General features: G+C 43.7%; 1 pseudogene; it reads left to right on the forward strand.

Moving 5' to 3' along the window:
* Positions 1-221542: 221542 nt before the first annotated feature.
* LOC147718757 (growth hormone secretagogue receptor type 1 pseudogene) lies at positions 221543-470150 on the forward strand (annotated as a pseudogene).
* The last annotated feature ends 106566 nt before the right edge of the window (positions 470151-576716 follow it).

Here is a 576716-nt window from a genome sequence, read left to right on the forward strand (position 1 = left end):
GATTCATTCTTTGGATCTGAAACGTGCCTTGTCTGTTTACGTTGCTAGGTCTGCGGAGTTTCGCTCCTCTGACTCCCTCTTTGTGACCTTTGGTTTGGCTGGTCAAAGAAAAGCTGCCTCCCGTCTTACTTTGGGTCGCTGGATTAAGGCCGTCATCTCTCTGGCTTATCTCGGTGCTGGTTTGCCTTGTCCTGCTGGGGTTCAGGCACGTTCCACTCGGGCGTGTCTGCCTCTTGGGCTGCTTTTCATGGTGTTTCTCTTGAGGAAATCTGTCGGGCTGGGACTTGGGCCTCCGAATCCACTTTTGTGAGTCACTACCGGTTGAATTGTGCCCTTCCTGACCGGACAAATTTTGGTCGTGGGGTGTTGCAAGCTGTGGGGGTTGCTCCCTCGCTCTGAGTCTGTGTGTTTATTAAACTTTCACTTGCTGCACTCCTTTGTGTCTGGTCTGTGTTTGCTGTTTTGGGTGTGCCAAAGGCCTTCTGGGGCGTTGCTTTGGTATGCCTCATGAGTGATGACTGGGTCGAGGACGAGGGACGTAGAGGTAATGCTATGATTACTTTCGTTAATCCCCATTACTCTTAGTCCTACTCGTCCTCGACCCAGTCATACTTCCCACCCTCCCTCCCTTTCCAGGCCTTTGTTGCTTGGTGTGTCAGGATGTGCTTCTAGGGGTTGGGAGTAATATAGCACTTGACAGGAAGGGGGGTGGAGCCTATAAGCGGTTCCTGTTTTGTTTCCTGTCTTGTGAGATACCTCATGAGTGATGACTTGGTCGTGGACGAGTAGGACTCAGAGTAATGGGGATTACGGAAAGTAATCATAGCAATCTTTGGCACACCGAGCCACCACTGAATTCCACTAGGAAAGGAATATATTTACAGGAACACAGAAAAGGCAGCTGTAATCAGAGTGGAAAATGTACATGCGCACTCACATCGACAGCTAACTAACATGCTCGTGTATAATCACGTCATGCACTCACAGAAAGATACACACATTCTTTTACAGCCACCTCCACCCTCCAAGATTGAGGGGTACATTTATCAAAGAGTTACGTCACCTGTGCACCAAGAAAGGGGGTGAAAGACGACACAACTCAAGTTCGATTAATCAAGCCAAGCAAGGCATAGCCAATAGGTCTCGCGTTTGGGACCTTATAAGTATTTATGAGCCTCTGTTGCGACTAGTAGGCTCTGCATAATCTTCTGAAGCAGGACTCTTCCATGTCAACTTTAGAAATACTATGATGTAATATGGAACTTTTTGCAGTGCATTCATGAAGGCAGTAAGAGTAGTGCAGTTGTTTTATGGTGGTGCCTCGAAGAAAGGAATACTTTAATTCATAAAAATCCTCTTCTTGAAGATCATTTCGTCAGATATCCCCACTGCAGATGGTGACAAGCTCTGGCTGACACATATGCATCATATAAACCTCAGAGTATCTTGTGAGTGCAGTGCTGCCGTTGCTGTTTATCTTTGTTTTGGAAGAGGATTTTAGAATATTTACTTAAGATTTTCTAAGACTTTCCTTTTATGTAATGCAGCACATCATAAAAAAAAAGAGTAATCAATACAGTCAGTTATGGCCTACAGGCACTGCACTCTCTTCTCAACGTCCTGGACTGTGAGCACCTCCAGAGTGGCTTGCGCCTTAGGCAGTGACATTCAAAGTGCTTGAGCGCTTTGCTGCCTTGTTCTCACTGTCACTCTAGAAGCCAATATCTGCCTCGCACCAAGCAAGTTTTCCCCTTGGTTCCCACTGCATGATGAAGCAGTTTTTTCTCTCAAAGTAGTAGCAAGCGGCCGAGGGAACATTCATAGGATCGTGTCCCCTTGTGTCAGGGACATTTTAAGGATTTGGGGGCCCTGGGCCAAACATATTTTGGGGTCCCCTTTTAGGAACAGCTTTGAATTTATGTTACAAATTCAGCTCTTTCATGCCCTCTTTGGTCAGGTCACTGACACTGCACAGAAACACTTGTCCAGATTCCAAATGTGTTTACATCTAATATTCAGGGATAGTGTTGTGTGTTTTCATTATTGTAACACAGCAGCAGCTCACTAATATTACTGCAAATAATCTCTGTCACCCCACTGTCATTTCTCATATGTGAGGTCATGTATTGATCTAAAAGAAACTTTTTTATTGATGTTGAATGCAACATACAGGGAACATTTCTCTGAAAAATGTCTGTATAGATAGACTCTTCCATACCACTCACATTAAAAATAAATTAACAGACAACGGTATTTAAAACAATCTGTTTAACAATTATTAAAGGGAATAAGGGCAAGACTCCCTGCATAACCGAGCTGGCTCTATCAGGGGGCCGGCCCCCTAAAAGGCTGCGGCCCTGGGCCATAGCCCACTTTGCCCTTGCCTTAAAACGTCTCTCTTCTTGTCATTCCCATCTCCTCCTTGTTCAGTACTAAAGGCAGCGCCATCTTCTGGACACGTTCAGCAGCCATTGCGATCACATTCTGCAGTCATTCTTCTGATTTTATTACGATAGTGCCACATGGTGGCTCACAATCAATTTGTGTCACGCTTTATGACTTACCATAAGTAACTTAGACACCATTCTTTATGGGCTTACGAGTTTCCCTACTCATTTGGGACCTAAGAAAAGTGTGTTTTATAACTTTTCTGGATTTTATCTTCTATTTTCTAATACTTCTACAAATGTCCAATTCTGTTGGTGTCACACCTCCTCCTTTATTTTGTCAGGAATATGGACATCCATTAATCAAATTAGGTACATTGCAAAGAACCTTCAAGGCGTACCAGAGAACTATTATTGGTTCAGATATAGACCAGATAGAAAAACAAGCATTTACAATGCAACGGTCTTGCCTTTGCAAAAGTTAGAGCTATTGGCATTGTAAATGACAACATTTTTATGTATGTGTTGGTTTTGAAAACAGATAAATAAATGGCATTGTCATTTACAATGCCAATAGCTTAATCTCTCGCAAATGCGAGACCTATTGCATTTGCACACACACGCACACACACACACACACACACACGCAAACACACACACAGAGCCACACACACAGAGCCACACACACACACACAGAGCCACACACACACATACACACACACAGAACCACACACACACAGAGCCACACACACACAGAGGCACACACACAGCCACACACACACACACAGAGTCACACACACAGAGCCACACACACAGAGCCACACACACAAACTGAGCCACACACACACACAGTGCCCCCCCACACACACACTGAGCCACACACACACAGAGCCACACACACACACAGAGACACACACACACACAGAGAGCCAGACACACACACACAACCACACACACACACACACACGCACAGAGCCACACACACACACACAGAACCAGACACACACACAGAGCTAGACACATGCACAGAGCCAGACAAACACAGCCACACACACAGAGCCAGACACACACACAGAGCCACACACACACAGGGCCACACACACACACACACAGAGCCACACACACAGAGCCACACACACAGAGGCACACACACTCACAGAGCCACACACATACACACACACACACAAAGCCAGACACACACACACAGCCAGACACACACAGACACACACACAGAGCCAAACACACAACCACACACACACACAGCCACACACAGAGAGCCACACACAGAGCCAGACACACAGCCACACACACACAGAACCACACACATACATACACACACACAGACACACGCACACACACAGAGCCACACACACAGAGCCACACACACACAGAGCCACAAACACACACACACAGAGCCACACACACACACACACACACACACACACAGAGCCACACACACACACAGAGCCCCTCACACACACACACACACACACACACAGAGCCACACACACACACACAGAGCCACACAAAGCCATACATACACACACAGAGCCAGATACACACACACAGAGCCAGACACACACACAGAGCTAGACACACGCACATACCCAGACACACACAGCCACACACACATACACACACACACAGAGCCAGACACACACACAGAGCCACACACACAGAGCCACGCACACACAGAGCGACACACACACACACAAAGCCACACACACACACACATACAGCCAGACACATACACACATCCACACACACACACAGCCAGACACACTCACACATCCACACACACACAGAGCCACACACACACACACAGAGCCACACACACTCACAGATCCACACATACACACACAGAGCCGGACACACACACAGACACACACACACACACACACACACACACACAGAGCCAGACACCTACAGCCACACACACACACAGAGCCAGGCACACACAGCCACACACACACACAGCCACATACACAGAGACACACACAGAGCCAGACACACAGCCACACACACACACACAGAGCCACACACACACACACACAGAGCCACACACACACACACAGAGCCACACACACACAGAGCCACACACACACACAGAGACACACACAGAGACGCACACACACACACACACACACACACACAGAGACACACACAGAGACACACACACACACAGACACAGACACACACACACGGAGCCAGACACACACACACCCTCAAACGCAGTAGCTAATGTAGTGTAGTTTGTCAAATGTTTGGTACCGTCCTGTGAATTTGGGCACAATCGGCTCTTAAAGTTCCCTGATACTGCGTCCACTGTATTGTATCACTATACAAAAACAGCCACGGTGCACAGACACACGTTCTCACTTAAATGACATAACTTGCTATTATTCACATTCAACTGATTGTGTGGAACTGGGCAGATGGGGATTACTTGTACGTCAATAGGTTTACATAGAACTGTATAAAAGCGATTTGAAAATTAAAATTGCTGCAATCGTACATGAACCTTTAAAACCCACAGACAGTTAACAGCGCACAAAGTAGGCAGCGCTTTGTTAAGAGACATTTGTCGAACTGCGGCCTGCTTCTGTGCGACTGGACAGCTGACTTTGCGCACAATCAGAATAGTTCCTTTTTTGGGGTTTCCATGCACAGGGATGCTCTCTAGTGTGCAGACCACGTGCCAGGAGCTCACCTGAGCGAGAAGATGTCTCAGTGCCCCTTGGATTTCTCGTCACTGCCCTCCTGGGGCCAAGGAGGCTCCCCAGCTGTCGCATGTCCCATTGTGCAGACCCCAAAACGAGCATGCCTACTTGCGTAGGCGAAGAACAAAGGCCACAACTCATTGTAGGCCACTGTGGCTGCTGGACACACTACACGCTTGTTTTGTTTAGACGCTAGGTGGCCATTCAATTTACAGAGAGCTATATGACTGACCAAAATCATAAGAATACCAGTTTCAGAAAGGGGTGGGGCGGCATAAGAACAGTAAGCGGACCGACTCCTTAAATTGAAGCCATCTACTCAAGCAGGCCCACTCAGACAGGAATGTTCACATTAGCAGGCTCCACATGAGCTGATATTTTTCTAATAATAACTGGACGGTAAAGCGCCGATATGGTGCAAATGGTGACAGAAAGCACAAAGCGGCTGAAGCAGGGGTCTTCGTCCGTTTTTTATCCAACCCGCTATGCACACCGGGGCCCCTTTTAGAAAGGTAATTCCAGGAATATTTGTATCACACAACAAAGTGCCTTTTGTGCTAGCGCTTGGAACTGAAAGAGCACAGCAGGCACCTGCGTTAAAGCTGCAGCTTACACCCGATAAATGTCTGCATTGTGCTAGCCTATCAAAGCAGCTCTGCTCCCGAGTAGAGCGGTGCCGCACAATTGTGACCGGTGCAGCACAATAAAAACCCAAGTCTAGGATCTAAAACTAAGACGATTCTCACAAGTGTCAAAACATGCCCAGCCCTGGAGCAGTTTGCTGTTGTGCCTGGGATTAAATCTGGGTAAAGTTGGGGGTCGCAGTCCCACTCATCGCCTCACAGCACAAATGTGCACATTTGTAATCAAATAAAGGCTTCTAATCTTGTGAAATAAACTCCTTAAAAATCAGAGCACCTCTGTTTCACTAAATTGTGTGATCCTCGGCGAACATCTTTGTCCTCGTTCCCCAGTATACTCCGCAGACCAACAGTAAAGGATCTGACAGCGCAAGTACACCCAGTGTAACAAGACCTCTACTTAAATAGACTTCCCCTGCGCATCCTGTAAGTGTTTCCAACACCACAATCTTTAAAGCTCACGGGACAGCAACTACCAACTCCTCTGTTTGCTTTCTCCCAAGCCAAGAGATATATCATGTGGAAAGCCTTAGCACCGCCCACGCAAGAGCGGCTCTCACTGTAGCTGTCCAGAGAAACCATTTGGGTATAATGGTGGCACCCGGGCTTTACTAGTAAAATGTTACAAGTAAATCGCGGATGCCGCGATTATACTAAAATGAAAGAAATGGATTTTTTTTCTGTTTCTTTCATTTTGGTATAATCGTGGCACCTGCGCTTTACTTGTTACATTTTAAAAGTAATGCGCTGGCCAGGGGCGTAACAAACGCCCCCGCAGGCCCCGCAGTGCGGTGGGGCCCCACTGTCTTCAGTAAATGAAGAGGGCCCCCTGGCCTCAGCTCTTCAGTAAGAGCTGTGAGAGAGGCTTGCGCTGAAGCCTCTCTCCCTCTGAAGCAGGTGCAGGCTGTCTGCAGTCTGCTCCAGCCCCTCGCCCCCTCCCTCTGACTGAAGAGAAACAATGTTTCAACTGACATTGTTTCTCTTCAGTCAGAGCCAGAGCCAGGCCGGAAAAGGGAGGGGGTGGGGGCCCTGGTGCCAATGTGCAGCCCAAGTTTTGTCTGTTGATTTCAGAGAAAATAAGCGCAAGACGGAAATGGGTCTTTCTATGTAGAGAAGTAACACCTGTGACACGCTGAATCTACACATCTCTGATCTCTGTGTCTGCTCCACCCCCCTCTGTATGCCATGGATCGAAGGGGGGCCCGTGCTGGCGAGGAACGTCCCCGGAAATGCTGCAGCCCTCGAGGACACAGGGCTGCTGTCCTCAGACCCCCAGGTAAGCGAAAAGCCACCTTGATCTTCTGACATGATACCGAAGCGGTATTGTAGTAATGCAATAGATAATATAATTTTAGCGCTTTCAAGATCACGTGGTAGACTCTCGTCCAGATTGCTGTTGTATGTGATATTCCTTTAAATACTGCCAAGCCCTCAGCCACATGCGGATTATTGCAGCTTCACCGACACGTCTTGGAGATAAGGTTTGGGGTTCTGCAGTCCTGAGAACGAAAGACAGAGAAAGAATGCGGTAGGTCTTTCTGCTCTGCTACTTCACCAGGGAGTTCCTGTGTGCTTCTCCTGAGTTCCCCTGGTATGAAGTGTTGACTTTGTGTTTTCTGCCAGGAGACACGCTAATGCTCACTTGGAAGTTTTGCAAGACTTGGTTTCCCTTGGTCATTGTGTGTATAGCTGTGCACTCAAGTAAAGAAGATGCAACCTTATGTCTAGAGCAGTCGACCTCAAAGCTCGGCAACAACGCTCAAAATCCTGTGATTCTGGGCAAATCACCTAATCTCCCTGTGATTAACAAAAATAAATATGTTAATCTGTACCGAAACTGGTGCTCATGTAAAGCGCTCTGAGACCTGATATCTTCGGGTCTAGTTCGCGCTATATAAAACTCTAAACAAATACCATCTGCTAGACAGCAAGCTGCCAAGAAACCTGCGAGTTCGAAGTCCGATTCTTCAACAAGATATGACAACTATTGCAGTTATCCAGGAGTAGATCAGGTCTGCAGAAAGTGTTAGAAAACCGGAAACGTTAGCAAGGTTTAGAGGTTTAGACCAGCAGGTGCCTGAACCCAGCGAGGTATCTGCAAAGTTCGGCTGCGGAGTGTTCTGAGTGTCTGTCCCTGAGGGGTGCTGCTTTAGAGGGTGGTGCGGGCAGGATGACGAATACGAGGTCTGGGGGCGCACAGAAATGCAGACTCTCTCAATAGGGCTGTAATTTTGTTCTTCACGAAGAAGGTGTTTGGCGAGAAGCAGATACGAGAACCCGGCCCTACTAACTTACTATCATGAGTCCTATCCGCCGTTGTTCGGATGCTCCCGGGGTGTGATGAAGATGGGCTAACAAGAGGGTGGGTCGTTACATGGGGTTTAATGTCAAGCACAGTACACGGGCATCATGGGTGCGAGGCGGGGGCAGGCTGAGCCCGAAGGCCTAGGGATGTTTAAACCAGCAGGACGTCACTCAGTGGTAACGCTCAAATCCAGCGCTGCCCGGGTGAGCCTCATCCTTGACGAATAGTCCCAGCCCTACAACACAGCCCACATAAGGACCCACACTTGCTGCTCTCATTATTGGTTATGTATTTCACATAGAAAAAGGAATATTCAAGATTTACAAGTATAAAAATAATTAAAAAGTATCTATTTTTATAGCAAAGTTTTATTATATCTACTTTTAAAAGAACTTTCTCAATGGTACTTCAGTGACCTGCAGTTCATGTCCTGAATCCTTGCGAGACCCACTTGTCTCTACATCCTTCCGAGGCTGGCAAATTGAGAATTATGACATTGGATAATGCCATCACTCATTATTTACAGCATTTAGAAACACCCGAAGTGAGGCAGCAAGAGCTGTATTGTCATGCTGCCTGATAAGGCAATTCTGGTCACATTGGAACTTTTCATTAAATGGCTTTTGTCGGATTAGATGTAAACACAGGAATAAGCAGTTGATCCTGAAGCGAGGGTCACTAGACAGGGGTGAGCGAGGGGTGTCTCAGTAAGTCCTCTCCTGCAGGGCTCATGGACCAAAGGGCACATCTCTGTGCCAGGGCCAGTGACCCCATCTCACTAGTGGACCAAGAGGCTAGGAGGGCGAGGAACAGAAGATGAAAGAGACCTGGTGGAAGGGAAGGGGTCAGGCAGAGGGGGGAAACTGAAGAGTGGGGACGGAAGGACTGTGTAGAGAAATAGAGGAAGGACAAGAAGGGGACATACCATCGAGCAGGCAGGGTTCTGGCTCCTACCAGTCAAATTAGATGTTCGACCAGTTAGCTTTCTTTTAATTCAGTTTTCAATATTTGATTGTTAATAGAATTAAAAGCTTATTTCACACCACGTTAAAAACCCACACCTATAAACGATTTACAAAACAAATAGTAAAAACAGGAACTCTTTTAGAAGTCATTGCCCTGTGGTTAGCAATGAAAGCATGTAAGCAAGTGTTGAAGAGCAGTTTCACTAACAAGACCTCGTGCCACTTGTGAGTCAATCCCCTGTGACGTCTATCTCAGCACGCACCCGAGGGACTCGTCCAACATGATTGGATGTGCTCACTGTCACCAGATGATCCTAAGATCCTTGCGCACTTCCGCTTTGGCTAACCACCTGCTGGTGACGTCATGGATGCGTGAGGCTTTTTCAGACTTGAGGAGTCCACGGGGTCCAAGTTTGAACAATATTATCAATAAGGTTTTAATGACCGCTTCTGCAGATACTTGGCAGCTTTCAGCAACAGCATAGCTCCCACATACAATGTGCTCTATTGCCTTTTCCTTTACTAATGTCTTGGTGCTGAAAGCTCTGATTCAGACTTGTTAGAGGGTCCAGTTATTTTGATTCAAATTGTTCTGCTTGAAAGGTGCACGTGGGCGCTTAATTTAAGTGTTATCAGGTGCATAGCAGGAGACAGCTGAGGGTCTCAGTGACCATCAAACAAGGAAGGGATTGCCGTCATCTACAAAACACGTAGGTCGTCATTGCCCAGCATGAAAACACACCCAATTATGTGTATCAGTGTGCTTGTTCTTGTTGCTCATCTTAAGGTTATGCACTTATTTCACCTAGAAATGCCAGCGCTGTAACAAAAGAGTAAAAAAAACGGAATAAATAATACTGGCATTGAGTTGGAACCTTAATAACAGCGCTTAGAAACTGTATGCGTGTATCCCTCTCTCATGCTTGTGTTCTTTTTCTATCTTTTCCACTTTCTTGTTCTTTAACCCAGGCTCACTTTCGTGCTCTGCTTTGCCCGCTCTGTCTTTCCATATATATTGCTCTATCTCTCTCATACTCTCTCTTGCTCTGTTTAGTCATCTGACTCTCTTTCTCCTCAATATCCCTCTATAAGTCTATTTTTTTCTCTTTGCCTGTCTATTCCATTCTTTGTTCTTCTGTCTCTGTCTCACTCAACTTCTCCATAATGCTCTTCATTTGCTGCATGTGTTTGCCCTCTTCCTTGACTCACTGTCTCCTCATTGTCCTTTCCTACCTGTGAAGCATAGTAGCCTAGTCTCAAGCCCGGGTAGGCATCCTTTGACTCCGCACAATCAGAATCATGAAGTTCCAAATAGCCAGGCTGTGCTTGTGAGTACTCTAGAGAGAGGCAGGGAGTGAATATCTGCATCTATGTGAGATTGATGTGTAGCAAGTGTGATACCCTCGGCCATTTCCAGCTCTTCAGCTAAGCACATTGAATGGTGGGATTTCCAACCTCATACATGAGGGAAATGAATAACATCTCCAAAAACGCAACCTGCTATTGGCTCGTAGGTCAGGACTGTCTGGAGTTTGTCAAACCTGCCATAGCTGACTTGGCGGCTGACACAAGAAGTTTCTGAAAGTAAACAGTTCTTATTGGCATCCTGTTTCCCTTCTTTTCTTCATTTTCATCTACCTGCCATGGGTCGCTAGGGGAGTGCCATGGGTCGCAAGGGGAGTGCCATGGGTCGCAAGGGAATTGCCATGGGTCGCAAGGGAATTGCCATGGGTTGCAAGGGGAGTGCCATGGGTTGAAATGGGAGTGCCATGGGTCACAAGGGGAGTGCCATTGGTAGCAAGGTGTCGCAGGTGCGATCCCTGGCGACTTCTAAATGATAGTCCATGGCTGCATCCTTCCTCTTGGTACTTTTCATTGGCTCCTGCCTCTGCTGCAGGGCCTCACTAGGAGCCCCTGCCTCGCAGCTAGTTCTGACTTACTACAGAAGAGCACAAGCCTCGAACGTCTGGAGGGCCTAGGATGACTAGGTGTCCTGGATTCGCCAGAAAAGTCCAGGCTTTTCACCAGCTGTCCCATTAGATTTCAACAATTTAAAACACATGTCCTGGTTTTCAAAGAGGGTCGACTAAAGACATAGGGAGGCACGTTTTTATGTGTTTCATGGGCAGTATGGCGGGTAGCTCGCCTGAGAGCTCTTGACTGGCACAGAGAATGGGGGGCCCCCTCCATGTACTTCGCAGGGGGGCCCCCTCAAGTTTTGTTACGCCACTGGCACTGGCGCTGCGATTATACCAAAATGAAAAAAAAAGAAAAAAACATCGATTTCTTTCATTTTGGTATAATCACGGCACACGCGCATTACTTTTAAAATGTTACAAGTAAAGCGCGGGTGCTACAATTATACTAAAATGAAAGAAATAGATGTTTTCTCTATTTCTTTCATGTTGATATAATCGCAGCACCCCCGCTTTACTTGTAACATTTTAAAAGTAAAGCGCAGGTGCCACGATGATACTAACATGAAAGAAATTTCTCTTTTAGCCCCGTTCTTTTCAGACGGGCTCGGCATGACTTACTGCTGCAGTAAAAGGTTAATTATCTTCTTTATGGGGCGAGACAGATGGCCCCATAAAGAAGATAAGAAACCTTTTATCACAGCAGTAAGTCATGCCGAGCCCTGACAACCCAGCCTTGGCGCACCTAGGTACCCCTGTGACATTACGCCCTTCCACTCCTGACGGTGTGACCACAGACCACTGCGATAAAATCCTATTTAACCTGGTCCTGATGATGGGCTAACATCCCTACAAGCCGAAACGCTGTTGACTTCAAAGCGAAATTCCAGGCGCTCCACTCAAGGATACCTACTTAAAATTACTTAGATATATACCTTCATTTACTGTTTGGTTATCATAACTTTGTACAATTTTAAAGTTCACTTTTTCGCCGTTGGGCCCCTCACCATCGCTGTGCATACTACCTCACGTTTTCACTTGCGCCGTCACTATCCTTCACGAGCACTTGTGCACAGGGGAGGGTTTATGTTGCAAAGAAAGATTTGAACATCCCTGGGAGGTGGCATCAGGCTGCCTGTAAGATGGAATTGAGCCCAGGAAATTCCAGTCCAGTGTCTGTAGTTGATCTTGAAATATCAATGTTATGGCATAGTAGATTTAAGGATGGTTTGAGTGACCAGTTGGATATCATAAAAAATTATAAACATTATTAAATTAAAGTAAGATTGCATTTCGCCTTTCATAAACTGAGCAATATTCCACAGAACATTTGTTAAGGCATTCCGAATCATATGCAGAGCATGATAGATGATAGTATGATTGACCTGTGGATGCTACAGGTTATTTCCTTTAGTCTTGGAACACAAGAGGAGTGGAGAGCTACATGTCTGTGTCAACCTTAGGAATCCAAATGTGGGAATAGTTTACACTGTCCAGGAAAGAAGACCTTCTTTCATGTGCGGGACTATAACTCATGCCCCCGGCATGCACAGTTTTCTCATCAACCATTGCATTGCAAACGTTGCATTGATATTATCAATGATGTCATAGAACATATCATGAGTGATGTAACATGTGAGGTAATTAGCAGTGCATGTCAAGGGTGCAAGTTTTAGTTAATTGAAATAACTATAACTGGTGAATTTTTGTGGTTTTCTTTGGTTACTGACATTTTTACCAAATTATAATGTCTCTTTACCTTTGTTTTTTCACTGAATTTCTGGGGTTTTACTTTGTGTAAAATGCCCACGCTGAACACACACTTCGTTCATGCACAGCATGGGGTTGGATGGAGGGCCTTGCAACAACCAACCACAAGGGGCCACAAGGGGAGAATGAGGGCCCTCCTGGCCCTACCAACTCCCTGCCAGCACCTATCCTGGCTACCAGTGGGAGTGGGCAATTCTTTTTAAAAAAAAAATTGGAGAGGGGATTGTAGCCCCTCCTTCCCAAGCCTTTACAGGACCCCATTCTCTGTGACTATATTATTTTTTATTGGGAGGGGAGCGCACGTTCCACCCCTCTCCCTGAGCCTTTTAGGGCCCGGGGACCCTTTCTCCCAGGACATTTTTGGGTTTAAGTAGAGGGTGGCACATGGTCACCCTCCCTGAGCCAGCAGTGGCCCCAGGGACCCCATCTCTCTGGCCCATAAAGTGAGTGCCCCGGAAGTCACCCGGGGAAACTACAAAACATTGTGGTAGGGACTAGGGGAGCCGCAGCGGCTCTGCCATCTCCCCACATGCACCTTCCTGGATGCTCCGGGAGCCGTCATTGCTCCCGCACAGCAGGAGCAGCAGTTTGCTCATGCTCTGTCTGGGTGGAATCAATCTAAGTTGAAATATATGTCTGCTCCCACCCAGCAGAACCATGTGTAAAGCTTCTGCTAGGAGGAAGCAGACATGTTCTTCCCTGCCTGTGCTCTCACAGGCAGGGAAACATATGCCTGCTCTCACCCAATGGAGCATTATTAAAGCTCCCACCAGATGGGAGGAGACATGTGATACCCTGCCTGCACTCTCACAGGCAGGGAATCTCTTGTGCCCCAGGGGTTGGCACCCAGACACACAGTGAAGGAGCCTGCCCCAGGGATGGGATCCCCGGGCGTTCCAAGTCTCAGGAAGGGGGGCATTCTCCCCCTTCCTCTTTAATGTAAATTCAGTTCCAGGGGATGGAGTCCCCAGGGCCTTCTGAGGTACAGGGAAGGTGTTGCAATCCTCCTCCCCTTTATTTTAAATCTTTCCCGGGGGATAGGTTCCCAAGGGCCTTTTCACGCTCAGAGAGGGACGCTGCTTCCCCCTTCCTCTTTAATTAAAGTTTGGCTATGGGGGAGTAGGATCCCAATGGTCTATGGAGACTTGGTGAGGAGGGCTGCATGCCCCCTCCCCTTTATCTTAAATTGGCTCCAGTTGATTGCATCCCCAGAGCATTTTTGGGCTCAAGGAGAATGGCCGCACCCACTTCCTTAAATTGAGGAGGTGGGCTACACAACCCTTTCCCTACATGTGTGTGTGTCTGCATCACTCCAGGACCCTGGCCCACTCAAGGTTTTCTTTTTTAGTATAGCAAATGCATGGCTTTTTTAAACTTTGCAGCGGATTAACATTTAAAAAAACATTTTTGCCCATGGGGAAGTCTCTCTGGTATCTCCCAGCAGGACTAGTAAGTCAGGGTATCATATACATTTTTTACCTTTTTTCTAGTAACTGCATTGAGTCCTATGGTAGTTGCCACCATATAGTTGTTGAGGTCGTGGCATCCACTCTGATCTCAGCTTGAGATGTTTCGACCATTAATTGCTTAAAAACTACTGAACGGAATGAACTGGGACAGAATGATACTTTTTTGTGGAAAGTTTCATAAAAATTCTCAATTTTAATTAGCCAGAGTATACAAATGCCCCAAATCATCTGCAAGCTCCGCCCGTTTGGCCACGCCCCATTTTCTTTAGTTGTATGCCTTTTTTTGCACATTGATTGACAGCTTATCAAAATGGGAATTTCCAGCCATTTTGTATTGACGCTTTAGTGATGCAGAGGAATACAAGGACATCTCCAACAAGCAAACTTAGCTCCTGAGCTGAAGCGCCACAGCAAGAACCCTGATCTCCTCTGGTCTGTAATTTGTCATTGTTGGGGTATTCTAGACCCCCCCCATCCCTCCATTCACCAGTTTCCCTTCTCAGCTTCTGTGCACACTTAAATCACCATCGTCTAGGACCTCTGTTGTCCCCAGATCTCCAGCCATCTTTGATTTCCAACTTCCAAAATAGCCACGGTGGTCTACAGATTCTAATTCCTATGGGATTCTGTGGCATTTCCAGGGGGTGACATCCACCAGAATCACACCATTCTGGTGGTAGCAAAAGAAGATCTGTTAACTATTATCAGTTATTTTTAATTTAACTTGGTTGTGATTGTTATATATTCACTGCATTGTTTTTATTGTAATGCACACATACCTTCTCAATGCTGGACTTTTGGTAATCTACAGATAAATGCTATCATTTGTATGCCAGACTCTAATATTGCATACATTCTGTACTATTAACTGCATTTGTATGTGCTTTTAGTAAACCGCTTATGGGTGCAATACTAATGGATTTATGCAGCACAAATAAATCTGAATCAATGCACTATACATAAATATCAACATTTAGTGGTTGCAGTTTCATGTAAAGATTTTCATAAGTAGTCCGTCAAATCTTTAAAAGTTTATATGTCGTATTGCATCCGGGCGGTTGTATGTTAATACATTTACAGTGCTGGTACCTACAAGCACCACTTGCATATCTGAAATGTGTGTGTGTTTGCAATGCCATTGTTATAAAGTTTAGCTGTGGACATACTAGTTTGATCAAGGAGAGGTAGTCAGACCGAGCTTTGTACTTTGCTGGTTCAGTCTAGGATAGGATTTTGTGGCCCGGGATTGAGAGCATTTGGCAAAACATGAAGTGGGCTGAGATTATACGTTGCAGGGCGAAGGTTGGTGGTGAGAGGGGGAGGGTGTTCATTCAGTGAAGCAGAACTGTTTTACCTACTATTCCCCTTCTGGTTTATTGACCATTTTTGTAAAACTATAGTTTTACATAAAATAGTAATGAGCAGAAGCAATTTATCGGAAATATTATTTGGTGCTTAAGAACCCCATATTTGTTCTGTTAATTTCTATTGTGTTCTTTCAGTCAGTTTCCCCCTTTGATCAGAAATCTGTCTTTAACTCATAGATTCCCTTTTATTAATACATCAGACAATACAGGTACTTTACTATTAGAACAGTTTAGTCCTTTTGTTTTGCCAGGGTTTGTTTGTGTTTGACGAGCAAGAGAAAAAGGTAGAATATTGTGGGAGCTATAGCTGGTTGGAACTGGTTTGAGATGTGGAGGTTCTTGGTGTGATCGTCAGGGCTGCTTTGGTTCTAATAGCATATCACATCACTACCATGAACAACTACTGTAGTATTATTTGGAACAGTCTAGACTGCACTGCCTATTGTCTTTGACTGGGCATCCACCTCCAAGCTTGATGTGTGAAACTTGATCGCCTGCAAAGTGTGGCCCCTTACAGACTTCCGCCCCTACTTATATCCCAGGAGTGGGCACCTGGAGTCTGTCTGCATAGCTTTTGTGATAGGGAGCAGACCCCAATCTTACTGTGGAGACTGGTTTTCTGGGTGGGAGGTGGGCTCAGTCTAAGACCCTAGCTCCTTCTAGTCTTCTCCACCTTTGTGATGCAGGGAAATCCCCTGCTCACTGGAGACACATTGTCCGGAGAGAGGGACATTCTTTCCAGCACCCCTCTCTCTCCCCCATCTGAGGCTGCACCACCTTACTGATGGGGAGCAGTCCCACCTTGCTGGAGGCACTCTGACCGGGAGGGCTTCGGGAGCTCCTAATCCATCTGCAACCCTTTCTGTAATGAGCACCAGGCCATGGCCCTGTGATCTCTGCTCTAATTGAGGGCCTAGGCAGAGAGAGCCAGCACTAAAGGCCTCATTAGATAAGGAGGGCACACCCTGCGCTCTCTTTATGAGAGCCACTCCACAGAGGCAGAGGTTTCTGCTGTTTCTACCCCTCCGTCCACAGACCAGAATAGCTCAGACCCAGCTCACACACCACCTGAGCTTTGTATTCTGTTCTCAGCAAGTATTTATAACACACGCCCAACTTGTTTTAGGTAATTCTAGGTTTCTAGACCCCTGTTTCCGTGACATTAAAAACTGAAGGTTAGACGGACATTTTAGTTAGGAAACAGAGTTAACAAAACCTTATAAATGCACTGAAAAAAATAAAGGTTGCAGGGATGTTATAGTTAGGTTCAGATTTAAAAATCACGAACCCACAGACATCTAGCAGTTATTGTACCCTGAGCGAACTATAACTTACGCCCCACAATGCACTGCTTATGACCTCACATTTGACATCATTCATGGCGGGAAACAACCTTAACAACGCGGTCAAAACACAGCAATACATTTACATCGCTACTTTTACATCGCAAGTCGTTACCACGACTTGCCCTGGAGGGCGCTCTAGACTAAGGAATAGTGTGATTTATTATTCCAACACCTTTCCTACTGTACGTAGGCTGGAGTTGGAATAGTAAATCATACTATTCCTAAGTCCAGCGCCATACAGCGCAAGTCGATTTAACGCCTTGCATTGTAAAAACAGCGATGTGCTGTACCGCAATAAAAATGATTGCGTTGTAACATCATACATCCTTCATGACACACGTTCTGGTTTGAAATGATTATAGAGCGAAAGAGGGTTCATGTGTTCTGCTACATGGCGCCCATACGTTGTTGGCCTTATATCATGACACTCGAGTAGTATATCGTTCAAACCTTAACCCCTTCATTCCCGTTTCCGGAAAACGGTGGTGTCGGACAAACCTACCTATTTTTGAAATAGGTCTTTTCAAGCTTGAATCTTACTAAAACGGTTTCCTTGAATTACTACCCAGTTGTGCTACAAAGTACTCTTTGTTTTTTCACTTTCCTGTGCAGTCATGGCACAAGCCGTGGACATCCCGCTGCATAGTCGCATTGCGGTGCGTGATCATTTGCGGGCTTATGATGTTCCTGTGGAAGGCTTGGCTGTGGTTCTGGTGGTGAGTGCGGAACATGCTTACCCATACGAACTGTTTTATTCGTGGGTGACATTTCCGGCGGTGGACGCAAATTCTGGTGTGTTCCACTCGTACACTGCGTCACCTGCACCTGCTGAATATGCTCCGTACAGAGCACAGGAAGTACCTATTGATGTTTGGCAGCATGGAGTTTGGTTTGGTGGCACCCTACCCCACTCTTTAACTGCTCCGAGATTAGGTCCTTTGTCCATTCCGGGCGCAAATTGGCCCACTTTGGCTGGATTTACTCCTCACCCTAATCACGGCAATTGTAACTTAGGTGAGCTTAGGCGACTTCATGTAGTCGCTATTGCCGTGATTAGAGCCCTTGTGCATTACACAAGTCGTAATGTTCATGGGGCAGCCCCTAGGGGTGCAGCCCTTCCGGCAGGGCAGGCTGGTTTGAAAATTAGTCCTGTCATGGTGAATTCCGTAATGGGCAAGAAGCCCCAGGATAAGGATGATTTTCCTTTCTGGCTTGCCGAGAAATTTGACCAGCTGGAAGCGGTATTTCCAAATACGACTCCTGGTGAAAAACACCAGATTCTAACGCTTAGCTTGCCAAAGGATTTAGCCCCTGAGCTTGGTGACTGTGAGTCCTGGGGTAAGACTTTTGCAGCGGTCTATTCGAGGTGCTATGGCACCCCGTCTATGTCCAATCTGTCTACGGTCCTTAAACGTGTTCAAGATGATCACGGACCGGAGTCTGCGGTTGAATTGGGTATGCGGCTGTGTGGCACCTTTGATGTGGTTTCCGATCTGATCCTTGCAAATGTCAAGGGAGATGCGGTGAACTTTCAGGTAGCTAACGCGTTAAAGGCGATTCCCGATCCCGAGAAACCCAGACAGTTAGCAAAGATAATTGTGGCAGCTTATAAAACGGTTGGCCGCAATGCCAAGGGTCTTAAGCCTTTTTCTGATAAGAAGAAAAAGCAGCCCCAGTGTCAAACTTCGGCAGCTGCGGTTCAACCCAATTCCAATAAAAAACAAAATTGGCCTAAAAAACAGAAACAGGGTAAGCAACAGCAACAACAGGCTCAGACATCTCACCCTGCGTCTCCCTTGCCTGCGCAGTCGGAACGTGTTTATGATTTGCGCGACCGCGCGATGATTAAATCTCCTGATCGGTTTCAGGCTTCTGACCAACGCTCTCCTCGTTCCTTTCAGGACTCATCGGCTCCGTCAACCGGTGGTGGAGGGGGCGGCAGGGGCCGGGGTGGCCAGCAAGGACGTGACCAGCCCCGCCCACGCAACGGTGCAGACAAGCAGGAGGGCTCTACGCCCAAGAGACCGCAGTTTGCCAAGAAGAAAGTCGCTGCCTTAACGGCGCATCGATATGCCTCAGATTGTGAGAACGCGGCTTCGGAATCTGACGTGGGCTCCGACCTTGCTGGACAGCGCAGCGGAGATTACCATAGTGAGAGAGGCCCTCCGTCCACTACTGAAGGTGACAGCGACTGACACTTATGTTGTGATTGAAACAGCTGATACAAGAGTTGCTCCCCCTGATAGACTTTTTGAAATTGTCCTGTTGATAGAAGGTGACATACAGCGTACCATAAAAGGGGTATTTTGGGAAAATATTTCGTCTACGTATGACATTTTGCTTTCGGAGGCTGACTGGCCCCCACCTTTTGTTCTCGCAGCTCCGAGAGGGGAGGAGGTAATCCTCCCCAGTTTCGTGAACACTGTTTCGAGAGTGGAAGCGCTGCACTTTGCAGAAGAGTGGGCTCTGGCGCTTGCACCGGCTGTGTACCGCAATCAATGTGGCTGGGAGATTCCTTTACGGTCTCAGCCTCAGCCTCAACCTCAGTATCCCATACGACGTGAAGCCAAAGCTTCGGTCGCAGCGATCCTTGAACAATTGGAATATCAAGGTGTAATTGAAACATGTGTGTCACCGATGAATAACCCCCTCTTTACTGTGAACAAGCCGGACGGCTCATATCGTTTGGTTTTAGATTACCGGCATTTGAACTCGCATTGACGTAACTGTGCAGTACAGAACACCCACGGCTCTGCCCTTGTGAATAGTCTTGTGCGTAAGCGGTTCAAAACCACGCTTGACATTTCCAATGGCTTTTATGCCCATAGATTGGAATGTCTAAGTTCCCAATGGACCTCCTTCACATGCGGCGGTGTGCAAAAAATGTTTAGGCGTCTCCCTATGGGCTATAAGAATAGTCCTGGATTATTTTCCGCCCGCATTGTCTCTCTGTTGGAGAGGTTCGACCCAGATGCTTGTTCTTATGTGGATGACATTTATCTCACAGACGACGAACTATGGGAGCATCTGTGTCGAGTGAACAGTATTATTTGTAACTTTGCAGACATGGGTTACAAGTTTAACTTTGCAAAATCGCACATTGCAGAGTACACAGTGTTGTTTCTAGGCTATGAACTCAACAATGAAGGAAAAGGTTTGGCTCCTCACTTCCTGGAGAAATGCGCGCAGTTGCGCTCTCCGACAACACTGAAAAAATTACAATCTCTACTGGGTTCTTGAATTTCGGAAGAACATACATTCCGGAATATGCCCAGCGTATCAAGCATTTGTATGCCTTGATACAACCATCTTTTTCCAAATTATGCTGGCTGCCTGAGCATTCAGCTATTCTGCAGTCTCTGCAAGCTGATTTGCTCGCTTCTGAATATTTACAGACTCGTGATAACCAGACCAACTTGGTGATAAGAATTGTCCCTCGGGCGGTAGGTTTCACGTACCTAACTTTTAATGAAGGAGATACAGTACCTATAGCTTACAAGTCACACTTGTACACTTCGGCTGAAATGCGATTTTCCACAGTGGAAAAAGTTTTGACGGCTGTGCAGATGGCAATTCTCAAGGAACGTGCCCTGTCACAGGGAAAACGCATGTTGGTTGTTACCCCGTGTCCTGCCTTGGAGGCAGTTACGAAAGCCAGTGTACCAAATTCCAAAGCTTTGCACCCTCGGTGGATTCAATGGGCTGCATCCTTGACGTCCCAGGATGTCACGTTTATTTTTGACGCCACTTTACGGTCGGAGGAGTACTTACAGTATGAATCCGTTCATCCTGCTCCTTTAGCAATGAGACCGTTGGAGGATTTCCATTGCATCATTTACACTGATGGTTCGGCGCAGGTTGCGCATGGCTCTAAACATGCCTACATTTCCGCATGCGCCATTGTGGTCGGTGCCATGGTGAACGATGAGTTCAAGTCCAGTGTCGTACATACGCAGACACTTGGAGACTGCACCGCACAATTAGCGGAGCTTCGTGCTCTGATGCTTGAATTGGAGAACGCAGATCCGAGTGTGACGACATTAATCGTAAGTGACTCTTACTACTGTGTCCAGTCTTACAATGAAAACTTGTTCTTTTGGATTCAGAATGAATTCCGTGATTCCAAAGGTAGCACAATAAAACATAAAATGATCTGGGTCCGAGTGGCGGAACTTAAAGAAAAGTTGCCACTCGTGTTTGTGATTCATACTCTTGGCCACCAGCGTGTGGGAGTCCACGCTGTCGGTAATTCGCTTGCTGATGAAGCAGCGAAGTCAGCAGTATCAAAATACTTAGTTGCAGCAGTTACACGGTCCAAAAGTAAGATAGATGATGACATCTTGGCAGCTGTTGCTGCCACTGAGAAGGGAGGTAAATATCCTGCAGGGTTCCCTTCGAAGTACACATACCACTTAAGTCCCGATAAGGTTCCTTATGTGAAAATTCCTGATGTTGGCGAACGGTTAATTCCCAACTCGGATCGCAGGGCTACTTTGATTACAGCGGCTCATGAAGGTGTGGCGTCTGCGCATGCGGGCGTCTCAGCCACTGTAACTCAGCTACAACAGAGGTTCTGGTGGCGGGGACTGTACAAACAGACGTGCGATTATGTCCTTCAATGTGACATTTGCCAACATATTAAGCCTTCAACTGCTGCGCGTCTGCCTCAGACACTGTTGTACATTTCTAATAAACCACTGGGATGCGTTTATTTAGATCACTGCGGTCCTTTTTCTTCTGATACTGCGTATAAGTACATCTTAGTAGCAGTTGATTCATGCACACGCTTTGTGTGGGTATGGCCCCATCGCAGCGCTGATTCACGGACTGTCATCAAGGATTTGCGTGTCTTTGTAGGGATTTTTGCCTGTGGTACTTTCCATTCGGATCAGGGTCCGGCTTTCGCCTCTAAGGCGTATAAGGATGCTATGGTTTTGTTGGGGGTCCAAGTCAAGTTTTCGTCTCCGTACAGACCTGAGGGTAACAGTGTAGTGGAACGAATGAACCGTGACTTAAAGCAATCTTTGACAGCTCGAGTTATAGGCACTGGCAGAAACTGGTTGGCCCATCTCAATGGCGTGCAGCGTGCGCTTAATAATCTCCCTAGAAGGTCTCTGGGTGGGCGGACCCCATACGAAATGCTCTTTGGTATCAAGATGTATGTACCTGACCTCGACGGTCTAGACTGCAAGGCCCAGGCCGCGGCCTTTGACGTAGATGAACATTGCAATGTTTTACAGGATCTACAAAAGACCAGAGACAGTCTAGCTAAGGAACATTTGCCCTCCATATCGGATGATGTGTTGCAGATCCCGGTAGTTGGCTGGCTACCCCAAGTTGGAGAACTGGTTCGAGAGAAGATCGATAACAAGAAAGAGTTTGGTCCCTCATATCGTGCACCGGTTCGAGTTCTTGGAGTGAAGGGCACAAGAACAGTCATATTACCTCCACTTCCAGGTCGTAAGGAAAACAGATTTATCTCAATTGACAATGTCAAGACACACAGGGTGGCCGATTCTTCATAGCATGACACCGGCTGTATCCTGTCCTTCCATGGTGAGACATTCTGTGTTGGTCATTACTTCTGGTGCTGAGCTGGAGGTGTCCCTCGAGATGCCTGCTATTTCCAGTCCTTTCTTAAATACTATTCCTGTTACTAACACTGATGAGCTGAACTACACCTATCCAACTGATTTATCAATGCCGGATTTGCAGACTCGTTTGGCCGGCCAGTCCAGATTTTCTTTTGACTCTGTTTCAGAACATTCAAAGAAACCTTCAACTATTGCAAAATATGCCACTTTATTTAAAAAACATTTTTTAATTCCCCCTTGGACATACATTTGGATGATTCTATTTTCATTTTATCTTTTTATGTCCATTGGTTTTGTGTTTTATTTTTTCCGTCTGATCGATGGCCACTATGTCAAAGAAAGAACAGGAATTTGGTACCTTAATGGAACATTGCCCCCTCTTTCCTCTTCACATTCAGCACACAGACTGAAAAGAGATTTGAATACAGTTAACATTACTGCTTGGCCTGTTCTTGATGGGATTGTGTGGGATGCGGTTAGGTTTCAAATACATGGCCCTACTGAAGTGATTAATGTTCCGAATGTGCTTAGAGTAAACATGGGGGATGTGGTAAAACAAAATATACGTTCTGATGATTGGGACATTCAGGCCGTGGAAGCATTATTCTCTGATTTGAAATACTATGCTGCATTTGATGCTGAGGATTTATACTTAGACTCCGTTAATTATGGTGATTTGTTTTGCTTTCAACATTATGGTAATCATTTTCTACATAAAACAAATTCCAGGAGGGTTGCTGTAAATTAAACACAGTGGGAAAATTTCCCAGCTCCATTGGGAGGCAGCTCCAGTACGTTTCTGAAAAAATACACTTATTTTACAGATTTTAATCAATCAAATCCTGAGTCATTTTATTTCAAAATGACACAAAAGTCCATGTCCAAATTTAGACTTACCGATACAAAATTGCTGTATTCGAAGTCCTTTCTAGACAAGTTGGCTGTAGATGGCTACGAGCTGTGGAAAGGAACAATTGACCGTAAATCGGTTTGGGGTACCAAAGATTGGCAGGTACAAGGCACTGAGGCTTTGCACCGTGCAAATCTCATCCCGAATCACATGTTGTTTCTAAATTCTACTATTTCCCAAACAACATGCTTTGGATTGGCTACTTCTAAAAAATTAAATACACCAATTATTCCCGAATTGGAAGAATATTCAGGTTGGTGTAATTATACTGAATTGTCCATTCGTGAGTTACAAACTCTATTGCATAATTCATCCTTTAATGTATCCAGTTTGGATCCGAAGGGTTGGCTGATGTGGCATAGAAGTGCTGATTCTTGCCAACGTCGTTTTCTGGGTTTGGCTGAAGGGTTTACACAAATCAGATCTGATCCCCGTTTTGAAACTGATTATACTGTCACGACTTACTCTGTGGGGAAACTGTGTCAGAATTGGTTACAACATTCCACGTTAGCTGCATTTAAACTACATCTATCTCAGTTAAATGATAATGTGGATTTAAATGATTTTATAAAAGGCCCGGCTAATGGTAGGTCTAAACGGTGGATTTATGCGGTTTACAATGAAATTTGGAAATTTTCACAAATTGAGGCTGCTAAGCGCCTGAGGGCGATTGACCAAGCAAATTTGGAAAAAGTGCTTGCAGCTGTCGATAACAGTATTAACATGCTTTCTTCCCGAATTTACACGTTGAATAATATTGTTTGTTCTGTAGTTGACATTGTGAATGATGAGGTGTCTGTATTATACCATGGTCAAAATCAATTGCGTTCTGTAATGCAGTTTGCATGGACACTACAGACCCTTAAGGTGGGCCGCGTGCCCTGGAGTTACATGAACGTGTCCTCCCTATTTTCCCCGTTTAATTTGACTGACAAGCAGCGCATGCTTTCAATGCGAGATGCATCATTTTCTATGTTACACATTGAAAAGTTAGAATCTTTACCCTTTTCTGTAGCTGAAGCCGCTGCTGCAACATGGCTTATCCATGGAGTTATTACGTTACCATTTGCTTTGTACAAATTTACTAATTGTATGCGGTATATAGCAATTGGGCGATATGAACCACTAGGCAGTGCATTCCTCCATGAGGCATGGTCTTTACCATACACGTACAGATGTCTGAAAGATGGAAAGGAAGTGAATCTAAATGGTGAAGAATGCACACAGTCGCCTGACCGTTCACTAATATGCAGACACATCCAGTTGCATGGTTCTTGTAATCAGGACCGGCCTAATTTAGCCTGTGTTTTGAAAGGCACGCCAGTTCCAGCAATAGTTCCCACATTTACAATATTGACAAATGGTAGTTATTTGCTTTTGAATAACGAAGAGTGTTGTGGGTTAATGGTCGGTATCGCTTATGTGGTTACTGTATCAGAACGTGTGGTGTGTTGCAAAAATGTGCTATATCCTCCCACACATGGGAATTCAGATGTTTCCATCTGGCCGCGCATCCCCACCTTGAAAGCGGAGTTCAATGGTATGAGTAGAATAAGAGCTCTTTTGTCTCAAAAGGAAGTGGCCCTGAGCTCGGCCCGTGAAACTTATGTCCTTCACATAGCTAACACACGCACAGAGGTGCAGGCACTTTTAAATACTGACTTGCCGTTTCATTTCTGCGAATTAGTTCATCAAATCTTTAATGCCTCCTCCACGTCTGGCTTAGCTCATTTTTTTAAATTGGTTAGCAGTGGTCTCGTGACTACATTCGAAAAGATTTTTGGTGTCATCCCCGCTTTCTTCCATTCTATATTTTCGAGTTTGTTTGGCGGATTCCCTGTTTTGCTGGCTTTGGCCGCAGGCATTTTGATAATATTCTGCTTCCTAAAACATGGATGCCCATCCTGCGCAAGAAGCCGCTCAGCCCCTTCTGACACTGTTTCGCAACCGGATGCTTGATTACTATGGCACCCTGCCGCTTGCGACTTTAAGCACGGCATTTGGATTATCGTTATGATTTTCCTTCTTCACATGTGTCCAGCCTATGTTTCATTGCCTGAGCTGCGATTTCGACTGGGCCATTGATTTGTGTCTCTGCTTGCCGATATCTCCTGACGTCGATTTTAGTCACCTGATGGGCCCCGTAGTTGCTCACGAGTTGGTTTGTTCTGGCGAAAGGATTATGGCCTTGGCAGCGATGCATAGACTAATGGGTCAGTGGGACATACCCGCAGCGGCGCATGAGTTTCTGGCACATAGCGTTCTTGAGAACCCACCGAGTTGTCCTCTGATGTTGCTAGAGGGTCCGGTGCTGGAGGAGCACGTATGTTCTTTCCCATTGCTTAATTGGATGGCTGAACTGTTTTCGGATGATGACAGTAATTTCATGTTGGAAGCTGTTGCTGCCTATTTTGCATATTCTGTCCAATCATGAGAGGCCTTGGAGACTTTCATTATTATGGCACGTGACTTTTTAGTATTTTTTTTGAAAGGTGCCTTTTTCTTACGAACATTCAACTTTATATGATCTAGGCCTATGATTTTATCTTTGGCCTCGAGTTCAAGACTTGCTATTTCATTTTGTTTGGCCACTATAGGCATTCGTACATATTTTTATATACATTTTATATACACTTTTAGCTTGGCTCAATATTGTTGAACTCTGCTTTCATGTTATGCCTCTATTCTAGTATTGGCTTGTGTTTTTTTCTGACCGTCCTCGGATCATTAGGGGGGGGGGTGTCATATAGATGCTGCTTTTCTATATACTGTGTTAAGTTAGCATGAGTTTATTTAGTGTTTAAACGACATATTTTACTTTGGCTTCAGTTTGCACACGACACATAATTGTGATTGTAGCTTTCAACCTAGACGAAAGATGTGATTTATTTGAGAATAATATGTTATTGCTCTGATATCAGTCGTGCTTGGTACACTGTCTGAACAGTGAGTGCTGAACCCTCTAAGAATAACCTAACACAAGGTTGCTGGGAACTCTGATCCTCGCACCACTAGACATAACACAAATACAGTTGCTGCCAACATTGGACTCTAAGCGGGTTTAAGATAGAGTTACCGAGAATGCAAAAACACACTTGATGGTGCTTCGCATGCAGAGAGCTGGTAGCTGATGATGTGATCCTCTCCTCCTGACATTTAGAGGTATGGGCCCGCCCGGCTAAAACCCAAATGAGACCTTCTTAGATATAATATAGTATGCTAAATAGGGAGCGCGAAAGATAGGTGATACAAATTTCTATTGATTTTTGCATTATAATATGCTATCACCGTTTGCTTATTATGGATTAGTGACTATGCTGATAACTCTGATTTTTATAATATGTCTTCTTGTATTATATAAGATACTGCATTTGAGAACCTTGCATTGAATAATAAATATTTCAAAATTGCACGTGTCCTCTTTTACTCCACGTTCTGGTTTGAAATGATTATAGAGCGAAAGAGTGTTCATGTGTTACACGATACCTGAGGTAACCTAAGTTCATGTTCTGGTTTGTCTAAGTCATTGGGAGTTTGTTATGACCAATGAGACACTGTAGCTAGCTAGGTAAGGGGATTTTGGATACTGAGGTGAGTTTTGGGTCACCCTAATTCACTGAGGTTCCTGATCTCTATGCGCAGTTCTGTAAGAGAACGGAATCCCTGCTACAAAACAAAGGCTAAAGTAACACAGAAATTCACCAGTTATAGTTAGCTGAGCCAACTATAACTTGTGCCCCACCATGCACTGCTTAAGACCTCACATATTATATCACACATGATAAGTTCTATGATACCATTTATGACATCACTGGTGCCATCTCAAATGATATCATTGATGACATCTAGGTTGACAACACTGATGACATCCTCCACGCTTCTTTTGTTCACATTACTCTATGAACTAGTATGACATTAGATGCCTGAAAGTAAATACAAAATACCTCAGAATAATATGAAGCATCATTAATGCGATCACAGATACAACTCCCTTAGGTGTGGCAAATTTGTGTTATGTGCAACATTCACAATATACCATGTACTTCACGGGTAGCTAGTTCACATTAACAATCAACCACTCATATATGGGATAGTCTTCATTGCACCAGCTGTTTAATATGTATACAACTATTCAGAGAAAGCCAAGTTCTTAAAAATACTCAACATCTATTCCAAAATGAATATCCTACTTCGGACAGCTTTTATCTATAACAAACTCCTCACAGTCACTGAACCTACATTGAGAAATGAAGTTGATATAAGTAGAAAACTGGGTACTGTAACAGTCTTTAATCTTTGGAAATAATTTACATTCTCCCACACTGTTTGCAGACAGTGAAACTCTCAGGAGAAATACAACACAGGGTATTAAAAAAAAGTAGCTACTAAGAACAGTGTACACTCTATGCAGCGCTTAAAATAACAAATGTCTGAAGGTGCCAAAGATCATATTACCTGCAGCCTTCATATTGTGTGGAAATCTTTACAAATAGCCCCTCTTCTGTGTTCAAAGTCTTGTATGTTATGTAGGCATTGTCACACTTCAACTATTCTGTCTAATAATTTTAGGCTGCTTCCAATACTTAGTTTCTACTATGTAGATTCTTAGCACTGTTAGGACTTTTTCTGCAGAACCCAAAAACTTGTGCGGAACATACAGGACACAAGTTGTCAACTATCATCTGTTCACAGATTTGCTCTACAATACAAAGATTTATAACATGTTCAATACCTCTACACACCTGTGATGAATTAGAAGCACATACGTTTTGTAAACACTTACACCAATTAGCTGGACACAGGCTGTACAAACCTAGGTAGAAAAATAATATTGTAGCTACCCTTAATAGGCTATGATGCATTAGAAGCACATGTAGTTTGTAAACACCTGGTGAATTTCTGTGTATTTTTAGTGCAAAACATTAATGCTGTCACTGACATATTCATCTAACTACTGTGTTACTTTAACCTTTGTTTTTTCAGTTAATATATATATATATATATAAGTGTATATATATATATATAAATATTTATATTTATATATATATTCACTGAAAAAAACCATAGGTTTCACACCAGTTATAGTTAGGAATTAGCATTTAAAAAACCTATTAAATTCACTGAAAAAACCATAGGTTTCACACCAGTTATAGTTAGCTGGAAATTTTACTGACATAAAACCATTGAAACTCCCACAGTATAGTTAGTTAGACTCACTATAACTTGCGTGCCTGCAATGCACTGCTGATGACTTCACATATTACATCACTCATGACATGGTCAGTGACATCACTCATGACATCACTGATGACACCATCCTTGTGAATGTGCGTCTTTCTGAAAAATAGATATGTTTTATTTATGTATATGTAAAGGTCGATGGAAGAATAAATGTTTAAATAAGTGTCTTAATGGATGTTTTAAAAAAAAATGATTGGTTAACTGGCTTAGTGTGAATATGTGTGTGTTAGTGAGTGAATGACTGTCTCACTAGTGTCTTTATCAGTAACTACATATGTTTTATTCTAGTATATGTGAGTATTGATGTATATAAGTGAGTATTTGTGAGAGTGAGAGATTGAAAGAGTTCTTGTTTAAATAAGTATGTGTTTCTATAAGTGATTGTTTAAGAGAGTAAGTATGTGTAAGTTTCCTTAGAAGTAAGGTGGTAGTGTGTGTATAGCTGTATATGCAAATAAATGGATGATCAATAGTTTATTTGCATGTGTGATTATGTGTGTGAGTAACTTTTGGATGACTGTCGGTGTGTAACAGGATGTATAGGTGTTTCACTACATATGATGAGTGAATATATGTATGAGTGACTATATAGAACTGTTGGTGAATGAGTGGGTGTGTATATAGATGGTGGTATTACTGAATTGGTTGTTGAAACTGGTATGGGTATCCCTATTTTTTTGAAAATTTTAGTTTCTATTTTTGAATATGTGTTTCAAGGGTTACATTACACTGAAAGGAAGTCTGTCACTCTGTCACAAGGATGGTGTCATCAGTGATGTCATGAGTGATGTCACTGACCATGTCATGAGTGATGTAGTATGTGACGTCATCAGCAGTGCATTGCAGGCGCGCAAGTTATAGTGAGTCCAACTAACTATAACGTGGGAATTTCAATGGTTTTATGTCAGTAAAATTTCCAGCTAACTATAACTGGTGTGAAACCTATGTTTTTTTCAGTGAATTTAATAGGTTTTTTAAATGCTAATTCCTAACTATAACTGGTGTGAAACCTATGGTTTTTTCAGTGAATTTCATAGGTTTTTTAAATGCTAATTCCTAACTATAACTGGTGTGCAACGTATGTTTTTTTCAGTGAATTTCAAAGGTTTTTTAATAGCAAATTTCTATAGGTATGAAATGTAATATTTTTTATAATGAATCCTATATTGTATATTTATGTAATACTATTTTTTTTATGTATATTGTTCATGGTTTTTTAATTTTTTTTATTGTTTTGCCCTGGAGCGCTCCAGGTGCGCGTCCCGGTGAGCGCAGAGGTAAGCGCAGTCTTGTGGCGCACCCCAGGGTGCGTACCGGTGAGCGTCCCGTTAGCGCTATTGGCGCGAACGAAAACATCATCGTGACGTATTGCGTAGCCGCGTCCACGTGATATGCACGGCGTAAGCGCACCTGATAGCACTAGAGCGAATACGATCGCGCAACGTAAGCATCCGGCGCGCTTACGCGCCGCGCCCCGGGGCTCGCCCGGGGGCGTGTAGCGTAAGCGCGTCAGGTCATGTGACCTGAAAATAACACTTTTTATTGGTGCATAACAGTTTTGGTTTCCAAATGATGAAAGCCCTGGTCATGTGACCTGAAAATAACACTTTTCATTGGTTCAGGACAGTTTTTTTTTCCTAATGATGAAAGCCCCCACCTTTTTTCCTCATTCTAACTTTATACTTTGAGTGAGGAAGACCTGTTTGGAGATCTGTGACTAATATTTTGTACTTTAAAATGGCTACAGTACCAGCAGCAGCTGCAGCATCTGTACCACCACCCCACCACCACCGCCACCAAGAGGACCACCACAACACCACAGTGGTGGAGATGAAGAAGAGGAGGAGGAGGAGGAGGAGGAGGAGGAGAGTAGGACATTCCTACCAGAAGACAATACCCCATATAGGCCAAAGCAGCACATTGTATGGGAGTTTTTTTCCATCCCAGAGGGCAAGAAGAAAGTGAATGCGCCAAAGGTGACTTGCCAAATCTGTGGCATTGAACTTTCAAGGGGGAACCCTAATAAGAAATACTCATTTGGCAATAACACCATGATTCGGCACATGCAGCGCAGGCATCCCAACAACTATGCTGTGGCAGAGGTGAGAGAACTGGCCAGCAACCCTCCCCAATCTTCACCCAGCACCTCCAAACGAAAGCAACCCACTCCATCGGGACCAGAGACAAGGGAGATGGTCCCAAACATACAACCACAGTTTGGGGAATACAAGATCTCTTGTATATTTAGTGGTAAGACCATCACCTATGGTGAGCAAAGCATAAAGCTCATCAACCGTGCTGGTGACAACCACAATTGCCCCAAAAAACAATAATTTTTTCCTGATTTGTTTTGCTCCAGTTGAGCCGTTTACAATTCCCTGTTTTTTGTTTCTCCCCATAAAAATAAAAAAAATATATAAAATAGTTCATAAAAGCCAAAAAAAGTACAAAATGGTAAAAAAACAAAAAAATATAAAACAACAATAAGAAGAATCAAAACAGTTCTTTTTAGAACTACCTTCAATTTATAAAAAAGGCTACATTTTTTAAAAACTCTGTCATTCTTTTTTCCCCATGGTACGCTCCCCGGTCTGCTCCCCGGTGCGCGTACCGGGCGCTCCCCCCGCGCAAATCGATATTTTTTGTATAGCACCCACATCAAACCTAGGGGGTCAGGGGGGGGTCTACTCTGCCCCCTTATGGTCATTTCCCCCTTTGTTTTTGCCACCTCTTGTGTCTCGATCCTACCGAGACACAAGATGGCGGCCGCTCCGGACTGTTTGGAATGTTGAAAGACACCCGAGAGCCAATCAGCTTTCCCCGCGTGAACTCGCGTAGCGCGCTGGTTAGCGCCCCGGTGCGCGTACCGGGGCGCGCTTATAGATATATATATTTTTTTTAACCTAAATTACTCAAAATTCACTGGAGCACATATCTTGAGACATAGCAAAGGCACATCGGGCTACCAGTCCCTACAATTTTGCCAAGTTTCGTGGAAATCCATTCAGCCGTTCGGGCTAAAAGTGAGGTTGACCGCCCTATGGAAATTAACATGGGGAAAACACGTTTTGGGACCCCCCTTTTTTCTTGGCCCCCGCTTGACAAATCCACCCTAAACTTTCAGGGAAGGACCGGAGCTCCGCGAGGCAAATTTGAGGAAATTTTCAGGCAGATTCCTCAACCAGCGCCAAAGTTATTCACAATAGAATGTTGCGATTTCCCTATTGAAAATAATCCTAACTATAACTACCTACTGGCAACCGCCAGTAGGTAATATATATATATATATATATATATATATATATATATATATATATATATATATATATATATATATATATATATATATTCACTGAAAAAAACATTGGTTATAGACCATATATAGTTAGGGATTAGCATTTACAAAACCTTAATTTACTCGCACAAAACCATAGAAATTCGCATATATAGTTAGTTGCATTAACTATATATCGCGCACCCGCAATCCACTGCTGATCATGTCACATATTACATCATTCATGACATGATCAGTGACATCACTGATGACATCACTGATGACATCACTGATGACATCTCAAATGACATCACTGATGACATCACTGATGACAACATCCAGTGACTGTATGTTTCTGAAAAGTCTAAATATGTCTTACATATTGAAGAATGAGTGGATGTATAAGTGTCTGAATGAAGGATTTAGTAGGTGCATGACTGACTGTATGAGTGAGTGATTAAATGTCTCTCACTGAGTGCATGGGTTAGTGACTAAACTGTCTTAATTTGTGCATCATTATATCTGTTGTACTGTAAACTGCTGCATGTGTTGATCAGTAGCTTTATGATTAAGTATATGGGTTATTGATTGGTTGCCCAAGTATTTGTATGGGAGACTGAGTGTGTGTGTGGGTGGCTGGGAGGTGTATGACTCTGTGCATAGATGTGTGAGCAGTTGATTCACTAGATGTATGGGTTCAAAAGTGCATGTGGAAACAGCTGTATGGGCGGATGACTGTGTGCATGAGTGTATTGGTGAGTGAATGGATATCTCAGTGCTACATGTCAAAGTAAGTACATATGTAAAACACAGTACATGTGAGAGTTGACATATATAAATAACTGTGCATAAGAGCCAGTGAATTTGTGAGTGGCTGTATGGATCATTGTGAACTTGTATCAGGGATTGTATAAGAGAGTAAATATGTGTTAGTATATGTTTGAATAAGTAAGGTGTGTATAACTGTATAGTTGAGGAAATGGAAGTGTGATTGATTCTTTGCATAACTGACTAGGTGTGTGAGTAACTCCATGGATGAGTGACAGTCTGTGAGTGTCTATTTACTCTGAGTGTATCTAAGATTATATTAGAGTCTGAAGAGGTTCACCGTATTATCACATTAATGATGTCATCAGTGATGTGATCAGTAATGTCAAATGAGATGTCATCAGTGATGTCATCAGTGATGTCATTTGAGATGTCATCAGTGATGTCATCAGTGATGTCACTGATCATGTCATGAATGATGTAATATGTGACATGATCAGCAGTGGATTGCGGGTGCGCGATATATAGTTAATGCAACTAACTATATATGCGAATTTCTATGGTTTTGTGCGAGTAAATTAAGGTTTTGTAAATGCTAATCCCTAACTATATATGGTCTATAACCAATGGTTTTTTCAGTGAATTTTCAAGGTTTTGTAAATGCTAATCCCTAACTATATATGGTCTATAACCTATGTTTTTTTCAGTGAATTTTCAAGGTTTTGTAAATGCTAATTCCTAACTATATATGGTCTATAACCTATGGTTTTTTCAGTGAATGTCAATGTTTTTTTAATAGCAAATATCAAAAGCTGTAAAATGTCAAGTACGTGATAGGTAAAAACATTTTCGTGTTTATGCACGCTGATGTGCTTTGTACGCTGCCCCCCCCTCCCCCCCCTCTTTTCTCTTAGGAGTACTCTCTCTTTGCAGATAGTGAAGGGTAGTTAACGCAGGCCTTTGCCCTCGTTGTAATCCGTCGTGCCTGCTTCTCTCTCCATTTGATTGATTGTTATCCAAGCATTTACTGTTTTAGAATTGGTTCTCTTTGGTTCATTCTCTATTTACAAACAAGCACAGAGTCGCAATACTCTGTTTAGTCTTTGCTTACAGTGAAAAATCGTTTAAAAAAACAAAAGGAATCGAGCAAAATCGGTAGGCCACTAATGGGATCTCTTTTTGACCTCGCTAAAATAGAAACATTAACAACAACCCCTCATGAGAAATACGAAACTAGTGAGATGAACTGAGCTCCACACCATGATGGCTGCAACACAGCTCGGCTCCGCCACCCACCAAACCCAAAATAACGACAAACCCTATGCAAATATTATAAATATATACAACACACCAGCAAAGTAACAGGGTAAAACATTTTATTAAATACCTATTTACATAACTATTTTATACTTTTTGTTGCCCGATCCGGCTAGCTCAATCGATCGAGCATGAGACTCATGCACTCTGATCTCCTTGGCCTCAGTCAAGCATCAATAGTAAGATTTTCATACATGAGTGTACGTTCATGGTTTTGGTCCCTGAGTTGCTTCGATGTCACTGCCTTGCACAAATGGCATAAGTCCTGGATGTTGGGTGCCATAGTTCAGAGTTCTGAGCAGCGCTTGTAACACTGTCTGAAGCTTATTTGCACCTGCTGCAGCTTCACTATTCTCAAAGTAAGTGGGGGCCGTTTGTGGACCTGACTGCATTTGAAAAGAATGTGATGCGGTGCCTCCCTAAACCGCTTGACGGAGGCCCCCGAGGGGCGGTGTGATGGCGCGGACTCGGAGGGGGCGCTTGGCTCCGACCCCCTCCCCAAGTCTTGTTGCCCTGGTGTGGCCTGAGATCGCCCCCGACATAGGCGGCCGGCTCCCGGGGTCAAGCGGAACTTTTTGCCTTTTGGTGACTCTTCCATTCTGGACCTTGTCCCACAATCCGTTCGACCTGAAGACACATCCTGCGGTGCCCTAGTCCGACCATCACATATTCCTGCGCCAGGAAACGGCGTGGGATGCACTTGAAGGGAGAGGCGGCGCGAACGAGCCTTCCCCACCTCCCCAGGTGGAGGTTTTTCAGGTACACCCCAGCGCTTTACGCAACCAGCTGAGTTGCGTCCGCTCTTGCGGCTACAGCGTCTCGCCCCCACCATCCACTTGAATTGCGCCCACTCTTGCAGTGCAGCGATAGGCGGCTGCCACAGGACTCTCAAAACGGCGGCCGGCTCTTCGGATTTAGGCCTGGCCCACTAAAAGGGCCCTGGGACACCTTGGAACTCGGACGCTTGACTGCTAGGGCATGGACCCCATTCCCAAAAGCGTCCCCTCAGCCTTGAAGATTCTACAAAAGTCACCGGGGCCCCCGACTCCCGCACACTTCCGGTGGTGAGCGACTGCCATGATTGCTCGCGGAATGGCCACGACGTAGCCACGGGGTACTCTCATGCTGACGCCAGCTTCAATCTGAAACATCCAGAAACACTGTAGACTACAAATTCGATCAGTTCCGGTGGAGCCCCAACGTGACCCGGTAGAAAAGAACTTGCCCTCCCCTTTTTTGAGTGATGGTTCTTGTTGCCTGTCCCTTCTGTTGTTATTTTACAGAACTTTTTGGACTACTTAAAGGGGTTGTGTTCTGACCGCTGGTTGGTGGAGACATTTTGACTATATTCTGGACCTACGTTGTCGCGTAATGCGTCATATGACGCGTCGCGTTAGCGCACCCGGAAGTGCTCCGGTGCGCGAGTCGCAGCTTCCCGGAAGCGATCCAGAGCGCGGCGCGTAACGTAAGCATAACAGGTCATGTGACTTGTTAATAAAACTTTTCATTGGTTCCTTTTACTTTTGTTATTCTAATGATGAAAGGCTTGGTCATATGACCTAAAAATAACGCTTTTCATTGCTTTCGAACATTTTTTTTTCCCAAATGATGAAAGCCCCACCTTTTTTTTCTCACTCTGACTTGTAAAGCAAAGGACCCAGATGCATTTACAGTTTATCACTAACAATGTTCCAGGCTAATGTATTTTCCCGGGAAATTTACAACTGTCCTGCAAGTAAAATATTCCTTTTTCGAGAAAAAGGGCGTTTCTTCGTCCCATGAGGGAACCGTTGAGCAAAAGAGGCTCGGCCTGCTGTCTTAGTCGCTGATAGGCATGAATATCAGATTCTTATCGATCACTTTATGTTGCAGGAGTAGAAAACACAACAGCCCTTGACCATTTATCTTTACTGCGTTCCTGCGTATTATACCTTTTAACCGTCATGTAATTGGACTGCTTTATTTCACTTGCCTTTTACTGATTCGAAAACAGTGGCTATTATTCAAAACTTTACCAATGTAAGTACTACTACCATGTTTTGTTTTAAAAACCTTTATTGTGAAAATGTCAGTATACAAATACGGGCCTATAACCACGTGGGCCGGCCTCGGAGCAAACTGGAATCGTATATGATGAGGGGGCATTTACACTGTAGAAGAACGTAACGGGCGGGCCATTAGGTTGCAAGAACTAAGGTGTCTAACAGTTGCGGAATCGATGGACGTACATTTTATAATTAAAATACGACAAGCCAGTTACAATAAAATTATCTAGATATACATTTGCGGGCAAGTACCATGGGTGACGTTAATTCGAACTTTCAATAGTACAGTAATCAATAACACATCAGAACTTAATATCAATAGGGATGTCGAAATGTTCAATCAATTCTCGTCCCCGCCCGCCATGTGCTTCAAAACTGCATACGTATCTTGTGATATCAAGGTTGGGCAACCAGTACACAACAAGGAGTTACGAGTCCCATTTATACCGGCGCCATTTTGGGCGAGGCCGAGCGGGTCCAGGATATAGTCAAAATGTCTCCACCAACCATCGACTATGATGATGTTCATAAGCTCTATTGATTAGACTAACACTCCTCTCTCCACATGAAATTAATTTGCCGCAAGTTAAACATGTCATTTTCATTTGTCCAAAGTTCTTCTGAAGATTTAGAACCGTTTCCCTTGCCTCTGATGCTGTCACTGCCACTTCATTGGTGGATGTACTGGCAGGTCGGGGGTTATCCACCAAATCTCGAATTTGGGCAGCACTATAATTATTCGGGTGCCACCTCTCCATATGACGATGCATGGTATAATTACCATAACTATATTTTTTTTCGGTTCCTCTGGAGAGTACATCGTGGCAGATGAGGCAGGTAACGTACCGGGCATTTACCTTTTTTGCATGTGGAGGAAAGGAAAAAAATTCGAGCGTCCGAGTTCCAAGGTGTCCCAGGGCCATTTTAGTGGACCAGGCCCAAATTCAAAGAACAGGCCGCCATTTTGAGAGTCCTGTTGCAGCCGCCTATCGCTGTAGCAGCAAGAGCGGGTGAAACTCAGCTAGACGGCGCCCCACTGCAGATGAAGTGCCTCCACCGGGAGAGGCTCATTTGCGCCGCCTCCCCCCCCCGCAGCATTGTAGGATGGCCACACCAGTACGGCAACTTGCTGGACACCACCTCGGTGCCATCCAGATCTCGGCGCGTTGTGCTGCCTTCGGCCTACTGTAGCCGCAAGTGCGGACGCAACTCAGCTGGATAGCGAGTGAAACACCAAGGGGCGCCCCACTGCAGCCGAGGAGCCTCCATCTTGGGGGCGAGGCACCGCATCACATTCCTTTCCAATGCAGTCAGATCCTCAAACAGCCCCCACTTACTGACGCCACCTCACAGGCCAACAGGGCACCCCACGGCGACTTTTGCCGCAGCATTGAAGGATGGCCACACCAGTGCGGCAACTTGCTGGACACCACCTCGGTGCCATCATGATCTCGGCGCGTTGTGCTGCCTTCGGCCTATTCGCACATCGGTCCGCTACTGACGCCGCCTCACGGGCCAACGGATTTTTTTGGCTTTTTATAGCCCAAAGCCGCATAACAGGTCATGTGACTTGTTTTTAAAACTTTTCATTGGTTCATTTTACTTTTGGTTTCCTAATGATGGAAGGCTTGATCATATGACTTAAAAATAACACTTTTCATTGGATTAAAACATTTTTTTTTCCCAAACGATGAAAGACCCACCTTTTTTTTTCTCACTCGGCAATCCAAAAAGGTTCTGTTAGATGACAACAGAGGGGACAGGCAACAAGAACCATCACTCAAAAAAGGGGAGGGCAAGTTCTTCCCTACCGGGTCACGTTGGGGCTCCACCGGAACTCATCGAATTGATAGTCTACAGTGTTTCTGGATGTTTCAGACTGAAGCTGGCGTCAGCATGAGAGCACCACCATCTCGTAGCTCCGTCGTGGCCATTCCGCAAGCAATCATGACAGCCGCTCCCCACCGGAAGCCTGCGGGAGTCGGGGGCCCCCAAGACTTTTGTAGAATCTTCAAGGCTGAGGGGACGCTTTCGAGAATGGGGCCCAAGCCCTAGCAGACAAGCGTCCGAGTTCCAAGGTGTCCCAGGGCCATTTTAGTGGACCAGGCCCAAATCCGAAGAGCCTGCCGCCATTTTGAGAGTCCTGTGGCAGCCGCCTATCGCTGCACCGCAAGAGTGGGCGCAACTCAGCTGAATGGCGGATTTTGGCACAGTGTACCAAAAGCGGGCGGAATGGCAACTGAAACGGTAAAGGGGCGCCCCACTACAGCAGACGAGCCTCCACCTGGGGAGGCCCGTTCACGCCGCCTCCCACCCCTCCCCGGGGCGCCCCACGCCGTTTTTCGGAGGAGCATTGTAGGATACCAAAACCAGTGCGCAACTTACTGGACATCACCTGGATGCCATCCACATCTCAGCGCGTTCTGCTGCCTTGGGACTATTCGCACAACAGACCGCTACTGACGAGGCCTCCTCCCCCCCCCCCCCCCCCCCGGGGCACCCCACGCCGTTTTTCGGAGCAGCATTGTAGGATACCAAAAACGAGTGAGGCACCCAGGTGACATCACCTGGGTGCCGTCCAGAACTCAGCACGTTGTGCTGCCTTGGGACTATTCGCACAAAAGACAGCTACTGACCATTGTTGCTTCTTTTTTCAAATTTTTTTTTAAATGTGTTTACTGTTTTTGTTGCGTTGTATATATTTATAAGGTATTAAAGTTTTATAATCCTACTACTTTGTTGGAGTGCTATATATTTTTAATGTGACACATAATTGTAAAAACTTTGATGTACAAAGAGGCATCCCTGGAATCTTCCGCTTCAGGCTCGGTCCCACACACCCTCACAGTGAGAATCCCCTCCCCAATCACAATACAGGATGGTTATCAGATAGTAGGAACGCGTGTGCTGTGACGGATCTCATGAGGTGGGGGCCTTGATCTACTGTAACTCCTTTGAACAGGGGTGATTCTTTAAAGTTGGGGCCATAAACTACATCCGCACGGCTAGGTGATAGCCTAGGACCAGCCTGGACAATTAGACACAGAGGAAGAGGAGTGTCAGAGGGTGCGGTAGTGAATAGGGTGAAAGGGAGGTGTCGGGCGGGCACAGGGTGTGATTCTCAGGGAAGAACAGCGCAGATGGGGGGAGGTTTATGGCCCATGCATGAGAGAGAGAGCGGGGGTGACCAGTGCGTGGGGGAGATGCTTGCGAGGGTGGGGAGCCATGCTGAGGATCGGCGACGTGCAGAGAGTGGGTCTGGTCAAGGCATCTAAAATGGCTGCCGTGCACGACAAAATTGTGGCATTGGAAAAAAGGCAAGATGGATCAGACAATGTTTATCAATACGGATTAATTTATAACAAATTTTTTTAACAAAATATTTACTCGCAGTGACAAAATGGCGGTCAACACTTCCTGATTTCCTTCGAATCGAACGTTAACAGATGTCACGCAGCAAAAAAAAAAAAAACGCTCACGCACAGCCGCTGGAAGACATGTATCAACATATATGAGCCTCCTCAGCCACCTTCAGAAAACATAAAGGGTCAGGATACGTCTCCCGTACCCCCTTATACCCTGTGATTTAATTAAAACGAAATACAAAATGGCGAATTCCCGTTTCGCTACCTGTTCGCGAACCGGGAAGCGCTTCTACCATGAAAAATCACTTTTTTTTTTTTTCCCACGGGACCCTTTATTAACCCCAACATCATTCCTAGTGGGTCAAGAGGGGTCTACCTTGCCCCCTTTCATTAAATTCCCCCTTCGTTTTTCTCCTCCTCTTTTCTCTCGATCCTACCGAGAGACAAGATGGCGGCCGCTCCGGACTGTTTAGAATGTTGACAGACACCGGAGAGCCAATCAGCTTCGCTTCGCAAAGCTCCGTTACGCGACAAGTACGCGAACTGGAGCGCTATCCGGGACGCTGTCACAGATATATAATTTTTTTAAAACGTTAATTTCTCAAAATCCACTGGAGCACATATATTGAGACCCAGCAAAGGCACATCGGGCAAACAGTCCGTACAATTTTGCCAAGTTTCGTGCAAATCCATTCAGCCGTTCGAGCTAAAAGTGAGGCCAAACGCCCTATGGAAAACTCAATGTTAAAAACGCGTTTTGGGACCCCCCTTTTTTCTCGGCCCCCCCTTGACGAAACCCCCCAAATTTTCAGGGGCTGCTCAGAAACAAAATGTGCCATTTTCCTGAAAATTTCAGCCGATTCCGCCCACAAACGCCAAAGTTATTAGACATAGAATTTTCAAAAGTTACATAGAGAAAAAATCCTAACTATATATACCTACTGGCGACCGCCAGTAGGTAATATATATATATATATATATATATATATATATATATATATATATATATATATATATATATGCTGCAAGAACTCGTCTTCAGTCTCTCAAGCGAAACTGACAGCCAGAACACGCAAAAAGACGAGGTAGACCCAATTCGGTGCTTCTTTTTTTATTTTGCCTTACAGTGCAACCACATCAGCCACTATATATATATATTCAGAATTGTAAATAGTGAACATAGCTTTCTCACGTACGTTCGGAAATGGTATGGCCCATTGGTTTACGGGAATGCAAGTGTCTGGTTTTGAATGTTTCGTAATGTTTAAATAACGTGACATAATGTGAGTAAACATTGATCAAAGTCCATCCAGGGCTAAATCACATGTACACACCAGGTACTATGAGATGTAAATAATGTATATAGCTAATGCATGGATTATTGTGTATTTAGAAATGGCGCTGACACTCAGCTACGGAAATGAGTTGTCCGTTTTTGATGTTAATGAACTATACGTCATGGCGTTCAGCACAAAGAACAATGAAACGGCGACGCCAATTTTGTTTTATGTATAGCGGTTGAGGAAGGCTTACGCTGAAACGTGTCCCGGTTTTTCACAATAAATCTTTGATTTCCATCACCTGTAAGTGCGGCACCTTCTTTGGGGACAAGGGAGTTTTGAGCCAGGATATATATATAGGAAATCCGCAGCATTCTATTTGGAATAACTTTGGCGCCGGTTGACGAATCTTCGTGGAATTTTCAAAACTGGTGGGGCGCTCATGTCCTCACCAATCCTGAAAGTCTTGGGGTGATTCGTGAAGCGGGGGCTGAGAAAACAGGGGGTTCCCAAAACATGTTTTCCCCATGCAATTTTCCATAGGAATCGTTCATCACAGCTTAAATGGTGTAAACCTGTTCAGTAGTTTCTGAGAAAATTACAATTAAAAATACATATATAGCTATGACCTTGGTTAATACGCGCATCTTGCAGAGAAATATTTTAATAATCTAGACCTGCTTATGGGGTCCCCCAAATTATTATTACTTTGTTAAACTGAGAAATGTGCATTGGCTGCATGGATCCGCTGTAATAAAAATAAAAACTAAGCGGGGGCTCCTGTACTTGTTTAAGCATTAGCTACCTGGGAGGGCCAAATCCCGGGGTCTAAAATATTACATTTGATGGGGGTCCAGAGGGGCCCTGTAACCCGGTGACCACCATTCCTCGGTGCTACAAAATAAATGGGGATTACCATCTTCCGGGGTTTTTTTATATTTTGGGAGGGGGGCCGCCTGGTCTGCATTCTGGAGCGGTCGAAAGCCTTTGGGAACACCACCCCCCAGAAGCAGTGCCTGCTGTATCACGGGGTGTCTACCCCCGGGACTTTGCTGTTTGCTATGGCAGGGCGGAAGTCGAAGTTCCCGCTCTGTCATAGCAAACTTGAGGGCATATTAACAAGTGCCATTTCGCCGCAATTTTTGTAAAAAAGCCAAATATGCAGTGAGAATTATATCGCCCTATTTACTAGGTAACTGTTAGCAGCCGGTTTGCTAAGGGGTCGTCTCGTATCTCCAATGAGTTGCAATGTTTATGTATGTGGTTTGGTTTTGTACTTTTATGATTTTAATTAATCGAATAAAGTGGATTGACTGACTGACTGACTGACTGAGTGGCAATGTAGGTTTTCTCAGTGGGAAGGCAGGTGTTTCTATGAGTATATAAAACAGAAGAAGGCGGTATGACAATAGCATTGTATTTAGAAGCCGACCCTGGATTTGAGGGCCGATAGGAAAACTCTTGCTAATTGCGGTTTATGTTGGATCCTAACATCTGTTCTGAAGTAGACTTAAGCATGTTTAATATGCGAGGTGAATTGATATGTTAAGTGCACAGTCTTATATTAATAAGCTTTTCACTTGCAAACATAAATTATCGCTGTATTTCTCGTGATATTGGGGGCATATTTACAAGGACAGTATTAAAATTATCGTCGCTTTAGCGTTAGGAAAGTGTCGTTAAAGCGGCCATAATGGCTTAATAATAGGCTTTTGAGAATTCATGAAAATTCCAATAGATGCCCAGGTTTACACCAGAACATTTTAACGCTGTCCTTGATAATATGCTCCCAAGTTTGCTATGGCAGGGTGAGAGCCTCAGCTCTCACTCTTGCATAGCAAACAGCAATGTTGAAAAAATCTTCCAGTAAGATAAGAAAGGATTTTGAAGTCCATTATCATCGTTTTAGTTGTAGTTTGCTGCCGTTAAAGCAGCGACAATTTTAACGCTGTCCTTGTAAATATGCCCCTAAAGTTTGTAATGTTGATAATCCTGTCTCCCATTTAAATAGTCACAAAGTATTTAGTGAAGTGTATTGTGAATCGTGAATCAATACTGTCTAATTGTGATCGATAAATAATTCGAAGAGTAGTGTACTTCTTTTGCAAGTAATGTACATAGGGGCAGATTTACAAGTTCCTTGCATCCATATTGCATAACATTTAACATGGGAAAAGTGACGCAAACGTGGTGCAAGGAGCTTGTAAATCTGCTACACAGTGTTCTGTCTTAGTTTGCTTTCTTTTCTGTCATGTAGCAGATCCTGGGTAAATATAACGGTTTCTGTACAGCCAGGGCCTTTCAACCCTATCTCCAAACTGCTTACTTCCTGTTACCATAGCACCAGTTCATGGAATATTTAAGTGAGCACACAGGTTACAAGTTCACCAAACAATGTTGCTAACCGAAACAGTTACTGTGCTGGAGTTTTTAAAATTTTCCATCGGAACCGTTAATCCCAGGTAAAGAGCTGGTAAATAGTTAGCCTCAGCATTATACTTCTAGTTATAAACATAATTTCTATTTTAATTGTTTAATGTTTTGTAAGCATATGATTATCACACTAAATAATAGTGAAATGTTGTCAGAAAAAGAAGACGTATATACTTTTTTAAATTAACTTTTATTAAAACAACAATAAATGACTAGAAATGTAACTTTAAAATAACAATATAATTAGGGCTCCCGGATTTCCGTTTTTACGGATATTTACAAATAAATACAGATGGAAATCTATATTTCCTTTGTCTGTATTTATATTTAGAAACGGCAAAACACTGGCAAATGTTGCCACAGGGTGCCTTAGTTTATCGGGGTGGTGGAGGGAAAGGAAAGGGCCCGCCGTCACGCCATACCACGATTGATGGCCTACTTAGCATGAGGTTAACAGGCTGGAGGGGGGCGTGATAGGGGTCAGACCTACAGCTGTTCGCCCTTGAAAATCGAGTGAATTACTAGTTCTGTCCTCCAGCCTGTTAGTCTCATGCTAAGTAGGCCATCAATCGTGGAATGGCGCGACGGTGGGCCCTTTCCCTCCACCACTGCGATAAACTAAGGCATTCTGTGGCATTCAGCACACACATAACAAAAAGACGGCTGGGGTGACAGTCAACACTCACCGGGTAAGTATTTCACACTAACATCTTTTGTGCTCGCTGATGCAAACCACGAGAAATGGAAGGACATGTGACTGACTACTGCAGGACTGCACTTCTCAGTAACAGAGGGCAGACGGGCACTGCAGCTCTTACCTAGCCTCACAGCCAGCTGCACAGATCGCACCACCAGCAGGTTGGCAGTGACACAGAGCTACACTAGGCTTTGCTGATAACTTAGTGACGTTGCTGCCAGTCTGACACTGTCAGTCACAATGCTCAACCGGCCCAAAAATAGTTTAGTACGGCTGTATGTGGGACCCGTGGCTCGGAGTCATCGCAAGCAGCTGAAATACAGTCAGTGACTCATCAGACTTGCAGACCAATACTCACTTTGACTCACCCATAAATAATTATACCGCGGTTCGCCGCTTTCCCCCCTGCCTCGGATGCAGAGATCACACCACAGCAGGGCAGGGTCGATGTTACAGAGAGCTATCCAATGCTGCTCTGCTAAGGGACACTGCTGGCAGGCTCCTGTCAAGTACTGTGTGAACTTCTTTTCAATATTGACATCGCTTCAATTGCTAATGTAAAACCTGGTACAATTGCCAAATAAATGTAGCAGGGACAGATTAATTAGACACACTTCAGGGGGGCACTGTGATGCCCACTTACTTGACGAGGCTCTGCAGCAATTCCGTTACGGGCCGCCTCCTAGACGCAACACCTCCTGCTGCGAACGCGCCGTGGCCTTTTATCTAACACCGTCTTCTCAGTCAGACACTGTGACCTGGACATTCCTTCAAGGCCTCCTCCCATCCCAGGGTGACAGAAACGGAAGCTGTTGAGCTTGCATTGAGAAGAGCTGGCCATGAAGCCCTGTGGCTGGCAAATACAATGCAAGTCCGCTCCTTCCGTGTCCTGTCCTCCGCCCAGAGTGCCAATGCCACAAGAAAGCAAGAGCTAATGAAGGGACTCAGCAGTACCTACTCTCTCACCACAGGCTACAGGTGGAGTCCTCTGCCTCAATTTGTGTTTGCCACCCGGCACTCTCGCCTACTGTTCTCTATACTGTGCTTTACTGCTTGTCACACTGAAGAGATGAACAAGAAGCCCAGATGTTGTATTTGGGTTTTAGAGATGGGTTTAGGATGGCCTACTTAGCATGAGGTTAACAAACTGGGGGGAGGGGGTGGATAGAGGTCAGACCGACTCGAGAGCCATGATGATTCTGTCCCCCACCTGTCTTAACACAGCTACAGCCTCATAACGTTTTCTCTTTATTTGGGGGCTCACCTGACTCTATTTCTTCTTTCCCTGCCCACATGTGCTTGTACTACAATGGCAAAGTTTTCAAATGAATGTATTGTGTTGACCAATAACAACCGGGCGCAGGTGTGCATTGTCAATTTAAATAAATGTGGAAAAATACTAGCTATAGCTTCGTCTTTTGCTTGTGGCAAAAATAAATGTGGATAAATACAGAAAAAATGCCCCAAAAATAAATGTGGATGAATACAGACGGAAATGGCAAAAAAATAGATACCATTAAACCGGGAGCCCTAAATATAATAAATAACTAGAAACATAACTTTAACATAACAATATAATAAACAAAATGTTCGATGGACTCTAATGCAAGGAGGGTAGGTAACCTGCAAAACAAAAATGAAAATAAGTGTTTAATATTAGATCGATGTGACTGAATGAGGTCAAAGATCACAAATTAAGGTAACACTTGGCAATATTTGTTAATTTGCACGTCTGTAGTGTGCCTGATACATTTCACCTCTCTTATAGGCCCGCATTCAAGAGGTGTCTGTACGGAAGTGCCTACTGCTTCAGATTTACAGTATGGACCAACACGTCTTTAAAATGATTCAGAGATGAGATAAAATTAGGTGAGAGATCACGTCATTATGCAGGGCAATATTCTTTATTTGAAACACATTTAATCAGAGGCATTGTGTATCTAGGCCACTCTGCTTACCTTGTGTAAACACTGTGGCGAACAATGTTCACAACTTGAACTCAGCGTTGGTTCTACACTGCAGACTGTATTTAATTCAGCCTTTATGTTTTTTATCGGCAGAGTGGACAGCCACGTCCATAACTTTAAAATAGAAAGAGAAACAATGTGCGAGAGAGTGAGAGAGAGTAAGAGAGAAAAAACGACATTAAAAGTGTGAGAGAGAGAAAGTAATCGATGGAGCAGTTAATACTGGAGAAAATCTTTGTAGCTCACCGCTTTGCCTCTGTTGTGTGTTCAAGCACGTGCCGGTTCATAGTGCACCCTCCAGTGTAGTGATCTGAAAGACAGTATAGAGTTAGTAATAGCATATTAAATACAACTGCACAAGCATATTTTTGCTTTATGTCTTTGTACACTCAGGATACTGTATTTCATCAACTTCCACTGCAAGGAGGTGTTTGTGTGATGTTTTTCTTCCAAAGTACTATACCCCATGCACTCCAACTGTATAGCTGTGAGTTCTCATTACTGCGTACCCAGACTGTTGCACCCCATTGTGTCTGGAGGTGAGTGCTTCTTCTTGTGCACTCAGGGGCAGATTTATAGGCTCCTTGCACCACTTTTGCATCACTTTTCCCATGTTAAACGTGACGCAAACGTGGCGCAAAGGGTTTGTAAATCTGCCCCTCAGACTGTTCCAACCTATCCACTCCTACTGCCCGGAGGTAATTGTATATTCGTACGCAGTCAAGCTGCTGGACACTACCCACTCTCTCCGCCCACAGGTGACTTCTCGTTGCTTCGGAAACAAGCTTCTTTGCTCACCTTGTGCCATGGGCGTGATTTAAAGAGGGTGCACCACATGTCGAAGCAGCCTTCTCAGATGTTGTTACGATGGCCACGACTCATCGCAGAATCCTCGAACGTTGAGCTTTGGAGGTGTTGGGGGGGACGCCAATTTGTGAAACACAACCTGTAAGATAAAAAAGAAGTTAATATTGTACGTAATTTCTTTATCAAACGAGTGAGGTAGTGAAAGAGTGACTGAAAAGAATATTCGCAGCTCACCTTTCTGTCACCGGTGTGTCTTTCACCACGTGCCAGGACATAATGCACCCTGAAGCTTTACATCTAAAAGATAGTAAAAGAAAGGTAAAAGAAAGATGTTATGATTGGTAATTGTTACTATCTTAATGTGGAGTAGAATTACATTGCCCTTTCACACACCTTACCTCCCGCATTTAAAAACAGCTATTTGTACAGTTCCAACTTGTTTAATAGGCTTCGATTTTTGTAGTAGTATAGTAGTAATGTTTTTTATTTGGTTGTGAAAGCAAGTGGTGCGCAATGATACACGTGCTTTCGATCATCACAAGTGACGGACATTTGACCGATCAGAAAAGCTTTCCTGCTATTGGAAAAAAATACAAATGCAATAAGATACGGAATAGGACTGCGTACGCCTAAATTGCTGCATCACCTTTTTGTATCCAGGCTCCTGCACCCCATCTACTCCCTCCGCTGCGCACACAGGCCTCATTGCTCACCTTTTCGTGGACAGGGCACCTCCTACATCATGCAGTCCCACTCTGCCGCCAAGAAGTCTCACATATGGTGCTGAGTCTTGACATCGCTATGGCTAAGGACATACTCGTGCTCCTATCATCATCGCAGGTTCCACACCTGCTCAGTCCTTCCGGTACCACTAACTCAGTGACTAAAGAGGCCACGCACGTAGTTGTGGGTACCCCTGCTCTGTAGTTCGGGCCTACATGGGGCATCCGAACCACTAGGATGGGTCATAACAGCGCTTGCGATGAGAGCAACTCTTAAAGGGTGTAGAGCACGTGCGCCCAGTCTTTTTTATTGGTAGGGTCATGTGTGTAGTGACGTATGTACTGGATGGGTGTGGTGTGGGTGTATACCAGCCATGAGCGAGTGTGTGTGTGCCGTTCTGACAACTAGACCTGGAAGTAAAAAATCACTACAATGGAAATCGGGGCCATGTATGTACCGTTGTTGTGTTTTCCTGGAAGAGTAAGCGGAGTGGGCTGGACTGACGTATGCCAGTGGTGCGCGAGGCTGTGAACGATGAGTCCGGAGCTATGGACGTGGTTCCGTCGTGAGCTATTGGAAAAATCTACTAATTTGGGGGTCCGTGTTGTAGTGCTGCCGTCACCCGGGTCTTACACGCAAATGTGTCATTATGTCTGTAAAGTCCCACAATATGGCTAACATGAAAGGTACGGGGTATCACTGACCCTATATTCATCCATAGATGCACACATAAAAGATGGTGGGCATGATGCATTTCTGCGAATATGAACGTTTGTTGGACATTTAGTGGAGTGTTGTAGCTGCAGTAATACAGGGCTGTGAAAGGTTTAGGTTGTAGTTTTTAGTCCATGAAGGACAGATAATATATATATGTATGTGGTCATTCGGGTATACTGTCGAACTTGGTGCTGAAATTATTGTTCGAGGCTCGGAATCACGTCCACATCCTGTTATTGTAAAGTAATGACGTAATCAACGCGTGCCTGAAATGTACTGGTAATAGGGTGGTCATATAAATTGTTGATATACTTTTAGGTCAATTTCGTGCTATATAAATATGCTAAAAAAAAGAAATAGTACACATTTATAAATTGACTATACAGTTTCTTTGCAGTATTGTAACAATCCATTTTGTATGTTCGTATTTGTAGAATGAGCGAGAGAAAGTTATATAATCAAAGTTTTTGTTATTGGCATAGGTAAGATGGTTGCATACGCTGTTTATGGCACAATATAATGTGGTAGGGCGCAGGGGCAGCATTTTATAAACATAATAACTACACAGACACAGATAGATAGTTGAAGTGGGTACGGGCACATGTGCTCAACTCCATTTTATTACGTTGCTGTTGGTAACAAGTAGAATAGTAATCATGATATCATACACAGATATTCAATCATAAACGGTTTATGACTTCTGCTGTACAAAGGTAGGGGCACTATATGTAAAGTTATACACAGAAGATTCTACCTTAAAGGGTTCATGAGTTGTGGTACACTGAGGTAGGGGCGGTTTGTGTAGAGCCTGCGATGATAAGTGGTTCAGGCAGAGCGCACTGGTAAGAATGTCTTTTGGCAACAGAATTTTGCCTTAATAAGGCCACATGACGATTATTTATGGTGCACTGAGTTAGTGGTATGTATGGTGCTCAGCGTGTTGCCGACTGGACTGCATCATTTGTAATCATGGTTGAAATATAAGATGAAACATGTATGTAATACATTGTCGAAATATTATGTTTCAGGGACATTATAGTTCAAGTTGTAACTAAACTGTGGTGTCCGCAGTGTAGGCTACCATTGAGTGTGTCTTTGCACTTGCAGCGTGAATTTTGTTTTTCAACTAAACCTAGACTGATATAGAAGAAGTTTTTGAAGGAAGGCTACTGAAGGGATATTGTAAAGGGTTTGATAGACGTTTTACTTTGTTTGGTACTGCACTCTGTAATTAATAATGAAGATTCAGTTGAATTCTGCCTGAATACGGCCATGTGGCGATGAATTATGGTGCACTGAGTTAGTAGTACCTTTGCGACTGAGCGTGTACGCAACCTGCGATTATGCGTGGTCTGGGCAGGCCGCACTGGGGGTAATGTTTTTTGACTACTGAATTTTTCCCTAATAAAGCCTCATGGCGATTATTTATGGTGTACTGTTAGTGGTACGTCTGGTGTTTAGCGTGTGCTCACCCTGCGATGATGCGTGGTCTGAACTGGCTGCACTCAAAGCATTGACAGTTGCATACTGGACTGCATGTACTTTGAGGGGGAAAAAAAAAGGACCATCGATGGTTGTCAATTCTTCAGCAACAAAATGATCATAATCAGAGGATTCTTCCAGTGGTGTAACTGTTTTTGTCTCCAAAAAAGAAATTCAGGTTTCCAATGAAGAAAAAGTGAGGTTCAAATTGTGATCTGTGCTGTCAGCAGTGTAGATTGCCATTAAGCGTGCCTTTGCACTTGCAGCGTGAATTTTATTATTCAACTTAATCTATAACTAATATAAAAGAAGTTTTTGAAGGAAGCATACTAAAGGGATATTGTATAGGTTTGATAGGTTAGTTTGGTATTGTACTCTGCAAATAATGAATCAATAGTCTATTTAATTGTGAGTTCTGATGACCGCAGTGTAGACAGGAGGCAGCGGTTAGCAAGAGCCCACGGTCACGTGGAATTGACTAGAGCTGCACAGTATTAGTAATTTAGAGTGTGTGCAACCAGCAATGATAAGTGGTTCACAGAGTTAGTGGCACCTGAAGCAACAATGTTAAAAAAAACAAGTTTTCTTATAAATACTTTTTGTCCTTTTATGGGACTAAGTTGCAGTAAATCTCCAAAAACTCTGATATATTTTCCTTTAAATAAGACAATGGAGTCAATATGGCTATAGTATAGATTCAAACCTGAATTGAAGTTGTGAACCCTGCTGTCTGCACTGGAGATCGAAGGCAGTAGTCAGCAGAGGTATTGACAAATGATTTCTGTCACTTATTTTAACAAAATCAGAACACATACAGTACAATTGTCTCTGCATTAAATCAATCAAGGTTGAATTCCCTACTGTCCGTAGTGTAATGCATGCTGTCCGCACTGTAGATGGAAAGAAGTAGTCAGCACAGATATCAACAAATGAATATTGTCACTTATTTAAAAAAAAAAAAATACAGTACAATTGTCTCTGCCTTAAATAAATCAAGAGTGAATTTCCTACTGTCCGTAGTGTAGATGGAAAGCTGAATTCAAGTTGTGAACCCTGCTGTCCGCAGTGTAGATCTTAGGCTTCACTGCATTATATGTAATGTACTCCATACACTGACTGTTGCATATGGGACTGCATGAAGTGGTATCAAGTGGTGAACTCTGTTGATCAAAGTGTACATTTGAAGGCAGTACTCAGTACAGACATTGAGGAATGTTTTTGGTCGCATCATTTAACAAAATTGTTTCTGCCTTACATAAATCAAAGTTAACTTCAATGCTGTCCGTAGTGTAGATGCAAAGCTGAATTCAAGTTGTGAACCCTGCTGTCCGCAGTGTAGATCGAAGGCAGTAATCAGCACAGTTATAGACAAATGCTTTATGTCACATCGTTTTACAAAATCGGAAGACATAGAGTACAATTGTCTCTACCTTAAATAAATCAAGGCTTGATTCAATGCTGTCTGTAGTGTAGATAGAAAGCTGAATTCAAGTTGTGAACCCTGCTGTCTGCAGTGTAGATCGAAGGCAGTAGTTGACACAGACATCAAGGAATGCTTTTTTTGTCACATACTTTAACAAAATCTGAGGACACAGTACAATTGTCTCTGTTTTAAATAAGTCCAGACTGAATTCAATGTTGTCTGTAGTGCTGATGCACCACTGGAACAAGTTGTAAACTCTACTGACCACACTGTAGATCGAAAGGCAGTAGTCAGCACAGATATCGACAAAGGATTTTTATCACTTTTTTTAACAAAGTCTGAGGAGATAGAGTAGAATTGTCTCTGCCTTACATAAATCAAGGATAACTTCAATGCTGTGCGTAGTGTAGATCCAAAGCTGAATTCAAGTTGTGAACCCTGCTGTCCGCAGGGTAGATCGAAGGCAGTAGTCGATACAGACATAAGTCTGCGGTGCTGTGGCGCTGAGTTCGCAATGGGCCTGTATCGAGGAGGCACGTGGTCATGGTGGCAGCCATGTGGCAGGGTGAGGACCTTCACTGGGGCTGAGTCTTTTGTCTTCGCACAAGTGAACCACGCCCAAAGGGTAGCTATTTATTTATACTCTTATGCTGGAGTTGCGTACACTGGACCAGCCCACTCTGTTTCTGCTTCAAGGGGGGGGATAACCCAGCTACATGACTGAGATAATCCCCAGAGTCTGAGATAATATGGTTGCGTCCGCTTTGCAGTACACACGTATCAATGGTATATCTACACACAGAAACGTTTTTGGTATGTATAGTGAGTTGTGTATAGCATATCACTGGTAGTGTTAGCATTGTGTACATTATTGTTGATGTGCGAATTCCTTCTCTTATAAATAGTTGATTGCCACATCGCTGAACATTGAGCTAGTGTGCTGTTGAAAGGATATATCACTTTGGGAAGGTCCATTGTCCTGGTTTGGGCTGCTTCTAAGGTAGTAGAGGGGAAGGGGTCAGTAGGGGTGGTTGTAGTGGTGGTGACGCTAGGTGTTGTGATTTTGTTGGGTGTTGGAAGTGCATAATTAGTACCTCTATCACATATTCGTCTTTAAATATGGGTGTGATTTGGGTGTAATTCACGCAGTAGATAGTCGACCTCCTTACACCATTTAAATGTGGATGTTAAGCTGTTACTGGTAAGTGGAGCTGTCGCCTGTTTTTTTAGTGGTTTGTGGCGATTTTGTTGGCGGAAGGAATTAATTGAAGAGTGGTGATATTTGCAGTTTTTACTAGGTTGAGATTGGTATGATAATTAAAAAAGAAAGAAAAAAACAGATATGCTTAGTGAACATTATAATTAGGAATTATCATTTAAAAAGCCTTTGAAATTCACAGAAAAATACATAGGTTTCAGGCAGGTTATAGTTGGAATTATCATTTAAAAAACCTTTGAAATTCCCTGAAAAAAACATAGGTTTCAGGCAGGTTATAGTTAGGAATTATCATTTAAAAAACCTTAGAAATTCACTGAAAAAAACATAGGTTTTAGGGGTGTTATAGTTAGCTGGACATTTCACTCATACAAAACAATTGAAATTCTTCTGTTATAGTTAGTTGTACTACCTGTAACTCTTGCACCCGCAATCCACTGGTGATGATGTCACATATTACATCATTCATGACATGGTCAGGGACATCACTGAAGACATCACTGATGATATCTCAAATTACATCACTGATGACATCATCCATGTGACAATCAGATACACCTCATCATACAGTAGTATAACCTTTCAACACTCATTATAAAATACGAAGTACCATATTTAAAACCATTGACACACCAATACATGTTTCTAAAAACCCATTCACTGATTGATAGATCTACACACACATCTATAGATTCACTCATAAATGCTGTCAATGATCAATAGAACATTATCAAATATACTTATACATCTATATTGACATTACACACCAGCACAAATCCTATTCACTTATGCAGTCTTCCTACTCACTTATGCAAAGAATAGATCATACTTACATTTACTCAGCTACACACTTATACAAACACCACTTCATTAATTCATATAGATAGTGACTCATACTTAGTGTGTTATAAAATCACTATTACAAGTATACCCTTATCCATACAGTGACCCATACAATCACTGAGTATTATGTATACTTATTTTTAAACAACTGCCACATACAATGCCTTTTATTTTTCTACTTTGTTGGACATGTACCATTGAGAGATATATTTGCTCATCACCACACCCATAAAGATATTCACTCACCCAAACAACTGTTATAACATGTACTTTTAACCTCATATACCTACTGAATCAATTATTCACCCATCTTTGAGCAGTCACACCCCCCAACAAACCACACACACATTCACTCTCCCATACAAATACTCAGTTAACTAATCAATAACTAATATAGACTTTACATAGCTAGTAACAAACTGGTGCAGAAGTTTACGCAACAATTTACAAAGTGGTACAGATTTTCACACACTTTACTCACTATCCAAATTATTTAGTGAGACATTATAAATTAGTCAAGTAAACAGTCAATGACACTGCTACTAAATCCTCCATCCAGATATTTATATTTATATATCCACTCATTCTTCGATGCAGATTGCTATATATATATATAACATATTTAAATAACAAACCAAACCCCATTCACTGGATGATGTCATCAGTGATGTCATTTGAGATGTCATCAGTGATGTCACTGACCATGTCATGAATGATGTAATATGTGACATCATCACCAGTGGATTGCAGGCACGAGAGGTACAGTTAGTATAACTAACTATAACGGAGGAATTTCAATGGTTTTGTATGAGTGAAATGTCCAGCTAACTATAACACCCCTGAAACCTATGGTTTTTTCAAGGAATTTCTAAGGTTTTTAAATGATAATTCCTAACTATAACCTGCCTGAAACCTATAGGTTTTTCAGTAAAAAAACAACAAAAAAACCAAAGCGTTGGTGGAGGCGAAACACGTCATGGCGGATTGCAGGCTTAGAACTTTGCACTAATAAGGCACTTAAAACAAGCACGGATATGGTGGTTCTGCTCTTTCGTTATTCTGCGTGGAAGTGGTTGTGAATGGCGATTTCCTAAATACATATATATATATATATATATATCACAAAGTCCTGTAGTAACTACAACCAGCAAGGAACACATGGGCACATACCACAGCAGTAGGTGAAATCCAGAGTTTATTTCTAGCCAAGAATGGTCCACATAACGCATTTCGGCCGCCGACCTGCGGCCTTGATCACATAACCACGCTACGTACAAGTAGCAGCTTAAATAGGCAGGTAAGTTGAAGATGTTGCAATGTGTTGTAAAATATACACAGTGCTGGTGCCTTACTTCGAATTTATGACAGTGACAGTGCAAAGGTATACTTTACTGTAATTTTGACAGTTCAGTTTTGAGGCAATTACTATGTAGAGAAATGGTTTACTGTAATGCCAGGAGTAGTAAACCAGAGCTAGCTGCTTCAATGCCCTTAGAAATGTTAGAGTTATTTGGTTAGATCTCAGAGCTGATGAAAACCGGAAGAAATGAAAACAGACTCACGAAGGCAGCGTGGTGTAGAGAAAAGAATGTACTGGGAAGTAAGATATATTTAGAAGATAAAGACACGCATTCATTGCAAATAAGTGCAGTACATCATGGGATCACTAAGTGAGGTGCGAGTGCCATGCAAAAAATGGTCTAGGGCAAATGCCCCAATGTCAGCATAATACGAGGCCATAATAAGTAAGGTAAATAGCACAATCACGTTGGCACCCCAGGTGGGATAAATGATGATAAATACATTACGAGAAATGTAAATTAAGGAAAAATGGAAGTAACATAGAACTCATAGCAACATGTTCTACTCGGTATCTAGTTATATACCGGAATTTTAAAATATGGGATACAGAAAAGGCATCAGCAGTATGTAAAAGAATATCACTACAGAACTACTCTGTGAAATCAGGAGTATTACGCCACAAGGGAAAATCAATAGGTGTTCCATGTCTATGTAAGTATTCTGTCTGTGCAGCCAGGAAGCGCCTCATTAGTTACCGTAAAAATTGGCAAGTGAATTGGTGATGAATGGTGCAACTTAGTATACTGTGACAGTTGTGCTTGGTGCGATGTTTAACAAATGTGGCTATACTAATATCATAATGTGACTATACTAATATCATAAGAAAAGGATCAAGAGACAAGCTTCAAAATTGAACTATGCTCAGAAACCCAGACGGATTTCTAGACTAATAGTATCTCTGTGTAGGAGACAGCACCCCTAAGTGCAAACACTGTACGCATAATGCGCAGAAGATCATAACTCCTTAGTAGAGCGACCTGAACTGACCTCGTCAGAGCCGGTCGCTCCACCCGCCGCGTGGCTCCTCCTGAGTGCGCCGGTCCCCCTTACTTCCTCCGCCTGCTCGCCGCTGCCCCTGTGGCTTAGGTGCCTCCTGGTTCTGTTTTCTGTATTTTTGTGCCAATACTTGTGTTATTTCCTCACTGTTGTGCCCCTGTTTTTGTTTCTGCTATGTGTGATTCTCTGCCCCCTTTTTTCCCGCTGCTTTACCCCGCTCCCTGCCCCCTTTTTCTTTCTGTACCCTCTCCCCTTCCTATTCGCCACCCCGCTCCCACCTCCCAGCTGCGCCTCCCTCCCACTTCGCCATTTATGGCGGAGTCCACGTGTACGCGCAGCGGGTACGCCGATTGTGCGCCGAAGGCACGCCAAAGGCAAGCCCTTCTACGCCCGTCCACATCTGGACCGCGCCCAGTGCCATACCCCCTGGTCCTTGACGATGCCAGCCCACCGGACGGACCTACAACGCCGCCACCCTCCACGCAATGCCGGCCGGAAACCAGCCTGCTACCGAGCCAACCCGAAACACACTCACGGAAACTTTACCTGCCAAGCCTGCCAATTCAACTGCCTCCGAACATGCACCACACCCGCAAGCCGAGCTCCAGCAACAACCACCTCAAGTGCATCCTGCTCAACACCCGCTCCATCCACAGGCACGCCGTCGAACTTTGGAACCTCCTCGACACAACATCACCAGACGTCGCCTTCCTCACCAAAACCTGGATGAACGCCTCCTCAGCCCCCGACATCGCCATAGCCATCCCGGAGGGCTACAAGATCACCCGGAGGGATCGCATCAACCAAACCGGAGGAGGCATCACCATCGTCCACAGAAACACCATCCGCATCACAACCAACTGCAACAACACCCTCACCGCCGCTGAGCACCTTCACTTCCAGATACACACCGACCCCAAGACCACCCTCAGAGGCACCCTCATCTACAGACCCCCGGGACCACGCACACAATTAAGCGAAGCCATCGCAGACTTCACCAGCCCGCACGCCCTCACCTCCACAGACTACATCCTCCTAGGGGACCTCAACTTCCACCTGGAGAACAACAAGGACCTCAACACCACCGCCCTGCTGGATAACCTCACCAACCTCAGACTCAAGCAACTGGTCAACACCCCCACCCACTACGCCGGCCACACGCTCGACCCCATCTTCTCCTCCAGCAAGCACATCTCCTTCAGCCACTCAACCAGACTACACTGGACAGATCACAGCTGCGTCCACTTCAACTTCAGGAGAACCACGACCCACCACCACCCGCAAAAGGTTCCCCACAGAAGCTGGAGCAAGATCACCGCCAACCAGCTCACCACCACCCTCAGCCAGAACCCACCCACCAACACGACGGACCCCAACGAAGCAGCCCGCAACCTCACGCAGTGGCTCACCAACTGCGCTGACGAACTCGCACCACTGAAGAATCCTCCCAGCAGACCTGGCAGCAGGAAAGCCTTGTGGTTTACCAACGACCTCAAGAACTCCAAGAAAACCTGCTGCACCCTCGAGAAAGCCTGGCGCCACGACCAGACAGCAGAACACATGACCGCCCTCAAGAACGCCACCCGCAAACACCACCAGCTGATCCGCACCGCCAAGAAGACAACATTCAATGAACGACTGGACAACAACACCCACAACAGCAAGGAACTCTTCAGCATCGTCAAAGAGCTCTCCAACCCCAGCGCCTGCAACAACGACATCACACCGTCGCAAGACCTCTGCGACTCACTCGCCTAGTTCTACCACCGCAAGATCGCCGACATACACAGCAGCTTTGGTGCGCTGACCATGGACCCAACCACCGAACCAACGCCCCCACCACCATCCTCTGCACCTGGACCCCGGTCAGCACCGAAGACACCACCCGCCTGATGAACACCATCCACTCCGGTTCCCCAACCGACCTTTGCCCACACCACATCTTCAACAAGCCGACTCCATCATCGCACCCCAACTCCGGAACATCATCAACAGCTCCTTCGCATCCTCCACCTTCCCGGAGAGCTGGAAACATGCCGAGCTGAGCGCCCTCCTGAAGAAACCCACCACGAACCCCACGGACCTCAAGAACTTCCGCCCCATCTCGCTCCTCCCTTTTCCAGCCAAAGTCATCGAGAAGACCGTCAACAGACAACTCTCCGACTTCCTCAAAACCAACGGATCCCTCGACCCCTCACAGTCCGGGTTCCGAGCAAATCGCAGCACCGAGACCGCCCTCATAGCAGCCACCGATGACATCAGGTCCCTGCTAGACAACGGAGAAACTGCTGCCCTCATCCTCCTGGACCTCTCAGCAGCCTTCGACACCATATGCCACTGCACCCTGTTACAGGGCCTCAGCAACACTGGAATCCAAGGAGCAGCCCTGGAGTGGATCATCTCGTTCCTCGACGGAAGAACCCAGAGAGTCCGCCTCCCCCCATTCCGACCCTCGGCCACCGAAGTCATCTGCGGCGTTCCACAAGGATCCTCACTCAGCCCCACCCTCTTCAATGTCTACATGAGCCCCCTCGCAGCCATTGCACGCCAAAACAACCTCAACATCATCTCCTACGCCGACGACACCCAGCTGATCCTCCCCCTCACCGACGACCCCGCCACCACCAAAGCCAACCTACAGAAAGGAATGAAAGACGTCGCGGAATGGATGAAGCCGTCTGAAACTGAACTCAGACAAGACGGAAGTCCTCATCCTCTGACCATCTCCCTCTGCCTGGGACGACTCCTGGTGGCCCCCTGCTCTGGGCACCGCCCCCAAGCCAACGGACCACGCACGCAACCAGGGCTTCATCATGGACTCCTCCCTCACGATGACCAAGCAAGTTAACGCCGTCTCGACATCCTGCTTCAACACCCTGCGCATGTTCCGAAAGATCTTCCGATGGATCCCCACCAAAACCAGGAAGACGGTCACCCAGGCCCTCGTCACCAGCCGTCTGGACTACGGGAACACCCTCTACGCTGGAACCACAGCCAAACTCCAGAAAAGACTCCAGCGCATTCAGAACGCCTCAGCATGACTCATCCTGGACATCCCTCGCCACAGCCACATCTCTGCCCACCTGAAAGACCTGCACTGGCTAACCGTCAACAAGAGGATCACGTTCAGACTCCTCACCCACGCACACAAGGCTCTCCACGACACGGGCCCGAAGTACCTCAACAGCCGACTCACATTCTACACACCCACCCGCCAGCTCAGTTCCACCAGCCTCGCCCTCGCCTCTGTCCCACGAATCCGCAAATCCACCGTCGGAGGAAGATCCTTCTCCTACCTGGCAGCCAAGACATGGAACTCCCTCCCCACCCACCTACAACTGACCCTGGACCATCTCTCCTTCAGGAAACAACTCAAGACCTGGCTGTTCGAGCAGTAGCGACCCCCCCCCCCTCAGCGCCTTGAGATACTAACGGGTGAGTAGCGCGCTATACAAATTCTGTTGATTGATTGATTGATTGATAGTGGGGGGGACAGTCAAAGCGCAGATGTGTGAAAGTGTGAGAGGCGAGACAGAAAAAAGTGGACAAATAGTAGAACTGAAAACAAGATACAGGTAGTTCATAAAAGGTAGCAGCAGAGTACAGCAATTGAAACAATTTGGATCGGATGGTTATCTTGTGAGAGCAAGTAAAATCAAGTACAAAGGACCGAAAAATCAATGAATCAGAGGAGCAAAAAAACAGCATAAGGAGATGATGTAATACATAATAGAGCACAACCGAGTAACAGCATTATGTAGAGACAAATCAGGGATAATTGTATAGATCTTCAATACTGTTGAGTCCATAAGGGGCCTTAGTGTCAAGCTCTAGAATGTAGCGAGTTTCAAGTTGCCTCAGTTTCTTTTCGCGGTTACCACCGTGTCTCAGCGTTGGCACATTATCTATCACAAAATACTGAAGGTGATCAAGGTTTTTGTTATGTGTTTCTCTGAAATGCCTAGCCACAGGGTAACTTGGGTAGTTGTTTATGATTGCCCTAAGATGTTGTAAAATCCTTACATGGATTTGGAGCTTGGTGCTGCCTAGATACATAAGGTTGCAGCTACATCGGAGTATGTAGACCACGAAGTCAGTCCTACAAGTGTACTTGTGTTGTAAAATGATGGGCTTATTGCAGAATTTGGCAATTACTTGGGTGGAGTTTACACCAAATCTATAGGATCTACATGAGTTACACTTATGGAAGCCCTTAACATCAGAGAGCTAGTTGGATTTATTCCTGACCTCAGGGCTACTCTAGACCACTGGATTCAAGCTAGCCTGGCTGATGAAGGGTGATGCCCTGAAACCGGTCCCAGGATGCTTGTTTCCGGTCCAGGGTGGACCTGTATTGGCAGTTCGGGCTGGACTGTTCCCACAAGGAGCAGGGTCAAGACTGATTTGCATATGGCTGGGTCCAAACTGGGGTGGTGTGGTGAGCAAAAGAATGATGTATTAAACCCAGATCTTTGTGATGTGGGGTAAATGTTTGCATTGTCCTGCATTCTGTCCATCAATTGTTTATCTCACTATAACAAGAGCACTTCGGGTCCCTCCTCACCCACTCCCAAACTCAAAATCTGCACGCATAATTCTGATTAACTTTGCCGACTATTGCATTAAAGAGAGGATGTTATCTCAGGCAGTTCAACAGAGGCAATTTTCAATCAACTAGGTTTCTAGCTGTCAGATTTTTGCTGACATGTCGGCAGCTGCCGCACACCGATAAAAGGAGTTTGTTAAAATGTTATATCTTTTAAGGCCCATGTTGCCCAAGCTTCAATAGCTCACCAGTCGAAGTTGCGAGTGCTTGTGAGAGGTAAGCTCCATATGTTTACTAACTTGGAGGAAGCGCAGGATCTGATAAGAGAAATCTCCTCTGGAAAATAGAATAGAATTAGAGAATGTCATGAAGGTCCATGGGGGTTGGCAGGGAGCGAGGGGGTAACCTAGGGTGCAGTTTGAGGGCACCACATAAGAGTTAGCTGGGGAGGGTTGAGATGTGGCACACGGGTTCTTACATATGTCTTGGGGATGGCAGGGATTGGGAGGGAGAGGGAGGCAGTTGGTGGGTGCAGGGGTAAAAAACGAGCAGATGCAAATTGGAGGGATGGTGGAAAAACAGTACATTGTGCTGAATGGATTAATGCAATATCTAATGCAATACTTAAGCGTGAATTTTAAAAATTAAATTTGAATGTCAGATAATTTTGGTCAATGTAAACGGTGTATTAAACAAACCGAAGTATGGAGGAATAATAAGGTGGCTAGCTTCATTTACACCAAAAGTCCTTTTCCTTCAGGAAACTCACTTGAAAAAAAACACTCCAAAGCTTTTTGCACCCAAAAAGAATTTCTACGGCTTTCTTCGCATCAGCAAGGATGGCAGTGAGGGGGGGTTGCCATATATTTTAGCTGGGGGTTGAGTTGGGAATTAAGTACAGAGTGACCCGCATGGTCAATAGCTCTCGGACACAACAAGTCTAAAAGGAAATATTTTAAATTTCATTAATTATTATGGTCCAGTTGTGTGAACCGGTAGCTATGGTGAAGATTAATGAGATACGCAGAGTGGCCACAGGGCAAATTGTCTTTGGCGGGGATTTTAATTACATTCAGGACTTGACTAAGGATACTTCAAATAAAAATATAAAACAGCTGAAGCCGAAGACCCCAAAAAGTAATTGATGTTATTGTACAAGACTATCAGCTAATAGATCCGTGGCGTAGAGTCCATCCTGAGACACAAGAATATACCTGTTATTCACGACAATTCTAGTCAGCCTCTCTCATTGACTTCTTTATGATATCTCGCTCCTTGAAATACTCCGGAGCAGAAATGGGGGCTAATTCTTTCTCAGACCACTCATTGGTCAAAATCGAAATCGAAATAGATGAGGTCAGGAGGGCGAGGTCCAGGTGGCAAATGGATCGACTCCTTCTTTCGACTCTACAATGGTTAGCTGATACGAGGGACTGGATATTGGAATTTATTTGAATTATTAAGGGCACAGCGGTTCTTTTTTCAGTTTGGGGGGCTTTCAAGGCAACAATTCGTGGAGAGCTGGTTGCCTTTATGTTCGCACAGTCAAAAACACGTAGGACCGGTATAGATCAACTCCAATCAGAGGTCGATTCTGCCTTGCACCAGAAAAATGCTTCTTTAGGAAGAAATGAGCCAGTGGGAGGGCAGCTTCAAAAAGCTAAACAAGAGCTAAAGGAGTTTTTAATTCTTGAAGAAATTAACGCACAGCTCCTGCATATTCCAGCAGCAAGCTTACAAAGAGACCCAAATGGTAGGCAAGCTGCTGGCCTGGTCTAAGACTAAGCAAGAAGCGGCCCTAATTACTGAAGTTTTAGAACCTAACACAAGAACCCCGGTGACTGATAAAGGTCTTCCTGCTGCACTACGAGCAGCTGTATGCAACTAAATATATGATGGGGCAGGAGACTATTCAGAAATATTATGAGGCCATTAATCACCTACAGCTATCAAATAGCCAGGTAGAGGAGATTCAAGCTGATATTTCAGCAGCTGAAGTTCAGCACGCCCTTGCCTCTATGTTGGGAGGAAATGCATGTGGCAACGATGGCCTACCAATAGATTTCTATAGAGCTTTTGCAAAAGAATTAACACCTTTCTAAGTAGAGCTCTTTAATTATGTAAAAGTAGGGGGGCTGGTTCCAACAGTTTTTAAGTAATCCATTATCATCAGCATTGTAAAGAAAGGGAAGGACCCCAGAGAAGTCAACTCATATAGACCAATAAGCTTACTTAACTCTGACTATAACATTTTAATGAAAATCTGGGCACATCACTTCTCTCCTCTTGCACAAAAGTGATCTATAGAGAACATACAGGGTTCATTGTGGGAAGGTTGATGTCTACAAATACAGGGTTTTTAGTGCACGCACTTGAATTTAATTGTAATCAAGCTCCAGCTCTCATCATGATGGTCGACGCCAAAAAAGCTTTTGACCTAGTGAATTGGGATGCCCTGTATTATGGTATGGGTAGGTATGGGATTCCCACACAGTTTATAAAAATGCTCCACAATATTTATCAAGGGGCGCAGGCACAGGTGATTATCAATTCAAATCTAACTGGGATGGTTAATGTCAATCAGGGGACCCGACTATGGTGCCCACTTTCCCCTGTATTAATTATCATTTTTATTGCACCCTTAGCTACTAAAATCAGTAATAACATGGGGAATAAACCTCCAATACTAGTTATGGCTAAATCAAATCTGTTTGCTGACAATATCATTGTTTATCTCAGTCCGGGAAGACAGAATATTGATCTAATGTTAGCCGAATTTACACAATTTGAATTAATTGGCGGCTACAAAATCAATCGCAATAAGACTGAGGTTTTAATAATGAATACTTTGTATGATTTTCTTCCCAATAATCTTAAACAGCAAGCTCTTAGTCCCAATCTAATCCGATATCTAGGGATTTATGTCACTAGCCAATACACGGAAATCTATCAATTAAATTATGAAGCCAAGAGGAAAAAATTATAAAGCTGCTAGAAGAGTGGTCGTTATTACCGCTCACATTGATAAGTCGGGTGGCTCCTATTAAAATGTCAATCTTACCCTTACTGGTCTTCTTGTTTATATAAATCTTCCTATAAAAATTAATACAAACTATTTGAAGGCGCTAGAAACATTGTTTAGAAGATTTGTCTAGATTAAGAAGGTTTCGAGAATACAACTTCCAGTGCTCCAATCAGGGGTGGCATGCACTTCCTCAAGTCTGTATATATTACGAAGCTGCCCTTTTAGATTTAACAGCCCGTTTACTTGACCTCAAGAAAACTCTATTTAAGATTTATTTTTAGGCAAAATGGTGCAAGAGGCGGGTTCACAGGTCCTGGAATTCTTGAAAACAGCTACATTCCTTCAAAAAACGAGTTATAAGACTTTCCAAGAGTACACCTACAGACTCCAAATATTTTAAACGAAACAGACCTGCTCTACAGGATCTTATTTTTTAGAATTAACCAAATGCAACAGCTTGGGTCTTCAAATACGGGCCAGCCATTTAAGGCTCTGGACTAATTGGGTATTCAAAGAGCTAGGGCACTTTTTAGTGGCTGGCAGAGGCATTACCTGGCAAGAAATACAAGCAAGGTGTGGAACTTCGAATAAGCCTCCTGTTTTTTTCACATATTCAGATCTTACAACTATTAAAAAAGTACAGCCTTTTACCTGGCCCTGGCCCAACTCCACTTGTGATTGCTCTATTTAGAGCAAAACTGACAGGGGTGGGCAACTGGTATAATTGTATACAGTCTCAAGTGGAACCCACTATGGTTAATAAGCACTTAGAAAAAGTGGTACTGGAGCCCCATTGTAGGTTCTCAAATCAGGATTTGCAAGCAATCGCACAGCTAGGCAGCAAGGCCCTATGAACGGCTAATTTGAATAGAATGGCGTTTCTGTCACGCTGGATGGCATACTATACTCCCCATGCTCTCCATAAGATTCATCCAAATGCTTTTGTTACCAGATTTCAGGCAAGGGAGGTTGGCTCTATACCTTTTTTTACTTGTCCGAAGTTAGGACAATTCTTTGAAAAATTATTCCTGGCTATAAGCTGAGGAGTCCAGAAGAATTTGGATCCTGGTGCTGAACCTTGGAATGTCGAGAGGGGAGGAGACATTTGTAGGAATTGCCGCCCTCGTGGCACGTTCACTGACATTGCAGAGTTGGAGATCCCAAAAAATACTTATTCGGAATGGCTCAATAAACTAATTAGTACTAGGAAACTTGAAGACTCATATGCTAAGACAATAGGTGCCAATAAAAGATTTAATACTGTATGGAGATTTATGGAGCAGGTGGAGACCTGTTTGGAGATGTAGGGTCAGATCGAAGAAAAAAAGGGGGATTGTCTTTTTTTTGCACTGTAGCACTTCTGCACTTTATGTACTGCACTTTTTGTAAATTCTAGTTTGGAAAATACTGTGGCAGACGGTATGTTTGGAAGAGGAAGATGAATGCTTTTCCTTTTTTCGATCCCTCTCCCCATTAGAGCTTGTTAAGATGGCAAATGATCATATTGCATTTTAGAGCTATGCCCGGAAGAAGAAATGTACAAATATCTAATTTTTATGGTACTCAGCACATTGCATGTAAGCTAGAAATTTACCTATAGGGAATCAGTCCAAATTTGTAGGAATAGAATATATTTGTGAAATACTGCATATTGCACATTATATATGTCTGTTATTATTGTAATGCATTTGCACTTTAGCCAATTACGATTTCTGTGTTTGGATGTTAAATGGCATATTGTTCTGTAACTGTACTGTAACTGGTAAGGAGCCGCTAATGTTAACTTTATTAGGAACAACATATCCGGGATCAATATGACACATTTTACTTTATACATGTCTGTACTTTTTATTGTCGGTAATTTATATGTATACTAAGATGTTTATTGTCTAATTTGTTTTGCACTCTCCTCCCTTTTCTGTATCTTCTGTGTCTGCGCAATAAAAAAAAAAAAGCATTGTAAAATGTAAACTACATAATAATTTCTGCAATTGAAGGTATTACTAATCTTCCAATGACTCTTCAATAGTGGTGATGGAAATGATTTCTTATTGAGACCATAATTGCACGCTTTACATTTGTGGCATTTAGGGTGACTCGGAATGGCCACCAACCAACCTTCTGTGTCTCTCAACTCAGGGCTGCTCACAATTAGATCTTCAGGATTGTTAATAATGAAATCTGGAACTACACAGCCAAAGCATGCCGTGTAGCCAAGGGGTTAAATATTACCCAACAACTTTAGTATGTTTTGAGAATACTTTTGTATTATTTCATAAAAAACATGACATCAAATAGACACTCCATCATAACAGTTAGTGCAAAAACGTGGGAGAATATATACAAGTGTATACAACAATATAACAATAAAGGCAACATACACTTAAGGAAAACATATAATCAAAATATTATAGTGACACCAACTATTGTCTGCGAAATAAATTCAATAACACATTAATTGCAATTTGAGCACATTCTTAACAATTCATAGAAGAAATGAACCAGTCCTTTGGTAACAAAACCTGTGAACAGGGCGGAACTGAGATGGAATAGCCTGCCTGTCACACAACACCTGTGAGTAGTGAATTGTAAGAAATTGCAGATAGGGCCCACGTGAGTGGTATGAGTTTGTCCCTAGCTGCACCCTTTGTTCTTGACACAGGCTGGGGGTCAACGCGTTTCGAACCTTATTTAGTCTAGGTTCTCCTCAGGACGAGGACTGGGTAAAGATGTACCTTCTCAGCCAACACAGTGGCTGCGTGGAGAGAAGTAGAAAGAACCACTGGATTGTTCTGCATGCAGTGTCAAAGATGCCAGGATACGGGGCGCCCTGGGCGATCTGTGTTAATCGGTGGAGACTCACATTCCCTTTCCTGTATATTTTTTTAGTTGTAAAAGGCTGCACTTGAAAGTGCGCTTAACGAAGGAGACGAGCCGCGGTACGTTTTTGAGCGGCTGGGCGGGAATCAATCTCTCACTGTTAGTTCAAACCTTCAGAGGTTGGAGTCCGTAGTTGTAGCTTAAGCTGACCTGATCGGTAGATACGAACAACTACGGACTCCAACCTCTGAAGGTTTGAACTAACAGCGAGAGATTGATTCCCGCCCAGCCGCTCAAAAACGTACCGCGGCTCGTCTCCTTCGTTAAGCGCACTTTCAAGTGCAGCCTTTTACAACTAAAAAAATATACAGAAAAGAGAATGTGAGTCTCCACCGATTAACACAGATCACCCAGGGCGCCCCGGATCCTGGCATCTTTGACACTGCATGCAGAACAATCCAGTGGTTCTTTCTACTTCTCTCCACGCAGCCACTGTGTTGGCTGAGAAGGTACATCTTTACCCAGTCCTCGTCCTGAGGAGAACCTAGACTAAATAAGGTTCGAAACGCGTTGACCCCCAGCCTGTGTCAAGAACAAAGGGTGCAGCTAGGGACAAACTCATACCACTCACGTGGGCCCTATATGCAATTTCTTACAATTCACTACTCACAGGTGTTGTGTGACAGGCAGGCTATTCCATCTCAGTTCCGCCCTGTTCACAGGTTTTGTTACCAAAGGACTGGTTCATTTCTTCTATGAATTGTTAAGAATGTGCTCAAATTGCAATTAATGTGTTATTGAATTTATTTCGCAGACAATAGTTGGTGTCACTATAATATTTTGATTATATGTTTTCCTTAAGTGTATGTTGCCTTTATTGTTATATTGTTGTATACACTTGTATATATTCTCCCACGTTTTTGCACTAACTGTTATGATGGAGTGTCTATTTGATGTCATGTTTTTTATGAAATAGTACAAAAGTATTCCCAAAACATACTAAAGTTGTTGGGTAATATTTAACCCCTTGGCTACACGGCATGCTTTGGCTGTGTAGTTCCAGATTTCATTATTAACAATCCTGATCAGCCAATTTGTTCTGTTTTTCGACTATTGAGGTCCAGGCTGGTTAGTAGTAGGACCCCACACCTCTATTTGTGTACTACACAATTAGATCTTGACGCATTGATTTGGCTCGCCTGAAAGTTAACAAAGGTTTTCGTGGTGTTTGCTACTTAATATAGGATCACTCTTAAATAGATGCCAGTGCCTTATCATTATCTCTTTCACCTTAGCATGATAGGCTTTGTTAACTGTGATCGTTCTTAGTTCATACTTGCCTTTATTATTTCTAATCCTTCTGTCTTACTTGAATATAATAAAGAATTTCTGGTGATTACATCAACCTTCTGTTTGGCTTGTTCTAAAACCTGAATACTATACCCTGTCTCAATGAATCTCGCTGTCAACTGCCCCTGTGCTTCCTTCAAAGATATTGTATAACTGCAATTACTTTTCATTTGTAGATGTTCTGCGTATGGAATACTCTGCTTTAGTTTCTGTGGATGACAACTGTGTGAATGCAAGATTGCATTTCCTGCTCTGTGTTTCCTGTGTGACTTTGTGTGTATCCTTTGTTTTTCACAAACACCCCCAAATCCAGAAAGCTAATCTCTGAAGCACTAATGGTGGAAGTGAACTGTAAATTCAAAGTGTTGCTGTTTAATTCTGACATAAATACCCTAGCTGATTCTTGGGTATCTTCCCCCAAGAGAAATAAGTTGTCCAGAGAGTGACATTCTCACATGACTCTCAGGCATATTTGACCCTGAGCACCTGCTCCTTCCACCAACCCATGTGAATGTTGGCTTAACTTGGGGTGAAGCAGGTACCCATGGCAATGCCCCTCACTTGCCTGAAGGTGTCTATGCCAAACATGAAGACATTTTTTTCTAAACACCCTCATGCCATCTCAATAAGCATTTCAGAATATTTGTACAGACTTATTGGTCTTGAATCTAAAATGTGCTCCATGGCTCTAAGCCCATCCTCATGGGAGATGCTGGTAGACAGTGATGTTACGTTTAATGTCATCAAGACATAAGACTCTTACCATGGTACATCATAAATTCTTCTCTGAAAATCCCCTGTATGTAGGATGGAAGAGCACTTACGAATTCCTGCAGGAAGTAGTCAATGTATCGGGAGGGGGTTTTGAATAAACTGCCTATTGCCGAGATAATTGGTCTCCCAGGTGGCGTCTCCTGATTCTTATGTATTTTTGGAATCAGGTACAATATGGGTGTTGTTGGAGTATCTATCTTTAAATATAAATATTCATTCTGGGAAATTAGACCTGTCCCCCTCCACCTGGCTAGATCCTTTTGGAACTAATTTTTTATTCCAACCAAATTGACTCAGGATACTTTATGATAACACTTAGTGTCCCTCAACTGCAATTAAGCCTTAATGTTGTACATGTTGAGCGGCCACAGGATGATGTTTCATCCCTTATCGGACTGACAAACCACAATATCTTTTCTGGCTTTAATCTTATCCACAACTTTACGATATCCATGCTCTTGTCTTTTATTGCCATTTAGAAGGTTTTCACTCGACATTACAGATAGTGTTTTTAAGTTGTTTATAACAAGATCTGGAAATATGTCAGGAGAATCCCTTGGGAGGTGTGGAACACAAGTAGAATTAGATCTAAATGCTGTTTTAATGCTGCCATAGATATCTAGACCCATACTATCAGCAGTCTCTCTGGATGATGTAGGGAGCTGTCTTCCCTCATTGTCCCTCTCCAATTGTTTTAAATCATATAACAAATTTAAATCACCTACTACCAAATTTGAAAAAGAGGATAGTCTGTCCAGCGTGTTCCACATCTTCCCATACGTTTTTGCTATGGAAACAGGTTCTAATTTTTAGTCTCCTCGCAAATTTGTAAATATCAATCTGCGTATGTCCATAGTTGAAATTAATGTGAGTGCAGTATGAAAGTCCCAAAGACAAAATATTTCATTCATCATCTGATAATACTAAATCTGATATATGGACTACCGTTGCGGCACTCAAATTTAGTTGCATTGTTGTGTCTCCTTGAATTTGACCACGGTTCTGAGTTCCAAGTCTTCTCCTCCATCTCTTGCGCTTACTCTGTTGAATTTTCCTTTTCTTGGTACGCTTGCGCTGGCATTCATTGTGCAGTCCAAACACAAAAAATGGAACTCATCTATAAGTGAGGGTGGCTCTAGCATTTCTCTACATTATGAGGACATTCCATTCTCCTGATCAGTGTGCAGTTTTGAACTGATCTCCCAGCGGGTTTCTGTTAATGTACGTGTTTCTTGATTTCTTACTTATGGAGCAGCATTATTTGACAGTTTCTGTCTGTGTAGAGTATCAAAACAGCGTGAAAATGTTTAAATGAGCCCCTTTAGTAGCCCCTTTAGTAGTCCAACCTATCCCTCGTGAATTTAATTACCTTTCGTTCTGTCATATTTTGCTTATGTTTTTTGATTTTGGATTCCAACTCTTTTTCGAATTTTGTAATTGCTTCCGGTTTTGAGAGCTGACTGATCTCTTGTTGAAGTAATCTAATTTCTTCTAATATTTTCTCTCTGTACCATTTAGCACATTTGATGAGAAGCTTCATCATGTTTTGTGATGATTCTCCACTGTTGGCAGTCCATTCCTGCAGCATATCAGGGCCCAGATTCTCAAAGGTTGGAGCGAGCAACACTCTCAACCCTCGTGGCACTCTCCCCACCTCCAGATATTTCTCTAGCGACTTACACTCCCACCATTTGGAGATCTCTGTTCTATTCAATTTCTCAAGTTTCCGCATTTTTGACTGGAGATTCTTCCCAGATGGAGCGCTGTTCAAGATCTTTGTGGCTCAGATGGATTTGCCGCATTGTCACCAAAAATGGCTTCAGCTATCTCTTTTCGCTTCTTTAACTAATTCTGCAATCAGGACTTTTCCCAGCTTCTATTTCTCCTGGCTTTGGCATATTGCCCCCAGGCAGACAGACCTCTGATGGTGCTCATAGGCAGCGCTCCACCGCATGATGCCAATCAATCCAATACTGCTGTTTCCTTTAAAAAAAACTCCACTGCACTCCAATGTAGGGTTATTGTTTATTACTCATAGGTAAGAGAGCATCAATGTGTTTTGGTGCTCACTGCACATTGATCATGACCCTGATTGTACATTTTCATTGCCATTTTTTGGGGAGATATTTTTAGTTGTTTTTCAATAAATGCTGCAATGTGAGCACATGATAAAACACAGTTGTGAAGCAATGCTCATATGGACACAGTCAAAGATCAACACAATACAACTCCCATCCTCTCCACCCCGACTCACCTTCCCCACATCCAACAGAGCACCACCTTAATATGGGGATACTGGAGTACATCGCACAACAGAGTCTCCTGCCATCGAACCTAGTTCTAGTTCCCTTCCTCATCCCCTTCTATCATCCTCCAGTGGAATGTCCAGTGAGTAGTATGATATCCATTTACTGGGATATAATGAGTTTTGATTGTGTGAAGACTTACTTAATTGATATAAACAAGGGACAAGTTCATGACAATAACAAACAGTTCCATCTTGGGGTGGATACATATAATACCAGTCTCAATTCAGTGTAATAAAACCATTGGATTTCATTGTAGGCAATTTTCCTGTGTATATCCATTATCATGTAAGAAGAAAAACTGAAAAATATATCTTGTTTTTTAAATTGTCATTCGATTGATTCCTTCAAAGAACGTGTTGTAGTAAAATCTCATGACACTGTCAATACCTGTCCATCGAGTGCAAAATAGTGCTAGATAAATTCCTCAGTGGGGTTAATTTTGAAACAACAGCCTGGCAATAGTAACTTAAAATAAAATCCTAATAATGTAAACTAAAAGTCAAACCAGCTACTTCTGCTGTCTACTCTCTCGGTTTAATCTGTCGAAGTTGTGTAGTATAGTTTGTCATTACAATCTCTACACTGTGGTGAATCTAAACTTGCTTTCCTATAAAATAACAAATAAGTAAAGAATTAAAAACTAGAACCATAAAATTCCTACAATCTCAGGTTCTGGCTGCAAGGAAAGAGTTAATAACAAACAAATGAACTCAGATATAAACAAAGGTTACTGATGTACAAAAAGCTCTTCATCTATGTTCAACGCTAGTGGTTTTTTGCAATCTGTTAGATTTGGGGGGTCTCTAGTTGGCACAGGTAGGTTCTTATGACAAATAGCACCCTTGCCTCTAGTCAGGGTAAGGGGTTAGACTCCTAAAATAACCCCTGCTCACCCCCTTGGTAGCTTGGCACGAGCAGACAGGCTTATCTCAGAGGCAGTGTGTAAAGTATTTGTGACCACATACAGTAACTCAGCGACAACACTACAGATGGATACCACACAGTTGAATATTAGAAATAAGTATTCTTTATATAGACTTAATACAAGACCATAAACAACAAAAATCTACAATCCTGTATTTAAAATGGTAGTTTTAGCATAGTTCTGTTCAGTTCTTAAAATGTGACACTTTGAGTCAATGTACCTTTCGATGCGTTGCGCTTCCACAACAAAAGTGTTGCAGCGATGGAAATGCGGCAAAGTTCCGGTGCAAAAGAATAAAGACGTGAAGATCTTCCAGATGCGGCACACTTCTCTGATGATGCGAGAAGTCTCGATTCGATTCGTCAGCTGCAGCGTAGACACCCTTGTTCCACGATGCGACAACAGCTTCGCCTGTGACACTCTTCTCCGACATTGCGAGACGCTTCCGCACAATGCGACAATTACATCGGCCACATTCAAGATGCAACCGCAGCAGCTCCGATGGCGGCACTCTTCTCCGTAGATGCGAGGCGCTTTTCTTGATACGGTGCAATACAACAGCTACAACGGCGACATCCAAGATGCGACGGCAGCAGCAGTGACGGCGACACGCTTCCTCTTCCTTGCGAGACGCTTCTGTATGCGGTTCAATACGACAGCTACAGAGGCGACATCCACAATGCGACGGCAGCAGCAGCGATGGCGACACGCTTCTTCCTCTTGAGTCGCGCTTCCAGCTCCTTGCGACATGCAGTCCCTCAGAAGGCCCAAAAACAGCAGCAGGCACTTCCAAAGAAATCTGGGGAGCTGGGGGTTGAAGTCTGTTTTCCCTGAGACTTCAGTAGGAGGCAAGCTCTGTTCCAAGCCCTTGGAGATCCTTACAGGTTGATGAAAGTACACAAAGTCACTTTCTCCTCTGTTTGGTAGTCAGGCAATCACTGCAGGCCAATCCCCCAAGATAGTCTCTCCTCAGTTTCTTCTGGTTACACTCCTCAGCAAAGGTTTCTTCTTGTTTGTTCAAAAGTAATCTAATTTCTTGGGATCAGGGTCCCAATATTTATACCCCAAAGTCCGTTGTCCTCTGAGGGCAGAGGGGCCTTTGCCCAGTTTAAACCAGTTCTGGGGCACTTTACATGACTCCTTCTTTCCTTTCACAGTGCAGATCAGAAACATCAGACGCCCCACAGGAGGTGGAGCCAGCATTGTGGAGGGAAAGCACAGCCCTGGAGCACTCTGTTGACATGATTCCTTCTCTCCTTTCACAGTGCACGGCAGAGACATCAGACGTACCACAGGGGGTGGAGCCAGCACTGTGGGAGGCAGGCACAGTCCTATTCAGGTCCCAGGTGCAACTCCTCACTCCCATTTAGATGCAGATCTCTCTATTCACCACTGGGCTGACTCATTCTGTCTCCTGTAATTCCCCAGCCCTGTCACTCAAACTCTAGACAAGGAATACACAGCCTAGCAGAGGCAGGCTTGGAGAATTAGACAAGAAAATGCCTACTTTATAAAAGTGGTATTTTCAAACACACAATGTTAAAACCAACTTCACTAAAATATGTATGTTATCATTCTGAGTTCAGGCATACTAAACTCAAATTTCGACCATGTTCCCTGGGCCAGTTAGGATTATAAGATGTAATAATCTAACTGCCCATTCTGGCCAATGGAGAACAGGTAGCCTTGCAATAGTGAAAAACGAAAATGGCTGTAATTCACTATTGGGACATGCCACATATATCAGGGCTTGTCCTACCTTATACTAACAATACACTCTGCCCTTGGGCCTACCATAGGGGTCTCTGATATGAAGAAAAGGGAATGTTTAGGGACTGGCAAGTGGGTGCACTTGCCCAGTCAGCCTGACAGTACAGACTGCACACAGGCTCTGCAATGGCAGACCTAAGACACACATTTACAGGCTGCTTCTGTGGGTGGCACAATCAGTGCTGCAAGCCCACTAGCAGCATTTGATTTACAAGCCCTGGGCACAATCAATGCACTGCAATAGGGTCTGACCAGTAAACCAAATCAGCCAATCATGGAATCAGTAATTCATACATCAATTTACAATAGGGATAGCATATGTACTTTAGCACTGATCAACAGTGGTAAAGTACCCAGAGTCATAAAACCAACAAAAAAGGTCAGACAAAATATAGGAGGAAGGCAAAAAGTTCAGGGATGACCCTGCAAAAAGGGCAAGTCCAACACAATCCATTCCTTAAATGTACCTGTATTCGAGCCTTCTGAGTTCTTTTCTCTGGCCCCCCCTCTCAATCTCTTGTGCACCCTGTCAATAACCCTGTAGGTCAAAAGTTTGTGGTGACCCCCAAGAACTTTCTTGAAGTGTTGTGCTACCGGAAAGGGATTGTTTATATTTTGAATTGCCCTGAGATGTAGGAGAATGTGTTTGTGCACCTGTAAGACTGTGCTTCCTATGCACCATTTTGGGCATGGGCATGATAGTTCATACACAACATATTCAGTTTTGCATGTTAAACTTGTTTTCAATTTCATTCTTTTACCTAATGGAGTAATCAATTTTACCAGGTTATTGCCTTTCACATAGGCCATGCATCTAATGCATTTTTTAATCCCACGACTGGCTCTCAACCAAGTCCCACTTGTGGTAGTAACGTTACTTTTGACAAAAAAATCTCGTGCAGCCCCTCTCTCCATAACTGCTGGCAAAGTTTGGGGTTGAGCTGAAGCCTTCACAGAGTTTGGGCCATCGCGCGGAGGCCTTTGGAAGCAGGGTTGGTTCAGACATTCCGATGCTGTGAAGCAGTGGGGGAGTTCCGCGGACTAACTGGGGGATTTGACTTCACAGAAAGGAGCAGCAGCAACTCAGAATTAGGCCGCCGCACTCTTTCACAATGCGAGAGGCGCGGCTGGAGGCCCCCTCATCACATTTTTTTCACTACATGGATGCGGACGCCGCTGAACACGCACGACCATCTATCTGCCCCTGAAAGCAGCCAAAGGTATGGGGGGTGCAGTAGTTCTAAAGTAAATAGAGGCTTATTAGCAGCCGTGCCGCCATATATATACTACGCTTTGTCACTGTCTCACTTCTCTTCCACAGCATTTTTTTCTTCCCCTGTTGTTCCTCTCCCATTTCTCACCACTCCCCAGGCCATATCCTCCTCCTTTCTTGCACACACATCCCTCACCAAGCTGCCACCTGTGTCCTTCTCTTCGCTCTCTCTTCCTAACCACTGTCCATCTTCCCTCTCTCTCTTCCTCTCCACTCTTTTTCTCTCCAGTCCCTCCTGCCTCCCTCTAACACTCACATCCTATGCTCGAGGCTACAAGGGCCAGCTCTTAGAAGGGGAGCTCCTGGAAGCAGCAACAGCATTGGGGGAAGCACAGCTGTAGAAAGAACTAACTGGAGTCTGTTGGGCTCGTGTTTAGCACGTGAGTTGCAAATGACCTCATGCACTTCACTGACCTCAGGTGAAGTACCCAGAGAGTCCCAAACATGATGATGCCTTCCGAAAAAAAACTTACCAAGTTATTGCCTTTTTCTATGCAGAGGAACTGAACTGCGGGGAGGATGTTTCCCCTGAGTGTGAGACGGTTTTATGAAGTCTCCTTTGTATAACCTCAGACAGGCACCACCGTTGTAAAGAAGCGTTGGAGATGTTCGAGAGCTTTATTCAAGCTGTAATGCAGAGAAATAACTTGTGGTCAGATTGTTGCGTCAAAAGTTAGTGTGTCTCACTTCCCTCCCCATCCTCTTTCTCTGACACAGACAGGGATACAATTTAACATCATTCTTGTGAATTGATTAAGAGACTTATGTAAACATTTCACAGATATTATTGAATCGTTATGGGCTTCCCAGACACTGTCCCTGTCAACTGATCACAAGAGTGGCTCATTTCATCCACTTTTGCACCGACTTTTATTGATTTTAATTTTGCTGTTGCATCAAATAGTAAAACACATGCTATAAAAAGTCATGTTTACATGTCTTCCTTAAAATCAGAGGATATGTCTCAAATAAATCTTTAAGTTTCTTTTTTTCAAATGATTTTTTTTGTTTTTCACCATCAGTATTTCATCAAGCATTACAAAAAAGAAAGAGAAAAAATCTATACATTAATATACACGATTAACCTATACCAAAGTAAAAACATCAAAAAGAAAGTGATGAAAAAATAAAGTTAGAAAACAAGCGCAGTCAAACCCTCTAAGAGCAGTATCTTCCACAGGAGAGCCCAAATAACACATACAGTCTTTATACAGCACGTATCCATTACCTAAAATTATGGCTGAGGTTGCTCCATTCTAGCCTTCCACTCTGTAAGCGGGGCCCAAATGCATTTCCCCAATTTCAAAGTCTTCCCGCCCTTTCTTCTCATAAAGTCCTTTTTCCAGACTATAGATAGCTAAAAGCCTTGATACCCGTTGTTGAAAGGTGGGAGGGTTAGGATCTTTCCAAGCCACTGCTACGCAAATCCTAGCAACCGCCATGGCAATAAATAGAAATTCATAATACGCTACTGAAGCTCCCTCCCTGCATATACCTAGAATCACTAGTTCATTGGTTAATTTTATTTTAATCCTCAAGTATTATCCCATAAAACTCTCTATTGCCCTTTTCAGATGGTCTAATATAGGGCAGGCAGCAAACATATGTACCGTATCAGCCTCCGTGCTGCCACCACACAGGCAGAAGATCCCCATTCTTCCTCCCCACTGAGCTATTTTGACTTGGGTATAATAAAGATCAAGTATCGTTTTAAAGTGTTGGCCTTGTACATTTGCTACTTTCAATACTGTGCATCCTAGCTTGAGCGAAGTTACAAGCTCAATTCCTTCGATACCCAGTTTCCCTCGCCATTTCTCAGAGTGTTTTTCAAGATCATCGTTTTGTTTTTGATTTATCTCACTATATATCTGAGTGATGGAGCAACCTTCCAGATTTTGCACCCTTTCCATAACTGCATCTCTGTCAAATGCTTTTGCTCCCCCACTTTTTTTTATCAAGGGCTGACCGTACCTGTAAAAACTTAAAAATTTCCCCACGCCCCAAATTATACCGGGTTTGGGTTCTTTCAAATGTAATTATGCCATCAGAATCTATAATATATCCGACTGTTTTAACACCCAACCCGTCCCATCGCCTCAATATGTTGTCATGAAAAACCTCCGGTAGAGATGGGTTCCTATACAGGGGAGTATAGCGATTCATCCTTCCTAATCCCAGCTTTTTCCTTACCGAAGACCAAACCGATGCTGCCGCCCCTAAGGTCTTGAATTTTACTTTTTTATAATAGCTGGCCTCATTAAACCTCAGTAACCAAATGCGTGCTTCATCTTTTATAAGTAGATTGTATACATCTGGTACAAATTAATCCTTCCTCCACCTATCAATCACAATGCCCCCCAGCAGCCCACATATGCATTGTAATACTGTGGCCCAATAATATAATTTTAAATCAGGAACTCCCCAACCCCCTCTCTCTCTGGGGAAACTCATGAACTTAAGTGCCCTTATTGTCTTCCCTTGTGCCCAGATAAACCTGTTTAACATTCTCTCCATTTCCTTAAACCAGCAGTTATTAGATTTCAGAGGTATTGTTCTAAACAAATATAAAACCTTTGGGAGGAATAACATTTTGATGATATTACATCTTCCCACAATTGAAAGATGTAAATTATTCATCCTATCAAAATCCCTCCTTGATTTCTGTATCACAGGCGCTAGATTCATTTCAACGACCTTGGTTAGATCAGATGCACAAAGACCCCTAAATAAGTGGCTGATTCAGTGACTCGTGGGTCAGCCAAGCTGATCTTCTTATTAACAACAATTTGTGTCTTCCCCCTGTTGAGTCTGTCGCCAGAGACTACCCCAAAGCGATCTGCCTCATATTCAATTTCCCCCAGTACTACAGCAGGGTTAGCGGCCACAATTGCCAGGTCGTCTGCATACCCCAAAATATTTGTTTCGAATCCGTTAAGTCGTATAGGGACGATATCTCTATTTAGTTCTATCCTCCTGATAAACGAGTTGATATAAAAGCAAAAAGGAGGGGTGAACACGGACACCCTTGCCTAGTTCCTCGTTTAATATCTATTAAATCACTCTGTCCTCCCATGACCCGGACACGGATCTTAGGATTCTCATATAGAGCCTGTATTGCTCTTAAACACCCCTTGCCAATATTTACTTTCTCTAGTGTCGACCAGAGAAAGCCCCACAAGACCCTATCAAACGTCTTCTCCGCGTCCAGCAGAATAAGCGCCATAGGGTCTTGTGTGACTGAAGTATCGTCAAACAGAGCACCGACTCTCCTGATGTGTTCTGCTGTTCCCCTTCCGGGGATAAAGCTGTGTTGCCGGATCAAAATCACTTTCGGTATACCTATGCTAAAAGGATTAGCCAAGATGTTTGAATAGATCTTGGTGTCACTATTCATTAAACTGATTGGCCTGTATGACCCAGGTTGGCTAGGGGGTTTGCCTTTCTTCAAAAAAATAATCATAGTGGCTTCTCCCCGTGACTGCGGGGGTGTTAAACCATTCTGAACCTGACACATTATACAACATGAAACTTTGCTCAACGAGGAAAGAAAAGGTTTTTATAAAACTCTAACGGAATAAAATCCGGGCCTACCACAACGCCGACGGCAAATCTACAATTGCTCTCTGCATTTCTTCATCTGTAAAACTGGTTTCCAGAGCTATAGAATCTTCTGTAGAAAAAGCCTTGTGTGGGACTAGCTTTAGGTAATCCCATATATCTTTAGGGTCCCTATCCATATCCTCACTATATAAATTTTGATAAAACCCATGAAAAGCTTTACAGATATCCTTCCGGGTGGTAACAACCGTCCCATCTGATGTTCTAATCTCCGTGATGTCTCCCCTAGTAGCTATCTGTCTAGTCCTTACAGCCAGTATGTGGCCCACTTGCTCACTAAATTCATGATGGGATTGTTTCCATGCCAAAAATGTACCTGCTGCTTTAGCAGCCATGACATCCCCTGCTGCAGCCTTTGCTAATGCCAACTTTTGTAAAATCTCCTCAATATTAAGGCTGAGATTGATTGCTCTTACCAGCTCCTCATCTAGGTCCGCAATTAATATCTGTATGGCCTCCCTCTCCAATTTTTCCATCTTATTCAGTCTCAAGGAGTAACTCATAGTTACCCCCTTAATGCGTGCTTTAAGGGCGTCCCAAACTACCCCAAACTCAGCGCTCCCCCAATTAACCTCAAGAAATTCTTTAAGCCAATTATTTATGTGCTCATTATATTTTACATCTTGTAGCAAGGCTCGTTCAAACGTCCAGCTTACTGCTTGTGTAGCTCCTACATGAATTTGAATCTCTAAAACCAGGGGGCTTTGGTCGGATACCAGTCGTGGCAATTTCAGAATTTTGCATATGGAGAGAATGGAAGAGGAGGCTAAAAAATAATCTAAGCGAGCCATGGCCTTGTGAGGTGCTGAGTAATAAGTGCTGCCGGACCCCAAGGGATTTAAATGCTCCCATACATCCGCAAGCCCATTATCCTCCATCATTTGGATTACGGCTCTGTGACATTTCTTTTTACGGCCTAAAAATATAACCGGATCCCCTTTCCACAGCCAATTTAAACCATTGATATTAAAATCCCCACACACTATGATCGGAAGCGGCCAGTTCGCAAGCTTCATATTAACACAGTTAAACATTTCGGCATCATCCACCGTGGGACCATACACTGAGCAAAGCGTGAAAGTAAACCCTAATATTTGAGACACCACAATTACCCACCGACTGTATCTATCGGATAGACATTTTTTAACAGTTAAACCACTTCTTTTGGCTAGTATTGCCACCCCCTGGTACTAGTTCCCTGCAAGGTGCACACTATTATTGGAAACCCAGCTGTTCTAAAAGAAACTATTGTGCCCCCTCAACATGCATTTCCTGTAGGCAAATTATATCAGCCCGCAGGGTGTTAAGATATTCTCCTACCATCCTACTTTTGGAGGCATTGTTTAACCCACATACATTAAGGGTTACTATTCACATAAAATATATATTTTAACATAATGCCTATAGCCATACAATTGATATAGCAAGACCGTCAATTTTTTTTTATTGAATGTCTGAACTCCATGATTATTTTCTATACTGGGTGGTGAATTTTTCCTCTTGTTTACCCCTCCCAAACCCCCCTTTTAGCCCCCCTGCCCTCCCAACCCCCAGCCCAAACCCCCACTCCCCTCCTCCCACCTATGCTCCGAAACAAGCAGACCTAAGGTCTCTGTGATGGAGCATGAAAGTCGAACCCCCTTGCTGCGCTCCTATCTATTTCCATGTGCCAAACATTTCCTCAATATCAATATCACCTTTGACTGTCCCTATTGGTCTCAACATGTCCACCCCCACTCAGGTCCAGCTGGTCTTTTACCATTAACCATTACCTATCATTTAACCTTTTTCCTACTCACTAAATTTTACAGTTTTATTTTTCAACCGTGCAGTTGCATCGTGGATGTCACCACTGTAGTTGTCGCATTGCGCGGAAGCTTCATGCATCGTGGGAGAAGAGTGTTGCAGTTGGAGCTGTTGCCATCGCATCGCTGAATAAGGGTGTCGCCGCTGCAGTCCACGCATCGAACTGAGAACTTCCCGCATCCCTGGAGAAGCGTGCCACATCTGGAAGATCTTCACGTCTTCATTTCTTTGCACCTTAACTTTACCACATTCCCACGCTGCGACATTGCTTGTTGTGGAAGCGCAAAGCAATCTAAGGTACATTGATGCAGTGTTGCATCTTAAGAACTGAACTAAACTAAGCTAAATCTACCATCTTAAAGTAACAGTATTGTGTATTTTTGTCATTTATGGTCTTATGGTAAATCTATTTAAAGAATACTTATTTTTGATATAAAACCTTGTGTGGTGTCCATCTGTAATGTTGTCACTGGATTACTGTATGTGGTCACAAATACTTAACACACTGCCTCTGAGATAAGCCTGTCTGCTCGTGCCAATCTACCAAGGTGGTGAGCAGGGGTTATTTTAGGAGTGTAATCCCCTTATCCTGACTAGAGGCAAGGGTCCCTATTTGTCACAAGTATCTACCTGTGCCAACTAGAGACCCCCAAATCTAATATTAGCTATTGTGGCAGAGGCCAGGGAGGTTGGCAACAAACAGACCTCAGGAAATGCTACTATTGCCACATGATGGGCCACCTGGAAGGCAGATGCCAGTTAAAAGCATACTACACACAGCAATCAATGGGCCAGGCTCAGCCACCTCAAAATCCTAATCTGCAGAACCAAGTCCAGGGAACCAGAAATTCATCTTACATTCAGCCACAGGAAGGCCAGTCAGCCACTGCACCCCCTGAACAGGGATCAGATAATTGGACAGACACGGTAAGGGAACTAATCACAAGACAGACTGGGGCCACAGCATCAGCAGGGTGGGGTAACAGTCTATGGAGGCAATTCCTCCACACAAACACAGAATCTAAATATGCAGTAAGATGACTTTTCAGAGTGAATACTACCCATTTAATCACATCCCAAGAATTAACTGTACCTAAATCAAAGAAGGACCAATGAGACAGCATTGGGAATACAAACTTTTACTTGCATCCAGAAATTTCAGGGCTGCTACATGTGTTCTGATGATCGGGTATCCTCAATAGAGTTTGAAATTTCCGGCACCTGCCGGAGCCAAGGCCCCTCTCTGCTGCTGATCCACCAGGGCAGAGTTGGCTGGCCACATCCCAGGGGGAGGATAGTCTGATGTAGAGGGCAGGGCGGCTCCCAAGTTTGTGCCTTTTTCGATGCAGAGGAACTGAACTGTGCGGGAGGATGTTTCCCCTGATTTTGAGACGGTTTTATGAAGTCTCCCTTGTATAACCTCAGACAGGCACCACCGTTGTAAAGGAGCATCGGTGATGTCCGAGAGCTTTATTCAAGCTGTGATGTAGAGAAATAACTCATGGTCAGATTGTTGCATCAAAAGTTAGTGTCTCACTTCCCTCCCCATCCTCTTTCCCTGACACAGACAGGGATACAATTTAACATCGTTCTTGTGAATTGATTAAGAGACTTGTGTAAACATTTCACAGATATTATTGAATCGTTATGGGCTTCCCAGAAACTGTCCCTGTCAACAAATCACAAGGGTGGCTCATTTCATCCTCTTTTGCACCGACTTTTATTGAATTTAATTGTGTTGCTGCATCAAATAGTAAAACACAGGCCATGACATTTGCTATAAAAGGTCATGTTTACATGTCTTCCTTAAAATCAGAGGATATGTCTCAAATAAATCTTTCAGTTTCAATGTCCAATCGATATAAAAAAAATCAGTATTGATGCTCTTTTCCCCTACTACATTTCCTCATACCTCATCATCCATTCGCCAACTGGATCCATCCGGGAATGTGGGGGCTAATCCCCTTGTTTTGGTGGCCTCTTAACATGAAGAGCCCCTCTACTGAGTCAAATGCATCTTTAGCATCCAACGAAAGGACCATTATTATCTCAAGACAATTGTGTAGGTCTATAAGGTTTACTTCGGATACCTTACTTGGCATCAAACCAAACTGGTCCCAGTGTATGAGTTCAGTCACAACAGTTAGGGAATGGGTGCCTTTACTCTTTCAATTGGTATTGGCAGTCTGAAGCACATTTGTTTTTTTGTTTATCTTCTTTATGTATTAGAACTACAGTGCCTGATTCTCTGGTAATTTGAAAGACTCACCCCTCCCATTCAGTGTCATACAGAAGAAAGTAACATATGACCTGAGATACATGTGGAGAGCTTTTTCAATAGCTTGACTGCAAATTAATTTGGTCCATTTATCTTTCCAGCATTTCCAGGTTGTAGTTGCGAGAATGCTTTATAAAACATCCTCTTCAGCCTTCTCTTCCTCTAGTAATACCACAACTGAATCTCCCAGTTTTGGTAGAGGACGTTTCTCAGCACAACTCACACATATTCAAGAGGGCTTTAAAGGTTTAAACAAGAGCAGTATCTCTTGTTTTCATAACCCTGTTAATATCTGTATCCATCTATTTTCTGCATCGCTCTTGCTAAGCCAATCTAATAAATTACCCAACATATATCTCCCCCCTTGTTGTTCCTCTTCTGTAATCTCACTGTCTTCACTGAATGCACTGCGGTACCCCTCCTCTCAGCTACAGGTTGCCTTTTGCTGCATGAGTCATTACTCTTCAGGTGTTCTGCCTGCAACAAATACATTCTTTATCCAAGGTTTTGTTGACTGGGATCGTAACCATTCTTCTTCTGCTGTATCCCTTTAGTACTGTCTTTGGCACCTCTCACTGGTCTCACTCTGGTCACAGCGTGCCCATCTTATCTTCATTGTATCCAACAAACATTCACCCCCAGTCACAGATCTGGGTTAAATACATCGTTATTTGCTCACCGCATCATTCCAGTTTGTACCCAGCCATGTGCAAATCAGTCTTAAATCTTCTCCCCATAGGAACACTCCAGCCCGATCTGTAACTGGGGGTGAATGTTTGACTTGTCCAGCATTCTGTCCATCATCTGTACTTTTTGCTTTTGTTTCCCTAAGTGGGAAGGGTATGCCCTGATGTGAATCCCGTGCTCCCTGTGCCACAGGATTCAAGTTAGCCTGGTGGATTAGGGGTGATTCCCTGAAACCTGTCCCAGGATGCTTGATTCTGGTCCAGGGAGGAACTGGCCTGGCAGTTCATGGCGGATTGCTCCCATGACAAGCATGGTCAAGTCTTATTTGCATATGGCTGGGTCCAAACTGGGGTGCTGTGCAAACAAACTAGTGAATAAATCCAGATCTGTGACTGCTCGTGAATGCTTGACTTATCCAACATTCCACCCATCATCTGTTATTTTTGCTAAGATGTCCCTTCAGGCATGCATCTCTATAGCAGATACTATCACCCTCCCCATAATATAGGGCATAGAATTAAGTGAGGGATTGGTATTTCAGCTCAGTCTGGTCTTCATGTAATTCTGGTAGAAGCTGGCCTCTGTGCAGCAAATTACTACTGTCAGCCAATGAGGATGCAAGGAGTCAACAACCCTCCCTTCCCATAAATATTGCCTTCTGATGTCACAATGAGGTTGAGAGGAATGACGCAGGAGGCAATGCTAGCCAACACTCCCCATGGCCTGTCAGCTTCTGCTGCATGCCTGCAGATTTTACTGAAGTACATCATTGCAAAACTTGCCACCTTTATAGCATTGGGTCTCTCTGTCTCGTGTGTTCTCTTCAGATTCCCTGCTGGTAGTACCACCTGGGTTCCTAAAGATGCTCCGGAGTGATCAGGCCACAGATCTTGATTCAAGCAGTCAAGTGACACATCTGTAGTAAGCACTTGTCTTTTTCTGCACTGAATTTTTCCATGCCTCCAGCTCCACAGGAGGGCTCTCTTGCATCAAGCACTACGGGCACACTCAGCACAGTTCTCTCAGGCTGCTCCTCTTGTGGTTTAGTTGTGCTCTGTGCACAGAAGTTGTTCGCCTACCTCCACTTCATACTAGAGCAGTTCCACGATTAACCCCTTGTGAATTTTAGATTTCCGACAATAGCATTGGGCTCCTCTATTCCGCTACATCTGCTCCACCAAACAGTATTATTGTCGGAGAGCTTGAGACTGGCTCAGAGTTTTCTCAATGTGTGGCCATCTAGTTCCGCCATCAGCTGTGCCTGCCATTTTCTCTCAGCCTTCGACCAGTAAGCAAAAGTGGAGAGATACCAATAAATCTAGAAGGCCTCTCTTAAACACTTACACTGATGACATCAAAGTGTAACAAGTCTCTAAATTGTCACAGTGCTGCAGTTCCTCAGTAGCGTATCCTTCTGTGGATAATAGCTTCACCTCAGCCACTCTGATCTCACCAAAAGAAAAGCGAGTCAAAAGCTACCCCCAAGAACCCTATCTGGTCTCTTTTACCAGGCTGATGTGGTCTTTCATCATCAGGAAGTACAGTGGGGGGAAATTCAGTGGACTCTTAATTTCATCTCCCAGCAACAAGACTCCCCTTCCTCCAGATTCCTCTTCTTCTGAAGGTTCTCGTGCGAGGCCAGTTTGGAAATGTACTGAGTCGTCTCACCTCCCTCACTGTGAGTGTAGGCCAAGGTGCCTGCCTCATGAAGTTCCCAATTATTCAGGCAACTTTTCTTGCCCAGGTGGGTGATATGCAGGGTCACCAGTTTCTGCTGAGATCACTTCAGCATTCGGGAAGTAAGTAAATGTAATGTGCATACAGCAGCCACAATTTGAAAATTTCCTCTCCTTTATTTCAGGTCACTTCCTAATGTCTGGTTTAAAAAAGTTCTAAAGCTATGAGTTTACAACATTTACAGCAAGATGGGAATTCATTATATCATTGAGATAAGAGAAGAGGAGATTCTGGTACGTCCTCTCACTTGTTCCCCCTGTAGCAGCCCCCGGTGTGCTCTGACCCTTCAAAAGTGAACCACCCCCCAAAATCCAAGTAGGTGTGAATGCTGACTCTACCCGGAGCGCTCCCCGCACTTGATTGCTCTTTAATAGGAGTTCTCTCCTGGAGTGAGACTGAAGCTCTTGGTTTTGAGTCTAACTAATCCAGAATTTTATCTGAATGAACTCCCGCGAATGAGCGGCCTCAGCGGATGCTGGGTTTATCGCACCTGAGACTGCCTTTCCTTCAGTGACTTCAGTGTATACATTACCTGAAGCCACATGAGGCGTGGCCTCCTTAAGACGTCCCTGGTGGTGTGATTAATAGCATCAGGGAGCCAATCCTGTGCAGTGTTGCGCATGGGTGGCGCATGAGATGTCCTTACAGCACTCTGGGAAGCGGTGCTGTGTGCCATGTTTTCTTCTCTCGGTTTGATAGGCTACAGGGGTTGTTGCTGCTTTCATCTGAGGTTCCTCCTCGCCGTTCCACGCTTTCGCAAGTGTGGTGACGTGGGTCACCAGGGGCAGGGGCGCGCCTAAGCTGCTAATTCGGGCCTAACTAATTTTAATAACTGACATAGACATTCTCTGCTATTCTGGGCTGAACACCCCAAGCGGTCTCGCGCCCCTTAATTTATCGCCTCGGGTGAGCCCGCCCTCGGGGTGTGTGTGTGTGCGTGCATGCGTGTGTGGACGGGACGGGTGGCTCGTCATTACATCTCTCCAATCTTTTGGATACATAGTCTCTTTTCTGGTGGGCATTTAGATCTTCTGCGTGCACCACACATAGTCTCTCAGTCTCTGGCTAGGGTTCGGATTCTGCTGGAGACCATACTTCTGGCTCCGGGAGTTCTTGCTTGCTTCCGACCCTTCAGGATTCTCTGCGGGGATGGTTGCTGCCTCTCCTGGGCTCTTCCTGACATCCTTTGTCTCGGGCTCGGTCCTAGGTTGTGTTGACATCTCTTCGCGTTGGCACTGTGAGGTCTCTGCAGAGACCGTTCCTTTTCTGTACTCCATCTCTTCGGCCTGTGGGTCTACAGTTCCTCGATCTTTGGGAACTCTCTTAAACCATGACGTGTTCCGGGTGACCACCCGGGTACCTTGCACCACCAACACCATGGTCCCTTGGACGTTGACCACTTCCCACACCTCAGGCTCAGATGCAGAGCTGTATTTCCAGTTTGGGTGACAGTCCTTTAGTATCACTTTGTCCCCAACCACGATGTTTATTGGTCGGGCTCTTCGAGCTTGGCTTGCTTTATCGTTGGACAACTTCCTTCTGTCTTGGGTGGCGTTCTAGTCAAGTTCCGGGGGACTCCAAGATGGGTCAGCCGGTACGCAGTCCCTGGGGACTTTTCGGAACAGCAGGTGCATCGGGGTACACCTGGTGGTGCAATGTGGTGTTTGGCGGTGATGGAGCGAGTTTCAGAATTGATTTTAATCTGGCTCGTGATGTTTATCTCCCATAACTTGACTAATTTTATTAATACGTTTTTGCATGATTTGTGTTATTAAATGAACTTAGAGTAAAATTCCACACACTATTACACACGGGACTAACGTTATGTGCTTTATGTTGCATTTGCAAGTATGTTTTATAATTCATAACTAATGTTGTTTTGTTTGTCCTATTGTCTTTGTCAAACATTAATGCGGCAGATTAATTAATGGCATGTGCTTATTTTGTATGTGCTTTCGTCTATGTTGTGTCTGTTTATGTTTTTCAGATATATGAAGAATCCTGCTTGACTTTATGAAGAATGGTAGATTTTATAAAATACTGCTTTTCTGTGCTTTTGCTAGGTAACTTATATTAATGGGTTAACATTAGCAATGGAAGGTGGGTAACAGAATGACTTTCATAACCTGAGATTAATTATTCTTTTGTGTTTGTTTGAATACTAGCCCGAGTGAAAGGCTTGAGGCCTGTGATGGTTAGCCTGACAGAGATGAGCCAAGCACAGCCATGTTGGAAAGCTCTTCCAAAAGACATTTCTTTGAATAAACTGAAGTCAAAAACAAGAACAACTGTGCAAAATGTGCTCTGAAAAGTTATTTTCCAAGGCTAAGGAAGTGACAAGCGGCGGATCAGCCGAGCTATGGAAGAAACTGTGAAATGATTTAATAAAATGTATCAAACCTCGGAAGCCGGTGTCGCTTCACGTGAAAGGACAATGGCAATGACGTTTTTGTGTGTTGAAAAAGTGGCCTCAGGATGGTCTGACGACTAGTAACCAATCAGGTTGCTGAAAGACATTAAAATAATTACATTTTAGTTAGAATAGTGAGTTTGAAAGGCATAAAAACTAAGCCCTTTGAGAGGAGCGGGGCTGACTGTTCCTGAGGGCAAAGTGCTGTCCGTTTTCCTAGGACACGTAAGAATGTTTTGCTAAGTGTCTTTTCCTTTGCAGGTCAGAAAGCTAACATGGAGATTTAGGTTATGTTTGTTTAAATTCTTTCATGATACTATCCAGAAATGCCAGACTTTTGTGCCTTTTTCTAAACTGAAATAAAGCTACTGATTTAATGACATTTTTGCAATTAATAAAAATGAGCTAATAAAAGTGATTTGAAATTCTATGCTTTAATTTTAAAAATAAAAGACTTAAAACGTCAAGCTGGTCTTGATTAATTTAGTTGTTACCATTAGCTGATTCATTGGCCAAAAGTGGCATAATTAAATGTTTATGTAAGATCCGCCATGGTTAAAAAGTTATACTGCAGTTGTATATAATGTATATATAAATTTAGATAGTCTGAATAATTAGGCCACATGATTCAGTTGCTCAATTTCTGTCTCAGCTTTATGTGCCTTGTGAAATTTATATGATGGTGAGTATTAGGTAGAGTGTAGTGTAGTATTGAGACGGAATTTCTATAGGGGCGCTGGATCAAATCTTCTGGTAGCAGAGTTCGGTTGCTATGGTAACAGACATGTTACATGTTAATTACATAGGATACATGTCTAAAACATGTTGTTAAGTTTGTACACTTGTTGTATGTAGTCGAAAGGATTTTTCCAGCAGTTTGAAAAATTCCTGGTTATTGCCGGCAAGAGTAGTGTAACGGAGTTACACAGTACATTTGATCTGTTTCAAAATTGTGGTATAGAATATATCACAAGTGTTGCGGACGTACAACACAAGTTTAGGGACCTTAGATGTGACTGGTTGAATGTATAGTGAGGGTTGTCTATGAAATTGTAGCATTAAGTATAGGGACCTGGTGAGCCCGTTTTAAAACTTTCTGTGAAAAGAGTAATAGAACTATTCGAGCTTGAGTGAAGGGTAAGGAAGTGTCGTCTATTCTTACTAGTGTCTGTGGATTTCTATGGTTGGTTAAAGTCCTGCCAAGATTTCGTGTGTGCGTGATCAGGGTTTTCTGTTTTGAATGCGTGAGTTTGTGAAAATAGCGCCGTCTATTTCATGTAAGAGGAATTCTGAATGATTGTTAAAAATTATCCTTTTTCAGAGAAACAGACAAATGGTTTGTTTATTTGTAGTTACTAACTGAAGTTCATTGAAAAGAATTGTTTAAAATGGCGCTGTGAAAAGTTTTTGTGAAGGAGGGGTGAGTTTACGGAGTGACACACAGCGAAGCTGCACCGGCAGTGTACGTCATTCGGTTTGCGCTGTGATTGGCTAATATACGTCACAGCAAATGCACTGGTTGATTCACGTGACAGTGACGAGCTGACAGCTGATTGGTCTATTCTGAATATAGCATTTCTATTTGTTGAGCAAGGTGGTGACGTAGCTTAACCTGATTGGCTTGTTGGTGTCTTTTGCGCACGGATTGGCTAGAGTAGCGGAACATTAAGAAAAACATTACGATCATTTAAGAATAAGCAAATTTGTTTAAAGACATGAGTTATTGGTACGATAAAGAGAAAATGAAGCCTTCATGGTTTCAGAAAATGAAAAATGTATTTACGCCGGACAAGAAAATTGAAACGCGTTGTGGAAAATTACTTCATAAGTATAAAACACCCGCAGCCTATATGGAAGGCAAATATGGTTATCATACTGTAATTTGGTTTGAAAATTGGATGCATTATACAAAAAATGATGGCGTATTAGCCTGGCCGGAGGATGGGTCATTTAATATGAAAATTTTAGAAATTTGAGAGAAAAAATGATGGCTCTTATGCCGAAGCCTAGACCTACACAATTTGAAGCTTTAGTTGAATGGGAAGTTGAGATGATGGAATTAGAACGTGAAAGTAAATGCTCAGCACCTAGAAACTCAAAATATATTGTAAATAGAGAAACACATGAGGACAAAGTGAGACGCTGGAGAAAAGCAGACATGTATGATGGTCTGTATCCAGTTAGAATAATGATAACTGAAGAACCAGGTCAAAAGAAAATACAAAAGAAAAGTAGATTGGTGAGGAATTAGATGATGCAGTTTTAGAAGATATTCATTTTACTAAACGCAAACCGCCACCTTATCAAGCAGAGTCACAGTCCACCCGAGAGTTTCTACAGGAAATTCTCCAAGTGCACCTGCAAGGGAAGCTGATGAAGGTTCACCCAGATTTTTAAAATTACCTGAGATGGTAGGGTCAATAAATAGTTCTAGTACACCCAGAGAAAACAGAATTCCTGATCAGAGAAAGGATTTTTTGAGAAACCGAGAAAGACTTGCTGATATGCCGGAAATTTCAAATTATAATAGAGCAAAAGAAGACTTAATTCAACAATTAACAAAAGGGATGGAAGCAGTGACAGTACCAGTAACGATTGGTCCTGTTGTACCAGTTTTTGAGCAGGGAGAGAATAGACATTCAGCTTTGACAGTTCCATTGAATGCAGAAATTCAAAAGTGGCTGAGAAATTTTATTCGGAACTTTCGGAAATTCATAGGGAAAAATCTGTGATGCCAAATTTAACTTTTAATCAAAGCTTGACAGGTTGTCAGACACCATCTGTAGCAGAATCTGATTCAGCTACTTCAGAAACAAGTCTAAATTAAATAGATTTAACGCAAAGTGCATTATCTCCAGAAGCTCCTGAATTTAAAAAGCTTGATGTTGCAAAATTAAAAGCTGATTTGGAGGAATTAATTATTGGCACAATTGGTACTGACAATTTAAGATTGTATCAGGATGATGAACTTCTTTTTATTTGCATTCAGTGGAAAACGAAAAACAGGTATGAACAACTGGAAGAAATGGCTGCTGAATTATAGATTGATTTAAGCAAACAGAAACATTTTGCAGAAACATTACAGGGTGGATTTTTCTGAAAAAGATATTGATAATCTCAATACATCTGGAAGAATAACCCATATTAAGGAATGGATAGCTTTTCTCAAAAGATTAGGAGAATTAGGTAAATGGAGAATAAAATGGTCAAAGAATAAAGAACAGGACAAAAGAGTCAGAGGTGAAACAGTTTCTGAATTTCCAATGAGGGAAATAGCAGGTGGAGGATATGTGCATGCCCCTTGGTCAAGATAGGATATTTTATTATTTACTAATGATTTTCCTCGGCTGAGAGAAAAGCCTGTGGACTGGTATCGTCAGGTAGACAGATTCATCAAGGTGTCAAAAGTTCTGTGGATCGATCTGGATGGATTCTTTGATATTGTTGTCCCATCAGATCTTTGGACAGAATGTAAAATTTCTGTGAGTTGGCCCAAAGAAGAACCTGCACGAGACACAATTACAGGTGCCCCATCGAAGGATGTCATGGAAATATACAATAAAGTAATTTATTGGCTGAAAGGGAAAATACCCCCGAAAGAAGTAGATTGGGTTAAAATTGACAGAACAAACCAAGAGCCAAAAGAGTCAGTACATTCATTTTATGAAAGATTACTGTTAGTCTTTAAACAGTACAGTGGCTATGAAAAATTAAGTGAAAAAGACATGAGCCACTTTATTTACAGATTTGTTTTTGGCCTGAGACCTGAAATCAGTGAAATGATTAAACATGGAATTGTGGGATGGCAATCACTTTCAGTTGATGATATCCTAAGAAAAGCAAAATATTGCAGTGATGAGATTGATGCAAAACAGAAAAACCTTAAGGAAAAGGCTATGTGGGCACAAGTGAAGGTAGCTGAGCAACAGCAGATGGCTTTTGATAATAAAAATGTGTATCAGAATCAAGGCAAATTTAAAAATAATTTTAATAACAAACCTAAATTTAATGTGAATATTGAAGAGCTAAAACAGAAGCTCCCATGTTTTAATTGCGGCGAAATTGGACACTGGAAGCGTGAGTGTAAAAATCCGCCCAGAAATTTTAAAAATACCTCATTGAATTCACAGATGCAGAGTGAGGTAAATCAGCAGCAACAGCTACAGCAGCAGTTAAACGAATTAAGTCAGCAGCGACAGCTACAGCGACAGGTAGCCAATCAGCAGAGCCAGATTCCACAAGCACCATTTCCAAATTGTGTAAATACTCAAAGGTATACACCAGAAACTGGTTTCTGTGGAGGTAATCAGGTAAACCCTTTGTCAAAAACGAATGTGTCAAATGTTTCTCAACAATTCTGGTTGAAAGATAATGAAGTGAATGATTCATCAGATGATTACGCATGACGGTGCCTGAGAGAGGAGGAAGAGTGTGTGCTTGGACCCACTCTTGAGGTATACCAGGCTGGTCCATTTGTTAATGGTAAAGTGAATGATGTTGATGTCACTTTTCTTGTGGACACAGGTGCTACCCGTTCTACTGTCAGATCAGTAGAAATTGAAAACCTTCCTCTCTCTGGTGAGTGTATCCAAGTTGTAGCAAATCAGCAGATTAAAACAAGCTTAACTGAGCCTGTAAAAGTTGAAATTGGGAATTATAAAGATAAACACAGGCTTCTAGTTTGTGACAGTAGTCCTGTAAATTTGTTAGGTCGAGATATTCTTTGTAAAATGAATTGTAGAATTTATTGTTCACCGGATGGTATTGAGTTACAAACTTCAGAAGTGGATGGTCTTTACAAATTGACAATGTTGATGGTTGAAGAGGAAAGTAAATTATTTCCTGCTTTTGACAAAAACAATCTGCCTGAAGAGCTTAAAAAGCCAGTCAATCCAGAAATTTGGGACTTAACTGGAAATGAAATGGGTCTCATGAAACATGTGGATCCAGTAAAAATTACCGTGAAACAAGGAATAGATTTCCCGAATGTTCCCCAGTATAAAATGAAAGCTGAAACAATTGAAGGAGTCATTCCAGTGATTGAAAAATTTATAAATCAAGGTGTTTTAAAAGAGATTGAGAGCAGCCCATGTAATTCACCGATTATGGGTATCAAAAAGCCAAATGGAACTTACAGAATTGTTCAGGATTTAAGAAAAATTAACCAGATTGTGGTACCATGTTGCCCAATTGTTCCCAACCATGCAGTAATTCCTTATCAGATTCCGCACGATGCAGAATGGTATATGGTCATAGACCTATGTAATGCATTCTGTACAGTTCCACTGCATCCAGAAAGCCAACAGCTTTTTGCATTTAGGTTCCAGAACCGCATTTTAGCATGGTGTCGTATTCAACAGGGGTATACTGAAAGTCCATCTATTTTTAATCAGTTATTAAAGAAATCCCTGGAAGATCTGATTTTACCTGGAAACTCAACATTGGTCCAGTATATTGATGACTTGCTTGTAGCAGCAAAGACACGGGAAAATTGTGTAACAGATACCATTACCCTTTTAAATCGATTGGCAGATGAAGGGCATAAAGTGTCACCTGCAAAATTACAGTTTTGCAAGGAAGAGGTAAAATATCTTGGTCACAGAATTGCAAAGGGAACCAGACAAGTGACTATAGAAATAATTAAAATGATTCGAGCAATACAGCCCCCAACTACACAAAGACAGGTCAGAATGTTTCTGGGAATGGTTGGTTACTGTCGTCAGTGGATTAGTGGATTTTCGGTAATTGCAAAACCACTGCAAAGACTGACAAAAGCAGACATAAAAGATCCAATTAGATTGACAAAAACTGAATTGGAGGCTTTTGAAGAATTAAAAAGAAGTTTGTGTGAAGCTCCAGCTTTGGGAATGCCAGACTATGAAAAAGAATTTGAGTTATACTGCAGTGAAAGGGAAGGTTGTGCACTGTCAGACTTGATCCAGAGACATGGAAAACTGAGAAAACCAATTGCTTATTTCTCAGCTGTTTTGGACCCTGTTGCAAAGGCTTTGCCAGGTTGCTTAAAAGCAGTGGCTGCAACAAGTGTAAGCCTTGAGCAGAGTGAAGGAATCATTATGGGATTTCCTGTAAAGGTATATGTACCTCATTCGGTTGAAATTCTTCTTACCAGAAGCAAGACTCAGCATTTAACAAGTAACAGGTAGACAAAATACGAGAAAACAATTCTGGGATCAGATAATGTTTCTATTGCAAGATGTGTGAATTTAAATCCTTCCACATTATTGCCGGATGGTGTTGTTACTGAGGTTAATAATGAAATTGACATTGATCATGAATGCCTGGATGTTGTAGATTATTGCACCAAACCTCGGCAGGATATAAAATATGTTCCTCTGCCTGAATCTGATTTGGTTTATTTTGTTGATGGTTCCTGTTTAAGAACAGATGAGGGCATTCTGAGAGCAGCATATTCGGTATGCACAGTCTCAGATGTTGTAGAGGGTTCGCCTCTTGATGGAATCCGTTCAGCCCAAATTGCAGAATTGGTTGGTCTAATTCGAGCCTGTGAAAATGCAGAAGGGAAAAAAGTTACCATAGTGACTGCTAGTCAGTATGGGTATGGCGTAGTTCATGACTATGGTCAGCTCTGGTCTCAAAGGGGTTATTTAACTTCTGCGGGAACGCCAATCAGAAATGCAAAATTGATCAAGAGATTGATCGATGGCATTCAGTTACCAGAACAAATTGCTGTTGTGAAATGTGCAGCTCATAAAAAAGGTGAGGATTATGTTACCAAAGGTAATGCTTATGCGGATGAAATTGCAAGGTATTGCAAGGTATTGTGCAAAGAATAATTATTCAATCAATCAGGAAAAAGACAAAAGTCACATTTTGAACTTTCTCATGCTAATATCTGTAGTAGAAACAAGGCAGGGAGTAAAAGAATTACAAGATGAGGCAGATGAGGAAGAGAAAAACACATGGTTAAAAGCAGAGTGCAAACAGCGAGAGGAAGATGGAGTTTGGGTCTACAAAGATGACAGGCCAGTAATGCCAAATTGCATGATTGCTGACATGGCGCTGATGTACCATGGTCCAGGGCATTTAGGAAGGGATTCCATGATTAGATTATTCAGAGAGACATGGTTTAATCCAAAATTTAGAATTATTGCAGAGTCACTTTGCCAAAAATGTTTGACCTGCCAACAAATGAATCCTAACAGGAAGACTGTTGTGAGTTTGGGAACCATAGGACGGGAGGGTGGTCCTTTTACCAAGTTGCAGATGGATTTCATTGACATGCCACAACATAATAAGCTCAAATATGTGCTTGTGTTTGTTTGTCTGTTTTCAAGATGGGTGGAAGCTTTCCCAACTCGTCACAATGACTCAGTCACTGTTGTAAAATTACTGTTGATGGAGATCATACCTAGATATGGTTTTCCAGTGACTATTGAAAGTGATCGTGAAACGCATTTTGAAAACAGATTGTTAAAATTAATTTGTGAAGCTTTTGGAATTGAGCAGAAGCTACATTGTGCATACAGACCAGAAGCATCAGGTGTTGCAGAGCAGATAAATGGAACAATCAAAAACAGGATTTAAAAAATGTGCTTAGCTATTGGAGTAAAGTGGACAGACGCTTTGCCAATTGTTTTGATGTCTTTGAGAAGCACTCCTGAGAAAAAGACAGGCCTTAGTCCCTATGATATTTTAATGGGTAGAGTTATGAGGCAAGCATTTGTTCCAGTTGGCAAGCTTTTGAGTATAAATGATAGTGCAATTATTGAGTACTGTCAGAATCTTTCTGATACAGTTAATTCTGTGTTTCACCAGGTGGGAACAGATGTGATTATGAAAGAAAAAGAACAAGCTCATGATCTGTTACCCGGAGATTGGGTCAGAACAAAAGTGCATCGAAGGAGAAACTGTTTAGTACCTAGATGGCAGAAAGAAAGACAAGTAATTCTTGTGACAACTAATGCTGTAAAGTGTAGGTGTTTGAAAAGGTGGGTGCATGCAAGTCACACCATTCGTGTACCACCTCCTGATAATAATTCTGATGAAGAAAGTGATACAACAACTGATTCAGATTCAGAAGGAGATCCTGAAGGTTCAGAGTCTGATGATCAGCAAAACGATCAAGCATTGAATGAAAAAGATCTGGAGATTGTGATTCTAGATCAAGAAAATGGAGAAAATCTGTTAGAAAAAGAATCTCAAACAGAAAAAGAGGATTCGGAAGCAGAAAATTCTGAGCAAGACAATAATCTAGTCCAGGAGAGTATTGAAAAGCAGGAGAGTAGCTCTGTATATGGGAACAAAAATTCTGAAACTGGGAAGCTAAAGGTGATCCCTGAAGTAGAGGAAGAATTACCAAGTACCAGCTATAAGGATGATGTTCCTAATGGAGCGAAGCTGCTGAGTAAAGAAGTTCCTAGGTACAGATTTGAAGTCTCAGAAACAGATTCAGACTAGAGTGACAAAGGGTCTGAAATAAGAAAATTCAGGAAAAGATCTTGGAAAGCCGAATGCAATGAAACTGTGCCAAAGAAGAAAATCTTGAAGAAAGGAGATATTTGGCCTGAAGAAAATTTGAAATTCAAATTGATAAAGAAGTCAAAAGAACAGGTCAACGAGATCTCGAGTCAGGGAGCTGACTCTGAAAAGAAAAACGAGAAAGGCAAAAAAATTGAAGTAATTAGTGGTAAGGCAAAAAGAGTGATTAAGCCCAATCAAAAGTATAAGTCCCCAGAGTGGACATACATCATAATCCCGCCAATTGTTGAAGTTGAAAGTAGCAGTCAGGAGGATTTAGAAGAAGCTAGTGACAATGATTGAAGTTGTTTTCTTTTAAATTAGGGTTTTAGTTCCTGGCATAAGGCTGAAGAAAATGTGTTAGGTGACAGAAGGTCGAAGAAATTGTGTTAGCTGGAAAACACGTTCATGTGACGCAAGGTCGAAGAAAAGCTGTTTTAGGGTTTAAAATTTTTTTTTTTAAAGGGGAGATATAGTTTACTTACATTACTTACATTATTGATACATTTAAAAAAAAATTGTTTTTGAAAATGCCTAGTTCTGATACTTCAAGGTGTTCCATTTTAAGAAGGTGTTGTAAAATGTCTTCAATTTGTGTGGTTCTTTTAATACTGGTTTGGTTAATTTTAGCTGTAGTTTACCCTTTTGGTATAGATAAGCAGAAATTTAAGGCCAATATGACAAGTAAGGCAGAGACTAAACAGGAAAAGCATGCTGGCAAGCCTAACAGATTTATTGAGCATAATCCAGAGATCCATCAAGATAGATCTGTTGGAGATTTTTCTAGCAATTCATTTTCTAGGCTTTTATCTGAATATGTTAAAGTGATGAATGCAAAGGACTGCTATGTCTGTGTGCAGCTTCCTTCTTCTGTCTCAGAGGGGGTTACTTATAACATGTTACCCCTCACATATGGCATCACTTGCAGTGTGATTGCTAGTTTGTTTTATCAAACAGGTCATCTAGAGTACTATTACTCAGACTTTGATGAGGTTTTTGCAAACCTCAAAGTTGTAAATAGCTTAAACAAAGTTAAGCCTGCGAAGCAGATGAGGGAATTCTTTTTGGTAACTAATGAACCTAATTATGAATATGCTTATAGAAATAATTTAACATGCAAGATGAGAGCAGAAGAAAAGACTTTCCTGAATATGGTTGAGGAGAGAAGGGCAATTTATAAAAGAAATGAGGTGCTTAAACATGCTAAGTCCAAATTCTGGCAAATGGAGGATGCCAAGCTTAATGGTGTTAATACAAATGCAGCAATTCACATTGATGAACCAGTTAGTGGTAAATGTTGTATTAGAAGAGATAACACACTTTATGATAACTTCTTTGTTGGTGCTAGTCAATGTGAGGATACCTATCGTATCATAGGGGGATGGGGATTTAAAGGTGGGAGAGATCCTATTTTTCCTGGAATTTATTTTATCTGTAGTAACAAAGCATATTTTAGCCTCCCTGACCATTGGTATGGGGCGTGCTACCTTGGATTAGTTTTTCCAAAGATTTTTCATGATGACAGAAATGAGAAAGGTACCTTTGAATTCGGAGAACACCTGAACAGGTTTAAGAGGGAAAGTTTTACAGAAGTCATGGTGGACATTTTTGGTGCAATTATTCCCATGGTAGGAATAACTATGAATTCAGTCAAGATAAGGAAGGTTTCCACGATTGTAGACAGATTGTCAACGGATACTGCCAGTGGTTTCCAGTTAGTTAATACAGAACTTGTTGCTACTAGAAGCATGGTTATGCAGAATCGTGTTGCATTAGACATTCTGCTTGCAAAAAAGGGAGGAGTCAGTGCGGTCCTGCATGTCCAGCATTGTTGTACTTATATTCCTGACAAGAGTCGGAATATTGAGACCCTTATTAAAAATATCACTGAATTTCATGCTGAAATAGAACCCCTGGAAGAGGAAAATTTTACTGAACGTTTAGGCAAAAGAATTCAGGCAATTAAAGAATGGTTTTCAGAAATTGGCAGCTCAATCATTGGCAAAGTGCTCTGTCCAGTAATTGTCATCATTATGGTGATACTTTTGTTAAAAATTAGTTGCATGATCCATAAGAGAAAGAAGCATCAGAGGGAAAAGAGGAGGATTTATAAACTTAGAAAAGAACAAGAGAAGGAATATGAATTAGAAGAAATGCGAAGGGATCAATATGGAGATAATGAACAAACTGCTGAAACAGGGGTTTAGGGAAACTAATACTGAAGGAGCTCAAGATGTGATGTCTCTAAATTGGGTTCAAAATTTTCTAAATTTTGGGTGTTGTTTGGTGATTTTGAAATCACCAGATAAGGGAGTTGATGGAGCGAGTTTCAGAATTGATTTTAATCTGGCTCGTGATGTTAATCTTCCATAACTTGACTAATTTTATTAATAAGTTTTTGCATGATTTGTGTTAGTAAATGAACTTAGAGTAAAATTCCACACACTATTACACACAGGACTAACGTTATGTGCTTTATGTTGCATTTGCAAGTATGTTTTATAATTCATAACTAATGTTGTTTTGTTTGTCCTATTGTCTTTGACAAACATTAATGCAGCAGATTAATTAATGGCATGTGCTTATTTTGTATGTGCTTTCGTCTATGTTGTGTCTGTTTATCTTTTTCAGATATATGAAGAATCCTGCTGGACTTTATGAAGAATGGTAGATTTTATAAAATGCTGCTTTTCTGTGCTTTTTGCTAGGTAACTTATATTAATGGGTTAACATTAGCAATGGAAGGTGGGTAACAGAATGACTTTCATAACCTGAGATTAATTATTCTTTTGTGTTTGTTTGAATACTAGCCTGAGTGAAAGGCTTGAGGCCTGTGATGGTTAGCCTGACAGAGATGAGCCAAGCACAGCCATGTTGGAAAGCTCTTCCAAAAGACATTTCTTTGAATAAACTGAAGTCAAAAACAAGAACAACTGTGCAAAATGTGCTCTGAAAAGTTATTTTCCAAGGCTAAGGAAGTGACAAGCAGCGGATCAGCCGAGCTATGGAGGAAACTGTGAAATGATTTAATAAAATGTATCAAACCTCGGAAGCCGGTGTTGCTTCACGTGAAAGGACAATGGCAATGACGTTTTTGTGTGTTGAAAAAGTGGCCTCAGGATGGTCTGACGACTAGCAACCAATCAGGTTGCTGAAAGACATTAAAATAATTAAATTTTAGTTAGAATAGTGAGTTTGAAAAGTATAAAAACTAAGCCCTTTGAGAGGAGCGGGGCTGACTGTTCCAGAGGGCGAAGTGCTGTCTTTTTTCCTAGGACACGTAAGAATGTTTTGCTAAGTGTCTTTTCCTTTGCAGGTCAGAAAGCTAACATAGGGATTTAGGTTATGTTTGTTTAAATTCTTTCATGATACTATCCTGAAAGCCCAGACTTTTGTGCCTTTTTCTAAACTGAAATAAAGCTACTGATTTAATTAAATGTTTGCAATTAATAAAAATGAGCTCATAAAAGTGTTTGAAATTCTATGCTTTAATTTTAAAAATAAAAGACTTAAAACGTCAAGCTGGTCTTGATTAATTTAGTCGTTACCATTAGCTGATTCATTGGCCAAAAGTGGCATAATTAAATGTTTATGTAAGATCCGCCATGGTTAAAAAGTTATACTGCAGTTGTATATAATGTATATATAAATTTAGATAGTCTGATTAATTAGGCCACATGATTCAGTTGCTCAATTTCTGTCTCAGCTTTATGGGCCTTGTGAGATTTATATGATGGTGAGTATTAGGTAGAGTGTAGGAATTTCTATAGGGGCGCTGGATCAGCGGTAAGCACGGAGGAATTGTGAGAGGCATTATTTGGCATGATCTCCCTTTTCTACCCCGATCCGGAGGGCCCGGTTCAGAGTGCGCATAAACTGTTCCACATCTCCTTTTGCCTGGGGCCACCGTGGGGAAATCTTCCGGTGCTTGATGCCACAGGATGCAAGGTAGGCCTGGACGTTTTTGCCCTGGAAGGATGGCCCGTTATCCGACTGTATCTCCTCAGGCAGACCCATTATCGCAAATGTTCGATCTAGTATCATCTTGACATGGGGAAACGCAATTGAGGGCACTACTTCCACCACAGGGAATCGTGAATGCGTGTCTATGAGCACTAGGGTGTTCCGGCCATCTGGAAATGATCCGAAATCGATGCTCAGTTTGGACCATGGATCTGGGCATGGCTCTTCTGTGATTACTTGGTGTGGCACCGGGTCTCCGATCGTGATGGTGCAAGAGTGGCAGTTAAGTACCACCACCTCCACTATAGCGTCCATCCCTTGAAACCACACTTTGCTTCAGGAGCCGGGCTTTGGTCTTGGACGCACCTTGGTTGCCTTGATGCGCTAGCCGGATTACTTCCTTCTGCAGACTTGTTGGGATCACAAGGGAGGTTCCCCGGAGTGTCACCCCGTGAGGGCATTCGCTGAGTTGGCTCTGAGCTCTCCAGACTTGTTGCCGAAAGGTTTGCTCCTCTGCTGTGAGGAAACTGATGCCGTCGAGGAAGTATCTGGTCAGCGCGTTTTTCACTCTCATGAGACATTCGTCGGACTCCGTGGCCTTTCCTACGTCTTCCAGCGTGCGAGAAACAGGACAGGCTTCCTGTGAGATCATCTGCACGAACTCTTCGACATCATCGACATCATCTTGCTGGTAGGGTCGCGTTCGGGTGGCGCGACAGGAAGTCAACTGGATTGTCGGCCCCAGGTCGGAAGTGCACCTCAAAGCGGTACGTCTGCAGCTGCACGGCCCACCTCTCAATCCGTGGGGGTGCAAGTCCGGCAGTTCCAGCGAACAGCGGGACGAGGGGCTTGTGGTCCGTGATTACCCAAAATTCATGGCCATAGAGGTATAGATGGAAATGTTGGCATGCCCATTTTATCACTAGTGCCTCTCGTTCGATTTGGGCATATCGCATTTCAGTGGCGGTCAGTGCCCGACTGGCATATGCAGTGGGTACCCAATCTCTCGGTTCCATTTCTTGCATGAGAACAGCTCCCAGGCCAACAGGGCTGGCATCTACTACGACCTCGCTGCACCTGTTTGGGCGGAAGTATGCCATTACCCGATCGTCGATGAGGGCATCTTTGGTTAGGACCCGAAGGGGCTCGGAGAGGGACGCGAGGTTGGGGATGAACCGGCCACAGTATGTGGCCATCCCCAAGAAACTTCGGACTTCCGTAGCTGTCGAGGGTCTTGGTGCCGAACGGATGGCCTCCACCTTTCTCGGGTCAACGTGCAGACCATCCCTGGAGAAGATGTAGCCAAAGAAGTCTACTGACTCCTGGTATAATGAACACTTTGCTCGGTGCAGGGTTAGTCCATGGTCCACCATCGTTGCAGAGTGGCCCTGAGATGGGTGTGGTGGTCCTCGAGGGTCTTGGAGAATACGAGTATGTCATCGCTCAAGTTGATCACACCAGATTGTCCGGAGAGCGTCTTCCTTATGGCGTTTTGGAATACCTCCGCTGCCGAGGAGACGCCTAAGCTTAGCCTTTTGTATCGACGTAGGCCGACGTGTGTGGAAAACGTGGTGATGTTGAGGCTGTCTGGGTGGAGCTCCAGTTGGTGGTATCCCGCGTTGAGATCTAACTTGGTGAACCATCTGGCCCCATTTAGATCAGCGACGATGTCGTCCATCGTGGGTGTGAGATGGAGCTCTCATTTCACGGCCTTGTTTGGTAGGCACATGTCGACGCACAGTCGAATGGCTCCTGGCTGTTTTGGTTTTGGGGCGACCACGAGGGTGAGACCCACAGGGTTGGGCCTGACATCTTTTCAATGACTCCCAAGTCTTCCAGCTTTCGGAGTTCTTCCACCTGCGGCCGCAGGTGGAACGGCACCCTCCGGTGCCTCAACGCCGTGGGCCTGACCGTGTGGTCCACGTCTTTGAGCATTTCTTGTGCATGCAGCTCATGCACTTGGTTGGCAAAGAACACCAGCTCTAAGTCCTCCGCCGTGTGACAACTGAGGAGGGTCTCTCTCTTTCCCTCCTTGACAGGGAATCTCGTTTTCAGGCTTTGTCCATTGCTGGTGACCTCCACCTCCATGACTCCTCGCAGAGGGAGTGGTTCGTCGCTGTCGTTCATGTATATCTTCGCTCTAGACGGTTGTAGGGGAGGGCGAGGCTTTAATTTCTCATATTGTATGCTGTCCATCACATTTACTGATGCCCCCGTGTCTATTAGGGCGTGCACCGGGGAACCTCCCACGGTGATGTCGCACTTTGGCGGTGGCCGTCTTCTGGAACCTTCCCTGCCAACGAATGCCACAAAGAATACGATGTCTTCATCATCTTTGAGAGTGAAGTTTGATCGTGAGTTGTCACTGCAGAGACCCGGACTCCGTGAGTAAGTCCGCGTGGACCTGGGGTATTGCACCGCCCACCGCCGCTCCGGCTAAATTTCGTGAAATGGTTGAGCTTGCCGCACTGCGAGCATGTTTTTCCCTTCGCCGAGCATCTACCACCCGCACGATGATCCATGCCGCAGTTGCCACACATAGAGGTCTGCAAAGTCCTTGCTCCTCCTCTTGGCTGTTGAGGCCGTCTGCGGATCATCTCTACCTTCTCCTCCTTGATTGCGGGTATGCTTGGCGCCACCGCAGGACGATTCAGGGCCGCCTCCATCTTGTTGGCCCGAGCATTGGGCAGTTCATGAGACCTAGCGAGGACCAGTATTTTGTCAAGGGAAATGCGGGGTTGTCTGAGAATGAGACGTCTGAGTTGAACAGATCTACAGCCTTGAATGAGCTGTGCGTGGATTTCCAGTCTCTGATCAGGCAGTTCACAGGAGGTGGTGAGTTTCCTTAAACGGGCATAGTAGACGACCACAGTCTACGTTTCCCCCTGCCGCGCCTGCCATAGTTTGAACCACTCATAGTCTGGGTCGATCTGGGGATGAAAGTGGCGATTTAGAGCAGCAACCGCCCCAGCCTAGTCATCGTCCTCGCCTCTGTCTGGCAGCATCTCAAACAGGTCGTAAAGTTCAGCTCCGCCATAGCACATGAGGAGCGACCTCTTCACCCTTCCATCCGTTTCCCTGATGCCTACGATATAGTGACCGAGGCGACCGATCCAGGAGCTCCACCTTGCCGCGGCGGCGGTCGGGTCTGAGAGCTCACTGATCGGCGGTAGTGGGGCAGCAATACCGTGGCCAGGAGGGACAGGAGCGTGCTAGGCAGCCTGGACTGGAACAGGAGCCTGGAGGGTGGCGTGTTGAGGAGCTGGGCCCTGGAGCGCAGCCTGCGGTGGAGTCAGGGCATTCTGCGGAGCGGCCCCACCAGTGGTGCCTGGATCATTCATTTTCTCTGGGCGTGGCTGGCCGCATGGCACAGCAGGGGTCCTTTGCGCGTGGGTGCGATTACGCGCTGCCTCCTCTTGCATGCAGGAGCAGATGGGTGGGAACACAACTAGCGCGCCTGGATGAGGGTCTTCCGCAGCACCTAAGGCTGACTCAGCACCTCCCCCCTCACACATGAATCTGCCTTCCTCCAGGAAGGGGGATTTGAGGCGTAGCGCAGCAGCTCCACAGGTCTAGGAGCAGGCCCTGCTCCCCCTTGTGGCTCAGTCTCCCAGTGAGACTTGATGTGGGTGCACAACACTCTCTCCAGTGCAGTGAGGAGGCTGGCTTGTGGGGCACAGTCCCTGGCCATCACCGAGGCAGCATGCAATGCCGATCGGTGGGGGCACTGTTCACGTTGGCCCCAGCTCGCGAGGGCTGACACAATCCCTCCGTGCGACCGCACGCAGCGCACAGGCCTCAGCCTGTGGCTCTGCGTGTCAGCTGCTCCACATGGGCTCGTGCACAGCTGGGCAGTAGGACAGGTCGGGCCAGCAGGCGGAGGCGGCATAGTGCAGGGGAGAGCAGCGCACACCATGACTGCCTCCGTGCATGGAAGGCCTCACCTCAGAGCTTCTCCAGGCGCGACGGTCCGCCTCTCCTTCACTCGGGCGCCGGACGGGCGCAAGCAACAGTAGCAGGTGGGCCAGGCTGGGTAGGCACCTGCAACACAGTCTTGGCTGTGGCTCTAGCGCAGGTAGCATGAGCACCGCAGACACGAGGCACTGGAGCCGACGTGTGTCTGCGGGGGCGTGGAGTTTGACAGACCCGCCTCATCGCCAGTGTGGTGACGTGGGTCACCCGGGGCAGGGGAGCGCCTAAGCTGCTAATTTGGGCCTAACTCATTTTAATAACTGACATAGACACTCTCTGCTATTCTGGGCCGTAGACCCCGTGCGGTCTCGCGCCCCTTTATTTATCCCCCCGGGCGAGCCCGCCCTCGGGGTGTGTGTGTGCGTGCATGCGTGTGTGGACGGGCCAGGTGGCTCCGTCATTACAGCAAGTTCCTCACTCCTGCTTTTACCCACCGCTTTTGCGTTCTCTCACTTGTTCCCACTGTAGGTGCCCCCAGTGTGACCTGTCCCTTCAAAAGCTGCCCCGGAAATCCTAGCAAGTGTGAATGCTGACTGTTCGGAGCGCTCACCCGCTCTTGACTTCTTTCCTTAATAGGCGTTCTCTCCTGAAGTGAGACTGACGCTCTTGGCTTTGAAACTGTTATGGATTTTTATTGCAGTGGCCTCCCTCAACTGAGCGCACCTAGCAGCTGCTGCGTTTGTTCTGTTATCACCATCTGAGACTGAGCTGCCACCAGCCCCTGCTGAAGTTTATTGTACCCTAAGAGTGAGCTGCCTCCACCTTCTGCACTGGGTATTGTACCTGAGAGTGAGCAGCCTCGAATGACTGCTACCTTAGTTATCCAGAGTCTGAGCTGCCTCTAGAGGCTGCCGAGTTTACTGTACAGAAAGACTGAGCTACATGCAGCTTTGAAGAGTTTATTGTTCAGGGGAATCAGCTGCTTCCATTGAATGCTGTGTGTTCTGCGTAAATCGCATGTGAGTGCCCTTCCACTAGCAGCTGCTGATTTTTTAGGAAAACAAGCATTGGCATAGTCAATAGGTCTCGCCTTTGGGACCTTATAAGTGTTTAACCATGGAACAGTTAATGTTGTTGCATCAAGAATATTCTGCTGCATAACTAAATACTTATAAGATCCCAGAAGCGAGACCTATTGGCTATGCCAATGCTTGTTTATTTTGCCTTGCCTCCTGAGGAGTTTTTTTTCTGTTTAATAACGATTGTGCTCATGGTGCACTAATGTCATTACATCCAAACTGAAACTCAGCTTGTTTCAGTTTCACAGTTTTGGTTCTCATGGGGCGATCTCAGCCCAAGTACCGAACCACACGGGAGAGGTATCATTGGAAATATCGGTGCAGGAAATCAATAAGTTGGGATCTGCCCACTAGGCACCAGGGAGGGGGAGCGCCCCCTTGGGCAAGGGTGTTTGTTCCCCCCAATGTTTTAGCATACAATCAGTCTTTCTGCCTCCCCTGGGTGGCAGTTGCGGGGAATATACCCCAATCTGTATTCTTGGGGAAGCAGAAAGCACACTAGGCACCAGAGATTTATTTTATGTTTGTATTTAGGGATGGAGGCTGCCCAAAATGGGTATGCCAATGTCCTACCCCCCTCAAACAACCTCCAAAGTCTTTCTTCTCCCCCTGGTGGGCAAATGGGGGTCATTACCCCCAATCTGCCCCCGGGGGGCAGAAAGCCTACTAGCCCCAGGGTTTCTTTTTTTATATAAGGGGAGTGGGGACTTCCCACAATAGGCTACACCATGCACCCAACCACATTAATTTGGAAACAGTCTTTCTGACCCCCAGGGGGGATGAAAGCACACTAGGCACTAGGGATTTTTATTTATTTTCATTTAGGAGTGAAGGTTGCCCAAAATGGGCAAACCATTGTCCGCACCACCCTAAAAAAAACATTGTCACAGTCTTTCTGTCCCCCTGGGTGGCAGATGGGGGTTAATAGCCGTGATCTCCCCCCCCCCAGGGGCAGAAAGTCCACTAAGTACTTGGGATCACGCTTTTTTTATATGCAGGATGGTTCTACTGGCATGCCCATTTTGGGCGGCCCCCACCCCTACTAATTTGACAGTCTTTCTGCCCCTCTTGGGGCAGATGGGGCAATAGCCCTTGACCTGCCCCCCCGGGGGGTAGAAAACCCACTAGGCAGCAAGGGACTGTTTTTTTTATAGTTGAGGGGCCAAACCTTCTTGCGCAGTGAAAGCTCTCTCTAACCCAGCAACAAAGCTGGGTTGGAGGTAGCAGGCACGCACAGACAGACTCACACTCTGTCCTGGAGAGGCAACCGAAGGTGCTCAGTCCAATCCTGTAGCTGCTCTGATGCATGAGAGTAGCTTCAGGATTGGCCACAGGTCATTCTAGGAGCCTGTGCCGCCTAGAGAAAAAGAGGAGAAGAGCACGGCTCGGCCAGCTGCAGGTATATTTTATGAATGTATTTTACCACCCTTGACTCCTATGATCACCCCCGCCCACCCCTCCGCACATCCAGCACACCCGCAGTGCCTGGGTGCGCGTGGACTGGCGGTGTGGCTTGTTTGGATCCCCGTGTTTTTGGAACCCAGAATCCCCTGCAAACCTCAAATTTAGCTTAAAAGTCATATTTTCCTGACATATCTGTGTGGGAAAGAAGGATCAACGAACCAGTACGAATTTCCTAACACGGAGAGTTCCCTCCTCAGCCTAGTGATCAAAATGATACCTCACTTCTGTGGGTGCCAAAAGCAGAGTAAGCCTAAAAACGTATAAAGACACTGCGCTTCTGGACCCACTTTGATCTCCCCCTGAATCTCTACAGATTTTTGGCCTTTCCCTGTCGCAGGTACTTGACCCACCCACACAAGAGAGGCATCATTTTTATCAGAAGAAGAAGAAGAACCCGAAGTGGTAGGACCTTTGTGCTGTTGCTGTGATCCCACAACAAAAATTTTACTTTTTAGCTAAATTTGGGGTTTTCCGGGGATTCTGGGAAAGGAAATGTGGGGGGATCCATACAAGCCAGACCTCCCTGGATGTCTAGTTTTCAGGAATGACTGGGTTTGGTAGATTTCCCTAGATGGCCTACTGAGCCTGCTCACACACGTGAGGTACCATTTTTATTGGGAAACTTGGGGAAATGTGATGGGTGGAAGTTTGTGGCTCCCCACAGATTCCAGAACTTTCCATAACGGAAATGTGAGGAAAATGTGTTTTTTTTTGTTTTGCCAAGTTTGAGGTTTGAAAGGGATCCTGGGTAACAGAACCTGGTAAGATCCACACAAGTCACCCCATCCCCGCGCCAGGATACTATTTTCTTAGTAACAGAGCGCGCTACAAAAGCCTCTATAATAATCCTGGATTCCCCTGGGTTCTAAGTTTAAAACATGTATGGGTTTGCTAGGTTTCCCTAAGTTCTGGCTGAGCTAGGGTCCAATATCCATAGCTAGGCACATTTAAAAAACAAGCATTTGCAATGCAATAGGTCTCGCATTTATTGGAGTTAGAGCTATTGACATTGTAAATGGCAGTGTTTTTTAGTTATGTTTTGTAAGTGGAGTGATAATTTAAAGAAAAAAGTGCACACTATACCATTCTATAAGCTTCTATAGCAACTGTACAGTAAAGCTAAGGCTATGTCAACCTAAAGGAGTGTAAATGGGTGAATACAAATACATAAAAAAGGATCTTAAAATGTTGTAATTCTGGCTCACTTCTATTGTCCTGACTGGACAGAAGCACCAGGACACACGGTCTGTGAGAGCAAAACTCAGGAGTGGAGGGACCCGTGGAGTCTTGGGGGACAAAGGATTCAGCTGGTAGTCAAAGCCCTAGTGTTTCAGCAGAAGCCCCTCCAGTCGAGTCTATAAGACGAGAGATGGGGGCCTGGGGAGCAGAGAATGAAGCAGATAAACAAAGAGGCCAACCAGTGAATGTGCATGAGATTGACCACTGTTTTTTTCATTTAAAATGACCCTTCCACAGAGGTGCAGGCAATTAAATGGACAGGTGGCTAGATCTCTGCTGCCCTCACGTCCAAGGGTAATCCTAGTAGGAAAAGGCCAAAGAAAGAAAGAGCTCAAGCGACAAGCTATCACCAAAAGGAGAGGCCAAGATTTGAATGTGCAAAGAGCACAACCACCCCCTGCAATGAACCATGACATTGGCACCTGTCTAGCAGCTCTCTAGCATCTCCAGTACTAAAGCCTACAATTCCACACAGCACACCTGCGCCCCTTTTTATTAGACCTCAAACATTTGGCATTCATTATGCTAGATATCTAAAGGGGGAGTTACCTTTCACAGGAGCAGTTTCAGGATCCCGGTGGGGACCGGTGCTCAGCCACACGGCAGATAGGCGTGTTTCAAGGAGAACCGGTGCAGGACGGCAGAGTCGGAGCTCCCTTCAGTGCAGCAGGTGCAGTGGTACAGGTGCTGAGGGGTATGCAGGACTCACTGCGCGGGATTTAACTATCATATAGGGCAAAGTGGGGGGGCGGGGTGTGGCATGGATTCTCTGCAAATCTGCTCGTGCCTACCAAAAATGAAGGTGTCTTTGTATAACGTGACTGGTGCTCATGTAAAGGGACGAGTGTGCGCGATATAAAACATTCAAAAAACAGAACCCCATTCAGGTGTAATGTTAAATGTTGTATTATATATCTGGATGCAATGACAGAAGCAGGTGGCACACTATGCTAAGCACAGATTGTTATGCATGTTTTAAGCCACGCCCTAATTACATCGGCTACGCCCCTTTGACCCCCCAAACCGATACCATTTTTTCACCCCGCTTAAAGCCCTTCTTACGAGAGCAGGTGCATGTGTCTTCGAGAAAGGGTGCAAGTGCGGCTACGAGGGTGTTCAGGTGTATGCTGCATGATGTTGGGTGCATGTTACCTCAGGGTAACAAAGTTGTTATGGTCATGGTGTCAACATGGGAAATAACCCTCATTTCTACTGGTTGGACAGCAACGTACAGCCCTAGCATGAGTGCACTGGGCTCATGAGACTTCCCGGGTGTGTTGCGCCCCCCTCTCCTACTCTGCCGTTTGTTGCTTGATGGTGCAGCTAAAAGGCCCAGCTTTGGCTGAACGTTTCAGTTCGATTTCCAGGAAGGGCATCATCTATGCTTCGCTGACCCTGATTTCCGAGGCTAATTACTGCATCTCTTCCAGGCACGCGCCACCGCGTCCTACTCTGGTGCGCTCCGGCCCACTCCCTGGGCAGTGGCCAGCTCACCACGCACACGCAATTAGAATTCTGCTCCACTCCCTCGCACTCTGTGAGTGAGCTTTTGAGCCCACGCCCTTGTCGAAGAATGCCCTGTAGTGGCGTTTGCACGACGTGAAAACAGATTACAGACCCATACATTTGTGCTGAGCAGATTAACAAAAGAAGAAAGAACTAATTGTTGGATGCTGAGCTACACAATTGTGTTGAAGTGTTTGTTTTTCTAAACTGGAATGCTTTAACGTGGATGGACAATTTGTATTGGGGATAAAGAAAGACGGACTTCATGTGTATGAGAGAGATGCACACAAAGAGAAAATGAATGAGGGAGAGAGAGAAGGGGCTACGATGGAATGACACAGTAAAGTCTGCAGTTAGCAGCCAGCCTGTTTATCACCACCGCGCGCCTCGTGAAGAGTGCCGCTCGGCCCTCTGCAGACTCCCCCTGCATTCCAGCAGGCACGCGTCGCGATCCGGTCTGCATTGGCATGCTATGGAGACAAGACCTGGCCGCGCGCACTACGATATCCTATGGGGAAACGCTGCGCGCGGCCAGGTCTTGTCTCACTTCGGCGGTCTCAGACTGCTGAGACGACGACTATAGTTCTCGCTTGCGAGAACGCGCTTTCAGCACGTTCGTCCTAGGCGAGACCTAAAAGGGTACATTTTCAGTGGAAAAATGTGATGTGTTCACCTTGCATTCTGACCCAATTCCAGTCATGGGCACTAGGCCTAGCCAAACAAGTGGGTTACCGTTTCTATCCAGAGAGATAACAGAACACAGAATAGTAGAACAAATGTTATTACCAGTTACCTTTCTACTTTCCAAATGTAAGACAGTGTGTAAAAAAGAAGACATTTTGAAACATGCCCTCTAATTCACATGGTAAAATGGGGACGTACAAATTTAGAGATGTGCAAATAACCACTGCTTCTAAACCCCATATCTTGTTCCTATTTCAGAAATATATAGGTTTCCATGATAACTATTTTTCACTCTTTATATTTTACCAAATGAATTGCGGTATACAATGAAAAACTATTGCAAGACACAGCTCAGCTGGTGAACCTAGAAGTCCTAACTATCCCCGCAATCAGAAGGGTCCAGCGGATGTTAAGGTGTATGTATTGCTTTAAAAAATCTGTCATATTTAGAAGAAGTTACAGGTAAAAATGTAGGCACAAATGGCTTTTTTCAACTGAATTCTAATATGTTTTATTTCAACTGTTAGTTACTTTAGGAAAACCTTGAGGGATGTACACAAATGACCCCTTGCTGAATTCAGAATTTTGTCTACTTTTCATAAATGTATTACTTCCCAGGATACATTATTAGTTCCATACCCATTGCTACCGCTAACTGGAAGGTGGTTGAAAGCACAAAAATTAGGAGAAATAGGCAATGTCCCTCTAAAATGCCACAATTGTGTGAAAAAAGTTGGTTTTCTGACAAAAGTCTTCCTGTTTCTGAAAGCTGGGAAGATGATGATTCTAGCATTGCAAATCATTTGTCAATACCATTTGCAGGAGAAAAAAAAACATGACCCTTTCTACTGCAGCACTTTTTTTCCTGTTTTTCCCCAGAAAATTAACTTTTGCTGTATTTTGACTAATTTCTTGATCCCCTCCAGGGGAATCCACAAACACCGTGTACTTTTAGAATCCTCAGAATGTTGGAAGAAAAGGACGCAAATTTGGGTTTGTTACCTTTTGTGGACAAAACGTTACAGGGGCCTAAGTGCGAACTAGCTCAAATAGCCAAAAAAAGGCTTAGCACAGGGGGAGAAAAGTCCTAGCCGAAAGGGTTAAGTGTAATAAGTGAACCCAATGTTGTTCTATTGGATAATAAACGTATTTTCTGTCAATGCTTTGTGTGAAGAGAATAATCACAGAATCTCTGGTATTCAGGTGTCTTTAAAAATCCTTCTTTTTGGACAGGAACCAATTGACTATCTGTCCGCACTGAAGTCCCGCTGGATTAGTCACAAAGATGTGCTGTGCACCATGAAAAGCAGTTAAATAGTGGAAACAAGTCACAAAAAGGATAGATTTAATTAGGCCTATTTAACATTGGCAAAAAGCAGCGTCAGTGCAAACCCAATAAGCACGTAGGGGCAGATTTATGTTAACTGGCGCATCCCCAGGGATGCGCCAGTTAACATGCGCCACAGTGCGCCACAGCTCCGCCAGCCATGGTGCTCCGCATTTATAATGCGGCGCACCATGGTGCAACAACAGCACAGATGCGTGACGCATCTGTGCCGGAAATGTGGCGCATTGCTGGAGTTGCGTCGCAAGCGCGACGCAGCTCCAGCAAGGCTCGGGGGTGCCCCATTTTAACAATGCTGCGTCAAGACCTACGCCTGCTTCAAGCAGGCGCAGGCTTTTGACGCAGCATTGGCTTAAAAGTGACTGAGTGAAATCTCATGGATTTCACTCAGCCACTTTTGCGAGGCGCACCTGCCCCGGAACGCCCACCCTGCGCCGGAACGCCCACAAGCGGCGCAGGGCTTTACAACGTGACGCATCTGCCTAGATGCGTCACGTTGTAAATCGTTCGTAGGGATGCGCCACGTTTACGCCGCCTTGCGTGACACAACAGCGGCGTAAACGTGGCGCAAGGGCCTCATAAATCTGCCCCGTAGTTTCAAAAAGCATAGTCAGTGCTGTACCTAATTTGGGAGGTCGATTTGCAAAACTGGAAAACCCTGAAGCAAAGAAAGCCATGATGACTGGTAAGCAGAAACAAACGGTTGGTCACAGAGCACAGAAAACGGCAATAGAAGTCATTATATGTATTTTATGTGATAAAGGTAGTCTTTTGTTTTAGATTATAAGAGCTTTATTAGAGTAAAGCAAAGTGCTTTACTAGTAATGCATTTAAATTATTGCAAAGATTATAGAGAAGGTGAGTGGGTAAACGGAGAAGACAAGAGCATGTTAATGAAAATAATGTACATGGTCCACTAAAAGAATAATCTAATAACCATCAAAGGTGTATTTTTAAACATTATAACATTTATACAATGTAACGTTCTAAATGAAAACATCAGTTATGAAGGAAAAATGAACATCATAGAGGTTTAGAAACTTTGACTATGCTCCGTTGATAGTGAGAGGAGGATTTGGCATGACAATCTATAAAGTTAGTGATGGGACTCCATAGGGTAGAAGGCTTAATAACAAGTGAGGTAGGGTGAACGTAGGCCCTGTCGAGTTTGTGGTTATAACAAGCTACATACCACCAAACTTGAAAAAATAATTGAGAAACATCCTTCTAATTTGTTGTTATTTGTTAATCTGAGATTGCTAAAAGTAGGTCAATACTTTTTATGTTGGGTGAGACATGTTTCCAGCTAGTGGATAAACTACCTAGGAATATGTTAATAATAGAGAAGGGTATTATGGTATGAAAGATGAGTTGATTTGAGTTCAAATCTGTGTCCAGAAAGTAGGTACAAGAGGACAAGCAAAGAGTAAGTGATGAAAATCTGCCTGTTTTGAATGGCACGGCCAACATTTGTCAGCGAGATCCGGGTATATATGGTGGAGGGTGGTCTGATAGAAGAGAAGTTTATTATAAATATAAAATAATGTTTGAGTAGTGTTGGCAGCACGAGAAGTGGACCGCAATTTTGTTCAAATTTGTCTCTAAAATGAAACACAACAAGTAGTTTCCAAGTCATTTTCCCATGCCATTTCAGTGTTTGACTTAATTCTGTTGAGAGAGGGTTAATGTAAAATACGATAAATGGCAGAAGCGGTAAGATTAATGTGTAAAAGAGAGGCTAAGGCAGAATTAGGCGTAAAGGGTTGTAATGGGCAGGATTGAAATTATTTAAGGGAGGTCAATATAATGGATTGCAAGAGAGGGAAATTATGTTAAAAGGATGTTGGAAGATTAAAAAGAGATTGGGCTGGAGAAGTTATGAGAAAATAACTTTTATTGGAGAGTTGATTAATCCAGATTAAACCAACATTTTTCCAGTCTTTCTGATAAATGAGTTTATTATTGTGTACTATAGAGGTATTATGCCAAATGGTAGTATTGAGGAAAGAGGATGCATCAATAGGATTAGAAGGCATCAAAGGATTCAGTAAGATGCTTAGATGTTTGAAAATGGACGAGGAGTAAAATTGAGGCTTTCTAAAAAAAGCCACAGTCACCAAAAGAGAAGGGGGAGAGGAAAGACTTTTCCAGCCATACCCACAAAAGAAATTGTTCAATGGGAGATGAGATCCAGTAAACAGATTGTTTCAAGATGAAAGCTGATGATATTTTTGAAAATCAGGGAATTTAATACCACTGTCTGAATGAAAAAAGTTTAGTTTTAGAAGAGATACACAAGCTTTCTTCCCATTCCAGGGCATTTAATTCGAGCCTGCAATCTTCTAGATATAAGGAAATAGAAGTTTTGAGTGATTGTGAGAACCATGACCCTAAATATTTGAGTTTGGTTATATTCCAGGAGAATTTAAAAGTGGAGAAATCTTGTTTGTAGGTGTATTAGTTTAGAAGTAAGAACTCACATGTATCATGATTTAATTTGTAATCTGAGACAAGAGAATAAGATGACACCTCCTGAAAAAAAGCTGGGTTGAGAAATACATGAAATGATGTCATTCACATAGGCTGCTGTTTTAACCCCTTCGATGCTGATGACGAGCTCAGCTCGTCATCAGCTACGGCGCTCGTATGCTGATGACGAACTGAGCTCGTCATGTAACATGGTATTTTAAAAAACGCCGCACACAGCGGGAAAAGCCGCCGCAGCGATGCGGTTAATGTGTTGGTCTTTCCATGTGAAACTGTGAAGATCTGGATTATGTCTATATCTGGAAAGTAAAGGTTTGCATGTTAGATTAGAGAGAAAAGGTGAGTAAGGGCAAACTTGTCATACACCTCTACCCAAAGTAAAATAGGAAGAAGTCTGCCCATTGGCAAAAATGGCCACTGGAGAAGAGGTGTAAAAGAGAAAATATTTTTGAACCTAAAATTAAAGGGATGAAAAAAAAGACCAATTTATGCGATCGAAGGCCTTCTCGGCATCTAACATAATTACTGCTAAAGGATGTATTGAGTAGTGAGATTTAGAGAGGATATAAAAAAAATAAGTGAGTGCTATCAGATATATAATGTCTCTTTACAAAACCAGATTGTTCTTGACCAAGGAGTTTTGGTAAAAGGGAATCCAAACGGAGAGCAAAAAATTCGGAAAATATGTTGTAGTCAAATTGACGAGGGCAGTAGGCTATAATTTATTCATTGATGTGAATCTATGCCCTTTTTTTGGAATGACACAAACAAGGGCATCCAAGAAGGAACCAGAGGATTTGCCTTTATGGAGAAACTAGGTTGTATGAAAAGATAATTGAGGGAGGAGCAGTTTGGAGACGTGTGTGAAGAATTTGATAGTGAATCCATCAGGACCTTTGTCAGATTTAAAAGAAGATAAAGCAGTATGAAGTTCAGGTAAAGTAATATCAGTTTCTAAAACTGAGAGGTCTAGTTGTGTGTTAAAAGTCATGCTTGTATCAGAGAGGGTATTACTAATGTCAGAATCCGTGGGATTACCCCCCAGGGGTATATAATCTTTTATAAAATTGTACAAATTCTTCTGATATGTTGCCATCTGTATGTGATGAATTTGAATGTGCATTTAGGATTAATTACATTTTTTTCTATTCTTTTTGATTTTAAGATAGTTTGCTAGTTGTTAGCCTGATTTGTTTTGACCACCATAATACTTGGCACTGGATTGGTGGAGAAAGGGAGATGCAACGTGGGTGGAAAATATATTAAACTGCAGTTTGACGTTGATGAGTTCTTGTAAGCAAGCTTAAGATTTGGAAGTGTAATAAGAGTGCACCATTTGTTTAATTTGGTTAAGGATCCCTTTAGTTTTATTTTAAGAAAGTTTTTTCTTTCCAGACACAAATCTGTTACCGAAATCAAGGGCGGAATCCTTGAAGGCGTACCATGTAGTGTGAGTAGAGTAAAAGATGGGTTTAGGAGAAGTACATTATTGAATCTCCACCTTTTGGGCTTAAAAGTAGTTGGTAAAATTTGTAGATGAGCAGAGACAGACACATGGTCAGAAATTAAAATAGAGTCTATGTCAGCAGCGTGTACATTTTGGGATAGAGAGTGTGAAATAAAATATAATCGATTCTCGATTGAGTATAGTAAGATTAGAAAGTCTTACAGCACAAATATATGTGTCCCGGGGGTGGGGGGTACCTAGCAGGGTTGAGAGGTCCTCGACAGCAAGGATGAAAGGATATGTCCTCCCAGTAATATGCCTAATAACACAAGAGTATTCCCCCCGGAGCTGGAGTGGCTCTTTCAGAAACAGCAGGGATGGGGAATCGAAAGTACGCCAGGTGGCAGCACACCCTCTGTTGTGGGTGGGAAGGGAAGGCGACCCTTTTCTTTATACAACCCTCACCCACTCTAATAGTGGCATGATTCATTATCGGGTTCACTCTAACACCTAAAATCAGGGTGGGCTCAACCATATTCCATGGAGCACTTATGAAGATTGGATGTATGAGGGCATAACTTTAAAGATAAAATTCCTCACCCACTCCAAAGATATCCTTTATTAGTGGGGTGAGCATGCAATTTGCATGTGAGAAATTATAGAAATGCTTTTTTGGTGCCTAATAGTGGAAATTTACCCCGTTGTATGTGATGGAGTCAGAGTGGTGCCGCCTGAAAGTGCATTTGATGCAGAACTCTATGATGGGGAAGAAACTGAATCTTCCATCTCAAGTTCTGATGAGAGAACGAAGAATTGAATGTTAGAGATGTGTAAAAGGGCAGAAAGTGTTGTAGGGAAAGTTTTAATAAAATCTGAGCAATGAAAATAAAAGCAACGCTTCTATATAACCCATAAATACAGCAGGGTGTTTTGAATTAAAATGAATAAGTTTTGAAGAACGTGATAATTCCAGGAAACATGTGAAAAGAAATTAAATAAGGGTACATTTTCATCAATATGCAGTCAAAAATTATTAATTTGTACCTGTGTATGCGTGCAGGAACCATTACCTGATAAAGTTTTTATGGTTTTCTTTCTCCGTAAAGGACATTGTGGTGTCTAATGACGGACATGTCCTCAAAAGGCCAAGAAAATCACTCCAGTGATGAAGTCCTCATTCATAGCCCCCTCTTTGCAGAAGACGGCAGGCATCATTGAAGAAAACTTCTTTCCCAAATGAAAACCGTCCAGTTGCCTCACGGAGATCTACAGAGATGTCACCATCTTCATTGGGCGTCAAGCCTGCCCCATGATAGAGGTAGTCTTTTATTTCCTTCATTGGAGCAGCTCCTGAAAAGGCTTGTAAACGGGTCATTTTTCTCAGGGTTTTTGGGTTTTCCAGGCATATTTCCTTATTTGCGAGTATCACCTGACATCTTGATCATTTTGCTAGGAATTTAGAAATGGATACCCATATGGGCTGTACTAGTGCGTTTAAAGTTACGTATTTTCTCAAGGGGGACTGCTGGAGATTGCCGGTGCAGACTATCATTGTTCAAAGCTATATGGTGACCAGTGGGTGGGACTACCAGTGATGGAAAAATAGATATTGCTGTCAAAAATTAAAACAGCATTCAAAAAATTGATCCAGAGCATTTTTTAACCAAGGCTAAAAATAAAAAAAGCTAAATACAGATAGAGGCAGGTTTCTCTTTATCTTGTCTTTTCTCTTCAGAGATCAGTTTTGTACTTCAGAATTGGAGGAGATTCCATGATTTCACTCAGTGCAGCACCCGGCGCAGAAGCTTCTGTTATCTTCACCTTGATTTGATCTGGGAAGCTACTTTCTTTGCGATAATCACCCACTTCTCCCTTTAATTTGTTTTTCTTTGCTTGCTATCATCAGCGAGATTGTGGGTGCCAATTGAAGACTTCGCCCAAGTCCCAGAAAACAGAAAGCCACCTACATCAGAAAAAATGTGTCTCAATATTTACCTGTAATCAAAAAGAAAATCATATTCCATTTCTGGACTGTTCGAGGTCTTGAGGCTTTGTTTGTAGTGTTCTATGAAATTCAGATGTCACTGCAAATAGCTGTTAGCGTTACTTTTATTTACCACTGGGCCTCAATACTGTTTCACACAAACTGGATGAAAAAGAACTCCCTTTTAACACTTGACTCTTTCAGCGAAGTGGTATGAGGGTTAGAAACTCGAAAACAGTATAGAAAACCACATGGTCAAAGTTCAAACCCATGACTAAACTAGAAGTCTTTAATATTATTATGGAATTAAAGCTCACTTCACACACCAAAGATCCCCTCCCTGCAAAAATAGTACATAACCTAAACATCATCACCCTGTGTTGGACAAAAATCATCAATACTTCCCTAGTCTCTGGGGATGTACCGGATTCCCTCCAACTAGTTCGAATCACACCTATTCTCAAAATCCCCTAGGCAATCCCTAACGATTTCAACAACCTCAGACCTATCTCTAACCTCCTGTTCCTCACTAAAATCATGGAAAAATGCATCTTAATCCAACTCAACAGGCATATAGGTGAATAAAACCTACTTGACTCCTTCCAATCTGGTTTCAGGAAAGGCTGGAGCACAAAAACCGCCATGTTTAACATTGAAGATGACATCCATCGATCCTTAGAGAATGGAAATGCTTGCCGACTTATCCTACTTGACCTTTCAGCAGCTTTTGATACAGTCAATTGCCCATCCTTGCTGGAGTCACAGAAGATATGCTCCGGTTTCAATTGCACAGTTTTAAAATGGTTCATATCTTACCTACAACACTGAACACAGCAAATTAAAATCAAGTCTTGCATCTTGAATCCCGCATGTGTCACTCTTGGTGTCCCCCAGGGTTCAATCCTCTCCCCCCCTCACTTTTCAACCTCTTCTTAGAACCCCTTACTATCATCCTGAAAAAAGCAGGGATCAAATACCACCTCTATGCTGATGACACGCAGCTCCACTACAAAATCAAAGCACACAGTCACATCCTACAGCTTAACAGCACACTGAGTAAGCGTCAATCTAGGTTTTACTCCAACCATCTAGAACTAAACCTCATCAAAACAGAAATTATTCTGTTCTCCCCTAAAAATACCCACCTTCTAATCCAAGGCTTGATTAACGAACTGAAGGCTCTAAATTGTTTGCGCACTCTATCCAACTCGGCTAAATCCTTAGGCTTCACCCTGGACCAAAATTTGTCATTGAAGGATTATATCAAAAACTCAGCCAAAGGAGCACTTTACACACTAAAACACCTCCAGAAAATTAAACCATTTATTCCCTTAGACGATTTCAAATGGGTTGTTCAATCTCTGGTCCTCTCCAAATGACTATGGGAAAGCTATCCTCACAGGCACCCCAAAAACTCATCTCACCCTCCTCAGATCAGCCACTAAACATCGCTGCCCGGCTCAAAACACACTTCAAATGGTATGAACACATCACGCCTGCCCTCAAGTCCTTAAACTGGCTTCCCATCAAAGAAAGATTCATCTACAACGCTGCCTTCTTCACCCACAAAACCCTTCACTCACCCTCCCATGACTATTTAGACCCAAACTCACAAACGCAGGAAGTTCCAGACCTATGAGAAGCTCCACAGCTATTCTTCTTGTGCCTCCCACATTAAAAAGGAAAACTACCCAGGCTTGCTCTTTTTTAGGTAATGCTCCCAGCATTTGGTACTCCCTCCCGAGGGACCTACGATGCAACTCCTCCTTCCCAGGCTTTAAAAAGGACATGAAATGCCATCTTCTCAATAAATACTGGAACCCATGAACAAACTGAATCTAGGTTCAAATAGGCTCTCTTGATCAGTTCAAACTCCGTTGATCAGTTGCCTGTTTCTTTCTCTGTGTTTGCCTCTATTGTTCCTGATGTCCTTCTCTTCATGGACTCTTAATTGTTTGAATGGACTTCAATTCAGTAATTTCCACCCTCATGACCATACCATTTTTATTTCTGTGTATATTTTGTTGTGTGCTCCTCAAGCTCTGTAGGAGTATACTTCCCTTGTGTGTATTTAATGTATACTTGAACCTATGATTATTGCATGTCCTATGCTCAGTGACTGATTATTGCCTTGCTCTTGATTCTCTTTTTTTTTGTTTTATCTTATAGAGCGCGCTGCTACCCCTAACAGAAGTGTCCCGGCGCTAAGCAAAGACAATGAGTTAAGTGATCAGTACTGTGGGGCCAACAAGGGTCTACAGGAGACTAAAGAGCCATGTTTTCAGTAGCTTACGAAAGCTAGGCTCCAATGAGGCCTTTCTGTTTTATAGGGGTAGGGAATTCCAGAGGATGGTTGTTTTGACTGAGAATGAGCGCCCGCCCATTCTGGCCTTGGCAAAGCGAGGGGTAACGAGAAGTTCTGGGTGATTAGATTTCTTGTATGGTGTGATTTGTGGATTCTTTTCCTTAGGTAGTAGGGACCAGTGCCATTTATTGCTTTGTAAGCAAGGGTGAGTGCCTTGAATTCTGTTTGTTTCCTTACCGGTAACCAATGAAGGTTACGTAGATGTAGTGAGATGTGATGTCTTAGGGGGATATTTCTTTTGAGCCTTGAAGCTGCATTCTGTATTGTTTGCAGGTTTCTGAACAGGTAGGCTGGTAGGCCCAGATATAGACTATTGGCACAGTCCAATTGGGATTTCACTAGTGCGTCAACAATAGTTTTTCTGCACTCCATAGGTAGGAGGTGATGGAATTTCCAAAGTGCCTTTTGTTTCCAGAAGCACGTAGAGGAAACATGTCCTATCTGGGTTTTGCACGACAATGCATTGTCGATTTTGAATCCCAATATCCTAGTTGATGAGACAGGGCATGGGGGTGGATTAAGCACTGAAGGCCACCAAAGTTCAGTTTGAGGGGGCAAAGGTTGATTAAAAAACAATACTTCAGTTTTATCGACATTAAGTCGTAAGCAGTTGGTAGTCATCCAGGTGGAGATATCTGTCAGACAATGCTGAAATTTAGTAAACGCTGCATCTGATTGGTTTTTAAAGGAAAACATCAGCTGTGTGTCATCAGCATATGAGATGGCACTAATGTCATGTTGCTCAATAAGTGGGGCCAGGGGGGCAAGGTAGAGATTAAAAAGGGTGGGACTCTGCAAATCAAAGGGCGGGGCGTTGAGACATGTGGTTGCAACCTTATTCTTTGGACTTATCCCTCAAGAAAGGAATTAAACCAGGCTAACAAAGTCCCAGTAGTGCCTAGTTGCCTGAGTCTGTCAAAGAGAATCTTATGGGACACCATATCAAATGCTGCATACAAGTCAAGCAGCACCAGCATTGCACAGCAACCTTTGTCCAGGGTTTCCCTGATAGTTTCCGTTACTTCTAGTAACGCTGTCTCAGTGCTGTAACCAGCTCAGTATCCGGACTGCATATTATGCAAAAGCTTGTTGGCTTCCAAGAAGTTAGATAGCTGTTTATGTACCTCCTTCTCCAGAACCTTGGCTGGGGCTGGCAGTAGAGAAATGGGTCTAAAGTTTTTTAGAATGGCCGGATCTGCATTTCTTTTTTTTTTGAGGATGGATTGAATGAGAGCTGTTTTCCGCAAAGACGGAAAAATGCTAGTTTTCAATTATGCATTCCATAGCGCATTTAAGGGGGGGTTAAGCAGGTGGGCCTGTAGTTTGAAAAATCTAGCTGGGAAGGAATCTAAGGGGGGAGCCAGATTTAATTTTTAGCAGTAGATTAAGAGAGTTTTCAGGACTGAACGGGCTAAAATCTGACCACGTTTCTGTGTGTGGGGAGAGAGGTGTCATCAGGATCTCATTCTCAGTGAACGAGGTGTAGATATCTTCGATCTTTTCTTGAAAAAAACTCAAAAAGGTTCTCACAGAGAGTCTCAGACTGAATAATGTTACTTTTCATTGTCTCAGGTTTCATAAAGCTTTGGACAATTTTAAAAACTTCTTAAGCAGAGTTATTTGATGCTTTGATTTGGTTAGCTAAATATCTTTTTATAGCAGTATGTTTTCATTTATGGAATTGGTTCACTGCTTTCCTGTAGATGTTTATCATTTCGATACTAAATGTTTTGCGCCATGACCTCTCAAGCCTTTTGCAGCGGCTTTCTTCTGTTTGCAGATCCTGCGTGAACCAAGGTGCGGAGGGTTTATGCCTGGCTGATGTAATGGCTTTCATAGGGGCGATGGTGTCTGAAGCAGAGGCAACGAGTGATTGAAGGTTGCCGCATCACAGTTTGGTTCACCAATGATTAAAAATGGTGTGTTAAGTAGTGCAGGGCCACTGGTTTCAGGGTTGACTTTCCGCCAGTTTCTTCGGACCTCGTGCTTATTTTTCCTATTGCCTAGGTTTGTAATGAAGGTAAAATGGAATGGAACCAGATGGTGATCGGACCATGCATGAGGGATGGATTTCTCTGCCGATAGGGTGGAGATGTTCGTGAAAATGAGATCTAATATATGTCCTGCTGTATGTGTGGGGGTCATGACCAATTGGTTAAGATTTACACCTTTGAGGGAGTTGCCTAGTTGGGAGGTTAGAGGACATAGGGAGTTGTCTATATGGATGTTAAAATCACATAAGACTAGATAGTTTGTATATTTCAAAGAATGGTCAGCTATCAATTCACATATATTCCCTAACTCAATGGGTTTGGAGTCAGGTGGTCTGTAGATCAGTATTCTTGCTATGGTTAGTGTGGGGGAGATGGTAACATTAAAAGCCATTGCTTCCAACAGATCTTTGGTCTTAATCCTTTTATGTGATATTTCCCAGTCCTATTTGATGATAATGGCTAGTCCACCATCAAGCCTGTTGCTCTCTCTGTTTTCAATAACAATAATGGCCAGAAGGACAGCAGGTGTGGTACTTTCTCTTAACCATGTTTCTGTTAGGAACACAATATCCCATGTTTGGTTCTTAGAAGTAGCCAAATGTTGTTGCCCTGCCTGGGGAGTGACCTGTATTTTATAAGGTAGGCTCTAATTGATATGTTAGTCAGGTTACTGCTCGTTATTGAGTTTGAGGTTGTGGTCATTTCCACGGGCTAACATCTTTTGCCTAAGTCATTGTTAAAAGTAAAGGTACAATCTTTACAGTGGAGGATCAGGCCACCAGGATTGTGAACCAGTGTACAGGGGTTTATACGAATGGGGTTAGGACAGCCTTTAAACCTCTATGCCAGATCCCTTGTTAGTGATAGTCTTTATGCTGGCTGTAAATGGGCATATCAATAGAGACAGCGGTCCCTAGACGAGAGACAATGAATCCAAAGTAAATATGGACTAAATAGTTCTATATCAAGTGTCCAGCCGGACAGTTTAATTCTCAATGAATAGAATACATATAAAATTCAGTGTGATACAAGTGGGACAACAGCCAGTGCCCAACTAACACACTCAAGGGAAAACAGACAGGGGAATATAAAGGCAAGTTGTGACACTCTGAATATCATAAATCATACGCAGACAATACAAACTATACACATATGCAAGTAGTAAATCACATAATAGTTATGCATTTAGTGTATTTAGGTCGACGAAGTTTTGAACCCAATTAAAATACAAGGTTCATCCTCAGGACAACAATAATTGCCTAATAAACACAGATATGAATAGTGCCCACACTGGGGGGTAATTTTGCCAATACAAACAATAAGGGAAAAAATGGGAAGGGGAAACAAGGAACAGATTAAAAACATATATAGGCATATCAACCATTCAATGCACATAAACAAGTTCAGCCATGTTGAGCCACTGTCCTGCAAGTGTTAAAGAAACCTGTGCACATGTGCTAAATAAGCTTATGTGACATCAAGAGTGTGAGCGACCTATTAAGAAAGTGATTAGCACCTTATAATGATTATGCACCTCTAGTGACTGTACAAGAAAGAATTACGAAGTGATAAGAAAAGCGGAGGGCACTAGGAAGTGAATGACGCCATTTAGAATCCACAATTTTATTGGTTTAACCAATACCAGGTTACCAGCATCCGCCGGGAGCGGCAGACCTTCACGCTAAAGACCTCAACTAAGATAAGAGGCATATGCTGACAATACGCTGTATTGACGATACACACTCCTGGTGAATGTTACACCGGATTAACCGTACCTAGGCAACCGTGGGCCTTCTGTTACACTTAGGATTTACCTGTTCAGCCAGGCTTGGCGCTGTGCTGTAGAAACACGGGTTGACCCAATGAGTCGCTGGGACCTGGGTAAGTAAGTGATGCAAACAAGGTGGTCCCAGATACTAAAAATGGATACTATCTTAAATACTACCATCTTCCCTCGGAGGGGTAGCGGTTTCTGGCTGCCATATGTCGGAATTCGGATTTTGGACGGCGTCAGTTGCGGTGGGGGCTTCAGACGCTTATAATGTTGCACACCCATTACATTTACTGTGGCTCCGGTGTCGATTAGGCCCGTCACCGATGACCCATCAATTTCGATGCTGCATTTCGGTTGTGGTCGTCTCCGCCGCTTGAGGTCAATCGCGAATGATACAAAATAGCATTGTCCCTCTTCATCCGTCGAGGAGTCGTCTAGGTGTTGGTAGTTGCGAGACGGTGCTTTCGTTGAACGTGATGTCGTTGGTTCTTCCAGCGACAGGTGCCTGACCGCGCCGGCTACTGACTTTTTCCCTGAGGTATTCCGGCCACGGAATCCTCCCCGGCATACACTAGTGAAGTGATTAGGGATTCCGCACTTGGAGCACGTCTCGCCTCTTGCTGGTCATCCGTCTGCGTTGTGTTCCTCTTTGTCACAGTACCCACACAGAGTGCGTCGCGTCACTCTGTTGGGCCATCGTCCTCGTCCTCTCCGAGTTGGTGTGCGAATGGCGTCCACTCGTTCTGTCTTCACCTGGGTGCTTGGCTCGGCCTGTTGATTAAGTGCAGTTTCCATTGCTGTTGCGCGAACATCAGACAGTTCGTGCGATCGCGCGAGTAGCAAGATCTCATCTAGGGTGATGTGCGGTTGCCTGAGAATGAGTGTTCTCAGAGTCTTGTTCCTGCAGCCTTGAATTAGCTGCACCGTAACTTCCTTTGCTTGGTCATCTTCCGGGCACATGCTTGCTAGCTCCCTGAGCCGGGCATGAAATGCGTCCATTGTTTCTCCCTCTCTTTGCCTGGACTGCCTGAACTTGAATTGTTCGTAGTGAGGGCTGAGTTGCAGGTCAAAGTGAGCGTTCAGGGCTCTTACTGCTGCGACGTAATCATTTGTTGAGCCAGTGTTCGGGAGGTGTGCATATAACTTGTAGATTTCGTCCCCTCCAAAGTGCAGGAGTAGTGACCTCTTCACTGCTCCGTCCGTTTCTCTGGTCGCAATGAAATAGTTATTCAGTCATCCAACCCAGTGCTTCCACCACGCAGCGGCGGTCGATGGTTTGATGAGTTCGCTGAAGGATGGCAGCGCTTGGATCTGTGCGTGTGCTGGAGGAGGCGGCGGTTGAGCAGGGTCTGCTACTTGTGCCTGCGTGGCATTTGGTGCTGGCTGGTTTGACATAGTGTGCTTGGTATGGTGGGCACTCTCTTGCGGGTGATTTATTGCCTTGTGTTGTTTCCCTGTTTAATTTGCTTTTGCCACTGCTTGTTGAGCCTAGATGGTGGATGACCTGCACCTTACTATGTCTTCTCTCAGGCTTTCTGAGCTGGATTCTTCCTTTTGCTGGTGCTTACTGTCTCACCAGCCGGATCCCTCTTGCATTTGCCACTGCTTGTTAGGTGGCTAGGCTCTCTTTTCAGGTGAGCGCTGGGCTGCTTGCTGGGCATCTGGGGACGGTCTCTCCCGCTTTGCTCCTGTTCCCTGCACACGCTGCGGCAGGCCGCTGAAACACTCATGTCTCTCACACTTGTGGAGGGCCTCCGATGACGTGTTGCCTTACTACTGCGCATGCGCGCAGTCTCTGCTGGACCGCTGGCTGCTTCGGCGTGTGGATGGGCCTCCTCGCACGATGCGCGCCCGCTTCTGCCACAGATCCCAAACTGCTTCCGTTGCCGTCACCAGTGTGGGGCTGCTACGTAGGACAGAGGCCAGCCAGGCTACACACGCATGCAAGGGACAAATAAGGGAGGTCCGCTCAGTAGTGTGGTGGTATGGACCGGAAGACACGAGCAACTCCGGCCCATTTATTTAAGCTCGCTGGCCACACCTGGCCAGAGAGTGATACAATATTTGGGTGTGCTTCCTGTTTCAGCCAGGGGGCATAAACACTAGAGCACTACAATTTACACGGGTGGAAGAGAAACAGCAATGTGATTTACCAATGGTCCCTGTGGATGGTGACAGTTCATGCAGGGTACAGCATGAGGATTCCTGGCAATAAAAGCTTTTTGTTGTTTCATTTAAATGTGCTATATACATTTGTGATTGTGATTGGATTAATTGTGTACTATTGTAAAAATCTTGAAGAATTAAATCTTAGAAGAACACTGTAAATCAGGGGCAGAACAGGGGCAGAACAGAAGCTGTGTGGAATAAGATAAACCTTCAGTCATTCGCTACAACTTTTGTCCCCCTTTCTCCCTCTGAAATGACTAATATAAACCAGGCAGCCATACATTTTGAGACGGCCATTGTCACATCCTTAGACATAATTGTCTCAAAGAAGAAAACTAAGTGCTCAAAAAAACTATCCCCCTGGTTCACTCTAGATCTAAAAAGCACTAAACTCACCATCAGCAAAGGCAGAACGCAAATGGAGACTCACAAAAAGCATAACGATAGGCAGCAGTATAAAACCCTACACCACCGCTACTTGGACAACATAAGGATGGCCAAAAAATCTTACCTAGGGGACAGAATCAGCCAAGCCTCCAACTCCCATAAGGAACTATACAAGATTGTGAAGGAATTCACTAACCCCTCTCTAGCATACCAAAACTCACTGCTTCACAGGAGTGGGTTGATTCCTTCTCCGCCTTCTTTGTAAACAAGATAAATGATATTCACAAATTCTTCCCCCAAGTGATAAATACCCCTTATAGATTGGCTGAAACCCTCCCTCGGAACACCAACTCTCTCAAAGAATTTAGCAAACTAACAGAGGAAGACACTTCCACCATACTAAGTAAAATGAAATCTGGCTCACCAACTGATCCTGCGTCCACCCAGATCCGATCCAAAATTAGCCCAACCCTCACCCCCAACTTAACCTATACCTTGAATCTGTCACTTTCACAGGAAGCTATTGTCTGACCTATTTTGAAAAACCCTACAGCTGACCCTAAACAACGCGCCTATTACAGACCAATTTCTCTCCTACCTTTATTTGGCAAGGTAATGGAAGCGTCCGTTACCCACCAACTGTCCACATACTTAGAAAGTAACAACTCAATCAGGCTTTCGGTCGTCTCATGATTCAGAAAAGGGGGTGGTGATGAACAGAGTGTCTGAATTAAGCAGACCACTCTTACCCAGTCCAAAGATCAGGGCTTGATCCATCACCGTTTTTTAGCTCACTGCACCATCCCAGCTCAGAACCTGGCTACATGCAAATTAGTCTGTTCCTGTCCCAGTGCATGATGGGAACAGGGCAAACCAAACTACCAAGCCAATTCTTATACTGGGAAGGAAACAAGCTACCGGGGACCGGTTTCTGGCATTTCAGCCGTCGTCGGCCCGGCTTGCTTGAATCCTGATGGTGCAATGAGCAAGGGACTCACATCTGAGTATACCCTTCCACGCTGATGGTGGACAAAATTATTCAGAAAAGGGGGTGGTGATGAACAGAGTGTCTGAATTAAGCAGACTACTCTTACCCACTCCAAAGATCAGGGCTTGATCCATCACCGTTTTTTAGCTCACGGCACCATCCCAGCTCAGAACCTGGCTACATGCAAATTAGTCTGTTCCTGTCCCAGTGCATGATGGGAACAGGGAAAACCAAACTACCAAGCCAATTCTTATACTGGGAAGGAAACAAGCTACCGGGGACCGGTTTCTGGCATTTCAGCCGTCGTCGGCCTGGCTTGCTTGAATCCTGATGGCGCAATGAGCAAGGGACTCACATCTGAGTATACCCTTCCACGCTGATGGTGGACAAAATGATTCAGAAAAGGGGGTGGTGATGAACAGAGTGTCTGAATTAAGCAGACCACTCCTACCCAGTCCAAAGATCAGGGCTTGATCCATTACCGTTTTTTAGCTCACTGCACCATCCCAGCTCAGAACTAGGCTACATGCAAATTAGTCTGTTCCTGTCCCAGTGCATGATGGGAACAGGGCAAACCAAACTACCAAGCCAATTCGTCTCATAGCACGGAGACCGCTCTGGTCGAAATTATCGATAACATCAGGCTCTCTCTTGATGCCAGATAGTCCGCCATCCTTATCCTACTCGACTTATCAGCTGTTTTCGACACCATCTCTCATGACAACCTCGCGCAGCGTCTATGGGAGTTTGGTGTCGAGGGCCCTGCCCTGAAGTGGCTCATGAGTTACCTGACGGAGTGATCCTCTATGTTGAAATAGGCGGTTTCTGTTCAAAAAGCCAATCCATTGACAAGGGACTTCCCCAGGGATCAATTTTGAGTCCCACACTCTTTAATCTTTACTTATCAACCCTGGCCAAAATAATCAGAGTTTATGGCTTTGATACAGTCTCCTACCTACGCTGACACACAACTGTTGATCACCCTTGAACCAGATCCCAACAACTCAAAACATAGATTTCAATTGTGCATGTCAGCGGTTGATGACTGGATGTCAACTAATCACCTACTGCTAAAAGCGAACAAGTCAGAGATCATGCTCTTTGGAGACGCGCAACATATATGCACCACTGATTCTTGGCCTTCCTCCTTAGGGCCATGCCCACTGCCCAAAACAGCAGTCGAAAATTTGGGAATTATCATGGATAATAAACTTTCCATGGCTGACCACATTAACTCTGTATTCTGCACTAGTAATGGCTTAATGCGCTCCCTTAGGAAAATCTTTAAATGGATTCCCCTCTTCTCTCGGATACCCCTTGTTCAGGGACTAATTATCAACCGCCTGGACTATGGCAATGCACTTTTTGCATCCATAAATGAAAGACTCTTGTCTAAACTTCAAGTGATGCAGAGCACAGCGGCGAGAACCTCCCCCCCCCCGCTCACCATCTTCTCCACTGGCTACCTATAAAAAAGAGGGTTACTTTCAAAGTATGCTGCTTGTTAAACAAAACCCTGAACAACAAGGGGCCTGCCTACTTAGCAAAAAAACTGACTAAACATCAGCCAATGCGAACACTCGCTTGGCCTGTAAACATCTCTTATTGATTTTCAAGGTCCACACTGTCAAAAATGGTGACAGGTCCTTCTCCAAAACTGCACCTGATCTATGGAACTCACTGCCGCTACGTCTACGCCTGGAAAATGACCACAAAAAGCTCCGTAAATATCTTAAAACATGGCTATTTTAATCCTTAGTCTGCCCCTTCGTAATTTCCTGTGTTTGGCGAAGCACTATGAGACCTATGGGTGATATATGCGCTCAATAAATACATACTACCACTAGTACACTAGCGCCTAGTTTTGCAACTTGACTGTAAGATGCGGAGCGTGGCTTCCCTCTGTGCCATTATACAATAGGTGTCCCTTAGGGGTACTGTTGGGCCTGAATCCTGGAACCTGCCTGTTTTGGTCAAGATTTTCCAGAGGCAGGGACACCCAAGAGTTGTACCCCCCCCCCACCCCACCCTCTCTAACAGGCATCAGAGAGGCCAGTGGTTGCTAGCCTAGACAATGAGAGGCTTTGCTGGGGTTCAACTAGTGATATCTTGTTAACTGAAGCAGCTTAGAAGCTGTTGCCATTGCTTCTGGAATGCATGCATCCTCTGTCAACCACCTGGTTGGACCTCAGGCCAAAGATCAAAGTCCAGATATCAGGAAAAGTATGGGCATTGTGTGGTCACGTAGCGGGTCAGGGATGATTCAGACTCACCCTTCTTGAAGGTGAAGGAGATAGAGCAGTTACTGAACCCCAATGGTATCATGATGTTTCATGGTAGCTAGTGGGGGGTGACCGAACTGGACAGTCTTGGCCTGTAAAGATATACCCTAGGCAGGACCTTCCAGTCAACTCCTCATTATTGGCTACTATGTCTACCTTCTATCTGCAAAGCAGTTCCCCAATTAAAGAGGAAGAGTGGCCGTAAAGCAGCGGTTGCACTCCTGGTTCTTCTGTCATTTTCTCACTCCTTGGTGATGATGACTCCTAGCTAAAGAGGCCAGTACTTATTCTCCGTCTAGTAGTCAAGAATGGCCAATAATGCTTGCTGTACATTTTGATGTGCAAATGCTCTTCCAATCTAGGGAGTATTCGTACAACTCTTAGTGCCCAAATGTGTGGGTCCGCTGCCTTACTGTCTTTCCTGTGCCCAGCTTATGGTTGCTGGTAGCATGAGAATGGCTGTCTGTAGATTCATGTCACATGGGGATGTTGGTCCCTGGTAGGAAAGGTAAAAGAGTGGGATTCAATAACACAGAGGAAACCCAATTAGTCCAAAGGGAGGGAAAGGTGTTGGTTATCTCTTCTAGCCCAGGGCCCAGCAAGTTTTAGGGAGATGTAGAGAGGATGGCATGGTCAAAATGACAACGCAAGGTCTGTATGTAGCAGCCCCCATCGTATGTAGCATATACACAGAGTCCAATGAACTCTAGCTCTCACATAGTAATCCAACACACACTTCCGATTCAATATAGGTACCCTTCACACATGTCCTAGAAATTTATGGGAGATTGAACAGACCTTTTTCAGGGGAAGTCTGCAGACAGCCACCCACATCATACCAATAATAATGTCTGTGCCCCAGACTAAAAATAATGTTTCCACCATTGTCAGTCCCACAATAAAAGCACAAGAAGTTACCAGGGACCCTGAAAGTCCTCAGGGATCGGAGTGGTGGCTTCCTTGGCCATGTCAGGAGCACCGCAGCAGCAAGGATGACCTGCGGTGTGGTCCCCAGGAGGACGCCGCATGGTGATTGAGGAAGGCCCCCACCTTGGATACAGGTAGGTGAGGGGAAGTTGCCAGCCCTGCCAAGCGGGGCCAGGGTCTCTCAGAGTGGAGTCAGCCTGTGTCCCTCTTGGCCAGGATGAGAGGCGGGTTGTGGAGCCTCTGAGCCGAAGGGGGTTCAGACAAAGGTGGAGCTCCCCCATCTAAAGAGGAAGTAAGGGGGGCCAAAGGCAACGTTAGAGTGAGCACACACCTGTGAGACTGGCAGGAGGCATAGGGGACCTCTAGAAAGACTGCTCGTGTCCCTTTCCTGGAAGGAAGAGGCAGGCCATGGATTTCACAGAGGAGGCCTGGTGTCGAGGAGGTCCCCCTTCTTCACATGAAGGGAGAAGACACACAGAAAGAGGAGAACCTGGAAGCCACAAAGAGGGGTCACCTTGAGGGATGGGTGTTAAGTAGGAGCTGGGGGTTCCTAACCATAAAGAGGCACATGGACTTTAGCGACAAGAAGCTCAGCATACCATCAGGACTGAAGAGAGTGTGAGCACCACAGAGCTTGGCCCCCCTAGACTTGATGATGATGCCTGGGGTGGAGTGGAGGTGGCCCTCCCTCTTCCCTCAGGACGTAGATGACACTAGAGTAAGACCTTGCAGGGGAAGTACCTGACGGGCACAAGATAACCCCAATGGACAATGACATGGGGTGATTCTGCGGCCTCCTCCCAAGGGACGATCAATCCTTTTACTAAAGTAAGTGCAGGGCAGCATCCTCCCCCATGGGAAGGGCCTCAGTGAGTTACTACACCAGATTTAAAATCAGTCATCACTTACCATCACTTACCACCATACTTCAAGCTATACAATACTACAAACAAGTCCCTGGAGGGCCAGATCAAGGGAGTTGCCATTTGCATTTCCCTTCTAAGACATGACCTATGTAAGGTCTGAGAGCGCACAACAGAAATCAAAACAAGATTCTCCTCATTGAATATAATGTACGTACCCTCAGACAGGAATATGTGAAGCTGAGGTTAGGGACTCAGCAGGTTGAAAGACGAACAAAGGATGTGAAGGGACGATCCCAACTGAACAACCTATGCTTGGTGGGTGTCCCAGAGGGTATTGAGGGCCAACACACAGAGCAGTGCTTTACACAGTGGTTTAAGTTCTGGGTCCCGTCCTAGGAGCTTTCCTCCTCCTTCATAATCAAAAAGGCTTACTGGTCCCCCGATCCTCTTTTGCTATCAGGGGTGCCCCACAGACCGGTGATCCTACGCCTGCTCAACTACTTGGACAGAGGCGCCATACTCATGTCAGCAAGGGAGGCCCAGACGGTCATGCTGGAGTCAACATGGACATGATCCTTCCAGACTACACACTGAGAGTCCAGCTGCAGCGCCGCAGATTCACAGAGATGAAAGCCAAATTCCAAGCAATATCATGAGATGCCTGGAAATGGGTAGAGGAATGACCCCCTTTGAGAGCCTTTGGGGATATCCGGGCTGCACGCTAGAAGGAGACATAGTGGGTGGTCCCTCCACTGAGGCCCACCTCTGGCATCAGAGGGACAGGGTGACCTCTGTCGCAAGCAGATTGCTAGCTGGAGGAGAGTCATAGAAATCAGATGGAGATGGATCGCCCAAGCAGACCCCAGCCACATTATCGGACAATAACTTACCATGCCATCCACAGTTGCATATCTGGACCTTTCCAGGACATGGCGATGGAGACTACCTGAGTTCAACTCATTGACGAGAGAGCAGAAGGGGGGGGGGGTTCACCGCCAGGAGTGGGGGAATGGACTTGGTTGTCCCTGAGATCAAAGTCCAGAGCATTCCAGTCCTGGAGCTCTTGACTCACTACAAACGCTCTTAAAGTACAGACATCCTTGAAATGCTAGGACGAAGGTGTGTGAGCAGTTAATAGGTAACCCCCTATGTTGCATATGTTGGGAAGTGATACGTTCGGGCAACAGATACTTCCTCTAATAAAGTGTGGAGTGGGGGGGAGCTTATTATGAGATGGCTGGTTGCCTCACACATTTAGGTAGTTTATGTTTAGAGACCACCAAGTTTGTAGCTGACCCATTTGGATCCTGCAACAGCGAGGGACCGTGTACAACACTAACGAAGTGAATGGGAAGAAATCCTCACACACTCACCAGGGTTCACACAACACACGACACACGGTTATACATGAATAAGACAAGTGATATGAGCGGAGGTGGGACTCCTCCATTGAGGATTCTGCCCTGTAACTCCAACAACCTCCTCAATAAGCTTAAAAGAAGAGGGCTGGCCCGTACCTTCGGAGACAATCCCCGGACCATATACTCCTGCATGAGACACACCCAGCAGGGAACATGGTCCTGTGCCTTAACAGGGGCAATAAAAAAATATTGTCCTACTCTTCATCAAATGGTCCAGAGGGGTGGCAATCGTAGTGAGAAAATCTCCTTTTATAGTCCAGAAAACATGGCGCGACCCACAAGTGAGATTTGTCGGGACATAGGTCACTAGAGGATGCAACCGAGTGGTCACCATTAGTCTCTACGTCCCTCCTACAATACAACAAGTGGTACTAGATGCGATGGGGTCCATCCTGTTAGAAATGGAGCCCAATATACATATGCTGAGGGGAGACTTCAATGAGGTAATGGATAGAGACTTTGACAGATCCTACAACAGTATAGCTAGGTCCAGAGGCGAGACCTGCCTGTGATAATTACCCTAGCATTAGGCCTCCTAGACATACGGAGAAACAAACACCTAACAACTATGCAATTTTCCTTCCACTCCGGACCCCATAAATCATTCTCTCAACTGGATTATATTTTCGTACCAAGAGAAATGCCCAGCCTACCTCTTGGTGGATTACATTCTGAGGGAAATTCACATCATGCCCCCTCCCGTTGGTGGAGGTGGGGACACAACCCGATGGTAGGAGGGGAGAGTTGCACCTTAGCAGCTGGAACCTCCAAGATACAGAGGTGGTGCAAGGCTTGTGACCTGCATCTATGCAATACTTTGATAAAAGCAAGGGCTCAGTACCCTCCACATTAACCTTGTGGGAAGCATACAAGCCATTCCTGTGTGATGAGCCCATAGTAGCCAGGAAGAACACACAGAGGTTGACCCATCTAGAAGAGGCTATAGAGGATGCAGAAAAAGAGTACCACACAGCAGAAAACCATATGACTCTGCTACGGCTTGAGTCTTTGCAAAAGGTATACCATTTTGCTGCTCAAAATGAAGCTAAAAGCAATTCCTTGCCTCCATTCAGAAATGATAGAAAGCGGGGGAGAAGGCAGGGCACCTGCTGGCGTGGGTCAATAGACAAGAAAAGGCAGCCCCCTTCCCCAATGGTTTTTCAGTCAAAATCTTTAAACGGAAGCTCTACATCCTGGACCCCTATCTGTTGGCCATGATCAACATATCATAAACCATGGGCAAACTAACCCCGAACCTAAGACAGGCATCAGTTGTGGTAAACCTGAAACCTGAGAACCAGAAGATACCTATTCGTCCTAAAGATTTATTTCCCTTCTGAACAGAGAAGTTGAGATACTGGGAAAATTCCTGGCACTCTGATTTGTGAAGGTTAGTTCACAGGGACCAGACGGGTTTTATGCCCTAGAGGGTGACAAGGTAAAACCTCCAATGGCTTTACAACTGATTAGCGTATGCAAAGGATAGCAGCGAGTCCAGAGGATTACTCTCCCTAGATGCTGAAAAAGTGTTTGACTCCATTGACTGGATCTACTTAACCCAGGTTATACGGAGTCTGGGCTTGGCCCCAAGTACTGGCGAAGGAGTTGAAGAACCTGGTGGGGTACATGAAATGGGAACTAATAGTCATATCCACGTTGGGAGATGTAGCAGGAAAGGAGGGCAAATACTCCTTTAGCATGTTAAGGAATGAAAATCACCTGGACCCCTCCCAAGAGTTCCAATATAGCCAACTACGACACGTCGTACAGGCAGACTCCATAGTCTGGAAAGACTTGGAGGAGAGCAGCCCCTTCGAAAACAGGATCCTGGGGATGAAATAACAAAGGTGGTTTTGTTAACATACCAAATGCTCATCAACAATAGGCCCTACACCCTACAATCCCTGAGGAGAAATTGAGAAAGAGACATAGGTGAACTGGAAGATGTAGACTGGGAGGCAGCGCTGATGCACCCATGTGAGGTAGCAATTAAAGTGAGCCTAAGGGTCAGTCCATTCAAAATCCTCCATAGGGTGTACTACAGCAGGAACAGACTTCACAGGATGGATAGAAACTCTTCTCTCAATTACCTGAGGTGCAGACCCCCAGATGGTACATTTATGCACACAGTTTGGTCCTGTCAACGAATAGTTAACATCTATATCAACGAGAGACAGAGGGTCATAGGGATATTTAAAGACCTGCCCAGGTTTACATCCCCACTATGCTATTCTGTAAAAACCACAAGAAGAACCGGAGGTCTAATGGCTACAGTATTGGCCATTAGACCCGCCGGTTCTTCTTGTGGTTTTTAACGAATAGGGAACTACTGGAAGTGTCTACCAGCCCTCATGTCTAAGATCCAGGGGGATCCTGGGAACCGCAGGGTTCCCAAGAGCTGTAGACCTACTGATGAAATAGCTGCTGTTCTCGAGTGGGATGGCCCTAGCTATAGGAGACATAGCGAGTCATTGGGGGAATCCATCGACCTACCACCACATAGATGGGAATGATCCACTGAATGGAAGCAGAGAGAGTGGTCTACACAGCGAGGGGCTGCCACCAAAAGTGTAATCGTATATGAGGAAGATGGAGGGAACTCTATGGGCTGCTGTGGCATAGTGACAGATCGCCGAATACATCCTTGAGAGATGACAATACTACCACAGCCCTCGACTCTGTCCCCTGAGAACAGTGGGCTCATTTCCCTCTCGGATCTGAGTTCAAGGGGAGATGAATACAACGGGGATCTGATAGTGACCTGGTGGCATTTTGTATGTTGTTTTGCTACAAAAATTAAAAAGAACTTACACAAAAAGAAATCCATCAGGAGCCTGGAAGGGATATCTTGTTGTCCTCAATGAACTTAGGGGCATCCACTGGCTCTGTGCAACTGCTGCCATAACATTTATTTTAAGTACATTATAAAAAGAGGCCTTTTCCAATATTGCACTTTAAAACGAAAATATAAAAAGTACTAAGGTCCTAAAAAATATTAGGACCATGAAGTAAAACATTGAATGTGAAATGATGAGGCATTGTTAATTAGAAATACCTGTGACTCCGGTGGGTGGAAGGTCACACGTGCTATTCCTCGTGTACTGGAACGGAACTGAATGACCGTGGATGCTTTTATCATTTGATTAATTTCCACATCTCGTTTACAGATTCTGTCATAAGTACATTTGGCAAATTAAATGCAAATATTTGATGGACTAAACAGCAGTGATGCTTTCTGGAGCGTGTGATTAATGAAGGTGAGCCCACATACCCACAGAAACGTGCTTGGAATGAATATAACCTAGTTTACTTATGCATGCTTTTGTCTATTAATTATGTTTAAGAGTGGTCAGGAAGCATGTTCAGTGCTGCCCTGCACGTCAAGGGTTGTAATGTTTGTTTTTAAGAGTGCTCGTGGTTGCTAATGTAAGATGCTAGAATCACTGCTTCATTATGACATTGTTTGTAAAGTAAGAAGTACACGACGTGCAATTCTCTTCCAAATGAACTACATCAAGTATATCTAATGTAAATCCTAAATACTCATGTATAATTTAAATGCAGGGTGAACCTAATTCTTAATAACTTGCTGGAAAGTTTTAACATTATGTGCCAGTACCCTCCGATTGGTGTAAAGTAATGTTATATATTTGTGACATATATTTCAACCAGACAGCACAGTATCTACAATCACTATAGTCTCACACGCTCTTTGGGGCACATTATCAAGAACGGCGTTAAAAATGATCCCCTGTTTAGTGGCAGAAAAATGCAGCTAAAGCGGTGATAATGAGCTTGATAATATGCCCTTGAGAATTCCAATAGAAGTCCATGTTATGGTGTGAACCTGGGCTTCTATTGGAATTCTCCATGGTGTATTATCAAGCCCATTATCGCCGCTTTAGAAACAGTTTTCTGCCGCTATACCGGCGAAAATTTTAACGCCGTTCTTGATAATATGTCCCTAAATTGCCAAGAATCCAGGAATACCTCAATGGAATGGATGAGCCGTTATCATACTTCTGTTGTAGGTGAAAACGATATCTGATACATTGGCTTGATTTGTACCATTGTTTATTGCCACTCCGCAGTTTACGCAGGCGTAGGGCCTGATTTAGAGTTTGATGGACAAGTTACTCCATCACAATGTGAGGATATCCCGTCCGCCCTATTTCAAGTAACACACCCACCAAACTCTAAACCAAGCCCATGGTGTTTTCATCAAATAAACTCAGCTACCTCGAGTTAATGAGACACATTCTATGTATTACAATTGTGTACTGAGGCACTTTTTGTAACAGGCAGCTAACATGTAAATCCTAATATTAAAGGAAGTAGTGTACTCATTGCTGTGTGATGCTGTATTGTCCCCTCTTGTGCACAATCTTCCACTAGAGACTTTACTGATTTTATTTATTTATTTATTTGAACTTGTAATGCGCAACAGCTACCCGCAGTGGGTTTCCCGGCGCCAGGGATAGACACAAGAAGAAAAAAAGGAAAACACAATACAGTACAATGAACCAGCTAATGCGAAAGGACAGATCTGCTGAAAGAGCAGAGTTTTAAGTCTTTTCCGAAAGTGAAATAGATCAGTCTCAAATTTCAGGGCGATAGGTAGTGCGTTCCAGGATTTGGGGCCTAGATGGGAGAAGGACCGACGCCCCATCTTTACAAGTTTAAATCTTGGAACAGCAAAATCACCATTTGCAGAAGATCTCAATGTGCGACTGGGTTTGTAGGTTTGGACAAGACTCTGTAGATATTTAGGGTCCGAGCCCTGTTTAATTTTAAAAAGATAACACAGGGCTTTGAATTTGATACGGCTTGGGACCCTAAGCCAGTGTAGATCACGAAGAGCCTGTGAGGCTGAAGATCTCCTCGGTACATTACAAAGAAGTCGGGCCGACGAGTTTTGTACCACCTGAAGTTTGTTGATGGTTGAAGTGTCAGCACCGAGATAAAGGACATTTCCATAGTCCAGGCGGGAGATTACTAACGCCTGGACAGTGGTTCTCTGGGTGGCACGGGGCAGCATCCATAAGATTTTCTGAAGCCATCTCAAGGTGGAAAAGCAAACGGAGGCCACCTTAGTGGCCTGCTGCCTCATAGAGAGCTTGTCATCTATAAGAAATCCGAGGTTGCGAACTACAGAGACTGGCTGGGGGAGGAGCCCCATGTCACTAGGCCAGTGCTGAGGGCCCCATAGATCTTTGTTCTTCCCCAAGATGACGATCTCGGTCTTGTCACCGTTTAACTTGAGGAGATGCCTCTGCATGCACTCAGCGACATGCGACAGTCCGGTCTTCAGGACCGATATACTGTTGCACTCACTGCTGGAAAGGGAGAAAACAATCTGAGTGTTTTCGCGTATGAAAATATTGTCAGCCCAGCATTCTCCACGATGGAAGCCAGGGGTCCAACATAGAGGTTAAATAGTAGGGGGCTGAGTATAGACCCCTGGGGAACGCCATACGCCGATGAACAGGTAACAGATACAGCTTTTGTCAGAAAAACTTGGAAAGTGCGCTCACTTAAAAAGGAAGCAATCCAGGCTAGCGCAGGACCATCTACTCCCAGGGACCGGAGAGAGTTCAAGAGAATGGAATGGGACACGGTATCGAACGCAGCACTCAAATCCAGAAGGATGAGTGCAGATGTCTCCCCTTGGTCGATACCGTGCCGCAACCTCTCCGTCACCCCAAGGAGCGCGGTCTCGGTGGAATGGTGCGCTCGAAAGCCGGATTGGGAAGGATGTAAGAATCCCGAGCTTTCCACAAGATGATTTAACTGAGTGTTAACATGGCTTTCCAACACGGGCAACAAGGATATGGGTCTAAAGTTAGCAAGATTGGACAAATCCGCTCCTGCCTTCTTTAGAAGAGGGACAACAATCGCATGCTTCTATTCCTGTAACACATGGGACTCAATTAAAGATGCATTAAGAAGTCTCATAAGAACCCGCCGGGGTTCAAGGTCCAGTAACTTTAGGATTTTTGCAGGTACTGGATCACGGGGTGATCCGGATCTAACACTGTTCAAACAGGAAAGGAACGAGGTATCATCGAACAGTTGCCAGTTTGTGACTTTCGCCATTGGAAGTGGTCGTTCAGTCACCGCAGTCTGTCCTAATCGGGGTTCAATTACTGTCGTATATGCGTTCAACCTTGGCAATAAAGAACGCAGCAATAGAATTGCATTGGACTTCCTCCAAAGCTGGAGGGATCGGGACAGTATCCGCTCCTGTTAACTTCTTGACAACAGAAAAAAGAGTGCTCGGACAATTCTGTGCTTGCGTCACTGTACTCACAGTGTAAGCAGCTCTCACAATTTTGCATTGTGAGTGATACCCCTTCAAAGCTTCTTTATAAGCAGCTTTCCGAGAAACAGAGTAGGAATGCCTCCATTTCCTTTCAAGGGCCTTGCAATTGGCTCCTAGGATCTTCAAATTATCAGAGAACCAAGGTGCAGGGGCACGATGAGACCTAGAGTGTTTCGGCGTTAAAGGGAGAAGAGTAGTTACAGCACTAGTGAGCCAGTGTGATACTACGGTGTTCAGCTCCAGAACAGGAACATCAATGTCAGGGCAAGTATTCGAAAGGTGCTGGTTTAACTTCGTGATGTCAAGTTTACCCCACCGATGGATTAATTCACCCTTACCGCAGCCACCCTTCACCAGGCTCTTGGCATGAGCTAAGGAGAAGTGGACTGCGAAGTGGTCAGACCATTCAAGTGGGCGGGCACTCTGTGAGCAGTCAAAATGAAGGTTGGAGAGAATAGGATCCAATTGATGTCCAGCAGAATGAGTGGACCCAAAATTACGCAACGAAAGATTAAGAACTTCAAGATCAGATAAGAAGTGCTTGCTGGAAGTGCATAAAGGATCTTCAAGGTGCAAGTAAGATCACCTAAAATGGTGAAATTTGCCGCCCTGAGAAGTAGGGCAGCTATAGTCTCAGCGAACGAAGACGTCCAGATGTTAGCATTGCCAAGAGGGCGATAAACCAGAAGCCCGACAGAGTGAGTTGGGGATTAATTGCTAATTTAAAGGAGGCAGCTTCGCATCCGGCCAGGGGAAAGGCTTCAAGCTTACAGATGTAGCTAGATTTTAAAATTATAGCGATGCACCCCCCTTTTCCGGAGTCTCTGTCCTGCCTCACTATAACTTAGTTGTTAGGAACTGCAATGGCAATGTCTGGACCAGAGCTTTCATGGAGCCAAGTTTCAGTGAGAAATATGGCATCAGGCTGCTCGTCAACGATGAAGTCGTAAATATTTTGTTTATGTTTCGGGAGGGACCTGCAATTAATGCTCCAAAACTGGAGTGGAGGGCAGGTAAAAGGAGTTTTTATGTCCCTCCGTCTACCTCGTGTTCGAGTATGAGTTATTGCTTTGCATCTGGACATTTTGCCAGTAGAGAAATTACAGCCTGGGCATTTAAAATTATGAGTCGGTAGGATACAGGAAGTGCAATCAGTGTATATGGGAGGCCGTAAGAATTTTAAAACCTCACCGGTATAAGTATGGATCCCGGAAGACACGCTGCAGGCTGCCGAGCCTACTATAGGAGTCATGGGCCCTGGGCCCGTCCCGGCACGGACGGGCGCAGATGGGCTGAACTCAGGCGTAACTCTGGCGGACATCCGGCGTCCACGCTGTACGTTTCCGCTGTGCGTCTGCATGACCTACTTATATAGAGGTCTAGCGTCCTTATGACGTCTAGACCGTCAAAACGAGATGGCGCCGCCAGGCGTCCTACTCTCACCCAATATGGCCGCCAAAGTGCGAGCAACCGGGAAAGGTCCCGCAAAACGCGGTGCTTTTACAGATTATAGTGCAGGCAAGTGGGCATTGGTTTAAAATCAGGGGAGGAGGCTAAATCAAAAGTAAATTAGATACAAAACAGGAGGGGGCAGATTTATGTTAACTGGCGCATCCCCAGGGATGCGCCAGTTAACATGCGCCACAGTGCGCCACAGCTCCGCCAGCCATGGTGCGCCGCATTTATAATGCGGCGCACCATGGTGCAAAAACGGCACAGATGCGTGACGCATCTGTGCCGGAAATGTGTCGCATTGCTGGAGTTGCGTCGCAAGCACGACGCAGCTCCAGCAAGGCTCGGGGGTGCCCCATTTTAACAATGCTGCGTCAAGACCTACGCCTGCTTCAAGCAGGCGCAGGCTTTTGACGCAGCATTGGCTTAAAAGTGACTGAGTGAAATCTCATAGATTTCACTCAGCCACTTTTGCGAGGCGCACCTTCCCCGGAACGCCCACCCTGCGCCGGAACGCCCACAAGCGGCGCAGGGCTTTACAACGTGACGCATCTGCCTAGATGCGTCACGTTGTAAATCGTTCGTAGGGATGCGCCACGTTTACGCCGCCTTGCGTGACGCAACAGCGGCGTAAACGTGGCTCAAGGGCCTCATAAATCTGCCCCGAGATATTTAAAAAAGCATGAGAAAAAGCATGAGAACCTGGCAGGACAACAATAGTGAACGCAGCGCGCTCTAAGCCGGTCTTCCAAGATATTGGTCAACTAGTAGGGCCAGACCCCTAATTTACCCTCCTTATATAGAGGTCTAGCGTCCTTATGACGTCTAGACCGTCAAAACAAGATGGCACCGCCAGGCGTCCTACTCTCACCCAATATGGCCGCCAAAGTGCGAGCAACCGGGACAAGGACCCGCAAAACGCGGTGCTTTTGCAGATTATAGTGCAGGCAAGTGGGCATCGGTTTAAAATCAGGGGAGAAGGCTAAAACAAAAGTAAATTAGATACAAAACGGGAGATATTTAAAAAAGCATGAGAAAAAGCATGAGAAGCTGGCAGGACAACAATAGTGAACGCAGCGCGCTCTAAGCCGGTCTTCCAAGATATTGGTCAACTAGTCAATTAAAGGAAACAGACATTTTCACCCAGTGCTTCAAAAGGAAAAATAGAAGTGCAGGTACTCTACACCAAAGTACGTGCTTGTTTCTGAGAAGTGGCGGTACTCTTCAATTAAAAGTATCACGTCTCTCTTGAGAAATGCCGGTACACTCCCTCTCAAAATAAAAAAGTGAAGGTACTCAGTACTGGGCAGTACCGGCCCATTTAAAGCACTGCCTTCACCGCATAAAGGATCATGCAATTATGTTGTAACACTTTTTCTTAAGTTGTTTTGGCTTGTTTAGTGAAATTAGCCCCTCATTCAAAACTGTCAGTGAGAGAAAGCACTTCAGTCTGCTATCTCCCCTCCTGTTAAACTCTATGTGTGAAGCACACATATCTTTTTCCAAGGGTATACATGAGACTCCATTTCTGTTGCCAGGACTGTCATAGTGTTGCAGATCTATCTGAACACCGTGGACGCAAACACAATCATTTCTTGATCGACTATTCCAAATACAGATATAGGGTTTGGGTAGCGATTTGATTCATGCAACAATGAAAAAATCCCTAGTTTTGGGGTGACCATATGCTAGAGCTGTATACTTCCCTTATTTGTTAACAATACGTACTGTAATAAATTGGGTCTCTAGTTAGCAGAGGTTGGCACCCTGTCCAAATTGGGACCTCAATCATAGTCGGGGTAAGTCAAATACACAACTATATTTACCTGATCTAACCCTCTGATAGCTTGGCACAGAACAGTCAGGCTTAACTTAAGAGCCAATGTGTAAAGTATTTGTACAACACTTAAATTACAGTAACACTGTGAAAACACCCCAAAAAGACTCCACACCAGATTAGAAAAATCAAAAACATTTTTGTGAGTAAAGACTAACACAACAAAAATACAATAATTAGAACTTGAGATATGAAGTTTTAAAGAGTTAACTGCAACATAGTGCTTTAAAGTCAATCTCACTAAATCCCTGTGAGCCTTGCCTCAGGAGCACATACACTGGGTGACCTATATAATGAGCATGCCTTGTATGATGCAACTTTATATCAAAGATAGCGCATACCTAACTCCTGCTAAAATAAACTGAATCTATCTCCGGATTGATGTGCTTGCCCCCTTTGCCTTAAATATGATGCAGATTTACTTCACATGTTCTGGGCCTGTCCAAAGCTAAAGGAGTACTGGCATGGGGTTACCTCTCACCTAACTGCTTGTACTGACAGCCAGGGCATACACACTTGGGAAATATGCATACTGGGCTAGTATTGCCGAGGTAAAAACAACAAAGCTACGTCGAGGTTCCTGGACCTAAGCTTTATACCGGCTAAAAGACTTATCACCAGGAGGTGGAAATCTCCTGAGCCTCCACCCATACAGCCTGGACTGCTTCTCTCCTTTTTTGGGTGCAGGCAGAGAGTTTTGCGCTGACCAGGGAAGATAACTTTGCAAGTACCCTATAGCTTGCAGCTGGAATACTATCTTATTTGCATTCACAAACAGTTTAGACTCCACTACTTGACCCCAGCCATGATTGCCATGCCTCATCCTGTGTGGCACTGGGTTACTGGTGACCAGGCAGGAACCACCATTTTTATTGTTATTATTAGATGCCATGAAACTGTGTTGCAACCAGGGACCCGTGAAATTTGAAGGGGTGGGACGGGGGGGCCATCAGTGCGAGGGATTGTGTACTAACCTGATTTAGATAGCTGTTTTTTGTAACCTTTTTTGCTTTTTGTTCCTATCCTTTTAGGGTCAAACCTTTAGCGGCAACGCGCATGTGCTGCTCACTATGCGATGCATGCAGTATTCAGTATCGAGTGGAAGCTCTGTGGAAGCTCCGCCCACTCTCCGCCCAATCTCCGTCCATCTTTTTCATTGGCTTGTGTCTTTGTCGTTCCTAAATGCTGCCTTCCGATTAGTTTTAGGCTTGTTAATCCCTTCTTGTGATGGTCATGTCGTCATTTATATCCTTCCATGGCTACTGGCCCCTTTACTTCAGGTGTCGCACAGTATGTTTTATTTTTGATTGTGAGCACTATTTTCTTACCTCTTGCCCCCCCTTGCAGTCCATGCCTTCTCACTCCCCCCAGCGCTCCTGCTGTTTGTGCCTTCTCGCCCGCCGACACTGCTGTTTGCAGTGCAATAGGTCTTGCGTAAATGCAAGTCCTATTGCATTGCAAATTCTTGTTACCCATTCAACCACAGTGAAAGTTAACAATTGGTCCCAATCGGTGAAATCGATAACATCAATTTCATTTGTTTAACAGTGCATTTTAATGTGAAACTACTAGGCCGTGGTCTTCTTCCCCCTCCATACGAAACCCTGAGGGTGATGGAAATGGTTGTACACAGGCCATGTTTGGCAGCCTTCACCATTCCCCCGTGCACTTCTCAGAGGCCCCATCTCTGCCCTCCTCCTCCCCGGCCCCTGGTGTGGGGCCAATGCTGGTAAAAAGTGTTTGTTTTGCTCAGAGGTAGCGTCTGTGGGCTCCTAGTTCCCAAGGTTAGACTGGCACTGTGAGCCCAGGCCTGCAGCACACCTGTGCTCCTCAGAGATCCCTCCAGCCGGACCTCTGAGGGGCAGAGTTAAAACCAGGCAGGCCCAAAACGACCCCTCTCCTTCAGTGAACCTGAATGCTGTAATAGGAGGCAGGAGATGGCTGGGCAGAACCTTCACCCAAACCTTCCTATCATTAGACCCCCTGCTTCGGGATCGCAAGGCAGCTCTGGGGCCAGGCTCACTGTGTCAAGTGCCACCTTCGGTCACCACCAGACAGCCCTGGACCACGGCTCACTGTGTCCTGTGCCACCATCAGCCAGGCAGCCCTGGCCCGTGGTTCACTGTGTCCTGTGCCACAATCGGTCACTGCCAGGTAGCCCTAGGCCATGGCTCATTGGGTCCAGTGCAACCATTGGCCACGCAGCCCTGGCACCATGGCCACCAATCGGACCGAGAACCTTTTCAAAGGGCGGAGTGGACCTCAACTGTGCCTGTTGGTGGGTCACAAGTAGACCCTCTGCATGCGGTTGGTGCCCGGATTCCTGCGTGTGCCTTGGGGCCAGGACACAGCTGTACGCACTCCGGAGCTGGCACACCTGGGCTTGGGTGCAGGTGCGCGTCCAGAGTCCCTTTCACAGGCAGATATTACAGAGAAGGTGATTTCGTCCTGGATGGGGTCCTCGGCCTTCTTAGTAACTTTTGAACTGTTTGAGCTAGAAATATAATTTTTTTGTTAAAATCTGCAGATTATGCAGCGTGTGGTGGATTAGGTGAAAATGCAGCAAATCTGTAACTATGCAAACAAACTCAGTAGCAGCACATGCGCATAATTTCAGTGGCACTGACTATAATGCGGCTTTCCATAACAATATGCGCCAAATGCGGGGGTCACATGACGACTGTCCTGCCTTTATTTCACTAATGACAGTCACAAGAGTGGGGGCGGGGGCAGGAGTCGTCCTGAGTTCATTTTTAAAAACTATCACTTTTGATAAGTAATTCTCGGTGAACAACCTTTACAACGCAACTTTTACAATGCACTACCATTACAACAAAACTTTTACAACGCAAATGTATTTACAACGCATGCTTTTACAATGCATGCTTTTACAACGCAAGTACCTTTACAACGCAAGTAAAGGTATGCGTTGTAATCGAATTCGTTGTAATGGCACTTTTCCATTAATAATACTGTCTCGCGTTGTAACAGTATTCGTTGTAAAAACATGCGTTGTAAAAGTATTTGCGTTGTAAAAAATGCATTGTAAAGCCATGCATTATAATAGCATGCGTTGTAACGTCATACATCCGTAATTCTCAGTGCATTGCTGTAATGTGAGGTATTCATGAAAAAGCTTCCACATGTTAAACAAAATACACTTTTTTGATCTCTGAAGATACTTCATCATATATTGTGTGAAGTTTTTTGTATGATTTACATGGCAGACATTTCCAGGGTTCGGCTTGTGCACAGCTTGGCTTGGCTCTGGCTGCCCTCGCCCTGTTCATGTGCTGCTCGCCCACCTCTAGGCGCTGCTGTCATTCCTGCGACCTCAGCAGGGAACTAACCAGGAAGTGTACGAGGCCCCGTTCTTGTGGCAGAGCTTTGAACACGTCGAGTTGCGGGATATATTCCGGTCCAAATAAACATTTTGAAGGTAAGCGTCTGTCCCGTTTTTGGCTGGGGATTATAAAACGCGTTATAAATGGGTCGAATATATGAACCCATTGGCACTTTGTTATTTTGCAGAAAGGTGTGCCGAATACATAGGATCCATTCTGCCTCCACATAATTGAACATTGGAGGTAAGCCTCATGTGAAATACCTTGCTGGTTGGATGAAATGTAGTGTTATGCGGCCTCAATGCTAAATGCCCCTCTCCTCACTTTAAGGTAGAAGTGATAAGAAATAAAAGAACATCTATCGGCGAGACGCCTCGAGAACCCTCCTTAGTTCAGAGGTACGTCTTTGATTTAATGTACAGCTAGGCTTATATAATGGTGCCAATGCAAGCTACCGATAGCATTATTTTTCAACCGTGTCCCCCGTACACAGGCGTATTTTAAATCAAATACCATCAATTTGATAACACGAACTATCCCAGCACCAGAAGGTGTGCCGATTACATAGGATCTACCCTGCCTACAACCGAATTGAACATTTGAGATAAGCCTCATGTGAAAACCGTGCTAGTTGGATGTAATGCAGTGTAATATGGCCTGAATGCTAAATGCCTTCTCCTCATTTTAAGGCAGAGGGAATAAGCAATTAAAGAATACCTATCGGTGAGACGCCTCGAGAACCCTCCTGAGTTCAGAGGTATGCCTTTGACTTAGTGTACAGCTAGGCCTTTTAAAATTGTGCCAATGTAAGCTACCGATAGCACTATTTTCCAACTTCGTCCCCCATATACAGGTGCAATTTAATCAGGAATCAACCACCATCAACTTGACTACATGAACTAACTTAGCACCAGAAGGTATGATCTTTATAGTAGCAATATTTTATTCGTTGAATGTAAAATCAGGTAATCCTTTTAGATTGGTAGACCCAAGTTTGCCAAGATATATATTGCACACAAAATATACGTGCCTTTTGACATCATGCAAATGTACTTGAGGTATATCATTTTCAAAGCCTATGTGACTAGACTACGTTGGTATGTTTCCCGAACCATCGATTTAACTTCTGACATCTTTGCCCTATGTAATCAAATCAATAAGAATCGGTCGAATAGGTGTTTGTGATTCCCCTATGTTTTTTGATGAAAGCCCGAAGTTAAAATGTCCAAAGGTGCATCTGTTGGTTAAAGAACTTTCTGAAGTACAGAGACAGAACCGAATGAGAAGTGACCTTTAGCTAAATAGGAGATGATAATCCCTTTTTTTGTAACTTTCAGTTGAAAATTTATAACGAAGCCTGGGAGATTTCAGCCCCTGGGGACTCTGTTCCTCTCGCCCTCCGCGATAAGTGAGCTATTACCAGAACTTGTGTATTTGAATTACAATCCCTCACCTTGTGTCTTGTGTCTTATGTAAAATTTGACAACACGTTTTTAATTGATACATTTTCTCAAATCCGCCCTCCTTGTAATAATTAACAGGATGGGTGTGTGCTAATGGATTTCTTTTTAACTGCCCCTAGGAGGTCGCCCACCCACAACTCCTTTGTCCTGAAGAAGACCCGTTCTGTAAGGATCACTTTCCTACATATATTCTGGGTCGAAACGTAGACCACACAACAATCACCAACTCCTACCCCAAGCAAGACCTTAGCCGCTGAAGTGGAGTTTGGCTGTCTGCATTAGTTGTTTTCCGGACTCTTTATGAGCCTTATGTTGTGGCCTTTGGCTAAAGGAACCACATGTACTCATTTTTTGAATTGAGAATAATACCTGTCACTGAATGAATCAGACTATCCCTTTATCCTATCCTATCCTTGACACTTCCCTCACTTCACCCCCTCCCCGTTGTGAATGTGGGCACATATAAATAAAATTTTCTATTTGTATAAAAAAAATTATTGTGTGTTCTAACCAATGAAAGGCAATATATGCAAATCTGAATTAAACTTTTTTGCATTTAATAGCTTTGCTTTTTGAAATAATTGTATATCTTTTCAAATAAAGTTATATTTTGAATTATTTGTTCCTTGTCTGGGACCCCTTCTTTTTGTAATTGATAGCTACCCAGGTCCCTTTGACTCTAGTGGGTATAACCCTGTTTCTCTATAACATGCCCTCAGAATCTGGCATCTGTTGATTCTCTCTTAGCATCCGTCTGCTGCTATTGTTGTTATATACAGGTACTATTTCCAAACCTTTACCCTCCCGTTATTTATGCCACCCCCATAACAAAAAAAACCATAACAAACAACCATTGTAACAGGTAGATAGAAGTTGCCAGCATTGCAAGGACTAAAAAAAACTCAAGACAATATTGATTGTAAATACTTTTTTGATATGGTCGTTCAGTTGTACATAATGTTTTCTTGGTCAGATATAAGTTAACAAAAATGCTTCTGACACTTCTTTATTATACCTTTTCAGCATGCTACATACTTCTCTACAGCACAGCTTAAAGACATAGGCCTAGTCAATATCTCTGGCTAAACATTTATAAGGTCCCAAAGACGAGACCTATTGGCTATGCCAATGCTTGTTTTTCATTAGCGATGTGCTCGCTGAGTTTCTCAAGTTCGTTGCTTCCTAGTTCTCGTTATGCAGTCTCACTGTGTTCTGGTTTGCAGCAGGATACGTTACCATTCCAAGTTTGTTACAAACAGTGATGTGCAATATTTTACTGCCTCGCGCTCATTTCATGTTTTTCTCACAATGTCCAACAATGCTATCTTTGCATTTTGCAGCTATGCAAAACTAATCCCTTCCACTCTATATCATGGTTTCATGATTGTTATATGCTGCACACAATTATAGCTATATATATATATATATATATATTTATATATATATATATATATATATATATATATATATATATATATATATATATATATATATATATATATATAAATACTAGCAGCCCGCCCCAGCGTTGCCTGGGGCTGGGGACAGCATTTCAGGCTAGCTTGCACTCCCGCCCCGGCCCCCACCCGCCACAACATTGTCTGTGTCCTGGACAATGTCATGCCGGGCGGGGGCCGGGCAGGAGTGCACGCAAGCCTGAAATGCTGCCCCCAGACCCTGAGCCTTACGCAGTTGTTCCGGGCCAACCTCCCGCACCGGCTCCCTTCCGTCCCTTCCGTCCCGTGTCCCAGAGCTTTACCTGAGCCGCCGCTCCTCCCCGAGCTCCTCACTTCACCGCCGCTCCTCCTCGTCATCACGTACGTTGCGGCTAGCGCTACATCGTGGCCGTCTGCGTCGCGGCCGGTGCTACTTTCAGGGCACTACTTTTTTTTCAAGTAATATTTTTAAATTTACGGTTTTTTTATTTTCTATAGCCTATGTCCATCTGCACACCCTGAGGATTACAACAATGTATTGGGTGTGTGGATTGGCGCTGTGGTTCCCGAGTTTACCTTGCCAAAAGGTTTGTGTTCTCTCTTTATAATAGTAGTATAGATATATATATTACCTACTGGCGGTCGCCAGTAGGTATATATAGTTAGGACCTAGTTACCATAGGAAATTCCGAACATTCTATTGCAAATAACTTTGGCGCTGATTGAGGGATCTGCCTGTAATTTTCATTAAATTTGCCTCGCTGCGCTCCGCACCTTCCCTGAAAGTTTCGGGGGGATTCATCAAGCGGGGACCGAGCAAAAATGGGGGTCCCAAAACATGTTTTCCCCATGTTAATTTCCACAGGGACATTCAGACAAGGCTACAGCTCAAACGGCTGAACGGAATTACACCAGATTTGGCCAAATGGTAGGGACTGGTATGCAGCAGTGCCTTTTGTATGTTCAGTGTAAATCCCTCCAATAGTTTTTGAGAAAATTGAATTTGAAATTTTTAAAATGCGATTTTCTATGGGACCTTTAGACACGGCTACAGCCCGAACGGCTGAACGGAATTAGACCAAACTTGGCAAAATGGTAGGGAAAGGTGTGCAGTAGTGCCTTTTCTTTATTTGGTGAAAATCCCTCCAGTAGTTGTTGAGAAAATTGAATTTGAGCAAATTATCAATCTATATGCGCTCATTATTCTATTGGGAATAACTTTGGCGCCGATTGAGGAATCTGCGTGTAATTTTCCAGATTTTTGGCCAGCTCCGCTCCGCTCCTTCCCTGAAAGGTTCGGGGAGATTCGTCAAGCGGGGGTCAAAAGGGGGGTCCCAAAACGTGTTTTCCCCATGTTAATTTCCATAGGGACCTTTAGACACGGCTACAGCCCGAACGGCTGAATGGAATTACACCAAACTTGGCAAAATGGTAGGGTCTGGTATGCACATGTGCCTTTGCTATGTTTGGTGAAAATCCCTCCCGTAGTTCTTGAGAAAATTGAATTTGAAATTTTTCAAATGGCATTTTCTATGGGACCTTTAGACACGGCTACACCCGAACGGCTGAACGGAATTACACCAAACTTGGCAAAATGGTAGGGACAGGTATGCAGTAGTGCCTTTTCTATATTTGGTGAATATCCCTCCAGTAGTTGTTGAGAAAATTGAATTTGAGCAAATTATATGTCTATATGCGCTCACTGCACGCGCACCGTACGCGTACCGTACGCGTACGTGTGTGTACCCTTACGTGCGCGAGCGAGTTTCTCATTGGCTGGCAGTCGACAATCAACATTCCAAACTGTCCAAACCAGGAAGTGTTGGCCACCATCTTGTTTTTCAGGAGAACTGAGGCACAAGAGAGCCCAAAACAAGAGTGGAAAACACGAAAAGGGGGCAGGGTAGAGATCCCCCAACCCTCTGTCCCTTCTCAGGGGGTCCCAGAAGGACCCAGAATGACTGATGATGTCATCAGTGATGTCAATTGAGATGTCATCAGTGATGTCATCAGTGATGTCATTTGAGATGTCATCAGTGATTTCATCAGTGATGTCACTGACCATGTCATGAATGATGTAATATGTGACATCATCAGCAGTGGATTGCGGGTGCGCGAAATATAGTTAGTACAACTAACTATATAGGAGCAATTTCAATGGTTTTTTAAATGCTATTTCTTAACTATATAAGGCCTGAAACCTATGGGTTTTTAAGTGAATATATATATATATATATATATATATATATATATATATATATATATATATATATATATATATATATATATATATATATATATATATATATATATGTATATATATATCAGGAACACTCCAAACTTTCTCATGCAAGTAAGGCACTGACTCCGTGAAATAGATGATTCCAAATAAGTTTATTCACTCATTAGGCTGCTTGACGCGTTTCGGCAGTAAGCACCCGCCTTGTTCACAACATCTTAACAGACTGTGGTTATATTTATACCCCTTAGTCATTGCATTACATCATGCGTGTTTAACTCCTGGTTTCATGCACATTTTAGCTTGTTTTCACATTTTACACACTTGTAGTAACCCAGTTCCCATGGTAACATAGGGCGACGCCTTAATTAGACTGACATAGAGAAGTTATTTTCACTTTCACAGTTAGCAATTACGTCACCCGCCTCAATGCGTTGTTTCGTTTCTATAGAAACCCTCCGGCACCTTGAGCCCAGTGATTTCCTCATTCTCGCTTAGCGTGTGTCTCGCAGTGATGTGGCAGATAGACCTTCGCGCGCATTTCTGCGTTTAAACTCCCTCAGCGCTGGTGAGTGTGGTACTCTAGACGTTCAATGTTGATCGTGGTTTGTAATTGCGTGAGGGCAGCTTGTCTAATTTATCTTTTGTGCAGGTTTGCCGTGTACACTACGGACTCAATACGCTGGTTATAGCGTGCGTGCGCGGGTGCAGTCTGAATGCTCCCTGGTCTTGCCGGGATTGTTTTACATAATACTCGCTTCTCTAATCTTGGGCGTGCGGGGTTAGCCAGGGAAGTTAAGCGGGATTATTTATCTCAATTGCCTCAAATTTGTCTATGTGTACCCTTGCGCTCGCATTTAGTACTTGAGCCCTTGCAACCTGTGGATTCTGACGGGTTTTGGACATTGTCTATCACATTTACGGTCCTGCCGCCTTTCTCTGATCACATTTTCTCCAAGTGGATATGTTTAACATTTTGTGGCAATCGAACGTTAATACATTGTGTTCGTTTTATAAATACATCTATATTCACTGAAAAAAACATAGGTTATAGACCATATATAGTTAAGGGTTAGCATTTACAAAACCTTATTTTACTCGCACAAAACCATTGAAATTCGCATATATAGTTAGTTGCACGAACTATATATCGCGCACCCGCAATCCACTGCTGATGATGTCACATATTACATAATTCATGACATGGTCAGTGACATCACTGATGACATCACTGATGACATCTCAAATGACATCACTGATGACATCACTGTTGACAACTCAAATGACATCACTGATCACATCACTGATGACATTATTCATGTGATAATACGATGAACCTCTTCAGACTCTAATATAACCTTAGATACACTCAGTGTAAACAGACACTCACAGACTGTCACTCATCCATGGAGGTACTCACACACCTAGTCAGTCATGCAAAGAATCAATAACACCTCAATTTCCTCAACTATACAGTTATACACACCTTACTTATTCAAACATATACTAACACACATTTACTCTCTTATACAATCCCTGATACAAGTTTACAATGATCCATACAGCCACTCACACATTCACTGGCTCTTATGCACAGTTATTTATATATGTCAACTCTCACATGTACTGTGTTTTACATATGTACTCACTTTGACATGTAGCAATGACATACCAATTCACTCACCAATACACTCATACACACAGTCAACCACCCATGCAGCTGTTTCCACATGCACGTTTGAACCCATACATCTAGTGAATCAACGGCCCACACCTCTATGCACAGAGTCATACACCTCCCAGCCACCCACACACACACACTCAGTCTCCCATACAAATACTTGGGCAACCAATCAAAAACCCATATAGTTACTCATATAGCTACTGATCAACACATGCAGCAGTTTACAGAACAACAGACATAATGATGCACAAATTAAGACAGTTTAGTCACTAACCCATGCACTCAGTGAGACACATTTAATCACTCACTCATACAGTCAGTCAGGCACCTACTAAATCCTTCATCCAGACACTTATACATCCACTCATTCTTCAATATGTAAGACATATTTTAACTTTACAGAAACATACACTCACTGGATGTTGTCATCAGTGATGTCATCAGTGATGTCATTTGAGATGTCATCAGTGATGTCATCAGTGATGTCACTGACCATGTCATGAATGATGTAATATGTGACATCATCAGCAGTGGATTGTGGGTGCGCGATATATAGTTAGTGCAACTAACTATATATGCGAATTTCAATGGTTTTGTGCGAGTAAAATAAGGTTTTGTAAATGCTAATCCCTAACTATATATGGTCTATAACCTATGGTTTTTTCAGTGAATTTTCAAGGTTTTGTAAATGCTAATCCCTAACTCTATATGGTCTATAACCTATGGTTTTTTCAGTGAATTTCAATGGTTTTGTAATAGCAAGTATCAAAAGCTGTAAAATGTATTCTTATTCTAATTCAAAAATATATTTTATATTTTTGTAATATTATTTTTTTATTTTTTTATTATATTTTTTTGTTTCGCTGCCTGTCCGCGAACCGGGCAGCTTCCCTGTAGCTCAATTTGGTTCCGCGACCCGGTAAATGTTCCGTTAGCGCAAATATCGCGATAGAAAGCAACACTGTGACGCTTCGTGTAAGCGCGACGTATCGCGTTACCGCGTAATGCGTCTTATGACGCGCCGCGTTAGCGCACCCGGAAGCACTCCGGAACGCGAAACGAGGTGCGAAGCGCAGCGCCCCGGAAGCGATCCAGGGCGCGGAGCGCGTAACGTAAGCATAACAGGTCATGTGACTTGTTTATAAAACTTTTCATTGGTTCATTTTACTTTTGGTTTCCTAATGATGGATGGCTTGGTCATATGACCTAAAAATAACACTTTTCATTGGTTTAGAATTTTTTTTTTCCCAAATGATGAAAGCCCCACCTTTTTTCCTCACTCTGACTTTCATTTTTATGAGAGAAAGACCTTTTTTCAATACCAGAGTAATGGCTTCAATGATGGCTGCAGCTGGTGGACCCCCACCACCACCACAACCTTCTAAAGAGAGAGGACCACCTCCTCAGGTCATCCTAGAACAAGAGGAGGAAGAAGAGGAAGAAGAGGAAGAGGAGCAAGGGACAGGAAGGTTTTTACCTGAAGAGCCTAGGAGGTCCCATGTTAAAGAGAGTTATATTTGGCAATTTTGTTTCAATACCCCCGGAACAAAAAAAGGTAAATGCCCGGTATGTTACCTGCCTGATTTGCAAAGATGAACTGTCTAGAGGAACAGACAAGAAATACAGTTTGGTAATTATACAATGCATCGCCATATGGAAAGGTGGCACCCTATAAATTACAGTGCTGCACAACTTCGTGATCTGGTGGATAACCCCCGACCTGTGGCCAGTACATCCACCAATGAAGAGGCAGTGTTGGGACCAGAGGCGAGGGAGATGGTCCCAAATATTCAAATGAAATTTGCAAGTGTGAAGCATGTTTGCATTTTTTGTGGACAACTCATTTGCTTCAGAGAGAGCAGCATAAACTTAATTAATAAAGCAATTGAAAATCACAAATGTGCAAAACGTCCCAAGAAATAAATTATCTTTTTTTTGTTGCTCCTGTTGAGCCCTTCATAATGAATCATTTTTGTTTCTCCCCCCCGTACAAAAAAAACAAAAAAATATAAAACCGTTCAAAAAATACAAAAAAACCCCAAATGTTCAATAAAAAAATAAAAAAATCTAAAACAACAAAAATAATAAAAAAAAGTTCTTTTCAGAACTACCTCCCCTTTATAAGAAATTGCTAAAATGTTTAGCACTCTGACAACCTCTATTTCTTTTGGTTCACTTCCCGGTTCGCGCGCCGGTACGCAAACCGGGAGCGAACTCAAAAAAATTGTTTTTTTAAAAAAAAGAAGAGTAAGTAAACTGAAAGTAATGTTAAAAGAAAGACAGTTAGAGGGAGTAACACAGAGATACTGTTTAAAGAGGGACTGAGAACAGGAGTGGAAAGAGTAGAGTAAAAAAAGTAATAGAAAAAGGAATGAGGGAAGTAGCAAAGGCAGGAAACTGAGGGTTAAAGAAATGAAGCAGTGGAACTAATAAAAGTTAAATGTAAAAGAGATGTAACAGAATGAGTACTAAACACTTACCTTATAATTATCGTTAACTTAGTCATGTGTTATTTTTATAGTTTCAATCTGTGAATGAGAGAACACAAATTAAAAAATTGATAGAAAGTAGTAAAAGATGAGTGAGCATGAGACAAGATAAGTACATATTAAAAATCACAATTCAAAGTACAGAATTAATTATACATATTAAATAGTTTATTTTCGCTGTTCTCAGAATATATCAAATTTCACAGATAACAGTGAGTTGAAGGTATTCATCATATAACAGCGGGGAAAAAAACACAATCAAAATGATTGTGTTTAAAAAACCCATATAATATTATCAATTAGAAATCAGAACTCCTCAAAAGTAACTTACTTTCCATGACGTCAAAGGATGTCCTATGAACAGCTTATACTCTGTTGTGCTGTTATTATTTTCTGCCCGCCACTTTCTGAAAGATAAGCTCTATCGTTTTAAGAAGAATTAGACATACAAAGCAATTTAAAACAGCACACTAAATTACAACAACACCTAGAATCATTATAATTCAGTTACCTACCCTAAATTCTCACTACTGAAACCAAGTCAAAAGGCAACATTGCTTCATAGTCAAATTCTAATCATTGCCGAAAGAGCAGCCTTTTTTAAATTTGTGGACAGCATTGCAGACTTACATTTCCTCTACTCCTTGTTTTGATCTACTGCTTAAATTAGCTTATTAACACAAACAGTTTTCACTCTGTACTACAATTATCCACAAGGCCATATAGAGTAGGAGCCATTATAACCTCTTGAAATTCCTCAGAACAAATCCCAAGATTCCATCCCTAAAGTTTTGGTTGTAAAAACACCAGGTAAGAATTTTGAAGGTGGAAAGGCAATCTTTTTTTGAAAGTTAAAACAGAATCATTGCAGAATGACCAGCCGTTTCCAGATTTTAAATAAGCTGTGTAATGTCCTGAAGTTGTTGATGGACCGTCATGATATATAATTGCTCTAGTTACAAAAGTCCTTCCTGATATTGACAACTGCGAAGCCACAAAATTATTAATTAAAGTTGTCAATTTAGTTCCATCAGACCTACATCGTTGGAACATTAAAATGACATACTGGCCATAACTTCTTATAATTAACGTGGACAGCATTGCAGACTTACATTGGCTACACTCCATGTTTTGATCGGCTGCTTTTACTAGCTTATTGAAGGATACTGATTTACTGTCAGGCAAAGTTAAATAAATAAATCTTTCCGAGTCTACACTAGTAGTACTTGATAGCCTACAGTTCTCGCAGTCATGCTGCCATTGATAAGAAAGGCCAAACAGATAATCTACATCTACACCTTCATCTTGCAATACATCAAGAATATACATTAAAAACTCCTGACAATCCTGCTGAATATTTTGAGAGAATTGCGTTTGACCTGAACATTTATCTAACAGATTACGAATTTCAGACACACTTTCTACTCTTCTTCTATCAGCGCTACATTTCTCTAACACAGAATTCAACAAACAGCATAAACTTTGTTCCGAATTCATCACAATCTGTTCTTTTAAAGTCTCTAGTGAAAAGACAACATTAACCACTACATTAGCATAGCAGTTGTCACCAGAACTATTTTCAAATTGAAAACCAACAACATCTTCAACAAAATTCATTTTCTTTCTGCTTACAATTTTCGGTTCATCGACTTTTGGTCTTTTTGCTACAACCTCCCTACTATTACTGATATTTCTTCGTTTCCGGCCTACCACACGTCTCTCAAACAAAGGATATTGAGGCAAATGTGGTGCATACTCTATTCTTAACCTATTGTATTCCTTAACTCAATCTATATTCGCACAAATGTTTGTGACATCACAGTCAATCAAGTACAATCCCGATAAAGTTCTGACTCGTGACAATGCTACATAAGCCATACCCTCTTTGAACACAGAACTGCCAATATTCACTAAAGCAATGTCTACACTTAAACCTTGTGATTTATGGATTGTCACCGCATATGCCAAGCAAACAGGAAACTGCTTACGGCGAACATATAAGTCTTTTACAAGCAAAAACCTAGCTGTGCAATGACCAATTAGCTGTACTTCCTCAATACCATCAAATTTAATTTTTAAAAATTCAATTCCATCTCTATTTCTGTATTTCTCAAAATCAACAACATTACCCATTGATCCATTTACCAGACCTCTTTCAACATGTAAATTCCTTCTCAAAATGATACGGCAATTTAAGCACACATTCAGAGTCTTTTCAAAACCAGCAGTTTTAGATATAGTCTTCTCTAATGAATCCAATTTAGATTTCAAATTCTCAGACAAAATAATTGTTGCTCCCATATGCTCTATTCTGTCAATAGCTTCCAGTTTCACAATCTCTTGGTTTTCTAAATTCAACATTTTGTTGTTGAAGATGGAACATTCTGCAAGAGTTGGCATCAAACATATTCCACATTTCTTCTCAGTAATTTTCTGAAAAATATCCTCTGGCAGAACGTATTCTTCTGGATACAAATTTGACAGTAATCGTGCATGTAAAGCTTCTTTCCCACGCTCGGTCACTTTCCCAATTCTAACATCTTGTAGAATATTCTTGTAATCTTCATCCTTCGCCTGACGCATATTTTCACGCAGCTCAGCATAATTGAAGTTTAACCATATGTTAACGTTGCCAATGCTCCATAGGCACTTCCTGGTATCTTCATGCATAAGCAGTTTAAACACTGGTTGTCCTTTCACTGGTGTCAGCTGCAGAAGATCACCGAAAACAATGATGTGTTTGCCACCAAATAACACATCATACTCTGTTTTAAGAACTTCCTGCATTCTCAAATGCACAAAGGCAAGCATGACATTGGAAACCATGCTTACTTCGTCAATGATAAGAAGTTTCATCTTCTTCAGGACTCTAGATACTTCACAACAAGCATCTCCAGATAACTTGTGGTATTGTAATTTGTTATCATGCTCCACTGGCAGCATCAGTAGCCGATGCAATGTAATACCTTTAATATTATGTGCTGCCAGACCAGTTGGAGCGGTCACAACACAAGACAGCGATGACTCAGTCCTTTTCTGCAGATAACATGAAATTGTTTTAATGAGGAAACTTTTTCCAGTTCCTGCTTCTCCACTCACGTACAGTCTGACAGGCTTCAACGACGTACATGAGCACTCTTTCTTCTCATGACTTAATCCATGCTCAATTTGTTTGGTAACTTCGTCATATATTTTCCTCTGCTCAACGTTGAGTTGTCTTTCCAAATCTTCTAAGTTAACAGCATCCGCCTGAGCATGTGCCATGGCTCTTTCCACTTCAATCATGGCAGTGGCAGCTTCATTTTCGATAACTGGTTCTCCTAGTGGATCCTGACTCAATGAAACAGAACTCTGACTGTCCTGAGAACTGTCTCTAGCAATCTCAGCTGCAATTGTTGCTTCCTGCTCGATTTCTGCATTCAACATTTCTAGATATTTTGGAAAAACAGGACATTCTATGGACTCCTTAGCTGCATTGAAAGAGTCTTCGTAACAGAGGAAATCTCCAAGCAGTTCCTCTTCTGCACGCCAAGGCTTGAAAAGTTGCAAAAGAGCTAAATAGAAAAAGTCTTTTCTTTCTGGAGATTCGCAATTCAATTTTCAATGATTTACCAATTGACATTTTCTTTGCTTGACCAGACATCCCTCACTTCCAATTACAGCATACACTCCTTTATCAATATCTTCTTTGATGTTCCTCTTGAAAATGTAATTTTGTAGAACCTCATACAGACAAACATTCTCCAGGTGACTGCTTCTATTTGGATAATATGTATCCAACATGTTGGTCTTCAAAATATCTGTACTGCTTGGCTCCTTCTCCGCCAAATACTCAATTTCCCGTACAGGTTTCAGAACTCGATTACGCGTTGCAGCAAGACCAAGACTCGCCCAAATGATACTCCTAGATTTGGCATAGAGACTTGCTGAAGATAACCGGTCAGAACATTCGTAAGCTCCGATTTCTCGATGCGACAACATCTTCAGACTGAAACTGTACAACTTCTTACTGAGGCTCTTTTCATGGGAAATATCCTCCCACATATCCTTGAGTTCTGTCTTTTCTTTTTTTGTGATGTAAGATGTCACATACCGAGCCACAGCCATACAGTTGTCAGCCACAAACTGCATATCCATGTTAGCATTCCACATGGACAAAATCACTGGGTTGTAGTCGTTAATGTACTTGGACTCTTCGTTTCTTTTCAAATTGTATGTGTTTTTCGGTGATTTCCTTGTCATTATGTCGCAGCGAAGACATCAAATTGTTCACTCTTCCTTTAGATATCACCGATCGTGGAAATGCAAAACGACATTTGGTGTAGTACTTGTCCTTGTTTCTGAATTTACGACGACAGTACTTTCCACAACGATGGGTTTGAAATCGTAAAACTTGTTCTCTTAGACTTTTATCTTCGTTTGTCTTTGGAACAGCACATGTAGCCTACTGTTCTATGAAATTCCTCACTAAGTCATCCGGATCTGTTCCAAATTTGGGTGCATCTTTGATCCATAGTAGCATATGTATATGAGGAGCACCTCATGCTTGATACTCCTTTCTCCAGAAGAAATCCAACACCTCTCCAAGAGGTGGATTTTTCTTGTTTGTGATGAAAGACATCATAGCTTCAAATCTATGATTGAAGTACCTGCATACATTCACTGGATCCAAAGAGCACAGTTCTCCGGGTGTCTTGAATTCAATATTTTCAATGTTTCCATTTGCCTCCCGTAGAAATTCAAGTAAGTCTTCCCAGCCATACTCAGCACAGCTGAGAGTGAGGAACCATGTGGGGGTTCCTAAGTTCCTCAGCATACATTTTAAGTCACCATGACGACGGTACCAATACTCATTAGTACCACGCTGACATGCCATGAGATTAATCGGGTGAAATCCAAAATACTGTCTTGCACATTGACTTTATCCATAAAGTCCCTTGCCGAGATATTTAGCAGTTGTACACCACTTTTCAGGATGTGATTCACTCCATGAGACAGTCCAGACAGATCACTTACAAACAACAGATGAAACAAATAGGGAATGCATTGACGAAACCAAGGATCTTCTGCATACAATCGTAAAGTCTGGTATTCAGAAGCAGGAATTTGATCAGGTCGCTCATCATATCGTCCTCCTCGACCTGTGGGAAATAACTGTGGGAAACACTGAGCTTCCAAACTTTCCTCCCAAACACTAATGGGACTCCCTTTGGCTTGTTTCATTTGAAACAACTCAATAGCATTCCCCATGACTTCCTTGGAATGCAAAGGATGAACACTATAATGTTCATATATTTCTTCATTTTTAGAAGCTTCTATTTTCTCAATTTGCCCAGCACACAATTCGCTGTCCTCTTCTTCACTTACTTCCTCTTCTGCAGTACATACATTCTTGTAGTACTCATTATTTTTTATCAAATACAATGTTGCCTTTTTGACTTTCCTAACATCCACTAAATCTTGCCATATTTTCTTACTCTTTGTCGGAACCCCATTAACTTGGATAACTAGAGGTTCCTCTTCCACTTTCTCTACTCCGATTGTATGAATGTTTTTCTTCAAATCTAAAGGCAAATAAACAACTCTTCCCTTTAATCCTCTCTGTAAATCTGATGGAGGCAATTTCCCTGTCTTTGGCTCCATTTGTACAATAGCCTGAAAGGGATGAACACTTTGAATCAAAATAGATTCATAAGTATTTAAATCCTTCAATTCAGAAGGAATGTCAACCAATTCCAGATTATTATAAACCGCTCTAGCAGGCATCCGGTTTTGGTTTATTTTCTTTAAACAATAAGTACACATACGTTGGTCCGATCCCAAATCAAAACGATTTTCTATTATCAAGTATGTTGCAAAATCCTTCCATTCACTATTGTTTTCCATTTCACTTTTTGCATATAAATCCACTAACTTAGTCTGATTCTTATAATAAGTCCGTCGACAACACACACAAGTGAAAGTAGGCCTCTCACTTGATTTCACCGGAAAGTTGAAAATGTCCTTGTGAAACTTATCTATATTAGAAATCAGTACACTCTCTTCCACATTACCTACTTCTACTGGGTCAATTTCAACATTGTTCTCTTCACCAGCAAAGTAACAGAACTCAATTTCTTCACAAATATTCTTCACATCTACTTCAGAACCATGCAAAAGAGCAGTGCTTAATTGTTTAAGCATAATTGCCGGACTCTTAGCATAATACAACATTCTAACTAATTTCCTCACTTTATTATGATGCACTGCTAGCATCCTGAAATGATGAAAAACACTCTGGCATACTCTCCTGGAAAGACAAGCCAGTGAATGACCAAGCAAACCTGTCACTTCTCTCACTCTGCAAGGATCTAATTCTTGCAGCAACATCATTTTCTGTTTTAAACTTTTCTTATTAAATGTACGAACAAAATCACAAAGCAAATTGATGGAATCCTGTTGCACACTGCAAATAGAACTACACTTCCAGATGTACACTGGTCCCTTAGGACGTCTTCCTAAAATCTCATCACCTAACACCTCTTCTGCATCTGCAGACACAAGTTTTTCTTTTTCAACCGGACAACCATCTTTCACCTCATATGCTCGACCACTGGTGTCAACTGCATGCACCAAATCATTGTCCTGGAAGTAACTCTCCTCATTGAAAAATGCCTCACAACTTGAACTATGCATTCATTCTCCTGAGAAAACTTCACAAAAATTACTTCTATTAACTACTCTCTTCCATCTACTATTTGATTTGAAATCATAAATTACCTTATTTAGTTTCCTAATTCTATTGATTACCAAAATAAATAGCTTTCGCTTAATTTCGAAAGCCTGATCAATAATTTTCTCTACATTTTTCTTTCTCTTATAAAAAGCCACTTTCTGTTGACCTTTCTTGAAAAATTTTAACAAATTGCCAATTATCCTGTTGCGGAACATTAGTCTACGAATGTCTCTAAACAGATTTTTCCTTCTACTACCATTCACAGAGTTATCTCCTGCTCTAGCAGTTACATTTTTGAGGGACCTTTCCTTCCCGTTTAAATTGGCTCTCTTCTTCTGAACTAAAACATGTTCTCTAGTGATACTTTTTCGTCGGAAAATGTTTCTTAAAAAAGATTTTGTTGTCTTACCCGGAATTTTTTTGGTGACTTCACAACTTTTAATTCTAGAGGACTGCTACAAAGGTCCATTATCTCCATTTTTTTTAAGGTGCGGTGTAAGTCGCTTTGCTTCTTTTTTTTTTCTTTGCCTTGAAGGCAAATTTCAATTTTCAAGAATATTTTGAGTTTAATCTGTGGAAAATGTATTAAAAAAATGTTAATAAATACTATTACCAAACAGTAAATCAATAACAGTAAGCAAACAATTGAATGGAAGGATTTTACAACATACTTGATGGTAGAAAATAGCAATGGAATGGAATGCTTCAACATATGACCTGTGATCTGTTATATGTTAATCTCAACTAATTTCGAGACTCTATTTCTATTTAGAGATTGTTCCAGAACACACATTGTTCATGTTATTGTTATTGACTTAAAATTGCCAAGCACACATGAACGATTTACAAAAGGGGGTGGTGATGAACAGAGTGTCTGAATTGAGCAGACCACTCTTACCCAGTCCAAAGATCAGGGCTTGATCCATCACCATTATTTATCTCACTGCCCCATCACAGCTCAGAACCTGGCTATATGCAAATCAGTCTGTCCCTGGCCCAGTGCATCATGGGAACAGGGCAGACTAAACTACCAAGCCAATTCTTTACCAGAAAGGAGACAAGCTACCGGAGACCGGTTTCTGGCATTTCAGCCTCTTCGGCCCGGCTTGCTTGAATCCTGATGGAGCAGTGAGAAAGGGACTCATGTCTGAGTATACCCTGCCACACCTATAGTGGCCAAAATCGATTTACAAAAGGGGGTGGTGATGAACAGAGTGTCTGAATTGAGCAGACCACTCTTACCCAGTCCAAAGATCAGGGCTTGATCCATCACCATTATTTATCTCACTGCCCCATCCCAGCTCAGAACCTGGCTATATGCAAATCAGTCTGTCCCTGGCCCAGTGCATCATGGGAACAGGGCAGACTAAACTACCAAGCCAATTCTTTACCAGAAAGGTAAAGAATTGTAAGCACACATGAAGGCATATTTACTAGACCCTTGCATCAGGGGGAAGTGACTTAAAATTACCAAGCACACATGAGGGTGTATTTACAAGGACCTTGCACCAGGGGGAAGTGACTTCAAATAGCCAAACACACATGGGGGCGTATTTACAACGCCCTTGCACCAGGGGGAAGTCATATGAAATTGCCAAGCACACATGGGGGCGTATTTTCAAGGCCCTTACACCAGGGGGAAGTGACTTAAAATGGCCAAGCACACATGGGGACATAATTAGAAGGCCCTTGCACCAGGGGGAAGTGACTTAAAATTGCCAAGCACACATGAGGACGTATTTACAAGGCCCTTGCACCAGGGGGAAGTGACTTGAAATGGCCAAGCACACATGGGGGTGTATTTACAAGGCCCTTGCACCAGGTGGAAATGACTTTAAATGGCCAAGCACACATGAGGACGTATTTACAAGGCCCTTGCACCAGGGGGAAATGACTTGAAATAGACAATCACACATGGGGGCGTATTTACAAGGCCCTTACACCATGGGGAAGTGACTTAAAATGGCCAAGCACACATGGAGGCGTATTTAGAAGGCCCTTGCACCACTTATGCATCGCTTTTGACATTGACACCGTGGAGCACCATGGGGCATAAACAGCACAGATGCATCATGCATCTATTCCATAAAAAACACGCATTGCAAGAGTCACATGGCAAGTAAATAAATTCTTATAAATTTAAAAAGCATTTCTTTTCCTTAAAAACGATTTTCTGATCATAATTTGAAAACACAGCACCAGGGGGAAGTCACATAAAAATGCCAACCACACATGGGGCCGTACTTACAAGGCCCTTGCACCAGGGGGAAGTGACTTAAAATGGCCAAGTACACATGAGGGCTTATTTACAAGGCCCTTGCACCAGGGAGAAGTGACTTAAAATGGCCAAGCACACATGGGGGCGTATTTACAAGGCCCTTGCACCAGGGGGAAGTGACTTGAAATGGCCAAGCACACATGGGGGCGTATTTACAAGGCCCTTGCACCACGGGGAAGTGATTTGAAATGTGCAAGCACACATGACGGCGTATTTACAAGGAACTTGCACCAGGGATAAGTGATTTAAAAATGCCAAGCACACATGAGGGCATATTTAGAAGACCCTTGCACCAGGGGTAAGTGACTTAAAATGGCATGCACACACATAGGAGAGTATTTACAAGGCCTATACATCACTTATGCATCGTTTTTAACATTTACAATGTGGAGCACCATGGGACAAAAACAGTACAGATGCATCATGCATCTATTCAACAAAAGCGACGCAATGCAGGACTCACATCGCAAGTAAATAAATTCTTATAAATTTAAAAAGTATTCCTTTTCCTTAAAAACGATTTTCTGATCATAATTTGAAAACACAGCACAGCTCCTATGTAGAAGCACACCTTGTCGGTACTAATACTTCACATTATCTACAATTACAATTTGTAAAAGAATGCAATAGCTTTTTGGAAAACATAATGCAAACACTTCACACAAAACATAATTTTAAATGCACAACTGCCTTCCTTATTTTCTCCAAAAAGCATACTAGTCTCTTTCTAAAATAAAGGAACCATATCTCACCTTACAAAATGCTTTTTGAATTTAAAAACAGTCTCAGAGGCCTTTGCACCAGGGGGAAGTGACTTAAAATTGCCAAGCACACATAGGGGGCGTATTTACAACGCCCTTACACCAGGAGGAAGTGATTTGAAATGGCCAAACACATATGGAGGCGTATTTACAAGGCCCTTGCACCAGGGGGAAGTCACTTAAAATGGCCAAGCACACATGGGGCAAGCACACATGGGGGCGTATTTACATGGCCCTTGCACCAGGAGCAAGTGAAATAAAATTGCCAAGCACACATGGAGGCGTATTTAGAAGGCCCTTGCACCACTTATGCATCGCTTTTTACATTGACACTGTGGAGCACCATGGGGCATAAACAGCACAGATGTGTAAAACTGTTCTGTTGGACTGTAAATTTACTCACCATTCTGCCGACTCCCGCCCCGGTCCGCCGCGTCCATTTCTGGGCGTTTGTTTGCGGAGGGTGAGGAGGAGCCTAGCACTTCCGGGCTCGGGCGGATGGTCAGCGCTCTAGTTGCGCTCTAGGCTAATTGCATATAAACAACTTGTTTTTCAGTCGCGTTGTGGAAGGGAGTCTTGCCGGTGGCAGTGGCAGGCTCTTTCCGCTCGCGCTGGCAAATTTTACAGCTCACCCTATTTAGCGCTGATTACAGCGTCTTTTAAATGCTTAGGCACTAGCCTCTTTTTAAAATTGTGTAAAACTGTTCTGTTGGACTGTAAATTTACTCACCATTCTGCCGACTCCCGCCCCGGTCCGCCGCGTCCATTTCTGGGCGTTTGTTTGCGGAGGGTGAGGAGGAGCCTAGCACTTCCGGGCTCGGGCGGATGGTCAGCGCTCTAGTTGCGCTGTAGGCTAATTGCATATAAACAACTTGTTTTTCAGTCGCGTTGTGGAAGGGAGTCTTGCCGGTGGCAGTGGCAGGCTCTTTCCGCTCGCGCTGGCAAATTTTACAGCTCACCCTGTTTAGCGCTGATTACAGCGTCTTTTAAATGCTTAGGCACTAGCCTCTTTTTAAAATTGTGTAAAACTGTTCTGTTGGACTGTAAATTTACTCACCATTCTGCCGACTCCCGCCCCGGTCCGCCGCGTCCATTTCTGGGCGTTTGTTTGCGGAGGGTGAGGAGGAGCCTAGCACTTCCGGGCTCGGGCGGATGGTCAGCGCTCTAGTTGCGCTGTAGGCTAATTGCATATAAACAACTTGTTTTTCAGTCGCGTTGTGGAAGGGAGTCTTGCCGGTGGCAGTGGCAGGCTCTTTCCGCTCGCGCTGGCAAATTTTACAGCTCACCCTGTTTAGCGCTGATTACAGCGTCTTTTAAATGCTTAGGCACTAGCCTCTTTTTAAAATTGTGTAAAACTGTTCTGTTGGACTGTAAATTTACTCACCATTCTGCCGACTCCCGCCCCGGTCCGCCGCGTCCATTTCTGGGCGTTTGTTTGCGGAGGGTGAGGAGGAGCCTAGCACTTCCGGGCTCGGGCGGATGGTCAGCGCTCTAGTTGCCCCTACAGCCTATAAATGTGTATTGGTCAGCGACCGCGCAGCGGACGCGTGCAGCGGGCGCGCCGGAAGCGCGCCGAAGTCGAGCCAAAGTCAAGCCCGTCTGCGCCCGTCCGCGGCCGGACGGGGCGCGGGGCCAGAAACCCTGGTCAACCACAGCCCCCTCCATTACGGTATGATAAACATACTCTGCTTAGTCTACGCCCTGCCCCTATGTCATCTTGTTTACACTCTATGGAGGCGCTATCAGTACACGATTGTTTAGTGTGCCATTTTACTCCTAGCACCTGCTCCTCTGACACCCCCCACAAAAGTGTTTTAAAAGCTGCACTACTTAACTGCCGATCTCTAAGCAAACATAACATCCAAATATATCACCTCCTTGAGGATGAAGCTCTTGAGATCCTATTTCTGACTGAAACCTGGCTTGGTGAGCATTCTGAGGCTCCGACTGTGAGACCGCCTATACTTGTCTAAAAAATACTATCCTTACTGCCCTTGATGAAACTGCTCCCGTCCGGAGTTCAGTGACCAACAAGAAATTGAGGAAACCATCCCCATGGTTTACATCTGAACTTCAAGATGCTAAAACCGCCTGTAAAAAACTGGAACGAGATTGGCGTGTCAATTTTTGCCCCACTGCTAAAGACCACTATAAAAAAGAGCAAGCAAGATATTATAAATTGATCCGCTCCGCTAAAGCTCTACACTATAAGACCCGTATAGGTGAAGCAGAAAACTCCTCTAAGGAGCTTTTTAAAATTTTCAAGGAAATCTCGATAGTCACCAACGAGAGCAATGCCCTTAATGACTCGGTGGCGAAATGCAATGATATTGCCAAATACTTTGCTAATAAAATCACTACCATCTACTCGAATTTCTCCACCGACCTGCCATCAGGATCTGACTTTACTGAAAATCTGGAGCTCATCCATACTAAAAAATGCCTGACCAGTTTCTCTATTCCTCACACTACTGCTCTAACCAGCATCTGTAGGAGCATTAAGTCTGGCTCTCCCCGGGACCCTGCCCCCCCCAGGATACTCACAGCCAGTCTGGAGGTCCTTGAGTATCACTTCAGGCACATCCTCCAACTTTCTTTCTCTACGGCTACCCTCCCTATGGAATGGAAAAAAGCCATTGTGCTGCCGATAAAGAAAAAACCCAACATCAGTCAGGACACTCTGGAAAACCTTCGGCCCATCTCGCTGCTACCTTACTTAGCGAAGGTGGCTGAGAAAATAGCTAATAACCAACTTATGGCCCATCTAGAATCCAATGGTGCATTTCACAGCTCCCAATCAGGATTCAGGGCAGGTTATTCTACCGAAGCCGCCCTACTGAGAGCGACAGAAACCCTACGGGCAGGTGTAGATGCAGGACAAACTATGGCACTTATAATGCTGGACCTGAGTGCGGCGTTCGACACTGTAGCACACTCCATCTTGCTACAGTGTCTGAACAAAGCCGGGGTCACCCAGGAAGCATTGGGCTGGCTGAAGGCTTTTCTCACCAACCGCTGCTTTCAGGTTCAGAGAGGTGCTTTTCTCTCTGACAGCATTGCCTTGGAACAGGGGGTGCCTCAGGGCTCTGCCCTGAGCCCTACCCTGTTCAACCTGTATATGGCCCCTCTGGCTGAAGTGGTTCAATCGTTCGGCATTGAATTAGTTTCATATGCCGACGATACTCAACTTCTCATCTCCCTATCCCAAGCCCCCTCTGTCTCTCCAGACAACTTTAAATCCTGCATGCAGGCTCTGGCAGGTTGGATGACCCAACACTGCCTGAAGCTTAATGGCTCGAAAACAGAGGTCCTTGTTATGGGAGGTAGGGATACGAGCTGGACCAAGGAGTGGTGGCCTTCATGTCTGGGGCCGTTACCCACCCCCTGTGAAGCAGCCAAAAATCTGGGGATTTGGGTTGATCCTAAACTCTCCTACGACTGCCACGTGAACAGGGTGGTCGGTAAATGCTATGGGGTCTTGAAGACCCTGAACCGTACCCTTGATCTCCTCCCTCTTGAAGCAAGGCGCACTATGACACAGGCGCTCGTGACTTCCAGAATAGACTATGGGAATGTGCTTCTGCTTGGAACATCGCAAAATAACATCAGGAGACTTCAAGTCCTGCAGAACACAGCAGCACGTCTAGTCCTTAGACTTCCCAAGAGAGCTCCATCCAAACCTGCTCTAGATACCCTCCACTGGCTACCCATAAAAAAAAGAGTCCTCTTTAAAGCATTACTAATGTGCCATAGGGTCATCTCCCAAAAAGCTCCTCCCTATATGAATGACTTAGCCATTCCCTATGAGCCCAATAGAACTCTTCGCTCCAGGGGAACTGGCTTGCTCACAGTTCCTCGTATCAGGAAGGCCAGAATGGGTGGCCGCTCTTTTCGGGTTATGGCCACCAGGGAATGGAATGCTCTCCCTATGGAGATCAGACTAGCGGACTCGGAAACTGCCTTCAGGAAAAGCTTAAAAACTCACCTGTTTTCCCTGTAACTCCCCACTAGGCACCTGACTTCTTTCCACAGCGCGGGGACACGCCGTGATGGCGTCACCAGGCGCTTTATAAACTCCTTTGTTGTTGTTGTTGTTTCTATTCCATAAAAAAAACGCATTGCAAGAGTCACCTCGAAAGTAAATAAATTCTTATAAATTTAAAAAGCATTTCTTTTCCTTAAAAACGATTTTCTGATCATAATTTGAAAACACAGCACCAGGGGGAAGTCACATAAAAATGATGCCAACCACACATGGGGCCGTACTTACAAGGCCCTTGGACCAGGGGGAAGTGACTTAAAATGGCCAAGTACACATGAGGGCTTATTTACAAGGCCCTTGCACCAGGGAGAAGTGACTTAAAATGGCCAAGCACACATGGGGGCGTATTTACAAGGCCCTTGCACCAGTAGGAAGTCACTTAAAATGGCCAAGCACACATGGGGATGTATTTACAAGGCCTTTGCACCAGGGGGAAGTGACTTGAAATGGCCAAGCACACATGGGGGCGTATTTACAAGGCCCTTGCACCACGGGGAAGTGATTTGAAATGTGCAAGCACACATGACGGCGTATTTACAAGGAACTTGCACCAGGGATAAGTGATTTAAAAATGCCAAGCACACATGAGGGCATATTTAGAAGACCCTGGCACCAGGGGTAAGAGACTTAAAATGGCCATGCACACACATAGGAGAGTATTTACAAGGCCTATACATCACTTATGCATCCTTTTTAACATTTACAATGTGGAGCACCATGGGACAAAAACAGTACAGATGCATCATGCATCTATTCAACAAAAGCGACGCAATGCAGGACTCACATCGCAAGTAAATAAATTCTTATAAATTTAAAAAGTATTCCTTTTCCTTAAAAACGATTTTCTGATCATAATTTGAAAACACAGCACAGCTCCTATGTAGAAGCACACCTTGTCGGTACTAATACTTCACATTATCTACAATTACAATTTGTAAAAGAATGCAATAGCTTTTTGGAAAACATAATGCAAACACTTCACACAAAACATAATTTTAAATGCACAACTGCCTTCCTTATTTTCTCCAAAAAGCATACTAGTCTCTTTCTAAAATAAAGGAACCATATCTCACCTTACAAAATGCTTTTTGAATTTAAAAAACAGTCTCAGAGGCCTTTGCACCAGGGGAAGTGACTTAAAATTGCCAAGCACACATGGGGGCGTATTTACAAGGCCCTTACACCAGGAGGAAGTGATTTGAAATGGCCAAACACACATGGAGGCGTATTTACAAGGCCCTTGCACCAGGGGGAAGTCACTTAAAATGGCCAAGCACACATGGGGCAAGCACACATGGGGGCGTATTTACAAGGCCCTTGCACCAGGAGCAAGTGACTTAAAATTGCCAAGCACACATGGAGGTGTATTTAGAAGGCCCTTGCACCACTTATGCATCGCTTTTTACATTGACACTGTGGAGCACCATGGGGCATAAACAGCACAGATGCATCATGCATCTATTCCATAAAAAACACGCATTGCAAGAGTCACCTCGAAAGTAAATAAATTCTTATAAATTTAAAAAGCATTCCTTTTCCTTAAAAACGATTTTCTGATCATAATTAGAAAACACAGCACAGCTCCTATGTACAACCACACCTTGTCAGTACTAATACTTAACATTATCTGCAATTACAATTTGTAAAAGAATGCAAAATCTTCTTGGAAAACATAATGCAAACACTTGACTCAAAACATCATTTTAAATACACAGCTGGCTTTCTTATTTTCTCCAAAAAGCATACTAGTCTCTATCTAAAATAAAGAAACCATATCTCACCTTAGCAAATGCTTTTTGAATTTCAAAACAGTCTTAGAAACACACCAATTTTTCTTCAGCAGAACAAAAGGTATCCACTCCAGAGGCTGCAACCAAGAAAGGCACATAAATGCTGATATTCATCACACATATCTCTCATGTCAGCCAATCAAAACTCTTCCCTCACTTTTTTCAAATCAACACCCTTCCCCCCTCTGCCCTTTCTGCCCTTTTTCCATAGCAACTACCTCCTGCCAGACCTCTCATGTTTACAAGTTCACACAACAATGTTTCAAATGAACTCTGAACTCTCAGTACACCTGCTAATCCACTGCAATCTTTCATAAAATCATTTTTTATTAACCATTCAAATTACATCTTTCAAAGAACACATCCATGCACCCTACCTTTCTGTTTTCAGCAATGGAAATCCACCAATCATTGCTAATGAACCATTAGCACTGAAACTCCACAGTTTTTTTTCTTTACAAACTCCTACTGTTTCAACTGCCATTTCATTCCCACACTTCATCTGACTGCAGCAGAACCTCCTCTCGCCATGTTTTCTGTCTGGATTCTTGGACATAGCTATATCCACTGGGCTCACAGGTATGCTGATAACAGAAATTTACACAACCTCAATTTTCAAAATGTGGATATCAAATGGATTGGGCAAAGAGGATTGAGATGTCACCAATTGATACCATTGGTGAAAACCTTTTTGCATTTGCCAAACCCTGACCTCAAAATAGTGCACTGTGGAGGAAATGATTTGGGCACTTTGACTGGGGTAGGTCTGGAAATGCTCTTAAAGGATACCTTTGAGCAATTGATGGCACTTTTCCCTCAAACTGCCTTGGTATATTCCAATATATGCCAAAGACAGAAATGGAGGTGGTCCAATCAATTTTGTCCACAAATTGAGAAAGCGAGGAAGCATGTAAATAAGTCTGTTTCAGCTTATATGAGAGACCATGGAATGGGCGCCATCTACAACAATAACTTGCGTTACTACATGCAAGATATCTACAGAGGAGATGGTGTGCACTTCTCAGATGAGGGCAACAGAGTTTTCATACAAAATTTGAGACTGTGTATTGGTACCTACTTATAAGTACCTAGAACTTACACAGAACACAAAAGCTCTTTTCAGAGCTACCTTAACTATAATTAGTCTTTCCAAATTTCGAATGTACCTTTTTTCACAAATTTTCACTCATGTTCGCTTCCCGGTTCGCTACCCGGTTCGCGTACCGGCAGCTAACGGCGCGAAAAATTCAAATTTTTTTTATTCCAACATATATGAGGCTCCTCAGCCACCCTCAGAAAACATAGGGGGTCAGGATACTTCTCCCGTGCCCCCTTATACCCATTTCCCACATTGTTTTTCCTCCATCTTGTGATTTAATTCAAACAAAACACAAAATGGCGAACTCCTGTTATGCTACCGGTGAGCGACCAGGTTCTCGTACCGGGAAGCGCTTCTACCGCGAAAAATCATTTTTTTTTTATTTGCCCCACGGGACCCTTTAATAACCCCAACATCATTCCTAGGGGGTCAAGAGGGGTCTACCTTGCCCCCTTTCATTAAATTCCCCCTTCGTTTTTCTCCTCCTCTTGTCTCTCGATCCTACCGAGAGACAAGATGGCGGCCGGTCCGGACTGTTTAGAATGTTGACAGACACCGGAGAGCCAATCAGCTTCGCTTCGCGAAGTTCCATTACGCGTCAGGTACGCGAACCGGAGCGCTAACCGGAGCGCTGTCACAGATATATCTGTTTTTTAAAACGTTAATTTCTCAAAATCCACTGGAGCACATATATTGAGACATAGCAAAGGCATGTCGGGCAAACCATATCTACAATTTTGCCAAGTTTCGTGTAAATCCATTCAGCCATTCGAGCTAAAAGTGAGTCCAACCGCCCTGTGGAAAACTCAATGTTAAAAATGTGTTTTGGGACCCCCCTTTTTTCTCGGCCCCCCCTTGATGAAACCCCCCCAAATTTGTAGGAGCTGCTCAGAAACAAAATGTGCCATTTTCCTGAAAATTTCAGCCAATTCCGTTCACAAACGCTAAAGTTATTTGACATAGAATTTTCAAAAATCCCATAGGAAAAAAATCCTAACTATATATACCTACTGGCGACCGCCAGTAGGTAATATATTTATACATATATATCTCCTGGTAGTACAAACGCTCATAAATCAGCAAGACACAGAGCCGGGGCCCAAATGTTCGTTCAAGGTGCAGATATTTTATTGGCACACGGAAAACCCAACGCGTTTCAAAGCTTTCGCCTCTTGCTCACGGGTAAAGTGTAACAGTGGCCATTCCATATTTAAAGTGATACAAACATCAGAAATGTGCACGTGATCAACAATAGACATTGAAGAGATACTTTGTAACAAACAAGGTTTTTTAGTATCGTGTTATCCGGTTGCATGGCATAATACAAACAATGTTGTTTATGGGAACACAAATGAAAAATGAAAACGAGTATTTCATAATTCAAAGCAATGTAAATAAACACCATCTCATGGATTAGTATTTTTGGTCAACCTGGAAAAATTTCCATATTTACAAATTAAATCATGCTGGTTATTCAGGAAAACAATCTATGCACTTCCTGATTTGAAAATGGATCAAAAGGCGGTATCAAGCCCCAGTGGGAAAATTAATTCATACCCGTTTGCCAAAATACATGTGCAAGTCCTGAGTGAAAACACATAAACAAGGATACATCACCCTGGTGAGTATGTATTTCACCAAACATATGGGTGGTAGAAACAATGTCCATGATTCAAATTAGAAGGTGTCATGCCCAAGTGGGCTAGGTGGATCCCAATATCTTGAATATATATGCTGCATACCTACAAAGTTAAAGATTGAAAAAAACAATGTATCAGTGATATCATTTAAATTCCTGGTCACGTGAAAAAAAGTGCATTTTTAAAATCAGTCAGAATGGAAAGACTATATATATAGGAAAGTAGACATTTTAATGCAATTTATGATTGTAAGTGTACTGATAATTCTTCCCCTATGTTGTGCCCAAAGGGTTGTAAGGTGTTATACCGGATGATGTATTTGGATTCGAGTTTGCGTAATTCAAGTAACCTGTTGCCACCTCTCTCATTTCTATGGACGCAGTCAATCACATAGAATTGCACCAAAATGTTTTGTTTTGTTTATGTTCAGTCGCGAAATGCCTAGCCACTGGGTACTGTGGATTTGCATTTTTGATAGCACGAAGATGCTCCAATGCCCGAAGTTTGGCTTTCTTGGTAGTCATTCCAATATAAAATATATATGAGAACAGTCACCTCCTCCAACGACGAGAGTGAAGAGGCCACACCAGAGGAACCAGTGGAAACAGCATTTATTCCTTGGCTAGTCGCTAGGTGCACCACGACTACCAATACCAGGATGCAATGTTTTTGAAGTCTTGCCTGGTTAATGCTGCGCAGGGTGGAATAGCGCTGTTGCTGGTAAGAGATCCTTACAGTTTCCTTTAGTCCCCTGTACCGTTTCAACCTCCGTAATTCTGGTGTCTTCTGGGCGGGGGCAAGGATGAAACTCATGCCGAGCCCAATGTGAAGTCATGTAACCCCAACACCGCCTCAATTTCGTCCATAATGGAAGGTGAGCTCTGGCCATTCCGGTCCCCCGGATTACGAACAAACACCATCTGAGTAGTATCCAGCAGACCGGAGCTGACTTGAAGAAACGGGGACCTCTTGTGCCCGGCACTGGAACCCGCGCTGCAATATGAGAACAGTCACCCCATATATATATATATATATATATATATATATATGACAACCAAGTATTTGGAGAGCACGAAGTTGGGCAAGACTCCACCCAGCGCTTCTCAAACAGGAACGGACCGCAACAAAAGGTAAGTTCTTAAAGTGCAATTTTATTCTCCTCCAACATGACACGTTTCAACCAGGTTGCCCCGGCCTTGATCACATGACATGCTTAGAGAACCCACGCCCTTAAATACCACATGGCTCCATTCAAATCACTCCCCAACAATTCATGGAAATGAAAAGCAGACTTTACAAATAACGTGCTAGAAAAATCACACACAGTATTATTTAAGCTCATTCGTGCAATAACAAATCCAGGGCTAGTGCCCATATTGACAATATTAGCAGCAAGTAAATATCTCATATTTCTGAATTTCTTCAGGGGAGAAAAAGAGCCAAAATTAAGGTACACCCAAGTGTAATGACAAAGTACAAATAGATTACTTCAATACTTGTCAAAAATCTAATTAAAATCATGTTAACGGATGCGAATCTATAGCAAAGCAGCAAAACAGGATGTCATATTTTTTATGCAGTCTTAGAAATCTTTAGAAATTATTAAGCAGATTATAAGCAACGTTTAAAATCTATAGTGCAATAATCATATGTGAAAACAAAGGTCACGATAGTTTAGTTATAATTGGAGAATTAATTACACCCTTTCCAGAGAAAACTACTAGTAAAACTAAGAACCTAGTTAAACCAATAAAACTCTACAATATCAGGTGAAATTCATAAGACCAATTAAAATACAATACCTCGTCAAGATACCTAAAATTCATCATTAATATAAATACACACACAGATGTTAAGAACCTCAAATTTATATATCCAATTTCATATTATCTGAAACATTGCCAAAGAGAGTTTGTTTGTCATCATAATGGCCAACATATTTCCTAATTTATGTTTAAGAAGCAGACTAAATATAACACTTAAAAGAAATTTACCAGATCCTCCCCAGCATTGACTTTCAAGTTGACGTAATTTTTTCTCCCGATTCCCACCCCTTATGGATATGGGAATGGCGTCAATAACATAGTATTTCAAATCCTGAAGGTTGTTTTGATGCACTAGTTTAAAATGTCGGGCAACCGGATAGGAAGGGTCTGAATCTACGATTGTCCGCAAGTGCTGCAAGATACGATTGAACACAGGAAGTTTAGTACTGCCGACATAGGAGAGCTGGCAATTACATTCAAGAATATAAACTGCAAACTCAGTTTTACTTGTAAAATAGCCTGCAATTTGATTAGACATATGAGAGAACGGATCGACAAAGGTCTGTTTATTAATCCCAAATTTACATGCACTGCATAAACTGCACTTGAAAAAGCCTTTCTTATTCGCTAGCCAGTTCACAGGGTTAACTGTCTCAGGGCTTGTTCTAACCAACGCATCCCTCATAGAGGGTGCTCTCCTGAAAGTAATTGTTGGTTGTGCTGTAAGTTCGGGAGCTAATGTCAAATCCGTTTTTTAAATTGGCCAATGTTTACTGACAATTTTTCTTATTTCTCTATCTTGGCTACTGAACGTAGTAATGAGTCTCACCACAGGTTTAGTTGAGACAACTGGGTGTTTCATCATCTTGTTTATGTTTAGCGCATCATCCGATGCTTTCCCTTTCCTCATCTTAGCCAATGCAGTTTGTAAATCCTTAGGGTCATACCCTCTGGCAAGAAACCTATCCAAATTTCTTGACTTGACTTGACTTGACACCATCGGATGACATGATCAGAGACCTCATCTATTAAAGTCTGGGCCGGGACGTGCTTCTCCCACCAGCCTACGTGCAAGCACGCTGAGCTAGGGGAGAAGCACACCCCCATCGCAACACCTTGTAGCTGCTGATATTATTCCTTATTAAAAATAAAGAAGTTATTAGTTAGACAAAGTTCTGTCATACGCAGCAGCATTTTAGTGTGCTCATTGTAACAAACATTCCTGTCAGAAAAGAAATGGCCAATTGCATTCAAACCAGCCTGGTGGTCAATACTGGTATATAATGAACAGATGTCCATCACTTAAAAGTGATAATCATCTTCCCATTTGACCTCTTTCAATTTTTCCAGGAAATGGCCTGTGTCCCTGATCAACGAAGGAAGGTGAGTAACATAATCATGGAGAAAAAAATCAACATATCTGGACATAGCCTCCAATAAGCTACCTTGGGCAGACATTATTGGGCGCCCTGGAACTGGGGTGACTTGTTTATGCACCTTTGGCAAAAGGTATAACGTGGGAGTGATAGGGAACTCAGTTTTCAAAAAATGTAATTCATCCTTATTAATTAAACACTCCCTCTTCCACTGTGAGAGTTCTTTAAGAACCTGTTCTTTGATTTTGAGCAAAATGGGAAAAGCTACCAACTTGTAACACCTAGCGTCACTCAGCTGTTTTTTAGCCTCCTCCATATATGCATCACGCGGCTAGAGCACAATATTTCCGCCTTTATCAGCTTTGTTAACAATAATGTTTTTATTACTGTTAAATTTATCCATAAGACGTGAATATTGTTGTTCTCTGTAATGTCTATGTTGTTTTTTAGACAGACATGTTCTATGAAGGTTATTAAGATAATCAACAACACAATCCCCAAATACATCAATTGCATCTCTAGCCATGATGGGCATAAAAGTAGAGGACGGACGGAAATGGGTCGAGGCAGCCTTGGTAGTGGTAATGCCCATACCTATTAGATCCTCCCGAGTGCTAAGAGGTCCAATATCAATCACTTCAGCCAATTCATTTACAGTTCTTAGTGTAGGAACATCAGAAATCTGAAACACAGCACTAGGTTGATTTGCTGCATCAACAGCTGAAGCTCTAGAATTAACATTTTTCAATTTATGGAATTTTACCAACTTTAGCTTTCTAATGAATATAATGAATTTAACGACGTCAATTCGAGACGTCTTTAAAGTCTTGATCCTGATCGGGTTGTCAAATGTCATCTTATCATCTTACCAGATTTCCAGGTTTTTAACTTCTGCCTTGGGGGTGGGTACTATGCCTAGAGATTCAGGCCACCATGCAGAGGACCAGATGGAGGGTGCCTTACCCACAATCATTACTTCTGTTTTGCTTCCATTTAATCTAAGGCAGTGGTTAGACATCCACTCTGCCACATGCGCTAGACATTCGGAGAAACAGACTGCAGCTTGCTCTTGATTCTAGGACAGCAGTACAATCAGCTGCGTGTTGTCCGCGTAGGACACGATTGACACATTATATTGCTGTACTTGTTCTGCCAGTGGAGCCACATACAGATTGAAAAGTGTTGGGCTCAAAATTGAGGCCTGTGGTATTCCCTGTGCTAGTGGGAAAGTCTTTGATAAGTGTGTTAGTTGTGACACTTGAAAGCTCCTTCCAGAAAAGAACGATGTCATCCATTTCAGCGCCCTACTTCTGATGCCTCAGGCTTCAAGTCTTTGTAGAAGTCGTTTGTGAGATACGGTATCAAACACCGCACTGAGATCCAGCAGGATCAGTGCTGCTGTTTGTCCCCAATATGCCTGCTTCCTCAGTTCTTCCGTAGCTAGTAGGAGGGCAGATTCTGTTGAGTGGGCCCTTCTGAAACCTGACTGAGAGGGGTGTAACAGGTTGTTAGAGTTAATGTGTTCTGTCAGTTGTTTATTACACATTAAAGATTACCTCAAATCACACATTTTCTAAACACAACTCCATTTGTTTTTCCTTCTGTAAGAATCGCACAGAAGGATACAGCTTTCTTTCTGCTTTCTCTGATAACTAAGAGAGGCAGCAGAGGGTTGTTTGTGACCCCAGATGATGCCACTGGGCACATGGTTGTGTATTGATGAGATACCTATTATCCTGAGGCGATTTTGAGTATTAGCTCTTTGCTTCTCTTTTACTTTCTTGTTTCTATTGTCCACTCAACAACATAGATAGTTGTGATAGCCTCTATATTTGTTTCTAGAAGTATATGTCGAATAAACCCTTTTTAGTCCTATGGATTCCATTTTGTTTTTGAATTCCAATAGAAACCCATGTTATGGTGTGAACATGGGCTTCTATTGGAATTCTCCATGACATATCATCAAGCTGATTTTCGCTGCTTTAGCAGCAGTTTTCTGCCGCTAAAAATGGTGATAATTTTAACGCCCTGCTTGATAATATGCCCCCATGTTCTTTCCCCAAACTGTATTGTTGTAAACCCAATTGACAACTCTCTGGCCCCATGTAAGTCCCTTGTAAAAGGTACCATGGCTATCAAAGGCACTGTGACTAGAGAAGGACTCTAAGGGCTCCAGCACTTATTGTGCCACCCTTAGAGGCCCTGTACCTTTACACACACACACTGCCATTGCAGGCTGCGTGTTTTGGTGCAGAACAAAGTGAAGAGTCAACATGGCACACATCCCTGCGTGACATGCCTACAATCCACTGCCCTGCATAGGTGAGCCACCACCCCTCTGGCTGGGTGCACTATATCAGTGATGAGGGTACAAGTGCATGAGCCCTGTAACCCTATAGTGGCTAAGTCAGTTCTTGGAAATTGTAAGTGCAGTAATGCCATAAAGAATATATGGTCTGGGAGTTTGTCATTACGAACTCCACAGCATCATAAAGGCTTTACTGAAAACTTGGACGTTTGGCATCAATCTTCTCAGCCCATTAAACCTACACTGATGCCATTGTGGGATTAAATAAAAAATGCACTCATAGGACATCTTAGAGATACCCCTGAAAAATGACCTAACTCTAGAGTCCAGGCTGAGTGGCTGCTCGCCAGCTGCTACCACCAGACACGTTTTTCGCGGTCCTGAAACAAAGCGCATCCTGGGACGAGGTGCTTCAAAGGCTTGCCCCATTTGTGAGATACCCCAGCAACTGGCCACCACCAGTTCTGACCCCCCACTTTGGGTAGGATATTTGGCGGGAAAACCAAGTTAGGATGAGAGATGTGTCCACCTTTGCCAACCCCACCCCTCAGGTAGGGGAGGCGAGGTGAAGCACAACTCTCAGTGCCCACCATCTTGAAGATGGGGGGACCCAGTCAAACAGAGTGAGGCTTATGCCCCCCTCCCACTGGAGGGTGGTGCGATAGGGGGTGTACCCACCACAAGGAAGGGAACCATTGACCCGGCTCATACCGACCATTAAACACCCCTAAATTTAGTATTTAGGGGCGACCTAAACCTTGCCTCCTCATACCAGGGTCATAAAGAAGAAATAAGAAGAAAAAGACCGAACAGCCGTGCAGAGAGAAGAGGAAGACATCAACTGACTTCGCCCCAGTCCTACCGAACTGTCCCAACCTCAGACTCCTCCAACAGAACCTTGGTGTTCTACAGTCAGCCGTCTTAAAAAATCTGGAGAACCTGCCCTGCCCCTGCGACTAAAAAGGACTTTTATCTCCCATGAGAACCGCTCTTGTGCAAAAGTAACCAACTCTGACTTCGGCTGACTCTGTGAGTCTCTACCATTCCGCTACTGGCGTCCCGAGCCCAAGTGACCCAATATCCTAAGGAAGTCCCCCCCAGTGATCCTTGCCTGAATCCCAGTGACCCATGAACCTACATAGTTTCCTAAATCAACTCTGCAGCCTATAACTGAAATGTCCCTTCATCCTCGACCGAAGGCGACCCCCCTGACCGACTCCGTAACCAAAGCTCTTCAGAAAGAGCAACCAAGACCATCCAACCAGCTCTGTCCCTGAACACTTTCAGTCCCAGGATGAAGACTCCCAAAGACCCCACACTCCTCAATAGCAGCTGACCAACTCCAAGGAAACTGCAACCGAATCTGCAGCATCAGCCAAAACCGCATCCTACACCCGGCCGCCTCTGTGCCACTGGTGGTGTAGTTCTTGTTTGCCCATTTTGACCAAATTTTACCCACGGACCTATAAATTCAGTCCTGCCTGAATGTTGTTTTTAACCAATGGAAAAGTGTGGATGCATGGCCACCGAAAACCTTTAGGAAGGAAACTCGCTTCACCAAAAAATTACTCCAATTCCAAGACACTCTTTCTGAATATGAACTGTTTCAAGTGATGAGCGTCTCTGAGTATATTGGACACTAGTTCAATGTCTCCTTCTCAGAGATTGGATTCTATATATGTTTTCGCAGTGAGGATATGCCCTTTGAGAAAATTTAAATGCTAGAGTCATGTCAAGATAGGAGCTTGGGTTACTAATCTGTTAAACCTAGCTACCAAGGAAATGGTTACCTTTTCATTGGGAGAACCGCAGCACTAGTCTACATCAATTTGGTCAAACGTGTTGTCCTTGTCTTCTTGCTCCCACCTCAGGCACGCATACTGATTTACATATAAACTATTCTGCCAATCACTACTTCAACCTTCTTATGACAATGTACGCCCAGCTGGTACCTTCCCTGCCCTTTGTTATTTGCCTGTGTCCCTGTCATGCACCATAGTATTACAATGAAACTTGATTCTCTAGTAAACCACCATGACATTGTAGGAAAAGAGTGCAGGGATTCCCTTTGTCTTGAATTTCAACTTCTGGTATAACCTTTATTCCTGCCTGAAATAAAGAGTTGAACTTCCCAACACTCTCTCACATGGAGCTCACCTCCAAGATAGCTACTCAATGTATCCTGTAGAGATGTGACCCCCAACCTGGCACTTGGCCTCTACAGTAGGTCACAAACAGGACTTCCTATGTACAGTCCCCAAAAATCCAAAATGTTCCCCGCACATAGAAGTAAATCTATGGTAGTACTTTCCTGAGTGAATTTCCAACTTTGTTTCAAGAATACGGTTGCATATTTGTGTGAGAAATTGGGTTGTTGGTTCAGGAGGGTGTGAATCCTTTTCATGCAACAGCCACAATCCCTGTCAGGGAGAACCACAAAAGTCACTAAATTACCTGTGCTTAACCATTTGATAGCTTGGCACAAAAGTAGTCAGACTTAACTTAGAGACAATGCTTAAATTTGTAATGCAAAAACAACAATTGATGGACAGAATGCAGAACAATGTCATACATTCACCCCAGTACAGAGATCTGGGCCTAAATCCATTGTTTTTTTGCACTCCACACCACTCCAGTTCAGACATATGCAAATCAGCCTTGAGCGGTACAAAAGGGGGTGGTGATGGACAGAGCATCTGAATCAATCAAACACTCACACCCAGTCAAAAGATCTTGGTTTAATCCATCACCGTTCTTTAGCCCACTCTGCCACCCCAGTTCAGACATGGCTATATGCAAATCAGTCTGACCCTGTGTGTCATGGAAACAGTCCAGCCCGAACTGCCAAGTCATGTCTTCCCTGGACCGGAAACAAGCTTCCGAGGACCGGTTTCTGGCATTCCAGCCGTCATCAGCCCGGCTTGCTTGAATCCAGTGGCAAAGTGGGCAAGGGACTCACGTCTGAGCATACCCTGCCACACTTATGGCGGCCAAAAGAGGTACAAAAGGGGGTGGTGATGGACGGAGCATCTGAATCAATCAAACACTCACACCCAGTCAAAAGATCTGGGTTTAATCCATCACCGTTCTTTAGCCCACTCTGCCACCCCAGTTCAGACATGGTGGCTATATGCAAATCAGTCTGACCCTGTGCCTCATGGGAACAGTCCAGTCCGAACTGCCAAGCCATGTCTTCCCTGGACCGGAAACAAGCTTCGAGGACCAGTTTCTTGCATTCCAGCCGTCTTCAGCCCGGCTTGCTTGAATCCAGTGGCAAAGTGAGCAAGGGACTCACGTCTGAGCATAACCTGCCACACTTATGGTGGCCAAAAGCAGTACAAAAGGGGGAGGTGATGGACGGAGCATCTGATTCAATCAAAGACTCACACCCAGTCAAAAGATCTGGGTTTAATCCATCACCGTTCTTTAGCCCACTCTGCCACCCCAGTTCAGACATGGCTATATGCAAATCAGTCTGACCCTGTGCCTCATGGGAACAGTCCAGCCCGAACTGCCAAGCCATGTCTTCCCTGGACCGGAAACAAGCTTCCGAGGACCGGTTTCTGGCATTCCAGCCGTCTTCAACCCGGCTTGCTTGAATCCAGTGGCAAAGTGAGCAAGGGACTCACGTCTGAGCATACCCTGCCACACTTATGGCGCCCAAAAGCGGTACAAAAGGGGGTGGTGATGGACGGAGCATCTGAATCAATCAAACACTCACACCCAGTCAAAAGATCTGGGTTTAATCTATCACCGTTCTTTAGCCCACTCTGCCACCCCAGTTCAGACATGGCTATATGCAAATCAGTCTGACCCTGTGCCTCATGGGAACAGTCCAGCCCGAACTGCCAAGCCATGTCTTCCCTGGACCGGAATCAAGCATCCTAGGACTGGTTTGGGGCTATCAGCCGTCTTCAGCCAGTATAGCTTCACTCCAGTGGTGTGGAGAGCATGGGACTCACGTCTGAGCATACCCATCCCACTCGGGGTGACAAATGCAAAAACAACAATTGATGGACAGAATGCAGAACAATGTCATACATTCACCCCAGTACAGAGATCTGGGCCTAAATCCATCATTTTTTTGCACTCCACACCACCCCAGTTCAGGCATGGCCCTATGCAAATCAGTCTTGACCCTGTGCCTCATGGGAACAGTCCAGCCCGAACTGCCAAGCCATGTCTTTACTGGACCGGTATAAAGCATACTAGGACCAGTTTCTGGCTATCAGCCGTCTTCAGCCAGGATAGCTTGACTCCAGTGGTGTGGAGAGCATGGGCCTCACTTCTGAGCATACCCATCCCACTCGGGGTGACAAATGCAAAAACAACAGTTGATGGACAGAATGTAGAACAATGTCATACATTCACCCCAGTACAGAGATCTGGGCTTAAATCCATCATTTTTTTGCACTCCACCCCACCACAGTTCAGACATGGCCATATGCAAATCAGCCTTGACCCTGTCCCTAATGGGAACAGTCCAGCCCGAACTGCCAAGTCATGTCTTTACTGGACCGGAATCAAGCATCCTAGGACCGTTTTTGGCTATCAGCCGTCTTCAGCCAGGATAGCTTGACTCCAGTGGTGTGGAGAGCATGGGACTCACGTCTGAGCATACCCATCCCACTCGAGGTGACAAATGCAAAAATAACAGTTGATGGACAGAATGCAGAACAATGCCATACATTACTAATAGTATTTTCACTTGTGTGTTCAATGTTATTACTAATATTTATTTCCCAAATAGTACGCATGCTGCTCATGTGCAGGTAAGTTACGTTTATAACTCTTATGTTATGTGATCTTATCCTTCTAGACAGGTGCTTGGTGCTGCCTTATTGTACTATAGATAGTCTCCTTTCCTTTGTTCTGTGACTAAGATAGTGGTAGTTAGTATTAGTAATATTGCGGTGCACGTCCTCTCACTTAAGTTTTCAGAACTTTTTTGTAGCTCATACAGTGACAAGTGACCGACCAATTTGTGTACGCATGTGTCCCGACTTCGTGAATTGGCCCGTCAAAGAAGGTTGAGAATGAAATCAAGACCTAGATGCAAACTAGTCTACTACTAGTCGAAGTTCAATGTTATTGCAATTGCTGTTTCTTGTCCAAAAAGTTCTCCTGTGGTATTTCAGGTCTGGTGTAATCTGGTCGTATAAAGTGCTGATTAATTTTGATCATGGTTAATCTTGCCATGTTTTGGGGTGAGAAACTGGTCCTTCTCACTGTGACAAAGGCACCAGCTGCACTGAAAACACACTCAGCAGAGGCTCTGGGCACAGGGCAAGCCAGATAATATAGTTCCAGACGGCTGAGCACTGGACATTGGCGCCTCTTCCCATACCAATCACCAATGGGTTTTGATCAAGGTAGACCTCTGTTGCATCATCCAGATTGGCCTGTACAATTCGCTCAATGTTCAATGCTGATGCTCCACTTTGCTCAACGTCATTGCCTTCGCCTCTGCAATGGACTTAAGCCCTGCCAGTAGAAACCACTGAGTTGCAGATTTTGGGGATGATGCACCTGGTCTTGGTTTTGGTTGATGGTTTTCTTGCCATTAGTTTTGGCTGCTGTGAGCCAACAGCACTGCCCTCAGGCTCTGTACTTGAAGGCTGTCCCGCAGGACTTGTGCCCTGGACCAGTGGGTCTCTAATTCCCTGCTGTTCATTGTACAGCTCACTCCCTTGCTCAGCTATCCATGTTTATTATTTTCTAACATCCCCATCTGAAAAAGAAATAACAGTGGACAGTAATGGTTTGTACCGTGGATAAACAGGTGCAATGCTTGGAGGACACTATCGGGTTCCTTAGATGGCGGGCAGATTGCCCCCGCCAGGCTGGCGGTAGCCAGGGGCAATCTGCCCGCCATCCACACCTAAATGACCCCCCGCCATATTAGGATGGCGGGGGGACCGCGGCGGACGGAAAGACCGTCCACTGCTTTTCTGTCCTGGTCGCCTTGCGACCGGGGCGGAAAATGTCCAATATGGTGGCGGTGTCTAATAGGCACCGCCAGCCATATTAACATGGGCTGTTACAAATGCCTTTCCGTGGCGGCATGCGGTCTTCACTATGGGGGCCCCCTGTGGGACCCCAGAGTGAAGAAGAGGTGGGGGTGCACACGGGGGGTACCGGGGTACCCCCCTGCATTTGCATAAACAAATCGGCAGGCACCGTGCGGTGCCTACCGCTTTGTTTATGCAAATGCATACGTGCATTTTTAGCATTGTGGTGGATGGTGCTGAGAGCACCGCCCGCCACAATGCTAAAAATGCAGGATGAGCCAGAGACAGTGGCGGGTGCATCCTAATACCCCCCACGGGACCCCCGCCCTTATGGCGGGCGGTTCCAATCACCGATAGGATGGCGGGCGGACTATGTCTCTTTGCACCCTTGTATTAGCAGACAAGCAAAGTATAAGCTCTCCAACAATTCATACACATCTTTTTTTCCTCCACACCTGTGTGCATTGCAGACACCTCCTTTAGCTGTTCCTGTAGCATGTGCAACAATAGATAGCTTGGCCCATGCTACTGTCCTCTTTGCTGACTTCCCGTGTGAACACCTCAAAAGGAGACAGCATCTATGTCAGGCATTGGATCATGCCCTTACAGTTGCATCTCCTCTTTACGGGACATATTTTTTGATAGTTCTGTACTGCTCAAACAGGCGTTCAAGCATGTAATACTTGGAGTTCCAGCATGTTAGCACCTCCTGTATGAGTGCTTTAACAGGCATTCTATTATCACACTGAATGACCCTCAGCTATTTCCGGGCTTTAAATGAATGGCTGAAATGATTACATATTCTTCGAGAGGTGGACAGTAAGTTGCTTACTTGGCCTTCTTTTTGACAAAGTCCTACACAATGATGTTGATGCAGTGCGCCAAACACAGGACCCTAAAATAGCCACTATCGGCCCTGGCATTAACTATATTACTGCCATTTTCTGAGGCAACAAATCCAATCTTAAACCCTCTTGGTCACAGCCAATCAAAGACCTTGTTGTCAAAGTCTTCCAAAATGTTTGCAGCCGAATGGGATTTCTCCATTGCGAACATCGCTACTGTTGCATGCTTCCGAGCTGAATAAAAAATCTCAGTGGTGTCAATACGTGCAGATATTTTTTCTTGAACCCGTACAAAACAGATGCACATGTAATCAGTCTCTTGGAAACATGCCCATGTGTCTGTTGTCAGGTGGATATTGTGTACAGCAATCTGCTGCAAAGCTTGGTCAAGTATTTCAAGCACATCGTGATATAGCGCTGGAACTGCAACTTTTGCAAAATAGGACCGGCTGGGAACCTTCCATTTTGGGCACATGGCTGCCACAAATTCAAGAAATCCCACCCCTTCAACAAAAGAAAAAGGAAGGAGGTCCAACGCTAACATTTTAGCCAGCTTCGCATTGTACAAACGTGCCGTTGAGTGGTTGCGTTCATACTGCCCCTCTGGCCTTAAATGGTAGGAATAGTAGCCTGAATTATTTTATTTCCTGATGCCACTGATGCAGGTTACTTCTTGAGAGCAGGCAATGGTAGACTCAAGATGCTCTTCAGTTGGGAAGTCACTGTCCTCTGTTGCCTTGGTGTCTCGACCTGAGTCTTGTGCCATTGCGATGTTGCTGATGTAGGCAATACCACTGCACGGCTAGGGCGAGGGATGCTTTGTTTAATGAAGATGTCTTCCTCTTCTTCTCCTTCCATCATGATTGGTTTGGATTTGGATTCCCTGCTCAGTCAGCTTTCACCTCCTTCTCCAATAACAATTGCAGGATTTTGGTTGATTAGGTGTGCCTCCCAGTGGATTGTAAGGTGCTTTCGAAAATGGGTTGTTTGGCCCCCGTACCATAGTTTGTACCAAGCTTATCTCAACTAACACTTGCTCTGCAAAAGGAGCATTTGGCAATGTTCTCCTCCTTCTGGCTAACTGAAAAGAAATCCCAGACTGGGAAGCTCAGCTTTATGACTCTGGTGCCACTGCCAGTGTCGGATGAACTGGCAGTAGGTGTTTTTTTTGTACATTTGACTCTCTGCAGTACCTACTTCTACTGGGCTGGTTGTGGATGTAGGTCGCTGCCGGGACTTTGCAAATACGGCAGTAGGCGGTAGTTGAATCTGTGGTGCCACTGCCACAACCCCCCGGGAAGTTGGGATGGGGAAACATCAGTCTCCACTGGTGCAGGGAAGATGATGCACCACTAACTCTCCTTTTTGTAGCTGTAGATCTGGAAGACAATGGATCTTTTGGAGCTGATTGCTCTAATTCCTCTTCATGAAGTTCAATCTCTTAAACTGCTCCTGCTTCAGGAGGTACTACTATTGGTGGTTGTGGCTGTTGTTCTTGTTGTTGTCCACTTCTCTGAGTTTCCTGGGATGATTGGGTACTACTTCGCGATAGAGATAAATCAATGTCAACATCACTGCTCTTCAGCGTTGCTGTGATTATACTGGCTGCGTCTGTGACAGACATGGGCTTTTGCCTGGTTTGGGTGGGTCAACTTATTTGGGGGTGCTGCTCCTAGCTTTCTACCCTGAGGCTGCTGCAGCAGGCAAAATTTTTTGTTTTCCAGAAAACATCTGGGACGACATACCAGTGGTGGTGGTGGTAAGCTCCTTATTCTCACTTTCCACTTTCTTGGTAGCAGTTTTAGCACCTTTCTTTGGGGGCATATTGAAGCTGTCAGTTAGCAGAGACACTTAGCTTCACAATTTGAAGAGATGTCTGATGATGTGTGTCACTCACGCGTCATGCTCACACCATGCAAGGCCTTCTTTCTGACAGGACTGCGGGTGATGTCACGTGTTGTTGTATCTTGCTGTCTTGTCATGCACCTAAAAGAAAGGAAGGTGCAATTTGGTTGGACACACAAAATGGGGCCGAACAGTTTCACATTGCCATCAACAACAACACTGAACAGGAAGGCATTCACTGGGAACAAGGAGAAGAAGATATGCAGGCCTATAGGGAAAGCCCAGTGGCTGGATCCACCAAATGTCTGCCACCCACTCGGTCACAACAGCAAGAGGTAGGAGGCCTAGAACAATGAACGCATGCAGGCATATGGCAAAAAACACACTGACTGCCTACACAAAATGGCCACCAGCTGCATGGTCACACAACAACAACAACCAGCAAGAAGGCATGGCCAATGGCCAGCTGACCACAACAAATAAGACATGCAGGCCTATTGCAAAAGCACACTGGCAGCATACACAAAAAGGCCACCAGCCACATGGTCAAACAAAAAGAAGCAGGAGGCCTAGAACAAAGAACACTTGCAGGCTCATTGAAAAACACCCTTGCTGCTTTACAAAAATGGCCAACAGCCACATGGTCACAACAAGAAGCTGTAGGCCTAGAACAAAGAATGCATGGAATCACTGACATAATATAGACACTAGTAATATTGAGATACAAAATTATCGACATGCAAATATAAACAATATAAATATCAACATGCTACACTTATTTTTAAAATGCACAAATATCAAAATAAAATATTGTCAAAAAGAAACATTGATACAGCTAATATCAATAACAAAAATATAGTTAAAAATAATATTGTTAACATTAAATAAACGTACAAAATCACAAAAATATCACTGGCATAAATATACACCACATAATTATTGCGAATACACAAATATCGACACCTTACAAATAATAAAAATAACACAATGCATAACATATAAAATATAAACAATATCACAAACATACACAATATATTACAAATGTAAAAATAAAATCAATTATCACCACTACAATAACTAATTTTTACAAACTGAATAGATACAATAAATGATTTCTTTCATACATTAACTACAATATAAATTTCAAATGAATACTAGAAAATTTGTAAATAAACAAATAATATAAAATGTTTAAATCAACATTAATTTGCATTTCTAAAATGAGGAAGCAACTGCCAAAATCTTTTAAACACATTTTTACCATCCAATGACAAGCACCTACAACTTAAATAACCCAATAAAAGAACAATTAGACAAACACCATATAAGCTAAAGAAAAATCTACCTAAATTTATATCACAAAAACAAAGACAAGAAAAATGAAAATCTCGGCCGGATTGCTTCTACAACATTGCACTGCCACATACAAAACTCTAAATTAAACTTTACAAAGTAAGTAAAATATAATACTTATGTTATAACTTAACAAAAGATAAGTAAACTCATTTTAAAATAGTTAAACAAGTAAAGTAATATTTTTATAAATTATATCTCCTCTACAGAAAATCCAACCTACACCCAACTAACTACAAACAACATAAAAAAATCTCCTGGAAAGAAGTAAGTATAAATTAAAAAAATACTAATCCAACTACAACTAATCATAAGCCAAACACCCTACTAACCACCCAAACCCCAAAATACAGAAAATGCTGTTAAACTAATCAATTAAAATATGTTTTTGTTCCGAAAATAAAACAAAACATTAAATCAAAACACCAACAGACCAAATCTGAATGTCGAAAATCTCGACAAAATAAAACATGTAAGTATAGTTATTTTTTAAAAATACTATATTACAATAAAAACATTTGCAATATATTTAACGTTTTCTATATATATTTCTCATAACAGTTAAAACATTAAAATGAATGAAGGAGCTATATTAAATACTTCACAAAAAGGAAAACTTTTATCATGCTATATATGGGATATGTTTACCCCCACGAATCACAAACAGGCATCACAATGAATTGGAAATGCAGCAAATATTATGCAAATGCATGTTATGGGAGGGCTACAACAACAAAAAAATACTGTATTAAATTTAAAAGAGCATAACTACACTCCTAACATAGCAGAGATAGAAGTAAGACACTTTTTAGATTCTCTTAAGGAGTCTAGTACTAGCTCTCAAAAACATACAACCAAAATACTAAAGGACATCCTACCCCAAGTTCCAGAACACATAAATGGCCAATTACCCTCCACCCCAACTTAAAAAAGGTTAATAGCTAGGACCAAAAAATCTACTAGTAACACTCCATCTGCCCCCAAAACATTCAGTGAAGTTCACATACCACCTGACCTCACTATAACTCTAAGGAAGAGTAATTCCTTCTTTATGAAAGCAAATTAAATGAAAAAAGGATTATAATATTTGCCAGTACCACAAACCTACTTAAACTGCTGGATGGAAAATTTAAAATATGTTGCTAACCATTTTACCAATTATACACAATCCATGGACAGTATCACAAAAGCAACATCCCCTTTATATATGCCCTGTTAACAAACAAACAAATAACTACCTATGTAGAACTTCTAATAAAAGTAAAGCAAGAAACTAATAACTACTACCCACAAAAAATTCTCATAGACTTCGAAAAGTCAATGATACAAGCCATCCTAAAAAATTATCCTCAGACGGCAATTCAATGTTGCTATTATCACTTTAATCAATGCATGTGGAGACACCTTCACAAATCTGCCATTAGTGTAAAATATGCCACTAACAGCAACTTTGTATGAACACTTCGACTTATTAATAGAAAGCCCCTATTACCATACAAATGAACATAAATCAAGTCCCCTACTAGACTATTTTGAGGATAACTGGGTGGGAAGGCTACATAGGAGCCACAATTCCAGAGTCCATGGAGGAATGTATACAACAGTACCCTAAACAAAGAAGCAAAAACTAACAATGCAGAGGAAGGATGGCATAACGCTTCCAAGCCACAACAGGCAGAACCCAACCAACTCTACATAAATTACTAGAATCAATCCAAAAGAGCAAACCTACCAACAACTAAGACCAGAGCAATCTATAACACAACTATGTCCAAAACTAACTAAACAAACTAAAACAAATTACTAGCATTTACAATATAAAGTAAGACTCTACCCAAACACTAAAGGGCTAGAATATTTAGAAAAAATAGCAAAATCCCTACTTTAAAACATACACACATAAACATATAAAACACCTAATTGTAAACTAAGGGACTGATTACGATGGCAGTGAAACTGTCACTGGCATCCTGCCGGTTGTGGTTTACCCTCCATGTCGTAGCACGTCTCCGCTCGCCATATTATGATGACGGGTCTTGTGCTGGCAGGTCCGCAACAGGCAATTGTTATGATTGCCTGGCGGACCCACCAAGTATCTCTAACATGGTGGCCGTGCCTAACAGGCACCATCCACTAAATTGCGATGCTGTGTTCCATCCAGCCCGTCTATGGTGGTTCAACCGTCATTAACAGGCTGGCAGGATTGCGGTGGGTGCTGTAAGCAGCACCCACCGCAATGCAAAATATGCTTGTTGTACATTGGCATGCACAATGTGACATGTGCATGCCAATGAAGGGGGGTACTGTGGGTACCCCGCAAGTACAGGCATCCACCACCCCACCCCCCGGGGCCCCCAAAGGCATTTTCTGCATGCCTATCCATGGAGGAGTCTCCGCCATGGAAAGGCATGCCCCCAAGCACCCATCTTAATATGGATGGGGGTGCCTGCAAGGCGCCAGCACCATATTGTGGGCCTTTTTTGCCCTGCAGGCAATCATCACGGAAAAGCAGAGGACGGTATTTCTGTCCGCCGCTATACATCCCTGCCATGCTAATGTGGCTGGGGTAAATGGCCGTCGGGCGGGGAGTACTGGCGGGTGGATCGCGACTGCCGGTCGGGCGGTGGCTATCCGCCCGCGATCTTATTAGGCACCTAAATTTCTTTCCTTGAATCTTTTAATAAAAATAAATAAATAAATGAAATATAAATTTACTTTCTATGTTTTTTTCTTATATTATATTTGCAATAAAATAATTGTCTTACATGTAAAATACCTGTTATAAATTAATATTTTAATAAACATAGATTATGTACTATTCCCACTTAAACCTACATTATTTTGAAAATCTTGCTCCAAATTAAAGATATATATTTTACTCTTCTCATTACAAAGGACATTAACTCATGGAAGGAGCTGGTAATTAAACATATAACATTTTTTATTCCAACTTCAAACTGTATTAACTCAGGGAAGGTGCTGGACAATAAACATATAAAATATACTATTCCCACTCCAAACTACAGTAACTCAGGGAAGGTCCTGGACACTAAACATATATAATTTAATATTCTCACTCCAAACTACATAAAGGGCCTGATCTCGTTTAGAAAGACCTCCAGAAAGCTTTCCAAATGACTCGTGCTATGGGAGTTTGAGCAACCGATTCCGATGTGTCCATATTGACGGACTTTGTTTGCTCGGATTCCTATTGAACTCAATGTGAGCCTGTGTACAGAACGCGTACACAGGCCCCCATTGCAAAAAGGGGTGGGTGGGGAAAAGCGTGCACCCTGTGGCAGGCACCATAGTGCATGCATTGAAAGGGGGTACCCATGGGTACTCCCCTGCAACCAGTTTGGAGGGCCCCGGGTGAAGGCGGCCTTCCAAAGCCCCCCAAAGTACTATTCGTCCCAGCAAAACCAAATCGATACGTCTGTCTGAATTGTGCATTGTACTCACTCCTTCTGAAGCAAGCTCCATTGTGCGGCACGAATCGGCTGCTTACGAGTCGGACTACCAGGATTGGGTTCAGAAACTATTCGGTCGGTGCGGATAAGATCTTCGCATCGTACTTGATCGTTCGGAATGGGGGACGATTCGGTCCGAAACATAGGCTCCAAATCGGATTTGCTTGTTCCGGAACCTGTCTGGAGGCCTTCCGAACAAGATCAGAATCAGGCCCTAACTGATTGAAAGATCTGGACACTAAGGGGGTCATTAGGATGGTGGGCGGACTTTGCCCGCCTGCCATCCCCGTGGTAATAGGGACCGCTAGCCATAAGGGCGGGGGTCCCTTGGGGAGTATTAGGATGTGCCCGCCACAGTGGTGGGCTTATCCTGTATTTTTAGCATTGTGTCGGGCGGTGCGCTCTGCACCGCCCGCCACAATGCTAAAAATGCATTTCAGCACTTGCATTTACAAAGCGGTAGGCACCGCGTGGTGCCTGCCGCTTTGTAAACGCAAATGAAGGGGGGTACCACAGGTACCCCCTGTGTGCACCCCCCACCTCTCCTTCACTCTGGGGGCCCGCAGGGGGCCCCCAGAGTGAAGACCGCATGCCTTTCCGTGGCGGCATCGCCGCCGTGGAAAGGCACCCAAATACTAACATCATAATATGGCTGGCGGTGTCTGATAGACACCAACACCATATTATTCCTTTTCCGCCCCGGCCGCAAGGCGACCGGGGCGGAAAAGCAGCGGACGGTCTCTCCGTCCGCCGAGGTCCCCCCGCCATACTAATATGGCGGGGGAAAACTAGTGTGAACGTCGGGCGGATTGCCTCCGCCAGGCCGCCTGGCGGAGGCAATCCGCCCAAGATCATAATGACCCCCTAAACATATATAATTAACTATTCCTTCTCCAAACAAAATTAAATCAGGGAAGGTGCTGGAAGGTAAACATATATCATTTACTATTCCCACTCCAAACTATATTAACTCATGGAAGGTGCTGGACAATAAACCTATATAACTTACTATTCCTACTCGAAAGTACATTAACTGAGAGAAAGTTCTGGAAAATAAACATATATAATTTGCTATTTCTACTCCAACCTACGTTAAAACAAAAAAGGTGCTGGAAACTAAACATGCATAATTTACCATTCCCACTCCAAACTATGGGGCTCATTAGGATGGCGGACGGACCTGTGTCCGTCCGCCATCCCCGAGGTGGAGGGACCGTCCGCAGCGGCGGTCCCTCCGGTGCAATTAGGATGTGACCGCCACTCTCGCGGTCACATCCTGTATCTTTAACCTTGCGGCAGGTGCTGCTTGTGGGAGCATGCGCCCATCTAGCAAATCTTGTGGCACCCGCAAACAGCCCTAAAAATCTTGTGGCTATCATCAGCTCCTAGCAAGTCGCTCCAACACATGTGAAATGACATTTTGAATTCTGCAAACTCTGCAAATGGCACAAACATAACAATCCTTAAAATCTAAAGCAGTAGTGTATTCTTGCACTAACCTAGAAGAGACATTGGGAGAGTAATCTTTTGTTTGTGAAGTGTTTAAAAAAGGTGTTGTCTCTATTATTCTATGCATAATTGTTAGTAAAGTTATCTCTAGGGGTTTATAAATCAGGGTTAAAATAAAATCCTATTATTACTATGGAAATCATTATAACTGTTACTGCAAAAACCACACACGTCATGCATTTACAATGCCTTCTAATGCAGCACATCCTTTTGAGTCAGTAACTAGAAAGTGTTAACTTTTTATATTGCTTTCTTTTAATCTTCTTTTCTTCTGAACAATTTCCCTGTCAGACAATCCTTAACCTTACTCCTTATTATTTTATTATGTTATCCCTATTCTTCTGTAACTTTCTTCTCTGGCCTAGGTTAGTCTTCTGCAAAAAAAATAACTAAAATAATAAAAATCTTATGGACCTGATTTGATTTTTATTCTTGTCTATCACTGGACTTTTTCTGGATTTTTACTGAAGTCTTTCCCAATCATAATATTGTTTTATTTCAGGGAGGTTCTAGTAATTCAGGATTTATTTTGCAATAATCTTCTAGACTCTCATTCAATGCAGAGTTTACATAATAAGACCATTCAGGGGCTAAATATCTTGTACAAGGTATATTCGTTCTCTTCTCACAACCTGATTATTTGGGTCAGGTGAACTATCATCCTATGTCTCACTTTCTTTAGATACTGTTTTTGGTCTACTAGCTATTGATTGATTTATTTATAAAGTTTTATATAGCGCAAACAAGATCCCAAAGGATATCATAGACTTCTTTTTAACTCTTTCTTACTCAAAGTCATTGGCCATTCAGTTTGTTGACAGTGTCTCTTTGTTCCAGAGCTCGTTCCTTCAATAGTATTGTGTTTATCTCCCAATTCTGATTCAGCCTCTCTAATTTCACTACTGGAGACTACGATCCCACTTTGCGATATTTCAGGAACCTGCACTTGTCTTTCATCTTCACCCTTTGCTTCTCCTTGCACGTCTGCTAGTTCTGCTTGCACTCTTGCAGGTGCCACAGGTCAGTCTGGTCTCTCCACTGGTGGTGCTACCCTAGTGCTCTTCTTTCAGGATAATAGAATAACGGCCCTTCTTCTGGATTGTTCAGTTTCCGTGTGTGTGTGGCATGAATCCAATTTGGGGCTCCAGCACATGTAACAGCAGTGTTGGCAGTAAGCAGAATTTGGTAGCGGCTTTTCCAAACTGGGTTTAAGACACATCTTCCAAACGTGCTTCTTGATGACAACCCAATCTCCAGGATTGAGGTAGAGGCCCTGTTTGTGATGGGGATTGGGTGTGGCAGCTGACACCCGATGAGAAATACAACAAACCACATCGGTGAGGGCTTTGCAGTAGTCCATAATCATATCATCAGTGATGTTCACCAAGGCATTAGTTGGAACGGCAGGTAACCTAATGGCCCTTCCCATGAATATCTTGTGAGGAGGTAACCCAGTTTTTCTATCTGGAATACATCGAAAACTCATCAGTACTAATGGTAATGCATCTGGCCATTTCAATGATGTTGAAGCACAAACGTTGTCCAATCCAGATATTATTATTTATTCATTTGCTCAACTATGCCTGACGCTTCTGGTCTGTAGTTGCTGTGTAATTTTTGTTCAATCTGTAATGCAGCACATAGCATGCTCAATACTTCTCTGTGGAATTGTGTTCCTTTATCTGACTCAAGAAGGACTGGCAATCCGAACCTAGGGATGATTTCTTGTAGTAACAGTTTAGCTACAGTGAGACTGTAATTTCTCCTCGATGGATAGGCTTCCACCCACTGGGAGAATACACAGATAATCACAAAGATATACTCAACCCATTTTGTACATGTATCTCCATAAAATCCACCTGTAATCTGTTAAAGGGACCACCTGATCTCACTAGATGTGTGCTTCTGACTGGTGTCTTTTTCTCTGCATTAAGTTGTTGACATGCAACATATTTTCTACAATTTTCATCAGCTATTATTTGAAATCTTGGATTAAACCAGCTTTGTCTGAAAAGCCTTACTATTGCACCTCTCCCCAAATGTGTGTACCCATGGTAATACCTAGCCATTGGAAACAACAAGCTGTCTGGTAACACTGGTCTCCCATTGTTTGACATCCAAATGTCATTTACATTGTTCTTACAACCTGCCTTGATCCACCCACTCTGTTCAGTTTCAGTTACAGTCTCGTTCTTCGTCAGTTCTGTAAGTGAAACCATAATTTTCAGTGAAACCTCCAATGATTGTGCATGCTAGCATAGCACAATGCCTAGCTACTGAGTCAGCTTATATATTGCCCAATGCCAAAGTATCTACTGCCTGTTTGATGCCCTGGGCATTGCACAACTGCAATTTCTTTGGGTAGTTGCAATGCTTCCAAAAGATTCTTCACTTTCTGTCCATTCCTAATAGGTGATCTTGTGGAAGTTAAAAAACCTATTTGCATCCATTATTGCCCAAAATTGTGAACCACACCAAATCCATACTGGCTGTCTGTAAAGATAGTGACTCTCAATTGTGCAGTTAGACTGCAGGCTTGGGTAAGAGCAATTAATTCAGCAACTTGTGCAGAGAAAGCAGATTGGAGCCCGGAGGCTTCAATCACATAATTTATAGTGCACATGGCAAATGCTGCTCTCAGTGTGCCATCATTACTTCACAGGCACTACCCATTAACAAAAAAATGTTTGGGCCCATTGCGATGATACTCGGAAAGCCTCCGACCTGTGGTTGAAGACTTTCTGAGTATCATTGCGGTTTCACTTTCGAACGTCACATTACGATGCAGGAGGTCAGAAGTGAAACTGGCTGTGGTTTCGCGCATAGTTCACTTAGGCAATCATGATCAAAATCATCATCTCTGTCTTCTGGTTCAATTACAGGCAAAAGAGTGGAAACATTTTTACAACGCCTTATGGTAATATTATCTGGTGCAAGCAGACTCTACTCATATTTACTGAGTCTATTATGCGTCAGATATTCTGTTTTCATTGTGGTAAGTAATAACTCAACGGAATGGGGAATCATCATCACTATAATTTTGCTCTTTTCCAGGCTTACACTTACTGCGGCCACCGCCTTCACACAGGCAGCGGGGGAGTCCTGACATTAAAGGGTCAAAAGTGGTTGAACTACTTCTCTCAATGGATATTCTGTTGCTTCTTCCACTTCATCCTGTCTTCCCTCCATTTGCCTCTTTTTCTTTTCACACTTTCTTGCCCACCTAAGTTCTAGCTTCTCCACATCTTTCCATCTGCAGATGCATTTTTATCACTTCCATAGTATGGTTTTGCATCCCTGGATTCCTCAAATTCCAGCTTGGTCATCCAACTCAATAATTTCGATGCAAATTCACTTTACTTGTAAGATTCATATCATATTTCCTTGCAATTGCTGCTAAATAATTGTGGGTTGTAGCTGTTCTGTGGGTAATCTCTTTGCATAAAAAGGTAGGTTCAAACCTTTCGTATTCATTTAAATGTTCCAAACATCCACTAATTAATTCCCCAAAATCAAATTTTCATTTTAGAATGTCTAAAGGTTTATCCTTTTTAAGGTCTGCACCATTAAGAGGCTCTGTAGCTTCTTCCCTTCTTTTATTAGTTAGTTCCTCAACCCCAGCTAGTAATCCACCATCTCCACTTCCTGTAACTCAATAGAACCCAAAGGAGTTGTTAAAACCAAAGTTCCTCCTCCATCTATCAAAGCTTGTAAATTTTGTTGAGGTCTCCACACCACCAGCTGTGTATTCTCTGTAGTCAGTACTTCAACAACAGGGTCATCATAACATCTAAGCTTCGTTCAACTTGGTGTGGAGTGGTGTGGTAGGGATTGCTTGCCGCACAGCGGGTCCAGTGTCAAAGGGGACCGCAATTATTAGCCACCTCATAACCGATGGGGAAAATTGTAGTACCTGTAAGGGTCATTCATTTGAGGGTAGTTATGAATGTGATGGAGCAGTAGACACAGTTTGACTCGCACTAATGCTTATCTCTCCTGGGTATGTGTAGGCAGTGCTCAGTTTGAACCTATGGCTTTCGGTGCTCAGCACGAGCACTCAAATGTTTGTGCAATTTAAAGGTGAGCAGAAAATCTGTTGTTTGCTAATTAAATATACATTAAAAACAACTAAAACCTGCCACCCAAGTTATTCTTAAAGCTTTGGTAGCCTTGAACAGTCTGATTTGTTACACTTGTAGCAGTATGATGGTTAGCAGTTGTGTTACTACAGTGACAATGTGTGGTGCAAACTACTGGAGCCTCCTGATGACTGCCTGGCACTTATTTTTCTTTACAAATTAAGCACTGGTTGTAGGTTACATGAGGTGGTCAGGATGACTGCATTCCTTCCAACATCTCATCTCCTGAATAAGTATCTGAATCTTCCCCTTCTCGCTTAACCACATCTTTATCCTTAACTTCTGATGTAAAATCTGGATATAATCTAGTTCCCTCAAAAATGCCCTTCCTCCATCTACACTGCTCTTCACCCCATTGGGCGTTTGCATAATTATTCAATGCTGTACCTGTTCTCTTTTGATATTGTCCATCTCTTTCTCTCTTGCAACCTTTTCCCACATCTGCAAAGCTTCATTTTCTGTGGGTTGAGATGGTGGCTTCATTTCATACAGTTTTCCAATCAAATGATCTAAAATTCTGTTGTTAAAAGTTCCATATCTAGTGAAACGCAATGCACTTTCATCTTCAGTAATTCCCATCCATTGTTTCAATCAGAAACACAAATTTAATCAATGCTCAAAAGTCATTATGTAAGCTTGAATACCTTCTGGAGGCAACTCCTCACCATTCCGAACACGTATAGTAACATCTCTTCACACATTTCTTTAAATCTTTTAAAAAAAAATAATTTTAGCAATGCAATGGTAATTATTTTAATTTGGTTACGTATACATTAAATTTTCAATGACCAATCAAGCAACAGTTTTGAATTTCAATTACATTTTATCCAAACCATGGTCTACACTCAAACTCACAATTTCCAATATACAGTATGACATGTAATTCCAACTGACCAATACCAGCGCGAACCACACCAACCAGACAATCACAGCAGTAATACTATGACGACAACCTCTCGCCCCTCCAGCATCCACCCTCCTTCACAATTTTTGTTGTTATTTTGAACATAGTTTTTTTACCAATCGTATTTTCTTGTCTTCTTTCTAACAAAAAATATTTAGATCTACATTCACTCAGAAAGATTTCACACTCACAAGTGACTTTTCAACCAGTGAAAATTCACATATATTAATGCAGCATCACCGTACTGTGCAATAGGGCTTCACCAGCATTAACAAAGTTAATCAACTGCCAACATTTGTCCCTATTAATACTGATAGAAGTGATGGTACCTCACACTCCAAATTTACTGATCTTTCTGCAAAACATGATTAATATCCTGTGGTCTTTTGACTTCTTGGACCCTGAAATCAACTTCTTCACAACAACTTCTTAATAATATTCTTGTGACTATCGATACAGCCAAGTATAACATGTTCACTCTACTCTCACCACCACAATCACAACATTATTCTCCCTATTGATCCTCATAACTCCAAACTGCAATTGGCAAGATCGTAACGGCTCATCACTCCATCTGCTTTCGGGCACTGGAAACTGGAATCAGGGATTATTAAAATATACTTTGGGTATTAATTTTGAAGCTCTGTTCTCAGTGTTTAGTCATATCCTTTGCTACCAGAAACAGCTGGAACCCAAATCAGGACTTCCCAAGATGGTTCAAACCTTTTACATACACCCACTTACAAATGTCTTCATGAAGAATCCTTACGGCTCCATAGAGGTCAATGGACCGTTTCCACAATTTGGAGAATTGGAGCTTCCTAAAAAAAATTAAAATATCATGCACATTTTAGTTTTGTAATGAGTCAATGGCGAGAGATTGAAATAATTTTAAAACCTTTATTTTATCATAAGGGTAAAGTTTCTAATTATCTTTATTCAGTTTAGCAAGTTACAGAAATAAAAAAGAGATTAGAAAACAGCATTAAAGATGTGTTCCATGAAGAAATCCAATAAACTAGCTAAGGGGCCTACTCTACGTGAGAACCCTTGAAGAGTTCCATTGGAAACGAGTGAACATGGAGGAATGAACTTCTCATAAAGAGCAGTTCTGGCAAACTCAGTCGAGTCTCCTACAGCAGTAGTACCAACTGTATTTTAGAATAGCGATCTGTGCAATAGCATCAATCACAAGTTAAAAAATGCAAATCACCACAAGAATATCTAAAGGAAACAACTCTTCATAAAGAAGAGTCATGGGAAAGGAAAAATCCAGCAGCAGGGCCATCGGAAGGGCAAAAGGAATAGAGAAGTGTGTTAACTAGCCGGGAACACTTCTTAATATAGTTTCGTATTCATGTGTCAACATCTGAATGCGTCTTCACTCAATATCCAATCAGAACAGCTTGCAAGGTGGTATCGTCTGTCAGGTGTTGAATCTCCTTCTGATTCCCAGAGTCTTCACTCATGTCGTCTGATTGATACAGGTTTCTAGTATAATTGTTACCTGAAGGAAGGTTCCCATGAAAACCATTTTGCCTAAGCTAAAAGATAAACTATAGGCTCATCGCATGGACAAAGGCTAGGCAGCAATATGAAAACATATATCAAGTTATTTGGAAGCAACATTTATAAGTCTATGTCACCATTTGTTCTTTACAGTTTCAAAAATGTGTTATTCTAATGGAAAGATCTAACATGGGGTGAGGAACTAGAAGAACATGATATTAAAATCAGAAAATTTCTAGGATGACATCAATGCTAGGCAGTTGCACAGAATACTTTACTATGAGCAAAGGTCAAAAGGAAAGCTTTGGGCCTAGTCACTGCACTAAAGTATAGTTGCTTTGTGCAAAATTTGGAAAACATGCAACTATAAAGGAAGCATTCCTAATAACATCTTTCACTTTTACATTAGCTATATTGCAATATATTTTGGTTTATTTATTGATTTGTTCTACAGACGTACATTCACCTTTTTATTTATGAGACATATCTAAAATGTGCATTTAAATAGCATTTAAACATGTTTTAAAATGCAATTTGAACATAGTCAAATACGTTGATTTCTAAATATGTGGTAATTTTTCCCAATAAAGGTGAGAAACAAGCAGAAACAGGCACAATAGAGTTCGGAAACGAGCAGAAAGAGGCAAAATAGAAGTCAATAACTAGCACAAAGGCAAAATGCAGGTCAGAAATGAGCATAAAGAGAAAGAATAATGGTCAGCAACAAGCAGAAATAAAGGCCAGAAGTGTGCAGAAAAGGGCAAACAACTAGGGGTGGGGGCTAAACTCCACTCTGCCTGCAGAGTTTGCAGAGTTTTACCACTCCGCACTCTGCTTGGAATGCAGAGTTTGGTAAACACTCACCTCCCAGAAGAGCGTTGTTTACTGGCGTGCTCTCCCCTAAACTTCATTCCCAGCCATTAGTACACCAGGAGGCACGTTTGCAGAGTGGTTGAGAAAGGGGGCGTGGCCTCTGACAAGGTTTCAGCAATCCCGCTGTGGAGGGACTTACATGTGGTAACAATAGAGCTTCTAGGCCCCCAACAACCCTCAGCAGCCAGAGGGACTTCTTCCCCCAACCAGTAGTGTGCCAAGAGGCATATTAGCAGAGTGGTTGAGAAAGGGGGCAGGTCCTCCGATGAGGTCTCAGCAATCCCTCTCTGAGGGACTGACTTGTGGCAATAATAGGTGTTCTTGGTTCCCAAAGATCCACAGCAGCCAAGGGGATTTCTTCCCCCAACTAGTAGTGTGCCAAGAGGCACGTTTGCAGAGTGTTTGAGAAAATGGGTGTGGCCTCCGACGAGGTCTCAGAAATCCCACTGTGGGGGACTTACATGTGATAACAATAGAGCTTCTTGGCCCCCAACAACCCTCCGCAGCCATGTGTTCTTGGTTCTCAACGATCGACAGCAGCCAAGGGGAGTTCATGTTTAAAGAGTGGTTGAGAAGGAAGGTGGGGCCTCCAATGGGGTCTCAGCAGTCCCACTGTGAGAGACTTACTTGTGGCAACAATAGGGGTTCTTGACCTCCAACAACTTCAGCAGCCAAGTAAGCTTCATCCCCCAACCAGTAGTGCACCAGGAGGCCTTTTGCAGAGTGGTTGAGAAAGGGGGCAGGGCTGTCCAGGAGGTTTCAGCAGTCCCCCTGTGGGGGACTTACTTGTGGCAACAATAGGGGTTCCTGGCCCCCAATGACTCTTAGCAACCAAGGGAACTTCATTATGGGTGGGCGAGCAATATTGCGCCTGCTCCCGGAAATCTGCGGAATTTGGCTGAGTTTTTCGGTAACTATGTGGAATTCTGCAGAGTAAAACTCCACAAGCTCCAATAAGGCCTACAGAAAATAAGCAGAAAATTAGCAGAACCCACTCAGGCAATCATGCAACCACTCACAGATGAACTCAGACATGTACACCCACTCACAGACACAGTCAGACACTCATGCCCCCACTTACAAAATCACTCATACTTTCACCCACTCACAGATCTACTCATAAACTCATGCACCAAACCACAGACGCTCTCAGAGACTCATACACCCACTTACAGACCCACTCAGACACTCCTATACCCACTTACATCCCCACTCATACTCTCTCACAACCACTTACAAACATACTCATACACCCACTGAGACTCATGCACTCAGACACACACACTCCATGGCAACGATTAGTTGTAACAGTGAGGAAATAATTTTTTTTTAAACTTATAGATTCAATAAAAAAGCCAAAGGTTACAGGGATGTTGTACTTAGGAAATAGAATTTTAAAAAAACATAGAAATTCACTGAAAAAAACAAAGGTTGCAGGAACATTACAGTTAGGCTCAGATTTAATTGTCCAAAGCCAGTGAAATTCAGCAATGTAGTTAACTGAGCTAACTATAAGCTATGCCCCTGCAATGCACTGCTTATGACCTCACATAATACATCACTCATTACTTGGTCAATGATACTACTGATGGCATCCCAAATGACATCACTGATTATTTCACTGATTACATCATCCACAGAACCACTCATACATCCACTCACACACCCATTCACAGACCCATACCCCTACTTACGCAACCAATCACTCAACCATAGAGCTACTCACACAAACCCTCACTCACAGAGTTTGATCATACAACCAGTCGCTCACCCATACAGCCCCTCACACAGCCACACACTTACCTATACAGCTACTGACACCCGATTATTTACCTACACAGCCACTCACATGCCCAATCACTCACCCATACAGCCTCTCAACAGAGCCACTCTTTCACCCATACAACCACTCACTCACATACCCACACAACCACTTACATACCCATTCACACATCCATACAACCACTCAGACAGCCACTCATTCACCCATACAGCCAATCCCACAGACACTCACTCTTCCAGCAGCTTGAGAGCAGCATCTGGATTGGCCATAGGTGAGGCTGGAACCTCAGCCTATGCTGCAGTGGAGCCAGAAGAGCGACGAGTAAGTTATTTTTTTTGTATTGTTATCTGTTATTGTCCACCCCATGCCCTGCCCTCCTCCACTTACCCTTCCCTTGCTGGGCTCCACCTCCCCCACGCTGACCTACCTCTTTTTCCTAACACAGGCCGCTAATTAATATTTATAGATATACACCTGACCATAGTGTATATTGTTTCAACAAAAATCATCAGATTTTCGTGCAAATAGCTTATCCTATGTTTGGTGATTTACCTAAATCAGGGGTACTCATAGTACGGCCTGCGGGCTGGTGGCGGCCCGGCAAGCCTTCCCTGGCGGCCCACGGACCTTTCACACATCATACCAGTGTTTTATTTTATTTTATTTTTTAAAAGAGTGACTGCAAACTAAGTTACAGCAGCGCGACTCAGAGACTCTGCTGCTCTGTGGGGGCCGGCCGGGCGATTCCTGCCGTAGTTAGAGTGGAGCTGCAGGGGCCTAAGAGGTGAACAACACAGCCTCATTAACATGCAAATGGTCTTTTAAAGACCTGTTAATGCGCTCGTGTGGCTATGTGTGTGTGTGTGTGTGCTCAGAAGCTGTCTCAGCCCGGGTTGACACAGAGGCTGGGTGAGATGGCAGAGGGAGAGGGAAAGAAAGGGAGACCAAGGGAAGGGAAGGGAAAGGGAGACCGGGTGAGGGAGTAAGAGAGGGAAGGAGGGAAAGGGAGGGATGAAGGGAAAGGGAGAGTGAGGGTGGGGGAGGGAAAGGGAGTGACAGTGAGGGAGAAAGGGAGGGAAAGGGATACCAGGTGAGGGAGTGAGAGAGGGAAAGGGTAGGAGGGAAAGGGAGGGAGGGAGGAAGGGGGGAGGGAGGGAAAGGGAGTGACAGTGAGGGAGGGAAAAGGAGACCGGGTCAGGGAGTGAGAGAGGGAAAGGGAGACAGAGGGAGGGAGTGAGAGAGGGAAAGGGAGACAGAGGGAGGGAGTGAGGGAGGGAAAGGGAGACAGAGTGAGGGAGTGAGGGAGGGAAAGGGAGACAGAGTGAGGGAGGGAAAGGGAGTGACAGAGTGAGGGAATAAGGGAGGGAAAGGGAGATAGAGCGAGGGTGGGAAGGGGAGACAGGGGGGGGAAAGGGAGGGAGAGAAAGGGAGTGACAGAGTGAGGGAGTAAAAGGAAGACAGAGTGAGTGAGTGAGGTAGGGAATGAGACAGAGTGAGGGATTGAGAGAGGGAAAGGGAGACAGAGTGAGGGAGTAAGAGAGGGAAGGAGGGAAAGGGAGGGAGGAAGGGAAAGGGAGCGTGAGGGTGAGGGAGGGAAAGGGAGTGACAGTGAGGGAGTGAGGGAGGGAAAGGGAGACCGGGTGAGGGAGTGAGAGAGGGAAAGTGTAGGAGGGAAAGGGAGGGAGGAAGGGAAAGGGAGGGGAAGGGAGGGGAAGGGAGTGACAGTGAGGGAGGGAGGGAAAGGGAGTCAGAGGGAGGGAGTGAGGGAGGGAAAGGGAGACAGAGGGAGGGAGTGAAGGAGGGAAAGGGAGACAGAGTGAGAGAGGGAAAGGAAGTGACAGAGTGAGGGAGTAAGGGAGGGAAAGGGAGACAGAGGCAGGGAGACAGAGGGAGGGGTACAGAGTAAGGGAGAGGGAGGGAGACAGAGAGAGAAAGAGAGCGAGAGAGAGAGATGTGTGTATGCCGGGTCTGGTGGCTCAGTGGACGAAGGTGTCCGCTGCAGGAATCAGTGATCAACCTCATGGTCAGTTTTTTTTTATTGCTATAGCCCCGCCCCCTCCCCCACTGACCCCGCCCCCACTGGTGCGGCCCTCGGACACAAACCACAGTGTAAATTTGGCCCCCGAGAGAAAGTTTGTAAGTACCCATGACCTAAATGGACTTTCAACAGCTTCGGTTTCTCAGGTTGGTGTTCTCAATTTCGAATTTTCGTAAAATTAAGTTCGCTTTCTGCTTTTGAATAATTAAAATTCACTTTTATTTGAATGTCCTTTTTTTTTGTGATGCGCTATAAGATATTTTTCAGATAATTTTGTTTTCATTCGGCCTCTGCCTCCTAAAGCAGCAGAGCTCTCTCGACTTCAAGTTAATGCGTCTGTATTGTTTCTACTTTGTCATTTGGTTAAATTGTAATACACTTGTTTATCGCATTTTTTACGAGATATTATTTTTGTCTCGCTCTGACATGTTTTTATTCAATGTGAATGCTGGTTTTAGCATCCAAACAAATTTGAAACTGTGAAGAACGTCGCTTTAATTTACCTCTTTAATCTGTGCAAGCTTGTATAACTGCAGAAATGTTTTAGAGTGAAAAAGTATTCGTTTAGTCTATATAAATATCATCTTCCCTTAATACAAAAAGTACAAACCGACGTTGCCTGTTTGGGATGCATTTTACAGATGTAATGATTTCCTAATCCTGCATTTTTTGTTCTTTTCTGAAGGGTAGTGGTTCCAGTAAAACGAGTACGGATAATTACTTTTATGGTGCAGTGAAAAACTACAGTTTGTAAAATGACTTTTATGACACCGTAATGTATTTTAAATATATTTGCCTGAGATATCATGGTACTTATGTATCAGCTGTTAGCACCAATGCTATGTTGATTTAGATAATGTAAGAGCACTTTAGAGAACCACACAATGTTTTCCTCGTCTTGCGAGTAATACGTACTTTATATGTTTGCTCATGGATTGAACAGGCATCTGGCTGCTACATTTTAAGGCTGGGCTAGAGAGAGAGAACGCTCTCTAACTAAGACGATGCATCTACGAGAGGGCCTCTGCTGCTCAATGAAGCACATAACTTGTAATGGTCAATTGATTCATTGCAATATTGCGTTCTGATTGGTTCGCATGGATGTAGTGCCGTGTGTACCTCCTCCTAAGAGGACGTCCAGGTCCAGTGTGCCAGTCATGTTTCTTTCAGGTGCATGTACATAGTAAAATGTTGATGCCATTTTGGGTAGTCCATGTACCTCACTCTGAGATGGCCAGAGCACAGGACTGGGACAGATGCATTTTTTTTTATTACAAAGCTGTGCAGCAGAGGTCAGTGGTTTTAGAGTCAGGTTGGAGGGCGGTTCGAACAGAGGTGTGTTGAAACCATTTTGAATGCCTTTGCAGGAAGGTTTGCCCCTGCAATCCCTGATCATGGACGTCAATTCACCCAGCGGAGGCTCCTCTGCCAAGGCTGAGGAGCGTCGCCACACGTCTTTTCGGCAGCGCTAAAAATGAAAAATAAAATGATTATAACACAATGTTGTTATCATTTGATTTTGCTGTGTTGATGCAGTTTTACGGGGCAGAGCTTGGCAGTTGTCACAGCAGGCAGGGGGAGGAGTGGTTGGGGCACTTAAGTGCGAATGACGGTTTGGCCAGCCAAACAGTCATGCGCACTTAGCATGTTCTCCACCTAGCTGTATTGCAGAGCCTCGGTGGAGAACCTGCACAGGCTCCCATTCCCTGTCTGAGAGCGGAACCAGGGTGCTCAGACCAATCATGACGCAGCTGTCATGCTGGTGATAGCAGCATCATGATTGGTTAAGGGGAGCATGTGTGCTTCCTGCTTCCATGACTCATCAGGGAGAAAAGCGGAGGAGAGTACACGGAGGAGAGAACGCAGCTGTGAAGAGGTAAGTGTCATTTTTTTTTCTCCATCCCCCTTCAGCCCCCATCCGTGCCAGCCGCCACTGGATTTACTAAAATGCTAGGGGTAGCAGAAGTCACATCTTATACCCTTTGACCTTAATGATGTCACAAGAAGTGACATCATATGACCTCTGACCCTGCAGCCTCCCAAGAAGTGATGTCATATGACCTCAATCCTGATGACATCACAATAATTAACATTTCTGAAGTTACAAAATTGCATAATTAATATTATATGTTCTTCTATGGGAGAGCAAAAGGTATAGATTCTCTTCCCTGAGAAAGTTTGAAAAAATGGGCTTTACTAGTGCGTTTTAATGCACAATTGTCACTTAAATTAGCTAAAACGCTATAGGTTATAAATAGAAAACAGTCACTAAATATTCAAGTCCTTTCAGGGTGTGCCAAGCTACTGGAATCGGACAGTCCGCATGAGTTCACCCAAGTATGTTATGTTTTTAAAATGTCCTATGGGTGTCCCCTTATGTCAAAAATTACCTCCATTGCTTGGACCAGTATTTTGCCATGGGGGACACTTTTGCCCAAACATTACATAAAATATACCAGTTCCAGAATTTTCCTAATGCAGCTTCTCTTGAACTATGGAGGTCCCTTATGTCAAAGGTTATGTCTAACATGTCAAGGAACACACTTTGTCATGGATGGCTGCAGGATCGTGTCACAGTTGTGTTCCCATTTGCCAAGAATTTCCTCCAATGTGCCATCACAAGCAATTTGCCACAGGTGCCAATTATGCCAAGAAGCTCCTACAGGAGGTCAGCGTTGGCATTTTTTCATGGATGCTCCATGACAAAATTTACCTACGTAGTGCCAGCAGTACCATTTTGCCAAGGGTATCCCATTTGCAAGTTTTGCTTCCAGTATTCTAGTGCTAACATGTTGTCAAAGGTGCTCCTATTAGCCAAGAAACACGCCAGATCCAACAGCAGATCTGAAAGCATAACAACACATGCTCCCTTACATTCATTTATTCACACTCATTCTATCATTAGGCCTGACTTGCACTAATTCATTTCCACCTACTCTCGTGCACTCACTCTTAGCCTGCATCACTCAATCGCACTCTCTCACTCACTCTTACTCTGACTCACTTATAACTACTCATTTTGATTGACACACATCTATGATCCCATATACAAATATACATGCTCACACATATACACGCTCTCTCACCCAAACCAACTCTCACCCCCATGCACATACACAACATACATTAAAACCATTTTTTTCTTATCTAAGATGCCAGTGAAGGTCCAGACCTTGCTGCTTCATTTTTTATTACACTAATAGTGAATAATAAAATATTAATGTAACAAAACTGAGCAGAAAACGAGATTAGAGCCTGACTTTTATAATGCGAGACTTGTATTCTTGGCACTGATTTTGCCACCTCAGCGGCCAGGGGACGCAAAGGCAGGGCCAAAGATAGCAAGGGGCAAGCTAAGGCTCGCAACTGCGCCCCTAATTGATGTCCATGTCCCTGATGTGTATTTTTTTCCTATGGAACTGGAGGCTTAATAGATGTAAGTGGAGCAGTTGTTATCCCCCCACAAGGCAGAACATCATTTATAGTTTTAGGCCCCTGTTTTAAGCATGGCAGAAAATGTAACCACAAGACAGAACACAAGCTCTTATGCTATGAACATAAACTTTCTGATAGGTTCATGCACTGAGAATCTCTGATGCCTTTGTATCCTAATAATGCTAAGATGGGGTTGTGTGGTTTCGCCGAGCAGCAAGATGGCAACTACTTAGAGGGGTTTAAAGGGATCATTCTAATTCAGGGGCATCTGAAGCTGAAACCACATGCACAGCTTTGTAATGCTCTAAATCAAAAGGAGAGAGTCAGGGAATTTACATACACTATGTGAGGTGGGAACTCCTGGTCCCCGGAATAGTTACAACAATGGAGGAGAATCCCCTCATCAAGGGAAGCAGAGAAAAATTCTCTGAGTCTAGGGTTTAGTGCTCGAGTCAGCACATTATGCCCCAATCCGTTGTCGGATAATGCATATCCTTATAGAAGATCCCTCACTCACCAACCTAGTTGGTGACATGCTTCATCATCGGGGTCCCACCCCATAGGCCGAGTGCCCACAGGGTGTGCGACACCTGACTACAGTGGAGCTGGTTAGTTTTTCTTTTATATGTACATAACTTAAAAAATTGACAAGTGTATTAAAAAGGGCCAAAACTACTCACTTCAAGTATTTATTCTTGAGTGCTTGAACCCTTGTAAAAACAGTGTAGCACCAGTGCCTAGTTAGGTAGGTTTTGGTGTCTCAAGAAGTATGGTGTGTTAAAAATAGCGAAGTGTGCTATGTGAGATTTAACAAGAAAACTACTATTAATTAGGTCTACATGTTTCAACCATTGATGTGATTCTTTGGTTTTCGTCAGGACCGTGATGATTGAACTGGGTGGTCCGCACACGCTAAGGTGCGTCCTGCCCTAGTTCAATTAGGAGACTGCAAATTGCGATCTCATGTAAAAAGGTGTGTATTTTCCTTATTCGGGAAAAAACACTACCACTTCATGGGCATCAACATTTCCAAGACGGCAAGTGTCCGTCACTTGCAACTTCTGTTCGTCTCGCGGTAAACCTACTTAGTTACTGCTAGAGGTGCCCCGTGGAATCAACCATACTTGAAGTGAGTAGTTTTGGCCCTTTTTAATACACTTGTCAATTTTTTAAGTTATGCACATATATGAGAAAAACTAACCAGCTCCACTGTAGTCAGGTGTCGCAGTACACCCTGTGGGCACTCGGCCTATGGGGTGGGACCCCGATGATGAAGCATGTCACCAACTAAGTTGGTGAGTGAGGGGTCTTCTATAAGGATATGCATTATCCGACAACGGATTGGGGCATAATGCGCTGACTCGAGCACTAAACCCTAGACTCAGAGAATTTTTCTGTGCCTCCCTTGATGAGGGGATACTCCTCCATTGTTGTTGTAAACAGCTTCGTAATGCACCTGTGACCCACCTGCAGCAGACTGGGGCTGAGTTGCTGCTCCTGGAGCTCATTGTGAGGACTGGAAGATTGGCCTTCCGAGGGGCTGATGTGGCCTGGCTGGGATGCTGCAGCGGGCCAGAACTATCTACTAGGGACCACCCTTGCCCACCTCACTGTGTGCAGTGCCTGTGATAGCCGGTCACTGCTGCTCGTGGGTCATGGCTTACTGCACCCCTGAGGCTACAAACCAGGCCTACCTGCTGCCCATCAGCTGGCCTGCCTGTTGACACCATGTTGGAAGGGCAGCCCATAGCTCTTCCCTGCTGTATTTGACACTTCATCCCCCTGACAGCATTAAAGGAGGCAGCTGTGGCTATGGCTATGGAGGTGACTGAGACGGCATAGGTGGGTTCAATGTGACCAAGCCTGGATAATTGATTGGGTGAGTGCACCGGGAGCCGGGTATGTCGGGCCCTTCTTTCCCTCTGTGGGGTTGGTGCTCACTTCCCTTGTGATTCTTGCCTCCTGCTTGCCCTCAGCTTCGCCTGTACTCAGTGTCTGTGTGTGTGCGTCTGACCTTGCGGGCCCAGCTGCAAGACAAATAATTGACTTGTGGGCTGGCCGCTAACACCAGGGGTGGGTTGCAGCCTACATATCACATACAGCTTTGCTCCTGTGGCCTCCCGCCCCAAGGTGCCCAGATGGGCCTCCGCACCGTGGCTGCTGCATGGCTGAATGCCCTCCCAGGTGCCATGCTTCCCTGAGGGCTCCAGTCCATGTGCCTTGGTGTCACCCATTGCAGCACTTTTTCCGCCCTGCTAGAGCATGCTTCAGAGTCATTGAGCTGTATCATATTGGGCTGCCAACTAAATCAAGTCTTTCCCACTGAGCCTACAACACTCCTTCCAAATGACCTGTTGCTGGCCACACCAGTTGAAGAGAATTAGCACTGGCCATACTACTGAGCCTGCTGATGCCCCCTGCAGTGGTATTTGACCAGGGTTAGGTGGGGCTTAGTGACCCTCTATCTCCTGGCTGGACACAAGACACATCAATCTACAACCCCATCCCAACTGGAGCAGATTTCCCCCCCACCCCTTACCCTCCTCTGCTTGGCTGATCCCTGCTGACAATTGCCCATGCTGACTACATCTCTCATTACACATCATGGGCAAACACAATATTAAACAATTCAAACTCTCCTTTGAGAACAGATGCCTTAATCACCATGCTGACCACAGCCAAGATCCTGAGCCCACTGCAACACCCTTGGAAGATGGCGTTTCAGTAGATATAGACCTGCATGTGTTACTTAGGGATGTAAAAACGAATCTGAAAACCATAGATTTTAAACTGAACATTATTACTAGCAGACTACATCAAGGCAGACTCTAAAGAACATTTGCTGTGTGTGGACAAGGTGCTCGCCCTTATAAAAGCAAAAAACAAACATCTGGAAGCATGGTCCAGGCGTAAAAACCTCCAAATCACCAGGATTCCAGAATCCACATCTATCACCAGGATGGAGGACTATGATGAGACCTTGTTGCACTAACTTTTTGGAGGTAGGTCTCTTGGTGATCTTCATTGTTGAGCACGCCTACTGCTCTCTTGTCCCGAGGCTGCTTGCGAGTACATCGGCTCGACCCTATAGTGGCCCACTTATTGAACTAACTAGACCATGATACACTCCAGTATGTGGTGTGTGAGCATGGATTGATTCAGCACCAGGGTAATAACATCTCATTCTATCCAGATTTCACCCTGTCCATGTAAGCCACATACCACGACTTTACCCCTGTCAAGAAACTCTTTCATAAAGCAGATATACCCTACGCAATCTTATACCTTGCCAAACTGTGGGTTTCATTTGACTGTAGAATGTACTTTTTGACTGATACTAAATCTGCCCTAAAATTGGTCAAACATGTAACCAAGACACAGAAATCCACTGCGGCCTCGCCTTGTTCCTCAGCAGGGGCCCTTCTTAGCGATAATGACTGATCAACTACCATGATAGACATCTTTTATTGTCTGCCTCCGCTGAGCGTTCCGGAGAGGGCTGTCAGGGGTCACCATCAAACTGCACAGCTCTGGTTGCCATTGTCTCTATAACCTGCTATACATCTGACCACCCTGTGCTACTAGTAATATAACTCCAAGGCATAACCTGCCCCTTTGCTCCTGAATAGGGACACCCAGCTTGCTTTGGCAGGGTTGTTCGCCCAGTGTTTCTATGTCCCCATGGGATGACTCCCAAACTAGTTTTTCACAATACAAATAGTTCTTGGGGTGGTTGGGAGAGAAATGCATCTCAACCATTTTTGGGGGGTTGGTGTTGGCAGGGAGTTGTGGATTGTACTGTTGCGCTGTTGTTCTATTTTCTGCCTCTATTCCCACCCTTTCCCTAGCCATGCTGCCACAATTTCTCAATCCACAATTGTCAACTACTGGAGCCATAACAATAGACATGCTGGCTGGAATGGCACATCTCTGTGATGTACTGTACATTCCAGCATGATGTCACCTCAATGGCATCATTGACAGTTGGTCCATCTGTGTCTGGCAAGGACATTGTTTGGGGTCTTTCTCCTATCAAATAAACCCTACTTGAAGATTGTCACCTGTTGTCTTCCTGCATTTAATCATAACAATTTTGGCGACGTTTAGATATTTTGCCAGACACGCAGAAGACATGGTGTTGGAGAAAGATTAACCCCAAAGAAGAATACCTCAACTCGTTGAGGATAGCAGCGTTTTGAAGAGCAAACTGCAGGGAAAAGTTGAAACGCATGACGTTACACCCTGTAGGCAGTACAAAACAATGAATACTGCCATAAGACTCGTGCTGCAGTGAGTATTAACTACAGACGGAAGAAAGTAACTGCCCATAACAGTCACGCATGTGGTAAGGAAAACAATGCACGGAATAAGCTTAAGCTTAAAGGAGTAATGTAACTGCTATGAACTATCGCTCGCATTATTACTAGGATATTTCTAATTTGACATTTTAAATTGATTGTGCCAGCAGCGTACGTTAAGCATACAACTATTCAATTAAGCGCACTTTAATTCCAGTAAGAGTGCAGAGAGGAGTTAAAGATATCAGCGTGAAAGTTTGTTTTGTAAAAATCGACAAGTGAACTGTAACTGAGAGCAGCAGTGAACTAGTCTTTGCGCGATGTCTTTGTAGTTCATTTAACCAACAGCGTACTGCCGTGCAGAATGTGATTCTGAGATCGACACCCAGAGCGAAGCAGCAGCAGTTTAATTAATTAAATTATTTTAAAAAAAAGAAAGTTGAGGAGAGAGGAGCACTGCTGAAAGTATTATTGTTAGCTGAAAATGTCAAGTCAAATGTTATAAATGCGAGTTAATCTCCAAGCGTATTGTTAATTGATCAACTCAGTCAACGGTGAACTGCCATTGTAGAACGCGAGGCAGTCATAAAGAAACACAGGGCAACGAGAGCTTGCGGCGAACAGCGCTCGTGACGAAAGCGACGCTGTAAGTTGTGCGCTGTGTAACAAACAGCTACAATAATGAGCAGTAAAAATATAATAAGAAAATAATAGAAGATTAAATGTACGTTTAAATGGGAGAGGAGAGAGTTTAGTGGTGCTGTGGGAATGAAACAAATCTCGTTCTGATGTTAGCTGATCTCCCATTGGTTGATACTTTCCTTTGAAAAAGCATTCAAGTTTTAAAGGAAATCTGCTGTTGTTTGCTGCCATCTTGAGGAGAAAGTAAGTAGTGCTTGCATTAAACTGGGAAATGGATGTAAGCACTGCAATAGTTACACCTCCTCCTTTTCTAATGTCACCAGGTGAACCTCCTATAGAGTGGGAGGATTGGATTGACTGTTTTGAGAATGATCTCATTGCTTTGGACGGCACAGAGTGCCTGCATTAAGGAAGAAAGCATTGCTTTTAGGTTCTTTGGGCAAGGAAGAACAGCATGTTTTTAAGTATCTTCCACCAGGCAAATATATGGAAGATGTGTACAAGGAAGCGGTATTAAGATTAGAAAAAAGATTTGCAAAACATGTCAACGTAGTCATGAGACAGCACAAATTTGATACGCAACCTCAACGTTCGAACAAGAGTATTGATGGCTTTGTTGCAAGATTGAGAGAACTTTCAGCCAAATGTGAATTTGGTGCAATGCAAGAAGAAATGATAAGAGATCAATTAATTGTTCAGTGCAGTTGCAAAAAAACACAAGAAAGACTGTGGGCATCTAGTAATCCTACGCTTAAGGATGCAATAGCCATCGCAAAGGTTGTTGAAGAATCAGAGAAGTGCATGCGTGAAATGAAGATCAATCCAAGCAGCAATAAAGAAAAAGAAGTGGCAGTTTTGGAAGATGACTCTGATGGAGTTTATGCTGTGAAAAATAAAGTTCAGACCTTGCCCAGTTTTGGGAACAAAAACAATTATCAAAAAGGGATAAGTAAAACACCTGGAAAGTTTGCAAGTCGACATTGTCTCAGGTGCGGTAACAGCTACCATATGGCTGATTCTAAGCAGTCTTATGCTGTTGGCAAGGAATGCTTAAAATGTGGCAAAAAGGACATTTGGCACGTATGTGCAAACAGCAAGTGGAGAAAATTGGTTGTGTAGAATACGTAGAATCTGCTTACAGAGTAGTAGTGGTAGATGATAATGCTAATATTGCGGATGTAGAAGGAGAGGAAAAGAGAAGAACATTACCAAAAGCTGAATTTGAGATAATTGGAAAGAAAGTTTCATTGATGGTGGATACTGGTTCACTTTACACAATTATTACATTTTCTGTTTATAAAGAGACTTGGCCTGATGGTACTTTAACAAGCTCAGATGTTGTTTTAAAAGCTTATCAAGGGAGTGATATCAGTGTGGTGGGATACATCGAAGCCAAGATTGTGTTTGAGGAAAAACATACTCTTGGCAAAGTTTATGTAGCTGAAGAAGGACCACCAATTCTAGGTTGGCCACACCAATATGACTTGAATATTAAAGTAGATCCTAGGGCGGATGTTCCCGTTACGGTTGTGGATACATGCAATTCATCAAATCTGAATGAATTGTTAGAGGAATATCATGCTGTGTTTGAACCTAGGTTAGGAAAATTTAGGCATGTCATTAAATTAAAGAAAAACCTCTATTCCTGTTAAGCATGTAGCAAGGAGAGTTCCAATGGTGAAGGAAATCATTCAGCAACTTTTGGACTATAAAGTGATAGAACCTGTAGAAGCGGCTGAATGGTTATCTCCGGTTGTGATAACGAAGAAGGCTGATGGATCTCTCAGGTTCTGTGTGGATTTGAGAAGTTTGAATGAAATGTGATAATGGACAAATTTCCTTTGCCAAATATTAATGAACTGATATTGATGCTTAATGGTGCAAAAGTTTTTTAGAAACTTCATATGAGAAGTGCATATCACCAAGTTAAACTCAGTGCAGAGTCTAAATCTCTCACTTCTTTCATTACTGGCGAGGGCACTTTTCAGTTTTGCAGGCTGCCATTTGGCTTATGTTCTGCTGCGAGTGTCTTTCAGCGGCTAATAAATTCTATCTTTCAGGTGTGGATAAGGCTGTTGTGTTTCAGGATGACATTCTTGTCTTTGGTAAGGATGATAGTGAACACAATCAGACTCTTGCTAAAGTATTAGACAGGGTTGCAAAAGCTGGATTAACTTTGAGGAAAGAGAAATGCAAGTTCATGACACAACAGGTCGAGTACTTGGGACATTTAGTTACTAAGGAGGGAATAAGAAGGAAAGAAAATCTAGTTAGTGCTATTGTAAATGCACAAGTGCCTCATGACAGAGGCTCTTTAAGATCTTTTATGGGTCTTGTAGAATATTATTCAAAATTTGTTTTAGATTTTGCTCACAAGACAGAATCTTTGAGAGTACTATTGAGACGTGGAAAAAGATTGGTTTGGGACAAATTACAGCAGTCTGCTTTTGATTTAATCAAGGAGGAAAAAGCTCATGCAAGCGTACTAACTCCATTCCAAAATGGTCTTGACAGCATTGTTACAGTCGATGCCAGTGCTGTGGGCATTGGGGCTGTCCTAGCACAAATGCGTGGGAGGGAAGATAAAAATGTTGCGTTTGCATCACGTTCTTTGTCTGAATCAGAGTGTAATTACTCTGTTATTGAGAGGGAGGCTTTAGCGGCGGCTTGGGCTACTAATCACTTTACAGTGTTTTTGTGGGGTAGTTCATTTAGGTTGTGTACAGATCACAAACCTTTGTTAAAAGTTTTGGGTCCTGGAGGCATATGAAATTGTTCTGGAAGACTGGCAAGACTTGCTGTGAGATTGCAAGAGTTTGACTGCAAGGTGGAGTATGTTCCTGGCTGGAGAAACAGGGTTGCAGACTGTTTGTCAAGGCTTCTGGATAAAGAGGCAATTGTTTCAGACGTATCTACTGAAGAAGTGGTGGCAAATGTAGATGATGCAACAGAGGCGTTTGCTAATGCCATTCCAAGGAAAACTTGGATTAAGGAAATGGAAGAGGATACAACTTGGATGGGTGTGGTGAGATTGATAAAGGGTGGTATCAGGAGAGAAAGTATCCTTCCAGAAGTTGTGAGACCTTTTTTAAAGCTGGTGGATGAATTATCCTTAACTGATGATGGAATGATCATGCCTCAAGATAAATTTGTGCCGCCCTCTGGTTTACATGCCAGACTGATTAGTTTGGCGCATGAGGGACATTTAGGGCAAACCATGACCATAAAGAGATTGAGGGAAAGTTATTGGTGGCCTTCTATAGATCGGCAAGTCAAGGATTGGGTAGAGAGGTGTGTAGCTTGTAAGGAATCTGAGAAAAGGTTGAGTGTTGGTTCTGGATCTTCAAATGAGTCTCAGCATGTTTCTCTAGCTGATAAGGTTTGGGAAAAGGGGTGTTTGGACTTTATTGGTCCTTTTTCTTTTCTACCAGATAATGAGAGATATGCTGTGGTGTTGGTTGGCGCAAAGTCAAAGTGGGTTGAAGTTGCCTTCATGAGTTGTATTACCACTGCTGCTACCATTGCTGTTTTGCGTGATGACTTTAAGAGGGAAGGATTTCCTTCCGTACTGCTTACTGATAATGGTACGTAATTGACTTCATCCGAAATGAAGAAGTTTTTGGATTCTGTGGGAGTAAAACCCTCATGCTGCTCATTGTACAATCCACAGGGAAATGGATTGGTTGAGCGGGTAAATCAAATGGTTAAAGGCACTATGCAGTTAGCACATGGTGCAGGTTTGTCTGTGCACAGTTCTGTCAGTGAAATGCTATGGGCGTATCGCACAATGGTAAATAGTATTTTGGGAAAGAGTCCGTTTGTAATGATGGGTGAAAGGGAAGCAGGTACAAAATTACTTCCCTCATGGATGCGTGAGAAATCAGTTTTAGGAGGCTTAAATAACGGCAAGTTGAAAGAAAAGAATAGATGTTTCATTGATGTGGGTGATTGGGTCAAGGTAAAACCTGGTGGTCATAACAACTTATGAATAAATTCAAAGGGCCTTTCAAAGTTAAAGCTGTGGGAGGAAATTGGGTCAAATTAGTTAATGGCCAAACATGGAATTTGAGACATGTGGCATTATATCAAAGGCGTAATTGTAATCATGAAGAACATTTTGAGCATGGGTCTGAATCTGATGTTTGTTCACCGTGGATGTTTATGACTGATGCTGAATTTTCAAGAGAACAGTCTGCTGTTCATTCGTCTTTTAATGAAGCCACTGGGTCTGATGAAGAATGTCTAGTTGCAAGGGAAGGAGATGGGTCTGCGGGTGCATCTCTTGTTTTGAGGGAGGTGGGGAAAGAAGAGCTCCAGCGTATTTGAGTGACTACGTTGCTTGAGTTGTACTTGCATTTCTCATGCATGTTTTCATTTGTTTTGTTATTCATTATTTTCTACATTTAGCTTGATGTATCTAATTTTTTTCTCCTGTTTCATTCTTAGTTTTTGATTTACTGTAAGATGGGGAGATGTGTTATATTGTATTGAGATGCTGGCTGGAAAGGCACATCTCTGTGATGTACTGTACATTCCAGCATGATGTCACCTCAGTGGCATCATTGACAGTTGGTCCAGTTGTGTCTGGCAAGGACATTGTTTGGGGTCTTTCTCCTATCAAATAAACCCTACTTGAAGATTGTCACCTGTTGTCTTCCTGCATTTAATCATAACAAGACACCAACAGACTCTTCATATGACACCCACCCGCAGATAATATGGTCAACATCTCCTGTATTACCTGGCACATTTGTGTGCTTAATAATTATAGAAAGTCACACTTTGTTCATGCTTAATTGAACAGGTACAAACCGACATTTGCTTTTTACAAGAGACACATTTCCTTGGGCCATCAACCCCTGGCATGCACGCCCGCTTGTGGGGGGAAATTTATTCTTCAGCAAACTCAAACTATGCTCGGGGCATCGCTGTGCTTTTTCATAAAAAACACCCATGACAGTTGTCTCATTCTCTCGTAGACTCTGAAGGGTGATACATTATACTAGTGGGTTCCCTGCAAGGGTGGCATGTGACGCTGGCCACGTTGTATGGCCCCAACCACGACAAACCTGACTTTCTCACTGGGATGTGGCCCCCGGGCTTTCATGTGTGGTGGTGACTTTAAAGCCATAATGGATAATCAACTGGATTGCTCTGTGGACTCAAAAAGTCTACATCCACATGCCATAATAGTGTTAAACACGTTAGTCCATGACAATTGGCGATTAGACATATGGAGACAAACACACCCTCCCTCTCGAGAGGGGACTTGCATCTCGGCCTTTCGTAACACTTGGTCCAGACTTGACTTCTGGCTGAGCAGCATATTTTGTCAGCACTTTGGTATGTATTTGGAATGTCCTGGATTATTGTAAGAGTCAGAACCCTGGAAAATAGTAGTGATTCTCCTTTTATCATCTTTTGTAACTTCCATGTGGATTTTGAATCTCTATTACCTGATTAGAGGAACATCAAATCTACAGTCACAATATTTAACAGGAGACATTTCTGCAGCTATGCTAATGAGAATAAATCCTTTTCTTTTGGTGTGATTTTGGCATATGTTATTAGGCTATGCTTCTGGATGCAGCTCAAATATTTGTCTTTTTTTGTCAAGTGTGCACTTTCCTGACGGGCATGTTCATGATTTGCTGTTGCCAAGAAACAATCTTGCTGGTTATTGTGACCGAGCCTTAAGTAAAGGAATATTTTGAGTTTTCCTTCAAAATCTATTAAGTTAATAAAAGGACTTTTATAACCAGACATCTGGCGCTATTTAGTAAGCAAGACATAAAAATTTACAGTGAGACTGTAAGGTCATATTAAGGGCACTGCGTGACAAAGTGAGGGCAGGAATGCATCCTTTTTAACATTATAAGGTGCATTCCTGTATTCTCTTTGCGCTGATGCACTATGTGCTACCTACGCCAAAGCAGACACCCTTGCAAGATGGATTGTTTTTGTGTAGGAAGGGACACCTTCTGCTGCTTTTTTATCTTTCTATATGTGCTGCAGAATTCAAAAAGAGGAACAAATGAGGAGAATAAACCTACCTAAGGGAAGGATCTCAGGTGGATCAACTCATTCCTCACCGGAAGAACTCTGAAATTCTGCCTACCTTCGTTAACCCCAAAACCAAGGAAATCATTTGTGGTGTCCTCCAGCATTCTTCCCTCAGCCCCAACCTCTCAATACCTACATGACACCCTTAGCCAACATCGTCAGATCCTGCGGGCTCAACATCATATCATATGCAGATGACACTGAACTCATCCTCTCCCTCTCCAAGGACCCCACCACCACCATAACCAGCTTCAATAGGTGTAGACGACTATTACCAAATGGATGAGCGAAACCTGCCTTAGGCTCAACACTGACAAAATGGAAGTACTGATCTTCACCATCAGCACCACCCAGTGGAACGCCTCCTGGTGCCCTGAGAAACTAGGACCAGCACTCTCCCCGTCTGACCATGCCAGAGACCTCGGCATCATCCTTAACAGAAATGTGACCATGAAGTCCCAGACCAACAGCGTCTCCTCAGCCTGCTTCTGCTCGGGGATCACTGCACACTTCCTCCAGACACTACAAAACATTCAATAGGCCACAGCCAGATATGTCCTTAAACTCATCCGACGTACCTACATCGCCCCTTGCCTCAAAGAACTCTATTGGCTTCCAAAACAGAAGAGATGCCAATTCAAGCTACTGACCCGCGCATGCAAGGCTCTTCACAACCTACATCACCCACAGTCTGAACTTCCATCAACCAGCCAGAGAACTATGCTCCGTCTCCCTCTTGCTCACCCACACCCCCTCCTTGCATCAGCAGAAGAATTAGCAGAGGATGCTTCTTCTCCTCCTCCTGCTTCTCCTTACCTCTCCATCTTTACCAGAATTCTGAAAAGCCCTCAAGACCTGGCTTTTCAACTGAGTCTCTCGTACTCTGCAAGCACCTTGATACCCTCTAAAGTGATTAACTGCACCATATAAATCAACTTATTGATTGATATTTTCCCTCGTTACGCCACCCCAGGGAAGGTGTAGCCTTTTGCCGCAATCTCAAGTTTACCACTCATGGTAAATCAGGGAATGCACCAAAATGAATGGGTGGATGCATGGGTACACCTACGCTCCACAAATGGGATGGCTTTCTGGGGCAGAGTAACGCAAGGAAGCAACTTGCACTGCCTTGCGTTATTCTAGATATACCAAACCATGCAGGACCATGAAAGGTGCCTTGCCTGGCTTGGTAAATGTTATCCTAGGTAATGCACCACCCTGCGGCCCCTTGCGTGGTGCAAGAGCAACTAAAAACCTTTGATAAATATACCCCTATGTCTTTAGCAACCACAGCACTTGTATTGTCTGATGGGTGAGACCTAAAAACGTACAGTAGGACTGCAAATTCCGAATAGGTATTTTACAATTAAACAGCTTGCGCTATCTGGTAAGTGAGACTTAGAAACCTACACTGGGCTTAGAGCCTGCCCATTGCTTACAGGTCGTTGGCTTTTTGGCACTCCCCTTTGCTTTCTTCTTATTTATGGCTTACCATCTTCTTGTTTGTCCCCTCGGAAGCATAGCCTCTTTACCATCCTTTTGATTGCTCACATTGGGAGAACAACTACTTTATTTTTTATTAAGCAGCTTCTGACAGTGCATACGTTTTCTAGCTCTCTCCTTTGTGTGCTGCTTCACCCCTTCAACCCCCCTCCCCCAAACTGTCTTCATCCTGTCTGCAAAACCAATAGGGGTGTATTTGCTGGATGATGGCTAAAGAGTTTAAGGTTGTTTTGTTTCATCTTCTGCATTCCACAAATTGCATGACATTGCAAGCTTTGGCACAAATAAGGCTTTTATGCTGCTTTGAGAACGGTGATCTGCTGCACTCTTTCAGCTGGCGTCTGAGCCAGATGGTGTACTTAGTTTGATACCTCTCCTGGAAGACCATACATCTATCTACTCCGTGCGTGACTACGGAGGAAAACATGGCTGAGTCCGGTGGAAAGCAGATTAGGCTTTGGCAAGCATTTACCTTTACATTCTAGCATTTCCATATTCTTTTTAAATTCTATCAATGTTTCCAAAGTTTAAAGTATTTGAGAAACAAGCCATGCCATTTGTAAAGATTGAAAACATCAAACTACGCTTTTGAGACACCAAAATATGTAATTGCTTTTCCTCTAGTATTTTGGAATGCTTTTTCTTGTACTTTTTTTTAAACAATACTTTGCAGACAAGCATTGACAAAGCCATCATATCGGAATTCACTTTATAAAGGTGAAGCATTTTTTGTTTCCCAACGCTCAGGTATGGTCCACCAGAGAATTTCTCCTCGAGGTAAGCGAAACCTAAAATTGAAGATGTAAGAATTCAGGACATATTTGCTGGCAACTGAAGTAATTTAAAGCCGGAAATAGGCTTTAAATAGTCACAACACTTAACATAAATGTGTCTCTGATGCAGTCTCATTTACTGAACTTTTATATTAAATAATATCACTTGTTTACGTTGTCTTGAAGTCAATTTCAAGCTTGCGTAGACTTCCGCAAACCTTGCTGGAATTAAAACCGATGACCTCGATTCTGCAGCACACTCCATGTTTGGCTGATACAGTGCTTAGCATCTGCCTTTGCAAGTTCTTTTCACATGTTAAGACCGAAGGGCGAAGCACACATACCGTGGTTGCAGCGTGGCTGCTGCTCTGTCATTAGGTGTAGTTACACAGAGAGAGGAAAGATAGATTACCACAAGATGATGTTTATTCTTCACCCTCCACGTGAAGCGCAGCAAAGGTCACACCGTGCCGTATTCTCGGGAGCTGCGAGTCGTGATGATAACCAGGATTTTACGCCTGGCTAGTGATGCGCATGTGTTTGTCGTCCTCTTATAAAACGAGAGATAAAAGATATGAGATGTCATAGATACAGAAGAGAATGCCTTGATCCTGATAGACTCGGGACCTTGCAGTGCATCTCCGCACTTTAGATCTGGCAGTGCACATCTGTCTCTTCCTCAGAGCCACGCTTTATTTAATTTCGCACTGGCTTGTTTACATCTGAAGGCTTCTCGTGAGTTAAACTTCTTGTCAAGATTTTCGAAGGGAGAATTACTCGGAAACGGGCAGCATCAGTTGAGGAGAATTATTTCTCGCTGCAAACATTACTACATGAAGACTCGACGCTCATCGAAGAACACTACCCAGAAGAAGGCATCCTTTTTTGTTGATCGTCAGTGGCTTTCCTCCAAAAAACATAAGGATTCTTGGGGTATCATGTTCCTGTTCATTTAAAGAAGAGGCCATTTACTCCGCTCTTCCACTGCATCAGGGACTTTGTAAACAGCCTACAGCCCCAATGACCTTGGGTCATTCACTTTTGGAGCAGGTATGGATTCTGCAGCAAATTATAGCCTACAGGAAAACAGGACAGATGACCTTGATGGATCTTTTCCCACTTCTTTGTTTGACGTCCAGGTGCTGATTCCTGTCACCGTCATCTGCATTGTTCTTTTCGTACTGGGCGTCACGGGAAACCTTCTGACAATACTTGTGTTTAAGCGATACAAGGACATGAGGTCCACAGTGAACATGTATTTATCAAGCATGGCCTTTTCAGACATTCTCATTTTCCTTGGCATGCCTTCTGATTTGTACAGAATCTGGAAGTACAGACCCTACATCTTCGGGGACTTTGTCTGTAAATTGATATTTTACATGAGTGAAGCCTGTACATACTGTACTATTTTACACATCACGATTTTGAGTATAGAGCGATATCTTGCCATATGCTTCCCTCTGAGAGCTAAAACCATGATCACCAAGCGCCGCGTGAGAAGTGTGATATTGTTTTTGTGGATTTTGGCCTTAATAACCGCTGGTCCAATTTTATTCCTTTTTGGAGTTGAGCACCCCTATGGGAGCCCACCAGAAGAAACCGTGGAGTGTAAACATATTGAGCAATCAGCACGCTCAGGCCTTCTCCAAATAATGACTTGGATTTCCACCATATACTTTTTCCTGCCAATGATCAGCCTGACACTGCTCTATGGTCTAATCTGTAGGAAGCTCTGGATGACTAGACATGGGATGCGAGGACCCGCTATTGCAACCAGAGAGAAGTACCATAAGCAAACGGTTAAGATGCTAGGTAAGCAAAATATATCACATTTGTATACGCTGGCCAGTTGGCTACAGCTGGACGCAATGCCCTTAACGATTGTGCTGGTGAGGAAAGTTCACGAAACATTGTGACAATTGCATCAGAAGCAGGTCATTGAATATTTTGTTCACTATGTATTGGGAGTGTTTAAATGCTACCAGACCAATTATGCTGGCCTACCTTTTCTACAAATGTGCAATAGGCAGTTTATTTACTGAAAAGTCCTGCTGGAGTGGTCTAATTAACTCTTTCAACTAGTCTTTAAACTTTATAAAGTTTTTATGAACTTTTAACGATGTCATTTTCTTACAAAAACCACGTTTTCAGTAGTTAATATTAAAAATCGCCTGGGAAAACCCACAAACGCCCTTGTAAAGTCTCTAAATCCCACAAAGTTTTGTTGAGTGCAAAATGCCTGACATACAAGGCGCCCTGATTGGGCAGCCACACAGTATAAGTGCTAAAGGAAAACAAAAATAATATGAAAATTAAACAATGCAAAAATACAAATGCACCATTTGTGGATAATTTTGCTCTCAAATTCCACCGCGTATGTCTACCAGGCACTGGCTCAATCACCACCCTAAAGCTTGCTTCCCGTCCCCATTTCCCGCTCCTGCCATGTTGGCTGCACTGTTTGAGTCCTGTCAGCACTTCTGCCGTGGAACTGCAGTGTGTATCACGATCCCACAGCCTGGTCAGTTGAGCGCTGGCCAGCTGGGAGTGCAGTGCTATTTGCTTGTTATGCCTCTAATAAACCTGCATTCATTTGAACTCACTACTCTATTGCTAAGTACTCGTCATCCCAAATCAGATGGCCATAAACAGGCGTCATCACAGGATTCCTGGAGAGGCAGACGCAGCCCTCTGTTTCTAGAAGATCATTCTGATCCACTATGGTTACTGAATCTGGATTATCTACATCTCACCAGTTAGATTGTGAAGCCCACTTTCAGATTAGTTGTGTTTTTTAATGTGATGTATTCGTTCATGAGGGAGCTCAGTCCATTAATGTATTCGAAAGGATAATGGCATTAAGTTAACATATTAAACCCTATGCCGATGTTTTAAATATGGTGTGAAACATGTGAGAACTTCGTTATACCACTTAAAGTAATGAGATGGCAGGGACATTTTAAGGATGTCACTTAAGGAAGTTGTATTTGGAACAACTTTGAATTTATTACCCCTTTTTGGCTCATCCAAGCCCTAATGATGCCAAACAATATTGAATTAGATTTTACATTTTTCAGAAATGGGGGAATGCAAAAATACCCAAACGCTCAAGCTGCTTGGTGTTCACCAGCCAAACAGCACCAAAAGAAAACTTGAAAAAGCAATGATAAAGGTGTTTCTTTTTTACTTGGATCTAGATTGTTTTCACTAGCAACAACATTTTATGTGGAATTCAGTACCTAACCACCTTTTTCCTCCCGTTGTAGAAAAACATGCTAATAGTGATTATGTTTGTTTAGCGGAGTGGTGCTAGATATTAAAATGAGACGTATGGACATAGAACTTGAAACTGTAGCTTTAGTTGTCAGATTGTATTCCCCTTCACCTACTGGTATTCTTCCTGTAACAGTGAAAATCAAAGCGCTGCTCTGAGGATTTTCACTATTTCCTTGGTAAAAACGTGATACTTTTCTTTTCATTTCTCTTCCACTGCCCTGTTTCTGTTCTCATTATATAGGTGCACTTCTCTGGCTAAACAGTTAACTGTGCCCCTGCTGAGTAAGACAGACATGACAGAGCAGGATACTGGAGAAGAACAAGCGCAACAGAGAGAACTGTATAACAAGAGGCGTGAAGCAGAGGTAGAAGGCACCAGAGACAGAGATTATGTGGAAAGATGTGCAGGGTATGGAGAGAAATAAACTAAATAGAGAAATATGGTAGTCAGACGGAAGATAAAGAGAGGTAGAAAGGGGAAGATGCCAGTAGAGATAAAGAGGTAGAGAAATAGTAGAGGTTTCAGAATGAGGTATAGCGAGCCAGAGATAGGGACAAGAAGCTGTAGATAGAGGGAAAGAAGTATAGTACTCCCAGGGGTAGATAGACATAACGTAGTAAAAGAGTCTGTTAGAAATTGGGTTCTTGGATGACTGGGATATACATCCTAGTCAAGCAGTAAACACAACCTTAGTCAGAGTAAAAAGCAGGCAAACCCTAAATTAATCTCTTCTCACCGTAAGGTAGCTTGGCACAGAGCAGTCAGGCTTAACTTAGAGGCAATGTGCAAAGTATTTGTGCAACCCTTCAAACAGTTAAACTGTCAAAACACCACACAAAGAGATTCCACACCAGGTTAGAAAAATAGCTCTTACTTTAATAAATAAAGCAAGACCAAAATGACAAAAATCCAATAAGTAGAAATTGAGATGTGAATTTTTGAAGAACAAACTGTAAGATATAGTTTAGAAGCAATAAGCTTACTTGTGGTATCTGGTCACGCCAGACAGGGATCTCAGGCTGACAGCAATGGAGCTCAGGCCAGATACAGGGACACAATGAGGCCCGTGAAAAAAGTACCTTAATCCTGGCTGTGTCGAAGGTGCTGGGTGAAGCCGAAGCGATGCATCGGTGTCAATTCACAGTGTCAGCAATGCGGCAACTCTGATCCATGCAGCAGTGTCGATGTGTTGGCTCCGATTACTGAACAGTGGCAATGCAGAGATTCGGTGTCGTCGACGAGAATGCAAAGACTTTGTGCCGGGAAGAGGGTCACACAGTGGTGGTCCCAAAGGCGATGCACCAGGGCTGGTCAATTAAACAGGAGCGATGCACTGGCTCTGATCCACGTGACAGGAGCGATGCACCGGTTTTGATCCATGCAGTGGACGGGATGCACCAGTTCGACATTGGATGCTGGGTTTTGCTGGAGCAAGCACCCTAGGCCCACCTCCAAGGGTCCAGGACTTGGGTGACACCACTTGGCAGGACAGACTCACAGATGGCTGAATCCAGGTGCAGAAGCAGGTAGGTTGGACGTCTTTTATGTCCCTAAGACTTCAGATCATGAGGCTAGCCAGCTAGCCATTGGATTCCCTTTTAGTCCAAGTGATGCAGGTCCAATTCTTCTTACCCAGACAGGAGAAAAGCAGGCATCAGAGCAACACAGTAAGGCAGGAGTCCAGCAAAGCAGTAGTCCGGCAGAGTGTCAATCTTTCATCAGCAGAGCAGTCCTTTTTCCAGGCATAGTCTTCACTGGTCCAGGAGTGTCCAGAAGTCATGGCAACAGAGGTTCAGTACTTATTACCAGTTGGGCCTTTGAAGAGGGGGAGACTTTAAAGACAAATCTTTGAAGTGCACAGAAGTCCTCCCCTACTGCCCTGGCTCCAGACTCATGACAGGGGGGGGCACGGCCTTTTCAGGTGTAAGTGAGGCTGGGTCTAGCTCCTGGGATGGCCCATCAAGTCACACCTATGCTCCTATTGTGTGTGGCTGTCTGGTGGGACTAAACAAAGCTGAGCTGTCACCCATTCCAGACTGATCAGAAACAGGCAAAAGACACCAAATAGCTAAAGCAGGAAAATGCCAGCTTTTTCAAAGTGAAATTTCCTGACCTGTAATTTAAAATCCGACTTTTCCATAAGTTAGGATTTTAATTTAGAATTCCAGAGAAGCCAGACTTGGGGGTCTTATCTCTTCCCAATTGAACATTACACTTATAAATGTAATAACGTAATTCCAATGTTATGCTATGGCAGATATTTGCCTCGTGGTAGTGAAAAACAACTTTGAGAGATTTTCACTACCATGACATGTAAAACTAAAAAGTACATGTCCTGCCTTTTAAATGTATTGTACCCTGTCCTCTGGGTTGTTCAGGGCCTACCCTAGTTATGACTTATATGTATGAAAAGGGAAAAAGCGAGGGTTTGGGCATCAACATGGCAGTAAAACTGCACACACGGGCTCTGCAGTGGAAGGTCTAAGATGTGGTCAAAGGGCTACTTCTAGCCCACTAGCAGCATTTAATTTAGAGGCCTTGGGTACGGCGGGTACCATTTCACTAGGGGAGAGTGCACAAGCACTTTAGCAGTGCTAAAGTACACTGGGTACTAAAGCCAGCAAAGAAAACTGGAGACGGAAGGCAAAAAGTTGTGGGCAAGACAAACATAAGGCTGTCGGTTCTAACAGAGCTGAATTTGAAAAATGTAAAAGCTGTGAAAGGTAAAGGTAGACGTATGGTGAGTCACAAGGAAAAGGTATAGAAAAGTGTATCAGGTAAAGAGACTACTGGGAAACAGAATGAAGAGAGAAGGGTGCAGGGTATAGAGTGGGAATAGGAGACAATGTATGAAATAGAGAGAGAGGCGAGTTTGATACTCAGGTAGAGAGAGTTGTGGTATAGAGAAAAATGGGAAGTGGCAGCGAGGCAAAAAGCTCTATAAAGAGGCAGAGAGAGATACTTGAGGTGTAAGGGTGAATGCATTTGAAGAACGGCCCCTCGCGGTGGGATGCCTGGCTTTCACCTTGTGGATACCCTGCCGGGGTTATCTCACAGGGGAATACCAGGACGGGTTCCCCAAGCAAGCGCTTAGATACCGGGTCGGTGATTTTCGCTATATAAATACATGTACATTTACATTTACATTTGTGTGTGTGTGCGTGTGGGTGTATTTGTGTAAGAGAGATAGAGTGAGCAAGAGAGAGAGAGGGCATTAATGATACAGAAAAAGAGGTAGAGGAATAGAAGTAACCAGAAAAGAGTAACATATTTCGAGAGGTGAAGGAAAATGAACAGACGTAGATAGAGAGAAAGGGAAGGTGGTGAGGTGTGGTAGTAAACTAATGATGAGGTTAAATGAAGTTCCAGGCAGTGAGAGAGTGAGTGGTGGGGTGGAGGCAGGCGAAGTAGTGGGAGAGAGCTGTGAGATATGGAGGGAAACGAGACAAAGTGGTGAGGCAGGTGGCGATATAAAGATAGGGCAGAGAGAGAGGATAAGGTAGTAGGATCATTGAGAAAGAGATAGATAGGAGAGGTAAATATAGAGAGGGGTTTGTGTGCGTATTGAAGTAGAGGAAAGAGAGATGCAGAGAGGTCAGATGGAAAAGGACCAGTGAGGTACAAAGAGAGGGATGAGGTACGGAGACACCTGAGGTAGCGAGAGTGAATCGAGAGTGATAGATGAGAGATGCAAGCTCATGAGAGAGAGGTAGAGAGAAATTGAGTTGAGTGAGGTATGTTGGGTATATTGAGAGAGATAATAGGCAGATGGATTTTTAAATAAAGAAAGATGAACTAGATAGAGGCTGTAGGTACATAGAGATGTAGGAATAGAGAGACAGAGAGGTTAATAGAAGGGGGTAAGATAGAAGTTGTGAGGTGAAGTGAAGTGAGGAGAAAGGAATGACATTGCATGCACACTTGTCTCGCAGACATTCCTGCACCACTCACAGGCACCTAGGAAAGGTCTCTGTCCCTTGAAAGGTTCTGTGGCATGAGCAGGGTGAGCGTCCGGCTCATGACAGGGGGGGTGCGGCCTTTTCAGGTGTAAGTGAGGCTGGGTCTAGCTCCTGGGATGGCCCATCAAGTCACACCTATGCTCCTATTGTGTGTGGCTATCTGGTGGGACTAAACAAAGCTGAGCTGTCACCCATTCCAGACTGATCAGAAACAGGCAAAAGACACCAAATAGCTAAAGCAGGAAAATGCCAGCTTTTTCAAAGTGAAATTTCCTGACCTGTAATTTAAAATCCGACTTTTCCATAAGTTAGGATTTTAATTTAGAATTCCAGAGAAGCCAGACTTGGGGGTCTTATCTCTTCCCAATTGAACATTACACTTATAAATGTAATAACGTAATTCCAATGTTATGCTATGGCAGATATTTGCCTTGTGGTAGTGAAAAACAACTTTGAGAGATTTTCACTACCATGACATGTAAAACTAAAAAGTACATGTCCTGCCTTTTAAATGTATTGTACCCTGTCCTCTGGGTTGTTCAGGGCCTACCCTAGTTATGACTTATATGTATAAAAAGGGAAAAAGCGAGGGTTTGGGCATCAACATGGCAGTAAAACTGCACACACAGGCTCTGCAGTGGAAGGTCTAAGATGTGGTTAAAGGGCTACTTCTGGCCCACTAGCAGCATTTAATTTAGAGGCCTTGGGTACGGCGGGTACCATTTCACTAGGGGAGAGTGCACAAGCACTTTAGCAGTGCTAAAGTACACTGGGTACTAAAGCCAGCAAAGAAAACTGGAGACGGAAGGCAAAAAGTTGTGGGCAAGACAACCATAAGGCTGTCGGTTCTAACAGAGCTGAATTTGAAAAATGTAAAAGCTGTGAAAGGTAAAGGTAGACGTATGGTGAGTCACAAGGAAAAGGTATAGAAAAGTGTATCAGGTAAAGCGACTACTGGGAAACAGAATGAAGAGAGAAGGGTGCAGGGTATAGAGTGGGAATAGGAGACAATGTATGAAATAGAGAGAGAGGCGAGTTTGATACTCAGGTAGAGAGAGTTGTGGTATAGAGAAAAATGGGAAGTGGCAGCGAGGCAAAAAGCTCTATAAAGAGGCAGAGAGAGATACTTGAGGTGTAAGGGTGAATGCATTTGGAGAACGGCCCCTCGCGGTGGGATGCCTGGCTTTCACCTTGTGGATACCCTGCCGGGGTTATCTCACAGGGGAATACCAGGACGGGTTCCCCAAGCAAGCGCTTAGATACCGGGTCGGTGATTTGCGCTATATAAATACATGTACATTTACATTTACATTTGTGTGTGTGTGCGTGTGGGTGTATTTGTGTAAGAGAGATAGAGTGAGCAAGAGAGAGAGAGGGCATTAATGATACAGAAAAAGAGGTAGAGGAATAGAAGTAACCAGAAAAGAGTAACATATTTCGAGAGGTGAAGGAAAATGAACAGACGTAGATAGAGAGAAAGGGAAGGTGGTGAGGTGTGGTAGTAAACTAATGATGAGGTTAAATGAAGTTCCAGGCAGTGAGAGAGTGAGTGGTGGGGTGGAGGCAGGCGAAGTAGTGGGAGAGAGCTGTGAGATATGGAGGGAAACGAGACAAAGTGGTGAGGCAGGTGGCGATATAAAGATAGGGCAGAGAGAGAGGATAAGGTAGTAGGATCATGGAGAAAGAGATAGATAGGAGAGGTAAATATAGAGAGGGGTTTGTGTGCGTATTGAAGTAGAGGAAGGAGAGATGCAGAGAGGTCAGATGGAAAAGGACCAGTGAGGTACAAAGAGAGGGATGAGGTACAGAGACACCTGAGGTAGCGAGAGTGAATCGAGAGTGATAGATGAGAGATGCAAGCTCATGAGAGAGAGGTAGAGAGAAATTGAGTTGAGTGAGGTATGTTGGGTATATTGAGAGAGATAATAGGCAGATGGATTTTTAAATAAAGAAAGATGAACTAGATAGAGGCTGTAGGTACATAGAGATGTAGGAATAGAGAGACAGAGAGGTTAATAGAAGGGGGTAAGATAGAAGTTGTGAGGTGAAGTGAAGTGAGGAGAAAGGAATGACATTGCATGCACACTTGTCTCGCAGACATTCCTGCACCACTCACAGGCACCTAGGAAAGGTCTCTGTCCCTTGAAAGGTTCTGTGGCATGAGCAGGGTGAGCGTCCGTAGGAATTAAGTGTGCAGTTTGCTACTATGCAAAGATTGTTTGTGTATGTTGTGGCAGAAGCCATCTGAGATTAGAGCTGAGTGCGGAACAAAGTTGGAAATTACCATCTCTTGGATGTTATTACCCCAGATTTCTTTTTCCATCAACTCCCTATTTGTGCTGAAAATGCTTTGTTGGCCATTAAGACTCTGTACACATTACCTCTGCTAACCAGTGAGAAAATGCTCGCACTCTCCTTTCTAAACATTGTAAAATTGGTGTACACCCTATTGGTACATGTAATTTATTTATAGATCCCTAGTAAATGTACTACTTGTACTCAGGGCCTGTAAAGGACGAGCTACTCATAGACTGCAGCGTTCATTGTGCCACGCACTAAAGTAGCACTGTAAAACCTGTCTCAGACCTGTCGCTGCAGCCTGTAGTGCAGTATAAAACTGTCATTTCAACCTGGAAAAGTAAACCTTTTACCAGACCTAAACCTTCCTTTTTCATTCTTAAAAGTCAACCTAGGAGTAGGGACTAAAGGCTCATAGGGCACGGTGCATGTTATTTTAAAAGGAGGACACATGCACTAAAGTTTTGAATGTCTTGACTGTTAATACTCCTAAAGTCGTTTTTCACTATAGCAAGGCTACCTGTCACATATACTAAAACTGGGTTAAAGCTGAATTTTACGTTAGTGTTCTCAAAATCCCACTTTTAGAAAGTTGTTCAAGCAAAAAAGGCTTGGGTCCTTATACTACCTGGACTGGACCACTATAGTAATATATAACATGCAAGATGTCCAGATAGAACATTCATAACACGTAAATGAGTAAACACGACTTTAGACTACAATTCCAAAGTCTGTGTGATTTATTTCATTTTTTAAGGTTTTTTGAAAACAAGATTATGCCATTATTTTCATGTCATATGTCGGGCAACATTTTGTTTCAATAGACATTTTCATATAGTGTTCACTTACACAGAAATCATACATAAACCAATTGTGATACAACACAGTGAAAAGCAATAAGACTACATAATAAACGTGCAAAATATTCCAATTGTAATATATAATGCAATACAAGCGACCAGTCCTTTCTTCAAGTTGCACCAGGCGAACAATATAACATTCTTTAACAAAGGCTTCTGCCTGCTGTCTTGCCTGTGTCAACCGCTAAGGGATTACAAATGTTGAAGGGTGTTGTCTATGAGGGGAAAGAAACATGTATAATATTTGCCACGAGTGAACACTATACGAAAATGTCTATTGAAACAAAGTGTTGCCCGACATATGATATGAAAATAATGGCATAATCTTGTTTTTAAAAAACCTAAAGAAAAGTGAAATAAATCACACGGACTTTGGAATTGTAGTCTAAGGTTGCGTTTACTCATTTACGTGTAATGAATGTTCTATCTGGACATCCTGCATGTTATATATTACTTTTAGAAAGTTGGCATTTGTCTGCCAAACCAAATGTGCCGTTCTGCCAGTGTCCACGGCCACACTGCTGGTAATGACTCTCCTGTGGTGTAATGTGTATTCATTCTGGACAGGGAATAAAAATGCCTTGGATGTGTGGAAGGTTTTTCCTCTCATGAACATGATGGCCTATTGGTGTACTTAGCCCTGCTTGAGCTTCAAATGGTAGCATAAGGCTTCTGCCTACCCTCTTCCTGACTTCGAAGGCTGTGTGCTCTGTCACTGGCAAATGCAGCTTGCACTTGGGCCTGGACCTGCCTTGATCCTGCTGCTGGCCTCTGCTGAAGTAAGTCCTTACCCCCAAGAGGTGCATATCCTGATCCTGGATCCTTGGCCGGTGTCACAGTGTACTGCTTCTACTTAAAAACTGTAATCCAGGTGACAATCCAGAAGTTATGAGCTACTCGTGTTAATGATCATAAACGCAGCCCACCAACATGAAGTTCCAGCAGCGAACTGCTCTTTACATTAGCAAAGATTACCCTTGTCTCCTACTAAAGCAAAACACCAGCGGCGACCTGCTCTTCGTGCCGACAGTGACCTCCTTGTGGTTCACGCCAGGGCACAGCTCCAGCAACTACCTGCTCTTTGCATCAGCAATGACCGTCCATGACTCCCACCAGTGCAAACCTCCAGCGACAGCCAGCTTTTTGCTCTGAGAGCAACCTCCTCATGCCCCATGTCAACTTAAGGGTGAGGGTCTTAGGGTTAAACTGCATTAAGTAGAACCTGATCTCTGTATCTGATGGTTGGCCTCAATTTCGGACTTTGACCCAGTCCAGCTCAACCAGATGGCTATGATTGGCTCTGTGTGCTTCTTTGAGCTATTTTTCACTAAATTATTTTTGAAAGTCATAACTCCAGTTCTTTGATTTGGATGTTTGCCAGGTAGGTGTAATTTTATTTATTAAAATGTTCTCTGTTTTTTCAAAGTGGTTTGGGATTGTATTGTGTTGTGTGCGCACTTTATTACTGTTTAAGTGCTGCATAAATACTTTACACTTTGCCACTAGGTTAAGCCTGACTGCTTTTGGGCCAAGCTACCAGAGGGTTAAGCACAGGTTTATTTTTTTGACGTTTGTGGTTTACTCTGACAAGGATTGTGTTTGTTACTTGAGTGGGGATCTCACCCCTCTCAACTAACAACTCCGTTTCTAACAGATAAGAAGCTTATGCTTGTGCTTATAAAGTGTCTACCACATAAACAATGTGACCAGACCATAAAGGAAACCTGAAAACCACTTCAGAGCCACTCAAGCAACCTGTCTCATAGTTAGTTGGTCAAGTGAAAGGCATAGGCCACACCCTACTTGCCTCGAGCAGACATCAGCTTCTTATGAGACACAAGCCAATAGTAGCCTGATAAGTTGCTAGCTGCCACTGCCTCCCAAAGGCACCATCAACCTGTTGTAGTATTTTGCTGTAGACAGGCATGTAGAAATCGACATGTACACTTCTACACACAGCCCACTGTCTGTGTGCACAGAGCGAATCCTGACACAAACATCACATTCCTCTCCGAGAAATGAGAACACAATAGGTGCAAACATTTTTGCAGCTTTACACCGAGAGAGGGGATTGACGGTGGAGGGGAGGATTTTACTCCTCGATACGTACTCATGATATAGTTTCGGACTTGTGCAAGTATTTCTTTGGAACTTGAGTGAATGTGTCTTCTTGTCTGTACTGTGTGATTTTTTTGGGCAGTGTTTTCCTTATTGAGCAGCAGTGGTGTTGGTATCATTGGTGCAGTTGATGCAGTGTCACTGTTCCCAAGGGGTGCGACGTGCCTGCGGCTTTATTTTTTTAGATATGTTTTTTACTACCTGGCCGATGCCGATAGGGGCCTATTTTCCTTGCTTGCATTAGGGTCCATGGCAGCTTGGCTACATCACTGAGAGTGTTATAATTGTAATATACAAGTTTTCACACTTGTCAATGATCATCAGTGATGAATTGCATTTGCAGATCTAGGCAGATTAACCTCTCACCTCACACCGGTGAGCAGAAGTAGTGCTTGACACTGAGCAGCCAGGGATTTAGGAGCAATTTTGGAAGTCTGTACAAAAAGCCAGCCCAGAACAATGCAGTCTCTCTCTCCACCAGTGCTCACCCTTTCCAGTTCTCAGTAGCATGCACAGATGTCATAGCTGCCCCCTTGGGACTGGGAACAGTAGAGACAGCTAAGCTCTCACCTTATGACTGAAGCTGTGTTTGTTGAGGAAGTCACTTGCATGCACAACTCGGAAGTCCTCTCTCAGGGTGGCTTGAGGTGAAGTTGCTTTATAACTGGATGACTGAAACAGCAGTTGTCTAATCATAAAGCAACTCTGCTGATGATGCCCAGCCGACAGTCCAGTAATATGTACCATTTCTGAAAGCATTCACGCAGCTCCCTACCTGGGGCCTACATAGCTCTCTGTAACCCTGTCCCCTGTTGTGCCATATACTGGCCACACTTATCAACCTGCAGAGCAGGTCTACAGCAATGGGCTTCCCACAAAATATCGAAACAAGACACCAGCAGGTAGTTCAGGGATGGCTGCTCCATTAGTGCAGAGGAGCGCCACGCCCCCGCCACCAGCAGAAAATAAAACAATAATAAAATGGGTTATAATCCCCTGGACCTACCCCCAGGAATCTTATGAGTCTTGGGGGCGGGTCCAGGGAATGACACTGCTGGTGGGTACTCCCTTCACTGTGCATGAGGTGTGTGGCCGGCCATCTCAGGCCAACCAAACCCCTCATGCGCAGTGAAGCTCTCTCCAGTCTCAGCTGCTTTGCTGGGGCTAGAGAGAGCAGGCACAGGCTCTCAGTCTGCTTGGGAACGATAGTTGCTGGCACTCCGGCCAATCCTGAAGCTGCTCTCATGCGAGACCAGCTTCAGAATTGGCTGTAGGGCAGGCTTGGAGGCTGTACCCAGGACCAGAAGAAGGATGAGGCGATTCACAGAAGAAGACACTAGCAAGGTATGTTTATTCTCTTTTTTATTTTTTAGTCTAAAAAGAAAAAAGAAAATGAACTTACCTTCCCGCCACAGTCTCCCGCAAATTGCTTTGTCCTCCTTCTTGGTAAGCACCAAACAAGGCCCTCAGGCAGATAGTCAAAACAAAAAGATCTAAATTGGCACAGGCATGCCTTATAAGTTATACATAACTCCAGCAAGGCGTGGCAGGCATGGGCTCCCCACCCCTGTGAGGCCTGAGTTGAGCTCTTGTACCAGCCCGGGATGAGACAGATCCCGGGCACACACACAGCCACACCCGAACGTTTCACAGGTCTTTAAAAGAACATTTGAATGTTAATTAGGCCTTGCAGTTGTTTCACCCCTTCTAAGAGCCCCTGCAGCTCCACCCTGCCTACTGATTAAAGGTTCAGCCCCCCACGAAATTTTTCCTTAGCCCTCCCCCCCCCGAAATTTGGCTCTAGTTGCGCCTCTGCCCTCCATCACAGCAGCAGCCAGGTGCCCGGTTTTTGCTCCGAAACTCTGACAGCCTTTCGAGACCAAGAGCCTGAAGGAAGGCGAAGTGGTGGAGCGGGGGATATATGGTACTCCATCTGGCACCAGGTAGAGTTGCGTGAGTAGAAAGGGCCCTTTCAGAGGTGCTGACGTCTGAGTCATCGCAACAGCATTGTCCCGTGACTGGGTAAAGCACTGCATGCGGATATATGATGTTACAACGCGGACTGTAACAACGCATACCGTTACAACGCATCTTTTACAACGCGGATACTGTTACAACTCATGTATTTACAACGCATTTTTTTACAACGCAGGTACCTTTACAACGCATACCATTACAACGTAAGTATTGGTAAGTATATATTAATATTAATATTATAATCGTAAATTAATTTTCAAAAATATAATTTAATGTAATTTAATTTAATTTCAATTAATTAATTTAATTTAAAATTTATTTTACTTTATTTTTACCCTGTACCCCTGTACCCCAAAAACTCAAAACTGACCCTCAACCCCAAAAATAAATTAAAGTAATTTAATTTAATTTAATTCCAATTAATTAATTTAATTAAATATTTTAATAATTTAAAATTAATTTTACTTTATTTTTACCCTGTACCCCTGTACCCCAAAAACTCAAAACTGACCCTCAACCCCAAAAATAATTTTATGTAATTGGATTTAATTTAATTTCAATTAATTAATTTAATTTAAAATTAATTTTAATTTATTTTTACCCTGTACCACTGTACCCCAAAAACTAAAAACTGACCCTGAACCCTAAAAATACCCCTTTACCCAAAAACTAAAAACTGACCCTGAACCCTAAAAATACCCCTTTACCCAAAAACTAAAAACTGACCCTAAACCCTAAAAATACCCCTTTACCCAAAAACTAAAAACTGACCCTGAACCCTAAAAATACCCCTTTACCCAAAAACTAAAAACTGACCCTGAACCCTAAAAATACCCCTTTAACCAAAAACTGAAAACTGACCCTGAACCCTAAAAATACCCCTTTACCCAAAAACTGAAAACTGACCCTGAACCCTAAAAATACCCCTTTACCCAAAAACTGAAAACTGACCCTGAACCCTAAAAATACCCCTTTACCCAAAAACTAAAAACTGACCCTGAACCCTAAAAATACCCCTTTACCCAAAAACTAAAAACTGACCATGAACCCTAAAAATACCCCTTTACCCAAAAACTGAAAACTGACCCTGAACCCTAAAAATACCCCTTTACCCAAAAACTAAAAACGGACCCTGAACCCTAAAAATATCCCTTTACCCAAAAACTAACTAAAAACTGACCCTGAACCCTAAAAATACCCCTTTACCCAAAAACTAAAAACTGACCCTGAACCCTAAAAATACCCCTATACCCTAAAACCCAAAACTGACCCTAAACCCTAAAAATACCCCTTTACCCCAAACATATAACATTTAAAATATAATTATATACTTACCAATACTTACGTTGTAATGGTATGCGTTGTAAAGGTACCTGCGTTGTAAAAAAATGCGTTGTAAAAACATGAGTTGTAACAGTATCTGCGTTGTAATAGATGCGTTGTAACAGTATTGCGTTGTAAAAAATGTGTTGTAACAGGTGCATACCCTGCATGCACTCTGTGCTATCTTTTCCGGCAATTGGATAACGGCGCAGCAGGAGTTTAGAGAGACTCAGCACAAGGATTCTTTCAAGAAGTTGATTCAGAGTTTTCTTTCTGACACCAATTCACAGAGGAGAGGGTTTTTGAATGTTTAAAAAACAAAGCTGTTGAAGTCCGAGCTAAGAGTTCTCAGTCATAAAATAATAGCATTATTGGGACTTTTTAAAAATCCGGATCAAGAAAAATGCTTCAAGTTTTAAGCGTGCTGTGCATTTAATTAATTGGAATGTTTCGGGTTTCATAGAATTGTTATCATTGAGTATATTCATATAATAACCTGTAAGCTGCACTAAAAAACAACAGCACTGCTGTATTGTGAGCAATGAACACTATCATGGGGGCATATTTACAAGCCCCTATCACCACAGGAAAGTCACTTTTTCAGATGCTTCTGTGGCGATAGGGACTTTGCCTTATTCTCAAGGCGTTGTTATGCCACATAACGTGGCTTAACGCCACCTTCTGAATAAGGCACCCTTTCACACTACACTTAGCGTGAAATGGGTGTTGTTGTAGGCATTCCACCGCAGCACCGATTGATTTTGATGCTGGTTTTGTATCCCTCCTGTGAAGTAACAGGAGCGGCACTGAATGTTTGATATGCTCCCTGTTACCCGGAAGGCGGCAGCGCTCACCCCTCATGTGCCATGCTCAAGTTGTGCACCCCGCACCACGTGGGCATTAGTAATAAAACATGACCCCGGACAGACACACATGAGGCATAATATTCAGGTCAGAGCCAAAGAAGTAGCAATCCTGTGTCTGTTTCGTTTTGTGATAACTGTGCCATACCTACTGCCTGACATGGCGCAGACACTACGTTGGCGATGAGCTGGTGTCATCCCAACAGCTGTGTGGCAACTGTGTGACTGCCAGCGTCAGTGGGCTCGTGCCACGCATCAGGGTACCTGTTAGAAGTCCCCGCGTGCTGGGAATTGAGATCGCCGCACACTCGCCATACAGAGAAGTGTGAGTACACAGCTGACTGGGTTGATCTCCTCAAAGGTTCGTGAGCATGAGGAGCATCATACGCGAAGGCCAGCAAGTTTTGTGCTATAGCGCAATGTGCTGGCTGTATCCTGCATGGAGCTGGTTGATTTCAATCCGATGAGTGGAAACACCTCATCAGGGTTTCTAAATATCTAGAAAAGGGAAATGTCATCCCACCAGCATATCAGATAGGAATCATTTCTGCTGGCAAAGTGTTTCAAACAGGAAAAGAGACACTGTCAAATCACGTTTGGGGGCAAGACAAGTAAAAAAAAATGCTTTCCTTCAACAAGCCACATTGAGGAGGGAAGTGTGTCTACGAGGTCTACTTAATGGAATTCCATCACTACCATCACCATGTCCACAATCCCACAAGTGGAGCCATTTACAGTGGAGGGGGCCCCATCAGCACAAGCCCCCAGATGGTGGAGAGAGTGTTGGTTTTCTTCAAAGCCACCATAGTCGACTATGATCAAAATAGAGCCATGATTCTGCATTTGGTGGGAAGGGACATTTATAAAATATCCAAAACCTAAATGAAGTGGCTCCTAAGTCACACCTCAGCCTCATAGCCGCTCTCGCAACGCATTTTGAACAATGGCGAATCAGGAGTACGAGAGGTTTGTGTTTCACCAAGCACGACAGCAGGTGGAAGAGCCCATTGACATTTTCCATTCTCGCCTTAAGGAAATTGCTAGTACGTGCGGATTTAGAAAATTGCTAGTATGTGTGGATTTAATGACGAAAATGCGGAAATACAAGGCCAAATTTTACAAGGGTGTGCGTAAACAAAATTTCGAGAGCAAGTACTTGAAGAATCCTTTAGCGGACATTTTGACGCTGAGCAGGACCAAGGAACTGTCTTGTGCTAGAGTGGCCCACATGGAAGCAGCCCTACAAGCACCAGTAAGGACTGAGCTCTGTGGTGCTCATCCTACAGCCAAAATCAAGTCAGAAAGCTGGCTCAAAAACGTGAACCTGCGGATACTTTGGTGGGAGCAGCCATGGCCCCACAGAATGCCAGGCCCAAGCAAAGAATGTGTGGGGAGTGGCAAGCTCAATCATTTCCTGCACGTATGGCGCTGCGCAAGAGGTCGCAGAGAGCGCCCCACTGTGAACATGCTCCCAGAGGTGAGAGGGGGAGGAAGTGACATGGATGATGATAGCACTGAGGAGCACACTGTTCACTCAGTATTCACCATTGGAACTGCTGCTCAGACGTCGCGTCAGCGGGCACAATGCCAGATACTAGTGGGAGATCAAGTCACTTCTGCCGTAGTTGACACAGGAACTACCATCAACATAATGTCAGCAGCGACCTATGAGGCTTTGCAACAGGCCCCACCCTCGAATCCCACGATGATCAAGGTCTTTGCATACGGTCAAGGCAAGTCTCTGGTAATGCAAGGAAAATTCAAGACCACCATCTCATACGATTCCAAGTTGGTGACATCTCAAATATATGTTTCCAAGGAAGGCCATGGCATGCTTTTGGAATGCAGGGCAGCAGAAGACCTTGGCATCATCAATTTCGCCTTAGGAATGCATAAGGAAGCCATCCCCTACACCGTGGCCAAATTCCCAGCAGTATTTGAGGGCATTGAGTGCCTGAAAGGCAAGAAAATCAATCTGCACATACATAAATCAGTGCAGCTCATAGCTTTGAATCATAGGTGCATTGCATTTCACTTGCGACCTCTGGTGGAGAAGAAATTGGCCAGGCTAGAAGCCACTGGCATCATTGAGAAGGTAACGGGGCCTACCACGTGGGTCTCACCGATTGTGGTCAGTAGGAAGACCAAGCAGCCCGGAGAGTTGAGAATATATGTGGTTATGCGCCTGCCCAACGTGGCAATAAAAACGGAACGGTATCTCAAATCCTTAATTGATTGCCTGATTGGGGAATTGAGGGGAACTCGCTGGTTCTCAAAACGTAATCTGCGATCAGGATACCACGAATGGGTTCTGGATGAGGATTTGAGATACATAACAACGTTCTCAACTCATGTGGACCTGAGGTGATACAAGCATTTACGCTTCAGGATGTTCAGCACGGCCGAGGGATTTCAGAACACAATTCAGGAGCTTCTGGACGACCTTCCCGGTGTTGTGAATGTCAGTGATTATATTTTAATCAACGCAAAAACAATGTCGGAACACAATGGAAGGTTGAAGAAAGTAATTATGATGATTCAAGAAGCCGGCTTGACACTGCACCACAACCAGTGCGAATTTCTGCAACAAAAACTGATTTTTTTCGGATACGTCTTTTAATCTGCAGGGGTAACCCCGGATTCGGATAAAGTCACGCACAACAAGGAAGCTCCCACCCCTGTCACTGTGATGGAGGTACGCAGTTTTTTAGGGATGGTTAATTATTGTGGTCGCTTCATTAAGGTCCTCACATCTCTAACACAGCCGTTACGTGAATTCACGAAGATGTCCATTCATGGTCCTGGGGCCCCGAACAGGAAGCCTCTTTTCAGGCCACTAAGGAAGAACTGTTGTCCAAAACTACATTGGGTTATTTTGACCCCCACAAGAAGACTACGGTTTCAGTAGATACCGAGTAGGGGTGGGCGGCCAGCTACGCTCCGTGCACGGAGTGCGCGTAGTGCCGTCTCCTACGCATTTTGCGTACCGGGCGTAGCCAGGCGGCACTACGCGCGCTCCGCAGACGGTGCGTAGCCGACCGCCACCCGCCTCCCTCCCGCCCTCCCTAAATACTTCAATAAAAGGATAGAAAGCTTTTAAAAACACTTACCTTGACCGCTGCGTCCCCGGGGCTCCCTCTCGCCGTCCCTGGATTCGCGCCGCCATTTCGAATACTAATGCGCATGCGGGCTGATACCGAGCCAAAAAGGCTAGGAGCTGTGCTGATGCAGCACTGCACTGAAGAGGATGACTGGGTCCCAGTGGCATTTGCCAGTTGTTCTCTAACCCTCATGTGGCAGAGACATTCCCAGATTGAGAAGGAGGCAATAACCATTCACAGGGGGCACCAGCATTTTCACCTGTATGTCTATGGTCATTCCTTCACAGTAACCACAGATCACAAACTCCTACCTCCTCTGTTCAAGGGAACGGCTGCTAAACCACCTCCACCAATTGAAAAGTGTATGCTTCAGTTGCAGGAGTAGTACTTCAGGTGGAGTATTGTCCGGGATCTCATAACCCTGCAGACTATCTGTCTCGGCATCCTCGAGCGGCCACTCCAGCTAAAGAAACTGAAGCGAATGACATGGGGGAGTATGCTCTGGATGTGATGTCCCGATCCTGTCCCCTCCCACTTTCTATGGACCTTCTGTGTGAAGCTACTCACCAGGATGAATGCATTCAGAAAGCATTGGAAATGGTGAAAACCAACTAGTGGCAGAGGCAAAGAAAAAACTGGGGGTAGTTCACCCCGAAGGATGTCGGATCATGGAGTCTGCTTCTTGTTACACAAGAGCTGAATGAGGATTCAACGGGGTGCCTGTTGAGGGAGCATCGCCTTGTCAATTCAATTTAAAAAAGTCTTTATTGCGATTGTTCATCTTAAAAGACAGGACAAGTCAATTAATTACAAAAGGTTGCAACCATAAATACACCTTAGCAAAAGTGCTGTCTTTACATGGTTTGACAGAAAAATCTAAAAAAAAAAAAATACCTATAGTTACAGTTTGAAAACAGTTCTTAGGAAAGGATTAAATATAACCCACACACAAGACTTTATACACATAATAAAATCCTTAAAATTTCAGTTCCACACGGTGGACACAGTAACCCAACAATTTAATCAAATGGCTATTGAGGCCCTCCATATTTCACCCGTAGTACCCATGTCCAACTCAGGAACTTAGCTACACCAATAACTGCGATATCGTTAGAGCCAAATTTCAGTATCCTCTTAGCGACCATCGCAGAGCTAGTTCCTAGGTTCCGACATGCTGATTACAGCCACAAGCCTCTCGGTTGTTGGTAAACCGGGCAAACATATAAAAGATGATCAATATCTTCTGTATCATCTGGGCAAAAACAGCACTTATCGCTAGTTCCTGCCTTGTCATACCTACTGCCCTTACAGACATGGTGATCCAAATTGCTCATGCGAACCAAGGTGTGGTTATCCTGGGGGCATCAGTGCTCACCCCTCTGATGCCATGCTCATATGGTGCACCCCTCACCACGTGGGTGCTAGTAATAAAAGATTACCCAGACCGAATGTGAGGAATAAAATGCGGGCCGGAGCCAAAAAAGTTGCAGACCAGTGTCTGGGTTGTTTTGTGATAACTGCACCATACCTGCGTTCCAGCCCGCCAGACAGTCATTGTCGCACCTACTGCCTGACACGGTGCAGACACTACAGCTGCACCATATTTACAAGGGTGCCATAAATATGGGGCAGCGGCAAATTTAAGACCAGGGATAACCTGGTCATAAAATGGCAAAACAAGAAGAAATGCTTTATTTATCCTAGTTTTTGCAATTTCTATGTGTGCTGCATCATGTAGCACACATAGAAACCGCAAAATGCAGTTAATGATTGTTTATGTTATACACGAAAAACTTAGAGGTCTAGAAGCTAAACCAGAAGAGTGTTTGCTAATGTAAAACCTATGTCTAATTAGTACTATAGGAATACAAAGAGTAACAGACCAAATCGCCAATAAATGAAACACCTGTAACCGTGAGTCACCCCAGTTGTTTTGGATTCCCATCAAAGTCTTACAAGATCAATATTATCATTTGGTAATCCCTGGCGGGTATTGTGTCTCCTGACCATTGAGATCACATGCATACCCTCTCGGATGGTTCGGGGTAGCGACCACAATCACACAGGTATCACAAATGCTGTTGATTCAGTGGGAAAAGTGCAGTGCAAAAAGAAAGAGTGGTGATTTAAAATAGGATAGGGAACTAACAGAAAAACTTTTAATAGGCGTTGGCCCCTTCCTGATTGAAAACAAGAACAGACTGGCAAAATTATCGCATTGATAACAAATAGCTGCGAGGAGACCAACATGTTTCAGCCTCTGAGGGAGTTACCTCAGGCTTTCTTCAGGGTCTCTGTTCTGAGTTGTGCTACTGCCTGTATAAGTGTATAAATGAGTGTGAAAAATTATACAAAAAAACACACAAGTGAAAAGAGCCAGAAAAGGATATAGTGTTCCTTCTTCTGTGCGTACTCCTCTTCGGAAGCAGGTACTTGGTTACTGTAGTCGGGGGACAAACATACAAGTGAAACACTTCCAGCAACTCTGGTCTGAAGATAACAGTGCAAGAAGTCAAGAACTGTGTCATTCTACGATACTCACCCAGTGCTTCCGGGGAGTGGACCTCACCTCTTCCTGGACCTGGCTCAGGATATGTGAGACCCCGCTCTACAGGAACAGAAACCGACCTCATGATTATGATTACGGAGGGATCAGGGATAGATCTACTCTCGTGCACACTACATGAAGTCAAACATGTTCTAAACGTAGAGTATACTGTCATACACCAAGAAGCGCTCCCGTGTCAGTGCACCTCGTCGCACCCACCCGCCGTGAGTCAAAAGGACTCGAGAAATGTTGCGTTGACAAGGTTATAGGTGTTATTCAGATCAGTGTCAGACGTGGCCCGCCAGGAGTGCTAGCGGAGCTATCGTCTTACCTGTCCGTCGTTGTCTCGAGCTGTGACTGAGTCAGGGGGAGGCACAGAACAGTGTACGTCATTCTTACTTGAATGGTTAGGAAAGAAGTTCCCAACCAATCAGCAAGAGATACAACGACGTAATCTCATACTGAGGCTCGAACTACTCGATGACGTCATACTCAACACACGGGTAGTTCTAATGATATACAAAAGGACCCCGTAATTATTCAGTGGCTGGTCAACATTGCCTGACGGGGAGTTTATGAAAGACTGAACCAGGGGATGTCGTCATTCAGTCCGTGTTGATCCGTACCCAATTTGTACACCCATCTTTGCTCTTTGCAAAACAGGAAGTTAGACACATCGCTTACATGGGCAGGGATGTGTGGTTTTATTGCGATTGTTCATCTTAAAAGACAGGACAAGTCAATTAATTACAAAAGGTTGCAACCATAAATACACCTTAGCAAAAGTGCTGTCTTTACATGGTTTGACAGAAAAATCTAAAAAAAAAAATACCTATAGTTACAGTTTGAAAACAGTTCTTAGGAAAGGATTAAATATAACCCACACACAAGACTTTATACACATAATAAAATCCTTAAAATTTCAGTTCCACACGGTGGACACAGTAACCCAACAATTTAATCAAATGGCTATTGAGGCCCTCCATATTTCACCCGTAGTACCCATGTCCAACTCAGGAACTTAGCTACACCAATAACTGCGATATCGTTAGAGCCAAATTTCAGTATCCTCTTAGCGACCATCGCAGAGCTAGTTCCTAGGTTCCGACATGCTGATTACAGCCACAAGCCTCTCGGTTGTTGGTAAACCGGGCAAACATATAAAAGATGATCAATATCTTCTGTATCATCTGGGCAAAAACAGCACTTATCGCTAGTTCCTGCCTTGTCATACCTACTGCCCTTACAGACATGGTGATCCAAATTGCTCATGCGAACCAAGGTGTGGTTATCCTGGGGGCATCAGTGCTCACCCCTCTGATGCCATGCTCATATGGTGCACCCCTCACCACGTGGGTGCTAGTAATAAAAGATTACCCAGACCGAATGTGAGGAATAAAATGCGGGCCGGAGCCAAAAAAGTTGCAGACCAGTGTCTGGGTTGTTTTGTGATAACTGCACCTTACCTGCGTTCCAGCCCGCCAGACAGTCATTGTCGCACCTACTGCCTGACACGTTGCAGACACTACAGCTGCACCATATTTACAAGGGTGCCATAAATATGGGGCAGCGGCAAATTTAAGACCAGGGATAACCTGGTCATAAAATGGCAAAACAAGAAGAAATGCTTTATTTATTCTAGTTTTTGCAATTTCTATGTGTGCTGCATCATGTAGCACACATAGAAACCGCAAAATGCAGTTAATGATTGTTTATGTGCAGGAAGCTGCCCTTTCCTGCACATAAACAATCATTACAAAAACGACGATTTGCAACTTCTATGTGTGCGGCACAATGCAGTGCACATAGAAATTACAAATCGCCATTTTTGATTATTCTGTGTGCAGACAGAGACAACTTCCTGCACATAAACAATCATTCCCCCCAATGCAGGCACCCTTGCACTATAGTGCAAAGGTGCCCGGCGTTAGCGCTTGGCTGCTTATTTTTGAGCCAGCCCTAGGGGAAACACAGGGGTGCACCTTATCTTCGCAAACAGTGCATTCTGCTTTTTCAGAAAGGTGGAGCGTGGGGTTACCAAGTTTCATTTAACACCACACTCCGTCATTCTGTTGTGCATATGCCCTTTGGTTTCTTTATTTCAATAAGAGCAATATTGTTCTGCCTGCTGCACTGCTTAATGTTTTCCTAGTGGCACAAATTTCTGAGAGTCCAACATGTGATGACGCTGTGTGTCTCTTTTTCAGCAAAAAGAAAAGATGATGGATTGAATGCTGAACAATGCAAACATTCTCCCCCTAGTCAACAGATCTGGGTTTAATCCATAATTCTTTTTTCCCACCTCGCTACCCTAGTTTTGGACCCAGCCACATGCAAATCAGTCTTGACCCTGCTCCTCGTGGGAACAGTCCAGCCTTAACTGCCAAGGCAGGTCCTCTCTGGACCGGAAACAAGCATCCTGAGACTCCATTGGCGCAGGCAGCACGGGAACCACATCTGGGCATACCCCTCCCACTTAGGGTGACAAATGCAAAAAGAACAGATGATGGACGGAATGCTGAACAATGCGAACATTCATCCCCAATCATCAGATCTGGGTTCGATCCATCGTTATTTTGCCCACCACAAAACCCTGGCCCAGCCATAAGCAAATTAGCCTTGACCCTGCTCCAGTCCAGCCCAAATTGCCGAACCAGGTCCTCCCTGGACATGAAACAAGCATCCTTGACCAATTTGGGGGTATCAAGCCCCAATCAGCCAGGCTAGTTTGAATCCAGTGGTGCAGTGAGTGACCCATGTCTGGGCATACCCTTCCCACTTAGAGCGACAAATGCAAAAAGAACAGATGATTGATGGAATGCTGAACAGTGCAAACATTCACCCCTGTCAACAGATTTGGGCTTAATCCATGGTTTGTTTGCCCGCCACCCCAGTTTGGACCCAGCCACATGCATAAAAGGACTGACCCTGCTCCTCATGGGAAGGGTCCAGCCCGAACTGCCAAACCAGTCCTCCCTTACCCGAAACAATGGCCTTCATTACAAGCTGGACAGTAAATCCCGTGCAGTAAATCGCACCCATTATTATAATTGATTACAAGTTTTTTCCATGTCCCATGGTATTGATTTTACCGTGTGTCACTTTATTGCATCCAATTGTAGTGGGTGTAACTTTTACACGTGCACTTTTCTGGCCAGTATCAATAATCTGAAAATACACATGGTGGAAACACTGCGTCAATAGGAAATTTCATCACCAAACAGGAAATTTGTAAATTGAAAGTACCAGCGCATTCCGGGAGAAGGCATCCTTTCAGAATTATGAAACAGACTATCCCAAAACCCATCTAGTGGACCATGAAAAGTAACTAAATTGTAATCCAAAGTTGTAGCTGTGAAGTACCAAAATATGTCCTTTCCAGCCAAAGATAGAAGACACACACTTTCATTCTAATTGGTAGAGGTGGTGGTGGGTCAGAAGAATTAAGAGAAGTCATCAAAGTCAAAGAAGTAGTTAGAGACAGTCTGATCTATTTTAAGCAGCTGAGAAGGTTTTGTAGAACTGGGAGTGGACTATCCTGTGGTACATTGATGTCGACCATGTTCTTTTCAAGTTTCCCTAATTGAAATCTGTGTTTCTGTACTAGTTGGCTGTACAGTTGTTATAGTAACAGGTAGAAGGCACAGTTTATTGTTGTTGATTGTTGTCTCTAGTTGGACAGAGGATGCTGCATTAGTTATTACATTTTCCATCTGAACTTTCTGTGTGGTAGCGAGAGGAGTCAGGAAGCTACCCCGGAGCCCACGTGTGTTGTTTGATCAGATCAATGGAGACAAATCTATTGTCTTTGCGACTGATGAGAGGCAGAAGTAGTACAGTTCAGGTACCTTCAACAGCCAGGACAGGTACAGTTGTAAGGTGGCCAAATTATTTCTAGTCCACAATTTACTCCCTGACCAGATCCCCAACCTGCGGGACTCAAGCAGGTCTTGCCGACACTTCCTTCACTTCCCCAGTGCTGGTGCGTTTTACCTGGATGTTTCTATGTGTATCCCGGAAGACATTCAGTTCCTGTAAAACAGCCAAACATTCATTGCTGTCAAATGGTGTTTCCATCACCACTGTGCTGGGACCATAGAGGTTCGGGACCCACATCTTTACCCCAAACAGCATTTAATTGGGAGCCCAACCACCCAGGAATTTTCTAGGCAGGTTATTGAGTGTCCTCTGGACCCCATATAAGTGATGGACCCAACAGCTATCTGAGCTCATTATCCTAACTGTTAAGACTGCTTTAAGTCACGGTTTTCCTCTTCACCAACAAATTTCCCTTAGGATGGTAGGGAGAAGAGGAAAGCAAGGTCAAACCAAACTTCCCATGGCCTCTTTGTAAGCCCTAGAGCTAAACGCCGGGCTCTGGTCGGAATGTGCCCACTGCGTATATGTCCCGAGGAAGACTTGCAGATCTTTCATAACAGTTCGGGCGTAAGCCTACTGCTGTGGCCATACCCACAGGAATTAAGAGCAGGAATTGACTGCTACCAAGATATGCTTGTTAGCCAAATCTGATGTCAAAGGGCCGCAATGGTCCAAATAAACACAAGCCAGAGGCTTGTTTGAAATTAGAAGAGTTGTCTGGGATGGACTTACCACAGTGGAACCCTTCATCTGCTGGCAAATGTTGCATTTAAGGACAAAGTCCATAGTTTGTTTGTAAAGACGTGGCCACCAGTAGCATTGCTGCAGTAGTGAAATTGTAGCACCCACCCCTGCATGAGCAGTTGCCAGACCCTCATGTGCAGCTAGTGTTTATTTATTTATTTAACTTGTAGCGCGCAACAGCTACCCGCAGTGGATTTCCCGGCGCTAGGGATAGACTCAAGAAGAAAGAAATATCAGGTAATATCAAGCAGACCAGAACAACGGGCAGATCACTCAAAAAACAAGGTCTGAAGTCCCTTCCGGAACCGTAGCAAGTTATTCTCCAATTTTAAAGCAACTGGTAAAGCGTTCCAGAGCTTAGGACCTAGATGAGCGAAAGACCGCCCACCCATTCTAGCGAGTTTGAATCTTGGGATAATGAAGTCTCCATTCCCAGAAGATCTAAGGGTTCGATGAGTCCTATATGGTTAAACTAAGTTCTGTAGGTATTTAGGGGATGTTCCCTGCCTGATCTTGAACAGATAACATAAGGCTTTAAATTTAATCAGGCTTGAGATTTTAAGCCAGTGTAAGTCACGCAGAGCAGAGGATGCTGAAATTCTCCTAGGGACCTTCCGAAGCAGGCAGGCAGCCGCATGTGGACTACCTGAAGAATCTTAATGGTTGCAACATCAGCTCCCAAATAGAGAACATTACCATAGTCCAGGCGGGAAACAACCAACGCCTCGACAACAGTTCTCTGGGTGGATAGGGGCAGCATCCATGAAATTTTCTGGAGCCATCTTAAGGTGGAAAAGCAGATCGCAGCAACCTTTGTAGCCTGCTGCCTCATAGATAACTTTTCGTCAACAAGGAATCCAAGGTTGCGAACCACTGTGGCTGGTTGTGGAAGTGGTCCCATATCACTAGGCCAATGTTGGGGGCACCATAGATTTTTATTCTTGCCCAATATCACCACCTCTGTCTTCTCCCCATTTAATTTCAGACAGTTCTTCTGCATCCACTCGGCCACGCGTACCAGGCCGAGCTTTAGAGCAGAGGGGCTGTTCTCATCTCTGCCTGACAGAGAGAAGACAATATGGGTGTAACTTAATCAGTGCCTGGGAGGCTGATTGGAACTTGGGTATCCCCAATATGAGCCACGCTGCATCATTCTGCAGGGTCTGTAGTTGACGGAGGTGTATTGGCAGGATATTTTGGAACAAGGCGTTGTAATAATCCAATTTCAACAGGGCCAGGGAGGCCACTACGAATTCCAAAGATCATTTGGGATAAAAGGACAGATTTTTCTAATAATCTTCAGACTGAGGAGGATACCACATTGACCTGGCATACTACTTGTCAACAAGGACTCCAAGATTCCTGACCTTTGTCATTGGAGTGGAGAGCGGGCATAACTTGAGGCTACCAGCTGGCTGACCAAAAGGTGGTGTTATTGCCCAAAAGAAGAACCTCAGTTTTACCGGAGTTCACCTTTATACAGTTAATTCTTATCCAGTAATCAACTTGCCTTATACATTTGTTATATTTGCTAGCTGTGTACTCTTGATTGCTGGGTACAGATACCACAGTTTATGTTTCTTCAGAGTAAGAGATTACAGAAAAAACGAACGGCAGCTTTGATGAGTTTAGCAAGTGGAGTGACATACAACTTAAAAAGGTTAGGGCTCAGAGAAGAGACCTGAGGCAATCCACAAGACAAGTCAAAAGCTTCAAAGGCAAATTCGCCCATTGCAACACATTTGCTTTCGACCTAGGGGGAGATACAAATTGATCCAACGGGTTTATTAAGTTATTTTTCTATAGGGGAGTACCTGACACTACAAATCACTTCCCAGGTGTGGAAAGGGATCTTTTCTATGGCCTGAGAGAGCACCAAGGTTCCGACTGGACCATCAGGTGCGAAACATGTCAACCTGACTGCACCCATTCATTCAGGCCATCTGGGTATATTGAGCCATTATAATAGTCTCCCTTTATTAGTTTTAACCCTGTCAAGGGAACCACCACAAAAAGCATAATTTGGTATCCATGGACAGTTTTAGCTTCACTTCACCTTACATAGGGCATTGCAGCGCCGGCCCTACAAGGAGCACGCCCTATAATAAAGCATGATATCCTTTTTGGATGTGTGCGAGCACCATGAAATAATCTTAAGTATCCCCTTGGATTCGTCCACAATCCCTTCTTCTTCCTCTTTCTTTTTACCATACGAACAGTACCACTATACATTAGTGTCACAGTGTTTTCGGAGCATGGGTACTAGACCTTTATCTGCTCCAAGTCTACCTTCTTTTGTACATAGCTAGAACTCATCACCAGGAGTAAAAAGACACCAAAATTGTGCCAATTGGCCCAATAGTGCTGGAGAAAACAAAGCAAGACGCCTGATCCCCTGGGGGATTGGGTGGAAAACGGAGCAGGTATCACTCTGCTACCAATTCTAAAAAATCCCCCTGGAGAGGGTCATGCCCACAGGGGTTGATTCATTTACGGAGAGGGATCATGCGTGAGCCTCCCATGTTTTCCCAGGGGCCACAAACCCTATACTTGGGTGAGCCCCATTTGAAGGCAGGGCCACTCAATCCCCTGCAGAAAGCAACGCAACACAAAGCAAGAATGTCTAGGGGATGTTTTAATCCCTGGGACATAAGAGGACTGAGAGCTGCTGCGCTCAAGGCACCATTTCCCCGAGGGAACTAGAGCTGTGGGCATGGTGCCTCCCACTGCCCGTACCTTTGGGAAAGGGACAGAGCAGCACAGAGGAACCGCCAGCAACAGGGGTCGGTGAAGAAGATGCAGATGACTCCTATGCAGTGCACCAAGAGATTGCAGGAGACTGCAGCTCACACATGAGAAGCTAGCAGGTACTCTGGAGGGCAAATGCAGCACGGGGAGCACAAGTGCCTTTGGACACTCAGTTCTTACAAAACAAATGATGGCGTAAAGATGCAAGTATAAAAAACAAAAAGGAAATTGCATCTCAAGGCTCTTAATATAATATGCATGGCTCCAACCACTGTGGTGCTGAAAAAAGTTACTGTGTGGTGTTAGCATCCCAAGAGTGTGCAGGGTCACCACCAACAATCACAAATGCCTTTTGGGGGCTGCAGGTAGTGCAGGTGCCCCCACCAGAAGGATTTTGTTTGCTTGAAAGCTGCAGTGGCAGGATTTTAATGGTAAACAAAGTGGGTTACTGAACTGTTTCTTAGTGAAGGAATTATGTGTATCTGGCGTGGCCGGGGGTGTAGATATGACACCTTTGGGCATCCATTTTGTTGGATGTATTTGCCTCACACACCCATATGGGTGTCATGCTTCATCATTGGCGTTGCTCCTCGTCGGGGAGACGGTGCAATCCCCGACAGGCTCACCTCTGAGAGGGGCTCTTTGGCGGAGATCTTTTGAATCCAACTGCCTTATGGTGAAGTGCGGGTGTGCGGGTGATATAGCAAGTAGCCTGGGAAGTGATTTAAAATGTAGTGGGGGGTACCGGAAACTACTTTATTCTGGGGGTCCCCAACTGCAATTAAAAACGTGAATCTAACTCGCTAGGTGCCAACCAATTAGGTATAGTGGCCCTAGATGAGATTAGGAAAGGAATTGGTCAACATGTTTCTTGCATTAGGCTATTGCCCGCGATTCATCAGGACCTATAAAGGATGGAAACTACATTCATTCAACAACATGCTAGTGTCATGTGTATAATACCAGTAGTGTGGGTGTTGGTTACCTCTGTGGCTTTTTCCTATGCCTAAATAGGGAATAAGAATACAGGGTTAATAGCATTAAGTACTCGCCAGAAAACAGACATGGTCAGGGCCAAAAATACACACAGTGTGTCATGCTAGTGATTGTGAATTCCAACTAGCTTCAGAACAACGTGACTGTGTTGTAGCAACGTGCAGTGTAAACGTCACACCAACACTATGTACGTGAAAGGGTGCTTCATATTAAAAACAATAGTGTAAAAACAGCAGCAGTCTCACAGGAGAAACATTTTACTTCTTCTTAGGTGGAAAAATAATGTTAAAGTGCTCGCTCAATATGCATAATGACACTACATACAACCGCCCGACTCACCTAATGGTCAGGGATTAAATGCCACATGAACGTTCGGCGGGTTGGTACATCGGGGTGGATCATGGCTACAGAGAGTTAATGGGTGTCAGGATACAGCGCCTGTCCCCGCCGCCCTACGTTGGGTCAGGTGGTTCGCCTGGTTTTTGCGGCGGCCATCACAGAATGGGTGTTCACCCTTAGACTTGAACGAATACATCTTAGCCGTCTATATCCAACTTAGCCTTACGCTAATTTTTAACAACCCATTCTGTGATGGCCGCCGCAAAAACCAGGCGAACCACCTGACCCAACGTAGGGGGGCGGGGACAGACGCCGTATCCTGACACCCACGTCTAGAAATGGCGCCCGCCGCCGAGCACCACTATCTATCCGAGCTCGGCAGCGATGGGTAGGTGAATCTGCGAGGACACGGGAAGTGTGAGGTAAGGTGGACTCCGGAAGCACACTTGGGGATCCCATTAACTCTCTGTAGCCATGATCGATCCCGATCTTTCAGAGGGCTCTGACCACCCTATTTTAAGCCTCTACCTGACGATTTATACGTCTCCTCCTCCCCCAGCCATACCTGAAGGTTCCACCCCGATGTACCAACCCGCCGAACGTTCATGTGGCATTTAATCCCTGACCATTAGGTGAGTCGGGCGGTTGTATGTAGTGTCATTATGCATATTGAGCGAGCACTTTAACATTATTTTTCCACCTAAGAAGAAGTAAAATGTTTCTCCTGTGAGACTGCTGCTGTTTTTACACTATTGTTTTTAATATGAAGCACCCTTTCACGTACATAGTGTTGGTGTGACGTTTACACTGCACGTTGCTACAACACGGTCACGTTGTTCTGAAGCTAGTTGGAATTCACAATCACTAGCATGACACACTGTGTGTATTTTTGGCCCTGACCATGTCTGTTTTCTGGCGAGTACTTAATGCTATTAACCCTGTATTCTTATTCCCTATTCAGGCATAGGAAAAAGCCACAGAGGTAACCAACACCCACACTACTGGTATTATACACATGACACTAGCATGTTGTTGAATGAATGTAGTTTCCATCCTTTATAGGTCCTGATGAATCGCGGGCAATAGCCTAATGCGAGAAACATGTTGACCAATTCCTTTCCTAATCTCATCTAGGGCCACTATACCTAATTGGTTGGCACCTAGCGAGTAAGATTCACGTTTTTAATTGCAGTGGGGGACCCCCAGAATAAAGTAGTTTCCGGTACCCCCCACTACATTTTAAATCACTTCCTAGGCTACTTGCTATATCACCCGCACACCCGCACTTCACCATAAGGCAGTTGGATTCAAAAGATCTCCGCCAAAGAGCCCCTCTCAGAGGTGAGCACGTCGGGGATTGCACCGCCTCCCCGACGAGGAGCAACGCCAATGATGAAGCATGACACCAATATGGGTGTGTGAGGCAAATACATCCAACAAAATGGATGCCCAAAGGTGTCACATCTACACCCCCGGCCACGCCAGATACACATAATTCCTTCACTAAGAAACAGTTCAGTAACCCACTTTGTTTACCTATGCTTGTCGAGGGCACTAGCTGATACTGGACCTTCCACTTTTCTAAGTGGTAAATAGTGCCCTACTGATCAATTGATCACCCTCCCTCCTTTGATAATTATTAGGATTTTAATGGTAAAAGAAAATTCTTGCACACTTGCAATTGAATTAATAATGCTTTATAGTCACCACATCCAGCACAAATACCATCATTAACACCATTAATGTTATCAGTGATTGCAGTGCTCAACCGGTATACACCCGTTACAACGCATCTTTTACTCCGCACTACCATTACAACGCGACTTTTACAACGCATACCATTACAACGCATTGCGCTGGGGGGCGCTCTAGGATAGGGAATAAGTATAATTTACTATCCAACACCTTCCCTAGGGTCCACGGGGACTGGAGTTAGAATAGTAAATCATACTTACCACTATCCAGCACCTCAAAGCGCTATGCGTTGTAATGGTATGCGTTGTAATGGTCCCGTTGTAACGGTAGGTAGTTGTAATAGTATGCGTTGTAACGTCATACATCCGCTCAACCACAGGCTGCCCTGTCCATATCTGATGTGTCATCTAGGTCTCCCTACAGTGGCCAGACAACTCCATTATAATCAGCACCAACTCCTCAAAGCATTTCAGACATGCCAGAATTGGAAGTGGAAGAGGAGGAAGAGAATGTGCTAATGACAGAACATAGTGCTGACATTATCAGAGGTTCAGTGTGGCAACCAATGTTGTTATGTAAGCTCTTGAGAACATTTCACAGAGCTGTGGTGATGGAAAGTATTCATGTGTCTATATAAATGGCATTCGCACATTAGACTCAGACCTGCAATCACTCTCGGAATCCATAGGGCAGCTGGTCAGGATTCAGCAGCAAAAGCGATCTTTTGTGTTGCATTGCATTCAAATGCAAATAGATATGAGCACCTTGGAACAAGAGCATCAGATCGATATGGGTGAACAAAGGGCGAATAGAAGAACTATCCATATCATAGATGCGCAAATGTGCTTTTCAACTCACTGAGCTTATTGAGACAGGAACATAGGTCATAAACAGGCTCACCTTCAAACAGTTAAAGTAGTCATTCTCCTCCCTCATCAACTAGTAGCACATCATCCCAACAGTTGCCTTCACTACGTCCAAGAAGGAGATGAAATATGTAGCTACATTCCTAGTTTTGACATAGTATGGTATTGTGTAATATTTGTATAATCCAAAAAGGACCGATTTTGGCAGTGTGTGTGAGACACAATTCTTTAAATTTTTCTTGTAAGACATTTATATTTAGCTTATGGAAACAATGATTACTACTTTTCTTTATAGAAAATATTTATACAATGTTAAAAGTAATTTAACATGACATCATGTTAAAATGTGCGAGAAATTTATATCATGATCATAGTGCTGTCCCGGAACACTTGACTGCCCATCTTCCTCATCCTCATCATGTTGGTTAGTAGTCTTGTCTTCTTCCTCGGGGTCAGGCAGACACCTACTCATACGAATTTTGTGAAGGATTGGAACAAATGAGAGGTATGTTGGAGACCATAGTTGGTGCATATCTCAGTAAGCCACCATTTGATGCAAGCATCTAAAATTATTATATTTTTAACCTAGTTACTACTATATTACTAGAAGTACCAAAATGGTATTGCCGTTATCTCCAAAAATAAGACATCTATTTGCAAACTAAGATACACATAGGTACAATTCTTTTTTGGATAGATTAGAATGTATACGTGTGTATTTGGTTATTAAGTGAATTAAATTAAGATAGATATAGACTTATCAACTAGCCATGTTTTTGTACTTTGGAAGGTTTCCATATTAGAAGAAATGCTCGTGTTCGGAAGAATCATGGAGTAATGTATAGATCCAGGAAATCTGGCACAGCAATGGGCAACGATACGGTCCACATAATCGACAATTTCTAAATTGACTGCATTAGCTGTTTCCTTCTCCTGCAGATGTACTTGGTTGCCTCTGGGGATTGAGGCTTGTGTGGGTACAACTTATTGCATCAATTACATTCAGAGATCCAGTAATGGTATAAACCCTATCCTTTTAATTGAATTTGATGTCGGGGGGGGGGGGGTGGGGATTAGGAAAAATAATATTCTTAGATACAATAGTTAACTATAAGCCCATTACATTCCTCACAACCTTGCAATAGGTAGGCTGTGACGTACCATGCAGATGGGCTACTGAGCTTTGAAAAACTGTAGCACAGCTATATGTTTTTATCAGACTTCGAAAAATCTACTCTTCGACTCGCTATGGTGAGTCAGATTTTATCAGGGCGAGCTATTTTTATGCATACTGCCGTGTTCTCTGTCGGAGCTCCAGCTGGCAAGGAACAGGTGTTCTTTTCATTGGCAAAGTGATTGAGCAATAAAGATTCCTTTAAATCTTGTTTTTATCTAATCACATTTGCGGTGTGCTTAAAGACAAGAGTCAACATATGTCTTCTTTCAAATTGCTATTTATTTTATCCTGGAAACTTGTGTTTACTTTTCTTTCTGACTACAAAGTTAGAGAATTTTGTAAAGTGAACTGTTTGACAAACGAAAACACTGTAGGATGTCCGTTTTTTCTAACAGACAACATTTAAATAACATGTAATCAAACAGTACAAATTTTTCAAAATATATACGTAATTAAGAAAGCGCATTTTTTGTAATTAAGAAGTGTGATGGAAACAGGACCAAAAGAAATCAGAACACTTTACTTGATGATGTGCAAATGATACATATTTGTGGAAACCCGATTTCAAAACATTATCATTTGTATGCTATATGGTTTTATCAGTAAAACTGCATGTTGGTGGGAAATTTCGTGGTTGTTTCAAAGAAAAATATGCTGACATTGAATGACAGTGTGCTACCACATCATGCTTTAGTAATATATTTGTTAAAAGAGAGAGTTTTTAAACATGAACTTTAAAGAATTCATCCCTCCCTGCTGACAATGCTGTGTGTGAACAAAGAGACAGGTCATGTGTACCCTATATGTGGGCCAGATGTTTTCAACTTTGAGCAAATGTTTAGTCTATTACATCAAACAAAAACGTTTTTTGTAGAGAAGACTTGCTGAAGTCACATATTTAAAGGTGCTCTCTTGTGTGATAATGAAGAAAAAGGCACTCAATGAAATAAAATATTTGCCCAAAATCACAATATTTGAGTCTAGTTTGTGGGCCAAGAGCTTTATGGTTAGGCTGCATAGATTATTCAAGTCTCCAGACCTTCAGCTCTGGTTACATTTGCATTATTGTTTTAGGTCTGACATGAGTGGAGAAACTACTGTGCTGATGGCTGGATTAGGCTCTAGTGCCTCATCTCTAGTACTTAGGAGGTGGTAGATGCTCCTAATGTCCCACTCTGTATATTTTTAAATTATAGGTCTATCTCATTTTCTGTCATGTTCTGGGGAGTCTAGGCCCTCTTCTGTGTTTTCAGTTTTCTCTGGCTTTCTGTTGCTGTTCCCATTCCTCCTCCTGCATGATGGACTGCTGAATGAGGATTTGAACCTCATGCATAGCAAAACATTAAGAAACACGCAGCGCAAAACATTAAGCCATCTATGCTTGTTCCATGTTCAAGATCCAAGTGAGAAGAGTGGCTGTGCCTCTTTGCTAGTGTTTTACTAATTGGAACAAAAAATCAACACAGTTTTTAATAATATTTAGTGATGTGATCAACATGTGGTTGCCTATAGCCTGTATATGTAAATCTATTTTGTTGGTGTTGAGTTTATAACTATTTAGCACCTGGTCCATGTAGGTGGTAAATCTAGATCCTTAATTCTCACGCGGAAAAGGTTTCCACACTACTTGGAACAGCAACTTTCTTTTTTATGGAAAACCTGTAATCAGACAAAGCGAAATTAACACATAAAACGTGGTCATTTTGCACACTTGTCTTATAAGCAGGGCCAGGGCTGCAATTAAACTGGATAGTAGTAAAATCCCTTATTTTCAGTGCTTATAGATGACAAAAGTGCAGCACGAGGCACTAGGAACAACACGAGTTAATAATAGAAGGCAGCTTTTTTTCAAACACTATTTTAGAGGCTTTTCAAAGGAAACGTGTAATTTGAGAAACAGCTCCAAAATGTAATTTGGACTAGTGTCACAAAATGCAAAATATTTAAGAACAGATTGGGCTAATTTGTATTTATCAAATGAAAAATTAGGTCAGACCTGTCACATGCCCGTCTACTTCTATTGAGGAATAACTCAACGTTGAGGGATTTCAAGTTCCGAGATTTGACTAACCTCCCTACAATGTCCTTCAGTTTGCCTCAGATCAGACGTCATACAACCTGGCACTGGACACCCAACTGTAAATTTCTGTTTAGTCTTTGATGATCAGGACACTACTTAGCTCAGACTTTGCCTAGCGTTCACACCCTTTTGGACCATTCCAAGTCCTTTTGGAATACATCAGTCTGGCATTGCCTAGCAAGGGTGGCATGGCCCCGTGCAATCAGCCCCAATGTTCAGCGGATGGACACTAAAACGCACCAGCAATTTGAGCTCAGGGGCCCCAATTGAAATTGCTCCACTATTGATAGCTGCATGAAACCCACTGCCAGAAAAGGTATTTTTTTGCACAATGTTTACCAGGGTGGCACGGACAGCCCTGATAAACATTGTGCAAAAAAATACCTTTTCTGGCAGTTGGTTTCATGGACAAGCTTGAGTACTCGTCATGGCCCCAGAACACGAAAGAACATCCCAGTCGAGTACAACTGTCTTCTGTGTTTTCTGAGTGAGGAGCCCAAGCCGTTCTAAATTGTAAACCACATCTAGATATGCATCCCTTCAACAGAGCACCACACAGGCCTTACGTCATAGAAACACATATTCAAAGGCTCCTGAACATGTGTGCTGCCTCAGTTGTAGTTGTCACCGGCAGCATGTTTATGATGCTGTATGGGAACATTTCAAAAGTGTTAGCAAGCATTGGCAACACAAAACAACACATTAATTGTGTGCACGCAACTATCAGCAGAACATTTTTGTCTGCACACAAGTTAATTTTCAGAATACCCCACTTTATAGTAGCCAATGTTGCCAGATATTTACCCCAGGTTTCTAAATACCTACTTAACTTTTTTATAAATTTGAATTAAATAGGTTGCTGTCAAGAAGGAATAATGTTGTGCTCAAATACAGTGGCAATGAAGCACTCTTTAATCTCTCACTACCTCCACCAATGAACCACATACATATAAATATGAGGGCAAGCAGTTGAAACAGGGAAATGGGAATGGGGTAAAAGAGAAAATAGAGACGCTGGACTCCGACCCTCTGACTTATCACTTCTGTTAATCAATTATGCCTGTAGAATGTAGTGGATATTTAAAGGCAAAGGAATATCTTAAGTAAGTTGATGTAGAAGGGTCTATGCTTTATTGCAAGAGTGAATGGGTGTACCTTTGCAATATCTTTCCATAGAGACCAACCCTCTGTCCTTTGATGTGGAACCTGTAATGCCTGAAAACTAAACATACAAAAATTGACTACCTCAAATATATGTTCACTAACATTTCTCTCTATGACTTGAATACCTACCCAAAGCTTCATCGCTACGCACCCTTTATGGAAGATGAGCTATATTTTCTACTTGGTTCTAGTAGAACTGCAAGATAACCAACAATATTAAAATGGTGCTGTTCCCTAGACTAAGCAATTCGTACGAACACATCAGAACTCTATTACCTAATACTTTGGGATTCATATAAAGCATGAGCAACACAGTCGTAATAAAATTCCATCCTGTTCTATCACAGGATAATACTTAATAAATGTAACAAAACCCAGTCTTTGTCGAGTTCCTATAAATGTTAAAAAACACAACTTTCTTAATACTTCTCTTTATCTCCAGGTCCTTCAACAGAAATCCATAATGTAGGAAAGTAGGAGCTGCCTCTTATGGTTACCCCCACTTTCTGCTTGATGTGATGCTGTTTTTGACTAGTCTGACTGGGATCCTGCTAATCAGGACCCCAGTCTTTCTGCTTTCTGCTTTCTCCTTGAACTGTTGTGTTCAGTACCTAGGAACATCCCAGATTGGATACAGGGTTACCATTGTCAGTACCTAGCATATGGTACCCACGTACCCAGGTCATAGGTACCCCAGAGGTCTCCCATGGGCTGAAGCATGCATTATGCCACCCATGAGAGACCATTCAAAATGGAACTATAGGCCTGCCATTGCATCCTGTGTAAGTTGGTGCATGCACCACTTACTAAAGACTAAAGATATAGGTTTACTATAACTAAAGGTCACTGCACTTAGAACCAAGCACCCTGCACTCAGGATTGTAAGGGCCTGCTAGAGGGGTGACTTATAGGTTTTAAGTGAGAAGGTGCCCCTGCATGAGCAGAACACGCCTGCAGCCTACGGAGTTCATTCTCCTGGGTTGTCAGTGAAGCAGCCATATACTATATTGAAGGTCATAGCGTGACCGCACGATGACCATCTCGAAAACGGTTGCAGCGAATCCATCATGTTTGGTATCAAACATGCTGGAATCATACAGTGTGGGAGGTGTGATTCCAAGCACCAGGAGAGCCCTCCATTATGCTCTCAGTGTTATCAATACCAGCCTTCTAATCCTAACTGTACTACTACTAAATGCCTTCTGTGACTACTGAAAGTCGTAAAGTTAGGGTTTTGTCTCAGATTACTTCTGTGAATCGGGCCCATCGTAACTTGCAGTGGTGTAAAGATAAAAAATATATATCATACTGTAGTTGGAGCATCCTGGTTTCTAGACAACCTAGGATGTGCAAATATTGAAATGAAATGATGGAGCCAGGTAATGATAATTGAATTGGCTAGAATGTGGTCCACTTTGAGACTCTTTTATTTTAGTTCTGGCTAACACAACAAGTTCGTTCTCCAGAGAAATATTATATGAAAATGTTTATGTGGTTGTTCTTTGAGGTTTTTCTTTAGGATGAGTTCTGATTTGTTAATCTCACATACATCTTGTATGTATTTGTACTATGTGTGCATTAATTAGTTATTTGTACATTAAATAATGTCTCCTTTTTAAAGTAAAGGTGCTACTGGACATTGATTTATTGGGAGTCATTGATATGCTTTGCTGAACTTTGAGTTTCTATACAAAAGAAGCTCCCTGGGACAGTCCTTCACTGCTTTGCCTTGCTACCATGAGAGTAATGTGCTAAAAGGGTTAACCAAGTTTGAGGGCATGAAGTACTGAAGCCCTGGAACACCAGAACTGTAGTCTCTAATTCACACAATTATGGCCCAGTAACTCGTGATTGCCCTAGGACCTTAAAACTGGATTTCTCACGGTAGGCATTGTATTAGTGTTCTACCAATGGTAGATGATTTTATTTCAGGGCTTTTTTCCATTAAAAATTCATTGTGGTCTATATTTAGAGGTGAATATCTGATGACTGACTGGTTTTCATACATGGTGATGTGTAGCTTACATGTCTGATTATAGTAACCTGAGCAATTTTCCAAAAATGGATTTTGGTGTTCTTTAGGACTAAGAAAAAATATATCTATCTAACAAAGTATACTATTAGTGCAAAGAAAGAGTAAAGGGCGTGGCCAAGATGGCGGAGTGAGCAGACTTGCATTCCCTAACCTCCGCTCCCGCTGGGCCTACAGCATTAACTAAGGCACTACAGGGTTCCGGATTGCTGGTTAAAAGCTCCATCTTCGTGCTGCCCATGCACCTGTTACGATATTCGAGCCATCATCCATGCAACCTCAGGGACAACCTCCCTTAGGATGCGTAGGAATTGCAGTCGCAAAGTGGACTTTTTTGAGGAGTCAACTGTGCTGACGGAACGCCTCATTGATAGGGGATATCCCTGTAGCATCCTCAAAAGCATGGAAGAGAGCATGGTTTTGCCACAGGCAGTTCCTGTTGTAACCCAAACATGAGAAAATTAATGAAAAAGAGAGAATGACCTGTATTACTACCTTCAACACCAGATGTAGTGACATCAAAAAGGTTATTAATCGCCATTGGCATCTAGTGGCTGATGAGATAGGCATTACTGAACCGTCCATGCATGCGTTCAGAAAAGGATGGAGTGTGAGGGACTATGTGGTCCAATCACTACTCCCGAGGAAATCTGAAGACAACCAGACCACCCTCTGGAACATCCCACCAGTGCAAGGTAATTTCAAGTGTGGCTCATGCAAAGCGTGCCCCATGACCATAGAGCAGAAACAATGTTCATACAACAACCATACACACACTATGCAGCAACACAAAAACTGCAACTCTGTGAGCATCATCTATGCCATTGTATGCCCATGCAGATGTATGTACCTGGGTCAAACTGTGCAGAAGATACAAGCACAGATCCTACAGCAATGCAGTAGGATACGTTGCAAAGTCCAGGGGCGCCACTAGTGGAGCATTTTGAGAGATTTGGTCACCCGCCCGGAGAGCCTGTGAGGGTGGATTATAGAAAGGGTAACCATAAATGCACGGGGAGGTAATTTCTCCAGGAATCCTTAGCACCAGGGGGTGCAAATGGATGCATATCTTTGATACTGTGAATAGGGGCTTGAATGAGTATGAAGAAATCACGCGGCAAATGGCTACATTGAACAACGGTTAGCATGTTATACCAATCTGTTTTGGATTTGCCTATATGTAATTCATACCTGCACAACCATGCATAGTCCAGGGACACACGTACACTATGGTATAAAGTTGCTTTTTCAACGTACTACTCCCTTTGAACTATGCGCATTACTTAATGGTTTTGACCTCTCTAGTCTGTCTACCATACTTGTCATGCTGTATATATGTATAATACACTTTTATTTATCGTTTTCAAAATTCCAACTGTATATTGCTTATATTTGTATTGTAATTATTGTGGGTATGTATTGCAATTCCACATACACGCTGTAATGAATGTTTGTGATGCGATGCTGCTAATGCACTCTAATATCTCACTAATAGAGCTCTGTGCCTATCTCTTACACTTTGCTTCGTTCATCCTTTTCAAAGATTACCAACTCTGCCCACTTTGGCCTTGACATTTTTTTAATCAATCATTTTTCAAATCAGCTATTATTAGTTAGATCATTATCGCTATGAGTCTGTTTACAGTTGATGTTAGCTCGGTTACGGTGCATTTGGCACGTCATCTTCGTAAAGTGTGACCGGGATCTACGTGCACGCCGCGCCCGGGTTAGATCTTCCTCTATTTAACAGCCGAGTCACTCCACAGTCATGCGGTCTTTATGGCGGAGCCCCGAGAGGTGTACACACTGTTTTTGAACAAGGTATGTTGACGCGAGGTCGCGTATGTTAAGTCTTGTATCTATTTCACACAAGTAGCACTCATAGTCTGACGCCGCACACATTTCTTTCTCCCCAGGCCTATGGATTAGTTTTGTGGACACTGTGGCCCACATGCATCATTGTGTCATTTTGCATTTCTTAATTTGCGAAAAATAAGGAATCGCAAATTAAGAAGTGCAAAATGCTATGCATCATTTTTTTCGGTATTTCTTTGTGATTCGGTAAAAATCGCAATTTTTACCGAATCCCAAAGAAATACCGAATTCTTAAGTTAATTTTCGCAATTCCCATTGATTCCTATGGGCCAAAAGGCCCATAGGAGTCAATGCAAATTGCGAGTGGCACTTAGAAAATTTCATGAGTGCAGGGGGGGGGTACAAAGGACCCCCCCATGCACCCTTGAAATGTATTTTTCGCATCATGTTTCACACACACATGTCCTAAGGACATGTGTGTGTGAAACATGAATGTTGGAAAAAAAACATTTAAAGCATTTTAAACACTTTTTCCAAATTTACCGAGTGGTTCAACCACTCGGTAAATTTGGAACCCTAATTGCGAATTTCCACTTGTCAAAGTAATGATGCATTGCTTTTAAGAAGTCGCATATCTGCGACTTCTTAAAAGCACCCGCAATTTTAGAACTCGCAACAATGTTGCGAATTCTAAAATTGCTTCATGCATCCCAAAAAGCACTTTTGCATTCGCAAACGGCCGATTTTAAGGAATCGCACCGTTTGCGAATGAAAAAGTGCTTGATGCATGTGGGCCCGTGTGTACATACTTTGATTTTATCTGAGTCTCTCGCCGCCACAACCTTAGCGGGTGAATGGACTCCTTTGTTTATGACTGTTATTTCAGTTGTGTGTAGTCATCGTCATGATTAGAACTTTGATCTAATGTCCTGTCACTGTTTGTTTCTTTTAGAATTGGAAAGGATTCTTCTCTTCATACAGACGTTTTTAATACGCCCAATTCTTATTTTTGAATTGAAGTTATGGCACACCATTAATGGGTGAGTGCTATATTCGAGGTTTTTTTTACATAATCCAAAAATCCCCAGTCTGACTGATGTAGACTCTTAGCCATATACATTTTCTCCTACAGGTTGCCCACCGTATTGCTGGAGGCGTTATTTTCTATAACTTAGGTTAGTACCCTTTACCTATATGGTCAATTTCATTGACAATGCTTATACACTTTATAAGCAAGACTTTGATCCTATGGTTTCTTCCTAGGTCCCCTCCCCGTCCTGATGAAGACCTGCAGCTGAGGAGTTTACTCACACTTGATGCGCCAGGGTCGAAACATCGACGACAATCCCCCCTTTGGGGTCTGTACCCTATGTACCCCCCTCCCCTCAACTATGATTACAGATGAACTTTCGCTGTGTCAAGAAAAAACAAGGATACGTGGCTATGTTTTGAATGACAAACAGGGGCTGGCCCTTCCATAAACCAAGGACTTTGGCCTTAGCTTGATATTATACAAAAGAATTATTGTGTTCTTATTATTCTCTCAGACCTTCTTTGTCCTTTTCACACGAGCACCAATCTCTTCACTTCTCTTCACGCTACTTTGTAGTAACCCCTAAATATATGTTCAATTGTGTTCTTAAATCAATGTGAATATTTGCTGAAAATTAATTAAATGTGTTTTTGGCATTTACCATATCAGTGGTTGTAGTATTTATTCGGATAAGAAATACAAAAATACTTGTGTCATTTATTGTAACATCTGATATCAACGTCTAGGACCTCTTTGTTTTCTGTACCAATTGATACCCAGGTCCTTTGACGTTCTCTGGGTCACCCCATTTATAATAATGTGACACACCGTGGGGAGGCGGGCCGCTTTATCCCCCCATGGCATCCGCCCTCTCTTTGCTCCTGCTCGACTTGTGGCTCTGCCCAGGGGAAGGATGAGCCGCGCCGGCTGCTTGGCACTCCTGGGTGCATCTAGGCCAGGAGGCCGCCACTGTTACATGTTCTCCATTAGGCGGGGGTTGCCTCACCACAAGTGTCTCTAGGGGCCCCCAGGCTCTGTCCCTGCACTGCACATCTGCCTCCGACTGCAGCGCTGCACGAAGAGAGAGGCAAGCGCCCAACACTGATGAGCCTGCGCCAGCTGAAAATCTATGAGAGCCTGTGGGCTCACTGGGCATGCTGGTCCCAGCGAAGGCAGCGAGGGGAGCCCGTTTGGACCACAGTGGAGCCAGGCAAGTGTTCTCTGCGGCACCACCCACCCCTGCTTCCGGACCATCTTGGGCCTGTGACTCCCCATACCTCTCTCTGTGGCCTACTTGTGGCCTACTTGCGGCCTGCTTGAGGCTCATCACTTTGAGGGGAGTCTCTTGCAATCTGATCCCATGGGGGGTGCCAACACATCCTACAAAGGATAGATTATTTCAGGGATCTTCATAGTGTGGACACTGCGGCAGTGACGGTGGCCAACAGAAATTTAGCACCTGGGGGAGCCACGTGCATCCTGTGCAGCTGAGAAGGCCTATTGCACCGGGCTTTTGCGACCTGCACGCCGACAAGGCATAGGAGCTTTCCACCTGAGGGGGCGAGAGAGCCCACTATATTTAAGGCCGCACGGCGCCGACGCCCTACCCTTTCAGTGGTCGCGCGCGCCCACAGATTAGCATTGCCTGCTAGAGTCAGGATAGCTACTGCACAAAGCATAAAGGACGGATCAGTGCTTGATCTACTGCTGAAGGTGGCAGGGGACGCCTCTGGCTCTGGCATTTCACCCACTGGGGAAGGCACAGATAACACTGTCACCAGTGAGTACCTGGAATCCCTGTTTGCTTTGCATAGGGAAGATATTCTGGCCAATAAAGACGGACCTGCAGGCAGATCTTCGAGAAGTCAGGAGAGATATGGATGTGGTGGGAGATCCTGTTGCCGCCCTGGAGGACTCAGCGACGGCCACGGACGAGAAGATCGCGGCACTCCAGCAAGAAGTCCTGCAGCTGTGGGATCAACATCTGGATCTCCAAACACACAACGAAGACCTGGAGAACAGGTCCTGGAGGAACAACATCTGTGTCCGTGCGGTTACGATGGGGCAGAGGGGGAGGACCTCATGGGCTCCATTCAGGACCTCTTCCACATCATCCTTGGCACCCCTGCGGAATCCTCCGTTAAGGTAGACCGCTGCCATAGAGTTGGTACCCCTCGCCAGCTGAATCGACCTCCTTCGGACATTCTGATCTGCATCCATAATTACACAGAAAAGGAAGACATTCTTAAAGCAGCCCGTGCCAATCAACCACTACACTTCAGGGACCACACCCCACAGCTGGTTCAGGACCTGGCAGCTAGCACACTCCCCACGAGGAAAGACTTCCGTCCTATAACTAATAATCTTTGTTCGCAACACATCTCCTACACCTGGGGCCATCCCTTTTGCGTTGTCTTTCATGTGGATGGGAAACTGCACCAAGTCCCTTCTTTATCTGAGGCCTGCAAAGTGTTGAAGATGTCCCTTGATGACCTGTCTTCCCCTTCGGATGCAGTGGCGCAGGGCACACAGAGGTCTCCGGGACGTGGATCTCAGAGCGGTAGAGCTCTGGAGCGCCTGTGACCTGACCCGGCCGCAGTTCTCAAGGAGTGGTCGGCCGTCCTTCGGTCCTTGACAGGGGCCGAAGGGGGATCCTTGGACACTAATGACTGAGGGTAATGTGCCTTTGTGATCATATCATCTTTTGTGTGTCCGGGGGGACGAAGGGGGTGCTTTTTTCCCATTTGAGATGTCCCTCATTACTTTGGTGGTCCCCTTTGCATACTGCCTGTTTTGGAGTTTGTTCTTTTTGTTTTAGGGTGGGGTGGGTCCTCTCTCTGGTGAGCTTTTTAACTAACAATGTTGTAATTGGGTCGGCCAGTCAGCACACACCCACTCAGCCATTGGTGAGTTCAGCTTCCTATTGTGGGTCCCTAAGCCTTAGCTATTCCGCCCAACGGTCTTCTTACCACTGATGGTAGTACAGGTTGTTAGTTTTAATGTCAAAGGCCTTAACAACTCCCAAAACAGAAGGCGGTAGTGTCCCTGCTTAAAAACACACAGGAGGACGTGTGCCTACTTCAAGAAACCCATCTCCTTCACAGTGATACACACCACATGCAACACAGAGTTTTTCCTGTGCAATTTTTGTCCTCCGGGAAGAATAAGAAAGGGGGGTAGCCATTTTGCTCTCTAGACACTTTATGGGCTCGGTCGCAGTGGCAGAGATTTAGGGGTGCCTGCTAGAGCTGCGACTACATATAGGGTCCACTTCCTATCACCATAGCTTCTCTCTACTCCCCCAACGACCACCAAGAGAAGTTCCTGTTGCATGGGATGGCTGAGGTGTTGCATTCACCTGAGTCCCTGGTGGTGGTGGGGTGGACCTGAACATGGTTATGGACACCAGTGTGGATCGCTCTTGGCCGAGAACTGGAGGGGCGAAGCTATATCTGGGAACGGGAGGGCATGGCTTGACGCCTGTGGGGTTTGAGATGCTTGGTGCTGTTTACACCCTGACAACAGGGATTACACTTTCTACTCTGCTGCTCAAGACATATGCGCAATTGGACCACGACCGTGTTTCCCAGGCAGCATGGGCCTCTTCCATAGAGGCTATTCCCTTACAGACCATGCGCACATCACTTTGACATTGCAACTCCCACCTGCGACTCAGTACTCATCCCCTTGGCGCCTAAGAGACACACTTCTGCGGTCCTCGCTTGTGTTGGAGGATATCCGCCAGACCCTGACTGACTACCTAGCGCTCAATGACAGTGGCACCACGCCGCTGGCCTCTGTTTGGGAGGCGTTTAAGGTAGGCGCGAGAGGAGCTCTCATCTCTAGGGCAGCCTACAATAACAAATGTAGGTGCGATAAGCATCGAGATCTCAAAGGCCATGTGAAGGAGTTGGAGGCCATCCACAAGTGCACCGGGGCACCTAAAATCTGGCATCAGCTGGAGAAGGAACGACTCCAACTAAAGTGATTGGACCACGACAGGATCGAATATGCTGTTTTACAGCTGAAGCATAGGTATTATGTAGACTCACACAGGGGCGGCCGCATGCTGGTGCACTGTCTCTGCTGTCAACAACAGTTACAAGTGGTGAAATTGACCTGGGAGTCCCAGGGGAAAGAGGTTGCAGCTAACTCTGATATTGCTGCGGCCTTCCGGACTTTCTAGGCGGAATTATATTCCGCCAAGTCCTCAGGCCTAACAGACCCTACTGTGTACCTACGCGGTGCGGCCGTCACTCCACTCCCAACTTTTGAGGTGGAGGGTCTGGAGGCCCCCATCTGAATTGAGGAGGTGATCTCTGCCATTGCTCGGTTGGAGCTTCTGAAGTCACCCGGCCCGGACGGGTTTAGTACCCTTTTTTATAAGGCCTTTTGTGTGGAGCTGGCATCAGTGCTCACCTGACTTTTTGACACATTCACAGACACTGGCTCCCTTGCGACCTCTAAGCTCCAAGCCACGATCTCTGTCATCCCCAAACTGGGGAAAGACCCGACACTATGCAGCTCATACCACCCTATCTCCCTGCTAAATATAAATGCGATATGGTTCTCGACCATCCTGGCCCACAGGCTAAACCCTCTTATGCCGGATTGGTCGATCCGGACCAGTTGGGCTTTATACCGGGAAGACAGTGTGGGGACAACACTAAAAGGTTATGCCATCTCATTGACAAAGTGCACAGGTCGAAGGAAGAGGTCCTTCCGTTGGCAGCCGACACCGAGAAGGTGTTCGACCATGTACACTGGCCGTATTTGTTTGCCACACTGGAGCGGTTCGGCATAGGACCCAAATTTTGCAGATGGGTGGCAAGCATTTATAACACCCCTATGGCACGGGTAAATGTAAATGTAAATGTATAGGCATTTATATAGCGCACTACTTACCCGTAGGGTCCCAAGGCGCTTCGACCGCTGCGAAACCCTTCCTGGCTTCCCTGAGAGATGGTCCCTTAATGGGTATCTCCAGGGTGAGACCAGGCATCCCCGGCGGTCTGGTGGGGCCGTTAGTGAAGATGAGGCAAGCTAATGCCCAGAGTTGCCGAGTGTGATCGCTGATCAGAGTGGGCACCGAGGCGAGAGAATTATCGAGTCCGCTGACTCTGGTCCAGAAACCTGCCGCGCCGGGAATCGAACCCTGGTCCCGGGCCGTCCTCTGCTCTCGGGTCTGCCGCCTCTAACCAGTGAGCCACACTACTTCACTAGGTAAGGGTTAATGGTGTACTCTCAAGGGATTTTGCAGTGGAGAGGGGCACCAGGCAAGGTTGCCCTCTCTCCCCTCTGCTTTCCGCCTTATACATGTAGCCCTTTGCCCATCGGCTGTGGGATAACTCGCACGCGCAGGGGTTTTCATTAGGGGCTGATCGCCATCTCATCAGCTTATACGCTGATGACATCATCTTTTCAGTGGCGCTCCCTCTAACATCCATGCCAGCCATTGTGGCAGACTTATAGGCCTTCAGCCGAGTCTCCGGGTTCAAAATAAATTCGCAAAAGTCGCAGGTGCTAAATCTCACTGTAAAGCCTGCAGCGGTAGAAGCTCTACAGGTCCAATTTGACTTCGACTGGGTGACAGGGGGCATTACATATTTGGGACTGTCCTTGCATTATAGCCTGGAGAAGACGGCAGCTGCAAACTGTTCCTCTCTACTCTTGGGGTTCGGATCTCGCCCATTGGAGGCGCCTACCCCTGTCATGGGTTGGCAGACTGACTGCCATAAAAATGGATGTACTATCCGATTCCCGGGCCTTATATATTTTCCAGACTCTTCCTTTATCGCCACCACGTAATGCACTCCCGCAGATGCAGATGGAGATTGTACACTTCATCTGGGGTCCAATCTCGCCCAGAATGCAGAGAGCTCTGCTGCAGCGCCCCAAGAAAGAAGGTGAGATGTTCCTGCCCAATGTCACTCGCTATTACCAGGCCTCACTTCTACGTTATCTCGTAGAATGGAATCGCCCCATGACGGAAAAGCATTGGGTGTTTATGGATCAGACAGTGGCGGGCCGGCACATTTGGAGGGAGAGTTGACTGCCTTGGTCAGCGCATGCTTGGGGATTGTATTCATCGCCAGTCACCCATCCCACCATGCTAGCCTGGGACAAAGTGGCCAAACGTGCAAACCTCACCACCTTTCCCTCATCCATGTCCCCCATCTTCTTGAATCCAGAATGCCCTCCTGGAGTGGACAAAGGAGTAGGCGCTCACTGGGTGGAGGGTGGATGTAAGCGTCTGGGGCAACTGTTTGACCTGCACGGCCATTTTATCTTTAAATAACTCTGAGAGGATTACAACCTAGAGGATACGGACCTCTTTCTCTATTTGCAAATGCTGCACTGGACATCCGGCCCCCTTGTGCATCCCCTGGTCAGTAGACCAATGCTACCATTTGAGAAGTGACTTTTCCTGAAAATGGATGACCGTAGGCTCATTTTCCAGTTATATGCCTTCCTCACATTAGGGGCGGGAGGTACTCGTTCTGCTGGACAGAAGCGATGGGAAGCAGAAATAGGCCACACCTTATCAGACAAAGAGTGGGAGGACATTTTTTATAGATCACATCACTTTGCACATTCCATGGGTCACTCGGAGACAGTTTTCAAAATTGTGTCATAGTTTTATTATACACCATCCAAATTAGCTAAATGGAACACTCAGAATGACGGACTTTGCTGGCGTGGCTGTGGGAGACCAGGAACCTTTCTTCACTTGTTTTGGAACTGCCCCAAACTCACTAGGTACTGGGACAAAACCCTTGACAAGATTGATAGGGACTTTGATACCACTATCCCGAGGTTCCCAGCGTACACTATCTTAGGACTCCCCAACGCACTGACCTTTCCTCTACATTCCATCAAAGGCAAGCAGATAGCCTTGGCATTGAATACTGCCCACTGGGTTATAATGCAAAACAGAAAGGGGTGGCTGGACAGGACAATTTAACACAATATCTTACAGGCACGCAGTCTATATGTACTACGTGACCACTGTATTTATATTCCAGAACACATTTATTTTTCTTTTTTTCAGATTCTTACGGTTTCAAAATACACCGGCACAAACAAAAGACCATCAAGACAGTAGGTTCATATACACGGTATCTACAAAAATACAGATTTACAAATGTACACTATTTACAACTCTTGAGTCAAACGAAACAAATAATAACACACCAAAACAATAAAACATAAAGTGGTTCAATTCAATTGCAGGTTTGAATAGTGCAATACTGATGCAAACAACAAGAAGGAAAGCCAGTCCTTAGAACTATGAACCCAGGGGACAGGCGGGATGAAGGTGGAAATGAGAGCCTGCCTGTCTACCAAAACCTGTGGTCAGATATTTAAATGGGGTTGCACAGCTAGGGGTCCAATACAGTGGAATTAATTGTGTCCTAGCGGCACCCTTTGAAGTTGCCACAGGGTGGGGTGTCGACGCGTTTCGAACCAGGGTGTTGAAGGTTCTCTTCAGGACAGGGACTGGGGAAAAAATGAATCTGCGCACTGGCACGGACGTTGCCGTATTGTGGGCAATTCTCAGAAAACAATCAGTTCTGCAGGTGATACGTGGATGGCCTGAAACCGCAGTGTCCGCCTTGCGGAACACATTCAGGGTGGGTATGCAGCTCACATGACTTGCCGCGCCGATGTGGTGGGCTGAGCGCCGGGGGTTAAATGAATTTGTGAGGCACACGGAAAGCAGAATCCAATTCTGTCCGGCTGCGGTGTCAGCTTTACCGAAGCCTGCTGCAACTGAGCGCCGGGGGGGTTAAATGAATTTGTGAGGCACACTGAAAGCAGAATCCAATTCTGTCCGGCTACGATGTCAGCTTTACCGAAGCCCGTTCTATCAGGGAAAATCAATCCTTCAATTGCGAGCAGAGTTCTGTGTATTTTGAAACCGTAAGAATCTGAAAAAAAGAAAAATAAATGTGTTCTGGAATATAAATACAGTGGTCACGTAGTACATATAGACTGCGTGCCTGTAAGATATTGTGTTAAATTGTCCTGTCCAGCCACCCCTTTCTGTTTTGCATGTTGTAGAGATCCGGGCTGGGTAGATGTAGGATCCAAAACCTTCATTGGTTCACTCACTGGGTTATAATAGCGGTCTGGAAGACAGATAGGATCCAGACCACTCCCACTGGCTGAATCAATTGTGGTCCATTCTGGGTATGGAACGATTGTCAATGGCCACCTTGGGAGACAACTCCGAATACCCAAAGCTTTGGGCTCCCTTCATCACAATCTTGTCTTCGGAATTCCGGAAGCTTACCTGTCCTGCCTACCTGATGCTTCTGAAACTGATCCCTGAGAGCCAGGCGGGAGGTAGGGGTGATTGCCCCTGAGGTTGTCGCCATTGCCCCCCGGGACTAGTGTCCTCATCACAAGTCTGAAGACGTAGGCCTGAGATCATGGGCGGCTCACCGAGAGAGAGGAAGGGAGGGGGTGGGGGTGGTTTTGGGTCCTATATGTTTTGTAATTTTGTTTGTTGTCTTTATTTATTAAATGCAAACATATTTGCTCCAAGGGCGCTATGATGCACCTTTGTGGCTCTGCTACATGATCACAGGTGGTGTCCTGGAATTTGTTCTTGTTTCACTCACTTAACAATAGGTGTACTTTCTATTCCACGTTTTTCTACGCGGCCTGCCCAAGACGGGTTGTTGGCGACATGCTGTGTTACTTGCCGGTTTTGTTGCCCATGCTTCATATACCTTGCTTTCTAGTCTTTGCCCATGAAACTGCCGGCCTGCTGGGTTGTAGGCAATAATTCACTGTCTTATTTCTTTTTGCTATGTGTTCTGCTAATAAAAATCGATCTAATTCTAAAAGAAAGAGTAGGTCACTTTTAATGGCACCCAGTCTGTGACTTTAGTTGAGTAAGAATTGTTGTACATCAGAGACTCAGTGCTTGTGGTAATTGAGGGTTGTTTTGAATTGGCCAGGGTAGAAATAGGATATTTGAGTGGTTGTTTCATGCCTCATGTAGTCTACTCTAATGTGGTCTCTCTTTGTTTAAGATCTAGTCGCTGTACGACGCTAGTACGATTTACTGACTACGGATCTTCAGAAATATTCCTAATAAGTACTACATGTCAGGGGGTAGACTAACGCATTTTAGGGCGTGTTTCTATATCACTACACTGCATATTATAGCTCCTCTATGTGCGGCAAAGAACTGTTGGTCCGTCGGTTTATATAAACGGAGAAGCCAGCGCGCTTGCTGTGCTGCCTCAGCCAGTGATTGTGAGGTGGGCCCTCCTAAAGAGGTGTCTCATTGCCTGGGCCTAGCTAAATTCTTTAATTTACTTTCATTGAAATTAGTGAGCGTTTCTCATATTACCTGTCGCTGGGTCATTAGGTTATTTAGTCAAATATATGTTTAGTCAAATATGTTCTTCCAAACTGTAGCCTCTTGGTAGAGCCCAGAGAGCAATTGTCACACATGTGTCGATTGCAATTACCATTATGTGTGAAAGAAGTACTCTGCTGAAATACTGACAGCACCAAACTGAGGAAAAGAAAATGCTGTATGCACAGGTGTTGAGAGAGAGAGAGAGAGAGAGAGAGAGTGTGTGTGTGTGTGAATGTGTGTTTGTGAGTGTGTCAGTCACAAGAGACAATGAAAGGAGATGGAAAAGAGAGTGATGAGGAGGAAGGAGATGACATGTGAGTTATGCAGGATGAAGATTTCAGAAAGATGTCTGGAGAGAAGTGTCAGAGTGAGAGACTGCAAATGAATCGGAGAATGTTAGAACTGGCTATTTCTGGTTGGCTAAGGCTGACACCAAAGCTAAGCAGAAACCACCATTCTAGTCAGGGCAGGGGAGTCACACGCCAAGATAACCCCTGCTCACCCCCTTGGTAGCTTGGCACGAGCAGACAGGCCAATCCCGAGGCAATGTGTAAATCATTTGCGCCAGCATACAACAGCAACAACAGCAACAACATCCTAGGCACACCACAAAAGGAACTCCACACAAGGTTATATAAAAATAACTTCTGTATTGTCAATACACATCAGATAGAATCACACATGTACATTGTGCCAACTGGCACGGGCAATATTCACAAGGGATTATTTACACAGGACAGGGCCACGTGGGCGCCTGTCAGAATCAGCACTTAGTAGAAATAGCACTTCTAGAACATAGAATAAGTATAGCACAAAATAACAATTATAAATCACAACCAGTAACTACTGGTAACAGGTAAGTACCACCTGCGCAACACTAAACACCTTAGGAGAATGTCACGCAGGGAACCAGGACCTCACTAGGACCACCTGTACTAGAAAGAACAACCACCTAAGTATCACAGTACAATTAGGGGTGTAAGCAAGAACACATTACACATGATGCATCACAACATTCAGAGGTGTAGGGAAGGAAAACACATGATGCATAAAACATACATTCAGCGGTGTAAGAACAAGGCACATGATGCATCAAAAACACATTCAGAGGTGCAGGGAAGGAAAAACACATGATGCCTAAACCAACACATTCAGAGGTGTAAAATCCAGGAAGACACATGATGCATAAAAACATTCAGAGGTGCCAGAACATAACTCAATAGCGCAAAAACACATTAGGCAATTACCATCACATAGATAATCACATTGCGCCTAAATAAAATCACATACCAGCCCCCATCTAATAAAGGGACTAAAGAGCCCTGTGTCCAGAACGTCAGGGCATGCTGCCAATGCAGCGCCAGTCAGGGGTGCGCCATCGGCGCAAAACATAAACGTTGCAGGTGCCCACTACTTGCTGGGCACCTGGGAACAACCACAATACCTAAATGGTGCAGCTGCCCACTAATAGCTGGGCAGCTGGGAACTTCAAACTGCGGCAAGGGCTCTCACTGGCCCTAGACAAACTGCGCTGCAGGGGTTGGAGCCACACAGACTCTCAGACAGCTGAGGGGCGTTGGAGCCATCTGGCTCTGTGAATTATCTGCCCCAAGAGCCTCACTGGGCTCGCCAGCACATGTGGACCGCCTGGAGCCTCTCTGGGTCCTAAAACAAATGCCCCTTCAGAGCCTCTCTGGTCTCTACAACAATTGCTGGCAGGGAGCCTTCTCAGGGCTCCACGACAAATACTGTGGCCGGGTCTGAGCCTCGCAGGCTCGTAATTCAAGTGGGCCACCTGAGCCTCCTCTCAGGGCTCAAGAACACAATGGGGCGTCGTTGAAGTCCCCCCCTGGGGGACTCGATTTCACGGGTTGCCCTTGGAGCCCTCGTGGCTCAGTACAGAAAGAAATGCCCCCTTTTACCGTTGGAGCAGCCCACTGTCAACCGGAGCCGCTCATGGAACCAAGGGAACTGCCCAGGCAAAGCCCCACTCACCGGGACTCACGAGGAAGCTCCTCTGTCTCCCTGGAGCAGGCGCTGACACTGCACCTCGGGCCCCCTTGTTCTCACCTTCTCGCTGTGCGGCAGAGGCGGCGGCTCACTCTCACCGGCTGCGGGGCTCTTCCTCCATTCTGGGAGCCTTGCTGCCCTTGCACCGGACTTTTCTCTCTCCCCGGGGCTCTCCCTTCACTCCGGAGCCCCAGGGGACCCGGCAGGCAGCTTCCTTCCCTCCCCTTGCGGCTACGGTGGGGCGGGACTTCCGGTCCTTTTCCTGGTTGGCCTCAGGGATTGGCTGGCCGGGCACACACTTCCGGGTCGTCGCGGGCAGCGTGGCGGCCCGCTTCAGGTACTTGCAGGCAGGGTCTCATTATCCAAGGGGTAGGCTCCCTCGAGATAAATTAATAAAAAAGGAATACGCGGCGTGGGCAGCCATGGAAGGGCATAACAGCGCTACCACACGCTGAGGGGATAATTACAACGCTCCCAGCGCTATAAGTGAAAGAAAGCACTCCAAAGCGCTAGGGACAGAAGTGCTTCCAGGTGCTTTAGAGGCCAAAAAGTCCATCAAAGTCCTTCAGTATCCAGGACAAGTCCATCAGGCATTCAGGGGCAGGGCTCAGGGAGGCAAGCCTTCCCCTGAGCTCAAGCAGCAGGACGCCCCTGGCAGGATTCAAGTCAGAAAACAAGAACATTTTGTAAGGGGACACAGCCCCTTTTTATCCTGAGAAATCCTTTGTCTAGCAGGGTGCAGGCAGTGTGAGAACCAGCTAGAACTGGTTATAGGGAATTCCTTTCACTGGCCAGGCTAGGGACATCAGACGCACCCCAGGGGGTGGAGCCAGCATTGTGGGGGGAAAACCCAGCCTCATTCAGGACCCTCAAACCAGACGGTCAATCCACAAGCAGGCCCAGGCTCACTCCTCCCCTCACATCAGCATGCTAAACACTCCATTCACTACCGGGGCAGACCCTCCCAGACTCTTGGAGCCATGCTCACCAGCCCGCCTCAGCCAATCACATGCCAGACACAAATTACACAAATATGCCAACTTCTAGAAGTGGCACTTCTACACTAGACACAATCATGCCGCTTATACCATTGCGCAGCATTCAATCTCAGGGGTTCGCACATACCAAACTCGACTCTGCACTCCCCACACATCAGGAACTACCATGGGCATACATATTCCCCATTCAGTCCTATGGGAGGGCAGGTCACTCACCACACATACGCAGAGAGCTCACGCACTTTACACTGTACCACAGTGAAAATGTGTGCAGAGGCCTAAAATCACCAACACCAGGTCACAGAAACAGGCTAGGAAAAAGCAAAAAGTCTTGGGGGGTACCTGCCAAAAGGGCCGGGTCCAACAGAGAACATGAGGGATTGAAGCACTCTAAAGACCTCCAACAGACCTAGCAATATTCAATTCACAGTCTACTATTCACAGAAATTAAAATATTTTTAAATTGATCTATTCAAACAAAATCATTGTTATTACTCGTGGATCTGATGCTGCTAACAAGCATTGGCAACGTCAATGTATCTAGCTTGTTTATGCCTGGACGCAGAAAAAGAAAATTCATAAAGGAACACTTAAAATACTTGCAAGTGCTCTTATTTATTTATGAGAGTGCTGCTCAAAGTGTAACACATTTGACAGTAGAATGTCACTCAAAAGCCAACTGAAACCATTGAAATGTCAGAGATAAGCAATCTGAAAACCTAACAACTATGGAGAAACAGGTGCAGTATGGGGTCTTTGAAATATGCAGCCATAATGTATCACTCAGTACAGAGAGAAAATGCAGTAGTAATATGTCACTGTAGGTGTGAAAGTAGTAAACTGGTATTATCTTACCATTATTTGACAACTTGAGCTGCAAAATCATTCTTGGTACAACATCATGAAAGCAGAAAATCACTTTTAGGTGCAAAATCACCCTTGGGACGAGATCAGTAGAAGTTGTCCGCAAACACTTTCAAGTATACAAATCACATCTAGCAGGGAGAACACATAAACTTGTAAAATCTCTCTTGACCCAACACCAACATGATATGATGAAAAAACCACCTTTAGTTGGACAAAGCAACTAGGTGAAAATTATCATTATCGTAAAGTCAGAAAGGGGTGGGGTATCAAATCTGAAAGCTACAAATACAAATTTTGTCTAAAATCACCATTTCTGCAATGCCAGCAGGAATATGTGATCACATCTAGATGCAAAAACAACCAGTTAAGACATGAGCTGCACAATATGGTGCAAAATAACTCATGGTGTGTTGGAAACATTTTTAGAACAACTATCACATTTCTGAGCAAAGGGACATCAACGTCAAAAATCTTGCGCTGTTATTTTTTTAGTTTAACATGGTGACTGTGTTCTGCCTGTTTTTCGCGATTTTGATCACCTTTTAAACATTATCTGTAAAATATTTTGATTAGCTCCGAAGCTTTGAATACCGAATAAATAGCAAACAGTTATTTTTTTGTTGTAAGTTAAAAATCACTTTAAGAAACAAAATCCCATTAAGGTGAAAAATCACATGAAAGTGAAAGAAAATAGCCTTTACTGCAACATCAACAGGTGCGTGGAAACATATTTGGGAGCACAACCCCATTTAAGAATAAAATGCATTTTGGTGCAGAATCCCATGTAAATACAAAATTAGCTTTGATGCAACGTCGTTAGAGCTTACCTGTGAGTCCCTGTGAGTTCAGGGTTGGCAGGAAGTTTCAGCCTGCTTCTCCATCTTCGTCACAGTGTGTAAAGGTCCCCGCTTACCAGTTTTTGGAGTATAACAGCACTGGTCACCTGGGCAGTGATGGAGATTGTTCACTCTCTCTGCCTTGTGGATTGTTAGAGTTCTGCCTGATTCAAAATGGTCACTGCCATTTTATGACCTCTTGTTTATTAATTGCTGATTTTCCAATCCAAGATGGCAGTCATTGATTTCTCATACTATGGTTATGGGCCCCAAAAATAAATGTTAGAGGAATGTTTTGGGAAAAGTATAGAAATCACCAGGCTACCTGCCTTCTCCTATTTGGGGGCCCTTATTGATGAAAGGCACTCCTGGGTTCCACTAAGGAAGGCTAAAAGGAACATAATCTCCAGACCTGTAGTGGTGGTATTTGATTTTGCAAGTAGACTGGGGTCTAAACCTGTACAGGCGCTTGGGAAAGTTCTTCAAGCAACATATTTTTCTATTGCCAGTTACAGGAGCGATATTTGGGGATATAAGGATGCTATGGATCTACAGATAGTTGAAATAAATTCTTAAGAAAGCTGTTGTCAGTACCACAATCCATAGTTTCCTTTGTAGTGCAAGAGGAGTCTGGTGTAGGGAGCATCCCATACCTGTTGGCACATTCGCCACTGTTAAAGTGGATCATATCTGGATTAACTCTGACCTGGATCTGAACCAGACAATTGTAAAGGATTGTCTGTGTCTGGAGAAGGGCAATAGTTTTCCATGGCTCAACTTCATCAAGTCCATAGCAGGGAAGCTGGACCGTTCTGAGGTATTTGATTCCTCAGAGAGTATCACAAAGAAAGATTTGGACTGGTTGGTGTATTTTGAGAGAGAAGCTAGAGAGCTCTGTAAACTCTCAGTACTGGCATCCATTTGATTAAAATCTTGCTCTTCAACAGAGCCATATTTATGTGTGGTCACAACCCCTTATCATTGTTTTCTATTTTTTTTGTCCTCATTATGCAACAGTTATAGTAAGGAGATCTCAGAGTCCATTTATTTTTACTTTTTTCCTCCGAGTACGATCTGTGCCAAACCTGCCGTCAAGGATGGAATACGGGCAGGAACCATCAAGGAAAGACAAGGGACCCCTTACTTCCAATTACTATTCTAGAAGGTTACTCTTCGGAGTGGGTTGAGCTAGCCATTATGGCTACTCTTATTTGGCCTTCGTCTTTTGTTTGTTGCTTGCACTTACTCATAGGACATGATAGCATAAAATAAGGGGTACAAATGGATAAATTAATAAACAGCCAATCTTTAACAACCAATGTGATGATTTTCTCATAACTCCCAGAAACTATATTTTTGGGAAAATGGCTTCTTTTTTTATCTAAGTTGTAAGTTTTAAGCACTGAAGATAGCCACTCCCCATGAAGTGGTGAAATTGGGGTGATCCATTTTACGCATAGCTCTCTTCTAGCCAAAAGTATCAAGAGAAACACCAGATTTTCCTCCTGTTTTGTTAACTTCTCTGCTGTAGGTGAACCCATCACCCCAAAAATAACTAAGTCAATATTCACAGTTAGCTGTTTTTCCATTACCTCTTCTAAGGTCTTAACCACTTCCTTCCGGGAACCATCGAGATGGGGGCACAGCCAAAACATATGCAGGTCGTTGGCCCTCAATAATCCGCATTTCGGGCAGGACTTCACTGTGGACCCGCTAAATTTTGATAGCTTTTCCGGTGTCAAGTAAGCTCTATGGGTGGTATATAAATGATTTCTTTTTACTGCAGCAGATGTTACAATTGACCAGCATTTGCTCATTGATACGTGCCACAGGTTATTTGTATCCATCGTTGCCAGCTCTTTCCCCCAGATTCTCTCCGGTAACCGAAATTCCTCCTACCCTGATGCAATAAGAGCCCAGTACCAGAGTGATATCTCTTTCTTGAAGGGTTTTTCCAGCATCTTTCCTTCTAGAGGTACATTGCCTTTTTTAGTTTCCTTGATTGACTTTGCCCAGCTTAGCAGTTGATAATATTTAAACTTGGATAATAAAGAGTTCGTAATTTCATTTAGGATCTCCCACTCCATAATTTTGTTCTGGCACAGCAGTTGCCCCCATGATACTATTCCTGCTGATTTTAGGGGAGTCGCAAGACAGTCTTTAAGACACTCTGGTGTGCACGGCGAGTCCCAAATTGGGGCTTTATCACTGTAGAGGGGGATATTCAAAGTAGATCTAATGCAGTACCACAATTTAGCGGCTGCCTTCAGAGTCTTCAATTTAACTTTTTTGAAAAATTTCGGATGAACGAATTTGAAAAGGAAATGGCTGGTGTTATTTGTCATTTTCTGTATATACATTGGGTAATCTTCATATGGGCCTAGCATGATTCTACTGGTTTTAAATTGGAACGCTCTAAAGTATTCTAAAATATCCGGGGTGGCTAGCCCCCCCCTGGTTTTTTCTTCTCCGTATTTTGTTCCAAGCAATTCTAGGTTTTTTCGAAGACCAAATTAAGCTTGATAACTCTCCCTGAATTTTCTTTATGGACTCCCTATTAAACTCCAACGGAATGGCACCGAAGATAAAAGTGAATTTCAGCAAGACTGACATTTTGAGGATGTTTGATTTACCCAGAATTGACAGGGGTAGGCCACTCCAGACTTTCAACAATCTTTTGACTTCTACCTGTACTCTGTGGATGTTAATCTGGGCCACTTTATCTAGCTCTTTAATCAGGTCGATACCCAAGTATCTAATTTTTTCCTTATTATAGGGGCTCAAAAAGTCTTCATTCCAAGTCATGGTTTTTGTCTTAGACTTGTTTATTTAATAGCCAGAGATTTTTCCAAATTTAATTAAAATCTCTTCAGTTGCCTTAAGGGCCTCCTTTAGATCACAGGTAAAGATCATAAGATAGTCATCGTAGAGGCCCACTTTTTTATGCCAGCCTTGGTAAGAAAAGGGAATAATAGAAAGATCGTTTCTAAGACATTCAGCAGCAGGTTCAATGTAAAGGTTGAACAACAATAGGGATAGGGGGCACCCCTGACGTGTTCCTCTCTTTATCAGAATGTGTTCAGTTAGATCCCCGTTGATTAATATTCTGGCTTTAGGGGAATTATAAATGTTTTCCACCATCTTCAATATATTTACTTCTAAATCAAACTTTTTTAACACGTCACTCAGGTATGTCCAGTTAACTCTATCGAACGCCTTAGCAGCGTCGATAGTGATTATAGATAGAGGTAACTTCTCACAGATTGCTATATCAATTGCTCCAATAAGCTCATGGGTTAGGTCTTGTAAGTTTCTTCCTGCCACTAAACCTTTTTGGAAAGAAGTTATCAGGGAACCTACTACTTTCCCAAGTCTTTTCGCCAATATCTGTGTGAAGATTTTATAATCACAGTTTAAAATTGATATTGGACGATAGGACTCACATTTTTTGGGGTTTTTACCTGGTTTTAGGAGTAGGAAATTGTTGCATCATTCCAATATTCTGTAAGTATACAATTTTCAAGAAATTTTTTATTAAAGAGGGTAGTAAGGGGAATAGCTAGAATATCTTTTAATTTAATATAAAACTCATTCGGGAGGGCATCCGGGCCAGCGGCCTTGCCTCTTTTTAAGTTTCTTATGCTGCCATCTACTTCTTCAGTTGTTATTTCTGCATTTAATTTAATTTTCTCATCCCGTGTTAGTTTGGGGGTATTTTGTGCATCTAGAAATGTGTTTATCTCTTCTAGTTGTGGGTTACTATCCTCAGAGTAACTGTCATAGATGTCAAGAGTCACAGTCTTTTTCTGCTGAGAAACCGTCACTTATTCTCATAGACCCAATGTGTAGTAGACTTTAAGATGACCATTCTGGATGGCTCCAAACTTCCCTGTTCTCAACATGTCACAGTTTGAACCAAGACACTCTTCTATTTATGTCTAAATCATTAAGTTCATAAGCTTGCCGCTTCCCGAAAGGCCAATTAGAATTCCAACTTCCTGACAGACCACTGGCGGTGCCCGTCTTGATTTGAATATGAGTTAGGGGGTTCTGCCCCCAGTAAATTTTCCCATACCTTTGTAGACTATCTAGGTGAAAAGAATTTCCAGCAATATCTTTTGCTTTTGTTCAAACTCTTTGGTAAAATTTATGCTAAGAAAGTTTATAGGTTTAGAAAAAGCCCCAGTAAATGTAGCATATGAGGCTAAGTTTACCCTTGCTGTATTATCCCTTCAACAATTAGCCCTTCATGCTGCTTAGGAAGCCAAAATAGTAATGTTATTGATATATCTATACATACTACAGGTGGCTACATTATTTTGAAAGCTTATCTGGACACACAACAGTAAAGAAGATTATGGTGTTAGATGTGATTCAAGGTAGACATGCTGTTAATATAGAAAAAAGGCCAGTAATTAAAGCTTTTGGAGAAAGTCTGTGAAACAAACGTCTGGGCACTTAACGCAGTTCTTGTCAACCTGTGTACACATAATCCTCTAAACTGGCCCATATTACATGCTAGAGTTCTTAATGCAGTAAGTGCAACAGAAACTCTACAGGCCTCTTGCAGGGTATCAATGATTGTCCTACTCTTTAAGAAAGGTGATAACTCTAAATCTTCTTGGTACAGGCCAATCACGCTAATCGAGTATCCTATCAAATCCCAGGAAGTATATTACTGTGAAGGTTAAAGGAGTGAGTGATAAGTAATGGCATACAATTTGGAGTTCACCAAGGACAAAGCAACAATGTTCATGTGTGTGCTTATTAACAGTCAGATACTCTCTGGTATTTATGGACTTATGGCCGGCCTTTGTCACATCCAGACTTTGACAGCTTCTGAGATTTCTTTTGATATTCCGTGTCAGTAAAATCCAAGAAAAAAACAGCCAACATGTGTTTTTGCGTATTTGATGACTTTTTTAAGGCTCAGAAAATCTCAATTAAATTTATCACTTTAGAGAATGCATCAAACAGTCAGAATGTCAGTCATTTGCTTCTGCCTCAGGGCCCCAGGGACAGAAGTCAGGAGATATGGACCAGTTTCAAAGAAACCTGATCATTCTGACTGGTAAAGCCCAAGAAGTAATTAATGACATTTAGGCTTTGACATATGGAGACTGGCAACGTTAAGTCCCAACCGTTGCATAGGCCATGATAAGCCTACGATTCATAGAGGCAAAATCATCGGCAGCAACTTCAAAATGAGAACTCACTTTGAAGTTGCTGCTGATAACTATTTTTATCCTGAATTTGTGATGAACTAGCATTTGGGTTCTACCACTGTCACCTATATTGTTTAACTTCTGAGATTTGTTGGTGTTGAGTGTGATCAGGCTAGACTTCTACACATATTGGACTTGTTCATAACATTTACAGTTCATTTTGAGTTTATTGGGGAATACTAACTTTCCCCTTAGGCTTAAGAGAGGGTTTCGCTAGGTTTGTATTGTGGCCCTATTCTGTTTTTCACTCAATAGTTCCCGAACTGGATGTGAAAGTGACCTTAGTCCACTTAGATATCCCAAAAATTGGTGAGAGACCTTGCCGACAGTTATTGTATGTGGACAATGCAGTTCTTATTTCAAGAATCACAATTGGTTTGAAACGTGTTGTACTTCAGTATGCCTCTTTCAGGAATAGCCTTGGCCACAGGACTGTTGCTCAATGTAAAGATATATATTGGCCACATTATTATTAAGACCAAAATCAGATTAGATGAATTTCTGGTGCAAACGGTCAGGTCTTTTACCTGGGATTTGAATTTGATAAGAAGCTTAAATGAGGCACTTTAATGGTAGCTAGAAATGGAAAAATGGCTAAGGCAAATGGCAGGATAATCAATTCGACTACGTACCACTGTCCATAGAGAAAATTAGCAAGGTTTGCACTTATTACAATGTAAGGAGCAAACTTGTGGGGGTATGTGAAAGCCCAGTTGCAATATGAGGAAAACAGGTTTAAAAAAAACGTGGTGTGTGTACTTCAGTCTACCCTTATCTTTGTAATCTATCAGGATGGTTGTATGCCCACTCTAGAGGATACTATCAAATGCCCTCCATAAACTTCTGAATCACAATTAGTACACACCCTCATACCATTCTTACAAGAGTCATACTTAGGAATAGGTAGAGCCTGAACAATCCATGTGGCATATCATGGCATGCTTATTTGCAGATTGGATTCTGGGATATTTATCACAGTTATGGTTAAGATCCTGCCCTGCCTTTAATAAATATGTCCTGTATGTTAATCTCTTTTTTTGCTGAGGAAAGTTAACCACTGGTGTTACAAAAGCCTTTCCAGACGTTTATCCTTATAAACGTTGGCCTGGATTTCGCCTTACTTGAATTAGTTTTTTTAGCTATTATGAATTGAATATATTGGTGCAATTTAAATTAGGCTTTTTATGCAAAGTGTCATTTTTAATTATAGGGAGGATTTCTTTTTCTTAGATTAAAATTCTATATTTTAAGATATATATTCAGCATTTTAAGTTATCAAAACATGCATATAATTGAACTCATATATAATGTAAGATTACATATATAAAAAAACACATTATGTCAATAAAAAATAATGCTACCCATTATTTACTACAAGACATATAATTAAAAGAAATTTTAAACAAACCATTCAAATTTTATAATAAAAGTAGACTTTAGAAACTCATTAGTAGTTATTGAAGTCTATTCCCTTTCTGATCGAGATGAAGATAAAGATGAAGCAAAGGGTTTGCATGTTAAGCTGCTTAATACACAAATTAGGGAATTGAAATTTGCCAAATCGGCTCTATGGTTATAGCATACACCATTTCACTATGTTATAAAGCTTTTTTTTCAGTCGCCTTCCAATTTATTGTAATCTGTTGGAATGCAACTGCTAAGAGTAAATGTACAATTCTTTCTTCCAGTGGAAGTATTTTACAATCTAAGACCAAGCTTCCCAAGAGAATATTTTGAAATGGAAGAGAAGCGTTAGTTTCCATAACCCCAATAAGCACCAAACATGGACCTAAAACGGATATACTAATGAAAACTAATAAATCTTGTGTAACAAATCTGCTTTAGCACAGGAATATGACCAACAATATTAATTATTCAACTTTTTAGATTTGTGTAATATATTTGGTGCCAGGGATAGTCTTATGTAAAGAAAACAGTATCTTTATATTATTTTGAGTACACAAGATGTGGAATGAATCCTTGACCAGATGGAATTCCTTGTATGAATTGGCCAAATCATAATCAAGTCATGCTGCCATTGAAATTCAACATTAGTGTTATCTCTTATATTTTCTGAATACATAAAAAAGTAAAATTCACATCTGGGACCCCAAACACATTTCAGTGCAAAACAAATCCTCGGTTCAAAATCAGCGGCAGTCCAGCATAAGTGCAAAATCACTCAAAATACAGTGAATATGCAGTAGCTCTTCACACAGTAGGAGTACATTGTGTGCTTCAGTATGACATCATGGTTGGTTGACAGCAAATTGAATTGTGATATCACATTTGAATCAACATCAGCATAAGTGTGGAAATCATTTAAGAGCAAATCATCTATAGATGTGAAATTATTTCTAGGTCATAATTTTCCTTTGGGCAAAGTAAAAAGAATAACAGTATCACATTTAGATAGAAAAAACATATAAAGGTGCAAAACTTTCCTTGATAAAATATCACAAGGAGTGTGAAAACACTTTTAGTAGCACAATTCATGTTTAAGTTTGAAAACAGATTTAGGTGCACAATAACATAGGTGCCGAATCATCCTAGTGCTTCATCAATATGAGTGGGGAAACACATTTTTTGGAACACAAATTTGCCTCCACTTTAGTGCATATATACCTTACTTTACTTCTTATGCACTGCAATGGGTGGAACGGGAGGTACTATTATGCCTAAAGGTGAGACTAAACACTTCTTGAGCCTTATTGAAAATGTGAATAAAACGTTCTTCAATGGCTGAATCGGACTGACCCAAACAAAATAATACCTAAATAGGGCGGATCCAAAGTCCCTCTCCATGCATGTGTTTGCTGGTGTTGTCATGAGCTCTGGCTGTAGCACATCTAAGAACATTAACCCAGGTTGTCAGGGACTGTCAGAGTGAATTCATACCTTCCTTGTTTCCAGCTCTTGGACAAGGGACTACCCCGCTTTGGAAAAGTGTACTAAGATTTACCAGACGGGAGAACCTAGAAAAAGAGGGAAACAATATGAGCAGAAATACAGATTTTCTTCAAAGTGAAAGAAAATGGGCTGCCCTCCCAAAATTACAAACGTCCATCTTAAGATGCACCGCTGAAATGGTAGTGTTCACTGGTGTTGTGCACACACATGCCCCAAGGACATGTGTGTGTGTAACATACAACTTAGAAAAATGCACTAAAGTGCATATTTCTAAGTTTTTGCTATTTACCACGTAGTTTGACTTTGCGGTAAATAGCCGCCCCAGATTGTGAATTCGCAATCTTGGAATGGTCCATGCAATGCATTTAAGAAATCGCAAATTGTGATTCCTTAAATGCAATCGCAATTTGAGAACTCGCAATTATTTGCGAATTCTTAAATTGCGAGTGCATGAACCCTTGATGCATTTCAAATGCCATTTTTGCGGGCGCAAACGGCCGAATTTTGCGATTCGCACCGTTTGCGCTCGTAAAAATGCTTGATGCATCTACCTGTAAGTCATTGACATAATTGTAGTAAAATCAAAACGTCTTGGCTAACTCAGACCTGAAAAAGCCAACTGTTGTGCCATTGGCTGCCAGCATCTTGCCTTTCAGAAAGAAAGAAGGAAAGGAAGCAGGTAAGAAATAAAGAAACAAAAAGGAATGAAGGAGGGAAAGAAGGAAATAAAAAAGGCAAGAAAGAAGGAAAGAAACAAAATGGCCAACAAAAAAAGGTAGTACCAGAAAGAAAGAAGGTAAGAAAAAGGAAAGAAAGAAGGCAAGAAGGAAAGAATGAAGGTTAGAAAGAGACAAAAAGAAAGAAGAAAAGAAAGGATAGAAAAAGAGAAAGAAGTAATGAAAGCAAAAAGAAGGGAATGAAAGCAGGGAAGTATGAAAGAAAAAGATCAGAAATAGAGAGAACGAAAAAAGAATAATGGAAAGAGAAAGAAGGAAAGAAATAAAGAAATGAAGAATGAAGAAAAAATAAATGAAATTAAAATGGAAAGAAAGAAGAAATAAAAGAAAATGGATAGCAAGAAAGAAAATAAGTAATGAAAGAAAAAGAAATCAAGAAAAAATAAAAGAAGGAAAGAAGAAAGAAAATAATGACAGAAAACAGAAATGAAAAAAGGAAAGCAAGAAAGAAAAAAAATGGAAAGAAAGAAGTAATTAAGGCAGGAAAGAAAAAGGACAGAAGGAATGCAGAAATGGAAAGAGACAAGAAAATAAATAAATAATTGAAAAAAAGTAAAAAGTGGTACAAGTGCTGCAAATTAAACATAACAAATTCTGGTGTTCTTCCTGGGAAAGGAATGTTTCAGCACAAAGGGCACCCACTGTACAGAATTAAATCAAAGCATGGGTGACTCCTCCTGGCAAAACGTAAAAAAATAATTGGCACAACTACTAGAATTTCTGCTGTTTCTAATAACGCTTCTCTTATATTACTGTTACTGTCACAAATATTTCCACATAAAAAAGACCTAGAACTGAAGTGTTGTTATTACTTGTGGAACTTTCTCTACTACTTCCACCATTAATTGTACTAATTGCACAATTAAAACAAGTTGCTACAAGAGAATGAGCCTCTGCTGATTGAGCTTCCGGTGTATGACTAAGCTTCCGGATTGCGCGTGGAGTGCTTTCGGCAGGTTGCGGAAGCTGCAAGCAGCTGGGCCACAGCAGACCGAGCTCCTCGGAGAGACGGTGGAGATGGCTGAGTCCTAAAACTGAAACTGAGCGGGCTCAGGGCCCAGAGAAAGGAGGATGGGAGGGCTGAGAAATTCGGCTACAGCAATGAAAATGGAGTCGAGGTGAGGCAGGGAGATTGAGCAGGTCTCGCTATTGGTGCCGGTGCTTCTGCCTGCTCGCTCCTCACCCTTGTCCTGTCCTTCTGTCCCGTCCAATTCCCACCTTGCTCCCACATTGCTTCCTGCCGGTCCGGGCCTGACTAGGGCAGCCACCCCACCACCCTGCTTCCTGCCCCTCGCACTTGATTGAGGAGAGGACAGGAAGGTGTCCACAGTGGACAACGGTTGTAGCAGATGCCTCAGGTCTCGGGGCCAAGCCAGTTGACTGCACAGAGGCCTGAAAGAGAACGGCAGAAATGAGAGTGCTTGTCCTGCTTCAACTTCGTGCCCTACTTCGAGCTGCAGGCCCTCTTTCTACCATGTTTGGGGGTTTATCCTGCCTTCCTTGGATTGCTCCGATCTACAGCAGCAACAGGAGCATCGTAGCAATTGGAGGCAGGAGGTGAGAGGAGGGGGGTGAGTGGGGTGAGTACTCTAAGAGCAGAGACACAGCTGCCGGCTGCAAAGTGTAAGTCTGGTACCAAAGAAGCGGCCCAGCTACGCTTGGGTGCGGCCTGCGTTTGTCCCGAAGTTCCTGCTTGGGCTCTCCCTTTCCACGCTGTGCCTGCTGTGCCTGGTGATGCACCTGGCCCCTCTGGAGGTGTCTCTTGAGCTTTCTTGGGCTCTCTTGGACTCCTTACCCCGCGGGCCCCTAGGCCCCAACCTCCTGCCCTCCTGTTGGCCTTTTTCTAGGTCTCCCGAGCCGTCTTGTGCATCGTGTATCATTGCATCAGTGCATCAGTCCACAAAGTGTACATACGAAGACTTATGTGGGAACCTAATGAAAAATCTGACTTTATTACAACAATCCTCCCGGGAGTGTCACCCGCTTCTAGCAAATCCAGTCAATTCTCTGACTCTACATCAGACTTCTGTTGTATATCACCGTCTACCACCTGCCGACTGTTACACTTTTCTGGCTCTAGCCCTGGCCTTGGCTTACTGACTCAGCACAGTCTCCCCTCTGTGGGGGGGAAACAGGGAGGCGCCAATTGGCACCAATTCACTGGGGGCCTGCCTCATTACCACACTGTTCAGTCAACAGGTGACAAGGAACCAAACACAACAAATATCACAGGAGAACAAAAAAGAGCTAATTGGAGGCTAACAAACGGTCAGAGGCAACAAGAAACATCAAGGAAGACACTAAGTAACAAACCCAAAGGGAAAATAGTAAATCAGGAAAACGAAGAAGGAAGATATGAGGTTAGGCAAAGTAAGGAGATCCTTAACAAAACCAAAGCCTAAGCTAAAGCAAAGAAAAACCAAAGGCCAAGACTCCCCCGAATTCAAAATAAAAAGCGGCAAAAATAGCAACTCAACTATGGATCACCTAAACAGGGGAAATATCCACACCAGCTCCTGTTCTCCCCTTGGCAACACAGAAGCAAGGGAAACCTGTTGCCCAGCACCTACAAAAGGTCCTCAACCTACTATTCACTCGAAACTGGACTCAAACCACGAGGAATCAAAGGAGCTTATAAACATTGAGTTGGCGCCCGAAAGGAAAACACCATGCACTATCCAGCCAATTATCTATACAAAATTCTAATTTTTGAAAGACCCTGGTACATCTGTATACTCCAAAGAATTAGGATATTAAGCAAGACTCGAATATACCCTACAGTTTTCCCCCAATTTGCCAGGCCCGCAATCACTTAAACAGGACCCCACAAGAGGTACAAGGACACGTATCGGGGCACATACCTTGACAAAATAGACGTACTCATAATGGATGCAGATACCAGGACAAACGGTGAGGCTAATAACCTACTAGGGGATAAAACCTGTGGAGAAACTGACACTTAGAAGTCCAAAGAGCAGCCATATAGCATCCTTAAGGTCCCAAAAACTTCCATACCAGAGATCAAAAGCCAGTTGGGCACACACCTGTAATCTCTACAAACACATTGAAACAAAGGGGAAAACAACGAACGAACAGGCACTAAGGACCCCCAAGCTTTCTCTCCAGAGCAGAGGCAACAGATAGAACAAATTGCTTGGGCAATGTCATCACAGCCAGAAGATAGCTCTCCCCTTCAGAAATCAACCATGCAAGCTGCCACCTCATCAGCTCTTAATGAACCACTAAATAACACACCACCTGTGCGCTAGTTGCCGCCTTCTTGTGAAGACTCCAACCCAACGGAGTGCGACATGACCTTCCTTGCCTGGGAATGGGATGAACTTGTCGCCTCCTACAGCTTCAAGCCTGCTTCACTACACTCCTTAAAGGCACCCTCAAATGAGCACAGGACAGAACAAACCAACCTCATAGGACCAACACTCACAGAACCCATATGGGCAACTATACTACCCACCATGCAGCACTCAGCTACAGTCCTTCAATATCAATCCAACAAATTGGACCTGCAGCTTACAGTTCTTCAAACCCTAGCAGACATTACCTCAGGGATAGACAGGAAATTAGCAGAACTTAATAGACTGATTAAATGCCGGCACAAAGCTGTACAAGGATCTCAAACATTACACCTTGAATGTACTTGTGCCCCAATAATCGACAAACTACTCACTCTGCCATCTATGCTAGCAGACCTATTATCAGATTTAAAACCAAACACTTCACCGCACAACCGTTTATCTGATGGATCACTAGAAAAAAAATACAACGCCACCCGGACCTCATAAAACGGGGTCAAGACGACCAGCCTACACCACCCCCTAGTAGGCAGCAAAACAAAAACACCAACTAAAGAGAGTACAGCCAGAGAAAACTGCTCAGCCACAAATGCACAATTCCAAAAAACCAGGAAGAGAAGGAATAGTAAGCTGGCTGCCTTGGGCTTTTGTGGCAAAAATCAGCCTCTGGCAACTCTCGTCAGCAGGCACACCTCAACCTCAATCACAGACAACAGGCCAGACCACTCTACTACAACTCTCAATGCCACCCAGCCCCCAATCGCGAGCCCACTACCACGACCCCTTGAACAAAGCACCACAATAGACGACAACAAACAGGGGAACAATCAGACAAGCAAGCACTTAGTCATTACACACAAGAACCCGGTAAGGTAATAAGCACGGAACATATTCTAAGGCCCAAACTGAGAGACTTGGGGGTATACTTAGGAACGGACAGGGCATGTACTGGTTCGCACTTTTTCCAGCTACAATCCTTTTTGGGCTCTGGAACGGGTTCGCTTCCACAGGATAAACCTGTGAATTAACAGCTTTGTGCTCTACTATCGGATACAATACATAAGGCATTAAATCTCTAACACAGATACGGACATAACTTTGGTGCAAACCCTCATATACTACTGGGATTTGGAATCTTCAGGCTGTGAGGTTTACATACAGGTAAGGGAACTCGCAGAAATAAAGGCTGGTTACACAAATCACGATCCATAGGACTTGGATACTGTGCATGTTTTACTCAGGAAGCATTGAATACCTAGAGGACGAAGCCTTGTAAAACTGATTTGGGCTTCCTCAGATGACCAGACTTTGTGTGTCCTTCCACTTTTGATATTTATGTGCATTTGTAAAGCGCTAACGTTCGCTCCCAGGGGAGCATCATGGCGCTGAGCAAGCTGCGGAGAATAACAGAAAGGTGGATTTGGTAAGGGAAAGACTAGATGGCAGCCAGGACGGAGGAGTCTAGTTGTTGGTAGACCCATGTTTTGAGAAGTTTTCTAAAGTTGTTTTCATTTTCTATGGATCTGAGGCTGACAGGCAAATTGTTCCAGGCTTTGGCGGCCAGAACATTGAAGGATTTCCCACCCTTGGTCTTATATTTGAATCTGGGGATTAGAACCAGATTTGTCCCAGAGGATCTCAGGCAGCGTGGGGGGTTGTAGCGCATGAAACGCTTTGCAAAGTAACGGGGCCCTGTATTTTGGATTGTTTTGAAAACTGTAAGTAGTAGTTTAAAAAGGATTCTTTCATGCAGTGGCATCCAGTGCAGCGAATTTAGTGCTGCAGACGCTGATGACCTTCTGGGGAGTTGTAAGACCAGTCGAGCTGCAGCGTGTTGGATGCTCTGCAGCTTTCTGAGAGTAGATTTTTTCACTCCGGCCATAAGGCCATTGCAGTAGTCAAGTCGGGAGAGTATGAGGGCTACCGCGACTGACTTTCTGGCTGCAATTGGGAGGAAATCGAAAAAAAAATTCAGAGATTTTATTAATCCAAAGCAGCGACCGGCAGTAATCTTGACGTGGTCATCAAAAGAAAGAGATGAGTCAAATTGAACGCCTAGGTTTCTGGCTGATGGCACTGCACTTGGAGGGGCCTCTGATCCTAAGGGCCACCAATCTTTCGGGCAGAAAGAAAGATTTTTACCCAATGGGATGATTTCCGTCTTAGCACTGTTGCATCTAAGATGGTTAATGTTTAACCACTTGAAAACATCAGAAAGGCAGTTTTTGAACCGGAGATCAGTGTCGGTCCGCTGCTTGTCAATTGTGACGACCAATTGAGTGTCGTCAGCGTAAGACGTGACAAGAATCCCATGTGATTCTATCACAGCTAAGAGGGGTGCCATGTAAATGTTAAAAAACAAAGGGCTCAATATGGACCCCTGGGGCACTCCAGATGTGATGAGTTTTTCGCAGGATAGGTGGGGTCCAAGGGACACAGTCTGAGACCTGTTTGATAGAAACGATGAAATCCAGGCTAAGGCTGTGTCAGTCACGCCAATCTCTCGCATTCGATTAATTAGGATGACGTGCGAGATGGTGTCGAATGCTGCTGAGAGATCCAACAGGATGAGGACAGCTTGCTTGCCCTCATCCTGCAGGAACTTGATGGAATCAGCTAATTCGATCAGAGCTGTTTCGGTGGAGTGACCGGAGCGGAAGCCCGATTGCTGAGGGTGTAAGATGTTGTGGGCTTCTACAAAAGTTTTTAGCTCCTCATGCACTAGATGCTCCGTGATTTTGCCAAGAATAGGAAGTAAGGAGATGGGGCGCATATTCGTCAAATCTGTTGGCGATTTATTCTGTTTTTTCAACAGGGGTTTTACTGTGGCCTTCTTCCATTCAGTAGGTACAAGTCCGGATTCAAGGGATTCATTAATGATGACATTAATGTAGGGATTGACTGTGTCGATCAGGTGATGAAGAATGATGGGGGGACAGGAATCAGTAGGCGCTCCTGATTTACAGGCCCGGATTGCCTTGCTTGTCTGTTGCAGGGAGACAGATTTAAAAGTGGAAAGAAGAGGGTAGTTGACTGTTGCCTCTAAGGGGGTTGTCGGAGGAAGGGGAAAATCTTTCTGAATGTTGACTATTTTGTCAACAAAAAAATCTGCAATTTGATTGCAAAGACTCTCTGAGGGAGGTATGTCAGTGGTGAGGACTTTCGGGTGAGTAAAAGACTTAACTATGGTAAAAATAGTTTTTTGGTTTTGGTGTGCTTCCATTATAAGCTTGGTGTAGTATTCCTTTTTTGCTATTTTTATGTCAGAGAGATATGATTTCCTCTGTTGGACATAATTTGTTCTGGAAACCGTATCATATGCTTGTCTCCAGAGTCTTTCTAATCTCCGACATAGAAGATGACTCTCTGCTAGGGTCTGAGTGTACCAGGGGGCATTTGTCTTTTTCTTCTTGGGGCCCTTTTCTTGATGGTTATTGGGCTCAGAATTGGCCATGACAATTTGGCTCATCCAGATATGGAAGTTGCGAGAGTCAATTTCGACATCACCAGTTCCAGTGGGGGGTGGGGGCAGCGGTTTTGACTGCAATTTAATTCGTTCGGCCACTTTCTTCCAGTTAACTAAGAAGGAGGCTTGGGCATGCCTAGAACTGGATCGGGTGGGAAGAGGTGTCATAATGTTAAAAGGGATGAAGTAGTGGTCAGTCCAAATTTGGGGTAACGGGGGGGAAGTAGAGAGGGTTGAAAGATTGGAGCATATGCCATCAATAGTGTGTCCAGCACTGTGAGTGGCTGTATTGATGCGTTGGGAGAGTCCAAAGATGTTCAGGGACTGTAGGAAGGAAATGGTATGGGGGTCTACAAGTGATTCCATATGTAGGTTCATGTCACCAATGAGCGTGAAGTTAGGGTATTGTAACATGAGCGCTCCGAGTGCCTCATCCAGGGAGTTAAGGAAAGAGGTAGGATTGCCCGGCGGGCGATATAGGAGCCCTCCCGATAGGGAGAATGAGGCGTTGATTTTAATAGAGAAACCCAAGCTTTCCGTGTCCTTAAGGTGACATAAGTCAAATGTGTGACAGGGAAATGTTTCCTTAATGATAAGTGCTACCCCGCCACCTCGACCAGAAGGTCTATCCCTTCTGAGGATGGTGAAGCCAGGAGGGAGGGCAATAGCCAAATCAGGGTTCGAGGAGTCGTTGAGCCAGCTTTCAGTAATAAACAGGGCATCTAGTTCATGGTTTGATATTAGGTCGTGCACGTCCTGGCAATGGCAGGCTAGAGACCTGGCATTCACAAGACCTCCCTTAAAGTAGGTGGAATAACATTTCGAGGGGGCAGGCGTGTCGGCTGCGTCGTTTGTGGGCAGGGGGGGAGTCCATTTACAACGAAGGCATACAAGGGGGCTGGACAGGGGGTCAATATGAGGGCAATCAGAACGATGGGGATCGAGTGAGGGGCGTAGGGACAGTAAGTAATTAGAGTCGTACCTGATGATGGGTTTCAACCCGGCAGCGTGCCCTGCGCCCGGAGCGATCCGGTCCGGACGGGCGCAGACGGGCTTGGCTTTGGCGCGGCTTCGGCGCGCGTCCGGCGCGCCCGCTGCGCCAGCCCGCTGCGCCGTCTGGCCGGTCTACACATGATATAGAAAGAAAAGGGGGTGGGAGTATGGCGCGACTAGAGCGCTCTCCCTGCCTCCCTCAAGATGGCGCCCACCATCGCCGAGATTCGGCAAAGCGGTAGTAAAAGACAATAAAATGCTCTTAAGATGTGTGTCAGTGGAGTCAGAGTACCTATTTACAATTTCCCCTTAACTCAGGTGAGCCCACCCAGGAATGAAGCACACAAATAACAATATAGCGATAAAAACGTTGGCTACAATTTATCTAATAAAAACGCGCTATTTCAGGCTTTCTCAAGATCACAAGAATTCTGGAATTCAGGCACAGCTCGCAGCCCCAGTTGTCTCACCGGGGAGAGCTACTGTAGGGCACCGAGCGCGAGGAAGAGGAGGATTAAATATTCCAAGGGGGCGGGAGTATGGCGCGACTAGAGCGCTCTCCCTGCCTCCCTCAAGATGGCGCCCACCGTCGCCGAGATTCGGCAAAGCGGTAGTAAAAGACAATAAAATGCTCTTAAGATGTGTGTCAGTGGTGTCAGAGTACCTATTTACAATTTCCCCTTAACTCAGGTGAGCCCCCCAGGAATGAAGCACACAAATAACAATATAGCGATAAAAACGTTGGCTACAATTTATCTAATAAAAACGCGCTATTTCAGGCTTTCTCAAGATCACGAGAATTCTGGAATTCAGGCACAGCTCGCAGCCCCAGTTGTCTCACCGGGGAGAGCTACTGTAGGGCACCGAGCGCGAGGAAGAGGAGGATTAAATATTCCAAGGGGGCGGGAGTATGGCGCGACTAGAGCGCTCTCCCTGCCTCCCTCAAGATGGCGCCCACCGTCGCCGAGATTCGGCAAAGCGGTAGTAAAAGACAATAAATGCTCTTAAGATGTGTGTCAGTGGTGTCAGAGTACCTATTTACAATTTCCCCTTAACTCAGGTGAGCCCCCCAGGAATGAAGCACACAAATAACAATATAGCGATAAAAACATTGGCTACAATTTATCTAATAAAAACGCGCTATTTCAGGCTTTCTCAAGATCACAAGAATTCTGGAATTCAGGCACAGCTCGCAGCCCCAATTGTCTCACCGGGGAGAGCTACTGTAGGGCACCGAGCGCGAGGAAGAGGAGGATTAAATATTCCAAGGGGGCGGGAGTATGGCGCGACTAGAGCGCTCTCCCTGCCTCCCTCAAGATGGCGCCCACCGTCGCCGAGATTCGGCAAAGCGGTAGTAAAAGACAATAAAATGCTCTTAAGATGTGTGTCAGTGGTGTCAGAGTACCTATTTACAATTTCCCCTTAACTCAGGTGAGCCCCCCAGGAATGAAGCACACAAATAACAATATAGCGATAAAAACGTTGGCTACAATTTATCTAATAAAAACGCGCTATTTCAGGCTTTCTCAAGATCACAAGAATTCTGGAATTCAGGCACAGCTCGCAGCCCCAGTTGTCTCACCGGGGAGAGCTACTGTAGTGTACTGTACTGCTACTTGTCTAGTACACTGTTCTACGGTAGTGCCAGGTGCGTATACCGTTGGATCTTAGCCTTGAAATAGTCCTGCTCGATGAAACACATGTAGGCTGCTAGTGTGTTTTTGTATTTGGATATTTGAGATCAAGAAGGAAATAAAAGAAAATAAATATCTGAATGGACTCACTCTTATTACTATCCGGGCTACTACCTACTTCACTCTTTTTGGACTAACTATGTGGGCCTCGGCATCTGTGCATGACAGTTCACTTATTACAGGCATGTAAAACAATTGGCACAGAAGCGACCTCAGACCTCGAATAAGGTGCAAACCTAGCAACATTGAGGAAATATCAGCTATCTTAAAAATCTTAAAAATACTTCCCCGCCAAGGAAAAAAAAACCCCGGCACAACCCGGAAAAGCATGGGAGGACTTCATAACAACTCTTGGGGAGAAAATGTGCCACCGGGAAGGGTAGGAAACCAGGAAAATCTGTGCCCACCTCACTCCGGGCGGCAATTAGCCCAGAATCAAAAAATCTAAAATGAACTATCAACCAAACGTTAAAACGGCTTCGCAAACCCATCCATAACCTACATCTGCAAAGAGACCTGCGAAAACAGAAGGCAAAAATAAAAAGAAAGAAATGGTATAAAAATTAAAATTGGAAAACGAAGAATTATGGACTAAGATACTTCATTATGCTAAACAAAAGAACGGTGGCAAGTTTTGGGATACAATCAATAGAATTCAGCGACCAAACCACCCAGGGATAAACTCCAACATAACAGAAGCAACTTGGGTAGAATACCTTTTTAGCCACTTTAACAACAATTTGCAAAAGGGGAGCAAGGTTGATAAAGAACCTTGTATCAAAATAAAAGGTAGGGGCATTGCCGATAGGGGTGACACAACACAAAACCCAGTATAACAGCTTCATCAGGAGTAGCCAAAAACACCCGGAAGCTTGATCGGTAAGCCCAGACTCACCATTACTCAACAGATCAAGAGACAAATAGCTATGGGCAGACCTGAAGGATCCCCAGGCCCTAACGGAATTCCTCCAATACTCTACAAGCACGATGTTACATACTGCAGTAAGGCATTAGTATCAGTTTTAAAGGGCATAAAAGGCACACTCACAATCCCGGAGTCCTGGAAAGGATCGATAATTAGCCCTAACAGGGTGACAGGAAAGCCCCAAACAACTACCGATTCAATGCCCTAATCAACATCTAAGTAAAATACTACACTGGAACATTTTTGGAAGTATTGACTTCTTGGGCTTCAGAAAATTCTTTCAACCCAATAAATCAAATCAGTTTCCCTTGTTTCTATGCTTTATTGATTACACAGCAGCCTTTGACCACGTGGACCACGCCAAACTATGGCAAAAACTGGGCAGCTGGGGGATAACGAAACCCCTTTTAGACCAGTTGATACTGCTGCTCACTGATACCTGGATTAGGATTAATTTTGGAGCAGGAACGCACCTTTCAAGGCGAATACCTACCTCTAAAGGGTTAAAGCAAGGGTGCATCTTAGCGTCCCTACTCTTCAATGTCTTCCTAGCCGATCTCCCAAGGGACTTGGATAAGTACACCTCACACGTCCTGAAACTGGGTAAAATCTTGTTGTCTAATCTGTTATACGCGGATGACTTAGTGTTGTGGGGATTCTGCGTGTGCACAGAACTGTGCGTAGGAAAACAGGTCCTCAGTGAATTGTGCTGTACCAGAAACTCACATCAGAACCCAGAATCCCTATCCAACTAGCATCAGTGTCTCATTCGCTCTCCATCCTACCGCAAAGCTACCAATGATTAGACAACCTAGAACAAGTGACTTAGCGTACTGTCAGGAATTGTGGGAATCAAGAACACTCTTTTGTTTTTATTTCTCATAAAATTCCACAACGTGAGTAATTAGAGGCACTGTAAAGTTTAAAATATTTATTTCAACAACGTGCTCTAAGATGCAGTATTTGCTAACATAAGCAGGCATATGATTAGAAATAAAACAATCAGCATTGTTAACATTCCATAAAACACAAAGTGAGAAATAATATTATACTGATCGTGGAAACAGGTCATACAGCGCCTTTAGTACCACACTCCCCTTGCTCGAAGCTAAGTTTTATAATAATAGAAGGTCTCTAAGTTTCAACGTGGAACCCAATACCTCAAAGATCAGCTTAGGTGAATCACATCAAATGATCAACCAGTTCTCTTGTAGAAGGAAAGGTTTTTCTCCAAGTGCATGCAAACCTGTTTGCAGTGTAATATTAAAGGCACTCGAATTTCAGCTTATTGCAGCTGGATGCATGTTATGTCTACAGAGTGGGCTGATCACATTGAATCAACAGCATATATTGGTATTTGACCTTGACGCTGTGAGCACAAGCTGTACAGACAAAGGCTGCCATGTAAGTCTAGGGATGTGTAAAGCAGATTGTTCTCATGTGAAGAAAATCAAGCAAGTTAACTTACAACAACAGATATCTGTAGTGTCATGTGCAAAAGCGGCAAAGTTGCAAAATGCGGTTATGCTAACATAGCAATGTGTGCAGACAGACATCTGTTTTCACTACATTAGTACTGATAAGTCAGAGCCCCATCGGCTTACAACACCTCCTGAACACCACCAACAGCTTCTCCCAACAAAATGCCCTAAAGATATACATTAGGAAAACAAAAATCATGGCAATAAAGTATCACAAAAGAAACAATGGGTACTTAGACGGGCAATGTCTGGAACATACAACCAGCTATAAATACCTAAGAATCTTGCTGCACTACAAAGGCTCATTCAAACCACAGCTGTAGTCCCTACATAGGAAGGTCACCATGACCTATCTATCAATGAAGCCCCTGAAAAAAATGCTGCCCGATCTAACTTTTGATCCCTCACTGCAGGTGATATGTGCAAACCTACACCCAGCACTAACAGAGCAAATCTCTAAAAGGGAGAGATCCAGTGGCACTGGACAAAATAATAGCCAACACATACAGACCAATCTTTCCCCTCCCAAAATACGTCTCACCCGCCCAAATATGCTTAGAGTTTTAGCTTCAAAAACAATCAGGGGAAAAGAGAGGCGCATATATGAAAAGTTGCCACAAGATACGTAGCGTAGAGGCAGGTTCGTTAAATTTGCACCTCTAGAGTGAGCTGTCTTGCCATGAAAAATCACCTGCTGGGTATTACTTGTTTGACTCCCTAAAATCACTGAGACTGTCTGACCTTTGGGAAACATCCACAGACCATCAGAATCTCAAAAAGACTGTGACAAAGCTAACAAAAAAAGTATCTGTTCTAGAAGACAAGGCATCACTAGCCAAAAGGGCTCATGGTTGGACATTGCGTAGCAACTATGAAGCTCTCAAGCCACAATCCTACTTGAAATTGGGATTCAAAACAATGACAAAAGAAAAATTACTAAAGTTGCGCCTGGGCATCTTACCGACTCTCCCACACCTTCCGCCATGGGAAAGGAGACAAGGACTGCAGTCCTGTCGCCTACGCGAAAGAGGAAACGAGGATCTTGTGCACGTCATCTGCATCTGCCCTAACCTAAAGGACATAAGAAGAACCCTACTTCGACCAATATTCATGCAGAATGGCATCAGGACTTACAGGCAGGCAGTAAAACTGTGCTTTTAACCAGCCGAGACACAGTTTAACTGCCGGCTCACAAAATTCTTTGACATATTAACTGTGAGACTTAAACATACATCGCAAGTAGACATCACCTAAATAAAAATAGCTGGGCCGATCTGTCACTTTTGCTTCTCCTGGCAAGCTCTTGCAATAGCACCTCATGGAGACATAAACACAACCGATTTGACGAAGACTGTAAGCGCAAAAAACGTAAATTTAACAGGACAGGCTGCTTAAATTGGCACAGCGCCTGTTAGCCCAGTTCTCCTTGACGAACAATGCACTTTAGAATTGTTGAAGAGCGCAATGTTTAAATGTGAGTTTTAATATAATGCACTTTGATTACTTTTTAACACTGTTTTTACGCACTGAATTACTATGTAACTTATTATCATGTGTATGCAACGGTTTAAATCAGTCATGCATAATAAACTTACTTCGTTACTTACTATTAAAACATGCTACTATGACAAGAACTTTACATATGATTAATGGTTCTTCTTACACTGCTATTACTGTGACCGTTACTATTAGTGTTAGTGGTATAACTGCTACATACTATGAATTTACATTAATTCTCATTGCAGTAATAGAATTATTGATAACAATGGTTTTATCAATAGTAATCTTACTATTAACATTATTGCTAGCAGTAGGCACACTATCATTAGAAACATTACTAATGTCACTGCTAGTAGTCATCTAATTAGTAGAAGTTTTAGGAGCAGTAGTAGTAAGACCTGTAGTAACAGTACTCAAAATAATGCTAACAGTAGTAGTAATTGGATTAGTGGTAGTGACACAGGTTAAAGCAGCAGTAGAAGGTATTGTGTCTAGAGTAGAAGTTGTCATTGTAGTAATAGTAACGGCACCTGATTAAGCAGTAGCAGGCATTCGTAGGTTGTGATACTTGAAGATATAGTGCCAGGAGGCCCATAGGAATGATTGCAAAATAATTCTCAAATTGCGAATTCGCAATTTGCTAATCGCAATTTGAGAATTATTGCAAGGGTGCAGGGGTGTCTCATGGACACCCTGCTGCACCCCTGAAACTTACATGTGTGGGCATATGGTGCATATACATGCCCTTTGGGAATGTATGTGTGTCACATGCCACCCTCAAAATTGCCAAATTTTGGTTTTTGAAAGGATTTCGCAAATTAACACGAACCTCAAGTTGGTGTTAATTTGCGATTCCTTAACCTGAATTCGCAAATTAAAAAAGTTTCATACATGGCATTTAAGGAATCGCAAAATTGCGATTCCTTAAATGCTTAAGCAAAATAAGGAATCACAATTTTTTGCGAATCCTTATTTTGCTAATTTCACATACATCCCAAAAGATGCAAAATGTCCGTTTGTGATTCGTTAAGGCCGAAATTCTGCGAATTTCAGACATAACGAATCACAAAAAGCTTGATACATCTAGGCCATTATTTCTAATAGCAGTACTATTTATTTTTTTATTTTTTTATTTATGTTGGTTAATTTGATTATGTTTATCTACTGTGTAGGATTAGCAAGCTCAAGTACACTACATTACTTTACAACCAACAAATCCATCACAACCAATACATTTGAGACAATAGCACATCAGATTGGTAACTAAAATTAAAAAAATATATTTTGGAAGCAGCAAATTCACCTAAACTACCCCATAAGGTAAAAACCAAAGGTAAATATTTAGTGATGTCATTAAAATTAAAAACTCGAGCATGTACTAAAATGTAGTTGCAGGGAGTTCCAGGTCAGTGACATTGCTGTAACTTAAGGGATATGTCTGAAGACTGACCCTGTAAATTCTCTATGATCTGATAGGTAGATCTAGTATCATTGGCATTTTGAAAAATGAAAACGACAGAAGGCATTGTGATATTGCACCTTCAGAATGTTTGCGCTCCATTTATTCCCTTTGGCATTTTATTCCGCAATAGCTAAATTGGGCTATAAAATACAATAATATGCATGCCTGTTTCCAAGCCTTCAGAAAAGGGGTGACTCCCCGACCCAAACTAAACTTGGGAATGACCAGACTTGGTTGGAATATTTCATGAACGCCCCTTTAGGGCTGCCTGTAAAGCCCGCGGCTTTTCAACCAACTTATTTAAAAGTTGTTATTTAAAAAGTGCTAGTGAACCTAGGGGCATATTACCAACAAGTAGCGATATTTATTTCTAAATAGGCTTAGCGCCGATTTTTTTATCGCTGAGCATCGCCGGAATCTATCGCGGAGATAACGTGCTATTAGCAACGTTTATCTCCAAAGCGATTCATTTTCCGGCGATAGCGGCGAAATGCGTGAATATCGCTGAGAATACAGCGATATTCACGCATTAGCGTCGAAATGTTCTTAGCCATGTTATCCACCTCCCAATGGATAACATGGCTAAGAACTGGTCTGGGCAGGTGTTAGTATTTGGAGATATTCGCGCTTAGCGTGAATATTTCCATCGCTACGCCTGCCTTGCTAATAGGCGATAGCGATGTTAGCGACTGTTTTTAGTCGCTAACAGTTTGGGTACGCCCACTTTGTATGTCATTAGCGATAAATATTGCTAACCTGCAAAGCAGGCCCCAAACCGCTCGCTATCACCTGAAAGCTGTCGCTAACTGCTGTTAGTGACAGCTTGCTAATAGGGAGATAGAATTATCACCGCTTAGCGGCCGTAAATGGAAGCTAAAGCGGCGAAAATTCCCTATCGCCACCCTTGATAATATGCCCCCTAGTTAGCTGAACTTTTCCAATGAAAAGAAGTCTCTACTTAACCTCAGTCGAGTCATTTACTTTGATCGCTCGCTTGCTCTTTTTTTTTTTTTTTATCTTGATATTTCAGTTTTACAAAACTCACTGGCTATAAGTTAAGGTGACTTTTTCTCCAGTATTTTCAAGGTTCACGGGAAGCTTCTGCCGTCTTCTAAGCCCGTTAAAATGCAATTCTTTCTTGATGCCCTCATTGTCCCAAGATCTACCTAAATAAAGGAAAATAAATTAAGTGATTAATGTCTTGGTAGGCCATTTCCTGAATGGAGCTTTTTCATAATAATTAATGTACACCTGCGAAAATGCCATGAAAGATAAATATTTATTCAAAAGAAAATGTGAGGGCAATGAATACAATTCAGCTCTATCTTATGGTTGCTGCAATAAAGCAGGATAAATATTTACTGTTCTATCTATTTTTATCGATCCATCCTTCGTTCTGTCTTTGCACTTTACCTCCAATGTAAGTACTACTAGCGATAACGAGTAGTCAGCAGAGTAGTAGAAAATAAGTGAAATGTTTGGCAGAGATCCTAGTAAGTAATGCTTTGCTTTTGGTACTCCAGAACATTATAAAATAGTTTAGTGTTCGTTTAAGTATATTATCAGATCCTAAGCTTGAAACAACAGTACATTACAGAAATAAAAACATGCATACAGTACAGCCTAACTCCATCAGAGAACATAGCTGTAAGATAGCAGTTTTTAATGCAAAATACTGTGAAAAAAGTGAATATGTCTATCGTTAAAACTGGCTATTTCTGGTTGGCTAAGGCTGACGCCAAAACTAGGCAGAAACCACCATTCTAGTCAGGGTAAGGGAGTCGCACGCCAAGATAACCCCTGCTCACCCCCTTGGTAGCTTGGCACAAGCAGGCAGGCCTATCCCGAAGGCAATGTGTAAAGCATTTGCACCAGCACACAACAGCAACAACATCCTAGGCACACCACAAAAGGAACTCCACACAAGGTTATATAAAAATAACTTTTGTATTGTAAACACACATCAGATAGTATCACACATGTACATTGTGCCAACTGGCACGGGCAATATTCATAAGGGATTATTTACACCAGGACAGGGCCACATGGGCCACTGTCAGAATCAGCGCTTAGTAGAAATAGCACTTCTAGAACTTAGAATAAGTATAGCACAAAATAACAGTTATAAATCACAACCAGTAACTACTGGTAACAGGTAAGTACCACCTACGGAACCCTAACCACCTTAGGAGAATGTGACGCAGGGAACCAGGACCTCACTAGGACCACCTGTACTAAAAAGAACAACCACCTAAGAATAAAATACATTTAGGGGTATAGGTAAGAACACATTACACATGATGCATAAACAACATTCAGAGGTGTAGGGAAGGAAAAACACATGATGCATAAAACATACATTCAGCGGTGTAATAACAAGGCACATGATGCATCAAAAACACATTCTGAGGTGCAAGGAAGGAAAAACACATGATGCCTAAAAACATTCAGAGGTGTAAGACAAGGTGCGTAATCATATTAAATACATTACATTTCCTAGCACCACATCACATTGCGCAAAACTCACATGAGGCAGTTACCATCAAATAGATAATCATATTGCGCCTAAATAAAATCACATACTAGCCCCCATCTAATAAAGGGACTAAAGAGCCCTGTTGTCCAGAATGTCAGGGCGTGCTGCCAATGCAGCGCCAGTCACAAAACCTAAACGTTGCAGGTGCCTACTACTTGCTGGGCACCTGGGAACAATCCCAAGACCTAAACGGTGCAGATGCCCACTAAGTGCTGGGCAGCTGAGAATCAAAACTGCGACAGGGTCCTCACTGACCCTTAGGCACAAACTGTGCCTACTGCTGGAGCCACACAGGCTCTGACACCAAACACTGCGGCCAAACGATGGAGCCACACAGGCTCTTAAACTATATATCCGCAGGGCCCTCTAGAAGAGGACAATGGCCCCCTAATCACGCTGGAGCCTCAGGGGCTCTGAAACAAAATATGCCCTCAGGAGCCTCACGGGGCTCTGACAAACATGCCCCCAGGGAGCCTTTCGGGGCTCTAAAACAATTATGCCCCTCGGTGGAGCGTTGGAGCCTCTCAGGCTCTGTACACCGTTGGAGCGGCTCGCTGCCATCCGGGGCCGCTCTGACCGTCACTCTGAGCCCCCCAGCCCTCCCGCACTCACCAGCTGCTTCTTGGCTCCTCCGGTGGCGGTCTGGGGCAGCGGGGCTCAGTCCAAGAGCTCCTGCTCCTCTCTCTGGGCTCTCCCGACACTCGGGGAGCCAGGCGGACGGCGGCACTTCTCTGGGCACGAAGGAGCGTGGGGTCGGCTCTCGCGGCTCCTGCTTCCTCTCTCCTCCTCATCTCGGGGCTCCCTCTCGGTCACGAGAGCCCCACAGCAGCCGAGGCCTCTTCTTCCCCGGTCTCCCTCTGGGCACGGGAGACCGGCAGCACACGCAAGGCTTCCCCTAGGCAGGGGGAAGCGGAAAACACGTACTCCCGGCCCGCCCACAACCAGGCGGCGGGCCGGACCTCTACTTCCGGTGGGCAGCCAATGGCTGCACAGCAACTCTTCCTGGGATCAGCCAATGGCAGCGCGGCCCTCCTGACGAGCCCACTGGCTCTGGTCGCGCTGCCGAGGCCACAGCGAAGATTTCTCTTCAGGGCAAAACGAGAGCATAAAATCTATGTTGGAAGCCGGGTGGGCACCGGCCTTGATGAATCCAGCGCTCTCAAGTGCAAGGGGCCCAGGAACAGCACTCCCAAGCGCTACAGCAATAAAGCGCTCCCTAGCGCTAGAACTAAAAGTAAAGCGCACCTAGCGCTATATGTGAAAATAAAGCACTACTTAGCGCTAGAGGGCATTAAGCGCGCTTCCAGCGCTACAAGCAGGATAAAGCGCTCCCAGGTGCTTAGGACAGGAAAAACAGCGCTTCCAGGCACTTTAGGCTATAATAAGCCCTGGCAAAAGCAAGGAAAAGTTCCCAGGAGTTTGCAGGCAGGGGACCACAGGCAAAGGTCCCTAGAGAAAGTCCATTAGTCCCCAATTCCCTCAGGTAATCAGGGGCTGGGCAGGGCCCAGGGATTGCCCTGGGCCCAAGCAGCAGCACGCCCCTGGTAGGATTCAAGTCAGAAACAAGAACATTTTGTAAGGGGACACAGCCCCTTTTTATATAGAGAAATCCTTTGTCTAGCAGGGTGTGAGAACCAGCTAGAACTGGTTATAGGGAATTCCTTTCACTGGCCAGGCTAGGGACATCAGACGCACCCCAGGGGGTGGAGCCTGCATTGTGTGGGTAAAACCCAGCCTCATTCAGGACCCTCAAACCAGACGGTCAATCCACAAGCAGGCCCAGGCTCACTCCTCCCCTCACATCAGCATGCTAAACACTCCATTCACCACCGGCGCAGACCCTCCCAGACTCTTGGAGCCAGGCTCACCAGCCAGCCTCAGCCAATCACACGCCAGACACAAATTACACAAATATGCCAACTTCTAAAAGTGGCGCTTCTGCACTAGACACAATCATGCCACATATATCATTGCGCAGCATTCAATCTCACGAGTTCGCACATACCAAACTCGACCCTGCACTCCCCACACATCAGTAACTACCATGGGCATACATATTCCCCATTCATTCCTATGGGAGGGCAGGTCACTCACCACACATACACAGAGAGCTCACACACTTTACACTGTACCACAGTGAAAAAGTGCGCAGAGACCTAAAATCACCAACACCAGGTCACAGAAACAGGCTAGGAAAAAGCAAAACGTCTCGGGGTGAACCTGCCAAAAGGGCCGGGTCCAACATCTATCATTTAAATAGTTCAGCAATTAGAATGATATTAACAAAGTACAGTGTTAAAAATAAACCAGCTGCCAAACAGTGTTATGTTCTTGATGGTCCTTGGGCTGAAAATATATTCCCCTGTTAAAATGTAAAGAATTGTAATTTTTGGGGGGGAAAACTAATTACTTATCGGCAAATGGGTCACTTTTATTATTCGGTATATGTGATTTAAGAGGCTGCAGAAGCATCATTTCCTTATATAATGTTGTGGCGTTTCTTTCAAGTGACTTTATTGATAGAGTCAGACATCCATTTTTAGGTCGAGCGTAGAGTCAGAGTGCTGTGAAGATCTGGAGTAGTTCAGTAGGGGAATGAAGCTCCGCCCACTACCTCACCCATTTTTGTCATTGGCTTCTGTCTTTGTCATTCGTAATGCTACCTTCAGATTAGTTTATAGGCTTGTTAGTGTCTTCTTAATATGGCCATGTGGTCATTTGAGTCCTCCCATGGCTACTGGACTATTTACTTCGGCTCTTGCAAAGTAAGTACTAATTCTTTATTGCGTTTGTCCTACTTGAGGTAGGATGTCTGCTTTGTTTACTTTCAGTGCGCTGTGCGCTTAAACTTTCAAGTGAACAGAAACAGGAGTAAACCCGTTGACCCAGCTGAGACCAGGTAAGTATTATAACAATAGAACAACTTCTCAACTGGTATATCATACAGGCAGGACCGGCGCTAGGCATGGGCAGCATGGGCAGCTGCCCAGGGCCTCGCACCAGCATGGGGCCTCGCACTGGTGATGTGTCCTGTCGGTTCCCTGGCGATCCATTTCAAAGAAAGGTGTCACCTTTCTTTGAAATGGAGGGGCCCCCCTCCCTTGGCCTCTCATGGATGATATCTGGATACATAAGGGAGGGAGACGCTCGCTTCAATTGAAAGGAGACCCATTCACAGACACTGTGGGAGGCCCATTGTCCATCATTTTGGCGCCCCCATAGTTTTAACTTTTAGCCCACAAGCAATTCTCAAAACTATCAGACTGAAGGTGTGAGAAATGCTGTGGGCGCAAAGTTAAAACTGTGGGGGGTGACAAAATGATGGACAATGGGCCTCCCACAGTGTCTGTGAATGGTCTCCTTGCAAGGGGCCACTTATCTACATTAGAGGGGCATCGCACATTTTCTTTTACTCCAGGGCCTTGCAAATCCTATAACCGGCCCTTCATACAGGGGACAGTTCATAGAGAGTGCGTCAATCACATAGCACAGGGACAAAGGGACGAGGGAGAGCAAGCAAAGGTGGAAGGGTTGTTATTTGCATACAGAAACACTATAATACAACTATATTTCAGTAACCATAACAACCAATTGTGCATTGGAAGTGTTGCAGTGAGTGAACGGCGCAGTGACACAAGTGATTAAGGCTCAATGTGAGGGGGCGATGAAAACAATGAATAACAATAAATTGGGAAGTCAAACAAAAGTATTTACAATTACCCGTTCCTGGTTTAAAAATGACCATTTGGTTGCCGTGAATGGAGTTGTGAAGTCAACAGCGTTTCAACCCATTTAAATCAAGGTCATCATCAGGACGATGGTTACATAATTCTTGGAAAGTGCTCTATAGAGTCAGGAAAAAGGGAAGAAATAATCAATAGGAGTAGAGCCCAGAGAGAGAAAAATGAAAGCAGGGCAGGTTGGGACAGCACTGGGAAAGTAGATAGGGTATCTGCTGTTACTGTAGCAGAGAAGGGGAGAGTCCGGGCGGGGAGGCGTATGCAGTATTCCGGGTGTCTGGACCTATTGTGAAATTAATTTACAAACGATCAGGAAAAGGTAAAAGGGAGCGCAGCGTGTCATTGTAGGTAGTTCTCCGCCTCAAAGTTACCTGTAAGGTGTTACTCAAGTGGGGGAGCCTCAAGAATGGCTAGGCTACGATATAAAGCTTCAAGTTTACATCTACGGAGGCAGCCGGTGCGAGGCGGGGCTGCAGTCTGAGAAATGGTATGAAAAATGGCCTGGAGTTACTATCAGGGAGTGTGACAGATGCCCATAAGCAATGGCTGAAATGGGCGTTGTGGGCTTACCTTGAGGGTGATATCAACCAGCAGCAGGGGTGCCGATGTCCGGAGGATGGAGATAATAAATCAGATTAGAACTCGTTGTCCGAGAATCGGAGTTTAGTCTGGCGTAGGGACGAGTACAACGTCTCACTCGGACTGCATGACGCTTCCGGGATAAATGTATCTGTAAAGCACTGAGGCACACAAATATTCTAAACCTCTGTTCAGGATATTTAGACATAATACAACTTAGACATTATACTGGCACATATAATGAACCGACAACATCATATATAGTAGAAATACTAAAAGAGCAGAACTGTGCAAGTCCATATAAATTTCTGCAAATTTATTTTAATCACTTCATGAACAGTTTAAACTAAATATGATTTTTTAAATAAAAAAATACAAAATACTATACACCTTTTTCTGGGTACTTCTTTATATTAACTATAAAATACGCACTGCTTAAATGAACAGCTGTACAGGCATGTTGGTTACTGTGTTGTGTGGAAGCTGTGCACTATTAAACCAATCCACTTCATGCTGTTTATTGCTAAATATATAAATGTACACATTATACTGACTTGCTGTTGCAATGTATACGCTGACCGCAGTCCAAACATACAGACATCGATAAGGAAAGTAATATCCTTGAAAGTTATGGTAACCTTCTGCATAGCGCCTCTTCCCAATGACTGCCTCAAGGGAGGAGGCTGGGGAGTTCAGTATTTGAGGTGGTTCAGGTCATTACGAATACCATAGGCTGAGACGCAGAGAGCACTGGTGTTAGGCATGCCATCTAGCTAATACACATCTAAACTTAAAACAGTTGAACAATCGATTGGCTTACAAAGACCTTATGCATGATCAGCAAGTGTGCAAAACAGCTACCTCTTCGATTACATATTTTATAGCCTCAGGTCAAAAGTCTTTAGGTAACAGAGATTTTATCAGCCTGTGATTCAGAGCTGACAGAGGGATTGCAGATGTTTTACAGGTTCATGTCATAGACCGCAGGGCCAGCAAATATTACACCTCTCTTTCAGAATGTGGAACAGACATCCAGACATCTCTCAGGTTAAAACAATCACAAGATAAGGACTCAGACTGTAAGTTTGTCTATTTGTTTACAAGGATCTTGCAGAGTGTACATTGGGGCAGCAAGGATACTCAGTCTGCAGATACTTAACAGGCTAATGACACTTCTTCAGGTCACATGGATCACAGAGGCTCTGGAAGTGGGGCTGTCTCTAAGGCTAGGAGACTGAGGCACAAGAAAGCAGGAAAACAAACGTGTAGAACTCAAAAAGGGGGCAGGGTAGAAGCACCCTGGCGCCCTAGGTCTGCTCAGGGGGTTCCACAAGGTCCCCCAAGGCCCAGTGATGTCATGAGTGATGTCACTGACCATGTCATAAGTGTTGTAATATGTGACATCATCAGCAGTGCATTGCGGGCGCGCGAGTTATAGTTAGCTGAACTAATTATAACGGGGGAATTCCAAAAGTTTTGTATGAGTGAAATGTCCAGCTAACTATAACATGTGTGAAACCTATGGTTTTTTCAATGAATTTGCAAGGTTTTTTAAATGCTAATTCCTAACTATAACGTGTGTGAAACCTACAGTTTTTTCAGTGAATATATATACCGTGTAGTGACCGAAACGCGTCATGCTGGCGATTGCGTGTGAATAAACCACCTTTGAATTCACTTTTGCGCTGTGGAGTGGTCTGTACCTGTGGGTTCCGTTGGTTGCGGATTGGATTTCTTGTCCATTTTTGAAGTAGCGGAGCAGGACTGTGAACCGTATATATATACCAAGGCTTCCTTTCCCAGTTAGAAAAAGATGAGGGGACGCAGCAGGGCTTCACGGGATTCTTCTATTGGTGTACGGCATGGCGCGTTTCGGCGGTAGCCTCATCAGATGCCTCCGTTGTTGTACTCCCAAGAATGTCTTCTCTTGTTTTATTCGTTATGCCCCTCCTCTGAAGTAGTGAGGGGCTCACCTGCACCGCATCTTGTACCTGAGCGCTCCTCCCAGTTCATGGTTAAAGACTGCATGCTCCAGCATGCAGTTGGTTCTCAGCATGGAAGAGTGCTCACCACACAGCCGGAGTGTTTTCTATTCTCAAAGTGAGAGGCTGAGTTGAAGGGCGGTCGGCTTGAAATGGTAAAACTGTGTAGAGTGATTGTTGATTCCTGCCCCTGCACTTCCAGCCTCACAGTTCCTCTGTTGGCTCTGCTTGGAGACACCGTTAAAGTAACGTGTTCTCTCCGTGTGTGTCACGGACTGTCAGCTGGCAGCAATGCCTTCGCTTCCGTCGGTTGTGGGGTGGTCTGGGTTACGCTAATGAACCCTAAACACTACCGGAAGACCACTTAAGGAAGGCTCCCCTCTGCGTGTCATTGGTCTTACGCTATTATGTCCAAGGATTCCTTTCCCAGTTAGAAAAAGATGAGGGGACACGGCAGGGCTTCACGGGATTCTTCTATTGGTGTACGGCATGATGCGTTTCGGCGGTAGCCTCATCAGATGCCTCCGTTGTTGTACTCCCAAGATTGTCTTTTCTTGTTTTATTCGTTATGCCCTTCCTCTGAAGTAGTGAGGGGCTCACCTGCACCGCATCTCGTACCTGAGCGCTGCTCCCAGTTCATGGTTAAAGACTGCATGCTCCAGCATGCAGTTGGTTCTGAGCATGGAAGAGTGCTCAACACACAGCCGGAGTGTTTTCTATTCTCAAAAAACTGAAAAAAACTGTTTTCAGGCGTTATATAGTTAGGAATTAGCATTAAAAAAAACCTTTAAATTCACTTAAAAAACTATACGTTTTAGGGGTGTTATAGTTAGCTGTACATTTCACTCATACAAAACCATTGAAATTGCTCCTATATAGTTAGTTGTACTAACTATATTTTGCGCACCCGCAATCCACTGCTGATGATGTCACATATTACATCATTCATGACATGGTCAGTGACATCACTGATGACATCTCAAATGACATCACTGATGACATCACTGATGACATCATCCAGTGAATGTGGTTTGCTTCGTTATTTAAATATGCATTATATATATATAGCAATTTGCATTGAAGAATGAGTAGATATATCAAAATAAATATTTGGATGGATGATTTAATAGCAGTGTAATTGACTGTTTACTTGACCAATTTATAGTGTCTCACTAAATATAGTGGATAGTGACTAAACTGTGTGAATATCTGTATCACTTTGTCAGTTATTGTGTAAACTGGTTCTCCAGTTGGTAATTAGCTATGTGAAAGTCTATATTAGTTATTGATTAGTTAACTGAGTATTTGTATGGGAGAGTGAATGTGTGTGGTTCGGTGGGGGGGGTGTGACTGCCCAAAGATGTGTGAATACTTGATTCACTAGATATATGAAGATAAAACTACATGTTCTAACAGTTGTTTGGGTGAGTGAATATCTTTATGGGTGTGGTGATGAGCAAATATATTTCTCAATGGCACATGTCCAACAAACTAGAAAAATAAAAGGCAGTGTATGTGTCAGTTGTATATAAATAAGTATACATAACACTCAATGATTGTGTGAGTGACTGTATGGATAACTGTATACTTGTAATAATGATTTTATAATTCACTAAGTATGACTTACTATCTAAATGAATAGATGAAGTTGTGTTTGTATAAGTGTGTAGCTAAGTAAATATGTAAGTATGATCCATTGTTTGCATAAGTGAGTAGGATGACTTCATATGTGAATAGAATGTGTGCTGGTGTGTAATGTCGATATAGGTGTATAAGTATTTTTGATAGTGTTCTATTGTTCATTGACAGCATGTATGAGTGAATCTACAGGTAAGTGATTAGCTGTGTGTATACATCTATGAATCACTGAGTGGGTTTTTAGATACTTGTATTGCTGTGACAATGGATTCAAATATGATACTCTGTATTTTACAAAGAGTTATGAAAGATTTTACTAGTGTATGAAAAGGTGTATGTGATTGTCACGTGGATGATGTCATCACTGATGTCATCAGTGATGTCATTTGAAATGTCATCAGTGATGTCACTGACCATGTCATGAATGATGTAATATGTGACATCATCAGCAGTGGATTGCGGGTGCGCGAAATATAGTTAGTACAACTAACTATATAGGCGCTATTTCAATGGTTTTGTATGAGTGAAATGTCCAGCTAACTATAACACCCCTAAAATTTATAGTTTTTTGAGTGATTTTTTAAGGTTTTTTAAATGCTAATTCCTAACTATATAAGGCCTGAAACCTATGGTTTTTTCAGTGAATTACAAAGGTTTTTTAAATGCTAATTCCTAACTATATAAGGCCTGAAACCGATATTTTTTTCAGTGAATTTGCCAGGTTTTTTAAATGCTAATTCCTAACTATATAAGGCCTGAAAGCTATGGTTTTTTCAGGGAATTTCAAAGGTTTTTTTAATGCTAATTCCTAACTATATAAGACCTGAAAGCCCACCAGGAATCTCTAGTATGCGCCAGGGGACTGCATTGCAGAGAGGTTTAATGAAGCCAAGCCCCTTTTTACACCTCTATGCAACGCAGCCCCCGGCCTTGTTTGCAGAGGGGGAACTAATTCCCCTTGCATACTGAGGGTCCCTGGGGGCCAACTAGCCCACCTTGAACCTTCAGTATGCGCCAGGGGGCTGCATTGCAGAGATGTGTAATGAGGCCACACCCTTTTTTACACCTCTCTGCAACGCACATCCCATGCATGTTTAAAGAGGGGGAACTAATTCCCCTTGCATACTGGGGGTCCCTGGGGGCCAACTAGCCCACCAGGAGCCTCCAGTATGCGCCAGGGGGCTGTGTTGCTTTGCCCCGCAGGGCGGCGGTCCCCGGGGCAGTGTGGGGGGGATTGGACACCCCCCACACTTCTTTTTCACAATGCCCCCGTGATTTGGTCCCCCTGGGGGGTAATTTAAAAAAAAACATACCGGGTTTTAAAAAAAAAAAATTGACCTTGGGGGTCTTTGTTGGACCACCTTAACAGGCCTAGGGGGTCAGTGTGTTTCTACCCTGCCCCTTTTTTGTGTTCTACACGTTTGTTTTTTTGCTTTCTTGTGCCTCAGTCTAATGAGCACAAGATGGCTGCCAACACTTCCTGGTTTGGAGTGTTGACAGCCAATAAGCATGCAGCTTTCTCGGAAAGGTACGTGCACCATCCGCGTACCGTACGCATACGTATGCGGACCCGTGCGCGCACGGTACGCGCACCCCACGATTTTTTTTAATTCTTTTTTTTTTTTTGCCTTGGGGGGTCCTAGTGAGACCCCCTGAGCAGGCCTAGGGGATCAGGGTGAATCTACCCTGTCCCCTTTTTGAGTTCTACACGTTTGTTTTTCTGCTTTATTCTGCCTCAGTCTACCGAGGCACAAGATGGCTGCCAACAAAAACCATTGAACTTCCTCCGTTATAGTTAGTTGTACTCACTATAACTTGCGCGCCCACAATCCACTGCTGGTGATGTCACATATTACATCATTCATGACATGGTCAGTGACATCACTGATGACATCACTGATGACATCATCCAGTGAATGTGGTTTGCTTTGATATTTAAATATGTATTATAAATACACTACTTTGCATTGAAGAATGAGTGGATATATAAATATAAATGTGTGGATGGTGGATTTAGTAACAGTGTCATTGATTGTTTCCTTGACTAATTTGTAGAGTCTCACTATATATAATGTGTAGTTACTAAACTGTGTGAAAGTCGTTATTGCTTTGTCTTAATTGCTATGTCAAAGACTATATTTGTTATTGGTTTCCTAACTGAGTATTTATATGGGTAAATGAATGTCTATGTGGTTTGGTGGGGGGTGTGTAATTGCCAAAAAATGTGTGAATAGTTCATTTATTAGGTATATGAGGTTAAGACTACATGTTATAACAGTTGTTTCAGTGAGTGTATATGTTTATGGGTCTGGTTGTGATGAAATATGTGACAGTTATACCTAATTAAGTGTGCCTAAGACTTAGTGATTGTACGAGTCACTATATAGATAACTGTATACTGTGGAGTGGTGTGGCTCACTGGTTAGAGGCGGCAGACCCGGAAGTAGAGGACGGCCCGGGACCAGGGTTCAATCCCCGACGCGGCAGGGTCGTGAACCAGGGTCAGCGGACTCGATAATTCTCGCCTCAGTGCTTACTATAACCAGGGATCACACTCGGCAACTCTTATATTAGCTTGCCTCGTCTTCACAACGGCCCCCCACAAACGCCGGGGATGCCTGGTTTCACCTTGGAGATACCCAGGAGGGAACATCTCACAGGGAAATGGCCAGGACGGGTTCCCCAGCGGTCTATAGCGCCAGGACGCCTCAGGGTAGCAGTGCGCTTTACAAGACACACACATTTAAATTTATACTTGTAATAGGGATTTTATAACACACTAAGTGTGAGTTACTATCTATATAAATAGATGAAGTGGTGTTTGTATAAGTGTGTAGGTGAGTAAATGTAAATATAATCAATTGTTTGCATAAGTCAGAAGGATGTGTTTATAAGTGAATACAATGTGTGCTGGTGTGTATTGTTGAAATAGGCATATAAGTATATTTGATAGTGTTCTGTTGATTATTCACTGCATATAACACTGAATCTATAGGTAAGTGATTAGATGTGTGTATAGTTCTATGAATAACTGAGTGGGTGTTTAGAAATTTCTATTGGTGTGTCAATGGTTTCAAATATGGCACTTTCTATTTTACAGTGAGTGATGAAAGATTGTACTAGTGTGTGATGAGGTGTATTTGATTGTCACATGGATGATGTCATCAGTGATGTCATCAGTGATGTCATTTGAGATGTCATCAGTGATGCCATCAGTGATGTCACTGACCATGTCATGAATGATGCACTTTTTGTGACGTTCCGGTGGCGCAGAAGACTGAGTGATATTTATCAGGCAGGACTAAGCCACTTTTTGTGGCGTAATCCTGCCTGATAAATATCAGTCCCTTTAACGCAGTGTCCTGCGTTAAAGGGGGGTGCAATGGGTGTTGCTGGGGGCGTTCTCAGCAGCATCCATGGACTTGAGTAATTTATAGCATCCTCAAAGTCAGTCTTTCAAAAATTCCAAAGTATAGGACATGATAATCCAAATCCAAATGTTTCTCAAGAAAAGTCATAAACCGTGTCCGTGGGTCATATCTGCCCAAACGCTGATATTCCGAACGATTGAAAATGACTTTTCTTGAGAAACATTTGGATTTGGATTATCATGTCTTATACTTTGGAATTTTTGAAAGACTGACTTTGAGGATCCTATAAATTACTCAAGTCTGCCCGCATTGTGTGGGTAAAATTGATACCTAGTCACTTTGAAATAGAATGTACTTACGTCTCGTCTAACATTTGGAAGAAATATCTAGTTATATGACAACAGGATACCGACATAACTTGAAGCAAATAAGAAAGCCCTGAAGAAGTTCTGTTGTACAGAACGAAACGCGTCGGCTGGCTGTGGTATATAAACTTAAGGAAAATAAAAGCATTTGAATATACACCAAGATTCAGCGCTTCAATAAGGACTCTAAGTGATATGATTTGATTGGACTTGTTGTGCAAGTGGTGCTGTGCCAAACTTTGGAATATTCTCCACTACTCTCTACTACTTACTCTCTAATACTCACTCTCTACTACTCACTCTCTACTACTCCACTACTCTCTAATACTCACTCTCTACTACTCATTCTCTACTACTCTAGTATTCTCTACTACTCTCTCTCTACTACTCACTATCTACTACTCTCTACTACTCACTCTCTACTACTCTCTACTCTCTACTCTTTATTACTCACTCTCTACTACTCTCTCTCTACTACTCACTCTTTACTACTCACTCTCTACTACTCTCTACTACTCACTCTCTACTTCTCACTCTCTACTACTCTCTACTACTCACTCTCTACTACTCTCTCTACTACTCTCTACTACTCACTCCCTACTACTCACTCTACTACTCACTCTCTACTACTCTCTACTTCTCACTCTCTACTACTCTCTCTCTACTACTCTCTACTACTCACTCTCTACTACTCACTCTACTACTCACTCTCTACTACTCTCTACTACTCACTCTCTACTACTCTCTCTCTACTACTCTCTACTACTCACTCTACTACTCACTCTCCACTACTCTCTACTATTCTCTCTCTCTGCTACTCACTCTCTACTACTCACTCTCTGCTACTCACTCTCTACTACTCACTCTCTGCTACGCTCTACTACTCACTCTTTACTGCTCTCTACTACTCACTCTATACTGCTCTCTGCTACTCCCTCTACTACTTACTCTCTACTACTCACTCTCTACTACTCTCTACTAATCACTCTACTACTCTCTACTACTCACTCTGCTACTCTCTCTACTGCTCTCTACTACTCTCTACTACTCACTCTCTACTCTTTATTACTCACTCTCTACCTCTCTACCTCTCTCTACCTGTCTCTACCTCTCTACCTCTACCTCTCTACCTCTACCTCTCTACCTCCCTCTACACGCACACATATACACATATATATATATATATATGCATATGCATTTATATATGTATGTGTGTATATATATATACATACATATATAAACATATATAATCTGCATATCTATATAAATACAAATATAAATGCATGCATACATATACATATATGCATACATAAAACACAAAATGCCCGTGAGCATTGAGAAAGCAGACAACATCACTCTGCGCCCTCTGGCTTAATATTCAGCACAACGGGTGGTTTCCAAATATTTATTTCAATTTGCCAACGCGTTTCAGGGCATCCCAGCCCCTTATTCATGGGCAGCTTTTGGAACTTCTCTGACACTCGCAACTCCTTTCAACGGCTTAAATTACCCACATCTCCCTGCTGCAACTCCTCCCATCACATGTTGCTGCAAGGTATTGTGGGACATGTAGTACCGTAGTTGTGAGTAAATGATTAACGGATTTAAGTAAGCTCAGTCAAAGTTCCGTTATAACCAGCATTAAAATCCTGAGTGGATATGGAATCTGCCAATGAGCCGCTTTCGTTACATGCAGAGAGAGGTGCTGCAACAGTGAGGATAAGTTCCTCCCCCAGCCTCTCTGTAGGTTTCGAGATGGTGCCTTTCTCCATGGCAGGGACCAGCCATGTAAGTCTATAAAACACAAAACATCCGTGAGCATTGAGAAAGCACACAAACGTCACTCTGCGCCCTCCTGCTTAATCTTCAGCACATCCAGTGCTTTCCAATTATTTATTTTAATTTGCCAACGCGTTTCAGGGCATCCCAGCCCCTTCTTCATGGGCAGCTTTTGGAACTTCTCTGACACTCGCAACTCCTTTCAACGGCTTAAATTACCCACATGTCCCTGCTGCAACTCCTCCATCACATGTTGCTGCAAGGTATTGTGGGACATGTAGTACCGTAGTTGTGAGTAAATGATTAACGGCATGTTATTTACATGAAAGTTTGAAAAACACTAATAAAAGCAAAGCTAAAAAGCCACCTCATTACAAACAGAATGGCTTTAACTTAAACGAGGGCGAGATCTATTGCATTTTCAATGCTTGTTTACTTTGGTTCCATCAAGAAGGCATACAGATGTGTCACACATTTGCCATAAATTCTGAATGTTAGCACTCTAGTTGCTCATTAGATCACTGTAGTAAAGCTACTGCTCACCAGGGAAGACTGCTGTTGGTATTCAAAGTGCATGTTTCAGTTTGCATGTCAGAATTGTTTTAATGAAATAGAAGAGGATTTGAGAAGTCACTCAAAATGTGCCCTAATTTTTCTTTCTGAAGCACTAATCATACTTTTTATGGCAAAATGAACCCCCTCATTTTGTTCCTTTTTAAATTAAATGTTTTCAGACTTCATTCCAATCAAGATGGCTTCTGGTGTGCCATACTTTTGTCATAAGTAAGACTGTTAGCGCTCTAGTTGTTCTTTAGAACACTCTGGGACATTCTGTCATTGGGCTATACTTGGGCAACATCTGGGTGATATTTGGGCTACATTTGCGCTCTTTTGTCTCTGGTGGACATCTTGGGAGACTGCATGTCAGAATGTTTTAATGAAAGAGAAGAGGATTTGAGAAGTCACTCAAAATGTGCCCTAATTTTTCTTTCTGTAGCACTAATCATACTTTCTATGTCAAAATGAACCCCCTCATTGTGTTCATTTTTAAATTACATGGTTTCAGACTTACAACTTCATTCCAATCAAGATGGCTTCTGGTGTGCCATACTTTTGTCATAAGTAAGACTGTTAGAGCTCTAGTTGTTCTTTAGAACACTCTGGGACATTCTGTCAATGGGCAATACTTGGGCTACATCTGGGTGATATTTGGGCTACATTTGGGCTCTTTTGTCTCTGGTGGCCATCTTGGGAGACTGCACGTCAGAATTTTTTTATGAAATAGAAGAGGATTTGAGAAGTCACTGAAAATGTCCCCTACCGCCAGTAGGTTATATATATATATATATATATATATATATATATATATATATATATATATATATATATATATATATATATATATATATATATATATATATATATATATATATATATATATATATATATATATATATATATATATATATATGTAATCAACAGAAATCAAATTCTTTTTTCGAAAAAGGACACAAAAAAACAGGGTGTATTTCAAACTGCAACCATTGGAAATGCGAACAAGGCGCCAGTTTTACAAAACTTAACTCCATCATCCATTGTCAATTTGTCCAATAAAATATTAACTAAAGAAGAGGAATCTGTCCTAGAGTTAGGACTTAAGTTTGTACCCAGCAAATGATTTTGCACAATTGAAGATAGAAGCCATCAAATTCCATTTGGAAAATCAGAGTGAAAGTCTTTTTTTCTAGCAAAGAGAACAGCGAGTCATTTGAACCTCCAGGGCTTACAAATAAATAAAAATGTATTCCCCCAGTGCATACCATCCCAAAGGAAATTGTAGCCTTTGAACAAGTTGTGCTCTCATCAATTCAGCAACTGGAGAATAAGAAGCCCTATGAGAGAAATTATTCAACAGTAGGACAATAAAAAGGTATCCAAGATCTCAAGCAAGATGATTCAATAATCATTAAGTTGACCGACAAAGGCGGTGCAGTGGTTATTTGGCCGCTGGATATGTACTTAAAAGAAGGAAGACACCAAACAAACAATCCAGCCTTGTATAGACAAATTGAAGAGGATCCAACACGAGAGATACAAGAATCATTAATGGGAATCCTTATGGAAGGATTGTAACTAGGAATATTTGGAATTAAAGAGTTTTAATATTTAAAGAAAAAACATCCCACGGTCCCAGTCCTTTACATGTTACACAAAAATTCATAAACGATTAATGGAGCTACTGGGAAGACCCATTGTGTCTGCATGCGATTCACTAATGGAACTAATTTCAAAATACGTTGACATCTTTCTAAACCCATTTCTACAAGAAGTTCCCTCAATAACTAAGATAGCAGGGCGAGTTGTATTAGAGAGGCTTCAACTCTGGGTCGAAGAAAAGGACATCATCTCCGAATGCCAGTACGGTTCCCGTAAAGGACTGGGCACTGTAGAATAGAGTTTAAATTTAAGTCTTCTGGTGGGTAAATACCTACAGGCTAAACGTGGGAATTTATTCCTGTGTTTTGTAGACTTAGCTCTGCGTTCGATTGCCTTGATCATCAAAACTATGGGGGATACTAGAAGGACTGGGGATAGAACCTACAATACTTGCCTTCCTGAAAGAATCCTACAGGGAGCGCAGGCACAAGTACGATGTGGAATAAACAGCGAGCTTAGCACGGCCTTCCAGGTTAGGAAGGGGGTGCTCCAGGGGTGCGTGCTAGCCCCCCTACTATTTACATTGTATATCAATAGTCTTGGGGAAACCTTAGCTAAGGAATGTGTGGATCTGCCACGTGTAGGGACTAGGTTCATCGGGGCTTTACTGTATGCTGACGATGCGGTGCTTTTGTCCCGCACTCCTCTTGGCCTGCAAAAATTCAAATCGAGCTTTGTCTCCTACATGACGAACTTGAATCTCTCTGTAAATATAAAAAAAAACATATACCATGCGATGTTGTAAACCTAGTATTAAGAGCATAGATGTTTTTATTGACAATTGTAAACTTGACTCTACGGACTTTTTCTCTTATCTAGGGATCGTTTTTGAGTGGAGGGCACATTGGTCTAAAGCTATCGAAACTAGACGGCTCCTATTTTGGAAAGCCATAGGTGCCTTATTAAACTTTGCTAAAAAATTGGGAGGGAGCCCGTTCCAAGAACTGATTGCAATTTAAAAAACAAAATGTATACCCATTGCCATATATGGGGCTGGTCTCTGGGCTTATGAAAGTATTGTGCCACTACAATTGGAGGAAAACAGGTTCCTGAGATATTTGTTAGCGGCACCCAAATGTACAGCAACGTATATTTGTCACAGTGAATTGGGTTTGCCTTATTTGACCGACCTTGTGAAAATGGAACCTGTTTTGCTATGGCACAAAGTCTGGACCTGCACCTCCTCAGGCCTAAACAGGGACGTGATAAATGACTGTTGCTCTCTTCATGGTGTTGCCCGTATTCCATGGATTACATATGTAAAAGATTTTCTAACAAATATTGGGCACCCTGAGTGTTTTATTAAACCAGAGACTCTGTCAACAGTTTCTAGGAAAGAGTTGAGATCTATCTGCATGGAACATCTGGCGGATAATAGGTTTACAGGAAACATCGGTAAACCTACAGTAAGATCCCACCAGTTATTGCTGAGCATGTCTGGACTACAAGCTTATTTGAAGGACATAGATGGATCTTATGATAGGACTTTGCTTTTATACCTACGCCTTGACCTTGCGCACATATGTTTTACCTTTCCTAGCACAAATGACTGGTCACGTCACTTTTGTGCATGCCCCTGCGACCACATCTCCGCTCAGTCGACTATCCATGTTGTATTGTTTTGCAAGTATTATAGCGTAATCAGGAAAAAGTGGATCCTTCCTATTTTAAGACAGTTTGACCTTAGACAATGTCGCCCTGCTTTTATTAAACTACAATTGTTGGCAGATAGAAATTTTTGAAATTGATGGTCAAAACTAGGAAAACAATGGATGGTTTTTAAATATTCTGTATTTATTTAAATTTTATATTGTTAAATTTTAAGATGTTATTTATGTGCCTTTATGGTTAATTGATTTTATACCGAATAAAGCGTATTCTGATTAAAAAAAGAAAAAGAGGTTCCCTCATATTTAAGGCATACATTGGACTTTATTAATAAAATAGAAGGTGAACAATTCGATCCTCTACAGCAATGGATGTTATCCTTCAACGTGGTCGCACTATATACACAGATTTCCCAGGGTGAGGCACTACAAGCAATTTTATTACTATTTGGAAACCAGAACCCATCCTTATTGAGTTCCAACAGAATTTATTCTATGATTAGCAGCAGTAGCATTGAAGAAAAACTATTTTAAGTTTGATGATATGTTCTATTTTCAAACAAAAGAGATTGTGATGGAATGTCCCTTTGCCCCAGAGATGGTGATACTGTATATGGCCAGATTTGAAGATAAATGTATTGTTAATGACATCACTAGAAGACTTACAAAAGTTTCATGGCTGGTTAAATTGCAGGCATCCTGATTTTCCAATTCAGTCTCACTAAAAGCATGGTAGGTCTTGCATTCCTAGATGTAGAAGTCAAACCGATTAATAATGAATTGATACCTACCTTGCACAGGATACCTACGGACAAGAATACTAAACTTTGTAGGAAGCTGATCTGTATATACTATACCAGGGTGAGATATAGTGTGCACAAAGCCCAGTGGAACCCAAAAGGTAGGCTGACTTAAAGTAGATAGCACCTCACTCTCTATTTGTGGTAGTGTGGTCAAGCAGTAAGGCTTTATTATTGTTAAGCATTTGTTCTACACACTCAGTCAAAGAAAAAATTCACACACTCAAAGACTGAACTTCAGACCAATTGTTTTTGTATAAAAATATTATTTTAGTTATTTTATTTCCTAGAACCAAGCAAGCCTGGCACGGGTAAGTGATGAATACTTTGCAGTAAATATACAGTTGTAGTACTGTTTTGATAGTAATTATATATGCACTTTGTTTTGATTTACAGTACTGTTACTGAGAAATGCAATGCTTTGGAAATACAGTACGTATACTTTGAATGGGCTTTTTTAGTAAAATGACCAGTACATTACTTTCAGATTGCATTTCTTACACAGGGTAGCATACCTGGATACTACACTGGGACATCTCCTGTAAACAGGTAAGTAAAAGCAATTTTGTTATTTAAAACAATTTTTAAAGGATTTCTTTATATTTTCCAACTCCACACTTAGAAACTTTTCATTGAAAAACAGTCAATGTTATCCTATGGAGAAAAATAGTGTTATCGGTTTAAAGGAAAGTACTTTGTTGTGGGAGTGGTGTTCTGGGGATAGACGATGGCGTCCCCCAGGGTCAAGGATGCTCTCTTGTAACACCCTCAGCGGCACTAGGGCGGCTGGGTGCAGAGTGCTGAGGCCCAATGATATCCATTTAGTAGAGTGCCTTCGGTTGGTGGCTACTGACCAGCAGGCCACTGGGTTGTGGGAGCAAAGGTCCTAGACTTAAGCTCAAGGCAAATGGGGGTTTAGGCCAGCACAAAAGATGCACCCTCAGTGGCACTGGGGCCGCTCGGTGCAGAGGGCTGTTTTCACATCGGAAGCCCTGCAGCTTTTAATGGGGAGGCTCCGGTTTGCAAAAGCACCGCAGGCTTGCGAACTAAGGTCTTCTGGGTGCGACCACCACTTGGAGAGGTAAGTTGGGATGCTGGGGGTTGGTTAGGCACCGTCAGTTGGGCCACCCATGGCCGTCTGGCCTCGGGTGCAGGGGTGCCTTTTAGGGTTGGATCTTCTTACAAGCTACTGGTCGCGGTAGGGGGGACCTTCCAGTTTGAGGCTGCAGGCGTTTTCAGGAAGCTTGAAGCAGGTCAGTGGTCGCTGGTTCTCGGGTCAGGATCACCAGGGAAACGTCCTCTTGGTGTTGAGCCACTCGAACTTGAGCCTTGTACATTGGGTGCAGAGTGGTGCAAACCCACGGATCCTTGCGGAGCTGGAGTCTGTTGTTTGAACAAATCCAGCGTTCACGGGAGACAAAGTCTTTGGGACTGAAGGCAGGCAGTTCCTCCGGGTTTCTCGATGTTGCTGGCTGCAGGACACACTGGGATTTCACTAGAGCAGGTTCGAGGTGGGGACAGGCCGGTAGGGTTGGGGCCTAGTCAGTGGGCATCCTCCTCATGTTTGCGTTGGAACAGCTGTTCAGTCCTTCTTCTTCTTTTCTTCTTCTGGTTTCTTGTCTAAGGAAGCAAGGTTCAGGGGTGTCCCTAAATACTAGATTATGGGGTGTTACATGTAGTTAAAGGTTGGGACCAATTGGTCCCTTCCCTGGGGTGGGTACACCCCCTATTATGCCACCCTTCAGTGGGAGGGGGCATAAGCCTTTCCCTGGTTGGCTGGGTCTCCCCATCTGCTAGAATGGTGGGGACTGAAAGTGGTGCTTCACCTCGCCTCCCCCACCTGAAGGGTGGAGTTGACAGAAGTGGACACACCTCTCTTGTTTTTCCCGCCGGTTCTCCTTTCCAAAGTTGGGGTCAGAACCATTGTGGACCAGTTGCTGAAAGCAGCAAGTGGCCTAGGGAAGCTCACAAAGGTGGTACCATTTACCAGGGGCTGACGTGTGGGCAGAGATGCCAATTAGGTTTGTTGTTTTTAATGCTGTTTTAGGGAAAGAACATAGGCCCTGGGTACCTGATTGGCAAGAGCCCAGGGCACACTCAGGCAAAGCACATCAGCAGTTCAGCAAAAAGTGGGGGCTACCATGCAGAAAGAGGGCACTTTCTCACACACTTCACTACAAGAGCTTTCATCTCAGAAGTTTTAAGGACAACTTGCCTTATGGGCAATTGTGGAGAATCAGGCGAAACTGTTCCCGCAAAGATGATTACGAAATTCATGCTGGGACTTTGTGTGACCAATTGAAAGCGTGGGTACCCTAAAAAAACTCCTAAAACATGCAATGAAGAGAGCGCGGTATACACCAACATTGACTGTTGACAAAAAAAGAGAAATGGCTAATGGATAAATTGGTTTGTATATCCACCTATGGCCCAAATACAAATAAATTCCAGCAAATAATCCTTAAGGATTGGCATCTTCTACAGAATCCGGAATGTCCACTACAACTACTATTATTTGCAATGAGGAAAAATGCCAGTATAGGCCAACAAATTGTGTCCCCTAAAAGAAAATAAGATTTATGATTACATTTGAATTTAAAACCGATCGCGGGCTACCATAAGTGTGGCAATTGCTCAGTTTGTGAGTTAACAATTGAGGGAACGGAGCTTGTGCATAATAACCTTAAACGGGCCCATTGGTAATTTTCAAACGGCAAAACAAAAAATGTTGTATATGCCATTATATGAAAAATAAATGTAGGGAGGGTCAACTAGGGCTATATTTTACGACCAGAACCACTCATGCCCCAAGAGAAACTATCAACAAACAAAAGAGGGGCCTGGTCAGAAACCTGTTCGTGTGCCGCAACTGAACTAGTTGCCCGAAACCATTAGAAGCACTAGAAGTGATAGCCCAGGCATGTTGGAAAAATTCCCATCAGCCCACCCATGTGGCGGAATGTCGTCATGTGGGAGATATCACCAATCCAATTCTCAAGCAGTGCACCTAGTCATGGTGCAGAGATGGATGGATTAAACATGGTGTAATTACAGACCAATGGGCTTCACTGGTGATGCTAATGGGGTGCAGTGCAAAAAAATAAAAGTGATAGAAGTGAAGGTAAAATTGACTCCGAGGGCCAAAATCAATTTAATCAGTATGGCGCTTGGGTCAAGATTAAAATTCTGCCAAGATAGTTTGAAATTATAACTATGTGTGGGCAGAGAAAGTGAAGGTCGACATGTTTCAGCTGTACTGACTATTGGTCTTAGCTTTCTTCAGGACCATTAAAGAAACTGCGACTGCAAATTAGAAATTAGAGGATCAGTGATGCACGCTAGTGTACATTGGATAAGTCCTACAAGTTCCTCTGAGCCCAGATGGATGCTGTAGGAAGTCCAGCACTGTATGTATCTCCTGAAGAAGAGACATAAGCGTGAATCAAAAACCATGTAGTGCATAACAGGTTTTGGGAGAACAAGCACAAGATACTAGGCACACAGACAGGGCAGTGGAGACTGTCTCTCCCCGCTCAATATATTGCTATGTTATAAACAGTGTCACAAATCACTTAAATTAGAATGAGCATAATAACTTACCCAGCATTATGTGGGAGTACGCCTCACCTCACCCGGAACCCACTCGGGAAAAAGGGGGAGGCCCCGCTCTAGTTAGGGAAGAAAATGGACAGAAAAAGTATCTTTGAAAAATAGCAAAGAGACTAACAACGATAATAGTTGCCATTTCCTTAGTTGTTCCTAACAAAAACCTAGCTTTAGTCAGAAAAAGAGACTCAACCAAATATCAGAAAATTGGACTATGCATAGAATCAATCAACCACGGTTAGAGGGAAAAAGTACTCATTGGAGGACAATGTCCTGTAACCATTAGTCAACTAGGATGGACTGTGTCTAGCAACAAAGATGATTACCAAAGTTTGTCAATCAGAAAGTGCTGGGCAGACGAGTAGAGGCTAAAGGTTGGTAAAGCCATTCTCCAAGGCAGCTATCACTCATACTAGAAACAAATGAATGGGGCTCGCCCTATCAAAATGGTAAAGAAAAGGTCTGGTACCCTACCTATCCGTCGGTACCTCGTTGCCGGCGTCCGAGCAGGAACGGAGGTACCGACGCTAAGCACGGATGTGTATTTATACACAAGTTAATTGGTTGCAGCTGTTGTCGGTCGCTTAGGAAATCGGAAGCCCGCGCTGTAATGCGCATGTGCTAGGCATTCCGATAGTGCGGCGCGTGTGAAGCGACTTGTTAAAGCGCATGCGCACAGCGCATAAGACGCAGAGCGCATGCGCGGGCCCTAAACCCAGTGTAGTAACCAGCGCATGTGTTTAGGGGTACGGCGCATGCGCTGGTGCGCGGACACATCGCTGGCGATCGTGCTGCCGGTGTGTGACACCGTAGGGTAAATAAAGCTTAACCAGCTGTTCCCGATTTAAAAAGGCACTCAAATAAAATGCGGGATGTAAGGGAATCGTATGCAATTAAATGTAGTCCCTATTGTCAATGTGGGAGATGGCAACAAGTGTTGTCAATGTGTACTTGGAATTAGTAATACGATTGTACCAAGTGGTGTTGATGCTGGACATATCCTCCTAATGACAACACGAATTGACAGTGTTTACTTAAAATTAGTAATATGTATGTTCCAAGAAATGTATCAGGCTAAAGTTGGCTGAATGTGGACTGGGATAGTCTTAAATGGTCACATGTATTAGGCTCAAATTGGCTAAATGTGGACTGGGGTAAGGTCTTAAATGGCCACATGGAAGCAAGCTGAATGGGGTAGATTAAAAGACAGATGCACAGGACTCTGGACTAGTAGATTCACAGCGATGTCCATGGTATGTCATCGTTCAGACCTTGCATATGACTTTTCAAAAGAAAAATCCATGTTTGCTCCTTCCTGAAAAGAAACTTGGCCACGTCACTAATATGTGACGGAATAAATGGCCTTTCTAAAATGACCCATTTCATTTCGTCAGCAGTGTGTCCTTGCTCCAGAAAGTGATTTGTTAGTTTAGTAGCCTGTTTTCGACACCTAATGGTGCTTTTATGCTCCCCTATTCTTAACTTAATCTTGCGGGTGGTATAGCCAACATACTTGAGGGAACAGGGACATGTTATCATATAGATAGCGTTGTCGGTGTTACAATTCGTATGCTTCTTAAGCAACCATGTCCTACCAGTCCCTATATCGACTGTAGTAGTTTTTTCAGCCTGAGGACAGACACTGCACGACCCACAGGGGTAGTGACCAGAGACTGGAGGAAGGTTCCATAAGGTAGTTGAGCCGTCAGTCTTGGTAGTCCTAGGTCTTGTATGGACAAGAGTGTCTCGAAGACTAGGTGCCCTTTTAAATGAGAACAATGGTAATGGAAGGTTGGCCCCGGTGCTATTCAAAATCGTCCAATGTTTGCGAACCATTTTCTGGACAGGGTTAGACATTGTGCTGAATGTACTCACAAATGTCAGGCGCTCCATTGGTGGTTTGAGTGGGCGTTTTTCAATCAATGCCTCGCGGTTGTTGTTCGAGGCACGCTTCCAAGCTTTTTTCACAAGATGTTTGGGGTAATAGCGTTCCTCTAGGTGAGTGGCTAGTGTGGTTGCATGCTTGTTGTAGAGTTCCCTGGATGAACAATTCCTCCTCACCCGGAGGAACTGACCCACCGGAAGGTTCTCCCTAAGGGAGCGTGGGTGATGGCTGTTAAATGACAGAAGTGAGTTTCTTGCCATCGGTTTGGTAAACAACTCACTCTGGAGACTGCCATCCTCAGGGAAGATGGATAGGTCAAGGAAAGGGAGTCTTGTGTGACTGTACTCCAGCGTGAACTTGAGATGCGGATTGCATCCATTGAGCCAGGTGTGGAAAGCTTGTACTTCAGGGATAGATCCTCGCCACACTACCAGGACGTCATCTATATACCTCTTCCATAGCACCAGATGTTTTGAAAATGGGTTGCTATGGTTGAGGATGTGAGTCTGTTCCATTTGGTGTACATAAAGGTTTGCCAGACTCGGGGCAAAGACACTCCCCATGGAGGTCCCGGAGATCTGTAAAAACAGCTGTTCTTCAAACTTGAAATAGTTTCGCTTCATTGCCAGTTCTGCAAGAGATAGAATAAAGTTGACTGGGGTTATGCTGTCCAGATCTTCCATTGACAAAAGGCCTCTGATTGTATCCAACGTGTCCTGTTGTGGGATACAGGTGTAGAGTGATTCTACATCAAAACTGACCATGAGGTCAGTTTCCACGTTGTACTCAATAGTTGGTAATAATCTGAGGACATCGGCTGTATCCTCCAGATACGTGGGCATTTTCTTAACTAAAGGTCTCAGAAAATGGTCTACAAAGGTGGAGAGTGGTTCCAAAATGGAACCAATCCCGGAGATGATGGGACGGCCTGGTGGTGGTCTCGTGGCCTTGTGGATTTTGGGGAGACAGTAGAAACCTGGAATGGTAGGTTTCTCTGTTATAAGGAATCTAGCTTCCTGAGGTGTAATCCACCCCTCCATATTCCCTTCGTCCACCAAAGCTTTGATTTCAGTGAGTAGACTTTGAGTGGGGTCTGAAGTAAGACGACGGTAAAATTTATCATTGTCCAGCTGCCTAAGGCATTCCTGACGGTACTGTTCCAGGTCCATAACAACAGTGGACAAAGGGGGAGCCACTGTTGTTATGGACCTGGAACAGTACCGTCAGGAATGCCTTAGGCAGCTGGACAATGATAAATTTTACCGTCGTCTTACTTCAGACCCCACTCAAAGTCTACTCACTGAAATCAAAACTTTGGTGGACGAAGGGAATATGGAGGGGTGGATTACACCTCAGGAAGCTAGATTCCTTATAACAGAGAAACCTACCATTCCAGGTTTCTACTGTCTCCCCAAAATCCACAAGGCCACGAGACCACCACCAGGCCGTCCCATCATCTCCGGGATTGGTTCCATTTTGGAACCACTCTCCACCTTTGTAGACCATTTTCTGAGACCTTTAGTTAAGAAAATGCCCACGTATCTGGAGGATACAGCCGATGTCCTCAGATTATTACCAACTATTGAGTACAACGTGGAAACTGACCTCATGGTCAGTTTTGATGTAGAATTACTCTACACCTGTATCCCACAACAGGACACGTTGGATACAATCAGAGGCCTTTTGTCAATGGAAGATCTGGACAGCATAACCCCAGTTAACTTTATTCTATCTCTTGCAGAACTGGCAATGAAGCGAAACTATTTCAAGTTTGAAGAACAGCTGTTTTTACAGATCTCCGGGACCTCCATGGGGAGTGTCTTTGCCCCGAGTCTGGCAAACCTTTATGTACACCAAATGGAACAGACTCACATCCTCAACCATAGCAACCCATTTTCAAAACATCTGGTGCTATGGAAGAGGTATATAGATGACGTCCTGGTAGTGTGGCGAGGATCTATCCCTGAAGTACAAGCTTTCCACACCTGGCTCAATGGATGCAATCCGCATCTCAAGTTCACGCTGGAGTACAGTCACACAAGACTCCCTTTCCTTGACCTATCCATCTTCCCTGAGGATGGCAGTCTCCAGAGTGAGTTGTTTACCAAACCGATGGCAAGAAACTCACTTCTGTCATTTAACAGCCATCACCCACGCTCCCTTAGGGAGAACCTTCCGGTGGGTCAGTTCCTCCGGGTGAGGAGGAATTGTTCATCCAGGGAACTCTACAACAAGCATGCAACCACACTAGCCACTCACCTAGAGGAACGCTATTACCCCAAACATCTTGTGAAAAAAGCTTGGAATCGTGCCTCGAACAACAACCGCGAGGCATTGATTGAAAAACGCCCACTCAAACCACCAATGGAGCGCCTGACATTTGTGAGTACATTCAGCACAATGTCTAACCCTGTCCAGAAAATGGTTCGCAAACATTGGACGATTTTGAATAGCACCGGGGCCAACCTTCCATTACCATTGTTCTCATTTAAAAGGGCACCTAGTCTTCGAGACACTCTTGTCCATACAAGACCTAGGACTACCAAGACTGACGGCTCAACTACCTTATGGAACCTTCCTCCAGTCTCTGGCCACTACCCCTGTGGGTCGTGCAGTGTCTGTCCTCAGGCTGAAAAAACTACTACAGTCGATATAGGGACTGGTAGGACATGGTTGCTTAAGAAGCATACGAATTGTAACACCGACAACGCTATCTATATGATAACATGTCCCTGTTCCCTCAAGTATGTTGGCTATACCACCCGCAAGATTAAGTTAAGAATAGGGGAGCATAAAAGCACCATTAGGTGTCGAAAACAGGCTACTAAACTAACAAATCACTTTCTGGAGCAAGGACACACTGCCGACGAAATGAAATGGGTCATTTTAGAAAGGCCATTTATTCCGTCACATATTAGTGACGTGGCCAAGTTTCTTTTCAGGAAGGAGCAAAAATGGATTTTTCTTTTGAAAAGTCATATGCAAGGTCTGAACAATGACATACCGTGGACATCGCTGTGAATCTACTAGTCCAGAGTCCTGTGCATCTGTCTTTTAATCTACCCCATTCAGCTTGCTTCCATGTGGCCATTTAAGACCTTACCCCAGTCCACATTTAGCCAATTTGAGCCTAATACATGTGACCATTTAAGACTATCCCAGTCCACATTCAGCCAACTTTAGCCTGATACATTTCTTGGAACATACATATTACTAATTTTAAGTAAACACTGTCAATTTGTGTTGTCATTAGGAGGATATGTCCAGCATCAACACCACTTGGTACAATCGTATTACTAATTCCAAGTACACATTGACAACACTTGTTGCCATCTCCCACATTGACAATAGGGACTACATTTAATTGCATACGATTCCCTTACATCCCGCATTTTATTTGAGTGCCTTTTTAAATCGGGAACAGCTGGTTAAGCTTTATTTACCCTACGGTGTCACACACCGGCAGCACGATCGCCAGCGATGTGTCCGCGCACCAGCGCATGCGCCGTACCCCTAAACACATGCGCTGGTTACTACACTGGGTTTAGGGCCCGCGCATGCGCTCTGCGTCTTATGCGCTGTGCGCATGCGCTTTAACAAGTCGCTTCACACGCGCCACACTATCGGAATGCCTAGCACATGCGCATTACAGCGCGGGCTTCCGATTTCCTAAGCGACCGACAACAGCTGCAGCCAATTAACTTGTGTATAAATACACATCCGTGCTTAGCGTCGGTACCTCCGTTCCTGCTCGGACGCCGGCAACGAGGTACCGACGGATAGGTAGGGTACCAGACCTTTTCTTTACCATTTTGATAGGGCGAGCCCCATTCATTTGTTTCTAGTATGAGTGATAGCTGCCTTGGAGAATGGCTTTACCAACCTTTAGCCTCTACTCGTCTGCCCAGCACTTTCTGATTGACAAACTTTGGTAATCATCTTTGTTGCTAGACACAGTCCATCCTAGTTGACTAATGGTTACAGGACATTGTCCTCCAATGAGTACTTTTTCCCTCTAACCGTGGTTGATTGATTCTATGCATAGTCCAATTTTCTGATATTTGGTTGAGTCTCTTTTTCTGACTAAAGCTAGGTTTTTGTTAGGAACAACTAAGGAAATGGCAACTATTATCGTTGTTAGTCTCTTTGCTATTTTTCAAAGATACTTTTTCTGTCCATTTTCTTCCCTAACTAGAGCGGGGCCTCCCCCTTTTTCCCGAGTGGGTTCCGGGTGAGGTGAGGCGTACTCCCACATAATGCTGGGTAAGTTACTATGCTCATTCTAATTTAAGTGATTTGTGACACTGTTTATAACATAGCAATATATTGAGCGGGGAGAGACAGTCTCCACCGCCCTGTCTGTGTGCCTAGTATCTTGTGCTTGTTCTCCCGAAACCTGTTATGCACTACATGGTTTTTGATTCACGCTTATGTCTCTTCTTCAGGAGATACATACAGTGCTGGACTTCCTACAGCATCCATCTGGGCTCAGAGGAACTGGTAGGACTTATCCAATGTACACTAGCGTGCATCACTGATCCTCTAATTTCTAATTTGCAGTCGCAGTTTCTTTAATGGTCCTGAAGAAAGCTAAGACCAATAGTCAGTACAGCTGAAACATGTCGACCTTCACTTTCTCTGCCCACACATAGTTATAATTTCAAACTATCTTGGCAGAATTTTAATCTTGACCCAAGCGCCATACTGATTAAATTGATTTTGGCCCTCGGAGTCAATTTTACCTTCACTTCTATCACTTTTATTTTTTTGCACTGCACCCCATTAGCATCACCAGTGAAGCCCATTGGTCTGTAATTACACCATGTTTAATCCATCCATCTCTGCACCATGACTAGGTGCACTGCTTGAGAATTGGATTGGTGATATCTCCCACATGACGACATTCCGCCACATGGGTGGGCTGATGGGAATTTTTCCAACATGCCTGGGCTATCACTTCTAGTGCTTCTAATGGTTTCTGGCAACTAGTTCAGTTGCGGCACACGAACAGGTTTCTGACCAGGCCCCTCTTTTGTTTGTTGATATGCCATTATATGCCCATATAGAAAAATATACATTGGGAAGAAAAATCAAGAATTGAAAAAACGCATTGTGCAACATCGTTCAAAAACTAAAACTAAGGTTGTCACTGCCCAGTTAGTCAGTAATTTTGTGGAAAAGCACCACAGCGAGAAAGAGCGGAAATGACAAATTTTATCTGTAGTCAAACCAAATTCAAGAGGAGAAGATACTGTGGCTTTACTACTACAAAAAGAAGCCTATTTAATATTGAAATTTAACAGCACCGTTAGTGGCCTCAAAGACATGTCTGAAGTAGGCAGAACCTAGTTGCCATGATATCGCATTTTAACATGTATGGTTGATAAGGAGCCTTAGATTCGTTACAGTTATTTGTGATGTAATTGAATTTTTCAGCATCTGGTTATTCACATCTAATGAGGAGACATGAGAGCTCCCATTACATCACAGCGCGCTTGAAGTATCTAAAAACTTAATTTTGAGCAAATAAAGGGTAATATAATCCTGCAATGTGAATCATGCTCTACAAATCCCACAATGCAACATAAGAACAATTGACTATAAAGGAGCAAGAAACCGGAAGTCACAGATTCAGCGAATGGAGGAAAGAGGCGACTAACGCTGAAGGCGGAACAGTTTAAAGTAAGTGTCCAGAATAATCCCGTGCCCGTAATACGTACACTGCAATGCACAACTGGAAACAGCAATGGTTTAAAGCACACCCTCGGTGTGTATTTATGTTCACTTTAGAGTGGAAATAGACCCGTGATCGGGTGCCAATGGACATTGAACCCAAGCCCGTTTTGTATGAAGAAGTCGAGGAGCCTCAATAAATCACACTGCCTTCTGAGAGTATTTAAAGTAAGTCGCTTTCACGACCGCTTGGATACAATGTAACTGCCGCTTGGATAAATACGTTAGATACAAACTATCCCTGTTTAAATTTCGTACTGCAAGCTGGATTGCTGAAATAATTAAGCCGTTTTCCAATTTAAAGCAAATACGTAATGAAAAAAGAGAGGCCCCGGCAGGTACTTTAAATACAACTTTAAGGAAGCGTTGGAGCAAGGGTTAGAAGGGGATCGAAATTACTTTAAGAATTTCCAATGTTGTGATTACAGATTGTGTCCAGTCATAGCCCCGGCGGAGAACCCCAAGAATCATATTGGGGCTTGAAACGAGTCGGCACTATCTACCACTTGGGGAATACACGCATCTCTATTAGAATCTGCTCTAGGGGAATGGTGCGAAAAATCCTAACTCTAGGAGCTTGTATAATTGTCCCCTGCGGGCAGCAGCAGTGTAAGGGAATGATTAATTGAATAACAAACCATGATCTTTGTTGGTGCATTTGAGAAATTGACGACTGGTTCCAAATTGTAATTTATCCAATTAAAATTGTAATGTATCCATTGCGTTTATGTATTCCTTGTGATGTGTTTTTCGGTTGATTATGGTTTAATTGTATGTTTATAGTGATTTTAAACGGTGTCTTTACCTGTATTTGACACAAATAATGAAAACTAAACGGTCTATAAAGTAATATAGAATGAGGAGTAAATAAATGCTTTAGACCATTGTAGTCAGTTATTGGATGTAGTCTGTACAAGAAAAAAACAGTGTTTAATGTGACAGCTAGGAAAATGTTTTTCTAATTTTATGGGCCTTATCTAGCTGTCTGAATCAGGGCCAACCCCTTATCAAAGTATAGTATTTATACAGCACACAAACGGTAATAAAGTGAAAACACAACACAAAAAAATCCCAAACTAATTTAGAAAAATAGAGCAAATTTTAATAAACAAGAACAAAAATCGGTATACTATGCTACAACAAACCGGCGAGAATATCAGCATACTGCTTTCGTCACCCACTAGTCTAAAGTGATCCATGTTAGTCTGAATTGCATGGCAGGAAACCTCCCGATCTTCATACTCGCCATTACCAGTGAATAACAATAAAATGGATGCATGTATATAATTAACTTTCAAGTAAGGCATGTATTTACTTAACTTGCAAAAAACAATGTATATATACAACTTACTCTGTAAAGGGTACAGTATGACCAACGATAACCCGCAAAATGAAATACTATTTAAACCTGCAAAATGTACATAACGAGCTCCTTTGTACCTTTGTTTAACGTTCTAAGCGTGTGCACCCAGCTGGCTTCGTTCTAATTATAGAACATCTGCGCACGCTTCTGAAATACTCAGCGTCCAGCTTGCAGCTCTACGTGGGAACTGATTTTCATCCACTTGATGGCAGAATGCCATTTTTCATACTATGTTTCCCTTTTATTTACTTGACTTTTTATTTACATGATTTTCTTTGTAATTTCAAGCCAACCATAACCGATCTATAGACTGTGTTTGAAAAGAATTGTCTTGCCTTTTTTTACTCGCTTTTTGCTGGCGAGTTTCTCAGGTTATAGCCTTGGTGTAAGTCCTCGGTTTTCTAATAAGGCATGCTATAATATTTATAGTGTTGCTATACAATACATTCCAGTATTGCATTTTGAGAAACTTTCGATCACTTATCCACAGACGGTGTTTGAGGACTTTTCACATTATTATCACAGTTCTTTGTTTTAAGGCCTTCCAATTAATCCATTCTTACTGCAAGTAATCATACTCGTATCAAGACGAATGTTAATGGGTTTGTTCCATTTTCTATTTCCAGGTGCTCCCTTGCTTTTGGTTGTGGTGATGACCAAGTTTCAAAATGATGTTTATTGGGGTCAAAACATAGACAAAAATGCAAGAGGACTGACTTTAATCAGGATCTTTCATACCATACTCTGATTCTGAGTTGTCATTGAAATTACATTCATATCAGCCACTAGCTGTGTGTGTGTGTGTGTATATATGTTCATGTATGTGTGTGTATATATATATATATATATATATATATATACACTGAAAAAACCATAGGTTTCACACATGTTATAGGTAGCTGGACATGTCACTCATACAAAACCAATTCCCCCGTTATAGTTAGTTCAGCTAACTATAACTCACGCGGCCGCAATGCACTGCTGATGACTTCACATATTATATCTCTCATGACATGGTCAGTGACATCACTCATGACATCACTGATGACCTCTCAAATGATGTGTCTTTCTGAAAAATAAATATTTTTTATATATGTATATCTAAAGATCGACAGAAGAATACATTGGTAAATAAGTGTCTAAATAGATGTTTTGTTTTGTAAAATTGATTGTATAACTGACTTATTAATTGTGTCTTATTGAATACATGTTAACGAGTAATGTTTAAATATTTAAATATCTGTATCAGTGTCTCACTTTGTGTATAAGTGGCTGCATGGGTTGGTGAGTAGCTACATGAGTGTGTATATGGGTTATTAGTTTGTTTTTGAGTATCAATATGAGTGTCTGTATGGTTTGGTGGGGGATATTACTTAGCGTATAGATGCATGAATGAGTGACTCACTGTTTGTATGCTTTTTGAAGACCGCATGTGTGCAGGACTTTTTGGGGGGATGAGTGTGTGTATGGGTGTGTTAATGAGTGAATGACTGTCTCAATAGTGTCTTTATTAGTAAGAACAGATGTTTTGAACTAGTATATGTGAGTATTGATGTATATGTGAGAGTTAGAGATTTGAAGAGTTCCTGTATAAATAAGTATGTGTTTCTATAAGTGATTGTTTAAGAGTAAGTATGTGTACGTTTCTGTAGAAGTAAGTGTAGTGGTGTATGTATAGCTGTATATGCAAGTAAATGGATGTTTGATAGTTTATTGTGAGTAATTCTATGGATGAGTATCGGTGTGTAACAGGATGTATAGGTGTATGAGTACATATGATGAGTGAGTACATGTATGAGTGACTATAGAACTGTTGGTGAATGAGTGGATGTGTATGTAGATTTTGGAATTACTGAATAGGTTGTTGTAACTGGTATTGGTATCCATTGTTTTGACATTTTTAGTTTCTATTTTTGAATGTGTGTATCAAAAGTTATATGACGCTGAGTGGAGGTCTGCCACTCTTTCACAAGGATGATGTCATCAGTGATGTCATGAGTGATGTCACTGACCATGTCATGAGTGATGTAATATGTGACGTCATCAGCAGTGCATTGCGGGCGCGCAAGTTATAGTTAGCTGAACTAACTATAACGGGGGAATTCAAATGGTTTTGTATGAGTGACATGTCCAGCTAACTATAACATTTGTGAATCCTATGTTTTTTTCAGTGAATTTCAAAGGTTTTTTAAATGCGAATTCCTAACTATAACGTGGCTTAAACCTATGGTTTTTTTCAGTGAATTTCAAAAGTTTTGTAAACGATAATTTTTAAATGTATTAATTGTTATATTTTTTATACTAATTTACTACATTGTTTTCAAGTATTTATTTTTAGATATTTTATTTTTTAAATTACATCACATATTTTTAATATAAATTGAATTTTTTTTGTTTTTTAAATATTTAAATTGTAATATTTTTTTATGTTAGATTTTTTTAATTTATATATATATATATATTTTACATAGCAGGCAATGATATCCTATGGAAGGAAATTCAAGTTACTGGTAAGTTCAGTTAAATTTACTTTTCAGGAATAGTAGTGAGCTGAAATATGCAGCACTGAGGTCTCTCTAGATAACAGGTGAGTGAATCGGAATTCGTAGTTTGGCTGATTTTTGAGGACTTTTTTTAAGTTCCAAAACTCCACACGTAGAAAAATTTCCAAGTGAAACCAGTCAAGGTTAGCCTATGGAAGGAAATTCAAGTTAATGTAAGTATAGTTAGAATTACTTTTCAGGATCAGTAGTGGGCTGAAAGATGCAGCACTGAGGTCTCTCCTGATAACAGGTGAGTAAATCTGAATTTGTAGTTCGGCTGATTTTAGAGATATTTCGCTCAATAGTGAAGGAAGGGGGCTGGGCCTGAGGTGACATGTGTGCAAACATGCCCTGTGGCGCATTTTAGTTTGGTGAATTAATTCCTCTTCAATCCTGAGGTCCCCTGTGAGCCAACTAGCCCACTAGGTACCTCCAGTAAGCGCCAGGGAGCTGCGTTGCAGAGAGGTGTTCAAAGGGAGTTTTTTACAACACTCTGCAAAGCGGCTCTGTGGCACTTAATGGAGGTACCTGTTCGACTAGTTGGCCCCTAGGGGACCTCTGTATTGAAGAGGAATTAATCCCCCAACTTAAAACGCACCACAGAGCATGTTTGCACACATATCACCAAGCCATGCCCCCTACCTTTACCACTGTGCAAACACGCCCTGCAGCGCGTACTAAATTGGGGGATTAAGTCCCCTTGCATACTGGGGGTCCATGGGGCCAACTAGCCCACCAGGAACCTCCAGTATGTGCCAGGGGGCTTAGTTGCAGAGAGGTGTAATGAGGCCACGCCCCTTTTAACACCTCTCTGCAACGCAGCCCCCTGGCACATTTGCAGAGGAGGAACCAACTCCCCTTGCATACTGGGGGTCCCTGGGGGCCAACTAGCCCACCAGGAACCTCCAGTATGCACTCGGGAAGGTAAGGAGTACAGTACAGAGTACTGTACTGCGTACCCCATGATTTTCTTTTTTTTTAAATCACTATCTCATATATTTAGTCAGACACTTTAAATTAGGCACTTAGATAGTCAAACACTCTGCTTTTAAATCCTCCATTCAGATACTTATACATCCACTCAGTCTTCAAGGCAGATTGATTGATACATCCCACGAGAATGGCGTACCAATCGAGCACTCTGGCAAAACAAAACACCAGGGTTACTGCAACGTTCAAGTATAAAAGGTTTATTAACTCCATAAACCTTAGGTGACGCGTTTTGCACTCCAAAGATCGCTTGATTACACAATTTTGTCCATAAAGTTTGTCGTATTTCAAATGAAATTACTTCCTGTACATGTAAATAGACAGAGGACTGTCCATACATCGCTATAGGCGCCGTCTTTACATGGTTACAACAACATATTGTGTGTTTACTAGTTAGAAGTAAAAATTATTAAAACAAATCATAACATGCATCTTTAAACCATATTTAAACAATTGCTGTATGTCCTTTTCGCATATAGTAGTCAGTATTACGTCACTGCTGGGAAATAGCACTAGAGCATGTGTATTATGGGAAATGTAGTGCTTATGTGCGTCCGATCGAAAACGGAAGACGCACGTATGGTAAACGAGTCAGACCTATGCCAAGGCATTTATATCCAAGTGTTTAGACATACATTTATACTGGCAATTTCAAAGAATATGTATATACAGAAAATTATAGCTGGCTAGTACTACAGATGTTTATATGAAAAGATCATACTCTATAATCGCATCTGTGTCAAGGCTGGTTAGTGCCATAAAATAGAGTACAGCAGGGTCTCTGCATCGACATCCTAGATGCAAGTTCTCAGTGCATGTCTGTTTGTCATAATACCACTGCGTTGTAAAGTAACATGTTGTAGGCGCTAGAGAGTCTACTAGATCAACAAACTTGGAGTATGATGTGTAGGTTGAGAGGAGTTATACTCGGTCTCCTGAAATACATAGTGTCCATTGTGAATAAATATACAGTGCACAATTACCAAACTATAAATGTGAATATACAAAGAATACAAAAATACATTACATCAATGGAGAGAGAGTAGAAGATAACCCACGGAGAAAGGATTAGGGTACAGGTGCCACTAGCTTGAGACACTGTCCCTCCCTTTCTTCCTGTGAGTAAAGGAGAGAAAAAGAAGACAATCGCAGATTAAGATTAAAAGAATATATAACATGTTACAGTTCATTTTCAGGACAAATAAAGGCTTAATCTTTTTCATGAAATCAGATGGTTATTCTTCCTGTAAATGTACACTCAATTCCTCATCCATATTATGCCCTTTGGGGTAACGTGTACATAGACTAATTATATGTTTGGATTCTTTTTGTCTGAGTTTCAATGTGCGGTTACCACCCCTTTGGTTTAAATTAACCTGTTCTATAATAAAAAAGGATAACTTAGACGGCTCAGAGTAGTGGAAGGTCTCAAAATGAAGGGCTACAGGGTAGAGTTTGTCTTTCTTATTAATCGCCCTGGTGTTATCCAAGATCACTTTTTTTGCCAGATGTGTGGTACTGCCCACGTATTTAAGATCACATGGACAGACCAACACATATATCACAAACATACTTGTACTGGTAAGGAATTGGTTGATAGTTATCATCTTTTGAATGCTGGGGTTCCAATGTTCCTTGACCATCTGACTATTAGCCCAGGCCTTACAGTGTCCGCAAAGGTAGAAGCCTTGAAGGTCAATACCCCTGTGCATAACTGTCACTAATGTCATTGTGAACTAAGATGTCACTGAGGTTGCGACCCCCCCTGTAAGTTATGCTGGGTCTGTCAGGTAGAGTATCTCTATATTGGCATCTCTTAAGTATACCCCAGTTTTTGGCTATACATTTTTCTAATCTGGGTAGAATTGCCATTGTAGTTTAAGATGACTCTGACTACTAACCATCACAGACCTTTGCTGTAGGGTATGAAGGGTATGAAGCTATAATACTTTACAATGGATCAGGTCGTTGTTTTCTCAACTTTCTGCTCGATAGCTATAATCAAATGGGTACATAGGATTGTTTCTGATTTATCAAGAATATATAGTGGGGGCGTGCTAGTGGATTCATATTGATTACATGTTGGTTCTGCCACACCATTCCAATGTTCTAATGTCCCACTGCTTACGTAGTGTTTATATGCATTTTGCGTTGTGCATAACTGTTCCAATGTCTATACATGACTAGTTTAGACGGGAGGGTTGCTGCGGTTTTCCTCACGTCGCCATGCTTCTGTACTACAGTTGGGGAGGGTGGGGTGGGGGGATATGGGGGATTGGGGGGGATGGGTGTAGTGTTCTATGGTTTGCATTTTTTATTCTTCTTCTTCTTTCTCCTTCTTTTTCTCTTCCTCTTCTTCTTCTCTTTTCCTTGCTATTTCTTTCTCTTCCGGTCTATCTCTTTGCTCTTGATTGGACAAGTTGTATCATGCATATGTTGTATTTGTCTAACCATACTCAGACCAGTCATGTTCTATCCCCGGGCGCCCAGATGTCTGCGCATGGTCTCTTCCCGTTTTACGTCATAGGGAGCAAACCAATGTGTTCTATGCATAATGCGCCGTGTAACATGTTTCTTCTTGGCTCTCATGGACCATTCATGATACATATACTAATTTAAATGTCACATACAACGATTTCCACTCCATTTGGGGCAACCTCACTTGACCGATTGAAGATTCTGTCTATGAATGTTAAAGGTTTAAATCAACCCGTTAAAAAACAGAAGATATTAGACTATGTACGCAGGCAGAAGGGGGACATTGTATTGCTACAAGAAACCAAACTAGATGCTAAACAATTTTACACTCTGCGCAACAAGTTTTATACGGAGGTTGTAGGATCTAGTGCACTTGGTAAAAAGAATGGAGTTCTGGTATTACTGTCAAAAAAGTCCAAAGTAGAATTACCGTCTTCCTCATCAGATGAAAAGGGACGCTGGGTCACAGTGAAACTTTCTAAGGACAACACAGAATTCTTTGTCACTAATGTTTACGCACCTAACGCTAGTGACTTGGAATTTTGGCAGGAGTTAGTCAAGCAGATTGCAACGATACCTGATACGGCGGTACATATATTTGGGGGTGATTTCAATCTCCCTTTTGACCCGGCCTTAGATAGGGATTCAAAATGTGTATTCAAACCGAACAAATCACATAATGCCTTTATCAAACTATGTCAACAATTTCACTTAATTGATACATGGAGAATACAAAACCGTACTGATAGGGATTACACATTTTACTCCTCCCCTCACGACTCGTTCTCCCGCATTGACTACATTTTCATTACACAAATTGGCGTAGCAAGGATAGAGGACACATCAATTGAACCTAGGGTACTGTCAGATCACTCATGCATTTCTCTATCCATTTGTAACATTAAACCGTCCCCTAAACAAACGTCTTGGAGACTCAATGAAGAAATCTTAAGCAAAGAACAAAATAGAACTGAAATTCTAACAGCCATTAGATCTTATTTGGAGAATAATGTGAAAGGGGACACTTCAGACCTAGTACGATGGGAGGCTTTGAAGAGTACAATAAGGGGGGTGTGCATCAAAATTCGTTCAGCAATGAACAGAGATTGTAATGCAAAGCTGGAAGGGTTAGAAGCTGAAATAGCTATCCTAGAGAACAAGCACCAAATGACAAGGGACAGGGAGACGTTCAATATTATGACCAACAGAAAATATGAATATAACAAGCTAGTGAGCGAAAGGGCGGGGGTGTGGCTAGACAGGAAGCGAAGGTTTAAGCTATGTGAATCTAATAAGGCCGGCAAGAGCCTAGCGGCATACTTAAAATTCAAGGCCCAAAAGAATGCTATTAATGTTATTAGGGACTCTGCAGGAATTACTCATACTTAAAATTCAAGGTCCTACAGAATGCTATTAATGTTATAAGGGACTCTGCAGGAATTACTCACTCAGACCCCCAAAAAATAACTGAAGTCTTTAAAGACTTTTACGAGGACTTATACGCTAAAAACGAGTTGGTGGATGTAGACAGAATTCAGGAGTATCTACAGGAATGTGTTCTACCAAAGTTAAAGCCTGAAGAACAACTCAGTCTTAATGAGCCGATCTCGGCTACTGAGGTGGAAAAAGTGATCAGGGGATTGAAATGCGGGAAGGCACCGGGCCCAGATGGCTTCACGGCCAAATTTTATAAAAGCTTTAAAACGGATTTGATTAAACCTCTTCTAAACCTCTTTCACGAATTCACAGAGTCAGGGGAGGTAAGGGGCACATTAGCAGAAGCGACTATTGCAGTTCTGCCAAAAGACGGCAAAGACCCGTCATTACCAAAAAATTATAGGCCGATTTCCCTGATCAATTTAGATTGTAAACTACTGGCCATGATTCTGTCAGCCCGTTTACAAAAAGTCCTTCCTACCCTTCTACACCCATCCCAAGCGGGTTTCCTGAAGCATAGATTGTCTAGTGATAACACCAGAGTACTAGCCCATGCCCTAGAAAAAGCAAAACTTCTGAAAACTCCCACGGTAGCTGTCACACTAGACGCGGAAAAAGCCTTCGACAAGGTAGATTGGTCCTTCCTTGAGGCGGTTCTACACAACTTTAACCTAGGAGAGACGTTTACTAAACTCGTAATGGCTTTATATGCCGGCCCTACTGCCAAGGTCAGAGCGGGTGGCTCCTTCTCTTCTTCCTTTTGTTTGAAACAGGGGACGAGACAAGGTTGCCCATTATCACCATCTCTGTTCTTACTAGCAATAGAACCCTTTTTGTGGCATATTAGACATAATGAAGCCATTGCTGGTGTTCCATTCGATGACTGCACTGTAAAATTGACTGCACACGCCGACGATGTGCTGATCCTGACAGAAAAAGCCGACGAGGCTATCCCGGCACTGATGGACACAATTGAGGGGTTCTCTAGAGTTTCAGGGTATAAACTGAATAAAGACAAAACAGAAGTTAAGTTACTAAACAATATTGGGGGTAAAGAAATTCTGGGTTCATCTGGCCTCACCTGGCAACCGAAAGCTTTTAAATATTTGGGCTTAGATTTTGAGAAGGACTTGATTACGACTCTGAAATTAAATGAAGACTTGACATTAAAAAAGATATCTAAGCTGCTAGACAGCTGGTCACCAAAATTTTTATCCTGCTGGGGTAGGGCTGAGACCCTTAAAATGATGTGCACGCCTCTAGTTAACTACTTAGCCTCCATGCTACCCATGACTTTTTCAGACGAATTCATTAAGAAGGTAGATTGGTTGTTCGGAGAGTTCCTGTGGCGAGGGAAGAAAGCCAGGATATCACTAAAAAAGCTGCAATTACCAAAGGAAAAGGGCGGCCTGGGCCTGCCCTCGTTCAGGAACTACCAAACAGCCTTCCTCTGTAAGCAAGGGGCACTTTGGCTGGTTGATGCTACATCCTACACTCCTGTGTGGCTAACTATCGAACGTTCCTTAATGGCACATGCACCCCTCTCGGCTATCCTCACCATGGACTTGGCCCATGTACCTCACTCTAAGTACATTCTACTAAATACCAGAAGAGCACTCCTCCGACTTGATCAGTCCCATAAAACTGCTTTGGTGATTAAGAGATCTACTTTGATCTCATTATGGCGTAACCCTATGCTCCGGATGGAGGGACAGACCCTTTATTGGGAACTGTGGGCTGCGAAAGGTATACATATAGTGAGTGACCTCTATGAGAATGGCAGGCCCCTACCCTTCTCGTCATTGCAAGAGAAATTTAATTTGCCACCCATAGAATTTTACCAATTCCTAAAACTGAAAGCCGCTATCTCCAAATGTCCCCTCACTACAGACTTGCCTTGGCTAGTGACCCGTCTCCGAATATTGTACCATGCCGATCATTTTGTATCCAGAGTATATAAACTGCTCCTCCCCCTGCCCAAGAAGCCACATATGTCGACAGAATGTAAGTGGGAGTCGGAGCCTAACTCCACAGGCCTAGCGATAGACTGGGAAGTGATACACAACACCGCACTAACAAACAAGGTATCCCCAATCCTATGCCAAACGAAATATATGTTGTTGAAGAGTGTTTTGGACCCCCCAGAAATTGTTTAAATGTAAACTGAGGGACACGCCTAACTGTTGGAACTGCCAGGAAGCACCAGGTGACTTGGCCCACCTGCTTTTTAATTGTTCCTTATTGCGACCGTTTTGGAGTAAAATATTTACATATATTCAGCAAGTATTTGGAATCACCCCTATCCAGGAATTTATATATGTCATTCTGGGCCCTTTAGAAGCACAATTGCCGGACATTCATGACAGACAATTGCTTGATATCATGTTGACATTGGCGTGCAAGGTCATACTTTACAAATGGAAAAATTTTGCTGAAGTCAACTTTAAAATGTGGCTGGAATGGCTTTCCTTTCTAAGAGGGGCGGACAATCCTGCACTACAGTCAGCCACTTGGAAACCTTCGAACAACAAACTCTGGTCGTCCCTGGATGCATCATCCTCCCACTTTGAACCTCCATGAAGTACAGCTCAACGGTCAACTTGGCTAAATAGAATCAATATAGAATTTAGTGGGATTGACTATGTATGCCTACTGTATATTTCCTGTTACACGCGCAGCGGACCAGGTCTGGGTGAACCGATTGCTATTGTTCTACGGATACACCTGTCCTCTCTTTTCTCTACTATTTTCTCTTCTCTTCTCTCTCGCTTTTCCTCTCTTTCTTTCTCCCCCTTTTCTTCTCTTTCTTCTTTGACTTGATTTTGATTATTGTTAGTGTCATTTCGCCAACACTTTATTCATGTGTACCTTGGAAGATTAATTGTATTGTTTTTATTTTCATCTTTGTTCTTCAATAAAAAAGATTTGAATTAAAAAAAAAAGATGACTCTGGCGGTGTTCAATTCTGATTCCTCTCCCTGAGTATTAAAGGTATCCTTCAAGAGATCCTTGCGTTTCAATTTTTTGGCCTTCTCACTAGCCTTTTTGATAACCCAGGCTGGGTATCCCCTTGCCAAGAATCTTTGTGTCATTACTGCCTCTTCCTTCTTATAGTCATTTTCTGAACTACAGTTCCTTTTTGCTCTGAGCAGCTCACCATATGGAATGCTCCATTAAGTTAATTAATCTGAACAATCTTTAAGTACCGCGTAAATGCAAATTTTTGTTCGATTTGTTAATGTTGTTTTTAAGCAGGCTTTCCTGCTTTTTACATCGTTAAAGTTGACTTTGTAACCTTTGTTTCGGTGGAAATCACTTAATCCTGCTGCGTTTCTTTAATTTGCCAAGCAACATGTGGCCGTTCCCGCAACAGTGTCCTACGTGCTGTTCAAGTTAATGTGATGTAGTTTTTCTTGTGTAAGTAGTGCATCATGTGCCCCATCCATTTCCAAAGTGATGTTTTCGACAATAGTGTAATTTAGCATGGTTTCCAGCTTTTGTACGTTGAATAACGTGCCATGGTAGCCGATGTTTCTTGGCAAATCACTTAATTCTGCTGCCTTTCATTTTTTAAGTAGTGCACCACGTGCTGCTTCTTCCCCATGTACTTCACATGTAATCGATTGGTCAATGTTGTATTTTAGCACACTCCATGTTTTTTAATAACGTTAAACTTGATTTCTTATCCTTTGTTCTGTGCAAATCACGTGATACTGCCATGTTTCTTTAACTTGTCATGCGCCGTGTGCCTGTTCCTGCAGCAGTGTGCCACGTGCTGTTCAAGTTAATGCAATGCAGTTTTTCTCATGTAAGTAGTATGTCACGTGCCCCATGCATTGCAAAAGTAATGTTTTCAGCAAAAGTGTATTTTAGCACGGTTTCCAGCTCTTATACATCGAATAACTTGCCTTGGTAGCCGATGTTTCTGGGCAAATCACTTAAACCTGCCGCCTTTCATTTTTTAAGTAGTGCACCACGTGATGCTTCCTCCCAATTCAGTGCACATGTAATTGATTGGTTAATGTTGTATTTTAGCACGCTGTCCATGTTTTTTTAATAACGATAAACTTGATTTGCCCCCTGTTCTAGCTCATTATACAGATGTCTCAACCATGGGATGTACTGGTTGCCAGAAGCTATTTATTCCTGCCCACGCACTATCCCAGGTGGTGGACAACAACTCGACACACCAGATCCACTTTCTGCTCTCCGTATGGTATCAGCCAAAAATTGCAATGGACCTAATGGAGTTTTCAGGTTTGACTTTAACATTTCATGATAAAAAATCATTCTGAGATAAGCATTTGTGTATTTCATGTGTTTGCAGACAGATAACTGTGCTGTCGTCATGTTTTGGTAGAATTAGTTGGCATTCTATTAACAAAATGAAAAAAAAGCATGTCCTCCCGATTTTTATTGGCCAAATTTGTCATTTGAAATTGAACAATGTGTGAGTTATAATTTTTTTGCTTCTATAAATATTTTCATAAAATGTAAATCTCCATTGTGATAGCCTTATAGACGTTGGTTTCTGAAACCCATATGTTTATTATTTAAATGCTTGTTACACGTTTTCAGCCTGCACTTGAGATACAAAGTGAAAATGTTTTGAATTGTTTTATTTGAAGACATGTCTTTCAATTTTCCTTGATGTTTATTTCTCAATTTCTAGATCATGGAAGTCCAAAAAGGGTTCTATCAGATCAAGGCCAGGAGTTTGTGAATGAAGTGAGTGACCAATCCCGGCCTAACATTTGTATAATGCAATGCTATTTCCTATTATGCTTGCCAAATATAATTATACCTATTTTTTGGATAATTGAGAGTTATCTAAGCTTATACAAATAGAACGTTCTGTAAGTGCAACCTATCACCCACAGACAAATGATTTAGATGAGCATACTAATATATAAGCTGTACACCTTCAGATAAGTAGAGTTAGTACTTCTGACAAATTGCAAGCGAACAAAAAGAAAAGGAGGTATTTTGGAGCATAGGTTTACTGGACTGTACCGTATTGCCGATATGCAAGAAAAGCTTCTAAAATTAGTCAATGCTAGCAAGATGTCTTTACGTACAAATTATAATCTCTATGTTCAATCAAAGCAAAGTATTTAATATAACCATTTGTAAGTCTCTAAAAGGTTTTCCTACAGCTATTGAAGCATCACGAATATGACCAATGGCAGTTAGTGATAGAATCGAACCAAAGATAACTGGACAGCTAAAATTGTGGTGTTTTTTGTATGCTGGTAATGATCCTTCCAAAAACATTAATTTGTTGAAGATACATTACTTTATGTTACTTTATTTAATACCTGTTTTCGTTAGATCAGTTGTAAATGGGAAAGAGGACTTTTAGGGATGACACTAATGAACATCTACCGAGCGCGTCCATAGTGCCCATCGAAAGCATATTGGTATTCGCATATGATTTTGTCTAACCACTAGTATGGTCCTAATACGGTTGATTTGAAACCTCTGATTGCTTTTCAACCCCAATCCTATTGAGAACAATTGTTATGTACATTAAAATTAGGCTTGGACATTTGTACAACACATACATTTTAACTCTTATTTTTCAGTTTGCAGAATGTTACATAAGTCAGCAACCAATTGCCGAGATTGAAGAAAGTATATCCTCCTGTTCTAGCTCATTACACCGATGTCTCAAACATGGAACGTACTGTTGTGAGAAGCTCAATGAAAATTGCAATGGACCTAATGGAGCCATCAGGTTTGACTAACATTTTATGATAGAAAATGTATAATACCCTAGTGGTGTCATAAACTTCGGATTACTTGGTACTTTGTTTTGTCTTTGAATTTTTTTTCTAAAAAGGCACAGTTTATAATTTGAACATAGTATAGTAAGATATTTCCATTATGTTTGTGAATTTAGAATTATGTTTCTTATCCTGCCATTACAACTTGTTTTGAACAGTTGTGACTGTCCTACGTACTCGATCAGTAAACCCCAAACATGTAGAAAATATTGCAAATTAGATACTACAATTTTTACCATTGCTGTTATGATGCTCTAATGTACTTCTTTTTTTACATTTAGAGTCTTTCTCTACTGTATGGAGCCAAAAAGATTCACACATTTTTAACGGATAACGTTAAGGTAAATACTCTCAATATGACTAGTCGAAGAAGTTAAAAAGTAACAGATATAAGTACTTGAGGGGGTTTTGGTGGCAGATGATCTCCAATTCACACTTGTATGGATAGGTCTGATACAGGGTGGATCTCTGTATAACTAATGGATGATTAGGTATTAGGATGGCATACAGAGCTCCCAACCTTCTTACTTTTGTACTCTCTTAAAAGGTTTCAAATTGGGAATGAATATTAGGCTGTGCAGTAGAGGTTGGTGTTGCTCCACTGGTACTTGGGCCTTCTCATGAAGCAGGAGGAGCCTCTCTCAATCTCCTTAACTCTTCCCTTGCAAAGTTGACCGGATGCTTGATCTGCAAGTGCTTCCGCATACTTGCAGTTCCACACCAGTACTTTTTATTGGGGTCTCCTCTTGAAAGCAGTCTTGCATATGCAGCAATTTACTTTTCTTGCATGCACCTTTTTTAAGACTTGTGGAAATTAATTTCAAAACATTCAATATTGTCGTGACGCACACAGCCAGACAAGAATGAACACTGCAACGTAAGTGCATTACAGAAAGGTAGCAAGCATGTAATTAGATGATTGGGTATTAGGATGGCATACAGAACTCACATATAAAGTGGTTTCCCAGCCTTCTTACTTTTTCTCTTGAAGGCTTGATAAAGTCTTTCCAAGAGAATTTGAAAGGAGAAAGTAGGAGATGAAGAACAGAGGTAGGACATTATATCTCAAAGTGCAAAAATTGATAAAAAGGGTGGACCAAAGTCTGCATGTACAATGGCCAGTGGAAGCGTTTTGAGAGTGGGTACACCCAAGGTCAAGTGAAGAGATTTGATTTACAAGGCATAGCAAAGGAGGTGGCAACAATGGGAAGGAAGGTCCATGGGTGGTGAAGGCTGAGTTTGTAAATCTGCTCCATCTATAACTTTCTCTCTCACAGTTATAATGTCGTTTTCTCTATCTTTCTCTCTCTCACTCTCTATCACATATTTTCTCTTATAAAGTTATGGATGCTGCAGTCCACTCTGATGTGTAGAACCAAAGCGGAGTTGAAGTTATGAACTCTGTTGGTCACAGTGTTTTCCCAAAGTAAGCAGAGCGGCCTAGATATACAATACCTCAGATTAAATGCATTAGAAATAAAAGAGCTTATTTACAAACCCCTTGCGCCAATTTTGTGTCACTTTCTAAGTGGCGCAAGAGTTTTGTAAATAAGCCCTAAAGAATATTGTCCTGCATTATGACTTGATCTCTCACTTAATTCTGTCTCATCTCTGAATCATTTTAAAGACCTGTTGATATGTAATGTAAATATGACGTAGTAGGCACTTCTATACAGACACCGCTTGAATGCAAGCCTATAAGACAAGTGAAATGTATAAGGCACACTGCACACGTAAAAAAAATGAAAAAAAATATATCGTCAAGTGTTACTTGACTTGTAATGTTTCACCTCATTTAGTCACATTGATCTAATTTTCATTTTTCTTTTGCAGATTACCTACCGTACTACTATCGGAGTCCATATCACATGTTTATTATATTGTTTTGTTAAAGTTATGGTTCTAGTTATTTATTATATTATCTTTAAGTTATTGTTTTAATAAAAGTTAATAAAAAGTATATACGTCGTCTTTTCTTTTTGGGGGTAGCAGTCCCCAATAGAAATTTTATTTATAATTTGAAGTCTAATTCTGAGGCTAACTCTTTACCAGATTTTTACCAGAGTCTATTGCTACAACTAACGGTTCCAATGGAAAAGTTTTAAACTACAACACCATTAGCAACATATTTTTGCAATAAAACACAATGGTTCAGCACCCACACAATACGCAGTGACAATAGCGATCAAATCAATAATATAAAAGAATCAATTCAGTAGGACTTAAAGTTTTCTTTCTTGCTTTTATTCAAAATCTTCATACAAAGCGTAGCCAACGCATTTCGTCCGAAGGACTTCTTCAGGGCTACAACAAACAGATAAAATAAAATAATGTAATCACCTTGATTAAAAGGCAAAGTGATAGGCGTTTTAGAGCCCACATCAAAAATACCAATGTCTTACATAAGTAAAGCAACCAACTTCCTACTGAAATAAAAGGTTAATGAAAAGTAGACCCTAAAACTTAGTCATATTATTCATAATGATATTTGAATATACAATGCCTCGTCTGCAAACAAAAAATGATGATGAAAGGAAAGGGGGAAGAACCTCCATAGTTTATATGAGGGCATTCTATCATGGATTCTATCATGGATGGTAATCCCTCTCGCACCCAACAGGGTGAGCTCAAATCAATGATTGAGTATGATGCTTGAATGTAATTCCTCATCTACACCTGACCAATAGTGCACAGAAACCGTACATGGAAACGTGAATAGCCTGCGTGGTTTATATAAAGACATTTTGTTTTTAAGGAGATCATTTTTTTATATCCAAAAGTACCCCAAAATGGTGTTGCCCTCCGATCGATAATCTGGCTAGGAACCAACACAAATCAACTGCATGAGCTACTTTTGATTTTGTCACGTGAATAATATAAAAGGGAAACTCCAGCTAAGTATATCTTATATTGTATCTTAAAACCCGCAAACAGTATGTATCTGGACAGTATGTGCTCCACATAACCAGTCTTTAAGGTGGGTGTATATATATATATATATATATATATAATGAAAAAACCATAGGTTTCAGGCCCTATAGTTAGTAATTAGCATTTAAAAAACCTTTAAATTCAATGCAAATTGCTATATATATAATGCATATTTAAATAACGAAGCAAACCACATTCACTTGATGATGTCATCAGTGATGTCATTTGAGATGTCATCAGTGATGTCACTGACCATGTCATGAATGATGTAATATGTGACATCATCAGCAGTGGATTGCGGGAGCGCGAAATATAGTTAGTACAACGAACTATATAGGAGCAATTTCAATGGTTTTGTATGAGTAAAATGTCCAGCTAACTATAACATCCCTAAAACTTATAGTTTTTTGAGTGAATTTTAAAGTTTTTTTAAATGCGAATTCCTAACTATATAGGGCCTGAAACCTATGGTTTTTTCAGTGAATTTCAAAGGTTTTTTAAATGCTAATTCCTAACTATATAAGGCCTGAAACCTATGTTTTTTTCAGTGAATTTGCAAGGTTTTTAAATGCTAATTCCTAACTATATAAGACCTGAACGCCCACCAGGAATCTCCAGTATGCACCAGGGGACTGCATTGCAGAGAGGTGTAATGAAGCCACGCCCCTTTTTACACCTCTCTGCAACGCAGCCCCCGTGTATGTTTAAAGAGGGGGAACTAATTCCCCTTGCATACTGGGGGCCCCTGGGGGCCAACAAGCCCACCTGGAACCTCCAGTATGCGCCAGGGGGCTGCATTGCACAGAGGTGTAATGAGGCTATGCCCCTTTTTACACCCCTCTGCAACGCAGGCCACTGGAGCACTGGAGCGTTTGCAGAGGGGGGACTAATTCCCCTTGCATACTGGGGGTCCCTGGGTCATATCTGCCCAAACGCCGATATTCTGAACGATTGAAAATAACTTTTCTTGAGAAACATTTGGATTTGGATTATCATGTCCTATACTTTGGAATTTTTGAAAGACTGACTTTGAGGATGCTATAAATTACTCAGTCTGCCCGAAAGGTGTGGGTAAAATTGATTCCTAGTCACTTTGAATAAGAATGTACTTGCGTCTCGTCTAACATTTGGAAGAAATATCTAATTATATGACAACAGGATACCGACATAACTTGAAGGAAATAAGAACGCCCTGAAGAAATTCTGTTGTACAGAACGAAATGCGTCGGCGGACTGTGGTACATAAACTTAAGGAAAATAAAAGCATTCGAATATACACCAAGATTCAGCGCTTCAATAAGGACTCTAAGTGATATGATTTGATTGGACTTATTGTGCAAGTGGTGCTGTGCCAAACTTTGGAATATTCTCCACTACTCTCTACTACTCATACTCTACTACTCTCTACTACTCACTATCTACTCTCTCTACTACTCTCTCTACTACTCTCTATCTCTGCTAATCACTCTCTACTACTCACTCTCTACTACTCATTCTTTACTACTCTCTACTACTCATGCTTTACTACTCTCTACTACTCTCTCTACTACTCACTATCTACTACTCTCTACTACTCACTCTCTACTACTCTCTCTATACTACTCTCTCTACTCACTACTACTCACTCTATACTACTCACTCGCTACTCACTCTCTACTACTCTCTCTACTACTCTCTCTCTACTCGTCTCTACTACTCATTCTTTACTACTCTCTACTACTCACTCCCTACTACTGACTATCTACTACTCTCTATTACTCTCTACTCTCAACTACTCACTCTCTAATACTCACTCTTTACTACTCACTACTACTCACTCTCTACTTCTCACTCTCTACTACTCTCTCTACTACAATCTCTACTACTCACTCTATACTACTCTCTCTACTATTCTCTCTGCTACTCACTCTCTACTACTCATTCTTTACTATCTACTACTCATTCTCTACTACTCACACTACTACTTACTCTCTAGTACTCTCTATTACTCACTTTCTACTACTCTCTACTACTCAATCTACTACTCACTCTACTACTCCCTCTACTATTCACTCTACTACTCACTCTCTGCTACTCTCTGAGCTGAGCTAGTCCTGAACAATGGGAATAAATGAGAGCCTGCACAGAGGGAAAATAGCTGCAGCACTGATGGTGTTAAAAACACTAATAAAAGCAAAGCTAAAAAGCCACCTCATTACAAACAGAATGGCTTTAACTTAAACGAGGGCGAGATCTATTGCATTTTCAATGCTTGTTTACCTGGGTTCCATCAAGAAGGCATTCAGATGTGTTGCAAGTTTGCCATGAATTCTGAATGTTAGCACTCTAGTTGCTCATTAGATCACTGTAGTAAAGCTACTGCTCACAAGGAAAGTCTGCTGCAGGTGTTCAAAGTGCATGTTTCAGTCTGCATGTCAGAATGTTTTTAATGAAATAGAAGAGGATTTGAGAAGTCACTCAAAATGTGCCCTAATTTTTCTTTCTGCAGCACTAATCATACTTTCTATGGCAAAATGAGCCCCCTCATTTTGTTTCTTTTTAAATTAAATGTTTTAAGAGTTACCACTTTATTCCAATCAAGATGGCTTCAGGTGTTCCATACCTTTGTAATAAGTAGGATTGTTAGCGCTCTAGTTGTTCTTTAGAACAATCTGTGACATTCTGTCCTTGGGCTAACTTGAGCTACATCTAGGTAATATTTGGGCTACATTTGGGCTCTTTTGTCTCTGGTGGCCATCTTGGGAGACTGCATGTCAGAATTTTTTTAATGAAATAGAAGAGGATTTGAGAAGTCACTCAATGTGCCCACATTTTTTTTCTGAAGCACTAATCATATTTTCTATGGCAAAATGAACCCCCTCATTGTGTTCCTTTTTAAATTAAATGTTTTAAGAGTTACCACTTTATTCCAATCAAGATGGCTTCAGGTGTGCCATACCTTTGTAATAAGTAGGACTGTTAGCGCTCTAGTTGTTCTTTAGAACACTCTAGGAAGCTGCAGTAGAACTCAAAGGAATCAACTGACAGTCTCTGTCCTTATTGTATGTACATGTTTTACTGAGAATGTCCGACTTCATTCTCACATGACTGAGAAAGATAATGTGAATTTACAGAAAATATGCTTTCAGTTTAGCTTATAGATCCCCTTCCAAACCACTGTGGGAAAAGCATGAGATAATAGTTTTCTTTCAAACATGATTCATGATATCCCTGCAGAAGGCTTTTTCAAATGGTAAAATCACCTTCGAACACACCACAATTCGCAAAATGAGTATGGTACCATCAACAAATGATTTATAATGTAACTATTAACTACAATGCTTTTTAATGAGGTGCTATCCTGTATATTGGTCCCAAGATGGCTGCCAACACTTCTTGGATGAAGTGCTGACATCCAATCAGATCTCACAATGAGATGTGTGGTTAGGCTCCGCCCAGATATATATGTGTTTTTGAAGTTAATTTTCATAAAAACCACTGGAGCAATTTTCACCAGATATAGAAAAGGCACTTCTGTGTGCCAGTCCCTACAATTTTGCAAAGTTTGGTGTAATTCCATTCAGCGGTGCGGGCTGTAGCCTTGTCTATGCGTCCTATGGAAATTAACATGGGGAAAACATGTTTTGGGACCCCCCTTTTTTCTTGGCCCCCGCATGACGAATCCCCCCGAAACTTCCAGGGAAGAAGCGGAGCAGAGCTTTCGAAGGATCCCTCGGCAGCAGGCCAGTTAAAAAACTGTTATTTATTGCCTTACAGGATGGAATACCAATCACCGTCATTCTTTACAGTCCGCCCGACGCGTTTCAGTGCACTTCGCACTTTCCTCAGGGGCAATTGGCAAAGCAGTGTTAAAGGCAGTTCAAGCTAACATTTGAGTAATGCAGCCTGGGTGCTTTGTAGCACGTGATCCCCAGACACTTATGGGAGTTGTAGTCATTACTGCCACTGGTAAAACCCACAGTGGGTCCTGCTAGTCCAATAAATTGAAGACCTTCCCAGTGCTATTTAATGTCCATTCGCTGTGATTTAAAAGCACTTCAGTGTGCTCCATTTTTCGGATTCCCCCGCATTGGTAGCAGCCTGCTGTCGCCGTTTCCATCAGGGAAGGTCCCTGCAGACCGGCCCCTCTACCGTCCTGAGGCGGTGCTCCTTCCACGACGCAGCTGTCGTGTTGATTTGTTTCTCACTAGGGCTCAGCTTTCGAAGGCTCACTCAGCAGCAGGCCAGTTAAAAAACTGTTATTTATTGCATTACAGGATGTAATACCAATCACCGTCATTCTTTACAGTCCGCCCGTCGCGTTTCAGTGCACTTCGCACTTTCCTCAGGGGCAATTGGCAAAGCAGTGTTAAAGGCGGTTCAAGCTAACATTTGAGTAATGCAGCCTGGGTGCTTTGTAGCATGTGATCCCCAGACACTTATGGGAGTTGTAGTCATTACTGCCACTGGTAAAACCCACAGTGGGTCCTGCTAGTCCAATAAATTGAAGACCTTCACAGTGCTATTTAATGTCCATTCGCTGTGATTTAAAAGCACTTCAGTGTGCTCCGGTTTTCGGATTCCCCCGCATTGGTAGTAGCCTGCTGCCTTTAACACTGCTTTGCCAATTGCCCCTGAGGAAAGTGCGAAGTGCACTGAAACGCGTCGGGCGGACTGTAAAGAATGACTGTGATTGGTATTCCATCCTGTAATGCAATAAATAACAGTTTTTTAACTGGCCTGCTGCCGAGTGATCCTTTGAAAGCTGAGCCCTTGTGAGAAATATATATATATATATATATATATATATATATATATATATATATATATATATATATACATATATATATATATATATATATATATATATATATATCGAGCAAAGAGCACACCTGTGCTTCCAGCAGGCACACATAGAACGCCGTGCCTTCCAGCTTTCAAATGCCTCGTGTCCTCGAGTCTCAGATTCTCCTTATGATTATCACTCCATCATGCGCCCTATGCGTTTCGAGGCCCACGCCTCTTCTTCTTGGGGCTGACAAGGAAAGCAGGCTGTGTTTGCACCTTTAGGGAATTCAACTTTATTTAGTTTGAATGCTGACGCCCTTAGTGGGCGTGGCTACACTATCTTTTACAACCAGGGTAGCTGGTTGTTGTAGTCCAGGCACAAATGTCAACAAACCCTTCAAACGGGTATTCCTGGTTTCAGTAAATTAAAAGTGTTTGTTAATCCCTTTAGTAGGTGGAGAATGTAGAGATTTCAAGACAATGATGAAATTCGGAGCGCTATACCTTGCATAGCGTAGCTGCGTGCAATGCTCAGGCCTCCCTGTGCTGGATCTCCATTCGTTTAAGCCAGGGATGGTGCTCTGCTGCACGGCCAGGGGCAGCCGCGTAAATACAAATCAAGCAAAGAGCACACCTGTGCTTCCAGCAGGCACACATAGCGCGCCGTGCCTTCCAGCTTTCAAATGCCTCGTGTCCTCGAGTCTCAGCTTCTCCTTATGATTATCACTCCATCATGCGCCCTACGCGTTTCGAGGCCCACGCCTCTTCTTCTTGGGGCTGACAAGGAAAGCAGGCTGTGTTTTCACCTTTAGGGAATTCAACTTTATTTAGTTTGAATGCTGACGCCCTTAGTGGGCGTGGCTACACGATCTTTTACAACCAGGGTAGCTGGTTGTTGTAGTCCAGGCACAAATGTCAACAAACCCTTCAAACGGGTATTCCTGGTTTCAGTAAATTAAAAGTGTTTGTTAATCCCTTTAGTAGGGGGAGAATGTAGAGATTTCAGGACAATGATGAAATTCGGAGCGCTATACCTTGCATAGCGTAGCTGCGTGCAACGCTCAGGCCTCCCTGTGCTGGCTCTCCATTCATTTAAGCCAGGGATGGTGCTCTGCTGCACGGCCAGGGGCAGCCGCGTAAATACAAATCGAGCAAAGAGCACACCTGTGCTTCCAGCAGGCACACATAGCACGCCGTGCCTTCCAGCTTTCAAACGCCTCGTGTCCTCGAGTCTCAGCTTCTCCTTATGATTATCACTCCATCATGCGCCCTACGTGTTTCGAGGCCCATGCCTCTTCTTCTTGGGGCTGACAAGGAAAGCAGGCTGTGTTTGCACCTTTAGGGAATTCAACTTTATATATATTTTATATATCTATGGGCGCGGTGGATCCGCAGAGAGTGCGAGGATTGTCATCGTACCATAAGCACACCCTTCCGATCATGCACTGAATGATAACTGGCTGTCAAGTGGTTGTCAATATTCGAAACCAGGAACTGTTGGCAGCCATTTTGTGCCTCAGTAGAAGCGAGGCTTAGGAAGTCAGTGAAATATGTGTGCAAAACGGAGACAGGGAGCAGGGTAGAAATAATTTTACCCTCTAGACCTGCTTTAGGGTCCCAGAAGGAGCCCCCAGGGCCCCCAATTTTTTATTTGTTTTTTAAACCTGGCAGGTGCGTGTAGGGTGCGCGGACTGTGCCTTAAAACAAATAAAATGGAGTTTTTTTATAATTAGTCCCCGGGGGGTTAAATACCGGGGGAAAATTATATTTTTTGTGGGGCCCAGAGGGGCCCCCCAGTCTATGGGATCATCACCCCTGGGGCTAAAAAGAAAAAAATGGTGGGGGGAGGGGTCAAAGGTCCTCAAAGCTGCAGGGAGCATCACCCCCGGGGCATTATGTATTGTGGGAGGGGGACTGTGTGGCCCCCTACTGGAGCACTGGAGGGCCCATTACTCCCCGGGGCTACAAAAAAAATGCTTGGGGGGCTGCAAGGTCTCCAAAGCCTCGGGGAGCACCACTCCCGGGGTTTATGTATTGTGGGAGGGACGTTTCCTGCAGTGTCCTGGGGTGTACATCCCGCCCTCCCATAGCAAGGAAATCTGTTCTCTCTTTCAAAATGTAAATCGGATTGCTTTTCCACCTGGCGAGCTGCATGTTGGTCTCCATGTGGTAAAGCATTGCCGGCTCACAAAAGGGTAGAAGTTGTGCACCAAGGCGCTGGGAGTCACGCACCCTACAGACTAGGAGTCATGCATCCAGCGAGTGCACACCAGGGGGGCCGCACTGAGTGCTGCACTGGGTGTGCGACTTTTAATTTTACCATAAAAAATAGCCCCTATCAGTAATTTCTAATATTCCCGATGAGCCGATCCCCGGGTCTTATAAAAAATGTTGGGGACCGTGGGGGAAGCCACAATGTCCTCACGGTCCCAGCCGGCTCCCCTCGTTCTTCGGGAGCCGGCATTGCTTTGCCGCATGGGGAGATGCTAACTTGCATGTGGAAAAGCAATCTGGTTTGGATTTTGAAAGTGAGAACAGATTTCTCTGTTGTGTCTTAAAATGCAAACTAAGTTTTCAAGGGGAGGGCGGGAGCCACAAGCCTCATAGCAAACAGTGTCCCTGGGGTAGGCACCCTGGGACACTGCAGGTGTCAGCCCTGGGGTGTGGTGGTCTCCAGGTCCCTTGAGGGGTCCAGGTGGAGAGCCACGCAGTCTCCTTCCCACAATACACAGACTGTATATTGGTAACATTGGACATCGAAGCCCTCTACACCAGTATAGATCATGGTAGTGGGCTGGAAGCACTGGATTATTTTTTAAGCACACCACCAGTGCATTGTTACAACCATAACAAGATGTTAAGTGAATTTGTAAGCTGGTGTTTGCATCACAATGATTTCTTGTTTGGTAAAGATATCTATATACAGAAAAGGGATGTGGCCATGGCGGCTTGCTTCTCTCCCAGCTATGCATGTCTTCACGTTAGCTGGTGGGAGAAGTGGGACCTCATGGAAACACACCAGGCGGTGTCTGCAACAAATGTGGTCATGTGGGTTCGTTTTATAGACTATGTGTTTTTAATCTGGAGAGGTAATGAAGAAAGTGTGAAAGAATTTATCATTACATTAAATAACAATGAGGACAATCTGAGGTTCACGCATAATATCAGTAAAACATCTGTGGACTTTTTAGATGTCAGGTTCTTTCACACAGCTGGACAACTAGCTACCACTCTACACAGAAAAGACACATCTGGTAATACAACCCTACATGCAACAAGTGCCCATCCTCGCCATGTCATTGATAATATTCCATATGGCGAACTTCTTCGGGTGAAGAGAATCTGTAGCACTGATGAGGAGCTTAATACATGTACAGCCCAAGCGTTAGACAGATTCAGGGAGCGAGGATACAGAGAAAACATACTTAAGAAAGCGATTAACAAAATGAAAACAAGATCAAGAGAAACCCTATTTACACCAGTGGAGGTAAATGAGGTCCCGATGGGAGGTTCGGCTGAATCTCCCATCAGATTCATTACCGCATACAGTGGCCAGGATAGAAAAATCTGGTCCATTCTTAGCAAGAATTGGCCTATTCTTAAGACTGATGCAGTATTATCTCATTTACCAGCACAGCCAGAGATTACGTTTCGGAGGGGACCCTCCCTACGTATGCACATCTCCAAACCTTGCCCCGAACTATCTATAAAAAAAGCTTGGTTTCCACCTTGTGTGGGATTTTACAAATGCAGCAACTGCAGAGCCTGCAAATTTGGAATTAATACACAGCAGTATTATACCCCATTCAGTCCAGTACCACAGCCTATTAAGGGAAGTTACGGTTGCAAAACAGAGTATGCTGTTTACGTCCCGGCATGCACCTGTGATCTCAGGTATGTGGGAAGCACCAAGCTACCGGTGCATGCCAGGATATTGCAGCATATTAGAGCAATCGTGAACAGCGATAGCTCCTATCCGGTAGCTAGACACTTCAAGAGTGTACACAACAACAACCTCCAGTGTCTTAGCTATTATGTTATCACCTCAGTACCCAAACCCAGAAGGGGAAGAGACCGTGATAGGATGCTTAGGCAATTAGAGTCCAAGATGATCTTGGAATTGGATTCTAAGGTACCTAATGGACTGAACACCACGGAAGATCTGTATCACTTTTTGTAAATGTAAACAACTTACAGACTCCGTGGTTAGATAGGTGTATCTGAACTATGTAGCAACATTTAGATTGTGAGCTGTGCTCCCAGCAAGCAACACTTAATGATTTAGTATCACAACTATGTCTCAGTCGGACACCCAGAACAGACTTATTTACATTCTCTCTTTTTCCTTTTTTCCTTTAACTGTTTATAACGGGGATGGATCTTGGTTCTCCCTGTGAAAATTCAGTAATTTTTTTGAATTATTTTTGAAAGTAGGTCACACAGGGGTTGCCATCTAATCTTTGATGTCCAGATTGTGAGGTTAGTTGGACTAAGAAAATGAGAGGATTCGAAATTGCATCTCAATATTTTGCGTAACATTGCACATTCTTGCATGATGTTGCACATTAGAGAGTCAAGCTTACAACACCATTGCACTTTGAAAAAATGTAATGTAATGATGAAATTATATAATACATTTTTCTATCCAAATACAATAGTTTTTAAGTATGTACAGTTTTGCTTTTAAACTAGTATTGGAGGGAGAAGGCAATGGACATTTGCATATTTTATTGAAGTTTGTTTTATATCTTTTTATATTGTAAATAGGATAAAATATATTTTTTGATATTGCAATATATTTATTGGCATTATTTTGCACATACTAAATAGCGCAAGCACATCGCACTTTATTGCGGTTTTTGTGAATCGAAAAATATAATGTAAGCATTGATGCTGATATCAAATAATTGGATGACATCCTTATAAAATAATAATATATTATTCCAATTACTCACAAACTTAACCATGGTTAATTTACGGTGTATTGAAATGTGACTGAGTATTTCTTTTATGTTTATTATTTGTGCATCACATGGTGTATATGAATTAGGTTAAAAAGAGGGCATGATGGGAAATATTTTTTATGTGAGCAAAGGCAACCGCCCGAAACGCGTCATCTGCTAACGCTGCTGTGACTTCCATGTGAATAAAGTACCTTTTGCCAGCACTTTTGGGATTCGTTGGTCTCTTCCTTGGACAATCTCCGAAAAACAACTGGTGATTCAAGGTTGACCTATATTGCTTGAAATATATATATTACAGTTAGTCATTTATATATCTATGGGCGTGGTGGATCCGCAGAGAGTGCGAGGATTGTCATCGTACCATAAGCACACCCTTCCGATCGTGCACTGAATGCTAACTGGCTGTCAAGTGGTTGTCAATATTCGAAATCAGGAACGGTCGGCAGCCATTTTATGCCTCAGTAGAAGCTAGGCTTAGGAAGTCAGTGAAATATGTGTGCAAAACGGAGACAGGGGGCAGGGTAGAAATAATTTTACCCTCTAGACCTGCTTTAGGGTCCCAGAAGGACCCCCAGGGCCCCCAATTTATTTGTTTTTTAAACCTGGCAGGTGGGTGTAGGGTGCGCGGACTGTGCCGTAAAACAATTAAATAAAATGGAGGTTTTTTTATTAGTCCCTGGGGGGTTAAATACCGGGGGGAAAATTTAATTTTTTGTGGGGCCCAGAGGGGCCCCCCCAGTCTATGGGATCATCACCCCTGGGGCTAAAAAGAAAAAAATGGTGGGGGGAGGGGTCAAAGGTCCTCAAAGCTGCAGGGAGCACCACTCCCGGGGCATTATGTATTGTGGGAGGGGGACTGTGTGGCCCCCTCCTGGAGCACTGGAGGGCCCATTACTCCCCGGGGCTACAAAAAAAATGCTTGGGGGGCTGCAAGGTCTCCAAAGCCCCGGGGAGCACCACTCCCGGGGTTTATGTATTGTGGGAGGGCCGTTTCCTGCAGTGTCCTGGGGTTTACATCCCGCCCTCCCATAGCAAGGAAATATGTTCTCTCTTTCAAAATATAAATCGGATTGCTTTTCCACATGGCGAGCTGCATGTTAGTAAGTCTCCATGTGGAAAAGCATTGCCGGCTCCCAATAGGGTAGAAGTTGTGCACCAAGGCGCTGGGAGTCACGCACCCTACAGACTAGGAGTCATGCATCCAGCGAGTGCACACCAGGGGGGCCGCACTGAGTGCTGCACTGGGTGCGCGACTTTTAATTTTACCATAAAAAATAGCCCCTATCAGTAATTTCTAATATTCCCGATGAGCCGATCCCCGGGTCTTATAAAAAATGTTGGGGACCGTGGGGGAAGCCACAATGTCCTCACAGTCCCATCCGGCTCCCCTCGTTCTTCAGGAGCCGGCATTGCTTTGCCGCATGGGGAGATGCTAACTTGCATGTGGAAAAGCAATCTGGTTTGGATTTTGAAAGTGAGAACAGATTTCACTGTTGTGTCTTAAAATGCATACTAAGTTTTCAAGGGGAGGGCGGGAGCCACAGCCTCATAGCAAACAACAGTGTCCCAGGCATAGGCATCCTGGGACACTGCAAGTGTCAGCCCTGGGGTGTGGTGGTCTCCAAGGACCTTGAGGGGTCCAGGTGGAGGGCCGCGCAGTCTGCTTCCCACAATACACAAATACCGGGGGTGGTGCTTTCCTCGGGCTGGAGGGGGGTCATTGAGGTCCCCACACATTTTGCAGGGGGGGCCTTGGACGCGAAAGTGACACAAGGGGGTTGTAAATCTGGTACACAGTGTTATGTTTTACTTTGCTTTCCTTTCTGTAATGTAGAGGATCCAGGGTAAATATAACGTTTTTTGTACAGCTTGTACCTTACAACCCTACCCCCAAACGGCTTTCTGCCTGTTACCATAGTAACAGTTCATGGAACACATGAGTGAGCAGAGAGGTTAGAAGTTCACCACACTATGTTGCTAATAGAAAAAGTCACTGTGCGTGAGTTTTAAAACTTTTCCATAGGAACCGTTAGTCGTAGCTATAGACTCTGGTAACGACCTGGTAAAGAGTTAGCCTCAGGATTATACTTTAAATTATGAATATCATTTCTATTGGGGACCGCCACCCCCAAAAAAAGACTGATATACTTTTTTATTAACTTTTAATAAAACAACAATAAATAACTGGAAACGTTACTTAAAGATAACAATATAATAAATACCTAGAAACAACTTTAATAAAACAATATAATAAACAAAATGTGATATGGACTCCAATAGTGGTACGGTAGGTAATCTGCAAAAGAAAAATGAAAATGAGTGTTTAAAGTTAGATCGATATGACTAAATGAGGTCAAACATTACAAGTCAAGGTAACACTTGGCAATATTTCCTTATTTTTACGTCGGCAGTGTGCCTGATACATTTCACTTGTCTTTTAGGCCCGTGTTCAAGAGGTGTCTGTATGGAAGTGCCTACTGCATCAGATTTACACTATGGATCAACAGGTCTTTAAAATGTTTCAGAGATGAGACAGAATTAGGTGAGAGATCAAGTCATTATGCAGGACAATATTCTTTAGGGCTTATTTACAAGACTGTTGCGCCACTTTTGTGTTACTTTTCCCATGTTGAAAGTGACACAAAAGTGGCGCAAGAGGCTTGTAAATAAGCTCTTTTACTTCTAATGCATTTAACCGGAGGAATTGTATATCTAGGCCGCTCTGCTTACTTTATGTAAACACTGTGACCAACAGAGTTCACAACTTTAACTCCGCTTTGGTTCTACACGTCAGAGTGGACAGCAGCGCCCATAACTTTAAGAGAAAAAGAGAAACGATGTGAGAGAGACTGAGAGAGAGAAAGAGAGAAAAAACAACATTAAAAGTGTGAGAGAGAGAAAGTTATAGATGGAGAAGTGAACACTGGAGAAAATACTCGTAGCTCACCTTTTGCTTCCATTGTGTTTCCAAGCACGTGCTGGTTCATAGTGCACCCTCCAGTTTAGTGATCTGAAAGATAGTATATAGTTAGTAATAGCATAGTACATACGATTGCACACATATATTTTTGGTGTATTTATTTGTACACTCAGGATACTATATTACAATAAGTTCTACTATAAGGAGGTATCTGTGCGCTGTTTTTTTCCAAAGTAGTATATTCCATACATTCCCACTGTATAGCGGTGAGTTCTCAATATTGGGTATCTAGACTGTTGCACCCATTGACTCACGGAGGTGAGTGTTTTTCTTGGGAAGTCAGAGGCAGATTTAGAAGCTCCTTGCACCACATTTTCCATGTTAATAGTGACACAAAAGTGGCACAAGGAGGTCGTACCATCTGCCCCTCAAACTGTTGTAACCTATCTATACTCAGTGCCCGGAGGTAATTGTACATTCCTAAGCAGTGTAGCTGCTGCACACTACCTACCGTCTCCTTTCACAGATGACTTGTTGTTGTTCGGAAACAAGCTTCTTTGCTCACCTTGTGCCATTGGCCTGATTCAAAGAGGGTGCACTACGTGTCAAAGCAGCCTTCTCAGAAGTTGTTACGATGGCCACGCATCATTGCAGAGTTCTCGAACGTTGAGCTTTAGAGGTGTTAGGGGGAGGGGGGGAGGGGAGGGAGCCAATTTGTGAAATACAACCTGTAAGATTAAAAGGAAGTTAACATTGTGTGTCATTTTTTTAATCAAAGGAGAGAGGAAGTGAGAGAGTGACTGCAAAGAATATTCGCAGCTCACCTTTCTGTCACTGGTGTGTTTTTCACCACTTGCCGGGACAATGCACCCGGGAGCTCTACATATAAAAGATAGTAAAAGAAACATGTTATGATTGGTATTTGTTACTATCTTTTTTTTTTGTAAAATGTTTTTATTTTTAAAGAAAAGAAACTTATACACAAGGCAATATGACAATACATTCGGACATGTGTTCAAGGAGGAGGACAACTGCAGTACAGTAGAATACAGACATCATTGCTATAAGGGGAGGGGGGTCAGTGAGGAAAACAGAATCAGAAATCATAAAAGCTACACAAGTCCTGGAATGCCGGTTCAGGGGAAAAGGGGAACTTCTGGGGTCTCCACGAATGGAGGCGTGCATACATTTCCACGGTAGGAGTTCCACTGGCTCCATATTTTATTCCATTTCCTGGGTCTACCCCGTGCCACATACACCGTCTTTTCCCTGAACATACACCAGTCCATGTTCTCCTTCCATGCCAAAACCGTGGGCGGCCGCTGGGAGCCCCATAACTGTGCGATGTCTCTCTTAGCAATCATATTCCCAAAGTCGCCCACTGCGTCTTTGCCACAGTATAGTCATTCGGTTCCCAGACATTCAAGAGGCAACTCCTAGCTTCAGGCAATAACGCCACTCCCGTAACTCTTTCCAAAACAGCATGCACACGATTCCAGAACACCACCACCCCGGGACACTCCCAAATTGTATGGAAGAAGGTTCCGGCCAATCCACAACCACGCCTACATAACCCATCCGCTGAATAACCCATATGAATCAAGTGCGGACCAGTGACATCTATCCGATGTAGGATTTTAAGTTGAACGAGTCGGATACGGCCGGAATTGCAACCTCCTTAGGCGAGGAGAGCGCCGACTGCCAGTCGTTGTCGTCGAACTCCAAACCGTCGCTGGTCCAGACCTCCATGAGCCGCACCAGTAGGTCGGCACGATTATTAATCAATTTCTTATATATCAAAGAAATAGTGCTGTAGGGCACATAGCCGTCAAGCACCCGATCTTCTAGTAGGGAGAATTCGGGTATATCAGCACCCTCAGGAAAAACCAAACTCAATGCGTGGGTAATCTGTGCGTAACGGAAGAATTCCCTATCGCTCAGCTCATACTCTACCTTCAGTGCCTCGAAGGTCTTGATTTTACCCTTGACCCACAGATCACTCACCCTACTAATACCAATCATATCCCACTTTTCAAATCCTTTAGTCCTCCACAGACAACCCAATCTTTCAGACGCGTAAAGTGGAGTCGCACGGGTCAGTTGATCCCTCCATCCGGTTGCCGCATTCGCATCCTGCCACACTCGTACCGCTATCTTGGTGGGTCCCGAGAGTTCCCGTCCTGCTGCTTTGGAATAAAGGGCCCTGATATAGTCCCCACCCGGTAACAAGTACTTATCCATCTCGAATGCAGGGTTAGAGGCTGGTCCATACATTCCATGGTTAATCGTTCCCAACTGAGAGGCCCAATAATATCGCCTGATATCCGGAAGTGCTATACCTCCGTCGTACCAGGGAAGTGTGAGCTTGGCGAGGGCAATACGCGAGCGTCCATCCCAGATCAAATGTCTCTGCAGACTCTCCACCTCCCGAAAATAACTCGCAGGGACAACATCAAACGTATTCTGGAGCGCGTATAGAAATCGCGGTAAGGAAATCATTTTAAAAAGAGCTGCGCGCCCAAGTGGTGAAAGCGGTAGCCTGAGCCGGCCCACAACATCAGATTTTAACCTCTGAAGAGGAGGGAGCAGATTAAGATCGTAACAAGCCACAGGATCTAAAGTTATGAAAATCTCCAAGTACTTGAATCCCGTCTGCGACACCTGGAAGGGACACCCGCGCAGTAGAGAGGGAATATCACCCGAAAGAACATACACACAGAGCTTGGCCCAATTGATTACAAGGCCAGAATTCCTTCCAAACGAGGTGAGCACATCAAACAGTACATTCAACAACTTTCGAGGGGACGTGAGGTACAACAAAATGTCGTCTGCATAAAGCGATACGCGATCCTCGAATTCGGGAGTCCACTGAATACCCTTCATCGAAGGCTCCCATCGTAGCCAGGCAGCCAGAGGCTCCAGGGCAAGGGAGAAAAGGAGTGGGGACAACTGACAGCCCTCCCAAGAATAAAAGGCTTAGACACTCGACCATTCACTACCACCTGCGCCAATGGCTCCTCATACAAAAGTTTCAGCCAGCCAATGGAACCAGGACCAAAACCAAATTTCGCAAGAGCGGCCCAGAGATACGCCCACTCCACCGTATCAAAAGCTATCGTAGCGTCCAAGGAAGCCAAAATGGCCGGCTCACGCAGCGATGACACCCTCGCGAGAACACCGTGCAGGCGCCTCAGGTTAAGTGCTGTATTGCGGTGTGGGATGAAATCGGACTGGTCCGGGTGAATCAAGTCACCAATTACTTTTATCAAGCGGTTTGCAAGCAACTTAGCGAGAATCTTTGGTTCGGCGTTTAAAAGCGAAATGGGCCTGTAGGACGCACCGCGATCCCGCAGTTTCCCCTCCTTGTGAATCACCATGGTGGTAGCAAGACGCTGATCACGAGGAAGGGAGCGAATGTCTCGCGACTCAAGGAGCATATCACGGAGATATGGCGCCAACTTGTCAGGACGCAACTTGTAAAGTTCAATGGGAAGACCATTAGGGCCCATGGCTTTGCCCGAACGCACAGAGCGAATAGCGAGGGCTACCTCATCAGCTGAGAATGCAGCATCCATTAGGTCCCTATCTGTATCCGACAGGCGAGGAAAAGCAATGTCACGCAGCAACAGGTGGGAGTCTTCCTCCGGTCTATCGGATACTGGCGAATACACATTTCAGAAATGTTCCGTGAAACACTCGACAATCTCAATCGGGTCGGTCACACACACTCCATCAATTTTCTCAATCACAGGAACCACAAGACTCGCCCTCTCCTTTTTATCCAGCCAAGCAATCAGTTGCCCTGCCTTATCTCCCACATCATACAGTCTGCCCTGCTGCTCTCTACTCATGACTTTAGCAGCATCCGTCACTATGGCCCTATAATCCTTTTGTTTGAGGCTAAGGGCATGAAGCTTGTTACGAGTCAAACCTAGTTCCAAGTTCTTTCTAGCTCAGTTATTTCAGTCTCTAAACGGACCACCTCCTCATTTTTACTTTTCTTAGCGCCAGCAATTAACAATAATGCCTGTCCTCGGATGACCGTCTTAAATGCCTCCCACAGTGACACAGAAGAGGGCACAGATCCCTCGTTCTCAGCAAAGTACTGATCCAGGGACTTAATCAACTCAGCATGAGTTTTGGGGTTGCGAAGATACCAGGGATTAATCGGGGCAACCCGTCCCTCTGCACCCATACTAGTGTCGATCTAGAGCCACAGTGGGGAGTGATCCAATATACCTCGGGCCAAGTGCCTAATCTCCCTGACAGAGGAGGCCTGCACCGCCGGTATCAAAACATAGTCCAGTCTAGAGAGACTACCGGGGGCCCCAGAGTGAAAGGTGTATTGTACCTGCCCCGGGTGCATCACCTCCAACAATCTACCAAACCCACTTAACCAAGACTGTGACCTAGTGAGGTCTATGGGGGGTAGCGATCTACACTACCGGAGACAACCAAGTTGAAATCTCCGCCCATCACCAGGATACCATCCGGAAGCCCCATTACCACACGCCCAAGGTCAGCAAAAGTCGAGGTCTGTAGACCAGGCGGGACATATACCGAAATCAGCGAAACAGTCCTCCCCTCCAACCTCCCTGTGAGAGCAGCGTAGCGCCCCCTATCATCAAGGATCATGCTGTCCATTTCCAAGGGGAGAGAGTTCTTGACTAGGATACCCGCGCCCCTAGAACCAGAAGTGAACCCAGAGTGTACAGCAAGACGATATCCTCGCCGATTCATGGCGTGACAAGTGTTTCCAATCAAGTGCGTCTCCTGCAACAACACAACATCAGGGGAGAGGCGTCTCAGCAGTTGCAACACTAATTCCTGCTTTATCCTATCCCCCAACCCATTGACATTCCAACACAGTAGTTTCAACCCACTACCCCCCATCCCGGAAATGAATGCAGAGTCCACCCCATAGCGAACACAGTAGCCAAATCCAGGGATAAAACAATACGTTGCCTTGAGAAAAAATAAAACATGCCCAAACTCCCCCCTCCACCCCCCAACATGGACCCGTTACAGTTCCCCCCACCCTGCACCCCTGCGTTAGACTCAAAATCCACCCCAACTTGCAATGTGCCTGTCACCCTAACATTAAACTAGTCTACAAAAAGAAACCCAGAGGAGGAAAGAGTCCCACTCCCCCCGCCACCCCCGAGTGAGCCACCATAAATCACATAAGTGTGAAAGACATCAAACCGAGCTGTATGGTATGTTAATTGTTCGGAAATTGGGAACCACATTGTCATTGTCATTCTTGCTCCGGCACACCACCCTCCGCTCCACCTGAGTGTTCCGTTCGATCGCTCTGCATTGGTAATGTATCCAGCCAGTTGCTCACTCTTTCGGGACGATCAAAGAAAAACGTCTGGTCCTCATATTCGACACGGAGCCTGGTTGGAAATAGCTTTGTGTATTTCAAGTGCATGTCTCTCAACCGTCGTCTTACCCCCTGAAACCCCATCCTCTGCCTCTGGACGAACTGAGTAAAATCCGGGTAGAAGCTCACCGTTGTGTTTTCAAACTTCACGGGGCCGCCCACCCGCGATGCCTGGAGGATAGCGTCTCTGTCTCTAAAACTGAAGATCCCAGCAATAATCGGCCTCGGAGGGGAACCCGGCTTCGGCTTCCCACCCGGCACTCGGTGCGCACGTTCCACAGCAAAGAATTTACTTAGGCCTTTGGGCGAGGTAATTTAGGATGAGATCCTCGACAAGGAGTTCTACAGCGGGATTATCCGATTTTTCAGGGACCCCAATAAAACGTACAGTATTGCGTCTGGCCCTATTTGCATAATCCTCCAGTCGACGAGCCATGAGATCATTGGTGGATCGCAGATTGCCGACCTCCGTCTGTAAGTCGGACACGTCGGTCGTGAGGCTGGAGGTCTTCAGATCTAAGGATTTGACCTTCTCATTAGTCTTTGATAAGTCCGCTCTAATCAAGTTGACGTCAATGGCTACAGTGTCGAGCTTAAGGGCGAGAGCTTCATATTGCTGGGCAATTAAAGTTTTAATACCGGCGATGGCGCCCATGACATCCTGTAGAGTCAACTCGACCGATGCAACATGGTCTTCCTTTGCCTCTTCCGGGGTTCTACTCGTACCACCGGGGGACCGCTTGGGATGGGTATAACGATCCATAACATTCGTTTGAATAGTTCCCCCCGAAGAGGCATCTTGGTTTTTCGCTTCTCGTTGTCGGGCCTGCCCGCCATGTTGGGCAGTGTGCCCCCGAGGGGCCCGTGAGACCTGGTGAAAATGGCCCGAAGTCTTCAGAAGCAGGCACCAGCGGCAAGTACACAGACGCTCGCGACCGCTGGCACACAGTGGATTCACAGAGATCGGCTAGACCTCGGGCAACCCGATCGATCTTGAGATAGGATCATGGCCAAAGACCCAAAACCCAAAGACCCAAAGCGAAACTGAAAGTTAAGTCCAAGGCAATGAGCAGAGCCCCAATGGCCGTTGTTGTTCAACTACTGCCTGGGCGTCTGAACGATTCGAGCCCCGGGCGTCGCCTTGGGGAGGGCCTCAAAAGTTCAAGTCGTCGTAGTAGCGTTTCCCGAAGTCCGAATCAATTTTTGAAAGCAGGTAATTTATCAGCTGAGCTTCATCTCCAATCACTCGTCTTCGTAATCAGGATACTATTCAGGATATATGCGGGAGGCGGCGAGGGTCTCGGGAGCCCTGTGCTCATGCGGCCATCACGGATGCGAGCGAAGCTCCTCCCCCATTTGTTACTATCATAATGTGGAGTTGAATAACATCGCCCTTTTGCACACCTTCCCTCTTGCATTTAAAAACAACTATTTGAATAGTTTATATTCCGGATATTTGATCGATTATAACAACGTTCCTTCTATTGGAAAAAAATAATATACATGCAATAAGATACGCTATATAGGACTGCGTATTTCAAAATCGCTGCGTCGCTTTTTTGTATCCAGTGTGTTGCACCCCATCGACTCCCCCCAATGTGCACTTAGACCTCATTGCTCACCTTTTTGTGGACAGGACACCTTCTACATCATGCAGTCCCACTCTGCCACTTAAGAAGTCTCACATATGGTGCAGAGTCTTGATATCGCTATGGCTAACGACATACTCGTGCTCCCATCATCATTGCAGGTTCTTAACCCGCTCAGTCCTTCCGGTATTACTAACTCACTAATCAAAGAGGCCACGCACATGATGGTGGGCCCCCTGTTCAGGGGTTCGGGCCTACATGGACTACCAGGATGGCCATCACAGCGCTTGCGATGGGAGCAACTCTAAAATGGCGTACATTACGTGCGCCCCATCCTTTTTATAAGTAGGGTCACATGTGTAGTGACGCATGTGCTGGATGGTTGAGGTGTGGGTGTATATTAGCCATGAGGGAGTGTGTGTGCAGTTCTGACACTAGACCTGGAATTAAGAAATCACTACAATGGAAATCTGGGCAATGTTTCATTGTTGTGTTTTCCTGGAAGCGTAAGTGGAGTGGGCTGGCCTGACGTATGCCAGTGCTGTGCGAGGCTCTGAACCATGATTCCGGAGCTATGGGCGTGGTCCTGTCTTGAGCTATATGAGAAATCAACTGATTCGGTGTTCGTTTTGTAGTGCTGATGTCACCCGGGTCTTAAAAGCAAATACGTCATATCTGTAAAGGTCCACAACTTGGCCAACATGGAAGGTACGGTGTATCACTGACTATATTCGTTCATAGTTCAATACATAAAAGATGGTGGACATGACGTATTTCTGCGATTATGAATGTTTGTTGTACATTCAGTGGAGTGTTGTAGCTGTAGTAATACAGGGCTGTGAAAGGTTTAAGTTGTAGTTTTTGGCACATGAAGAGCAGCTAATATATATACGTATGTGGTCATTCAGGTAGACTGTAGAACTTGATGCTGGAAATCAGTGTTTGAGTCTAGTAGTTGCGTCCACATCCTGTTATTGTAGAGTAATGACGTTATATCCGCGTGCCTGAAAATGTACTGTAAATACAGTGCTCATGTAAATAGCTGATATAGTTTTTGGTTGATTTTGCGCTATATAAATATGCTTTTAAAAAAAAAGGAGGAATAGCCCACACTGTCACAGGTAAAATGGTTGCATACGCTATTTATAGCACAATATAATGTGGTAGGGCAGAGAAGCAGCATTTTACAAATACACAGACAGATAGTTGAAGTGGGTACAGGCACGTGTGCTCGAATCCATTTTATTACGTTGTTGGTAACAAGTAGAATAGTCATCATGATATCATATACAGATATTTAATCATCAACGGTTTATGACTACTGCTGTACAAAGGTAGGAGCATTGTATGTGAAATAATACACAGAAGATTCTATCGTAAAAGGTTCATGAGTTGTGGTGCACTGAGGAAGGGTCGGTTTGTGTGGAGCCTGCGATGATGATTGGTCCGGGCAGATAGCACTGGTAAAAATGTGTTTTGGCTATTGAATTTTGCCTTAACAAGGGCACGTGGAAATTATTTACGGTGTACTGAGTTAGTAATACGTCTGGTGTTTATCGTGTGCTCACCCTGCGATGATGCATGGTCTGAGCGGGCTGTACTGAAATCATTCACTGTTGCATACTGGACTATATGAACTTTGAGGGGGGGGGAAACTAGCATCAATGGTTATCAATTGTTCTGCAAACTAGGTCTACTGATTGCCCCACATAACAAATTAAGCAATTGCATTGTGCGTAGTGCATTCTTACTTTCTCAAAATGGGGACGTATGTCTGGTGGGGATTTTGAAGGTGATATCCCAGAAGTACATGGTATTGCCGGTGGTGGAAGAACATTGTGGTGCAATTTTCTACATTCTTTGTTATCATAGTTCACAGAATGCAATGATTGAAGGTGCTTGCGCATACTAGCAGTGCAACAGCACTATTTTTTCTCTGCTTTAAATAATTCGAGGCTGAATTTAATGTTGTCTGTAGTGTAGATGAAAAGGTAAATTCGAATTGTGAACCCTACTGTGCACAGTGTATATGAAAGGTAGTAGTGAGTACAGTTAAAGAACAATGCTTTTTTTCACTTATTTTAACTAAATCTGAATACATACAGTATAATTGTCTCTGCATTAAAAAAATCAAAGTTGAATTTCCTACTGTCTATAGTGTAGATGCAAAGGTGAATTCAAGTTGTAAACCCTGCTCTCCAGAGTGTACATTCTAGGGTGGAGTGCATCATCTGCAATTATGATTGAAGTGGAAGATAGAACATGTATGCAGTGTGCATTTTATTATTGAACTAAATGTATAAGTGATATAAAAAAAGGTTTTTCAAGGAAGCATTATAAAAGGGTATTGTGTATGGTTCGATAGGTGTTATACTTACTTTGGTTTACACTGAGTAAGGGGCATCTAAAGCAAGAAGGTACTGTGGAGCCTGCGATGATGCGTGGTCCGGGCAGGCTGTACTAATAGTGATGTTTTTTGTGTTGTGAATGGTGCCTTAATAAGGCCACATGATAATCATTTTTGGTGCACTGAGTTACTTGTATCTTTGGTGCTTAGCGTGTACATATTCTGCAATGATGCATGGTCTGGGGGGGACAGTAATTGGAGTAATGTGTTTTGTCGATTGGATTCTGCATGAATTTCACTTAAAAGTGATAGTATGCCTCATTGCTGACCTAAAACTGTTCACTCTTCTTTCCGATAATTTATGGTGCTCTGAGTTATTAGTATCTTTAGCGTTGACCTTGTACGTACTCTGCGATAATGCGTACTGCAGGGGGACTGTACTGGGAGCGATGTTTTTTGCCTAGTGAATTCTGCTTTAATATGGCTACAGGGAAATGACTTGTGGTGCAGTGATTTAGTGGTACCGAAAGAAGTCAGCATGTGTGTACCCTGTGATGATTAGTGGTTCGGGGGAGTCGCAGTGGTATAATGTCTCTTATCTACTGTAATGCATCATGTACAATCGTCATTCTATCTGAAAAAATCAGACCACATACAGTACAATTGTCTCTGCATTAAATTAATCAAGGTTGATTCCTTATTGTCCACAGTATACATGCAAAGGTGACTTCAAGTTGTGAACCCTGCTTTCCACAGAGTACATCGAAGGCTGTAGTTGACACAGACATTGAGGAATGCTTTTGTATTGTCACATACTTTAACAAAATCTGACAACACAGTAGTATTTTTCTTCCTTAAATAAATCGAGACTGAATTTTATGTTGTCTGTAGTTCTTATGCGCCACTGAAATCAACCCGTAAAGTCTTTTGATCGCAGTTTACATTTTAAAACAGAACTCACTACAGTCATTGATGAATGTTTTTTGTGGCATCCGTTAACAAAATAGTCTTTGCCGTACATAAATCAAGGATATCTTGAATGCTGTCCGTAGTGTAGATGGAATGCTGAATTCTGTTGTACTCAGTGTAGATTGAAGGCAGTAGTCGACACAAACATCGATGAATGCTATTTTGTCACAGTTAACAGAATCTGAGGACACAGTACAATTGTCTCTGCCTTAAATAAATTGAGACTGAATTAAATGTTGTATGTACTGCTTCTCCACTTCTGGTATCAAGTACTGAATTCTGTTGATCGCAGTTTACATTTGAAGGCAGTACTTTGTACAGACATTGAGGAATGTTTTTTGTGGTATCCATTAACAAAATTGTCTCTGCCTTACATAAATCAAGGCTAACTTGAATGCTGTCCGTAGTGTAGATGGAAAGCTGAATTCAAGTTGTGAACCCTGCTGTCCGCAGTGTAGATTGAAGGCTGTAGTCAGCACTGTTATAGATGAATGCTTTTTGTCACATCCTTTTACAAAATTGGAAGACATAGTTTCCAATTGTCTCTACCTTAAATAAAGAAAGGCTGGATTCAATGATTAGTGTAGATGCAAAGCTGAATTCAAGTTGTGAACCCTGCTCCCCACAGTGGAGATCGAAGGCAGTAGTCGATACAGACATAAGTCTGCGGTGCTGTAGCGTTGAGTTCGGAATGGGCCTGTATTGAGGAGGCACGTGGTCATGGCGGCAGCCACTTGGCAGGGTGGGGACCTTGGCTGAGGCGGAGTCTCTTATCTTTGCAGAAGTGAACCACACCCAAGGCGTAGCGTAATTATTTATAGTCTTACATTGATGTTGTTTACGTTGGACTACCCCACTCCGCTTCTGTTTCAAAGGGGTAGGGTGAACACAGTTACATGACCGAAATATTCCCCAGTGTCTGAGATAATATGGTTGCATCCACTATTCAGTACACTACATGTATCAATGGTATATCTACACACTGAAAAGTTTTTGGTTTCTATAGTGAATTGTGTATAGTGTTTGACCGGTAGTCTTAGCATTGTGTACATTACTGTTGATGTTCGAGTTCTTTCAATTGTACATACATGGTTTTCACATCTCTGTAGATTGAGCTAGTGTACTGTAGAGGGGATATTTTATTTTGGAAAAGTTTGTTGTCCTGTTTTGCCTATATCACATATTGCTCTTTAAAGATGGGCGTGAGTTGGATGTAATTCATGCAGTACATATTCGATGTTCTTACAGTAGTTAAATGTTGATGTTAATATGTTAGTGGTAAGTGGAACTATTGCCTGATTTTTTAGGTAGCTTTGCAGATTTGGTTTCTTGTTGAAAATATTGGAAAGTGATCAACATTATAAGTATGAATTGTCATTTAAAAACCTTTGAAATTCAATGAAAAAACATAGGTTTCAGGCAGGTTATAGTTAGGAATTAGCATTTAAAAAACCTTTGAAATTCACTGAAAAGCCCATAGCTTTTAGGGGTGTTATAGTTAGCTGGACATTTCACTCATACAAAACCATTGAAATTCCTCTGTTATAGTTAGTTGTACTAACTGGAACTGTTGCGCCCGCAATCCACTGGTGGTGATGTCACTTATTACATCTTTAATGACATGGTCATTGGCATCACTGATGACATCACTGATGACATCTCAAATGACATCACTGATGACATCATCCACGTGACATTTAGATTCACCTCATCATACACTACTATAATTTTTCATCACTCACTGTAAAATATAGAGTACCATATTTAAATCCATTGACACACACCAATGCAAGTATCTAAAAACCCACTCAGTCATTCCTAGATCTACACAAACATGCAATCGATTACCTATAGATTCAAGTATACATGCTGTCCATGATCAATAGAACACAATTAAATATACTTATATACCTATATTGACATTACACACTAGCACACATCCTATTTACTTATGCAGTCATCCTACTCACTTATGCAAACAATGGATCATACTTATATTTACTCAGCTGCACACTTATGCAAACACTACTTCATTTATTCATATAGATAGTAACTCATACTTAGTGTGTTATAAAATCACGATTACAAGTATACAGTTATCCATGCAGTCACTCATGCAATCACTGAGTCTTATGTATACTTATTTATATACAACAAATGTCACATACACTGCCTTTTATTATTCTAGTTTGTTGGACATGTACCAATGAGAGATATATTTGCTCATCAGCACATCCATATACATATTCACTCACCCAAACAACTATTATAACATGTAGTCTTAACATCATATACCTACTGAATCAGCTATTGACACATCTTTGGGCAGTCACACACCTGCCTCCGAACCACACACGCATTCACTCTGCCATACAAATAATTAGTTAACTAATCAATAAGTAATATAGACTTTCACATAGCTAGTAACAAAATGGTGCAGCAGTTTACACAACAACTGAGAAAGTAATTCAGATATTCACAGTTTATCACTATCCAATATATTTAGTGAGACACTATAAATTAGTCAAGTAAACAGTCAATCACACTGCTACTAAATCCCCCATCCAGAGACTTATACGTCCACTCATTCTTCAATGCAGATTGCTTTATATATATAATACAAATTTAAATATGGAACCAAACCGCATTCACTGGATGATTTCATCAGTGAGGTCACTGACCATGTCATGAATGATGTAATATGTGCCATCATCTCCAGTGGATTGCGGACGCAAGAGTTACAGTTAGTACAACTAACTATAACAGATGACTTTCAATGGTTTTGTATGAGTGAAATGTCCAGCTAACTATAACACCCCTAAAACCTATGTTTTTTTCAGTAAATTTCTAAAGGTTTTTAAATGCTAATTCCTAACAATAACCTGCCTGAAACTTATGGTTATATATATATATATATATATATATATATATATATATATATATATATATATATATATATATATATATATATATATATATATATATATATATATATATATATATATATATATATATATATATATATATATATATATATATATATATATATATGTATGTATATATATATATTCACAGAAAAAACCATAGGTTATAGTGGATATATAGTTAGGAATTTGCATTTACAAAACCTTGAAAATTCAATGAAAAAACCATTGGTTTTAGGCCATATATAGTTAGGGATTTGCATTTACAAAACTTTATTTTACTCGCATAAAACCATTGAAATTCCATATATAGTTAGATGCGCTAACTATATATCGCGCACCCGCAATCCACTGCTGATGATGTCACATATTACATCATTCATGACATGGTCAGTGACATCACTGATGACATCACTGATGACAACTCAAATGACATCAGACGTCGTCGTTCTCTTGAAGGTGAAGTGGACGCAGCTGTGGTCCGTCCATTGAAGCTCTGTGGCGTGGCTGAAGTCGATGTCTGTGCTGGAAGAGAAGACTGCGTCGAGTGTGTGTCCGGCGAGGTGGGTGGGGGTGGACACCAGTTGCTTGAGTCCCAGGTTGGCGAGGTTGGCGAGCAGGGTGCTGGTGTTGCGGTCGTTGTTGTTCTCCAGATGGAAGTTGAGGTCTCCCAGGAGGATGTAGTCAGCGCTGGGGAGGGCATGCGGGCTGACGAAGTCGGCGATGTCCTCGCTGAATTGCGTGCGTGGTCCAGGGGGTCGGTAGATCAGGGTGCCTCTGAGGGTGGTGTTCGGGTTGGTGTGGATCTGGAAATGCAGGTGTTCGGCGCTGGTCAGGGTGTTGTCGGTGCTGGTCGTGAGACGGATGGTGCTCCTGTGGATGATGGCGATGCCTCCTCCCATCTGGTTGGCGTTTCGGTCCCTCCGGACGATCTTGTAGCCCTCTGGGATAGCTATGGCGATGTCGGGAGCTGAAGAGGCGTTCATCCAGGTCTCCGTGAGGAAGGCAACGTCAGGGGCTGTGGCGTCTAGGAGGTTCCAGAGTTCGATGGCGTGTCTGTGGACGGAGCGGGTGTTGAGCAGGATGCACTTGAGGTGGGTGCTGCTGGTGTTCGACTTGGCGGGTGCTGGTGCGAGGCTGGTCCGGATGCAGGTGAACTTGCAGGCGTGGCAGCTGAAAGGTCCGTGGGTACGTCGTGGAGTGGCTTGATGGCATTCTGGGAGTCGGCCGATGTTGAGAGCGGTGAGGGTGGCGGCGGAGTACGTCAGGCAGGTCGGTCGGGGTCCTCGTGGACCAGGGGTCCTGGCACTGGGCGCGGTCCAGGCGCGGACGGGCGTAGACGGGCTTACCTTTGGCACGCCTTCGGCACACAATCGGCGCGCCCGCTGCGCGTGACCGCTGCGCGTGACCGCTGCGCGTTCGCGCGGTCGCCATTTAAGGCGAAGTGCGCGGGTGGGCGGAGCAGCTGGGAGGCTGGAGCGGGGAGGGTACAGAATAGAAAAAGGGGCGGGGAAAAGCGGCGGTGGCGGGAAGGGAGGGCGGAGGGCGGCGAGGTAGGCGGACAACAAGGAAAGAAAACCAAAACACGGGCAAAATGAAATAAAAAAACAGGCACAAATTATCGACAAAACAAGGCAAAAACAACCGCAGCGGAGGCAGCCGGCAACCGGCAAACGAGGCAGCAGCGAGGCAGAGGGCAGGCAAGGGGCACACGCAGCAGCTGGTGGCCGTGCGGCGCGGGGGTGTCCCACAAGTGGGTCACACTCACCTGCGTCGCACGGTCGTCATTTAAGGCCAAGTGCGCGGGTGGGCGGAGCAGCTGGGAGGCGGGAGCGGGGAGGGTACAGAATAGAAAAAGGGGCGGGGAAAAGCGGCGGTGGCGGGAAGGGAGGGCGGCGAGGTAGGCGGACAACAAGGAAGGAAAACCAAAACACGGGCAAAATGAAATAAAAAAACAGGCACAAATTATCGACAAAACAAGGCAAAAACAACCGCAGCGGAGGCAGCCGGCAACCGGCAAACGAGGCAGCAGCGAGCCAGAGGGCAGGCAAGGGGCACACGCAGCAGCTGGTGGCCGTGCGGCGCGGGGGTGTCCCACCTCGGTGCCATCCGGATCTCGGCGCGTTCGAGTCACTGTACCGCAAGAGTGACCGCAACTCAGCTGGACACGCCGTCTTTCGGCGCAGCATTGTAGGATGGCCACACCAGTGCGGCAATTTGCTGGACACCACCTCGGTGCCATCCGGATCTCGACGCGTTGTGCTGCCTTCGGCCTATTCGCACATCGGTCCGCTACTGACGCCGCCTCACGTGCCAACGGATTTTCTACGCTTTTTGTAGCCCTATGCCGCATAACAGGTCATGTGACTTGTTTATAAAACTTTTCATTGGATCATTTTACTTTTGGTTTCCTAAAGATGGAAGGCTTGGTCATATGACCTAAAAATAACACTTTTCATTGGTTTAGAACATTTTTTTTCCCAAACGATGAAAGCCCCACCTTGTTTCTGGATCATTCAGACTGAAGCTGGCGTCAGCATGAGAGCACCACCATCTCGTGGCTCTGTCGTGGTCATTCCGCGAGCAATCATGGCAGCCGCTCCCCACCGGAAGCCTGCGGGAGTCGGGGGCCCCCAAGACTTTTGTAGAATCTTCACGGCTGAGGGGACGCTTTTCGAGAATGGAGCCCAAGCCCTAGCAGGCAAGCGTCCGAGTTCCAAGGTGTCCCAGGGCCATTTCAGTGGACCAGGCCCAAAACCGAAGAGCCGTCCGCCATTTTAAGAGTCATGTGGCAGGCGCCTATCGCTGCACTGCAAGAGTGGGAGCAACTCAACAACATGGTGAGCGAGACGCTGTAGCCGCAAGAGCGGGCGCAACTCAGCTGGATGGCCGCCACCTGGGGAGGCCCGTTCACGCCGCCTCCCCCACGCCCCCCCCCCCCCCCCCCGGGCCGCCACGCGCAAATTTTCGGAGCAGCATTGTAGGATACCAAAACCAGTGCGGCAGTTTACTGGACATCACCTGGGTGCCATCAACATCTCAGCGCGTTCTGCTGCCTTGGGACTATTCGCACAACAGACCGCTACTGACGAGGCCTCCCCCCGCCCCACCCGGGACGCCCCACGCCAATTTTCAGATCAGCATTGTAGGATCCCAAAACCAGTGCGGCACCCAGGCGACATCACCTGGGTGCCGTCCAGAACTCTGCACGTTGTGCTGCCTTGGGACTATTCGCACAAAAGACAGCTTCTGACCATTGTTGCTTTTTTGGGTGAGAAATGTTTAAATGTTTTTACAGTTTTTGTTCCGTTCATTATAGTTAAAAGTTAATAAAGTTTTAAAATCTAACTTTGTTGGAGTGCTATATATGTTTAAAAAATCGGGTGAATGGGGCCTTGAATCGGGTTATTGTCATGTGTGGGCTTTGCAAGTGTACTGCTACAAGATTGGACATTTCAAACTCAAATGCACGTTCTTTTTCTTACCTTTCCGAAGCATGGAGCGCAATAGCAGGCAGAGAAAGGGTGATGCACGTGTTGAACACTGCCTGGCCTGGCAAGTTGCTGGCAGTGCCCCCCCGCCCGCTCCTGAAAGAGGGCACACACACACCGCCGCCCCGAGTACTTCACAAATCTTTAAAAGACCATGCGCTTGTTCATGAGGCTTAAATGGTTTATCACCCCTTCTAGAACCCCTGCATCGACCCTCTGACGTTTCCTGGAAGAATTAGCACGTAACACAATACCAAGCCCTGTCAGCTGAAACCCCCGAGAAATCATGGGGCATATTATCAAGGGGGTTTATTTCCGCTTTTTTGGCTTTAAAAGCCAAAAAAAAAAGAGATAAAATTATCTCCCTATTACCAAGCTGTCGCTAACACCAGTTAGTGACAGCTAAAAGGAGATAGCGACCATCTTGGGCCCCGCTTTGCATATCAGTGATATTTATCACTAATGACATGCAAAGTGGGCGTGCCAAGATCTTAGCGACTGGAAACAGTCCCTAACCATCGCTATCTCCTATTACCAACTTTTGGAGATATTCGCGCTAAGCGCGAATATCTCCAAAACCTAACACCTGCCCTGAGCAGTTTTAGCCATGTTATCCAATGGGAAGTGGATAACATGGCTAAGAGCATTTGTTGGATAATGCATGAATATCGCTGACTTTTCAACGATATTCATGCATTGCGGCCGTTTTTTATCGCATTTGCGATAAACCTTGCTAATAGCAAGGTTTATGTGCGATAAAATTCGCCGATGTGCGGCGATAATTTTTGTCTCTAAACAAGTTAGAGACAAAAATTATCGCTAGTTGTTGGTAATATGCCCCCGGGTTTTTCCTTGCAGGAATCGGGAAGCGAAAGACTAGCACTGAAATCAGTAGTCTCACGCCTGAATCGGGAGGGTTGGCATGTCTGGATACTCTACAGCTGGGGCCATAAACTACATCCGCAGGGCTAGGTGATAGCCTAGGTCCGGCCTGGACAATCGGACACAGAGGAAGAGGAGTGTCAGAGGGTGCGGTAGTGAATAGGGTGAAAGGGAGGTGTCGGGCGGGCACAGGGTGTGATTCTCAGAGAAGAGCAGCGCAGATGGGGGGAAGTATATGGCCCATGCATGAGAGAAAGAGCGGGGGTGACCAGTGCGTGGGGGAGATGCTTGCGAGGGTGGGGAGCCATGCTGAGGATCGGCGGCGTGCAGAGAGTGGCCCTGGTCAAGGCATCTAAAATGGCTGCCGTGCACGACAAAATTGTGGCATTGGACAAAAACGCAAGATGGCGCAGACAATGTTTATCAATAAGGATTCATTTATAACAAAATATTTACTCGCAGTGACAAAATGGTGGTCAACACTTCCTGATTTCCATCGAATCGAACGTTAACAAACGTCACGCAGCAAAAAAAAAAAAAAAAGCTCACGCACAGAGCAGTTTTTAGCCATGTTATCCAATGGAAGGTGGATAACATGGCTAAGAGCATTTGCAGCGATATTCATGCATTGTGGCCGATGTGCGGCGATAATTTTTGTCTCTAAACAATTAAAACGAAGCACAAAATGGCGAATTCCCGTTTCGCTACCAGTTTGCGGCCCAGTTCGCGGCCCGTGAAGCGCTTCTACCGTGAAAAATCATTTTTTTTTATTTTCCCCACGGGACCCTTTAATAACCCCAACAACATTCCTAGGGGGTCAAGAGGGGTATACCTTGCCCCCTTTCAATAAATTCCCCCTTCGTTTTTCACCTCTTCTTCTCTCTCGATCCTACCGAGAGATAAGATGGCGGCCGCTCCGGACTGTTTAGAATGTTGACAGACACCGGAGAGCCAATCAGCTTTCTGCGCGCAAAGTTCAGTTTCGCGAAAAGTAAGCGGACCGGATCGCTGCCCGGAGCGCTGTTACAGATATATATCTTGTTTTGAAAGTTAATTTCTCAAAAACTACTGGAGCACATATATTGAGACCTAGCAAAGGCACATCGGGCTAACAGTCCCTACAATTTTGCCAAGTTTCGTGCAAATCCATTCAGCCGTTCGAGCTAAAAGTGAGGCCAACCGCCCTATGGAAATTAACATGGGGAAAACGCGTTTTGGGACCCCCCTTTTTTCTCGGCCCCCGCATGACGAATCCCCCCGAAACTTCCAGGGAAGAAGCGGAGCAGAGCTTTCGAAGGATCCCTCGGCAGCAGGCCAGTTAAAAAACTGTTATTTATTGCCTTACAGGATGGAATACCAATCACCGTCATTCTTTACAGTCCGCCCGACGCGTTTCAGTGCACTTCGCACTTTCCTCAGGGGCAATTGGCAAAGCAGTGTTAAAGGCAGTTCAGGAGTTTGGGAGGCATATATATATTTATATATACACATTGTATATAGCACTTATGCACTTTAATTCACTTACTTACTCTCACTGCGTCGTTTCTTGGAGCACATTTGATACAATGTGTCTCTATGTTTTTGTATATATATTTTGAGGATAATCTCAGTGTTGTTCATAAACTGATTTAATGTCCCTATAATAGGCAATCAGTTGATAACATTCGTAAAATTGTCAAGGGAGTAGAGGCCTGCACTTTCCTGAGGTGTCCATTGTGTTGTTGTCCTGCCCATGTTTCCAGGGTTAAAGGTGACTGGTGTGCTGATGGATTGAACAACTTGCATCCTAGAGGGTATACAGCCTCTCATTCAGTACAATGATAAACTCAACCAAATACTTTGGGCCATTCAAGAATCCTACATAGTCTGGAGTACAAGATAGTCACTGTGGCTATAAAGGTGAAGTTGTTGATGACTGATCAACAAAAAGAGTGAGAAAGTCAAAGGGGCATATTTGCAATGCCCCTGTGGCCCTTGTACAGCACAGTACCGCAACACTTTTGTGATGCTCGAGACACAGTTTGACGGTCCATATTTACAAGGCCACGTAAAGCCACCCTGTGTGACTTTTCATGGCCTTGTAAATATGGAGTGAGGCAATGCCTTACTCTGCGCAAAAGTGGTGTTCCATGGGTGTTGCTGTAGATGTTCCCACTCTACACCCATGGTTTTTGACACTGCTCCAGCTTTAAAGCATAGCATAATCTGGGGCAGCGCCAAAACTAACACCTTCCCAAAGCAGGCGTAACAAGTAGAAATGTTTACATTTTTCCTCATGTTCTCCTCTTTCCACATGTGCTGCATTGTGCAGCACACATAGAATGAAGAAAACGCCTCCTTTGATTGTTTTGGCGCAGGAAGGTGTCACTTCCTGCACAAAAACAATCATGCCAACAACACAGACACTGCATTGGCGCTTGGCTTCTTGGCTGCAGTTTGGGTGCTTCTAGATACAACACATTCCTGCCCTTTCCTTTTGATGTTGGGCAGCCCAGCTAGAAGGCTTTGGCGCTGCCCTACTCAAACGTATCGTAAATATGTCCTTGAGACTGATCACAGTGGTGGAGCCTCAATACGCAGATGGAGTACCTGACAGGTTTCTCAAAAAGGGGCTGATGATACAGCAAATCAATATAGGTTCAAAAACATGCACACTGTGGCCCTTTCCATTTGTTTCTCCATTGAACATGCTCACAGGATTTAGATGCACCTAGCTCCTTCAAGAGACCAACCTAGACCTGTAATAGCAACAGTCCTCAATTAGTCGGACTGCAGTTCCATTCTTCAACGATAACCCTCTGATCTAGAAAATGTAGCCAATTGCAATCCGATCTGACAATGTCCAAATTGCTGGAAAGGACCGTTTTTCTGCATTCGTTTTCAAATGTTTCTGGAGTCTGTTGAATCAAGTCCTCTTCTACATCCTGTTGGGATTCCGCACTGTACATAGCTCTGAATTAGCTATTGTTGCTGCCTCAGAAGATTTGTGCTGTTGATCTAAAAGGGATCTGTAAACTGCTTTCATTTTTTAGATCTCACTGCGCCATTCGATTATAGTGATTCACCAAATTCTGTTTGATAGGTTAGAAAGATTAGTCATGAAACGTAGAAAAATCAATGACCTCTTAACCTCATGGTCTTCTAAAAACCTGACCTGGTTGGGTAGATTTGACACGATAAGAATGATTGCACCGGGGGGAGGAGCCTAGCTCGCAACCACAATGGCCGCCTGATTCCTCGGCTCCGCCGACCCTCTCGTCTTTCTCCCGGTTTCCGCTCTATCCTGCAGCTAATCCTTCTGCCGAGTGGCGTTCGCGGAACCGGGAGGCGAACCCGGATCTATTGATGTGCTTCTTTGCTTGATCCCGGCAGCGAGAGTGCTTCAACGCCCCCGCCTCCTCCTGGCGCTGCGCGGCTGTGGCCGGGTCTTTGTTCCCCGACTGGCCTGTCCTGCTCCACACAACGGCGGCCATTACAGGTAGATCGGAGTCAGCCGGGTAGCGTGGCAGGCACGCTCTGTTTTCTGTATCCCGCATCTCTGCTTCACAGGCTCTGGGTGCCGCCGCTGAGGGGGAAACATTGTGTTGTATCCTCAGCCCGGGTCGGCTTGCCTGATACTTTGTTTCCCAGTGTGCTGTGCCGGGCGCCATCTTACAGCCTGCATGTATCTACGGAGCCGGCGGACCATGGGCTGTTATTGAAGAAGCGGGCGCCTGCCCACGCCACTTCGACATTGTGTGATCATGAAGTGTGCTTCTCTTGTGCCCTCAGAACTGCTGTGCCATGGTATACATTGGCGTGGAGATCAGCAGATTGCGGAGGGTGATGACGGCCGGCTTCCGGGACAGTGCTGCATTGATTCGCCTTGCGTGCAGGGGACTGTGATGCCCTCCCTCCCCGATGCACCAGTGCTGATAGGTGACATACTGGGCGCCCAGGGTACTCTGAGAGCGGCCCTGTGTACTGCTGCCTGTGAACTGGGGGACCGGCTGGGTGTGCTTTTATCTGTAGCACCCTTGCCTGCCTGTGGATGCCTCCGAGAGCAGGATACTGTGTCGCACCCTGTTTCTGCCTTCTGTGATTCCTCCTCCTTGGTTGTTATTGATACATCGGGGTGCGCGACCCTAATACTGCGGAGGTGCCGGTTGTACTATCCTTGGGGAGGATTGAGGATTCTAGAACTGCGCTGTGGCTGGGAAAACGTAGCCGGGCGCCGTGTTTAGCGACTCCTCCGGGGGCTACTGGCATGACTTACTCTCTTGCCCTGGAGCGGTTCCTATCGACTGGGCTCGCCAATTATGGAGGATCACTGCTGTGCGCTGCCTCTTTCTGTACCACTGGTATCTACTGGATTACATGTTGGATGGACTTTATCGGACATCACCCCACCTGGATGTGGTCACTTTGCTCGCTTGCCTCTTCCATGATGTCTACTGCGAGGCTGGACTACGTCGCTGCTTCGCATCGCAGGGGGCAAGGTTGAGGGTGCCTCCTCTCATGTCGGGACTGTTTTCGCTTGTACTGCTGGGATGCTGATGGACTGCCGGGGATATTGAACATGGGTATTGTATTGGTGACGGGGTCTGGGAACGGGCGGCCGGATTGCTATATGTTGGTAGCTACGGGTGTATCCGTATGGCCCTCCTCCGGTCTTATGTGTATTAGGCTCTTTCCTTTTCTTTTCTTTTTCCCTTTTCTGTTCTAAATTTTGGGTTCGATTATGGGCGACAGGCACACTGCTAGGGTAGGCCGTAACCTCCGCATGCGTGCAGGGTGGGGGGTTGGGGGTGGGATTTTGTTTTAGTTTCAGTTTCTATGGGCCTTCCTTTCTTCTTTCTTTTCTTGATTTCTCTTACTTTTTCTTTTTACTTTGGGTCAGTCAGGTGTTAGGGTGTAGCGCTGTATACTCTCTCCATTGTCGATACTGTTATTTTAGTGGATTTGGGTGTACTACGTTCGTGGGGCGGGCGATGACCAGCATGTACTGTTTGAATGTGCTATTATCCTGATGGGTATTGCTTTCTGCTGCTTTTTTGATTATTCTCCCTCGTCTTGTTGCTAATTCGCTGGTTCGTTACCTGCCATGTGCTTTCGGTGGATTGCCGCATCTGATCCTTCTTATTTATAAACTTTAAAATTAACCTCACTACTCCTGTACCCGGTGGCCCCTCCTCTATATGCCACGCTCCTGACAATTGCTGTATTTTGTTGTTTGGGACTGCCGGGCTGTTCTATCCTTGCTTTTTGTGCTGCCAATTGTTTTCGAGGCCGGCCCGTGTGGTTGTGGGCCCGTAACTGTATGCTTATGTTGCACAATAAAGGTTTCAAAAATTTAAAAAAAAGAAAAAGAATGATTGCACCGCTCATCAATTTCATTTCCAGCATGCTTCCCGTAAACCTATCTTCCCACTTCTTCAAATCTGTGGACAAGGTTAGCACTAAATTTATCTGGATAAGCAAGAGGCCCAGAATAGCTGGAACCACCCTAAAACTGAATAAAACAAGCATTGGTATAGCCAATAGGTCGCGCTTTTGGGACCTTATAAGTATTTAGTTATGCAGCATAATATCCTTGGTGCAACAACCTCAACTGTTGCATGGCAAAACACTTATAATGTCCCAAAAGCAAGACCTATTGGCTATGCCAATGCTTGTTTCCGATTGAGATACACTAAGTAGGACGGGCGTCATTGCCCCCATCAATTTTTTGGGGTTTATCATTTTTTATTCACTAAGTTCTATTGGTCTTGTCTGCAGCATAATACTGCATTTGAAGACCTATCCCAGGACAAACTCAGAGATAGGGGTCTCCAAAGTGTTGCCTCTAATCTCGAGATTGGTTACATATCTGCAATATCTGCTTTTCTTCCCTTTTAATAAGGGATGTCAATAAGTACTGGAGGAAGATCATGAACACAGTGTTCAAATGAAATCGAAAAGATGCAGCTTCAAAGACAACCGTTATTAGAAGTGGCCAGTTCATCTGCATATCACATTGGCACACTGCTGGCACAACAGCAAATACCATGACCATCAGTCTAATCAGCAGTTTATTTCAGCATTCACGCTTCTGCCACCGATTCACCAGCATTACCCAACTGCATTAGTCGGCTCTCATAATTTCAGTACCATCAGGAGTTTGGGCGACGCCAGCAGCCAACTGAGAGGGCTGACCCTTGAAGGGGTTACACCAGCCAGCTGTGCGAATCCCCCTATCCTCCATCACACCATCCATTTCCTGCACTGTTATCCAGTGGGTTGTGACCTGACATTGTCCGGTACAATCGATGGGGGTCTGTCGACAATGGAGCGGGCCTCCTGGACGAGACAGAGCACAGAGACCTAGACCAAGAGGTGTGGCCTGCCTAACGGCATGCTCCTGCGAACAAAGTTAGCAGAGTGAACCGGCTATGATCAGCTGGAGTCCAAGGAGGACCGCTGGTGAAACGCAGAATGGAGTGGGTGAAAGCTGCATTCCCCTCTGGCGTCAATGTCAATGATTGTATTGGTGGAGTGCTGATGGCCGCGTGGAGAGGCCTGCTCTGGCGAGCGGAGGCCTGTTCTGACGTGAATGCAGCGAGACCGGCAGAGGTGGGGGGCTGCTCTTCGCAGCCGAAAAGAGAGGAGTGAACTCTGGTGAATGCATTGAGCACCGGAGCAGTGAGGGGGGTGTGACACGAAGCGGCCATGCAGGTCTGATTGACGGGGGGTGCTCGGCGCAAGAAGCCCCCCGCAATGAATACTACTGAAGGCGCACTTCAATGGCCTGAAGAAGGGTGGCCTGGAGCTCGAGGACTCCCCTGGCTAGGTGAGGGGGCTTCCAGTGAACCACTGTGGTGAGGAGGTGGAGGAAGTAGAAGCACAGACGGCAATAAGTAAAGTTAAAGACACGCTCTGCTATAGTGCATTTATTTTTATGTAAAATATTTTGTTTACTGTGGTAAGGGGGTGGAGGGCGCGATGTTGATAAGTTGCACTTTCACTTCTGCACGGCAATGAAAGTGAAACTGATCAAGATCACGATCACATGCTGTTGCCGTCCATAGATTTATGGCCCTTCAGATCTGGACAATTTCATGGAGTGGAAAGAGCCTGAAAGAGATGCCATTATGAACCTTCGCTACCAAGTAGGTGACAGAGTGCAGCACTGTCAACCGACCCAGTGTTTCTATGGTGATGGGCACGATGCTCAGAGGGAACAGCAAATCCTGCCTGCAGCTGCTCCCGTCATAGTGAAAGTGATCGTAGAGCCATGACGGAAGCACACGCGTAACCCCAAGCTAATCGCCACAGTGGCAGCATTTTCTGAAGCCCTTACTATAAGTCTCACCAGACGAGCACATGCGCTGGCTCAAGCGAGACCTAAACAGAGGGGGCCTCAATCTACCCTACTTTCATAAATAACCACAATCTTTTCTACCAACACAAGGTTACTGGTTGTTCAGGGACTCTCTGGATTCCCCCACCCCCTTGGCTGCAATTAGAACACACCTGCTACACCCCTTCCCTCTAATATTGACCCTAATGACCAAAATATCAAAACTCTACCCATCCCCCACTCCTACCCCATAATAGGTGACACAGTAGCAGCTCTTTACCGCATCTACAAAATAATCCCCTACAGACTCATGAACTCCACCAAACCATTCCTCTGGCACAATGACAAATTCTAAATGGATAGGAAAACCTTGTTCTGGAAATTCTGGGCATAAAAAGGCCTTAACTGCCTCAGCGATCTTGGCTCACTGACTAACCCTGTTACCTTCGCCGAGCTAAGCTCTCGCTATGATTTAACCGCAATAGAGTTTTATAATTTATTGTAACTTTAAGTATCTACAAGAACCCTCAGCATCCCCATAAACCAGACATGTCTGACCAATTGAGGAACCACAAAAGATCTGGTCATATAGCGGTAGCCCCACACATCAATAGAATATTAGAAGACCAGAGTCTGTCCATCACGAAAAAACTAAAAAAGAAATGGCTGGCACAAATCCTTGCAACATTGCCAGCACACTTCTCGGAGCCCATCTGGCCCAGAATCTGGCATTCCCTCTTCAAATCAAAAATTACCCTGTCAATTGTCCAGTCGAGACTTTGGACTATACACAAATCCCACTGAACCCCTACTAGATTACACACTGGGGTTACGCCAGACTGACATATGCTGGCATTGCGAAGAGACCTCTGGAACACACAAGCACAGGTTCTTCACCTATAGAATGGTCCAACCCCTTTGCATCAAGATCCAACATTCCATTTAAAACATCTTCAACACTAACTTTACACTGACTCTTCTCACAGCAAATCTGGGCCTATACGTTCACCACCCATCCATTGATCTACCACAACAAGGCCTTTTCCTCCTTGACCTCATGCTAGCACTCAGCACCAAAGCTATCTTGCCAGACTGGAAAACAACCACAGAATCCTCCTACAAAAAATGGTGGAATACCCTATCTTCAACCAGAGGTGCTGATAATATTACGTACAAAGATAGCACGCAACACTGATGCCTCAAGAGACCTTTAGAATGCGCTTGACACCTTTTTACAGAAAGTCAACCCCTCATTTCCTCTTCCCCCATCATCTTATCTCTTTCCTCTTCCTCTCTTTTCTGCACTTTTGCCCACTACACTATACCGCTCTCCACTGTTAGATGATAGATATCAACTTTTCGCCTGCAACCTCATTATGGTTAACTTAAACGTTTGCACCCTTGCTAATCCCTAAAAGCTCTCCACTCGCTTCAAAGATTCTTAAACGAATGCCTACAACCAAATCTCTAACTTTAATACCGCCTATAATGCGATGCATCCAGAACCTCTCTGATACAGCTAAAACACACTCTTGCACCCAATACGTAAATCAGCTTAATGAGCTGTAAGGTGTTGCAGTTTTGAATGTGCTACCTTATATCCCACGCCTAGAACGTTACCTTGCTTCATTTACAAAATGATTGCAATTGAAATACCTAATGTTTAGCAGACAACCCTCAGATTTGATATCAATTGTATTTAGTCCTCACTTTTGCTTCTTTAACCCGTAATGTGAAAGAGTCTTACCTCTTATATTTGTATCTTCTAATGCCTTGACTTCGTATAGTTAGAACCTTGTTTCTATTCAAAAAGAGGTTTTTTTTGCCAATATCTTTGGCGCCATTTGACGAATCTTAGCGAAAATTTCCAAACTAATGACCAGCTCAGGTCAGCTCCTGCCTTGAAAGTTTGCGGATGATTCTTCGAGAAAAAAAGTGGGGTCCCAAAATGCGTTCTCCCCATGTTAATTTCCATAGCAAACTTTAGACAAAGCTACAGTCTGAAAAGCTATACGTAATTACACCAGATTTGGCAAAAGGTTAGGTTTTGGTATAGAAAGAGTGCTTTTATTTTTTTAATTGTGTACATTTGTTTAGTAGTTGCTGAGAAATAAAAAAAATAAAAGTATAGATATCTGAGCACCGAGGAGGATCCCTGAATCCTCCCCAGAGTGAGCTTCATTTTGATTGACTGTCGACACTCCAAACCAGGAAGTGTTGGAAGCCGTCTTCTGACTCGGCAAATAAGTCACAATAAAATTGTTAGAAAACAAGAAAAATCAGCAGGGTAGAAACACCCTGCCCCCATCTAGGCCTGCTCAGGGGGTCCCACAAGGACCCCCAGGGCCAAAAAAAAAGCATTTTAATTTTTTTAAATCAGCCGAATTTGCACTAGTTGCACGAATCTGGCCCAATTCTTTATAAAACGAAGCGCTGGCTCCATTGCTTTGTTTTCTATGAGACTACAGGTGGGCCACATCCTGGGGTCAATGCCCAATTAATCAGCGGGGCGCCGGGTGCACCACCTCCCCGGGGCTTAGCTAATGATATATGGGGGGCACGCAGCCACCCTGCAGCCCCAGGAACCCCACCTCCTAGCCCCAGGGACCACACCTCCCAAGGGATTTCTATTTAAGATTTGGGGGGCTTCTCCCCCCACACTGCTCCGGGTACTGCCACCTCCCTGGGACATTTACATTTTTGTGCGGTGGCCTTGCGGGACTTGTAGGCAATTTAATATTTTTGGGCAGGGGGCCTCATGGCCCCCCCAACCCCAGGGGACTGCCACCTTCCTAGAGCTACAATTAAACACTCTTTGCACTTCCCTGGTGACCACCACCTCCTCGGGCTGTGTAAATGATGGGAGGGGGGGGTCACTTGGCCCCCCGTCCGGCAGCACTTCATGGCCCTGGGGACCACCACACCCCAGGGCCAGCTCCTGCAATGTCCCAGGCGCCTGGCCCCCACCCTACCATAGCAAACACTGCTTTGCAATGTCCCAGAATGCCGGCTCCAGCACCCGCCCTGCCATAGCAAACAGTACTTTGCTTCTTGGAAGCGAGAGCAGGATGAAACCTGCTCTCGCTTCCAAGAAGCAAAGCAGAATTGCTTTTGGACAAGGAGAGCTGCATGTCAGCAGCTCCCCTTGGCCAAAAGCAATGCCGTCTCCCGCAAGAGGTGGGTAGTCAGCAGGGACTCTGGGGTATTGGGGCTTCCCCCAGGATCCCCATAAAAGAGGCCAGGCCCTGGAGTATGGGGTCCCCTGGACCAGAAGTGGCCGTGGAGGGGGGCACTCAGCCCTCATTCCTTTATTTCATTCATTTATTTATTTTTAAAAGGTAGGCTATTCTCAGTATATTGGGTCCACCAGGGCCATTATTGGCCTTAGGAGTGGAGCCACGCAAGCCCTTCCCCGGAACATATCCAGTCTGGCCTGGCCCCAGTGGCTGAGGTCCTCTGGGCCAGAAGTGGCCTAGGGAAGGGGGCAATGTGGCCCCCCTTCCTTACTCTAATAATTACATTAACAAGAGTCAATGCCCCGGGCGATGGGGCCCCCATAGCCATTATTGGCCTCGGGAGTGGGGCCACATGGCCTGCCTCCAGAATAAAAAAATACATTAAAAAATCTGCCCAATCCCCGGAGGCCGGGGTCCCCGGGGCCAATAGTGGGCCAGGGAAGGAAGGCCACGTGGCCCCCATACTGTTTTTTAATTTAAAAAAAAATGCTCAGGCTCTGGGGTATGGGGTCCCCAGGGCCCAAAAAATAATAAAGAAGGGGGGCCAAACAGCCCTCCTTCTATAAATATTTTTTAAAAAGCAAAGCGGGCATTTCACCGGAGGTTCTGCCCCCTCCCTGCACCACTCTGCAAACGTGCCCCTGGCATGTTCTAAATTGGGGGATTAATTCCCCTAATTCCTGAGGGTCCCTGGCAACAAGCTAGCCCACAAGGTACCTCCAGTAAGCCCCACACAGTGGGATTGCTGAAAGGTGGTCCGATGCATGCCCTTTTTACACCACTCTGCAAATGCACCTCTTGGCCCACTGCTGGTGGGGCAATGAGGTCCTCTTGTGTCCTGAGGCCCTCAGGACGCAAGTGGACTTCATCCCCTGAGTTGCAGTGCACCAAGATCCACGTTTGCAGTGTGGTGTAAAAAGGCGGATGGCCTTTGAGCACTCTCAGCAAACCAGCTGTATGGGGTTACTGGAGGTAACCGGAGGGCTAGTTGGCCCCCAGGGACCCTCAGGAAGAAAGGGGACTTCATCCCCAAACAAAGAGCACACCAGGAGGTGCGTTTACAGAGTGGTGGAGAAAGGGAGCGTATCCTGTGTCCACGTCTCAGCAATCCCACTGTGTGGGGCTTACTGGAGGTAAGAGGTAGGCTAATTGTCCCCTAAGGACACCCAGCAGGGAAGGGGACTTCAATCCTCACCCAGGAGCATGCTAGGGAGATCGTTTGGAGAGTGGTGGGCAAAGGGGCGTGATCTGTTATGAGAATTTAGCAATCCTGCTGTGTGGGACTCACTAGAGGTAATAGGAGGAGCATTTGGACCCCATGGATGTCCTTTGGAGAGCAACTACCCCTCATGTTACCTCCAGTAAGTCCCACACAGTGGAATTGCTACGACGTCTATGGAGGCCAATCCCCCTTTCTCCACCACTCTGCAATTGCGCCTCCTGGCAGATTATGGAATGGGGGATGAAATCCACTTTACTCCTTAGGGACTTTTGGGGCTAGGAAGCCCTCCTGGTACCTCCTGTAAGTTCTACGCAGTGGAATTCCGCACCCTTTCTCCACCACTCTGCAAATGTAGCTACTAGTTAAAGAAGCATTTTTTAATGGAATAGGTTTCGCATTTGCCAGAGTTAGAGCTATTGGCGTTGTAAATGTAAACATTGTTTACTAATGTTTTTTGGTGTGGAGTGGATGTACGTTGTGTGTAGTCGATTTATGATGAGCGGCACTTGACCCCACCGGTAGGTTGCTCCGCCTCTGCACAGCACCGCCTGTGCCTCCCTGCCCCAGTTTCCACTGCTGAGGAAGTTCGAGGCCCTCCACCACCCGCAGGCTACCACCTGCGCCTCATCCCTGGTGGCCAGTGGTAGGCCGTAGGTAGGTTTGTTCATCCTCCGCTTTATTTCTTTTATTGTATTGCCTGTATTTTCATTGTTGTGTCTGTGACTGCTGTCGTCTGTCTTCCCTCGCTGCCTGTACGTGGTTCATGCCCCTTTTTCTTCCCTCTGTTCCCCTCGCTGTCCCCTTGCTCTCTCCGCCCTGTTTTCCCTTCTGTTCCCCTCGCTGCCCCCGTGCCCCTCTGCCCGTTATGCCTTCTGTTCTTTGCTGCCCATGTATTTCTGTATTCTGTATTTTGCCTCTGTGCCACTCGTTTTTCCCTCTTTTTGTGCCCTTCTGCCCTCTGTGCCACTCATTTTTCCCTCATTTTTGTGCTTCTTTTGCCTTCTGTTCCACTCGTTTTTTGTGCCCTTCTGCCCTTTGTGCCACTCGTTTTTCCCTCATTTTTTGTGCCCTTCTGCCTTCTGTTCCACTCGTTTTTTGTGCCCTTCTGCCATCTGTTCCACTTGTTTTTTTGTGCCCTTCTGCCCTCTGTGCCACACTTTTCCCTTGTTTTTGTGCCCCTTTTGCCTTTTGTTCCACTTGTTTTTTGTGCCCTTCTGCCCTCTGTCCAACTCGTTTTTTTGTGCCATTCTGCCCTCTGTGCCACTCGTTTTTTCCTAGTTTCTGTCCACCTTATTCCTTCTGTTACCTTCGTTGTCCCTCGCAGCTGCGTCCCCTGTGGCCCGCCCCCCCCTGACTGCCCACTGCCCGTTCGCTGCCCCTGGCTCCCGCCTCCCGCCTCCCTGCTGCTCGTCCCTCCCACCTCTCCATATATGCTGGCCGCTGCGCGGCTGTGCAGTGGGCGCGCCCCTGGCTCGATGAAAGCATACCTAAGGCATGTCCGTCTGCGCCCATCCATGCCTGAACAGCGCCCAGCACCAGAACCCATGGCACCCACCATGACGATGACCACCGCCACTACAATGCCAGTACTCTGCATGCTCTCAACTCCGGACGGAGCAACACCTGCTTCAAGGCAGCCCGAAACGCACACAGGGCCCCTTCACCTGCCAGAACTGCAGCTACACGACCCTCAGGGCCGACGAACCACTTGCCAAGAAAGAATCCAACCACCTCCGAAACATACTACTGAACACCAGCTCTACACGCAAGCATGCCGTCAGGCTCTGGGACCTGCTCGACACAACATCCCGGGACGTCACCTTCCTTACAGAGACCTGGTTTAACGACTCCTCTGCACCCAACATTGTCATAGCCATCCGAGACCGCTACAAGATACCCGCAGAGACCGCACCAACAGAGTCGCAGGAGGAATCGCCATTGTCCACAAGAACAGCATCAGGGTCTCGACTAGCACCGATGACGTGCTCAGCACCGCCAAACACATGCATTTTCAGATCCACACAGACCCAAACTCCACCCTCAGAGGCACCCTCATCTACGGACCCCGCCCCCAGTTCAGCGACTCCATCACCGACTTGATCAGCATGCACGCCCTGACCTCCACCGACTACATCCTCCTCGGAGACCCGAACCTTCACCTTGAGAATAACGACAACAACTCCACAACTCTGATCGATAACCTCGCCAACCTCGGGCTAAAGCAACTCGTCACAACGCCCACCCACTCCGCGGGCCACACGCTCGACCCCATCTTCTCCTCAAGCCTGCCCATCTCTGTCAGCCACACCACCGAACTCCTCAGGACCAACCACTGCTGCATCCACTTCGCCTTCCAGAAACCCACCACACACCACTGCACCCAACAGATCCCCTGCCGCTGCTGGTGAAAATTCACCGAAGACCAACTACACGCAAACCTTGCTCTCAGCCCACCCACCGGACCCTCCAACACCGACGACGATGTCCACAGCCTCAGACGCTGAATTGAGGACTGCGCCAACACCCTCGCCCCGCTGAAGATACCCCCCCACAGAGACACCAGCAAGACGACCAGCTGGTTCACCCCAGAACTCCTAGCCTTCAAGCAAGCCTGCCAGTAACTAGAGAAGAAATGGCACAGTGAACAAACTACGGACAGTCAAGCAGCACACAAGGACGCCACCCGCAACCACCACCACCTCATCAGGGTGGCCAAGAGGATGTCCTTCAAAGACTACCTCGACAACAACGCACACAATAGCAAGAAGCTCTTCAACATCGTGAAGGAACTCTCTAACCCCAGCTCCAACACCAACAACATCCCGCCGTCGCAAGCCAGTTCAACTCCCTCGCCACCTTCTTCCACCGCAAGATTACCGACATCCACAACAGCTTCAACATGCAGACAGCCCCAACAGACAGCAACACAACAGACCCTCCGCCCACCATCGACCACAACCCCCTGCTAGCCTGGGCCAGCGTGAGCATCAATGACACCATCAAGACCATGCGCATAATCCACTCCAGCTCTCTGTCAGACCCATTCCCGCACCCCATCTTCAACAGAGCAAGCAGCTCCATCGCACCCCACCTGCGCAATGTCATCAATCTCTCCCTCGAGACCGGGACCTTCCCAGAGATCTGGAAACACACCGAGATCAACGCACTAGTCAAAAAACCTAAGGCAGACCCAAGAGTCCTCAAGAACTTCCAGCCCATCTCTCTGCTCCCCTTCCTGGCCAAGGTCATCGAGAAAACCGTCAACAGACAGCTAACCTGATACCTCAAAGAAAACAGAATCCTGGACCCTTCCCAGTCAGGGTTCCGCAGCATCCACAGCACTGAGACTGCCCTCATCACCGCCACCGATGACATCAGGACCCTGCTGGACAACGGCAAGACCGCAACACTCATCCTCCTAGACCTATCTGCCGCATTCGACACAGCCTGCCACCGCACACTACGCGCATGCCTCCATGCCGCAGGGATCCGAGACAAGGCTCTGGATTGGACCACCTCCTTCCACTCCGGCAGAACGCAGAGCACACCCCTCTCCCCATTCCATTCCTAAGCCTCCAAGGTAATCTACTGCGTACCCCAGGGATCCTCCCTCAGCCCAACACTGTTCAACATTTACATGGCCCGCTCGCACACAACCTCAACATAATCTCCTACGCTGACGACACTCAGCTGATCCTCTCCCTCACCAAGGACCCCATTACCACCAAAGCCAACCTCCATGAAGTAACGAAGGACGTCGCCGACTAGATGAAGACCAGCCGTCTGAAGCTGAACCTGGACACGACAGAGGCCCTCATCTTCGGCTCCAACCCTTCAGCCTGGGACGAATCCTGGTGGCCGACAGCACTGGAGGCAGCCTCAACACCCCTCGACCACGCACCCAACATGGGAATCATCCTTGACTCAATGCACTCAATGACCAAGCAAGTCAACGCCGTCTCCTCCTTCTGCTTCAACACCCTCCGCATGCTCCACAAGATCTACAGATGGATCCCAACAGATACAAGAAAGACATTCACCCAGGCCTCATCAGCAGCAGACTCAACTACGGAAACGCGCTCTTCGCGGGAGCCCCAACCAAGCTCATCAAACAACGCCTCAGAATGACTGATCCTCGACATACCACACCACGGGCACCTCACCCCCGCCCTGAGAAACCTGCACAGGCTCCCCATCAACAAGAGGATATTCTTCAAGCTCCTCTCCTCACCCACCACACAAGGCACTCCACAAGACCAACCCAGCCTACATCAACAGATGGCTCTCCTTCTACATCCCCAACCGGCAGCTGCGCTCCGCTGACCTCTCACTTGCCACCGTCCCGCGGATCCAAAGAACAACCACCAGTGGGAGATCCTTCTCCAATCTCGCAGCCAAGACATGGAACACCCTCCTACTGAGCCTACAACAGACCTGCTGACCTTCAGGAGGATGCTCCAGACCTGGCTATTTGATCAGTAGTGCCCACCAGCACCTTGAGACCATCGCAGGTATGTAGTGTGCTTTAAAAATGATTGATTGATTGATTGATGTGGTATGTTGTGCAGTGAAATAATGGAAAAAAAATTTGCATGGTATTTAGTGTGTAGGAATTCTGTGGAGTGGGATTATGTGTTTTGGAGTGTAATTATGTGGTATTGTAGTCTGTGTTTTGGAGTAGTAACCTCAGGTTTAGTCTTCTTCGTTTTCATAGAAGCTTAACTATAAACTCATTGAGACACAAAAAAGTAGAAACCACTGAAGAGTACTTCTGGATCTAGTCAGAGGTATGAGCAGGGCCAGTGGAATTATATGACTGCTCGGCTGCCCCAATTTTCACATAAATAAACATTTTCTGCATTTGACAAATATTTCATCAACTGCTGCCTAATCTGCAGATTTGAACAAAAAAAGCCTTGTTTGTAGCTCAAATGGCTCAAATGTTCCCAAAAATGCAGCATCATTTGTTACAGCATGGTGGAAGGCCCTTTGCAAAGCTGGAATGGTCACATTTTACTTATTGCAAAATGTGAAACTGGTACTAATGGTACACAAACCTTTCTTTTTTAAGTGCTTCTCTTGTATCTTTTTGCATTTCTCTTGCTTCTTTCTGCACCTTTCTTCCTCTTTCTGCACTTCTCTTGCCCCTTACTGCAACCCACTTGCCTCTTTCAGCACCTCTGTTGCTTTTTTCTGCAGATCTCTTGCCTCTTTCTGCACCTCTCTTGCCTCTTTCTGCACCTCACTTGCCTATTTCTACACTTCCCTTGCTTCTTTCTACAACTCTTTTGCCTCTTTGTGCATTTCTCTTGCCTGTTTCCGCAGTTCCCTTGCCTCTTTCTGCACCTCTTGTGCCTCTTTCTGTACCTCTCTTGCCTCATACTGTACCTCACTCTCTTCCTTCTGCACCTCTCCTGCCTCCTTCTGCTCTTTTCTTGCATTCTTCTGCTCCTAACTTGCTTCTTTCTGCATCTCTCTTGCCTCTCTCTTCACCTCTATTGGCTCTTTCCTTAACAGTTACGTCTTTCTGTATTTCTCTTGCCTTTTCTGTACCCCTCTTGTCTCTTTCAACACCTTTGTTGCTCCTTTCTGCACTTTTCTTCCTTCTTTCTGCACCCCTCTTGCCTCATTCTATGTCCCTTTTGACTCTTTGTGCACCTGTCCTTCCTTTTTCTGCACCTTCTTTCTGCACCTCTGTTGGTTCTTTTGGCCTCTTTCTGAACCTCTGTTCCTTCTTTCTGTACTTCTCTTGCCTCATTCTGTACCCCTCTTACCTCTTTCAGCACCTCTGTTACTCTTTTCTGTACTTCTCTTGCTTCTTTTTGCATCTCTTGCCTCTTTGTGCACCTCTCCTTCCTCTTTCTGCATCTCTTATGCCTTTTTTCTGCAGTTCTCTTGCCTCTTTCTGGACCTCTTTTGCAACTTTCTGCACACCTGATCCCTCTTTCTGCACCCCTTACAACTGTTTCTGCAACTCTCTTGCCTCTTTCTGCACCTCTGTTGGTTCTTTATGCACTGCTCTTGCTTCTTTCTGTAGCTCTGTTGCAAATTTCTACATCCCTCTTGCCTCTATCTGTACATCTCTTGCCTCTTTCTGCACACCCGATCCAACTTTATGCACCCCTTATGACTGTTTCTGCAACTCTCTTGCCTCATTCTGCAGTTCTCTTGTCTCCTTGTACACCTCACTTGCCTCCTTCTGCAATTCTCTTGCTTCTTTCTGCACCCTTCTTCCCCTTTTCTGCACAGTACGTGCCTCTTTCTGTTCCTCTCTTGCTTCATTCTGCCATTCTTAGTTCTTCTTGCACTCGTCTGCATCCTTCGTGTCTCTTAGTGCACCCCTTTTGCTTCTTTCTATACTTCCCTCTCTTCTTTCTACACCACTCTTCCCTCTTTCTGCACCTCTGTTGCTTCTTTCTGCACCTCTGTTGCTTCTTTCCGTACCTCTGTTGCTTCTTTTTACACTTCTATTGCCTCTTTCTGCACCTGTCTTGCTTCTTTCTGCACCCCTGTTGTCTCTTTCTGCACCCCTGTTGTTTCTTTATGCATTCCTGTTGTTTCTTTCTGCACACCTATTGTTTCTTTCTGCACCCATGTTGTTTTTCTGCACCTCTCTTGCTTTTCTCCACCTCTCTTGCTTCTTTCGCCACCTCTCTTGCTTCTTTTCCACCTCTCTTGCTTCTTTTTCCACCTCTCTTGGTTCTTAATGCACCCTTCCTTCCTTTTTTGCATACCTCTTGCCTCTTTCTGCTGTTCTCTTGCCATATGCTGCACCTCTTGTGCCTCTTTCTGTACCTCACCTGCCTCTTTCTGTACTTCTGTTGCTTCTATCTGTACCTCTGTTGCTTCTTTGAGCAATTCTCTTGCCTCTTTTTGTACTTTTCTCCCTTCTTTCTGTACCCCTCCTGCCTCTTTCTGTATCTTCTTTCCTATTTGTGCACATCTCCTACCTATTTCTGCACCCATCTTGCCTCTTTTTACACCTCTGATTCCTTCTGCACTGTCTATCGATCTAGATCACTCTCGTTCTAGATCACACTAGATCTACACCCATCTTGCCTCTTTTTACACCTCTGATTCCTTCTGCACTGTCTATCGATCTAGTTCGCTCTCGTTCTACATCACTCTAGATCGCTATATATATATATATATATATATATATATATATATATATATATATATATATATATATATATATATATATATATATATATATATATATATATATATATATATATATATATATATATATATATATATATATATATATATATATATATATATATAGATTACCTACTGGCTATCACCAGTAGGTATATATAGTTAGGATTTTTTCTCTATGGGACTTTTGAAAATTCTATGTCTAATAACTTTCGCGTTTGTGGACGGAATCGGCTGAAATTTTCAGGAAAATGGCACATTTTGTTTCTGAGCAGCCCCTGAAAATTTGGGGGGGGTTCGTCAAGGGGGGGCCGAGAAAAAAGGGGAGTCCCAAAACGTGTTTTTCCCATGTTAATTTCCATAGGGCGTTTGGCCTCACTTTTAGCTCGAACAGCTGAATGGATTTGCACGAAACTTGGCAAAATTGTAGGGACTGTTAGCCCGATGTGCCTTTGCTGGGTCTCAATATATGTGCTCCAGTGGATTTTGAGAAATTAACGTTTTAAAAAATTTATATATCTGTGACAGCGTCCCAGATAGCGCTCCAGATCGCGTACTTTTCGCGTCACGGAGCTTTGTGAAGCGATGCTTATTGGCTCTCCGGTGTCTGTCAACATTCTAAACAGTCCGGAGCGGCCGCCATCTTGTCTCTCGGTAGGATCGAGAGACAAGAAGAGGTGAAAAACGAAGGGGGAATTTAATGAAAGGGGGCAAGGTAGACCCCTCTTGACCCCCTAGAAATGATGTTGGGGTTATTAAAGGGTCCCGTGGGGTAAATTAAAAACATTTGATTTTTCACGGTAGAAGCGCTTCTCGGTTCGCAAATTAACGGCTGAATGGATTTGCACGAAACTTGGCAAAATTATAGGGACTGTTAGTCTGATGTGCCTTTGCTGGGTCTCAATATATGTGCTCCAGTGGATTTGAGAAATTAACGTTTAAAAAACAGGTATATCTGTGACAGCGTCCCAGATAGCGCTCCAGATCGCGTACTTTTCGCGTAACGGAGCTTTGCTTAGCGAAGCTGATTGGCTCTCCGGTGTCTGTCAACATTCTAAACAGTCCGGTGCGGCCGCCATCTTGTCTGTCGGTAGGATCGAGAGACAAGAGGAGGAGAAAAACGAAGGGGGAATTTAATGAAAGGGGGCTAGGTAGACCTCTCTTGACCCCCTAGGAATGATGTTGGGGTTATTAAAGGGTCCCGTGGGGCAAATAATAAAAATTTGACTTTTCGCGGTAGAAGCGCTTCTCGGTTCGCAAACTGGTAGCGAAACGTGAATTCGCCATTTTGTGTTTCGATTTCATTAAATTACAAGTTATAAGGGGGTACGGGAGACGTATCCTGACCCCTTTTGTTTTCTGAGGGTGGCTGAGGAGGCTCATATATGTTGATACATGTCTTCCGCGGCTGTGCGTGAGCGTTTTTTTTTTGTTGCGTGACGTCTGTTAACATTCGATTCGATGGAAATCAGGAAGTGTTGACCGCCATTTTGTCACTGCGAGTAAATATTTTGTTTTAAATAATTGTTATAAATTAATCCTTATTGATAAACATTGTCTGCGCCATCTTGTCTTTTTTGCAATGCCACACTTTTGTTGAGCACGGCAGCCATTTTAGATGCCTTGACCAGACCCACTCTCTGCACGCCGCCGATCCTCAGCATGGCTCCTCACCCTCGCAAGCATCTCCCCCACGCACTGGTCACCCCCGCTCTCTCTCTCATGCATGGGCCAGAAACCTCCTCCCATGTGCGCTGCTCTTCCCTGAGAATCACACCCTGTGCCCGCCCGACACCACCCTTTCACCCTATTCACTACCGCACCCTCTGACACTCCTCTTCCTCTGTGTCCGATTGTCCAGGCCGGTCCCAGGCTATCACCTAGCCCTGCAGATGTAGTTTATGGCCCCAGCTGTAGAGAATCACCCCTCTTCAAAGGAGTTACAGTAGATCAAGGCCCCCACCCGATGAGATCCGTCACACCACACGCGTTCCTACTATCTGATAACCATCCTGTATTGTGCTTGGGGAGGGGATTCTCACTGTGAGGGTGTGTGGGACCGAGCCTGAAGCGGAAGATTCCAGGGATGCCTCTTTGTACATCAAAGTTTTTACAATTATGTGTCACATTAAAAATATATAGCACTCCAACAAAGTAGAAGGAAAATAACACTTTAATAACTTATAAATATATAGAACGCAACAAAAACAGTAAATACATTTAAACATTTTTTTAAAAAAGAAGCAACAATGGTCAGTAGCTGTGTTTTGTGCGAATAGTCCCAAGGCAGCATAACGTGCTGAGTTCTGGAGGGCACCCAGGTGATGTTACCAGGGTGCCGCACTGGTTTTTGGTATCCTACAATGCAGCTCCGAAAAACAGTGTGGGGCGTCCCGGGGGGTGCGCGGGGAGGCCTCGTCAGTAGCGGTCTGTTGTGCGAATAGTCCCAAGGCAGCAGAACGCGCTGAGATGTGGATGGCACCCAGGTGATGTCCAGTAAGTTGTCGCATTGGTTTTGGCATCCTACAATGCTGCTCCAAAAAACGGCGTGGGGCGCCTGGGGGGGGGGGGGGGAGGCGGCGTGAACGGGTCTCCCCAGGTGGAGGCTCGTCGGCTGTACTGGGGCGCCCCTTTACCGTTTCAGTTGCCATTCCGCCCGCTTTTGCTACACTGTGCCTCATCCTCCATTCAGCTGTTTATCGCCCGCTCTTGTGGCTACAGCGTCTCGCTCACCATGTAGTTGAGTTGCGCCCACTCTTGCGGTGCAGCGATAGGCGGCTGCCAAAGGACTCTTAAAATGGCGGACGGCTCTTCGGATTTGGGCCTGGTCCACTAACATGGCCCTGGGACACCTTGGAACTCGGACGTCCCCTGAGCCTTGAAGATTTTACAAAAGTCTTGGGAGCTCCCGACTCCTGCAGGCTTCCGGTGGGGAGCGGCTGCCATGATTGCTCGCGGAATGACCACGACGGAGCCACAAGATGGTGGTGCTCTCAGGCTGACGCCAGCTTCAGTCTGAAACATCTAGAAACAAGGTGGGGCTTTCATCGTTTGGGAAAAAAAAATGTTTTAATCCAATGAAAAGTGATATTTTTAGGTCATATGATCAAGCCTTCCATCATTAGGAAACCAAAAGTAAAATGAACTAATGAAAAGTTTTATATAGAAGTCACATGACCTGTTATGCTTACGTTACGCGCTGCTATAAAAAGCGTAGAAAATCCGTTGGCACGTGAGGCGGCGTCAGTAGCGGACCGATGTGCGAATAGGCCGAAGGCAGCACAACGCGCCGAGATCCGGATGGCACAGAGGTGGTGTCCAGCAAGTTGCACTGGTGTGGCCATCCTACAATGCTGCGCCGAAAGTCGGCGTGGGGTGCCTGGTGGGGGGGGGGGAGGTGGCGCAAACTGGCCTCTCTCGCCTCCTCAGGTGGAGGCACCTGATGTGCAGTGCGGCGCCCCTTATCTTTTCACTCGCCGACCAGCAGAGTTGCGCCCGCACTTGCTGCTACAGTAGGCCGAAGGCAGCACAATGCGCCAAGATCCGGATGGCACCGAGGTGGTGTCCAGCAAATTGCCGCACTGGTGTGGCCATCCTACAATGCTGCGCCGAAATTCGGCGTGGGGCGCCCCGTTGGCCTGTGAGGTCGCATCAGTCAGTGGGGGCTGTTTAAGAAAGCAATGTGATGCTGTGCGTCGCCCCCAAGATGGAGGCTCCTCGGCTGCAGTGGGGCGCCGCTTGGTGTTTCACTCGCTATCCAGCTGAGTTGCGTCCGCACTTGCGGCTACAGTAGGCCAAAGGAAGCACAACGCGCCGAGATCTGGATGGCACCGAGGTGGTGTCTAGCAAGTTGCCGCACTGGTGTGGCCATCCTACAATGCTGCGCCGAAAGTTCCATGGTCCGGCGAAACTTTTTTCCTTTTCCTTTCTGCACCATGTCCCACAATCCGTTTAAACTTTAGACACGACCAGGTCCCTGAATGTGTGCAGGGGGACGCTATTGATTGAATCAAAATGGCGGCTTCACACAAAGCTGACTCAAGCGTTGCTGGTGATGCTATACAGACAAAAAATGGTTTTCAGTTTGTACATTCTTCAGGATTTTTCCATCCAAGTCTGCTTGAGAGTTTGTAGAACAATGGCTTTAGATCTTGCCCTCCCCTCTTTTGACTGTTGGTCTTGTTGCCTATGTCTTCTGTTGTCATTTAACTGAACCTTTTTTGACTGCCGAAAGGGGTTCTGGTCCGACCGCTGGTTGGTGGAGATATTTTGACTATATCCTGGACCTGCCCGGCCTCGCCCAAAATGGCGCCGGTATAAATGGGACTCGTACCTCCTTGTTGTGTACTGGTTGCACAACCTTGATATCACGAGATACGTATGCAGTTTTGAAGCACATGGCGGGCGGGAATGAGAATTGATTGAATATTTCGACATCCCTATTGATATTAAGTTCTGATGTGTTATTGATTACTGTACTATTGAAAGTTCGAATTAACGTCTCCCATGGTACTTGCCCGCAAATGTATATCTAGATAATTTTATTGTAAGTGGCCCTGTCGTATTTTAATTACAAAATGTACGTCCACCGATTCCGCAACTGTTAGACACCTTAGTTCTTGCAACCTAATGGCCCGCTCGTTGCGTTCCTCTACAGTGTAAATGTCTCCTCATCATATACGATTCCAGTTTGCTCCGTGGCCGGCCCACGTGGTTATAGGCCCGTATTTGTATACTGACATTTTCACAATAAAGGTTTTTAAAACAAAACATGGTAGTAGTATTTACATTGGTAAAGTTTTTAATTTTAGTCACTGTTTTCGAATCAGTAAAAGGCAAGTGAAATAAAGCAGTCCAATTACATGACGGATAAAAGGTATAATACGCAGGAACGCAGTAAAGATAAATGGTCAAGGGCTGTTGTGTTTTTTACTCCTGCAACATAAAGTGATTGATAAGAATCTGATATTCGGGCGAATCGGCGACTAAGACAGCAGGCCGAGCATCTTTTGCTCAACGGCTCCGTCATGGGACGAAGAAACGCCCTTTTGCTAGAAAAAGGAATATATTTTACTTGCAGGACAGTTGTAAATTTTCCGGGAAAATACATTAGCCTGGAACATTATAACATATATGTTTAAGAAAAAATAATGTTCGAAAGCAATAAAAAGCGTAATTTTTTGGTCATATGACCAAGCCTTTCATCATTAGTATAACAAAAGTAAAATGAACCAATGAAAAGTTTTATTAACAAGTCACATGACCTGTTATGCTTACGTTACGCGCTGCGCGCCGCGCCCCGGATCTCTTCCGGGTAGCTGCGCTTCGCGCACTGGAGTACTTCCGGGTGCGCTAACGCGGCGTGTCATATAACGCATTACGCGACAACGTAGGTCCAGAATATAGTCAAAATGTCTCCACCAACCAGCGGTCGGAACACAACCCCTTTCAGCAGTCTAAAAAGTTCTGTTAAATGACAACAGAAGGGACAGGCAACAAGAACCATCAGTCAAAGAGGGGAGGGCAAGTTCTTCCCTACCGGGCCACGTTGGGGCGCTACCGGAACTGATCGAATTGGTAGTCTACAGTGTTTCTGGATGTTTCAGACTGCAGCTGGCGTTAGCATGAGAGCACCACCATCTCGTATCTCAGTTGTGGCCATTTCACGAGAAATCATGGCAGCCGCTCCCCACCAGAAGCCTGCGGGAGTCGGGGGCCCCCAAGACTTTTGTAGAATCTTCAAGGCTCAGTGGACGCTTTCGAGAATGGGGCCCAAGCCCTAGCAGACAAGCGTCCGAGTTCCAAGGTGTCCCATGGCCATTTTAGTGGACCACGCCCAAATCTGAAGAGGCGGCCGCCATTTTGAGAGTCCTGTGGCAGCTGCCTATAGTTGCATCGCAAGAGCGGGAGCAACTCAACTACATGGTGAGCGAGACGCTGTAGTCGCAAGAGCGGGTAGTAAACAGCTGAATGGCGGAAGAGGCACAGTGTAGCAAAAGCGGGCGGAATGGCAACTGAAATGGTAAAGGGGCGCCCCACTACAGCGTGTCTTCAGGTGTAACGGATTGTGGGATGAGGTCCAGAATGGAAGAGTCATCAAAAGGCAAAAAGTTCCGCCGGACCCCGGGAGCCGGCCGCCTATGTCGGGGGCGATCTTAGGCCACGCCAGGGCAACACGACTTGGGGAGGGGGCAGAAGTCAAGCGCACCCTCCCAGTCCGCGCCACCACACCGTATGTTGAAAATCTGAAGCCATCGTTCTACAAACTCTCAACCAGCCTTGGATGAAAAATCTTGAAGAATGTACAAACTGAAAACCAGTTTTTGTTTGCATAGCATCAGCAGCAACGCTTGCTATCAGAATGCATGAGTTTCATGCTCGATCGATTGAGCTAGCCGGATCAGGCAACAAAAAGTATAAAATAGTTATGTAAATAGTTATTTAATAAAATGTTTTACCCTGTTACTTTGCTGGTGTGTTGTATATATTTATAATATTTGCATAGAGTTTATCGTTATTTTGGGCGGGGTGGGTGGCGGAGCCGAGCTGTCTTGCAGCCATCATGGTGTGGAGCTCAGTTCATCTCACTAGTTTCGTATTTCTCATGAAGGGTTGTTCCTAATGTTTCTATTTTAGCAAGGTCAAAAAGAGATCCCATTAGTGGTCTACTGATTTTGCTCGATTATTTTTTTTTTAAAACACGATTTTTCACTATCTGCAAAGACTAAACAGAGTATTACGGCTTTGTGCTTGTTAGTAAATAGAGAATGAACCAAAGAGAATAAATTCTAAAATAGTAAATGCTTGGATAACAATCAATCAAATGGAGAGACAAGCAGGCACGAAGGATTACAACGGGGGCAAAGGCCTGCGTTAACTACCCTTCACTTTCTGCAAAGAGAGAGTACTTCTAAGAGAAAAGAGGGGGGGGGCAGCGTTTAAAGCACATCAGCGTGCATAAACACGAAAATGTTTTTACCTATCACGTACTTGACATTTGACAGCTTTTGATATTTTTTATTAAAAAACCATTGAAATTCAATGAAAAAACCACAGGTTTTAGCCCATATATAGTTAGGGATTAGCATTTACAAAACCTTATTTTACTCGCATAAAACCATTGAAATTCGCAAATATAGTTAGATGCGCTAACTATATATCGCGCACCCGCAATCCACTGCTGATGATGTCACATATTACATCATTCATGACATGCTCAGTGACATCACTGATGACATCTCAAATGACATCACTGATGACATCACTGATGACATCTCAAATGACATCACTGATGACATCACTGATGACATCACTGAAGACATCCCAAATGACATCACTGATGACATCTCATTTGACATCTCATTTGACATTACTGAGCACATCACTAATGACATCATTCATGTGATAATACGATTAACCTCTTCAGACTCTAATATAACCTTAGATACACTCAGTGTAAACAAAAACTCACAGACTCACTCATCCATGGAGTTACTCACACACCTAGTCAGTCATGCAAAGAATCAATCACACCTCCATTTCCTCTACTATACAGTTATACACACCTTACTTATTCAAACATATACAAACACATATTTACTCTCTTATACAATCCCTGATACAAGTTCACAATGATCCATACAGCCACTCACACATTCACTGGCTCTTATGCACAGTTATTTATATATGTCAACTCTCACATGTACTGTGTTTTACATATGTACTTACTTTGACATGTAGCACTGAGATATCCATTCACTCACCAATACACTCATGCACACAGTCAACCACCCATGCAGCTGTTTCCACATGCACTCTTGAACTCATACATCTAGTGAATCAACTGCTCACACATCTATGCACAGAGTCACACACCTCCCAGCCACCCCCACACACACTCAGTCTCCCATACAAATACTTGGGCAACCAATCAATAACCCATATAGTTACTCATATAGCTACTGATTAACACATGCAGCAGTTTACAGAACAACAGACATAATGATGTACGAATTAAGACAGTTTAGTCACTAACCCATGCACTCAGTGAGACACATTTAATCACTCACTCATACAGTCAGTCATGCACCTACTAAATCCTTCATCCAGACACTTATACATCCACTCATTCTTCAATATGTGAGACATATTTTAACTTTACAGAAACATACAGTCACTGGAAGATGTCATCAGTGATGTCATCAGTGATGTCACTGAGCATGTCATGAATGATGTAATATGTGACATCATCCACAGTGGATTGCGGGTGCGCGATATATAGTTAGCGCATCTAACTATATATGCGAATTTCAATGGTTTTATGCGAGTAAAATAAGGTTTTGTAAATGCTAATCCCTAACTATATATGGGCTAAAACCTGTGGTGTTTTCATTGAATATATATATATATATATCCATATATATATATATCTATTACGACCCAAGGATTCCAAGGAAAAGCAATTCCTGTGTGCCCACAGCAGTTGCAGCAAGTAAGTATTGTGCCCTAGAGTTAAAAAGGTGGAAGGTGTGGTGAGGGAGAGGTGAGGGGTGTGTAGATTAAAAAGGGGGAATGGAAGGCATATTGCAACTATATATATACTCAAAAAAATTGTAATGTGCATAAAAGGTTGCTATAGATGACTGTACATCTCCTCATCTTGGTTCATGCCATAAGGGAACTTGGTGCCTACCTGTAATTTGAAACATGACTCCCATTTCCGAAGTGCAGCAAGACGATTGCCCCCTCTTGGGTTAACATTGACATGGTCCATTCTGCCTCATGTTCCTTAGCAAAGTGTCTTGCTGTGCTGTAGCTGTAGTCCTTATTGGTGATGGTGCACCAGTGTTTTAGTATGCGTTTTTTTACTGCAAATGTATTGGACCCTATGTACCATAGGCCACAGGGACACACAATCATGTATACAACGAGCTCAGTATATATAGATATATATATATTCACTGAAAAAACAATAGGTTTCCGGGACGTTCTAGTTAGTTGGACATTTGACTCATTAAAATCAGAGAAATTCGCCTGTTATACTTAATTGAGCTAACTATAATCATGCGCCCATAATGCACTGCTGAAGATGTCACATATTACATCACTCATTACATGGTCAGTGACATCACTGATGACATCACAGATTACATCATCCAGTGAATGTGTTTTTCTGTAAACGTTATATATTTTTCATATATATCTATGCCAAGGTGAATTGAAGAATAAATGGATTTACAAGTGCCTGAATGGATTATTTAGTAGTTGTGGGACTAACTGTATAAGTGAGTGATTAAACATGTCTTACTGAATGCATGGGTTAGTGACTAAACTGTGTGAAAGGCTGTATAAGTCTCTCAGTTGGTGTGTAAGCGGCTGCATGAATTGTTCAGTAGCTACATGAGTGTCTATATAAGTTATTGATTTGTTGTCTGAGTATCTGTATGGGTGCCTGAGTATCTGTGTGGGTCGGTGGAAAGGGCATGTAACTCTGTGCACAGATGTCTGAGTGGGCGATTCACTGGTTGTATGGATTCAAAAGTGCATCTGGGAAGGGCTGAATGAGGGAGTTAGTGTGTATATGGGTGTGTTGAGTGAATGAAGGTCTCAGTGGTATATCTTTGACTAACTACATATGTTTTAAGGCACTATATGTGAGGGTTTGAGTATATAGATGACTATACCTGAGAGTAAATTATTTGAAGGGTTGGGGTATCAATAAGTGTCATTGTATAAGACTCTAAATATATGTTAGTATCTGTATAAATAAGTGATGTGGTAGTTGATGTGTATAACTGTATACTTGGGTAAATGGGTATGTGATTGATTCTTTGCATTACTGACTAGGTGTGCGAGTAACTCTATGGATGATTGGCAGAGTGTGACTGCATGTATACATGTATGAGTGCGTATTATAGCCCTGTATTGATAAGTAAATACATGTATAAATGACTGGATGTGTGTGTAGACCTAGGAAATAGTGAGTGGTCTGTAGTATATGGCATTCTTCTGTGTATGGTTTCAAAAATAGTAGCCTGCATTTTAGAATGGGTGTATCAACGTTTGTATTCAGGCATCAGTATGTGCATCAGATTATCATGTGGATGATGTCATCAGTGATGTCATTTGAGATGTTATCAGTGATGTCACTGACCATGTCATGAGTGATGTAATATGTGACCTCATCAGCAGTGCATTGCGGGCGCACCAGTCATAGTTAGCTCAACTAACCAGAACAGGTGAATTTCTCTGGTTTTATATGGGACAAATGTCCAACTAACTATAACATCTGTAAAACATATGGTTTTTTCAGTGAATTTCCAAGGTTTTTTTAAATGCTCATTTCTAAGTATAACGTCACTGAAAGCTATAGTTTTTTCAATGAATTTCAAAGGTTTTATAAATATCGAACTACTATTGTGTATTTGTCATTAGTAGTGTTTTTTCTAACTTTTCAGCTCCATAAAACAAACTGCAAAAATGCTATGTAACATAATACAGTTCACGAATTACAATTAGTTTTTAAATAATACAAAACAATTTAACATTTAGATAATTTTTCTCCCTTTTTTGCTGTCATCAGCTACTACTTAACTTCACCATTCACAGTGATGTCAGTGTAGTTTCATCATAAACAGCAGGGAAAAAAAATATCAACTAGATTGTTAAAAACAAAACAAAACCCTAATTCTCCCAAAGACAATACAAAATCAAAACAAATAACACATCCAATACTAATTCAAATGTTCAAATCTTACATTTACTTCATAGTTTCCCTGCCCATTTTCCAATACACCAGATAACCTATATAAAAAAATAGCTTTGAAAGCATCCAGTATGAATTCCTTAAAGATTTTACATAGTTTCTCTGCACATTTTCCCAATAAGCCAGAATATGTATCAAAAAAATCACTTTGAAAGCATCCAGTATGAATTCCTTAACCCGTTAACCGTGGCAGTAATCCTGCCGCGGTGCGGGCGTTTTCGTACGCGGGTGGGGCGCCATCGGCCAATGGCCGACGGCAGCACTGGGCAGGTAGCACTGCCGTCGGCCATTGGCCGACGGCAGCAATTAAGGGGTTAAAGATCTTACGTAGTATCTCAGCACATTTTCCAAATACACCAGAAAAGGTTTCCAAAATTTCGCTTTGAAAGCATCCAGTATGAATTCCTTGAAGATCTATACACCTTCCCATTAAAGCCGAATGGTGTATGTAAAATCTTTGTTTGAGTAAAATTAAGTATGAATTGGGTAATTCATAAGGCAATCTCAGTTTCATTTTCAAGTGTGTATCATTGCAGTGACTCCATCCACTTTAAATAAACTGTATAATGTCCACTTATAGTAGTACTTCCAGCATGGAAAACAATAGCAACTGTTACAAAAGTTCTTCCAGAAATAGATACTTGGTTAGCAACAATATTTTTAATTTTGGTTTCCACTTTTCTTCCATCTGGTCGACAGCGTTGCAGCATTATCAAATATTTTCCATATCTTTGTAGGCATAATTAAGATAGCATTCTTGATTTACAACAAGAACACATCATCTCATGATCAGCTTCTTTTACTAATTTGGAAAATGGTACAGATTTGCAGCTAGGTATTGTTAAATATAAAAATCGCTCTCTGTCAACTCTGTCAACTATAGTCCTAGAAGATAATAAACACTCTTCATATTTTTGTTCCCATTTGTAATTGAGTCCAAATAAACTCTCAATCTGAATTCCTTCATAGTAGTTGACACCAGAATCATTTTCTAATTGGTATCCAACAACATCATCACTTGTTTGTATTTTCTTCTTCTTTACATATTTCCTGTTGATTTTCTTTCTGCTTTTCAACCATAGTTAACTCTTCAACATGTTTTCATTTTGAACACACAACACGTTTCTCATAAAAAGAATATTCACCTAAATTGGGAGCATGAAGCCTTTTCAAACGATTATATTCTCTTACACAATTAACATCGGCACTAACCTTGTTCTCATCAAAATCAATTAAATACAAAGCAGACAACGTTCTAACTCGAGATAATGCAACATATACCAGTCCCTCTTTAAACACAGTTCTTCCAGCATTTACCAAAGAATTATCTACACCTAAACCTTGTGATTTGTGAATAGTTATTGCATATGCTAAACAAAAGGGAAACTGTTTTCTACAAACATACAAGCCTTTTACAAGCAAAAAACATGCAGCAGAACGTGCAATCTGTCTTATATCTGCAATCTGATCAAATGTAACTTTCAAAAATTCAATTCCATTTCTATTTTGATATTTCACAAAATCAACAACTTTCCCCATTGTTCAATTCACTAAATCTTCTTCTACATTCAGATTACGCGTCAAAATTACCCGACAGTTTAAACATGGATCTAAATTTTTTTCTAAGCCAGCGGTTTTTGATACAGACTTTTCCAAAGAATCAAATTTAGTCTGTAGATTTTCTGAAAGAACAATTTTTATGCCTTGATGCTCCATTTTATCAATGCTTAAATGTGAACTATTTCTTGATTTTCAAATTTCATGAGCTCTCTATTAATTGTATAACACTCTTCCACTGTAGGCATTAAACAAACTATAGACTTTTTTCTTTCATTTTCTTGTACATTACTTCTGGTGTTGTTTTCATTTCTAAACAAGTTCTTTAGTAGATGACTTTGAAAAGCTTGTTTACCATGTTTGCTTAGAACACCAATTCTTACATCTTTTAGAATATTTGCATACTCTTCATCTTTTACTTGTCGCATATTCGTAGTGAGTTATTTATATTCAAAATGTAACCACAGATTCACATTTCCAATACTTCCAAAAGATTTCTTCATGTAGAAGAGTTTTAAACACTGGTTCTCCTTTTACAGGTGTTAGTTGTAGTAGATCTCCGAATAAAGTTAAACGTTTTCCCACAAAGAGAACGTTGAAATCTGTTTTTAATACCTGTTGCATTCTTAAGTGTACAAAAGCAAGCATTACATTTGAGATCATGCTCACCTCATCAATAATTAAACGTTTCATTTTCTTCAGCACTCTTGAAACTTCATAGGAAGCTTCTCCAGACAACCTCTGATATTCTAATTTATTGTCCTGCTCTACTGGTAGCATCAATAATCTATGCAAAGTAACTCCTTTATCATTGTGTGCAGCTAATCCAGTTGGAGCTGTTACCACACAACATAAATGTGAACCCGTAGATTTATTAAGATAACTGGTCAAAACTTTAAATAAAAAACATTTACCTGTCCCAGCTTGACCACTGATGTACATCAGAAGAGGTTTAAAAGATGAACACAGACATTCTTTTTTTTTATGCAACAAACCATGTTCTATCTGTTCTCTCACTTGCACATATTTTTCTTTCGGTTCAACATTTAATTGTTCTTCTAACTTTTCCAATGTAATATTCTCCTCATTTGCTTGTTGCATTGCAATTTCGACTTCATGCATAGTAATACCTGCTTCATTTTCCAGCATTTGTTGCCCAAGAGGATAGTGACTACAGGGAAAACTACTTTGACTAACTTGAAAACTTTCATGAGCTATTTCAGATATAAGAGTCTTTTCTTGTTCAACTTCATCATTCAAAATTTTTAAATATGTAGGGAAAATTGGACATCCAATGCTATCTTTACAAGCATTAAAAGAATCTTCGTAGCAGGCAAACTCTCCAAGTAATTCACTTTTACCACACCATGGTTTAAACAGTTCTAGAAGTGCTAAATAGGAAAATTCTTGCTTAGCTGGAGTTTCATAACTAAGTTTCTTGTGGTTTATAAGATTACCCTTTGCCTATTTTACTAAACAACCATGACATCCAACTACAGCAAACTTTCTTTCTTTTAAATTCTGTTTAACATTTCTTTTGAAGCTGTAATGTTGAAGTACTTCATACAGATATAGCTGTTCCAGATGTCGACTCCTTTTCGGATAGTAGGTGTACAACATATTAGTTTTAAGAATGTCTTTACTGTCTGGCTCATTTGCTGCTAATTGTTTAATTTTTTCCAATGATTTCAACACTCTATTTTGTTTGCAGGCAAGACCTAAACTTACAACAAATGAATCCCTGTGACTCTGAATATAAACTTGAAGAGCTCAAGCGGTCTGAACATTCATATGATCCAATTTCTCGGTGGGAAAGCATTTTCAAACTAAAGGTGTACAATTTTTTGCTAAGGCTATTCTCTTGTGCAATTTCTTCCCACATTTGTTTCATCTGTTTTTTCAGATTTTGTTATGTACGATGTAAAATAACATGCAACAACAATTGAGTTTGCTGCAACATACTGGATGTCAATTTTCGCATTCCATATTTTTGAAATGACTGGATTGTAGTCATTGATATACTTTGACACTTCTGTGCTTCTCAAGTTATAGGTATTCTTTGGAGATTTTCGAGTTATTGTGTGCCTTACAGAAGAAAAAAATGTACCCTTCCTTTAGAAATGACTGGACAGGGAAAACCAACCACAATTTGGTCTAAAATTTTCCTTTACAGTTGTATTTCTTCTGCAATACTTTCCACAACCATGACTTTGGAAACGTAAAACTTGCTGTCTCAAGCTTCTATCTCCTCCTTCTCTTGGAATCTCACATGTCTCATACTGTTCGATGAAAGACAATATTGTTTCATCAGAGTCATTTCCAAATTTAGGTGTATCCTTGATTCATAGTAGCATATGTATGTGAGGTGCACCTCTTGCTTGATACTTCTTTCTCCAAAAGAAATCAGTAACTTCTCCAAGAGGTGGATTCTTTTTATTACAGATAAAAGACATCATAGCTTGAAACTTATGATTAAAATATCTGCACACATTTACAGGATCCAGTTAACACAGTTCACCAGGATTCTTTATTTAAACATTTTTTATATTGGAATTCGCTTCTCTTAGAAACACAGGCAAATCTTCCCATGCATACTCTGCACAGCTAAGTGTGACAAACCATCTTGGTGTACCTAATTTCTATAACATACACTTGAGTTCGATGTTACCAATACTCAATTGTTCCACGTTGACATGCCATCAAATTAATTAACTGTGCTTCTAAATTTTCATCTGTTTCTTGAACTTTCTCCACAAATTCTTTCACAGAAAGAAGTGATTGATGAACTCCAGTTTGAGGTATATGATTCACTGCATACGACCAAGAAGACAGATCACTTTCAAACAAAAGGTGTAATATGTATGAATGCATTGCCGAAATCTAGGATCTTCAGAATATAATCTTGTTGACCAATATTCTGAAGCTGGAATCCGTACAGGTTGGTCATCATATTGTCCACCTTCTCCAGTAGGAAACAGCTGTGGGAAACAATGAGCTTCCGAGCTTTTCTCCCATACACTCATTGGAGTTCCCTGTGCTATTTTCATTTGAAATAACTCAATGCTACTTCCTATCACTTCTTCTGAATGCAAAGGACATACTGTGTAATGTTCATAAATGTCTTCAGTCCTTGACTTGTCCACTTTCTCTATTTGACCACTTGAAATTTCTGATTCATCTTTTAAACGTATTATCTGTTCATCCACATTATATTTTTGTAATAAATATTGTTCTCTATAAGATATGAGGTAGCCTTTTCAACTTTATTAACATCCACAAATTCTTGCCATATTTTCCAACTCTTTGTTGGTACACAGTTTACTAAAATAACTACTGCCTCATTTTCCTCTTTCTCTCCAGCAATAGTTTCAATGTTTTTCTTAAAATCCAAAGGTAAGAACACCACTCTTCCTTTCATCACTCTTTGCAATTCTGTTGGTGGCAGTTTACCTGTTTTAGGCTCCATCCGAATTATAGTTTAAAAAGGATGAACAGATTGAATTAGAACAGACTCATATGTATTCAATTTGACCAGCTTCTCCGGAATAGCTACTTTTTCCAAGTTATTATGTACTGCTCTAGCAGGCATTTTGTTCTCTTTTAATTTGTTGTAACAATATTTACATATATGTTGATCACTACCTAACTCATATCGACCTTCAACAAACAAGTAAGTTGCAAATTCTTCCCACTTACCATTGTTCTCCTTTTCACTTCTCAAATAAAATCAACATTCCTACTTTGACTTTTATAATGAGTACTTCGACAACAAACCCAAACATAGTGTGGTATTTCAGAGCACACTACATTAAACTTTCCAATTTCTTCTTCAAACTGATCAGTGATAATCACTTTCTCATCTCCTCCAACATCTGTAATTGTAAAACGTACACTTTTTATAAACTGCCCTTCTGAACCAAAATATCGCATTTGAATATCATCACACTTTTTTTTAACATCTGATAAAGAACCATATAAAAGACTTGTATTCAGTTCACTTAAACTTAATGCAGGACGTTTTACATAGTACAGTTTCTTTACAAACGTCCGCATTTCTAATGGTGTACTGCTAATATCCTCAAATGATGAAAAACACTTTTACAAACTTTTCTTGAAAGACAATTAACAGCTTAATCTTCTGTTTTATACTTTTCTGAGTATATTCTCGTAGCAAATTTCAAATGATATCAATGGGTTCCTGTCAAATACTACTACAGCTCCACTTATACACAGGAGCTTGTGGACGTTTCCCTTGCACTTCTTCAGTTATTAACTCTTCTGCACTTTTACCAACCATTTCCTCCTTTGGAAGAGGACAAACATCCTGAACTTCGCAACAACGACCTCCAGTATCAACTAAAAATGATAAGCTATTTTCCTGAAAGTAACTTCTCTCTTTAAAAAAAAGGCTCAGTAGTAGAAGTATATCTCCAATGTCCACTAAAGATTTTACAAAAGTTGGTTCTGTTCATATGGTTGGGATACCCGTCACCCCCTCCCAACACACTCCCCAAGAATGGGAAAACAGAAACGGTTCTTGAGCTTTTGGAAGGCGGGAGGGAGTTACCCTCCCGGCCGTATTTATTAAAATATGAAACAAAATCAAAACATTAAAATAACAGTTTCATATCATGTACAATTTCATTTACACATTACGATGTTTCTTGGCTAACCTTAACACATCTCTAATACAAAGGTTCTCCTAGCCGATTCTAAAACATCCTGAAAATGCATTTCTCAAAATTCAAATTGTACATCCTAACATTACGGGCCAACGGCAAGGTCGTAACCGGTGTCAGATCCCTAAACCAGAACTCCCCCCTCACTTGTGAGGGGCGGGCGCACAGAGGCCTGTCCCTCTGTGCCAACTTCCAATTTCCCTTGTCTTAACGGGGGCCCCCTATTTACTCGACGCATCTTAGTGGTCGTCCGAGGACTCGTGTGAGGTGTCTAGAAGGTAGCGTAGACCCCCCTCCCATCCCACACTGCTTACCACATCTGCCGTCGCAGATGTCCTGGCCCCGGGAAATTACCAGGAGGGGCCCGTAGCCCCTCCTCCCCAGGGAGGGGCCTTCGACCGCCTTCCCTTTTGGTGGCCCCATCCTTAGAGGGGACCGCCTCCCCGTTTGAGGGGCCAAAGGCCGCCTCCCCCCGGGCGCTCCCATCCATAATGGGTGACGCCCCCACCTCTAGGGATCTTCCAATTACTGCTCACCGATCATGACCTTACCGCCAGACCAAAATAAATACGACATTTTTAAACTAACGAGGATGGAAAAAGACAGTTATACTGAGCATTTCAAAGTATAAACTCCTACCAAGCACTACATTTAATTCTGCTGCAACTGCTTTGCCGAAATACATGCTGAAAGAGCAATCACTTTATTACATAACAAAAATTACCAACTTTAATCGACAATAACCTGAAAAGAAAACAGTATCATGTCACTCGACTTTATTCCAAAACAAATCGCTGTCCTCAGGGGCTGGCGGGTGGGTCAAAAATAGCTCTTTGTTCCGTCTCGAGCTCACGTGCAACGGGGAGGTGCAGCTTCTGAGCACAGGAACAAGAGGATGCTTCCTTGGATCGTTGCTCCTTTTATCCTCCTTCGGGCGGGCGTGGACCCTCCTTCAATCCGCCTACTGGGCGTGGCCGACGGCGTAGGTGTCTAGGACAACCCCTCTTGGGCGGGAAAAGGCGCGCCCCGGCTACGCCGCTTCGGGCATACCAGCTGAGACTCGCCTCCCGCCCAAAATGGCTTCCCGGGGGGATCGGGGTACTCCACCATACGTTCGGGGGGACCGAGTGGTCGCCCCTTTCCATATGGTTGGGATACCCGTCACCCCCACCCAACACACTCCCCAAGAATGTGAAAACGGAAACGGTTCTTGAGCTTTTGGAAGGCAGGAGGGAGTTACCCTCCCGGCCGTATTTATTAAAATATGAAACAAAATCAAAACATTAAAATAACAGTTTCATATCCTGTACAATTTCATTTACACATTACGATGTTTCTTGGCTAACCTTAACACATCTCTAATACAAAGGTTCTCCTAGCCGATTCTAAAACATCCTGTAAATGCATTTCTCAAAATTCAAATTGTACATCCTAACATTATGGGCCAACGGCAAGGTCGTAACCGGTGTCAGATCCCTAAACCAGAACTCCCCCCTCACTTGTGAGGGGCGGGCGCACAGAGGCCTGTCCCTCTGTGCCAACTTCCAATTTCCCTTGTCTTAACGGGGGCCCCCTATTTACTCGACGCCATCTTAGTGGTCGTCCGAGGACTCGTGTGAGGTGTCTAGAAGGTAGCGTAGACCCCCCTCCCACCCCACACTGCTTACCACATCTGCCGTCGCAGATGTCCTGGCCCCGGGAAATTACCAGGAGGGGCCCGTAGCCCCTCCTCCCCAGGGAGGGGCCTATGACCGCCTTCCCTTTCGGCGGCCCCATCCTTAGAGGGGACCGCCTCCCCGTTTGAGGGGCCAATGGCCGCCTCCCCCCGGGCGCTCCCATCCATAATGGGTGACGCCCCCACCTCTAGGGATCTTCCAATTACTGCTCACCGATCATGACCTTACCGCCACAGGCCGGATAGTTGACCGGCTATCCGGCCCCCCACCAAAAGCTCCTACCTAAAGGTCATGGCCGCACAAACTCTTTAACCAAGCTATGAAGTCTCCTATGAGTAAGGCATTCCCCTCCCGGGACAAATGGACCCCATCCTCCAGATACATATGATCCCCCCGAATACATCCATGAGGAATACAATGCAATTTACCTGTACGAAACAATCTACCAAGTTTGTTATTTATCTTCTTCACCGACTGATTTAAAGCTGACACAGAAATAGCCCCCCGCCACACCTTCCGCGGAATCATGTGTGACCATGCAATCGTGCACCCTGGAACCCTTCTCGCCAACCAACTTACTGTGGATAGGATTAACTCGAGAAGTACTCGTCGACTAGTGGACACCAAATCATTGCCCCCAAGATGCACTATGATTACAGATGGCGGTGACCTTGTCCGCCCTAACAATCCCTCCATAAAATTTTGAAACAGGTCAATACAGAGCCCGCCCCTTCCGTAGAAGGTCACCCTGTACCCGTATTCCCCAGCCTTGTGAATCATGTCACCTGCTTTGAATACGTCCGCGGCGCGCCTCACGTATGAGTGGCCGACGACCCACACCACTCTTCCCTCAGTCGGTGATCTTTGACCGCTGGTCCCCAGGTGTCGGGTCAACTGCACAGTTCGCCCCGCAAAGCCTGCTCGCGAAACTGAAAACCAAACAGAAAACAAGAAGCGTGAGTGCATGACATTAGCTTCACAACATGTGCAACCGCACGTACCTCTTATAACAATTCGAGGACCAACGCCCCAACTGTTTCACTTTATCCACACTCAACCCCCTGGCTGTAGCCTCTGTAGCAGCACCTATCCGGAATGAGTGGGTCCCAAAATCGCCCGCGTTCAAGCCCGCTGCCGCGATTGCCATTGTTAACACCCGCTGAAACTGAAACATGGTCAGTGGGGTGGCGTCGGTATGTCTCAGCAAGCTCCCCCCCCATGATGCCGCCCTTTGCGCTAAGTACTCCTCTACGCATTTCACTGGGCACATGGGGGACCCTAGCGTGCGCTGAACAACCACACTGTCTCCAATCGCTCCCTGATCGGTTTTGGACCTGGTTATAGTGATTACCATCGTGTCACCTTTAATCTGGATGTGTTCACGACACAGACCTCCCCCCGTATCCTGCTTGTTCCTTGCTACCAGTTCGCTTATTCGCATAGCCCCATGGAATGCTAAGGCAAAAGCGGCCCGGAACACCACTGTCTCTGACTGAGATGAACAAGTCGCAGGGAGTACGGCCATTAACTGGGACAACCTTGCTAGCCCTATCGGGCGCCTCTCGTCCTCTCTACGACCCTCAAGGCGTTGCCACCCGCGCAGTACCTTTTTTACTAGAAAGGATGCTGTGGGGTCCTGAATGCCATGGGCCTGCGCCATGAACGCAATGGCAGCTCGGTGTCTATTGGCTGTTGCCACTGATCGACCTGCCTGATGCAATGACACTAGAAATTTCAGAACATACTCTTGCTGCCCCCAATGCTCCCCCCTAGCTGGACCCAAAAATGCCCAATAGGAACGGAACGCCCCTTCATATGCCTTCCTTGTCCTGGGGGCTAGACTCTCTCCCACGAGGTTTTGTAATCCGGGGCACCGAGAGACCAGAGAACTTTGGGAAATGGTGCCGCCACCAAGTCCGCAGAGGGCAGATGGCCCCGGAAGGCCTGCATGTGGGAACGAGAGAGTGCATCAGCCGCCTGGTTCAGTACCCCAGGCACATGTTTTGCTCTAAAGTGGACGTTTAATTTCATACACAGCAGAACAATTTCTTTCATCAATCTCAATATCCATTTGCAGCGTGCTGCCTGATTATTGATACATTCTACCACGGTCATATTATCAGACCAGAACACACAGTGCGATCACGAAACCCCTCCGGCCATGTCTTCAAGGCCACTAGAATAGGGAACAGTTCCAAAAACCCAATGTTACCTGTGAGCCCACTCTCGTGCCACCATGCCGGCCATGTTCGTGCCGACCAATGATTACCAAAGATGGCGCCAAAACCCACACTCCCTGCCGAGTCGGTCCACAATCCCAGCTCCTCGGAGGAAACCGCTGGTTTGTTCCACAGGACACGACCGTTGAAATCCGCCAGAAATGCCAACCATATGCGCATGTCCTGGCGAACCTCTGCCGAGAGTCTTGTGCGGTGATGCCCTTCCCTAAGGCCAACCATGGCTTGAGCAATAGAGCGAGAAAAGGGGCGAGCCATTGGTATCACTCTAAGGGCAAAATTAAGCTGACCCACAGCCTGCTGCAACTGATGCAATGTTACTTTCGTCTCGCCAATACATGTCTCAAGCGAGGCCTTAAATTTCAATACCTTCTCTTTAGGCAAACGGAAGCACCCCTCTTCAGAATCGAGCTCAATTCCAAGAAACTCGAGTGAAGTGGACGGCCCCACTGTCTTACCTGGTGCCAGTGGCACGCCAAATCTTTTCATGAGATCACAAAATTTACTCAAAGCCTGTGCACATTCCGTGTCCCCGGCTGCCCCCAGAAACAGAAAATCGTCAAGGTAATGCGTAACTTGCGTAAAGCCTGTAGCTCTGGTGAACGCCCATTGCAAGAAACGACTGAATTTTTCAAAATACGCACAAGAGATGGAGCAACCCATTGGCATACATTTATCCATGTAATAGCGTCCCTGGAACATAAAACCTAGCAGACGCTGATCCTGTGTGTGTACCGGGAGCAACCGGAACGATGAGTCAATATCAGATTTTGCCATCAGCGCTCCGGGCCCCAGACGATTCAACATGGCGACGGCCTCATCAAAGGAAGCGTACCGCACCGAAGAAACTCCCGGGTCAATTGCATCATTCACGGAAAGACCCTTAGGAGCGGACAGATTATGTATCAATCGAAACTCACCTGGGTCCTTCTTGAGGACCACTCCCAACGGTGAACAAACAAAATTAGGAACAGGCGGGTTCGCATATGGACCCGCAACCCGACCTCGGGCCACCTCCTTTGCAATCTTTGCCTGTACTACAACCGTATTTTGTTGAACCGACAGTTGGTTTTTACACAGTGCTTCCCCCCGAAAATCCCCCGCCGGGATGCGGAAACCACATGAGAAACCGTCCGTCTCGAGCTCACGTGCAACGGGGAGGTGCAGCTTCTGAGCACAGGATCAAGAGGATGCTTCCTTGGATCGTTGCTCCTTTTATCCTCCTTCGGGCGGGCGTGGACCCTCCTTCAATCCACCTACGGGGCGTGGCCGACGGCGTAGGTGTCTAGGACAACCCCTCTTGGGCGGGAAAAGGCGCGCCCCGGCTACGCCGCTTCGGGCATACCAGCCGAGACTCGCCTCCCGCCCAAAATGGCTTCCCGGGGGGATCGGGGTACTCCACCATACGTTCGGGGGGACCGAGTGGTCGCCCCTTTCCAAAAGTCTCTTTTTTCTACTTTTGTCTTTGAATACTTTGACTATTTTATCCAATAATTTTATTCTCTTTAAAATCAAAATGAATAACTTCTGTTTTAAATTGAAAGCAGTATCCACTATACTTTCAATACGCTGCTTTTCTTTGAATTGCAAGATTTTTCTTTTATATTTGCAGCATGTTTTCATTAAATTCTGAATCACTCTAGATCGAATAAGTCTCTGACGAATTTCATGAAATTGCTTTTGTCTCCGAGTAGCAGATACTATTTCTTTATCATGTGTCCTTTTCCCCGTATTTCAAATTGAACTCTGCTTCACCTTACTTGAAAAAGTCATCTTTTTGCTTTGTGTGATGTTTTTCTTATTAAATGTTCATAATATTTTTTTCTAAACTTTTCTTTTGCTTTTAGCCGAACTGTTTCTGTACTACTCACATGTTTTTCTACTTCAAGATCTTTCCTTTTTTGTCAAATATTATTTTTCTCCTCCTTTTTTTTCACTTCTTCTAGGCATTTCCAAATTTCAATCAAAACGAAATAATTTTCTGAAAACAAAAAATAGATTCAATTATTTTTCACATATGTTCACTATGTTAAAATTATAACATACATTTACAAAACTTCCACTAACAACTTCCAGACCCAGTGCTGCAATGTAATGGAGCACGACAGACAAGCACTAGGATGACAAGTAGTGCCATAGAACATACAGCAAGTATTTTTTTAATTATTTACATACTCCTTTACAATAAACATATAATTGCACTACCTCATACTTTTCACCTCTCCGCCACACTTCTCAGCACTTTCTCTGCAACCCACCGCAAACATTTTTATAAATAGTGTTTTTAAAAATTGTAATCTATGTACGTAGGATGATATTATCAACCAAACAGCGCACAAAAAATTTCCATTATTAGCCTAACAATTTTATTTACAACTTTGCAAACATAACACTGCACCCAGGGCTTTAAGTGGAGGGTAGTTCTGTGGGGATCTGACCACCAGCACTTTTTTTTGGGGGGGGGGGCTTGAAACAGATCTTTATATGGCTCTATTTTAGAGCCTCACAAACATATTCTGTTTTTTTTTCTTTATTGCACTGCAGTGACACTAAGAGCATGCACATTGCTCACTACTTAGAAGTACAGACATCATGCCAAGTGACTTGCATTGTAGGAGTAGGGAAATCCTTTGAAAAGAGCTGTTTCCTCTCAGGATTTCCCTTCTCTTTTTGCAACGCAGGGGCAACATCATCGTGGGGTGATTAGCTGACACACCACTGGGTGTGCAATGCTCATTGCCCCGTACTCTGACACAGCTTCCTGGGCGCACACACAGCTTCACCTGAGTACTTCGCCAGTCTTCAATACATAATTTTTTTGTAAAGTAGACTCTGTTCTTTTTCACCCCTTTTTACAGCCCCTACATCTCCACTCTGCCTATTCCTGAAAAAATAGGCTCCCCAAAAGTTTGCTCTGGTTGAGCCTCTGCAAACGACCTCAAGCAGGCAACTCCATCACAAACCTGCAATCGCCTTTTACACTGTCTTGTTTAAGTGCTATGAAAACACACACTTTGCCTGCCTCACTTAGTTTTCACACCCCCTCTTTAATATGAACATAAAAGCTTTCCAATTACTTTTATATTCCTATACTGTACTTCCCATGGAAATATAGAACTCAAGGTTCTCACCACCCGAAATTAGCTCTCCGGTATACTTTCTCAAATATAAGAAGTACAGGTATTCAGTATCTGACACTCACAGGCACTTTAAAACAGTGTACCTATAAATACCTCGACAACATGTTATGTTTCTAAATTAACTTCTTACACTTAAAAGCTCCTTTACATTTCTTTTGCTAGATGTACCTGTGTTTAAAACACCACCAGAGAAGGGTGGTGAAGTATGCTCCACAAAGATCTATTTTCGGCCCTCTCAAAGATAGCAATTTTCCCCAAATAATTATTACACTACAGTGACAGCATGCACATCGATGTACGCATGCTTATTTTGCTCACTACTGAGAACTGGAAACATCACTCTAGGTTACCCACGTTGTAAAAGGACGAGAAATCCTTTACAAAAATGTTTTTTTCTGAACGTAGTATAATTGGAGAGGATTTTCTAAAGCACACAATGATACTTATCTTGATTTATACCACAGCCCAACTTGCATAGCCCACACCCCTTTAAGAGCTTTGGCCCCCTTTTTTAGAGCACCCCCACTTTTTTTCTCCCACTTAGAACCCTAACTACACCATAGTTACAAATAAACAGTGTAAGCTTCCATTGAAATCTACAATGGCACCAAGTTTCATAATTTTCCAATAACACTATCAGCCTTCTACCACAGTACAAGAGTATCTATCAGCACGAAGATTTCTTATCCACAGAAATGTTGTGTAATTTGTTTACCTGTCTGCTGGAACAATCATCACCAAAAGGTATTAAAACATGGGAATTTGCCAGAAAAGCATATACCATACAGCGATTCATAAATGGGCACACTGCCGTTGCACCACCCTCTTCCCCATCCTTCCTTAGCTTGACAAAATTAAAGAAAAAGTCACACTAAACCTAGCAGACATACTATAGCAATACAGTAACTTAATTTCAACAACTGTCTGCCAGGAACACTCATGAGCAAAGCATATTAAAACATACAAATTTGCGGGTAAAACATATACCATGCCATACTGCGCTTTAGAAGTGCTCCCAGTGGTACTATATACCCTTCAGTAGCTCGACATCTGCGCGTTACTAAATTGTTTCAATCTGCAACATAACCACCTCCCCTAAAGCAGAAACTCCCACCATTCCTACTAGCGCCACTATACCCATACACAGGCTTAATTTTAACAGGTGTATGCCGGAACACTTAACAAAAAGTATTCAAACATGCAAATTGGAGGGAAAAACATACATCATCTCATAGCATGGTTAATAAATGGGCCCGGTGTATCTACATTACCTTTACTAACTACACATGCCCACGTCACAAATGTCCATCTTATAATCAGCATCATACGCACCTCCCCCACCTCCACCCATGCTTAACCTTCCAAAATCAAACAATGAGCCCCAGCATTACCTTTTACCGCCACTATAGCCATACATAGATTTAATGTCAACAGGTGTCTGCCGGAACGCTCATCAGCAAAAGCTATTAAAACCTGCAATTTTGCAACTCAAACATATACCATACCATAAGAGGGTTTTATAAATAGTCACAGTACCACTACACCACCTCAACAACCGCCCTTGCTTAACTTTACGCAATAAAAGAAAGAGCCCAAGCAAATTTAGAAGCACCACTATAGCCATACAGAGGCTTAATTTCAACAGATGTCTCCCGAAAAGCTCATCAGCGAAACATATTAAAACATGCAAATTTGTGGGTAAAACATATACCATGCCATAGGGCGCTTTAAAAGTGCTCCCAGTGGTACTACATCACCTTTACTAGCTCCACATCTCCACGTTACTATATTCTGTATTTCAAACAGCAACATAACTACCTCCCCCACCCCCACCCCCACCCTTGGTTAACCATACGAAATCAAACAGAAACCCCCACTATTCCTAGTAGCGCCACTATACCCATACACAGGGTTAATTTTAACAGGTGTCTACTGGAACACTTATTAGCAAAAACTGTTCAAACATGCAAATTGGCTGGTAAAATATAAACCATCCCATAGCACGGTTTATAAATAGGCCCAGTGAAACTACATTACCTTTAATAACTAGAGATGCCCATGTTACAAATGTCCGTCTTATAATCAGCAACATACACACCTCCCCACCCATGCCCTTGCTTAACCGTACAAAATCAAACAACGAGCCCCAACAATTTTGCAACTCAAACAAACACCATACCATAAGACGGTTTATAAATAGTCACAGTACCACTACATTACCTTTACGCCCACCCTTGCTTAACTTTATGCAATAAAAGAAAGAGCCCCAGCAAACGTAGAAGTGCCACTATTGCCATACAGAGGCTTGATTTCAACAGATGTCTCCCAAAACGCTCATCAGCAAAACATACTAAAACATGCAAATTTGCGACTAAAACATATCCAATACCATACAGCGCTTTAGAAGTGCTTCCAGTGGTACTATTTAACCTTTAGTAGCTCTACATCTGCACTAACCATGTATCAGGAGGAAGCCAAGAGCAGTTGAACGACAGCCAGTGCTACTCAAAGATTGACAAAGGTAAACTCTGAGCATGCAGCACTGTATTTCCTGCTGTGCACTTTCTGAATGTTTTTGTTTGTATTCTGCCATCTGCCACATTGATTGTGAAGTCTAAACACTGTACTTACTGGTCACTGAGTTGTGCAGTGAACTGAAGATTTAAATTATTTGTTCACAAAGTTTTCCGTTGATGATTTACTGTCAATATAATGTGACCAAAGTATTTTTCAGACACATGTTTGGCGTACTCAATGGCCAACACCTGCTCCTCCCACCAGCCTATATGCAGATTCTCATAGCGGGGTGAAGCAGGTTCCCATCACAGTACCTCTCAATTGCTGGTACAAATCTGAACCAAAAAGAAAGATGTTATTGCATAAGCCCCATCCAACCGTGCACATGAGCATTTCGGTGTCTTTATACAAGGACACTGGCAGAGAACTCAAGAAGTGTTGGACTGCCCTGATGCCATCAGAGTGGTAAATGCTTGTGTATAAGGAGGAGACATCTAATGTAATCATTATATAATCCTACTCCCACTCTACATCATAGATTTTCTTCAAAAGGTCTCCTGTATCCTTAATATACCATCAATGGTATAAAATTATTAAACTTGAAAAAATCTATCTAATTCCGGCATTGTCAACGCAGTGCATTAGAATTGCACAGTCAAGCTCAATGGAGCATGCGCTATATTCTGACATACCAAACATAATTTCATAAACCAACAGATGGGTAACATATCACTTTTGAATCCTAAAGTTCATCACTGATGTACATTACAATATATCAATTAACAGTCTGTTGTTAATAAATAGTTGTATCAAGCCCCAATGGGCAATTCACTGTGTACCTACTAAACATATCTTCCTTGCTTGATCTTCCTACAAGTCTGTTCATTAAAAATATTTATTTACATTTTAAAAATACTTGCTCATTATCCTGGATCTTTCTAGGCATCAAATCAATCTCATTATATCTATATTACAAATGTGTGTGCAAATCTTCTTCTACATTCAGACCACCCGGCTGTTTTGAATCCAGCTCTATAATATAGCGAGACTATAATATCCTTACTTTTTTCTCCCTGTTCCCACCTCTTCTATCAGCTGCCACTGCATCTACCACAAAGTATGTTAGTCCTCTAGCATCTTTATTGTGAAACCTTTCAAAGTGGGGAGCGACATGGTAAGTCTGAATGCCACTTTAATGGCCCTCAGATGCTGTAGGATCCTTTTGTGAACTTCCAGAATTGTGCTGCTCAAGTACCACAAGCCACATGGGCATTGCAGCACGTAGACAGCAAAATCTGTCTTACAGGTATATCTTCCTCTGATTTTCTTCATATTCTTAGTCAGGCCTGGTTTGTATTGCTCCATGTTTACTCCATGTGTACAGGCCTTACACTTTACAGACTTCATAAAACCCTGTTGCTTACTAAACCAAGTTGTCTTTGGCTGGGGTTTTCTCAAGTTATTTCTAACCAGCACCTGCTTGAAAGATCTAGCCCTGCGAAAAGTAATCTGTGGTCTGCGAGGAACAGCTTGATCTAGGAGTGGATCATTCCTAATAATATGCCAGGTCTATTCAAGATGCTTTTTAGTCTGTCTTGCGGTTTGCTAAAGGTTTTGATAAACCTACAATGATTTTCATTTTCCTTCACTGTTTTTTTGCCTTTAGCAAACAGTATTTCCTACTTATTGGTCTTACTCCCAAAAAAGTTATAGCCGCTCTTAATCCATCATTAAGTCTAATGCTAGTATATAGCATTGACGTATCAATAGTGACCAATAAGTAATCTTTCTCCCAAGGGAGATCATCGATCCTCCTGAGGAAGTCTCCCGTATCTTGTATATAGGAGGGCATTGTTTTACCCAGAGGACCTAAAAACGAATATACGTATTTGGATGTGTTCTTAAGCATTTCCCATCGCTGAAATGATGGGGCGCCCTGGCAGATTCACCACATCCTTGTGAATCTTAGGAATCAGGTAAAACACTGGTGTGACTGGATGTTCAATTTTCAACACCCTATACTCATTATGACTTAAAAGGCATTGATCATACCAATGTTTAAGTTCAACATTGACATTTTTGTTACCTAAAACCATCAAGCTTTCATCGATCTTAACATAACAATTGTTAATTCATTGCTTGTATGCCTCTATTAAATATTTCTGTCTGTCCCAAAGGACAAGATTGCCCCCCCCCCTTATCGGCATTTTGTACAATGCAGTTATTATTATCAGACAGATTTTTAATTAAAGCCTGATAAGCTCTTTGTTTTGCAATGCTTGATTTATTATCAACTTTGCTCTTACTTATCTGGGCCCTTCAATTTTTCAATTCATTGATGACCAAATCCTTAAAACGTCAGTCACATCCCTTGTTATCATAGGGATAAAACGGGAGTTAGGCCTGAAATTCGTTGGTTCATCTTCAAAGATATTAATGCCTTCCTCTCATGCCAATGTCTCTGCATCATTTCCAATTACCTCTTTGGAACTTTCTGCATCCATCTCTCTTAGTTCCAACATTAAGTTCATATCATTAACTGCCAGTTCACCTTCCTGATCTGTAGGTGTATTCAATATTCCCAATGATCTTTGTGTTGGATTGGCAAGGAAATGTTTTTTTAATTTCAACATCCTGTTGAATTTGAAAAAATCTATTCTCGTTTGGATATAGTCCAAATCAACTTCTTAGCAGAATGATGGTCACAATTGCGTGGGTTCTTTTTGATGATTTGTGAGGGTGACGTTTGTTAGATTTATTATAGAGGCTTCATTGACAACATCTACTTCTTGTTCCCCTTCTTTTCTTGTGCGCTTTCAAGCAGCTGCCCCCTTCCGCCTTTTTGCCCTTTGCCTCTTACTCTTGCAGTTTTTGGATCTGTGCTTGCGGTCTTGGTCTCAAATCAAACCTCCGTTCTTAGCGTAAAAAATCTAATTCGTCAATGACGGTTGGGACCAGTCTTTGAACATTTTGATCTTCAACCAGATCCGTGTCTACCTCTGAACTTTGAATGTTACTTTGTTCAGAGTGGAGTTCTGAAGAACTATGGGGAATATTCTCAAGAACGTGTGATAATCATCGCCAAAATCGGTTAACGCAATGTTTCATATCGCTGTCTGTCGCAGGAAAATATCTCTTTGATAACATCCTATTCACAACATGGCGGGAACATGCAATATTTTCTCGATAATGATTCAAATGTCTGAGATAAAGTTACTGGGACGGCGATAAAAAGGTCAACCCCAATGTGAAAAAAATTGCGATGGGCCCAACCGCGATAAAAAAATCTGCCATAATCTTCACTAGGCCTGCAATTCAAACAAGTCAGGTGGGAAAAATCACTATAAAAGTAGAAAAAAAAGTACAAGCAAAACAACTGCGAAGCACAATGGAGGTAGCCGGAGCAAGTACAGAGGACAACCAGAACCCCACAAGCCCCACGGAGGACCAGCCTGGGACCTCTGGGTCAGGGAAGGGCAAGGACAAGAAGAAAAGGAAGACACAGTTCAGTCCACAGGAAAACAGTATTCTGATAACGTAACGGAGGTGATAGAACACCATCAACACTGTTCGTCACCTCCACTGTGTTATTTGCAACAAAAAATAGAATATGGCAGTCCATCGTGGGCATGGTGAATTTAGTCAGAGTGCTGAGGAGGACAATAGAAGAGGTCAAGAGGCGCTGGAATGATGTGAAGCGCAAAACCAAGTATAAACTCGCCAACAACCAGAAGGCAGCAATGCAGACTGGAGGTGGGAGTCCAGCACCACAGGAGGAGCTGGCTGAGATGGAGGAAATGGTGTCCACAGTCATCAGTGTGGAGACCGTGGCAGAAGTTGGGGGACCGGACACTGTTCAACATGACCTTACACAACAGCAACAGGGTGAGTAACGACCAGGGACTGAGGCATGGGGGGGATATGGGACAATGACACACATGCACATTAAGCATAGCCCAGTGTACACCCACAACGACTCTGAAGCATGTCTCTGATCCCCTGGGCACACTGCAGCATACTTAGAAACAGCAGGTAGGCCCCTTTCGACTATGTGCCAAGAGGGGGCCCAAACCGCACACCTCCAATCTCACAACCAACCCATGCACATGTGTTAAACCCAGCAAAGCGGCATGTCTGTGAGCAACACTGCCAATGCATGTGACAACGCAGGACGAATAGCATTGCTGCAGTCAATATGTCATGAAATGTTGCACGCCATGACACTGAGGTGGCTGAGTGTGTAACACATCCATAAAGGAGCAGGTCTGACACATCCAGGTGCACACACATCCCCTGATGTCAACAACACATCTGAGGACAAACCATGCCCCAGACTCCCAACTCCCACCAAGAGCCAAATATACCTAAATATGCAATATCCCAGCACTGTATAAGCACAGAAGTCAAAGGCACACCGCATGAAAGGGATAAGGGGCAGCAAAATCAAATGCAGCACACACATAGCATGCAGAGCACATCAACATTGACAACAATGTGGTACAAACCGCAACACGTTCACAGCAGAACAGAGGACACAACTGGTGCAGCTTGTGTGAAGAAACTGGCCAATCACATTTGGCATAGCAGGGAAATGTGAGTTGATATTGTATAAGTACAAACACACATCCGTTGTCGAGATGTCCACTGTCCCGCATCACATAGGCATGTACCATGTCATGCAGTTTGTATGTAAACATGTACAATGCGTCAACATACATGTGAACACAATGTTAAACTGCATCTCCCCATCAAATTGCGTAGGTAAAACCAACACCTCCTGCAGAGCAGACCGAACCTCTTTTCACCGATGCCAAAGAGGACCTCCACACCTTTGACACTGATGCCCTCCTAGAGTTCATTGATGGCTCCACCTCCAGGAGCAGGACAGCCCAGCCACATTGAGGAGACCCTACCCCCTGCACATACCACACAACAGGAAGCACCACCACCACGGCTGTCTTCCAGGACCCCAACGAACAACACACGGCCTTCCAACACCGTGTGTGTCTCTCTTTCTCTCTCTCTCTCTCTCTCTCCCCCTCTCCCCCTCTTTCTCTCTTCCCCTCCCATCTTGTATTTTGTGTTGCAGGATATGACTTACAGACTGTCCAGAGAAGACCCGCCGTGACTCTTCCAAATGGTTTGAGTTTAATTTGAATAAAGAGATTTGTTTGGAAATTCAAAGATGAATGAATGATTCTCCTTTTTCTGACTCCACATAGATGTTAATTGTTGTAATGGTGCGACATCCGGCAAATTGCTCTGTGCATGATTTCGTAAAGTTGATGTTACATATCTTTGTCCGGGGAGGGTGAGGGGGGCTGCTAAAACTCCTTATCGCATGTTTTGGGGTTTTATGGCTGATCTGGCTGGTCGTTGAAAATGTTGCGAAGTGGTGTTGTTGCGGCTTTTTGCACAGGAACGCCTACTCTGCATATCATTAGCGTTAGTTGCCAGTGTCATCTGTGGTGATGTTTTTTGCGGCTGATATCGCAGGAAAACCGGTGATATCAGATGTTACCACCAGCTTGTGAATAGGGCAATACATTTATCCCCACTTTGACTGCGATAAAGTGATGCTAACTCAGCAATAAGTCCTTGAGAATATGCCCCTCAGTCTTCTAAAAAAATGTTTAAAACCAGAGGATACCCAGACGAATGGATTAACACTGCAATGAGCAGGGCTTCAAAAAGAAAAAGGAAGGAAATACTGTTTGACAAGCGCAAAAAACCAGTGAAGGACAATGAAAATCAGTGTAGGTTTATTACAACCTTAAGCAAACAGTAGGACAGACTAAAAAGCATCTTGAATGGACACTGGCATATTATTAAGAATGATCCACTCCTAGTTAAAGCTATTCCTCGCAGACCACAGATTACATTTTACAGGGCTAGGTCTTTCAAGCAGGCGCTAGTTAGAAATACCTTGAGAAAACCCCAGCCAAAGACAACTTGGTTAAGTAAGCAACAGGGTTTTATAAAGTGTGTAAAGTGCAGTGCCTGTAAACATTGAGTAAACATGGAGCAATACAAACCAGGCCTGACTAAGAATATGAAGAAAATCAGAGGAAGATATACCTGTAAGACAGATTTTGCTGTCTACATGCTACAATGCCCATGTGGCTTGCGGTGCGTGGGCAGCACAATTCTAGAAGTTCACAAAAGGATCCTAGCGCATTTGAGGGTCATTAAAAATGGCATTCGGACTTATCCTGTTGCTCGACCCTTTGAAAGGTTTCACAATAAAGATGCTAGAGGACTAGCATACTTTGTGATAGATGCCGTGGCAGCTGATATAAGAAGTGGGAATAGGGAAACTATATAGAACTGAATATATATAGAGTGACTATATAGAACTGTTAGTGAATGAGTGGATGTGTATAGAGATGGTGGAATTACTGAATAGGTTGTTGTAACTTGTATTGGTATCTCCATTTTTTTGAAAATTTTTGTTTCTATTTTTGAATATGTGTATCAAAGATTATAGTAGGGTGAGAGGATGTCTGTCACTCTTTCACAAGGATGATGTCATCAGTGATGTCATCAGTGATGTCATCAGTGATGTCACTGACCATGTCATGAGTGATGTAATATGTGACATCATCAGCAGTGCATTGCGGGCGCGCAAGTTATAGTTAGCTGAACTAACTATAACGGGGGAATTTCAAAGGTTTTGTATGAGAGAAATGTCCAGCTAACTATAACATGGGTGAAACCTATGGTTTTTTCAGTGAATTTCTAAGGTTTTTTAAATGCTAATTCCTAACTATAACGTGTGTGAAACCTATGTTTTTTAAGTGAATATATATATATATATATATATATATATATATATATATATATATATATATATATATATATATATATATATATATATATATATATATATATATATATATATATACACGCATACAGTCTAGCAAATACAGTCCCGCAAAACTCTTCACCATAACACCTCAGACTGTTTAGGAGACGGCACACACAAGGCAAGTGTATTTCTCCAGTCATAGTTTTTATTCCTTTTGTTTTTTCATTATGTTTTTTCACAGTGCAACGTGCTAATAGACAAACATCAACCTACACGTTCCGGCAAACGTCTTCAACTGGGACATAGAGTTCATGTGCAGAGTGTCTCTTTTAAAGAGCAAGACACCCTGCCACCACCACCAATTAAAATGAATTACAATGTATACAAAAGGATTTGGGCATAATTTTACAATAAAGAACATGAGACAATCAGTGTATTGCTTCAGAAGTTTCTGTTTTTGTTTTATCTAACTTAGATGAAGTACCATAGTTCTTTGTCATACCGCCAGTGGCATCATAGGCATAAATACCAATCTTTTTCAGTACATTTTTTACAGAATTTAAAAGAAAGTAATAAGATTATGTTAAATGATATTCTGAGCATGCAGATTACTATTGTATCCCCTAAAATGGATAGCTCTAAGACCCTAAAATTTAGCCCATGATCTATACATAAACAAAAGTGCTAATGCTTAAATTAGAAATTAATTGTTTTCGCAGTCTATTCAAAATTCATTTATAATGTGCAAATCCGCAATAGTACCATATTCCTTTCATATAAAAAGAGTGCTGGTGCTTGGAACCAGGGGCAATAGTTTTTCCACTCTCTAAACAATTCATTTATGCAGTGCAACTCTCCAATATTGCCATCTTTCGATTTTTACCGTGTAAAGCAAATGTGCAAATTGAGCATGAAAACGATGCCTTAAAAATAAATAATATAAGAGAGCAACTTCCAAAGCTTTCTTTTTAAGTGATTGCCAAACCTACCTAAGCTATTCAGGATAACCCCAAACACCCCATTAAAGGTTGTATACTGAATTCATCCTCAAATAAAGTGCTGGTGCAAGAAATCTACATTAATTTACAATAACCAAATATACCCAAGATCACCATCCTAACGTAATACACGAGGTCACGAGGTCTACAGGGATAGAAAACATATAAGGAATTTCACCTGACTTTGCAGTACTTCAATGTCCAAGAACTTCATATAAATATATATATATATATATATATATATATATATATTACCTACTGGCGTCTCGCCAGTAGGTATATATAGTTAGGATTTTTTCCCTATGGAATTTTTGAAAATTCTATGTCTAATAACTTTGGCGTTTGTGGACGGAATCGGCTGAAATTTTCAGGAAAATGGCACATTTTGTTTCTGAGCAGCCCTTTAAAATTTGGGGGCGTTTCGTGAAGGGGGGGCCGAGAAAAAAGGGGGGTCCCAAAACGCGTTTTCCCCATGTTAATTTCCATAGGGCGGTTGGCCTCACTTTTAGCTCGAATGGCTGAATGGATTTGCACGAAACTTGGCAAAATTGTAGGGACTGTTAGCCCGATGTGCCTTTGCTAGGTCTCAATATATGTGCTCCAGTGGATTTTGAGAAATGAACGTTCAAAACAAGATATATATCTGTAACAGCGCTCCGGGCTGCGCTCCGGTCCGCTTACTTACGTAACGGAGCTTTGCGTAGCGAAGCTGATTGGCTCTCCGGTGTCTGTCAACATTCTAAACAGTCCGGTGCGGCCGCCATCTTGTCTCTCGGTAGGATCGAGAGACAAGAGGAGGAGAAAAACGAAGGGGGAATTTAATGAAAGGGGGCAAGGTAGACCCCTCTTGACCCCCTAGGAATGATGTTGGGGTTATTAAAGGGTCCCGTGGGGAAAATAAAAAAAAATTGATTTTTCACGGTAGAAGTGCTTCTCGGGCCGCGAACTGGGCCGCAAACTGGTAGCGAAACGGGAATTCGCCATTTTGTGTTTCGTTTTAATTAAATTACTAGGTATAAGGGGGTGCTGGAGACGTATCCTGATCCCTTATGTTTTCTGAGGGTGGCTGAGGAGGCTCATATATGTTGATACATGTCTTCCAGCGGCTGTGCGTGAGCGTTTTTTTTTTTTTGCTGCGTGACGTCTGTTAACGTTCGATTCGATGGAAATCAGGAAGTGTTGACCGCCAATTTGTCACTGCGATAAAATATTTTGTTATAAATGAATCCTTATTGATAAACATTGTCTGCGCCATCTTGCCTTTTTTCCAATGCCACAATTTTGTCGTGCACTGCAGCCATTTTAGATGCCTTGACCAGACCCACTCTCTGCACGCCGCCGATCCTCAGCACGGCTCCCCACCCTCGCAAGCATCTCCCCCACGCACTGGTCACCCCCACTCTCTCTCTCATGCATGGGCCATAAACTTCCCCCCATCTGCGCTGCTCTTCCCTGAGAATCACACCCTGTGCCCGCCCGACACCTCCCTTTCACCCTATTCACTACCCCATTCATGACAATAACCCGATTCAAGGCCCCATTCACCTGATTTTTTAAAAATATTTAGTACTCCAACAAAGTAGGATTATAAAACTTTATTAACTTTATAAATATATCGAACGCAACAAAAACTGTAAATACATTTAAACATTTTTTGGCAAAAAGAAGCAACAATGGTCAGTAGCTGTCTTTTGTGAGAATAGTCCCAAGGCAGCACAACGTGCTGAGTTCTGGACGGCACCCAGGTGATGTTACCTGGGTGCCGCACTGGTTTTTGGTTTCCTACAATGCAGCTCAGAAAAACAGCGTGGGGCGTCCCGGGTGGTGCGCGGGGAGGCCTCGTCAGTAGCGGTCTGTTGTGCGAATAGTCCCAAGGCAGGTGAACGCGCTGAGATGTGGATGGCACCCAGGTGATGTCCAGTAACTTGCCGCACTGGTTTTGGTATCCTACAATGCTGCTCCAAAAAACGGCGTGGGGCGCCCCGGGGGGGGGGGGCGTGGGGGAGGTGGCGTGAACGGGCGTCCCCAGGTGGAGGCTCGTCTGCTGTACTGGGGCGCCCCTTTACCGTTTCAGTTGCCATTTTGCCCGCTTTTGCTACACTGTGCCTCGTCCTCCATTCAGCTGTTTATCGCCCGCTCTTGCGGCTACAGCGTCTCGCTCACCATGTAGTTGAGTTGCGCCCACTCTTGCGGTGCAGCGATAGGCGGCTGCCATTGGATTCTTAAAATGGCGGACGGCTCTTCGGATTTGGGCCTGGTCCACTAAAATGGCCCTGGGACACCTTGGAACTCGGACGGTTGCCTGCTAGGGCTTGGGCTCCATCCTCGAAAGCGTCCCCTCAGCCGTGAAGATTCTATAAAAGTCTTGGGGGCCCTCGACTCCTGCAGGCTTCCGGTTGGGAGCGGCTGCCATGATTGCTCGCGGAATGACCACGACGGAGCCACGAGATGGTGGTGCTCTCATGCTGACGCCAGCTTCAGTCTGAAACATCCAGAAACAAGGTGGGGCTTTCATCGTTTGGGAAAAAAAAATGTTCTAAACCAATGAAAAGTGTTATTTTTAGGTCATATGACCAAGCCTTCCATCTTTAGGAAACCAAAAGTAAAATGAACCAATGAAAAGTTTTATAAACAAGTCACATGACCTGTTATGCGGCATAGGGCTACAAAAAGCGAAGAAAATCTGTTGGCACGTGAGGCGGCGTCAGTAGCGGACCGATGTGCGAATAGGCCGAAGGCAGCACAACGCGCCGAGATCCGGATGGCACCGTGTTGGTGTCCAGCAAGTTGCTGCACTGGTGTGGCTATCCTACAATGCTGCGCCGAAAGTCGGCGTGGGGCGCCCCGTTGGCCTGTGAGGTCGCGTCAGTCAGTGGGGGCTGTGCGTCTCCCCCAAGATGGAGGCTCCTCGGGTGCAGTGCGGCGCCCCTTATCTTTTCACTCGCCGTCCAACTGAGTTGCGTCCGCACTTGCGGCTACAGTAGGCCGAAGGCATCACAGCGCGCCGAGATCTGGATGGCACCGAGGTGGTGTCCAGCAAGTTGCCGCACTGGTGTGGCCATCCTACAATGCTGTGCCGAAAGACGGCGTGTCCAGCTGAGTTCCGGTCACTCTTGCGGTACAGTGACTCGAACGCGCCGAGGTCCGGATGGCACCGAGGTGGTGTCCAGCAAGTTGCCGCACTGGTGTGGCCATCCTACAATGCTGCGCCGAAAGTCGGCGTGGGGTGCCCCGTTGGCTTATGAGGTGATGTCAGTAGTGGACCGATGTGTGAAAAGGTCGGAACCAGCACAAGGCACCAAGATCCGGATGGCAAGTCCTGGATGTTGAGTGCCATAGTTAAGAGTTCTGAGCAGTGCTTGTAAGACTATCTGAAGCTTATTTGCACCTGCTGCAGCTTCACTATTGCCCGAGGTGGTGTCCAGCAAATTGCCGCACTGGTGTGGCCATCCTACAATGCTGCGCCGAAAGACGGCGTGTCCAGCTGAGTTCCGGTCACTCTTGCGGTACAGTGACTCGAACGCGCCGAGATTCGGATGGCACCGAGGTTGTGTCCAGCAAGTTGCCGCACCGGTGTGGCCATCCTACAATGCTGCGCCGAAAGTCGGTGTGGGGTGCCCCGTTGGCTTATGAGGTGATGTCAGTAGTGGACCGATGTGTGAATAGGTCGGAACCAGCACAAGGCGCCAAGATCCGGATGGCAAGTCCTGGATGTTGAGTGCCATTGTTGAGAGTTCTGAGCAGTGTTTGTAACACTGTCTGAAGCTTATTTGTACCTGCTGCAGCTTCACTATTGTCCTGGTGTGGCCAAAGATCGCCCATGACATAGGCGGCCAGCTCCCGGGGTCCGGCGGAACTTTTTCCCTTTTCCATTCTGCATCTTGTCCCACAATCCGTTTGACCTGAAGACACGACCAGGTCCCTGAATGTGTGCAGGGGGACGCTATTGATTGAATCAAAATGGGGGCTTCACACAAAGCTGACTCAAGCGTTGCTGTTGATGCTATACAGACAAAAATTGGTTTTCAGTTTGTACATTCTTCAGGATTTTTTTTTCCATCCAAGGCTGGTTGAGAGTTTGTAGAACAATGGCTTCAGATTTTCAACATACTACTCTTCAACATTCTTCCTAAATGTAACAATGTGAGACTCACTAGGAGAACGGCTGTTTATCTTTCCTTTCAAAATGCTGCCAACAATATTTTCTAAATGGAAGACACCATCTTGTAGCATAAAGGGCCGAAAGGGGTTCTGGTCTGGCCGATGGTTGGTGGAGACATTTTGACTATATCTTGGACCTGCCCGGCCTCGCCCAAAATGGCGCCGGTATAAATGGGACTCGCAACTCCTTGTTGTGTACTGGTTGAACAACCTTGATATCACGAGATATGAATGTAGTGTTGATGCTCATGGCGGGCGGGGACGAGAATTGATTGAATATTCCGACATCCCTATTGATATTAGGTTCTGATGTGTTATTGATTACTGTACTATTGAAAGTTCGAATTAACGTCACACATGGTACTTGCCCGCAAATGTATATCTAGATGATTTTTTTGTAAGTGGCTTTGTCGTATTTTAATTACAAAATGTACGTCCACCGATTCCGCAACTGTTAGACACCTTAGTTCTTGCAACCTAATGGCCCGCTCGTTACGTTCCTCTACAGTGTAAATGTCTCCTCATCATATACGTTTCCAGTTTGCTCCGTGGCCGGCCCACGTGGTTATAGGCCCGTATTTGTATACTGACATTTTCACAATAAAGGTTTTTAAAACAAAACATGGTAGTAGTATTTACATTGGTAAAGTTTTTACTTTTAGTCACTGTTTTCGAATCAGTAAAAGGCAATTGAAATAAAGCAGTCCAATTACATGACGGATAAAAGGTATAATACGTAGGAACGCAGTAAAGATAAATGGTCAAGAGCAGTTGTGTTTTCCACTCCTGCAACATAAAGTGATCGATAAGAATCTGATAATCAGGCGTATCGGCAAGTAAGACAGCAGGCCGAGCCTCTTTTACTCAACGGCCCCGTCATGGGACGAAGAAACGCCCTTTTTCTCGAAAAAGGAATATATTTTACTTGCAGGACAGTTGTAAATTTTCCGGGAAAGTACATTAGCCTGGAACATTACAACATATATGTTTAAAAAAAACATAATGTTCGAAACCAATAAAAAGCGTAATTTTTAGGTCATATGACCAAGCTTTTCATCATTAAAATAACAAAAGTAAAATGAACCAATGAAAAGTTTTATTAACAAGTCACATGACCTGTTATGCTTACGTTACGCGCTGCGCGCCGCGCCCCGGATCACTTCCGGGTGCGCTAACGCGGCGTGTCATATAACGCATTACTCGACAACGTAGGTCAAGAATATAGTCAAAATGTCTCCACCAACCAGCGTTCGGAACACAACCCCTTTCAGCAGTCCAAAAAGTTCTGTTAAATGACAACAGAGGGGACAGGCAACAAGAACCATCAGTCAAAGAGGGGAGGGCAAGTTCTTTTCTACCGGGTCATGTTGGGGCGCTACTGGAACTGATCGAATTGGTAGTCTACAGTATTTCTGGATGTTTCAGACTAAAGCTGGCGTCAGCATGAGAGCACCACCATCTCGTAGCTCCGTCGTGGCCATTCCACGAGCAAACATGGCAGCCGCTCCCCACCAGAAGCCTGCGGGAGTCGGGGGCCCCCAAGACTTTTGTAGAATCTTCACGGCTGAGGGGACGCTTTTGAGAATGGGACCCAAGCCCTATCAGGGAAGCGTCCGAGTTCCAAGGTGTCCCAGGGCCATTTTAGTGGACCACGCCCAAATCTGAAGAGCCGGCCGCCATTTTGAGAGTCCTGTGGCAGCCGCTTATCGTTGCATCGCAAGAGCGGGAGCAACTCAACTACATGGTGAGCGAGACGCTGTAGTCGCAAGAGCGGGCGGTAAACAGCTGAATGGCGGAAGAGGCACAGTGTAGCAAAAGCGGGCGGAATGGCAACTAAAACGGTAAAGGGGCGCCCCACTACAGCGTGTCTTCAGGTCAAACGGATTGTGGGACAAGGTCCAGAATAGAAGAGTCATCAAAAGGCAAAAAGTTCCGCCGGACCGTGGGAGCCGATCTCAGGCTACACCAGTGCTATAAGACTTGGGGAGGGGGTCGGAGCCAAGCGTCTTCTCCGAGTCCGTGCCATCACACTGCCCCTCGGGGGCCTCCGTCAAGCGGTTTAGGGAGGTACTATATCACATTGTTTTCAAATGCAGTCAGGTCCACAAACGACCCTCACTTACTTTGAGAATAGTGAAGCTGCAGTAGGTGGAAATCAGCTTCAGACAGTGTTACAAGCGCTGCTCAGAACTCTGAACTATGGCACCCAACATCCAGAACTTATGCCGTTTGAGAATGGCAGTGACATCGAAGCAACTCAAGGACCAAAACCATTAACGTACTTTCACGTATGAAAATCTTACTTGGGGAGGGGGCAGGAGCGAAGCGCCCCCTCCCAGTCCGCGCCACCACACCGTATGTGGAAAATCTGAAGCCATCGTTCTACAAACTCAACCAACCTCGGATGGAAAAATCTAGAAACATTTACAAACTGAAAACCAGTTTTGGTCTGCATAGCATCAGCAGCAATGCTTGCTATCAGAGTGCATGAGTTTCATGCTCGATCGATTGAGCTAGCCGGATCGGGCAACAAAAAGTATAAAATAGTTATGTAAATAGTTATTTAATAAAATGTTTTTCCCTGTTACTTTGCTGGTGTGTTGTATATATTTTTAATATTTGCATAGGGTTTGTCATTATTTTGGGCGGGGTGGGTGACGGAGCCGAGTTGTCTTGCAGCCCTCATGGTGTGGAGCTCAATTCATCTCACTATTTTCGTATTTCTCATGAAGGGTTGTTCCTAATGTTTCTATTTTAGCGACGTCAAAAAGAGATCCAATTAGTGGCCTACTGATTTTGCTCGATTACTTTTATTTTTTTACACGATTTTTCAGTATCTGCAAATACTAAACAGAGTATTGCGACTTTGTGCTTGTTTGTAAATAGAGAATGAACCAAAGAGAACCAATTCTAAAACAGTAAATGCTTGGATAACAATCAATCAAATGGAGAGACAAGCAGGCACGACGGATTACAACGGGGTTAAAGGTCTGCGTTAACTACCCTTCACTATGTGCAAAGAGAGAGTACTACTAAGAGTAAAGAGGGGAGGGGGGGGCAGCGTTCAAAGCACATCAGCGTGCATAAACAGGAAAACGTTTTTACCTATCACGTACTTGACATTTGACAGCTTTTGATATTTGCTATTAAAAAACCATTGAAATTCACAGAAAAAACCATAGGTTATAGTCCATATATAGTTAGGAATTTGCATTTACAAAACCTTGAAAATTCACTGAAAAAACCATTGGTTATAGACCATATATAGTTAGAGATTAGCCTTTTCAAAACCTTATTTTACTCGCATAAAACCATTGAAATTCCATCTATAGTTAGTTGCACTAACTATATATCGCGGACCCGCAATCCACTGCTAATGATGTCACATATTACATCATTCATGACATGGTCAGTGACATCACTGATGACATCACTGATGACATCTCAAATGACATCACTGATGACATCTCAAATGACATCACTGATGACATCTCAAATGACATCACTGATGACATCACTGACATCTCATTTGACATTATTGATCACATCACTGATGATATCATTTATGTGATAATACAATGAACATCTTCAGACTGTAATATAACCTTAGATACACTCAGTGTAAACAGACACTCACAGACTGTCACACATCCATGGAGTTACTCACACACCTAGTCAGTCATGCAAAGAATCAATCACACCTCCATTTCCTCAACTATACAGTTATACACACCTTACTTATTCAAACATATACTAACACATATTTACTCTCTTATACAATCCCTGATACAAGATCACAATGATCCATACAGCCACTCTCACATTAAGTGGCTCTTATGTTCAGTTATTTATATATGTCAATTCTCACATGGACTGTGTTTTACATATGTACTTACTTTGACATGTAGCACTGAGATATCCATTCACTAACCAATACACTCATGCACACAGTCAACTGTCCATACAGCTGTTTCTACATGCACTTTTGAACCCATACACCTAGGGAATTAACTGTTCACACATCTATGCACAGAGGCATACACCTCCCAGCCACCCACACACATACTCAGTCTCCCATACAAATACTTGGGCAACCATTCAATAACCCATATAGTTACTCATATAGCTACTGATTTAAACATGCAGCAGTTTACAGAACAGCATATATAATGATTGCCAAATTAAGACAGTTTAGTCACTAACCCATGCACTCAGTGAGACACATTTAATCACTCACTCATACAGTCAGTCATGCACCTACTAAATCCTTCATCCAGACACTTATACATCCACTCATTCTTCAATATGTAAGACATATTTTAACTTTACAGAAACATACAGTCACTGGGTGTTGTCATCAGTGATGTCATCAGTGATGTCATTTGAGATGTCATCAGTGATGTCATCAGTGATGTCACTGACCATGTCATGAATGATGTAATATGTGACATCATTAGCAGTGGATTGCGGGTCTGCGATATATAGTTAGTGCAACTAACTATATATGGAATTTCAATGGTTTTATGCGAGTAAAATAAGGTTTTGAAAAGGCTAATCCCTAACTATATATGGTCTATAACCAATGTTTTTTTCAGTGAATATATATATATATATATATATATATATATATATATATATATATATATACTTTTTTTTAAATAGCAGCTTCAGCAGGAAGCAAACACGCAAACTCAGGGCTATACGCACAGTTCTTTATTAGGAGAACCAACACCAGAACATGTGACATGTTTCGGCCAGCCGGCCTTGCTCACACTAGTATGTTCAGAAAAGTGAGCCACCTTAAAAATTTGCAGCATAGTGATAGAAAGAGGGCTGTGTTTAGAGTATATCATGACAATGTGCAAAGCAGGCATCCCCCTTCAAAGTGTTTCTTTTGGTAAAAAAGATATATATTCCAACATGACCATTTTAATGATAGCTCATGTGTTTATCTATGCTTATTTTATGGTTGATGGCATTGGTAAACCTCAAAAGGGTTTTTTTAAGCCTATCTTAATAAGACAGTAGATCTATAATTTATCTTCATCATAATCTGCTCTGCACCCCCTCATGATTGTAGCATCATGGTATGACGATAATACAATGGTAGTGTCCACTTGGGCAGAATTTGATCTTTCGTGATGAAGGGGTTGGCCGCTACATTTCTAGGCACCACTGTTGACGTGTTATTCAATACACATTGCCTCACGCCCAACCCGGTTTCTAAGGGCACGGCGATATAATGACAATACCCACTTGGCCCCAATTGGATTCACTTTGGCAACCTCATCAATCATTGATAAGATTTAATCTCCACATTGGAATCATTACCAAGGCACCGGTTTTGTGAGTTTGTAATATAACCAGACCCTTTTCCATGGTCAGTGTGCGTGCAATATACTGGCCCTACTCATGTAAAGTTTTGCTGTTAGAACCTTGTGCTGAAGTACTGTGTGCATGGTGAGTGTGTGAGTGAGCGATAGAGAGTGTGTGTGAGAGAGAGAGAGAGAGAGAGAGAGAGAGAGAGTCTGTGTGTTGCATCTGTAATACATCTGTGGTAGTAGGACTCTAGGACTGTGTGAATGAGTCTACGTACTGGAGTGAGTGGATCTACATTGGATGCCCCTGGTATAGCATGGTAAAAGATGAAGGACAAAAACGGCTTCCCCAAGCCAGTATTTCCTGTGTTGCTGGAGGGTGGAGATCCAGCCACTGACATAAGGAGGATGGAAGCAGGACTCTCTTTCGAAATTTCATGAAGGCATGATGTCCTTTGTAGGAAGCTGGCTCTCTATGTAGTGTGCTAAAAAGAAGTACACTGTGATGAGAGTCCAGTAGGTCACCAATCGATTTACCGAGGCTAATGTAGATAATATTAACGCTCTCTTTTGTGGTAGTATGAGCAAGCAGTTCGGTTTATCAGAGGGTAGTGCTAAGCATTTGTTGTACTCACAGAGGCAATAAATGAGATTCACTCAAAAAATAAATCTGAAACTTATTTAGAAAAATAACAATTCTGTTTGAATATATTTTGGACAAAGAACTACTTTCAAAGCTAAATACTGTGAATGAATTTTCAAAGATAAGCAAATAGTTCAAAGTTGTGCGCAATAATGTACCATGCAGTCCTAGGAGAGGAAAAAGCTGGTAGGTATAAAGCATACAGCACAGACACTTGTAGGTTAGAATAGCAGGAAGCCATGGCCCAATGTTCTACCAACAGTTTGTTGGGTGCATCCTGAATGCCCCCAGGAGCAAGGAGTTGGTTGCTGGTTAACTATGGGGAAGGGGGTCCCCCTAAGGATAGGCTGCACATGGGGACTTGTGGGTAATTCCAAGAGCTCCCAAATGGGAGCTAGGATCACAAGGCCTAGCATACTGGGTCCAAAGCAGTTAGATTGGCCGACCTCGGTGTGTAAATGTGCTCTTTCTGGTCAGGGGCCAACAGCTGGCAAGGGCAAATTTAGGACTGCTGGGCCACTCTCTAATTGGGTTGCAGGGCTTTTGATGTCCCTTGGTGGCTGCTGGGCTCTGGTACAGTTGGAATCCTGATTGGGCTCTTTGGTGTCGGTCTTGGTTGCAGGGGGTCTGGTACCCAAGGAAATGGTACTACACTGCTCCAGTGGGTCTGTTCCCTCCACACTTGGCACATGAAGGTAACAGACAACGGGGGAGCAGCCAAATTTCTCAGCACCTTTCACTTAACATAAGGGTACTGGCAGATTGGCATGTCTCCAGGTGCAAAAGGAAAGACAGCATTCTCCACACCACTTCCTGCCCTGAAATGTCCATCCTGCTTGGAGGAGGTGTGAACACCTCCGCCCAGAGTAATTTTGTTCCTGTCCTCCGAGAGATAAAGCTTTTACCTCAGGAGGTCAGGAACCTGTCTATGGTGGCTGGCTGATCGAGGCAAGTCAATCAACTCACTAGTAGTCGGTAGGTTTTCAGGGGGCACCCCTAAGGTGCCCTCTCTGTCCATTTATTAATAAATCCAGCACTGGCATCAGTGTGGGTTCATTAAGACAAAGTGTGTGGTACCAAACACCTTGGGGTACAGTGAAACCATCAAGTAGCAGGGGAACTCATAATGACGAGTGTCCAGCCCATACACTCGTTATGGCTTCCCTGTGCACTATTAATATCTAAGGGTGAATTTAGATATCACCTGGGCATACCCATTCTCACAGATATGCTCTCACATGGTTATAGTGCACCCTGCCTTAGGGCTTTAAGGCCTGCCGTAGGGGTGACTTACCTATACCACATGTAGTGCTGGCCGGCATGGCACACAGGTTTCTTTGCACCAAGAAACGGAGGCTGCAATGACAGTTTGCATGAGCTTGATGAGGGGTCCCATAGGGTGGCACAATTTGTGTTTAGCCCTTGGTGACCCTCTTTAGGTCCAATGCTTTAGGTACAAGATATACCATTTACTAGGGACTTACAAGGAATCCCAAAGGGTTTGTCAATTGTGGAACAATTGTACAGTTTAGGGAAAGAACACTGATGCTGGGGACCTGGGTGGCAGGAATCCAGCACACTTTCAGTCAAAATTGCACTAGATACCAATCAAAAAGTAAGTGGTAACCATGTTAAAAATGTGCACTTTCCTAAACACTTGTTAGCAAAGAGCTTCTGATTAGTTCTTCCTGAGCCATTTGGTAGTTGGTAGGTGTGAGGGGTGAGACTGTAGTTGCTACTGTGGAAGGTGAGGAAGTTTCTAAGCATGGCTTGTCTTTTTGCCTATTCTTGGTTATTTCTTCAGGAAGGTGATGGCCGCCCGGTGCAAGGAATTCCCACCTAATTGTGCTCTTGTTCTAAATACTCCCGTTTGTAACCAGTCCCATTTCTAACTGCTATAAGAACCATCACTTTGCAAATAGTCTGTGTCTTGAGAGGAGCAGATAAATAACATTGAAAACAGAACCAACCAAAATCAAGTATGATACCTTAGACTGTGTTACTACATCCCCTGTCTGGAAAATTTTCTAGAAAAGTGGAAATCCACAGTTCTCCACTTTGTTCCAGTTCCATGCTCTTCAGACCAAGAAAGAGAGCGCTGTGTAGAGTACTCAAGTCAAGTCATAAGCTTTTATTCGATTTGAAAATACAAATCACACAAGCAAAGTCATAAAAACAGTTCATTACATACACGATTAATCTAAATAACATAGGGACTCAAATGATCTCAGAGATAATTCATAAAGGGAGAAAACATATACTAGTCATACACTGGGCAACAATACATGATTAAAGATATAATAAAGAATAAAAAGCTAAAAGCTAAAAAGGGTCATGCATGTACAGACAGGAATAAAGATGATTATCACACGAAATACTTTTCCTGGCAGCTGTACATTTTAGCATTGTTTCAATAGGGGTAAAGCAGAATACAGTACAAAAAGGAAAGGTAGTTGGACCATACATTTACAGACAATGGGCATAGTACGAGATTAAATACAATATGCTATTAAAAGGAAAATATGTACAGACAGGAGTGTATATAATTATGGCAGCACTATACACTTCCTGGCAGCTGTACATTTCAGGATAAAAGTGGCAACAAAGAAACAAATATCCACATTCTCTAGGGAGGATAATAACTCTAGAGCACTCTTAAAAGATCGAATATTGTATTTTATAAAAAGAGTACTCAAAGGCCTACTGTCTGACAAGGTTTGGTATCTGTCCGACAACCAGTCTCATACATGTGAGCGGACATCACCAGAAGCCTACGTTTTCTTCTAGAATGGCAGAGGGTTTGCCTAGTGCTAAGATGCCTGCCAGCCTGTCGAGAAAGGGAAGAAGAGTGCCTGGCCTTGCAGGAGGAGACAGTTAATAAGGAGAAGCCAAGAATGCTCCCGTCCTGACGCATGAGGGGTCTCTCGTTCTCTATGCTGTTCATGTTGCAAACTAAACTAAGAATTTACAAGTGCATGTATCAGCATGCCGCCTGAAAGCCACAGGGGCTCCAGGAACTAGTTCTGCCACTGTTGACACTGAAGAAAAGGAGCAGCATCTCAGTTTAAGTGGAATTGTTATGCTTGGGAAGCCTTCACTGTCTAAGACACTTAACTGCTGACAAATCGTCCTGGAGGCTGCAACAGCCATACATGGGTACCCCTCTGCTCACAGAGATTGTGCCACTATTCAGGACCTGCTGATCTCATTCAGAGATTCCTATTTTGAAGGAAGCCACCAGGAGACCCATCAGTGAGGAGCTTCTGCAGTAAAGGGTAAGGATTTAGGTAGAGTCTGCCACACCACACAATCTGCAACACCAGTGAGCAGGTATGAGCATAGCTTAGCCTGCAAATAGAAAAAGGACTAAACAAACACAGAGGAATTTGGCTGCAGAACTTTGCCCAAGTTAATGCCTGGGTGAGAACTATTGCACTGACGTGTGCATCTAACCAGTGGGGGTAAAACTGAAGTAATCTGCTCCAATGCTTTATCATGGCCCTTACTGCGGTATACCAGGGGCTATAACCATTAAAGTCCAGCTTGGGGATATGGCATTGAAAATGGGGTATAACCTTGTATTGGCAGTTCCAATTACAGTTGAGGTGTGTAGTATTTAGCTCTGCTGTGTGATGAAATTACTTTCTGTTACATAAACGATAAGCACTGGCAGGACATTATGTTATTGTATAATGTTTTGAGCTTTTCCCCACACATTCCTTCATTACTACTCTTAAGAAGCTAGTGACCGCTCACCCATGCCACACAGACAGACACATTTCAAACAGTTACACTTGGTTCAGTTTGCAGTCATAGTAGGATGGGCCCCAGCACACCAGTGGCAAACAACATCAACCACCACAGTTTGGCCCCGAAGCCCCTATCTGTCATTTAGCTCTCTGAAGGGGTTCTGGCAATGGCCCAGATACTAACCACTGCTCCCTATATAGTTGCTACAGGTGTGCTAAGAAGGGCTGATTGCCTATTAATTTCCACAGGGATGCACTCTATTCTAAATAATAATATAATAATAAGTTGGTACTCAGAACGATGGAAAGCTCTGTAGGCAGGGCTGTTATCTGAAACCAATGTCAGTATTTCGGATGTATGACGTTACAACGCATGCATTTACATCGCATGCCTTTACAACGCAATTATTACAACGCAGTCCATTACAACGCATAGTGCTTTGGGGCTCTGGGGTATAGAGACAAAATATCGACTCCAAAATATCGACTGGACATAATATCGAGTTTTAAATATAGACTGGACAAAATATCGACTGGACATAATATCGACTACAAAAATATTGTTTTTCAGGTAAGTGAAGTAATATCGAATGTATAAAATATAGATAGCAAAAATATCGATTTTTTAATAATATATAATATTTTATAGTGTATTTTTATGTATTAATATGTGTGAATAGTGTGTATTAATGTTATAAAATATTTTATTACATGAATTTTGTTTTTATAATAATTGCGTAATGTAATTCTGTAGCGGGTTGTGGGTTTATAGGGGAATAGGGTGGGAAGTAATTTAATAATAATTAATTAATTAATATATGTTTGTTAATATTTTTAATTAATAATTAATTGATAATTAATTAATATTAATTAGTTAATTAATTAATATAATTTTGAACATATTTTGTATTAGTAAATAATTGTTAATTAATTAATTGTAATTAGTTAATTACATTAATTAGAGTACATTTTTAATATATATAATTTTGTGTTATTTTTAAGTAATTAATTTGGAAAAAATAATATTAATTATTAAAATAATTACAGCTAATGTTCTAATATATTTACTTTATTGTTATTGCTAATTAATAATTAATTGGTAATTAAATAATATTGATACATTTTGGGTAAAGGACCATTTTTAGGGTTCAGGGTCAGTTTTCAGTTCATGGGTAAAGAGGTATTTTTAGGGTTCAGGGTCAGTTTTCAGTTCATGGGTAAAGGGGTATTTTTAGGGTTCAGGGTCAGTTTTCAGTTCATGGGTAAAGGGGTATTTTTAGGGTTCAGGGTCAGTTTTCAGTTCATGGGTAAAGGGGTATTTTTAGGGTTCAGGGTCAGTTTTCAGTTCATGGGTAAAGGGGTATTTTTAGGGTTCAGGGTCAGTTTTCAGTTCATGGGTAAAGGGGTATTTTTAGGGTTCAGGGTCAGTTTTCAGTTCATGGGTAAAGGGGTATTTTTAGGGTTCAGGGTCAGTTTTCAGTTTTTGGGTAAAGGGGTATTTTTAGGGTTCAGGGTCAGTTTTCAGTTTTTGGGTAAAGGGGCATTTTTAGGGTTCAGGGTCAGTTTTCAGTTTTTGGGTAAAGGGGTATTTTTAGGGTTCAGGGTCAGTTTTGGGTTTTTGGGTAAAGGGGTATTTTTAGGGTTCAGGGTCAGTTTTGGGTTTTTGGGTAAAGGGGTATTTTTAGGGTTCAGGGTCAACAAATAAGATTTTAAATTTTTTTTTTATTATTTTCATTTATTATTTAATTATTATAATTTAATTTAAGTCGTTTTAAGTATATTTTAGTAATTAAAATGTAATATTAATTTAATTTAACACTGTTTTTAATAAAGTCGATATTTTTTACATCTATATTTTTGTTAACGATATTTTGTACTCGATATTTTTGTACTTACCTGTTTGTAGATACAAACTCGATATTTTGACTGTCGATATTTTGTCCACGATATTTTGGCAAGTCGATATTTTGTCCCTCGATATTATTTCAGTGATCCGGGCTCTGGATATTGAATAGTTTAATTTACTATTCCAACTCCAGTCCCCGTGAACACTAGGGAAGGTTATGGGATAGTAAATTAACCTATTCCCTATCCTAGAGCGCCCCCCAGAGCAATGCGTTGTAATAGTTTGTGTTGTAATGGTTGCGTTGTAAAGGCTCTGTGATGTAAAAGTTGCGTTGTAAGTGTTGTTCACCCAGTATTTCAGCACATATCTAAGAGCTAACATTTAAATCCCATTCAATATCCATCCTGACAGGTTCTTTAAAAGCAATCTGTGGTTTTAGATACAAAATCAGTTATTCCAAGCTCAATAAGGTAAGACATGAGGTAAGACATGATGCATTGAACTTAATCTATAATGTGTAAACAGGTAGTGCTCTTGCTGTCCGATGCATCACATTGGCCAATGGGGTAAAGGAACAGCACTGCCTGCTATACTTTCAATGCGCTTAAGACTTTTCATAATTTCATTGACACTTGCAAGCCGTGTTGAGTGCATTCATTGTAGGGTTGTTCTATAATGTGGCTATCTGCAACCTAAAGGCTTCCCATCCGTGCAAACCATTTGTACCTGGGAAAAGTCAGTTGAGGTTCTGTTTTTGATCTGAGTTTCCTTTTTAGGTGGTATTTTCGAATCTTGTTTCGCAGAGAGGTCGGGCCCACAATTCAGAATTTTTATTGCACAATACAATAGGCCCACATTAGATATTATAAGAAAGTGGATTTGTTTTTGTGGCGGGCAGTCGCCTACCACCACGAAAAATAACACTAACTTTTAGGGTGAACCTCAAAAGTCACTAAATTAACCTGAGGTCAACCTCTGTTAGCTATGGCACAGAGTACAAAGGCTTAACGTAGGGCAATGTGTAAAGTATTTATACAGTACCAAATCAGTAATAAAGTCTAAACACACCAAACAATAAAAACCCTAAACTTAATAAAAAAAGAGTGCATTTTAATAAAAACAATGCCACCATAAATGCACTGATATATCTGGATCAGTCTGAATGTATGCCCTATTAATCTATCGAGCATTATCTGCATAGACTTTATGGATGCATTGATCAATCTGAAGACATGAATGAGCCAACGGTCATTTAATCATTGGATGCTGAAAACGCATTTGAATCGGAGGAGTGGCCACTTCTCTCTGGGTTATTAAAGAAAATTGGATTTTCGATTTGTTTTTACCTGGATGAACCTGTTGAGTAAAGCTCCAATGGCCAAAGTAAGAGTAAATGGAATCTTCGACTGAATTCCCTTTACTTGCAGTACAAGAGAGGGCTGCCCATCCCCGATATTGTTTTCCCTGATAATTTAGCCCCTGACCTATTGTTTCCAACAAGATGCGTGAAATTGGAGAATTGAGGTGGGACCATGGTTGGGAAGACACAATGTCACTGCATGCAGATCCTTGCTGCTACATGTAGCAGATCCCTAAAACGTGATCACTAGGGCATTAGATATCTTTGAAATATATGGGCAGCAGTCTGGACTTAAAGTATATTATTCAAAATTGAGGTTGTATCCATTAACCAATTGCCCCCCTGACTCATCCTCCCTGCAGAGAAGGGGATAACCCCTGTCAAATGAAAGGGAAATCTTTCAGCAACTGGCCATACAACTGTGTAGAAATTAGGGTTAGTTAATTAAGAATAACTTGATGTCAGTTACTAACTATATAGCAGATGTAGCCTGCTGGCGGAAGTAACCTCTTTTCCTGAGAAGCCGAAGGGTTCTACATAAAATGATTACCCTCCCAAATGTCTATATGTATTGCAGAACTCGCCCTACTTATTCCAAAACAGTTTTTTTGTTAAAGTGACGAAAAAGGTTTGAATTATATTATGAAAATGTAAAGGGACTGGAATCGCTAAACGTACATTGCTGGTGGTAGGATATGAGTGTGAAATATCACTTTCCAATCTAGAAAGAACTACTGGATCACTCAGCTGTCAACAGTTAACTGCTGGACCTACAACTCTCACTACAAACCATCACTACAAGCTAACAAAAAGTCAATGGGAGACGAGGCAAACGACGAGCTCTGTATGGACTAAGACACAGAAACATTGGCCACACAAACCACACCGGTCATTAAGATTCAGAAAAGAAAAAACAAAGCTATTGTACGGTAATGTAAACTGAAATTAGAGACTACTCTGTGGCTTTCAGACTTACTGGCAGCACTAGGAAAATTAAAAGGATTCAAACTGTGGGAGCTCATATATATTACCAAATTGGGAGAAATTTGGGAAGCAAGAGCTCCCAGGACCTATGAGACTCTTCGGGTACAAGTTACGTTACTAAACTCACAAATGTATCACTATATACAAAATAACCATGAACCTATCATATACAAATCATCCATTCTCTTACAGAACACACTACTCCCAACCAATTGATTGAAGAAAACATCTTACTGGAATATAGGGCTCATGGCACTCCATTGCATAGACATGCTATCTCGATACTACATAGACTGCACTTTAACATAACTGCACACCGCTGAGAACGTTGGGTACTCACTGGGAGGACGTTTTTACATATCCCAGATTAGTTGCTATTAGGGTAGGGTTCCTGTTGGGACTTCTCCCTCTCCTCGCATTCCATGCAGAATGTTCCCTGCGTGGAACACTTGTTTGATTCTCTCCTTGGCAGTTGCTGCCGGGGAGTTGCTGAAGCTGGACGTAGAATAAACTGAGGTCCAACTTACCTTCCGTGTGGACTCGACTTCTTTACAGTGGCGACGATCGGGTCCAGTCTCCAGCCTCTCTCCACCCCCCTCGAAGATTCCTGCGCTCAAGTGGAGTTTCTTTGCTCGATGTGGAAAACGGCTCAACGGCCCTTCTTCTAGGACAAGGTCGACGTCTCCTTGTGGCAGGGCTTCCACAAGCGGCTCTGCTGTGTCCCACTTCCTACAAAAACCCGAGTTCTTCTTCATTCAGGTACTTTTGTCCAATTTCTCAGCGCGACTGCCCTGCGCACCATTCTCGCGCTAACACGCGAACGTGCCTGACCTGCCTGACGGCGCATTTGGGACACATCACGTTACGTACGGCGGCCATTTTGAGATGTATCCTAGCAACCAAATGCTAGCAACGCTCCGCTGATGCGCACAGCATACTGTTTGCGCTCAGTCTTCGAAGCCATAATTCATCTCTAGTGCGCTCAGCTCTGTTTATTGCCCTTTACCTTCGCTGATGCGCACAGCTCCATGAATCAAATTAACTTTCTTTATGTGCTCCAACGCAATTCTTAAATGTACTGATCTACTTATTAGCACAAGTTTTGGGTTATTGAGCGCAGCATTCCTCTGTATCTGCATTAGTGTGTATTTAATATGACTATCATCAAACTCAACTGGTTTGCATATGACATTTGCGTGTGTATTTAAAAAAAGAAAACATGAAAAAGGTTTGATTTAATTACTGTTGTGTGTAGTGTGGCAGCAACTCACCCACGCAATGGATCATATTTTGGCCCCTCCTCCTTTCTTACAAACTGCCGGCACTCCCCCTGTTCCGTGGGAGCAGTGGAAAGACACTTTTGAGGCGTATTTAGAGGCTATCGATGGCGATACCTTTACTGGCAAGAAGAAAAAAGCCCTACTTATCTATAACCTAGGCAACGAAGGGAGGAACATTTTAAAAACGTTGACTCTTGAAGTTGTCAGCATTACAGTTAGTGGTGGTGATGCTGGAGAATCACTTCTCATTGACGATTATGCTACTTTGATTAAAACTCTTGACAAGAGGTTCTCTCCCAAGAGAAATGTCGTTCTCGAACGCCATAAATTTCTTCAACGTGCCCAAACCCCTGGCGAATCAATTGATGATTTTGTGGCAGCTCTTCGCATCTTGGCTATCAACTGCAATTACAGGGAATTCAGAGATGAGATCATACGTGATCAACTTATTGAGAGGACCTCCAACAAGAAAATTCAAGAAAAACTTCTTGCTTCTGGTGATCCTGATTTAGAGACTGCTCTCAGTTTAGCCAAAAGTATTGAACATTCTCAATTTTGCGTCAAAGAAATGAATTCATCTTCCTCACCATCGACCTCTTCTTCTACTGAAGTCAAACTATTGAATTCCAAACCTCCTTTCAAATCAAAAGCACCTACTTTGCCTAATGTTCCTCGTTCTGTCCCATCCAACTTTTCTTCCAGAAACAGACCTGTGCAAAAAGAACTAATATGTTTTCGTTGTGGCAGTAGCTCACACTTAGGTTCTGCTAAATTTTGTTTTGCTCTCAATCAAACCTGCTACAAGTGTGGGAACAAAGGTCACTATTCCCGCATGTGCAGAGCTGCTTCCACGAGCAAGCCCGTTCCCTCTGTGAAGCATATCTCAGAAGAATCTGATGAGGAATGTTATGAACTACTGATGCTATCTTCTACTTTGCACGAGGCCGGGGTGGTAGAACTGTCCGCCTTGTCTGGCCGTCGGAAAAGAAAATCTCCTTCTTGTTTAATATCTGTAAATAGTATTGTCTGCAAATTTCTTGCGGATTCTGGGTCTCCTTTTACTTTATTGAATTTCACTGACTTTAGCAAACTTTCCAATGTACTTTTAGAACCTTCAAGTATCAAGATCTTTGCTTATAATAGCAAGAGAGTTGAGGTTTTGGGGAAATGTACTGTCCAACTTGAGTTTCATGGTGATCACATTACTTGTGTTGTGTTCATAGTTAAGGATGGTACTAATTTGTTGGGGTGGGATGAACAGGGAGATTTGAACATTGTTTTAGATCCCAACCATCCCAACATGGTAATTTCCCGCAATGAATTGTGTGAATTTTACTCTGCAATGTTGGCATCACCGAAGACTCTTGCTGTATCTCATATGTCCAACACCAAATGGGCTCTCATGTTTCCTGAAGTTTTTAGTGGGGAATTAGGCAAACTCAAGGGTTTCCAGCACAAGATAATTTTAAAAGAAGGTGCCATTCCCGTTGCCCATAAGGTGCGCAAGGTGCCTTTGAGCTTACGTGCAGAACTAAAGGAAGAGTTAGAGCGGTTATGCGCTGCTGGTGTGATTGAGCCAATTGAAGGCTCAGAGTGGCTTGCCCCCATAGTTTTAGCAAGGAAATCTGACAAGTGTTTGAGGATGTGTGTTGACCTGCGCGATCTCAATGCCAATATTTGGATTGACCGGCAACCACTCCCTAACATCAACGAGATGTTAGCCACCCTCGAGGGTGCAAAATTTTTCACCTCCCTCGACATATCATCTGCTTATCATCAGATTGAGTTATGTCCCAATTCCAAACACCTTACCTCTTTCGTAACCCCGGAGGGTGCCTATCGTTACAACCGCATGCCTTTTGGTTTAGCCTCAGCCTCGGCTGTTTTCCAGAGGTTAATGAATAACCTGTTCAAGAACATTCCTGGTGTCGTCTTTTTCCAGGATGACATTCTGGTTCATGGCAAAACCGAACTTGAACATGATGAACGTGTTAAACTTGTTCTCAGCATACTAAGATCTAGTGGGTTAACCTTGAGGGAGGATAAATGTAAGTTTCTTCAAGATGGGGTAGACTATCTTGGTCACCACATTTCCCAAAATGGGGTTGAACCAAAAGTCAAGATCATTGACGCCATTCAAAATGCTCCTGTTCCTACGAATAAGGATCAATTACGTTCATATCTGGGTTTGGTGGAGTATTACTCCAAGTTTGTTAAGAATTTCTCTACCAAAACCGCTGCTATGCGTAGTCTGCTCAAGAAAAATGTCAAGTTTGTCTGGGATAATGATTGTGAGAGCAACTTCAATGTCATCAAGCAAGAGATTATTGAAGCTCGCCCTCTCAAGCTGTTCAACATAAATGACTTGTGCATTCTTTCCACTGATGCTAGCAATGTGGGTTTGGGGGCCGTCCTCATGCAGAAAAGGGGTGATGGTCGCGAAGAAACCATCGCTTTTGCCTCCAGAACCTTGAGAGGTGCTGAGGAGACTTATTCTACTATTGAAAAGGAGGCCCTAGCAATGTGGTGGGGAGTTTTGCATTTCAAAAATTTTTTATGGGGCAATAGATTCATCTTGAGGACCGACCATAAGCCCTTGATTGATCTATTCACGACCAAGGGTGGTGGTAGGGCGACTCCAAGGATCTCCAAGTGGCAATTCAGATTGCAGGAATTCCAATATCAGCTGGAATATGTGGCCGGAGCGAAGAATTTGGTTGCTGATTACTTATCCAGACTACCTCTTTCCGATGGTGACGACAGTGTTGTGTGTGACGATTTGGAGGTAGTTTGTGCTGTTGGTTCTTTGTGTGACTCTGTGGGGTGTGCTCTTTCGGAGTGTGAGTGGTTGGAGGGGATTGCCGCTGATGTGGACATGCAGTCTGTTATTAATCTTCTCTCTAAACCTTGGCCGTGTGAAAAAGCTTGTCCTGCTGCTATTATTCCTTATTTGCGGGTCAAGGATGAGTTGTCTCTTGTTAATGGAATTTTGAGACGGGGTGGGCTTTTGGTTGTTCCGGTTTCTATTCGTGGAAAGATTCTTGGTTTGGCTCATGAAGGCCATCCAGGCATTCGCTCCATGAAGCGCAGGGTGAGGCAAGATTTTTGGTGGCCGTCCGTGGACAAAGATGTTGAGCATTTTGTTCGTGAATGTTGTGAATGTATGGTCAGTGACAAGTCACAGGTCACTTGTCCTCTGCCTGTTCAACCTGTTGTTGTGAAGAATGTTCCTTGGTCAAAATTAGCTTTGGACATCGCTGGACCTTACGGTCTTGTTGGCTCGACTCCCAAATTCATCTTGGTATTAATTGACTACATGACCAAGTGGCCTGAGGTGAGATTTGTTGATTCCATCAGTTCTTCTGTAGTGATTTCATTTTTACGTGATGTTTTCTCTAGGGAGGGTTTTCCTGAGGAGATAGTTTCGGACAATGGTACGCAGTTGGTTTCTGCTGAGATGTCTTCATTTTTCAAAGAAGTTGGTATCAAACACGTTTGCACGTCGCTCTATCATCCTCGCAGCAACGGTTTGGTTGAGCGTTTCAACCGTGTTGTCAAAGAGCATCTTCAACTGGCTTTAGTGAATGGTTTGCAGTGGCGTCAAGCGGTTGCCGACATGTTATGGGCTGTAAGAACCACTCCGCATGTTTCAACTGGTGTTGCTCCTTTTACCTTGTTGCGTGGGAGAGTCGCTGGTACCAAGTTGAACAAGGAGTGGATGTCCAGGAAGGTTGTGGATGCTACTAATTTGGCTAGAGTAGCTGATGTCAGGGCTTCGCTTCAGAACAGTTATGGTACCAGATCAGGTGTGTCATCTTCCTGCAAGGTGATGGTTGGCGATTGGGTGAGGGTAAAGAAACCTGGATTTCTCCGTAAAGGGGAGTCACGGTTTTATTCTCCCAAGAAGGTGGCTGCTGTGAGGGATTTTGTGGTGGTGTTGGAGGATGGTAGGGTTTGGAGTAAGAGTATGGTTTCTATTGTTCCTGGGCCCATGGTTGAGTGTGTTGGGAAGCGGTTGGGGGTCAGCATTTCTCCTTCCAACTCCAAAGTGGGCGGTGTGGCGCACTCTGATGGGAATCTTCCGCGGAGAGAGTCCTCCTCCAGGGTCAGATCTGTACCTGCCAAATTTCAGGACTATGTGATGAAGTAATTCTGCTTATGTTGTGTTTTCTCACTATGCATGCTATACCTGATAATTGACGTATTTTATTTCCCTTGTTCTCTTCTTTCCCCTGCTTCTTTTTTCCTTTTCCTTGGCTTTCTTCTTCCTCCTTTCCTTTTCTTTTCTCTTGTTTTTTCTGTGAAGAAAGGGAGGTGTGTTGGGACTTCTCCCTCTCCTCGCATTCCATGCAGAATGTTCCCTGCGTGGAACACTTGTTTGATTCTCTCCTTGGCAGTTGCTGCCGGGGAGTTGCTGAAGCTGGACGTAGAATAAACTGAGGTCCAACTTACCTTCCGTGTGGACTCGACTTCTTTACAGTTCCGCTTAGTGCAACTCAAAATATTACACTGTGCATATTATACTTGGGTGCAATTGACTACATTTCTGAAAGTGTAATCAGATATGTGCCCCGAAAATGCGGATTTAACAATAACTTCTTGCACATGATATGGTCTATCTTCAGACTTTCTGGACAGGAATATATGCATTGATTCAAATAACCCCTGAAGGTTTTTTTTTCCAAACTTTATTCAAATTTTCTGAAACATACACCCAGCACAGAATGTATGAAACACAGGCGGTACATGCTTGTCAGAGAGATTTAGAGAACAGGTAGATGCATTCCATTGTCCGGAGCAACATGAGCATCGCTAAGTACAGCTGAATATTATTCGTATACAGCAATTCTACAGGTGGCATCAGAGAGCAGATCTGAGCAAACCCAATACACATTTATGTTGCCAAACAGATACACATCATATAGAGGTGTACAATGGTCAAATAGTGCAAAAAAGATTTGATCAGCACACATAAAAAGGAAAAGAGCAGTTTCAACAAGATATAGTTGTTGCAAACTTCTTTTATTATATACATTTTCTTCTTCAGGGCTCATCAAGTGTCCGTTCTACTGAGTGAGTGATCCCGCCTCTCATATCAGGTACACCTCGCAATAACCCGAACAGTCTCTCTACGTTGTTAGAATTCTTAACCCAAAGATGTTCTTGTCATTCTACATGCATTAAGGGTGTCTGGTATAAGAAGCAGCATCAGTAGCTGTACTTTCTTATATGGAAATTCTCAGTCGCATCGATATTGCTGGTCAAACTCTTTGCACGACGTATGGTCATGCTAAACCATACCTGTGCGATGTGTTCAAAACATTCGTCCCTCTTCCGTGTTCGACACCATCAAACAGTCAAATAGGGTGCATAATGGCCAGATGCATGTGCGACGAGCATGGCATCAGCAGGATGTTCTAGAAGATACATCTTTAGGTGGTCCCAGATATCTCGAGGGCGTGAGGTGATGGGGAGAAGTTCTGCATATGTGGACGTTTGTTCCAGCCACAACATCACATCGTTAAGCCACTCCTTAAATTTAGGAGCCCTACCCCGACCCCATCTACATGCTACTCTTCTCTTAGCTAGTAAAAGGACCTTATGAAATAAATTTCCGATGTGCCAAAGACAGCTTTTTTGTGTATCCTTGTAGGGTCAGCATGGGAGATGGCTGGAGTGTTAGTGAGGTAATTTGGTCCAAGGCTGTAAGCTCTTGACGCCAGTAGGCTTGTACAGAGCTACAATCCCAGGCAAAGTGCAGGAAGTCTGCTTGCTCTGTCCCACACCTGTCACACTTGTCGTCTCGTAGTTTATATATCTCGCATTTTGGCAGGTGCGTAATATGTTCAATGCAGACATTTATAAGGCACAAGCGACTACTAGATGAGACTTGTTCTGTCTGTATACAGCAATATGTCCATTGCTCGTCAGTGATACTATGACGTAGCCTATCTTTCCTCACGAAGCACACGAGGTTGGGGTTATAGTGATATAAAGGCAGTGATATAACCCGGAGTCTAAATGTGAGGCAGTGTCAGACCGTAATATTGCACGCAGTGGGACGACCTCCTGAGGTTCTAGTGGGTATGAGGGGGTGTATTCTCTGATACCTTGTCTCACCCTGACATATAGAAAGACATCCAACTGGGAGGGCAGTTGCTTTGAAAATAGCTGTTGTAGAGTATGGAATTTCCAGTTTAAATAGAGACCCCCCCCCAACCAGTGATCCCGTATTTTGCTTTAGTTTTATAAAGGTGCCCTCCTGTAAAACTGGCTTGTTAGGGTGGTAAACAAGAGGAAGTAGTGGTGAATACAGCATGGGTAGGTGTAGTTGTCTGGCAATTCGTTGCCATGCTTTCGCCGTGCAGGTGACAGAGGACGAGTCAATCGCCGAAGGTGCGACTGTAGGGAAAATGGCACCTTCCAACAGGATGGGATCCGCTAACCAATGTTCTGTAGCCACGTGAGGTGTGTATCTAGGGGGGTGAAACCAATAGTGGGCACAGTGTGCCTGAGCACATAGATAGTAAAGTTCTAGATTAGGGACATCCAACCCTCCCTGCGAATACGGTCTGGTAAGTGTCTCCCACTTCAGCCAGGGCTGTCTGCCCCCCTGGTCTGACAGATCATCTCTGAACGAAGTGCAGAAAAGAAGTGTCTGCCCGGGTCATATGGGATGTTTAAAAAGAGATAAAGTAGCTTGAAGAGGACAACCATTTTTATAAGGGAGACACAACCTGCAAAGGAGAGCGGGAGAGCAATCCATCTTGTGATACTACTAGTAATATTCTCCAATGCTCTGCCATAGTTGAGCCGCATTAGCTCTTCACGGTTAGCAATGATGTGTACCCATAAGTATTTCCCCTCATTGGTGCACCATTCTGTGGGAAAGTCAGGGGTGAATGAGGTAATCGAAGTGGTGAGTGGGAAAAGTTGGGATTTTGCCCAGTTAATGTGGATTCCGGAAAGGCCCCTGAATCGCACAAACTCACAGAGCAAAGGGTTTAGGTTGTTCTGAGGTTCTTAAACATATAAAGTGACATCATCAGCGTAGAGTGAGATGAGCAGTGGATGAAGGAAGCAGCGCAGTGCCCTATCTTGATGATGCTGTCTAATTCTGGCCGCTAGAGGTTCTACTGCTAGCGCAAAGAGGAGTGGGGAAAGCGGGCATCCTTGACGGGTACCCCGGGTCATCGTGAAGAGGGAGGATGCATGCCTGTTGATTAGAACCCTTGCTACCGGAGCCGTATACAAGAGGCGTATCCACGAAATGAAGCCTTTAGGCAGTGCCATATTTTGAAGAATGATGAATAGGTAGTCCCATTCCACTGAGTCAAAGGCCTTCCTGGTGTCTAGGAAGACATCCACTAGTGCCAACTGTGAATCTACATTTTCAAGAATGGAGAAAAGAGTACAGAGGTTGTATGATGTCACTCTGCCTGGAATAAATCCAGCCTGATCGGGAGGACAAGCTGCTCCATTAGGAGACTTAGTCGGTTTGCCAATATTTTGGCGAGGATTCTAGTATCATTGTTGAGGAGAGAGAGAGGGCGGTAGGAGTCGCAACTGTCCACTGATTTACCAGGCTTCAGTAGCGAGGTGATGAGAGCCTCTCTCATCGAGCTGGGGAGTATTTCAAGCTCCTGAGCTTCTACAATGACTAGTTTTAGTATTGGGAGCAAGTGATTGATGTTCGTCTTGTATAAGTCTATGGGGATGCCATCGGAGCCCTGGAACTTCCCAGACTTCATCTGCATAATTGCAGCGCATACCTCATCATCTTCAAAAGGAGCTGCAAGGAACTCTTGCTGAGACTCTCCTAGCCATCCCAGAGTTATGTCTTTCAGGTATATGGAGAAGTGCGAAGATTCCGTTCTGCGAGTGCTGTATAAGTCGGCATAAAACTCGGTGAAGACTCAGAGGATTTCAAGACAGTCTCTGTCGTATTCGTTCTTTATCTCCAATTTCTAGGATGTAATTAGAGAAACGAGGCTGATGGATTTCTATCACTAATGCTCTGCCCCGTCTCTCACCTTCCCCGTATTTACGCACTACAGCGTATTTTCCCCGGAATCTAATTTTGCACTCTGCAGTCTCTTTGTACTCAGACAATTTTTCTCTAAATGTTAGCCCAATGGGAACCTGAGGTGTCCCGCCACAGTCCACCCTCTAATTGCTTCAACTCCTCTTCAAGTTTCCGTAGACTAGGACGGATGTCTCTTAAGAAGCCAAAACCTTTAGCGTTGCAAAACCCCCTCAGCGTTACTTTAAAGGCCTCCCAAATTGTACCAATGTGTATAACTGAGCCTGGATTTCTCTGAAAGAAATCAGTAATTTCTGCACCTAGTACAGCCTTTAATACAGAGTTCAATAGAGACTCTGGCATAAGCTTCCAACAACGTGAGGTAGCAGTCCAGCTGGGGTAAAATGGTCAGAGTATGTTCTAGCTACGTGCTCAGCAGTGTGTATCCATGGGACAACTCTGTGGGAGACTACCCAGTAGTCAAGGTGGGCCCATGTCGAGTGTAGGGCCGTAAAATGGATGGCTTTCATTCTACAGGGTGGAAATGCCACAACACATCCGTGAGACCATGAGCGGTAAACATATTTGTTAATGTGTCCCACGTTTTAGGGAGAGGGAGAGAGAGATAGATAGATAGATAGATAGATAGATAGATAGATAGATAGATAGATAGATAGATAGATAGATAGATAGATAGATAGATAGATAGATAGATAGATAGATAGATAGATAGATAGATAGATAGATAGATAGATAGATAGATAGATAGATAGATAGATAGATAGATAGATAGATAGATAGATAGATAGATAGATAGATAGATAGAGAAAGAGAGGGAAAGAGAGAGGGAGAGAGAGAACGAGAGAAAGAAAGAGAGGCCGAATCTCTGAAGGGCCAGATTCCTGAGTTGCCCCTACAGAACATACAGCTTTTTATTTTTAGCAAAATGCATATGAAAATTGTGCTGTAAAGGTCTCTTTTAGCTTAACCCCTCCTGACAACTCAAAATGGGTGTATTTGCCATCCTCTCCCTTCTTCCTGTTTTTTTATATCTGTATGTGCTTCCTGATGAGGTTTAATTCCTTGGACAGGTGCCTCGTTGCCTACTTGTAACTATTCTCTGACCCTGCTTCAAGGGTCAGAGCAGGGTCAGAGAATAGTTGCAAGTAGGCAACAAGGCGCCAGGAAGCAATTAGCAGCAGGTGTCCAAGTTGAAGTTAATTTGTTTGTAACCCTTTTGTAAAAGGTTACAAAGAAATTAGGTTCAACTTTTGCACCTGCTGCTGTAACCCTTGCTTGGCTGAAAATTCGTCCCCGCTGATTCGCGGATTTTACCGCGATTTCGCGAGATTTGCGGATCGCGAAATCGCGGAAAATCCGCAAATTCGCCCGCGAATTGGATTTTACGCCCACCCTTAGTCCCCACAGAGTAGGGAAATAGTCTGGATTGTCAACATTCGGCCCATAACAGCACACTAGTGTGACTTATTGCATACCCAGTGTGCCCCAGATCATGCAGTTCCTACCTAATGAGTCTTTATACGTACCACCCAAAATGAATGGAGCGTTCTTTTTGATGAGAATTACGGTGCCCCTTGAGTATGTAGTGTACGATAAGAAGACTTGGTCTGAGGCCCACTTATTAGAGAAGCTGGGGGAACGGTGTGGGTCAAGGTGTGTCTCCTGTAACATAGCAATATGAATCTGCTGTCGGACAAGATGTGAAAGGATTTGTCTATGCTTACGGGGCTCTCCCAACCTCCTAATGTTCAAGGTGAGAAGGTTAACCTTTAACCCCTCTGCATGTCAAGCCATAAGAGACCGGAATGTGTTCAACGTGCTGTGTATTAGGCATAGCTCTGTGAATGCATTTCTCAACAAATATTTGCATGTCTACCGGCTGGACAATGAATATGGTACTTATTTGAAAAAACAACACCTGTCTCTCTCTCAGGCGTACTTAACAGTCAATATCAGTGGGTTTGGAGATGAAGGAAGGGAGTCTGATCCTCTGGGTTCTGCCAGAGAGAAAGGATCTGACCCAGTCGTAGGTGGCTTCTTGTATCCCCGTGTCGGGAAGTCTGGCTGCGAGAGTGTGGTGAGAAACGTTGTCGAAGGCTGTCGAGAGGTATAGAAAGATGAGGTCCGCGGTGTGACCCTGGTCAAAGAATGCGAATGTCGTCAGTGGCTGCGAGGAGGGCAGTCTCGGTGCTGTGGGTGCTGCAGAATCCAGAGTTGGAGGCGTTTAGGATGGAGTGCTCTTCCATGAAGGTGGTCAGCTGGGTGTGCGCAAGTCTCTCAGTGACTTTACCATGAAAGGGAGGAGAGAGATGGGCCAGTAGTTTATCAGGTCAGTAGGGTCAGCCGTGGGTTTCTTGAGGAGGGGTTTAAAATCCGCCCGCTTCCAGTCATCTGGAAAGATGCCGGACCTGAAGGAAGCATTGATGGTCAGTCCAAATACAGGTGCGATGGCGGCAACCCAGTGGAATATGTACAGTGGGCAGGGGTCCGTTCGGGCCCCTGAGTGGATTTTCTTCATGGTAGTGGCTATTTGTTCGACAATGGTGGGATTCCAGGTCATGAAGGTTGACTTATCGACGATGTAGGGAGGGAGGTGGTGTCCTGCGTCCGTTCATTGAAATTGTCGTTGAGGGCTTTGATCTTCAGATAGGAAAACAACCTGAGCTTGTCGCAGAGTTCCTGGGAAGTTGTGATGTCCGTGGCTTCGCAGGGGGGTTTTGTGAACTGCTGTATGACGTTGAACAGTTCCTTAGCGTTGGTTGTGTTGGTCTGGACTTTGTCTCTTATAAAGGTCTGTTTGGTGTCTCTTATGCACTGGTGGTATTCCATCAGGGTGCTCCTGTGGTTGTTCCATGCTTCTGTGATTTTCTGGTTTCCCCAGGTTTTCTCTAGGCGTCTGCAAGAGCATCTGGCTCCATGTAGTTCTGTGGTGAACCAAGCGGCCTTCAGAAGGCGTTGTTTGGCAGGATGGCGGAGGGGTGCGAGTTTGTTGGCGCAGCGGGAGATCCAGCTGTGTAGTTCTGTGGCTGCGGAATTGGTGTCAGTTGTGGCACTGAGGGGGCCTTGGAGGAGGGTGGTGATGAGGAGTTCCTCTGTGACCTTGCTCAAACTCCTTCGTGGTGGTCACAGAGTGCCTGGGTGTGGTATTGGTGTTAAAGGTGAAGTGGATGTTGTGGTGGTCCATCCAGAGCGCCTGGTGGTGTGGCTGAAACGGACGTTTATTCCTCCTGCAAAGATTGGGTTGAGGGTATGTCCAGCTCTGTGTGTGGGTATGTTGACCAGCTGCTTCCATCCGAGGTTGTCGAGGAGATTGATGGAGTCGCGTTGTTGCGGTTGTTGAGGTGGAGGTTCAGGTCCCCGTGTAGAATTTAGTCCATGGAGGTAATTGCGTGGGGTGCGGTGAGCTCGGCGATGGTAGTTGCAGACTGGGTGCGAGGTCCTGGTGGTCTGTAGATGAGGGTGCCGCATAGCGTGGGCCTGGGGCTGGTCTGGATCTGGAAGTTGAGGTGTTCTGTGTTGGAGTCGGGGTCACTAGTGTTGGATGTGGAGAGTCAGAGGAGGGTCTTGTGTGCGATGGCGAGTCCTCCTCCTCGGTGGTGGGGGCTTTAATTTCTCTGACTCTTGTAGCCATCTGGGATGGCAGTGGCAGGGGAGGTTGTAGGGAATTGTCACCAGCACTGTCCCTTTTAGACCATCCAAGTCACGTAGTTATGGGAGATGGAGACCTGGAGTGGTTTTCACTAACTGCTTGATGCTGCAAATGTTTCTTGACCTGCTTGAGGAATTTGTTGACTTGTTGTGCAGTCGTAAAAAAACTGCTGCTTGCTCTGGTACAGGATCTGCAGGCATGCCGGGTACATGAGCATATATTCCATTTGCGTCGTCCGGATTTTTTGTTTGACCTGTATGAATTTCTGTCTCGCCTCCTGGACCGCGGCCATGAAGTCAGGATAAATGGTGAATTTGATGCCTTCATGATGGAGTGTCTTTTTTTCCCTGGCCAATCTGAGCGTCGTATCACAGTCCCGGCAGTTAAGGAGACAGGCTACGATCAGTCGTGGGGTGCTACCAGGCGGTGGTTTGGGGCCAAGTGATCTGTGCACCCTTTCACCTATTAAGTGGGGAGAGAAGGACCCCACGCCCAAGGCATTGCGCTGCAGGCTCTCTATTAAATTTCTCCTTGCATCCAGTAATGGTACTCTCTGGTATTCCAATGATGCGGATATTATTACGGCGGCTGCACACCTCTCAATCTTCAATTTTTGCAGCAATAACTTTAAGAAGCTTGTCCATTTGTGCCATTTGTCGTTGTATCTGAGAAGTTGCATTCTCATTATCCTAGATTTGCTCTTCCGCCTCTTTGATTTCACCATCATGCTAATCCACTTTCTGAGCTATAAAATCCATGCGGCTTTTCATGGAATCCATTTTGCTTGGATTGTCTGTAAGGCTGTGTTTCATAGCCAAAAGGAGTTTTGACTTCATCATCTTGGGTGGATTGTGGAGGCTGCACTTGGTCCTTGTTGGGCTCGTCTGTTTCATCCGACCTAGAGCGCGTGGTGGCCTTTTTGCTCTCAAACAGAAGTTTGGATTGACAGCCATCCGGTTTTCCCATTTTAACACTGCAGGTGGAGTGACACAATGGAATAAAATGGGAACGTGTAGGCGGACCGTCAGGGTAAGGAGAACAGCAGGTTGTCGTGCCAGCAGCACCCTGACCGCTCCTCCCCGAGTGTGGGTATAGTGAATTAATAATGCATCAATCAGCCACCTTCTGCATTCTGTAGCAGATGATAGGGCCCTGTTCAGAGATCTGAGTCATGGCATGCAGTACCCCTCGCTTAGTAAGTGTGTGGACTGAAGACCCTCACGTGTTCAGATGAGGATGATGGAACAGGACTGCAGCAGCAGTACATAAGTGAGAGGCAATGGAGATGAGTATGCCAATATGTAGGGTGGTTTGTCTCACTATAGTAGGTGTGTTTTAGAGCCACCTTGCAAACAAATGAAGCGGTGGGCAGTTCCCTGACCTCCTGTAGCGTGAGCCTGATGTTGGCTGTTTGGTGGGAGAGCGGCGCAGGTCAACTGTCGTCCGTGGCGATGGATATCAATACCACAATATTAATGTCCCTGGGACAATGGTGTGTTAGATGGTCGAGAAGCCACGCAGCCGCATGTAGGGTGGGCAAATAGCATTTAATATTTCAGTTTTTTTTATCGCCGCTGTTCCCTCCCTCAGCGAGGGTGTCCTTGGGGGTCAACTACCACTCCTGTTACCTTCAGTAAGTCCCACAAGGCAGGATTGCTGAGAAGTTGTCAGAGGCCACTCCCCATTTCTCCACCACTCTGCAAGCACACCTCCTAGTGCACTACTAGTTGGGGAACGAAGTCCCCTTGGTTCCTGAAGGCCCTTGGGGACCAACAAGTCCTCCTGTTGCTTCCAATAATCCCACATAGTGGGTTTGCTGAGAGGTTTTCGGTGGCCATGCCCCCTTTCTCCACCACTCTGCAAATGCGCCACGCTACTAGCTGGGGGATGAGGTCCCCTTGTTCTTCAGGGTCCTTGGGGGCCAACCAGCCCTCCTGTCACCTCCAGTAAGATCCACATAGCTGCACTGGTGAGAGGTCTTCAGAGGCCATGCTCCCTTTCTCCACCACTCTGCAAATGCAGCTCCCGGTGCAATACTACTTCGGGGATGAAGTCCACTTTGGTCCTGGGGCCCTCATGAGCCAAGGAACCCTTATCCCCCCACCAGCAGTGCGCCGAGGGAAGCATTTTCAGGTTGGTGGAGAAAGGGGGCCTGGCCCACAACCACCTCTCAGCAATACCACTGTGTGGGGCTTAATGTAGGTAACAAGAGGTCTTCTTGGCCCCTAAAACCCTCAGCAGCATAGGGAACTTCATCCCCAACCAGGAGCCCACCAGGAGGTGCGTTTGCAGAGTAATGGAGGAAGGAGGCAGGGCCTGCTGCGAGTTGCCGGCTTTTTTGTTGTTGATTTTTTTCTTTTTTAGGAAGTGGGGCATGCGGATCCCCTTCCCTGGACCAATTTGGGTCCCGGGGACCACATCCCCTGTGACCTGACCCTTTATTTATTTTATTTTTTATTTAAAAAAGTAGGAGGGGGACCCCGCTGCCCCACTCCAGGGTAGATTTTGGTACCAAGAACCCCATACCCAGGCCCCCGGCCTTTATTTATTTTTTCCATTCAAAGGGAGGGGGAGCCAAGCAACCCCCTTCCCGGCCATTTTGAGCCCTGGGGACCCCATCCCTGAGGCTTACTCTTTTTCTTTTCTTTTAAAGAAAAAGGGAGGGTGCCGATTTCGGCCCCAGGGACCCCATCCCCCTCTCCCCCACCTGACTTCAGTCTGGCGACCCCATCCCCCAGGGCGACAGCTTTTCTTTCTTTTTTTATAATAGTTAAAGGGAGGGCGGCCGAGTGCCCCCCTCCATGGCCACTTCGGCCCGGGGACCCCATCCCCTGGAGCATGGCCTCCTCATTGGGGACTGTGGAGGGAGCCTGAAGGCCTCTGCAGTCCTGGCTGGCTCCCACCTCCTGCAGGAGCTGGTATTGCTTTTTACACACAACGAGCTGCTGACATGCAGCTCCCTCGGTGTAAAAAGCAAAGTGTGCTCCACTTTGAGCAAGCAAGAGCATACTGCTCTCGCTTGCTCAAAGCAGAGCACACGTTTTGCTATGGAATGACAGGAGTGGTGCTCCTGCCATGCCATTTTAAACTGCAATTTCCCAGTAGTGGCTCCCCCGTATATTAATGGAGCTGGCCCTGGGGGGTGGTGGTCCCCAGGGCCATGCGGGGCTCCTGGAGAGGGGCCACACAGCACCCCTCCTTTATTGATATTTGCTCTGGGAATGTGGTGGTCCCCGGGGATCGCAACAGACCTTCTTAATTATTGTATGTGTGCCCCTTGGAGGTGGCGGTCCCTGAGCTGCACGGTGGACCAGAGCCCCCACTCTTTATTTAATTTAGCCCTGGGGAGGTGGTGGTCCTCAGGGCAGGGGGTCCACGTGACCCCCCATATTGTTTTAATTAGCCACATAATTGGAAATAGCCCAGGGAGAAGGCAGTCCCCGGGGCTTTTTCAGGAAGGGGGGGCAAGTGGCTCCCCTTCCCTGGACCAATTTGGGACCCGGGGACCACATCCCCTGTGACTTGACCCTTTTTGGATTTTTATTTTATTTCACAAACGGGAGGGGGACACCATGGCCCCTACTCCTGGACAGATTTTGGCCCCAGGGACCCATCCTTTAATTGTTTTCCATTTAAAGGGAGGGGGAGCCAAGCAACCCCCTTGCGGGCCATTTTTCATCCCTGTGAACCCATCCCTGAGTCTTAACCTTTTCCTTTTCTGTAAAAAAAAGGGAGGGGGCGATTTTGTCCCCCAGGAACCCCACCCCCTTGGGCCAGGCCTTTATATATTTTTTTTATAAAAAGGGGAGGAGGCCGCATGGCGCCAATCCCCTACCTGACTTCAGCCCCGGGGACCCCATCCCCACAGGGTGACCCTTTTACTTTCTTTTTTTATAATAGTTAAAGGGAGGGCGGCCGAGAGCCCCCTTCCCGGGCCACTTTCGGCCCAGTGACCCCATCCCATGGGGTATGGGGTACTCGTTGGGGACTGTGGAGGGAGCTTGAAGGCCTCCACAGTCCCGGCTGGCTCCAACCTCCTGCAGGAGCCAGCATTGCTTTTACACCCATGGAGCTGCTAACATGGTCTGTAATTTGTGAAGTCAGTAGGATCTACTTAGTTTTTTGCTGGTGTTTGAGGAAGGCTGTTCGGAAGTCCTTCAAGTAGGAGACAAAATGATAACAGAAATGTTGCCTGGTCCAGGCCTTGACAGCTTTTGATATGAAAAGGACAGCATATATGAAGATGTCTGGTGTGCAATGGGTTGCGGGAGAACATGAATTACCACAAGTGATTATGAGATCTGTCATGAATCTATTTGTATACACTGCACGCTTGTTTTTGTAATCTGATCATGGGGGAATATTACAAAGAGATATAAGATTGTCCTACTAATAATATGTTCAATCAAGATTTTGAAACATTTATAGTAGAATGCATGAACTCAAAAACATGAGTCCTAATTGTTAACATTTTGCAACGAAGAACCTTGAACATAAGGATTAATATATAGTTTCACACAATGTCTGACAGAAGACTAAATCTATCCTATCAATCTACCTGTGCACAACTCTGCATAAAGCTGAAATGGCAAGTCTTTCTGTCAAAAACATGCTAATTTTGATGCTTTACAATGAATTCTTACTGTTGCCAATCTCTATAAATATCGATGTATCCCAGATTTTGCAGACGAGTAACACTTTCATTCTTTTTTGCAGCTGTTGTGGTGCTGGCATTCGTGTTGTGCTGGCTGCCATTTCACATTGGTCGAATCTTGTTTACTTGGACAGGCATTGGCGAAAAAAGACTGTATGACATCACTCAATACTTCAACCTTATTTCCATGCTTCTTTTTTATCTCAGTGCGTCGATCAACCCCATACTGTACAACATAATGTCACAAAAATATAGAAGAGCAATAAATAACATTTTGAACCACAGTCCTAACGTGCGGTCCAGGAATGTGAACAGAAGCGAGTCGACCTCTCTGGCAGCTACTGAGGTCAGTTCTTTGATGTAAACGGCAGAGGAGCCTCGGACTCTTGCATCATGCATGTTGTCTTTACATGTTTTCGTGATATCAGTGCCTGATTCTATGCCCTCAGAAACACATTCATAAATTTTGCAATAGTACATTGTGTCTTGCTGAACACTAGAGGAAAAAATTAAGACTAAAAACGATATACTAGTAAATGCAGGTGGACAATAACACAAAAAGTCTGAAGTAGTAAATGAAGGCGGAAAATAACGCTAAAAAGCCTGAAGTAGTAAATGCAGGCAGATAATTAGCATTTAAAATTTGAAGTAGTGAATGAAGCGGAAAACTAACACCAAAAAGTCTGAAGTCGTAAATGCAGGTGGACAATTACCATGGCATTAAAAAGTCTAAAGTAGTAAATGAAGGAGGACAACTAACACTGAAGTCTGAAGTAGTAACTGCAAGTGGATAATTAAAACTAGAAAGTCTGAAGTAGTAAATGTAGCCCAACAGGAGAAGAGACGATCAAGCACTTCACTCAGCTTAAAATCTTCAGAGCAACTCAAAGGCTTGGCCCTTTCTACCTCATTAAACCATCAAGGCAAAAGCTTTGAGCCCCTGGAGCACAAATGATAGCCGTATCCAGAGACAAGTCAGGCAGATGGCTGCACAAGTGCCGTGGAAGGCTCCCATCTCTGGAACATCCTGCTTCGCCATCCGCAGCTTGAAGGACATGCTTCAGGGTAGCTGTATCACTCGCAGTGCTGGATTGGCTCTCTACCCAGCACTCTCCTGTGAAATCTCCCACTGCTTGAACTCTGTGCACGCCTGTTTTTTTTTATCCTTGTTTATTTGTCCTAGCTATGTTGCAATTATAATGCTGTGACACCAGTTTGTGGATGTTATTGTTCTGTTTATAGTGCTTTAATTCACAGAGCCCTTTTTCGCATGATATATAAAAATAAAAAGAAACAAGCTAACCTCAAGACTGAATCATATCTCTTATGCATAGGCAAACAATAGAAAATATTGTTTTTACTTTCTGATGCTTGCGAAAGGTCTATTGTACTGTAGTTTTACATGAATTCTTTGTGTAAATACCTATATTTAGAAAAGGATAAAAAGCTTAGTGGCACAGCAATATGTTATACAATTTGGTGTAACTATTTATTTATGTTCCTGTGTAAACAAACGATTTATTTACATTATTGAATCTATTTAACAGCCATATCAGAATCTCCTCCCAGTGTGTTTTTAGGTCGAGGTACTATCCGGTTCTAGAACCGGAAGTAGAGAGATCTTATGTTTCTTAGAGGGGCTCTTTATCCCGCCTCTAATTTTGGCTCTCTCCCATTGGCTGGCTTCCTAAACGGAGGCCAGCCATTGGAGGAGAGAGCCGTCCCTCCGAATAGGCTCCGTCTTTTTCGGATTTGGGGGCGTCATTTTTGCTGTTCTTTAGCTCGTGACATAGTCCGTCACTCAGGACAGCAAAACCACGCCCCCAAATCCGAAAAATATCGGAAGCTTAAGTCCGCCATTTTTCCCGCCGTCTAGCCTGCACCAACCCGTCCCCTGTGAGGTCGCCTCTTCAGTCACCTTGCAGCCTCCCTCTCAGCCCCTGCAGACTCCCACCTCCCTTTCGCTCTCACCCGTCCTCCCAGTCCGTAGCTCCCTGCTCCGGCCGGCAGGCTCCCTCTCGGCGCTTCTCTTCCTGCGCGCTCCTCTGCCCTGTAACCTCCCACCTCCCTGCACTCTCACTCCCAGCTTGCCTCCATCCAGTCTCCCTCCTCCCTCTACCCTCCCGTACCCATTGACCCTAGAAGACCTTGTATGTGGACAGAGTATGTTAGTAAACCAGACGCACACATGTATTATTACCGTGCAAAGGTCCCCTCGCGTGTTCTTATGACAGTCCAGTACAAACAGCTTCAGACAGCCCTGCTCCTGGCTCGCAGATTCAATGTTTTTATTTAGTAGCCTTGCATTATTAACTATTGCAGGCTTATGTTTTAATAGTTGCTAACACACTATTCCAAAATGGCCGCGGGCTCACGCCAAGCACTGCTCCGCTATCTCCTTTCCTTTCCTTTCCTTTCTTATGACTTGCAGAGACAGTGCCGCTCAGCTGGAAGTTTCTAGTTGGTGCTCTCTGCATTTTTGCTGTAAGAGGCCCTGCAGCCTCCGGTATCCTGATCTGTGTGGCACGTCACAACAAACTACACCTGACAAATTATGGGTGACCATCAGCACACCAGCGAGGCAGGAAATCAACCTTCTGGAGCCAGCGAGCAGGACAGCGAAGAATCCAAACAGGTATTTAAAACCGCGTGGGGTGCACAGGTAGGGTGTCCTGGGACAAATTTAATGCATCACGAGTGCCCATGAGGGACTATCCTTCCATCGGATTGTGGTTAATTAGGTATGAGCTGCGTACTTAGTTGCCGTCACAAAAGCAACGATGCAGTTTGGTCAATATTTGTGCACATGGCAAGCTGAAAGTACATTGTTTGATCGGTAGTGCAGTGTCTCAAATGTAACTGTCACCTCATTGAAATGGACTAATAAGCTGGTGATGTCTTTTTGGTGCTCTGTGCATTTTTGCTGTAAGAGGCCCTGCAGCCTCCGGTATCCTGATCTGTGTGCACGTCCCAGGGACAAAGTTAATGCATCACGAGTGCCCATGAGGGACTATCCTTCCATCGGATTGTGGTTGGTTAGGTATGAGCTGCGTACTTAGTTGCCGTCACAAAAGCAATGATGCAGTTTGGTCAATATTTGTGCACATGGCAAGCTGAAAGTACATTGTTTGATCGGTAGTGCAGTGTCTCAAATGTAGCTGTCACCTCATTGAAATGAATTAATAAGCTGGTGATGTCTTTCAGATACTTTTATCCATGAAAGTAGCATGAGGGCATAGCCTGGCACTCCAGGGGTCCCTCCTATTTCCGACCTTGTGGGTAGGGCTGCCTTCCTTGGATGATTGACCACACATACATCGCCGTATTCAAGGACATTCAACAAGGAGCTGACGTTTTACAGAAAACGCTTTGTTTTGCATCAACTTGTTTCTCATCAATTTCAGATTTTTTAAAAATCTGTTATTATTCAAAGTTATGCCTCAAATGAACCTCTTGCACATTGCCTGCCATGATACACCGATATGTACAAAGACTTACCCATAGGTTAGTCTCCAGTTTATTGTCTGCTTTCGCAATATTGCTAGGCACATACAATTTCGTAGCCAACCCCATTTTCATTTCAGAAAGAACACTTGAACTCTTTACATAACATGCCGGGAAACAGTAGAGATTTAACCGATCTTGAAAATACAATAATTTTTCTCATCAATCTGTCTGTTTCTAAAAAGCACACACAGATTATTAAGAAACAAAAACTTTTTTTAGATACATTATTTCCACCAAACAACGTCGCTTTAGAGAAAAAAAACACGTTTTATCCTGAAAATTTCGTTCATTAATTTTTTAATTAATAAATACGTGCTGCCAGTCTGTTCCTGTCTGTCATTTCAGTCTGTGTGTGCTGTGTTCAGTCTGTGTTTTGCTGTCAGAGTCTATCTCGTGTTGTCAGTCTGTGAAGGTGCCTCTGTCAGCCTTTGTCCCTCGTGTGTTGACAGGCCTTTCCTTTCTGTGTTGTCAGTCTGTGATATTATCCTGTGGGTATCAGGTGCGTCTGCTGTTTTGTCAGTCTGTGACTGGTCTGTGAGTCTGTGTTGTCACCCGTTGTATCTCGTCAGAGATTGCCTCTCCTGTATCACCAGTCTGTCTGCTTTGGTTTGTTAGTTCGTCTCTCTGCTGTGTTGTCAGCCCATGTCTCTTGTCTGTCTTGTGCAGTGTTGTTGGCCTGTCCGTTTGTGTGCGCATCAGCCTCTGTCTGTCTGGCGTTGTCAGCCTGTCCCTCTTGTGTCACTCTGTATTTGTTTAATGCTGCCTGTCTGCTTGTATTGCTCATCAGCCTCTGTATGTATGTATGTCTGTCCTTTGTGTCGGTCTCTCTTGCCTCCTGACTGTCGTACTGTGCATGTCTGCATCTTTGGCCAGCTTGTGTTTTTGCTTGTTAGTCGCTCGCTGTGTGTCAGCATCTCTCGTGTGTCAGTCTGCCTTTCTGGCATCTGTCTTCCCGACAGGTGCAGTGCACTCTTCACCCCCCCCCCTTCTCTTAACCCTCACCGAAACCCCCTCTCTCAAGGCGCCCTGGTTCTTCTATTTACCTTTGTGATCCGTTTTAGGCCTGGCGGTAGCCATACCACATGAACTTACCAAACGTAAGTAATTTAAAGGGACTTGTGACCTGCTATCTTCATCCATTGGTCTGTTTTTGTGTCATTTACATTTTTGTTCCACCCACTAAAGCATGGGGCAGTGGGTCAGCGCCCACTAAAGCACGGGGCAATGGGTGAGCCCACTCCAGGCATTGGATAACTTCGCTTTGAGTGACAGGGTTCTTTTCTTCGTGCCAGGAGCAATATGGCAGTGTGTGTTTTTTAAAACAAACTGCTTTGCGTTAAGCCATTTTTTAAAAATATTTTTTTTAATAAAGGCAAATGCCCCCACCTCACCCAACAATAAAGTTTTACAAGAACCATAATGGAACATAACAAATAATTAAAAGCACAAGGCTGGTAGCCAATGTTAGACTGGCCGGCTTTGCCAATGCTTGTCTAGGTCTGGCTTGATGATGCAGCTCACTGGAGACATTTTTCATGCTATGTGGCTGTTTGATATATCATTCCACCTCCTATGCAGTGCTTGCATTGCAATGCACGAGGGAATATTTTACATTTGAATAATACAATGAATCTAGGCATTAAATCATTTACCTTTATAGATGCACTGATTACAGAAATAACCATTTTATGTTCCTTTTTTCACAGTAGCAAACTTAAAAAACTATTTGAGTCGGTATTGAATTTGCAAGCCAGACCTATTCGCTTTGTAAATTGCATTTCTGTTCCTCTTCAAGTGCTGGGTGTGGGTGGCTCAGTGTGAGGGTGGCTCTGTGTAGGTGGCTCTATGTGTGTGTGGGTGGCTTTGTATGTGTGGCTCTGTGTGGGTGTAAATGCAATAGGTCATGCATTTGCGAGCAATTAAGCTATTGGCATTGTAGATGACAATGCCATTTATTTAACGATTAAGCTATTGGCAATGTAAATGACAATGCCATTTATTGATGATTTAAAAAAAAAAATGAGCAATGCCAATAGCTCCACCTTTAATAATGCCGAGACCAAAACAAAAACGTTTTTTTGATACATTATTTCCACCAAACAACGTCGCTTTCGAGAAAAAAAACACGTTTTATCCTGAAAATTTCGCTCATAAATTTTTTTAATTAATAAATTAGTGTTGCCAGTCTGTTCCTGTCTGTCATTTCAGTCTGTGTGTGCTGTGTTCAGTCTGTGTTTTGCTGTCAGAGTCTATCTCGTGTTGTTAGTCTGTGAAGGTGCCTCTGTCAGCCTTTGTCCCTCGTGTGTTGACAGGCCTTTCCTTTCTGTGTTGTCAGTCTGTGATAATATCCTGTGGGTGTCAGGTGCGTCTGCTGTGTTGTCAGTCTTCAACTGGTCTGTGAGTCTGTGTTGTCACCCGTTGTATCTCGTCAGAGATTGCCTCTCCTGTATCACCAGTCTGTCTGCTTTGGTTTGTTAGTTCGTCTCTCTGCTGTGTTGTCAGCCCATGTCTCTTGTTGTTCTGTCTTGTGCAGTGTTGTTGGCCTGTCTGTTTGTGTGCGCATCAGCCTCTGTCTGTCTGGCGTTGTCAGCCTGTCCCTCTTGTGTCACTCTGTATTTGTCTAATGCTGTCTGTCTGCTTGTATTGCTCATCAGCCTCTGTATGTATGTATGTCTGTCCTTTGTGTCGGTCTCTCCTGCCTCCTGACTGTCATACTGTGCATGTCTGCATTTTTGTCCAGCTTGTGTTTTTGCTTGTTAGTCGCTCGCTGTGTGTCAGCATCTCTCGTGTGTCAGTCTGCCTTTCTGGCACTCTGTCTTCCCGACAGGTGCAGTGCACTCTCCACCCCCCCCCCCTTCTCTTAACCCTCACCGAAACTCCCTCTCTCAAGGCGACCTGGCTCTTCTATTTACCTTTGTGATCCGTTTTAGGCCTGGCGGTAGCCATACCACATGAACTTACCAAACTTAAGTAATTTAAAGGGACTTGTGACCTGCTATCTTCATCCATTGGTCTGTTTTTGTGTCATTTACATTTTTGTTCCACCCACTAAAGCACGGGGCAATGGGTCAGCGCCCACTAAAGCACGGGGCAATGGGTGAGCCCACTCCAGGCATTGGATAACTTCGCTTTGAGTGACAGGGTTCTTTTCTTTGTGCCAGGGGCAATATGGCAGTGTGTGTTCTTTGAGACAAACTGCTTTGCGTTAAGCCATTTTTTAAAAATATTTTTTTTAATAAGGGCAAATGCCCCCACCTCACCCAACAATAAAGTTTTATAAGAACAATAATGGAACATAACAAATAATTAAAAGCACAAGGCTGGTAGCCAATGTTAGACTGTCCGGCTTTGCCAATGCTTGTCTAGGTCTGGCTTGATGATGCAGCTCACTGGAGACCTTTTGTTACCAATTATTTGGAATGCAAATGGGGATGGAGTTGGCTCCGTCCAGAGGAGTTCTTTCCAGTATTTTCATGCTATGTGGCTGTTTGATATATCATTCCGCCTCCTATGCAGCGCTTGCATTGCAATGCACGAGGGAATATTTTACATTTGAATAATACAATGAATCTTGGCATTAAATCATTTACCTTTATAGATGCACTGATTACAGAAATAACCATTTTATGTTCCTTTTTTCACAGTAGCAAACTTAAAAAACTATTTGAGTCGGTATTGAATTTACAAGCCAGACCTATTCACTTTGTAAATTGCATTTCTGTTCCTCTTAAAGTGCTGGGTGTGGGTGGCTTTGTGTGAGGGTGGCTCTGTGTAGGTGGCTCTCTGTGTGTGTGGGTGGCTTTGTATGTGTGGCTCTATGTGTGTGTAAATGCAATAGGTCATGCATTTGCGAGCGATTAAGCTATTGGCATTGTAGATGACAATGCCATTAATTTAACGATTAAGCTATTGGCAATGTAAATGACAATGCCATTTATTGATGATTTAAAAAAAAAAAAGTCATGAGCAATGCCAATAGCTCTACCTTTAATAATGCTCAGACCATTGCATTGTAAATGCTTGTTTTCCTTGTTTTATACTAGGAAGCCAGACGGGGTGGGGTTGGCCGCCAGGTAGGAGAAGGATCGTCCTCCGGCGGTGGCTCTGCGAATGCATGGGACGGTGGCGAGGGCGAGGCTGGTCAATAAAAAATGAACAAGATATCAGTGGTTCGAGAATGTAGGTAATAAAAGTTGAAGTAGCAAGGAGGTACCCAATTGGTGAGCTCGAATGCAGCAAAGGTAATCCAGTTGACCTAAGAATTAGATGTGAGAGTATATTGCCACCGAAAATTTAGCTAAGGGGATGTTAGATGTGAGAGCCCATTTCCAGTCAAGAGTTAAACATTGGGACATTTAGCAGAAGTGCCTTTGTAGGAGAAGACTTTCAACTCCTTTCTGATGATTGCCAATGAAGTGGTGGTACTCAGGTTTAGAGATAAGGAGTTAAATATCCTGGTCACAATTCCTGAGAAGCATTCAGCTGTGAGTCGTTCCTTTTTAAAGATTGGAGGTTCAAGCAACAGATTTGTATTTTGCAGTGGTCTTGAGCCTTCACATAGCTTAAGTTTGTCCTCTAGGTAGCGAGGAGTGGACATGTGTGTGGTCTTTTGGTTGATGTAAGCCATCGTATGTGGTCCTGACTTCAGAGGGTAGGCATCAAAAAGTGACTAGCATAGGTGATATATGGTCTTTGGTTTTGGCCCCATAGATAAAATGTGTCACTGAATGTTGGATTAATTTCAGAGGGTTGAGATGGATCTTGGGGAGAACAGTTAAAAGAGAGTTACAATAAACCATTGTGGAGAGGACCAGTGATTGAACAAGAGATTTCTGAATTCCCCAGAGAAGACGCAGTTGACAATGCGCATTCCTGGGCAATGTGCTGACTTGCAATTGTAGGTTGAACTTTTTATCTAGATTGACACTCATGGATTTAGCACAGTTAATAGGGGTGGGTAGGGTTTGCTGTTAAGTAAGTTGAGTGTGTCCATCCAGGTTGGTGCAGGATGTGGTAATTTCACTGAGAAGATGAAGAAGAATCCAGTACTGGAAAGATTCCATTTTATATTATGAGAAGTCATCCAGTCTGGAACGGATTTTAAAGTGGTGACGAGATGTGGGATATCATTCGGCAAGTAGAACTTTCAATAAAGAACGGTGTCATCTGCTTACTGATAATAGAAAAACCAAGCCTTTCTTAGTAGGACTGCAAGAGGCTCAATATATAAGTTGAACGGGGTGAGAGCAAGGACAGACCTCTGAGGGACCCCTTGATCAACATCCTTCTGAGTAGAGAAACAGTCATAAATTTTGATCCTATGTGATCTACCCATAAGGAATTACTTAAACCAATTAAGTACTGTGCCATCAATGCTCATTCAATTTTTGTGTTAGTGTATTGTGATTAACTGCATCAGAAGCTGTTGCTAGATCAAGAAGGATCAGGCATCAAAAGCAGCCAGAGGCTAGGACTTGTAGAACATCATCAACTACCAGTAGCAGTGCTGTTTTAGTGTTGCAGGCTTGATTGAAACTGGATTGGAATTAGTCCAGGAGATTGTTGCCTTTGAAGTGTTGGGTCAGTTGTGCCACTACACATCTTTCGATGATTTTAGCACGGAAATGTAGGTTGGAAATACGGCTACAATTACTGGGGTCATTCACATCTGTGATGGGTCTTTTGAGGAGTATGATGATCTAACCCATCTTTGGACCTTCCAGGAACATTTCTTGACTGGGAGAGAGATTCACCAATTGTGCCCAGTAAGGCAGCATGTATGTGTAAAGGTCTTTGGCACTGTTGCCTGGAATAGTGTCTACAAATTGGATTGAAGTTTTGGGCTTCATGATGATTTTAAGCAGGTGTTCCTCCCCAATTGTGTCAAAAGTGTGCTAGCTGCTCTTGAAATTGCATAAGTGAGACAGGGCTGGGACAGTTGTCTTGGAATAGAATCGATTTTGCTGTGGAGTCAAAGAATTGCACACATTCTTCTACTTTCATGGATGGGTTGTCATGTTTGATGGAAGTGGAAATTGATGGACTGTTGGTACTTTTGATCAGATCAAAGAGTTGTCTTGGTCGGCACTTAGCTGAGTCAAAGAGAGATTGAAGGTGATTTGATTTCTCATAGAATATGTGTCTTTTGTATAGTGATCTTGCATTTCAGTGGCATGATTAGTAGTGGAGGGTGACTGTTTCAATTTTTTTACCAATATTCTCCTATATTGTTGGCATAATGTTTTTTTACAGATGCTGCATTTGATGTGATTTGTCAGAGGATATATCCCAGACAACAATGAGTGAATCTGGGTGAGAGATAGTTCTGATTCATGTGTGAGAGGCTCCATTTACTACACCACTGACAGGACGGCTGTTGGCTTCCACAACATGGCTACATACCAGAAGGCAGCTTGCTGCTTTCAAATGACCAGAACAAGGTCCACATTAGAAACACCTTCCACAGTGACTGTCATATGCCCTGGTAAGGCCTAGAGGGAAACACTGGCATGTTACATACACATGGCTTTCTCCTAAGTTGCCTTCCCTCTCACACAATGATGTTTGAAACACATTTGTAACCATGACAGTGCGGATTTCATGAAACCATGCTTGCTTTCAAAATCAGCTTCGCAAGAACACTATCATGATACCTTGAAAATCATGTACAAGTCTATACATACATCTACATTTGTCTTCGCTGCAGCCATTACTTTTCACTCAACACCAGAGATGCAGCAAAGGAACGGCACCAAAGTCAGGTTTTATAGGATCCTTCTTTTATTTAGGATGTTTCACCATCGGGGTTTGGACAAAAGACAGGTTTCAGCCGTAGCATTCAACATGGATATATATATATCACCATTTTTGCCTTCAGATACTCCAACAAACGGGTCCGGATCACGGTAATCAGTGCAATAGTTATTCAACAAACGTCCGAAAGCTTGAGAATGCACTCGACAGCCAATGAACACCTTCCGGTATTAATTCAAATTTGGGAACCAGCATCTGTATTCCAGGTTAAAAGTCTTTATTTGCCAACGCGTTGTGAGGCACCAGCCTCTTCTTCACAGGCAGCTTTGATCTACGGCACAAAGGTTCCAAATTGTTGCATGCTTTGTTTATATATATACGACCCCAGTGGGCTACACATAGTACAATACATTTTTAAAGTATGCTGGTACATGTCATGTGGTCCACATTGTATCAGTTATTACTGTCAGTGAGTTCTGTGCCACAGTCTTCTCTTTATAGCTTTTTACATACGCCCAGTGGACCCCAGGATACAGAGCAGGTTCATTGTTTCAAATTAGCTATGCTGCTGAATCTGTTTCGACACAGTTCCAAACCACGCAGCCTCTTGTCTTCAGGGATGGTGCAATTCTCCACGGCAGGGCAGCCGTGTGGTAAATTATTCAACAAATGTCCAAAAGCTTGGGAATGCACTGGTTGGCTAACTGCAGAGTGCCCTTTCAGAAGCTTTAGGCCATTTAGAGAACAATTACATTTACATGGCTGCCCTGCCGTGAGGAGGAGCACCATCTCTATAAAGGAAAGAGAGGCTGAGGCTGCAAACTATTCCTGGCTAAACAGAGTGATTAGCCTTAAAGGAGACTCTTTCCCTGATGCCTGGAATCCTACTAAGGAGAATATTTGCTTTATATATTTACAGGTAACAGAAACCCACTGAGGGAAGATTGGCGCTAGAATGGTGACTACATGTCCCAGCATGCCACAAAGAACACTATGCCAAGCCTGCTGAGGACGATTAACTGATTAAACATGTGGGAAGTGAAATAAGAGTGCTTCGTCTGTTGCAATTGTTCAAGCAAGCCTATGAGTAAGATGCGAGTAGCATCGAAAGGCACCAGGCAAGGAGAACTCTCGAGATGCCAAGGATGCCCGAAAGCTTCTGAGAGGGCACGCGGCAGTTAGCCAACCATGTGTTTTTTATTTATGGCTCTTCTTGGTATCCTGAAAGTTCTTGTTGCCTGACGCTTCTCGATGCTGTATGTATATATAAACTATATGTATATATGTATGTATGTATATGTATGTATGTGTGTATGTATGTATATGTGTGTATGTGTGTATATATGTGTATGTATGTATATATGTGTATGTATGTGTGTATATATCCCTGAACTACTTCCCCAGAAGAGAAACAGCAGAGGCCAGAGGGGGTTCCATCAGAGGCTCTTTAATACAAGGATGCACAGGTTAGTGGCGGCGGATGCATTTCTGCGTGTATGTTGCCTTCCTTAGCGCCCTACACCAACAAGAGTCTCGCAGGTAATCAGACAATCCTGCTTCACTAAATAATGCGGGCAGCACTGGGCTCCTCCCCTAGTTGAGATATATGTATATATATATATATATATATATATATATATATATATATATATATATATATATATATATATAAATATATTCACTGAAAAAAACATAGGTTATAGACCATATGTAGTTAGGAATTTGCATTTACAAAACCATGAAAATTCACTGAAAAAACCATTGGTTATAGACCATATATAGTTAGGGATTAGCATTTACAAAACCTTAATTTACTCGCACAAAACCATAGAAATTTGCATATATAGTTAGTTGCAATAACTATATATCGCGCACCCGCAATCCACTGCTGATGATGTCACATATTACATCATTCATGACATGGTCAGTGACATCACTGATGACATCACTGATGGCATCTCAAATGACATCACTGATGACATCTCAAATGACATCACTGATGACATCACTGATGACAACATCCAGTGACTGTATGTTTCTGTAAAGTTAAAATATGTCTTACATATTGAAGAATGAGTGGATGTATAAGTGTTTGGATGAAGGATTTAGTAGGTGCATGACTGACTGTATGAGAGAATGATTAAATGTGTCTCACTGAGTGCATGGGTTAGTGACTAAACTGTCTTAATTTGTGCATCATTATTTCTGTAGTTCTGTAAACTGCTGCATTTGTTGATCAGTAGCTATATGAGTAACTATATGGGTTATTGATTGGTTGCACAAATATTTGTATGGGAGAGTGAGTGTGTGTGTGGAGGTGGCTGGGAGGTATGTGACTCTGTGCATAGATGTGTGAGCAGTTGATTCAGTAGATGTATGGGTTCAAAAGTGCATGTGGAAACAGCTGTATGGGCGGTTGACTGTCTGCATGAGTGTATTGGTGAGTGATTGGATTTCTCAGTGCTACATGTCAAAGTAAGTACATATGTAAAACACAGTACATGTAAGAGTTGACATATATAAATAACTGTGCATAAGAGCCAGTGAATGTGTGAGTGGCTGTATGGATCATTGTGAACTTGTATCAGTGATTGTATAAGAGAGTAAATATGTGTTAGTATATGTTTGATTAAGTAAGGTGTGTATAACTGTATAGTTGAGGAAATGGAGGTGTGATTGATTCTTTGCATGACTGACTAGGTGTGTGAGTAACTCCATGGATGAGTGACAGTCTGTGAGTGTCTGTTTACACTGATTGTATCTAAGGTTATATTAGAGTCTGAAGAGGTTCATCGTATTATCACATGAATGATATCATCAGTGATGTGATCAGTAATGTCAAATGAGATGTTATCAGTGATTTCATCAGTGATGTCATTTGAGATGTCATCAGTGATGTCATCAGTGATGTCATTTGAGATGTCATCAGTGATGTCATTTGAGATGTCATCAGTGATGTCATCAGTGATGTCACTGACCATGTCATGAATGATGTAATATGTGACATCATCAGCAGTGGATTGCGGGTGCGCGATATATAGTTATTGCAACTAACTATATATGCAAATTTCTATGGTTTTGTGCGAGTAAATTAAGGTTTTGTAAATGCTAATCCCTAACTATATATGGTCTATAACCAATGGTTTTTTCAGTGAATTTTCATGGTTTTGTAAATGCAAATTCCTAACTATATATGGTCTATAACCTATGGTTTTTTCAGTGAATTTCATTGGTTTTTTAAAAGCTAATATCTATAGCTGTAAAATATATTCTTTATTACGTGACGTATCACCTAGCCACGTGAGACGCCTCATGACGCATCGCATAAACGTGACGTATCGTCTCTGCAGCGCAAACAAAACCCGTAACGTAAGCGCGCCAGAGCACGCTTACAGATATATATATTTTTTTTAACCTTAATTAGACAAAATCCACACATGCACATATCTTGAGGCCTTGCAAAGGCACATCAAACAAACAGTCCCTACAATTTTGCCAAGTTTGGTGGAATCTATTCCTTTAAATTTAATTTTACTGTTTCTCTTGGTTTTCCCCTTGTTACGCTTACCGGAACGCTACCCGGTACGCAAACCGGACGCTCCAAAAACACAAGATGTCGGACTCCCGTTACGCTGCCGGTTAGCTGCCCGGTTGGCGTACCGGGAAGCGCCTCTCGCGCGAAAAATCACAATTTTTTCTTTCTTATCCCCGTCATCAATCCTACCTTGCCCCCTTTCCTTCATTTCCCCCTTCGTTTTTCACCACCTCTTGTCTCTCGATCCTACCGAGAGACAAGATGGCGGCCGCTCCGGACTGTTTACAATGTTGACAGCCAATCAGCTTCTCCTCAGACTCCCGTTACGCTGCCGGTTAGCTGCCCAGTTAGCTGCCCGGTTCGCGTACCGGGACACGTCTCTACGGCGAAAAATCGCAATTTTTTTTTTTTTGCCCTGCGGGCCACTTTAATATCCCCCTCATCAATCCTAGGGGCTCAGGAGGGGTCTACCTTGCCCCTTTCCTTCATTTCCCCCTTCGTTTTTTACCACCTCTTGTCTCTCGATCCTACCGAGAGACAAGATGGCGGCCGCTCCAGACTGTTTACAATGTTGACAGCCAATCAGCTTCTCCTCAGACTCCCGTTACGCTGCCGGTTAGCTGCCCGGTTAGCTGCCCGGTTCACGTACCGATTTGCGCCTCTACGACAAAAAATCGCAATCTTTTTTTTTTGGCCCCGCGGGGCACTTTAATATCCCCCTCATCAATCCTAGGGGGTCAGAAGAGGTCTACCTTGCCCCCTTTCCTTCATTTCCCCCTTCGTTTTGGCCTCCTCTTGTCTCTCGATCCTACCGAGAGACAAGATGGCGGCCGCTCCGGACTGTTTAGAATGTTGACAGACACCGGAGAGCCAATCAGCTTCGCTTCGCAAAGCTCCGTTACGTGAAAAGTACGCGAACTGGTGCGCTATCCTGTACGCTGTCACAGATATATCTGTTTTTTTAAACATTAATTTCTCAAAATCCACTGGAGCACATATATTGAGACCCAGCAAAGGCACATCGGGCTAACGGTCCCTACAATTTTGCCAAGTTTCGTGCAAATCCATTCAGCCGTTCGAGCTAAAAGTGAGGCCAAACGCCCTATGGAAAAATTAATGGGAAAAACGTGTTTTGGGACCCCCCTTTTTCTCGGCCCCCCCTTGACGGAACCCCCCCAAATTTTCAGGGGCTGCTCAGAAACAAAATGTGCCATTTTCCTGAGAATTTCAGCCGATTCCGTCCACAAACGCCAAAGTTATTAGACATAAAATTTTCAAAAGTTCCATAGAGAAAAAATCCTAACTATATATACCTACTGGCTATGTGTATGTATAAATATGTATGCATACGTATGTGCATGTACGTATGTGTATATATGTATGTGTATGTATATATATGTGTGCGTGTATGTATATGTGTATATATATATATATGTGTGTGTATGTATGTGTATGTATATATGTGTATGTATATATGTGTGTATATGTATGAATATGTCAAAAAGATCATCCTTGGGGGCCATCCAGAATGCGCGTACGCCAGACAAACAAGGCCAGGCTAACATGGCAACTGAAATTATAGGAGCTTTCTGCAGCTGTTTTTTAGGTGTCTGATTTTATATTTTTTACTTTTTCTCAGGTACTTTGATGAAATTGGTTGGACCATGGTAGTGGAGTAGTACTTACTTTCTAATGTTGAAGAATGGAAATGTAAAACATAGCGCCTGTTGACTAGATAAGATTGATACCTTATGAATCTAGTTCATAGAGGCCCACTTGGACAAAGAAGCTGGTTAAGTCAGGTTATATTTCCTGATACCATAGCAGTATGTAACAAGTGATTTTACTTTAGTAATAGGAATGAACTATTGTTTCACATATGCCCGCTGGGGCATGGACGTATTGATATAATTACTGTTGTGGGTATTATTTGTAAATTTAAATTTACTTTGATACAGTGCTCTAAAGAAATGAGTATTATGTGGTTTTGAATTTGCCAACTTTATTGAGCCTTTGTATACACATCGATTGACTACTGAGCCTTTAGCCATGAAATAAGGAAATTGTCATATATTACAACATCAAGACAACATTTGCGCTTTATATATTAGCATTTTGGGCATTTTTCGTTATTTTTTGTTGACGAAAAATTATCAAATTTTACGTGATATTTCTAAGAACAATGAGGATTAATCTTTATAATTGCAAAAACTGTACAATTTGGATTTATAGGCGAGAAAATTGTATTATATTATGCATTTAGAATTTGTTATCCATGGCCGCCATGACTGTTTATTGTTTGTATACACAGAGGGTGACTAGTCCTATTTCTATGTTGAATAACGGATTAAAAGGACATACTTTTGGGTTTCACAGCTGAAACGTGATCAAGCCGAAAGGTGAAACGCGTTGTTTCCTGACAAATTAAATTTTCGTGCACCAGCAACCCAAGTGTGTCGAGTACGTCTGTTTTTACGAATGGAATACTTGTCTGGACAAATATGTGTATTTATATGTGTATGTGTGTGTATGTGTATGTGTATATATATGCATGTGTATGTGTATGTATATATGTGTATGTATATATGTGTGTACATGTATGTATATGTATGTATATATGTGTGTATATGTATGCATATGTCAAAAAGATCATCCTTGGGGGGCCATCCAGAATGCGTGTACGCCAGACAAACAAGGCCAGGCTAACACGGCAACTGTTGCGCAGGAAGAGATTATAGGTATACAGGCCACCATACAGGCAACCCAGCCTCTTTAGCACCAAGGAATCTTGGGGCCAATCCACCCAACAGCACAGATTCAGGGGGGGAAATAGCCCCTGAGGAGCCCCGCTCACCAGCTGAGCATTCGAGGGGGGCAGCCGTGAAAAGAAAGCGAGGAGCAGCCCGAGCAGGAACTCAAAAGAAAGGGAAGAAAGCCAAAAACTGCCCGCAAAATACACAGAAGGAGACTGTTATTGATGTCGCCTAAGACGCTGACATTTCTCAAGGAGCACAGTCAGGGGGGACTGCCCCAATCAGGGGTGATCTAGCGCCCACAGAGGGCCCCTCGCAGATTGATGAACCATTCTGGAGGAAGATGGAGGTTTTACTAATAGCTCATTTAGAGCCCCTGGGGGAAAGACTAAAAGCCTTGGAACAGAGATTGGGGAAGGCGGAATTGGTGATAATGTGTACATTGGGTAGCATGGATGATAAGCTAGAGAGGGGCAACCTCCCGAAGACTATAGGAAGGGAGGCTGAAAGGGAAGGCTCAATTGACCCAAACCTCACCACCATATCCAGGACAGATATTGCTGTAGAACTCCCGGTGAGAGACCAATCAGGGGGGGGAATAGAAGCCAGGAGAACAACTGTTCCTAACAGGTTACATGGGGTGTTAGAAAACGAGGAGACAGAAAGAAATGTTGTAAAGAAATTACAGCCTCATTTAGATCTACCCCCAGATTGTGCACCATATGTCACAGTCTTAGCGGGGGTCCCTGAGCTCAAAATTGAAGTTGAAGAATCGTATGATCAACTGAAAAACAAAACAATACACTGGTTAAACTGCAACAGGCCTCTGCGGCGAGAGGCCCAATTCAAGATCCTCTTCGTTAGGAGAGTGAGTTGGGTGGGAAACAACCAGAAAAACATACCAGGGGATTGTATTGTGGTAAACTTTAAAGATCCTAAGGTAGTACAGTATGTTACCCGGGGTCCCCAGAGAGGAATGCGATCAAAGATTCAGGCACAAGATCTAAGATAGTTCTATAAGCCTGAAAACAAGGGATCCGATGGAGGGCAGTGGGAAGACCATGAAGGGTGGACAGTGCAGCCAAACAGAGGGAGGGGAAGGACATATAGAGAGAGGAATGAGTACTCGGGCAACGGTGCTCAAGGAATACACATACACGAGAGTGGGGCAGCACAAATGAGGGAATGGTATGTGCCTCCGTTGTTTAATAAATATGAGCCACTGGGATGAGGTAGACATCTTAGTGAAGTAGATTGACTATCCAATGACAAGATAGATAAGGAAAGGGAGTTAGAACTAAGAACACAAGCAGGGGAGCTCCCAAATGGAGTGAACTTAAATACGAATCATGCGGCACCATGTAATTTACCCCAAATCATATCCACAGCTAATCATACACCCAGTGAACCCAACATGATCGCTGGACTCCCCCCCCAGTGGCCATTGGAGCACCCTTGAATTAGTGTCCTGGAATGTGGCGGGTCTATCAGCCAAATTCCAGAACAATGAGTGGCTGGAATATATTAATAGATTTAATATAGTCTGCATCCAGGAAACCTGGGAAGTGGAACCGGCCAACTTTAATTTGGCTGGATTCAAAGCTTTTTTATGTCCCCACGGGTAGATATACGGCAGGTAGAGCAAAGTGGGGTCTCCTGATATGTGTTCACCTGAGTCTGGATGGGGTCTGAAAGGATCTAAAATGGAAATCGGACTGTACGATAGCTGTACAGTTCAAAAGTAAGGACTTCAACCTAACTCTAGTCAACTTTTATAACGCAGGAGGTTGTAGAGCTGGAGAGCTGGAGGAAAGTTTGGGTGCACAGAGAGAACGGGAGACAGGTGCGACGGCCCCATTAATTTTAATAGCAGGGAATTTTAATTGTCATTTGTGTCCGAAAATGATACAGTTCACGGAAGATTGGACATCCTGTAATGTAGAAGAAGGAGCCCATTTTGATCATACGGTGGAAGGAAGGGAACTAAGCAGGGTGCTGAAAAGGTATAGCATGGAACATTCAATGGATTTGTTATCCATTAAACCTAATAGGCAGGTCAACCCTACCTTTGAAGAAAGAGGGCATAGTTCTTATATTGATTTTATACTTGTAACCCACCTGTTAAAACAGCAAATTTTGGGGTCTAATATAGAGTGTAGCGGTTTCAGTGACCATAACCCACTAACGGTGGCAGTGTCAAGGGTTAGTAAGGTAACAAGGAGGGGGATAGTAGGTATTAGGGAAACAGTCACGAATTAAGGCCGGCGCCTAAAATGGCCCAAACTTAATGGAGATAGTTTTTATAAATCACTCTTGGAAGAGGGGAAACAGCACCTAGAGGGGTGTTTAAACCTAGAGGTCAAGGGGCCCCCACTCGTCGAGGCATTTGAAGAAATAGGGCAGCTAGTGGATAGCCTAATGCATACGACAGGGAGGGGCATAAAAAAGATTGAGCCCAAATGGTTTGATAGAGGGTGAAAGAACCTTAGAGCTGCTTTGAAAGCTAAGCCCAGAGATATTCAAAGGTCATGCACTGCAGACTTACTTATAAACAGGCAGTAAGGCGCCGGACGAACGCACTCCGAACCCAAACATGGGCAGATCTAAGAGGAGCGTCAGAAAGAAGAGACCTTTCCACTTTTTGGACGATAGTCGATAGTCAATCGTCCTTGTTTTCAAGATGGAAACAACCCACAGATTGCGTCTAATGTGCTACCTGAACAGTGGGTAGAACACTTTAGAGGGTTATATAACAGGGGGACTACCGTGACCGAGGAATACGAGGCCAACTGGGAGAGTGGGAGTGGGGTGCCAGAATTTACACTAGAGGAGATTGTGGGGGCATCAAGGGCCTTATGCGAAACAATGCTCCAGGCCCGGATAGAATCCCGCCAGACCTTTTTAAAAGTAAAGTGGAACTGTGCGGCCCAGTTCTAACAAGAGTCATAAATGAGGCCATAGTATCTGGCCTAACCCGCTCATGGTCAACGGCTACTATAGTGCCCATTTCAAAAAAGGGAAGTAGGGATAGCCCACAGTGTTATCGTCCCATCTCTTTGATAGATGTAACAGCCAAAGTGATGGGCCAGGCTGTCTTGAATCGCCTTATGCGCTGGGAAGAAGAACATCATGTGTTTACTGATGTCCAGTATGGCTTTCGGGCATGCAGATCCACGACCGACCAATGTCTAAACTTGTATCTACTGGTGACAAAATATACAGTAGCAAATAAGGAAAAGATCTATTTAGCATTTATGGTTCTGGCCGCAGCCTTTGACTGCGTGAACACGGAGAAGCTGTGGACTATAATGTCCAATTTAGGGGTATAGGCCGGTCTCATTAAGATTCTGAGAGCCCTTCACTGGAACACATCTGCAAAAGTGAGGTACAATTTGGAGGGAGAGAATACTGAGTCCTTCGAGTGCACCAGTGGGGTCAGGCAGGGGTGCATCTTGGCCGCCTTTCTCTTCTCTATATATATCAATAGCCTAGAACAATTTGTAATTAAACTAAAAGTGGACTCACCCAGAATAGGAAGCAGACCAATTCCTGTATTGCTCTACGCTGACGACGCAGCGTTGTTGGATCGCACCCTACTCGGACTGCAGCGTCTGATAGACGGGTTTGTAGATTTTATGAATAGTTTAGATCTATCTGCCAACCTCAGTAAATCATATATTAAGGAGGTGGGGCCAAAAAACTTGGGCAAAAATTTTAATTACAAAATAGGCACAGTGAGCTTAGCGAAGGTACAGACCTTTTCATACCTTGGCATTTTATTTGATAGGGGCCTAAATTTTAAATCACTGATTGAGGAACGTTGCAACAAGTTAGTATCAAGCACAGGAGCTATAATGAATTTTGGCCGCAGACTGGGGGGGATGGTCCCCTGAGCAGATGCTGACTTTTTACAACTCAATCTGTTGTGCAAAAGTGGCATATGGGGCAGAATTTTGGGGGATGGCGGCGGTAGCTAAATTACAAATTGAGGAAAATAAATACCTGAGAAGGCTCCTCAAAGTCCCCCAGTGTGTATCGTCCCACATTTTACATGAAGTACTGGGTTGTGAATACCTAGTGGACAGGGTGAGGACTAGGCCCCTTGTTGCTTGGCTAAAGATCTGGGTTAACCCAGAAGCCAGCTTGACTAAACAGATAATCACTGACTGCCTGGGGAGGGAAAAGCGGCTGTCCCTCCCTTGGCCCTAATATGTGAAGGACAGCCTGGATAGTATCGGGTATGTGGATCTTTTTCTGACACCATCCTGTATTACAACGCGGGATCAGGCCAGAATAAAAGAGATGCTATCTATACGCAAAGCCAAAGTATGTGAGGTGGAGGCTAAAGACAAACAGTCAGTCCAGGCACATGCTGTAGTGAGATCTTGCAGTGGATTGGAGCCTTACCTCGCCCTTGTACATAATGCCCAGGATAGGTTTTTATTCACACGTTTTAGGCTCAACTTTTTACACCATTTATTAGCCGAACCGGCGGGTTTTACAAATTCAGTTGAGTCAAAGGGTCCCTGCGACTGCGATCATTGATCTCCGCAGGATACCCTTCATTTTGTATTATTATGCCCATTTTATTCAATGCCCAGGCGTCGCTTTTTAATATGTGTGTTTAAAAAGGCCAATCTTAGATCTGTGAAAGAAGCACTTGTATTTTTACAAATGGCCCGAGATCCCCTGACTTTCTTTTGTGTGATACATTTTTTAAGATCATCAGTTAAATTAAGACATACTAGGGGAATCTGTTGAGTAATCGCATGACAATTCTGATAGAAAAGTGGAGAGGAGATTGTGGTTCTCAAACATGATTTGTGTAATTAATAGTATTGTATTTCCCCTGATGTTTTCTTTTAACTATCTATGCTCGTATATTTTTATACATTGTACTTTTATGGTGTTAATGGAAAAAATGCTGAATAAAGAATATATGAGGAATATGATGATGGTGTATATGTATGTATTTGTGTATGTTTGTGTGTGTATATGTATATGTAAGTATATGTACAATATGTGTATGTATGTATGTATGTGTATGTGCATGCATGTATATATGTGTATGTGAATGTATATATGTGTATGAGTATGTGTATGTATATATGTGTATGTATATATGTGTGTATGTATGTGTGTATGTATATGTGTACACATATATGTATGCATGTGTATGCATTTATGTATATATATATGTATGTTTGTGTATATATGTGTATATGTATGTGTGTATGTGTGAATATGTACATATATGTGTATGTTTGTATGTATACATGTGTATGTATATATAATAGGAATTCACAACAAGGCAGAATTTTCAAGGATGAGTTGAAAAATAGAATAAAGAAATATGAAGATGACATAAAGTATAGGAAACAGCGTAAACTGCACAGAGACTGTGGGGACTATGAAAGTGGCAAGATTCTTACATATAGTCCAAAATATGATGATCTCTACAAACAGTATTCCTGTGAGAGAGATCCGTGAAATACCAAGATTGGAATACCAACAGGAACAAGTACACGTGAGTGACTCTGATACGGATATCTCTATTCAGACAGTCAGTACCTTGTCAGTTGTGGAAATAACAAAAAGCCTTCTACTTTTTTAGATGAGGACAGGGTGTTGCGATCACGCCGGGAGAAAGAGCAAATGCGAGGACTGAACACAACACCACAAAGGACCCGGGGACAAGGTCGGGGCAGAGGAAGAACAAGAGGAAGGGGCGCTCCAAAAGAAGACTTCTCAAATACCGGCAAAGAAGAAGCAAACAAAAAGCCCATGGGAAACAGACGAGGTTGCTACAGAGAGGCCAAACAATGATGGATAAAGAAATGGTAAACAGAACAATCATTAATTTATCTGCGAGGTCCTTAAGTGACGCAGAAAAAACTACTCTTTGTCTGGGACTAACATTCTGCTCTACTGAACTGTTCAATTATACGAATACCAGAGTAGATATTTTTAAGTTTATACGCAAGCTTAAGCTTAAAAAATGGCATGCTTTGTTCAACAAAAGGCCTCCGGAGTTAGCTTTAACCATTGGGGAGAATGCAAGCACACCATATTTGTCTGTAGGTGATTTTGAGATGTTACAAACAGTCTACGATCTTGGAAAGGGTCAAATAGGAGGGGCAGGCGAATGGGAGATACAAGATCAGCATGGTATCCCTATGGATAGAGCAGCATGCACCACCTTTAGACCCAAGTCTATTTTCTGTCCTAATATGCCACATGATACTATAGACATCTTCCATGAGGTAGTGACAAAAGAATTAACTAAACACAAGCACATGATAGCAAAAAAGAGGAATCAAAATTTCAATTTGTCTACATCCCAAAGGGACTTTATTATCTCTCTAGCTGATGACAAAAGTGTTATCATCAGACCGCCTGGCAAGGGGGGAATATAGTCCTATGGGGGAGGGAAATGTACATTGAGGAAGCATATAAACAACTTGATGATGGCGAGTATTACCGCAAAAGTAGTACTATGGAGTATAATCAAAGCATCATCAATACATAAGAAAGGCTATCAACCTGGCAGAAAGAAGGTTTACTTACATGGCAGGAGTTCTGCTATCTCAAAAAGGATTATCCCAAGCTTCGCATTCTATACCTTTTACTAAACCTAGCAAACCCCCAGGCAGACCCAAAACATCTCTAAATACATAGATAATTTCCTGAGAGAATACGTCACGACATTGCCCTCACACATAAAAGATACTAAGGACTTCCTCAATAAAATTGAAAACATCTCATGGGTGGAAGGGCTCACTCTCATTACCATGGACATGATCTCGCTCTACACTATTATTGACCATGATCATGGAGTAGAGGCATGTTTCCACTTTATGAAAGCTAGGTAAATAGCATACCTGGGGCACACATGCATGCTTGTAGAGATGGTGAAGACATGCCTTACCAACAATATCTTCATGTTCAATGGCAACCTCTACAGGCAGGTGCGTGGAACTGCGATGTGTACAAGCTTTGTGCCAAGTCTAGCTAATCTGTTTCTTGGGAAGTGGGAAGAGGAGATCCGAGTAGACATTAACCTTAGAGCGGATTTCATGCTTGTCAAGGTTTGGATGTATGTAAATGTAAATGTAATGTAAATGTAAATGTATAGGCATTTATATAGCGCACTACTTACCCGTAGGGTCCCAAGGCGCTTCGACCGCTGCGAAACCCTTCCTGGCTTCCCTGAGAGATGGTCCCTTAATGGGTATCTCCAGGGTGAGACCAGGCATCCCCGGCGGTCTGGTGGGGCCGTTAGTGAAGATGAGGCAAGCTAATGCCCAGAGTTGCCGAGTGTAATCGCTGATCAGAGTGGGCACCGAGGCGAGAGAATTATCGAGTCCGCTGACCCTGGTCCAGAAACCTGCCGCGCCGGGAATCGAACCCTGGTCCCGGGCCGTCCTCTGCTCTCGGGTCTGCCGCCTCTAACCAGTGAGCCACACTACTTTACACTTCACTACTTCACTACTTCACTGGATCTGTTACATTGACAACCTTTTTGTGCTATGGAGTGGTTCAGTACAAGAGGCCATGAACTTTATTGCCAAACTTAACATGAATTCATATAATGTGAAAGTTACATGTAATATGAGTACCAGCAGTATTGAGTTTCTTGATACCCAAGTCATGGTTCATGAAGGCAAACTGACAACTAAACTGCATAGGAAGGAAACTGCGGGTAACAGCCTTCTTCATGTCCTCAGTGCTCATCCAGATAAACTCAAGTGGAGTATACCATACGGTGAGCTACTGAGGTTAAGAAGAAATCGCAGCATGGACAAACTGTTTGAGTTAGAACATCTAGGGCCATATGTATCATAGTTCCGTTTTGAGATTTCTAAATACCGATTTTTAAGGAATCGCTATCTAGAAATCGCTAAACGGTATGTATGAAAAAAATTGTATTTTTTCTGCAATTCCTTAATTTTCCTTCTCTGCGAATTCGCAAGTTGCAAATTCGCAAATAAGGAATAATTTCCCATTCATTCATACGGGCCAGGAGGCCCATAGGAATGATTGTGAAATGCATTTCATTTTGCGATTCCCAATTTGCTAATCGCAAAATGAGATAGATTTCAAGGGTGCAGGGGTGTCTCAAGGACACCCTGCTGCACCCCTGAAATCAGCATGTGTGTGCATATGGAGCACATACATGCCCTATGGGCATGTATGTGTGTCACATGCCACATTAAAAAATGCCAATTTGTGCATTTTTAAAGAAATCGCTATTTACCACCAATTGAAAGTTGGTGGTAAATTGCGAGTTCTTAAGCTTAATTTGCTATAGAAAAATGCTTCGTACATAGCATTTAAGGAATCGCAAAATTGCGATTCCTTAAATGCTATAGCAAAATAAGGATTCGCAAATTAATGCGATTCCTTATGATGCGATTTTTTCATACATATCAAAAATGCAAAACAGCCTTTTGCGATTCGCAAAGGCCGGAATTCGCCGAATTCCGGCCTTTGCGAATCGAAAAAGGCTTGATACATATGGCCCCTAGAATGTTATCCAGATTCAGAGAACAGGGGTTTCCAGAGTGGGTTTTGACCAAAGTAATGATCAAAGTCAAAGATAAATCGAGATTGAGCACTCTGGAAAACAAACCGAAAACACCAGATGTAGAATCCACTACTAGGAGCATCACCACATTCAACCAAGACTCCAGTAAGGTACGGAAAGTGCTGGTGGACAGTTGGAAAATACTCCAAGCAGACACTATCATAGGCCCTAGCATTGTTGAAAGACCCTAGTGACATACCGGAGAGGTAAAAGTCTGAGGGATATTCTAGTGAAAGGTGACATCTCTAAAACCACTTGCCCTAGTGTTCAAAACCTCAAGTATTTTTACCCATGTAGAGACTGCAGAGCTTGCAAATCGAGCCATATGGTCAGAGAGGTGGCTATACCAGGCGCAAGTAAGAGCTATAGTATAGGACAGTTCTTGACATGCAGTTCCAACTATGCAGTGTACGTCTTGGAATGCCCGTGCCGACTACGCTATGTTGGCAGGACAGTGTGTATGGTTAAGAAACGGGTACAAGAACATCTCCGGGCAATCACCAACATTGACTTACACTATCCCATTGCATGCCATTTCCAAGCCGAACACCAGTCAAATAATGCACTCCTGAAATATTACGCCATTGAACAGGTGAATATAGGCAAGAGGGGAGGCAATAGGGAACCGGCTTTTAGGAAAAAAGAGTCCAAGTGGATGATGGAGCTCGAGACCAGATTCCCGGATGGGCACAATTAAGATGAAGAATTGGCACCCCACCTCCATGAAAATTAGAAAATTAGAATTCTAATCTGTTAGTACTATTGTGATTTGTAATTACATTAGAAATACTGTAAACTAATTGATATTGTTTTTAGACATTGTTTTAACTAACTTTTCTCTTTTTCTGTTTGTTTACAGGAGGAAAGGAAGGGACCCTTCACCTTTACTTTTGAAATCTCATGGGGTCCCTACCCTTTTTCTCATTTGTGTATATATATGTGTGTACGTGTGTGTGTATATATGTGTATGTGTATGTATATATGTGTATGTATATATACTGACACCACACACTCATAAGATAAGAGACTCTCCACTTTGGGATAGGCACTTTTGTATATCGATTTTTATTTTTTAACTGCGTTGTACTTCGGATCTTGAATTAATGAGAGGCTGATTAAAGGGCCACTTGGCGATGAGAGGATGCCTGTACTGCATTAGAACAGGTACCATTTAGTAGGGCACTAGTCCTTCACAATGTCCAGGGCAGGGAATCGGGGCAAAAAGAAAAGGCACTAGACCGAATGCACAATTGTCGATAACAGTAGACAGTTAACCCCCTGTTTTTCCGCCTGCATTTTATCGATGCAATGTTCGGGTTTACTATATCTGGTTTACAGGCACCGTATCAGAACTATGGCTGTCAGAGAATGTAAAATTTTTGAGTCGATGCATGCGAGTAAAATTTACCAAAATAATGGGTTTGAGTCTACTCAATCCACGTTACACAATGCTTGGGGATGATACTTAATGCAGAACGTATGATTAGTCCTGTGCTTATACAGTTATGTTTGCATGTTAAAATACGGGGTGCAAAAATATCATGCTTTAGAATGGTATTTTGAGATTTTTTGCCTCTGTACAAATGTTGAATTCTATTTTGCATCATAAAACATTCATTATTGTATATAAAGTTAGCAATGAAGTTTGCCTGTTCTAAGATGGCGACTATGAGCCTGGCTGCAGCGGGCAGGAATGTAGTGCCTCATTTATGTTTATTATTTAAGCACGGCCGTGTATACTGAATGTATTGTGTGACCAAGACACCGCTGAGTGTCGAAACGCGTAACAGTATTTTGGATTAAACCTGGAGATTGCAATTTCCCCTCCGAGTGCGCATTTTCATTGTTTTGCAATTTTGAAACATATGTGTATGTATATATGTGTATGTATATATGTGTATGTATATATGTGTCTGTGTATATATATGTTTGTACATGTGTGTGTATATATGTGTATGTATATATGTGTGCATATGTATATATATATATATGTGTATGTGTCTGTGTGTGTATATATGTGTGTGTATATATGTGTATGTGTGTATATATGGTCATGTGTATGTATATATGTGAATGTATATATGTGTATGTATGTATATATGTGTATGTATGCATATATATATATATATATATATATATATATATATATATATATATATATATATATATATATTACCTACTGGCGGTCGCCAGTAGGTAGTTATAGTTGGGATTATTTTCAATAGAAAATCTCAACATTCTATTGTGAATAACTTTGACGCCGGTTGAGGAATCTGCCTGAAAATTTCCTCAAATTTACCTCACGGCACCCCGGTCCTTCCCTGAAAGTTTGGGGGGGATTTGTCAAGCGGGGGCCGAGAAAGGGGGGTCCCAAAATGTGTTTTCCCCATGTTAATTTCCATAGGGCGGTCGACCTCACTTTAGCCCGAACGGCTGAACGGATTTCCACCAAACTTGGCAAAATTGTAGGGACTGGTAGCCCGATGTGCCTTTGCTATGTCTCAAGATATGTTCTCCAGTGGATTTTGAGTAATTTAGGTTAAAAAAATATATATATCTATAAGTGCGCTCCGGTACGCGCACCGGGGCGCAAACCAGCGCGCTACGCGAGTTCGCTCACGGAAAGCTGATTGACTCTCGGGTGTCTGTAAACATTCCAGTCTGGAGCGGCCGCTATCTTGTGTCTCGGTAGGATCGAGATACAAGAGGTGGCAAAAACAATGGGGGAAATGACCAAATGGGGCAGGGTAGACCCCCCTGAACCCCTAGGTTTGATGTGGGTCCATAAAAGAGCCCCGCGGGGTAAAAACATTTTTTTTTCTTTTCGATTTTTGCTGGGGGAGCACCCGGTACGCGCACCGGGGAGCATACCGGGGAGCGTACCATGGGGAAAAAGAATGACTGTTTTAAAAAAAAGTAGCTGTTTTCAAAAAATGTCTTTTTTTTATTTTATTTTTTATTTAAGTACCTACATGTGGGTACCAATGTAGAGACCAACATTTAATGTACACCGTCTTCTCTGTAGATATCTTGCATGTTGTTACAGAAGTTATTTTGGTATATGGAATCCATACCATAGTCTGTCAGGAAAGCAGAAACAGATACTTTAAGCACTCCCTGAGAAGTCCTAGGGGATAATTGGTAGTCTATCCTGCTCCCTTATGATGAAAAAGAGATGTAAAATACACATTGGAGATAATATAGTGGGAGAAAGGTAGTAACTATGAGCAAACTTACTATGTAACACAAAAAAAGTTGCACAGTATACTATAAGTCTCACTTTATATTATAATCATTTTGGTAATATTTCATGAATTACATATAATAATGAATAATGTCTCAAATGATTTTTAATTATTAAATATACATTTATTGTTGTGATTTTTCAAAATTTAAAAGAACTTCTAACATTAGTTCATCTGGAATGTCCTCATTTTGATTCAATGATTCTATTGTTTCAACAATGTCAAGTAATTGTTGGCATAGAGACTGATCCATAAAGTCCAAGTCATCCATATCTTCCTCAGGATTGTTCTCAACAACAACTTCGAAAGAAATATTAATTTTGTCTTGTGTTCCTTCCATTTTCTTGCTGTAAATTGCATAAAAAATAACTATATCAGTAGAGTTAGGGTACGGTTGGGTTTAAGTTCAGACAGGTACTTCTGAGTTTTTAACAGTGAAGTAAGTTTTTGGGCAGTGTATGGTTTCCTGCAGGAAGTAGAACTATTAAAAAGTGCATGTGATGAAGCCTAAGAAAATTCATAATAATACCAGAGAAGCCTAACTCAATCCATAATTATAACAGAGAAGTCTATCTCAATCTCTAACTCTTACAGAGAGACAGTATATAACTATCAGAAAACGTTTTTCCCAAATTAACTTAAAGTGCACAACATAGTTCCCCTTCCAAATTAACAACTTACCTTTTTCAAAGTAGTTGAAGTTTTCTGTGAAAATTCTTTCAATATGTACCTCAGGTAGTATTATTCAAAATGGCTGTGTTTCCCTCTCATTTTTCATACATATTCATGTACTTAACCAATCAAATGTCAGCACATAAAAGTACAAAATGTAGGTAACATTTTAATTGGTTGTAAATTCCAACACTTTCATATGTGTTTTTGTCATGTAATTTACCTCAGAATATTTAGACAGGGCTACAGCCTAAATGGCTCAATGGAATACCACCAAATTTGGGAAAATGGTAGGGATTGCTATGTAGTACGGCCTATTCTATATTTGGTGAAAGTGTCTCCAGTGGTTTTTATGTAAATTAAATTCCCACATTTTTTAGGGAGCTCTTACCGGTGCGCGCTCCGGTACGCGCACCAGGAGCACTACAGGAGTCCGTCATCTTGTGTTTCGGTACAATTGAGACACAAGATGGAGGACAAACAACGTTGGGAATGGGTAGAAGGGGGCACGGTAGACAGCCCCTGACCCCCTAGGTTTTCTGAGAGGGGCTTAGGAGGCCTATATAGGCCCAAAAAACATAATTTAAAAAAAAAAATTTGCGGGGGGAGCGCACCGAGGAGCGTACCGGGGAGCGTACTTTGGTGAAAAATAGTGAAAAAAGTTAGAGAAAAATAATCATTTTGAGTGATCAGAGGTAGAGTAGCCCTGAAAAGAGCTTTCGGGTTCTGTGTCTGATTTAGGTACCTACATGTAGGTTCCAATGCACAGTCTTAAATTCAGGAGGAATATTCTATTCCCCTCATCTGAGAAGTGCACACCATCTCCTCTGTAGATATCTTGCATGTTGTAACGCAAGTTATTGTTGTATATTGAACCCATTCCATAGTCTCTCATGTAAGCAGAAACAGATTTATTCACATGTTTCCGTGCTTTCTCAACTCAAATTGTGGACAAAATTGGTTGGACCAGTTCCATTTCTGTCTTTGAAATATATTGGAATATATCAAGGCAGTTTGTGGAAAAAGTGTCATCAATTGACCAAAGTTGTCCTTTAAAAGCATTTCCAGACCTACCACATTTAAAGTGCCCAAGGCGGTGGATTGGCCATCATTTATAGAGACAGCTATAAATGTCGCGTTACTCCATCCACCACGCCAGCTTGTGAGAGCTTACACTTTTCTTTAGAATTTTCTCCCACTACCACCTTTTCCGGCATCTTAGCCTATCGTCCACCCGGCGCTCTCAACAACTTTATTGCTAAGATAACAGACATCGCTGCCAATGCTGTGCTCACCTCGTCTAACCTTACTTTGCTCGGGGACTTTAACTTACACCTAGACGACCCTCACGACACTTCAGCCAATAACCTCTGTTCCAACCTTCAGGCCATTGACCTATGCCAAAAGGGCTTTCATGCAACACATAACAGGGGACATCTCCTTGAGCACATTTACTGTAATTTAGACAATCTTACAGCTGAGACACCTATCCCACTACCCTGGACCGATCATTTTTTTAATACCTTTTATATGGTCTATAAATCCCCCCTCCTCCTCTCAAAATCTTGTTAAGCATTTGGGAAGGAAATGGCCCTCGCTTTCCCTCCCCGACTGGGAAGTGGCCCTTGCCAGAGACCCACCTAGGAGGGCAACTAATCCTAATATGGCCACAATAAACTTTGATAACTGGATCTCCAGTACCCTTGATCAGGTTCTCCCTAGGCACCCTCGGAAATCTATAACAAGATCCAAAGTTGCCCCATGGTACACATCTGCCCTCAGAACCATGAAACAAGCCTGCCGTAAGCTCGAGAGAGCTTGGAGGCAGGATTACTCCCAACTTAGAAAGGCTGAGTACAGGGCTGCTATAAAGCTCTACAAAAGTGAGATAAAAGCGGCACAAGTTCTTTTTTATGACTCGAAAATTAACTCGGCTGCAAATGCCCCTAAGGAAATTTTTAAAATAGTTAAATCCCTAATCTCTCCCCTGAGCGTCCATCTGCTGAAGGCGCACAAACCCGCTGTAATGACCTGGCTTCTTTTTTCTCCCAAAAAATCCAGGCCATCTATTCCTCATTCAGCAATACTAAGGATGATAAGGAATCCACCTCTCCTATAATTTCGGACTCCTCTGCCCCTTGTATGCTTGACAAATTTCCACTTCTTGACGCCACTGGACTAGACAGACTAATCCCTAAGATCACCTCTGGATCTCCCAACGATCAAGCACCTCCTCAGACCCTCATTAAGGTCATGGATGTCATTCGACCGGTCATCTTGGATGTCCTTAATGCGTCCATCACTTCCAAATCCGTTCCATCACCGTGGAAGTGTGTGATGGTGAAAGCCCTGTCAAAAAAGCCCACCCTGGACCAGAACAACTTGGCCAATTATCGCCCTATTTCTTTACTTCCGTGGATGAGTAAACTGCTCGAGAGGCACGTTAATAACATCTTAGTGGACTATTTGGAGTCCAACAGTCTGCTACGTGCCTCTCAGACAGGGTTCCGTCCTCAGCACGGAACTGAAACCGCCCTTTTAGCGGTAACGGAAGAAGCCAGAGCTGTGTTGGACCGGGGAGGAAAAGTTGCCATTATTCTACTAGACATCAGTGCCGCGTTCGACACGGTTAACCATGCCACGCTATTACAACGATTGGATGGCTTGGGCGTGTCGGGCACGGCCCTGGAATGGCTGACCTCCTTCCTGGACGAACGATTCTTCCAGGTTGTTGAGGGTGAGGTGGTCTCCCCCAAAAACCCACTCAGGTGTGGGATCCCCCAGGGCTCCTCCCTGAGCCCCACTCTTTTTAATGCCTACATGGAACCTCTAGACAGGATAGTCCATCCCTTTGGTGTGCGTATTGTCACCTATGCTGACGATACCCAATTGGTGGTCTCTTTGGACCACTCTGAGGGATTGTCTACCACCTTGAGTCCCTGTCTGGAGGCTGTCGCTAGGTGGATGCAATCTTCCTGTTTGAAACTTAACGGGGAGAAGACAGACATCATCTTACTGGGCAACCCCCCCCCGTCTGCCCTTGCATCCATCTGGCCACCATGTCTTGGCTCGCCTCCCAAACCCCAGATAAAGAGACTCGGGATTTGGCTCGACAAATCACTTGATTTCTCGGTCCAAGCCACCAAGACTGCCGCCACATGTATCGGGCTGATGAAAATGTTGCGCAAAGTTCTCCCTTTGCTCCCATTTCAGGCGAGGAGGGTCATGGTCCAGGCCCTGATACTCTCCCGCCTTTAAATGGTAATGCCCTCTACATGAGAACTCCGGCATCTGTAATCTGTAGGCTCCAAGTTACGCAAAACTGTGCCGCTCATTTACTATACAACATCCCCCGCTGGCAGTCAGCAAAGAAAGTCCTAAAGGAACTTCACTGGCTCCCAGTGGTGGCTAGAGTGCAGTTCAAGGCCATGTGTATTTTACACAAATCTTTCCACCGAAAAGGCCCCGCAATTCTACACCCTATAGTTACGCCATATGTCCCGCCCAGATCCCTTCGCTCTTGCTCCCTACAGCTGGCAACTACCATCAAAGTCAACAAAGCCCGCTGGGGTGGCCGCTCCTTTTCCCATAATGCGGCCAAGCTTTGGAATTCTCTCCCTCTTTGAGAGAACAGCAACCGTATGTCCTTCAGAAAGGCTTTGAAAACTCACTTGTTTGCAAAAACCTGCTGAACTACCCTGAGCTCGCCTTAAGCAATCAGTCACAAGCGCTGCGAGGCCTCCGGGTAGTTATGCACTATACAAGTGTAATTTTTCATTTCATTTCATTTCCACCACAGTGCACTATTAAGAGGTCAGGGTGTGGCCGATGCAAAAAGGTTTTCACCAATGGTATCAATTGGTGACATCTCAATCCTCTCTGGCCAATCCACTTGATTTCCACATTTGGTAAATCAAGGTTGTGAAAATGTCTGCTAGCTGCATACCTTTGAGCCCAGTGGATGTAGCTATGTCCAATAATCCAGACAGAATACATGGTGAGAGAAGGTTCTGGTGCAGTCAGATGAAGTGTGGGAATGAAATGGCAGTTGGAACAGTAGGAGTTTACAAAAAAATAATTGTGGAGTTTCACTGCTCTTGAATCACAAGATAGTTGAAAACTAAAAGTTAGGGTGCATGGTTGTGTTTTGTGAAAGAAGCAATTTGAATGGTTAAGAAAATTCAATTAAAGAAATATTGCACCGGATAAGCTGGTGTATTGAGAGGTCAAACATCCTTGCTGACTTCATTTGCAACATTGTAGAATAAACTTTTGAACCTGAGAGTTCAGTAAGGAGGGAGTTGCTATGGTAACAGGTAGAAAGGTCTGAGGGGGGAAGGGTGTTGGTTTGAAAATAGTGAGGGAAGAGTTTTGATTGGTTGAAATGAGGCATATGTGTGTAGAATTAGAGGTTTTCTGTGTCAGTCATGGTTGCAGTGTCTTGGGTGCATACCTTTTGCTCTGCTAAAGAAAAATTGGTAGGTGTGTCTGACAATGTTCTTGGAAAGGGGCGACCACTCGGTCCCCCCGAACGTATGGCAGAGTACCTCGATCCCCCCGGGAAGCCATTTTGGGGCGGGAGGCGCGTCTCGGCTGGTATGTCCGAAGCGGCGTGGCCGGGGCGCGCTTTTTCCCGCCCTAGAGTGGGCTGGCCTAGACACTGACGCAGCCAGCCACGCCCTCGGGGCAGGCAGGGGCGGGTTTTCGCCCGCCCTGAAGACGGATAAAAGGGACGCAAGACCAGAAGACGTCCTCTTGTTCTTGTGCTCTGAAGCTGCACCTCCTCGCTACACGTGAGCTCGGGACAGAACCAAGAGCCAATTTTGAGCGTTTTGATCTTTTTTCTTTGTCTTCTAGATACTTCGTCGGAGAGATGCCCAAGAAAGGCGCAAAGAGAATGACGACTGATCAGATGGTTCGGGTCCTCTTTAAAGAGATGTCCGACATTAAGAAGCGGCTGGCGGAGCGAGACGGGGGGGAGGGATCGGGGCGTCCACCGGCTGGAGGGAGACCAAAGAGGCCACGAAGGGTTCCAGCCGGGGGAGACGTCCCGGTCCCCGCTCCCCCGCTCGAGGCGCCGACCCCGGTGCCGATGGAGGGGAATCCTATCCCCGTTGTCGTCACACCGACATCCAAGGAGGACATCCCCCCCGAGCTGGCAGCACAGCTAGCAGCATGGTTGGGTGATAGTAGTGAGGGCGCCATGGCTGCCGAGGCACAGGCATTGATGAAACAGCTGAGGGAAAAAAGAGATGCAGCCAAGGTGCCCGCGCCGGCTGCGGTGATAGACAAGCCACAAGTGGCGGAAACAGCGTCCGGTTCAGGTAAGCGGCCATTGCCGATCGCAAGGGATGAGTCAGCACCCTCTCGTAGAGAGAAATTGGGGCAACATGTTCCGTTGGCAGTAAAGGAAAAGATTTGGGCGGGGGAGTATGTGAATATTTTCTCCTTGCTTGTCGATCATTATAAAGTGGAGCATGTTAAGAGTCAGAAAGACCTAATGCATCCGAGTGTTTGGCGCGCAAAAATGGCCGCCTTTAAGGTGAATGAGAATATTGGCAACTGGGGCAATGCGTGGGGTATCTTTACATCTATTTTGGGGGAACGTAGGCCCGAGTTGCTTCCTGAGTTTCCGATTTACCAGTCACGAATTATGGGTTACTCGACAGCGTATCAGGGTAACCATTGGTTCTGTTATGACAACCTTTTCAGGAAAGAAAAGGAGCATAACAAAAATTTAACTTGGGACTGTTATGATTCTTTGACATGGGATAAAATGAAAGAGTCAGGAATGTTAAAAATGCCGTTGGTAGGTGGCAATGTTGTTGAATACTCCCGCCAAAATGCGGGGACGTCCTTTCGGTCAGGTACGGGCACCGACGATTACTCGAGACCTGCCGGCAATTCAGGGAAAAGGGGTTTCTGCTTCAATTTCAACAAAGGTAAATGTAACAGGCCTCCGGGATCGTGTAAATTCAAACACGAATGTAGTACTTGCGGGTCGTCCCATCCTGAGTCCTCGTGCAGAGCCAGAACGGGTGAGAACGGGGGTAGAGGAGGCGCTAAACAGGTCTAACACAGGCCGAGGGGCGCCTTTACCAACCCCGATTGATACCTTGGCGATGATTCCCTGGCTCAGTGAATACCCAGATCGTACTTCTGCTGGGGTGCTGCGGAACGGTTTCTCATATGGTTTCCGCATCCCGGTAGGAGACTTTCAGGGTGTCGGGACGTGCAAAAATCAAATTTCCGTTTTGCAGCATACATCTGTAGTACAAGATAAGATTCAGAAAGAGGTTAGCCGGGGACGGGTCGCCGGCCCGTATAGTGAACCCCCGGTACCGTATTTTGTCTGTTCTCCGTTAGGGGTGGTCCCCAAGAAGGACCCAGGTGAGTTTCGATTAATTCATAATCTGTCAGCTCCACATGGTCTTTCGGTGAACGATGCAATTGATCCAGAGGTATGTTCGGTGCGATACGCATCATTTGATGAAGCAGTGGCCATTTTGAATCGCCTGGGGCCCGGGACGTTGATGGCGAAATCAGATATCGAGTCAGCGTTCCGGTTGCTCCCGGTACACCCAGACGACCAGCGTCTTCTGGGATTCATGTTTCAGGGATCGTATTACATGGATAGGTGTATGCCAATGGGATGCTCTATATCCTGTGCATATTTCGAGAAATTCAGTACTTTTCTGCAATGGGTATTCACGAGGACAACGGGTTTCCGAAATGTAATGCATTACCTTGATGACTTCCTGTTCCTTGGGCCCGCCGGAAATCACGAATGCCGCCAGGCCTTGTCTGACTTTTGTATGTTAATGGGGCAATTTGGCGTGCCATTGGCACCAGGAAAAACTGTGGGTCCTACGACTTGTCTCGAGTTTCTGGGGATCGAGTTGGACTCTAGTGAGGGTTGTTTTCGTTTACCAGCTGCCAAAGTGTCGAAATTCAGGGCAGCCCTGCAAGTATGTATAAACGCATCTAAAGTTACGCTGAATCAATTGCAACGATTGGTGGGGAAGTTGAATTTTGCCCTGAGGGTGATCCCAATGGCCCGCCCCTTTTCCCGTTCAATTGCCCAAGCGATGGTTGGCCTAAAGGAGGGTCATCATCGCACGAGACTATCGGCTGAGGTCCGCCAAGACATGCGTATTTGGTTAGCATTTTTGGCCGACTTCAATGGTCGAGTCGTTTGGAACAAACCAGCCGTGTCCTCTGAAGAGCTGGGTCTATGGACAGATTCAGCAGGAAGCATGGGCTTTGGCGCCATCTTCGGCACAAGATGGTCGGCGCAAAGGTGGCCCCCATGGTGGCATGAAGGGGGGCTGACGAGTAATATTGCTTTCCTTGAACTGTTTCCCATCCTTGTGGCCCTCAGAACCTGGCCCGAAGGGTTCAAAGATCATTCTGTAGTGTTTTGGTCTGACAATATGACCGTTGTAGAATGCATCAATAGTCAGGCAGCACGTTGTAAACTGATTTTAAGGCTGCTCAAAGAAATTGTCTTACTGTGTATGCAACTGAACGTAATATTCAGAGCAAAACATGTCCCAGGGGTGATGAATCAGGCGGCTGATGCACTGTCTCATTTTCAAATGCAGGCTTTCTGGGGTTTCCTTCCCTCTGCGGACCTAGAGCCGGCCCCCTTCCCCGAAGCTCTCTGGTCTCTCGGTGCCCCGAACTTCGTCACCTCGTGGGAGAGAGTCTAGCGCCAAGGACGAGGAAGGCATATGAAGGGGCGTTCCGGGCCTATTTAGCCTTTTTGGGGTTGGAAAGAGAGGGGCTTTGGGGTCAGGAGGAATGGGTAGTGCATTTTCTGATGTCCTTGCGTAGGGCTGGGAAGTCGGTGGCGACGGCCCAGAGGCATCGTGCTGCCATTTCCTTCGTCGCCAGGGCCCATAATATCCAGGACCCCACAGCGTCTTTTGTGGTACAGAAGGCGCTGCGTGGGTGGCAACGCCTTGAGGGTCGCAGAGTACATGAAAGGCGCCCGATAGGTCTGGATAGATTGTCCCAGTTGCTGGCCACACTCCCTACCACATGCTCGTCTCAGTTCGAGACGTGTTTGTTCCGAGCTGCTTTCACGCTGGCATTTCACGGGGCGATGAGGATAAGTGAGCTGGTTGCGAGGAATAAACAGGATGAGGTGGGGGGTTTGTGCCGGGAGCACGTTCAGATCAGGGGTGAAGCGATGATTGTCTCCTTTGTCAGGTCCAAGACCGATCAGGATGGGATGGGAGACTGCACGATCATCCGCAGGATCCCCGGGTCCTCCATGTGTCCGGTGCAGTGCTTAGAAGATTACCTAACACGAAGGGTGGCATCATGGGGGGGGACATTGTTGAGACACGCAGACGCCACCCCACTGACGAGGTTTCAGTTTCAGCGGGTGCTTGCGATGTCCATTACCGCAGCGGGCTTGGACCCGGGCGAATTCGGGACCCATTCCTTTCGAATAGGGGCTGCCACTGAAGCTACAGCCAGGGGTCTTAATGTTGAGCAAGTAAAACGAGTGGGGCGTTGGTCCTCCAATTGTTATAAGAGATATGTGCGATTGCACATGTTGTGAAGCTGTAATAATGTACTCACGCTTCTTGTCTTTTGTTTGGTTTTCAGTTGCGCAAGCCTACGAGGCAGGGCGGACTATGCAGTCGACCCAACACCAGGCCAGCGGTCAGACATCACCGGCTGTGAAAAAGGAGGTGTGGGTCGTGGGCCACTCATACGTGAGGCGTGCCGCAGACGTATTCGAAGCAGGTGACATGATTCACGTACCTGGGGAATACGGGTACAGAGTGTCCTTCTACGGAAGAGGCGGTCTCTGTATTGACCAGTTTCAAGCATTCTTTGAGGGTTTGTTAGGGCGGACGAGGTCACCGCCGTCTATAGTCATAGTACATTTAGGGGGCAATGATTTGGTCACCACCGGTCGACGACTTCTCCTAGAGGCAATGCTTTCCACTGTAAGTTGGTTAGCGAGGAGAGTTCCGGGGTGCATAATTGCGTGGTCTCATATGATCCCACGAAAAGTGTGGCGGGGGGCTATTTCGATTCCTGCTTTGAATCATTCTGTTAGAAAACTTAATAACAAAGTGAGTAGGTTGTTCCGTTCCAGGACATTGCATTCTATCTCGCATAGTTGTATTAACGATGACAGTATGTATTTGGGGGATGGTGTGCATTTGTCGCGGGTGGGGAATGAGTTACTCATAGGAGACTTCTTAGCTTGGTTAAAAACGTTGAAACATGACCTTTAGGTAGGATTTTTGTGGGGGGTCCAGATAGCCGGTCAACTATCCGGACCTGTGGCGGTAAGGTCATGATCGGTGAGCACTAATTAGTAGATCCCTATGAGTGGGCGTCACCCAACACGGATGGGAGCGCTCGGGTGAGGTGGCCATTGGCCCCTCAATGGGGAGGCGGTCCCTTCTAAGGATGGGTCGCCGGAAGTAAAGGAAAGGCGGTCAAGGCCCCTTCCTGTGTAGGAGGGGTTACAGCCCCCTCCTGTGGTATTTCCCGGGGCCAGTGACATCTGCGACGGCAGATGCGGTAAGTTGTGTGGGGTTGGGGGGAGGTCTACGATACCTTCTAGATACCTCACACGAGTATTCGAACGACCTTTAACTGGCGTCGAGTTCTTTAGTGCCCCCGTCAAGTCAAGGGAAATTGATAGTAGTTGCACTTGAGGTAAGCCTCCGTGCGGTCGCCCCTCCCAAGTGGGAGGGGTAAGTCTGGTTAGGGATCTTGACACCGGTTATGACCTTGCCATTGGCCCTTAAACGTTAGGATGTACAATTTCAATAGTTCTGAAAAATGTTTTGTAGGATGCTAGTTCGGCTAGGAGACCTCTGTATTAGAGAATATGTTAAGGTTAGCCAAACATCGCAATGTGGTAATGAAATTGTACATAACATGAAACGTTTAATGTTTTAATTTTGTTTAATAAATACGGCCGGGGGGGTCACTCCCTCCCACTTCCAAAAACTTCAAGAACTGTTTCCGGTTTCCCTCCTTTCGGGGATTGTGTTGAGAGGGGGTGGCGGGTATCTCAGCCATATGGAAAGGGGCGACCACTCGGTCCCCCCGAACGTATGGCAGAGTACCTCGATCCCCCCGGGAAGCCATTTTGGGGCGGGAGGCGCGTCTCGGCTGGTATGCCCGAAGCGGCGTGGCCGGGGCGCGCTTTTTCCCGCCCTAGAGTGGGCTGGCCTAGACACTGACGCAGCCAGCCACGCCCTCGGGGCAGGCAGGGGCGGGTTTTCGCCCGCCCTGAAGACGGATAAAAGGGACGCAAGACCAGAAGACGTCCTCTTGTTCTTGTGCTCTGAAGCTGCACCTCCTCGCTACACGTGAGCTCGGGACAGAACCAAGAGCCAATTTTGACCCACCCACCAGCCCCTGAGGACAGCCAGTTGTTTTGTAATAAAGTCAATTTAAACTTATGTTTCTGTTTCGTTTACAGGTTTGTGATAGTATCATGTTGATGTTAATTAGAATAAAGAATGGTGTATGTTGTAGGTTTTGTGATTAAAATGATTCGATTCAGTGTTGAATTTTAAGCATGCTCTTTCGGTCGTAGTGACCAATGTTTTCATAGGTTTGATTAGCATTGTCGTATTTATTTTGGTAGGCGGTAAGGTCATGATCGGTGAGCACTAATTAGTAGATCCCTATGAGTGGGCGTCACCCAACACGGATGGGAGCGCTCGGGTGAGGTGGCCATTGGCCCCTCAATGGGGAGGCGGTCCCTTCTAAGGATGGGTCGCCGGAAGTAAAGGAAAGGCGGTCAAGGCCCCTTCCTGTGTAGGAGGGGTTACAGCCCCCTCCTGTGGTATTTCCCGGGGCCAGTGACATCTGCGACGGCAGATGCGGTAAGTTGTGTGGGGTTGGGGGGAGGTCTACGATACCTTCTAGATACCTCACACGAGTATTCGAACGACCTTTAACTGGCGTCGAGTTCTTTAGTGCCCCCGTCAAGTCAAGGGAAATTGATAGTAGTTGCACTTGAGGTAAGCCTCCGTGCGGTCGCCCCTCCCAAGTGGGAGGGGTAAGTCTGGTTAGGGATCTTGACACCGGTTATGACCTTGCCGTTGGCCCTTAAACGTTAGGATGTACAATTTCAATAGTTCTGAAAAATGTTTTGTAGGATGCTAGTTCGGCTAGGAGACCTCTGTATTAGAGAATATGTTAAGGTTAGCCAAACATCGCAATGTGGTAATGAAATTGTACATAACATGAAACGTTTAATGTTTTAATTTTGTTTAATAAATACGGCCGGGGGGGTCACTCCCTCCCACTTCCAAAAACTTCAAGAACTGTTTCCGGTTTCCCTCCTTTCGGGGATTGTGTTGAGAGGGGGTGGCGGGTATCTCAGCCATATAATCTCCCAAAGCATTTGTAAAGGTAAGTAATGATTCATTTAATTTAGATAGAGACTTGTATGCTCTATGGAGAAGATTTGGAAGCAGATTGTGTTTTTTTAATGTTGCTTTGTGTCATGTTTTTTGATAATGCTTAGTTAAAACATTTTGCTGCATAGAGGAATTGTCTTTTGTGAAATAGTGAGGTTTCAGTAGTGAAATTGGATGCTTGTACATAGGACCTGTGCTGTGTTTCTAAAATGTTATTTTAAAAACGATTTTGGGGAAAATGAATGGCTTTTACATTTTTGAGACGGAATATATAGTGTCTGGCTCATTAAATAAATATATTTGAAGCTTTCACAATGATGTTACATGCGTTACCTCAGATTAGAAAGAAGAATGAGCTTCTTTCTTGTTGGTTTGTTTCATGTTTTTTGATAATGCTTGGTTAAAACATGTTGCTGCATAGAGGAATTGTCTTTTGTGAAATAGTGAAGTTTTAGTGTTGAAATTGAATGCTTGTACATAGGACCTGTGCTGTGTTTCTAAAATGTTATTTAAAAAATGATTTTGGGGTAAATGAATGGTTTTTATATTTTTGAGAAGGAATTAATAGTGTTTGCCTCATTAAATAAATATATTTGAACCTTTTACAATGATGTCACTTGCATTACCTCAGATTAGGAAGCAGATTGAGCTTCTTTCTTGTTGGTTTGTATCATGTTTTTTGATAATGCTTGGTAAATAGATTTTGCTGCATAGAGGAATTGCATTATATAAAATTGAGAAGTTTCACTAGTGACATGGAATGCTTGTACATAGGACCTGTGCTTTGTTTCTAAAATGTTATTTAAAAAATGATTTTGGGGTAAATTAATGGTTTTATATTTTTGAGAAGGAATTATTAGTGTTTGCCTCATTAAATAAATATATTTGAACCTTTTACAATGATGACACTTGTATTACCTCAGATTAGGAAGCAGACTGAGCTTCTTTCTTGTTGGTTTGTATCATGTTTTTTGATAATACTTGGTAAATAGATTTTGCTGCATAGAGGAATTGCATTATATAAAATTGAGAAGTTTCACTAGTGACATGGAATGCTTGCACATAGGACCTGTGCTGTGTTTGTAAAATGTTATTAAAAAACGATTTTGGGGTAAATGGATGGCTTTTATATTTTTAATTGAGAAGGAATTAATAGTGTTTGCCTCATTAAATATATATATTTGAACCTTTTAGAATGATGTCACCTGCGTTACCTCAAATTAGGAAGTAGATTGAGATTCTTTCTTGTTGGTTTGTGGCATGTTTTTTGGAAATGCTTGATATTAACATATGCAAGATAGAGGAATTGTCTTTTTTGAAATAGAGATGTTTCAGTAGTGAAATTGTATGCTTGTACATAGGACCTGTGCTGTGTTTCTTAAATGTGATGCGAAAAACAATTTTCGGGCAAATGAATGGTTTTTACATTTTTGAGAAGGAATAAATAGTGTAGATGAGGTGATGCCTGTACAGGGGTGTAGATGAGGTGAGACCTGTCCAGGGGTGCAGATGAGGTGAAGTCTGTTCAGGGTTGCAGATGAGGTGAGACTTGTATAGGGGTGCAGAGGAAGCAAGGCCTGTGTTCAAGAGTGTAGTGGGAGAGAAGCCTGTCCTGGGGTGCAAAGGAGGTGAGGCCTGTGTCTAAAAATGCAGTGGGGGAGAGGCTTCTTGAAGTCCAGTCCACTGCATTCTTAGACACAGGCCTCACCACCTCTGCTCCCCTGGACAGGCCTCACCTCCTCTGTGCTTCTGGAGAGGCCTCACCTCATCTCAACAATCTGCTTCCGAATCTGAGGAAACACAGGTGACACGTGCAATCATGTACACAGTATCTAAACTTTGTGAATAATGTAAAACCAATTCATGTGCTGTAAATCAATTTTTACATAACATTTAAAAAACAGAGCATAGGTCATATGTACAAGTTTTTCATTACACTACTGAAACCTCACTTTTTTACAAAATACAATTTCTCTATGCACTAAAGATTTTTTACCAAGTATTATCAAGAAATATGACACAAAGGAAGAAAAAAAAGCTTAATGTGCTTCCTAATCTGGTAAATAGATTTTGCTGCATAGAGGAATTGCATTATATAAAATTGAGAAGTTTCACTAGTGACATGGAATGCTTGTACATAGGACCTGTGATGTGTTTGTAAAATGTTATTTAAAAAAAGAATTTGGGGTAAATGACTGGCTTTTATAATTTTGAGAAGGAATTAATAGTGTTTGCCTCATTCAATAAATATATTTGAACCTTTTAGAATGATGTCACCTGCGTACCTCAGATTAGGAACCATATTGAGGTTCTTTCTTGTTGGTTTGTGGCATGTTTTCTGGAAATGCTTGATATCAACATATGCAAGATAGAGGAATTGTCTTTTGTGAAATAGTGAGGTTTCAGTAGTGAAATTGTATGCTTGTACATAGGACCTGTGCTGTGTTTCTTAAATGTGATGCGAAAAACGATTTTGGGGCAAATGAATGGTTTTTACATTTTTGAGAAGGAATAAATAGTGTAGATGAGGTGAGGCCTGTCCTGGGGTGCAGATGAGGTGAAGCCTTTTCAGGGTTGTAAATGAGGTGAGGCTTGTACAGGGGTGCAGATGAGGTGAGGCCTGTGTTCAAGAGTGTAGTGGGAGAGAAGCTTGTCCAGGGGTGCAAAGGAGGTGAGGCCTGTGTCTAAGAATTAAGCATGAGCGAATTTTGCGGATCTCGCGTTCGCGAATTTTGCGGATTTGCGGATTCGCAATCCGCAAAATCCGCGAATTCCCGCGAATTTGCGGATTTTTTTTTTTTTTTGTGTTCGCCCGTGTTTCTGCCAGTTCGCGAGGGTTTTTACAATTTCGCAATTTGCGAACTTACCTGTCGGGTCGCAAGTTTTGCGAACTTGTTGTTTCTACGTGTCCAACCTGTTTGGGACACTCTTCTTCATCACTGCCACTCTCTGTCACCACTGCCACTCTCTGACTACTCATGCCACCCTCTGGCCCACCCATGCCACCCTCTGTTTCATCACCACACCCTCTGGTTGTCCAGTGTACATTATTTTCGGCAAAGCAAAGCACACCTTCCCTGCCTCAAGTGACCTGAATTAATTTGGGGCTGATTAATGTGTCACAGAATATTTTTTTAGCTGGCACCTGCTTCCTTAGTGCGCCCTGATTAGTGATCTTTTGCACTTGCTAAGTGCTTTCATTGTTGCAAAATTAGTTACAACACCTGCCCTTCCCCAACTGACCATAATGAATTAGGGGCTGATTAATGGATTTTAACTTCCAGCCTGGCTCCTGCTTGTCTCCCTTAGCTGTAATTCAGGACCTTTGTGGCATATGTGTAACTATTCTGAGGTTCAGAGCAGGGTCACATAATAGTTTCAACTGGCAACTGAACTCTGGAGGGGCCCCTCAGGAAGCACTACAGGAAATGGCTACTAATGATGTGCCTGAACTTTTGAACCTGGTAAGTAGTTACTTTCAGTTTTGCTTAGATCGTATTTCTGCAATTTCGCACTTATTCGCGGGGCGCGAACTCACGCGAACAGTGCGAGCAGTGCGAGCAAAATCCGCTGCTCGCGGATTTGCGGATTTTGCAGGAAATTCGCAAATCTCGCGGATTGCGGATTTCCCGAAAATCCGCAAAATCCGCGAGCGGAACGGATTTTCCGCCCACGCCTACTAAGAATGCAGTCGGGGAGAGGCTTCATGAAGTCCAGTCCACTGCATTCTTAGACACAGGCCTTACCATCTCTGCTTCCCTGGACAGGCCTCACCTCCTCTGCGCTTCTGGACAGGCCTCACCTCATCTGCACAAACTGCTTCCTAATCTGAGGAAACACAGGTAAAATGTGCAATCATGTACACAGTATCTAAACCTTGTGAATAATGTAAAACTAATTCATGTGCTGTAAATCTTTTTTTAAATAACATTTAAATAAAACAGAGCACAGGTCATATGTACAAGTATTTTATTACACTACTGAAATGTCACTTATTTTCAAAATACAATTCCTTTATGCATCAACGTTTCTTTACCAAGCATTATTATTATTTTTCCACCTGTCCCCTTCAAACACCCTCTGTCTGACTTCTTCCTTTTTACATCCTGAGTCTGTGTTACACTCTATTACACTCTCTCTTTGACTTACTTTCTGTTACACCCTGTCTCTGATTTCTTCCCTTTCTCTATTTTTATAGCAATTTCTAAATCATACTCTGTCTTACATCCTCTTCCTGATTTACTCCGTCTTACAACATTTCTCTTTGTAACATTCTCTTCCTGTCTTACTCCCTATTACATCTTTTGTCTGTTTTACACCCTCTATCCTTCTTTCTGACTTTTTTTATTCTCTTTCTTTCTTCCTGGTATATCCTCTGTCTGACCTATTTCTTGTTATATCCTCTGTCTTTTTTTACTTACTCTTACACCCTCTCTCAAGCTTACTCTCTCTCTTCCTTTTACAGGCTCTCTCTTTTTAAGTCTCTTTTATATATCCTCTTCCCTTCTAACACCCTCTCTCTGTCTTACACCCTGTTACACCCTTTTTTGTAATTTACTCTTTTTCTCCCTTTCTTTGACTTACTTCCTCTCCCTATTACATCCTTTCTCTGTCTTACAACATATTATACACTCTCTCTGTCTTACTCCTTCTCTATGTTTTACTCCCTCTACCTGTTTCTTTGTCTGACTCTGTCTGTCTCTTTGTGTTACTCCGTCTAGCTGTTTCTCTCTGTCTCACTCCTAGTTATATAGTTGCTGTGATATAAACTTAGATATGTTGTAAACTAGTGTTTATATAGTTTGCATATTGTCATTCCTTTGTTGTTTGCTAATAGTGGTCTATAATGCGTTATTATTTTCTTTACCACAGATTGACATCAACTATTCAAAAGTTTTGGAAATTTGCCTTCAAGGCAGAGGAGAAGGAAAGATGCCATACGGAAAAAAAAACAGCAATGGAATTAAAGCACTCCTCTACAACAAGTACTTCAAAAAACACAAAAAAAGCTCCTGGTAGGACAACTAAGTCTTTTTTTCGGAACATATGTAGAGCAAAAAAAATGTTAATGAGAAAGAGAATATACAGAAGGAGAGAGCAAATTTGAAAAGGAAGGAGAGGCCCCCCAAAAGAGTTACTACTGGACCAGGAGAGAACAGTATGTATAGTAATAGATGACAAAACCAATTTAGGGACATTCGTAGACGAATGGTTCGTAATAGGGTAGTTTTAAATTTGTTAAAAAATATGAAGAAAGGTAAACAGAGAGCTGCTGTCTACAAGAAAAAGAAAAGTGTAGAGAAGATTGTTGATCAGGCTTTCGAAGTTAAGAAAAAATTATTTATTTTAGTAATCAATAGAATTAGGATACTTAACAAGGCAATTGATGTTTTCAAATCGAACAGTAGATGGAAAAGAATAATTAATCAGACTAATTTTTGTGAAGTATTTTCAGGAGAATGGATGCATAGTTCAAGCTCTGAGCCATTTTTTAATGAGGAGAGTTACTTCCAGGAGAATTATTTGGTGCATGCAGTTGACACCAGTGGTCGAGCATATGAGGTGAAAGACGGTTATCTGATGGAAAAAGAGAAACTTGTGTCTAGAGATGCAGAAGAGGTGTTAGCTGATGACGTTTCAGGGAGACATACTGAGGGTCCAGTGTATACATGGAAGTGCAGTAGTATTTGTAGTGTGCGACAGGATTCAATCGATTTGCTTCGAAATTTCTTACGTACATATAGTAAGAAAAGTGTAAAATAGAAAATGAAGATCTTGCAAGAGTTAGATCTTTGCAGAGTGAGAGAAAACACAGGTTTGCATGGGCATTCACTGGCTTGTCTTTCTAGAAAAGTAGAGTGTTTTTCATCATTTTAGGATGTTAGCAGTGCATCATAATAAAGTGAGGAAATTAGTGAGAAGGTTGTATTATTATGCAAAAAGTCCAGCACGTAAGCTTAAACAGTTAAACAATGCACTTTTGCATGGATCTGATTTAAATGTGAAGAGCATTTGTGAAGAAATTGAGTTTTGTTATTTTGGGGACAAAGAGGACAGTGTAGAAATGGATATAGTAATAGATGGTAATGTGGAAGACAATGTACAGATTTCAAGTATAGAAAAGTTTGACGAGGAAATTACCAAGTTTAAGGTGAAATCAAGTGAAAGGCCTAATTTAACTTGTGTGTGTTGTCGACGGACTCATTATAAGATTCAGACTAGGTTAGTTGATTTATATGCAAAATGTGAATTAGAAAATAATAGTGAATGGAAGGCTTTTGTAAGTTATTTGTTGGTGGAGAATTCTTTCGATTTGAGTTTTGATCAATGTATTTGTACTTATTGTTTGAAAAAATTAAATGAAAATAGAATGCCTGCTAGAGCTGTTCATAATAATCTTCAGTTGATAGATATTCCTACTGAATTGATGGATTTAAATACTTATGAATCAATTTTGATTCAATGTGTCCATCCTTTTCAAGCTATTGTTCGCATGGAGCCTAGGATAGGGAAATTACCTCCTACAGATTTACAAAGAGGATTAAAGGGAAGAGTTGTTTATTTGCCTCTAGATGTCAAGAAAAATATTGATACAATTGGTGTAGAAAGAGTAGAAGAGGATCCTCTGGTTATTCTAGTTAATGGGGTTCCGACAAAGAGTAAGAAAATCTGGCAAGATTTAGTGGATGTTAGTAAAGTCAAAAAGGCAACGTTGTATTTGGTCAAAAACAATGAGTACTACAAACATGTATGTGTTGGAGCAGAGGAATCAGCTACAGAAGAAGACAGTGATTTTTCAGTTGGCCAAATTGAAAAAGTTGATGTGTCTAGAAGTGAAGAAATATATGAACATTATACTGTTCATCCTTTGCATTCCAAAGAAGTAATGGGGAATGCAATTGACTTGTTTCAAATGAAAGCAGCAAAAGGAAGTCCTATTAGTGTATGGGAAGAAAGTTTGGAAGCTCGTTGTTTTCCACAGTTATTTCCAACAGGTCGAGGTGGACGATATGACGATCGACCAGTTCAAATTCCTGCAGCTGAATACCGGACTTTAAGATTATATGCTGAAGATCCAAGGTTTTGTCAATGCATTCCGTATTTGTTTCATCTACTGTATGAAAGTGATTTGTCTGGGCTTTCTTATGCAGTTAATCATATACTGAAAATTGGAGCTCATCTGCAAAATGTTTCGGCGAGGGACTTTATGGAGAAAGTCAATCTGCAAGACAGTATTTTGGAATCTCAGCTAATCAATCTCATGGCATGTCAGCGTGGAACAAACAAATATTGGTTCCGTTGTCATGGGGAATTGAAATGTATGCTAAGAAACTTAGGAACTCCTACATGGTTCCTTACTCCTAGCTGTGCTGAGTATGCATGGGACGACTTACTTCAATTTCTACGAGAGGCAAATGGAAACATACAAAATATAGAATTGAAAACACTTGGAGAACTGTGTTCTTTGGATCCAGTGAATGTTTGCAGATATTTTAATCATAGATTTGAAGCTATGATGTCTTTTATTACCAACAAAAAAATCCTCCCCTTGGAGAGGTTTTGGATTTCTTTTGGAGGAAGGAGTATCAAGCAAGAGGTGCTCCTCATATACATATGTTGTTATGGATTAAAGATGCACCCAAATTTGGAACTGATTCGGATGACACAGTGATGAGTTTCATTGAAGAATATTCAACATGTGCTGTTCCCAAAACTACTGAAGAAAACAGTTTAAGGCAACAAGTTTTACGTTTTCAATCTCATCGTTGTGGAAAGTACTGTCGTCGAAATTTTAAAAACAAGGAGGAATTCTACACGAAATGTCGTTTTGCGTTTCCACGACCAGTGATTTCTAAAGGAAGAGTAAATAATTTGATGTCTTCTCTGCGACATACTGTGACAAGGAAATCACCAAAAAATACATACAATTTAAAAAGAAACGAAGAGTCCAAGTATATCAACGACTACAACCCAGTGATTTTGTCCATGTGGAATGCTAACATGGATATTCAGTTCGTTGCTGACAACTCTATTGCTGTGGCTCGATATGTGATGTCTTACATCACAAAAAAAGAAAAGACTGAACTGAAGGAAATGTGGGAAGACATTTCACATGAAAAGAGTATTAGTAAAAAATTATACAGTTTCAGTCTGAAGATGTTGTCGCATCGAGAAATTGGAGCATATGAATGTTCTGTTCGGTTATCATCAGTAAGTCTCTATGCCAAATCAAGAACAATCATTTGGGTGAGTCTAGGTCTTGCTGCAACACGAAACCGAGTTTTGAAATCTGTACAAGAAATTGAATATTTGGCGGAGAAAGAACAAAACAGTACAGATATTTTGAAGACAAACATGTTGGATACATACTATCCAAATAGAAGTACTCACCTTGAGAACACTTGTTTGTATGAAGTTCTGCAAAACTACAGTTATAAGAGGAACATCACAGAAGATATCAATAATGGAAAATATGCTGTCATTGGGTATGAAGGATGTCTAGTGAAGCAGAGAAAAGGCCATTTGATTAATCATCGAAAATTGAGTTGCGAAGCTCCAGACAAAAGAGAATTTTACTATTTAGCTCTTTTGCAACACTTTAAGCCATGGCGTACAGAAGAGGAACTACTTGGAGATTTTCTCTGTTTTGTAGACTCTTTTAATGCAACCAAGGATACCATAGAATGTCCGGTTTTTCCAAATTATCTGCAAATGTTGAACGAAGAAATAGAGCAAGAAACCACAATTGCTGAAGAGATTGCTAGAGACAGTTCTCAAGACAGTCAGAGTTCTACTTCATTGAGTCAGGATCCACTAGGAGGACCAATTATCCAAAATGAAGCTGCAACTGCCATGGATGAGGTGGAAAGCGCTATCGAACAAGCTCAAGAGGATGTAGTTAACTTAAAAGATTTGGTAAAGCAACTAAACGTTGAGCAGAAAAAGATATATGACAAAGTCACAGAACAGATTGAACATGGATTCAGACATGAGAAAAAAGTGTGCTCATGTACATCATTTAAGCCTGTCCGACTGTACGTAAGTGGAGAAGCGGGAACAGGAAAAAGTTTTCTGATTAAAGCCATTGCTACTGTTTGCAGAAAAGGACTGAATCACCGCTGTTTCGTGTTGTAACCACTCCAACTGGACTGGCAGCACATAACATTAAAGCGATTACTCTACATCGTTTACTGATGCTGCCAGTTGAGCATGATAATAAATTGCATTACAACAAGCTATCTGGAGATGCGTGTTCTGAAGTTTCCAGAGTCCTGAAGAAAATGAAACTTCTTATCATTGATGAAGTAAGCATGGTCTCAAATCTAATGTTTGCTTTTGTGCATTTGAGAATGCAAGAAATTCTTAGAACAGAGTATGATGTGTTATTTGGAGGAAAACACATTATTGTTTTTGGAGATCTACTGCAGTTGACTCTAGTAAAAGGACAACCAGTGTTTAAAATGCTCACGCATGAAGATACCAGAAAGTCCCTTGGAAGCATTGGAAACGTTAATATATGGTTAAATTTTAAATATGCAGAACTGTTTCAAAATATGCGACAGGCAAAGGATGGAGATCATAAAAATATTCTACAAGATGTAAGAATCGGAAAAGTAAGTGAGCTTGGGAAAGAAGCTTTACATGCTCGATTAATTTCAAATTTGTATCCAATTGAAAACATTCTTCCAGAGAATATTTTAAAAAAAATTACTGAGAAGAAATCTGGGATATGTTTGATGCCAACTCTGCAAGAATGTTCCATCTTCAACACCAAAATGTTAAAGTTAGAAAATGAAGAGATTGTGAAACGGGAAGCAATAGATCAAATAGAGCATATGGGTGCAACAATTGTTTTGTCAGAAAATTTGAAAACAAAATTGGATTCATTAGAGAAAAGTATATCTAAAACAGCTGGTTTTGAAAAGACTCTGAATGTGTGTTTAAATTGTCGTATCATTTTGAGAAGGAATTTAAATGTTGAAAGAGGTCTGGTAAATGGAGCAATGGGTCATGTTGTTGATTTTGTGAATTATAGAAATAGAGATGGAATTGAATTTTTAAAAATAAAATTTGATGGCATTCAGCAAGTACAACAAATCAGTCGTTGTTCTGCTAGATTTTTGCTTGTAAAAGACTTATATGTTCGCCGAAAACAGTTTCCTGTTTGTTTGGCATATGCGGTGACAATTCATAAATCTCAAGGTTTAAGTGTAGATAGTGCTTTGGTGAACATTGGAAGTTCTGTGTTCAAAGAGGGTATGGCATATGTGGCATTATCACGAGTCAGAACTTTATCAGGATTGTACTTGATTGAGTGTGATGAGACAAAGATTTGTGCAGATCTAGATTGTGTTAAAGAATACAATAGGTTAAGAAGAGAGTATGCTCCACATTTGCCTCAATATCCTCTGTTTCAAAAACGTGTGGTAGGCTGAAAAAGAAGAAATGAGAATAATTGCAGTGAGGTAGTAGTAAAAAGACAAAAAGTAGATGAAACAGTAATTGTAAGCAGAAAGAAAAAGCATTCTGTTCAAGATGTTGTTGGATTTCAATTTGAAAACAGTTCTGGTGTCAACTGCTATTCTAATGTAGTGGTTAATGTTGTTTCTTTTCTTAAAACTTTACAAGAACAGATTGTTGAAAATCGGGATCAAAGATTCTGCGGTTCATTGAATTTTGTGTTTCAGAAATGTAGCAGTGATAGAGCAAAAATAGAAAGTGTAACAGAAAATCGAAATATTTTAGACATGTGTTCTGGTCAAGATACATTTTCACAGAACATTCAGCAGGATTGTCAGGGATTTTTAATGTATATGTTTGGTGTTTTGGAAGATGAAGGTCATTTTAGCCTTTCTTATCAATGGCAGCATGACTGCCACAATTGTAGTTTATCAAGTACTACTAGAATAGACACTGAAAGATTTATATATTTGACTTTACCAGACTGCAAATCAGTGTCATTTAATAATCTAGTTAAAGCAGCTGATCATAATATGGTGTGTACCCAATGTAAGTGTCCAATGCTGTCCACATTATTTATACAAACTTATGGTCAGTATGTCATTTTAGTTTTCCAACGATGTAGACCTGATGGAACTAAATTGACAACTTGTATCAAAAATGTTGTGGCTTCTCAGTTATCAATTTCAGGAAGAACATTTAGAACTGTAGCTATTATTTATCATGACGGTCCTTCGACAACATCAGGACATTATACATGCTACTTAAAATGTCAAAAAGGTTGGTGTTACTGCAATGATTCTCATTTGACTTAAAAAATTCTTACCTAGTGTTTTTAGAACCAAAGTTTTAGTAAAGGTAATTGGCCTTTAAAGACGGGAGCAGTTAATAAAAGTTAGTTAGTTAGTTAGTCTAATGTTTAAAATTATTTATCTCATATAGGTACTGTAAGTGGATCTCATAGTAAGTGATATCAGCTTTATAGGAAATGTTGAACATAAGTGATCAAAAAAGAGAATATGAATTTTTAAACATTGTGAAAATGTTATATGAGTTTTTCTTTGAAAACTTCGGGTAAACGGTAATTACAGAGTTTAATTAGAGAAAATTCAAAATATACTCATATATCTGACACTATTTGGCCGTAAGGAAAGTTCAAGGTATGAGTAATAAGTCATAACTTAACACAAGGAGGAAAATGAAAACGTTAAGAATTATTTCAGATGTTCTTAGATCTTTTTTCATAGAAAGTCGATGAAATGGAAGTTTTAGAGAACAGCAGAGTATTTTCCTACGAAAACGACCTTCACTATCTGCTATTTGGCCTCAAGCAATAGTAAGCGAATCAAAGATTAGTGTACATATATGATTTGTAAGTTTATATGGGTTTTTTTAAACACAATCTTTTAGATTGTGTTTTTTTTTCCCGCTGTTATATGATGAAGAGTTTGAACTCACTGTTTTAAGTGAAATTCAATATATTCTGAGAACAGCAAAAATAAACTATGTAACATGTTGTATAAGTTATTCTATAGTTTGCATTGTGTAATTTATATTGTATTCCCATTGTCTCACACTATTTTTCCTTTTCCCACCCTTATTCAGCTCTCTTTACTCACTTACACTGCCTTTCTTTCACTTTGTTTCATCGCTGTTTCTTTACTCCACTTCTTTCAAAACTCCTCATATCCAATTTCCACTGTCTGCATTTCCTCTCTCCCTTGCACCACTTTTCAGCTTTCTCACATTCTCTAAGTACCACTGCTTTAGTTCCACTCTCTTTCCTTCTTTTGCTCCTTTACTCTTTTTCCTTTCTTCACTCATTGTACTGCACTTCACTCAGTCCTTCCCTTTGTCTTTCTGTGTACTTACTTCCTCACTCCTTTTTCCTCTATCGTTCTATATTAATCTCATTCCTTTCATCCCTTCACTCTGTGACTCCCCTTCACTCACTCTCAGTCATCTTCCATTCCTCTTTCTTGTAAATGGATCCTCATTTAGACTCGTTTCCCTTTCACTCATTTTCCTTTTACTTACTTCTCTTTCCTGATTTCGTTTTGGTATCTCACATTCTTTTAATATCTTACTTACCTTCAGTAATTTGTTCTCCTTCTATTTCTTTTTCCCTCTTTTTTGTCTTTCTACATTACTTTATTTACGTTTCTGTATGCTTCACTCTTGCTTTATTTCTTAGTACACTTTTTTAGATTTTTTACCTCTTGACCTGTTTCTTCTATTTTTAAATATATGTTTTACTAATTATAACTTTTTTTTTCTTTTGTCTCTCACAGATATAAAGTGTAGTTTAAACATGCAATTAATTTGTTCATAAATTATATGGTAAGTGTGACTAAAAAATGTAGTTTGTCATCACCCTTTGCTTTAACCTCAATACTTTTCTCACACCCTACCTCACCCCTGTTTCCTCATTCTGCTTCCCTCACTTATTCTTATCCTCCATGTTTATTTCCCTTTTCCTTACTTTCCTAACACATTCAACTTCTTTCAGTCTTCCTGCTCACCCACACTCCCTCACTTTCCTTTCTGTTCTGGTTTACTCAGTCCCTTTCTATCCTTCCTTCCTTTAACCTCTCTGTTCTTTCTCTCTGTTACTCCCCATATCTTACCCTTATTCACTTTTATCCACCCTCTTTCACTTCTCTTTACTTACACTCACTGCTCTTTTCTTTCCCTCCGTTACCGCTGTTCCTTTTCTCTGGTTCCGTCACTACCTGTCATTCACCATCCTTTACTTTCCTTCCTTTTACTTTGATCACCCATTCACATTCTCCCAGAACCTCTGCTTTAGTCTTCTTCCTCTTTCTTCTCTTCTTTTGCTCCCTTATTCATTTTCCTTTTCTCAGTTACTTCCACTTATACCTTTTCTCTGTTTGACTATCTATTACACAGTCCCTCTGTGTTCTTCCTTCTAGCTTACTTTCTCTTTACACCACTATCTCTGTCCCCTTTGCTCATGCTCACTCCTTCATTATTTAAAAAAATTTTTTGGGGGTACGCTCCCGGGACGCGCCCCAAGGCCCGCACCGGGAGCGCTCGAGGGTGAGACATAAAAAAAATGAATATACTTTAAAAAAAAGGTATTATATTAATATATATATATATATTCACTGAAAAAACATAGGTTATAGACCATATATAGTTAGGGATTAGCATTTACAAAACCTTGAAAATTCACTGAAAAAACCATAGGGTATAGACCATATATAGTTAGGGATTAGCATTTACAAAACCTTATTTTACTCGCACAAAACCATTGAAATTCGCATATATAGTTAGTTGCACTAACTATATATCGCACACCCGCAATCCACTGCTGATCATGTCACATATTACATCATTCATGACATGGTCAGTGTCATCACTGATGACATCACTGATGACATCACTGGTGACATCACTGATGACAACATCCAGTGGCTGTATGTTTCTGTAAAGTTAAAATATGTCTTACATATTGAAAAATGAGTGGATGTATAAGTGTCTGGATGAAGGATTTAGTAGGTGTTTGACTGACTGTATGAGTGAGTGGGTTAGTGACTAAACTGTCTTAATTTGTGCATCATTATGTCTGTTGTTCTGTAAACTGCTGCATGTGTTGATCAGTAGCTATATGAGTAACTATATGGGTTATTGATTGGTTGCCCAAGTATTTGTATGGGAGACTGAGTGTGTGTGGGGGTGGCTGGGAGGTGTATGACTCTGTGCATAGATGTGTGAGCAGTTGATTCACTAGATGTATGGGTTCAAAAGTGCATGTGGAAACAGCTGAATGGGCGGTTGACTGTGTGCATGAGTGTATTGGTGAGTGAATGGATATCTCAGTGCTACATGTCAAAGTAAGTACATATGTAAAACACAGTACATGTGAGAGTTGACATATATAAATAACTGTGCATAAGAGCCAGTGAATGTGTGAGTGGCTGTATGGATCATTGTGAACTTGTATCAGGGATTGTATAAGAGAGTAAATATGTGTTAGTATATGTTTGAATGAGTAAGGTGTGTATAACTGTATAGTTGAGGAAATGGAGGTGTGATTGATTCTTTGCATGACTGACTAGGTGTGTGAGTAACTCCATGGATGAGTGACAGTCTGTGAGTGTCTGTTTACACTGAATGTATGTAAGGTTATATTAGAGTCTGAAGAGGTTCATCGTATTATCACATGAATGATGTCACCAGTGATGTGCTCAGTAATGTCAAATGAGATGTCATCAGTGATGTCATCAGTGATGTCATTTGAGATGTCATCAGTGATGTCATCAGTGATGTCATTTGAGATGTCATCAGTGATGTCATCAGTGATGTCATTTGAGATGTCATCAGTGATGTCATCAGTGATGTCACTGACCATGTCATGAATGATGTAATATGTGACATCATCAGCAGTGGATTGCGGCAGCGCGATATATAGTTATTGCAACTAACTATATATGCCAATTTCTATGGTTTTGTGCGAGTAAATTAAGGTTTTGTAAATGCAAATTCCTAACTATATATGGTCTATAACCTATGGTTTTTTCAGTGAATTTCATTGGTTTTTTAAAAGCTAATATCTATAGCTGTAAAATATATTCTTTATTACGTGACGTATCACGTAGCCACGTGAGACGCCTCATGACGCGTCGCATAAACGTGACGTATCGTCTCTGCAGCACAAACAAAACCTGTAACGTAAGCGCGCCAGAGCACGCTTACAGATATATATATTTTTTTTTAACCTTAATAAGACAAAATCCACACGTGCACATATCTTGAGGCCTTGCAAAGGCACAACAAACAAACAGTCCCTACAATTTTACCAAGTTTGGTGGAAATCTATTCCTTTAAATTTTATTTTACTGTTTCTCTTGGTTTTCCCCTTGTTACGCTTACCGGAACGCTACCCGGTACGCAAACCGGACGCTCCAAAAACACAAGATGTCGGACTCCCGTTACGCTGCCGGTTAGCTGCCCAGTTGGCGTACCGAGAAGCGCCTCTACCGCGAAAAATCGCAATTTTCTTTTTTTTTCTTTTGCCCTGCGGGGCACTTTAATAACCCCATCATCAATCCTAGGGGGTCAGGAGGGGTCTACCTTGCCCCCTTTCCTTCATTTCCCCCTTCGTTTTTCACCACCTCTTGTCTCTCGATCCTACCAAGAGACAAGATGGCGGCCGCTCCAGACTGTTTACAATGTTAACAGCCAATCAGCTTCTCCTCAGACTCCCGTTACGCTGCCGGTTAGCTGCTCATTTAGCTGCCCGGTTCGCGTACCGGGACGCGCCTCTACGGCGAAAAATCGCATTTTTTTTTTTTTTTTGCCCCGCGGTCCACTTTAATATCCCCCTCATCAATCCTAGGGGGTCAGAAGAGGTCTACCTTGCCCCCTTTCCTTCATTTCCCCCTTCGTTTTGGCCTCCTCTTGTCTCTCGATCCTACCGAGAGACAAGATGGCGGCCGCTCCGGACTGTTTAGAATGTTGACAGACACCGGAGAGCCAATCAGCTTCGCTTCGCAAAGCTCCGTTACGCGAAAAGTACGCGTACTGGTACGCTATCGGGTACGCTGTCACAGATATATCTGTTTTTTTAAACGTTAATTTCACAAAATCCACTGGAGCACATATATTGAGACCCAGCAAAGGCACATCGGGCTAACAGTCCCTACAATTTTGCCAAGTTTCGTGCAAATCCATTCAGCCGTTCGAGCTAAAAGTGAGGCCAAACGCCCTATGGAAAAATGAATGGGAAAAACGCGTTTTGGGACCCCCTTTTTTCTCGGCCCCCCCTTGGCAGAACCCCCCCACATTTTCAGGGGCTGCTCAGAAACAAAATGTGCCATTTTCCTGAAAATTTCAGCCGATTCCGTCCACAAACGCCAAAGTTATTAGACATAGAATTTTCAAAAGTTCCATAGAGAAAAAATCCTAACTATATATACCTACTGGCTATCGCCAGTAGGTAATATATATACATATATATATACATATATATATATATATATATATACATATCTTTTCTCCAATCCTGTCGATCTGTATTTAGAAAACAGGCGCTGACTCCGTGGGGTCTTGTTTTAGAAACAAGTTTATTTTCTTTTAGTGCTCAGATTGACGCGTTTCGACGGTCACAGCCGTCTTGCTCACAATACAGAAAAACATTACGTCAGTGTTTTTAAACATGTCAAGTGCTCATTGGATCATGTGATGGTTTACCCGTAGTCATGACAACCAGTTTGCCAAGCTCACTGGAAATTTACAGCGTTATCTTTTGTTTTTAACACAATCATTTTGCTTTCAGCTTCTCTTAGATATTACCACTGCAAAAATTATTATTATTTTTTTTTTTTACATCAACTTAAAATAAAAGGCAATTAATTCTCATTGTCGATTACTAAAACATAATTAATTTGCACATTGCCGACATTTGTTTTCGCACAAATATAAATCATCAATATATTTTCCATCAATATATTGTTACCCGTTTATGAACAATTTCAGTTATTAACAATGTGTTGGGTTTAAACATTGTATTACCGCATTACATATATTGCATCAGTAAGGGTTATACTCTGGTTATATAGGGTCTAGTGCCCGATTGAACCAGTTTGGTGGTAATTTTTACTTTGCGAACCCTTGTTTGTAAGGTTCATGTGCATAAAGCCCAAGTGGGCATGAGTCATCCATTTGCAGTATTAGACCCAACTATGATAATTTCTCCTCTGTACATTATGTTTCTTTATCTCTCCGCTTGCCAGCAATGAGAATCCTTTTTACTTCAGGAAACCATCAAAAAAGTTTGTGAACATATATAATGTTTTTTATGATATATGACATGTTCCTATTAAGTCACATTCATTTTGCGATTCTCTTACGGTGGAAAGGTGTGGGGAACACACGGAATTTACTGTGAAAACAAATTAACTTTTTATACTTATAAATGTACACTTAGCGCTTCGTCTGCATTCAAACCTTGTGGGGCCTTACTGTCTAAGAGAATAATATATCTCGATTCTAATCTTCGGAGGGCTAGTTGTCTGTTTCCTCCTCTAATGCTCTTCTTCACATGGTCTATGACGAAGTATTTGATATTTTCTGCTTTGCCCTCATGTTTCAAATTGATGTGCCTTGCCACCGGATACGTTGGGTCATTATTTTTTATGGCCCTGAGATGCTGTAGCACTCTCACGTGGACAGGATGTATTGTGCTTCCCACGTATCTTTTTTTGCAACTACATTGCAAAACATAGACTGCAAAGTCTGTCTTGCATGTGTAGTTTGCTCGTATCTCTAGTGTTTTTTTCCTGTATGGGACATCTACCGTAGTAACATTAGTTCCATATTGACAGGCTTTGCATTTTGTACATTTATAAAAGCCGTTTTTTGTTTTTAACCATGGTGACTCTTTTTTCTTTAACACTGGGGCATTGTCTACCAGTTCTTCCCTCATACTTTTAGCTTTCCTAAAAGTAAGTTGCGGTATTTTATTGCAACTTTTTCCTATCACTGGGTCGTTACGGACTATGGGCCGATGTCTGTAGATTATATTTCTCAGTTGTTTATGATAGGCATTGTACCCTGTATATATATACATCTCTCCTGATTTCGCCTCTAGCACACAGGAATCGAATCCCAAGAGACGATGCAGACCCAAATCGTGCTAAATATTTCTTTATTTTTCAGTTACTCGCCCAACACCACTGCCATGACGCGTTTCGGTCCCTCTCGGACCTTGATCACATGACACATCACACGGGCAGATCAACACCATTTAAAGTGACAGTGCAGTTTCAAACATGATGGATATGGATGAAAGACTCAGTCCCTGCGTAAATGCATTACTAACTGTGAAATACAGTTCATATAGGCTTACACATTTTGTCAAAACATCCTGTGCAAAACTAGCTGATAAATACAGTGCATATAAAGTGCAAAATGTGCCAGATTCATGTGCAAATTGCAATCTTGGTAAACATTCACAATAAATATTTACGAAACAGAATAAGAAACATCAATAAATAATTATGTTCATTATTTTTGATAAAAACATCCCATTACTAAAATCAACCAGGTAAAAGGAACTTTCTAAAATATATGCATGATTAAAAAATCTTTGCTAAAAAGTCCTCTATGGCTGCATCAATAATGAGTGTATTCTATTCGGAGTCTTAAGTCACATCCGTGACCAGCACATGATGAAAATTTTGTTTAGCCACTAATCCATGCAGGAACATTAGAGTTATTATTCATAAGTATAGCCCAAGTGGGCATGCTCCTAATCACCCACAAGAAAAATGTATATCAGAACAGTGTGTTCACACCCTAAAACCAAAATTAACCTAGTGAAAATTAGTGAAAGTATAAAATACTTAAAATTGATTCTTTTTGTGAGCGGCATAACGACTTATTCATTGTGGCTGGACACTGGAAGATATACACAGATTTAAAACATACCATGAGTCTAAGATATGGATTATAAAAACGTATAAAAATCTTCAGTTGAATTCAAACCATTCGGACTCTTAGTGTCCATCTCAAGAATGTATTTTGTTTTCAATCTTCTTAATCTAGCATTTCTATCCCCACCGCGCCTCAGGGGTGGAATGCAGTCAACTACATAGTATTTCAACAGATCAGAGTTCTTAGAGTGAGCTGTTGAAAAATGGCGAGCCACAGGGTATGATTCATCCCCATTTTTAATAGCCCGTAGATGTTGTAGAACTCTCTTATGACACTGAGGTCTAGTGCTCCCTACATATTTCAATCCGCAGGGGCACTCCAATATATATATCGCATATTCTGTCTTGCACGTAAGCTTTTTATCAATTTTCCTAGGTGTACTGTAGAAAGGGCTCTGGTATTCAGTTTTATTTATACCCTGTCTGCATGCTTTACAAGTAGCACACTTGATGAAACCCTTACTTTTCGTCAGCCAATCAGATGAGGATTTTGTTTCAGGACTACTTGACACCAAGGTGTTACTCATGGAACTGGCCTTTCTGAAAGTCAGATTGGGGAAACGTGTTAATTTCTCAACCAAGGTTGGATCATTCTTGATTAATGGCCAATTCCTGGTGATAATTCTCCTAATAGCCTGATGCTGATCACTATACGTTAGTATGAGTCTCAGGGGTTGTTCATCAAGTGGAATGTCTTTGATTTTTCCTCTAGTGACCAATGCCTGTGTTCTACTTTGTGCATTGGCTCTTCTGGTCGCACTGTCAATGACCTTGGGGCTATACCCTCTTTCAATGAATCTCATCCGACATTCCATCTGTGCCTTGAGACAATCTGATTCTATGCTGCAGATTCTTCTGATCCGGAGCATCTCCCCATAAGGGATGCTACGGATCAGGTGGGCCGGATGGTTGCTACCTGCATGCAGTACTGAATTGCCCGCCGTGCTTTTCCTATGCAATCTAGTGTTAAGAGAGTTCTCAAACACAAATAATTCAACATCAAGGAACATGACCGAGGTCTTGCTGATGTGGCTTGTGAATTGTAAGTTCATGTTGTTGTTATTCAGTAAATTGACAAAACTCAGTGCCTCATTCTCAGTTCCTCTCCAAATGAACAATAAATCGTCAATATATCTGAACATGTGTGCTACCTGATTATTGACAAATAAAAGATTTTCATCTAATAGTGTCAGTCTTTCCCATAACCCCATGTGCAGGCAGGCATAGCTAGGGGAAAAACATGCCCCCATAGCTACGCCTCTAATTTGTTGGTATACCTGTTTGGAAAAAAGAAATAGTTATTCTCCAGACACATGGTAATAATTGCTATCAGCATTTTGTTATGTTCCAGGTAGCACATGGGATGCTTTTGGAGAAAATAATCCACAGCCTTTAATCCGTCCCTGTGATGTATGCTGGAATACAATGACGATACGTCCATTGATATTAGCACCATGTCCTCACTCCACACCACCTTTTCCAATTTCCTCAGTAGGTCGCCTGTATCTAATACAAAGGATGGCAGTGTCCGTACACAGTCTTGCAAAAAATGATCCACATATTTACTAGCATTTTCCATTAAGCTACCACAGGCAGAGATAATAGGCCGGCCTGGTGGATTCGAACTGCTCTTGTGGACTTTGGGTATGAAGTACAGTACCGGCATTATGGGATTATCATTTTTCAGAAATTTGTACTCATCTGCAGATAACAACACCGTACTTCTCCAAGCCATCAAACATGAGTAAAATGTGTCCCATGATGCTCTTACCGCGCCCATATCACAGCGTCTATAGCACTCCTTATCACCCAATTGTCGTTCAGACTCGTCACAGTACATTTTCCGAGGCCAGAGGACAATGTTGCCCCCTTTGTCAGATTGACGTACGACAACTTCAATATTGTTATTCAGCTTGGCCATAAGTTTGAAATACGCATTGTCCTTTGCAGTATATCTCTTTTTTGCCTCATTTTGTTTTTATGTAGGATTTTCAACTCCTGTGTCACCTTATCATGGAAGATGTCCACATTGTCACGAATCATGATAGGACAAAATTTCGATTTTACCCTGAATGTTGTGAGTGGTCCTTGCACTGTAGTCGTTGGCATTTGACTCAAAATATCATCCGTGACATTACCCTCATCACGTAACTGATGTAAGTCCTGCATGAGGCCAATATCTTGTACTGCAATGCCTGGCACTTACTCTAATGTGTTCATCATTGCTGTTTTATTCCTTGTACTTCCCTGAAGTAAATGAAACTTTTTGAGTTTGATTTTTCTCACAAACTTGAATATGTCCACTCGACAGTCAGCATAATTGAAGTTACCTCTGGGGCAAAAGGACAGGCCCAAAGATAAAATAGATATTTCATTTTCCGTCAATTGGATGTCTGTCAAGTTTATAATAGTTTGTGATTTTCCTTGTGTATTAGGCAGTTCCATCATTGATTCCATTGTTTCTTTGTTTTTTGACATTACGCTTTTTGGGGATTGTACCGCTGTTTTTGGCACTGCCGGCGTTACCACCTACTACGGTTCCTTGACTTGTTATTTGTGCACTTTGTGCATTCTGAGCCCTGGAGCGCAGTGTTTGTTGTCTGTCCTGACTCATACAATCCACCTCCTGCGCCAAGGTGTATTTCTGAAAACCCGCTCTCTGCATTCGTGATGTCTCGTTGACCCACTTTCAATGGCTGAGCTAAGGTCAGTTGAAGAGCCAGCGATGGAGTTACTCGCTGTTGCCAATGATTCATTCTGTACTGGTGGCTGAGCTAACAACTGTTTCTGCGTTTGAGTTTGTTGTTTCTTAATTTTGACAGAGTCATAACTTTTGGCAAATGTGAAAACCTGTCAGTTTTCATAATCCCATTGATCCCTTTGGAATTTGAAACTTTTCTGTTTTTTAATTATTTCCTCTTCCCGGGCCAGGCGTGCCAGCATGTCATCTCTAAATTTATGTACCACTGGAGTAGGTGTTAGTGAGACATTGGGCACTGATTCCACTTTTGCAATTCCCTCATTCATACATATATATACATATATATATATATATATATATATATATATATATATATATATATATATATATATATATATATATATATATATATATATATATATATATATATATATATATATATATATATATACATATATACATATATACATACATATATACATATATTTATATACATATATATATACATACATATATATATACATATATATATATATATATACACATATATATTTATATATACACACATATATATGTATCACTTCACCATTTTCCCAAAGATGAGGCCGCACTCTGTTACAGGTAGGTGTTAAACCAATTTATTCCAGATACAGCCAGCTTCCCTTTCCTTCATAGTGCCCCCCGGCCTGACACGTTTCAGGGAATCCTTTCCCATTCCTCAGAGGCCAACATGAGCAAACTAAATTGCGTTCTGCTACACTGTCCCCTGCACACTTTTCAAATTTGTAATTGCCCTCCGGTGTGTCTTTTTATTTTATTCCACTTTCGCATTGCATGCTGGGAACTACAGTACCTTTGTGCACCATTTTTCCTTCCAGTGGGTCGAGTGCCCATGTCCGGTTTCAGGGGTCAGTGTTATCCTCTATTAGGCATTAGAAAAGGACTTTGGCTGTCTCTCATTTCAGGAACCTGCTCTGCCGATCACATAAGGAAATACTCTGAGTCCCTGTGGTCCAACTGGCCCAGCAGGTACCTCCAGTAAGCGCTACAGAGCTGTGTTGCAGAGAGGTATAAAAAGGGGCATGGCCTGGACCACCTTTCTGCAACGCAGATATGTGGCGCTTACTGGAGGTACCTGGTGGGCTAGTTGGCCCCCAGGGACCCCCAGGGACCCCCAGGGACCCTCAGGATTGAAGAAGAATTATTCCCAAACTTAAAAATGCACCACATGGCGTCTTTGGACACGTCACCTCAGGTCCTGCCCCCTCCCTTCACCACTGTGCAAACAGGCCCCCTGGCACGTTTTAAGTTGGCGGACTAAGTCCCCTTGAATCCTGAGGGTCCCTGGGGTCCAACTAGCCCACAAGGTACCTCCAGTAAGCACCACAGAACTGTGTTGCAAATAGGTATAAAAAGGGGCGTGGCCTGTGAACACCTCGGCAACGCAGCTCCCTGGCACACTCTGGAGGTACCTGGTGGGCTAGTTCGGCCCCAGGGCCCCTCAGTATTCAAGGGTGAATTAATTCCCTAACTTACAATGCACCAGGGGGCATGTTTGCTGAGTGCTGCAGGGAGGGGGCGGAGCCTAGCCAAGGTGAGGCTTTTTTTTATATATTTATTTTAAGAAGGGGGCTGTGTGGCCTCCCTGCTCTTTCCTTTTTTTGGACCCTGGGGACCCCATCCACCAGGGCCTTGTCCTTTTTTATAAAAAATGTAAACATAAAGGGGGCAGTGTGGTCCCCCTACCAAGGCCAATTTCGGCCCGGAGACCTCATCCCCCGGGGCATGGCCATCATTTTTTAATTTGCCCTGGGGACCCCATTCCCTACGGCTGTGCCTCTTTCATTTTTAATTTCTTTACGTTTTTTGATGGAGGGGGCGCGTTGCCCCCTCCTAGGCCACTTCTGGCTCCGGGGACCTCAGCTCGGGGCCTGGCCTTTTCATTTGGGACCGTGGAGGGAGCCCCAATGCCCCCACGGTCCTTGCCATCTCCCCCCGTCCTGCGGGAGCCGGCATTGCTTTTCCACATGGGGAGCTGCTGACGTGCAGCTCCCCATGTGAAAAGCAATGTGGTTTGATTTTTTAAATCACACTTTGCAATGACAGGGTGGGAGCCGCACGGCTCCCGCCTTGTCATTGCAAACAGCTGTATCTTGGGGTGGGAACCCCAGGACAGGAGCCGGCCCTGGGGGTTGCGGTCCCCAGGGCCATCAAGGGCTCCAGGAGGGGGCAGTGCGGCCCCCCCCCTGTTTGCACATCCCCAGGGAGGGGTGGGCCCCGGGGCTCGATGGTCCGTTATGGGCCCCCACATTTAAATACTTAGTGCCCTGGGGAGGTGGTGGTCCTTGGGGTGTGTGGGGGGCTCGAGCCCCCGACACAGGTCTTAATCTTAAAAAAAACAAGCCTGGGTGTGGCGGTCCCCGGGGTGCGGGGGATGTGTGCCCCTGCAAAATAATTGATAAAAGCTCCAGGGGTGGGTGTACCCTGGGCTGCGTAGGGGGATTGCGGCCCCCAATCCATTTTTTCACTGCCCCCGGGACCTGGCCCACCTGGGGGCTTCAATCCAACAAAGCACGGAAGCCCGTTCTTTTTTTGCGCACCCAGCGCAAATTCAGCTGATTTAAAATAAAAAGGCTTTTTTGGACCCTGTGGTCCTTGTGGGACCCCCTGAGCAGGCCTAGGGGATCAGGGTGTTTCTACCCTGCCCCCATTTCTTTTTTTTGCGTTTCTTTTTCTCTTTTCTTGTGACTCGGTTCTGCCAACACTTCCTGGTTTGGAGTGTTGACTGCCAATTAGAATAAAGCTTGTGCCAGGAGGGTGCACAGATCCACCGCGCCTCTATATATATAAACTTTCATTTTTTGATTTTCTCAGAAACTACTGAACGGATCATTTTTGGTCTCATATGGACCAGCTGGTCTTTCGGATTCTGACCCCTTTTCCAAGCAAAAAGAGGAGGAGGTAGTTTATCAGTCCCTGTATTGAGAATTGCCCAATGCTTTTTCACAATTTGCTGGATTTTATTAGATTGTGTAGAAAAGGTGCTAACACATGTCATCCGATCCTGCTTTTCTTTGGTAAAACTTGTTTCTAAAAGGCTCTCTTTTTTGATCTGCAAATCAGACTTTTGGGATAGTTCTTGGCAACCAGGTTGGCCTCCAGATCCTTGGCATGTTTCTCAAATGTTGGTTTTGTTGAGCAGTTGCGCTGTATCCTTAAAAATTGCCCAAACGGTAGATTATCCCGTAGGGCTTTAGGGTGACAGCTTTGATAGCTCAGCAAGGAGTTTCTAGCCATTGGCTTACGATACAGTTCTGACTGAAGACTAGAATCAGTAGTTGTAATGAGTAAGTCCAAAAAAGCTAGCTGTTGTTTACTGCTTTCAACCGTGAAGCATAAAAAGCGATTCCTATTATTCAGCCAGAGATGAAAGCTCTCAAGATCATTCATTGAGCCTCGCCACACCACCAGAACATCGTCAATATAACGTCTCCACACCCGCAGGTAATTGCGGTATGGATTCACTTGACTAAGGACATGCTCCTGCTCAAACTGGTGTACATACAGGTTAGCGAGACTAGGGGCAAAAACGCTGCCCATGCTAGTCCCGCTAACCTGCAGATAAAACTCATCCTCAAACTGGAAAAAATTCTCAGTCATCGCTATTGTTGCCAAAGTCATAATTAAATTGACCGGTGTGATGGAATTGAGTTCCCTTGTTGTTAGAAGCCTCTCTACCACTTCAAGAGTTTCTGTCTGCGGTATAGAAGTGTACAGGGATTCCACGTCAAACGAGACGAGTAAACCCAGATCCCTGTCTAACTCAATCTCTGGTAAAATCCTAAGAACATCCTTTGTGTCCTTTAAGAAAGTCGGCATTTCTCTCACAATCGGTTTCAAAAAGAAATCTACAAAAGAGGACAAAGGCTCTAATAAAGACCCTATTCCCGATATTATCGGACGACCTGGTGGAGGCCGTTGCGGTTTGTGTTCTTTCGGTAGTACATAAAAGTATGGAACTACCGGATTCACTGCACACAAGTATTGTGCCTCTTTCCCTGTCAGCCATCCTTCTGACAGCGCCTCTTCCACAACAGTAGTAATCACTATAGAGAGCCTCTCAGTCGGATCTTCACTCAATCTACGATATGATTTCACATCATTCAGTTGCCGAAGGCATTCGTCCCTGTAGGTACTAGAGTCCATCAGGACTATGGCACCCCCTTTGTCCGCAGGTTTGATTGTTAGTGTCTCATTCTCTCTCAGTCCTTTGAGAGCCTGTGCTTCTTTTCAAGAGAAATTAATAAATGGTTTTTGGTGCTGTTGGAACAGGACCTTTAGATCATGATCCACTGCCTCCTCAAAAGCTGTGACCTTGGCAGGCAGCCCTACTGTAGTGGGATTGAATTTTGATGGTCTTTTCAGGCCTGTATTCACATCTTCACAAAGATCCTGAGTATCTGCAGTGATCTTAGAGAAAAGAAAATGTAGTCGGACCTTTCTAAAGAATTTACCCATCTCTATTTGCGTGAGAAAAGGGTCTCCCTTGTTTGTGGCTACAAAACCAAGACCTCTATTTAGCACCTGTTCTTCTAGGTCAGTCAGTACATGGGAGCTTAGATTGATAACAAGGCTGGTGTCACTGACGTCCCCGGTTGCTCCTGGGGGATTTCTTGTCATTCCTCAGATTCATTGTCTTGGGTGGCATATTCCATTGGACATGCCCCTGCTGTTGGGCCCGTCTCCTGCCCATCCCTCTCCCCTGACCAAACCCTAAAAAAGAATGTTGGTTGTAATCAGGGTAGAATTGCTGCGGACCATATGGGTCCATAGGAGGCGGAAAAGATGGTGCACTGGCACCCCACGGATTAGGTTGCCACCAAGGTGGAAATGGCATTTGTCCAAAGTTCTGATTGAATCCCCTCCGATTCCTCCTATTCCCTCGTCCCCGGTAGCTGCTCTGACCGCTGCCAGGATTCGACGAGTCAGAGTCTAATGGGTCCGAAGAAAATTGACATCACAATATGTCTGATAAGTTTGACCATAACAATATCTTTGGATTGTGATGATTCAAATGTACAATGATCTGATAGTGCTGCAGTATTCATGTTTTCTGATCTCTACCCGGGATGCACGGGTTTTTCAAAACATTCGGCCCCTGGTAATCCAGTTCGCAGCCGAACAAATGTATACATTTCTGTTAGTGCTGCATTTTCCACGTCTTTTGACTCCCACCTGGTATGCATGGGTTTTTTAAAAACACTCGGCCTATTAGCGAAATGCAGGGCACAAGAAGGTAGTGGGATCCCGGGGATATTGTTGACCTCCGACAAATTGATTGAATATATTTGTCGTACTTGGGCATTCTTTACCTGTAAATTGCTGAAGTATATAAAAATGCCTGACTAGTTAATTCATGGTGGATATTATTTTTGCATAAAGAGCGTTTCTTTATTAATCAATAATTGCATAGTCACTTGTTGATAAATGTATGTTATGGAATAAAACTTACACTTGGAGTCACAATGGTAGAGTTACAATACCAGGTCGAGTAAAGACGTACCAAAATGTTTATGTTTATGTTTATGTTTGTGTCGGCTTATATAGCGCCAAGTCACCGACAGGTCTCAGGGCGCTTTTGACCGCAGTGACATCACAGCTCGGGCAGCAACAAGAGGCGGGCTAGGTCTATACTGAGCTCAACGCTGTTCTAAATAGAATTGTCTTTAGGGCTTTCCTAAAGCGGAACAGGTTTCCTTCCTTTCGAAGAGCTTCCGGCAGCTCATTCCACATTTTGGGCAGTAGGACCGAAAAGGATCTCCCTCCTTTTGTTGCTAGCCTGAAACGAGGACATACAAGCAACTGAGCCTCGGAGGACCTTAGGCTTCTCTCGGGCCTGTATATGACTAGTCTTTCCTTAATATAGGAAGGGGCTTGCCCGTAGATGGCCTTGTGGGAAATGCAGAGGCTCTTAAAAGCCGACCTTTGCGTTACTGGTAGCCAGTGAAGACTCAGCAGCAGTGGGGATGCATGTGATCTCCTTGGAAGTCTGAAGATTAATCTTGCCGCATCATTTAAGACTACCTGCAGTCTGTTTGTTAAGGCTTTAGGTAAGCCCAGATAGAGAGCATTTCCGTAGTCCAGCCTCGACAGTATGGTGGCAGAAACTATCGTGCGGATCATGGACTGGGAAAGGAGTGGAACAAGTTTGCGCAGTTGTCTTATGATGCAGTTACAGGTACCCACTACCGCAGAGATTTGATTGGTCATTGAGAGGGCGTCGTCTATTTTAATGCCAAGACTTTTGACCACGATTGCTGGCTTAGGGGTGTGCCCTAGCTCCTGGGGCCAGTAGAGGTCACACCAGGGGGAGCAGGTGGATGTCACAATTAGCCCCTCCGTTTTCTCGGGGTTAATATTCAGGAGGTTCCTGGACATCCAGTTGACTATGTACCTGAGAATCTCCTGTGCCAGCGACTGGGCCCGTACGGTGTCATCTATGCTCAGCAACAACTGGGTGTCGTCTGCATAGTTGAACACCCGACAGCCCATCTCAGCCAAGGTGCTTATTAGTGGTTGCAGGTATAAATTGAACAATAAGGGGGACAAGGCGGAGCCTTGGGGTACCCCACATGTCAGGTCTCCTGCTCCTGATACCTCCTCTCCCAGCTGAATCCTCTGGGTTCGTCCGGACAGGAAGGATTCCAGCCAGAGGTAAGCAGAGCCCCGAAACCCAAACCCGGCCAACCTATCCAGGAGTATGGTATGGCTGATGGTATCAAACGCCGCTGATAGGTCTAAAAGTATCAGGGCGCTTGGTTTCTTTCGGTCAGCCAACCCTCTAAGGTCGTCCAGCACCGAGAGCATGACTAACTCGGTGCTATGGTGGGCACGGAACCCTGCCTGCATCTCATGGAGCAGATGGTTAAACTCCAGGAACGCAGCCAGGGACTTCAAAACATGCTGCTCAAGCACCTTGGATAGAAATGGAAGCTGGGAGATGGGCTGATAGTTTTTTAATACTTTAGGACCGCCCCAGCTTTCTTGATTAGGGGCTTCACTTGGGCCTCTTTAAAGGTAGCTGGCAGCTGTCCCGTGTTCAATGACCTGTTTAGCATGGACTGAATGCGTTCTTCTAGGCTGAGGCGGGCTAGGCGAAACACACTAGGGGGACATGGGTCGGCTGGAGAGCCTGACTTTGTTTTCCTCATTAAGGTTTCTAGGCTCAATGAATCAATCGGGGGAAAGCTAGACAAGTACATTCCACCTGGAGTTTTAGCAGGATGTAGTTCAGTGGAGCCAACTCTGGTACTTGTTATTTCTTGTAAAATAACCTCAACCTTTTCTAGGAAGTATTTCAGAAAGGTGTCGCAATTGAGGGTGGTCTCTATAGGTTGAGTTCTTTTACTTAGTTCTATGAGGATTTAAAAAGTTTCCTTCTGAACGTTATCTGCCTTATTAATGCGATTTTCGTAGAAAGTTGCTTTAGATTCCTGTATATGTTTTTTATAGGCTCGAAGCAGCTGTCTGTATTGTTCACAGGATTCGGGATCTTTTTTTTTCCTCCAGTTTCTCTCAGCATTTCGCAAAACTTTCCTGGGTTCTCTTAGAGCTGGTGTGAACCAGGGGGCTCCCTTCCCACCACTATTCGTTTTCTGGGACTTCACAGGTGCAATCTGTTCAATTGCCCTTGTTAGATCACCCATTAGATCTCTACACTCTTGGTCTATGTCGACGCCTAGCGCTGTGGGTTGAGTGGATTCCCTGAGCGACAAAGTCAATGTTTGTGCATCAACATTTTTCCATTGACGAGTCTTTTTAATTTTTGGTGGGGGCTGTGGGGGTTTTGCGCCAATAGGGACATCACAATATATCAGGTGGTGGTCTGACCAGATACAAGGGAGAACTTTTACTGAGGTGATCTTAGGATCCAACACCCAGACCAAGTCAAGGATATGGCCCTTTATATGCATAGGAGAGTCTACCAGTTGCCTCAAACCAAGCGAACACATTGTTGTCTCCAACGAGCTAGCTGCTGGCTCCTTTTTCTCCTTGTCCCAGTGTAGGTTAAAATCTCCCATGACTACTATGTTCTTATAACGTGAGCATATATCCGATATGCTGGCCATAAATAGGTCGTTAAAGGCTGAGGTGGAATTTGGCGGGCGATAGACAGTGAGGATGATTAAACACAGATTGTCAAACATAATTTTCACTGCCAGCATGTCGGCCAGGTCCACTGTTTCTGTCAAGATTTTAATTGCAGCTAGGTTTTTCTTAAAGAGTATAGCTACTCCTCCCCCACGGGCATTCCCTGCGCGATTGTGCCAGTGTATGTCATAACCTGATGGAACTGCTGCTATAATGTCTGGTAGTGAGTTTTCCCCGAGCCAGGTCTCAGTCAATGTTAGGACATCGATTTCTCCAGCTTGGAGTAAGGTGAATATCTCAAGACTATGGCATTGCAGTGATCTGGTATTTAGACTAGCCAGATTCAGGGTATGGGAATGGGAGGTGGACTTACTGCTACATAAACAGCGAATAGAGAGTTCTTTTAGTAAGGCTAGCGTGGTTGGATCCAGTGACTGGGTTCCCCTCTGTAGGTGGTAGAGAGCATCCCGTGTATACGACAGCCTGCAGCCAGAAGCCCCAGCCCCTGCACCCGTTCATGTGCGGACGGGCGCATACGGGATGGACTCTGGCGTGCTCACGCTGCGGGCGAACGCTGCGCGTCAGCATGGCCGCCCTAAATACCTGCCTGACAGACACTAGCGCGGCAACAAAGATGGCACCGCCGAGCGTCTCGTACTTCCCCTTAGATGGCCGTCAATGAGGAAGATTGGAAAAGGACCCACGAAATGCGGTGCTTTCAAGCATTTAGTGTGCAAGTAAGTGGAATTGTTTTTTTAAAAACGAGGGAAAGGTAAACAAAACAAAATCAAATACAAACTGGTATATTTAAAATCACTTCTGTGCCAGAACAATTTCCTCAACAATTATTTCCTAAATAGCGCAGTTTCTAGCAGCGCTGCAGTGTAGATAGCGCGCCCTTCTTAGTCAAGACAGAGCCCTTGATTTGCCCGCCCTAAATACCTGCCTGACAGACACTAGCGCGGCAACAAAGATGGCGCCACCGAGCATCTCGTGCTTCCCCTTAGATGGCCGTCAATGAGGAGGATTGGAAAAGGACCCGCGAAATGCGGTACTTTCAAGCATTTAGTGTGCAAGTAAGTGGAATTGGTTTTTTAAAAACGAGGGAAAGGTAAACAAAACAAAATCAAATACAAACTGGTATATTTAAAATCACTTCTGTGCCAGAACAATTTCCTCAACAATTATTTCCTAAATAGCGCAGTTTCTAGCAGCGCTGCAGTGTAGATAGCGCGCCCTTCTTAGTCAAGACAGAGCCCTTGATTTGCCCGCCCTAAATACCTGCCTGACAGACACTACCGCGGCAACAAAGATGGCGCCGCCGAGCGTCTCGTACTTCCCCTTAGATGGCCGTCAATGAGGAGGATTGGAAAAGGACCCGCAAAATGCGGTGCTTTCAAGCATTTAGTGTGCAAGTAAGTGGAATTGTTTTTTAAAAACGAGGGAAAGGTAAACAAAACAAAATCAAATACAAACTGGTATATTTAAAATCACTTCTGTGCCAGAACAATTTCCTCAACAATTATTTCCTAAATAGCGCAGTTTCTAGCAGCGCTGCAGTGTAAATAGCGCGCCCTTCTTAGTCAAAACAGACTACATTTCCCATGAATCATAGCGGGGGCGCACGGACGTGACGCGTTTCACGTGACCGACCAATGCAGGAAGAGAGTTCATAGACCAGAACTCTGTTCCAGTCGGCACCTCCCCAAGAGAGCCCAGAGGGACATCTGGAGTACCGACCGGACGGTAAGCTATCGCGCACCAGGCTGTTTCCTTTTGTGTAGCTAGGGCGCGCAGCGGTAAGGAAGAGATCTTGTCCCGGTAGCAGGCTGTTCCGTTTAGATACGGATAAGGCTTATTCTTTTCCGTATACAATACGAGCGAAGGATAAGAGCTTTTTAGAACTTTCAAATTGCGACCACAGGATATCAGCATTAACGAAATGAGTTATTTTAAAGGCTGGTGAATATCGTGTATCGACACGAAGATACGTACGAGTAACGTATTAAGTGAGGTCATGCCAACAATTATTAGCGCTTAAGTCCACGCGTGTACCCATGCTATCAGGAGTACACACAGGCGAAGCTACCAGACGTGTTTGTTGTTTCTAAGTGGTGCAATGAAGTCAGTTGTCTGACGTGTCATATTAACCAGTTTTTCAATATGCTTTCCTTTTCTTTATGCTCATCAGTGCGGGGCTCCATTTACCTGAGCTGTGGCCAGGTGGGGTGGAGTGTTTCTCTCCTATAAATTTGGTGAGTGAGCGTAACCACTTTACGATTTTGGAAGTGTGGTGTAACTTGGGAGACACTAGATAGCGATTTTTTAACGAATCACCTATGCACATAACATTTGTATTGTGTAACCAAACTGACTGATTGCTTTGTTGGTTGTTGTCTCTTTGTATTTGTCTGGATGGGTATCGCATCTCCCCTGGGACCATTTGGATATCACGGAAGTAAGGAGAATGATGAACTACTAAAATACCCAGGTGATAGCTTTTCATTTTTTCACTTGTTTATTGAGCAGTCGCGATTATGGTCCTGAAGAAAGCAGCAGGATACCTTTTAGGCTCCAAATTCAGTCTGCAAAAACATGTTGACCGTGTATAGGGATTAGTGGCTATTTATTAAAGCCACTACTATCGCACGCATTTTATCACTTTGGGAGTACAAAGGTGTTTAATAAAGTTGTTTATCCTTTCTACTAACCAATTGTATCTGATTATTTCACAGTTCACTCTTTTTTTCACTTTACACATGCACTGCTCCACAGTTGTCTATCCACACCCTGACACATGAGAACATCTAAAGGTTTCCACTATTCTGTTCCATCATTTGCATTGTTTGAAACCTACCTTCCCGTGTGAAGGAAACCCAAATGATGAACAGGGCTTCCAGAATCGACAACGGATGGGTATTTTTCTACACAGGAAAGATGCTTATCATTAATTAGTATTAGGTATATTTAGTTGAGTTCCACCTTTAGGTACCCTCTGTTCCAGATACATACCTGAGTTAACTAATCACTGACCCACTGCTACTTTCTGTTGTTATATTATGTATTTAGGGGCTGTAGTGGTGAAAGGTCTTTAAACATCCCCTTAGGCCCTCCTTTCCCTTTTTTGTGAATTTGCAATCTTGGCAGGTGAAGGGTCCATGGGTGCGCTTCGGGTTGGCCAGGTAGTAGGCGGGGTTCCGGCCTGTGTTGAGTGCGCGGAGGGTGATGGCGTTGTAGGTGCATTGGCATCGTCGGGATCCAGGGTTCCTGGCGCTGGGCGTGGTCCAGGCGCGGACGGGCACAGACGGGCTTGCCTTTGCCGCGATTTCGGCGCACAATCGGCGCGCCCGCTGCGCGTGAACGCTGTGCGTACGTGTGGACTCTGCCATAAATGGAGAGTTGGAGGGAGGAGGGAGGGAGGAGCATCTGGGAGGCGGAGGCGGGGTGGCGAATGGGAAGGGGAGAGGGTCCAGAGGAGAGAGGGGGCGGGGCTGCAGGGGAGCAGCGGCAGGGAGACGGGGAGCGGGGTGTAACGGTGGGAAAGCGGGAAACGGCAGAAAAACAGAAAATCACTCTATCAGGGTCACCACATGGGGGAAAGAAACAGCAATCAGGGGTACCACACGAGAGGAGAACAACACTGCTGGCACAGAGAAGGAACAGAAAAGAATGGAGCCACAGGGGTCACGGCCTCAGGGAGGCGGCGAGCGGGCGGTGGGAGCAGAGAGACCGGGTGCAATCAGGAGGAGCCACGCGGCGGGTGGAGCGACCGTCTCTGATGAGGTCAGGTCAGGTCACCGCTCCCCGTCGCAGGAAGCGCCTTAAGTGTCCAGTGGGAAGGAGGAGTAGCTGGGAGGCGGGAGCAGGGTGGCGAATGGGAAAGGGAGAGGGTCCAGAGGAGAGAGGGGGTGGGGCCACAGGGGAGCAGCGGCAGGGAGCGAGGTGTAATGGCGGAAAAGCGGGAAACAGCAGAAAAACAGAAAATTACTCTATCAGGGTCACCACACGGGGGGGAAAGAAACATCAATCAGGGGTACCACACGAGCGGAGAACAACACTGCTGGCACAGAGAAGGAACAGAAAAAAATGGAGCCACAGAGGTCACGGCCTCAGGGTGGCGGCGAGCGGGCGGTGGGAGCAGGGAGAGCGGGTGCAATCAGGAGGAGCCACGCGGCGGGTGGAGCGACCGTCTTGACGAGGTCAGGTCAGGTCGCCCGTGGCAGGGCGCCCCCAAGCCCCTATAAGAGAATTGTGGAGGGACGCTTCCAAAGGAAGAAACAACTCCCGTCCACCAGAGCCCTGGTGGAAAACTTCCAAAAGGTTGTCCATAAGAGTGACAGGTTTACCCATCTGTAGAATACCAGCGGCTGTGGAAATAGCCCGAACAAAGGCAACACTGGCCTCAGTAGGGTACGCGGAGGAGAACTTTGTTCCTCCGTGGGCGATGGCTGCAGACTGAGCTGTCTATCCCAGGGGGGTGCAGTCAGCCCCGGAATAGAGGAGGATCCACAAATGAGTGGGGAACCTGAGGGGCCTCAGGGGAAGACAGAGAGGCTGGTGGAAAAGCCAGCCACGAGCCACATAAAGAAGGGTTTGAGGATTTTGGCCATGGGGACGGCGAGGAGCCCTCCCTTGAAGATGCCGGTGAAAAGGCAACAATACGATGCCCAGTCTCGGGGGAAGAACAAACCAACACATGACAGACCTCTGGAGAAGAAGGGACCTCAGGAGACAAATCAAGAATCCAACGCCAGCGCAGCTCCGTGGAGTCCGCCATCTGTGCCTGATCAACGTTGACCGGCACCAGAGTGGGCATTCGTGGAGCTGGGTCAACTTTTACCACCACGCGCTCTAAGGGAGGCTGGGGCGGGGTCGACCCCAGAATGGTGAAGGAGCGGCACCAATAAGGCGCTGGCTTGGACTCAGAAGGGGCAGCTGACCGTGTTGAGGAACGAGATGGACTCGGGAAAGAGCCCCAGGTCCCGGCCTCCACCTGTGACTCCACCGGAGCCGGGGAGGCAGGCACCAGGCACCAAATTGGCGCTGGCTCGACCACTGACAAGATAGCCGCCTGCTCAGAGGACCGAGGGGGACTCAATGGCAATCCCGGAGTCCAGGCGATCTCCTTCAAAGCCACAGGGAGCCCCGTCGGGATTTGTGGCGAGGCAGGGACGTCAGGCATCAAAGAGGGGAGCCCCGAAGGACCACACCTTGATGACACCACCTTCCTATGACTTGAAGCTGAAACCTTCGGTGCCGGGGCCGGAGCCCCAAGCGACTCCGCACAAGTCCCTGCACGAGACAACGGATCCACGGACGTCTAAGGAGGTGGAGGAAGGGCCAAAGAAGCCTCCCACACCACAGTGTAGGCTGATATTTGGGCCCTAGTCATCTCTGCACCGGGAAACAGCGGGTAGGAAGGTGACAGGCAGGAGTGCATGTCCCGGGGGGAGCAGGTGCCCACCGCAGAAGCAGGAGAGGGCCTTGGAGACAAACTGAAGGACCTACCAGCCGCTGAGCCACACCCCTGGGGTCGTGGCGAAGGACGATGTCGCAGACAAAATCAGCAGCTCCTCGCCTCCGAGACAGACGCTGGGATGACCTGTACAAGCACGCCGACAGCAACTTCATCCGCCGCTCCTGCCACGATTTAGGCTTAAGGTGCTGGTGGCGTCACAGCTCTTGGAGTTGTGATGCTCACCTAGGCACCACATGGAAATCGGGTGAGGGTCCTTTGCCGACATGGGACATGCACAGGAGGTACACGTCTTGAAGCCTGAAGGCATTCGCACACTGTTCCACTACCGCCAAAGCGTGAAAAAGAAGAGAAGGCCTGAACACAGGCAAGGACACAATCTGGATCCGCGTTGCACGAAGGTGCGCCAGGTGGGACTTATGTATCCTCGCTGACGTCACGGACACGGATACACGGATGATGTCAGGGCGGAGTCACATGGTGCCATCTCCCTGGCGCGCAGGGATGCGGTGGCAAAAAGAGTTTTCCAGATCCAGCCTCACACCTGGGGATAAATCTACGTTAAATAATCTGCAGCTAGTAGTCTCTATCAGAAATATATATATATATGTGACCAAGGCCTGTGAGAGGCCGAAACGTTATGCTGCTGTTTGTTGCAGAATAAAAAACAACTCACGGAATACCTGGGTCTGCTGTTTTCTTGAGGTAGCGTGGCTGCATGATGCTCCGAGTGCCTTGCTGAGAACCCGTGTGGAATATATATATATATATATATATATATATATATATATATATATATATATATATATATATATATATATATATATATATATATATATATATATATATATATAGGAGCAATGCGCCAAGCGCTTCAGGAGGGCTACCCACAGCGCATCCGACCATCCAGTCTTTCTTTGCCCCATCAGCTGCACAGCTCTCCTCCAGAAAGTTAACAAGGAAGTCCGACGCGTTTCGGGGCAGACACGCCCCTTCCTCATGGACTGTTGCAATAAGCACACTCCACCCACCATGTTGATTTAAATGCGGTTTGTTAAACAACATGGTGGGTGGAGTGTGCTTATTGCAGCAGTCCATGAGGAAGGGGCGTGTCTGCCCCGAAACGCGTCGGACTTCCTTGTTAACTTTCTGGAGGAGAGCTGTGCAGCTGATGGGGCAAAGAAAGACTGGATGGTCGGATGAGCTGTGGGTAGCCCTCCTGAAGCGCTTGGCGCATTGCTCTTTCATATATATATATATATATATATATATATAAATAAATATAAATATATATATAAACAACCTCAGTTTCCCTCGCGCGCACGTCCTCTCATGACAATGCACCTGGAAGCAGACACGGACCAAGTATCAGGATGCCATTTCGTTTATTCAGCTGTCGCCATAACGTTTCGGCCAAAGCCTTGATCACATGACCATATATATATATATATATATATATATATATATATATATATATATATATATATATATATTACCTACTGGCGTCTCGCCAGTAGGTATATATAGTTAGGATTAATTCCCTATGGGATTTTTGAAAATTCTATGTCTAATAACTTTGGCGTTTGAGGACGGAATCGGCTGAAATTTTCAGGAAAATGGCACATTTTGTTTCTGAGCAGCCCCTGAAAATTTGGGGGGGGTTCGTCAAGGGGGGGCTGAGAAAAAAGGGGGGTCCCAAAACGCGTTTTTCCCATTCATTTTTCCATAGGGCGGTTGGACTCACTTTTAGCTCGAACGGCTGAATGGATTTGCATGAAACTTGGCAAAATTGTAGGGACTGTTAGCCCGATGTGCCTTTGCTAGGTCTCAATATATGTGCTCCAGTAGTTTTTGAGAAATTAACGTTCAAAACAAGATATATATCTGTAACAGCGCTCTGGGCAGCGATCCGGTCCGCTTACTTTTCACGAAACGGAACTTTGCGCGCAGAAAGCTGATTGGCTCTCCGGTGTCTGTCAACATTCTAAACAGTCCGGAGCGGCCGCCATCTTATCTCTCGGTAGGATCGAGAGAGAAGAAGAGGTGAAAAACGAAGGGGGAATTTATTGAAAGGGGGCAAGGTATACCCCTCTTGACCCCCGAGGAATGTTGTTGGGGTTATTAAAGGGTCGCGTGGGGAAAATAAAAAAAAAATGATTTTTCACGGTAGAAGCGCTTCACGGGCCGCGAACTGGGCCGCAAACTGGTAGCGAAACGGGAATTCGCCATTTTGTGCTTCGTTTTAATTGTTTAGAGACAAAAATTATTGCCGCACATCGGCCACAATGCATGAATATCGCTGAAAAGTCAGCGATATTCATGCATTATCCAGCAAATGCTCTTAGCCATGTTATCCACCTTCCATTGGATAACATGGCTAAAAACTGCTGTGCGTGAGCTTTTTTTTTTTTTTTTTGCTGCGTGACGTTTGTTAACGTTCGATTCGATGGAAATCAGGAAGTGTTGACCACCATTTTGTCACTGCGAGTAAATATTGTGTTATAAATGAATCCTTATTGATAAAAATTGTCTGCGCCATCTTGCGTTGATATATATCTGTAACAGCGCTCTGGGCAGCGATCCGGTCCGCTTACTTTTCGCGAAACAGAACTTTGCGCGCAGAAAGCTGATTGGCTCTCCGGTGTCTGTCAACATTCTAAACAGTCCGGAGCGGCCGCCATCTTATCTCTCGGTAGGATCGAGAGAGAAGAAGAGGTGAAAAACGAAGGGGGAATTTATTGAAAGGGGGCAAGGTATACCCCTCTTGACCCCCGAGGAATGTTGTTGGGGTTATTAAAGGGTCGCGTGGGGAAAATAAAAAAAAAATGATTTTTCACGGTAGAAGCGCTTCACGGGCCGCGAACTGGGCCGCAAACTGGTAGCGAAACGGGAATTCGCCATTTTGTGCTTCGTTTTAATTGTTTAGAGACAAAAATTATCGCCGCACATCGGCCACAATGCATGAATATCGCTGAAAAGTCAGCGATATTCATGCATTATCCAGCAAATGCTCTTAGCCATGTTATCCACCTTCCATTGGATAACATGGCTAAAAACTGCTGTGTGTGAGCTTTTTTTTTTTTTTTTGCTGCGTGACGTTTGTTAACGTTCGATTCGATGGAAATCAGGAAGTGTTGACCACCATTTTGTCACTGCGAGTAAATATTGTGTTATAAATGAATCCTTATTGATAAACATTGTCTGCTCCATCTTGCGTTTTTGTCCAATGCTACAATTTTGTCGTGCACGGCAGCCATTTTAGATGCCTTGACCAGGGCCACTCTCTGCACGCCGCCGATCCTCAGCATGGCTCCCCACCCTCGCAAGCATCTTCCCCACGCACTGGTCACCCCCGCTCTCTCTCTCATGCATGGGACATATACTTCCCCCCATCTGCGCTGCTCTTCTCTGAGAATCACACCCTGTGCCCGCCCGACACCTCCCTTTCACCCTATTCACTACCGCACCCTCTGACACTCCTCTTCCTCTGTGTCCGATTGTCCAGGCCGGACCTAGGCTATCACCTAGCCCTGCGGATGTAGTTTATGGCCCCAGCTGTAGAGTATCCAGACATGCCAACCCTCCCGATTCAGGCGTGAGACTACTGATTTCAGTGCTAGTCTTTCGCTTCCCGATTCCTGCAAGGAAAAACCCGGGGGCATATTACCAACAACTAGCGGTAATTTTTGTCTCTAACTTGTTTAGAGACAAAAATTATCGCCGCACTTCGGCGAATTTTATCGCACATAAACCTTGCTATTAGCAAGGTTTATCGCAAATGCGTTAAAAAACGGCCGCAATGCATGAATATCGTTGAAAAGTCCGCAATATTCATGCATTATCCAGCAAATGCTTTTAGCCATGTTATCCACTTCCCATTGGATAACATGGCTAAAACTGCTCAGGGCAGGTGTTAGGTTTTGGAGATATTCGCGCTTAGCGTGAATATCTCCAAAAGTTGGTAATAGGAGATAGCGATGGTTAGGGACTGTTTCCAGTCGCTAAAATCTTGTCACGCCCACTTTGCATGTCATTAGTGATAAATATCACTGATATGCAAAGCGGGGCCCAAGATGGTCGCTATCTCCTTTTAGCTGTCACTAACTGGTGTTAGCGACAGCTTGGTAATAGGGAGATAATTTTATCTCTTTTTTTTTGGCTTTTAAAGCCAAAAAAGCAGAAATAAACCCCCTTGATAATATGCCCCATGATTTCTCGGGGGTTTCAGCTGACAGGGCTTGGTATTGTGTTACGTGCTAATTCTTCCAGGAAACGTCAGAGGGTCGATGCAGGGGTTCTAGAAGGGGTGATAAACCATTTAAGCCTCATGAACAAGCGCATGGTCTTTTAAAGATTTGTGAAGTACTCGGGGCGGCGGTGTGTGTGTGCCCTCTTTCAGGAGCGGGCGGGGGGGGCACTGCCAGCAACTTGCCAGGCCAGGCAGTGTTCAACACGTGCATCACCCTTTCTCTGCCTGCTATTGCGCTCCATGCTTCGGAAAGGTAAGAAAAAGAACGTGCATTTGAGTTTGAAATGTCCGATCTTGTAGCAGTACACTTGCAAAGCCCACACATGACAATAACCCGATTCAAGGCCCCATTCACCCGATTTTTTAAACATATATAGCACTCCAACAAAGTTAGATTTTAAAACTTTATTAACATTTAAATATAACGAACGCAACAAAAACTGTAAATATATTTAACCATTTTTTGAAATTAACCAGAACTATAACGATAACAACAACAACAACAATAAAATAACTTTTATGCCTAAATTACGCAAACATTTAGCTAATCTGCTAAAGGGGGGAGTCGCCATTTCTTTACAATAATTAATAATGAAAAATCCACATCAATAGGGTTGTCCGTTTTCTCGATGCAGCACTATAGTGCAATATACACAGCACCTGGGGTGTCAAGAGTGAACAGGTCTTTCTTTGTTCCTTAAGATGTTATCTGTGTCAACCTCTTCCGAGAATGCTGATGCGTTAGGATTTCCTTGTGTTTCTTAATAGCATTGGTGTCTGTACACTTCTTTGTCAATTCTGTCAAGATGATAACTGCTTCATAAACAGACGATATCTTTGTTTAGTCATTAGTGTTAAGTGTGTCTGAAACTACAGTGCCCTTCTGTTTTTTTTTCTTCAGGCTCCACAGAGTTTTGTGTGTTGTTCTTTTGAGCGACAATTATTCCAGAGGTTTCAGGTTCACTTGTTTTGTCCTGCAGTGAGTTAACAGCTTTAGAGAGTTCATGTTTATTTGCTATGTCCTGCTGTTCGTCAACTGCTTCAGAGACGTCAGCCTCATTTGTTATGTTTCAGTAGATCCTGGACCTGCCCGGCCGCGCCCAAAATGGCGCCGGTGTAAATGGGACTCGTAACTGCTTGTTGTGTACTGGTTGCCCAACCTTGATATCACGAGATACATATGCAGTTTTGAAGCACATGGCGGAGGCTTGTCTGCTGTAGTGGGGCGCCCCTTTATCGTTTCAGTCGCCATTCCGCCCGCTTTTGCTACACTGTGCCTTTTCCGCCATTCAGCTGTTTAGCGCCCGCTCTTACGGCTACAGGGTCTCGCTCACCATGTAGTTGAGTTGCTCCCACTCTTGCGGTGCAGCGATAGGCGGCTTCCACAGGACTCCTAAAATGGCGGTCGGCTCTTCGGATTTGGGCCTGGTCCAGTAAAATGGCCCTGGGACACCTTGGAACTCGGACGCTTGTCTGCCAGGGCTTGGGTTCCATTCTCGAAAGCGTCCCCTCAGCCTTGAAGATTGTACAAAAGTCTTGGGGGCCGTCGACTCCCGCAGGCTTCCGGTGGGGAGCGGCTGCCATGATTGCTTGCGGAATGGCCACGACGGAGCTACGAGATGGTGGTGCTCTCATGGTGACGCCAGCTTCAGTCTGAAACATCCAGAAACAAGGTGGGGCTTTCATCGTTTGGGAAAAAAAATGTTTTAATCCAATGAAAAGTGTTATTTTTAGGTCACATGACCTAGTCTTACATAATTAGGAAAAGAAAAGTAAAATGAACCAATGAAAAGTTTTATTAACAAGTCACATGACCTGTTATGCTTACGTTACGCGCTGCGCGGCGCGCTCTGGATCGTTTCTGGGAAGCTGCGCCTTGCGCACCGGAGCACTTCCGGGTGCGCTAACGCGTCGCGTCATATGACGCATTACGCGACAATGCAGGTCCAGAATATAGTCAAAATGTCTCCACCAACCAGCGGTCGGAAATCAACCGCTTTCAGCAGTCCAAAAAGTTCGGTTAAATCTTAAGAGCGGGAGCAACTCAACTACATGGTGAGCGAGACGTTGTAGTCGCAAGAGCGGGCGGTAAACAGCTGAATGGCGGAAGAGGCACAGAGTACCAAAAGCGGGCGGAATGGCAACTAAAACGGTAAAGGGCCGCCCCACGACAGCGTGTCTTCAGGTCAAACGGATTGTGGGACAAGGTCCAGAATGGAAAATTCTTCAAAAGGGAAAAATTCCGCCGGACCTCGGGAGCCGGCCGCCTATGCCGGGGGCGATCTCAGGCCTCACCAGGGCAACACGACTTGGGGAGGGGGCAGGAGCCAAGCGCCCCCTCTCAGTCCACGCCATCTCACCGCCCCTCGGGGGCCTCCGTCAAGCGGTTTAGGGAGGCACCGTATCACATTGTTTTCCAATGCAGTCAGGTCCACAAATGGACCCCACTTACTTTGAATAGTGAAGCTGCAGCAGGTGCAAATAAGGTTTAAACAGTGTTACAAGAGCTGCTTAGAACTCTGAAGTATGGCACTCAACAACCAGGACTTATGCAATTTGTGTAAGGCAGTGACATGGAAGCAACTCAGGGACAAAAAGCATGAACGAACATTCACGTATGAAAATCTTATTTGGGGAAGGGGTAGAATCCAAACGCCCCCTGCCAGTTCGCGCCACTACACCGTATGTGGAAAATCTGAAGCCATCGTTCTACAAACTCTCAACGCTTGTTATCAGTGCATGAGTTTCATGCTCGATCGATTGAGCTAGCCGGATCGGGCAATAACAAGTATAAAATAGTTATGTAAATAGTTATTTAATAAAATGTTTTACTCTGTTTCTTTGCTGGTGTGTTGTGTATATTTATAATATTTGCATAGGGTTTGTCGTTATTTTGGGCGGTGTGGGTGGCGGAGTCGAGCTGTTTTGCAGCCCTCATTGTGTGGAGCTTAGTTCATTTCATTATTTTCGTATTTCTCATGAAGGGTTGTTCCTAATGTTTGTATTTTACCGAGGTCAAAAAGAGATCGAATTAGTGGTCTACTGATTTTGCTCGATTACTTTTATTTTTTTACACGATTTTTCACTATCTGCAAAGACTAAACGGAGTATTGCGACTTTGTGCTTGTTTGTAAATAGAGAATGATCCAAAGAGAACCAATTCTAAAACAGTAAATGCTTGGATAACAATCAATCAAATGGAGAGACAAGCAGGCACGACGGATTACAACGGGGGCAAAGGCCTGCGTTAACTACCGTTCACTATCTGCAAAGAGAGAGTACTACTAAGAGAAAAGAGGGGAGGGGGGGGGCAGCGTTCAAAGCACATCAGCGTGCATAAATACGAAAATGTTTTTATCTATCACGTACTTGACATTTTAAAGCTTTTCATATTTGCTATTAAAAAACCAATGAAATTCACAGAAAAAACCATAGGTTATAGTGGATATATAGTTAGGAATTTGCATTTACAAAACCTTGAAAATTTAATGAAAAAACCATTGGTTTTAGGCCATATATAGTTAGGGATTTGCATTTACAAAGCCTTATTTTACTCGCATAAAACCATAGAAATTCCATATATAGTTATAAGCGCTAACTATATATCGCGCACCCGCAATCCACTGCTGATGATGTCACATATTACATCATTCATGACATGGTTAGTGACATCACTGATGACATCACTGATGACATCTCAAATGACATCACTGATGACATCACTGAAAACATCTCATTTGACATGACTGATAACATCACTGATGATATCATTCATGTGATAATACCATGAACCTCTTCAGACTCTAATATAACCTTAGATACAATCAGTGTAAACAGACAGTCACAGACTGTCACTCATCCATGGAGTTACTCACACACCTAGTCAGTTATGCCAAAAATCAATCACACCTCCATTTTCTCAACTATACAGTTATACACACCTTACTTATTCAAACATATACTAACACATATTTCCTTTACTCTCTTATACAATCTCTGATACATGTTCACAATGATCCATACAGCCACTCACACATTCATTGGCTCTTATGCACAGTTATTTATAGATGTCAACTCTCACATGTACTGTGTTTTACATATGTACTTAATTTGACATGTAGCACTGAGATATCCATTCACTCACTAATACACTCATGCACAGTCAACCGCCCATACAGCTGTTTCCACATGCACTTTTGAATCTATACATATAGTGAATCAACTACTCACACATCTATGTACAGAGTCACACACCTCCCAGCCACCCATACACACACACTCAGTTTCCCATACAAATACTTGGATAACCAATCAATAACCCATACAGTTACTCATATAGCTACTGATCAACATATGCAGCAGTTTGTAGAACAACAGATATAATGATGCACAAATTAAAACAGTTTAGTCACTAACCCATGCACTCAGTGAGACACATTTAATCACTCACTCATCAGTCAGTCATGCACCTAGTAAATCCTTCATCCAGACACTTATATATCCACTCATTCTTCAATATGTAAAACATATTTAAACTTTACAGAAACATACAGTCACTGGATGTTGTGATCAGTGATGTCATCAGTGATGTCATTTGAGATGTCATCAGTGATGTCATCAGTGATGTCACTAACCATGTCATGAATGATGTAATATGTGACATCATCAGCAGTGGATTGCGGGTGCGCGATATATAGTTAGCGCTTATAACTATATATGGAATTTCAATGGTTTTATGCGAGTAAAATAAGGTTTTGTAAATGCAAATCCCTAACTATATATGGCCTAAAACCAATGGTTTTTTCATTGAATATATATATATATATATATATATATATATATATATATATATTCACTGAAAACTAGAAATACACATTCACTGGATGATGTCATCAGTGATGTCATCAGAGATGTCATTTGAGATATCATCAGTGATGTCACTGACCATATCATGAATGATGTAATATGTGACGTCATCAGCAGTGCACTGCGGGGGCGCAAGTTATAGTTAGCTGAACTAACTATAATAGGGGAATTTCTATGGTTTTCTATGAGTGGAATGTCCAACTAACTATAACGTCCCTGAAACCTATGGTTTTTTCAGTAAATTTCTAAGGTTTTTTAAATGCTCATTTCTAACTATAACGTGCCTGAAACCTATGTGTTTTTTCAGTGAATTCCTAAGGTTTTTTAAATGCTAATTTCTAACTATAACGTACCTGAAACCTATGTTTTTTTCTGTGAATTTCAAAGGTTTTTTAAATGCTCATTTCTAATTATAATGTTCATTAAACCTGTGTGTTTTTAATTATCATCCCATTCTCAACCTGGTGAAAACTGCATATCTCACCACTTTCCATCAATACCTTCCGCCAATGAAATCGTCACAAACGAGAGCCACAACTAACGCAAATGATATGCAAAGTAGGCGTTCCCGTGCAAAAAAAACACAAAAACACCACTTCCACATATTTTCAACGACCAGCCAAATCTGCAATGCGATAAAAAAGCAGGCGATAAGCCGAGTTAGCAGTAACAAATTAACATCAACCTTTAACTGGTGTAAGGAGGTCGACTATCTACTATGTTAATTGAATGTTTTCAAATGTAGAAAATCGTATCAGGATTTAACCTGTTATATCTACAAAAATGTAAATACAAATATGAACTTTGGCATGATTTTATACGAATATAATGATTTTATACGTATAAGCAAATCGTACCTTAATTTTAGTGAATAACATGCTTGAAATAATTGCAAGTCTTTCCTCTATATTCATGATCAGAATCACCCAATCATGAAGCAGCACTGTGCACTTTAAATAATCACCATTAATGTTGTTGAGCTGTCATGTGATCAGGGCTTTGTGCCAAACGTTATGGCGACAGCTGAATAAAGACTAACAGCATCCGAAATCTTTGGTCCGTGTCTGTGTCCCCAAGGCGTGGTCGTGGAGAGAACGATTGCGTGAGGAGACGGTGGTTGTTTCATATATATATATATATATATATATATATATATATATATATATATATATATATATATATATATATATATATATTCACTGAAAAAACCATAGGTTTTAGGCCATATATAGTTAGTGATTAGCATTTACAAAACCTCAATTTACTCGCCCAAAACCATAGAAATTCGCATATATAGTTAGTTGCACTAACTATATATCGCGCACCCGCAATCCACTGCTGATCATGTCACATATTACATCATTCATGACATGGTCAGTGACATCACTGATGACATCACTGATGACATCTCAAATGACATCACTGATGACATCACTGATGACAACATCCAGTGACTGTATGTTTCTGTAAAGTTAAAATATGTCTTACATATTGAAGAATGAGTGGATGTATAAGTGTCTGGATGAAGGATTTAGTAGGTGACTGACTGTATGAGTGAGTGATTAAATGTGTCTCACTGAGTGCATGGGTTAGTGACTAAACTGTCTGAATTTGTGCATCAATATGTCTGTTGTTCTGTAAACTGCTGCATGTGTTGATCAGTAGCTATATGAGTAACTATATGGGTTATTGATTGGTTGCCCAAGTATTTGTATGGGAGAGTGAGTGTGTGTGTGGGTGGCTCGGAGGTGTATGACTCTGTGCATAGATGTGTGAGCAGTTGATTCACTAGATGTATGGGTTCAAAAGTGCATGTGGAAACAGCTGAATGTGCGGTTGACTGTGTGCATGAGTGTATTGGTGAGTTAATGCATATCTCAGTGCTACATGTCAAAGTAAGTACATATGTAAAACACAGTACATGTGAGAGTTGACATATATAAATAACTGTGCATAAGAGCCAGTGAATGTGTGAGTGGCTGTATGGATCATTGTGAACTTGTATCAGGGATTGTATAAGAGAGTAAATATGTGTTAGTATATGTTTGAATAAGTAAGGTGTGAATAACTGTATAGTTGAGGAAATGGAGGTGTGATTGATTCTTTGCATGACTGATTAGGTGTGTGAGTAACTCCATGGATGAGTGACAGTCTGTGAGTGTCTGTTTACACTGAGTGTATCTAAGGTTATATTAGAGTCTGAAGAGGTTCATCGTATTATCACATGAATGATGTCATCAGTGATGTGATCAGTGATGTCATTTGAGATGTCATCAGGGATGTCATCAGTGATGTCACTTGAGATGTCATCAGTGATGTCATCAGTGATGTCATCAGTGATGTCACTGACCATGTCATGAATGATGTAATATGTGACATGATCAGCAGTGGATTGCGGGTGCGCGATATATAGTTAGTGCAACTAACTATATATGCGAATTTCTATGGTTTTGTGCGAGTAAATTAAGGTTTTGTAAATGCTAATCACTAACTATATATGGCCTAAAACCTATGGTTTTTTCAGTGAATTTCAATGGTTTTTTAATAGCAAATATCAAAAGCTGTCAAATGTGAAGTACGTGATAGGTAAAAACATTTTCGTATTTATGCACGCTGATGTACTTTGAACGCTGCCCCCCCCTTCCCCCCCTCTTTTCTCTTAGCAGTACTCCCTCTTTGCAGATAGTGAAGGGTAGTTAACGCAGGCCTATGCCCCCGTTCTAATCCGTCGTGTCTGCTTCTCGCTCCATTTGATTGATTGTTATCCAAGCATTTACTGTTTTAGAATTGGTTCTCTTTGGTTCATTCTCTATTTACAAACAAGCACAGAGTCGCAATACTCTGTTTAGTCTTTGCAGATAGTGAAAAATCATTTTAAAAAACAAAAGGAATCGAGCAAAATCAGTAGGCCACTAATGGGATCTCTTTTTGACCTAGCTAAAATAGAAACATTAAGAACAACCCCTCATGAGAAATACGAAACTAGTGAGATGAACTGAGCTCAACACGATGATGGCTGCAATACAGCTTGGCTCCGCCACCCACCCCACCCAAAATAACGACAAACCCTATGCAAATATTATAAATATATACAACACACCATCAAAGTAACAGGGTAAAACATTTTATTAAATAACTATTTCCATAACTATTTTATACTTTTAGTTGCCCGATCCGGCTAGCTCAATCGATCGAGCATGAAACTCATAAACTCTGATAGCAAGCTTTGCTGCTGATGCTATGCAGACAAAAACTGGTTTTCAGTTTGTACATTCATCAAGATTTTTCCATCCAAGGCTGGTTGAGAGTTTGTAGAACGATGGCTTCAGATTTTCAACATACGATGTGGTGGCGCGGACTGGGAGGGGCGCTTGGCTCCTGCCCCCTCCCCAAGTCGTGTTGCCCTGGTGTGGCCTAAGATCGCCCGCGACATAGGCGGCCGGCTCCCGGGGTCCGGCGGAACTTTTTGCCTTTTGATGACTCTTCCATTCTGGACCTTGTCCCACAATCCGTTTGACCTGAAGACACGCTGTAGTGGGGCGCCCCTTTACCGTTTCAGTTACCATTCCGCCCGCTTTTGCTACACTGTGCCTCTTCCGCCATTCAGCTGTTTACCGCCCGCTCTTGCGACTACAGCGTCTCGCTCACCATGTAGTTGAGTTGCTCCCGCTCTTGCATTGCAGTGATAGGCGGCTGCCACAAGACTCTCAAAATGGCGGCCGGCTCTTCAGATTTGGGCGTGATCCACTAAAATGGCCCTGGGACACCTTGGAACTCGGACGCTTGTCTGCTAGGACTTGGGCCCCATTCTCGAAAGCGTCCCCTGAGCCTTGAAGATTCTACAAAAGTCTTGGGGGCCCCCGACTCCCGCAGGCTTCTGGTGGGGAGCGGCTGCCATGATTGCTCATGGAATGGCCATGACTGAGCTACGATATGGTGGTGCTCTCATGCTGACGCCTGCTTCAGTCTGAAACATCCAGAAACACTGTAGACTACCAATTCGATCAGTTCCGGTAGCGCCCCAACGTGACCCGGTAGGGAAGAACTTGCCCTCCCCTCTTTGACTGATGGTTCTTGTTGCCTGTCCCTTCTGTTGTCATTTAACAGAACTTTTTAGACTACTGAAAGGGGTTGTGTTCCGACCGCTGGTTGCTGGAGACATTTTGACTATATTCTGGACCTACATTGTCGCGTAATGCGTTATATGACACGTCGCGTTAGCGCACCCGGAAGTGCTCCGGTGCGCGAAGCGCAGCTTCCCGGAAGCGATCCGGGGCGCGGCGCGTAACGTAAGCATAACAGGTCATGTGACTTGTTTATAAAACTTTTCATTGGTTCATTTTACTTTTGTTATTCTAATGATGAAAGGCTTGGTCATATGACCTAAAAATTACGCTTTTTATTGCTTTCGAACATTATTTTTTCTTAAACATATATGTTATAATGTTCCAGGCTAATGTGCTTTCCCGGAAAATTTACAACTGTCCTGCAAGTAAAATATATTCCTTTTTCTAGCAAAAGGGCGTTATTTCGTCCAATGACGGAGCCGTTGAGCAAAAGATGCTCGGCCTGCTGTCTTAGTCGCCGATACGCCTGAATATCAGATTCTTATCGATCACTTTATGTTGCAGGAGTAGAAAACACAACAGCCCTTGACCATTTATCTTTACTGCGTTCCTGCGTATTATACCTTTTATCCGTCATGTAATTGGACTGCTTTATTTCACTTGCCTTTTACTGATTTGAAAACAGTGACTAAAATTAAAAACTTTACCAATGTAAATACTACTACCATGTTTTGTTTTAAAAACCTTTATTGTGAAAATGTCAATATACAAATACAGGCCTATAACCACGTGGGCCAGCCACGGAGCAAACTGGAAACGTATATGATGAGGAAACATTTACACTGTAGAGGAACGTAACGAGCGGGCCATTAGGTTGCAAGAACTAAGGTGTCTAACATTTGCGGAATCGGTGGACGTACATTTTGTAATTAAAATACAACAGGGCCACTAACAATAACATTTTCTAGATATACATTTGCGGGCAAGTACCATGGGTGACGTTAATTCGAACTTACAATTGTTCAGTAATCAATAACACATCAGAACTTAATATCAATAAGGATGTCGAAATATTCAATCAATTCTCGTCCCCGCCCGCCATGTGCTTCAAAACTGCATACGTATCTCGTGATATCAAGGTTGTTCAACCAGTACACAACAAGGAGTTACGAGTCCCATTTATACCGGCGCCATTTTGGGCGAGGCCGGGCAGGTCCAGGATATAGTCAAAATGTCTCCACCAACCAGCGGTCGGACCAGAACCCCTTTCGGCAGTCAAAAAAGGTTCAGTTAAATGACGACAGAAGAGATAGGCAACAAGAACCAACAGTCAAAAGAGGGAAGGGCAAGATCTGAAGCCATTGTTCTACAAACTCTCAAGCAGACTTGGATGGAAAAATCCTAAAGAATGTACAAACTGAAAACCATTTTTTGTCTGTATAGCATCACCAGCAACGCTTGAGTCAGCTTTGTGTGAAGCCGCCATTTTGATTCAATCAATAGCGTACCCCTGCACACATTCAGGGACCTGGTCGTGTCTTCACGTCAAACGGATTGTGGGACAAGATGCAGAAAGGAAAAGGAAAAAAGTTCCGCCGGACCATGGGAGCCGGCCGCCTATGTCATGGGCGATCTTTGGCCACACCAGGGCAATAGTGAAGCTGCAGCAGGTGCAAATAAGCTTCAGACAGTGTTACAAGCACTGCTCAGAACTCTCAACTATGGCACCCAACATCCAGGACTTGCCATCCGGATCTTGGCTCTCAACTATGGCACCCAACATCCAGAACTTGCCATCTGGATCTTGACGCCTTGTGCTGGTTCCAACCTATTCACACATCGGTCCGCTACTGACACCACCTCATAAGCCAACGGGGCACCCCACGCCGACTTTCGGCGCAGCATTGTAGGATGGCCACACCAGTGCGGCAACTTGCAGGACACCACCTCGGTGCCATCCAGATCTCGGCGCGTTGTGCTGCCTTCGGTCTACTGTAGCCGCAAGTGTGGACGCAACACAGCTGGATAGCGAGTGAAACACCAAGGGGCGCCCCACTACAGCCGAGGAGCCTCCATCTTGGGGGCGACGCACAGCATCACATCGCTTTCTCAAACAGCCCCCACTGACTGACGCGACCTCACAGGCCAACGGGGCGCCCCACGCCGACTTTCGGCGCAGCATTGTAGGATGGCCACACCAGTGCGGCAACTTGCTGAACACCCCCTCGGTGCCATCCGGATCTTGGTGCGTTGTGCTGCCTTCGGCCTATTCGCACATCGGTCCGCTACTGACGCCGCCTCACGTGCCCACGGATTTTCTACGCTTTTTATACCAGCGCGTAACGTAAGCATAACAGGTCATGTGACTTGTTTATAAAACTTTTCATTGGTTCATTTTACTTTTGGTTTCCTAATGATAGAAGGCTTGATCATATGACCTAAAAATAACACTTTTCATTGGATTAAAACATTTTTTATTTTCCCAAACGATGAAAGCCCCACCTTGTTTCTGGATGTTTCAGACTGAAGCTGGCGTCAGCATGAGAGCACCACCATCTCGTGGCTTCGTCGTGGTCATTCCGCGAGCAATCATGGCAGCCGCTCCCCACCGGAAGCCTGCAGGAGTCGGGGGCCCTCAAGACTTTTGTAAAATCTTCAAGGCTCAGGGGACATCCGAGTTCTAAGGTGTCCCAGGGCCATTTTAGTGGACCAGGCCCAAATCCGAAGAGCCGTCCGCCATTTTAAGAGTCCTGTAGCAGCCGCCTATCGCTGCACCGCAAGAGTGGGCGCAACTCAACTACATGGTGAGCGAGACGCTGTAGCCGCAAGAGCGGGCGATAACCAGCTGAATGGAGGATGAGGCACAGTGTAGCAAAAGCGGGCAGAATGGCAACTGAAACGGTAAAGGGGGGCCCCAGTACAGCAGACGAGCCTCCACCTGGGGAGGCCCGTTCACGCCGCCTCCCCCACCCCCCCCCCCCGTTTTTCCGAGCAGCATTGTAGGATGCCAAAACCAGTGCGGCAACTTACTGGACATCACCTGGTTGCCATCCACATCTCAGCGCGATCTGCTGCCTTGGGACTATTCGCACAACAGACCACTACTGACGAGGCCTCCCCCCGCACCACCCGGGACGCCCCACGCCGTTTTTCAGAGCTGCATTGTAGGATACCAAAAACCAGTGCGGCACCCAGGTAACATCACCTGGGTGCCGTCCAGAACTCAGCACGTTGTGCTGCCTTGGGACTATTCGCACAAAACACAGCTACTGACCATTGTTGCTTCTTTTTTAAAAAAATGTTTAAATGTATTTACTGTTTTTGTTCCGTTGTATATATTTATAAGTTATTAAAGTGTTATAATCCTACAATTTTGTTGGAGTGCTATATATTTTTAATGTGACACATAATTGTGAAGACTTTGATGTACAAAAAGGCATCCCTGGAATCTTCCGCTTCAGGCTCGGACCCACACACCCTCACAGTGAGAATCCCCTCCCCAAGCACAATACAGGATGGTTATCAGATAGTAGGAACGCGTGTGGTGTGACGGATCTCATCGGGTGGGGGCCTTGATCTACTGTAACTCCTTTGAAGAGGGGTGATTCTCTACAGCTGGGGCCATAAACTACACCTGCAGGACTAGGTGATAGCCTGGGACCGGCCTGGACAATCGGACACAGAGGAAGAGGAGTGTCACAGGGTGCGGTAGTAAATAGGGTGAAAGGGAGGTGTCGGGCGGGCACAGGGTGTGATTCTCAGAGAAGAACAGCGCAGATGGGAGGAGGTTTCTGGGCCATGCATTAGAGAGAGAGCGGGGGTGACCAGTGCGTGGGGGAGATGCTTGCGAGGGAGGGAAGCCATGCTGAGGATCAGCGGCGTGCAGAGAGTGGGTCTGGTCAAGGCATCTAAAATGGCTGCCGTGCTCAACAAAAGTGTGGCATTGCAAAAAAGGCAAGATGGCGCAGACAATGTTTATCAATAAGGATTAATTTATAACAATTATTTTTATCAAAATATTTAATCGCAGTGACAAAATAGCGGTCAACAGTTCCTGATTTCCATCAAATCGAACGTTAACAGACGTCACACAGCAAAAAAATAAAAAACGCTCACGAACAGCGCAGATGGGAGGAGGTTTCTGGCCCATGCATGAGAGAGAGAGCGGGGGTGCACGCAGCAAAAAAAAAAAAACGCTCACGAACAGCGCAGATGGGAGGAGGTTTCTGGCCCATGCATGAGAGAGAGAGCGGGGGTGACCAGTGCGTGAGGGAGATGCTTGCGAGGGTGGGGAGCCATGCTGAGGATCGGCGGCGTGCAGAGAGTAGGTCTGGTCAAGGCATCTAAAATGGCTGCCGTGCTCAACAAAAGTGTGGCATTACAAAAAAGGCAAGATGGCGCAAACAATGTTTATCAATAAACAATTATTTTTAACAAAATATTAACTCGCAGTGACAAAATGGCAGTCAACAGTTCCTGATTTCCATCGAATCGAACGTTGACAGACGTCACGCAGCAACAAAAAAAAAAAAAAGCTCACGCACAGCCGCTGGAAGACATGTATCAACATATATGAGCCTCCTCAGCCACCCTCAGAAAACATAAGGGGTCAGGATACGTCTCCCGTACCCCCTTATACCTAGTAATTTAATTAAATCGAAACACAAAATGGCGAATTCCCGTTTCGCTACCAGTTTGCGGCCCGGTTCGCGAACCGAGAAGCGCTTCTACCGCGAAAAATAAAATTTTAATTATTTGCCCCATGGGACCCTTTAATAACCCCAACATCATTCCTAGGGGGTCAAGAGGAGTCTACCTTGCCCCCTTTCATTAAATTCCCCCTTCGTTTTTCTCCTCCTCTTGTCTCTCGATCCTACCGAGAGACAAGACAGCGGCTGCACCGGACTGTTTAGAATGTTGCGAAAAGTACGCGATCTGGTGCGCTATCTAGGACGCTGTCGCAGATATATCTGTTTTTTTAAACGTTAATTTCTCAAAATCCACTGGAGCACATATATTGAGACCCAGCAAAGGCACATCGGGCTAACAGTCCCTACAATTTTGCCAAGTTTCGTGTAAATCCATTCAGCCGTTCGAGCTAAAAGTGAGGCCAAAGGCCCTATGGAAAAATGAATGGGAAAAATGCGTTTTGGGCCCCCCTTTTTTCTCAGCCTCCCCTTGACGGACCCCCCCCAAATTTTCAGGGGCTGCTCAGAAACAAAATGTGCCATTTTCCTGGAAATTTCATCCGATTCCGTCCACAAACGCCAAAGTTATTAGACATAGAATTTTCAAAAGTTCCATAGAGAAAAAATCCTAACTATATATACCTACTGGGGCCCGCCAGTAGGTAATATATATATATATATATATATATATATATATATATATATATATATATATATATATATATATATATATATATATATATATATATATATATATATATATATATATATATATATATATATATATATATTCACAGAAAAAACCATAGGTTATAGTGGATATATAGTTAGGAATTTGCATTTACAAAACCTTGAAAATTCAATGAAAAAACCATAGGTTATAGGCCATATATAGTTAGGAATTAGCATTTACAAAACCTTATTTTACTCGCATAAAACCATTGAAATTCCATATATAGTTAGCTAACTATAAGCGCTAACTATATATCGCGCACCCGCAATCCACTGCTGATGATGTCACATATTACATCATTCATGACATGGTCAGTGACATCACTGATGACATCACTGATGACATCTCAAATGACATCACTGATGACATCACTGATCACAACATCCAGTGATTGTATGTGTCTGTAAAGTTTAAATATGTTTCACATATTGAAGAATGAGTGGATGTATAAGTGTCTGGATGAAGAATTTAGTAGGTGCATGACTGACTGTATGAGTGAGTGATTAAATGTGTCTCACTGAGTACATGGGTTAGTGACTAAACTGTCTTAATTCGTGCATCAGTATGTTTGTTGTTGTGTAAGCTGCTGCATGTGTTGATCAGTAGCTATAAGAGTGGCCATATGGGTTATTGATTGGTTGCCCAAGTATTTGAATGGGAGGCTGAGTGTGTGTGTGGGTGGCTGGGAGGTGCGTGACTCTGTGCATAGATGTGTAAGCAGTTGATTCACTAGGAGTATGAGTTCAAGAGTGCATGTGGAAACAGCTATATGGGCGGTTGACTGTGCATGGGTGTGTTGGTGAGTGAATGGATTTCTCATTGCTACATGTGCAAGTAAGTACGTATGTAAAACACAATACATGTGAGAGTTGAGATATATAAATAACTGAACATAAGAGCCAGTGAATGTGTGAGTGGCTGTATCGATCACTGTGAGCTTGTATCAGGGATTATATAAGAGAGTAAATATGTGTTATTATATGTTTGAATAAGTAAGATGTGTATAACTGTATAGTTGAGGAAATGGAGGTGTGATTGATTCTTTGCATGACTGACTAGGTGTGTGAGTAACTCCATGGATGAGTGACAGTCTGTGAGTGTCTGTTTATACTGAGTGTATGTAAGGTTATATTAGAGTCTGAAGAGGTTCATTGTATTATCACATGAGTGATGTGATCAGTGATGACAAATGAGATGTCATCAGTGATGTCATTTGAGATGTCATCATTGATATCATTTGAGTTGTCATCAGTGATGTCATTTGAGATGTCATCAGTGATGTCATCAGTGATGTCACTGACCATGTCATGAATGATGTAATATGTGACATCATCAGCAGTGGATTGCGGGTGCGCGATATATAGTTAGCGCTTATAGTTAGCTAACTCGATATGGAATTTCAATGGTTTTATGCGAGTAAAATAAGGTTTTGTAAATGCTAATTCCTACCTATATATGGCCTATAACCTATGGTTTTTTCATTGAATTTTCAAGGTTTTGTAAATGCAAATTCCTAACTATATATCCACTATAACCTATGGTTTTTTCTGTGAATGTCATTGGTTTTTTAATAGCAAATATGAAAAGCTTTAAAATGTCAAGTACGTGATAGATAAAAACATTTTCGTATTTATGCACGCTGATGTGCTTTGAACGCTGCCCCCCCCCTCCCCTCTTTTGCCTTAGTAGTACTCTCTCTTTGCAGATACTGAAGGGTAGTTAACGCAGGCCTTTACCCCCGTTGTAATCCGTCGTGCCTCCTTGTCTCTCCATTTGATTGATTGTTGTCCAAGCATTTACTGTTTTAGAATTGGTTCTCTTTGGATCATTCTCTATTTACAAACAAGCACAAAGTCGCAATACTCTGTTTAGTCTTTGCAGATAGTGAAAAATCGTGTAAAAAAATAAAAGTAATCGAACAAAATCAGTAGGCCACTAATTGGATCTCTTTTTGACCTCGCTAAAATAGAAATATTAGGAACAACCCTTCTTGAGAAATACGAAAATAGTGAGATGAACTGAGCTCCACACCATGAGGGCTGCAAGACAGCTCGGCTCCATCACCCATCCCGCACAAAATAACGACAAACCCTATGCAAATATTAAAAATATAGACAACACACCAGCAAAGAAACAGGGTAAAACATTTTATTAAAAAACTATTTACATAACGTTGGTCTATAAGATGATGTCAGTAGTGGACCGATGTGTGAATAGATCGAAAACAGCACAAGGCTCCAAGATCCGGATAGCAAGCTCCTGGATGTTGGGTGCCATAGTTTAGAGTTCTGAATTTCAGCCTTTTTCAATGCCTGTGCTTTGTTGAATCAAAATGGCGGCTTGACACAAAGCTGACTCAAACGTTGTTACTGATGCTATGCAGACCAAAACTGGTTTTCAGTTTGTACATTTTTCTAGATTTTTCAATCCAAGTTTGGTTGACTTTGTAGAACGATGGCTTCAGATTTTCAACATACGGTGTGGTGGCGCTGACTGGGAGGGGGCGCTTCGCTCCTGCCCCCTCCCCAAGTAAGATTTTCATACGTGAAAGTACGTTAATGGTTTTGGTCCCTGAGATGCTTCGATGTCACTACCATTCTCAAATAGCATAAGTTCTGGATGTTGGGTGCCATAGTTAAGAGTTCTGAGCAGTGCTTGTAACACTGTCTGAAGCTTATTTCCACCTACTGCAGCTTCACTATTCTCAAAGTAAGTGAGTGTCGTTTGTGGACCTGACTGCATTAGAAAACAATGTGATATGTTACCTTCCTAAACAGCTTGACGGAGGCCCCTGAGGGGCGGTGTGATGGCCATGGACTCGGAGAAGACGCTTGGCTCCGACACCCTCCCCAAGTCTTATAGCGCTGGTGTAGCCTGAGATCGCCCCCGACATAGGCGGCCGGCTCCCGGGGTCCGGCGGAACTTTTTGCCTTTTGATGACTCTTCAATTCTGGACCTTGTCCCACAATCCGTTTGACCTGAAGACAAGCTGTAGTGGGGCGCCCCTTTATCGTTTTAGTTGCCATTCCGCCCGCTTTTGCTACACTGTGCCTCTTCCGCCATTCAGCTGTTTTCCGCCCGCTCTTGCGACTACAGCGTCTCGCTCACCATGTAGTTGAGATGCGCCCGCTCTTGCGGTGCAGCGATAGGCGGCTGCCACAGGACTCTCAAAATGGCGGCCGGCTCTTCGGTTTTGGGCCTGGTCCACTAAAATGGCCCTGGGACACCTTGGAACTCGGACGCTTGTCTGCTAGGGCTTGGGTCCCATTCTCGAAAAGCGTCCCCTCAGCCGTGAAGATTCTACAAAAGTCTTGGGGGCCTCCGACTCCCGCAGGCTTCTGGTGGGGAGCGGCTGCCATGATTGCTCGTGGAATGGCCACGACGGAGCTACGAGATGGTAGTGGTCTCATGCTGACGCCAGCTTTAGTCTGAAACATCCAGAAACACTGTAGACTACCAATTCGATCAGTTCCGGTAGCGCCCCAACATGACCCGGAAGAGAAGAACTTGCCCTCCCCTCTTTGACTGATGGTTCTTGTTGCCTGTCCCCTCTGTTGTCATTTAACAGAACTTTTTGGACTGCTGAAAGGGGTTGTGTTCTGAACGCTGGTTGGTGGAGACATTTAGACTATATTCTTGACCTACGTTGTCGCGTAATGCGTTTTATGACACGCCGCGTTAGCGCACCCGGAAGTGATCCGAGGCGCGGCGCGCAGCGCGTAACGTAAGCATAACAGGTCATGTGACTTGTTAATAAAACTTTTCATTGGTTCATTTTACTTTTGTTAATTTAATGATGAAAAGCTTGGTCATATGACCTAAAAATTACGCTTTTTATTATTTTCGAACAATATTTTTTTTTCAAACATATGTTATAATATTCCAGGCTAATGTACTTTCCCGGAAAATTTACAACTGTCTTGCAAGTAAAATATATTCCTTTTTCGAGAAAGAGGGCGTTTCTTCCTTCCATGACGGAGCCGTTGAGTAAAAGAGATTCGGCCTGCTGTCTTAGTCGCCGATACGCCTGATTATCAGATTCTTATCGATCACTTTATGTTGCAGACATGAAAAACACAACTGCCCTTCACCATTTATCTTTACTGCGTTCCTACATATTATACCTTTTATCCGTCATGTAATTGGACTGCTTTATTTCACTTGCCTTTTACTGATTCGAAAACAGTCACTAAAAGTAAAAACTTTACAAATGAAAATACTACTACCGTGTTTTGTTTTAAAAACCTTTATTGTGAAAATGTCAGTATACAAATACGGGCCTATAACCACGTGGGCCGGCCACGGAGCAAACTGAAATCGTATATGATGAGGAGACATTTACACTGTAGAAGAACGTAACGAGCGGGCCATTAGGTGACAAGAACAAAGGTGTCTAACAGTTGCGGAATCGGTGGACGTACATTTTGTAATTAAAATACGACAGGGCCACTTACAATAACATTTTCTAGATATACATTTGCGGGCAAAGAGTTACGAGTCCCATTTATACCGGCGCCATTTTGGGCGAGGCCGGGCAGGTCCAAGATATAGTCAAAATGTCTCCACCAACCATCGGCCAGACCAGAACCCCTTTCGGCCCTTTATGCTACAAGATGGTGTCTTCCATTCAGAAAATATTGGTGGCAGCATTTTGAAAGGAAACAGAAACAGCCGTTCTCCTAGTGAGTTTCACATTGTTACATTTAGGAAGAATGTTGAAGAGTAGTATGTGGAAAATCTGAAGCCATTTTTCTACAAACTCTCAATCAGACTTGGATGGAAAAAAAAAACCTGAAGAATGTACAAACTGAAAACCAATTTTTGTCTGTATAGCACCAACAGTAACGCTTGAGTCAGCTTTGTGTCAAGCCGCCATTTTCATTCAATCAATAGCGTCCCCCTGCACACATTCAGGGACCTGGTCGTGTCTTCAGATGAAACGCATTGTAGGAAAAGAAGCAGAAAGGAAAAGGAAAAAAGTTCCGCCGGACCTAGTGAAGCTGCAGCAGGTGCAAATAAGCTTCAGACAGTCTTACAAGCACTGCTCAGAACTCTCAACTGAGGCACTCAACATTCAGGACTTGCCATTCGGATCTTGGCGCCTTGTATTTTTGTTTTGTTTTTGATGGAGGGGAAACAACAAAAAACAGACATTGAAAAAGGCTCAACAGTGCAGGGCGCCTTGTGCTGGTTCCGACCTATTCACACATCGGTCCACTACTGACATCACCTCATAAACCAACGGGGCACCCCACGCCGACTTTCGGCGCAGCATTGTAGGATGGCCACACCAGTGCGGCAATTTGCTGGACACCACCTCGGTGCCATCCAGATCTCGGCGCGTTCATTCAATCAATAGCGTCCCCCTGCACACATTCAGGGACCTGGTCGTGTCTTCAGATGAAACGCATTGTAGGAAAAGAAGCAGAAAGGAAAAGGCAAAAAGTTCCGCCGGACCTAGTGAAGCTGCAACAGGTGCAAATAAGCTTCAGACAGTCCTACAAGCACTGCTCAGAAATCTCAACTGAGGCACTCAACATCCAGGACTTGCCATTCGGATCTTGGCGCCTTGTGCTGGTTCCGACCTATTCACACATCAGTCCACTACTGACATCACCTCATAAGCCAACGGGGCACCCCACGCCGACTTTCGGCGCAGCATTGTAGGATGGCCACACCAGTGCAGCCACTTGCTGGACACCACCTCGGTGCCATCCGGATCTCAGCGCGTTCGAGTCACTGTGCCGGAAGAGTGACCGGAACTCAGCTGAACACGCCGTCTTTCGGCGCAGCATTGTAGGATGGCCACACCAGTACGGCAATTTGCTGGACACCACCTCGGCGCCATCCGGATCTCGGCGCGTTCGAGTCACTGTACCGCAAGAGTGACCGCAACTCAGCTGGACACGCCGTCTTTCGGCGCAGCATTGTAGGATGGCCACACCAGTGCGGCAATTTGCTGGACACCACCTCGGTGCCATCCGGATCTCGGCGCGTTCGAGTCACTGTACCGCAACAGTGACCGCAACTCAGCTGGACACGCCGTCTTTCGGCGCAGCATTGTAGGATGGCCACACCAGTGCGGCAATTTGCTGGACACCACCTCGGTGCCATCCAGATCTCGGCGCGTTGTGCTGCCTTCGGCCTATTCGCACATCGGTCCGCTACTGACGCCGCCTCATGTGCCAACGGATTTTCTACGCTTTTTGTAGCCCTATGTCGCATAACAGGTCATGTGACTTGTTTATAAAACTTTTCATTGGTTCATTTTACTTTTGGTTTCCTAAAGATGGAAGGCTTGGTCATATGACCTAAAAATAACACTTTTCATTGGTTTAGAACATTTTTTTTTCCCAAACGATGAAAGCCCCACCTTGTTTCTGGATCATTCAGACTGAAGCTGGCGTCAGCATGAGAGCACCACCATCTCGTGGCTCCGTCGTGGTCATTCCGCGAGCAATCATGGCAGCCGCTCCCCACCGGAAGCCTGCGGGAGTCGGGGGCCCCCAAGACTTTTATACAATCTTCACGGCTGAGGGGACGCTTTTCGAGAATGGAACCCAAGCCCTAGCAGGCAAGCGTCCGAGTTCCAAAGTGTCCCAGGACCATTTCAGTGGACCAGGCCTAAAACCGAGGAGCTGTCCGCCATTTTAAGAGCCATGTGGCAGCCGCCTATCGCTGCACTGCAAGAGTGGGAGCAACTCAACAACATGGTGAGCGAGACGCTGTGGCCGCAAGAGCGAGCGCAACTCAGCTAGATGGCCGCCACCTGGGGAGGCCCGTTCACGCCGGCTCCCCCACGCCCCCCCCCCCCGGGCCGCCGCACGCCAATTTTCGGAGCAGCATTGTAGGATACCAAAACCAGTGCGGCAGTTTACTGGACATCACCTGGGTGCCTGTCGTACATGTTGTGTCAGCCATGTGACACTGGACACAGACCGTTACTGACGAGGCCTCCCCCCGCACCACCCGGGACGCCCCACGCTGTTTTTCTGTGCTGCATTGTAGGATCCCTAAACCAGTGCGGCACCCAGGCGACATCACCTGGGTGCCGTCCAGAACTCTGCACGTTGTGATGCCTTGGGACTAGTCGCACAACAGACCGCTACTGACGAGGCCTCCCCCCGCCCCACCCGGGACGCCCCACGCCAATTTTCGGAGCAGCATTGTAGGATCCCTAAACCAGTGCGGCACCCAGGCGACATCACCTGGGTGCCGTCCAGAACTCTGCACGTTGTGCTGCCTTGGGACTATTCGCACAAAAGACAGCTTCTAACCATTGTTGCTTTTTGTGTTGAGAAATGTTTAAATGTTTTTAGTTTTTGTTCCGTTTGTTAAAGTTAGTAGTTAATAAAGTTTTATAACCTTACTTTGTTGGAGTGTTATCTATTTTTTTAAAAACGGGTGAATGGGGCCTTGAATCGGGTTATTGTCATGTGTGGGCTTTGGAAGTGTGCTGCTGCAGGATCGGACATTTCAAACTCAAATGCACGTTCTTTTTCTTACCTTTCCGAAGCATGGAGCGCAATAGCAGGCAGAGAAAGGGTGATGCACGTGTTGAACACTACCTGACCTGGCAAGTTGCTGGCAGTGCCCCCCCGCCCGCTCCTGAAAGAGGGCACACACACACCGCCGCCCCGAGTACTTCACAAATCTTTAAAAGACCATGCGCTTGTTCATGAGGCTTAAATGGTTTATCACCTCTTCTAGAACCCCTGCATCGACCCTCTGACGTTTCCTGGAAAAATTACCATGTAACACAATACCAAGCCCTGTCAGCTGAAACCCCCAAGGAATCGTGGGGCATATTATCAAGGGGGTTTATCTCCGCTTTTTTGGCTTTAAAAACCATGAAAGCGGAGATAAAATTATTTCCCTATTATCAAGCTATCGCTAACACCAGTTAGTGACAGCTAAAAGGAGATAGCGACCATCTTGGGCCCCCCTTGGCATGTCAGTGATACTTATCACTAATGACATGCAAAGTGGCGTGCCAAGATGTTAGCGACTGGAAACAGTCCCTAACATCGCTACCTTCTATTACCAACTTTTGGAGATATTCGCGCTAAGCGCGAATATCTCCAAAATCTAACACCTGCCCTGAGCAGTTCTTAGCCATGTTATCCAATGGGAGGTGGATAACATGGCTAAGAGCATTAGGTCGATAATACATGAATATCGCTGACTTTTCTGCGATAATAGCAAGGTTTATCTGCGATAAAAATCGCCGATGTGCGGCGATAATTTTTGTCTCTAAACAAGTTAGAGACAAAAATTATCGCTAGTTGTTCGTAATATGCCCCCGGGTTTTTGCTTGCAGAAATCGGGAGGCGGGAGACTAGCACTGAAATCAGTACTCACACGCCTGAATCAGGAGGATTGGCATGTCTGAATTCTCTACAGCTGGGGCCATAAACTACATCCGCAGGGTTAGGTGATAGCCTGGAACCAGCCTGGCATCTAAAATGGCTGCCGTGCACGACAAAATTGTGGCATTCGAAAAAAGGCAAGATGGCGCAGCCGCTGGAAGAGATGTATCAACATATATCAGCCTCCTCAGCCACCCTCAGGAAACATAGGGGATTAGGATATGTCTCCCGCACCCCCTTATACCTAGTACTTTAATTAACGAAGCACAAAATGGCGAATTCCCGTTTCGCTACCAGTTTGCGGCCCAGTTCGCGGCCCGTGAAGCGCTTCTACCGTGAAAAATCATTTTTTTTTTTTTTCCCCACGGGACCCTTTAATAACCCCAACAACATTCCTAGGGGGTCAAGAGGGGGATACCTTGCCCCCTTTCATTAAATTCCCCCTTAGTTTTTCACCTTTTCTTCTCTCTCGATCCTACCGAGAGACAAGATGGCGGCCGCTCCGGACTGTCACGCAGCAAAAAAAAAAAAAAATCTCACGCACAGCCGCTGGAAGAGATGTATCAACATATATCAGCCTCCTCACCCACCCTCAGGAAACATAGGGGATTAGGATACGTCTCCCGCACCCACTTATAACTAGTAATTTAATTTACGAAGCACAAAATGGCGAATTCCCGTTTCGCTACCAGTTCGCGGCCGCGCTTCTACCGTGAAAAATCATTTTTTTTTTATTTTCCCCACGGGACCCTTTAATAACCCCAACAACATTCCTAGGGGGTCAAGAGGGGGATACCTTGCCCCCTTTCATTAAATTCCCCCTTCGTTTTCCACCTCTTCTTCTCTCTCGATCCTACCGAGAGACAAGATGGCGTCCGCTCCGGACTGTTTAGAATGTTGACAGACACCGGAGAGCCAATCAGCTTTCTGCGCGCAAAGTTCCGATAAGCGAAAAGTAAGCGGACCGGATCGCTGCCCAGAGCGCTGTTACAGATATATATCTTGGTTTGAACGTTAATTTCTCAAAAACTACTGGAGCACATATATTGAGACCTAGCAAAGGCACATCGGGCTAACAGTCCCTACAATTTTGCCAAGTTTCGTGCAAATCCATTCAGCCGTTCGAGCTAAAAGTGAGTCCAACCGCCCTATGGAAAACTCAATGCAAAAAACGCGTTTTGGGACCCCCCTTTTTTCTCAGCCCCCCCTTGACGAAACCCCACCAAATTTTCAGGGGCTGCTCAGAAACAAAATGTGCCATTTTCCTGAAAATTTCAGCCGATTCCATCCACAAACGCCAAAGTTATTAGACATAGAATTTTCAAAAGTCCCATAGGGAAAAAATTCTAACTATATATACCTACTGGCGATAGCCAGTAGGTAATATATATATATATATATATATATATATATATATATTACCTACTGGCGGTCGCCAGTAGGTAGTTATAGTTAGGACCTAGTTTCCATAGAAAATCCTCAACATTCTATTTGGAATAACTTTGGCCCTGGTTGAAGAATCTTAGCGAATTTCTCAAAGAAGATGGCTCGGTCCGCTGCGCTCCTTCCCTAAAAGTTTGGGGGGGATTGGTCAAGTGGGGGCTGAGATAAAAGGGGGGTCCCAAAACGTGTTTTCTCCATGTTATTTTCCATAGGACCTTTAGACTCGGCTACAGGTCGAACGGGTGAATGGATTTATAAGAAATTTGGCAAAACTGTACAGTCCGGCTCGCAGATTACGCTTTTTTTGGAATGGTGTAAATCCGTTCAGTAGTTGCTGAGGAAATTAAAGTTAAAGTCAATTATATATCTATACGCGCGCACATGTGCGCGCACCCAAACGGCTGCGCGCGCGAGCGGAATTTTGTTGCGTGACGTCTGTTAACGTTCGATTCGAAGGAAATCAGGAAGTGTTGACCGCCATTTTGTCATTGCGAGTAAATATATTGTTGATTTCAAAGCGTTGGAATATGGAAAGGGGAGAAGGTAGAGATTGTTTTGCTGCGTAGGTTTCTCAGGGTGTGCAGTGAGGCCCTTAAAGGCGAAAATATATATATATATTTTTTTTTTAAGTTGCGTGGTGCGCGCACTCGGTCGCGCACACCTTTTTACAAGAGTGTGAAAATGGAGATAAATCAGAAGTTTGAGTGCTTAGATATAAGGTGGCTCTGAAAAGAGCCATTGTGTTAATTGAGTGTTTTCTGCATTTATAAGTAAGTACCGATGCAGAGCCTGATGTTGCAGAGGAAGATTCTGTTTCCCTCATTCGTGAAATGAACACCGTCTCTCCTAAAGACGTCTTGCATGTGGTATCGCAAGTTGTTGTGGTAAATAGAACCCATGCTATAATCTCTGAGGAACGCAGAAACAGATTTATTTACATGTCTCCTTGCTTTCTCAAATTGTGCACAATGGTGATTGGACCAATTCCATTTCTGTCTTTGGCATATATTGGAATATACCAATGCAGATCGAGGAAAAAGTGTCATCAATTGTCGAAAGGTGTCTTTTAGAAGCATTTCCAGACCTACCCCAGTGATTGTGCCTAGATCGTTCCCACCACAGTGCACAATTATAAGGTCTGGTTCTGGGAGATGCATAAAAGTTTTCACCAATGGAATCAATTGGTGACATTTCAATCCTCTTTTGGAAATCCATGTTATGTGTACATTTGGTAAGCTGAGGTTGCAAATTCGTCTGCTTACTGCATATTTTTCACTCCAGTGAATATAACTGTGTCCTATTAGCCAGACCTTCATTTTCAAGGAATTTGTAGTCGTCCTCCGATCGGTTCTGGAAGTGGAATGGTAGTTAGAAGTTGAAATTCTAAATGAAGAAAAAGGAAGAGGCTGGGTGTGGTTTAAAAAATAAAAATGATTGGTTGATTGTAAGAAGTGGAGATTGAACAGTACGTTGCATGTTAATGTTTATGTTAAACGAAAAGTACTATTGGGTGTGAAAAAAAAAGACACGTAACAGAGCTGTGGATTGGCAGGTGTTTCTGGAGGGAAAACAGTGTTGTTACTTTGCTGTAGAACGTTGAGATATGAACTTTTGACCTGTGCCTTCAGCCAGGTGCAGAATGAGGTGTTACCATGGAAACAGCCAGAGATGGCAGTGGGTGATGGGTGACTTTTATGTGACATTGAAAATATTGTGAGGGAGAACCAACTGAAATGTAATTGCTTACGTTACGCGCTCCGCATTGCTTCCAGGAAGCTGCGCTTCGCGCCTCGCGCACCGGAGCACTTCCGGGTGCGCTAACGCAGCGCGTCATATGACGGATTACGCAAGAACGCGATACGTCGTTGGGGCTCCACCGGAACTGATTGAATTGGTAGTCTACAGTGTTTCTGGATGTTTCAGACTGAAGCTGGCGTCAGCATGAGAGCACCCCGTGGCTACGTCGTGGCCATTCCGCGAGCAATCATGGCAGTCGCTCCCCACCGGAAGTCTGCAGGAGTCGGGGGCCTCGGTGACTCTTGTAGAATCTTCAAGGCTGACGGGACGCTTTTGGGAATGGGGCTCATGCCCTAGCAGTCAAGCGTCCGAGTTCCAGGGTTGCCCAGAGCCATCCTTGCAGGCCAGGCCCAAGTCTGTGGAGCCGACCGCCATTTCCTGAACTCCGTGGCAGCCGCCTGTCGCTGTATCGGAAGAGTGGGTGCAATTCAGCCGGATGGCGGGTGAGACGGTGTAAATGTGATGGTTGGACCAGGGCACCGCAGGACGTGTCTTCAGGTCAAACGGATTGTGGGACAAGGTCCAGAATGGAAGAGGCATCAAAAGGCAAGAAGTTCCGCCTGACCCCGGGAGCCGGCCGCCTATGTTGGGGGCGATCTTAGGCCATACCAGGGGAACAAGACTTGGGGAGGGGGCAGGAGCCAAGCGCCCCCTCCGAGTCCGCGTTTCTTGGACCCTGAAGTATGGCACTCAACATTCAGAACTTATGACATTTGTGCAAGGCAGGGACATCGAAGCCTCTCAGGGACCAAGTATATCCAGAGTCCTTCCTACAGAAGGTGGTGGGGGTGGCGGCATTAGCAAGGCATCCCCCCACACAACTTGTCGGACCCTGAAGTATGGCTCTCAACATCCAGAACTTATGACGTTTGTGCAAGGCAGGGACATCGAAGCCTCTCAGGGACCAAGGATATCCAGAGTCCTTCCTACAGAAGGTGGTGGGGGTGGCGGCATTAGCAAGGCATCCCCCCACACAACTTGTCGGACATGACCTCTGGATGTAC

Source organism: Lissotriton vulgaris, chromosome 4_1, assembly GCF_964263255.1.
Source record: "Lissotriton vulgaris chromosome 4_1, aLisVul1.2, whole genome shotgun sequence".
Taxonomy (NCBI): Eukaryota; Metazoa; Chordata; class Amphibia; order Caudata; family Salamandridae; genus Lissotriton; species Lissotriton vulgaris.